The sequence below is a fragment of the Bombus pascuorum genome, chromosome 2 (assembly GCF_905332965.1).
Source record: "Bombus pascuorum chromosome 2, iyBomPasc1.1, whole genome shotgun sequence".
Lineage (NCBI taxonomy): Eukaryota > Metazoa > Arthropoda > Insecta > Hymenoptera > Apidae > Bombus > Bombus pascuorum.
The window spans coordinates 19373890-19950605 of record NC_083489.1 but is presented as its reverse complement, the minus strand read 5'-3'; the positions used below and the strand labels follow the sequence as shown (position 1 = coordinate 19950605).

Genomic DNA, 576716 nt, shown 5'->3' with positions numbered 1-576716 from the left:
TTATACGTCATCAGGTAATACTATATAATGTTACACGTTAGTACGTAAAAGTATATAACGTTATACGTCATCCCGTAATACTATATAACGTTACACGTTAGTACGTAATAGGATATAACGTTATACGTTAGTACGTAATAGTATATAAAGTTATACGTCATTACGTAATAGTATAGAACGTTATACGTTAGTACGTAATAGTATATAACGTTATACGTTATAAGGTAATACTAAATAACGTTATACGTCAGTACGTAATAGTATATAACGTTACACGGTAGTACGTAATAGTGTATAACGTTATACGTCATCAGGTAATACTATATAACGTTACACGTTAGTACGTAATATTATATAACGTTATACGTTATTACGCAATAGGATATATCGTTATACGTTAGTACGTAATAATATATAACGTTACACGTCATCAGGTAATACTATATAACGTTACACGTTAGTACGTAATATTATATAACGTTATACGTTATTACGCAATAGGATATAACGTTATACGTTAGTACGGAATAATATATAACGTTACACGTCATCAGGTGATACTATATAACGTTACACGTCATCAGGTAATACTATATAACGTTACACGTCATCAGGTAATACTATATAACGTTATACATTAGTACGTAATAGGATATAACGTTATACGTCAGTACGTAATAGTATATAACGTTATACGTTATTACGTAATAGTATATAACGTTATACGATATAACGTTTTAGTATATAACGTTATACGTCATTACATAATAGTATAGATCGTTATACGTTAGTACGTAGTAGTATATAACGTTATACGTTATTACGTATTAGTATATAACGATATACGTCATAACGTAATATTATATAACGTTACACGTTAGTACGTAATAGGATATAACGTTATACGTTAGTACGTAATAGTATATAAAGTTATACGTTATAAGATAATACTAAATAACGTTATACGTCAGTACGTAATAGTATATAACGTTACACGTTAGTACGTAATAGTGTATAACGTTATACGTCATTACGTAATAGTTTATAACGTTATGTGTCAGTACGTAATAGTATTTAACGTTATATGTTATTGCGTAATAGTATATAACGTTATACGTTATTACGTAATAGTATAGAACGTTATACGTTAGTACGTAATAGTATATAACGTTATACGTTATAAGGTAATACTAAATAACGTTATACGTCAGTACGTAATAGTATATAACGTTACACGTTAGTACGTAATAGTGTATAACGTTATACGTCATCAGGTAATACTATATAACGTTACACGTTAGCACGTAATATTATATAACGTTATACGTTATTACGTATTAGTATATAACGTTACACGTTAGTACGTAATAGTATATAACGTTATACGTTAGTACGTATTAGCATATAACGTTATACTTCATTGCGTAATAGTATATAACGTTATACGTTATTACGTAATAGTATATAACGTTATACGTTTTTACGTATTAGTATATAACGTTATACGTCATTACGTAATAGTATATAACGTTATACGTTAGTACGTAATAGTATATAACGTTATACGTTATTTCGTATTAGTATATAACGTTACACGTCATTACGCAACAGTATATAACGATATACGTTATTACGTATTGGTATATAACGTTACACGTCATTACGCAACAGTATATAACGTTATACGTTATTACGTATTGGTATATAACGTTACACGATATTACGTATTAGTATATAACGTTACACGTTATTACGTATTAGTATATAACGTTACACGTTATTACGTATTAGTATATAATGTTGTACGTTAGTACGTAATAGTATATAACGTTATACGTTATTACGTAATACTATATAACATTATACGTCATTACGTATTAGTATATAACGTTACACGTTATTACGTATTGGTATATAACGTTACACGTTATTACGTATAAGTATATAACGTTACACGTCATTACGTATTAGTATATAACGTTATACGTTAGTACGTAATAGTATATAACGTTACACGTTAGTACGTAATAGTATATAACGTTATACGTTATTACGTATTAGTATATAGCGGTACACGTTAGTACGTAATAGTATATAACGTTATACGTTATTACTTATTAGTATATAACGTTATACGTCATTACGTAATAGTATATAACGTTATACGTTATTACGTATTGGTATATAACGTTACACGATGTTACGTATTAGTATATAACGTTACACGTTATTACGTATTAGTATATAACGTTATACGTTATTACGTAATACTATATAACGTTATACGTCATTACGTATTAGTATATAATGTTCTACGATATTACGTATTAGTATATAACGTTATACGTCATTACGTAATAGTATATAACGTTATACGTTATTACGTATTAGAATATAACGTTACACGTTATTTCGTATTAGTATATAACGTTACACGTTATTACGTATTAGTATATAACGTTACACGTTAGTACGTAATAGTATATAACGTTATACGTTATTACGTAATACTATATAACGTTATACGTCATTACGTAATAGTATATAACGTTACACGTTATTACGTATGAGTATATAACGTTACACGCCATTACGTATTAGTATATAACGTTATACGTTAGTACGTAATATTATATAACGTTACACGTTAGTACGTAATAGTATATAACGTTAGACGTTATTACGTAATAGTATATAACGTTATACGTCATTACGTATTAGTATATAGCGTTATACGTCATTACGTTATAGTATATAACGTTACACGTTATTACGTATTAGAACATAACGTTACACGTTATTACGTATTAGTATATAACGTTATACGTCATTACGTAATAGTATATAACGTTATACGTTATTACGTATTGGTATATAACGTTACACGTTATTACGTATTAGTATATAACGTTACACGTTAGTACGTAATAGTATATAACGTTATACGTTATTACTTATTAGTATGTAAAGTTATACGTCATTACGTAATAGTATATAACGTTATACGTTATTACTTATTAGTATATAACGTTATACGTCATTACGTAATAGCATATAACGTTATACGTTATTACTTATTAGTATATAACGTTATACGTCATTACGTACTAGTATATAACGTTACACGATATTACATATTAGCATATAACGTTACACGTTTTTACGTATTAGTATATAACGTTATACGTCATTACGTAATAGTATATAACGTTATACGTTAGTACGTCATAGTACATAACGTTATACGTTATTACGTATTAGCATATAACGTTACACGTTAGTACGTAATAGTATATAACGTTATACGTTAGTACGTATTAGCATATAACGTTATACTTCATTGCGTAATAGTATATAACGTTATACGTTATTACGTAATAGTATATAACGTTATACCTTTTTACGTATTAGTATATAACGTTATACGTCATTACGTAATAGTATATAACGTTATACGTTAGTACGTAATAGTATATAACGTTATACGTTATTTCGTATTAGTATATAACGTTACACGTCATTACGCAACAGTATATAACGTTATACGTTATTACGTATTGGTATATAACGTTACACAATATTACGTATTAGTATATAACGTTACACGTTATTACGTATTAGTATATAACGTTACACGTTATTACGTATTAGTATATAACGTTACACGTTAGTACGTAATAGTATATAACGTTATACGTTATTACGTAATACTATATAACGTTATACGTCATTACGTAATAGTATATAACGTTACACGTTATTACGTATAAGTATATAACGTTACACGTCATTACGTATTAGTATATAACGTTATACGTTAGTACGTAATATTATATAACGTTACACGTTAGTACGTAATAGTATATAACGTTAGACGTTATTACGTAATAGTATATAACGTTATACGTCATTACGTATTAGTATATAACGTTACACGTCATTACGTATTAGTATATAACGTTATACGTTAGTACGTAATATTATATAACGTTACACGTTACTACGTAATAGTATATAACGTTATACGTTATTTCGTATTAGTATATAACGTTACACGTCATTACGCAACAGTATATAACGTTATACGTTATTACGTATTGGTATATAACGTTATACGTTATTTCGTATTAGTATATAACGTTACACGTCATTACGCAACAGTATATAACGATATACGTTATTACGTATTGGTATATAACGTTACACGTCATTACGCAACAGTATATAACGTTATACGTTATTACGTATTGGTATATAACGTTACACGATATTACGTATTAGTATATAACGTTACACGTTATTACGTATTAGTATATAACGATATCCGTCATAACGTAATAGTATATAACGTTATGCGTTAGTACGTAATAGTATATAACGTTATACATTATTACGTAATAGTATATAACGTTATACGATATTACGGTTTAGTATATAACGTTATACGTCATTACGTAATAGTATATAACGTTACACGTTAGTATGTAATAGTGTATAACGTTACACGTCATCAGGTAATACTATATAACGTTACACGTTAGTACGTAATAGGATATAACGTTATACGTTAGTACGTAATAGTATATAGCGTTATACGTCATTACGTAATAGTTTATAACGTTATACGTTAGTACGTAATAGGATATAACGTTATACGTTAGTACGTAATAGTATATAACGTTATACGTCATTACGTAATAGTTTATAACTTTATATGTCAGTACGTAATAGTATTTAACGGTATATGTTATTGCGTAATAGTATATTACGTTATACCTTATTACGTAATATTATATTACATTATACGTTAGTACGTAATAGGATATAACGTTACACGTTATAAGGTAATACTAAATAACGTTATACGTCAGTACATAATACTATATAACGTTATACGTTATTACGTAATAGTATAGAACGTTATACGTTAGTACGTAATAGGATATAACGTTATACATTAGTACGTAATAGGATATAACGTTATACGTTAGTACGTAATAGTATATAACGTTATACGTCATTACGTAATAGTTTATAACGTTATATGTCAGTACGTAATAGTATTTAACGTTATATGTTATTGCGTAATAGTATATAACGTTATGCGTTAGTACGTAACAGTATATAACGTTATACGTTAGTACGTAATAGTATATAACGTGATACGTCATTACGTAATAGTATATAACGTTACACGTCATCTGGTAATACTATATAAAGTTATACGTCATTACATAATAGTATATAACCTGATACGTTATTACGTAATAGTATAGAACGTTATACGTCATTACATAATAGTATATAACCTGATACGTTATTACGTAATAGTATAGAACGTTATACGTCATTACGTAATAGTATATAACGTTACACGTTAGTACGTAATAGTATATAACGTTATACGTCATCAGGTAATACTATATAATGTTACACGTTAGTACGTAAAAGTATATAACGTTATACGTCATCCCGTAATACTATATAACGTTACACGTTAGTACGTAATAGGATATAACGTTATACGTTAGTACGTAATAGTATATAGCGTTATACGTCATTACGTAATAGTTTAAAACGTTATACGTTAGTACGTAATAGGATATAACGTTATACGTTAGTACGTAATAGAATATAAAGTTATACGTCATTACGTATTAGTATATAACGTTATACGTTAGTACGTAATAGTATATAACGTTACACGTTAGTACGTAATAGTATATAACGTTATACGTTATTACGTATTAGTATATAGCGGTACACGTTAGTACGTAATAGTATATAACGTTATACGTTATTACTTATTAGTATATAACGTTATACGTCATTACGTAATAGTATATAACGTTATACGTTATTACGTATTGGTATATTACGTTACACGATGTTACGTATTAGTATATAACGTTACACGTTATTACGTATTAGTATATAACGTTATACGTTATTACGTAATACTATATAACGTTATACGTCATTACGTATTAGTATATAATGTTCTACGATATTACGTATTAGTATATAACGTTATACGTCATTACGTAATATTATATAACGTTATACGTTATTACGTATTAGAATATAACGTTACACGTTATTTCGTATTAGTATATAACGTTACACGTTATTACGTATTAGTATATAACGTTACACGTTAGTACGTAATAGTATATAACGTTATACGTTATTACGTAATACTATATAACGTTATACGTCATTACGTAATAGTATATAACGTTACACGTTATTACGTATAAGTATATAACGTTACACGTCATTACGTATTAGTATATAACGTTATACGTTAGTACGTAATATTATATAACGTTACACGTTAGTACGTAATAGTATATAACGTTAGACGTTATTACGTAATAGTATATAACGTTATACGTCATTACGTATTAGTATATAGCGTTATACGTCATTACGTTATAGTATATAACGTTATACGTTAGTACGTCATAGTACATAACGTTATACGTTATTACGTATTAGTATATAACGTTACACGTTAGTACGTAATAGTATATAACGTTACACGTTAGTACGTATTAGCATATAACGTTATACTTCATTGCGTAATAGTATATAACGTTATACGTTATTACGTAATAGTATATAACGTTATACGTTTTTACGTATTAGTATATAACGTTATACGTCATTACGTAATAGTATATAACGTTATACGTTAGTACGTAATAGTATATAACGTTATACGTTATTTCGTATTAGTATATAACGTTACACGTCATTACGCAACAATATATAACGTTATACGTTATTACGTATTGGTATATAACGTTACACGTCATTACGCAACAGTATATAACGTTATACGTTATTACGTATTGGTATATAACGTTACACGATATTACGTATTAGTATATAACGTTACACGTTATTACGTATTAGTATATAATGTTGTACGTTAGTACGTAATAGTATATGACGTTACACGTTAGTACGTAATGGTATATAACGTTATACGTCATTACGTATTAGTATATAACGTTACACGTTATTACGTATTAGTATATAACGTTACACGTTATTACGTATTGGTACATAACGTTATACGTTATTACGTATTAGTATATAACGTTACACGTTAGTACGTAATAGTATATAACGTTACACGTTAGTACGTATTAGCATATAACGTTATACTTCATTGCGTAATAGTATATAACGTTATACGTTATTACGTAATAGTATATAACGTTATACGTTTTTACGTATTAGTATATAACGTTATACGTCATTACGTAATAGTATATAACGTTATACGTTAGTACGTAATAGTATATAACGTTATACGTTATTTCGTATTAGTATATAACGTTACACGTCATTACGCAACAGTATATAACGTTATACGTTATTACGTATTGGTATATAACGTTACACGTCATTACGCAACAGTATATAACGTTATACGTTATTACGTATTGGTATATAACGTTACACGATATTACGTATTAGTATATAACGTTACACGTTATTACGTATTAGTATATAACGTTACACGTTGTTACGTATTAGTATATAATGTTGTACGTTAGTACGTAATAGTATATGACGTTACACGTTAGTACGTAATAGTATATAACGTTATACGTTATGACGTATTAGTATATAACGTTACACGTTATTACGTAATACTATATAACGTTATACGTCATTACGTAATAGTATATAACGTTATACGTTATTACGTATTAGTATATAACGTTACACGTTATTACGTATTAGTATATAACGTTATACGTTATTACGTAATAGTATATAACGTTATACGTTATTACGTAATAGTATATAACGTTACACGTTATTACGTATTAGTATATAACGTTACACGTTATTACGTATTAGTATATAACGTTATACGTTATTACGTATTGGTATATAACGTTACACGATATTACGTATTATTATATAACGTTATACGTTATTACGTATTAGTATATAACGTTACACGTTATTACGTATTAGTATATAACGTTATACGTTATTACGTAATACTATATAACGTTATACGTCATTACGTAATAGTATATAACGTTATACGTTATTACGTATTAGTATATAACGTTACACGTTATTACGTATTAGTATATAACGTTATACGTTATTACGTATTGGTATATAACGTTACACGATATTACGTATTAGTATATAACGTTACACGTTATTACGTATTAGTATATAACGTTATGCGTCATTACGTAATAGTATATAACGTTATACGTCATTACGTAATAGTATATAACGTTATACGTTAGTACGTAATAGTATATAACGTTATACGTTATTACGTAATACTATATAACGTTATACGTCATTACGTATTAGTATATAACGTATCAGGTTATTACGTATTAGTATATAACGTTACACGTTATTACGTATTGGTATATAACGTTACACGTTATTACGTATTAGTATATAATGTTGTACGTTAGTACGTAATAGTATATAACGTTACACGTTAGTACGTAATAGTATATAACGTTATACGTTATTACGTATTAGTATATAACGTTACACGTTATTACGTAATACTATATAACGTTATACGTCATTAGGTAATAGTATATAACGTTATACGTTATTACGTATTAGTATATAACGTGACACGTTATTACGTATTAGTATATAACGTTATACGTTATTACGTAATACTATATAACGTTATACGTCATTACGTAATAGTATATAACGTTACACGTTATTACGTATTAGTATATAATGTTGTACGTTAGTACGTAATAGTATATAACGTTACACGTTAGTACGTAATAGTATATAACGTTATACGTTATTACGTATTAGTATATAACGTTACACGTTATTACGTATTAGTATATAATGTTATACGTTAGTACGTCATAGTATATAACGTTATACGTTATTACGTATTTTATATATAACGTTACACGTTAGTACGTAATAGTATATAACGTTATACGTTATTACGTATTTTATATATAACGTTCCACGTTAGTACGTAATAGTATATAACGTTATACGTTAGTACGTATTAGCATAAAACGTTATACTTCATTGCGTAATAGTATATAACGTTATACGTTATTACGTAATAGTATATAACGTTATACGTTTTTACGTATTAGTATATAACGTTATCCGTCATTACGTAATAGTATATAACGTTATACGTTATTACGTAATAGTATATAACGTTATACGTTTTTACGTATTAGTATATAACGTTATCCGTCATTACGTAATAGTATATAACGTTATACGTTATTACGTATTAGTATATAACGTGACACGTTATTACGTATTAGTATATAACGTTACACGTTATTACGTATTAGTATATAACGTTACACGTTATTACGTATTAGTATATAATGTTGTACGTTAGTACGTAATAGTATATGACGTTACACGTTAGTACGTAATAGTATATAACGTTATACGTTATGACGTATTAGTATATAGCGTTACACGTTATTACGTAATACTATATAACGTTATACGTCATTACGTAATAGTATATAACGTTATACGTTATTACGTATTAGTATATAACGTTATACGTTATTACGTATTTTATATATAACGTTATAAGTTATTACGTAATAGTATATAACGTTATACGTTTTTACGTATTAGTATATAACGTTATACGTCATTACGTAATAGTATATAACGTTATACGTTAGTACGTAATAGTATATAACGTTATACGTTATTTCGTATTAGTATATAACGTTACACGTCATTACGCAACAGTATATAACGTTATACGTTATTACGTATTGGTATATAACGTTATACGTCATTACGTAATAGTATATAACGTTATACGTTATTACGTATTAGTATATAACGTTACACGTTATTACGTATTAGTATATAACGTTATACGTTATTACGTATTGGTATATAACGTTACAAGCTATTACGTATTAGTATATAACGTTACACGTTATTAGGTATTAGTATATAATGTTATACTTCATTGCGTAATAGTATATAACGTTATACGTTATTACGTATTAGTATATAACGTTACACGTTATTACGTAATACTATATAACGTTATACATCATTACGTAATAGTATATAACGTTATACGTTATTACGTATTAGTATATAACGTGACACGTTATTACGTATTAGTATATAACGTTATACGTTATTACGTATTGGTATATAACGTTACACGATATTACGTATTAGTATATAACGTTACACGTTATTACGTTTTAGTATATAACGTTACACGTTATTACGTATTAGTATATAATGTTATACGTTAGTACGTCATAGTATATAACGTTATACGTTATTACGTATTAGTATATAACGTTACACGTTAGTACGTAATAGTATATAACGTTATGCGTCATTACGTAATAGTATATAACGTTATACGTCATTACGTAATAGTATATAACGTTATACGTCATTACGTAATAGTATATAACGTTATACGTTATTACGTAATGGTATATAACGTTGTACGTTAGTACGTAATAGTATATAACGTTATACGTAATTACGTATTAGTATATAACGTTACACGTTAGTACGTAATAGTATATAACGTTATGCGTCATTACGTAATAGTATATAACGTTATACGTCATTACGTAATAGCATATAACGTTATACTTCATTGCGTAATAGTATATAACGTTATACGTTATTACGTAATAGTATATAACGTTATACGTTTTTACGTATTAGTATATAACGTTATCCGTCATTACGTAATAGTATATAACGTTATACGTTATTACGTAATAGTATATAACGTTATACGTTTTTACGTATTAGTATATAACGTTATCCGTCATTACGTAATAGTATATAACGTTATACGTTAGTACGTAATAGTATATAACGTTATACGTTATTACGTATTAGTATATAACGTTACACGTTATTACGTATTAGTATATAACGTTACACGTTATTACGTATTAGTATATAATGTTGTACGTTAGTACGTAATAGTATATAACGTTACACATTAGTACGTAATAGTATATAATGTTATACGTTATTACGTATTGGTATATAACGTTACACGATATTACGTATTAGTATATAACGTTATACGTTATTACGTATTAGTATATAACGTTACACGTTATGACATATTAGTATATAGCGTTACACGTTATTACGTAATACTATATAACGTTATACGTCATTACGTAACAGTATATAACGTTATACGTTAGTACGTAATAGTATATAACGTTATACGTTATTACGTATTAGTATATAACGTTACACGTTATTACGTATTAGTATATAACGTTACACGTTATTACGTATTAGTATATAATGTTGTACGTTAGTACGTAATAGTATATAACGTTACACATTAGTACGTAATAGTATATAATGTTATACGTTATTACGTATTGGTATATAACGTTACACGATATTACGTATTAGTATATAACGTTATACGTTATTACGTATTAGTATATAATGTTGTACGTTAGTACGTAATAGTATATGACGTTACACGTTAGTACGTAATAGTATATAACGTTATACGTTATGACGTATTAGTATATAGCGTTACACGTTATTACGTAATACTATATAACGTTATACGTCATTACGTAATAGTATATAACGTTATACGTTATTACGTATTAGTATATAACGTTATACGTTATTACGTATTTTATATATAACGTTATAAGTTATTACGTAATAGTATATAACGTTATACGTTTTTACGTATTAGTATATAACGTTATACGTCATTACGTAATAGTATATAACGTTATACGTTAGTACGTAATAGTATATAACGTTATACGTTATTTCGTATTAGTATATAACGTTACACGTCATTACGCAACAGTATATAACGTTATACGTTATTACGTATTGGTATGTAACGTTATACGTCATTACGTAATAGTATATAACGTTATACGTTATTACGTATTAGTATATAACGTTACACGTTATTACGTATTAGTATATAACGTTATACGTTATTACGTATTGGTATATAACGTTACAAGCTATTACGTATTAGTATATAACGTTACACGTTATTAGGTATTAGTATATAATGTTATACTTCATTGCGTAATAGTATATAACGTTATACGTTATTACGTATTAGTATATAACGTTACACGTTATTACGTAATACTATATAACGATATACATCATTACGTAATAGTATATAACGTTATACGTTATTACGTATTAGTATATAACGTGACACGTTATTACGTATTAGTATATAACGTTATACGTTATTACGTATTGGTATATAACGTTACACGATATTACGTATTAGTATATAACGTTACACGTTATTACGTTTTAGTATATAACGTTACACGTTATTACGTATTAGTATATAATGTTATACGTTAGTGCGTCATAGTATATAACGTTATACGTTATTACGTATTAGTATATAACGTTACACGTTAGTACGTAATAGTATATAACGTTATGCGTCATTACGTAATAGTATATAACGTTATACGTCATTACGTAATAGTATATAACGTTATACGTCATTACGTAATAGTATATAACGTTATACGTTATTACGTAATGGTATATAACGTTGTACGTTAGTACGTAATAGTATATAACGTTATACGTAATTACGTATTAGTATATAACGTTACACGTTAGTACGTAATAGTATATAACGTTATGCGTCATTACGTAATAGTATATAACGTTATACGTCATTACGTAATAGTATATAACGTTATACGTTAGTACGTAATAGTATATAACGTTATACGTTATTACGTAATACTATATAACGTTATACGTCATTACGTATTAGTATATAACGTATCAGGTTATTACGTATTAGTATATAACGTTACACGTTATTACGTATTGGTATATAACGTTACACGTTATTACGTATTAGTATATAATGTTGTACGTTAGTACGTAATAGTATATAACGTTACACGTTAGTACGTAATAGTATATAACGTTATACGTTATTACGTATTAGTATATAACGTTACACGTTATTACGTAATACTATATAACGTTATACGTCATTAGGTAATAGTATATAACGTTATACGTTATTACGTATTAGTATATAACGTGACACGTTATTACGTATTAGTATATAACGTTATACGTTATTACGTAATACTATATAACGTTATACGTCATTACGTAATAGTATATAACGTTACACGTTATTACGTATTAGTATATAATGTTGTACGTTAGTACGTAATAGTATATAACGTTACACGTTAGTACGTAATAGTATATAACGTTATACGTTATTACGTATTAGTATATAACGTTACACGTTATTACGTATTAGTATATAATGTTATACGTTAGTACGTCATAGTATATAACGTTATACGTTATTACGTATTTTATATATAACGTTACACGTTAGTACGTAATAGTATATAACGTTATACGTTATTACGTATTTTATATATAACGTTCCACGTTAGTACGTAATAGTATATAACGTTATACGTTAGTACGTATTAGCATAAAACGTTATACTTCATTGCGTAATAGTATATAACGTTATACGTTATTACGTAATAGTATATAACGTTATACGTTTTTACGTATTAGTATATAACGTTATCCGTCATTACGTAATAGTATATAACGTTATACGTTATTACGTAATAGTATATAACGTTATACGTTTTTACGTATTAGTATATAACGTTATCCGTCATTACGTAATAGTATATAACGTTATACGTTATTACGTATTAGTATATAACGTGACACGTTATTACGTATTAGTATATAACGTTACACGTTATTACGTATTAGTATATAACGTTACACGTTATTACGTATTAGTATATAATGTTGTACGTTAGTACGTAATAGTATATGACGTTACACGTTAGTACGTAATAGTATATAACGTTATACGTTATGACGTATTAGTATATAGCGTTACACGTTATTACGTAATACTATATAACGTTATACGTCATTACGTAATAGTATATAACGTTATACGTTATTACGTATTAGTATATAACGTTATACGTTATTACGTATTTTATATATAACGTTATAAGTTATTACGTAATAGTATATAACGTTATACGTTTTTACGTATTAGTATATAACGTTATACGTCATTACGTAATAGTATATAACGTTATACGTTAGTACGTAATAGTATATAACGTTATACGTTATTTCGTATTAGTATATAACGTTACACGTCATTACGCAACAGTATATAACGTTATACGTTATTACGTATTGGTATATAACGTTATACGTCATTACGTAATAGTATATAACGTTATACGTTATTACGTATTAGTATATAACGTTACACGTTATTACGTATTAGTATATAACGTTATACGTTATTACGTATTGGTATATAACGTTACAAGCTATTACGTATTAGTATATAACGTTACACGTTATTAGGTATTAGTATATAATGTTATACTTCATTGCGTAATAGTATATAACGTTATACGTTATTACGTATTAGTATATAACGTTACACGTTATTACGTAATACTATATAACGTTATACATCATTACGTAATAGTATATAACGTTATACGTTATTACGTATTAGTATATAACGTGACACGTTATTACGTATTAGTATATAACGTTATACGTTATTACGTATTGGTATATAACGTTACACGATATTACGTATTAGTATATAACGTTACACGTTATTACGTTTTAGTATATAACGTTACACGTTATTACGTATTAGTATATAATGTTATACGTTAGTACGTCATAGTATATAACGTTATACGTTATTACGTATTAGTATATAACGTTACACGTTAGTACGTAATAGTATATAACGTTATGCGTCATTACGTAATAGTATATAACGTTATACGTCATTACGTAATAGTATATAACGTTATACGTCATTACGTAATAGTATATAACGTTATACGTTATTACGTAATGGTATATAACGTTGTACGTTAGTACGTAATAGTATATAACGTTATACGTAATTACGTATTAGTATATAACGTTACACGTTAGTACGTAATAGTATATAACGTTATGCGTCATTACGTAATAGTATATAACGTTATACGTCATTACGTAATAGCATATAACGTTATACTTCATTGCGTAATAGTATATAACGTTATACGTTATTACGTAATAGTATATAACGTTATACGTTTTTACGTATTAGTATATAACGTTATCCGTCATTACGTAATAGTATATAACGTTATACGTTATTACGTAATAGTATATAACGTTATACGTTTTTACGTATTAGTATATAACGTTATCCGTCATTACGTAATAGTATATAACGTTATACGTTAGTACGTAATAGTATATAACGTTATACGTTATTACGTATTAGTATATAACGTTACACGTTATTACGTATTAGTATATAACGTTACACGTTATTACGTATTAGTATATAATGTTGTACGTTAGTACGTAATAGTATATAACGTTACACATTAGTACGTAATAGTATATAATGTTATACGTTATTACGTATTGGTATATAACGTTACACGATATTACGTATTAGTATATAACGTTATACGTTATTACGTATTAGTATATAACGTTACACGTTATGACATATTAGTATATAGCGTTACACGTTATTACGTAATACTATATAACGTTATACGTCATTACGTAACAGTATATAACGTTATACGTTAGTACGTAATAGTATATAACGTTATACGTTATTACGTATTAGTATATAACGTTACACGTTATTACGTATTAGTATATAACGTTACACGTTATTACGTATTAGTATATAATGTTGTACGTTAGTACGTAATAGTATATAACGTTACACATTAGTACGTAATAGTATATAATGTTATACGTTATTACGTATTGGTATATAACGTTACACGATATTACGTATTAGTATATAACGTTATACGTTATTACGTATTAGTATATAATGTTGTACGTTAGTACGTAATAGTATATGACGTTACACGTTAGTACGTAATAGTATATAACGTTATACGTTATGACGTATTAGTATATAGCGTTACACGTTATTACGTAATACTATATAACGTTATACGTCATTACGTAATAGTATATAACGTTATACGTTATTACGTATTAGTATATAACGTTATACGTTATTACGTATTTTATATATAACGTTATAAGTTATTACGTAATAGTATATAACGTTATACGTTTTTACGTATTAGTATATAACGTTATACGTCATTACGTAATAGTATATAACGTTATACGTTAGTACGTAATAGTATATAACGTTATACGTTATTTCGTATTAGTATATAACGTTACACGTCATTACGCAACAGTATATAACGTTATACGTTATTACGTATTGGTATGTAACGTTATACGTCATTACGTAATAGTATATAACGTTATACGTTATTACGTATTAGTATATAACGTTACACGTTATTACGTATTAGTATATAACGTTATACGTTATTACGTATTGGTATATAACGTTACAAGCTATTACGTATTAGTATATAACGTTACACGTTATTAGGTATTAGTATATAATGTTATACTTCATTGCGTAATAGTATATAACGTTATACGTTATTACGTATTAGTATATAACGTTACACGTTATTACGTAATACTATATAACGATATACATCATTACGTAATAGTATATAACGTTATACGTTATTACGTATTAGTATATAACGTGACACGTTATTACGTATTAGTATATAACGTTATACGTTATTACGTATTGGTATATAACGTTACACGATATTACGTATTAGTATATAACGTTACACGTTATTACGTTTTAGTATATAACGTTACACGTTATTACGTATTAGTATATAATGTTATACGTTAGTGCGTCATAGTATATAACGTTATACGTTATTACGTATTAGTATATAACGTTACACGTTAGTACGTAATAGTATATAACGTTATGCGTCATTACGTAATAGTATATAACGTTATACGTCATTACGTAATAGTATATAACGTTATACGTCATTACGTAATAGTATATAACGTTATACGTTATTACGTAATGGTATATAACGTTGTACGTTAGTACGTAATAGTATATAACGTTATACGTAATTACGTATTAGTATATAACGTTACACGTTAGTACGTAATAGTATATAACGTTATGCGTCATTACGTAATAGTATATAACGTTATACGTCATTACGTAATAGCATATAACGTTATACTTCATTGCGTAATAGTATATAACGTTATACGTTATTACGTAATAGTATATAACGTTATACGTTTTTACGTATTAGTATATAACGTTATCCGTCATTACGTAATAGTATATAACGTTATACGTTATTACGTAATAGTATATAACGTTATACGTTTTTACGTATTAGTATATAACGTTATCCGTCATTACGTAATAGTATATAACGTTATACGTTAGTACGTAATAGTATATAACGTTATACGTTATTACGTATTAGTATATAACGTTACACGTTATTACGTATTAGTATATAACGTTACACGTTATTACGTATTAGTATATAATGTTGTACGTTAGTACGTAATAGTATATAACGTTACACATTAGTACGTAATAGTATATAATGTTATACGTTATTACGTATTGGTATATAACGTTACACGATATTACGTATTAGTATATAACGTTATACGTTATTACGTATTAGTATATAACGTTACACGTTATGACATATTAGTATATAGCGTTACACGTTATTACGTAATACTATATAACGTTATACGTCATTACGTAACAGTATATAACGTTATACGTTAGTACGTAATAGTATATAACGTGATACGTCATTACGTAATAGTATATAACGTTACACGTCATCTGGTAATACTATATAAAGTTATACGTCATTACATAATAGTATATAACCTGATACGTTATTACGTAATAGTATAGAACGTTATACGTCATTACGTAATAGTATATAACGTTACACGTCATCTGGTAATACTATATAAAGTTATACGTCATTACATAATAGTATATAACCTGATACGTTATTACGTAATAGTATAGAACGTTATACGTCATTACGTAATAGTATATAACGTTACACGTTAGTACGTAATAGTATATAACGTTATACGTCATCAGGTAATACTATATAATGTTACACGTTAGTACGTAAAAGTATATAACGTTATACGTCATCCCGTAATACTATATAACGTTACACGTTAGTACGTAATAGGATATAACGTTATACGTTAGTACGTAATAGTATATAGCGTTATACGTCATTACGTAATAGTTTATAACGTTATACGTTAGTACGTAATAGGATATAACGTTATACGTTATTACGTATTAGTATATAACGTTATACGTTATTACGTATTTTATATATAACGTTATAAGTTATTACGTAATAGTATATAATGTTATACGTTTTTACGTATTAGTATATAACGTTATCCGTCATTACGTAATAGTATATAACGTTATACGTTAGTACGTAATAGTATATAACGTTATACGTTATTACGTATTAGTATATAACGTTACACGTTATTACGTATTAGTATATAACGTTACACGTTATTACGTATTAGTATATAATGTTGTACGTTAGTACGTAATAGTATATAACGTTACACATTAGTACGTAATAGTATATAATGTTATACGTTATTACGTATTGGTATATAACGTTACACGATATTACGTATTAGTATATAACGTTATACGTTATTACGTATTAGTATATAACGTTACACGTTATGACATATTAGTATATAGCGTTACACGTTATTACGTAATACTATATAACGTTATACGTCATTACGTAATAGTATATAACGTTATACGTTATTACGTATTAGTATATAACGTTATACGTTATTACGTATTTTATATATAACGTTATAAGTTATTACGTAATAGTATATAACGTTATACGTTTTTACGTATTAGTATATAACGTTATACGTCATTACGTAATAGTATATAACGTTATACGTTAGTACGTAATAGTATATAACGTTATACGTTATTTCGTATTAGTATATAACGTTACACGTCATTACGCAACAGTATATAACGTTATACGTTATTACGTATTGGTATATAACGTTATACGTCATTACGTAATAGTATATAACGTTATACGTTATTACGTATTAGTATATAACGTTACACGTTATTACGTATTAGTATATAACGTTATACGTTATTACGTATTGGTATATAACGTTACAAGCTATTACGTATTAGTATATAACGTTACACGTTATTACGTATTAGTATATAATGTTATACTTCATTGCGTAATAGTATATAACGTTACACGTCATTACGCAACAGTATATAACGTTATACGTTATTACGTATTGGTATATAACGTTATACGTCATTACGTAATAGTATATAACGTTATACGTTATTACGTATTAGTATATAACGTTACACGTTATTACGGTTTAGTATATAACGTTATACGTCATTACGTAATAGTATATAACGTTACACGTTAGTATGTAATAGTGTATAACGTTACACGTCATCAGGTAATACTATATAACGTTACGCGTTAGTACGTAATAGGATATAACGTTATACGTTAGTACGTAATAGTATATAGCGTTATACGTCATTACGTAATAGTTTATAACGTTATACGTTAGTACGTAATAGGATATAACGTTATACGTTAGTACGTAATAGTATATAACGTTATACGTCATTACGTAATAGTTTATAACTTTATATGTCAGTACGTAATAGTATTTAACGTTATATGTTATTGCGTAATAGTATATTACGTTATACCTTATTACGTAATATTATATTACATTATACGTTAGTACGTAATAGGATATAACGTTACACGTTATAAGGTAATACTAAATAACGTTATACGTCAGTACATAATACTATATAACGTTATACGTTATTACGTAATAGTATAGAACGTTATACGTTAGTACGTAATAGGATATAACGTTACACGTTATAAGGTAATACTATATAACGTTACACGTTAGTAAGTAATAGGATATAACGTTATACGTTAGTACGTAATAGGATATAACGTTATACATTAGTACGTAATAGGATATAACGTTATACGTTAGTACGTAATAGTATATAACGTTATACGTCATTACGTAATAGTATATAACGTTATATGTCAGTACGTAATAGTATTTAACGTTATATGTTATTGCGTAATAGTATATAACGTTATGCGTTAGTACGTAACAGTATATAACGTTATACGTTAGTACGTAATAGTATATAACGTGATACGTCATTACGTAATAGTATATAACGTTACACGTCATCTGGTAATACTATATAAAGTTATACGTCATTACATAATAGTATATAACCTGATACGTTATTACGTAATAGTATAGAACGTTATACGTCATTACGTAATAGTATATAACGTTACACGTCATCTGGTAATACTATATAAAGTTATACGTCATTACATAATAGTATATAACCTGATACGTTATTACGTAATAGTATAGAACGTTATACGTCATTACGTAATAGTATATAACGTTACACGTTAGTACGTAATAGTATATAACGTTATACGTCATCAGGTAATACTATATAATGTTACACGTTAGTACGTAAAAGTATATAACGTTATACGTCATCCCGTAATACTATATAACGTTACACGTTAGTACGTAATAGGATATAACGTTATACGTTAGTACGTAATAGTATATAGCGTTATACGTCATTACGTAATAGTTTATAACGTTATACGTTAGTACGTAATAGGATATAACGTTATACGTTATTACGTATTTTATATATAACGTTATAAGTTATTACGTAATAGTATATAACGTTATACGTTTTTACGTATTAGTATATAACGTTATCCGTCATTACGTAATAGTATATAACGTTATACGTTAGTACGTAATAGTATATAACGTTATACGTTATTACGTATTAGTATATAACGTTACACGTTATTACGTATTAGTATATAACGTTACACGTTATTACGTATTAGTATATAATGTTGTACGTTAGTACGTAATAGTATATAACGTTACACATTAGTACGTAATAGTATATAATGTTATACGTTATTACGTATTGGTATATAACGTTACACGATATTACGTATTAGTATATAACGTTATACGTTATTACGTATTAGTATATAACGTTACACGTTATGACATATTAGTATATAGCGTTACACGTTATTACGTAATACTATATAACGTTATACGTCATTACGTAATAGTATATAACGTTATACGTTATTACGTATTAGTATATAACTTTATACGTTATTTCGTATTAGTATATAATGTTATACTTCATTGCGTAATAGTATATAACGTTATACGTTATTACGTATTGGTATATAACGTTACACGTCATTACGCAACAGTATATAACGTTATACGTTAGTACGTAATAGTATATAACGTTATACGTCATTACGTAATAGTATATAACGTTACAAGCTATTACGTATTAGTATATAACGTTACACGTTATTACGTATTAGTATATAATGTTATACTTCATTGCGTAATAGTATATAACGTTATACGTTATTACGTATTGGTATATAACGTTACACGTCATTACGCAACAGTATATAACGTTATACGTTATTACGTATTGGTATATAACGTTACACGATATTACGTATTAGTATATAACGTTACACGTTATTACGTATTAGTATATAACGCTATACGTTATTACGTAATGGTATATATCGTTATACGTTAGTAGGTAATAGTATATAACGTTATACGTTATTATGTATTAGTATATAACGATATCCGTCATAACGTAATAGTATATAACGTTATGCGTTAGTACGTAATAGTATATAACGTTATACATTATTACGTAATAGTATATAACGTTATACGATATTACGGTTTAGTATATAACGTTATACGTCATTACGTAATAGTATATAACGTTACACGTTAGTATGTAATAGTGTATAACGTTACACGTCATCAGGTAATACTATATAACGTTACGCGTTAGTACGTAATAGGATATAACGTTATACGTTAGTACGTAATAGTATATAGCGTTATACGTCATTACGTAATAGTTTATAACGTTATACGTTAGTACGTAATAGGATATAACGTTATACGTTAGTACGTAATAGTATATAACGTTATACGTCATTACGTAATAGTTTATAACTTTATATGTCAGTACGTAATAGTATTTAACGTTATATGTTATTGCGTAATAGTATATTACGTTATACCTTATTACGTAATATTATATTACATTATACGTTAGTACGTAATAGGATATAACGTTACACGTTATAAGGTAATACTAAATAACGTTATACGTCAGTACATAATACTATATAACGTTATACGTTATTACGTAATAGTATAGAACGTTATACGTTAGTACGTAATAGGATATAACGTTACACGTTATAAGGTACAGTAGCGGACAAAAGTTTAAGACGATGATTTGTAAACCGGATTACAAACATCTTATACGCATATTGTTCTTCTATTCGGTTTGTCTCTTTGGAATAACGTAGCTGTATGTTTGACCTTCGTAACCTCAGACAGTCAGTTGTTAAATACAAACAATGTAGGAGTTACAACAGTTAGTTACCGCCTAGCACTTGGAAACAGTGGACATTAGTTTAAGACGATCTGTGTAAAACGTGAGTACGAGTACAGTTTTTGAACATTTTGATTCTGGAATGTCAAAATCATTGTTTAGTGTACCTTTTATTGCTTAAAATTCATTTAGGTAGGAACAGACTATGGGTAAATCAAAGAATTTACTTGAAAACGAAAGGGAACAAATCGTAAGGCTGCGAAAGCAAAGTAAAACCTTCACCGAAATAGCAAATATAGTGAACAGGTCAGAAACAGCTTGTAAACAAGCTTGGTATAAATGTTTAAAGACAGGCATGTATTGCGATCAACCGAAAAACGGAAGACCACGGAAAACAACACCGAAAATGGATCGCCGGATTCATCGATTGAGCGAAAAGGATCGTTTTCGTAGTGCAAATAATATTGCTGCGGAGATAAACTATGAAAACGATACACAAATTAGTGCTAGAACTGTTAGGAGAAGATTAGAAGACTTTAACTTAAGAGGACGAAAACCCCAAAAGAAACCACTGCTGAGTTCTAGGAATCGAAAAAGACGACTTGCATTTGCTAAAGCTCATAAGCATTGGACAAGTGAAGATTGGCAAAAGGTATTGTTTTCTGACGAATCGAAATTCAGTCGCGTCTCTTCTGACGGGGTACGGTACGTTAGACGTCGAATTGGCGAAAGTTTGAAAACACAGTGCGTTTTAAAAACTCTTAAACATGGTGGTGGCAACGTTATGGTGTGGGCGTGTTTTTCTCGAAGCGGCCCTGGTCCGATATGTCGTATCAATGGAATTATGGACCGTTTTCAATACAAGGACATACTCAAGAACACAATGTTACCTTTTGCACGCAACAATATGAGTGATGATTTTATTTTTCAAAATGATAATGATCCGAAGCACACGGCTCGGGTTGTGAAACAGTTTTTTCAAGAAGAAAATATCACCGTGCTGCCGTGGCCGTCCCAATCACCAGATATTAATCCAATCGAGAACTTGTGGAGCATCATAAAAAAGACAGTACAAGGTTATAAACCGAAAAATTTGAATGAACTTTACTCTACAATTGAAACAGCTTGGAGTAATATTACGGTAGATCAATGTAAAAAATTAATAGATTCAATGCCAAGAAGATGTACCGAAGTGATAAGAAATAACGGATATTGGACAAAATATTGAATTTAAACAAAAATTGTGCATATTTTTTTACCAAAACTTAATATTTTTTGTGTAGTCTTAAACTTTTGACCGACAAAATATTATACAGATTTCGTTCCTTTTTTTGTAACTTCGCTACTGAGCAAAATATCAAAATGAAATTTTTTTTGTAAGTGTATAAACAAATGCCTAATTAGTTAATACCAAATGTAGAACACTGTATTTATATTTTTTATGGAAAGTAAATCAATTATTTATTTCTTCCATTTCGTCTTAAACTTTTGTCCGCTACTGTAATACTATATAACGTTACACGTTAGTAAGTAATAGGATATAACGTTATACGTTAGTACGTAATAGGATATAACGTTATACATTAGTACGTAATAGGATATAACGTTATACGTTAGTACGTAATAGTATATAACGTTATACGTCATTACGTAATAGTATATAACGTTATATGTCAGTACGTAATAGTATTTAACGTTATATGTTATTGCGTAATAGTATATAACGTTATGCGTTAGTACGTAACAGTATATAACGTTATACGTTAGTACGTAATAGTATATAACGTGATACGTCATTACGTAATAGTATATAACGTTACACGTCATCTGGTAATACTATATAAAGTTATACGTCATTACATAATAGTATATAACCTGATACGTTATTACGTAATAGTATAGAACGTTATACGTCATTACGTAATAGTATATAACGTTACACGTCATCTGGTAATACTATATAAAGTTATACGTCATTACATAATAGTATATAACCTGATACGTTATTACGTAATAGTATAGAACGTTATACGTCATTACGTAATAGTATATAACGTTACACGTTAGTACGTAATAGTATATAACGTTATACGTCATCAGGTAATACTATATAATGTTACACGTTAGTACGTAAAAGTATATAACGTTATACGTCATCCCGTAATACTATATAACGTTACACGTTAGTACGTAATAGGATATAACGTTATACGTTAGTACGTAATAGTATATAGCGTTATACGTCATTACGTAATAGTTTATAACGTTATACGTTAGTACGTAATAGTATATAACGTTACACGTTAGTACGTAATAGTATATAACGTTATACGTTATTACGTATTAGTATATAGCGGTACACGTTAGTACGTAATAGTATATAACGTTATACGTTATTACTTATTAGTATATAACGTTATACGTCATTACGTAATAGTATATAACGTTATACGTTATTACGTATTGGTATATTACGTTACACGATGTTACGTATTAGTATATAACGTTACACGTTATTACGTATTAGTATATAACGTTATACGTTATTACGTAATACTATATAACGTTATACGTCATTACGTATTAGTATATAATGTTCTACGATATTACGTATTAGTATATAACATTATACGTCATTACGTAATCGTATATAACGTTATACGTCATCTGGTAATACTATATAAAGTTATACGTCATTACATAATAGTATATAACCTGATACGTTATTACGTAATAGTATAGAACGTTATACGTCATTACGTAATAGTATATAACGTTACACGTTAGTACGTAATAGTATATAACGTTATACGTCATCAGGTAATACTATATAATGTTACACGTTAGTACGTAAAAGTATATAACGTTATACGTCATCCCGTAATACTATATAACGTTACACGTTAGTACGTAATAGGATATAACGTTATACGTTAGTACGTAATAGTATATAGCGTTATACGTCATTACGTAATAGTTTATAACGTTATACGTTAGTACGTAATAGGATATAACGTTATACGTTATTACGTATTTTATATATAACGTTATAAGTTATTACGTAATAGTATATAACGTTATACGTTTTTACGTATTAGTATATAACGTTATCCGTCATTACGTAATAGTATATAACGTTATACGTTAGTACGTAATAGTATATAACGTTATACGTTATTACGTATTAGTATATAACGTTACACGTTATTACGTATTAGTATATAACGTTACACGTTATTACGTATTAGTATATAATGTTGTACGTTAGTACGTAATAGTATATAACGTTACACATTAGTACGTAATAGTATATAATGTTATACGTTATTACGTATTGGTATATAACGTTACACGATATTACGTATTAGTATATAACGTTATACGTTATTACGTATTAGTATATAACGTTACACGTTATGACATATTAGTATATAGCGTTACACGTTATTACGTAATACTATATAACGTTATACGTCATTACGTAATAGTATATAACGTTATACGTTATTACGTATTAGTATATAACGTTATACGTTATTTCGTATTAGTATATAATGTTATACTTCATTGCGTAATAGTATATAACGTTATACGTTATTACGTATTGGTATATAACGTTACACGTCATTACGCAACAGTATATAACGTTATACGTTAGTACGTAATAGTATATAACGTTATACGTCATTACGTAATAGTATATAACGTTACAAGCTATTACGTATTAGTATATAACGTTACACGTTATTACGTATTAGTATATAATGTTATACTTCATTGCGTAATAGTATATAACGTTATACGTTATTACGTATTGGTATATAACGTTACACGTCATTACGCAACAGTATATAACGTTATACGTTATTACGTATTGGTATATAACGTTACACGATATTACGTATTAGTATATAACGTTACACGTTATTACGTATTAGTATATAACGCTATACGTTATTACGTAATGGTATATATCGTTATACGTTAGTAGGTAATAGTATATAACGTTATACGTTATTATGTATTAGTATATAACGATATCCGTCATAACGTAATAGTATATAACGTTATGCGTTAGTACGTAATAGTATATAACGTTATACATTATTACGTAATAGTATATAACGTTATACGATATTACGGTTTAGTATATAACGTTATACGTCATTACGTAATAGTATATAACGTTACACGTTAGTATGTAATAGTGTATAACGTTACACGTCATCAGGTAATACTATATAACGTTACGCGTTAGTACGTAATAGGATATAACGTTATACGTTAGTACGTAATAGTATATAGCGTTATACGTCATTACGTAATAGTTTATAACGTTATACGTTAGTACGTAATAGGATATAACGTTATACGTTAGTACGTAATAGTATATAACGTTATACGTCATTACGTAATAGTTTATAACTTTATATGTCAGTACGTAATAGTATTTAACGTTATATGTTATTGCGTAATAGTATATTACGTTATACCTTATTACGTAATATTATATTACATTATACGTTAGTACGTAATAGGATATAACGTTACACGTTATAAGGTAATACTAAATAACGTTATACGTCAGTACATAATACTATATAACGTTATACGTTATTACGTAATAGTATAGAACGTTATACGTTAGTACGTAATAGGATATAACGTTACACGTTATAAGGTAATACTATATAACGTTACACGTTAGTAAGTAATAGGATATAACGTTATACGTTAGTACGTAATAGGATATAACGTTATACATTAGTACGTAATAGGATATAACGTTATACGTTAGTACGTAATAGTATATAACGTTATACGTCATTACGTAATAGTATATAACGTTATATGTCAGTACGTAATAGTATTTAACGTTATATGTTATTGCGTAATAGTATATAACGTTATGCGTTAGTACGTAACAGTATATAACGTTATACGTTAGTACGTAATAGTATATAACGTGATACGTCATTACGTAATAGTATATAACGTTACACGTCATCTGGTAATACTATATAAAGTTATACGTCATTACATAATAGTATATAACCTGATACGTTATTACGTAATAGTATAGAACGTTATACGTCATTACGTAATAGTATATAACGTTACACGTCATCTGGTAATACTATATAAAGTTATACGTCATTACATAATAGTATATAACCTGATACGTTATTACGTAATAGTATAGAACGTTATACGTCATTACGTAATAGTATATAACGTTACACGTTAGTACGTAATAGTATATAACGTTATACGTCATCAGGTAATACTATATAATGTTACACGTTAGTACGTAAAAGTATATAACGTTATACGTCATCCCGTAATACTATATAACGTTACACGTTAGTACGTAATAGGATATAACGTTATACGTTAGTACGTAATAGTATATAGCGTTATACGTCATTACGTAATAGTTTATAACGTTATACGTTAGTACGTAATAGTATATAACGTTACACGTTAGTACGTAATAGTATATAACGTTATACGTTATTACGTATTAGTATATAGCGGTACACGTTAGTACGTAATAGTATATAACGTTATACGTTATTACTTATTAGTATATAACGTTATACGTCATTACGTAATAGTATATAACGTTATACGTTATTACGTATTGGTATATTACGTTACACGATGTTACGTATTAGTATATAACGTTACACGTTATTACGTATTAGTATATAACGTTATACGTTATTACGTAATACTATATAACGTTATACGTCATTACGTATTAGTATATAATGTTCTACGATATTACGTATTAGTATATAACGTTATACGTCATTACGTAATAGTATATAACGTTATACGTTATTACGTATTAGAATATAACGTTACACGTTATTTCGTATTAGTATATAACGTTACACGTTATTACGTATTAGTATATAACGTTACACGTTAGTACGTAATAGTATATAACGTTATACGATATTACGTAATACTATATAACGTTATACGTCATTACGTAATAGTATATAACGTTACACGTTATTACGTATAAGTATATAACGTTACACGTCATTACGTATTAGTATATAACGTTATACGTTAGTACGTAATATTGTATAACGTTACACGTTAGTACGTAATAGTATATAACGTTACACGTTAGTACGTAATAGTATATAACGTTATACGTTATTACGTATTAGTATATAGCGGTACACGTTAGTACGTAATAGTATATAACGTTATACGTTATTACTTATTAGTATATAACGTTATACGTCATTACGTAATAGTATATAACGTTATACGTTATTACGTATTGGTATATTACGTTACACGATGTTACGTATTAGTATATAACGTTACACGTTATTACGTATTAGTATATAACGTTATACGTTATTACGTAATACTATATAACGTTATACGTCATTACGTATTAGTATATAATGTTCTACGATATTACGTATTAGTATATAACGTTATACGTCATTACGTAATAGTATATAACGTTATACGTTATTACGTATTAGAATATAACGTTACACGTTATTTCGTATTAGTATATAACGTTACACGTTATTACGTATTAGTATATAACGTTACACGTTAGTACGTAATAGTATATAACGTTATACGTTATTACGTAATACTATATAACGTTATACGTCATTACGTAATAGTATATAACGTTACACGTTATTACGTATAAGTATATAACGTTACACGTCATTACGTATTAGTATATAACGTTATACGTTAGTACGTAATATTATATAACGTTACACGTTAGTACGTAATAGTATATAACGTTAGACGTTATTACGTAATAGTATATAACGTTATACGTCATTACGTATTAGTATATAGCGTTATACGTCATTACGTTATAGTATATAACGTTATACGTTAGTACGTCATAGTACATAACGTTATACGTTATTACGTATTAGCATATAACGTTACACGTTAGTACGTAATAGTATATAACGTTACACGTTAGTACGTATTAGCATATAACGTTATACTTCATTGCGTAATAGTATATAACGTTATACGTTATTACGTAATAGTATATAACGTTATACGTTTTTACGTATTAGTATATAACGTTATACGTCATTACGTAATAGTATATAACGTTATACGTTAGTACGTAATAGTATATAACGTTATACGTTATTTCGTATTAGTATATAACGTTACACGTCATTACGCAACAGTATATAACGTTATACGTTATTACGTATTGGTATATAACGTTACACGTCATTACGCAACAGTATATAACGTTATACGTTATTACGTATTGGTATATAACGTTACACGATATTACGTATTAGTATATAACGTTACACGTTATTACGTATTAGTATATAACGTTACACGTTATTACGTATTAGTATATAATGTTGTACGTTAGTACGTAATAGTATATGACGTTACACGTTAGTACGTAATAGTATATAACGTTATACGTTATGACGTATTAGTATATAGCGTTACACGTTATTACGTAATACTATATAACGTTATACGTCATTACGTATTAGTATATAACGTTACACGTTATTACGTATTAGTATATAACGTTACACGTTATTACGTATTGGTACATAACGTTATACGTTATTACGTATTAGTATATAACGTTACACGTTAGTACGTAATAGTATATAACGTTACACGTTAGTACGTATTAGCATATAACGTTATACTTCATTGCGTAATAGTATATAACGTTATACGTTATTACGTAATAGTATATAACGTTATACGTTTTTACGTATTAGTATATAACGTTATACGTCATTGCGTAATAGTATATAACGTTATACGTTAGTACGTAATAGTATATAACGTTATACGTTATTTCGTATTAGTATATAACGTTACACGTCATTACGCAACAGTATATAACGTTATACGTTATTACGTATTGGTATATAACGTTACACGTCATTACGCAACAGTATATAACGTTATACGTTATTACGTATTGGTATATAACGTTACACGATATTACGTATTAGTATATAACGTTACACGTTATTACGTATTAGTATATAACGTTACACGTTGTTACGTATTAGTATATAATGTTGTACGTTAGTACGTAATAGTATATGACGTTACACGTTAGTACGTAATAGTATATAACGTTATACGTTATGACGTATTAGTATATAACGTTACACGTTATTACGTAATACTATATAACGTTATACGTCATTACGTAATAGTATATAACGTTATACGTTATTACGTATTAGTATATAACGTTACACGTTATTACGTATTAGTATATAACGTTATACGTTATTACGTAATAGTATATAACGTTATACGTTATTACGTAATAGTATATAACGTTATACGTTATTACGTATTAGTATATAACGTTACACGTTATTACGTATTAGTATATAACGTTATACGTTATTACGTATTGGTATATAACGTTACACGATATTACGTATTAGTATATAACGTTATACGTTATTACGTATTAGTATATAACGTTACACGTTATTACGTATTAGTATATAACGTTATACGTTATTACGTAATACTATATAACGTTATACGTCATTACGTAATAGTATATAACGTTATACGTTATTACGTATTAGTATATAACGTTACACGTTATTACGTATTAGTATATAACGTTATACGTTATTACGTATTGGTATATAACGTTACACGATATTACGTATTAGTATATAACGTTACACGTTATTACGTATTAGTATATAACGTTACACGTTATTACGTATTAGTATATAATGTTATACGTCATTACGTATTAGTATATAATGTTGTACGTTAGTACGTAATAGTATATAACGTTACACGTTAGTACGTAATAGTATATAACGTTATACGTTATTACGTATTAGTATATAACGTTACACGTTATTACGTAATACTATATAACGTTATACGTCATTACGTAATAGTATATAACGTTATACGTTATTACGTATTAGTATATAACGTGACACGTTATTACGTATTAGTATATAACGTTATACGTTATTACGTATTGGTATATAACGTTACACGATATTACGTATTAGTATATAACGTTACACGTTATTACGTATTAGTATATAACGTTACACGTTATTACGTATTAGTATATAATGTTATACGTTAGTACGTCATAGTATATAACGTTATACGTTATTACGTATTTTATATATAGCGTTCCACGTTAGTACGTAATAGTATATAACGTTATACGTTAGTACGTATTAGCATATAACGTTATACTTCATTGCGTAATAGTATATAACGTTATACGTTATTACGTAATAGTATATAACGTTATACGTTTTTACGTATTAGTATATAACGTTATCCGTCATTACGTAATAGTATATAACGTTATACGTTATTACGTAATAGTATATAACGTTATACGTTTTTACGTATTAGTATATAACGTTATCCGTCATTACGTAATAGTATATAACGTTATACGTTATTACGTATTAGTATATAACGTGACACGTTATTACGTATTAGTATATAACGTTATACGTTATTACGTATTGGTATATAACGTTACACGATATTACGTATTAGTATATAACGTTACACGTTATTACGTATTAGTATATAACGTTACACGTTATTACGTATTAGTATATAACGTTACAAGCTATTACGTATTAGTATATAACGTTACACGTTATTACGTATTAGTATATAATGTTATACTTCATTGCGTAATAGTATATAACGTTATACGTTATTACGTATTAGTATATAACGTTACACGTTATTACGTAATACTATATAACGTTATACATCATTACGTAATAGTATATAACGTTATACGTTATTACGTATTAGTATATAACGTGACACGTTATTACGTATTAGTATATAACGTTATACGTTATTACGTATTGGTATATAACGTTACACGATATTACGTATTAGTATATAACGTTACACGTTATTACGTTTTAGTATATAACGTTACACGTTATTACGTATTAGTATATAATGTTATACGTTAGTACGTCATAGTATATAACGTTATACGTTATTACGTATTAGTATATAACGTTACACGTTAGTACGTAATAGTATATAACGTTATGCGTCATTACGTAATAGTATATAACGTTATACGTCATTACGTAATAGTATATAACGTTATACGTCATTACGTAATAGTATATAACGTTATACGTTATTACGTAATGGTATATAACGTTGTACGTTAGTACGTAATAGTATATAACGTTATACGTAATTACGTATTAGTATATAACGTTACACGTTAGTACGTAATAGTATATAACGTTATGCGTCTTTACGTAATAGTATATAACGTTATACGTTATTACGTATTAGTATATAACGTTACACGTTATGACGTATTAGTATATAGCGTTACACGTTATTACGTAATACTATATAACGTTATACGTCATTACGTAATAGTATATAACGTTATACGTTATTACGTATTAGTATATAACGTTATACGTTATTACGTATTTTATATATAACGTTATAAGTTATTACGTAATAGTATATAACGTTATGCGTCATTACGTAATAGTATATAACGTTATACGTCATTACGTAATAGTATATAACGTTATACGTTATTACGTATTTTATATATAACGTTATAAGTTATTACGTAATAGTATATAACGTTATACGTTTTTACGTATTAGTATATAACGTTATACGTCATTACGTAATAGTATATAACGTTATACGTTAGTACGTAATAGTATATAACGTTATACGTTATTTCGTATTAGTATATAACGTTACACGTCATTACGCAACAGTATATAACGTTATACGTTATTACGTATTGGTATATAACGTTATACGTCATTACGTAATAGTATATAACGTTATACGTTATTACGTATTAGTATATAACGTTACACGTTATTACGTATTAGTATATAACGTTATACGTTATTACGTATTGGTATATAACGTTACAAGCTATTACGTATTAGTATATAACGTTACACGTTATTACGTATTAGTATATAATGTTATACTTCATTGCGTAATAGTATATAACGTTATACGTTATTACGTATTAGTATATAACGTTACACGTTATTACGTAATACTATATAACGTTATACATCATTACGTAATAGTATATAACGTTATACGTTATTACGTATTAGTATATAACGTGACACGTTATTACGTATTAGTATATAACGTTATACGTTATTACGTATTGGTATATAACGTTACACGATATTACGTATTAGTATATAACGTTACACGTTATTACGTTTTAGTATATAACGTTACACGTTATTACGTATTAGTATATAATGTTATACGTTAGTACGTCATAGTATATAACGTTATACGTTATTACGTATTAGTATATAACGTTACACGTTAGTACGTAATAGTATAAAACGTTATGCGTCATTACGTAATAGTATATAACGTTATACGTCATTACGTAATAGTATATAACGTTATACGTCATTACGTAATAGTATATAACGTTATACGTTATTACGTAATGGTATATAACGTTGTACGTTAGTACGTAATAGTATATAACGTTATACGTAATTACGTATTAGTATATAACGTTACACGTTAGTACGTAATAGTATATAACGTTATGCGTCATTACGTAATAGTATATAACGTTATACGTCATTACGTAATAGCATATAACGTTATCCGTCATTACGTAATAGTATATAACGTTATACGTTATTACGTAATAGTATATAACGTTATACGTTTTTACGTATTAGTATATAACGTTACACGTTAGTACGTAATAGTATATAACGTTATACGTTATTACGTAATACTATATAACGTTATACGTCATTACGTAATAGTATATAACGTTACACGTTATTACGTATAAGTATATAACGTTACACGTCATTACGTAATACTATATAACGTTATACGTCATTACGTAATAGTATATAACGTTATACGTTATTACGTATTAGTATATAATGTTATACGTTATTACGTATTGGTATATAACGTTACACGATATTACGTATTAGTATATAACGTTACACGTTATTACGTATTAGAACATAACGTTACTCGTTATTACGTAATACTATATAACGTTATACGTCATTACGTAATAGTATATAACGTTATACGTTATTACGTAATACTATATAACGTTATACGTCATTACGTATTAGTATATAACGTTGCACGTTATTACGTAATACTATATAACGTTATACGTCATTACGTAATAGTATATAACGTTACACGTTATTACGTATAAGTATATAACGTTACACGTCATTACGTAATACTATATAACGTTATACGTCATTACGTAATAGTATATAACGTTACTCGTTATTACGTAATACTATATAACGTTATACGTCATTACGTAATAGTATATAACGTTATACGTTATTACGTAATACTATATAACGTTATACGTCATTACGTATTAGTATATAACGTTGCACGTTATTACGTAATACTATATAACGTTATACGTCATTACGTAATAGTATATAACGTTATACGTTATTACGTATTAGTATATAACGTTACACGTTATTTCGTATTAGTATATAACGTTACACGTTATTACGTATTAGTATATAACGTTACACGTTAGTACGTAATAGTATATAACGTTATACGTTATTACGTAATACTATATAACGTTATACGTCATTACGTAATAGTATATAACGTTACACGTTATTACGTATAAGTATATAACGTTACACGTCATTACGTAATACTATATAACGTTATACGTCATTACGTAATAGTATATAACGTTATACGTTATTACGTATTAGTATATAATGTTATACGTTATTACGTATTGGTATATAACGTTACACGATATTACGTATTAGTATATAACGTTACACGTTATTACGTATTAGAACATAACGTTACACGTTATTACGTAATACTATATAACGTTATACGTCATTACGTAATAGTATATAACGTTATACGTTATTACGTAATACTATATAACGTTATACGTCATTACGTATTAGTATATAACGTTGCACGTTATTACGTAATACTATATAACGTTATACGTCATTACGTAATAGTATATAACGTTATACGTTATTACGTATTAGTATATAACGTTACACGATATTACGTATTAGTATATAACGTTACACGTTATTACGTATTAGAACATAACGTTACACGTTATTACGTAATACTATATAACGTTATACGTCATTACGTAATAGTATATAACGTTATACGTTATTACGTAATACTATATAACGTTATACGTCATTACGTATTAGTATATAACGTTGCACGTTATTACGTAATACTATATAACGTTATACGTCATTACGTAATAGTATATAACGTTATACGTTATTACGTATTAGTATATAACGTTACACGTTATTTCGTATTAGTATATAACGTTACACGTTATTACGTATTAGTATATAACGTTACACGTTAGTACGTAATAGTATATAACGTTATACGTTATTACGTAATACTATATAACGTTATACGTCATTACGTAATAGTATATAACGTTACACGTTATTACGTATAAGTATATAACGTTACACGTCATTACGTAATAGTATATAACGTTATACGTTAGTACGTAATATTATATAACGTTACACGTTAGTACGTAATAGTATATAACGTTATACGTTATTACGTATTAGTATATAACGTTACACGTTATTACGTAATACTATATAACGTTATACGTCATTACGTAATAGTATATAACGTTACACCTTAGTACGTAATAGTATATAACGTTATACGTCATTACGTAATAGTATATAACGCTCTACGTTAGTACGTAATAGTATGTAACGTTATACGTTATCACGTATTAGTACGTAACGTTACACGTTAGTACGTATTAGTATATAACGTTACACGTTATTACGTATTAGTTTATAACGTTTTACGTTAGTACGTAATAGTATATAACGTTACACGTTATTACGTAATAGTATATAACGTTATACGTTAGTACGTAATATTATATTACGTTATACGTTATTACGTACTAGTATATAACGTTACACGTTAGTACGTATTAGTATATAATGTTAGACGTCATTACGTATTAGTATATAACGTTACACGTTATTACGTATTAGTATATAATGTTAGACGTCATTACGTATTAGTATATAACGTTACACGTTATTACGTATTAGTATATAACGTTATACGTTAGTACGTAATAGTATATAACGTTACACGTTAGTACGTAGTAGTATATAACGTTATACGTTAGTACGTAATAGTATATAACGTTATACGTTATTACGTATTAGTAAATAACGTTACACGTTAGTACGTAATAGTATATAACGTTATACGTTATTACGTAATACTATATAACGTTATACGTTATTACGTAATAGTATATAACGTTACACGTTAGTACGTAATAGTATTTAACGTTACACGGTAGTACGTAATAGTATTTAACGTTACACGTTAGTACGTAATAGTATATAACGTTATACGTTATTACGTAATAGTATATAACGTTACACGTTAGTACGTAATAGTATATAACGTTACACCTTAGTACGTAATATTATATAACGTTACACGATAGTACGTATTAGTATATAACGTTGTACGTCATTACGTAATAGTATATAACGTTATACGTCATAACGTAATAGTATATAACGTTATACGTTAGTACGTCATAGTATACAACGTTATACGTCATTACGTAATAGTATATAACGCTCTACGTTAGTACGTAATAGTATGTAACGTTATACGTTATTACGTATTAGTATGTAACGTTACACGTTAGTACGTAATAGTATATAACGTTATACGTTATTACATATTAGTATATAACGTTATACGTTATTACGTAATAGTATATAACGTTACACGTTAGTACGTAATAGTATATAACGTTACACCTTAGTATGTAATAGTATATAACGTTACACGATAGTACGTAGTAGTATATAACGTTATAAGTTATTACGTAATAGTATATAACGTTATGCGTCATTACGTAATAGTATATAACGTTATACGTCATTACGTAATAGTATATAACGTTATACGTCATTACGTAATAGTATATAACGTTATACGTTATTACGTAATGGTATATAACGTTGTACGTTAGTACGTAATAGTATATAACGTTATACGTAATTACGTATTAGTATATAACGTTACACGTTAGTACGTAATAGTATATAACGTTATGCGTCATTACGTAATAGTATATAACGTTATACGTTATTACGTATTAGTATATAACGTTACACGTTATGACGTATTAGTATATAGCGTTACACGTTATTACGTAATACTATATAACGTTATACGTCATTACGTAATAGTATATAACGTTATACGTTATTACGTATTAGTATATAACGTTATACGTTATTACGTATTTTATATATAACGTTATAAGTTATTACGTAATAGTATATAACGTTATACGTTTTTACGTATTAGTATATAACGTTATACGTCATTACGTAATAGTATATAACGTTATACGTTAGTACGTAATAGTATATAACGTTATACGTTATTTCGTATTAGTATATAACGTTACACGTCATTACGCAACAGTATATAACGTTATACGTTATTACGTATTGGTATATAACGTTATACGTCATTACGTAATAGTATATAACGTTATACGTTATTACGTATTAGTATATAACGTTACACGTTATTACGTATTAGTATATAACGTTATACGTTATTACGTATTGGTATATAACGTTACAAGCTATTACGTATTAGTATATAACGTTACACGTTATTACGTATTAGTATATAATGTTATACTTCATTGCGTAATAGTATATAACGTTATACGTTATTACGTATTAGTATATAACGTTACACGTTATTACGTAATACTATATAACGTTATACATCATTACGTAATAGTATATAACGTTATACGTTATTACGTATTAGTATATAACGTGACACGTTATTACGTATTAGTATATAACGTTATACGTTATTACGTATTGGTATATAACGTTACACGATATTACGTATTAGTATATAACGTTACACGTTATTACGTTTTAGTATATAAAGTTACACGTTATTACGTATTAGTATATAATGTTATACGTTAGTACGTCATAGTATATAACGTTATACGTTATTACGTATTAGTATATAACGTTACACGTTAGTACGTAATAGTATAAAACGTTATGCGTCATTACGTAATAGTATATAACGTTATACGTCATTACGTAATAGTATATAACGTTATACGTCATTACGTAATAGTATATAACGTTATACGTTATTACGTAATGGTATATAACGTTGTACGTTAGTACGTAATAGTATATAACGTTATACGTAATTACGTATTAGTATATAACGTTACACGTTAGTACGTAATAGTATATAACGTTATGCGTCATTACGTAATAGTATATAACGTTATACGTCATTACGTAATAGCATATAACGTTATCCGTCATTACGTAATAGTATATAACGTTATACGTTATTACGTAATAGTATATAACGTTATACGTTTTTACGTATTAGTATATAACGTTACACGTTAGTACGTAATAGTATATAACGTTATACGTTATTACGTAATACTATATAACGTTATACGTCATTACGTAATAGTATATAACGTTACACGTTATTACGTATAAGTATATAACGTTACACGTCATTACGTAATACTATATAACGTTATACGTCATTACGTAATAGTATATAACGTTATACGTTATTACGTATTAGTATATAATGTTATACGTTATTACGTATTGGTATATAACGTTACACGATATTACGTATTAGTATATAACGTTACACGTTATTACGTATTAGAACATAACGTTACTCGTTATTACGTAATACTATATAACGTTATACGTCATTACGTAATAGTATATAACGTTATACGTTATTACGTAATACTATATAACGTTATACGTCATTACGTATTAGTATATAACGTTGCACGTTATTACGTAATACTATATAACGTTATACGTCATTACGTAATAGTATATAACGTTATACGTTATTACGTATTAGTATATAACGTTACACGTTATTTCGTATTAGTATATAACGTTACACGTTATTACGTATTAGTATATAACGTTACACGTTAGTACGTAATAGTATATAACGTTATACGTTATTACGTAATACTATATAACGTTATACGTCATTACGTAATAGTATATAACGTTACACGTTATTACGTATAAGTATATAACGTTACACGTCATTACGTAATACTATATAACGTTATACGTCATTACGTAATAGTATATAACGTTATACGTTATTACGTATTAGTATATAATGTTATACGTTATTACGTATTGGTATATAACGTTACACGATATTACGTATTAGTATATAACGTTACACGTTATTACGTATTAGAACATAACGTTACACGTTATTACGTAATACTATATAACGTTATACGTCATTACGTAATAGTATATAACGTTATACGTTATTACGTAATACTATATAACGTTATTCGTCATTACGTATTAGTATATAACGTTGCACGTTATTACGTAATACTATATAACGTTATACGTCATTACGTAATAGTATATAACGTTATACGTTATTACGTATTAGTATATAACGTTACACGATATTACGTATTAGTATATAACGTTACACGTTATTACGTATTAGAACATAACGTTACACGTTATTACGTAATACTATATAACGTTATACGTCATTACGTAATAGTATATAACGTTATACGTTATTACGTAATACTATATAACGTTATACGTCATTACGTATTAGTATATAACGTTGCACGTTATTACGTAATACTATATAACGTTATACGTCATTACGTAATAGTATATAACGTTATACGTTATTACGTATTAGTATATAACGTTACACGTTATTTCGTATTAGTATATAACGTTACACGTTATTACGTATTAGTATATAACGTTACACGTTAGTACGTAATAGTATATAACGTTATACGTTATTACGTAATACTATATAACGTTATACGTCATTACGTAATAGTATATAACGTTACACGTTATTACGTATAAGTATATAACGTTACACGTCATTACGTAATAGTATATAACGTTATACGTTAGTACGTAATATTATATAACGTTACACGTTAGTACGTAATAGTATATAACGTTATACGTTATTACGTATTAGTATATAACGTTACACGTTATTACGTAATACTATATAACGTTATACGTCATTACGTAATAGTATATAACGTTACACCTTAGTACGTAATAGTATATAACGTTATACGTCATTACGTAATAGTATATAACGCTCTACGTTAGTACGTAATAGTATGTAACGTTATACGTTATCACGTATTAGTACGTAACGTTACACGTTAGTACGTATTAGTATATAACGTTACACGTTATTACGTATTAGTTTATAACGTTTTACGTTAGTACGTAATAGTATATAACGTTACACGTTATTACGTAATAGTATATAACGTTATACGTTAGTACGTAATATTATATTACGTTATACGTTATTACGTACTAGTATATAACGTTACACGTTAGTACGTATTAGTATATAATGTTAGACGTCATTACGTATTAGTATATAACGTTACACGTTATTACGTATTAGTATATAATGTTAGACGTCATTACGTATTAGTATATAACGTTACACGTTATTACGTATTAGTATATAACGTTATACGTTAGTACGTAATAGTATATAACGTTACACGTTAGTACGTAGTAGTATATAACGTTATACGTTAGTACGTAATAGTATATAACGTTATACGTTATTACGTATTAGTAAATAACGTTACACGTTAGTACGTAATAGTATATAACGTTATACGTTATTACGTAATACTATATAACGTTATACGTTATTACGTAATAGTATATAACGTTACACGTTAGTACGTAATAGTATTTAACGTTACACGGTAGTACGTAATAGTATTTAACGTTACACGTTAGTACGTAATAGTATATAACGTTATACGTTATTACGTAATAGTATATAACGTTACACGTTAGTACGTAATAGTATATAACGTTACACCTTAGTACGTAATATTATATAACGTTACACGATAGTACGTATTAGTATATAACGTTGTACGTCATTACGTAATAGTATATAACGTTATACGTCATAACGTAATAGTATATAACGTTATACGTTAGTACGTCATAGTATACAACGTTATACGTCATTACGTAATAGTATATAACGCTCTACGTTAGTACGTAATAGTATGTAACGTTATACGTTATTACGTATTAGTATGTAACGTTACACGTTAGTACGTAATAGTATATAACGTTATACGTTATTACATATTAGTATATAACGTTATACGTTATTACGTAATAGTATATAACGTTACACGTTAGTACGTAATAGTATATAACGTTACACCTTAGTATGTAATAGTATATAACGTTACACGATAGTACGTAGTAGTATATAACGTTATACGTTAGTACGTAATAGTATATAACGTTATACGTTATTACGTATTAGTATATAAAGTTACACGTTAGTACGTATTAGTATATAACGTTATACGTCATTACGTATTAGTATATAACGTTACACGTTATTACGTATTAGTATATAACGTTACACGTTATTACGTATTAGCATATAACGTTACAAGATAGTACGTATTAGTATATAACGTTACACGTTAGTACGTAATAGTATATAACGTTACACCTTAGTACGTAATAGTATATAACGTTACACGATAGTACGTATTAGTATATAACGTTGTACGTCATTACGTAATAGTATATAACGTTATACGTCATAACGTAATAGTATATAACGTTATACGTTAGTACGTCATAGTATATAACGTTATACGTCATTACGTAATAGTATATAACGCTCTACGTTAGTACGTAATAGTATGTAACGTTATACGTTATTACGTATTAGTATGTAACGTTACACGTTAGTACGTAATAGTATATAACGTTATACGTTATTACATATTAGTATATAACGTTATACGTCATAACGTAATAGTATATAACGTTATACGTTAGTACGTCATAGTATAAAACGTTATACGTCATTACGTAATAGTATATAACGCTCTACGTTAGTACGTAATAGTATGTAACGTTATACGTTATTACGTATTAGTATGTAACGATACACGTTAGTACGTAATAGTATATAACGTTATACGTTATTACATATTAGTATATAACGTTATACGTTAGTACCTCATAGTATATAACGTTATACGTCATAACGTAATAGTATATAACGTTATACGTTAGTACGTCATAGTATATAACGTTATACGTCATTACGTAATAGTGTATAACGCTCTACGTTAGTACGTAATAGTATGTAACGTTATACGTTATTACGTATTAGTATGTAACGTTACACGTTAGTACGTAATAGTATATAACGTTATACGTTATTACATATTAGTATATAGCGTTATACGTCATTACGTATTAGTATATAACGTTATACGTAATAACGTAATAGTATATAACGTTATACGTTAGTACGTCATAGTATATAACGTTATACGTCATTACGTAATAGTATATAACGCTCTACGTTAGTACGTAATAGTATATAACGTTACACGTTATTACGTATTAGCATATAAGGTTACAAGATAGTACGTGTTAGTATATAACGTTATACGTTAGTACGTAATAGTATATAACGTTATACGTTATTACGTTTTAGTATATAACGTTATACGTTGTTACGTATTAGTATATAAAGTTACACGTTAGTACGTATTAGTATATAACGTTATACGTCATTACGTATTAGTATATAACGTTACACGTTATTACGTATTAGTATATAACGTTATACGTTATTACGTATTAGCATATAACGTTACAAGATAGTACGTATTAGTATATAACGTTACACAATAGCACGTATTAGTATATAACGTTATACGTTAGTTCGTCATAGTATATAACGTTATACGTTATTACGTATTAGTATATGACGTTATACGTCATTACGTAATAGTATATAACGTTACACGGTAGTACGTAATAGTATATAACGTTACACGTTAGTACGTAATAGTACATAACGTTATACGTTAGTACGTAATAGTATATAACGTTATACGTTATTACGTTTTTGTATATAACGTTATACGTTGTTACGTATTAGTATATAAAGTTACACGTTAGTACGTATTAGTATATAACGTTATACGTCATTACGTATTAGTATATAACGTTACACGTTATTACGTATTAGTATATAACGTTATACGTTAGTATGTAATAGTATATAACGTTACACGTTAGTACGTAGTAGTATATAACGTTATACGTTAGTACGTAATAGTATATAACGTTATACGTTATTACGTATTAGTAAATAACGTTACACGTCATTACGTAATAGTATATAACGCTCTACGTTAGTACGTAATAGTATGTAACGTTATACCTTATTACGTAATAGTATATAAAGTTACACGGTAGTACGTAATAGTATTTAACGTTACACGGTAGTACGTAATAGTATATAACGTTACGCGTTAGTACGTAATAGTATATAACGTTATACGTTATTACGTAATAGTATATAACGTTACACCTTAGTATGTAATAGTATATAACGTTACACGTTAGTACGTAATAGTATATAACGTTACACCTTAGTATATAATAGTATATAACGTTACACGTTAGTACGTAATAGTATATAACGTTACACCTTAGTATGTAATAGTATATAACGTTACACGTTAGTACGTAGTAGTATATAACGTTATACGTTGTTACGTATTAGTATATAAAGTTACACGTTAGTACGTATTAGTACACAACGTTATACGTCATTACGTAATAGTACATAACGTTATACGTTAGTGCGTAATAGTATATAAAGTTATACGTTATTACGTGTTAGTATATAACGTTATACGTTAGTACGTAATAGTATATAACGTTATACGTTATTACGTTTTTGTATATAACGTTATACGTTGTTACGTATTAGTATATAAAGTTACACGTTAGTACGTATTAGTATATAACGTTATACGTCATTACGTATTAGTATATAACGTTACACGTTATTACGTATTAGTATATAACGTTACACGTTATTACGTATTAGCATATAACGTTACAAGATAGTACGTATTAGTATATAACGTTACACGATAGCACGTATTAGTATATAACGTTATACGTTAGTACGTCATAGTATATAACGTTATACGTTATTACGTATTAGTATATGACGTTATACGTCATTACGTAATAGTATATAACGTTACACGGTAGTACGTAATAGTATATAACGTTACACGTTAGTACGTAATAGTATATAACGTTACACCTTAGTACGTAATAGTATATAACGTTACACGATAGTACGTATTAGTATATAACGTTGTACGTTATTACGTAATAGTATATAACGTTATACGTCATAACGTAATAGTATATAACGTTATACGTTAGTACGTCATAGTATATAACGCTATACGTCATTACGTAATAGTATATAACGCTCTACGTTAGTACGTAATAGTATGTAACGTTATACGTTATTACGTATTAGTATGTAACGTTACACGTTAGTACGTAATAGTATTTAACGTTACACGGTAGTACGTAATAGTATTTAACGTTACACGTTAGTACGTAATAGTATATAACGTTATACGTTATTACGTAATAGTATATAACGTTACACGTTAGTACGTAATAGTATATAACGTTACACCTTAGTACGTAATAGTATATAACGTTATACGTTATTACGTTTTAGTATATAACGTTATACGTTGTTACGTATTAGTATATAAAGTTACACGTTAGTACGTATTAGTATATAACGTTATACGTCATTACGTATTAGTATATAACGTTACACGTTATTACGTATTAGTATATAACGTTACACGTTATTACGTATTAGCATATAACGTTACAAGATAGTACGTATTAGTATATAACGTTACACGATAGCACGTATTAGTATATAACGTTATACGTTAGTACGTCATAGTATATAACGTTATACGTTATTACGTAATAGTATATAACGTTACACGGTAGTACGTAATAGTATTTAACGTTACACGGTAGTACGTAATAGTATTTAACGTTATACGTTATTACGTAATAGTATATAACATTACACGATAGTACGTATTAGTATATAACGTTGTACGTCATTACGTAATAGTATATAACGTTATACGTCATTACGTAATAGTATATAACGTTATACGTTATTACGTAATAGTATATAACGTTATACGTCATTACGTATTAGTATATAACGTTACACGTTATTACGTATTAGTATATAACGTTACACGTTAGTACGTATTAGTACTCAACGTTATACGTCATTACGTAATAGTATATAACGTTATACGTTGTTACGTATTAGTATATAAAGTTACACGTTAGTACGTATTAGTACACAACGTTATACGTCATTACGTAATACTATATAACGTTATACGTTAGTACGTAGTAGTATATAAAGTTATACGTTATTACGTGTTAGTATATAACGTTATACGTTAGTACGTAATAGTATATAACGTTATACGTTATTACGTTTATGTATATAACGTTATACGTTGTTACGTATTAGTATATAAAGTTACACGTTAGTACGTATTAGTATATAACGTTATACGTCATTACGTATTAGTATATATCGTTACACGTTATTACGTATTAGTATATAACGTTACACGTTATTACGTATTAGCATATAACGTTACAAGATAGTACGTATTAGTATATAACGTTACACGATAGCACGTATTAGTATATAACGTTATACGTTAGTACGTCATAGTATATAACGTTATACGTTATTACGTATTAGTATATGACGTTACACGTTAGTACGTAGTAGTATATAACGTTATACGTTAGTACGTAATAGTATATAACGCTCTACGTTAGTACGTAATAGTATGTAACGTTATACCTTATTACGTAATAGTATATAAAGTTACACCTTAGTACGTAATAGTATATAACGTTACACGATAGTACGTATTAGTATATGACGTTGTACGTCATTACGTAATAGTATATAACGCTCTACGTTAGTACGTAATACTATATAACGTTATACGTTAGTACGTAATAGTATATAACGTTACACGTTAGTACGTATTAGTACACAACGTTATACGTCATTACGTAATAGTATATAACGTTATACGTTGTTACGTATTAGTATATAAAGTTACACGTTAGTACGTATTAGTACACAACGTTATACGTCATTACGTAATAGTATATAACGTTATACGTTAGTGCGTAATAGTATATAAAGTTATACGATATTACGTGTTAGTATATAACGTTATACGTTAGTACGTAATAGTATATAACGTTATACGTTATTACGTTTTAGTATATAACGTTATACGTTGTTACGTATTAGTATATAAAGTTACACGTTAGTACGTATTAGTATATAACGTTATACGTCATTACGTATTAGTATATAACGTTATACGTTAGTACGTATTAGTACACAACGTTATACGTCATTACGTAATAGTATATAACGTTATACGTTATTACATATTAGTATATAACGTTATACGTTATTACGTAATAGTATATAACGTTACACGTTAGTACGTAATAGTATATAACGTTACACCTTAGTATGTAATAGTATATAACGTTACACGATAGCACGTATTAGTATATAACGTTATACGTTAGTACGTCATAGTATATAACGTTATACGTTATTACGTATTAGTATATGCCGTTATACGTCATTACGTATTAGTATATAACGTTGTACGTCATTACGTAATAGTATATAACGTTATACGTTATTACGTAATAGTATATAACGTTATACGTCATTACGTATTAGTATATAACGTTACACGTTATTACGTATTAGTATATGACGTTACACGTTAGTACGTAGTAGTATATAACGTTATACGTTAGTACGTAATAGTATATAACGCTCTACGTTAGTACGTAATAGTATGTAACGTTATACCTTATTACGTAATAGTATATAAAGTTACACCTTAGTACGTAATAGTATATAACGTTACACGATAGTACGTATTAGTATATGACGTTGTACGTCATTACGTAATAGTATATAACGCTCTACGTTAGTACGTAATACTATATAACGTTATACGTTAGTACGTAATAGTATATAACGTTACACGTTAGTACGTATTAGTACACAACGTTATACGTCATTACGTAATAGTATATAACGTTATACGTTGTTACGTATTAGTATATAAAGTTACACGTTAGTACGTATTAGTACACAACGTTATACGTCATTACGTAATAGTATATAACGTTATACGTTAGTGCGTAATAGTATATAAAGTTATACGATATTACGTGTTAGTATATAACGTTATACGTTAGTACGTAATAGTATATAACGTTATACGTTATTACGTTTTAGTATATAACGTTATACGTTGTTACGTATTAGTATATAAAGTTACACGTTAGTACGTATTAGTATATAACGTTATACGTCATTACGTATTAGTATATAACGTTATACGTTAGTACGTATTAGTACACAACGTTATACGTCATTACGTAATAGTATATAACGTTATACGTTATTACATATTAGTATATAACGTTATACGTTATTACGTAATAGTATATAACGTTACACGTTAGTACGTAATAGTATATAACGTTACACCTTAGTATGTAATAGTATATAACGTTACACGATAGCACGTATTAGTATATAACGTTATACGTTAGTACGTCATAGTATATAACGTTATACGTTATTACGTATTAGTATATGCCGTTATACGTCATTACGTATTAGTATATAACGTTGTACGTCATTACGTAATAGTATATAACGTTATACGTTATTACGTAATAGTATATAACGTTATACGTCATTACGTATTAGTATATAACGTTACACGTTATTACGTATTAGTATATAACGTTACATGTTATTACGTATTAGCATATAACGTTACAAGATAGTACGTATTAGTATATAACGTTACACGATAGCACGTATTAGTATATAACGTTATACGTTAGTACGTCATAGTATATAACGTTATACGTTATTACGTATTAGTATATGACGTTATACGTCATTACGTATTAGTAAATAACGTTACACGTTAGTACGTAATAGTATATAACGTTATACGTTATTACGTAATACTATATAACGTTATACGTTATTACGTAATAGTATATAACGTTACACGTTAGTACGTAATAGTATTTAACGTTACACGGTAGTACGTAATAGTATATAACGTTACACGTTAGTACGTAATAGTATATAACGTTATACGTTATTACGTAATAGTATATAACGTTACACGTTAGTACGTAATAGTATATAACGTTACACCTTAGTACGTAATAGTATATAACGTTACACGATAGTACGTATTAGTATATAACGTTGTACGTCATTACGTAATAGTATATAACGTTATACGTCATAACGTAATAGTATATAACGTTATACGTTAGTACGTCATAGTATACAACGTTATACGTCATTACGTAATAGTATATAACGCTCTACGTTAGTACGTAATAGTATGTAACGTTATACGTTATTACGTATTAGTATGTAACGTTACACGTTAGTACGTAATAGTATATAACGTTATACGTTATTACATATTAGTATATAACGTTATACGTTATTACGTAATAGTATATAACGTTACACGTTAGTACGTAATAGTATATAACGTTACACCTTAGTATGTAATAGTATATAACGTTACACGATAGTACGTAGTAGTATATAACGTTATACGTTAGTACGTAATAGTATATAACGTTATACGTTATTACGTATTAGTATTAAAGGTACACGTTAGTACGTATTAGTATATAACGTTATACGTCATTACGTATTAGTATATAACGTTACACGTTATTACGTATTAGTATATAACGTTACACGTTATTACGTATTAGCATATAACGTTACAAGATAGTACGTATTAGTATATAACGTTACACGTTAGTACGTAATAGTATATAACGTTACACCTTAGTACGTAATAGTATATAACGTTACACGATAGTACGTATTAGTATATAACGTTGTACGTCATTACGTAATAGTATATAACGTTATACGTCATAACGTAATAGTATATAACGTTATACGTTAGTACGTCATAGTATATAACGTTATACGTCATTACGTAATAGTATATAACGCTCTACGTTAGTACGTAATAGTATGTAACGTTATACGTTATTACGTATTAGTATGTAACGTTACACGTTAGTACGTAATAGTATATAACGTTATACGTTATTACATATTAGTATATAACGTTATACGTTAGTACCTCATAGTATATAACGTTATACGGCATAACGTAATAGTATATAACGTTATACGTTAGTACGTCATATTATATAACGTTATACGTCATTACGTAATAGTGTATAACGCTCTACGTTAGTACGTAATAGTATGTAACGTTATACGTTATTACGTATTAGTATGTAACGTTACACGTTAGTACGTAATAGTATATAACGTTATACGTTATTACATATTAGTATATAACGTTATACGTCATTACGTATTAGTATATAACGTTATACGTAATAACGTAATAGTATATAACGTTATACGTTTGTACGTAATAGTATATAACGTTATACGTTATTACGTTTTAGTATATAACGTTATACGTTGTTACGTATTAGTATATAAAGTTACACGTTAGTACGTATTAGTATATAACGTTATACGTCATTACGTATTAGTATATAACGTTACACGTTATTACGTATTAGTATATAACGTTATACGTTATTACGTATTAGCATATAACGTTACAAGATAGTACGTATTAGTATATAACGTTACACGATAGCACGTATTAGTATATAACGTTATACGTTAGTTCGTCATAGTATATAACGTTATACGTTATTACGTATTAGTATATGACGTTATACGTCATTACGTAATAGTATATAACGTTACACGGTAGTACGTAATAGTATATACCGTTACACGTTAGTACGTAATAGTACATAACGTTATACGTTAGTACGTAATACTATATAACGTTATACGTTAGTACGTAATAGTATATAACGTTACACGTTAGTACGTAATAGTATATAACGTTACACCTTAGTACGTAATAGTATATAACGTTATACGTCATTACGTAATAGTATATAACGCTCTACGTTAGTACGTAATAGTATGTAACGTTATACGTTATCACGTATTAGTAAGTAACGTTACACGTTAGTACGTATTAGTATATAACGTTACACGTTATTACGTATTAGTTTATAACGTTTTACGTTAGTACGTAATAGTATATAACGTTACACGTTATTACGTAATAGTATATAACGTTATACGTTAGTACGTAATATTATATTACGTTATACGTTATTACGTACTAGTATATAACGTTACACGTTAGTACGTATTAGTATATAATGTTAGACGTCATTACGTATTAGTATATAACGTTACACGTTATTACGTATTAGTATATAACGTTATACGTTAGTACGTAATAGTATATAACGTTACACGTTAGTACGTAGTAGTATATAACGTTATACGTTAGTACGTAATAGTATATAACGTTATACGTTATTACGTATTAGTAAATAACGTTACACGTTAGTACGTAATAGTATATAACGTTATACGTTATTACGTAATACTATATAACGTTATACCTTATTACGTAATAGTATATAACGTTACACGGTAGTACGTAATAGTATTTAACGTTACACGGTAGTACGTAATAGTATATAACGTTACGCGTTAGTACGTAATAGTATATAACGTTATACGTTATTACGTAATAGTATATAACGTTGCACGTTAGTACGTAATAGTATATAACGTTACACCTTAATACGTAATAGTATATAACGTTACACGATAGTACGTATTAGTATATAACGTTGTACGTCATTACGTAATAGTATATAACGTTATACGTCATAACGTAATAGTATATAACGTTATACGTTAGTACGTCATAGTATACAACGTTATACGTCATTACGTAATAGTATATAACGCTCTACGTTAGTACGTAATAGTATGTAACGTTATACGTTATTACGTATTAGTATGTAACGTTACACGTTAGTACGTAATAGTATATAGCGTTATACGTTATTACATATTAGTATATAACGTTATACGTTATTACGTAATAGTATATAACGTTACACGTTAGTACGTAATAGTATATAACGTTACACCTTAGTATGTAATAGTATATAACGTTACACGATAGTACGTATTAGTATATAAGGTTGTACGTCATTACGTAATAGTATATAACGTTATACGTTTTTACGTAATAGTATATAACGTTATACGTCATTACGTATTAGTATATAACGTTACACCTTAGTATGTAATAGTATATAACGTTACACGTTAGTACGTAGTAGTACATAACGTTATACGTTAGTACGTAATATTATATTACGTTATACGTTATTACGTACTAGTATATAACGTTACACGTTAGTACGTATTAGTATATAATGTTAGACGTCATTACGTATTAGTATATAACGTTACACGTTATTACGTATTAGTATATAACGTTATACGTTAGTACGTAATAGTATATAACGTTACACGTTAGTACGTAGTAGTATATAACGTTACACCTTAGTATGTAATAGTATATAACGTTACACGATAGTACGTATTAGTATATAACGTTGTACGTCATTACGTAATAGTATATAACGTTATACGTTATTACGTAATAGTATATAACGTTATACGTCATTACGTATTAGTATATAACGTTACACCTTAGTATGTAATAGTATATAACGTTACACGTTAGTACGTAGTAGTACATAACGTTATACGTTAGTACGTAATACTATATAACGTTATACGTTAGTACGTAATAGTATATAACGTTACACGTTAGTACGTAATAGTATATAACGTTACACCTTAGTACGTAATAGTATATAACGTTATACGTCATTACGTAATAGTATATAACGCTCTACGTTAGTACGTAATAGTATGTAACGTTATACGTTATCACGTATTAGTAAGCAACGTTACACGTTAGTACGTATTAGTATATAACGTTACACGTTATTACGTATTAGTTTATAACGTTTTACGTTAGTACGTAATAGTATATAACGTTACACGTTATTACGTAATAGTATATAACGTTACACGTTAGTACGTAATATTATATTACGTTATACGTTATTACGTACTAGTATATAACGTTACACGTTAGTACGTATTAGTATATAATGTTAGACGTCATTACGTATTAGTATATAACGTTACACGTTATTACGTATTAGTATATAACGTTATACGTTAGTACGTAATAGTATATAACGTTACACGTTAGTACGTAGTAGTATATAACGTTATACGTTAGTACGTAATAGTATATAACGTTATACGTTATTACGTATTAGTAAATAACGTTACACGTTAGTACGTAATAGTATATAACGTTTTACGTTATTACGTAATACTATATAACGTTATACCTTATTACGTAATAGTATATAACGTTACACGGTAGTACGTAATAGTATTTAACGTTACACGGTAGTACGTAATAGTATATAACGTTACGCGTTAGTACGTAATAGTATATAACGTTATACGTTATTACGTAATAGTATATAACGTTACACGTTAGTACGTAATAGTATATAACGATACACCTTAGTACGTAATAGTATATAACGTTACACGATAGTACGTATTAGTATATAACGTTGTACGTCATTACGTAATAGTATATAACGTTATACGTCATAACGTAATAGTATATAACGTTATACGTTAGTACGTCATAGTATACAACGTTATACGTCATTACGTAATAGTATATAACGCTCTACGTTAGTACGTAATAGTATGTAACGTTATACGTTATTACGTATTAGTATGTAACGTTACACGTTAGTACGTAATAATATATAACGTTATACGTTATTACATATTAGTATATAACGTTATACGTTATTACGTAATAGTATATAACGTTACACGTTAGTACGTAATAGTATATAACGTTACACCTTAGTAGGTAATAGTATATAACGTTACACGATAGTACGTATTAGTATATAACGTTGTACGTCATTACGTAATAGTATATAACGTTATACGTTATTACGTAATAGTATATAACGTTATACGTCATTACGTATTAGTATATAACGTTACACGTTATTACGTATTAGTATAAAACGTTACACGTTAGTACGTATTAGTACACAACGTTATACGTCATTACGTCATAGTATATAACGTTATACGTTGTTACGTATTAGTATATAAAGTTACACGTTAGTACGTATTAGTACACAACGTTATACGTCATTACGTAATAGTACATAACGTTATACGTTAGTGCGTAATAGTATATAAAGTTATACGTTATTACGTGTTAGTATATAACGTTATACGTTAGTACGTAATAGTATATAACGTTATACGTTATTACGTTTTAGTATATAACGTTATACGTTGTTACGTATTAGTATATAAAGTTACACGTTAGTACGTATTAGTATATAACGTTATACGTCATTACGTATTAGTATATAACGTTACACGTTATTACGTATTAGTATATAACGTTACACGTTATTACGTATTAGTATATAATGTTATACGTTAGTACGTCATAGTATATAACGTTATACGTTATTACGTATTTTATATATAACGTTACACGTTAGTACGTAATAGTATATAACGTTATACGTTATTACGTATTTTATATATAACGTTCCACGTTAGTACGTAATAGTATATAACGTTATACGTTAGTACGTATTAGCATATAACGTTATACTTCATTGCGTAATAGTATATAACGTTATACGTTATTACGTAATAGTATATAACGTTATACGTTTTTACGTATTAGTATATAACGTTATCCGTCATTACGTAATAGTATATAACGTTATACGTTATTACGTAATAGTATATAACGTTATACGTTTTTACGTATTAGTATATAACGTTATCCGTCATTACGTAATAGTATATAACGTTATACGTTATTACGTATTAGTATATAACGTGACACGTTATTACGTATTAGTATATAACATTATACGTTATTACGTATTGGTATATAACGTTACACGATATTACGTATTAGTATATAACGTTACACGTTATTACGTATTAGTATATAACGTTACACGTTATTACGTATTAGTATATAATGTTGTACGTTAGTACGTAATAGTATATGACGTTACACGTTAGTACGTAATAGTATATAACGTTATACGTTATGACGTATTAGTATATAGCGTTACACGTTATTACGTAATACTATATAACGTTATACGTCATTACGTAATAGTATATAACGTTATACGTTATTACGTATTAGTATATAACGTTATACGTTATTACGTATTTTATATATAACGTTATAAGTTATTACGTAATAGTATATAACGTTATACGTTTTTACGTATTAGTATATAACGTTATACGTCATTACGTAATAGTATATAACGTTATACGTTAGTACGTAATAGTATATAACGTTATACGTTATTTCGTATTAGTATATAACGTTACACGTCATTACGCAACAGTATATAACGTTATACGTTATTACGTATTGGTATATAACGTTATACGTCATTACGTAATAGTATATAACGTTATACGTTATTACGTATTAGTATATAACGTTACACGTTATTACGTATTAGTATATAACGTTATACGTTATTACGTATTGGTATATAACGTTACAAGCTATTACGTATTAGTATATAACGTTACACGTTATTACGTATTAGTATATAATGTTATACTTCATTGCGTAATAGTATATAACGTTATACGTTATTACGTATTAGTATATAACGTTACACGTTATTACGTAATACTATATAACGTTATACATCATTACGTAATAGTATATAACGTTATACGTTATTACGTATTAGTATATAACGTGACACGTTATTACGTATTAGTATATAACGTTATACGTTATTACGTATTGGTATATAACGTTACACGATATTACGTAATAGTATATAACGTTACACGTTATTACGTTTTAGTATATAACGTTACACGTTATTACGTATTAGTATATAATGTTATACGTTAGTACGTCATAGTATATAACGTTATACGTTATTACGTAATAGTATATAACGTTATACGTCATTACGTAATAGTATATAACGTTATACGTTATTACGTATTAGTATATAACGTTACACGTTATTACGTATTAGTATATAATGTTATACGTTAGTACGTCATAGTATATAACGTTATACGTTATTACGTATTTTATATATAACGTTACACGTTAGTACGTAATAGTATATAACGTTATACGTTTTTACGTATTAGTATATAACGTTATCCGTCATTACGTAATAGTATATAACGTTATACGTTATTACGTAATAGTATATAACGTTATACGTTTTTACGTATTAGTATATAACGTTATCCGTCATTACGTAATAGTATATAACGTTATACGTTATTACGTATTAGTATATAACGTGACACGTTATTACGTATTAGTATATAACATTATACGTTATTACGTATTAGTATATAACGTTACACGTTATTACGTATTAGTATATAACGTTACACGTTAATACGTATTAGTATATAATGTTGTACGTTAGTACGTAATAGTATATAACGTTACACATTAGTACGTAATAGTATATAATGTTATACGTTATTACGTATTGGTATATAACGTTACACGATATTACGTATTAGTATATAACGTTACACGTTATTACGTATTAGAACATAACGTTACACGTTATTACGTAATACTATATAACGTTATACGTCATTACGTAATAGTATATAACGTTATACGTTATTACGTAATACTATATAACGTTATACGTCATTACGTATTAGTATATAACGTTGCACGTTATTACGTAATACTATATAACGTTATACGTCATTACGTAATAGTATATAACGTTATACGTTATTACGTATTAGTATATAACGTTACACGTTATTTCGTATTAGTATATAACGTTACACGTTATTACGTATTAGTATATAACGTTACACGTTAGTACGTAATAGTATATAACGTTATACGTTATTACGTAATACTATATAACGTTATACGTCATTACGTAATAGTATATAACGTTACACGTTATTACGTATTAGTATATAACGTTACACGTTATTACGTATTAGTATATAATGTTGTACGTTAATACGTAATAGTATATAACGTTACACATTAGTACGTAATAGTATATAATGTTATACGTTATTACGTATTGGTATATAACGTTACACGATATTACGTATTAGTATATAACGTTACACGTTATTACGTATTAGAACATAACGTTACACGTTATTACGTAATACTATATAACGTTATACGTCATTACGTAATAGTATATAACGTTATACGTTATTACGTAATACTATATAACGTTATACGTCATTACGTATTAGTATATAACGTTGCACGTTATTACGTAATACTATATAACGTTATACGTCATTACGTAATAGTATATAACGTTATACGTTATTACGTATTAGTATATAACGTTACACGTTATTTCGTATTAGTATATAACGTTACACGTTATTACGTATTAGTATATAACGTTACACGTTAGTACGTAATAGTATATAACGTTATACGTTATTACGTAATACTATATAACGTTATACGTCATTACGTAATAGTATATAACGTTACACGTTATTACGTATAAGTATATAACGTTACACGTCATTACGTAATAGTATATAACGTTATACGTTAGTACGTAATATTATATAACGTTACACGTTAGTACGTAATAGTATATAACGTTATACGTTATTACGTATTAGTATATAACGTTACACGTTATTACGTAATACTATATAACGTTATACGTCATTACGTAATAGTATATAACGTTATACGTTATTACGTAATAGTATATAACGTTATACGTTATTACGTATTGGTATATAACGTTACACGTTATTACGTAATACTATATAACGTTATACGTCATTACGCAACAGTATATAACGTTATACGTTATTACGTATTGGTATATAACGTTACACGTTATTACGTAATACTATATAACGTTATACGTCATTACGTAATAGTATATAACGTTATACGTTAGTACATAATAGTATATAACGTTACACGTTAGTACGTAATAGTATATAACGTTATACGTTATTACATAATAGTATATAACGTTATACGTTAGTACGTAATATTATATTACGTTATACGTTATTACGTACTAGTATATAACGTTACACGTTAGTACGTATTAGTATATAATGTTAGACGTCATTACGTATTAGTATATAACGTTACACGTTATTACGTATTAGTATATAACGTTATACGTTAGTACGTAATAGTATATAACGTTACACGTTAGTACGTAGTAGTATATAACGTTATACGTTAGTACGTAATAGTATATAACGCTACACGATAGTACGTATTAGTATATAACGTTGTACGTCATTACGTAATAGTATATAACGTTATACGTCATAACGTAATAGTATATAACGTTATACGTTAGTACGTCATAGTATACAACGTTATACGTCATTACGTAATAGTATATAACGCTCTACGTTAGTACGTAATAGTATGTAACGTTATACGTTATTACGTATTAGTATGTAACGTTACACGTTAGTACGTAATAGTATATAACGTTATACGTTATTACATATTAGTATATAACGTTATACGTTATTACGTAATAGTATATAACGTTACACGTTAGTACGTAATAGTATATAACGTTACACCTTAGTATGTAATAGTATATAACGTTACACGATAGTACGTAGTAGTATATAACGTTATACGTTAGTACGTAATAGTATATAACGTTATACGTTATTACGTATTAGTATATAAAGTTACACGTTAGTACGTATTAGTATATAACGTTATACGTCATTACGTATTAGTATATAACGTTACACGTTATTACGTATTAGTATATAACGTTACACGTTATTACGTATTAGCATATAACGTTACAAGATAGTACGTATTAGTATATAACGTTACACGTTAGTACGTAATAGTATATAACGTTACACCTTAGTACGTAATAGTATATAACGTTACACGATAGTACGTATTAGTATATAACGTTGTACGTCATTACGTAATAGTATATAACGTTATACGTCATAACGTAATAGTATATAACGTTATACGTTAGTACGTCATAGTATATAACGTTATACGTCATTACGTAATAGTATATAACGCTCTACGTTAGTACGTAATAGTATGTAACGTTATACGTTATTACGTATTAGTATGTAACGATACACGTTAGTACGTAATAGTATATAACGTTATACGTTATTACATATTAGTATATAACGTTATACGTTAGTACCTCATAGTATATAACGTTATACGTTAGTACCTCATAGTATATAACGTTATACGTCATAACGTAATAGTATATAACGTTATACGTTAGTACGTCATAGTATATAACGTTATACGTCATTACGTAATAGTGTATAACGCTCTACGTTAGTACGTAATAGTATGTAACGTTATACGTTATTACGTATTAGTATGTAACGTTACACGTTAGTACGTAATAGTATATAACGTTATACGTTATTACATATTAGTATATAACGTTATACGTCATTACGTATTAGTATATAACGTTATACGTAATAACGTAATATTATATAACGTTATACGTTAGTACGTCATAGTATATAACGTTATACGTCATTACGTAATAGTATATAACGCTCTACGTTAGTACGTAATAGTATATAACGTTACACGTTATTACGTATTAGCATATAAGGTTACAAGATAGTACGTGTTAGTATATAACGTTATACGTTAGTACGTAATAGTATATAACGTTATACGTTATTACGTTTTAGTATATAACGTTATACGTTGTTACGTATTAGTATATAAAGTTACACGTTAGTACGTATTAGTATATAACGTTATACGTCATTACGTATTAGTATATAACGTTACACGTTATTACGTATTAGTATATAACGTTATACGTTATTACGTATTAGCATATAACGTTACAAGATAGTACGTATTAGTATATAACGTTACACGATAGCACGTATTAGTATATAACGTTATACGTTAGTACGTCATAGTATAAAACGTTATACGTCATTACGTAATAGTATATAACGCTCTACGTTAGTACGTAATAGTATGTAACGTTATACGTTATTACGTATTAGTATGTAACGATACACGTTAGTACGTAATAGTATATAACGTTATACGTTATTACATATTAGTATATAACGTTATACGTTAGTACCTCATAGTATATAACGTTATACGTCATAACGTAATAGTATATAACGTTATACGTTAGTACGTCATAGTATATAACGTTATACGTCATTACGTAATAGTGTATAACGCTCTACGTTAGTACGTAATAGTATGTAACGTTATACGTTATTACGTATTAGTATGTAACGTTACACGTTAGTACGTAATAGTATGTAACGTTATACGTTATTACGTATTAGTATGTAACGTTACACGTTAGTACGTAATAGTATATAACGTTATACGTTATTACATATTAGTATATAACGTTATGCGTTAGTACGTCATAGTATATAACGTTATACGTCATAACGTAATAGTATATAACGTTATACGTTAGTACGTCATAGTATAAAACGTTATACGTCATTACGTAATAGTATATAACGCTCTACGTTAGTACGTAATAGTATGTAACGTTTATACGTTATTACGTATTAGTATGTAACGATACACGTTAGTACGTAATAGTATATAACGTTATACGTTATTACATATTAGTATATAACGTTATACGTTAGTACCTCATAGTATATAACGTTATACGTTAGTACCTCATAGTATATAACGTTATACGTCATAACGTAATAGTATATAACGTTATACGTTAGTACGTCATAGTATATAACGTTATACGTCATTACGTAATAGTGTATAACGCTCTACGTTAGTACGTAATAGTATGTAACGTTATACGTTATAACGTATTAGTATGTAACGTTACACGTTAGTACGTAATAGTATATAACGTTATACGTTATTACATATTAGTATATAACGTTATACGTCATTACGTATTAGTATATAACGTTATACGTAATAACGTAATAGTATATAACGTTATACGTTAGTACGTCATAGTATATAACGTTATACGTCATTACGTAATAGTATATAACGCTCTACGTTAGTACGTAATAGTATATAACGTTACACGTTATTACGTATTAGCATATAAGGTTACAAGATAGTACGTGTTAGTATATAACGTTATACGTTAGTACGTAATAGTATATAACGTTATACGTTATTACGTTTTAGTATATAACGTTATACGTTGTTACGTATTAGTATATAAAGTTACACGTTAGTACGTATTAGTATATAACGTTATACGTCATTACGTATTAGTATATAACGTTACACGTTATTACGTATTAGTATATAACGTTATACGTTATTACGTATTAGCATATAACGTTACAAGATAGTACGTATTAGTATATAACGTTACACGATAGCACGTATTAGTATATAACGTTATACGTTAGTACGTCATAGTATAAAACGTTATACGTCATTACGTAATAGTATATAACGCTCTACGTTAGTACGTAATAGTATGTAACGTTATACGTTATTACGTATTAGTATGTAACGATACACGTTAGTACGTAATAGTATATAACGTTATACGTTATTACATATTAGTATATAACGTTATACGTTAGTACCTCATAGTATATAACGTTATACGTCATAACGTAATAGTATATAACGTTATACGTTAGTACGTCATAGTATATAACGTTATACGTCATTACGTAATAGTGTATAACGCTCTACGTTAGTACGTAATAGTATGTAACGTTATACGTTATTACGTATTAGTATGTAACGTTACACGTTAGTACGTAATAGTATATAACGTTATACGTTATTACATATTAGTATATAACGTTATACGTCATTACGTATTAGTATATAACGTTATACGTAATAACGTAATAGTATATAACGTTATACGTTAGTACGTCATAGTATATAACGTTATACGTCATTACGTAATAGTATATAACGCTCTACGTTAGTACGTAATAGTATATAACGTTACACGTTATTACGTATTAGCATATAAGGTTACAAGATAGTACGTGTTAGTATATAACGTTATACGTTAGTACGTAATAGTATATAACGTTATACGTTATTACGTTTTAGTATATAACGTTATACGTTGTTACGTATTAGTATATAAAGTTACACGTTAGTACGTATTAGTATATAACGTTATACGTCATTACGTATTAGTATATAACGTTACACGTTATTACGTATTAGTATATAACGTTATACGTTATTACGTATTAGCATATAACGTTACAAGATAGTACGTATTAGTATATAACGTTACACGATAGCACGTATTAGTATATAACGTTATACGTTAGTTCGTCATAGTATATAACGTTATACGTTATTACGTATTAGTATATGACGTTATACGTCATTACGTAATAGTATATAACGTTACACGGTAGTACGTAATAGTATATAACGTTACACGTTAGTACGTAATAGTACATAACGTTATACGTTAGTACGTAATACTATATAACGTTATACGTTAGTACGTAATAGTATATAACGTACCACGTTAGTACGTAATAGTATATAACGTTACACCTTAGTACGTAATAGTATATAACGTTATACGTCATTACGTAATAGTATATAACGCTCTACGTTAGTACGTAATAGTATGTAACGTTATACGTTATCACGTATTAGTAAGTAACGTTACACGTTAGTACGTATTAGTATATAACGTTACACGTTATTACGTATTAGTTTATAACGTTTTACGTTAGTACGTAATAGTATATAACGTTACACGTTATTACGTAATAGTATATAACGTTATACGTTAGTACGTAATATTATATTACGTTATACGTTATTACGTACTAGTATATAACGTTACACGTTAGTACGTATTAGTATATAATGTTAGACGTCATTACGTATTAGTATATAACGTTACACGTTATTACGTATTAGTATATAACGTTATACGTTAGTACGTAATAGTATATAACGTTACACGTTAGTACGTAGTAGTATATAACGTTATACGTTAGTACGTAATAGTATATAACGTTATACGTTATTACGTATTAGTAAATAACGTTACACGTCATTACGTAATAGTATATAACGCTCTACGTTAGTACGTAATAGTATGTAACGTTATACCTTATTACGTAATAGTATATAAAGTTACACGGTAGTACGTAATAGTATTTAACGTTACACGGTAGTACGTAATAGTATATAACGTTACGCGTTAGTACGTAATAGTATATAACGTTACACGTTAGTACGTAATAGTATATAACGTTACACCTTAGTATGTAATAGTATATAACGTTACACGATAGTACGTAGTAGTATATAACGTTATACGTTATTACATATTAGTATATAACGTTATACGTTATTACGTAATAGTATATAACGTTACACGTTAGTACGTAATAGTATATAAGGTTACAAGATAGTACGTGTTAGTATATAACGTTATACGTTAGTACGTAATAGTATATAACGTTATACGTTATTACGTTTTAGTATATAACGTTATACGTTGTTACGTATTAGTATATAAAGTTACACGTTAGTACGTATTAGTATATAACGTTATACGTCATTACGTATTAGTATATAACGTTACACGTTATTACGTATTAGTATATAACGTTATACGTTATTACGTATTAGCATATGACGTTATACGTCATTACGTAATAGTATATAACGTTACACGGTAGTACGTAATAGTATATAACGTTATACGTTAGTACGTAATATTATATTACGTTATACGTTATTACGTACTAGTATATAACGTTACACGTTAGTACGTATTAGTATATAATGTTAGACGTCATTACGTATTAGTATATAACGTTACACGTTATTACGTATTAGTATATAACGTTATACGTTAGTACGTAATAGTATATAACGTTACACGTTAGTACGTAGTAGTATATAACGTTATACGTTAGTACGTAATAGTATATAACGTTATACGTTATTACGTATTAGTAAATAACGTTACACGTCATTACGTAATAGTATATAACGCTCTACGTTAGTACGTAATAGTATGTAACGTTATACCTTATTACGTAATAGTATATAAAGTTACACGGCAGTACGTAATAGTATTTAACGTTACACGGTAGTACGTAATAGTATATAACGTTACGCGTTAGTACGTAATAGTATATAACGTTATACGTTATTACGTAATAGTATATAACGTTACACCTTAGTATGTAATAGTATATAACGTTACACGTTAGTACGTAATAGTATATAACGTTACACCTTAGTATGTAATAGTATATAACGTTACACGTTAGTACGTAATAGTATATAACGTTACACCTTAGTATGTAATAGTATATAACGTTACACGTTAGTACGTAGTAGTATATAACGTTATACGTTATTACATATTAGTATATAACGTTATACGTCATTACGTATTAGTATATAACGTTATACGTAATAACGTAATAGTATATAACGTTATACGTTAGTACGTCATAGTATATAACGTTATACGTCATTACGTAATAGTATATAACGCTCTACGTTAGTACGTAATAGTATATAACGTTACACGTTATTACGTATTAGCATATAAGGTTACAAGATAGTACGTGTTAGTATATAACGTTATACGTTAGTACGTAATAGTATATAACGTTATACGTTATTACGTTTTAGTATATAACGTTATACGTTGTTACGTATTAGTATATAAAGTTACACGTTAGTACGTATTAGTATATAACGTTATACGTCATTACGTATTAGTATATAACGTTACACGTTATTACGTATTAGTATATAACGTTATACGTTATTACGTATTAGCATATAACGTTACAAGATAGTACGTATTAGTATATAACGTTACACGATAGCACGTATTAGTATATAACGTTATACGTTAGTTCGTCATAGTATATAACGTTATACGTTATTACGTATTAGTATATGACGTTATACGTCATTACGTAATAGTATATAACGTTACACGGTAGTACGTAATAGTATATAACGTTACACGTTAGTACGTAATAGTACATAACGTTATACGTTAGTACGTAATACTATATAACGTTATACGTTAGTACGTAATAGTATATAACGTACCACGTTAGTACGTAATAGTATATAACGTTACACCTTAGTACGTAATAGTATATAACGTTATACGTCATTACGTAATAGTATATAACGCTCTACGTTAGTACGTAATAGTATGTAACGTTATACGTTATCACGTATTAGTAAGTAACGTTACACGTTAGTACGTATTAGTATATAACGTTACACGTTATTACGTATTAGTTTATAACGTTTTACGTTAGTACGTAATAGTATATAACGTTACACGTTATTACGTAATAGTATATAACGTTATACGTTAGTACGTAATATTATATTACGTTATACGTTATTACGTACTAGTATATAACGTTACACGTTAGTACGTATTAGTATATAATGTTAGACGTCATTACGTATTAGTATATAACGTTACACGTTATTACGTATTAGTATATAACGTTATACGTTAGTACGTAATAGTATATAACGTTACACGTTAGTACGTAGTAGTATATAACGTTATACGTTAGTACGTAATAGTATATAACGTTATACGTTATTACGTATTAGTAAATAACGTTACACGTCATTACGTAATAGTATATAACGCTCTACGTTAGTACGTAATAGTATGTAACGTTATACCTTATTACGTAATAGTATATAAAGTTACACGGTAGTACGTAATAGTATTTAACGTTACACGGTAGTACGTAATAGTATATAACGTTACGCGTTAGTACGTAATAGTATATAACGTTACACGTTAGTACGTAATAGTATATAACGTTACACCTTAGTATGTAATAGTATATAACGTTACACGATAGTACGTAGTAGTATATAACGTTATACGTTATTACATATTAGTATATAACGTTATACGTTATTACGTAATAGTATATAACGTTACACGTTAGTACGTAATAGTATATAACGTTACACCTTAGTATGTAATAGTATATAACGTTACACGATAGTACGTAGTAGTATATAACGTTATACGTTAGTACGTAATAGTATATAACGTTATACGTTATTACGTATTAGTATATAAAGTTACACGTTAGTACGTATTAGTATATAACGTTATACGTCATTACGTATTAGTATATAACGTTACACGTTATTACGTATTAGTATATAACGTTACACGTTATTACGTATTAGCATATAACGTTACAAGATAGTACGTATTAGTATATAACGTTACACGTTAGTACGTAATAGTATATAACGTTACACCTTAGTACGTAATAGTATATAACGTTACACGATAGTACGTATTAGTATATAACGTTGTACGTCATTACGTAATAGTATATAACGTTATACGTCATAACGTAATAGTATATAACGTTATACGTTAGTACGTCATAGTATATAACGTTATACGTCATTACGTAATAGTATATAACGCTCTACGTTAGTACGTAATAGTATGTAACGTTATACGTTATTACGTATTAGTATGTAACGTTACACGTTAGTACGTAATAGTATATAACGTTATACGTTATTACATATTAGTATATAACGTTATGCGTTAGTACGTCATAGTATATAACGTTATACGTCATAACGTAATAGTATATAACGTTATACGTTAGTACGTCATAGTATAAAACGTTATACGTCATTACGTAATAGTATATAACGCTCTACGTTAGTACGTAATAGTATGTAACGTTATACGTTATTACGTATTAGTATGTAACGATACACGTTAGTACGTAATAGTATATAACGTTATACGTTATTACATATTAGTATATAACGTTATACGTTAGTACCTCATAGTATATAACGTTATACGTTAGTACCTCATAGTATATAACGTTATACGTCATAACGTAATAGTATATAACGTTATACGTTAGTACGTCATAGTATATAACGTTATACGTCATTACGTAATAGTGTATAACGCTCTACGTTAGTACGTAATAGTATGTAACGTTATACGTTATTACGTATTAGTATGTAACGTTACACGTTAGTACGTAATAGTATATAACGTTATACGTTATTACATATTAGTATATAACGTTATACGTCATTACGTATTAGTATATAACGTTATACGTAATAACGTAATAGTATATAACGTTATACGTTAGTACGTCATAGTATATAACGTTATACGTCATTACGTAATAGTATATAACGCTCTACGTTAGTACGTAATAGTATATAACGTTACACGTTATTACGTATTAGCATATAAGGTTACAAGATAGTACGTGTTAGTATATAACGTTATACGTTAGTACGTAATAGTATATAACGTTATACGTTATTACGTTTTAGTATATAACGTTATACGTTGTTACGTATTAGTATATAAAGTTACACGTTAGTACGTATTAGTATATAACGTTATACGTCATTACGTATTAGTATATAACGTTACACGTTATTACGTATTAGTATATAACGTTATACGTTATTACGTATTAGCATATGACGTTATACGTCATTACGTAATAGTATATAACGTTACACGGTAGTACGTAATAGTATATAACGTTATACGTTAGTACGTAATATTATATTACGTTATACGTTATTACGTACTAGTATATAACGTTACACGTTAGTACGTATTAGTATATAATGTTAGACGTCATTACGTATTAGTATATAACGTTACACGTTATTACGTATTAGTATATAACGTTATACGTTAGTACGTAATAGTATATAACGTTACACGTTAGTACGTAGTAGTATATAACGTTATACGTTAGTACGTAATAGTATATAACGTTATACGTTATTACGTATTAGTAAATAACGTTACACGTCATTACGTAATAGTATATAACGCTCTACGTTAGTACGTAATAGTATGTAACGTTATACCTTATTACGTAATAGTATATAAAGTTACACGGTAGTACGTAATAGTATTTAACGTTACACGGTAGTACGTAATAGTATATAACGTTACGCGTTAGTACGTAATAGTATATAACGTTATACGTTATTACGTAATAGTATATAACGTTACACCTTAGTATGTAATAGTATATAACGTTACACGTTAGTACGTAATAGTATATAACGTTACACCTTAGTATGTAATAGTATATAACGTTACACGTTAGTACGTAATAGTATGTAACGTTATACGTTATTACGTATTAGTATGTAACGATACACGTTAGTACGTAATAGTATATAACGTTATACGTTATTACATATTAGTATATAACGTTATACGTTAGTACCTCATAGTATATAACGTTATACGTTAGTACCTCATAGTATATAACGTTATACGTCATAACGTAATAGTATATAACGTTATACGTTAGTACGTCATAGTATATAACGTTATACGTCATTACGTAATAGTGTATAACGCTCTACGTTAGTACGTAATAGTATGTAACGTTATACGTTATTACGTATTAGTATGTAACGTTACACGTTAGTACGTAATAGTATATAACGTTATACGTTATTACATATTAGTATATAACGTTATACGTCATTACGTATTAGTATATAACGTTATACGTAATAACGTAATAGTATATAACGTTATACGTTAGTACGTCATAGTATATAACGTTATACGTCATTACGTAATAGTATATAACGCTCTACGTTAGTACGTAATAGTATATAACGTTACACGTTATTACGTATTAGCATATAAGGTTACAAGATAGTACGTGTTAGTATATAACGTTATACGTTAGTACGTAATAGTATATAACGTTATACGTTATTACGTTTTAGTATATAACGTTATACGTTGTTACGTATTAGTATATAAAGTTACACGTTAGTACGTATTAGTATATAACGTTATACGTCATTACGTATTAGTATATAACGTTACACGTTATTACGTATTAGTATATAACGTTATACGTTATTACGTATTAGCATATGACGTTATACGTCATTACGTAATAGTATATAACGTTACACGGTAGTACGTAATAGTATATAACGTTATACGTTAGTACGTAATATTATATTACGTTATACGTTATTACGTACTAGTATATAACGTTACACGTTAGTACGTATTAGTATATAATGTTAGACGTCATTACGTATTAGTATATAACGTTACACGTTATTACGTATTAGTATATAACGTTATACGTTAGTACGTAATAGTATATAACGTTACACGTTAGTACGTAGTAGTATATAACGTTATACGTTAGTACGTAATAGTATATAACGTTATACGTTATTACGTATTAGTAAATAACGTTACACGTCATTACGTAATAGTATATAACGCTCTACGTTAGTACGTAATAGTATGTAACGTTATACCTTATTACGTAATAGTATATAAAGTTACACGGTAGTACGTAATAGTATTTAACGTTACACGGTAGTACGTAATAGTATATAACGTTACGCGTTAGTACGTAATAGTATATAACGTTATACGTTATTACGTAATAGTATATAACGTTACACCTTAGTATGTAATAGTATATAACGTTACACGTTAGTACGTAATAGTATATAACGTTACACCTTAGTATGTAATAGTATATAACGTTACACGTTAGTACGTAATAGTATATAACGTTACACCTTAGTATGTAATAGTATATAACGTTACACGTTAGTACGTAGTAGTATATAACGTTATACGTTGTTACGTATTAGTATATAAAGTTACACGTTAGTACGTATTAGTACACAACGTTATACGTCATTACGTAATAGTACATAACGTTATACGTTAGTGCGTAATAGTATATAAAGTTATACGTTATTACGTGTTAGTATATAACGTTATACGTTAGTACGTAATAGTATATAACGTTATACGTTATTACGTTTTAGTATATAACGTTATACGTTGTTACGTATTAGTATATAAAGTTACACGTTAGTACGTATTAGTATATAACGTTATACGTCATTACGTATTAGTATATAACGTTATACGTTAGTACGTCATAGTATATAACGTTATACGTCATTACGTAATAGTATATAACGCTCTACGTTAGTACGTAATAGTATATAACGTTACACGTTATTACGTATTAGCATATAAGGTTACAAGATAGTACGTGTTAGTATATAACGTTATACGTTAGTACGTAATAGTATATAATGTTATACGTTATTACGTTTTAGTATATAACGTTATACGTTGTTACGTATTAGTATATAAAGTTACACGTTAGTACGTATTAGTATATAACGTTATACGTCATTACGTATTAGTATATAACGTTACACGTTATTACGTATTAGTATATAACGTTATACGTTATTACGTATTAGCATATGACGTTATACGTCATTACGTAATAGTATATAACGTTACACGGTAGTACGTAATAATATATAACGTTATACGTTAGTACGTAATATTATATTACGTTATACGTTATTACGTACTAGTATATAACGTTACACGTTAGTACGTATTAGTATATAATGTTAGACGTCATTACGTATTAGTATATAACGTTACACGTTATTACGTATTAGTATATAACGTTATACGTTAGTACGTAATAGTATATAACGTTACACGTTAGTACGTAGTAGTATATAACGTTATACGTTAGTACGTAATAGTATATAACGTTATACGTTATTACGTATTAGTAAATAACGTTACACGTCATTACGTAATATTATATAACGCTCTACGTTAGTACGTAATAGTATGTAACGTTATACCTTATTACGTAATAGTATATAAAGTTACACGGGAGTACGTAATAGTATTTAACGTTACACGGTAGTACGTAATAGTATATAACGTTACGCGTTAGTACGTAATAGTATATAACGTTATACGTTATTACGTAATAGTATATAACGTTACACCTTAGTATGTAATAGTATATAACGTTACACGTTAGTACGTAATAGTATATAACGTTACACCTTAGTATGTAATAGTATATAACGTTACACGTTAGTACGTAATAGTATATAACGTTACACCTTAGTATGTAATAGTATATAACGTTACACGTTAGTACGTAGTAGTATATAACGTTATACGTTGTTACGTATTAGTATATAAAGTTACACGTTAGTACGTATTAGTACACAACGTTATACGACATTACGTAATAGTACATAACGTTATACGTTAGTGCGTAATAGTATATAAAGTTATACGTTATTACGTGTTAGTATATAACGTTATACGTTAGTACGTAATAGTATATAACGTTATACGTTATTACGTTTTAGTATATAACGTTATACGTTGTTACGTATTAGTATATAAAGTTACACGTTAGTACGTATTAGTATATAACGTTATACGTCATTACGTATTAGTATATAACGTTACACGTTATTACGTATTAGTATATAACGTTACACGTTATTACGTATTAGCATATAACGTTACAAGATAGTACGTATTAGTATATAACGTTACACGATAGCACGTATTAGTATATAACGTTATACGTTAGTACGTCATAGTATATAACGTTATACGTTATTACGTATTAGTATATGACGTTATACGTCATTACGTAATAGTATATAACGTTACACGGTAGTACGTAATAGTATATAACGTTACACGTTAGTACGTAATAGTATATAACGTTACACCTTAGTACGTAATAGTATATAACGTTACACGATAGTACGTATTAGTATATAACGTTGTACGTTATTACGTAATAGTATATAACGTTATACGTCATAACGTAATAGTATATAACGTTATACGTTAGTACGTCATAGTATATAACGCTATACGTCATTACGTAATAGTATGTATATAACGCTCTACGTTAGTACGTAATAGTATGTAACGTTATACGTTATTACGTATTAGTATGTAACGTTACACGTTAGTACGTAATAGTATTTAACGTTACACGGTAGTACGTAATAGTATTTAACGTTACACGTTAGTACGTAATAGTATATAACGTTATACGTTATTACGTAATAGTATATAACGTTACACGTTAGTACGTAATAGTATATAACGTTACACCTTAGTACGTAATAGTATATAACGTTATACGTTATTACGTTTTAGTATATAACGTTATACGTTGTTACGTATTAGTATATAAAGTTACACGTTAGTACGTATTAGTATATAACGTTATACGTCATTACGTATTAGTATATAACGTTACACGTTATTACGTATTAGTATATAACGTTACACGTTATTACGTATTAGCATATAACGTTACAAGATAGTACGTATTAGTATATAACGTTACACGATAGCACGTATTAGTATATAACGTTATACGTTAGTACGTCATAGTATATAACGTTATACGTTATTACGTAATAGTATATAACGTTACACGGTAGTACGTAATAGTATTTAACGTTACACGGTAGTACGTAATAGTATTTAACGTTATACGTTATTACGTAATAGTATATAACATTACACGATAGTACGTATTAGTATATAACGTTGTACGTCAGTACGTAATAGTATATAACGTTATACGTCATTACGTAATAGTATATAACGTTATACGTTATTACGTAATAGTATATAACGTTATACGTCATTACGTATTAGTATATAACGTTACACGTTATTACGTATTAGTATATAACGTTACACGTTAGTACGTATTAGTACTCAACGTTATACGTCATTACGTAATAGTATATAACGTTATACGTTGTTACGTATTAGTATATAAAGTTACACGTTAGTACGTATTAGTACACAACGTTATACGTCATTACGTAATACTATATAACGTTATACGTTAGTACGTAATAGTATATAAAGTTATACGTTATTACGTGTTAGTATATAACGTTATACGTTAGTACGTAATAGTATATAACGTTATACGTTATTACGTTTATGTATATAACGTTATACGTTGTTACGTATTAGTATATAAAGTTACACGTTAGTACGTATTAGTATATAACGTTATACGTCATTACGTATTAGTATATAACGTTACACGTTATTACGTATTAGTATATAACGTTACACGTTATTACGTATTAGCATATAACGTTACAAGATAGTACGTATTAGTATATAACGTTACACGATAGCACGTATTAGTATATAACGTTATACGTTAGTACGTCATAGTATATAACGTTATACGTTATTACGTATTAGTATATGACGTTATACGTCATTACGTAATAGTATATAACGTTACACGGTAGTACGTAATAGTATATAACGTTACACGTTAGTACGTAATAGTATATAACGTTATACGTTAGTTCGTAATACTATATAACGTTATACGTTAGTACGTAATAGTATATAACGTTACACGTTAGTACGTTATAGTATATAACGTTACACCTTAGTACGTAATAGTATATAACGTTACACGATAGTACGTATTAGTATATAACGTTGTACGTCATTACGTAATAGTATACAACGTTATACGTCATAACGTAATAGTATATAACGTTATACGTTAGTACGTCATAGTATATAACGTTATACGTCATTACGTAATAGTATATAACGCTCTACGTTAGTACGTAATAGTATGTAACGTTATACGTTATTACGTATTAGTATGTAACGTTACACGTTAGTACGTAATAGTATATAACGTTATACGTTATTACATATTAGTATATAACGTTATACGTTAGTACGTCATAGTATATAACGTTATACGTCATAACGTAATAGTATATAACGTTATACGTTAGTACGTCATAGTATATAACGTTATACGTCATTACGTAATTATATATAACGCTCTACGTTAGTACGTAATAGTATGTAACGTTATACGTTATTACGTATTAGTATGTAACGTTACACGTTAGTACGTAATAGTATATAACGTTATACGTTATTACATATTAGTTTATAACGTTATACGTCATTACGTATTAGTATATAACGTTATACGGCATAACGTAATAGTATATAACGTTATACGTTACTACGTCATAGTATATAACGTTATACGTCATTACGTAATAGTACATAACGCTCTACGTTAGTACGTAATAGTATATAACGTTACACGTTATTACGTATTAGCATATAACGTTACAAGATAGTACGTGTTAGTATATAACGTTATACGTTAGTACATAATAGTATATAACGTTATGCGTTATTACGTTTTAGTATATAACGTTATACGTTGTTACGTATTAGTATATAAAGTTACACGTTAGTACGTATTAGTATATAACGTTATACGTCATTACGTATTAGTATATAACGTTACACGTTATTACGTATTAGTATATAACGTTACACGTTATTACGTATTAGCATATAACGTTACAAGATAGTACGTATTAGTATATAACGTTACACGATAGCACGTATTAGTATATAACGTTATACGTTAGTACGTCATAGTATATAACGTTATACGTTATTACGTATTAGTATATGACGTTATACGTCATTACGTAATAGTATATAACGTTACACGGTAGTACGTAATAGTATATAACGTTACACGTTAGTACGTAATAGTATATAACGTTATACGTTAGTACGTAATACTATATAACGTTATACGTTAGTACGTAATAGTATATAACGTTACACGTTAGTACGTATTAGTACACAACGTTATACGTCATTACGTAATAGTATATAACGTTATACGTTGTTACGTATTAGTATATAAAGTTACACGATAGCACGTATTAGTATATAATGTTATACGTTAGTACGTCATAGTATATAACGTTATACGTTATTACGTATTAGTATATGACGTTATACGTCATTACGTAATAGTATATAACGTTACACGGTAGTACGTAATAGTATATAACGTTACACGGTAGTACGTAATAGTATATAACGTTACACGTTAGTACGTAATAGTATATAACGTTATACGTTAGTACGTAATACTATATAACGTTATACGTCATTACGTAATAGTATATAACGTTATACGTTAGTGCGTAATAGTATATAAAGTTATACGTTATTACGTGTTAGTATATAACGTTATACGTTAGTACGTAATAGTATATAACGTTATACGTTATTACGTTTTAGTATATAACGTTATACGTTGTTACGTATTAGTATATAAAGTTACACGTTAGTACGTATTAGTATATAACGTTATACGTCATTACGTATTAGTATATAACGTTATACGTTAGTACGTATTAGTACACAACGTTATACGTCATTACGTAATAGTATATAACGTTATACGTTATTACATATTAGTATATAACGTTATACGTTATTACGTAATAGTATATAACGTTACACGTTAGTACGTAATAGTATATAACGTTACACCTTAGTATGTAATAGTATATAACGTTACACGATAGCACGTATTAGTATATAACGTTATACGTTAGTACGTCATAGTATATAACGTTATACGTTATTACGTATTAGTATATGCCGTTATACGTCATTACGTATTAGTATATAACGTTGTACGTCATTACGTAATAGTATATTACGTTATACGTTATTACGTAATAGTATATAACGTTATACGTCATTACGTATTAGTATATAACGTTACACGTTATTACGTATTAGTATATAACGTTACATGTTATTACGTATTAGCATATAACGTTACAAGATAGTACGTATTAGTATATAACGTTACACGATAGCACGTATTAGTATATAACGTTATACGTTAGTACGTCATAGTATATAACGTTATACGTTATTACGTATTAGTATATGACGTTATACGTCATTACGTATTAGTAAATAACGTTACACGTTAGTACGTAATAGTATATAACGTTATACGTTATTACGTAATACTATATAACGTTATACGTTATTACGTAATAGTATATAACGTTACACGTTAGTACGTAATAGTATTTAACGTTACACGGTAGTACGTAATAGTATATAACGTTACACGTTAGTACGTAATAGTATATAACGTTATACGTTATTACGTAATAGTATATAACGTTACACGTTAGTACGTAATAGTATATAACGTTACACCTTAGTACGTAATAGTATATAACGTTACACGATAGTACGTATTAGTATATAACGTTGTACGTCATTACGTAATAGTATATAACGTTATACGTCATAACGTAATAGTATATAACGTTATACGTTAGTACGTCATAGTATACAACGTTATACGTCATTACGTATTAGTATATAACGTTACACGTTATTACGTATTAGTATATAACGTTACACGTTATTACGTATTAGCATATAACGTTACAAGATAGTACGTAATAGTATGTAACGTTATACGTTATTACGTATTAGTATGTAACGTTACACGTTAGTACGTAATAGTATATAACGTTATACGTTATTACATATTAGTATATAACGTTATACGTTATTACGTAATAGTATATAACGTTACACGTTAGTACGTAATAGTATATAACGTTACACCTTAGTATGTAATAGTATATAACGTTACACGATAGTACGTAGTAGTATATAACGTTATACGTTAGTACGTAATAGTATATAACGTTATACGTTATTACGTATTAGTATATAAAGGTACACGTTAGTACGTATTAGTATATAACGTTATACGTCATTACGTATTAGTATATAACGTTACACGTTATTACGTATTAGTATATAACGTTACACGTTATTACGTATTAGCATATAACGTTACAAGATAGTACGTATTAGTATATAACGTTACACGTTAGTACGTAATAGTATATAACGTCACACCTTAGTACGTAATAGTATATAACGTTACACGATAGTACGTATTAGTATATAACGTTGTACGTCATTACGTAATAGTATATAACGTTATACGTCATAACGTAATAGTATATAACGTTATACGTTAGTACGTCATAGTATATAACGTTATACGTCATTACGTAATAGTATATAACGCTCTACGTTAGTACGTAATAGTATGCAACGTTATACGTTATTACGTATTAGTATGTAACGTTACACGTTAGTACGTAATAGTATATAACGTTATACGTTATTACATATTAGTATATAACGTTATACGTTAGTACCTCATAGTATATAACGTTATACGTCATAACGTAATAGTATATAACGTTATACGTTAGTACGTCATAGTATATAACGTTATACGTCATTACGTAATAGTGTATAACGCTCTACGTTAGTACGTAATAGTATGTAACGTTATACGTTATTACGTATTAGTATGTAACGTTACACGTTAGTACGTAATAGTATATAACGTTATACGTTATTACATATTAGTATATAACGTTATACGTCATTACGTATTAGTATATAACGTTATACGTAATAACGTAATAGTATATAACGTTACACGTTATTACGTATTAGTATATGACGTTATACGTTATTACGTATTAGCATATAACGTTACAAGATAGTACGTATTAGTATATAACGTTACACGATAGCACGTATTAGTATATAACGTTATACGTTAGTTCGTCATAGTATATAACGTTATACGTTAGTTCGTCATAGTATATAACGTTATACGTTATTACGTATTAGTATATGACGTTATACGTCATTACGTAATAGTATATGACGTTATACGTCATTACGTAATAGTATATAACGTTACACGGTAGTACGTAATAGTATATACCGTTACACGTTAGTACGTAATAGTACATAACGTTATACGTTAGTACGTAATACTATATAACGTTATACGTTAGTACGTAATAGTATATAACGTTACACGTTAGTACGTAATAGTATATAACGTTACACCTTAGTACGTAATAGTATATAACGTTATACGTCATTACGTAATAGTATATAACGCTCTACGTTAGTACGTAATAGTATGTAACGTTATACGTTATCACGTATTAGTAAGTAACGTTACACGTTAGTACGTATTAGTATATAACGTTACACGTTATTACGTATTAGTTTATAACGTTTTACGTTAGTACGTAATAGTATATAACGTTACACGTTATTACGTAATAGTATATAACGTTATACGTTAGTACGTAATATTATATTACGTTATACGTTATTACGTACTAGTATATAACGTTACACGTTAGTACGTATTAGTATATAATGTTAGACGTCATTACGTATTAGTATAGAACGTTACACGTTATTACGTATTAGTATATAACGTTATACATTAGTACGTAATAGTATATAACGTTACACGTTAGTACGTAGTAGTATATAACGTTATACGTTAGTACGTAATAGTATATAACGTTATACGTTATTACGTTTTAGTAAATAACGTTACACGTTAGTACGTAATAGTATATAACGTTATACGTTATTACGTAATACTATATAACGTTATACCTTATTACGTAATAGTATATAACGTTACACGGTAGTACGTAATAGTATTTAACGTTACACGGTAGTACGTAATAGTATATAACGTTATACGTTATTACATATTAGTATATAACGTTATACGTTAGTACCTCATAGTATATAACGTTATACGTCATAACGTAATAGTATATAACGTTATACGTTAGTACGTCATAGTATATAACGTTATACGTCATTACGTAATAGTATATAACGTTATACGTTAGTACGTCATAGTATACAACGTTATACGTCATTACGTAATAGTATATAACGCTCTACGTTAGTACGTAATAGTATACAACGTTATACGTCATTACGTAATAGTATATAACGCTCTACGTTAGTACGTAATAGTATGTAACGTTATACGTTATTACGTATTAGTATGTAACGTTACACGTTAGTACGTAATAGTATATAACGTTATACGTTATTACATATTAGTATATAACGTTATACGTTATTACGTAATAGTATATAACGTTACACGTTAGTACGTAATAGTATATAACGTTACACCTTAGTATGTAATAGTATATAACGTTACACGATAGTACGTATTAGTATATAACGTTGTACGTCATTACGTAATAGTATATAACGTTATACGTTATTACGTAATAGTATATAACGTTATACGTCATTACGTATTAGTATATAACGTTACACCTTAGTACGTAATAGTATATAACGTTACACGTTAGTACGTAGTAGTACATAACGTTATACGTAGTACGTAATACTATATAACGTTATACGTTAGTACGTAATAGTATGTAACGTTATACGTTATCACGTATTAGTAAGTAACGTTACACGTTAGTACGTATTAGTATATAACGTTACACGTTATTACGTATTAGTTTATAACGTTTTACGTTAGTACGTAATAGTACATAACGTTACACGTTATTACGTAATAGTATATAACGTTATACGTTAGTGCGTAATAGTATATAAAGTTATACGTTATTACGTAATACTATATAACGTTATACCTTATTACGTAATAGTATATAACGTTACACGGTAGTACGTAATAGTATTTAACGTTACACGGTAGTACGTAATAGTATATAACGTTACGCGTTAGTACGTAATAGTATATAACGTTATACGTTATTACGTAATAGTATATAACGTTACACGTTAGTACGTAATAGTATATAACGTTACACCTTAGTACGTAATAGTATATAACGTTACACGATAGTACGTATTAGTATATAACGTTGTACGTCATTACGTAATAGTATATAACGTTATACGTCATAACGTAATAGTATATAACGTTATACGTTAGTACGTCATAGTATACAACGTTATACGTCATTACGTAATAGTATTTAACGTTACACGGTAGTACGTAATAGTATTTAACGTTATACGTTATTACGTATTAGTATGTAACGTTACACGTTAGTACGTAATAGTATATAACGTTATACGTTATTACATATTAGTATATAACGTTATACGTTATTACGTAATAGTATATAACGTTACACGTTAGTACGTAATAGTATATAACGTTACACCTTAGTATGTAATAGTATATAACGTTACACGATAGTACGTATTAGTATATAACGTTGTACGTCATTACGTAATAGTATATAACGTTATACGTCATTACGTAATAGTATATAACGCTCTACGTTAGTACGTAATAGTATGTAACGTTACACGTTATTACGTATTAGTATAAAACGTTACACGTTAGTACGTATTAGTACACAACGTTATACGTCATTACGTAATAGTACATAACGTTATACGTTAGTGCGTAATAGTATATAAAGTTATACGTTATTACGTGTTAGTATATAACGTTATACGTTAGTACGTAATAGTATATAACGTTATACGTTATTACGTTTTAGTATATAACGTTATACGTTGTTACGTATTAGTATATAAAGTTACACGTTAGTACGTATTAGTATATAACGTTATACGTCATTACGTATTAGTATATAACGTTATACGTTAGTACGTCATAGTATACAACGTTATACGTCATTACGTAATAGTATATAACGCTCTACGTTAGTACGTAATAGTATGTAACGTTATACGTTTTTACGTATTAGTATGTAACGTTACACGTTAGTACGTAACAGTATATAACGTTATACGTTATTACATATTAGTATATAACGTTATACGTTATTACGTAATAGTATATAACGTTACACGTTAGTACGTAATAGTATATAACGTTACACCTTAGTATGTAATAGTATATAACGTTACACGATAGTACGTATTAGTATATAACGTTGTACGTCATTACGTAATAGTATATAACGTTATACGTTATTACGTAATAGTATATAACGTTATACGTCATTACGTATTAGTATATAACGTTACACGTTATTACGTATTAGTATAAAACGTTACACGTTAGTACGTATTAGTACACAACGTTATACGTCATTACGTAATAGAATATAACGTTATACGTTAGTGCGTAATAGTATATAAAGTTATACGTTATTACGTGTTAGTATGTAACGTTACACGTTAGTACGTAATAGTATATAACGTTATACGTTATTACATATTAGTATATAACGTTATACGTTAGTACGTCATAGTATATAACGTTATACGTCATAACGTAATAGTATATAACGTTATACGTAAGTACGTCATAGTATATAACGTTATACGTCATTACGTAATTATATATAACGCTCTACGTTAGTACGTAATAGTATGTAACGTTATACGTTATTACGTATTAGTATGTAACGTTACACGTTAGTACGTAATAGTATATAACATTATACGTTATTACATATTAGTATATAACGTTATACGTCATTACGTATTAGTATATAACGTTATACGTCATAACGTAATAGTATATAACGTTATACGTTACTACGTCATAGTATATAACGTTATACGTCATTACGTAATAGTACATAACGCTCTACGTTAGTACGTAATAGTATATAACGTTACACCTTAGTATGTAATAGTATATAACGTTACACGATAGTACGTATTAGTATATAACGTTGTACGTCATTACGTAATAGTATATAACGTTATACGTCATTACGTAATATTATATAACGCTCTACGTTAGTACGTAATAGTATGTAACGTTATACGTTATTACGTATTAGTATGTAACGTTACACGTTATTACGTATTAGTATGTAACGTTACACGTTAGTACGTAATAGTATATAACGTTATACGTTATTACATATTAGTATATAACGTTATACGTTGTTACGTATTAGTATATAACGTTACACGATAGTACGTATTAGTATATAACGTTGTACGTCATTACGTAATAGTATATAACGTTATACGTTATTACGTAATAGTATATAACGTTATACGTCATTACGTATTAGTATATAACGTTACACGTTATTACGTATTAGTATAAAACGTTACACGTTAGTACGTATTAGTACACAACGTTATACGTCATTACATAATAGTATATAACGTTATACGTTGTTACGTATTAGTATATAAAGTTACACGTTAGTACGTATTAGTACACAACGTTATACGTCATTACGTAATAGTATATAACGTTACACGGTAGTACGTAATAGTATATAACGTTACACGTTAGTACGTATTAGTACACAACGTTATACGTCATTACGTAATAGTATATAACGTTATACGTTGTTACGTATTAGTATATAAAGTTACACGTTAGTACGTATTAGTACACAACGTTATACGTCATTACGTAATAGTATATAACGTTACACGGTAGTACGTAATAGTATATAACGTTACACGTTAGTACGTAATAGTATATAACGTTATACGTTAGTACGTAATACTATATAACGTTATACGTTAGTACGTAATAGTATATAACGTTACACGTTAGTACGTAATAGTATATAACATTACACGTTATTACGTAATAGTATATAACGTTACACCTTAGTATGTAATAGTATATAACGTTACACGATAGTACGTATTAGTATATAACGTTGTACGTCATTACGTAATAGTATATAACGTTATACGTTATTACGTAATAGTATATAACGTTATACGTCATTACGTATTAGTATATAACGTTACACGTTATTACGTATTAGTATATAACGTTACATGTTATTACGTATTAGCATATAACGTTACAAGATAGTACGTATTAGTATATAACGTTACAGGATAGCACGTATTAGTATATAACGTTATACGTTAGTACGTCATAGTATATAACGTTATACGTTATTACGTATTAGTATATGACGTTATACGTCATTACGTAATAGTATATAACGTTACACGGTAGTACGTAATAGTATATAACGTTACACGTTAGTACGTAATAGTATATAACGTTATACGTTAGTACGTAATACTATATAACGTTATACGTTAGTACGTAATAGTATATAACGTTACACGATAGTACGTATTAGTATATAACGTTGTACGTCATTACGTAATAGTATATAACGTTATACGTCATAACGTAATAGTATATAACGTTATACGTTAGTACGTCATAGTATATAACGTTATACGTCATTACGTAATAGTATATAACGCTCTACGATAGTACGTAATAGTATGTAACGTTATACGTTATTACGTATTAGTATGTAACGTTACACGTTAGTACGTAATAGTATATAACGTTATACGTTATTACATATTAGTATATAACGTTATACGTCATTACGTATTAGTATATAACGTTATACGTCATAACGTAATAGTATATAACGTTATACGTTAGTACGTCATAGTATATAACGTTATACGTCATTACGTAATAGTATATAACGCTCTACGTTAGTACGTAATAGTATATAACGTTACACCTTAGTACGTAATAGTATATAACGTTACACGATAGTACGTATTAGTATATAACGTTGTACGTTATTACATATTAGTATACCACGTTATGCGTTAGTACGTCATAGTATATAACGTTATACGTCATAACGTAATAGTATATAACGTTATACGTTAGTACGTCATAGTATATAACGTTATACGTCATTACGTAATAGTATATAACGTTATACGTCATAACGTAATAGTATATAACGTTATACGTCATAACGTAATAGTATATAACGTTATACGTTAGTACGTCATAGTATACAACGTTATACGTCATTACGTAATAGTATATAACGGTCTACGTTAGTACGTAATAGTATGTAACGTTATACGTTATTACGTATTAGTATGTGACGTTACACGTTAGTACGTAATAGTATATAACGTTATACGTTATTACATATTAGTATACAACGTTATACGTTATTACGTAATAGTATATAACGTTACACGTTAGTACGTAATAGTATATAACGTTACACCTTAGTATGTAATAGTATATAACGTTACACGATAGTACGTAGTAGTATATAACGTTACACGTTATTACGTATTAGCATATAACGTTACAAGATAGTACGTATTAGTATATAACGTTACACGATAGCACGTATTAGTATATAACGTTATACGTTAGTACGTCATAGTATATAACGTTATACGTTATTACGTATTAGTATATGACGTTATACGGTAGTACGTAATAGTATATAACGTTACACGGTAGTACGTAATAGTATATAACGTTACACGTTAGTACGTAATAGTATATAACGTTATACGTTAGTACGTAATACTATATAACGTTATACGTTAGTACGTAATAGTATATAACGTTACTCGTTAGTACGTAATAGTATATAACGTTACACCTTAGTACGTAATAGTATATAACGTTACACGATAGTACGTATTAGTATATAACGTTGTACGTCATTACGTAATAGTATATAACGTTATACGTCATAACGTAATAGTATATAACGTTATACGTTAGTACGTCATAGTATATAACGTTATACGTCATTACGTAATAGTATATAACGCTCTACGTTAGTACGTAATAGTATGTAACGTTATACGTTATTACGTATTAGTATGTAACGTTACACGTTAGTACGTAATAGTATATAACGTTATACGTTATTACATATTAGTATACCACGTTATGCGTTAGTACGTCATAGTATATAACGTTATACGTCATAACGTAATAGTATATAACGTTATACGTTAGTACGTCATAGTATATAACGTTATACGTCATTACGTAATAGTATATAACGCTCTACGTTAGTACGTAATAGTATGTAACGTTATACGTTATTACGTATTAGTATGTAACGTTACACGTTAGTACGTAATAGTATATAACGTTATACGTTATTACATATTAGTATATAACGTTATACGTTAGTACCTCATAGTATATAACGTTATACGTCATAACGTAATAGTATATAACGTTATACGTTAGTACGTCATAGTATATAACGTTATACGTCATTACGTAATAGTGTATAACGCTCTACGTTAGTACGTAATAGTATGTAACGTTATACGTTATTACGTATTAGTATGTAACGTTACACGTTAGTACGTAATAGTATATAACGTTATACGTTATTACATATTAGTATATAACGTTATACGTCATTACGTATTAGTATATAACGTTATACGTCATAACGTAATAGTATATAACGTTATACGTTAGTACGTCATAGTATATAACGTTATACGTCATTACGTAATAGTATATAACGCTCTACGTTAGTACGTAATAGTATATAACGTTACACGTTATTACGTATTAGCATATAACGTTACAAGATAGTACGTGTTAGTATATAACGTTATACGTTAGTACGTAATAGTATATAACGTTATACGTTATTACGTATTAGTATATAACGTTATACGTTGTTACGTATTAGTATATAAAGTTACACGTTAGTACGTATTAGTATATAACGTTATACGTCATTACATATTAGTATATAACGTTATACGTTATTACGTATTAGCATATAACGTTACAAGATAGTACGTGTTAGTATATACAGTAGCGGACAAAAGTTTAAGACGATGATTTGTAAACCGGATTACAAACATCTTATACGCATATTGTTCTTCTATTCGGTTTGTCTCTTTGGAATAACGTAGCTGTATGTTTGACCTTCGTAACCTCAGACAGTCAGTTGTTAAATACAAACAATGTAGGAGTTACAACAGTTAGTTACCGCCTAGCACTTGGAAACAGTGGACATTAGTTTAAGACGATCTGTGTAAAACGTGAGTACGAGTACAGTTTTTGAACATTTTGATTCTGGAATGTCAAAATCATTGTTTAGTGTACCTTTTATTGCTTAAAATTCATTTAGGTAGGAACAGACTATGGGTAAATCAAAGAATTTACTTGAAAACGAAAGGGAACAAATCGTAAGGCTGCGAAAGCAAAGTAAAACCTTCACCGAAATAGCAAATATAGTGAACAGGTCAGAAACAGCTTGTAAACAAGCTTGGTATAAATGTTTAAAGACAGGCATGTATTGCGATCAACCGAAAAACGGAAGACCACGGAAAACAACACCGAAAATGGATCGCCGGATTCATCGATTGAGCGAAAAGGATCGTTTTCGTAGTGCAAATAATATTGCTGCGGAGATAAACTATGAAAACGATACACAAATTAGTGCTAGAACTGTTAGGAGAAGATTAGAAGACTTTAACTTAAGAGGACGAAAACCCCAAAAGAAACCACTGCTGAGTTCTAGGAATCGAAAAAGACGACTTGCATTTGCTAAAGCTCATAAGCATTGGACAAGTGAAGATTGGCAAAAGGTATTGTTTTCTGACGAATCGAAATTCAATCGCGTCTGTTCTGACGGGATACGGTACGTTAGACGTCGAATTGGCGAAAGTTTGAAAACACAGTGCGTTTTAAAAACTCTTAAACATGGTGGTGGCAACGTTATGGTGTGGGCGTGTTTTTCTCGAAGCGGCCCTGGTCCGATATGTCGTATCAATGGAATTATGGACCGTTTTCAATACAAGGACATACTCAAGAACACAATGTTACCTTTTGCACGCAACAATATGAGTGATGATTTTATTTTTCAAAATGATAATGATCCGAAGCACACGGCTCGGGTTGTGAAACAGTTTTTTCAAGAAGAAAATATCACCGTGCTGCCGTGGCCGTCGCAATCACCAGACATTAACCCAATCGAGAATTTGTGAAGCATCATAAAAAAGACAGTACAAGGTTATAAACCGAAAAATTTAAATGAACTTTACTCTACGATTGAAACAGCCTGGAATAATATTACGGTAGATTAATATAAAAAATTAATAGATTCTATGCCAAGAAGATGTACCGAAGGGATAAGAAATAACGGATATTGAACAAAATATTGAATTTAAACAAAAATTGTGTATATTTTTTAACCAAAAATTAATATTTTTTGTATAGTCTTAAACTTTTGACCGACGAAATATTATACAGATTTCGTCCCTTTTTTATAACTTAGCTATTGAGCAAAATATCAAAATGAAATTTTTTTTCTAAGTGTACAAACAAATGTACAATTAGTTAATACCAAAAGTAGAACACCGTATTTATATTTTTTATGGAAAGTAAATCAATTATTTATTTCTTCCATTTCGTCTTAAACTTTTGTCCGCTACTGTAACGTTATACGTTAGTACGTAATAGTATATAACGTTATACGTTAGTACGTCATAGTATATAACGTTATACGTCATTACGTAATAGTATATAACGCTCTACGTTAGTACGTAATAGTATATAACGTTACACGTTATTACGTATTAGCATATAACGTTACACGTTATTACGTATTAGTATATAACGTTATACGTTATTACGTATTAGCATATAACGTTACAAGATAGTACGTATTAGTATATAACGTTACACGATAGCACGTATTAGTATATAACGTTATACGTTAGTACGTCATAGTATATAACGTTATACGTTATTACGTATTAGTATATGACGTTATACGTCATTACGTAATAGTATATAACGTTACACGGTAGTACGTAATAGTATATAACGTTACACGTTAGTAAGTAATAGTACATAACGTTATACGTTAGTACGTAATACTATATAACGTTATACGTTAGTACGTAATAGTATATAACGTTACACGATAGTACGTATTAGTATATAACGTTGTACGTCATTACGTAATAGTATATAACGTTATACGTTATTACGTAATAGTATATAACGTTATACGTCATTACGTATTAGTATATAACGTTACACCTTAGTACGTAATAGTATATAACGTTACACGTTAGTACGTAGTAGTACATAACGTTATACGTTAGTACGTAATACTATATAACGTTATACGTTAGTACGTAATAGTATGTAACGTTATACGTTATCACGTATTAGTAAGTAACGTTACACGTTAGTACGTATTAGTATATAACGTTACACGTTATTACGTATTAGTTTATAACGTTTTACGTTAGTACGTAATAGTATATAACGTTACACGTTATTACGTAATAGTATATAACGTTATACGTTAGTACGTAATATTATATTACGTTATACGTTATTACGTACTAGTATATAACGTTACACGTTAGTACGTATTAGTATATAATGTTAGACGTCATTACGTATTAGTATATAACGTTACACGTTATTACGTATTAGTATATAACGTTATACGTTAGTACGTAATAGTATATAACGTTACACGTTAGTACGTAGTAGTATATAACGTTATACGTTAGTACGTAATAGTATATAACGTTATACGTTATTACGTATTAGTAAATAACGTTACACGTTAGTACGTAATAGTATATAACGTTATACGTTATTACGTAATACTATATAACGTTATACCTTATTACGTAATAGTATATAACGTTACACGGTAGTACGTAATAGTATTTAACGTTACACGGTAGTACGTAATAGTATATAACGTTACGCGTTAGTACGTAATAGTATATAACGTTATACGTTATTACGTAATAGTATATAACGTTACACGTTAGTACGTAATAGTATATAACGTTACACCTTAGTACGTAATAGTATATAACGTTACACGATAGTACGTATTAGTATATAACGTTGTACGTCATTACGTAATAGTATATAACGTTATACGTCATAACGTAATAGTATATAACGTTATACGTTAGTACGTCATAGTATACAACGTTATACGTCATTACGTAATAGTATTTAACGTTACACGGTAGTACGTAATAGTATTTAACGTTATACGTTATTACGTATTAGTATGTAACGTTACACGTTAGTACGTAATAGTATATAACGTTATACGTTATTACATATTAGTATATAACGTTATACGTTATTACGTAATAGTATATAACGTTACACGTTAGTACGTAATAGTATATAACGTTACACCTTAGTATGTAATAGTATATAACGTTACACGATAGTACGTATTAGTATATAACGTTGTACGTCATTACGTAATAGTATATAACGTTATACGTCATTACGTAATAGTATATAACGCTCTACGTTAGTACGTAATAGTATGTAACGTTACACGTTATTACGTATTAGTATAAAACGTTACACGTTAGTACGTATTAGTACACAACGTTATACGTCATTACGTAATAGTACATAACGTTATACGTTAGTGCGTAATAGTATATAAAGTTATACGTTATTACGTGTTAGTATATAACGTTATACGTTAGTACGTAATAGTATATAACGTTATACGTTATTACGTTTTAGTATATAACGTTATACGTTGTTACGTATTAGTATATAAAGTTACACGTTAGTACGTATTAGTATATAACGTTATACGTTAGTACGTAATAGTATATAACGTTATACGTTATTACGTTTTAGTATATAACGTTATACGTTGTTACGTATTAGTATATAAAGTTACACGTTAGTACGTATTAGTACACAACGTTATACGTCATTACGTAATAGTATATAACGTTACACGGTAGTACGTAATAGTATATAACGTTACACGTTAGTACGTAATAGTATATAACGTTATACGTTAGTACGTAATACTATATAACGTTATACGTTAGTACGTAATAGTATATAACGTTACACGTTAGTACGTGATAGTATATAACATTACACGTTATTACGTAATAGTATATAACGTTACACCTTAGTATGTAATAGTATATAACGTTACACGATAGTACGTATTAGTATATAACGTTGTACGTCATTACGTATTAGTATATAACTTTACACGTTATTACGTATTAGTATATAACGTTACATGTTATTACGTATTAGCATATAACGTTACAAGATAGTACGTATTAGTATATAACGTTACAGGATAGCACGTATTAGTATATAACGTTATACGTTAGTACGTCATAGTATATAACGTTATACGTTATTACGTATTAGTATATGACGTTATACGTCATTACGTAATAGTATATAACGTTACACGGTAGTACGTAATAGTATATAACGTTACACGTTAGTACGTAATAGTATATAACGTTATACGTTAGTACGTAATACTATATAACGTTATACGTTAGTACGTAATAGTATATAACGTTACACGATAGTACGTATTAGTATATAACGTTGTACGTCATTACGTAATAGTATATAACGTTATACGTCATAAAGTAATAGTATATAACGTTATACGTTAGTACGTCATAGTATATAACGTTATACGTCATTACGTAATAGTATATAACGCTCTACGATAGTACGTAATAGTATGTAACGTTATACGTTATTATGTATTAGTATGTAACGTTACACGTTAGTACGTAATAGTATATAACGTTATACGTTATTACATATTAGTATATAACGTTATACGTCATTACGTATTAGTATATAACGTTATACGTCATAACGTAATAGTATATAACGTTATACGTTAGTACGTCATAGTATATAACGTTATACGTCATTACGTAATAGTATATAACGCTCTACGTTAGTACGTAATAGTATATAACGTTACACCTTAGTACGTAATAGTATATAACGTTACACGATAGTACGTATTAGTATATAACGTTGTACGTTATTACATATTAGTATACCACGTTATGCGTTAGTACGTCATAGTATATAACGTTATACGTCATAACGTAATAGTATATAACGTTATACGTTAGTACGTCATAGTATATAACGTTATACGTCATTACGTAATAGTATATAACGTTATACGTCATAACGTAATAGTATATAACGTTATACGTCATAACGTAATAGTATATAACGTTATACGTTAGTACGTCATAGTATACAACGTTATACGTCATTACGTAATAGTATATAACGGTCTACGTTAGTACGTAATAGTATGTAACGTTATACGTTATTACGTATTAGTATGTGACGTTACACGTTAGTACGTAATAGTATATAACGTTATACGTTATTACATATTAGTATACAACGTTATACGTTATTACGTAATAGTATATAACGTTACACGTTAGTACGTAATAGTATATAACGTTACACCTTAGTATGTAATAGTATATAACGTTACACGATAGTACGTAGTAGTATATAACGTTACACGTTATTACGTATTAGCATATAACGTTACAAGATAGTACGTATTAGTATATAACGTTACACGATAGCACGTATTAGTATATAACGTTATACGTTAGTACGTCATAGTATATAACGTTATACGTTATTACGTATTAGTATATGACGTTATACGGTAGTACGTAATAGTATATAACGTTACACGGTAGTACGTAATAGTATATAACGTTACACGTTAGTACGTAATAGTATATAACGTTATACGTTAGTACGTAATACTATATAACGTTATACGTTAGTACGTAATAGTATATAACGTTACACGTTAGTACGTAATAGTATATAACGTTACACCTTAGTACGTAATAGTATATAACGTTACACGATAGTACGTATTAGTATATAACGTTGTACGTCATTACGTAATAGTATATAACGTTATACGTCATAACGTAATAGTATATAACGTTATACGTTAGTACGTCATAGTATATAACGTTATACGTCATTACGTAATAGTATATAACGCTCTACGTTAGTACGTAATAGTATGTAACGTTATACGTTATTACGTATTAGTATGTAACGTTACACGTTAGTACGTAATAGTATATAACGTTATACGTTATTACATATTAGTATACCACGTTATGCGTTAGTACGTCATAGTATATAACGTTATACGTCATAACGTAATAGTATATAACGTTATACGTTAGTACGTCATAGTATATAACGTTATACGTCATTACGTAATAGTATATAACGCTCTACGTTAGTACGTAATAGTATGTAACGTTATACGTTATTACGTATTAGTATGTAACGTTACACGTTAGTACGTAATAGTATATAACGTTATACGTTATTACATATTAGTATATAACGTTATACGTTAGTACCTCATAGTATATAACGTTATACGTCATAACGTAATAGTATATAACGTTATACGTTAGTACGTCATAGTATATAACGTTATACGTCATTACGTAATAGTGTATAACGCTCTACGTTAGTACGTAATAGTATGTAACGTTATACGTTATTACGTATTAGTATGTAACGTTACACGTTAGTACGTAATAGTATATAACGTTATACGTTATTACATATTAGTATACCACGTTATACGTCATTACGTATTAGTATATAACGTTATACGTCATAACGTAATAGTATATAACGTTATACGTTAGTACGTCATAGTATATAACGTTATACGTCATTACGTAATAGTATATAACGCTCTACGTTAGTACGTAATAGTATATAACGTTACACGTTATTACGTATTAGCATATAACGTTACAAGATAGTACGTGTTAGTATATAACGTTATACGTTAGTACGTAATAGTATATAACGTTATACGTTATTACGTATTAGTATATAACGTTATACGTTGTTACGTATTAGTATATAAAGTTACACGTTAGTACGTATTAGTATATAACGTTATACGTCATTACATATTAGTATATAACGTTATACGTTATTACGTATTAGCATATAACGTTACAAGATAGTACGTGTTAGTATATAACGTTATACGTTAGTACGTAATAGTATATAACGTTATACGTTATTACGTTTTAGTATATAACGTTATACGTTATTACATATTAGTATATAACGTTATACGTCATTACGTATTAGTATATAACGTTATACGTCATAACGTAATAGTATATAACGTTATACGTTAGTACGTCATAGTATATAACGTTATACGTCATTACGTAATAGTATATAACGCTCTACGTTAGTACGTAATAGTATATAACGTTACACGTTATTACGTATTAGCATATAACATTACACGTTATTACGTATTAGTATATAACGTTATACGTTATTACGTATTAGCATATAACGTTACAAGATAGTACGTATTAGTATATAACGTTACACGATAGCACGTATTAGTATATAACGTTATACGTTAGTACGTCATAGTATATAACGTTATACGTTATTACGTATTAGTATATGACGTTATACGTCATTACGTAATAGTATATAACGTTACACGGTAGTACGTAATAGTATATAACGTTACACGTTAGTAAGTAATAGTACATAACGTTATACGTTAGTACGTAATACTATATAACGTTATACGTTAGTACGTAATAGTATATAACGTTACACGTTAGTACGTAATAGTATATTACGTTACACCGTAGTACGTAATAGTATATAACGTTATACGTCATTACGTAATAGTATATAACGCTCTACGTTAGTACGTAATAGTATGTAACGTTATACGTTATTACGTATTAGTAAGTAACGTTACACGTTAGTACGTATTAGTATATAACGTTACACGTTATTACGTATTAGTTTATAACGTTTTACGTTAGTACGTAATAGTATATAACGTTACACGTTATTACGTAATAGTATATAACGTTATACGTTAGTACGTAATAGTATATAACGTTACACGTTAGTACGTAATAGTATATAACGTTATACGTTATTACATAATAGTATATAACGTTATACGTTAGTACGTAATATTATATTACGTTATACGTTATTACGTACTAGTATATAACGTTATACGTCATTACGTAATAGTATATAACGTTATACGTTGTTACGTATTAGTATATAAAGTTACACGTTATTACGTATTAGCATATAACGTTACACGTTATTACGTATTAGTATATAACGTTATACGTTATTACGTATTAGCATATAACGTTACAAGATAGTACGTATTAGTATATAACGTTACACGATAGCACGTATTAGTATATAACGTTATACGTTAGTACGTCATAGTATATAACGTTATACGTTATTACGTATTAGTATATGACGTTAAACGTCATTACGTAATAGTATATAACGTTACACGGTAGTACGTAATAGTATATAACGTTATACGTTATTACATATTAGTATATAACGTTATACGTCATTACGTATTAGTATATAACGTTATACGTCATAACGTAATAGTATATAACGTTATACGTTAGTACGTCATAGTATATAACGTTATACGTCATTACGTAATAGTATATAATGCTCTACGTTAGTACGTAATAGTATGTAACGTCATACGTTATTACGTATTAGTATATAACGTTACACCTTAGTACGTAATAGTATATAACGTTACACGATAGTACGTATTAGTATATAACGTTGTACGTCATTACGTAATAGTATATAACGTTATACGTCATAACGTAATAGTATGTAACGTTATACGTTAGTACGTCATAGTATATAACGTTATACGTCATTACGTAATAGTATATAACGCTCTACGTTAGTACGTAATAGTATGTAACGTTATACGTTATTACGTATTAGTATGTAACGTTACACGTTAGTACGTAATAGTATATAACGTTATACGCCATTACGTATTTTTTTAACGTTATATGTCAGTACGTAATATTATTTAACGTTATATGTTATTGCGTAATAGTATATTACGTTATACGTTATTACGTAATAGTATATTACGTTATACGTTCGTACGTAAAAGTATATAACGTTATACGTCAGTACGTAATAGTATATAACGTTATACGTCATTACGTAATAGTTTATAACGTTATATGTCAGTACGTAATAGTATTTAACGTTATATGTTATTGCGTAATAGTATATTACGTTATACGTTATTACGTAATATTATATTACGTTATACGTTAGTACGTAATAGGATATAACATTACACGTTATAAGGTAATACTAAATAACGTTATACGTCATTACGTATTAGTATATAACGCTATACGTTATTACGTAATGGTATATATCGTTATACGTTAGTACGTAATAGTATATAACGTTATACGTTATTACGTATTAGTATATAACGATATCCGTCATAACGTAATAGTATATAACGTTATGCGTTAGTACGTAATAGTATATAACGTTATGCGTTAGTACGTAATAGTATATAACGTTATACATTATTACGTAATAGTATATAACGTTATACGATATTACGGTTTAGTATATAACGTTATACGTCATTACGTAATAGTATATAACGTTACACGTTAGTATGTAATAGTATATAACGTTACACGTTATTACGTATTAGCATATAACGTTACAAGATAGTACGTGTTAGTATATAACGTTATACGTTAGTACGTAATAGTATATAACGTTATACGTTATTACGTATTAGTATATAACGTTATACGTTGTTACGTATTAGTATATAAAGTTACACGTTAGTACGTATTAGTATATAACGTTATACGTCATTACATATTAGTATATAACGTTATACGTTATTACGTATTAGCATATAACGTTACAAGATAGTACGTGTTAGTATATAACGTTATACGTAAGTACGTAATAGTATATAACGTTATACGTTATTACGTTTTAGTATATAACGTTATACGTTATTACATATTAGTATATAACGTTATACGTCATTACGTATTAGTATATAACGTTATACGTCATAACGTAATAGTATATAACGTTATACGTTAGTACGTCATAGTATATAACGTTATACGTCATTACGTAATAGTATATAACGCTCTACGTTAGTACGTAATAGTATATAACGTTACACGTTATTACGTATTAGCATATAACGTTACACGTTATTACGTATTAGTATATAACGTTATACGTTATTACGTATTAGCATATAACGTTACAAGATAGTACGTATTAGTATATAACGTTACACGATAGCACGTATTAGTATATAACGTTATACGTTAGTACGTCATAGTATATAACGTTATACGTTATTACGTATTAGTATATGACGTTATACGTCATTACGTAATAGTATATAACGTTACACGGTAGTACGTAATAGTATATAACGTTACACGTTAGTAAGTAATAGTACATAACGTTATACGTTAGTACGTAATACTATATAACGTTATACGTTAGTACGTAATAGTATATAACGTTACACGTTAGTACGTAATAGTATATTACGTTACACCGTAGTACGTAATAGTATATAACGTTATACGTCATTACGTAATAGTATATAACGCTCTACGTTAGTACGTAATAGTATGTAACGTTATACGTTATTACGTATTAGTAAGTAACGTTACACGTTAGTACGTATTAGTATATAACGTTACACGTTATTACGTATTAGTTTATAACGTTTTACGTTAGTACGTAATAGTATATAACGTTACACGTTATTACGTAATAGTATATAACGTTATACGTTAGTACGTAATAGTATATAACGTTACACGTTAGTACGTAATAGTATATAACGTTATACGTTATTACATAATAGTATATAACGTTATACGTTAGTACGTAATATTATATTACGTTATACGTTATTACGTACTAGTATATAACGTTATACGTCATTACGTAATAGTATATAACGTTATACGTTGTTACGTATTAGTATATAAAGTTACACGTTATTACGTATTAGCATATAACGTTACACGTTATTACGTATTAGTATATAACGTTATACGTTATTACGTATTAGCATATAACGTTACAAGATAGTACGTATTAGTATATAACGTTACACGATAGCACGTATTAGTATATAACGTTATACGTTAGTACGTCATAGTATATAACGTTATACGTTATTACGTATTAGTATATGACGTTATACGTCATTACGTAATAGTATATAACGTTACACGGTAGTACGTAATAGTATATAACGTTACACGTTAGTAAGTAATAGTACATAACGTTACACGTTAGTACGTATTAGTATATAACGTTATACGTCATTACGTATTAGTATATAACGTTACACGTTATTACGTATTAGTATATAACGTTACACGTAATTACGTATTAGCATATAACGTTACAAGATAGTACGTATTAGTATATAACGTTACACGATAGCACGTATTAGTATATAACGTTATACGTTAGTACGTCATAGTATATAACGTTATACGTTATTACGTATTAGTATATGACGTTATACGTCATTACGTAATAGTATATAACGTTACACGGTAGTACGTAATAGTATATAACGTTACACGTTAGTACGTAATAGTATATAACGTTATACGTTAGTACGTAATACTATATAACGTTATACGTTAGTACGTAATAGTATATAACGTTACACGTTAGTACGTAATAGTATATAACGTTACACCTTAGTACGTAATAGTATATAACGTTACACGATAGTACGTATTAGTATATAACGTTGTACGTCATTACGTAATAGTATATAACGTTATACGTCATAACGTAATAGTATGTAACGTTATACGTTAATACGTAATAGGATAAAACGTTATACGTTAGTACGTAATAGTATATAGCGTTATACGTCATTACGTAATAGTTTATAACGTTATACGTTAGTACGTAATAGGATATAACGTTATACGTTAGTACGTAATAGTATATAACGTTATACGTCATTACGTAATAGTTTATAACTTTATATGTCAGTACGTAATAGTATTTAACGTTATATGTTATTGCGTAATAGTATATTACGTTATACCTTATTACGTAATATTATATTACGTTATACGTTAGTACGTAATAGGATATAACGTTACACGTTAGTATGTAATAGTGTATAACGTTACACGTCATCAGGTAATACTATATAACGTTACACGTTAGTACGTAATAGGATATAACGTTATACGTTAGTACGTAATAGTATATAGCGTTATACATCATTACGTAATAGTTTATAACGTTATACGTTAGTACGTAATAGGATTTAACGTTATACGGTAGTACGTAATAGTATATAACGTTATACGTCATTACGTAATAGTTTATAACTTTATATGTCAGTACGTAATAGTATATAACGTTATACGTCATTACGTAATAGTTTATAACGTTATATGTCAGTACGTAATAGTATTTAACGTTATATGTTATTGCGTAATAGTATATAACGTTATGCGTTAGTACGTAATAGTATATAACGATATACGTTAGTACGTAATAGTATATAACGTTATACATTAGTACGTAATAGGATATAACGTTATACGTTAGTACGTAATAGTATATAACGTTATACGTCATTACGTAATAGTTTATAACGTTATATGTCAGTACGTAATAGTATTTAACGTTATATGTTATTGCGTAATAGTATATAACGTTATGCGTTAGTACGTAATAGTATATAACGTTATACGTTAGTACGTAATACTATATAACGTTATACGTTATTACGTAATAGTATAGAACGTTATACGTTAGTACGTAATAGGATATAACGTTACACGTTATAAGTTAATACTATATAACGTTACACGTTAGTAAGTAATAGGATATAACGTTATACGTTAGTACGTAATAGGATATAACGTTATACATTAGTACGTAATAGGATATAACGTTATACGTTAGTACGTAATAGTATATAACGTTATACGTCATTACGTAATAGTTTATAACGTTATATGTCAGTACGTAATAGTATATAACGTTATACGTCATTGCGTAATAGTTTATAACGTTATATGTCAGTACGTAATAGTATTTAACGTTATATGTTATTGCGTAATAGTATATAACGTTATGCGTTAGTACGTAATAGTATATAACGTTATACGTTAGTACGTAATAGTATATAACGTTATACGTTAGTACGTAATACTATATAACGTTATACGTTAGTACGTAATAGTATATAACGTTATACGTTAGTACGTAATAGTATATAACGTGATACGTTATTACATAATAGTATATAAAGTTATACGTTATTACGTGTTAGTATATAACGTTATGCGTTAGTACGTAATAGTATATAACGTTATACGTTATTACGTTTTAGTATATAACGTTATACGTTGTTACGTATTAGTATATAAAGTTACACGTTAGTACGTATTAGTATATAACGTTATGCGTCATTACGTATTAGTATATAACGTTACACGTTATTACGTATTAGTATATAACGTTACACGTTATTACGTATTAGCATATAACGTTACAAGATAGTACGTATTAGTATATAACATTACACGATAGCACGTATTAGTATATAACGTTATACGTTAGTACGTCATAGTATATAACGTTATACGTTATTACGTATTAGTATATGACGTTATACGTCATTACGTAATAGTATATAACGTTACACGGTAGTACGTAATAGTATATAACGTTACACGTTAGTACGTAATAGTATATAACGTTATACGTTAGTACGTAATACTATATAACGTTATACGTTAGTACGTAATAGTATATAACGTTACACGTTAGTACGTAATAGTATATAACGTTACACCTTAGTACGTAATAGTATATAACGTTACACGATAGTACGTATTAGTATATAACGTTGTACGTCATTACGTAATAGTATATAACGTTATACGTCATAACGTAATAGTATATAACGTTATACGTTAGTACGTCATGGTATATAACGTTATACGTCATTACGTAATAGTATATAACGCTCTACGTTAGTACGTAATAGTATGTAACATTATACGTTATTACGTATTAGTATGTAACGTTACACGTTAGTACGTAATAGTATATAACGTTATACGTTATTACATATTAGTATATAACGTTATACGTTAGTACGTCATAGTATATAACGTTATAGGTCATAACGTAATAGTATATAACGTTATACGTTAGTACGTCATAGTATATAACGTTATACGTCATTACGTAATAGTATATAACGCTCTACGTTAGTACGTAATAGTATGTAACGTTATACGTTATTACGTATTAGTATGTAACGTTACACGTTAGTACGTAATAGTATATAACGTTATACGTTATTACATATTAGTATATAACGTTATACGTTAGTACGTCATAGTATATAACGTTATACGTCATAACGTAATAGTATATAACGTTATGCGTTAGTACGTCATAGTATATAACGTTATACGTCATTACGTAATAGTATATAACGCTCTACGTTAGTACGTAATAGTATATAACGTTATACGTTATTACATATTAGTATATAACGTTATACGTCATTACGTATTAGTATATAACGTTATACGTCATAACGTAATAGTATATAACGGTATACGTTAGTACGTCATAGTATATAACTTTATACGTCATTACGTAATAGTATATAACGCTCTACGTTAGTACGTAATAGTATATAACGTTACACGTTATTACGTATTAGCATATAACGTTACAAGATAGTACGTGTTAGTATATAACGTTATACGTTAGTACGTATTAGTATATAACGTTATACGTCATTACGTATTAGTATATAACGTTACACGTTATTACGTATTAGTATATAACGTTACACGTTATTACGCATTTGCATATAACGATACAAGATAGTACGTATTAGTATATAACGTTACACGATAGCACGTATTAGTATATAACATTATACGTTAGTACGTAATAGTATATAACGTTATACGTCATAACGTAATAGTATATTACGTTATTCGTTAGTACGTAATAGTATATAACGTTGTACGTCATTACGTAATAGTTTATAACGTTATACGTCAGTACGTAATAGTATATAACGTTATACGTCATTACGTAATAGTATATAACGTTACACGTTAGTACGTAATAGTATATATCGTTATACGTCATCAGGTAATACTATATAACGTTACACCTTAGTACGTAATACTACATAACGTTTTACGTTATAACGTAATAGTATATAACGTTATACGTCATAACGTAATAGTATATAACGTTAAACGTTAGTACGTAATAGTATATAACGCTATTCGTCACAACGTAATAGTATATAACGTTATACGTTATAAGGTAATACTACATAACGTCTTACGATATAAGGTAATACTACATAACGTTTTACGTTATAGCGTAATATTATATAACGTTATACGTTAGTACGTAATAGTATATAACGTTATACGTTAGTACGTAATAGTATATAACGTTATACGTCATAACCTAATACTATATAACGTTACACCTTAGTACGTAATACTACATAACGTTTTACGTTATAACGTAATAGTATATAACGTTATACGTTAGTACGTAATAGTATATAACGTTATACGTTATAACGTAATAGTATATAACGTTATACGTTATAACGTAATAGTATATAACGTTGTACCTTATAAGGTAATACTACATAACGTTTTACGTTATAACGTAATAGTATATAACGTTATACGTTAGTACGTAAGAGTATATAACGTTTTACGTTATAACTTAGTGATGTATAACGTTATACGTTATAAGGTAATACTACATAACGTTATATGTTATAACGTAGTACTACATAACTTTATACGTTAGTACATAATAGTATATAACGTTATACGTCATAACGTAATAGTATATAACGTTATACGTTAGTACGTAATAGTATATAACGTTATTCGTCACAACGTAATAGTATATAACGTTATACGTTATAACGTAGTAGTATATAACGTTATACGTTATAAGGTAATACTATATAACGTTATACGTTATTATGTAATGCTACATAACGTTATACGACATAAGGTAGCACTATATAACGTTATACGCTATTTCGTAATAGTTCTTAAAATAAAACAATTTTTTTTGTTATACACTAAACCTCATAATATTTTTAATTATTTTCAACGGACCGCATATTGTGAGGTCATAATGTTTTGATATTATTCGTTACAGACGAAAAACTTTACACGCGTCATTGATAAATTAAAGATAGCACACCTGGACTATCTTTTTGCCCAGGAGGTATATATATATATATATATTATACATATTATTATTATATATATTCTATACATTATTTGTATATTCTACATTATACAATTTTTCTATCTAATTTAGAAGAACATAGGGAATATAATATTGTTCACTTTTTTAAGTCGTAATTGACAATTACTTTTTTAATCTGTTCAGTAATTGATTCGCACTTTTAAACTCGCGCGATCCGCGTTTACAAACAGAAGATGAGCAGTATATTATTCCTATACATCTTACAAAAGAATCTTTGACTTGAAGAAGTAAATGTTTCCTGTTAAACACATGCTTACTACGAATAATTTTACAAGCTTGCAGAATTTAAAGACGCCATTGAACGATCACTGTTAACTTCTGCAGTTAACTTGTTTAACATATAATTAAATTCGTACCATGCTTTTCTGAAACCATTTGAAATATTGGTTGGATGTCATATTCACCTTTCAGAATGATTTGTACAAAAATGTGTTTTTTTCGCTATATATTTTTTCCATTGTTTCTACAAATTTTCCAATTACACGTATTTCAAATTTACTGAACGCTTCTATTAAAAATCTATATAATTCTATTCGCATGTGAAACTAATAGAACAACAAAATTGATCTCTGAAATTCCTGCTATGTATTCTGTGTATTGTCCTCTACATTTTAATTCAGTTAATAATAAAAATATAGATTTTTGTTGATTCCTAATTTGCGTACGATGACTTCTTCTCTTATTTTTCTTATATAATAAGATAAATATATATATATATAAATATATATATATATATATATACAGGGTGCGCCGTTAGAATTCGGACAGAATTCAATTTGTAGTTCCCACCATATTAGAATTCAGATGTTTGTGCTGATTGACTCTGAAGTTAGTTAAATATGTCAATAAGTCTTCTATAACCTCAAAATGACAGAACTCGTTAAGCAAAACCCGGAATACGATAGAAGAGCGGCGATTATAGAAAGTCTTCGCGCCGGGTGGATGCCAAAGTGAATCGGAGGAACGACCGTTGGCTGGCCCACAATCTCGAAGATGTTCCTGTTGTGGGCAAAACCAAATTTCCAGCAAGTGTTCACGTTTTGAGCGTTGTCTCAAGTGAGGGCGACGTCATGCCTCCGCACTTCTTCCAAAAAGGCGAAAGAATCACAAAGGAGGTTTATTTGGAGGTCCTGAAGACAGTAATAAAGCCGTGGATGGAAATTACGGCTTCTGGAAGGCCGTATTTATTTCAACAAGATGGCGCACCTGCTCACACAAGTCATCTTGTTCAAAATTGGCTCTCTGACAATGTGGACATGTTTTGGTCGAAAGATTTCTGGCCTCCTAACAGTCCCGACCTAAACCCATTGGACTATTACGTGTGGGGCGTTATCGAGAGACAAACTAATAAATGCAGGCACCCCAACGTCAACTCCCTACGAGCTGCTATCGAGTCAGAATTCGCGACAATTAAACGCGACCAGTTGAAGTCAGCGTGCTCGCGCTTTAGAGCAAGAATAGAGCAGGTCATAGAGGCAGAGGGTGGTTACATAGAATAAAAGTTCTCAGCAAGGACCCTTTAAATGAGATATAACAACATTTTCATGTGTTTTTGTGTATTGACTTAAATAAACAACTTTCTGCACAAAACTTCTTTTGTCCGGATTCTAACGGCGCACCCTGTATATATATATATATATATATTTCTTATTATATTATATATATATATGTCGGAGATGAAAGGACACCGGGTTTCCGTTGGAGTTGCTTGGAAAACCTCAATACCGTAACATTTAAGAAATAACCCAACACAGTCATTCGAAATTTGTGACAATGAGCCTTTGGGCTCGAGGCGACCATCGGTCGCCGAAGCGTGGCCACGGTCGCGGGATGAACGTTCCGCTTAACAGAGATATGAAGTTACATAGCTTTCCTTTAAAGAATTGGCAGTACCGACACTTGACAATAAAACATTGTAACAGTTCCGCGGCTCGTCACACAGAGACCGCATTCTTTGAGTAAGATGATCGCCAGATGCCGATGCATCATTCACAGTTTATGCTCAGATAGTCTGAGGAGCCGCTACAAATCTTAGGACTTAGTCCTTCCGATCGACAAACAGTCTTTGTTCTATCCGCCCGTAAATCTGTCACCTATTGCGGAAAGATATGGGAGATCAGATTTCCTCACGTGCGACGCTTCCCGCCAGGAACTCTCTCTCAAAGGCGGTTAGCATCTTTTGCTAACCGCCGATATAGAAATTAACCAATTAACAGCAACGCCCATTTCCCTCACCCTCCGTGTGGAGGCTTTCTTTGACGAATCCGATGATCTCGTGCCCTTAGGCACATCCCATCATAGTTTTCCTCTGCAGCGTCATCGTGACGGAAAGTCATTCCCTTTCTTGCAGTCTCATTAGCCATATACCTAGTGTGTTTGTACGATCGGTGAATAATCTACGTCTTAGCAAAGAGCTAATCAAGCGATCCTTGTATCACGAGTAGTAAGTCGAGTCCGACTTAGACTTCGAAGCAAAGTATATTCGTTATCCCGTGGACCGTGGATTCGCTTTATCGAACCTAGGGCCATTGTCATTAGCGTCCAGCTACCGCGTCCGATTGTCAATCTTGTATCGGCCATACTTGTGTAATAAATATCTGTGCGACAACCATGAACAACATTGGTGAAGATTCATTAAACGCCCCTAACGCCAACCCGACATACAGTGCTGGACAAAAGTATTGGCACAGCAAGATTGTTATGATACAAATGCTTATAACTATTAAACAAATTGATTTAAACAAAAAACTTTTTGACGTATTTATTTATTATCTATCCTAGTTTATTACATAACAAGAGCAACAATATAAATAAAATAATACGCAAAATAATAACAAAAATATATTTTTTGAACATTTTATGGGTGGACAAAAGTATTGGCACAGTAGAATATTTACGCTTATAACTAATTACATAATAAACTTCTAATATTTTGTTGGCAGTCCTTTTCTTTTAAGGACTTCCTTTAATCTTCTGGGCATCGAGTGGACTAATTTTTTAGTGAATTCAGGTACAATATTGCTCCATTCCTGCAGAAGAACTTTCTTCAGTTCAGACTTGCTTGTGATATTATGTTTCCTAATTCTTTTTTCCAATTCGTTCCACACGTGCTCAATGGGATTCATATCGGGACTTTGAGGTGGTGTGTTTAATGTGTGGGCAGTATTATATATTATCCACTGACGAACAATATACGCCATATGTTTAGGATCTCGATCCTGCTGAAAATAGAAATCCCTGGGGAGGTTTAATTTTTGAGTACTTTTCAAAAGATTTTGCTTGAGTATATTTAAATATACATATTTATCCATTATCTCATCAATGAATATAAGTTCTCCTACACCCGATGATGCCATACATCCCCACACGATTAAACCACCACCCCCATGTTTCATGGTGGCTTGCAGATTCAGTTCGTCCATCTCTGTGTTGGGTTTTCGCCATACTAATATTCTGCCGTCAGATTTAAAAATATTAAACTTACTTTCATCTGAAAACATGATCTTTTCCCAAAAATCAGTATCTTTCGTAACAAACTCTTTCGCGAATTCCACTCTTTTCTTTTGGTTTATTTTACTGATGTAGGGCTTTCTTCGTGCTGCACGGGCAGAATAACCGGCATCCTTCAATACCCTACGTACAGTTTTGGTACTTACTTCTTTTTCACACTCAGCTTTTAACATCGAAGCAATTTCAGTCGAATTAGTTTTTGGATCCTTCTTTACAATATTTACGATTTTCCTTTTTTCTCGAATTGTTACCTTAGAAGGGCGACCACTCCTAATTTGATTCTCTAGATTTTCTTCACTTTTAAAGCGTTTTATGACTGAACGCACAGTAAAACGACTTCTGTTTATGATTTGTGCAATTTCGTTGTAAGATTTATTCATCTTATATAAATTTAATATTAAAGAATTAGGAAACATAATATCACAAGCAAGTCTGAACTGAAGAAAGTTCTTCTGCAGGAATGGAGCAATATTGTACCTGAATTCACTAAAAAATTAGTCCACTCGATGCCCAGAAGATTAAAGGAAGTCCTTAAAAGAAAAGGACTGCCAACAAAATATTAGAAGTTTATTATGTAATTAGTTATAAGCGTAAATATTCTACTGTGCCAATACTTTTGTCCACCCATAAAATGTTCAAAAAATATATTTTTGTTATTATTTTGCGTATTATTTTATTTATATTGTTGCTCTTGTTATGTAATAAACTAGGATAGATAATAAATAAATACGTCAAAAAGTTTTTTGTTTAAATCAATTTGTTTAATAGTTATAAGCATTTGTATCATAACAATCTTGCTGTGCCAATACTTTTGTCCAGCACTGTATATATATATATATAATAAGATAAATATATATATATATATATAATAAGATATATATATATATATATATCTTTTCTTCTAATTATCTAAATAATCAACATTTGAAGAAGGAAGAAAAAGAAAGAACCTAGAAGATAAAATATTTAGAAAATTCCTCATTAAACCTGAAAGAATCAACACCAAAATGTATGAAACACGCGAAAGCAGGTTCGCTAGCCACTTGGGTTCGCGTGGCACGAAGATACGTATTTTACTCGACAACCATATCATGAATTACACAGTCACCTATAAAATAGAATCTAGCCGTCACGCGACACATACGAGATAAATCGCATATTCGTACGTTTGTACGTACATGCGCGTTCCACCAGGCTCCGGTCACGCGGAAAATTGTGCAATCCTTCTTTCCAGTCGACTGCGAACCTCCGAGCCAAACGGACCTCTCAGCCCTAAAAAAAAAAAAGGAACAGCTGACCCAGACCCGTACAGTGCGCGCGCCAACTAGACAATCTTTCGCGTAGAGAAAGTCTAAGTGAAAAAAAAATAAAAAAGTGACAGAAAGTGGAAAATTGATTAGTGACACCATCGCTATAAATAGGAAAAAAAAAATAACAACAAAATAAATAAAAAAATAGGCGACATCGATAATGAAGCAGAAAGCAAAAAAACGGAACCCTCCGTAATCCCAACAAAAAAAACGAGTAAAAGAAAAGCAATCTCGCCAAAAACGGACAAAGAAAACAACATTAGCATAAGACTTTCCGCGCAAAAAACGCGGAAACTCAACCCACAACCAAAACTAGTGGGAAGGTCCAAAAGACTACCAGACAACCCGGAAAACACAGAAGAAGATCTCGTTCTAATCCAAGAAGAAAACAATACACAAGATCCCACCGTCAAAGAAAGCAAAACCATGAAAACTACAAGAAGCCCTCCCTCACCAGTGATACCAACAAAAAACAGATTTGAAGTGTTACAAACACAGAAAACCACCTTACCACAACAACAGATTCACACTCAAGCAACGTCAACAAAAGAATCAACAATACAAAATGCGATCGTGGAAGCCATAAGAAGGAAGAACAATGAAATGCGAATCAAAGCAAACAGGAGGACTACGTCCACAGTGGGAACACCACACACCCAAGAAAAATCAAACGACACACGAACAAACAGCCCCCTCGCCCCACCTAGGAGGCCGCCGACACCACAAAATCAACATACTCACCTGATCAAACCAAAAGAGCAACCCCCACCGACAAAGACACCGATGGAACAAGCACAACAGGAACAGCCCACCAACCACCCCTCAGAGGAACAACAGGACGCCCCCCCACCCACAAAAGGTAACAGGCCCCCGCCAATCAACATAACGCATCAAGACCCAAAAGACACCATTGCTCTCTTACAAGACGCTCTCAAAATCAGAAACTTTCACATCAACAGAATACACGCGAACAAACACGCTCTATACCTACATAATCTAAGCGACTACATTAAAGCAAAAGAATTACTGATAACAACAAACACAACGTTCTACACATACACACCAAAAGCACAAAAACAACACACGTTCTTATTAAAAGGACTAGACATTAACCTCACAGAGACAGAAATACTAGAAGACTTACAAGCATTAAAAATAGACGACATACAGTTTACGAAAGTATCGCGCTTCTCGACAAGAAAGTCAAGGGAAAGTAACAGACTGCTCCCAATATACATAGTACAGGTATCCCCCAATAGCAACGTCGTGAAATTACAAAAAATAAATAGACTAAGCTACTACAAAATAACGTGGGAAAAAATAAGAAAAAATGACATTACCCAATGCCACAAATGCCAACGATTAGGCCACACAGCACAAAACTGCAACCTAATCTACCGCTGTGTAAAATGCACCGAGCCCCATGGTCCAGGCGAGTGCAAAATAAAAAAAGACGATACAATCACAAAGGATAAAATATTCTGCGTCAACTGCAAAAGCTACGGACACCCCGCGTCATACAAAGGGTGCCCCAAAATCATAGAGCTGCGCCAAAAACTTTCAGAAAAAATTAAAAAAGACAAAGAAACAAAAATCAAACGACTAGAACAGATAAGCCGAAAATACACCCCAGAACTAAAGTTCTCGGACGCAGTGAAACAACAAGCAAGACCAAAGCAGGAAATCGAAAACCCCCCTCACACAATAAACCCAAAACTAGATTCGCGGGCAAACCAAATCCCAATTACAACCGAGATCATCCCTCAACAAATAATATTAAACGCTTTCGAAGATTTTAAAAAATGTACCATCCAAGCACTAAATCAACAACAAATACAACTCAACGAATTAAAAAATGCAATATCATCGCACGAAGACAGGTTCAACACCATCTTCAACTCCTTAGATATCGCAGTCGACAATTAGCCAAAACACACCAAACCAACAAACACAACATAAAACATCCAAATTAGATTTAAAACACCTGAAAATAATTGCAATAAATGCAAACTCTCTAATCTCAAACCAAAAAAGATACAGTATGCTAACCCTAATAAACAAAGAAACCCCCGACATCGTACTCATCTCAGAAACAAAACTGAACAAAAGACACAAAGTATCCTTCAAAAACTACTCCATAATAAGACACGACAGACCAAACGCTATCCAAGGAGGAGGAACGGCAATCCTCATAAAAAACCCCCTGAAATTCAAAGAAATCCAAAACGACAAAATAACAAATTTTAAAACCCTGGAGACGACAACCATAAAAATAAAAATAAACAAAAAGGAAAACTTACTCATCACCGCAGCCTACGCAACCTACGGAAACGAAAAAGAATTTAACGACGAATTCAATAACCTCTTCGAACTTTTACAGCTCGACAAACAAGAAAACTTCCACATAATAGCCGGCGACCTTAACGCAAAACACACAAGCTGGAAAAACCCACTAAACAATACGAGAGGAAACTTCATCAGAAACTGGCTAGACAATAAAAGCATACACTACAAAACAAACCTTTACAGCTCCGAGCTACCCTCCTACCCAAAAGGAGGCTCATACCTCGACATATGCCTAACAGATGCACGACTAAAAATCCAAAACTTACGACCAAATAACACGCTCAAAACCCTAGACTACGACAGCGACCATAAAGCCATACTCTTACAGATAAACAAAAACACATCCGACTACCTAACACTTGAAACACAAACCGAAACCCCCAAGTACAACTACAAAAAGACAAACTGGAAAAAATTCCAAAAACTACTCGAACAGAAATGCGACCTAAATATCTACAACAACGTCAACCTAACAAACAGACAAATCGACACATACATAGACGAAATCGAAAAACACATACAAAGCGCACTCCAAAAATCCGTCCCAACCTTCAAACAAAAAAACTCTTGCGATCCATATATCAACAACAAAATAAAAGAACTACAACGAGACAAAAGCTACATACTCTCCAAAATAAACAATATAAAACACAACTACTCTTACGACAAAAGAGAGGAATTAGAATACCTAAAATACCTACTACACAAAATAAAATTACAACAGAAACAAGAATTCGCAAACTCTATAAACCTCTACTGGACAAACAAAATAAAAAATATCTCCAAAAACGACTCAGCCAACATGTTCCCACAAATAAATCAAATCTTCAGACCGAAAGAACAAAACCCCAGCACTCCGCTCAAATTGTCTCCAGAGAAAGCTCCTCTCATCCAAGAAGCAGGTATAGAGATACACAAAACCAGCAAAGACACCGAGAATAACTTCATAATAACTAAAACAACAGAAAAACTAGACATCATAGGCACCCACTTCTCCAAAACACATACCCAAAACGAACACATGGGCCGAGAAGAATTAAACAGAATCATCATCGCAGAAACGAACAAACTCAAAAACGAAATAGAACAAGACATAACGTTAAACAAAACAGTCTGCACGTTCTCAAACGAAAACACCTCAGACAATCCCAAACAACCAGAAACAGAAATAAATTACTTTACAAATTATAACCAACTAAACAAAATCTTCGCCAAGCTAAATAATAAAAAATCCTCCGGCTTCGACGGCATCCCGAACATCTCACTTAAGCACCTACCAAACAAAATAAAATGGTACTACACAGTAATATTCAACAATGCGCTAAACAACGCATACTTCCCGAAAAAGTGGAAGAAAGCCAAAATAATAGCAATCACAAAAAAAAATAAAGACGGCTCATCACTCACAAACCTACGACCAATAAGTCTCCTCCCCTACATAAGCAAAGTATTTGAAGTAGTCATCAATAACCCCCTAACTACATTCTGCAAAAAAAAAAACATTATACCAGAAAACCAATTTGGCTTCCGACACAAACACTCCACACTACACGCGACAAACAAACTCACGTCAGACATCTGCTGGGCACTAAACGCAAAACAACGAGTAGCCGCCTGCTTAATAGATCTCGAAAAAGCCTTCGACACAGTCTGGATCACAGGACTCATTTATAAATTAATAAAAAAAAACTTCCCGAGATACTTAATCAAAATAATATGGGACATGATTACAAACAGAACATTCCTAATGACCGAGGGTTCCTATACATCGAACAAAGAATTCACCATAAAAAACGGACTCCAACAAGGAACTGTAAACTCCCCGCTACTCTTCAACATATACAACAGTGACATATTAAACCTGTTCGACATGAACAAATCTACCCACAAACGCTCCATAGCCTTCGCAGACGACCTAATCATCTACGTAACAGGCCGCAAAACTAAAACAATAAACACAGACCTCCAAGAACTATTCGACAAAATCAACGATCACTACCACACATGGAAACTAAGAATCAACGCAAACAAATGCGAAAGCATACTGTTCAAACCCAAAACCAGCGAAATCGGCCCAGCAGAAAGAAAACACTGCAAAAATTTCCAATTAAAAGAAAAGTCATCCGAAGAGACAATCATACCACACAAAAACTGCGTAAAGTACCTAGGCATAAACATAGATGACAAACTAAATTACAAACAACACATAGAAACCCAACTCGCCAAGGCCAATAAAGCATTCTGGAGAGCAAAAAGATTATTTTACTCGAAACATCTCAAGAGCAATGTAAAAACATTATGCTACCAAGCACTAATTAGACCAATTATAACATACGGTTGCCCAATCTGGTACAACATACCAGCATCGCTAATGGAGAGAATCCGCGTTTTCGAAAGAAAATGCATTAGAGCTTGCCAAAATGCGTACAGATCCGAACAGAGCGGATACAAAAAATATATAAAAAACAAAAAAATCTACGACCTAGCCAACATTCACCGCATTGACTGTCACATACTAAAACTAGCAAGAAATCATTTCGCACAAGCGTCAAAAATAAAAGAAAACAGCCTAATCTTCAGCGGCTTATACCCAAACGTACTATATTACAAAAACACAATGACAACAGGCTACATCCCCCCAGAAGCGTTCCTATACCTAGACGAAAAAAATTACCTCCAAGACCAAAACAATATCCCGATAATTTTCCACATAAAAAGAAAAATAGGGATAAAAACAATACTCTACGAAGAAAACTTAAACGGACTGACTGCAGACACCAGGTGGAGGTACAACATGGCCCTCCCCCAAAAAGACACTAAAGACAAACACAGAAGAAACACAAAAAAATATTGGTGGATTCCAAACCCATAAGAAAATATAAGTGAAAACTACCAATTCGACAAAAAAACCATTCCTACCACCGTGTAACCTAGATGTAAGTACTGTAAATATGTAAATACTATAATCATTGTAAATAATATAATTTAACACCCCCCTCCCCTTCCCTCTCATCCCCCCCCAAAAATCCCACAACGCATAAAAGTAATACACCGAGGAGTCCTGTTTTGCGGCCAAGTTTCAGGACAAAATACAACACACACAAGAATACACAAAAATCACGCACCAATGCGACTTAAACCCAAAAAAACAAAAAAATAAACGCAAAAACCGAAAATCCACGACACATATTAGACCATGGCTACGTCGTACCGACGCGTATCGGTACTTTTGCCTAAACACACTATACTCAATTCATTGTTTATTGTGAATCTCAAAAATGTACAAAAAATCAAATATTGGCTAAATAAACTATTTAAAAAAAAAAAAAAAAAAAAAAAAAAAGCAATCCTTCTTTCCATTTTTTGTCCTTCTCGTCCACTCCTTCTCTGTTTGCTCTTTCTATCGGATGCTCCTTGTTAGACGAAATCACAACAAGTGGAGAACGTTAAATCGCATACGTGGTAATACATATACACTACCATACAAAAATATCCAGAAACTTATTTATTCTTTTATTCAAGATATATTTTAATTCTAAAATTACAGATAAATCAAATTATGACCGTTCACCTTTATAATCACCTTAACTACGTATGTAAGAATAGACTCATAAGATTATATAAGATACGATAGAGTACAATGGAATATATAAAAACATTATGGCACGATGATATTAATTTTTTAAATGTGATATGTAGTATCGTAGTAAAGCTGGTGTTTGTAATTGTCAAACCTTCTAGAATCATCTTGTTACTTGGTAAACTTTTTATCTTTAGATTTCTGGATTTTTGAATCATAAGTCAGATTAAGAAGGATCTTCTAAACTCATAGAAAGACTTCTAATATTAATACAATTAGTACTATATGTGTAGTAGAATATATATTAAATAGTAACATATATTATTGCTATATTTAATAACCTTTAATAACCAACCTAAATTCATATGTTACTAGTCCCATAAAAAGATAGTAAATATTGCTTTTAATTAATTCGTCATTCATCTGTACGCTTTCATCAAATTTAAGTATCTACTGTTACTCCTAAACTGACCACACTTATAGATGCTAGTGTACATACGTGTAATCATCATAAATATATAAACGCACGTCGTCCGCGTAACGTTACGATAATTGCAATTCCATATCAATGCTATCAGCAGTATCAACTCATACATAATCACCAGTAAACTTTTATCATAAATTTTTTCAAGAATTGGTTCGATTGAATCACCATGAACTAACCAATGAAATTTTGCAACATTTCTGACTGTGCGCATAAATGGACTCGTTATTCGAAGGGTGAACAATTTAAAAATTAAACGACTGTGTCCGAAAGTTTAAATATTATTGAGAATGATTGTGCGATAGCAGCTATTGGTATTGTTATCTGATAGTATTGTGAGTTTAAAAGTGCTTGTTGAATTTTATACGCATTGAATGAATGAAATGGGTTTTGTAGAGATTTTTTTGGAATATACTTATTTAATATTTAATATGTTGCAGAAATTATAGTTTTGGAAACATTACTTTCGAGGTTTTTCTTTTTGAAGATTACTAACTAATCTTAAAACTAGAATCTTATAAATAAAAATTGCGAGAGAGATTTTACCTCAAAAAAGAAGTTTGTTATTCCAACAATTTTAGAACCTAGGAAAAGAATAATGCCTAATTGAGATGTTTAAAAAATGAATAATGGTGAACACTCAGTAATTGAAATTACTTTCATTTTTCGAAAGTAAAAGTGTTTTTTAACAAAATCACAAAGGTCTTAATTCATATATTAATTGTCCCTTTCCTATCGCAATTCACATTACGTTTGGTACTGTTACATTTAATACTACTTCATCTTCCGAGTATTAGCGCAACATCCTGAAGTCAGCTGCGATGCTGGCGAAACGGCAGAAATCTTTTTCCTTTGGACACAGCTCTTTCCAGGAAGATTCAAACTGTCTTAGCTGAAGTAATATTTAAATGCAACAGTGCCATGTGATCATATAGGCTGTAAAATCATCAAGACAGAGTTGTTCAAATTTCGAAATTAGTCGATTTACTCGTTATTGTTTGTTAGTTGCTATTGGTTTCTGTTTCTCTCAATTGATTTCTATTTTACGTAAAATTTTATAGTTTTGCCTTGTATATTAATACTTACATATATATACTTACAATACATACGTACATATATACAAGAAATTGTAATAAGTTTTTAGCATATTATTACATCATTTCAAATTAATCATTCCTAATTATCCTATTGATGCGAGAATATTTGAAACATGATATTGAGAACTGAATTAAAATGAATTGACTTTAACTTATAAAAAGTACTAAGGCATTGAAAAACTTACTGGCGTTGCTTACTTGAAATATCTTACCACGTGCTTTATTATAATCACCATAAACAGAACACTAACCACTAATATATCATGCACTTTTTATAATAAATCAAATTAATATTGCGTTAAATAGGCACAAAACAGAGCATCTTTCACTGACGACTTAACATACATTGAAATCGAAATATCAAATTAATACAAAAAATTTTTGTAAAAATCGATTCTGGAACCCATAGCGCTAGTAGCAATGTTCAGATGATACGTTTGTTATTACCACGGTATAGGTTATGGTATGATTTAAAAATTTAAAGAAACGACAAAATGAATATTGTCAGCAGACAGTGGACTCGAATTTTTAAGACAGATATAATGCATAATCAATTTTGCATTCTTGGAAGAGCCGTTGCTTACAAAAGTGCCTTTTCTCTTGATAAGCTATATCCCACAAGCAATTTAAAACTGTTTACGCCAACCTTCGTAAGTTTATTATAATTTATTAACGTACTAGAATCTACTATTTCGTACATTTTATTTTGTTGATTTTACGTACGAAATCTCTTAATTATTTATTCAAATCCTTGTTTAGAATATTTTCTATATTTATGTTTAAAATAAAATTAACATGTATCTTTGACTGAACAATTTTTTAAAATTATCTTATATGTTATGAAATATAAAGGCTTATAATTAAGAATTATTTTTACTATATAATTGCATAATATTCTCAGGTTCCTGATGATCCAAATGCTAAATTTGATGGCTATATACCAATTAAAGAACTTGATATCACCTATAGTCGTAGCAGTGGTGCTGGAGGACAGCATGTAAATCGCACAAATAGTAAAGTAGATATAAGGTTGCATGTAGAAAGTGCTACGTGGCTAGCAGAGGATATTAGAAATAGATTATTGGAACAGGTTTGCTATTTTTCACAACTACAAACAAATTTAACAGCTATAAGTACTAATTTCACATAAGAAAGGTTTTAAATAATGATATCATTACAGTATAAAAATAAATTATCGAAAGAGGGTTACTTAATAATCAAGTCAGAGTTAACAAGATCACAGCAATTAAATTTAGCTGACGCTCTTCAAAAATTGAGAGAAATAATATGGGGAGTGGCAAAACCACCATCAGAAATACCTCCTGAAACTTTGGAAATGAAAAGAAAACAGCATCTTCGAGCAGCAAGACAAAGGCTTTTTGAAAAACGAAGACATTCTGAGATCAAACAATCTAGAGGAGCTCCTACTATGGACTTTTGATATTCTTTATGTTATATGTTGTACATAGAACAATATACTTTTCAATAAATGAAATAGAATACAAAATATGTAATCATAGAATATATGTATGTATTATTATAACAGTAATGACTTTGAATATTAGCGATTTTTAATATTAGATGGTGGTTTTCTTCTTTTTCATTAATTTGACTTTTATTAACTTTTATTAATTTCTTTAAATCTATATTTAATCGACATTAGAAAAAAATAATTCAACTAATTAATAATTGTCATTCTGATGTAAATATTGAATACCAATATGTATCATTATTCATATGTACATATATAAATAAGTATTACATTATATAAACTTGGAATTCTTTAAAACAAATTGATATATTACGATTTAGTTACTATAATTTCAATTAAATTTCTCAATTCGATATGTATTGGTTACAACAGAAGTAGAAAAAATGTATGAATCAAAATTTTGAGTAATATTTTCAAAGGCCTTCTTTTGAGGCTATGATTCAAAGAAAAATAATAAACTTATATATACTTATATATACTATGTATGAAATTCTATGTTTCCTTGACAACGTGCTCAACGTAAATCAAAACATAACATGGAAAGTCGACGAAAAGTATTGCGATTTATTTGAAACTTGTCTTTAGAAGAAAAATGTCGTTTCGTGACTTGAGAAGTACATAACAACTTTTTTAAAATAGATGTTACAATATAACGTATGCTTCTACGATAATTATATTTATTTTTTTTATAGATTTTACGGAAATGATGCGAGTCCTTGGTTATCCTAGATTAATTTCTGTTGGAAATTTTCGACTGCCAAATTTTCCACTGGTTGCTGAAATTCTTGTTTGGCTGCTTAAAAGATTTGACCCAGATGCGGATATATCTAGTGAGCATAATACCGAAGAAGAGCGTATTTCATTAATACGTTCAGTTGCTGAATTTATGGTAATAAAACTTGCAGTTTGTAATTTTTAATTTTTTTAGTTTTATATTTCATATTTAGTTTTATATGAAAATAAAATGTTCCGTCATTGAATTTTATAATTTATATTTTTGCCATCTATGTTTATTTCTTTATTATTATTTACTTTTTAAGCATGCATAGAAAAGATACTTAATTAATTTAGTTTCTAATTTTAATTTTAAATTTCTCTGGAAGTATCAACTTCTTATTAACGAAATTATTAAAAAATAAAAATAGCAAATTAATATTTGTATTTTTTAGTGAATTAATATTGTACTGTTTCTATTATGTTGTTTTTATTGTTTTATACTGAAATTTATCATTGTCAAATGATTTTAATACAGGCTTTAAAAACAAATGTCAAATTAAATACAAAAAAATTATACCAAGCTGATGGCTATGCTGTAAAAGAATTACTAAAAGTAGCCACATTACTATACGATGCACAAAATAATAGTATTAATAACAGTATAATGTCTGATGATAATTTTAGTACAGTTAGTTTTGACATTTCCAATAAAGTAAATGAATTGAAATCAACTAGACAGTTAGCCAGTCAGTTGACTGTTACTGGTGCATCACTTTTTGACTTATTAGGTCGTGAAGTTGATCTCAGAGAGATTCGTAACTCAAAAGTTGCTAGACAATTTGACATCACAGAAATTGAGATGGCCTTGAAAAGTGTCATAGAAAATGTACATAAAGAAATTGATGACACCAAAAAACAAATTGAGAACGTTAAGGTATTACTACCTCTTCATTTTATTCTTGGAATGTTGAAATATTCTTTAGTAATTTCTCTAATCTCTAAATATTCTGTTATAATTTCTGTAATGATTAAAGGACACAGAGCAAAGTTTGGATACAAGAATCGAAAGACGACGCGCAGAGCTTGACAGAAACCAAAAGAGATTGCAAACATTAAGAAAGGTACGCCCAGCTTTCATGGAGGAATTTGAGAAGCTCGAAGTTGAATTAAGAGTTTTATATGACGACTACATTCAAAAATTTCGTTATCTTGCATACCTTGAACATCTGTATGAAGATGCAGCTAAGACAGAACAAGAAAGATTTGAAAGACGGTACATACATAAATAATAAAAATTAATACTTACTATGCAGAAAACATAATATAATGTTTTCCGACTCATAATAGGCAAGAAGCAACACGAAAACAATTAGAAAAAATGAGGGCAGAAGACGCTAACTTTGAAAGTATAATGGAAGGAAATGATTCCATATTACCCATTAATCTTCAAGAGCCTCCGCCTCCTCTCGCTGATACAGAAAAACAAAATACCGAGAAAACAACACCAAGTAGTCGATTGAAATCAGGTAAAAATATAGTGCAGTTTTCTTCTCAACATTTAAGAGCTTGTTATAATATATAATTACTTTAACAAAATTAATATAATAACTATTATAATAACTGTTATAATAACTATTATAACATGTTTATAATACAATAGCTGGTCGATCATCGAGAACACAAATATCACAGCGTCGTATTTACGGAAGTATGTCTGGACGTCAGAGAGGAACCATTCAAGAATCAAATGACAGTGGTGGCTCGCTTGATAGTGACAGTGACTTGTTAATCGATGGTGATCTCGATGACGACGATGATGATGACATTCTAGACTCTGTAGGAGGACCAGAAATTGGGAATTTTGATTTGAAGGTTGGACAAGAAAAACGAGCCGTTAGTAAGCTAGATCATTCGGATGAGGATTTTTAACGATTACAAAAAACAATTACAAAAATTTCAAAATATACCGTCCATGTAATTATCGATCTCTATACGCACATTTTTACAATAACTATAAATAGGTGTCAATAAAAGGTAATATATTATTAGTCGTCGTGATCGAATAATTTTGACGGTGGTAAAAAATACTTAAGATATATAATTATATATATATATATATATATAATATATATATATAATTATTGTATATATATGACATACGCGTGTTAAATAATTTGAAATTCAATTATTCATATAATTGTACATGTACTCCAGACTTATATTTACGAAATATATTTTCAAGGGAATCAAAATACATATTGTCGTCGTATAATATTTATTAACTTTCTCAACATGACCAAACGGCATGTTGATTGTGGCTTAGCACCGATCACATGTACGTATTCACCTATCCTACATGTTGTGTACGTAAATGTATGTACACTTCAGTGTATACACATATATACATAAATGTATGTGCGCGTAAAAAATGTGACATTATGAAAGAAATAGAAACAGTTTGCAATATTCATTGTCATAACGCTCAAATCTGTAGTCTCTTATCTCTAGCTGACCGTAATACTTCCTCCTTTGTTACATCCATTCTGAGCACAATTAATAATCACATTTTTCTTGAAATGTAGCTCCTATTATGTAACAACGTTCTCTAAAATCACTTTAAGGGGCTGATAAAAACTATTCGCGAGGCAGTTCGACAACAAATAAAATTGTAAAACGCAACTAATAAAACACAACTGATATTAATCCATGACAAAGGACGAACAAATTCTTCCTAGAATTGAAACGTCCTTCGTAGTGTCAATAACCGATCGGATATAAATCGACTATGTTTAAACGGCATTTTAAAAACATTTCGCATTCTACGCGTTTACTATCAGTTTAAGTACTAGATGTTCTAGATACATATTATACATACATAAACTACGAGTATAAGTATTGATCCTATGGATATGCGTACGTTTTTCTTTATACGTTGTGCGGATTTATAGGTGTCAAAAAAAGGAAAGAGAAACGTATCAACAAGACAACAATGTAATGTCAGATATCTTACATTATAGCCGATAATGTAGACCGTAAACATAGGCCCTGCTTGGTAACTTCTAGAGTCCTATTACTATAGTAGGTAGTCGGTTTCTCATGTAGCTCGGCTTCATTCGAACGAAAAGGAAACTCGTACATAAATATAATACCGTATAAAATCGTGAAAGAAGCACCATAGCGTAAGAGATACAGGATCGCTCGGGAAAGTCATTCGTCATGTAAGTACTTTCCTGATCGATCATGAGTCTTCCTCACGTAGAAAAATATTATTCGTCAGCTTTCCAATGAGCATCGCGCCTTTCACAGTGTTACCGGCTACCACACTTCATTTCATCATTTGGCTCATCGTTAAACAGGCACCGTTCTCCGTGTTTCCAAAACGAGATTTATCAGGCGTGGACCGCAAAAGGTAGAAAAAACGCGTTATGGTACCCCATAAATCCCGAATTTCTCTGCAATTCTCTTCTCTCAGTCGAAACTGGATTTCGCTGGAGGAAAACTACGGGCCACCGTAGTTATAGAAATAGGTTCTTGCTACCTTGGGGGTACCAGTAAAATTACTAATATCCCAAAGAGTATCGATAATAGTCTTTCGCTACCTGACCGATTTTAACACGGGGCTTGCTTTTATCCGCGGCGTCATCGCCGGCACTGGTTCTAACTTTGGTAACGAACAATCGGTGCTTAGGTCTGCCCAGATTTTGCCAACGTTTTCGGCCAGTCTATCCTTGTACTTGTAGGCCGTTCTATCGACTACCGATTGAGTCTTTATACAATCATCACCGCCGAATTCGCAGACCCGATAATGATGCAAAATTGCGGCGTCCGATGGAACGTTCAGAGTTCCATGCCCCGGAATAAATTCCCAGACAAAATGATTACCAGCTTCCACAATGTCTTGCGGCTTGCAAATATACTTCGAGCGCTGTTTGTGCGGATGCAGTTTCGTTCTACGTCTGGTTTTCTTCAGAGTAATCAAACCTGCCTCTATGGGTGTTCGACTGGCCATCACGAAAGGATCGTCCACCCACTGCAGATAGAAGAATGCGTTTTGAAAGGAATACGCTCCGGTGGATTTTGTATTTGTACGACTGCTCATCCATCTAAAATATAAAATTTTTATTTTTATTTACATTAATTGAAAAATATAATGATTCTTATCGATATTCGAGAAATTATTGCTTTATATGCCTATCTATAACAATGTTGCTGAAGTATCATTTTTTAATATATTACATTTACATTTTTTAATATATTAAAATACTTATTGCAGTTAGTAGAAACGTAAATTTTACTTATTTAATGCACGTAGTTCTTTGCGTCGTCGAAGATTAAATAATGACACCATTTAATATTGCAAAAGAATGTCAACTAATGAATTTTATATAAAATATGTACATATACAATATTATAATGTACGTATCTAGGATATATAAAATTTATACATATAAATTTGAATTTGATATGTTTGAAGTATCTCCATATTATTAAAAAAAGCAATTGAGTCAATTAGATTATTATGATAAATATATAAAGCAATAATCTCTCGTCTCTAAATCGGGGTACACGGATACCAATAAGAGTCATGTATAAGACTTTGTATCAGAAAATATCGTAAAACTAATATAAAATATACTATAGATATATTTGGTTGTAATATAAAGGCCGTTATATAATGCTGTCGGTTATTAATTTATCTGCATATTGCATTAAAACCAATATGATCTGAGAGTTCGAAGAACTTTGTCTTCTAATAATTCTAATATTTTAATTCCCTTGAAATAGAGTGTTTTCTTTTTCAATCCAAATATTCCTATATATTTCGTACGATTCGTAATTTACAGATGTGAATATTGTGTTTCAATGGCAGAAACACACACAAAATATTTTTTATGAAAGTGAAAAACGAATCTTTGCACCAATCTGTTTTTATATTAATAATTATTTTTTATAATTAAATATTCCCTCTTAGATTTCTTCATTTAAGTTTAGTTTAGTTTATTTGAAAATTTTTATATGTGTTTCAATTTTACTCTAAAAAGTATCTGTAATGGATTAAGAAAATATGTAATATGATGCTGTAACAAAAGATCACGCATACTAATCAGAACTTTTTCATGTCTTGTTTGAGTTTGAAATACTCTCTAGAAACATATAGTTGAGTCGAAAATGACCAGAAGAACGCAGTTACTTGTATAAAATTACATTTCATTCCGATTGTATGTTAATTAATCATTGTTCAAAATTTTGGTATTTTAGTTTTAAACATCTGGCACATTCACACATTATGTATAAAGATATTAAATAATCATAAATTTAATTATAACAAATTAACAAATTCTCACCTAATGAGATCAATGATCGTGTCGTTGTGCCTCGGTATAATGAACTCGTCCAGGTCCACTAACGCTACGTATTCGTATTTGTACATAGATCGATAAAGGCAATCGTTCAGGGCAGCGAACAGTCCTTCCGTGCGAATTTCTCGCTGCGAAATCATGTCCAAATGATGCCAAGGTAACACGGTCACGAGACCTTTAGCTTCGTAGTACTTAAGAGCACATCCAGCCTCCGTGCCAACAGTGTCGTTGTATAGAGTCACATGGCTAGCGCCAAGCAGTCTGTATAACTCAATGAACTCTATTAGCTGTAACACCTAGAAAATTTGCACTCATTAACATTTTTACTGTCACGACTAAAAGTAGCAGGTTTTTTCTACTTATTTCTATCTTTTCTTTTCGTTTATTTAATCATCGTAAAATTCAGTTATTGTCCACATGAATGCTTATACATCACATTCAGTTAGACCCTGTATATTTACAATTTACATATTTCTATATGTAGTTTAAATATAAATGAGTTCGCCGTTTCTATTAAGCGTTGCAAACTCTAAAAGCGTTGGAAATTTCATGCAAGATTTACTTTATAATAGATCTCAGATACGGATTTGTATTAAACTTATACTGTATTATTAAACATATTATACAAAAGCATCAGGACTAAATGATCTGTAGTGAACATTTTGCTCTAAGTCACTATGTTAATGAATACGTAAATGTGTTAGTGTGAAATCCTTTGCACTCAAATAACCTGACTTTGTTTGAGTATCTATTGAAAAACGAATACCTAAAATGGTATAAGTATACCATTAGAGTGGGCTCGATTTGAGGAGCCAATATCAACAAGCATGTAATTAGAGAAAATATTATATTATTTAGCAACTATTGTTCTTTTCATGTTAAAGAATAGTTAAGGTGTGTTCAATTTTACCCAAACGTTGTAAAGCTACTCTTAGTTGAGCAAAATAACAGGTTCACATTGGCAAATGGTATTTACATACTTGAATACAGGTGACTCGAAGTCGAAAGATTTGATTAATAAGAATCAACGTAGAAACCTAAAAGGATATTTCAAATCAATTTACATCAGTAAAGTGACTTAAAGTTGATTAAATTTAAATCGTTTGAATAAGGTAATTTGACTAATCTGAACAAATTTAACAGCATACTATCTTACTTTCTATTGCCTCGACAGTGGCAACATTCTCGACATGAATATGTTATCTATCAAGTAACGATTATGTACATACACCGATTGTGTGCTCGCATTATGGCAACGAAGTAATTATTCTATAGTTGGCAGCCGAATTGTACTATCCATGTGATAATGAAAAGATAATAGATATCGATTCTTAATTATACACTCTTATGTATTTAATATCACCTTCTTCTATTATTTTTATCGCCATCAATTAGGAATTCACATGTGTAGACGTTCTTTCAATATTTAATATACCTACATTCATAAGTATTGGGATATTTAAAATTTAGTGATAAGAATAAAATATAATATAACAATAATTTCACCAATTTTATCACTTTAGCTACTCTCGTAGTTTGAGCAAATTTTTGATTTCTTTTTTATTTTCCATGCATACAATACTGTGAAAAGATTTTCGGCCAGATAGATTTTTTAATTTATATTCTAACAGTGATATTTAAACAAGCTTTAACATATCATACGTTAATGCACTGTTATACATGTATGTATGCACTGGCTCACGAAAATATTTGAACGCTACCTACCTCTTTCAAGTTTCCAGAATATCATTCAAGTTTTTATTACGTGTTACTTTAATTTCTTTAAGCAAAACAAAATTTAAACAACGATATAAGTAAAATGAAAAACTACTTGAAATTACCGGTCGAAAACGATCCAGTATACAGATAGAAGGTTAAAATATCGTTTTTAGATTATAAAACGAAGAATCTATCTGATCAAAAACTTTCGTACATCATTTGACGTATATTGGATCGCAGGACATAAAATTCCGATCGATCAATTGATTTTTGGAAAATCTAGATTACTATTATTTACTATTATATCATTTATTATTAATTAATCTAAATTGTACAAAAGTCATATTAATACTTTAGGTGTGCGACTATTACTGCTAGCCCAATACATAAGTTGTTAGTTAAGTGAACGATAGGCTTAATTCATTCGTCCATACTCTATCGGCTAGGCACGCTTTTGTCGTGACTCGGCACCATCAACTTCTAATCGAGAATAATTACTATCTACAACGAAATAAAGAAGGCAGCTCTTCAAGGAAAAGTTAAACAGTTAGACTACGATAGAGTTTCGTTTGATGAAACGATCTTGTCATTTGCATAAGGCAGACTGCATAAACTGGTCCAGTAGGTTAACTCGTTAACCGTGGAAGATAATTTGATTTATCACTGGGATTTCTAGTACCTTGGATATAATCATTCCTGTATTTGTGGATCTTATATTATTTACCATTCCTATTAGAAATAAATTATATCATATTCACAGTTCCAACAACTGAAATCGACTAGAATTAATTTCTCTTCATTGACTTTTAAACAAAGATTTGAGGATTGAGAACAATAAACGTATTGAACGAGTAGGCTTTATTGCGACTTTGATTCTTTAGCTTTCCTTTGGTACCTGTCACTTTGTATTTATACTATGTACTATCCATAGCTGTAGTTGCAGTAGATGCTTATTCTGATTAAACTATTATTCGAATACAAATAAACAGATAGAAGAACAAATAAAGAAATAAATAGATTCTTAGGAATAGATTGCAGATATTCATGTAAATTCATACTTTATTTTTAGATCGTCGTCAGAACACGCATCCCACTACTCATTGTAATTCTACCCCAATCGTAAGCCTTTCTTACGCACAAATCACTTAAGCCGAATTATGTTAAGTTGCAGTCGTTTTATTCCTTGGGCTCGGTTTGAAGGTTTTCGATGAGAAAACTAAGGGTTCCCTTGGTAAGGTTGTAAATTATTGCTAGTTCCAAACATAACTCAGCACGGAAATCGTCACGGTTTGAACACGTTGATCGTAACGCTGGTTATAGGTGGTTTACGTTACTAAATCTTTTCGAATGATCAAAATAAATTCCATGGGTAACAAATTTTCAACAATGAGAATGATTTTGATAACATTGTTGGAAGAAGTTGCCAAATATAATACTATAATTTAGCAAGAGTTTAATTTTCTGATGTAGCGTATTTCGTTTTATGGCGTCTGCTAGCTTAAAGTATATAAAATTTGCGTGACAATCAACGGGTCAAGTGAATTCTCAACATGTACCTTTCGAACTTACTCTGTCGTAATCGTAATGTAGTGGTTTCACGCAAACGGCCAACAGTTCCTTGTCCTTCGTCCTAGTCTCAGGCCGATTCTGTACGAGGATACGATTCGTCGGTGCTGCTTTGAGCCTGGCTACAACGCTCACAGTTTCCGGTACTCTATCAGACGTAGGCGAATCTTTCGGTAGCGGGCAAATCACAAAGCAAGCACTGTACTTCAAGTTCCAATTTTCTCTGATCACCTATCAAAACGATCACGATAACCACTTTAGCTTTATCGAAGAGCATGCTGCGTGCTTGCGTCAACGAGCTTTCTCCCGGGAAAACGAAAATTACAAGCAACGAACAAGTCGAAGTGTGTTGCCTTTAATTTATCCAATATATGGGGTGAGTAAAAATTAGTTCGAGACACTAAGAAAAAAAAGAATGAATATTATGCAAAGTAACGTAAAGCGTCAGTTTCTACCTGCGTGCTACGGTATTTTACTTTTATGGAAGTTAATTTCTCTAGCTTTTTTCAATTCTTTTTATTTTTGATTTTTATTATACTTCAGCTGATTCTGATAGATTTAACAAAAAATATTTCAAACAACAGCTCACCGATATCAAACAGAGGATTTACGAATGTAAAAAGAGATTTCAAAAGTGTGAGTTTTTAAGCACAAAACGGCAGTCACTTCGTATTTTTTATATGGCACGATATACTTTTCTGATCGTATTCGGACGTATTTAGAGATGTAAAAAATAAGTTACTTCTTGATCAAATAGATTTTATATACAAATATTACATTTGACGCATTCTTTCAAAAGAAAACGAACGAGCTTGCTGTTTAACCTAATACACGGCGCTCTTTAAACAATATAAAAATTGTTTTTCTTTTACATCAGTAAATTCTTTTCTCGATACCAATAAATTTCCACTGGAAACATTATTTCGTTGAATTATCTGAGCCGGCATAAAAATATCGTGCTGACTGATTTGGGAACCATGCTATGTATATTTTATTCTATTTGTTTTTTAATAATTGATCTTGTTCCAAAGGCAACGTTATAGACGTTACGGTTTATTTTCTATTTTCTTTATTTGCTTAACGCACCTTCACTTTAGCAGCTACCGTTACGGAAGTTGTTACGTTGCCTCCGTTCTTTGGTCGATACCAAAGTCTACACCAAACGCGCTCTGGTCCTCTTGTCTTTGTTGCGCTTATTATGCGAACCATTCCTTGATTTTTACCTGTTGGTGCGCCCGTGCCACCAACCCTGTTATCGAAGTACGCTGAGTATACAAAGAATTTGAATCTGAGAATTGAAAAAAGAAATATCATCCTTTTAGAATCAGATCAACTCATGTTATATACAATTACATTGGCTCGCGAAAGTATTTGAGCACTATAATATAACAACAAATTTTTATAATATGTATATTGTATGTGTCGTATAAAACATTTTGAAATCTTATTAGCACTATAAAAAAAATTTACACGACTGCCATGACTATATAAATAAATAATACAATAAAAAATTGTAATAGCATGACTATATAAATAAATAATACAATAAAAAATTGTAATAGCATGAATAGTCAGTCATCTTAGGTATATAAGTGTTAAATATAGTTCCACTGAATATTAAGGCTTATTCATATAATAAATAATTGACTATTTAAATACTTTTAAAATTTCCACGAAATTTGCACTAAATCTGTTATAATATCTACACATATTTTCAAATTTGTTTCAAAATTTATCGATAATAATCGCGATAGTTGGCTCTCGTTACAATGCTACCGAAAATGTTTCGTACAATACATATAATATTATCATAAAAATGTCCACAAGTGTTTGAGTACTCTCGTGAGCCACTTTATGTAACAGTAAATTAATATAATTATGCATAATAATCTATAATCTATCGTAAAATGTTGTGGGAGAAATAAGTTTATCATAAAAACTATTATTGTGAAACGTGTAATAGAGAAAGCAATAAAGAAAAATAAAGAAAATGTGCAAGAGTAACTACTTCTTCGGTCCTAATTTCCTCTAGTTTCCTTTACTTAACAACTTTTTTAAATATAATTTCAAGACTTTTCATGCCAGAACTGAATTTAATTATATAATAATATATAGGATGAATAGGGGATCTTACGGGAAATTCAGCCACGTATAAAAACGTGACCTAAAGACAATCTCGTCTCGACTATTTAGACCGTGATTATACAAAAGAACGTTAAGCGGCACAGCGACAGAGCAACCGAAAATAAATCTATAGGTTTGATCAATTTTCTGTCGCTCAGCCGTCATTTGTTTTATGGCCTGCCGCATACCGCTTACCGCTCTTCTGTACAATCACGGCTTTACACGTAAAGAATTTTCGCGAACGTTGGAAGTTTCTCGGGGCAATAGTCGAATCGCGATAGTAGTGGAAGGATCAGTTGCATCGGTGCGTTGGCCTAAAAGAGTTAACAGCGGGGTACGCTGTGCGGAATTAATCTTAAATATTCTCGAAAGCTCGGAATTAACAACGAAGCTAGCGAAATGAAGGCAATAGAAATGGAGAAACGACTAGTAGAGTTGGAAGAAACAGCAGTAAGGGATATCGCGGAAACAAGAGTGAAGCTGAGTAATTTGAAAAATCAGCTGAGGATTATAGAAGTGACGATAGAAATAAGGGAGAAAAAAAAAAACTTACGAAAGGAATAGATATGAGGATGGAAAGAAAGGATCTCGAAGAGGAAATAGAAGAGTTTTTAAGAAGCAAACTGGAAGTTAGCGCGGTTGTACGGTTAGAGGTTGTACGAGCAAGAGAGATAGGAGATGGTGAAGTGATTCAAGTAAAAACAAAAGAGTGGCAAGATAGAATCAAAATAACGGGAAATAAGAAGAAACTGGGAGATAAGAAAATACGTACATATAGGAAATGATAAAACAAAGATAGAGAGAAACATACAAAGCAAAGCAGTAAAAATAGCAAAATGTCGAAAATAAGAAAAAATGGAACGAATGGAGTTGGAGGGAAAACTTGAAGGACGAAAAATCTCACGCAGAAGACGAAGAAAAGCTTTCGTTTAGGCCGACTAGGGAGATAAAAATTCAACCACGGATAGAAAAAGATAAAGGAAGGTAAAAAAATATAAAAATGTAACAGGATAAATCAAAATAATAAGAAAAACACGAGAGAGTAAACCTGTAAATATTATCCTGCCAGGTGACTGGATTTGCGAAAAGGATCGAAGATTTCTGGAATTACGTGAATAAATCCGATATGGTAAACCTTTCTGAAACAGTATTCAAAGAAAAAAATTGGGAAGTGGAAACATAGGTTAACAGAAGTTTAGGTGACACGGCGGGGTAGGGGTGCCCCCTGGTAGTAATTCGCAAGAGAACCCGGGGCATTTCTACCAAACGTCGGGATGACCACTGTGGAGTTTTAGTCGGTAAGAGTCCGACACTACTCGACTGTTGTGATGCAACAGCGAGTGACCATGAGGATTTCTCCACGAAAAAAAAAGAAGCTGACACGGCACGCTTCCTGACGAGGTCGGACCGCTTTGCCGTTCGGTGGGTCTTAGGCGCCGGCCGGTTCGGCATCTCGGTGCCGCCAAATCACCTGGTCGGGGAACCAGGCGGTCTTGCACGGCGGCCCATCGGGGATGGATAGGATAGATTTAGGTGAGCTCGTGATGTCATGCTTATGAGTGGTTCTAGTGCCCCTTCCGCCATGCGCCAAGTACGGCCACCGTGGAGGTTTTAGCCGGTACGAATCCGGCACTACCCAGCGCCCTCTCCCCGGAGGGCGCGGAGCGCTTATGAAGGTTTCCACCACGAAAAAAAAAAAAAAAAAAAAAAAAAAAAAAAAAAAAAAAAAGGAAACAAAAAGGTGACACGGCGTACAAAAGAAGATAAAACGAAAATAAAAGCGTCAGCAATAAGTGGAACGTTCACAGGAATAAAGCCACAGATCGGAGAAACGCAAACAAGATAGAACGATCCATCCAACGATGATGGAATTCGCACATAACAGATCTGGCGAAAAGAAACCATTAGAAGATTTAGAAAAGTTAACGGAAGGCAGAAATTGATAATTTAATAATTAGAAGCGACTTAGATGCAAGAATAGAAAAGAAAGGAGAACTCTTTTGGGATGGACAAGAAAATACAAAGCCGAAACGGTCCAAGGATGAGACGGATAATAAACAAGACTTACTGCGAATGGTAGAAAAAGAAACGAATGGGGGTATAATAAATGAAAACAAAGCAGGTGATACAACGAGTGAATGGACATTCAACAGAGGAAGCAGCTACTCGATAATAGACTAGGGAATAATAAATATAGCCACGTGGAATAAAGTAGAAAGGATAGAAGTAGGAATAAGAATTGGGTTAGATCATCGGCCGTCAGAAATGGAAATCGCAGCCAACATTGCAGAATTAAGGACATGGTAGAAGAGGAGACAGAGATAGAGATAGACAATTGGAATGATGAAGGGATACAGATTTACGAGGAAGCATAAGAAAAAAGTAAATTTTGAAAATGACGTATGCAGGAAGCAATGCTCGGAATCACAGGAAAGATGAAAAAGGCAATCAACAAATAGAAAATCCAGAAGCGCGATAAAACCCAGGAAACAGCATGAAGGTGGGATGAAGAATGCAGGCTTAGTAGAAGAAAGATAAATAAAGCGGTAATGTGGAAACACGATAAGATAAACGAAGTCAAATACAGAGAAGAGAAACAAAGACACGGCAAGTTACGTAAAGAAAAGGCAGAAGGGGCAGGAAAACAAGAACAGGAGAAAACAATGAAGGTAATGGAAATTAAGGACCAGGAAGAAATACAGGCGTATGCATATACACGAAAGAAAAAGAGAGGCGAAACTCCAAGAAAAGTATAGAATTATCAGAATAGAAACATTGTTTCATGACTATGGTTGGGACAGAAGATACGTATGAATAAAGAAAATACGAATGGATAAAGAAGAAGAAAGCGGAACTGAAGAGAAGTAGGAAAAAATCGAGAGTGGTTATCGGTAAACCCAAAAAGAAGAAAGCAACAGGAGAAGATGCAGTGAAAAACGAGGCCTGCGTGTTCGCAGCAGAGAAAATCAAAGAAAGATTTAAGGAAATTATCAATAAAGGATGGAAAGGAGAAGTATCGTCTGAAGGTTCGAAGGGACTCTTGTCGTTGTGAGAAAAACGTTAAAAATTATGGAGGGATAACGTTAATGAACAGCGGATGTCAAATTTACTGTACTCGATATTAGAAAGTAGATTAAGAAAATAAATTGAAGTAGAAATATTGAAATTATATGCCGGATCCACAAGCAGGATTCCGGGAAGGTAGAAGCTGCATAGACAACATATTCATACCGAAAACCGCATTAGCAAAAAGAATTAACATAAAAAGAATATGTTTATGTTGTGTATATGTTTTGCAAACTGAAAGGCTGCATTAGATACGGTAAACAGGAAAAAAACTGTGGCAGAACATGAGAGGTAAAAGAATGGGTCTAACGTTAGTGAAAAGAATCGAAGAAATCTATAAAGAAGCAAAAGATAGAGTACAGGTGGGAAAATTCAAGGACACGAGCGTTCTGGATCAGAAAAGGCCTAAGACAATACTACTGCTTAAGCTCGCTATTGTCTGCAATATTTATATCGGAGATAGACGACTACTTGAAAAGAACACAAGAAGAAACTATTGTAGGAACAAAGAAAATATTCATCCTAGCGTATGCAGACCATCCAGCAGTCATGACGATAACTCAGAAGGAAGTGGAAAATATATTGAAGTATTTAGAGATATTTTTTGATGGAAAGGAACCGGAATTGAACTCGAATAAGTTATCATAATGTTAAGAAAACACGCAGAAATGGATTTGGAAGTGTAAAAAAAGCGAAAAAATAGTAAAAGACGTGTGTAGAAAAGCGACAGCAGCAATGGCGCGGATCCGGAGAATTGGAGAAAGAAAATTTGCCGATAATTTCTGTACGAGAATGTTAATGTTTAATGAGATGATTAAAAGTATTCTAATGTACGGAGCGGACATCTGAGGCTACAAGAAAAGGGAAGAGGCGGAAGTAGTGCAGGAAAGATATATCAAATGGATATTAAGATTAAACAGATGCGCTCCAGGGTATCTAATAAGAGAGGAAAAGCAAATCAGAAAAATATCTATAGAAATGAAAGACAGAGTTGTAGAATATGAAAAAGAAATTAAAAGTAGCTGCGAAAACTTTCCGTTGAAAGAATACAGGAGAGAGATGGGCCAAATAGACTTCAAAACGAAATGAGGCAAGGAAAGAGATGAGTTTCTGAGAGATGTTGGAATGAGCAGATCGAAAGGTGAAGTAAGAGGCACCAACACCTTTTTTGTTCTCTTGGATGAATTTCTTAAATGAAGAAATTTTAAACGAAGGGAAGTAAGGCAATCATCTGATGATCATGAATCCGAAATATACTTAATCAAATAGAGAGTGTCTGAAAGCGTAAAAATTTTGAAAACATTGAAACTAAACCAATAAGAGCCTCTCACAATCTTACTTTTAATAATATGACTTCAACAAATGAACTCATTCTGTATATTATTATTACATTCAATCACTAATGAACCTTATTCAGAAAATTATTTTCTTCCTTTTAGTAGATATTTAAATAAAACCATACCTTTTTAATTTTTTTAATTTAGATATTTTACTTTTTACTTTTAATCTTTAACTGCCATCTGATTATAATATACACTGAAACATATTGAAAGACAAAGATTTTTTCAGTTTTTTTTATTCAGATTTTTTTATCTTAGCTACCTGTGCAATTATTTCTGATAAAAAAATTTCCAATTTTTTTTAAATTAAGAGAAACGTGAAAGAGAATGTGAGAAAGTGGAAAAACAATAATTACATGTTTTTACATTATGTTATTAAATAAAGGCTCAAGTATGGGGTATGGTAATGCCACATATAAAATATTTTGCGAAACATCAATGGATCCTGAAGCGGAATTTCTTGTATTAGACTTTCCATCGAGAAGGGGAACGTTAAAGTTATATTGTAATTCACGGTAACCTTCATTATATGCAAATGAGAGGCCAAAAACGAAAGAAAAATATGAAGACAATGGATCTACTATGTTATATTTCATCGATTCATCACGAATGCCTAAAATTTCCGAAACAGAAAATGTTGTTATTGAAGAAGAAGATTATTAATAATTAATTACGCAAGATTGCAATATACGTAACATAAACAAATAAACCTGTTTGCTTTTAACTTGTTTCTTTAATAAAATTAATTATTTTTTACTATCATCATTTTCATATCATCATTATTTTCATTGAAACAGTATTAGTCAATTAATAAAAAAGGAAACTGATTTAGTTTATTTGTATCATCGATTATTTGCAAACCGGCTAGCGTATAATTAACATTGTGCTGTAAGAAGTTAATTAACTAATTACGTTCGAAAAAATTAGTCGTAATTTTAGTGCATCGTATGTTCTTTACAAAAATATGAAAGAAACCTTTTTTTCTGTTATCAATAATAAATAAAAGTTGATCTTCCCAACAGCTTAAAAAAAAAAATGAATTTCTGAAAGTAAAAAGTAATCGAAGTTAATTTTAATAAATTTAAATATCCTAGCTGGTCGCATAAAATAATATTAAATTCCTAAATTTGAGATTAACAGAAATTAATTAAACGTGCACGAACTTGGTTTGAAAAATGATTTAGCCTTAATAATATTTAATAGAAAGCAATATATATGTAAACGGCAGATTTTTATAGACTAACAATAAAATGATCGATTGGCATTAAACATGAATAATTATCTGCAATAAATATTCAAAAAGCCTTATCAAATCGTGAACACACTTAGTCTTCGTGACTGGCAACCATTCGGCGTGCGTGATCCTCAAACTCTGATCGAGTTGTGGTAGACGAGCTTCCAAGTTGGGTGGTAAGCTCGGTAAACCTCTCGGGTCCGGTTGTATCGCGGTCTTCTGTCCTCCGTCTTCCCCACGCATCAATAATCCGATATGATCGTCGAAGCTGCCCTTCAATCCAATATAATCTTCAGCCTGTGAAAGCCAACAGGACGTTTAATCGCTACTGTGTATCTATCTTGACCGAGGATGTTATTTCATAGAAGGGAATTAGAGACGTTTCCAATCTCTATTTTTCGATAAATTATTATTTGACATAATTCTGAGATAGTTTCGTTATGTAATATGTACGTTATTATTGACGGATATAAGATGTTGCACATGCAAGTATTTCCAAATGAATATAAAATGAATATTGATTTTTATTGAAATGAAAACATGTTTATTTTTATGTGCATATCTATTTATTTTCACTATATCATTTTTAATTATGTAATTAGCTATATACGATAAATTCATATATACGCTAAAAGTTGATACTGTATAGTTTTCATGTTAATAATATGTTATGATGGTATTTTATGACAGTTTCTTTTTCTTTGATTCGTTAAACTTTTTATTGCTATTGACGCGTCAGTTGCGTTTCGTCGATTATTTTAACAGCGCTGCTTACACAAGTATTGAGTTTTTGTTATTATTGAGCATTTATTGCTGCAACATCTCCAAGTTTAAAGGAAGGATACTGCGCCAAATGATAGTTATCTAATATTGTTACTCGGTAATTTTTGACGATCGATTCGTGTAAATAAAGCTAAATTAAGCTGAAAATAGTTACGTTAGAAAGAAATATGTCGCTTCTCTCTTTCTCTGAAGGGAAAGTCAAATTTTGACAGTGAGTTAAGTGAAACAGTGTTGTGAATACTTCACGTAAAGAGAAAGGACAAATTATGTAGATCAAAAAAAAAAAATATATATATATAGATGTATATAATATATATATTCATATTATTTGTTATTGTTAATATATATATTAATATAACATCAAAGAATTAATTATACCAACAACGATGAATTGGATTTTAAAGTTTATATTTCCAGTTTATATATTTATTTAATAAACGATATTATGAACTAAATAATATGGTGGGATACAAATGAAAACTCAATTACTTATTTAAAAATGATTACAATCTATTTACTTAAATGAATAATATTTGTCATTTATACAAATATACTTTCAAAAAATAAATTGTTCATTTTCTAATGGAAATTCTTGTAATTTTACTTGAAAAATATTGCATTCTTAAATAAATTGAAATACAATTATGAAAAGATGAATTAATAAAGCTTTTACACATTGCAGAAACAACCTAATAATATCTTCCAATAAATCATAGCTTCTGGGAATTGCCTATCACAATGTGTATAGGTATAATTGATCACACTATAATTACTCTACTTGCATAATTTCGAAACTCATCCAACATTTGACCCAAAAACGAAATCATAAATATTGATTTACAGGATTGGGGAAATATGTTCCAAGCGATATTTGGACATCGGAGACCTATTCCATGATACAAAGTGTTAGAACAGTTATTGACTGTGACCTTTTTTAGCTTCAGAGTTACAGATATTGCCTTATGTACATAAGTCTGCGGGTTTATTAAATAATCATCCATTACGTTGAATGTATCCGCCAAAGAGTAATAGCGAAAAATAAATCTTGAATATTTTTTTTTAATTAATTTTATAAAACATTTAAATCTTCTATATTTTTAAAAAATAGCTCATCTCTGTATAGAGACATATACAGGGTGCGCCGTTAGAATTCGGACAGAATTCAATTTGTAGTTCCCACCATATTAGAATTCAGATGTTTGTGCTGATTGACTCTGAAGTTAGTTAAATATGTCAATAAGTCTTCTATAACCTCAAAATGACAGAACTCGTTAAGCAAAACCCGGAATACGATAGAAGAGCGGCGATTATAGAAAGTCTTCGCGCCGGGTGGATGCCAAAGTGAATCGGAGGAACGACCGTTGGCTGGCCCACAATCTCGAAGATGTTCCTGTTGTGGGCAAAACCAAATTTCCAGCAAGTGTTCACGTTTTGAGCGTTGTCTCAAGTGAGGGCGACGTCATGCCTCCGCACTTCTTCCAAAAAGGCGAAAGAATCACAAAGGAGGTTTATTTGGAGGTCCTGAAGACAGTAATAAAGCCGTGGATGGAAATTACGGCTTCTGGAAGGCCGTATTTATTTCAACAAGATGGCGCACCTGCTCACACAAGTCATCTTGTTCAAAATTGGCTCTCTGACAATGTGGACATGTTTTGGTCGAAAGATTTCTGGCCTCCTAACAGTCCCGACCTAAACCCATTGGACTATTACGTGTGGGGCGTTATCGAGAGACAAACTAATAAATGCAGGCACCCCAACGTCAACTCCCTACGAGCTGCTATCGAGTCAGAATTCGCGACAATTAAACGCGACCAGTTGAAGTCAGCGTGCTCGCGCTTTAGAGCAAGAATAGAGCAGGTCATAGAGGCAGAGGGTGGTTACATAGAATAAAAGTTCTCAGCAAGGACCCTTTAAATGAGATATAACAACATTTTCATGTGTTTTTGTGTATTGACTTAAATAAACAACTTTCTGCACAAAACTTCTTTTGTCCGGATTCTAACGGCGCACCCTGTATATTTGTGATCTAAGCCACTTGTAAAGTCAGTAGTACGATTATTATTGTGAAATAATAATTGTTTTTCGTAATTACTTTAATCACTAATAATAATCATATCGAATTCCATTTCCACCAAAACAATACTTTAAAAATTTCTATGTATGGTTTGTAACCAATTAATAGATACAGTATAATCTATAACGTAACTTATAAGTAAAAATATAATTTATAGACAAATATAATAATTATCTCTAACATTTATAATATTTATAATGATATTACTAAAAATCAGTAATGTCAGAAGAAATTAGCGAGAACTTCTGATTATTAAAAAAAAAAAAAAAAAAGAAGGCAGTTGATGTGGTAATGAATTATATAAATCTTTTGCTTACTATACACATATGTAAAATTACGATATAAAACTAAATATGGCTTGGATACTGTTCTCGTACATCCATAAAAGTTTCTATGCAATAGATAAAACTTAATATTTTATTTTCACTATATGGTTATCATTATATTAAATGGTAGTATCTTTACATTTTATGTCATCTTCTTTGAGCTATATATTTTTCTTATAAAGCTTCTATAATAAAATAAAATAGCTCGTAATAACTCGTAAAAAATGTTTCAAACAAAAGTTGCGTGATTTCACAAAAACCTCGTTAAATTATTATTAGTTATTTTTAAAAGAATTACATCTCAATTATGTTCAACTATATCATACTGAAATCCACCTTGTTGATCATACACTAAATTTCAGCTAATTTCATAAGAATATACTCATCTCAAAAAATTCGTACTATATCAATTACACAGTTATATTAAAAAGAATTATTAACAATAATTTTCATAAAAGTTAGCTTTTAGAATCACCAACATCTATGAATTAACAAAATCTCCAGTTTCAGTGTGATCGATATTAATTTGCTTGGATACGAAATCGTCAACTCTAGCCCTCAGAGTCATCGATATCGGCTTCCGCAGCTCCATAATTAGTACTATCAGTTCATACGATACTTACATTCTTCAATATCGCGTGTCACTACTCCTAGATCGTCAATATCGATTCCCCACTTCCCTTTTTTCACTGTTTCCCACTATCTTGTTCTGTGCTTCGAGATGATGTATCAAGTGTCCCAAGCGTATTTTATTTATATGAAAAGTTACGTTATACATCAAACTTTCCAACTACACATATATTTTATCATGCTACTTCAGATAAGACTGTATACCTTAACTAAAAAGTATAATGCAAGTGAATTCGTATACACAAAACCTTGATATATAGATTTCATACATACGAGCCTCTTTGAAGCGGAACTGTTCAACTCCATCTACTTTTTATCAATTTCTCAGTTTCATGTACACGAATAGAGGATTGATGCTCAATTCTCGAAAAAAATTACTTACTTCCATCAGTTAAATTGTTACTACAGGATGGCATAAGTAATAACAAATTTAAAAGTAAATTTAACAGATAGTGTTCGTAATCATCACTTTTTCATCTCTTTCATTTATAGAATTGATCAATGTGGCTTCTAAACAAATTGTGACAAATTCAATTTAATTCAATCTGTAATTATTACACGAATTAAAAATTCTTTAGTACTTCAAAGTATAGAAAGTATATTTTTGTACACTATATTATAAAAAGAATTAAAAAAATAAAATTTCATATGACAGTATGTACATAACAGTATAATCAAAATAAGAATATAACAGCAACGATGATGTTGTTTACTAATCCTCGCTTCATTATGAACAGGTGGTTTTAGATCCAAATGTTAAACAAAACGAAAGAGTGCATTTTTAGTGTAACACGTAGTATATTCTAATCCTTCAAAAGAAGGAAAATATGTTAATAATATGATTCAATTTTTATTCACTATTGTGCCTTAGTAGTCTTATAATTTTGATAACATTTGTTACATCACATTCTTCGGGATTTTCTCCTAATTCCACAGCCTCTATTATATTATTCTGACGTAACAGTAAATTTACTGTTAAAAGTGGCACTTTGTATGTAATTCAATAAAATAATGGTATAAACATAAAAAAGTCACAGAGAAGATATGAATATATGAATCAGAAATTTTATTTAGATTTATATTGGATGCAAAATTATCCAACTTACCGGCTTACAATCATAGAAAAGTCATTAAAATTTTGTATGTATGTAATATATCATTTTAAAGGGAAGATTAAAAATCTTCTAAAACCCTTGTAATTATTATCTACTTATTAACATAAACGAAAAGTATAAATCATAATTCAATGTTATATATTTTAGAATTAATTCTGTCCTCCTTACAGGTCAATGATTACCGAACAAATCCTTACCTTCTTTCTCAATTTTTATTATACACATACGTATTATATACATACTTCTTTCTTTAAAAATTCCTTTCAAATTGTAGAATCTCTTTTATAATTTTTCGTTATATACTTCTATACTTTATAAAATTAATAAACTTTTCAAAAGGCCCATGCTTCTGTATCTACCAAAGACATACCTTCCTGATTTATCCGCAATTTCATATGTTACAGCCTAATTTCAACAAATAAAGAAATCGCAATCCTACACAATTCACTTTTCATCTCCAATAAAATCCAATAGATAATACAATGACAGAAAAATAAATATCCAAACATGGAGACGCATTAATACAATAATTAATAGAATTGGCGTACAAGAGGCATATGCAGGATTTGACACTATCGAGGTTTGAGTAGGAAAATGCGTTTATTTCACGGGCAATTTCAAATGGATTTTTCGAACGCTATTTTGGCCCGTTGACGTTTGAAAAATTTCATTTCCGCGGATTTCACAGGCTTTTTCATGCCTTTCGCCAGATTATACGACACACTCCTGTGTGTCATGTATGCACAGTCGGGATCATCATCTGCATGTACACACGCTTGTACCAGCTTCTGTGCATTTTTTCATTGCACGATGATCGATCGTTCGACTGGATTGCGGGACACAGTGGCCACGTGAAAAATGGCATCATTTTTCTTCGGTTATGGCTCTCTATTTTTACGCGTTACAACGCGCGTACCGGGTCATAAACATCCCAGGCGAAATGAATTTTTGTTCAAATAATGGCCATCGTAATTTTTGCATAATTCCGTATTTGAATAATATTAACTACTGTTAGCACAATGGCCGTTGTAATTATTCAAATGACAATGAGTTTTAAATTTATTCCAAACGTGGAACCATTTCAGCCAGTTAATAACTCTATCTTTAAAGAGAGATACATCCTATTTTATGTAAATTTTCTAATAAATTGATTGCGTGTAAAAATATAATGTACATAAGGGGATATTTTTAAAATATTTGTTAGGAAATTGTTTCGTGAAACTTGGGCATTTAAATATGAATTATGAATTTGACATATTTGTATCAAATATCTGCCCTTTAATTGTTTTTAATTTTTTTTTTAGACATATTTGTTTAAAAATCTATGAATATTTTCTTTTAAATATGTGATACATTTTTATAAATTGCGGATTTCATTGAACATTCTTTTTTAATATTGATTGTTTGATAATAAAATGAAAAATGTTTCTTTCGTTTCATAAGGTGATAATAGGTGAAGAACAATTTCTATTTTATATTATTTTATTGAATTAGGTACGATCTATTTCGTTATATTTCTATTATTATGTTCGTGCATAATTCAATAAACTAATATAAAACAAAAAACGTTGTGCGTTATTATTATTTCCTTATAAAATGAAAGAAACTTTACAGACAACCTAATACTAAATGTACATATTAAATAACTTGTTTCGTTTTGGAATTCTCTATTCCTACGAATGATTCTACATCAATTTTATCTTCTTCAAGGAATATCGCATATCAGCATTCTCAATAGAATATGAACTGGAAAATTCAAAAACCAGACAAAATACAAAAATATATCATTATTTAAATTACAAGAACTTAACTACTACGTTAAATATCTCGTTCTCTCATTTTCTAATTCCTCACTATACCTTAAATAAAGATTCTATCCGCATAAAAAGATATCACACGTCAATAATTTCAATAAATTTCACCATAACAAATATGAAAACCTTTACAACCAAATAAGAAACGAAATGAATCTTTTATCTCTATAATACAAACTGTACTTTCAAGGTTTCAATCGAAAATGGTCTAACACGAAATTTAAGTGAATATATCAACGATACCTTTCTTACCATTAAAACAGTTCCATTTGGAACCATTTAATACAATTTCCCTATGAAAACCCTTTTAAAGGAATACAATTAAGCTGCCCCTGAAACGAAGTGTTACGCGTTGTTTCATCAAAGCTGTTCAGCGTTATCTACTCGAAAGCCGGTGCTCACAAAAATTCCCATTTTTCCCCCTCCTATTAGAGATTTTATCTGTATGCCGTTCTTTAAATGGAGCTATTTAAAAGTTCCTGCGTTTAACAGTGGTAATTTTGTTTCCACGATTCAAACGAATAGCAGAGTTTCCACGAGGGAAAGCGCGTTTTTTTTATCCGCGGAACAGCCTAAAAACGCAATATGTCAACCGTGTCATGGTCACGCGTTATACCGCGACGATTACAAAGCAAAATTGTCACTGCTATACTAAGTACACCTCTTATGCGGTATTATATTTATATATATATACATATATATTTATTTATTTATTATAATAATTATAGTATTAAATAATATTATATTATTATAAAATAAAAATAATATTATAATAATTATATATATAATATATATAAGGATTATATTATAAATATAATGAGATAAAATTCACATATCGATAACATTTCATCGAGATAAATATATTTGTTGAGTATTAACCTTTGACTGGTCAGGAGCCTTGGAATCACGCGATGTTTATGAGATCCCATATGAAATACACATATAATCTATTTTATTATTATTACTATATCGGGCGTTCGTAATGACTTCTATGTACAAATGTTATGTTTTTTAAATTAAAAATGAAACGTAATATACTATTTTTATTTTTATACTATAAACACAAACCAGAACATGAAAAAGTATTTTCTCGGTAACAATAAGCAAGAGCAATGCAAGTTTCGTTGCTTCTTCGCGTGTCTATTGTCGTGGAGCTTGTAATTCCGAAGCAAATTTTCAACTGTCTCATAACTACACCGCTAGAGTGCACAACGAAACTCAGCTATACGAAAGTACAAAATTCGCACGATTGAAATAACAATACTATGAACTTTGAAATTGCCTGCGGTTTGTTAAACCCCATGTGTCCAATCGATGATTGTAGTAATTAATGTTCGCATTGTAATGAGTATTTTGTGGGCTGTCCACAAAATATTTCCTCTTGACTGTGTACACTAACTTACAATAGTATTTGCACACTTACCAAAACTTTTACATTATACGTGTTATACTTGTAGAAAATATTTTGAAATTTCATTAGCATTGTAATGAGACACGACTAGCATGACTACAAAATTGGAAATCAACATACAAATGTATATGGAAATTATAAGAGATTTATTGCTAACATATATTTAGTAGAAAATTAATACATAGCATGAATAATCTTCTCAAGTATATAAGCGTTAAGCATCCGGAATATGACTTTTCACTAACTTGATTGTTATTATGTGTCTTTCAGTTCCTGGCCTGATTTCTTATTGTTTTGGACTTCACACAAATTTGAACAAATTCTGAGGTATATGTTATAGTCTCTAATTTACCACACAAGCAATACTTTAGCCAAATGTTAAAACCTTCTTGCGATAAAAATAAAAATTTGGTAGAAGATTATAGAAAATAAGATACGATTGTTATGATTAGTTTGATAAAATTCGAAATGAAAATTACACATAGAAGTTACAGAATATTTATTCCAAATATATATATATTGTAAAAAATTGGTATACAGCATGAATAATCATCTTAAGTATACAATAAGTGTTAAAGATGCTCCCACTGAATATTGAAGCTTTTTTTATTTCAGAAGATATAAGATATAAAACAATAAATTTGCATCCATTCGACGAGTCCTTTGAAATACAACATAATTCATTTACAACACTTTTCAATAAAACCAATACAGAACAAGTTAGTTTAGATAGCACTTCTTATTGACACACTCTGTATATTCATAGAAGTTATCTATAAATTTTCAAATATTTCCCTGAGCTTGTGTATGTTTGTCATATCTTTTGATCACCATTTTGATCGACTATAATATTTATTCATACTATATATAATTGTTTCTCATTATTTAATTGCTATTTTGTTAGGAGATTTTATAATAGAAATTTAGATTTTTAGTAATCTTTTTGTAATGTTTTATTTAATTCATTTAGATCTTGTAGGCAACATTTCGATTAGAACGATGTCGAGACACGTAATATTATTGTTTACTATATTCACTATAATTCTCTCAAATACTTTTAACAAATATCTGTTTTTCACAGATATTGGAATACAATTTTGTATAAGTATAGAATTCCGACCGCACGGTCGCTGCTTTGTACTTCAGTTAGAATAATCGTCACGTTTCGTATAAAACGAATAGATATCCTAATACGTGTAAATAGGAGCGTATATTTAACCTTGAAAGAGCTCACATGCATTGTCGCTCATGCGTATCTCTGCAACTACTTGCAACTGCTGTCTGTCTCTTTCCCTTCCTCAATGTGCCTATCTGTATAACTCTGTTTCTCTCTCTATTTCTGTCTAGAAATTTGTTCCTATTGACTTTGGCAATTCGAGCACAGATCGACTTTATCGTACTATGTGGTAGCTGATTTTTGTTCTTTCTTGATTTGAATAGGTTTACTTTTGCGACGATAATAATTCTGAGAGAAGTTTGCGTAATTTTAAAATTCCAGACACCGGTGCAAGCGATTAGATGGAAGGAGGAGTGCTGGATGTTTTAATGCAAATATCTTCTTCAGATTATACTCAGTGCTCCCAGGTTTCAAAATTATTTCTGCCTAGAAGAGAAACTCATTGTTTTAAGAAAATAATTTATTCCACGGAAGAAGGACCATTTGTGGCAAAACATTAACGAAACTATCCCTGTATATCCCTAACTGTATCCCTGAAATATAAAGGAAGAAGTCATTGACTTATAAAAATCAGGTTAAATCGATTTAATTAATAATTATTTATAGAGAGACAAAACTGTCCAGATAATAGAATTTTCGGATAATAGAGCAATCATTTTCCCGATATGAGATTAAATTTATTCAAGCACAAATTAAAATTAACTGATAATTTCTTCAAGTATTTATGGATCTCATATCTTGTTGCCTGTTAACGATAAATCACACAATTTTTTCAACCTGAATAACTTCATACAGATTCCTTTTATACTTCGAACCATCGAAATCCTTCTTGAAATGTCATGAATGCTTCGGTATGAGAAGGCACCTCTTCATCGCCGCTTTAGTTTGCTCGTCCCACTTGTGTAACATCGTCTTTATCGCAATGAAACCATTTCATCGCATCAGTATATTTAAGGCTTTTCTATCGTCGCTAGCAGAGGCATCCACACTTTAAATAATTTTCACTATTACGTTCTTGTTCTTTATTGTCCCTGATCGTGGGTTTTCCAACACCGTGTATTTCTGCTATCTCCGTTGCACTTACATCACTTTCCAGTTTTTTGATTATTTCGTACTTTGTTCCTATAGTTAGAACGCTATTAGCTTCATACTAAATTCTTATAATCGGAATTCGCTCAATCGTCGAATAAAGAAACGAATACGTCAAATATATACACACTAATAAAATATGTACATATTTCAAACGGAAAAAGATATTCATTACTGGGAGATAGTATGGTCGGATAATAATGTTCCGATATTAGGGTATTTGGATAATGGATTATTATTCGGATAAGAGCGGTTTTACTGTATCTAAAAGCATATATCGATTGTTGAAAACAGTATGTACAAGAACGATCATCAGCTGATTTTGTACATAAATCTACTTTTAATAACGAACTACTTAAATTAAATATTTTAAATCTTTTTTGTACATCAGGTTTGCCCAATTTGACATTTAATTTATATTTGCATTGTTTAAACGGTTAGGTTATTTCTTATCTTTATAATTAATTGATTGCAATGATTTTTATAATGTTGAACAGAAGAATGATCGCTTTCAAAAAAATTCACATACGTAATCATGTTTCATGAATAGAAGAATGTTGCTGGCTTTAGCTATATATTACCAGTATTTAGAAATTACTATCTTCAAGTATTTTAATCTAATTATCGTAATAATTTCGGCGCAACAGATTCTGTAGAAAAATTGCATACAAGTTATAAATGTAAAGTATACAAAATGTACACAAAAATGATACGCATAAATGTTACTACATAAAAATTGCTGCAAATAAAAATATAAGTTCGTAGAAAGATAATCTAAACGACATTTAGAAAATAATTTAGTATATATAATAATACTCATCAGGTTGAGTATAATCAAATATGGATATTGCCTTCTACGTTTCTTTAGACATTAAAGCAAAAGATTTATCTACTTTTATTTCGTAGAAATATTACCTGTATGATATTCATCGAGCGAGCAATTTTGATAAATGTTGCAGATAACCTTCAGCAATGTCTACACACCTCGTTTTAATCTTTATAATTATTAATTTATGATTACCATAGTTTACTTGTGCCGCTTTGCGAGTTTAATAATCTTTAATTATGTCATATTTGATGTCTATACGAAACATTACTCTCATCTAATAGCATAGCATCGCTGTGTGAACAATTATGCCGTTAGATCCACGCTACATAAGCTGTACACGTACGTACATACATACATATGTTGCAGTTATGATTAAATCTGCATAGGCTATCTTTGTCTTCAAAGGAGAATATCTTCATCTGAAAATGCAAGTTGGGAGCTTAGAATGTTAAACTATTCATATTATAAATCATTCGAGGCGATCGTAACTTGACACATATACGAGCTGGAGAATAATAAATAATTGATAAATATGGAGTTAGCACGATTGCTTCAACGAACAAATAACTTGAAATATTCAAATATTTCAAAATTCAATCTGTGTATTTGCTATAAATAAAAATATCAATTCTTCTGTCATTTATAGTTATACAATAAGGAACATCATTAATTGATATTGTTTTCTCTTTACATAAGAATTATATAACTGTAATGTGTTAAATACAGCTCTTTGTCTTACACAATAATTTTTTATTGACATCAGCTAATTGAAATTATTCATTGAAATATTTTATGATATTCACTGTTGTATTCGAATATTCGATAACAGCTACTTAATTTTAAACATATACATACAGTGAGGGACAAAGGTATTCGCACAGCTTTCAAAACAAATTCCAAAAAATAGCAATTGGTCGTAATCGTGAAGAAAATAGCAAAGCTCGCTGTTTACAACTGTTTACCTGAGTCAGTGATGAAAAATTGAACAACATCTTTTAAAGATTTATACCAGTTATATACCTACGTGCTAAAAATTTCATCGAAATCAGTTAAAGTTGCTATGAGCCACACAAACAATTAAAAATGAAAAAATGATTAAGAACTTTCGACCTAAAATCTCAAGATTCTTACATCTTTCGACGCTTGTCCCTTGTTTCCGCATCAATCGATATCGATACATTTTCAGCATATGCAGTGTGTCTGGTTCATCTTGAATATTTCGTTGAAATATTTCGAAAATCGTTAATGACACAAAGAAATGTTTCTTACAAAAGTTACACGATATCGAAGGGGATATACTATATACACTTGTACATTTGACGTCGTTGAGACCTTAAAACTTGCTGTAAACGACGTGTTAAAATGTTTAAATGTAGTGAAAATTTAAACAACACATTGTGAAGGCAGTTATACATATATGTACAATGTGTTCAATTTATGTCGAATCGCTTAAAATATATCGAAAACATGAATAGGAAATGGATAACAAAAATGTCTCAGACAGAAATTGCATAACACGGGGGAAACATATCATGCTCTCGTATGTTTGAGCTTTCGGCAACCATGAAACTTTCTTGGAAGCTGACATTACAATTTTTAAATAGAGACTTCTTGTAGCAGACAGTCAGACATTTTTAAAATAGAAAAAACTTATGTATCGTCATATAAAGTTTCAAATCTCACAGAGCGATTCAAGAAATTACCCAAAACTACTGCCAACTCACTGATCTTTTTTGACACACTAGAAAAACATAACTTTGTGTTTTGGCAACGCGATATCAGCAATAGAATTATGAAAAGCAGCTGTATGTGTCCGTATGGCGTACATCGGATAATACGCTAATACCAGCGACACATCGAATTTAAAAGTTCACATGCCGCTAGCGGATGATGCGAAAGACACGATAAAACATGGAGGTCTCTATTAAAAAGTTATAATGTCACCGTCACAGAAAGTTCCAAGGTCGCCGCAAAGCCAAACACGCAAGAGCATAGTACGTTTCCCCTATGTCATGCTATATTTGTCAGAAACATTTTTTCGTATCATTCGTGTTTTTCAAGATATTTGAGCGGTACGAGTTAAACCCGACACACTGTACATATACGTATAAAACTGACATAAATCTTCCAAATGTGTCGTTTAAATTTTCATTACAGACCCACGCGAGGAAGTTACTTTCGAGAAGCTACTTTTACTTCTTATCTCATGATCTCGACCAACTCTAGTTATCTGACAAAATTTTCTACACGCTATTTAATAAACTAATCCTTCCAACTTCTTATTATTAGGTTGTCCGAAAAGTATTTTTTAGTTTTATGAGCAAATGACAGACGCACAACGTTTTTTGTTTTATATTATTTTCTCGAATTACGTACAATCCATTTTGTTCTGTTGAGATAAACATCGCGACATTTCACAGACTTGGTTTCACGTTTGTACGAAGGTGCATTATTGTAAGAAACACATTTGCGAAAAAAAAAAAACACTTTCCGGACAACCTAATACATCGCGTTTCTGTATTTTTCCGATAACATCCGAGTTCACACGGGATGATATTAATTATGACCACATCTTTGCAAGATTTCGCAAACATCGCAACAGTGCAGCGTGGTAATGCCTGTTCACGCAGATCAGAATAAGCTCATTTTTGCACTTGCGCCTCGTGCGGCGTGGTAGGTAGGCGAAATTCATTGAGCGCACCGTCGCCCATGCGTTTTCCATGAGCTTGTCCAGGAATGTGTAAATTCGGCGATTCTAAAGGTACTGCAACGACGTTATCGGTTGAGGTTCGAGTTGAGAGAGTCTTTAAAAAATGTTCGGTCAGTCTTAGAGTAGAGGAGTCACGGACTAGTTGTCGATGAGTTCTACGACGAGAATCTTTGAGTCGAAGTTAATCAGTTTATAAGTTGATCGTTGTTGAAAGTTCACTGATAGTCGATGAGGCGAGTTCAGGCTCGCAAGTCTTCTACTATGAATTGCTCGCGTTTCGTACAAGTCTCGCGCGTGCGATCGAAATCCTACTAAGGCAATAGGCCACAGTCTCTAAGATAGAATGGAGCATTGTCCGGCAGCAGTAAATTTCGGATAGTGTGGAAGTGAGTGTTCGCAAGCCAAGGTCATCAGTGCATATTGTAACCTATTGTGAAACTTCGATTATGCAATACGTAACAAGTGCATGGAACGAAATCGTGAGCGCGAGTGTTGGGTGAAAAGCGATAACGTAAAATGGGCAGCATTCATCGCGAGTCTTAGCCCAAGATATCTATAGAAATCTACCAAGAAATCTATATCTATAATATCTATAATATCTAAAATATTTATAATCTCTTAATGTGCATAATATCTACAATATTTACAATATCTATGGTATCTATATATTTATAAATCTTACGAATAAAGTTGTATTTGATTCTCTTAGATCGAAATATCTCCCTCTTTTCTTCTTTACCCTCCCGTTATTTCAGGTAAGTAATTTAGAATGAACGAGACCTGTATCAGACCAACAAAGGTCGGACCCACGATAAAAATAAATATAAAGCTCGGGCGCTTTTTGCTCTGCCATTGGATTGTCGCGTGTTCGCTACCGTAACAGCTGTGCTTGCGCCCGCGCGTTACAACCGAATTGCTGGCAGCGGATACCCCGAAATACCTCGACCTTGCCATATTTATTCTGGAATACTTCAATCTTCCTAAATTTCAGTTCTTTAGGTAATTATTTAAAGATCAGCGATGTTATCGATTTCGATAATTTTTGAAGATTTTATAGAAGTTCGTATTCTACACAGCTTTTTCATATCATATCATATATAATATATAATATATAAATATATATATATAGGATATAGGAAATTACTATATGTCGGGTTAACGTTATGATTAAGGATAGGGGCATGTAATGAATCTTCACTGGAATTGGCCATCGTTGTTATACAATCGAGGTAATGTTGATTAGCACAAGTGTGAGTATAACAGAATTCAAGTGACCGCGGTGATTAGACGCTAATGACAATGGTTTTAGATTCGATAACCAATCCGCGGTCAACAAGATAACGAATATACTTTCTTCCAAAGTCTACGTCGGACTCGCGATTAAAACGTGAAGTATCCACTGATCGTAAAAGGCGTTGTTCCTTGCTAATGAGATCGCACAAGAATGTGTCTTTCCTTCACGGTGATGCTACAGAGGAAAGCTATGATGGGGTGTGTCTGAGGGCACGAGATCATCGGATTCGAAAAAGTGAGGGGAATGGATGTTGCTGTTAATTGGTTAATTTCTATGTTGGTGGTTAGAGAAAGATGTTAGCCGCCCTTGAGAGAAAACTGCTAGCGGGAAGCGTCGTTTGTGAGAAAAGCAGATTTCCCGTATCTTCCCGTAGTAGGTGATAGATTTAGAGACTGTTAGGATAAAGACTGTTTGTCCGTTTGAAGGAGCTTAGTTAACTAAATCCTAAGATTTATAGCGGGTCTTCAGGCTAGCTGAATGTGTACTGTTGAGATGCATCGACATCTAGTAATCATCTTGCCCGAAGAATAGGGTCTGTGTGTGGCGAACCACGGGGCAGAAACCATTGGAATGTTTACTGTCGAGTGCCGCTACAACTATTCTTTTTAAAGAGAGTTATACAATTCCTTTATACCTCTATTAGGTAAAAACGTTCATCCCGTGACCGCGGCTACGTTAGGCGACTAGTTGTCGCCTCGAGCCCAAGCTCATTATCGCAGATCTCGGACAATTATAGTCGGGTTGCTTATAAGATTAAAGTGTTACAGATATTCCTAAGAATTCCAGGCCCGGTGTACTTTCATTTCCGACATATATATTTTTTTTATTTTTTAAAATTATAATATATATATTTTCTAATTGTTTTTAATTATATATATAATATGATTTGTAATATATGATTATATCATATAATCCCTGCTCGGTCTTAGTTTCCCAGCTATTTGTGAAAATATTTTCGACATATGTAGTTTGATGTACGTTGGATGTCGCTTACGTGTGGTTTAGGCTTCTGCGGGCATAATATATGCATCATTATGTGCAATATAATTATATCACACGCTCGTGCCGCGATGTTTATATCCATATGTCACGTTCCAGTTTGTAAATACAGAGAAGGAAGAAAACACACAGATGAGAAAGAAATGCAACTTATCTTAGCTATTCGAAAGCATTACCTTAGCTATTCGAGGAAGGTGAAAGACGATTTATGGTTACATTACCGGAGGGGGGGGGGGCGGTGTGTCGCCGCAGCGGTTCCCGGGCTCCCCTCGACGCAGTAGAGACAGTCTTCGTGGAGGTTTTAGTCGGTTGGAGTCCGACACTACCACGCCGCCCTCACCCCTAGTGGCGACGGGTGTCCGTGCGGATTTCCTCCACGGAAAAATAAAAAAAAAAAAAAGGAGCTATTTAGCTATACGAGCGCGTAACAAAATGCAAATACGTAATTAAGTAGCAATAGATCGCGTTTAGATATATGTATAGTAGTCAGATTCCGCGATACTCATAATGTCCCTGAGACGACGCAAACACCCTTCTTAAAGACCGCAAACCACTGGAAACGACTAAGATTGGACCATGGAAATAGGACACCTCTTAACACTCCTTTTCTATAGCATTTGCGTGGGAGCAGAGATGTTAATGGCTGCAGAGACATATAGTATACCACCGACTGATAAACAATCGGGAGTGTATTACGAAACGGTGACATTATTATGACTTCAGAGAGCACAATCGAAATTATCGGAATAGCTGGGAAGGAAAACAGCAGAAATGAGATGAGAGATCAACATTCAGGGACTAAGAGAATAGAAACATCAAATATTAAATTTCTTTTGGAAATTGGATTAGTACATTCTGAAAACCTAGCTTAAGTAGTTAGCGCGGAGCTACTACGCTATAAGGACAGGGTTATATTTATACGTCCTTCATTATTGGTTAGGATTACTTATAACCTACATAAAGTGCATTCCTGGTCAGTATTGCAAAAAGTAAAGGACACAGAGTGGGATTTGATCAGCAACGGTGACTCCCTACAGGATATTGCAATATTCCAAATGCGCTTCCAACCCCGAAATTCTCTTACCACGACGGAGAGAGAGAAAGAGATAGATAGATAGATAGATAGATAGATAGATAGAGAGAGAGAGAGAGAGAGAGGGAGGGAGGGAGAAGAAAATCCGAAGGTGAAAGTAAAGAACATGATAACGAAATAATCGAATAGCAACGCTGGAGATGCAGCAGAGACGAAAACGGGGGGCTCTCAGAATTACAAAATAATCATTCGCGATGGCGGACAACTACCAGTGGAGAACTCCATGACCCCACCACCACCTGAAAATTCCAAGCGAAATGCAATAATGAATTAAAAATTAGAACCCGGATGAAGCGAAAACTCATTTGAAAAGCGACAGTCACGATGAAATAGTGCCTGTATTGCAGAACGTTGGTCCCATTAAGGAAAACTCATGCGGGGGTGGAGTACATCCCCTCCTGCATGGAGAAATTCAAGGAGCAAACAGCAAGAAACCTCGTCACGAGCGTCCTCTGCGGCCCCTGCAGTTCATCTTAGGGAAGGTGTATGATTTACATCTCCAGGGATGTCTGACCAGCTAGCTCAACGTGGTTCCAGCGCCAACGTCAACCCACGGGGACGACCGACAGGAGACTGCAGCATCTGTCACATCTACCGTCGGTCCAAGTTCGACGCGTATTATCTCAACAGGGGCTGAGTAACAGCAGCTGTTGCGTTTCGCGAGAAACAACCAAGAGATCATGAAGCCGAAGAAGACCACAGCGCAGCGAATCACATGGAGGCACAGGCCAAAAATGAATACTGGAATCCAGACGGAACTGTGGGTTAAGCATAAAGTAACTGTGTTGCGAGGTTAAATCAATGCAACAGACCTGGCATCGCACCTAAGGCTACGCAAACAGACTTCAAGGAAATCCTTATCGACCTCCATCTCGATACGTTCGGAAGCTTCGACACTATAGACACACTTGTGGAGCATCTGGAGCCAGCCTTGGAAATGATTCTGTCACCGAACCAGGATGATAAGTTGCACTACTGGGTCCTGTTGTCTTAGCCGCTTTCTTAGTGCACGTGCATGCCACGACAAGAAAGGAGCAGACAGAAGAACGGGAGAGAACAAGGTTTATCCCCATTGACAAGCGATATGTTAGAATTTTAATAGTGTGTGTAAATGAGTGAACACAGGCCGATCAATGTGATGCGGAAATTATTAACTTTACTAGATCGATGCATCTCTCTCTTTTCTTTCCTAGCCTACCACATTAATACGTTTCAGGTAATTTATATATAAAATATATATTTATATATAAAATGAATAAAAAGCTCAGACGCTTCTCGTTCGACTATTTGGTTGTCTTGTGGTTACTATCGTAACCGCTCGCGTGCACACATCGCATTCTCAAAAAAGCTGAATTCGTTTGGTCCAATTTGAAGAAATTTCTCTATTTCAAAGGGTGTACGAATACTTCTCTCTCTCTCTCTCTCTCTCTCTCTCTCTCTCTCTCTCTCTCTCTCTGTATGTATGAATTTGTACAATCTAACTTAATTTATATGCTACTTAGTTTTATAACATATATGTGTTAGGTTGTTGTATATGAAACAAATAATCTCAAGAATGTGCAAAATTATGTAGAATTTAATAAGTGGATGAAAATTATGCGGGGAAAATATGATAAGTCTACTTTTGTTGATTTTTTAATTTTTATGTTAATTCGTGTCTAAAAAGAAGTATTTTAATATGGAATAATCGAAGGAAGGAGTAATCTGATATATTCGAAGATATGAAGCTTCTGAAAATAGATGTTAAATCTATGATCTTTTGTAAGAAACGAATAATATTAGTTTAACTGTTATATTAATTTAACTTGTAATAAGCAACATTAGTTTATACACCTAACGTTATTAGTATTTTTTAAACGCTCAAAACAATATTCGATAGAACATGCATTAAGGGACACTAAAATTTTATATAGACTAAACTGTAATTAAATTCCATTAAATTTACTGTAATGTAATAAATTTTATAATGCAACATGACAGTAAACATGTAATAAGTTTTATAATGCAACTTTTACAGTAAAATAAAAATGTCTTCTTAAGTTTAATATGTATGTAGTATATAAGAACATATAGATTATTATCTGTAAAATATAATCATACCATTAATAAAAAAATTGATTATACAATATTTTAGAATGGGACAAACATTCTATTTTCTTTCAGTAAATACTGTAAATTCCCAAAATCCTAGCTCTTGCAACACCCTGTATATTCAATTTGCTTCTATACAACATAAACAATAATAATCTATGTTGATCTCTGACATATTTCGATATTACAAGGCAAGACCTTAATCTGCCTATAACCGATTTGTTTGTTCTGATATTCGTGTCGAGAAAATTAAACAAAACGTTTAATTAAGATAACAGAAAAACATAGACGCGTTACGATGAATACTTAGTCCTTGCAAATCCGTTCGTTTAACGTTCAATACAGGCGCACATTTGTCTAATGGAATGCAAACTTGTCCATTCTGGAATACGCTAAGACATAAGACGACTCGTGACACGTGACAAATTTAATTTGGCTTTACCTTATAGCCAAGTGCTTTCTTTTTAGCCGGCTCGCGGCTAATTCTACTAGGAACGAAAAACACTGTACCGACATTGTCTCCTACTTACCATTACTATTTCCTTAGTTTACAGGATGAAACGTGTTACACCAGCTTTTCGTGCCGAATACATAAAAACCTTTTTGGTTTTAAAACTTTTATTTGGAGGCCACATGGAAAAAGTATGATAAGTCCATCTTCGTTGTTATTTTTGATTTTCATGTCATTCGATGACAGAAGAGAAGAATTTTACGATATGAAATATTATTTAATAATTTAATGCAGTGAATAACCTGATAGATTTGAACATATTTGTTTGAAAATAGGTGATAATTATAAAATATTTTGCAAGAAAAGAATAATACTAATTTGGTTGATACGTTAGTTTAATTTAATTAATATTAATCTGCATAACTCTAACCTAGCTTATATCTTTTAAACTTTTGAGGAGTTGGCAAGGACACATATTAATTAATCACAAAATCGCAAACACATTAATCACAAAATCAAATGCAAAGATAGTTTTATGTGAAATTTATTAATAACGTGTTAGGTTTAGAAAGTTCTGCTCTTACATTACATAAAATCAGTAAAAGTGACTTATCTTTTTTTTCACACGTGGAATTCATTTATTATATAGTATTTTCGTTATCGAATTAGGACTATTCGAAATTTTCAATATTTTTCATCTTGTTAGCAAAAACAAAGCGCATGAACAATCCTAAATGTAATACTTATAAATTGTAATATAACAAATAATTAAATAATTAAATAAAGTGTTATGATATAATAGATAATTAAATAATTAAATAATGTGTATGAATTAATAAATATGGACATAGTGAATGATTAGCATACATCTATATCTATAACAATTTTGCAATGGACACAACATGACTACATATATCAACATATATTATACTATATTTGTATATATTATATTATATTATATATATATATATATATATATATATATATATATACAGTGCTGGACAAAAGTATTGGCACAGCAAGATTGTTATGATACAAATGCTTATAACTATTAAACAAATTGATTTAAACAAAAAACTTTTTGACGTATTTATTTATTATCTATCCTAGTTTATTACATAACAAGAGTTTATTACATAATACGCAAAATAATAACAAAAATATATTTTTTGAACATTTTATGGGTGGACAAAAGTATTGGCACAGTAGAATATTTACGCTTATAACTAATTACATAATAAACTTCTAATATTTTGTTGGCAGTCCTTTTCTTTTAAGGACTTCCTTTAATCTTCTGGGCATCGAGTGGACTAATTTTTTAGTGAATTCAGGTACAATATTGCTCCATTCCTGCAGAAGAACTTTCTTCAGTTCAGACTTGCTTGTGATATTATGTTTCCTAATTCTTTTTTCCAATTCGTTCCACACGTGCTCAATGGGATTCATATCGGGACTTTGAGGTGGTGTGTTTAATGTGTGGGCAGTATTATATATTATCCACTGACGAACAATATACGCCATATGTTTAGGATCTCGATCCTGCTGAAAATAGAAATCCCTGGGGAGGTTTAATTTTTGAGTACTTTTCAAAAGATTTTGCTTGAGTATATTTAAATATACATATTTATCCATTATCTCATCAATGAATATAAGTTCTCCTACACCCGATGATGCCATACATCCCCACACCATTAAACCACCACCCCCATGTTTCATGGTGGCTTGCAGATTCAGTTCGTCCATCTCTGTGTTGGGTTTTCGCCATACTAATATTCTGCCGTCAGATTTAAAAATATTAAACTTACTTTCATCTGAAAACATGATCTTTTCCCAAAAATCAGTATCTTTCGTAACAAACTCTTTCGCGAATTCCACTCTTTTCTTTTGGTTTATTTTACTGATGTAGGGCTTTCTTCGTGCTGCACGGGCAGAATAACCGGCATCCTTCAATACCCTACGTACAGTTTTGGTACTTACTTCTTTTTCACACTCAGCTTTTAACATCGAAGCAATTTCAGTCGAATTAGTTTTTGGATCCTTCTTTACAATATTTACGATTTTCCTTTTTTCTCGAATTGTTACCTTAGAAGGGCGACCACTCCTAATTTGATTCTCTAGATTTTCTTCACTTTTAAAGCGTTTTATGACTGAACGCACAGTAAAACGACTTCTGTTTATGATTTGTGCAATTTCGTTGTAAGATTTATTCATCTTATATAAATTTAATATTATTTTTCTTTCTTCAATTGTGGTTTCTTTCGTTTTTCTAGACATTATTACTCTTTCTTGGTTTTTTGTTGTTTAATAACTGAAGTCTCCAGTTTCACTGATCGAGTGTTATAATTAAGAAGATTAAAGGAAGTCCTTAAAAGAAAAGGACTGCCAACAAAATATTAGAAGTTTATTATGTAATTAGTTATAAGCGTAAATATTCTACTGTGCCAATACTTTTGTCCACCCATAAAATGTTCAAAAAATATATTTTTGTTATTATTTTGCGTATTATTTTATTTATATTGTTGCTCTTGTTATGTAATAAACTAGGATAGATAATAAATAAATACGTCAAAAAGTTTTTTGTTTAAATCAATTTGTTTAATAGTTATAAGCATTTGTATCATAACAATCTTGCTGTGCCAATACTTTTGTCCAGCACTGTATATATATATATATATATAACATATATTTGAACATAATAGTTTTAATATTTATAATATATGTACATGTATCTGTATATATTTATATATCATATCAATATTTTGTGTTTTCACTATAGTTTTAGAATAGCTCATATTCTTCTCAGTATGCTTTGTTTGCACTGCATGTCGTATATTTTATATAAACTCAAAGTACAGTTAACTTTCTTTAGGCATATTCTAATGTTAATTATTTTTGCTATCTTTTCATTAAGCTACTTTACAACTAGTTCTTTTAATGAATTTTCTAAACTCAAATATAGTAAATTTATATCATTATTTTGTTATGATTAGAATCAACGAAGATCAAGAGTTAAGAGATCGAAAATTTTGCAAAATATTATGTAAACATAGTCTGTCTGAGAATAAATTGAAAAATAGGATAATATAATATAATAAATAGAATAATAGAAATAAACTAAAAAGAAAATGATTTTTATATAAAATTGTGTTTTCAAACGAAAAATCAAGTTGCAATTGCATAAATCAATAAAATATTAACAGAATAATAATTTTCATTGATGATATGTTTTTTCTTATTTCCGACATTTAAATTTCGTCCCATATTTCATATGATCTTATAATTTAACAGTACCAAAATTATTGTTTCAATTCACTCAAATCGTTCATCATAAATTAACTGAAATCAAATATGGCTTCTAATTGCTTCTGATTAAATACCACAGCTAATATTCTTCCTCTTAGTTTATGTACATACTCGGAAACTTCCAACCTTGTTTCAATAACTCTACCAATCTTACTTAGCAACTTGTAATTTATAACCGCCCTTCTATTTATCACCCAGAACTTAGAGAACATTCTGCTTATGTATTTCTAACAAAATCAATATTGAACTAGTTGTCTTTCATTAAAGTTCTATATTAATTCCTTAAATTAGTTTCTTCAGCATTTAAATATTACATATGCCGATTTATTTGATGGTAAATTTTCTTAAAATTTAAATCGAAAAGAAACACAAAATATAAAATTAAATTAATATACATTACTTAAATAGCGTTTCACAAATGTTTAAGTAGTCTTTCCTAATTCCTTAAACTTTCATGTCTGACCCGACATCAATCTTTTCACCGATATTCGTATTTCGAGCGTAACTTAATATTTTCCATTACAAATTTTTTACTACAAAAAAATAAAGAGTACGAAATGTTGAGATTCCTATATTACACAAATTAAATTCCTTTGAGAAGTCGTAAAATTCACTCTGAACTAGCCCCGAGCATTCCCACACGAAATTCACAACGTCTAATTAAGATTTCTACTCACACGGGTGCATATTTTAAACCCACGTATTCCACTTAATTCGAACAATTAATCGTGCTAAAGTACTACACTGCTTGTTTTAAACAATGTAATTGATCAACTTCTAAACGACTGAGGAAAAACATATAAATTGTACAGTGTATATTGAAAAATATTTTTTTCAAAATACGTCTGGAAAATTCCTCCTTCTAATCTCTAAATTTTACACAGCCTCCAGCTGATACGCAAAATAAGTTTTCAGGTACTACAATTAATAATCTTCTAAAAGGCATAAACAAAGAAATCATGCAAACTATACACAATGTTCAATAAAGTATTGGGCTGTCTGAAAAATTCGCAGCGTTTTTTAGTAGATGTCATCATTAAGACTTTTTATAGTTAAATGCTACGTATAAAGTTACGATATCTACGTCTGTTGTTTTAAATCCTTAAAGCTATTACTAGGTTGTCCGAAAAGTTTCTTTCGTTTTATAAAGAAATAATAGACGTACAATGTTTTTCGTTTTATATTTGTTTATTGAATTATGTACGAACATAATAATAGAAATAGAACGAAATGGATCACACCTAATTCAATTTCAAACAGAATCTATTATCACCTTATCATCTATTATCACCTTATGAAACGAAAGAAATATTTCGGACAACCTAATAAATATATTTAATGATCGAATTACTTATTGAAGAGCGTGCAAAGGTAAAAATACCGCCCAAAGCCAAGAAAAGATTTATTCAATTTATGAAAATGATGCGATTGATGAAAGTACTTTTGAAAAAAATGGCTTTCATTCAATTTGAATCTGGTAATTTTTGTTTTGAGGACACTGAACGATCCGATATACAATCCATAATTAATGGTATCGATACTACGATGTTGGTTGAAAACAATCCAAACTATTACGAGAGAGAGCGCAGCTATATTGAAAATACCAAATATTTATAGTACTTGGCCATCTAAGAAGAGTTGGATACATTAGACCGGTCGTTACCATGTCCCTGGTTGCTATCCGCTCGACTGACAAACGCTACGAACTTTCCGGATAACTCCGGATTATTTTATAATTCATTTTTTAAAATTTATTTATAATTATTATTTTTTATTTTAATTAATTGTATTTATTTGTTTAATTTATTTATAATTAATTCTTCGCAAACTTTCTAAATTACGCAAACGAAACTTGTTGTAAGTTTTTCTCGGACATTCTACGCGAAATTAACAGCTGCTAATTAAATGTTTGTTTAATCAATTAATCGCGCCAACACCGTTTGTATCAGACAATACGGCCGAGTTACAAAGGACACGCTGTGCTAATTACAAGAAAGAGAAAAAGAAGGGGCAATAGACACAGTCGCGATCAAAAGTATTCTGCAATTCCGACGAGATTGAAAACCGCTGCCCCAGAGACCGCTAATTAGGCTACCGAGCAAATAAGAAGGAGACCTTCGTTGCACTAATAACGAAACCGAGAAAAAAAACATCTGCAAATGCAAATTCTCCGCACTTCTACCAGCGCAGCGCGGGGAACCAAGTGAGATTCGTGAAACTTTCGCTACGAAACTCTGGAGCAACCACATACATACAACATACGTACTTTCGTTGTTCCCCTCGGAACGAAAATTCGACGTAAACCAACTTTTATCTCGCGCGGGAAACTCTTAGTCGTAAAGTGAATTTCAAATCGTCCGCCATAATCCACGACGTACGTACAGGTTTCAGTACGCTCTTGCGTACTCAACGTACTCACACTAGCAACTGTATAGATATAAATCGTAGGCGAGTCGCGAGGGCTATAAAAATTAATTATGCAGCTGGGGCGAGCGCGCTGTTAATTTTACGCCAACTATTTTAATCTTCCTGATTTCGTCATTAATACCAGCAGCGCGATACGTGCTGCTACGTTTTGCTAAATTATGTGCTTCCGTGTGATTCAGTTTCTGATTTCGCTTTTGAATTATGAAGTTGAAAATGGTTCTCGTGTCTTATCTTTTTCCCCTTCTCTTTTAGATAAATAAAATGTATCCTCCCCTTTTTTTTTAATGTGGACAGTTATTGGAATTGTGTAATAACATTTATATTACATTATATAAAACTTACATAACGAATCCATTTTTACTAGCTATATATTCACCAAATTCAAGGAAGAAAATTCAATTAAAAAATCTTTTGTCTACTTTAGAGAATTGTTGAAGCGTTTAGAATTTTAATAATTTACTTGGTACCGTACGAATAAATTAGAGAAGAAAGTATGTCGAGGAATTTTCTACTGTAATTCGGTTAGTTCTTATACAAAAGTTTTTGAGAATTAGAAGTCGTAGTTCGTATTGCAAATACTATATATCGATGTAAGTATTGAAAATAATCAAACGTTAACAGAATTTATTAATGTAACAAACCCAAGTTTATTTCAATTATCTATTTCCTACTAACCTAGTATTATACTAAAATATAATTCAGAAGAACTACGTCTTCCATAGCAAAATTTCTTTTTTAAAATTTTTTGGACATAAAAATATCTTTTTTGTAATATATACGAAGGTGATGCATTCAGCACTATAAAATGTATATCTAGCAATAAACAGTTCGTACAATCTACACAATTCTAATAATTCTAAGAATAATAATAGCGGTATTGAAACATCAAAGTATAAGAATATATATGTAGCAGTAAATAATTCTTTATGAAAATTAAAGCCGCCAACGATCTCTCTCTCTCTCTCTCTCTCTCTCTCTCTATGTGTATATATATATATATATGTCGGGTTGGCGTTAGGGGCGTGTAATGAGTCTTCGCCGATGTTGTTCATTGTTGTTGCACAAACGTTTATTACACTGATATAGTTGGTACAAGATTGACAAGCGGCCGCGGTAACTAGACGCTAATGACAATGTCCCTAGGTTCGATATGGCGAATCCACGGTCCACGGGATAACGAATATACTTTGCTTCGAAGTCTAAGTCGGACTCGACTTACTACTCGTGATACAAGGATCGCTTGATTAGCTCTTTGCTAAGACGTAGATTATTCACCGATCGTACAAACACACTAGGTATATGGCTAATGAGACTGCAAGAAAGGGAATGACTTTCCGTCACGATGACGCTGCAGAGGAAAACTATGATGGGATGTGCCTAAGCGCACGAGATCATCGGATTCATCAAAGAAAGCCTCCACACGGAGGGTGAGGGAAATGGGCGTTGCTGTTAATTGGTTAATTTCTATATCGGCGGTTAGCAAAAGATGCTAGCCGCCCTTGAGAGAGAGTTCCTGGCGGGAAGCGTCGCACGTGAGGAAATCTGATCTCCCATATCTTTCCGCAATAGGTGACAGATTTACGGGCGGATAGAATAAAGACTGTTTGTCAATCGGAAGGACTTTAGTTAACCAAGTCCTAAGATTTGTAGCGGCTCCTCAGACTATCTGAGCACAAACCGTGAATGATGCATCGGCATTTGGCGATCATCTTACTCAAAGAATGCGGTCTGTGTGTGACGAGCCGCGGGGCTGTTACAATGTTTTATTGTCAAGTGTCGGTACTGCCAATTCTTTAAAGGAAAGCTATGTAACTTCGTATCTCTGTTAGGCGGAACGTTCATCCCGCGACCGTGGCTACGCTTCGGCGACCGATTGTCGCCTCGAGCCTAAAAGCTCATTGTCACAAATTTCGAATGACTGTATTGGGTTATTTCTTAAATGTTACGGTATTGAGGTTTTCCAAGTAACTCCAACGGGGACCCGGTGTCCTTTCATCTCCGACACATATATATATATATAGGTTGTCCGAAATGTTTCTTTCGTTTCATAAGATGATAATAGATGAACAACAATTTCTGTTTTATATTATTTTACTGAATGAGATATGATCCATTTCGTTATATTTCTGTTATTACATTCGTGCATGATTCAATAAACTAATATAAAACAAAAAAACACTGTGCGTCTATTATTTCCTTATAAAACGAAAGAAACTTTTCGGACAACCTAATATATAGCTATTCCTTCAAAAACGGCTCAAACGATTCTAAAACAAAATACACAACGCAGAAAGCACCATTGCGAACTTTAACTTGTAGAAAAAATTATAAACCAGTCACTCTAACCACTTTATAATTTCCAACGTTAAAGCATCATATATCCACAAGGATTTTCATACACAGTGAAATAAATGAAAAAGAGGAATACGAGTTTCTAAAAGCATTTGCACAGGCAAAGCGAAAGTTTCTGGTTAATAAACATTTCGTTTTTCTTTAACCGCGGCAAACGCAGCCATATACAAGTTTACTGATATAGAATGAATAAATGATTCAGCTCTTTCGCCAGTGGTAATTATCGCGTTAATAAGCGAAAGTCACAGCCATCCTCAAGCCGCTTCATTTGCCAGGCATTACGGCATTACAGCGTCAGCTCCTGCTCAATAGTATATTAAGCGTCAATTTATTTCACTGGAAGACGAAATCAACGCCAGCCTCTATTCATCTTGATAACGGCCTGACGTATCGTTCACCTTTTCATTATTGCAACGATCTCTACATTTCCCTCATTGTTCTACATTTCCCCTTTAGTTCTTGGTCGCGTGGCAGACGAGCACGTTGGCTCTTTTCGCGATAAGGAAGATGAATTCAACTAGTCCCCCGTTCTTCTTATTCGCCATTCGTCTTCAGCTTTTTTCGTTCTTTCAATCTTCCGAACTCTAGTGAAATCAATTCTAAGTCAATTTGAACAACGATTCGCTGATACCATCGGTGAATCTTCAAATGATAAGTTATAAGTAAACTGAGAATCGGTACGCGTTTGTGGGAAATTTAAGTGTAGAAAAATGTACGAAAAATATATAGAATATTATATAAAGTTCCTTATCATAAATGAAAAGATATTTGTTATAGTATTTAAACTTGAAACTTACACACTCATCCGTTTATATGTTTCAGGAATTATATATTTTGTACGTACTATACCACTTTGTATTAAGTTATTTCTATATATAATACTAGATAAATAATAATAATGAGAATATAGTAATATCAGTAATAATATATTACTGTTATTACTATTAAATATATTATACAGTAATATATATGTCATTAAGTGGTATTGACAAAATCCGCAATCACGTAGTTGCCAACTCAATAATTCTAAATAATACATTCTTGCATTAAAGAACTAATTTCAATAAATATAAGAAAACACATTCGTTCAAGTTGCACTTGCAATAGGAATATTGTAGAAAAGTTGCTATGGCAGCTTCGAAAAGAACTTTCAAATGACCTAGAACATGAATTCTAATTCCTAACAGGGTGAAATTTAATGCGCACTTGACACGTATATACACATTAAAGAAAGGTGAAGGTACTGTGGTATGACTAACGAATAATGTTTCTTGAAAGCTTTGCGGACAATCGTTTTGGGATTTGCAACTGCTATTTATAGTCAAGCATTTAGGAGAATCGTCCATTACAGAAAATAGGTCACAAGGGGTTATGCCCCTGGCTAATACTACGCGACTAATGCTATGACAGGATTTGTAGTTTATGATATGTGTATCACTAGTTATAGATACTATCTAAAGATTCTAGTAATTCGTGACTCCTAAAGCTCTAATCATAAAGTAATGTTTCTTAATTGATATATCAGAACAAATAAATTTTATTCGTCTACATTGTACGTAAATTTGAATTTCAAAATGTTACATTACAGGCAAATAGTTAATATTTAGGTCGACAATAAATGTATTGTAGATAGCTTATGCGATATATTTATTGATGAGTTGTATTAATGAGAAATTATTTCTATTAGCCGATTCGTTTAAATTTTCCTAGTTACAGGATACAAGGGTTCTATAAAAGGATTGGACAATATTTTGATAGAAAATGTATAAACATGAAGAACAGCACAAACTTTCTGCGATACCTGATACTACATAATTTTTTTTTAAAAGCTACAGGATTCATAAGTAGCCCTAATGGTACAAATTTGAATTTTAGATATGTTAAAAATAATTGTCACATTGGTAACTTCTCACAAGCTTAACAGGTTAACGAACAGAGAGACTTGGAAAAAGAAGATTTTATATAACATAGACGGTCAATCATCACAAAAGCTAATAAAATAAGCAATCAGAATTATTATTACTTAATTGTTATTACTCTAATAATAGAATTATTATTAGATTTATTACTATAAAGTTTCACGGCAAGAAAATTTGGTAACTTAAACGTATTATATGAACCTTATTCCTGATTTCAACCACAAGATTCATGCATCGATGAAGCATGGCAGAAATTATAGAAACTTAAACAGTACGTTGCGTAAGCTCTATGAACTCTAAAATAATAATGTTATTGCATCTTTAGACTATAGTAAAATTGTATATAAATGGTTAAATACAGCGAAGCTTCGTGTAATCTTATTATTGCTCGACCATTTCGATAATTTCATAGTTTATTGCTAATTAAAGCACTTTATCACGGAGATGCCAACGAAATCAATACAGTTTCATTTGAATTTTAACGATGGAAAGGACGCTGAACGAAATTAAAGATCTGATCGAACGAATCGCGCCGGTATTTATTACGATTCAATAGAATTCCCGTTCGTTCTGAACAGCTTTACATTACAGTTCAACGGAATCACGTGTACCATTCCTATAAAAGCTATTTCCTGCTGGACGAAGCCACTTTTCCATCTCGGAAATCATCTGAGACCAATTTAGCTCCTAAACTCGATGTTGCTTTTTCAAACGTTCCGGAACCAGGAAATGCAGAAACGGCGCTTCGAGAAAAAAGGAATAGTGAGAAGACAGGAAGCAAATAATGGCGCGAGAACAGCTAAAATGGGGTATAATCAAAAAGATTTCTATCCTGCAATGAGAACGTTTTAAGGAAAAAATTTTAGTCGAGGTCGATTTTTGAAAATGCTCCTCGATTGGTTGCGGCTAATATTGTAATTTGTAAATATTCACGACGCGTGTTAACTTATTGGTACCATTACACAAAATGTAGTGAACAGTATAAAGTGAAATATAGGAAAATATCAATTTTTTCTGTGCGAATTATTCCTATTATAATTTCCTTGTCGTTAAATATCTTTAATTATTAAATTACTGAATTCTTATAGCACCGTTTGTTGTTGCTTAAACAAATTTTCGTTTGATTTGTTTCCTTTATTAATCACAGAGAGATCATAAAATGACTGTTGTTCAAGTTAGTCTCAAGTTAGTTTTGTGTCTTTCTGTATGAAAACGAAAGAATTCTGTAGCATTTCAAATTTCTGTTCAGTACGTGTCAACTTTTTTCCAACAAAATATTCATTACATTACACGATTGCTATAGATGTGTTTATAATAACATTACGAAAGAACTGTGTTTAGTTTATTTATATCACGAACTTGTGGAATTAGAACCTTTATAGAACCGTTCCATTTCCGATTTCCATTCGATTGTAAGCCAGGACTTGGATCATTTTTCATAACAATTTGTTCTTAACAGGTACAGTGCATTAATATATAAAAAGATGAAAAATTTCGCAAGAGCCATTTTTGATACGAGTTCTTCGATTATTTTATGGATCGATTTATAATTGAGTTCCTATAAATTACCATGAAAAAGTGATAAGTTAATTTTTGAAAAATAATATAAAATAATAATTATTAAATTAAGGAATTCTCATTTTATCATATTTCATTTATTATATTTTTTAGTTCTTTTTGGAATCTTATATGTCGAAGTTATTATAAATTACGATCAAAAAGTAATATACTAATCTTGAAGAAGTAATTTTGCTTTAATATCTCGCGTGACAAATATTTATTCTGAAAACCGAGTAATATGAATAAATCAAATAATTGAGAGTTTTAATTGTCGGCTGCAAGTGGAACGATATGGAAATACATTTGCCGGATTACATGACAACACCCTAGAAAAAAAATTTTAATTTAAGATATTCAGAAAGAATTGATTCGACTTTATTTTTGTAATCCCTCATTTGAATTGCATTCGCGATAACCAATTATAAATGGGAGGTGAAATAAAATGAAAATATCATTATGTGCAATCAATGTGAAACTAAATACCAATTAACTAGTACGAAATAGAGACGGATCTATGAATCGTATTTTAGTTTATCTATCTCTTGCACTGGTATTTTATCTAGCACATGCTAGTGCTATTTAAAATTTGTTATCTTTATTGTCGGAATCCTAACAAGAGAAATATTTTCTCTCTGTGTATAATATTTTTTAAAATTTATCGCAATTTTTATTTCATTTCGTTTTATTAAAAGCGTGAACGCAGGCAAAACTTTATGAAAATATAAGCTCGTAGGTGTGAATAAAAATATTTTAATTAAAACATTTCTCATCATTTAAAGTGAAATGTACAAAAATTTGTACAACTTAAATAAAGATATAAATAAATAAATATTGCAATGATATAAATAGAAGTTCTTAAAAAATCTTTTATTTAAATAAAAAACCATTTTATCAAATGTTAAATGTTTTTATCAAACATTTTATCAAACATTTCGATATAAACAGAATTTTATCGAAAGAATATTTATTTAAAATACAGATTCACTTTTGTTGTACAGTGAATACAAGTTGAAGTTTGTCTGATATTTTTATCTATGCGTTTATATCTTTTTATCGGTTGAGTTATCTACGTTTCTTTCTGAAGAATGCTTGACATCTATAAGTATTTTGAGATTTTTGATTAAAACAGCATGCAAAGCCTATTGCAGGTGCTTAAATTATGTCACGAAAATATTTCTATTGCAACAACGAATTTTAATTTAAAAATTTTAATTTTCACGTTTTGTAATTATTTTACATAAAACATAAATATAACAAAACATATATAAATAATCAATATAACTCTATACATAAATATTATCTGCATAAAAAATTTAAATATTAAACTTCAAGTAGTGTGTATGATGGAAAATTACAATTAAAACAAATTTGATACATCGTACGATGTAAATAATACATGTGTGTGCATTTACATACATTGCCAGTTTCAAAAGAAAGAAGAAGGTTCTATACTTTACTTAATAATTTACGTTATAAAACACATATGATGAGAACGAAATAACATATTTTATACAATAAATTAAGAAAATAATTAGACAATAAAAGCACTGAAGAAAGCATTCGATTTATACCAAATACCAATAAATACCGTAATACTTATGATTGGGAATGTATGTATATTATCAACAACGTACTATAAAACTTGTTCAGATATTTGAACTAAACTTTATGTCATTAAAATTCCGTTTTCTAAATATGTTAACCATTTATATACACAGAGAGTGTTCTGCATGATTGGAACAGAATATATTTTTAAAATCAAATAGAAATTTCATAAGGTAAAATGAAATGGCACAGAGAATATGCTGGGTAACGTTTGTCACAATTTTTTAAACAATCTAACAAACAAATATTCTGAACAAAAATTAGTTAATATTGAATCGATCACGCTGTGTAACATAAGATGTTATTAAGATTTTTATTCAAAATAGTTTTTTGTCAAATCGTCGAAGGAGTCAACAAAATGTTCAATCAGTCAAAACTGTAAAATGAAAAATATTCTAGAACTAATTGGACGAATTACAGCTCATTTTTAAATGGAATTCCATACTTTCATCCACGCCGATCAATAGATTGGATACTTAAGCAAACCTTTCGTCACAGTAGAAGAAACGGAACTTGAGCAGAGATTAATCAACGTCACCTGCTAAGTATTATAACGAGTACTCTACTTTGAATATCTTATACACTTTTTGCCTATTACGTACATTTTGTGTATTTTTGCATTTCAAATTCGTTGAATTCATGTAAATACGCGATCTATCAATCAAGCTTACTTTTCATTCTCCACAAAATTATACCGAAATTCAATTTTACCATTATCACAAAATTCGAAACCTGATAAATTAAAACAGATATAATTACACTCTCTATATACGTATCGCTATTGTATCCATAAAAATGCATAGAATTAATTTTAGAATTTTCATTTTTCCAGTATCGTTTCACTTTGTCCTACGGTGCGTTTTCCATTTCTTCCCAGCTTCAATGGCATATCGCATCCCGTGGGCGTTACTGCATGGGCCATCGCGTATACGTCTATCATCTGGGTGGCATCAGAATTTTTGACGAGCGCGTCCTTCACCCCGACGCGTCGCTAGCACGGAAACTCGAAACACAGGGAAAAGCAGGCTGCAATCGATATTCGTTTTAAGTAGCGGCTATATCAATGCCACGCGAACTGCTTCTTATTCGACTCTTTCGCTCCACCGTGAATCATTGTCCGACACGTTTATACCGGATGAAAGAGAGAAGCGAAAGAGCATATAAAACAGCTGGAGTGAGGTTAAGAGACGCGTGAGCCGTGTGCTATGCTAAAGGAGAAGAGGTAGAAGAGCACGAAATAAAAGGGAGGAATAAAAATAGGAGCGTGAGTAGCAGCGGAAAGCAGTGACAGAGGCAGAAATCGATGGTCCAGGATGGCAAAGTTTTCCGTCTCCACTTTTCTTCCGCTTTGCACGAACAAAGAGCGACCGAGTATAAAGTTGAGCCTTTGCCATTAGTTCGAAAGTCTTTTGCCAGTTCCCTTTTGCCTCCAACAGGAAACGTTTGAGGATTATCGACCCCGCGAGCAACGTGCGAGTTCTCCAATGGAAAACCCACTCATTCACCAAACTCGCCCGATATCTCTTGCTTATTACTACCGTGGAAGAAGAAGGAGTGGACGAAGAAGGAGTGGACGAAGAAGTAAGAAGAAAAGGAGAAGGACGCCGAAGAAAGTTCTGATGGTCAGAAGGAGTAACTCGGTTGTCACGGATTGCCGACGGCCATTGAGACATTTTAATTTCCCCGAGGGTAAGCCGCGAACACCAGAGCACGATTTTAGGTCATAATCTGCGCCCTTTTATTCGCGATGATTGCGAACTTTATAGCGGAGATTAAAATGGTTTCCGGACCCGATGCAGAGGGGAACCTCGGGATCACCTACGACCCCCAATACGCTCTCGCTCGTCCTTCTCGCTTTGTCCTTTCAAAAGATCGAATGAGCCGAGATAGAGAGCGGTTTTCCAGGAAATTAAAATTTATTTAGTCGATTGCGTCGCAAAGAGGCTGCTATTGTCGTGTTTGTTTTATTTCAATGATATATTATCGATTGAGTAGTATCATACGATGTCTGTGATAAAATACAATATTGATTTTGTTATAATCGAAGTTAATTAGTACCGTGAAAAATTCGAATACTGAAATTCTTAGTTTCCTAACCGTCTTTCGGATTGATTTTTCAATTTATAAACCTACTTCGAAAGGTCACATGAAAGTGGCACGATACGAGTAGACGATATCATTTTCGAACATTTAGATGAACGTGTACTCTAATCTGTTAATAAAATTGATGAAAATGTTAAAACAGTTAGATTTAAATAAATGAATTAATGAGAAGTATTATCTTTCCCAACTGATCCTCGAACAACTTTTAAAATTATTATATATATGCTTTCTATAAAATTATTCAGTGTAGTATATGTATATTTATATTACGATAATATCTTTAATTTCAAAAATGCTGAACTGTAAACTTTGCAATCAGGATCTTCGTAAATTGACTTTTCCACGAGTGCGCGACGAAATTTTGTTTCAAAAATATAACCAACTCCGTAGTTCTGTTTAATTAGTTGTTAGCTTAAAATATTCACATTTGTTAGATCAGCGATGAGACAGAGGTAATCTACCTTCGATGTAAAATTACTTTGAGCTTTTATTAGGAAATTATAACATTCGATTAAAATTAATATGCTTCTAATATCAAAATATTATTATAATATCGCATGCATTCTTTCTTATTAATTCTAAAATCAAATAAAATTTTAATTCATGCGATTACTATTTTAAGGACTGTATCGATGCGAGTATATTTCTTTCAATATTAATTTCATAATTTTTCCTTTCTTTTCTACTATAATTAATTAGCTCAACTGTGTACATATCAGTAGCGTCATCGTGTACAAACGGTGCATTAAAGTTTATATGTTTTACCTTTATAAGTGTACTTCCCCTTCTACATAAACTATATTTATAAACTATGAATAAAAATCGCGATAAGCAATTCGCGTTATCAATTTTTTTTTACACCTCACTACGGTATCGCTTTTTACAAGACACGTTGCACATACGCCTGTACGTTGTCAGCGATTCTGACGTTATCGTTATCCAACTAACAAGTACCGTAAACGTTGGTGCAGCGTCACGTGTGCACACAGGACAATAATTTCGATATGCAGGCTCGTTACAATAAACTGACATCGTATATCATTTATCACGTTTTAATATCGCAATCTTAATCTCGGTGCAGAATCAATGAACGCGAACCGTTAATGCAATGAATCATCTCTTAAACCACTTCGATCGTAACGACGAAATACTGGAACTCATTCAGAGAGAGAGAGAGAGAGAGAGAGAGAGAGAGAGAGAGAGAGAGAGAGAGAGAGAATAACCAAGAACTTAACGAACTTTTAATTTGTTAAATTGACTGGCAACGTTTGTTTCACTTAGATTCACAGTTAATCGACGAAGTATGTAAATTGCCGCGTCGAAAAAAATGTTCTTTGTGATCGTAGTTCACTGCGTATGATATATCACGCGCAGACAGGAAACTTTTATTGAATAACCACTGAAAAATATGAATTATCGAATGTAATCACAATAAATGGTTACGCGTTTATTTGGAGCGTTTGAGCAGTCAGTGAAAAAGAGTGCTGATCGATTGGAAACAATTTGTCGTGCGAATTTTATTGAAAACTTAGAAAAGCGAACGCATCTACATCAATTTGTGACTTTTTCTACTATCAATCTTGTAATTTAGTATCCATTTCATCACCTTATAGTATAATCGTATGTATGTTTTACTGAACTAAATTATTATTGCATTATACATATACATCGAAAGCAAACAAATATTTAACGTAGATCAACTCATTGTTACTATGGAAACTTGCAAAAAAACTCTATTATATTGATCATTTATCGATTATTGAGGTGTGCGGAAGATAAAGAAGCATAAGCTCTTGAACATATTGATAAAAAGTAAAATTAAGTAAATATTTGTTGTATCGTCTATTATTGTTATTTCTGAATTGTTTTTATTAAACACATTTAGTATAATACATTTTAAACTGGTTCTAAATGTATCTACATAGCATATTTAATGAACACATTTAGTTAATAAATTAATGGCCTATTCAAGATGAAACGTCCTAAAGGATGAAATAAAAAAAAAATGACAGCCATTTACCGTTTATTATTTAGTCATCACTTGAAATGACAAGAATTTGGTGGCGTGTATGTTCCTCTATAAACTTATTATTAAAATATCGTAGCATATGCCCGTTATTAGAAAATTACAAAGAAAAAGTACGATGATTAAAATCTTCTATTTCCTACGAAAACTAGGCTTTTAAATTTACTACATCGTCGATCAAATTCGTATCACTGTACATTTAATCTTAGGATCGAATACGTATCCTTTTTATCTTGAAAATTCAAAAACAATAATTGTCATTACTACATCTTTGATACTTCACAAAAACTTCATAGGTTTATTCTACAATATGAGATTTATATCTTCGAACCTAAGAGGTCGTTTCCTCCTCAACTTCATCCCGTTTCAACTGTTAAAATACTCTCTCATAGCCATCAAAGTGAATCGTCGTTAAATTAGAAAATCAATATGTTTATCCCATGTGACGCTTATTTATTTTATCGGGCATTCTGTGCCGAAATCACCGCTGTTTGCCTGTGGTCCCGACACAGTAGCGATTAAATACATATTCAAATCATCTGAAACGAACGGTTGTGCCACCACGATCGATGATCAAATAAGGGTGAACTATTTTCCGTTTTTTCTTCCCTTTGCTAGGAATATCACCCTCTACTCCATTATCCGATCAATATTTGCATACGACTAACGACGAATAAAGCGGTTAACGAAACAAAAATAAATAGCGTTGATTGGTGAAAACGGTCCATCGAACGATAGTAAATAATTCGTTAAATGAATCGCGGCTCGGTTAATCGCGAGGACCTGCTGGCGTACCAGATCCGAAACGGCCGAGCCAATTTTCTGCCGACATTTATTTGAAAGGTGCGGCTGTTGAATGCACAGGGTGTTTCCGAAAGTTGGTGTCAAATTTCAGGAGCACGTAAGTAGTACGCTTTGAAACAGGCAGGCAAAGTCGTCTTAATAAACACGAGTCGAAACATCGTTAGTTCCGGAGTTATAAGACGCTTTCAGCCACGAGCCTATAACATTACACGAGACTCTACTGCGTGAAAAAATCTTCGCGAACTGTAGGCAGCTAACAAATAAATAATACGTTCAACGACATGTATAAGCAAATAAGAGAGATTGGATTATTAAGAAACGATAACTTTCGAGATTGCGCAAGATCGAAATCAGTTCGTGCCATGTTAGTGTATGGAGTAAATTATATTATAACCGATCGTCATTTTCTTATCACGCAATATATCCGAGTATTGGCTTGTTGGAAAACGTTGCTGCGAAATTAAATTTCAAAAGAAATTGGATACTCTATTAAACAATACGATGAATTTTAAAAAGAAACTTATTATTTCTCTCAGCAACGAGTTTCTTCGAATTCTTGAAGCATTCAGTTCCCCGTAATTAAAACGAAAGTTAGAATCAGGGTGAGTATGTTATATCCAATGAATGGAATTGAAGATCCCAGACAAAGTTCGATACTTTTAGTCTGCTTTTCACCGCCCAGAAAGCCCGTAATTACCTTGATAAACACAAAACTTTCTAAATGCAAAACTAATTAACGAATTTCGGACTGTTCCCTTAAATTTCATTTTTCCACTGCATCAGACTCTTCTTACGCCATCAGGATCACGATTCGTTCGATCGTACCTTTCTACGCAACATTAACTGCCAAACAGGCCACAAATTTTTCCAACAGTCCAATACGTAATATACTTTCCTTTTGCGAAACGTCTTATAACTCCAAAATTAATGACAATTCCATCCACTACGTTCGCTACGACCTTTCTCCTTGTTTCCACGAGTACTACACGCTCCTAACGTTTGGTAGCCAACTTTCCGAAACACCTTGTAGAGTATGAGATTCATATGGAGCAATGGCGAAGTTTAATCAAGTGGATACAGATGGTCCTAATTGCGTACTTACTCCGATTTCCCCGTAATCCGGACGATCGGGCGCAGCCGGCAATCGATGTCCACTCCTGTGACCTCCTAGGGCCCCGGTGCCACCTACGCCCACGCCACGCCTCTCGTCGATCAGGAATATCTCCGTAAAGACGATCAAACCGAACACGGCGAAGAACATGACCACCAGCATGAACGACATGCTGGCTCGTTCCTTCAGAACGCCAGCGTTCACCCGGCTCCCGCTGAAACCGCTCCTTCGGGAACCCATCCTCCAAAGCTTCTGTCGACATCATCAGAGAAATTGTCAGGTCGTTTAGGTCAGTGTGTAGATCGATGGAGTGGAGGGACGAATTCGAGCGATTTGTAGGTCAGTGGTGTTCTCGAATTCGAGGATTCGTTTAGGTATATCATAAATTAAGGAAATGTTGCAAGCAAGTTACATATATATATATATATATATTAGGTTGTCCGAAAAGTTTCTTTCGTTTAATGAAGAAATAATAGATGTACAATGTTTTTTGTTTTATTGTCCCGTTTTGTTTGTTTGTCCTGTTGAGATAAACACCGCGACATTTCACAGATTTGGTTTGGTTCACTGTTGTAAAAAACACGTTTGCGAAAGAAAGACACTTTTCCGACAACCTAATATATATTCATGTATACATATATGTACATATATGTACAGATATGTACATGTTGGTAGATATGATTTTGTATGCAATGGCTACAAAATGTATTTGTACGTCATTGTAGCACTATTGTAGCACTTGCATAGTAATTAATTAAATTAAGCTTCGTATCGCTCAGTAGCGCTCACGTGTAACATATACAAAAATTATTGTCATATGACATGCAAGAAATATATATTTCACCTGCTAGTTGAATGTTCTAAATTTCAAAATGAAAGGCAATAACACAGCGTTCCAAGTAACGTCAAGTCAACCCTAAATAAGAAGGAAGAAATAAAGCGACTCTTAGAGTTTCTAAAAGGAACACAAATATTTTTCAATTAATCTAGCCGCAGAGAAGTAACTGCATTCACCACAACTGACGTGTATTTTAGGTATTTAACTATACTCACTGATACAATTTAAATATCGTGCATATTTATGACCAAACAATAGTATAATGGTAATTTAATGTAATATTGTATAAACCTATGGAAATGTAATCGTATACGACCGTAGTTACTATTGATCCTCGGAGGTAGATGCGATTCTAAGTAAATAAACTAAAAGCATTCATTTACATACTAATTGATTAGGTGAAATTTCATTTAGTAATACTTTCATATGACGTATACAAAAGTTTGATACTACGAAAATAAAACGTATGGACCTTGGTGAAAATGTGCCTCGTTAGAGAATAAAAGTGTGTGCAGGTATTTCTTCCAGCCATTGTGTTTTTAAGCGTTGCTCAGATTACTCATGAACCCAAATGATGTGAAGCGAAGCGAATTGACTAATGGCAAGAAGGATAGAAACCTAAAATAATATTTCAAGTTAAATGAATAACCGGTTCAAACTGTTGAAATGCTCTCAAGTTGCTTGAATTTGAAAAGCTAGAATGAGGTTTTAGCGAGACTTTCATTATGTGTGTTTTTTTTACAAGAGATTTAGGTATGACGAAAAAATACGCTTATCTTTAACTATATTTTACAATACTATACTTACATTACTATATTTACAACTTTAAAGGGTTATTTATGTAGAATGTTTCTATCATTGAAACCTATAGTTATATATTGTATATTGATTCAGTTGTACTCTTCATGTATACACAGTTTATATATATGTATATGTATATACGAATATATTCATTGTTTATGGTAATCGACAGTATACAATAAGACAAATTTCAACATCTTAAGGAATTCAATTAATTTACATGTTACTTGAAGCGCATAGCGTATAGTAAAATTCATCGAGTAGTTATACGTTGGTTAAATCCATATTTTATGAATTTCCAAGTTACCTCGATTTTTTTTAAGGGAAAGAAACAAATAAAAAGATTTATTCTCAGGCCCCAATTTTTTTTTACGTAAAGTTTTCATCTGGAACTATTTCGACATTTTTCCTTCCAACGTTGCCTCGAGAAAATAAGGTACCGATATTATAAAAGAGGTGTCACAATAAAAATACAATTTACATGAACTTCTGAACGGCAGTATACATTTTTTAATAACAATTTGAATTAGTTTATACATTATATCATGAGAGTGGAAATTCCAACGCCGAAATAAAACGAAAATAGCATCATAAAATCGCGTGATTCTATTATACGTGAATATTGAATAAATTATTTAATAATTTAATATTGATCCTTTATTTCTGTTCTCTACTTATTGAAATTTATAAAGTTTCCCCGAAGTCGTGGTAAATCCTTTCAAAAAGGAAGACAGTATTACATGATCACAGGCTCGAATGTGTGAAGTTTTAAAACTCACTTTCCTCAGTAATGTTATACATAAGTGATATCGGTCTGAAAAGCAAAGTTTCAAGCGAAAGTTTAGTCGTTGAAAAAGATTCAGGGCAAATTCGATCGAATATTGAACAAACGCCTGTTTTGTAGCACGAAAATAAATAGCTTAGAAGAAACGTTTCAGAAAATTTAGGTCTCATTCAAAAGTATATGGAAAATCTAATCTTCGTTACTACGAACGCATATTACGAAAATTTTAATTCTCGAATTATTATAAACTTCGAGGGTTTATAAAGTTTATATAAAGTCTATATGTACTTATGACTCTATTTAAAAATAATAGACTTAAAGCTAATGTAGCGAATAGAAAAATTAGTATCTAAAAATAGAGGAAAGGGAATTTAATTTTGAGAAACGTCCAATAATCTTTAAAAAAAGAAACTCGTCTAAAGCAGATACTTGCTATAGAAAGAGGTAATTTCTAAATATTTAACAGAATACAATTTTTGGAATTATTTCAATCCAATAGCTCAAATCCTAATTTAGGGTAGTTTTAATCCAATAGTTCAAGTTCTAATTTAGAATAATTCTAAATGCACACAATAAATGGAATCATTTATCAAAATGTTATTGCCTGTTTTATCTGCCACTATATTATCCTTAAAGTTTAGTAAAATCGTTATTAAGAATTTTGTACACAATATGCACTTATCTTTTCAGCGTAACAATGCAACAACAGTAGATACAACAATAGTATATTTATCGATTTATTTTCAATCATTGATATATTGAACATTATCTTTAAGAAACCATTTGTTTCCTGTGTAATGTCTTCACCCTTTTATTAAATAGTATCTTATTTTTTATATTAAAAAGTGGTTTACATCATACGACAAATAATTTATAACAGTATATAACAAATAGAGGAAATAATAATTTATTACTATTATTTTCACCTATAAAATTTTTATCCTCTCCTTTTATCTAGATTATTCTATTAAGACAAAAATTCAGCAATTATATGATATAGAAACAGATAGACTATAAAATCACATTAAATGCACATGTATATCACATTTGACCTAGTTTTTAAAATAATATCACTTTCATGTTTCAATAGTTTTCCTCTTTTTTACAAGCTAAGCTAGAATTATTGATTTTACTGGTAGAACGTGTCGAGAATCTTCAGATACTCCATCATTATATGAAACACGGTTGCATGTTCAATGTAAAAAAAAATCAATAACTGCATACGTAATCAATATCGAATGTTTGCAGACAGGCTTGATATTAAGTTGAAAAATTATTATTTTAATTGCCTCACAATGAAATATTCAATATCGATAAAATCTTTCCTGTTATTAATGAACTAAAATACGCACACGCTATCTATGTATTTACATATCATTTTAATTTATCCTGAATACTTTCTTTTTCTTCAAGTCTTAAAACTGCAGCCTAACAATTTAACATACTTTTAATAATTAAAATTAATAGTTCTTATCTCTGATTTATATCGAATATTATGAAAATTATAATATATCAAACATTCAAAGAAGCTAAACGCAATTTCGGATTTTATGCAAATTTAAAATCCTTTCGTTGTATGTTCAACGATAACAAACATTTTTATTAATTTTTTATTTCTTCAATTGTCAAGTTTCCCACTTAGAAAAGAAGAGTTGAACGCACAATGTTGGACTTCATGCAGATTTTATGTCAAAATTTCTTATACTGATGATAATTAAACATATTATATTTTCGACGTTCTTAGCAAAGAACGAAATATTCTAACTCTGACCTATTTGCTTTAGTAAATCAATTGACTACTACACAGTATAATTGATAAACGTTGAAAATGACGGACGCAGATCATCATTTCATTGAGGACTCGTAAGCTTCACACTCAGGTTCTAATTGACTCGTGAGTGTTGGTCAATAACAGCTACAGAGACAGATGACAGACAGTTTTTAGATCGTTCCTGGTAACTAGGTCACGATTTGCGCACCTGCTTTTGATCTCGTAATGATCAATTTCCTAACGCAAATTCAATTCGCAGATTCAGACCAACAATGTTACTTAAAAATGTTACTTAAAAATGTTACTTAAAAAGCTCTCAGAAAGCGTTTCACTGTAGTTCTTCGACTTTCCAAACATGGTTCTAATTCTAATTTAAACGTTGAACGAGAAATATCGAAGAACTGTAATTAGCCAGACATATTCGTATCTTTGCAATTATTAAATTCGATTTGCGTATATTTTCATTTGTATTATAATGGACGGTTTGCGTATATTTTTATTTGTATTATAATGGACTGTCATTTTTTAATTAATCACGTAATATCAATAAAACGCTCGATTATTACGTTATATACTTCTATTAATAAACACTGCAGAATGTATATCATTAAAATGCACTAATTAATTCTTACTACGGTGACTCACTGTAATTAAATTTTGATTAACTGTAATTAAATTATAACGCACTGAATAGTAGATACATTGAACATAGTAAAAATTTAAAGAGACGAATTTAATAAATAAGCAAGAAGCTTCTTGAAAAGTAAGTACAGTAAATATGAGTATACAAAGTATTTCGTTCATTTTTGGATACATTAATATTTGTGTCATTCTAATCTTTCATGCGATAAGTTTTACAAAATTAGAGTTGAAATAATATCTTTTAAATTAATCATTTTCAGATGCGAGTATTTTAATTTTTGTACAGGAAATAAAAAAATATAGGCTCATTTTATTTAAAATTCAGTAACAATGTTCATCGTTCTCCAAAACATCCTGAAAACAATTTTTTACATCGCCAAAGTAACTATATAATTGTAAAATATTAACGAATTCAGGATAATCGAAACATAATTGAATTATCGTAAAATGTTTACTTATTTCGTAAATATAAAAAGAACAAAATTGTTTAGTAACCACAATTATTAACCACAATTATCAATTCAAACGTAGCTAATATCGAGGAACTGAAACTAAGACTTCCAACATAATTTATTCATTCCCCGTTTTATTTTATGGACTGGAAAATTTCTCGACTTAATAGAAAACAGTTCTAAGATCTGTAAGGACGCCTATACCAAAAATCGAAGCAATACCATATCACGTAAAATAATAACTTTAAAAGATAAAAGTCTTATTTCTAAGACTAGTTTGAAGAATCAATAAGAGATACGTATTAAGGAATTATAATTTATAAAGAAAATTAAATTTCAGTTAATATGAAATATGCATCTTTTTATTTCATTAATAATTTCTGCATTTATATTCTTCCAAATTTAAAATGACAAATGCATGAGGAAATGCATATTTCGAAATGCATAAAAATTCTCACATCAAATCTTATATCAAAAATTAAAGTGGTTATTTCAAATATTATTTTATATATGAAATAGTAACTTTTTAAATATTAAATTTATTAGTTCTTACTGTAAATAACAGAAACCAATAAAAATGTAATTGTATATGTCTCGGTTAAAGTTTCAAAATGAAAAACTTTTAATTGTTTTCAATAATTTCCAAAAAGAATACCACAATTTGACCTCGCCGTTAAACCGAAAAATGTTTCATATTTTTATTCAATAATTGTTTCGTGATATACATCTGCTGGTTCCATCAACCAGTCAATTGGTTTCGTTTCACCGTTTTTTTCAATAACGTCATCTAATTGATTATTTAATGAGAAGGAAAACTCAGGACATATTTGAACGTTAAAGAGATGTTAAAACGAATATTAAAGTAAAAAGTATTTTGAATTAGAAAGCGATGGAATTATTTTGGAATTCCATCCGAACATTTGCCGGACCGCATAGGCGACATACTCAGACTTCGTAATAGAATGCACGTGGTCTTTAAACTTGCTTCAGAATTTATGTGAAACGTATTCAAATTCACCACATATTTCGGAGTAACACGAGAATTAACATTCCCACATTAAATTTATCGTTATAAATATTACCGTGATAGTATATTTTAGATAATATGTAACAGTGTTGTATTAAATTATAACGACATAGAAAACGAACTGCATACCTTTAAACTGTTTCTTAATATGAAAACTGTACGTGAACAACGTATCTTACACTTTTTGTGATTTTAAATTCAACACACAATGATATCATGGAAATATTTCAATATTTCAGGGTGTAAATACATACATGTATCTTCCATAGGAACAAGGTAATAAATAATTAACTTCTTTAAAATGATAAAAAAAAATATATATATATATAAACCATGTTTTGGTAAAAATGACAAATATTTCATTTCCTTCCATTAAACTACAGAGATTGACTGAACTTTAGTGTAATTGTACGTTTCGGTCCTTACTTCTATTACTTTTACTTTCTCAAACAGCCAACTAACATTTCAATAATGAATAAATTAAATTCAACGTTATTCAATCGCCTGTTTAACGGTATATTTTATTTCTTAATGAAGTCTCACCTTCTACCGATTTAATACCATCCAATTAACACCGATATCAATCAATTTTTCGATAAAACAACTTTTCACATGTAACGTCGTTCTAACTAACGAACGGGAATAAAGTGACTACAGTGATTCACGAAGGTATTTGAACATTCATCATAGAAAATATTTGTGAATATAAGTATTACGTGCGTTATAGAAAACTTTTTGATATTTCATGAACGTTCAAATGAGATACGACTACCGTAACTGGTAAATTGATAAACTGGCAAAATATCAAAAAGCGATCTGAATATATGCATAGAGGATACACGCATTTATTGCAAATGTATATTTAGTAAAAAACTAGTACGTATATGACACTATCACGTATGATTTCACTAAATACCGTGACTTACTAATATAAAAAATAATTGACTGTTTGAATACTTTGGTAATCTTTGTGGAGTATCTGCTTGCAATAAATAATTTTGTAACTTCTACGTTTTTTTTTAATTTTTGTAAATTTTTGTAAATTTTATCAATATGATACCTGTATCTATACCTATGCTAACGAAGTTTTAAGGTGGGATATTCAAGGTGGGGTGTTCAAGTACTTTCGAAAGTCGTTATACAATATTAAAATTTTCGCAGCAGAAAGGCTTAACTCTAATTTAATAACTCTGCATCTACCCATTATTTGAAATTATTTTTTGCAATTCAATATAATGAACTATTGCTATAGTGTAAAAACTTAATAATTGAGGCACTTTATTCTTCATTCTGTTATTCTTCATACTTGTTGTAAAAAAATTAACAGTGCATAATAACTTCGTTTTCCTTGTTTTTATAATATTTCAAACTATTAACCTTTAAACTGTAAATGTGTGTATTTCATGCCCGAGCTATTTCAACCGGATTGAATTTCACACAAGGTAATAGGCGGCGAACCTCCCGCTCCCCTACTTTCCAAAAAGAAGTTATTTGGTAAAAATATTATAACCTTAAATTAGAACTTTTGAACGTGTTATATGAATTTTAATGCGTTTTTTTCAACAAGTATTACCTTGAAAAATGTATCATCTGTTCATAAAAGATTCACGTTTACCGTAAGGTACCGTAAAAACGTTTACAGTTTAAGGGTTAAATAACTTTGTAATTTTTCAAGTATTGAATACGATTTAATACACTAAATTATTGTTATTGTGTAAAAATTTAACAATTGGGGTAATATATTTAGTTGTTTATTTATTTATATACTGATGTATCTTTATTTTCCATAATTCAATATAACTAAATATTTTTATTGTATAAAAAAAATTAACGTTGCTTACTATGTCCGTAATATTGCCCACTTACTAATTAAATATAATAGAACATCCCTATATTTAAGAAAAGATACTTCATGATGCTATTCATTGTTGAATGAATTACTCTGAATATTTAAGCAGAGACGAAGCTGAAAGGGCGATGTAACTTAATAGTACTTTAACTTAATTTTTTTTTTAGATCTAAATTCTAACTTAGTAGTAATTTAAAAAGTATACCGGAAATTAGAGAAGATTCGATAAAATTTATTATAGCCAGGATTACACGCGTGCTGTGAGAACTGAAAAAGCATCTTAAAACTGATATTAACGCGTGAAATGTTACTGGAAAGTTGCAGGATCTTCTAGGAAGTTAGAAGGGTAAATGAACAGTAGCAGGAATTCGGTAATTTGGTAGAAAACGGAAAGGGGCGGCGAGCCTGAGGTTCGCAACGAACCTTACCATCCATTACGCAATACATTCCAACAGCCGCCGACTATGAACTTTCGGACAATTAAAGATACTAGTTTCCTTAACAAAACTACTAATTACTATTTTAACCTTCTCAAAGTCTACGCTTTATACTATCGCCGTTAAGCTACTTCTAAATCTAATTTACCGATTCGTTTGTAAATTTCGATTTTGTTCAAAGTGTTGTATTTTAATTTCATAGAAATGTATAATTCTGGAAATATTTGGATCAATGCTTTATTAGAGCCGAATTTTATTAGAGTCGTGTTATCTTTAAAAATATAACATTTATCGATTTGTTTTCAAATTTCTATCTTATTCGTGTCATTCTGTAAATCTATAAAAGTCTGTAACTCTAGACATTGTTAAGTTAATCTGCCATTAAACAGACAGATTTTTTTATTAGCACAGATACGTTGCTTACAAATCGAATTTATCTTATTTCTAGATTTCTATTTTGCTTACGTCATACTGTAAATTTGTTGAGATTTATAAGTTGAGAAATTTTTCTTTTATTGAACAGATGGGTGTATTCTCGAATCTACATAAAAGAGACGCATAAATCTTTCTAGTAGTAATACCATATTCCGAAATCTATTTTATGAAAGATGTAAAAGAAACTGACCGGGAGAATCGGATAAAAATTCGGCAATCTAAGGCAATTCATCAAATTTATGAAATATAGTAACTGTTACGTTCTATTTAGTGGCCGGCGAGAAGGTAGGGTCAACTGACGTTTAATGCAACTGACAATAAGCTCCACTTTCGGCTAACCTGTTATCTGCGGGAATACTGGCACGGGAGAGGATTAAAGTTGTTCGAAAGTAAATTAACAATGTAAAATGATTTATTCAAATCTTACTCGATTTCGATATTGACAATTGACTGACGGATATGAAATTCTTCGGTTGGCAAGTGATGACTCTTCGATAGACAAAACGATAACTAACTTTTTGATAGACAAAATGATAACTGACTCTTCGATAGAACGAATAATTAATCTATAATATTCGATAGACGAAAGATAATTAATTTACTCGATAACCGAACGGTAAATATTCACGTACTGACGTGTCTGAGTCGCTACATTTATATCCGTCAGCGATGAAAAAACGTCGGGATCTTTCTTTTGAAAATGTTTGGGAAGATCCCCAACGTTTGTTCAACTGCCGACTTTGTTTACAATTCAAATTGTCTTAATATCGTTATAAAGACATAATATAAAAACATAGTTCGATGAGTTCTCGCAAGATACAGCTTTTAGCAGCTTTAACTGCCTTTCACTTCAAATACTGTAAACACGATTTTGAATAAACGTTTTAAATTACCTCGGTTTAAGAGAATTTATCAATTTTACTTTCGCGCTACGGATCGCGCGGGTCTCGGGACGTGACAGTAACTGTTATTAATTCAGGCATAAAATGTGAAAAATTCAATTTTCACCAAAATCTAAGGTTTACCGGCTGAAATTTGTAAATTCAGGATAAATTACAAATAGAATATTTACCACGAAAAAGTAATATATAAAGTTGAAAATAATTCCCATAGCGGAGTTAACAATACACGATAAAAATGCAGATTATTACAAATTAAACTCGCAATCTACGCATACTGGTCCGACGGAAATCAATTAAGGTAAGGGGAAAATGAAAGCCTCGTGCAACACTTAACTAAACGCAGCGAAAGCAGAAATCAGTGTTGAATTGGCCATGAAATCCCGCATTAATCGTCAAGCGGTGTTGTTGACATCGTAATTAGTCGAATCGGCGTTCTACCTTCGCTTCTTGCACAACATCGAAAAATTGTTTTCCGATAGCGGTGCAGCATCAGAGCAACGAGTTCCTCGCTGACATTACGATATGAATTCGACGTGAGGTTATCAGAAGCTATTCGATTTTCCTCTACGTTTAAACTGTATTTTAATATTAAATTTTATCTTGAGCGATACTGATTAGAATTTTTTTTTTTTATAAAATGTCACTCAAGGCGTAATTAAAGTAATTTAACGTAACCTGATAAAATAATTTCAAATATATAATTATGATGCGATAATTATTATAATAATGTAGTATACAGGGTGGGTCATATAAATATAATTCACCTCGTAATTATTCCGGGACTTTAGCAAGAATTATAACAAACGAATGTTACGCAATTAAAAACGGACTGTTCTATGCGATCTTCTCGTATCTCTTCCCTTGTTATCATTTTTCATTTCCGAGTCATTTTCAATTACGATAAGAGCCAGCCAAATTTTGTTCATAACGAAACTTATGGAGTTTACATACTTGAATTGACGCTTCAAATTACAAGTACATATTTTAAGATTTAGGAATCGTCTAGATACTTCTCCCTATTTAATTCCTTTCAAATTTCTTCTTTCTACGGAATCATGTAAAACGTGCAGCTTATAAAGCGCAAACCTGGTTAGTCGTGAGAATATGCGTCAAAGACTCATTAGTGCTTGTGATAAAGGCAGAGGCATTTGCTTTTTACAAAATATGATATAGAAAAGAATATTTCCTAAGAAGAAATTAGAGAATTAATTAACGTTCAGAGGAAACAGGAAAGGATATTTTTTATAAAATATTACAATATTACAATATGAATAAGCAAATATACTACAGACGTCGTTGATAGAAAATAGAAATAGAAAACAATACTTTTCTGTTTTTACCGTTAGAGCATGAATTCCCTAAACAATAATTATATACATATCTGCAGTATAATTTAGATTTCGGTGCGTTGACGTGTTCACCGTGTAAAAATCATAATTCAAAATCATAAAACATTAAACGAAACTTTCTTTACAATTCATACAAGGTTTATACGTACGTAAAATTTTACAACATAAATTTTGGGCGAAAAGTTACGTCGTTAACGTATGAATAATGAAATAATGAAATGAAATAATGAAAATTTGAGCAACAGTAATCATATTAATTAATAGAATTTCTTTCTTTATGCTTATCGTACATATATTATAACACATAATCACATTCATTGTCAGACGAACTAATAAAATTATTAAATTTCGATGAAAGACAGGTTCATTTACTAAAACTTGCATAATATGCGAGCGTGTAACCTGCATCATGTCTACCTTAAATCTATCACGGACTTCAAATTTTCATATTCTAAATATGAAATTCATACTCACTTTCGTTCCAACAAACGAAAAGAGGCAAACATTTGATATATCAATATTGGTTAATATAGCATATTGGTACATATATACACGCCCCTATGAACCGCATAATAGTCAACTGAGGTCAAAGGTGAAGGTGGTTTTGATCAGGGACAGAGTTTATTTCTGACGACGAGGAGATGCTACGTTGTTACGTTGGTTGCTATCTATACGTCATCAAAAAATCACACCAAAATATGAAATTTGTTTAGGTTAGATTAGAAGGTAATTAAAAATTATTTTCATATCCATCCAAGGCCGCAGTTTTTGGCTTTTAGTCTGCAAATAATCATAAAATACATTTTAACAGCTTTTCCTGGTTTTTTCAAAACTCCATTTAGGGATCCTATCCGCTTATTTTCATCCGATGATTAATTTTTCTCAGCACCTCTCCTCTTTGTATAAGTCTCTGTAGAACGTGTATTTTTATGCTGATATATCAAACAAATCCCCAAAAAAGATTTTCAATGTCTTAGGAAAAACAAATACGGTAGAATTGAAAATGATCAAATTTGTCGTCTTCGATGAAGAACGTTATTATCGAAGTTGCCCAATGAATTCTAATCCTTCGATCGTTTGCAAATTTCGAGAGGTTCAATCCCACATTAATCGAAGTCATACACTAGCTACAACAGAATTAATGTTTGTTTATAGAGACAATGTAAATAGTACTTCTAATCAACGAGATATTTATTTTAACAAGTGCAATTTGAACGTTTCTGGACAAAGAAGACTATTAGTGAAATTCAATGTATACGTAATCAGAGATAATGCAGATGTAAACTAATTGAAAAACGAATAATAAAACAACAAAATAAATACAAGAAGAGATTCTAAAGCCATGAGAATCGAAAAAAGAAAGAATTTTCTCATTTCCAGGAGATTCTTGCTACAAATAAAAGAAAAATTCTGAATATTTTCTTCTTCTCTTAATAATATCTCATTTATGCTTAACAAATTAATTAAAAGCATTATCCACCCTTTTATTACACAACTCTCTTTTGATTCTTTACATTAATAAACTTTGAAATTTTACTAGCTTAATATATCCAATATATTATGATATATAATACAAAATTATCTGGTAAAAACTTTATACAAGAAAAGAATTATTATAACAATAATAATTAATCTTCGTTATACTCGGACTAAACGAAAATATGAACAATGCAATTCGTGTTATGTGAATAAATGTTTAAAAACATCTCGTTGGAAGGAAAATTAGCTGGGAGGAAGGAAAGCTTTCTTTTGCTAATATCCCGATTCAACGTTGTTACAAGGTCGTTACGAAGATATTAGCTATCAATTCAAGCTTAGGTGTAAGATTTTTTCCAAGATAAGAATTCTGTTACACGTACATTTATCAACATGAAGACTTTCCTATATCAAAGAGTGCAATAAGAATAGGAAGTCATGTAATAAAAAGGAAAAGGGAATTAAAAAGATTCGTATACGTATCTACAATTTTATAAAACAACTGTAATCTTTCTTTATCAAAAAGATTTATACAGTCCTTGCCTATACAAATATGCATTCTTTCCTTGTTATAAACGTCGTATATCGAAATGCATGCTGTATACGGTTCTTGTGGGCAGATTCCCTTGCGTAAATTTAAATAGAAGCAATATCCACTTTGTAATTCAGACATATCACCATACGATATCACCAACACGGATGATAAATTGAAAGATGCCACGTCAAAATGACGTTAGGAAATCGGACGCAAATTCTCCCAAAGCGCAATTCACAAATTAGCTTCTTGTTACGATAAACGTTAGCATTTGTTGAGGAACTATGTTAGCTACTTAAAAATGTAACGATCGAATGTAAGGTTATTGTTATACCGCAGTATTAGGGTCGAGAAAGGTGAAGATTGCTCGCAAGAAATCGACGATATTTTCTAGGAAAGTGGTCCGGGATCCGAATACAGCGGGTCAGGGTAACGAAGACAAAAATGGTTTTCAGATGTACATTTTGAACAGCTCAACGAACTCGGTGCTTGACGAATAAGTTATACGCTGTACGTGTCTGATAAATACGAGTTACACGATGTTCGATGATTTATGAATGACGAACTCTTTCCAGCGGTCACGCGATGCTTTTCATATTGGTCTTTGGTGTGTGTTTTGGGACAGCGGTTAGCAACGTTGGTAAAGTTTTACTAGCCTTGCGAAATGTTATTTAAGGCAACGCTTTAAAGCGAAGCTAGAAACGTGCAAATACTGATATTGCGATATGAAGTGTTCCTAAGTCAATGATGTTTCTAGGCCATACATATCATTACGTTAACGATAAGAAACACTTTTTTTTGTACCTATTCATAAGTTTTTTAGAGGAAAGCAGTAACTTACTTATTCACTAACCTATGTACTACGTGGCTCGTGGAAATATCTTGAAAACTTTTACGTACATAATTGTGTGTGTTATAAGCAATATTTTGAAATTTCATTAGCATCGTGAGAAGACGCAGGTATCATGATTACGATAAAATTTGAAACTAACCTGAGAATATATGTGAAAGTTACAAAATATTTATTGCAAATACAGGATGTAACAGAACATGTGGCACCCACTCAAGGAACTGATTGCACACCAATGAAAACAATGAAAGAATTTTATATAAACGTGGAGTCTATTGAGTACGGAATATCTATTAAAAATGATGATATATTCAGAATGGGACAAGTTTTTCAACAAACTTGGGAAACACCAGGAATCATTCACAGTTTAACCGCAATGATAAGACGTTTACAAGCTTGCCTTGAAATGCGAATTGGTAACATTGAGTATCTTCTTTTAAGGTAATTGCATAACACAAGATCAAAACGTAAAATTCATTGTATCTCACAAACGAAGATAGATCGAACAGGTTTCTAGCAACTTTCTTCATTGTTTTCAGGCGTAAAATGGCTCCCGCATGTTCTGTCGCGCTCTGCATATATTTAATAAAAACTTAGTATGTAACACGAATAGTCACTTTAAACTTATAATTAGTGTTAAAGATCAGCTCATTGAATACTGAGTGTTATTAAATAGAATATTAAATATTTCATTTATTTTACGACGTATGCGAAGCATATATTCGTATCAAACATTTTGTAATTTCAATGTACATATTCAAATTTGTTTCAAATTTTATGAGTGTAATCATGATGGTGGAGTCTCGTTACAGTGATAATAAAATTTCGAAATATTTCATATAACACACGTGATCTCTTCATTAAAAGTTTCTACAGGCGTGTTTAAATACTTTAGTGAGCAACAGTAAATATATATGGGATATTTATCACCTCACAGGTGAAACGAATTAATAAACAAAATTTTTATTTAACAAAGTTCTGATTTTCCCTGGTATACATATGTATCTAAGCCAAGCAAGAGCCAATGAGAAGAACTTCTGATACCAACTACCGAACAAATACACCTACTTATGTATGTGCATACAGTGTGGGGGAAGTTCAGTCTGGGATTTAGATCAAATCGTCGATCTTCAAGGAAGTTGGAATTAAATTCCGGAAAGTCACGAGTCTCGTACGTTTTCCTCTTATCTACGCTAGATCTGTCTACCACTGAAAAGTATAACACAAGGTAAGAAGTTTCTTTTATCGAATCATCCGCTGTCTGGCACAAACGTTCCAGAGAGGGAAGGCGATAACTATTCTCAGAGTGAACTTCCCTTCTTTCAAACATTCGCAAGCGTACTTCTATCCGTTGCTCTGAATATTCCTGTGTCAACTTAGAGATATCTCTCTTACGAACAAAGAGTAGGTACAGACGTGGCAAAAAAGTAAGAACTGTCTTCCGCTTCTGTTCGGAGAAAGATTTTCATACGGATGTAAAATAAATTGCTATTCGGGTTGAATTGACACGAGAACTTTTTATATTCTTATTTCAGATGTCTTCGAGCTTTTATCTCAAACATTTCCTCCATACTTTCATACGTTTGGATATTCGAACATTGGCTTAGAAATATCTGTTTCGAAGAAGGAAAACAAACGCAAAAGATAGTACATGTCCTTCTGGTTCTATTTACAGTCGTTACATTACGATGCAAAAGTCTACGTACTATATATGTATATCGATATAAAGTATTATAATGAAAACGTTAACTTTGCGAATTTTGTGAAGACGTTATGACAAAAATAACAGAGAAGTAAAAAAATATAAAATACAGAAATTACATACACCTGTTAACATATACATGAGATGATAAGAAGAGTAGGCTTAATATTACAATAATATGTAATGTTAATTATAAATGACAAAATATTAATATATATAACAATATATTTCATTATAATTAATATAATTAGAATACTTACATAACGTCACGTGTACTTACATAAGCATGATCTAAGTACTGCGTGAGTGTATCTCCTTGGTGTTCGAGAAATTAAGCTTGCAATTTCAGATGTAATTCTGTCCCAAGATTTTTACAAGTTCAATTCCTCTTAGAAATATATCAATAATAATTGTATTGATAGGCAGGTGATAAATAATTTTCTGACAAAGTACGTTTCTTGTTTCTAGTCAGATACAGAAAATTCGACAGATGTACGTGTAGACTTTCGTGACTAACTATATGTATGGTAAAATTCTGAAGAATCTGTGCAATTATTTATGATTCACGTAAAATAGACACGTTTTCTATTGATATATCAGCGAACTAATGCTACACTGGCCGACATAGATTACGTTTGTTAACTCGATACGAAACTTGGACTTCCCTACATTCTATGAAGAATGAAAAAGAATTTTCGCTCCGCTATCGAGCTCTTTACAGTCTCCACCCCTCCCGGGCTATCGATTTCTCTTTAAAATGCAAGAGTACTCTGTATCGGTCGATAATAAACGCGAGTGGAGTGCTTTGAATCACACCAGGGATGGAAAAGCGCGGAAGATGGAATGCAAACAATCTTATTGCCTGAAATTTTAATAGAGAAATTTCCATTACTGCAACGCCCGACTCACCTAAAGTGGTCCCAGGAAAGGCACTGCCAAGCATGGGGACGGTAGTTCGTTCTGAAAGCAAATAAAAAGAAAATGTCTAGTAATAATTAATTCTTCTAGTTCTCTGCTATGAGAAACAACACGCTTCTGTTAATACGTGAATTCTTCGAAATTATTTATCTTCGCCCTCGCATTAACACCTGGAAAATATCGCTTCTTGTTGTAAAATACGTTTTCTTTCCTCCTTATTTTTTTATTTCTTTCTTTTTTGCTCTGTCGGCCGTGCTTTTGCGCATTTACAGACAAATAAAGGAGATCGGTTGGTTCGAGTGACATATTTAATTTAAGATACGAAATGGAAGATAAATGTAGCATCCTCTTTAAATACAACAGCCATGAAAATGATTTGCACGTGTTTTGGTATCTAAGGATACTGCGAATCAAAATTTGCAACAATTTCTCATTGCCAGTTTTATTTATATCGCGCCTTCTGTTAGTTTTGTTGTTAATTCATAAATTATTATTATCTACCATAATAAATAGTTATTTTCTCTTTATTCATTTATTTGTTTATTTAGGGATATTAACGATGGTTAAATAGTAAGTTTTCTAGAGTACGAGAAACTTAAAAAGACGTATTTCTTAAATTTTGACTTCGATGGAGCACGTATTGTTTTCCAACTTTTGACCAGTAGTATACATATTATTAAAAATTAATAAAATTATTAATTATTTATATATACATATTACATTGTATAAAACTTAGTATTTGTCAAAGATATACGTTTATACAAATAACTAACCATGAAAATAATTAATTACAACACATAAATATGCAACTATTTTTTATATTCACTATAGTTATATGTAACAAATACATAAAAATATAGCAAGTTTTAAACATTAATCAAAATTCACGCTTCTATATTCTCTTATGATTTTCGAAATTAATAACTAAATAAGGCATTAAAAATTATGATCGTTGAACTTTCCATTGATACAAATTTTAGAATGTTCTTTCATCTTTGTTATAGAAAAAAAAAACGCTTTGAGTAATTTCTAAAATATATGCTGATAAAGTTACTGGATCACTGGTATTGGAATCACGTATGAATATGCAAAAGTTACTTCAACAAACACGATACATAACATACATATATATATATATATATTCTATCGAACAGTAGGGTAGTAGTGTTCGATTCGAAAGTCATTTGAATACTTCAATCGAATGTGTGCTCAAGAGATTTCAAAAACTAACTTTCTGTAAGGAAAGAGATACTTTGTACAGAGGAATTTCATCTTGTTGCTTTACAATTTATTTCTCACATAAAAATATCTCCCTCGTTTGTTTAAATTATGCTTCTATAAGCTATGTTTCGAATAAGATACAACGGTCAACGTGAAATACATTTTGCTAATATTTTTATATTTTCATAGAATATAATTACACATATTCCTGAATTCATTATGTCAGAAAAAAAAGAGAGAAAATTTCATTGGTATTTTTTATTTAATACTTACTATAACATTATCTTAATTCTAAGGTAATCTACTCCTACTTAATCCTTCTCTTGAAGGGATAAAATGGAGAGATTTCCTCCATTTCCTTACAGGAAATGACACACAAACGTTTGCCTTTTTAAATGGATTTTACCCAACCAATTATTGATTAATGGATTACATACAACCAGGGAAAGCTTTCTTTCCATTCTATATAATTAATTTTCAAACTACTTTTTAAAAGGTTTTGTTTAAACTTTATACGCATTTTTCAACCTTCTTTTATACTTTAGAGAATAACATTAGTATATGTAATATACCATCTTTTAGATATTTCCAAATATTATTTTATTTTAATTTACTTTCAGAAGAATTAAGTCAATAGCTGGCTTTGTACAATAGAAATGTTTTAGAGTATGAAAATTTTTCGAATTTTTCTTCAAAACTCATAGCAGTAATAAAAATTGAACGCGAATGTAAGCGATCCAGTTTGTTTACAAAGTACATACGAAGAGATATATTAGCTTGTAGAAAGATACTTTTCGTTATGTAAGGAAAATGTTCCATAAATTATGTCGTTATAATGCTATTTCAGGTCAAAATCACATATCTAGGCTGTGAAGATTTATGAAAATTCAGATTTTTATGGCTAAAACTAAAGTTAAATACGAAGTACAAAGCTCGAGCTACGAATAAAATTAAAGAAATGGAAGCTAGAGACAAATTCGTTATCCTTATAGATATTACGACAAATACATCGAACATCTTGTACATTGTAAAATATCGTATACATTCTACATATTCTTCAACACTACTCTAGCAACTCGAATGAATACTCTGAACACTTGAACCGAACCGTGGTCTAATAACAAATCTTGATTCAAAACCTGCATGAAACAACCTTTCATAGAATGACGCAGAATTTTCACAAATTTCCCTTCTCTCTGCCTCCATTCGGTTTTCAATATCCGACATAATGTTTCGTCGTAAACAATGCGTAGCAATTATTCGCAATTAACGGGGATTTTCAAACTGCAGCTCTAGCCTCGATTACACACACTGGCGCGATATATATCTAGTAATTGCATGCATTTTCAAAAGCACGTATTATTAAAATCGGTTATTCTTATGGAACAGAAACACGATTTGTACTAGCGCGGGCTGCGTGTATAAAGTGCAAACCATAATAACGCGGTCGCGTAGAACGAAAATGAAAAACGCGGTAACAAGCACGATGCAGAAATAAAAAAAAAAAGAAAAACGAGGGAAACGCGAATAAATTCCTTCGGTAAAGCGTTTCACGTAATGGCATTAACTATTTCATGTTTTATGGAGATTTTTATAATTCATCGGCGGGTACAATGCGCGACATCAACAGCTGCGATATTTCGAGCATTAAAACTTCACGCTGCGTGCATCGATTCACGTTTCCGCGAATCGGCCGCGCAAGGGAAAATCGGATTGCGATTCACGTTCAAGCTTGGAAGCACTTGCACGATTATTATACCGTTGACCGAGTTTTCCTTTACCGCCTGTCTTTTTGGTATTCGTGCGACGACACAAAGTATAATTATTAGATTGGGCATGTTTATATAAATTCATGTTTTTATCAATACAACTAAGGAGACAGTATATAAACAGAGACCTATTTCATCCACTAAATATTGCAGCGAGTACATTTGTATATTTTTATTGGTATTTTTATCGTTATATTTTTTGACCTATGTTACTTTTGTTTTTTATTTTGTATATTTTTTAGTTCGTGTACATTTTGTATATTTATGCAACTTTAAATTTCCTATGTAAGCATGAACATCAGCAGTTTGAAAATTTACATTTTTATTGGATGAGTTAAAGGAAGAATAAAACGATTTCAGTGGTTGTATACTATTGTTTATACGAAAATTTCACATACGAATCTTTTTTGTTCTACGTATGTTTTTAAAAAATAACACCGTTAGCACTGTTCTCTTAAATTATATTTAATGAAAACTCCTATTGATAATTCATATTCAACGAATCTATTGATAGCCTTTAACCCTTAAGTAGTATTACTTGTTTTAACCCTCATGTTCTATATTTAAGGCTTCGTATTTTCTCTTTATATTTCTACACTTCCTTTAACGATCTTTCCATGTTCTTGTTAAAACATGAAAAAATTGCTCCAGATGCATATTCTTGAAAAGTGTATACATTTATAACATTCATAAAATCAAATATTCAAGTACTCAAATTATACGCTTTTATTTGTTTGTTCATACACTTTATATCAATAAACAATTATTAATTAAAGTTCTATTAATCTTTTTTGTTAATTTAATTAATTAGTATTAACTAAAGCTCTTGCTCTATGTAATTCTTTCGTAAAGCTCCTGTTTATAATTTACCTAACAACAACCTATATATTCCATATGGTTATCCGAGTATAAATTTTACGTACGAGCGTATAAACGAGCGTATAAATTTTAAAACTGCAACATTTTTTACTTTCTGCGTATATAGATGTTTTTAAAACGGAGATCGATACAAACGTACGGGCTTCAAAAATTTAGAATTATATTTTGATATTTTTGTAACATAAGATATTGTCAAGTATAACACGTAAATAAAAATAAAAATAAGTAAAATGTAAATTGTTAAATATAAATATAAAAGTTGATAGCTGATTGTGAGTACAAGATTTAATTTAAATTGGAAGAAAGGAATATTCAACTGGAATATTTTATTCATTATTTTCGAAAATCAATTTTTCCATTTATCAGTGTTGTTACTTACGTGAACAATACAAATTTTTTTATTATTATTTAATTTGTACTTTACAATTTGTCCAGCTGAATATTTGCTAAATTTTTCTAACTTAATAACAATACAAATGAATACAATATCGAAATCACGTAGTACTATAACATATCAACAATTTGGATCATTAAAACTTTATCCAATGCAATACCATACAAACATAACTTATTTGTTTTATTGAATATTTATACTTCGAATAATCTTTAACACAAATTGCTTTTCGTCGTAAAACCGAACTTATGTTTGTAAAATAGTTCCAAGTATATCTACGTACATCTGTGTAAGTTAATTAACTTTATTGTGTCATAATTCTATTCACAAACGTATGGAATATTTAAATTATTTAACGTTTAATATATATTTTCTTAATAGCGTTCAACACATACCTCTTATAAGAAAAAAGTTAGTTAGAAAACGAACTCATCGTTTACGCTAATCGTTGACATCAGTAGTATCTGTACCGTAATTTAAATTCGAGAAATTAACAATCTATCTCACTTCATCGGATGCCACGCTGTGCGTTCATGACCAACATAAACCTCTTATCTATGTCGTTTTGTTCCAAGAATAAAGGTAGAAGTAGAAAAATAGAAAAATCATGTTAGCTCCGTTGATCTCTTTCTGGCCGCTATAACAATGACACCTGGGTAAGAACAAAGTCGTATCAGTCAGAACTGTCCAAACTTTACTCGCGAGTTAAATGCTTTTCTTTCATCCCCACGAATGACTTTCTATTTCAGAATGGAAATGGAGAAAAAGCGGGAAAGGTCACGTTAATCGTGTTATTCTTTTCGGGTATGTACGAGCAAAAATAAAAATATTATATCTGAATAGGTATTATTATAATGCACACAATTTTTAATTATTAGGTTGTCCTAAAATTGTTTTTTTCAAAATCAAATTTATTAAATCAAAATTGCTTTTATAAGGAAATAATAGATGCGTAACATTTTTTGTTTTATATTATTTTATTAAATTACGTATGATCCATTTCGTTCTATTGCAACAATGAATCTGTTGTGCATCTATTATTTCCTTATAAAACGAAAGAAACTTTTGGGACGATCTAATATCTGAACACTTGTAGCAATGTGTGGTGAATATGTTATGGGTGTTATTGGAAACACTTTGAAATTTCGAGAAGAGCAACGATGGCAATACGAAATTTGAGGTACATAGAGACAAATAGAGGTTTGGAGAAGAACAGTTTCGAACAAAAGATTGTATAATACCAAGTATGATTATACCATCATATATTATTTCTTTATGAAACGAATGAAACTTTTGGGACAGCCTAATATTTAGCTTTAGTGTTCGATATATACTGGCTCACGATATATTTTATTTGCACACTTACCATAGAAAACTTTTACGTCCATATTGTGTGTATTATATAAAACACTTCGAATTTTCATTAGCACTGCAATAAGACACGACTGTCATTATGATACATTCGTATAATATTGTATCATATTTTATTGATAAAATTTGAAACCGATGTAAAAATGTTTATAGAAGTTACAAGATATTTATTACAAATAGATATCTAGTAAAAAGTTAATAATGGTCCCACTGAATACTAAGGCTTATTTATGTAACGGATAATTGACTGTTTAAGTACTGTTGTGTTCTCTGCGAAATATAAACTTGTATTAAATATCTCGCGATTTCCATACACATATATCACAAAGTTCAAGTTGATTTTAAACTTCACTCATATAATCACGATGATCGAATCTTATAACAGATCTGATGAAATTTGAAAATCTTTAATATAACGCACACAATGTATTCGTGACAGCTATCTATTCTAATATTTTCTAATACATTCTAATACTATTCGAATACTTTCGCGAGCCTGTGTATTTAAATCTTACCATTCTTTTTACATTCTATACCTGTTATGAATAAAGAACAGTAGAATTCCATACAACGCCGTGTTAATATCAAAAAATTCTACCATCCTCGTATGAAAGAGAATACCAAATAATATTCAATAGTGAAAATAATACCAAATGAAACATCTGCGAATAAGGAACATACAACTACAGAAAGTGAAAAAAATTCAGCCCACGAACAAAATGTAATAGCATACCAGAAATAATATGGACGGAACTTATTTCTAGATATTTATAATATAAATATTTCAGTGGGAAAATCTTAATTTTACGGGCTTCAATTAATTCTATGCTTATAAAAAAGAAAATCGTGAGTTTCTATTATTTAAAAATAAAATAGATGATACGTTATTTCCTGTTATATTAAAATAAACTTTTTATTTAATACCGACTATGTCTTGGATCCCATGCATCACGAAATTCGTATAGCGCAGCATGTACCTTCCGTATCATAGAAAGTCTTATTGTATTTCAAAATTTGAAGAGAAGAGGGAACACAAGGAGGAATGGAAAAACAGCAGAGCTAAATCTCTTAAAGTCTCCTTCGAACTCTAAACTTTCCTTTTTTTAGAAGCAAAAAAAGAAACAAGATTAAAAACACTGGAAAATATTGGAAAATTGAAAGCCTAGTGAAACGCCATACAATGAAAAACAAGATAGGGATATGTGAAACTGAGTGAGACTGGACGAAAACATGGAAAAAGTTACTTCGTGTTCGCAGTTGTGAACCCGAATGCGTGTTGTGTTCACGTATCGAATCGCACGGATTTATTTTCTTTTCGAAATTGTAATTCCTGATTCTGTTCCTGTTTTCTCATTCAGTCAACTTCGATGGTGCTCTGTTCGTGAGCCTTGCACGCTAATTTAATTGTGAGCAACTAGCGTAATCGATAAACTGGTTATCAACAATTCAATTCCGCTGACTTATTCGTATCGTGCTGTACGCTTTTTGACCAGAATCGTTCCTTTGCAATGAAAAAAGGTTTGACGAAGAATGAATTACTTTCCTAGAACTTTTTGTGTTTAGTAAATAAGTTTTTGCAAGCTTCTAAACAGTTTCTCGCTTTCCCTGAAAAGCTTGTATTCAATAATTCAATTCAATTGCGTATGTAATCAAAAACTAAAGAATCGATCAATCTGCTATTATTAAAAAAAAACAAACGCAAGAAGACACTCATTTCCCTTTCGAGTCAACAATTTTCGAATTGCTACATTGTTTCGTAAAATTGACAATTTTTGTCAATCTTTCAGAGAATCTAAATATTCCCACTGAACTTTCCAGTATCGAACACAATCATTCAACGAATAAAGTTAATATCCCGTCTCTGAATTCCATTTCTACCCACGCGAAGAGAAGAAGAGAAATCAGCATATACAATGTTTCGCTAATGAATTCAGAAGATTACGCGTACGCAGAAACAGAAACAATGCGTAAGATAGGAAAATCGGTGCGGTATTCGAAGCGAGTGCGCAGAGTCGTGTACGTTTCCTTCGACCCAGTGAAATTCATCAAATGCACGTGATTCAGCACAAATTAACGCAAATTAGACTTCGATACGGAGGATACAGAGGTCGATGCGACGCAGCCGCTGACATTCTGCGATTCAGCAAGTTTATATTTCTAGTAGAGGAATCGCGCGCTTATATGTATGCATTTCACCATTGCCAGATCACAAGTGCATCACGTTGTTTGTATGCAACCGGCCTTACCATTTCAGCTAACTGTGTTACAGCTGAAACTCGTACGACGCTACGCAGAATGTTAGATCAGCGTTGGACAGCGCTGTGCATAACACTAGTTTACATCTGCTACGATGTTGGCGATTTTGATCTTGATTTCGCCAGACCATTGCATATTACGTAACTAGCGTCGTTTATGAGTCTGAAGGAATCTGAAGTTAATTAATTTTTGGAAAACTTAATTTTAAATACTCGGCTTGAGATGATGTCTATCATTCGCGATTGAAAGTTTTAGCCAAAAATCGCAGCTGGGAAATAAAGCGTAATTTTTATAGACAAATTACAGATATTAGGATCATCATCAGAAATTTAGCAATCATTAGAAATTTACCGAAGCTTTCAATTAAAAGCTTTACGATAATTATTTAACTTAGAACTGTGGACTACGGAGAGATAAAAGAGTTTATAGTAAGAATCTCATTAAGAATACAAATAAATTTTTTCTTTTCTTGGTTGTGTTTTTCTTTTTCTTAATCGTTGTTCCAACTAATTTTTCTAGAACGTGGCTTTTTATACATCTATAAAAAATTAAAAAATGCAGAAATATATAAGTTACGCATGATGTAGAAAAATATCGCTACCGATCGTCATAGGATTTAGTAAATGAGATAAATTTTAATTTAAGATCTATTTCTTTAAAATTATGTTGTTCAGGTCGTGTACGGTATATTGAAAATGGAAAGAGAAATGCGAGATTATTTGGGGAAGAGAGAAACAGGAGTATTCTTATTCTCGTGTCAGTATCATGAAATTCTATAAGAGATCATTTTTCGAGATGACTTATGGCCTTAGTAAACGTCAATCGATACTTCAAGAGGTCATAAGAAATCTTTATACCTCAATCTATATAACATTACTCTAACCATAATGAAATCTAGGCTCGTGTCTATACATTCCACCCTTTCAACGTCAACAATATCATAAAAGATATTAAATTACAACAAGCTCTCCTTTATTAGATCACGTGCCACCGGAACCTTCTGTTATCTTCTCTTAGCTGAACGTTTCGTTATTCGAATAGGATATTTTCTACTAGAATATTATAAGTAAGCACACACACGCACAATTGATTTCAGTTCATTTTCTTCTATAAAACAAAATCCGCCAATAACGATTCGATATAATTAGTACAATTAACCGAACATTATGCCTCCATTGCGATATTGGCACCGATTGTTATTTGTTGTAATGTGTTATTTGTAACAATTATGTTGTTTGTTATCTGTAGGCTGACTGCAAATTATAACGTTATTCCACAAAATTTGCAACATTCATATAACGTAGTCTACGTTACAATTATATTGCAATCGATCTATCTGGTAGGTAGTACATTTGTATTCAAAGTCATATAACAAGGCATTTCAAAGGACCATCTAGAAGTAGATTGATTAATTAATTAAATAATGGCGTATCTGATGATGAAGGTGTTACAGAGCCATAAATTAGCGATAGAAAAACCAAGGGGATCTAACGAACACCCCGCAGGCTATCGAAACAACGTAGAGAGTGTCCCAGTGTCAGAAAATAGTAACAGCATAGCCATCTCTGACCTGAGCCCCGGCGACACTCCCGGCGATACTCCCTTCATAGGAGCCAAACCCATAATATATAAAAGCTCTCCACTTTCTCTGTTGTAACACTCTGAACCGTCACTCTGTTGGATTCGTACAATAAATTTTACTACTATATCTAAAGTTCAATTCTTTACCTTATTTGTGAAACGTTCGAACTGCGACGCGAGAAGATCACCGGTGATGTGTCGATTTCGTGATTTCTTGTGTCTCCTACGTGACAAAGTTTATTAAGATCATTACGAGATCCAAAAGGAATATAATATCGTATAATTAACACGAGAACTATCGATTTTTAATATTTACTTAAATATATTGCGATTTACAGCAGTATGACAAAGAGGGATAGGTCATATATCTGATGATAGATATTAAATTCCATTTGACATTTAACTAGAACGTGGAAGAAGATTATACAGCGTATTTATAAAAGTTGGTGCCAAACTTTAGCTGTCATCAAAACAAGCAAAAAGATCTTAATAAATGTGGGTTGGAAAACCACTAGTTTCGAAGTTACGAGATGTTTTTGTTACTAGGACATTACCTTTGCAACACATGTTCGATATGTCCTCGTTCGTTTCAACACAGATCGGCTCGTTTTCTCATAAAAGCACGCACATGTTGAAAGGTCCCCTTTATTTCTCTTACCTTTTTGCAACAATTTTCGATTCGTTGTATAAACTCATTTAACGAAGCAACTGCTTTACTATACGCTACTTTTATACACTGAACATTAACTGGAAAACTTAGTTTTAGAAATTAGTTTAGTTTAGGAAGTAAATGAAATCAAGCGATGACGAGTATACACGTCAAAAGCAGGGCAAATGCTGCTATTACAAATTTCACAACAAGATTAAAGCAAAACGGTTATTGGCTTACATTTTTATTCGAAAGAATTACCGATTCATTGTCGATAAAAATATTATTACACGAAATTTCAAAATTGCAACGAAATAATAAAATTCATAAACAAAAAACAATTAAGAAACGATATAAGAAATTCAGTTGACCTTTTCAATGTGGTATTTTTCGAAACAGGATACCGCACAAAGTGGCACTTCACAAATCGTGGCTCCTTACGAATTCCATTCCTTGAACAGACGGCAAATCTTCGAAATGAATTTATTTTTGATGATACAGCTGGTATAAAATTAGGGAAATGTTTTCCGATGAAACGTATAGGTTTTGCAACTGAGCTCGTAATTGGTCGACTAATTTTCAAGTTTCTGTTTGTTGAATTGCATATTCCTCAAAAATTTGTTCAACACATTCCATTAAAAAATTTAATCGACTTTCCTGTTCTTTTCTTTTTACATAATACGTATAAGTTCAAGTACACAACGTCTATAAGATAGAGCAATATTTTCTTATAGTATTTCTATTACATTATACAATATACAATATACAATTCGGGAATACCCGATATAACGAGAAAATAATCAACTGAGTTTGGAAAAAGAAATACATTATACGGGAAATAACCAATATACCGATGAAAATAATCTAATTTTTCTTCATAAAGCAATAAAAAATAAATAAAAGAGACGATAAGAACAATATAAAGTAAATATACCACTAAATGAAACTTTTATTTCTCCTGACTAGAATTTGGACTTTTTATAGTAAATGGTAATTTTTTATACCAATATACGTGTCAAACGCACAGAAAATAATTTTTCTTCAATGCGTATATTCATCAAACACGTTTAACTAGTTAACACTTTTCTGTTCGTTTTGATGAGTACTATAGTACCAGATCTTTTGAAGTTCATCACTAACTTTTACAGACACCCTGTATGTCATGAATTTCTCATAAACATTAAGATGTCTTGACTTACACCGCTATGATTTTTAGCCTACTAAATACTGCACTTAAACACTTTCTTTTATCACGCGTGAGATTCTTTTGTTGGAAGAATTTCACGCGCATATTTGCTGCGATAACGGTCGTTTACCGCGCCCTACGACATATTTTGTAATTCTTTCGTATATTGCAGAGCCAAATAGCGTTGACGACACGTGTTTTCATCAGAGCAATGCGAAAAACGCGGCCACGTGGAAAGAATGCGAGGAGAAATCACCCAAGTTGCACGATATTGGGGAGTTCCCAGCACAATACCGTTTAACAAGTTCGGTTTATCCGTCCGGAGGAAACTTTTGTACACTTAATTTTCGTAGCCAGTGCCTTAAAGACAGAAAACTTTAAATTGGAGAAAAATAGTGGTCCTGCACGTTCTTTCCTAGGGATATATTGCTATTGTGTCGGAGCTAGAAAAGTTTTCCGATACGAACAGGACAACGTTTGCAAATTGAAGTCTAATAACTTCGAAAAGATATCGGTAAACAAACCAGCCAACCTAGTTGAACCTTCGTTCCTCTATTTGTTAATTATTGCATTGTATTCACAATAATTACATTGACAATTGTTTGTTTCAAGGAACAGTTCGGTACGATAAATTCAATGTAAACGATTCGAAGTCCTTTCGCTACCAAATTATTTAATATCTTTATTTATAAATTTATTTATTTGTATTTATTTGTAAATTATATTATGTTTTAATTTCCTTATTTAATTTGTATATCTATTACTTACGAATATTAGATCGATGCATATGAGATATTGTTTTCCTAAAGTTTCAATTAGACAAACCAATACCAGCTATATTAAATGTTTTCCCATTATCAATTTTCAATTACAAGGAAGAAAAAGAAATCTGTTACGTGTATATTCGATATTAAGGAGATTTATTAGAAAAATATCAAAATTCATCGTTATTATTTCATACGTATACACCAGTTTAACTTATGCCATTCATATAAATATTTTGATATTTTTTCAATGTATAAGGATATTTTATAATTGTGACGTAATAATTTTTAACTTATAACTTTTTGAATATGTCCATACTTCAGTAACGAAATTTTTCGCTTAAAAGTATAGAAAGAATTGAATTTTTATTTATAAAATATGTCTACAGAGGATCTCTCTTAAATACGAGAAATTGACAAAATTGAAGTTTTAGAAGGAAGCATAGTGTGATAATAGTCACGTAATTGACGATAATCAAATTTGAAAATTCTATAAAATTGCAGCTTTCGCAACAAACGAATAAGAAATGTTATTAAGTCTAATCAAAAGATTGAAATTGGAATTTCCACATGCACGCAAACTAATTTCTTATGTTAAAGAAAATATTACTAGTAAAATCCATTGTTTTATTGCAACTGCTATTAAGATGTAATAATGAACTTCCAGAATGCCATTTGAAACGAGCATAGGAAAATTGCCCTCGAATATTTTAAATATCATCAATTAAGAATGAAATATTAAAAGACACGTTCTCCGTTTAATTTGGGGAATGCTTTCAGTTGATACGATTTCTGTAATGTGCTCCAGGCTAACATTTCCGTAATACTATCCGAAATACGCAGGAAATTCTGTAATATTCACGAGACACCACGAAATTCAGATTCTGGCGCAACTATTTCAATTTACAAATGCTATTATTCCATCAGTATTGTTGTACCGTTCCTAGAAAGAGATGAAAATGGATGACTAATATGAAACTCCTGTGGACCTAATGCATCTATCATCTCATGCTTAAACCTCTAAACGTACGAACGATGACCATTAAAGTTTTCCAATATAAATCTCTTTGAAGGGATTATCGAATTATGTTGGAAGCAGTTTCTACGTATATTTGTACGTGTTATAGCATACTTATATTCATATGGTTTATAACGTACAAAAATAATTTTTATACGTCTTTTTTAAAGTTTTAGATTCTATTATACTATAACGAAGATAACGAACTACGTATTGATTGGAAAGAGGATGCAATGCAAACGATAGAAAAGAAATATAAGTTGTTTGTCACCACATACGTGTAGAAACGAAAACAACAATTATATTTATTTATTTTGAGACGTCATTTGACATGTCATGCAAGATTTATCTCAATTCTACGATTTACAATTTTTCTGACAATAAATTTAAAAACTCTATTTACGACCTTTATATAGAATAAAGCTACATAACTATGGCAGAATGTAATATTTATAGACAAAGATTAACTGGACAATCCCAAAAAAGTAAACTTTATTTTTCCGAGAAATATCCTTAAATTTTGCAAACTCATAGCGCAGTCAACGATATTCGACACGTATTTCTTTTGTCATAAAATACAAAATTCATCCATTGACACAATTCCATCGCCTCTAATAGTTCTCGAAGTATACTAGCAGATACATTTTCTTCCGCCAATTTTAAAGGTTACGCTCATCCCTTGATTGTGATCGATTGCCGATAAAAAGGATACGTGTCGAGCATTTTTGACTGACCTACGAATCTGCAAATCTTCACCAAAATCAGTGTGACAAATTCACGTACTGTCTCTTGTAGGTATAAGGACGATGATCAAAGTAAAAATGATAATCAGTAACCAAATATATCGACATATTCATATGCTTACAACTTTTCAGAAAAATTATTTTAAGCAACAAAGATAAAAAATTTCCTGTAAAACAATAAATATTCTCTAACCCTGTTATTCTCTTCGGGTCTATATGACCCGAAATAAAACCTATATTTCGAAAAATACTATTAAAGTATAGATAGTGTTTAAGTATTTACTTTCAGTACTCGATATATCTAAATTCTGCTGTTTTTTTTTCTGTATTCTATACTTTTAAGAACCAAAAAAGTTCAAAATTTGGAAAGGAGATATCTGAAGGGATATGATAAACAAGATTGCACCCTTCAATAATTCATACATATTATTTAATAAATCAGAGTGATATTAAACTATTGAATCTGGTTATCACGATACAATAATTGTTAAATAAAAGTTGAACGTAGTTTACCTTCCCGACAGCACAACAACGTAATCAACAAAGTTAGCAAAACCAACCACAAATCGTAACAAGGAACAGTAACCAAAAATCCAGAACTCGAGTAAATATCGTTAGAAAGGGCCACTTGGTTAGACTAGCTAGTTATTCAATTTCCAGCGCAGTTTTATGTTAGCCTAATCAGAAGAACGTCACAGCGCCGCATCGTCAGGTGAATGGCTAAAAAGAGGCGTTTCGACGAGGGTTTGAATTTTTGATCAAATTAATTACGCGATCCCTGCCAGTGTAGCGAGCTTAAACCACGAAAGGATAAATTATTGACCATTTGCCCGCGGTAGTAAGTAAGGACCGAATAGACTAGAATTTTCCCGTCAACTTGAAACAGTGAATAAATCCTTGCATGGTCAGCCATGCACGACTGGTTCGTGTAACTTCTGGTCCGTACTTTTTGCCACGGCGTTTTGTCCGTCTTCCCCTTTTGCACGCGCTGAAAGACCAAAAGAACAAACCGTCGCTTCATCCGTGTCGTGCATACTTCATGTGGAAACAGGTGGAATTGAGGGTGAAACACGAATGAAGACTCTATTGACAGAGACTCGTTGACGACTCGTTGATCGGCTTCCATACGAGTAAATACAGGCACATGTATGTATATGAAGTCACTTCATAAGTAATACGTCGTATATCGTTTTTCGTATATTAAATGAAAAAGAAAAAAAAAACGAATTATGTATTGGTAATTAATTAATGATGAATTTGTCCTTATATTTTTAACTTTTTAACTCTTTACCTTTTTCCATGAAGTTATGTACTGTATATACAAATTTGTGTACTAAATTATGTACTGTATACCAATTGTATAAAACTTCGATTGTAGTAATTTTTGTGATTTCAAACTCAGCTTTCAAGTGACGCTATTTATGAAATGATCTAACAGTTTAATACGCATTGGTTTGACAACTAAGTGATTGCGGATTTTATCATTAGGTGGTATTGACAAAATCCGCAATCACTTAGTTGCCAAGCCAATATATAAGTTACAGATGAAAAATTTGTAAAGAGGGGAGATTTCGATTCTTTCCCAGACAGGTAGTTAGATTTTTCAGATCTTTATAAAACTTTGCCATAGTAGTAATGTTTCATCTTAATATTCGAGAGTTTGCATCTTCAAATTTATAAGAATATTAAATTGAACAGCAAATAACTGTTTGATTTCTAACGTTCTGATAACGAATATGGCTCTGTTTAGACGTTTGTGTTGCGAGCAACTCTCAAAAACAAAAATTTAGTAATTAAAAATTATTATTTGTCTTTTACTTTTTTAAATTTATTTCAGCAATGTTAAAATTAGGCTGAGTTTAAATCGAGTGTTTTAGTATCGCGACAAATGTACAAAAGTATACGTGCTACATACATACGTAGAATTTGTGAATAATATTGCTTCATTTTGTAAATTAAAATTTAAGTAAATTATACATGGAACTCTTGTTTGTTACATTTGGAGTACAAGCTGTATTACTGCGCGTATGATTAAATGTTATAACGGAAGGGGTTAAAGGCATTTCATGTAAGTATACTTGATAACATCGATATATTTGCATGTTTCCTTGGTGTTATCGTATCAGACGTATAATAACAGAGAAATAAAGTTTATTTTTGGGATACGCTGAAACTAGAAATTAGAAAGTCAAATTAGGCGTAAACATATGCACAAATTCACACAACAAAATTGGATAATAATCAAACTAACGACATATCAAATATATGTAAATAGAACCGTACGAAATTTTTAAGAATATACAGAAAAAGGAAACGAGGATAAATAATAAAGTAAATCAAAATTTTAATCTGGTCACATCTTTCTCACAAAACCATCCAACGAAGCTTTAATAATTTATATTAACTTTATATTAATAATTAATAAATATAACCTTTTTCACGAGACAAGGAAATTCGATCCTGAAAAACCCTAAAGTCTCGTTTCTTTATAAATCACGTTTGACGATTTAAATCCAGATTTTTTGGATAGACACGTAGTTTAAAAAGTGAACCGCGTTTAAAGTCAACGATAAGAAAACTTCTCGACCGATTAAAAATACGTAGATAAAATAGGATAAATTAAAAAAGTAGTAAAAACGAAAACAGTAACATAGTCGATGTGTTCTGATCAAACAGAAATTAAAAATACAGACAGGATATTCTTATCCAAGTTGTACTTTGCCAATATCAATTATTTAGGAGCCAATGTAATGTTTACAGTATATTAAACTAAAAAGTTTATTTTTAACCAAGAATCACGCATAGTAAGGAATAAAAATGGAAAAAAGATGGAAAACAGAGGGAATGTGAAATCGTATCGTATGCATCTATTAACGTAAAAAGCCCGGAGCGAGCTCTCTATACGAAAGAAGTTGAATTATTCATAAATGTTTCTGGTACGTAACGGCATCGATAAAAGGAGAGGAAAGCTGATAAAACAGAAAAGAAGTCGACATTTTTCCCCTATTTTCATATCTTATCAACCGACTGTGCCCAACGTAGCTTTGAATACATTTCATCGACTTCGGCTAAGAAGACTGCAACGAGCTTCTGTAATTTGCAAGCTATTCGAATTTTATCATCCCTCCCTTACGCTTACGGCAAACCTTCGACTAGCTACTGAATATGTATATCGTCTATCTTTTCCACCCATTAGCCAATGCGTCTTTCGAAAATCAAACGATTTCCATCGAATCCCAACGACGAAAAAGTGATATTAACAATTTACATAGCTTAGAAGCATGACAATTTTAGGATCGGACAAGCTAAGTTTGAATATTAGTTTCGAAGTTTGATTTCATTAGACATTGTTTTAATTAAATAGGTATTAATTTGTTTATTAATGTCACATCAACCTCTAAGGGTATTAGCAACACGTGACATAATTTACACGAGTGTCACAATGTTTTACATTTTATTACAAAATTACATTGCATTATATATTTTTATTATAAAAAGCTAATTGTATTATTAACACTGGGCCTACCGATAGTTAACACGAAGCTATTTCTACCAAAACCAGTCAAAATGACTGGTCTTTAAAAAATACGTAGTAATAGAATATTTGCATATTTATTGATTTATTACTTTCTTACAGAAGGAATACCATGTTATGTGGTACATGTTCGGTATTATTAATCCATCTGGGACCATGATCCCTAAATGAGGGTTGACACATTTGTAAAATTATTGAGCCAGTCATTTTGACTGGTGTGGCATTTTTTAGCATTAGCATCTAGCGATCCAGCGATCGATCAGGAAATTTCCTGATAACTGATATCATTATACCGAATTATACGCAGTAAAAATTTGAAAACCGTGTGGGAAGTTGTACAAAACGAGGAAACTGGTTAATCGGGGTTCGATAAACAGATTGCAGGACCCTTTTACACTTTGATATGTACCAGTCATTTTGGCTGGTATTGATATAAGTAGCCTTGATACAAAATTATTTTCAGTTTAAATACATAAAAAAGAAAATGAAATTCATTATATTGTTCTTTTAGTTATCGTTGCGAAAGTAATTACATCATTGCAGAAAAAAACTATAACATGAAGTAGAAATTTTAAAATAAAATTGTAAAGCCAGTCAATTTGACTGTGTGGTAGTTCTGGTGTTATATAAAAGCACGCTCATATTAGATCTTAGAGTATAACGAATTTTTCTTCGAACAGTCAATTAGTTGCTGCGTGTGTGCTAGTTTTATCAACGTTTCCCGAATATCAATATCAGTTGCACACCTCGAATTATCCAATTGCGTAATAAATATCGTAATTGGGATATTACATTCTTCGTGTACTTTTGGTGATTTATCCGTTAGGAGTCAATGCGTTATGGTCTAATTAATTCTAAGTCCAGTCATGATCATTTGATCTTTTGTATTTAGTTTATTGCCTTGAATTTTATAATGAAAGTAATGAATTAGTTCGTGCATATCCGAAGTTTTGGTTTCCCAAATGGAGTTCCATTAGAAATTAACAATTCTGTTCATATTGTTTTAATTAAACGATCCATAATTATTGCGAATGTTTATGTAAACTTGTTTTTTTCTGGATATAATTAACCTTTGAATACATACAGTGTTTATCCATATATAAATACGTATTTGATTCACAGTTCATTATTACGATAAATTGTACATTTCATGCATAAATATATCGTACCTACATTTATTATTATAAACTACAATTCATGCTATTAAATATGAAGCATAGCCATTCTATATTTGCGTTATAATCTTTGCGTGCTAATCCGAAAATCTCACAGTTAATCGTAGCTATTACCTTCTCTTATATTTCAAATATGATTACAGTACACTAAAATGTGGTGAAAATTGTATACAACTAACAAGGTGAACAATTTATTCTATTTCCACAAGAATTAATTTTCGATTTGCTCATACGCTCTACATATACACATATAGTCAACTGATAACAAACTGTTTTTACAAATAAAAAGGACATAAAGCGAGAATACAAATTTTTGAAACTATTCTTTTATTACTTTATAACACATAAATTGGGAAATTGAAAGGAAGATGTCAAGAAATGGATAGTCTTGAAAAATTTCTGCAAGACATTTAAGAGCATTTCTCAAGTAACAAAGAATGTTCTTAGCGTTTATCCGAAATGTGATGGGAAAGTTGAGAAGAACGAGTGTAAAGATGAAAAAGTAGCAGCGGTAAGCCTTATCCATACGTTACACTTAATCTTCGTTCTGTTCAAATTCTGATCCAGCTACAGAATAATTGTCCATCTGTATCGACATATTAATTCTTCGGAAATTCCGCTGATAAATCACTTGAAGTTCGAAATTGAGTAGATCTGAAGTATCGCCGGATTGTTGTTACGTGAGAACAATAGCCAACAACAATCTTGTGGTACTTGAAATTTGTTCGATTCTAAACTTTCAATCGATTTACCGGCAGAATGTCTAAAAATTATTTCATAGATGGATCAGTATCTGAAGAAAATGAAGATTAAGTGTAACGTGTAGGTTTGACCGCTGCCACTTTTTCATCCTGGCACTCATTTTTTTCAGCATTCCCATCTCATCTCGGATAAATGCCAGTAACATTTTCTGTTCCTTGAGAGACGTTGTTATATGTGTGAATTTTTCGCTCGCAAGCAGACCCAAAAGTGGCCATTTTTTAACATTCTCCTTTCATAATGTACGTAAGAAAATCATACATTTAAAAGTTGAATACGTGAAAGATTTGTTTCCAGATGAAGATTTGTTTCATCCTTTAAGATTAGAGATCTCTCAACGTTACAGTTCACAGTAAGAAGTAAAAGTGAACACACGTGCTTTATTGAAACGGAATAATTTTCTTAAGACGACCAAACTTACTTGATATCTTTCAGAAGTTAGAAAAACTGGCTCAAACATGTGATAAACATTTTGAAGAAAGTGAAATTTGTCGGCATCACGAAGAAACAGATAAATGTTACTTTTTTACAACATTTTTATCTGGGCCTATAATGAAAATTAGGACAACGAATTGGTACCAGTTATGTACCTATGTTCTGAAAATTTTATCGAAATCAGTTAATGTTGTTACGAACTGCAAACGGTTAAAAACGGATGAAAATTACAGTTTTCGCAACTTCCGGTCTAAAATCTAAAGATTATTATGTCTTTCGTCGCCTGTTTCCGTTTCAAACGATTTCGACAAAACTCTCAACATGTAGCCACATAATTGGCATAAATCATCAAAATGTGTTGTTTAATTTTCACTACAGGCCCAGATAAAAATGTTGCAAAAACCAATTGCAATTCCTTCAACACTTTTCTCGCATATCATCTAGTAAACTAATCCTCGAAATTTCTCAGAACGAATCAAGTGATTGATTTTGATTAAATTTGAAAAAAAGTTATTCTGTCTTGAAGGACGTGTTCCCATCTTAATGCATTCTAAACCCTTCAACGCATTTAATATTCTCATAAATGCATAAATATCTGCGATTTAATTATGTCACAGTTCGTGCGAGACCAGCAAGTGTCCTAATGCTTATGAATGAAGGTAGTTCACAGAGAAAGTTTATCGCATAGATCATCTGGTTAGTAGATATAAATCTTTCCTCGCAGAGCATCGATCAAGCCCGGGACAGAATTTATATCCTAACGATTACACGTGAAGACGCAAACTGGACGAATTTATTCTTCAGCTCTTCCCCTGGCTCAGAGGTATGCCTTTGAAGCATTTTTCAGAAGAAGTGACATAAGTTAGCAATGAAATCGGTCACTTTTTCCACTTTAATTAATAATCAACGTTAGCTTTTTGACACAGGTAATTCCTCAAATATTTTATACCTTTTATATCCAAATTACAGACTCTGGCATCTTGTGCATTTATTGTATATTGGATTATATTTGTCGGATAAGTCAAACTTCTTTTTTAGTACGAATTGCAAACTCTTTTTTTTAATCACCTTGCAATAATACAACTAGTCGAAATATGCACTATTTTGTTCAATAATCTTCTGGCGTGTACGAGCTGGTGACATTATTCTATCAGTATACAGTTTCTGTTATTTTTGAGTAAAAACGTGACCTCGGAAAGGTTAAGGATTGGCCGATAAAGCAATATTTACATATTTATTCAATTGTTCAATATTTCTTCGATAAGTGAAGAAATTTTTCAATACGAATATACAATAAGTTCCTTCGTTCTTATGCATTTAGTTTTACTATTATGGGACCTTCAAATGGTAAATATTCTAAATTTAAATGTTTTATACGAAGCATAATTATTTGTTGCAAATGCAATATATATGTTTATTCTGTGTATTTTATCAAATATCAATTAATCATATTAAGCAGAACAGAATTTCAGAAAGTCTATTCTAATAATCGAATTTTTCAGATAACCGAATAACTTCGTTTTCAGGCTAGAGTAGATCATTTACTTCGAACTATGTCATAAACATAATCATTAAAATGAAAACACACGTAATAATGTCTCAGCTTTTCTTACAACGACATCATGCTCTAGTCTTTTATTAATTAATGTTCAGATACGCTCGATAATAATTAATATTTTCATAATTGAAGTTGCTCTGTGCACCTAAACTACTGCTTTAACCATTGTGTTCATTTCATGAAAGCAAAAATGGATGAAGCGTAATTTTTTGTATCAGTCATCTCCATATTTCACACTAATATCCATCCAAAGCACATTAACGTTAAAAGTGCACGTGGCACATCCTACACGGCGACCTTTGTACAGATAAAATTTAAATCAATTTCTGTGTGCCAAAGAAAATATAAAATTCCTGCAGTGCTGTTCTTTAAAAAAAAAGTATTCGATATTTAAAACAATTCATGCGAAAATTCAAGAAAAAAATATAATTATCATAATAATTAAATGAACTTTTGTCAGCCAAGTTCATTTAACGACGAAATGGTTGGTTATTAACCAAGTAATTAGCTAAATTAGCCGGCTGATGTTATGCTTCTACAATCAGCCTTCTATTCAGAATATGTAGATTTAGATCTTCTGAATTGCAGAACTAATTTCCTAATTAAAGACTGTGAGTTTCAGAAATAGAAAACTAAGAAATCCCAGACTTTGCGAAATTAGCTTAAACGTGAATTGGTTCTGATTTATGGTGAATAATATCGTTGAAAGCGTTTGTATAAAATATTCGGAAGAAAAATTATGAAGTAAAATACTACGCATACTATATAGGATATATAATGTATGTATAATGTATGTATAATACACGATAATAAATTAGCATGTTAAAAAATATTTATAATCTTGCTGGTTTTGAAAAGAATGAAACAACATAATTAACAGAGAATTAAAACATAATTATAACACGAGTAGGAAATTCAACATAAACTAATTATTTTAATTAATTGAATTAATTAATCTAAGTACATAATATACGTACGTTAATTTATTATCTATCTTTTGACGATGCAAAATTATTTAATAACTTATAAACAACGTGAAAGTTTCCTATTATAATTTATAATATCTTTTTGTTTCTTCTAGAATAATTTTGAACCAGTCTATTAATTATATAATTTTATAGTGACTTTTATCTTAATAAATAAGTTTCAAATCATCATATTTCACATTGCATACATCTTTAAAAATGTACAAATAACATAATTTCAACTACGCTACCGCTTCTAAATATATTTACAAAATTGAAAATTTGCAATCGTATGAAAAATATCTTGTTAGACAGACTTTTTACTCCTTTTCTTTTAACAACAAACGAACTAAGAATTTTAAACGCTATTCAATGAAAATCTACATCCAAAACAAATAAGTAGAATAAATGAAAATTCCAGTCTTCTTCTTGCCACTATCGTGCAAAGATTATCACATAGAAAAAAAATAGAGCAATTCGTATCGGACCGCATAAAGCAAACAAGATCAGTCCTCAAAACATCTCAAAGTACAAACCCAAACGTGAATATGAAAAAACGCAGCCTCTTCGCGCCTCCTAACATCCAACGGTAACACGTTTTTGCAACAAGTTCCTCAAGAAAGCAGTATCCCTCTCGCGTGTGCTGGCAAATCGAACGATCACCGCGTTGATCAAATTATCATGAAACAAGTGAAATCCCGACGGAGAACATCATTGAATTACATTAAATTGCTCGGCGAAAAAATTCTCCGACGATCGAACTGGGTGCGCATTTAGCAGCTTGCGACTCCTTCGATCGATCGAGAAAGGAGAAAGCAACGACGCACTTACACAGCTAGCAGTGACACAATGCCATTCGTTATTCAAAGTGCTTCTCCCTTCAGCTCATATTAATTTAAAACGCTCGCTTAAGGTCGTAAGGGATGGTAAATTTACTCTCTGTTTTATTTCCCTTTCTTTTTTAGCTCGGTCGACTCCGCTAATAGAGCTGCCTTTCTACACGAGGCATCTAGTGGCTAGAGTCGTATCCGACGTTCGAGTTTCTCTCTGTTGCACAGCCACAGGCGGAAGAGAAAGGAAAACGCGGCGAAAAATCTGAATGCGCGACCTCACCAAGCCAGAACCAAGGCATAATTACGAAAACGCATTTATGAGCCGACGCGTATGAACGTTATAGAAATATGGGACCAGGGAAAAAACGTTAAAGCCTGGCATCGACATCGGAAAATTATTTTCTCAGCGACATTCCGATACATCGGGCATCGACCGTCTGAAAAGCCTCTGGCTGCGCGTTTGAATTCGTATTTCCTAGCGCGAGCAATATTTGATAAAAAATGGAAAATGAAATATGGCTTTTTAGAAGTAATGCTAGTTTGCTCGGGGAAACGGTTTATGCTAAATTATTTAAGTCTACAAATATTGTATATTTATCTAAATATAATAGGTGCACATAAGAATATTAATGAAAGATGATAATACATTTTTATATTAAGATTGGAATATAATATTCATATTTGGATAAATGGTGCTTATATTAAAATATATACATATGTGAGGATTGTATATATATTTAACAACACAGGACAATTGTCTATTGACCTCCTTCTCACTTTTATCAAATATTTCTCTTTTATCACTTTTATCAAAATATTTGTCTATTTTGTTACTCGTCAAAGTTTTACTCCTAACTTATGTTGATTCCATAATCATGTTCATTTAAACCGAATGTATCTATTTAATAACATATTAGTAACACAAAATGGCATCTATGATAAACGAATTATATTTATTTCCATGTATATAAATTATTATTTAATTTAATTAGCTGCGATCACCCTTGATACTTTCAAATTGTTCTCTTTTCCCTTTTCCAGCCATTGTACCCTTGTAAAATATTTCAATAAATAAATTACCATTCGCTCGATTACTACGGTCAAACTGGATTTAATTAATTTCAGTAATCAATAATTAAATACAAAAACATACAATTACTTCTAGATAAGTATACATATATTGAAAACAATATAAATTGTAATGAATTTATGCATTGAAAATGTCAAACATTAATTCTACATACGCTCCTTTATCGTCATTTTTTTTGTGATTAGTCCATACATTTGATTTTGAACGAATGAACGTGAAATTATATTTTCTCGATATATTTCTATTCCTTTTAAATATTATAAAAATTATAATATTACAAATCAATGATGTAATAATTATATATAGAGTTTCAATAAACAAATATAAGTATCATTGATTCCTCTACACAACAAAATACGAAAGATAACATAGAATGTGTAATATAATAACATGAAATGTTATCTTTAAATATCACTTGATATTTGTGAATATGAAGATTTAAGGAATTTACTTCAATAAACCAGAATTTGATAAAATTATGTTAGATATAAATACAATCCATGAGATAATTAGAAAATCGAAAGAATAGTATCCTCAAGTGAGGTAATCGATAGTTTAAAAATTCTCGAATCGTATAGGTTAAATATTCAGCGAACGTTCTTTCATCTTTGGTTTTGTTTCTTTTGCAGAATTATTTGATGAATGTTTTGCAGAAATATTGTTATTTGATTAATACTACAGAAAAGAGATACGCTGATTATTATATATTGTACATAGATTAATGCTGCATAATGAACTTGCGCTAGTTTTACGAATACTACGAAAAACATATACATATAGCACAATAAACATCAATTACAGTAGCATAAATCTTTATCCATATCACAAGATATAATAACTGATATTTTCTATCTCCAACAGTAAAATAGAATTATTAATAGCTGCTAAATATAGATCATGATCGTCTGTTGACCCTTGATATATAATTAATGTAGTTAGATCAATTAAAGAATATTCGTGGAAATAAAATTAAATTTCGATAATATTACTCCAGTTGCGGTCCCGAAATGTCAAGTCAATGTTCAACGCGATATATTCTTATAACATTCACAAATTTTCTTTAACCAGATTTTATGGGTTGCAGGAATTATAATACCATACTGAAAATATTCGAATATTACAGTTTACATGTATGAAATGCGTGAATTTCCAATTTATCATGAATATTTGTATGAGATACGAAACCAGTATAAAATAAAATATAATAAAAATATAACAAGATTCCTGTAATAAATGATCAAATATTTTCGTGTAAACCTCAAATTCAAACGTTATTTTACGAATAAATTGAATAAGAAATCATTGATTTTGCTATTAAAATACTTTTGTTCACCATCGTATAATAATATGTTTGCATTTAAATTACGAAATGGTTTTAAAAAACTAGAAAATATGAAACTTCGAGTACAAAATTCATGTAGAGGAGTGAATTTGTATTTTTTACTTCAAACCTCTACGTATTCAGTATCATATATAAAAATTTCCACGATATATTTATGTAATATATCTTTTGGTTTTAATTTGTTGCTAGACAATTTCAGAATCAACAACATCGAGGTTTACAAACAAAGGAATAAAATTGATGGGAAGCGTATGTTTGTTCGATTCATCTTATTTATTTTATCTGATCCAACTCATCGATGAAGTCAATATTAACCTGGTGTACACAATCGTGATATATTACAATGACTTCTGATGGAATCTATTACGTTATGAATCTACGGCGTACAACGTATATACGTATTCACGATCGCATTTCAACGTTTGTTTCTCTGGAAAATAACGATTCGATGAAATATGAAGTATCCGCCTTTGCCTATACGTATTTGCAAAATTTGCGAAAGTTTAAGTCGTATTGGTAGATCAGTTGGTAAGCATCGACTCGACAAGAATTGTTACTCACAGAATTGTATATTTTTTAATGATTCTTAAATAAAATTATACACGTCAAAGACATATGAAAGTTTGTTGAGAAATTTATCATAATATATTTAATATTTTTCAAACCTTAACAGTCACACGCATTTATATCAGTTCCTATTATGTTTATGAATTTCATATTCTTCGTGGCAATATCTTTATTTTTATCTGTTATATCGTATTGCTTATCCTTATATATCTCGTGCAGATTCTTATCTTGTTCTCTATGCTAAATTCAAATATTGATTAGAGTCTAGACTTCTAATAATACTAAGTTTCATGATAGGATGATAAGCTAACTAGATAAAATGCTACATACATTTCTATTTCTGTATTTCCTTCTGTAACGTAAGTTCACAATTTCTGTTGAATTGAAGCTGATGTCTCTTATAAATTCAGATTAATTTCAAAACTAGTCATTTTTATATATTCGTAACATAATTAGATAAAACTATAACTTTTATGCTGCATGAATAATTTATATGCTTTTATCATTTCAAGAAACAAAGAAATTATAACACACGTACAAAAAATCTGTAAAGTATTGTCCTTTTTCAACTATTCCCCTTGTTATTCTTTCTCCGACTACGATCACAAAACAAGAACATCAAGTTGTGGACAAAAATCGTTATATCCTCTTTGTACAGCAATAAAACGCAGAAATACAAATATACCAAGATACATTGAAATTCAGTTGAACTTTTAACGATCTTCACTTGCTTCCAATACTCATGGATTACGAAAGAAAACAACATAAAAAATAAGGTAGTTCATTATCTTTACTTAATATCAGTCGTAACAAGACTGCAAATATTTATGCAAATTCATATTTCTCCGAATGCAATTGAAAAACTGAAGCTTGGATAACAAGTTATTTCATACGTTAAATACTACAAAAACTACTATACTTTGGATATTTTATATATTTTTACATATTCCGTGAATTTTTTGTATTTCTGCATCTCCAAATTATTGAGATATGTATAATTTTGTGTGCTAGAATAGATTAGCCGCGTAGTAGTGATACACGTATGTGAGTATGAGTGTATGGAAGCATGTGTGTGCACAGCGTCTCGAAAAACAGGTGAATGCAACTGTTCCGTTAGTAGTGTGATATAGAAGATGGTGAGACAGAGTGCTGAGACGCGTGCAAATGTATATCGACGAAGATCCTGTAAATCATTTATTAAATAAATCTAAAACTATTTTAATATAAATTCTAAGTGTAATTTAAGTATTCCTTTACTTTTATTTTGCTGATTAAGATCCACAATTCTCAACACAAATTTCCTACAGACGCAAAAATATCTACGATCTTAGTCATAAGACTACATTTTATAAGATTACAATGTTTCCTCGTACCGTTCGTCGTTTGGAGAACAAGTACATGAACCTATAAAGACTCTTGCAAAATAAGAATTCTGCTGAATTTTTCACGGGCAGCGTACACAGAGAAACTACCGTACGTAGAATTCCCCAGCTACGCCAACAGGAAACCGTATAAAACAGTACAAAACTCGTGGTCCCAGGAAGCTCATAAATTTAGCCTAGACCAGAATCCAAAAACGAATAGCTCAAAAAGAATCGAACCGCGTATCGTGGCAAAATAAAACAACGTAGCTTCTCCTATCCTTCTATGTTGGATTCCACGGTTGCTACGCGATATCTCCGAAAACTGGTCTACACAGACGACCGTGTGTACCGTGAAAAGGTGCATAAATCCAGTTGGGTGGATGTGTCGTGCATAAAACTCTAAACTCGATTGCCAGTGTCGGTGCGTGAATCAATAAAACGTCGCTTTATTCGAAAACGATAAGCCTTCACGGCGACAGGTAATCTGTCCAAGTGTCAGCCTGTGTTATTTCCATTTGAAAACATACCCAATTCCACTATTTATATATATATATATTTCTTGCTTTCTTGCTTTCGCTCCTTTTCCTTTTGTTACAGCCCCTTTTAGTTTCTTCACTGACACGAAGCAAGCAGACTTCAAGCATTGATTTTCCACGGCCCCGGAGGGACCGATTTCCCAGTAGTGTGCACGTCGTGTCACGAAGTTATACATGGTCCTGAGAAGAAGAGAAGTCGTGCGGCAGAAACGTGTGCGATGCGGTTTACCCTCGCGCTGGTTATTACTTCCTTCCGCTTGTTGCACTGAATCGATTCTGACTTCGACCGCTGAACATCTCCCAGGGATTATCGTTGACTCTTCAACGACCACGGACCTCCGCTAATTTATCAACGGAAACAACGTGGCTGTATAAACGACAGGGTTCGATTGTTTGTGTTTCACGGTCGGCCACGAATCCTGAACCACGATGATACAATGATACGATGTTGTTTGTAGCTATGCTTTCAGTCATCTCAGGTTAAGGCTCTATCTATTAACCGATCCATTAACCCATCAGAAACAACATTTAGTCTGTAACTTTCTCAGTTACACTACATTGTCGAATTTTGCGTTTTAACATTACGGTTATAGAATTGCAAGTTATAGGAACGCAAGAATTTGCTGAATCTCTTAGCTAAAGCTTTTCTAGTCGCCATTTCTTCTTCCACTCATTCCTTACAATTTAATAAAATATGAAGAAATTACAAAGATGTACAACATTACGATATTAATTTTCTTTAAATCATCGAATATTCTCGTTATAAAGTAGAATATTTTGGATTTATGCAATGGACTTCTGTGTAGTATCCGCTACTTTAATACATTTTTTATGGCATTCAATTCTTTTATAATAATAAGTCGCTCTATATGCGTGCTGGCGACGACGTATTTTTAAGAGTCGTCGGTGTCAGTTACACTGGCGTTATTCAGCCTTGCGTATAGCCAGTGAAAATGTAGGAGAAAATAAGCAGATATCCAACGATAGTATATATCTCGAAGTCACGTAACCATCGGGTATCGAGAATGAATGTTTAAAATGGAAGGGTTTAGAAAGGCTCTCCTTTAACCGACCTCTCAGTAGCTACAAAAGCTTTCGCAAGTATCCTTATTTTCCAATTAAGCATTTTTTTATTTAGATCCTACGTTTCACTTTCATAATATCAAATTCTTATAATCATATTGTATTGGGTGGTATTAACAAAATCCGCAATCACTTAGTTGCCATCTCAATAGTATCGTAGATAGATTGCCTAAAAAATATCGGGTAAACTATAAACAACGTTGCGAGAAAACCTAAGTGTCGACAGGCCGAAAGGGTCGGGAAACTTCAACATCAATGCATCGTCGGTCCTTCAACCGAATAGTTACGTGGAAGAAGGCCTACATGATCATGATCGCGGACGGTTACGGAACGCGTACGTGGAGGGGGTATGAGAAAAGACAAAGGGATGCTCAAGGGAAAAAGACGAATTAATAGTCAGTCGTTGACTAAGAGTCGAGTTGTGAGGAGTCGAGAGTTGAGTTGCCGAGTTGCTATGAGTTGTAAGCTATTAGTTGTGAGTTGTGAATTACCCATTTAGTCATCTTAGTTATAGCATATTACTGTATTTAGTTCACGTTAAATAACCATCGTTTCCTGTTTAATCCATTATAAATAGATCCATCTATCAATAAACTTATCATTAAGGATAGAAATCATTGGAAACCCTAATAATATTTAATATTTCTGAATAAATAAAATCCTATAATTCGAAAGCACTACTGAATGATCCGAAATTTACTACACTCGTACTTAGATCCAACTCATTGCTACCTACGCAAATACTGTAATGAATGCAACGGTGTACAAATACCTCTTGTATATTTTGTGTGTCCGATCCATCAAACGAACTCTAATCTCATTTCTTTCTCTTCAAATGTTCCATACTCTCGCCAAATCTCCAAGTAAATATACGAGGAACGTCTTATCAGGTCCCTATCAAGGCGGAAATATTTACATTACCGGCGCTGATCTATCGTCCCTGTCCTTCCCAAGACAGTAGACCAGAACATTTTCCAACATATGAATTCTGATATAAATATAGGACCCCAAAGAAAAGAACAGAACACAGAAAAAATAGAACGTCAAGCTAATATCGGAACTCTGCAGGATTATTGTATCGTTCCTTGATAAAAGTTTGTACAAAAGAACTTGCAATTTATATCTCCACGATCCTTCGGAGTACCTCGACGACAATGACGAGCGATCGTTAAAGGCACACGTGTAAAATGTTAGATCAGGAACCGAACTGTGCATGTGCGTGCGTGCAATGTAAAGACGCTTCACAGTGGATATTTGAATGCGAGTGCGGTTATTGAGTTATCTATTCAGAGCGTGCAATAGCTTTTTCTTTCTTTTTGTTATTATTTAATTTGTACTTTACAATTTGCCCAGCTGGACATTCAGTAAATTTTTCTAACTTAATTGCTAAATAACATGTGGATGGCTACCCCCAGTGGGATACCATCTTCGAATTTGATTATTTTATTTCTTTAGTAAGATCAGTGGGATATTTTCTTATTAGTCTTCTTTCCTTGTATTTTTCTGCGTACCTGCCGATTTCTTCTTTGACCGTTGGTATTTTTAAGTCTGCATATATCTTCGTTTCTGACATACCATGGAGCGTTGACTATTGTTCCTAATATCTTCGATTGTAGCGACTCTCGGCGTGCGATAGCGAGTGCGCGATGAGAAAAACGCGAGAGCAGCGAAGAACAAAGAGTAGTTGGTCGATCAGTTATACAACACATCGGTTTAACATTTTGTCAAATGTATTTGCATTTCTGTTTTTTCGACGATTTACCTTGCAGTCTCTTTGAAATTTGAAAGATATGAAAGATAGACGGAATTGCCTATCGAGTTCAGATTTAGTACAAGATCCGACCTCTTTTAGTTTTTCTATAAGCTTCATTTTTTTCAATAACACTTTCTAACTGTCTAACACTTTCCATCGTGTAATTACTTCTTCTTTGTTGAAACAAATGCATTAATATTATAAGTAAGCGATGGATTTACACTTTTGCGTTTACCCACAGTCAAACAGCTGCTGACAAAAGTCTACCAAATGAATGGGAAATAGACCAAGTGTTTTATAATTTTTTCCAACTAAAGTCAGTTTATATTTGGATTTCTTTTCTGTTTTAATAACTTGGTATTTATGTGTTTGCTCTGAAGAAGCTATGCGATATATACGGCGTATAAAATGTGCATTTTTTTCTTTTAAACATATGAAAAATATAAATATAATTTTGTTCGGCATTATAGCCGTGTAACGACTAATGAACAAACAAGATCAGCGCTAATTATAGAAAATAAAAAAATAATAATAGTGAACCGCGTCTTTTATTACCATCAAATCACCTATATTTTACGTTTATTCATTTTACATTTTACTTAGAAGTAAATATTTTTGGATTTCTTCGAATAATTTGAATTTAACAGGCTTCATGGTCGAGTAGCCTTAAAAAGTAAGAATATTATTCCTGAAAGAGAGAAATGGTCGCGGAGTGAAGAAAGTAAGGACGCGTTCCGGTAAAAGGACGGCGAGAAATAAGAAATTTATTTCAGGGCTTTGAAAAGGAACACGTGCCTGAATGATTCGGTCGAGCAATACTTCGTATCGATCCATATAAAAATATAAAAATTGCTAACTTGAATCTTCCAACAGTGTCACAAAGCTTCCTTGTTCCTCGTTGAAGGATCAAACATTTGTACGAAATAATGAAACCAAATTGCGTAAGTGCAACAGTATCGAAAGACATAAATGAGGCAACTTATATGTTGTTTTATCAGGGCACAAAAGAACGTGTTAAAACAATAGATACTTTCCAGAAGTCCACTATACAAATGCAGATACAAATTGACCTTTCACGATTAAAATAATTCACGTTGCTATAGATACTTGAGTTTTTTTAAATTTCATAAAATTATGGGATTCCGATGAAAGAAGTAACGATAAAGAAAATATTAAACACATTTCTGGAATTTTCTGTCATAAGTATGATATTAAAAAACACACGGTAATATAAATAAAATGGAAACAGATTAGAAATGAAATATTGCTGTGTTTGCTACAATGTTAGTTATTTACTGTCGTAACGGCGTGTTTGGTACAAAGTATTGAAACTTATAAAGTGTTTCGTAAAATTATTTGGCCTTCGTAGGGATTTAACTTGAATATATTATATTATGTGTGTTGTATATATGTCGAGTTATCATTAGGTTTAGGGGTGTGTAACGAATCTTCATTTTATCAACGATTAGCCATTGTTGTTGTACAGTAGAGATCATATTTACTGGTATAAATATGGTTTTTACGGAATTTAACAAATAACCGTGGTGATTAGACACTCGAGATGCTAATGACAATGTTCTTAGGTTTAATAACGAATCCACGACCAAGGGGATAACTCTTTGTTAAACGTAGAATATATTTTGAAGCACAAAAACATTCGCTGAGACGCTCGGTATATACTATACTGCTCGTAAAGACGATATGAAACTCTCCAAGGAGGTCGCAAGAATCAAAGACTGATGAAAACTTTCCTCTCCTTACGATCGCGTTCGTTTGTTGTATATTGGTCGGGGATACCAATAAAATTCCAACCGCCGTTGCTAGGCAGTCCCGCATAGCGGCGACATTGTTTCTGCCCGGAGTTTGATTGTTAATACAACGTGTGTCCTATAATATTGGCACTTCTGAGGCAAAACCACACGTGGCTTGTTTGTCCTCGAGCCCGTGTGCCGCTACAACTATATTTTTTTAAGGAGAACTATACAACTACTCCATACTTCCGTTAGGTGAAAACGTTCATCCCGTGAGCGTGGCTACGTTCAGCAACCAGTTGTGTCACCTCGAGTCCAAGCACACTGTCACAAACCTCGAGCAAACATAATCGAATTGAATCATAAACAACTACTCCTAAGTTTTGTTATTTAAGTACAGCTATAATAAATAGTCTAGATTAAAGTATTGGAAATATTCCCAAAAATTCCAAAAGAAAGGCCCCGATGTCCTTTCATCTCCGACATATATATATTACGACTACCACGACTGCATGCTAATGTTTAAAACAAATCCAAAAACATAAAAGTTACAAAATACTAAAACACAAAGCTCATAAAACTATTTAAACAATCAATTATTCATTACTAATAACAAGTCTTAATATTTAATCAGATTTGGCGCTAATTATATATTCAAAGCTACTCGTACTGTATACTATTATAATTTCTTGTCATTATTTTACATATCATTCTCAAAGTAGGTAAAAAATATGAAATGAAATATTATATGAATATAAATGTTCGAAAATTTATTACGCGCGTGTAGGGAGCCATATTCAAATTTTATCCTCTTGAAAACAAAACACAAAACAATTGTATTTTACATCTTTCACTTACTTTCATGCTGGTTCTTCATTCACAGCTAATTCATAATTAATCAAGTTTAAGCAAACGTGACAAACTCGATCTTCTCGCAAATGAACCTTCACATTTTATGTATATTTTCCACTTGCCTTTTTCACGTAAAACCACTCTATTGCTTTTGGGAATCACCCTATTGTTTTCAGATTTAAATTATAAACTGTTTATGAATAAAGTGTTCACGTTAAGGAATATGTGAATTTTTCGGTCTCTCAATTTTTTCAAAAAATGGATCCATTGCCTTCAGAGTCGTTGATTCATACATGTATTATTTATATCATATATTAATATATATTACTATTTAATATATATATATATATATCTCGGAGATGAAAGGACACCGGGCCCCCGTTGGAGTTACTTGGAAAACCTCAATATCGTAGTATTTACGAAATAATCCAAACACAGTCATTCGAAACTTGAGACAATGAGCTTAGGCTCGAGGCGACAACCGGTCGCCGAAGCGTAGCTATGGTCGTGGGATGAACGTTCCGCCTAACAGAGATATGAAGTTACATAGCTTTCCTTTAAAGAATTGGCAGTGCCGACACTTGACAATAAAACATTCCAACGGCCCCGCGGCTCACCACACACAGACCCCATTCTTTGGGTAAGATGATCGCCAGATGCCGATGCATCGTTTACAGTTTATGTTCAGATAGCCTGAGGAACCGCTACAGATCTTAGGACTTAGTTAACTAAAGTCCTTCCGATTGACAAACAGTCTTTATTCTATCCGACCGTAAATCTATCACCTATTGCGGAAAGATATGGGAGATCAGATTTCCTCACGTACGACGCTTCCCGCCAGGAACTCTCTCTCAAGGGCGGCTAGCATCTTTTGCTAACCGCCGATATAGAAATTAACCAATTAACAGCAACGTCTATTTCCCTCACCCTCCGAGTGGAGGCTTTCTTTGACGAATCCGATGATCTCGTGTCCTTAGGCACACCCCATCATAGTTTTCCTCTGCAGCGTCGTCGTGACGGAAAGTCATTCCCTTTCTGGCAATCTCATTAGCTAAGAGTCAATCAAACGATCCTTGTATCACGAGTAGTAAGTCGAGTCCGACTTAGACTTTGAAGCAAAGTATATTCGTTATCCCGTGGACCGTGGATTCGCTATATCGAACCTAGGGCCATTGTCATTAGCGTCCAGTTACCGCGTCCGCTTGTCAATCTTGTATTAGCCATACTTGTGTAATAAACATCTGTGCGACAACCATGAACAACACTGGTGAAGATTCATTAAACGCCCCTAACGCCAACCCGACATATATATATATTGAAAAGAGAGAAAGCAATGTGGAAATAAACTGAGGACGATAAACTGATTTGTGAGGATAACAAGGTATTTAGATTTCACTAATTTCAAGATTGAATTAGTTTATGGCTTTGAAACAACTAACTGTTGCCTTCATAAAGGACAATTACGCGACGATTATTTTGATTTCATTCGTCAAACGAGATAATTAAGGCAGTGACTTGCCCGTGATGGAAGATCGAAATTTAATATTCGTTATTGAATGTTTAGTTGATGGTTCATGAATCTCCAAGATATTAAATTTCCGTGGAGCTTGCAAGGACTAAATTAACTTTCGACAACTTTAACAGGTATTCAACGAATGCAATTACCGACAAACTAATTCTGCAGGATCATCGTGTTAATTACGAATATAATTTACATTTAAGAAATATAAAGTAAGTCTGGATAAATTTAAAAATTACGAAACAGATTACATCTATAGGAAGTTATCAACGCAGTTTATGAAATAGAAAATTGAGTTCGAAAGTGTCGATAATAACTTGCAAACGAACGATCCTCAAGAATTTTGAAGACATTCCTGTATACTCATAAATTCGAAAATAAAGTGTAGAAATATTTCATTGAAATTATTATTACTCTGTCGTTATTAGTACACTGTATCTAGATAAACAAACAAACTCTAATTGCTCCAAATGATATCATCTGTTTGTTAGAAGAGCGATGCAATAGAAAGAAGCAAATTCAGGAAATTTGAAGTAGGTAGTTTAAGATATGGAAAATTATCAATGAGAAAATAAAAATATTTCATTGAAATTACAATTATTATACTATCTGTGCAACTAAGAACAGTGTTAGTTTTCTTAGATAATATCATCAATTTGAAATAGATTTTTTAAAAAATTGATTGGAAATAAGGAGTTTGAAGTAAAAAAATATTTATAATTCAACAATTTAACGATAAAGACTTCGTTGATTTTTAAGGATTACATTTTGAGGATTTCGAATGAAATATCCTTACGTGTAATAATTTCAAATTTCAATCGATTATCATAATCTTTGTGTATAATATTACTTTACAATTAAAAGAGGGCTAATGTGTTTGGAATTATAATATTATTCTTATTAAATAATATAATTTTATCAGATAAAATAATGACAGGTATCTCCAAATTTGCGATTTTTATTACGACATTACGACAATAATATGCACTGAAAATGTAATATATTCACAATTAAAAGTACAAGTATAATGTATTTCTTTTTAGTTACTCCCTTTCCATCATTTCGCGAATAATATGAAATTATAATTTATTATCATCGATATTTACCTACACGCTCTCCTCGTACATTATGCGACATATAGAGGATAGTATCAACAGACATCTATTATTTTTTCTTAACATAATACGCACACGAAGTACACAACATATTATCAATTAATAATACTAAACGTTTCTTATGTAATTGAGTATGATTTATTTGCTGGGTATTTCGTATTTATGACACAATCTTATATCTCATTATTTATATATCACATATCGATATCATATACATTTAAATGTATTCAGAGTTCCTAATAAATCTTAATAAACGAATCATGTAATTTAAATGAATGGTCCTTTGAAATTCAACTGACAGTGATACATTCATAAGAAATTTTACGATGATATTTAGAAAGATAAATTTTCCTTTATAGAAATCACTTTGTTCACGATTAACATTCTACCTGTTCCGGACAAACAAATTTCATCCTATTACATCCCGTTGAAGCGATTGTTCACGGAAATGAAAAACGACGTACACTCGGAACAAGCGACTTTTTACATTCAACAATTGCATTTCATTTTTTCCAATGTTCCTCCGTCAAACGAGCTTTTTGTACACAACCATTCGACTAATTAAAAGGCGCATTAAATGTAAATGCAGGTTACGTTCCCGTTCTACAGCAAGAAAGACTCGAATTTAAAGAGCAATCTTTTCCACGTCAACTTTACAACAATGCAGTAACAACGGTTCGTTCTGACGAAATAAATTGCACTCGAGCAAAAGCTGGCACAAATGAAATACTAATAACTAGTCCGCGAATATTTATGCCCGTTAAATGCGCAAGAAACATATCGTTCTTTTCCTGCAACAACCAAACAACTCAAGAATCATAATTCTAGAGAAAACGAATTTAAATGTTTCGAATTGTTGTGATTCTCTGCCAACATCAAACTAGCAAATTGCTACGATAAAATGTCGAACTTGTACAAAATTATCGCAACATTGTCGTTTAGATTAATAAATTCGCGACTCAAGTTTCATTTAACATCTCTTAAAAAACTATTTTAAGAAACGTAACTATGCGTATTATTTCGTCGAGAAAATTACACTAATAAAAATATTTAATAAACTAAAATTAATAAATAAGAGATAATATTTCTATGTTATTTTTATGTTATTAGGTAGGTGAAATTAAACTAACGAATAATTATGTACACCAATAACTCATAAAGTGTTAAAAGATGGATTTGTGTTGTTTTGGAATCGACGACCTCAATCGAAAGGCTTTAAGTCCCATAAAACTTTTTAGTGCCGCGAAATTAAACAAGTTAGAGGCTTACGAACACAGCTTGTGGAAATTTATTATTGAATTTTTATGATTTTATAATTATTTTCTACAATACATAGATTAGTAGCGGGCGAAAGTTTCTCAAATTTTTATAAAATTCTAATTTCACGAAAATACATGAATTACAATTTTTTCCTAAATTTCGCTACGAACATTTCGAACAACTCAACAATTATAATATTCAGTGGATGAAGCAAATTTCTGCGTAAGCTTCATTTTGTTATTCTATTCGTCAAAATACGCATTTGAACGAACACTCGTAGTCCAACGATACTCAATGAAACAAGAATAATTCCGAAAATTCTTAACGATTGCCAAGAAACACGAATCTCACATATTTGTTGGGCCCGAAAGTCATTCAAATCATCGAGCACCATTCGACCTTTCGAACGAAAGAAAGAGGGTAGCAATAAAGTGGCAATGAGAAGTCAGATATTTCCTGCGAGCACGAACTTTCCATGTTATTTCTGGAATATTGTGCGCTCTGAAAAGATGAAAAGGGAAACGATTCGGGGCAATATGACGAAACTGACCATCGCGGATATTATTTTCTTCCGCTTGTTGCATCGAATCGATCTCAAGCTCGTTCATAATATCGTCGATCCTTCAAGGTTCCCGCTGCTTTTTGAAGACGTGACCTGGACATAATTCAACCACCAAAGACGGTTCTCTTTTCTTCTTCACGAGTGGGACATCGTGCTGTCCTGTACAAGACGAGCTGTTATTTCGCAGAAGTTTACAAGCGATAAGAAAGAAGAATATTTTATGGGTCAAGTATCGAAACAAAATGCACTTCGTATGGAAGAATATTAAACGATAAGAGCAGAATATTTCTTATGATCTTTCTTTCCTTCCCCTTTTTCCTCCTCTTCATATTTTTAAAAGCAGAACTGGCGACATAGATCCTAAAGGAAGCTTGTATATCACCTACCAGGTATTATAACGAGGACTGTATTTTGAATATTTTATATATCTTTGCATACTACATAAATACACTTTGAGCGCATTTTTGAATGTTTAAATTCCATAAATATGTAAATATGCGCTATTAGTAGAGTGCAGATTTTTATGCAATTTCATATATTCACTAACTATACACATGATTAAGGAAATGGAACCTACGTAAAAATTTTTAACGTTGTAACAAGTATTGGATTGGCAACTAAGTGATTACCAGTTTTGTCATTAGGTGGTGATGACAAAATTCGCAATCACTTAATTGTCAACCCAACACTTTGCTTCGAATATTTCTTTATATTTCCGTATATTTCGCGCGCTTTTACATTTCTGCACTTTTAAATTTCCCATAGATATATAAAAATTCGCAGTTTATTCGCGAAATTATATGGGATTACGGACATAAGGTGTCCCAAATTCTTCTGCAACGCGATGGTAGCATATTTTGTAACTAAAACGAACAAAATATAGAATCATAAATTCCTTACTAATTACTATTACTAGTACTAATGACAATCGATACGTAACTGCTTTTAAAATATCATCATACCAGTGAATAACGATGGATTGAAATTTTCTGATCCGATATTTCGATATTCGCGATTCGATATTTTATCACTGAATTTTCGCGCGACTGAAACAAGATTTCATCGGAAAGCAATATTTACTAAGCAATTATGTTTTGCAGAAATTAATTTCGCGAGCGATAACAAACATGAGTTTGTTATTCTTAAACAAAATAAGATGATTTTCATGGAAAAAAGAAATGTTTATTATTGGGAACATGTGTATCTGAAGTTTTATTTCGATACTAGATGTATGCGATTACGTGAACATCGTATTTCTGAAAATTATGTTGTTTGAATATATCTTAATCGTTGCCTCTCGCTTTTATTTCATTATACTGTCGAAGAGATTTAAAACGAAGTAATTAAACGTAAAAACGCAGCTGTTTTTAATAATTACGTCGTAACTAACTAAATGATCGTAACTGAACGAGATTACGTGCAAAAATTCAAATGGAAAGTAATGCACTTTTCCTGATCCTCTAAGGCCAAAAAATCGGAAAATTATATTATTCTTAATGTTCCTTCTATTGTTAATTATTAGATTATTACGTCGAAATGTATTTACAGTTTTTATACGTATAAGCAAATAAATATGCACGTATTTGTGTACAAAAAGAAAGGAAACAAAAAACGAAAATAATTACAAATGTGTTTCATTAATACATTTCCGCGATTGTTACATTTTCACAAATTATTCGTAAATTCTTTTCACCTACCACATTTAGATACATTTAATCGTATGTATAATAAGCATTAATCGAATATTAATCATTATGAAACGTTTATCACTGATTTGTCTCTAAATACCTATAATAATATTTGCTAACAAATAGACTTCACAGAAAATTTATTGAAAACTTTATTAAATTCAATTAAATCAAACTAATTTAATAATATTAATAAATTAATATATAATATATTATATTAATAAATTAATTAATTTAAACTTATTTAACTAAATGAAATTCTGGAAATTTTCTCAAATTTCCTGAATCTTAACTTATGTCTTAAATTACAAACTATATAAATAGCTCGGCTCATATTGGGACGTAACCTGATTTTATAAAAGATGCGACAATTAACCCAAATTACTAAAGCAACAATTAATCTAAAATCTTGTAAAAAGATTTATGAAAACTATAAGAAGAATATAACAAGTTAGGAATTACGTGAATACAAACGCACAGAGATTGTACGCAGTTAAAAGCCATAGCATAGAAGAACAGCAAAACAATTTTGGTAAAACAAAATTGTTCTGCTTTGTATTGTATCCTAGAACCATGTACTCTTCCTCAGCAAAAATATGACCTATCAAATTACGGTGTTGTGGCCTTCATGTCGTAAAAGTACGTGCCAACTGAGACCCCAAACGTATGCACGTAGTAAATGTGTTAATAAACAAGAAGCTGCAATTACAGTTTAGCACAGAATTCACCGCAAAACCAAGTACAATTTTAATATAGGTCACCACTGACACCATTCTACTGTCTGACACAGTCACTCACTACACACGTGATTTTAGATTTAAAACACTCGGAACTGGGACTTCCAAAATCAATAGAATCCGATACCACGACAAAGTGAAATAAAATCTCGTGTACATCGTACGTGTAATTTCGAGAATAGCCGTCTACTCTCAATCCGAAAGAATCCCAGTAAAATTAAAAGGATCGGAGCAGAAACGAGCATCGTGTTCATTGTTCTTCCCAAGAAAGCGAAAAGAATATCTTGAAATAATTACGTATTAGGTACTTTATTTAAACCAGCAAACGATCTTTCTTGAAACTGTTTTATTATTTGACTATCGAACGAAGTAATTTATTTCATTTACTGTCGTGTATTCGCATTATATAATAATAATTATATTTTATACAAGGAATTATGTAAATTTGGTAGACGCTTTCTAAAACAATCAATATTCCTACGTTACGTCACGTTAGAAGTATAGATTTCCTGACAAAGTTGAAATAATTGATTATTTCAAATGAAACTCAGGATTTTTAATATTCGTCTCAATTATCCAAGATAATTATCGGAATAGATTTCAGTACAATATTTTATCCGTATGATAATTATTCAGGAATAATAATTATACAGATAAAACATTATTTTCCTTATTTGCTCCAACAATGTTCGAATAATAATAAGAATAACTATGGTCACTAATGACTATTGGTCTATGCGACAATAAATAAATAATAATAAAATAATATTGTTTCCTTACTTAGTAATATTAAAATAGTTGTCTCTTTCCACTTAATTTTCTGCGAGTTTACATGAGTACATTCAGTCACATGCTCAGGATCAGTACAACTTCCACTATGAATGTACCAAATGATTGGATGTACCAATTCATCGAAGAGCGATGAAGTTTTCTGATCTAACATTTGAAAAAGAATTAATTTCACAAGTCAATGTTACAACAGCTGAACGATGGATCTTGAAAATATATGTACTTCACATTCGATACTTCGTTGATTCTCCAAATAAAATACAACAGTTCACGAAAGTATTCTATTTCAACATTTATCATAGAGAACATTTATGCCCATATTGCATGTATTATATGAACCATTTTGAGATTTCATTAGTGTTGCGACCGTTCGCGGAGAGACGCGGTCGCGAGGAAACGCGTCAGCGAGAGTCGTAAATTCTCGCTACGATTCGGCTAATCGACGCCGCGAAATGGTCGCTCCCCGCGTTTCGTTTAGGATAACCGGGGTGCTTTACTGAATGCAACTTATTCTATGATTGTAGAATAAATATATATTTGTATCACAATAACACTTACAGCTTATATAAGGTGTCGGTTTAAATAGTATCGGAAGTTACAACTAGAATGTTCGAGTTATATCTTATACAATGTGACTGATTTGGACGCGACCGTACAGAGAGTTTTCGACTGCGACTGATCGGTTAGAATGTTAGATTGCGACTTTACGATGCTTCTCAGTGAGTTCGTTGGACTGAGCGATCGTGGTAGACGTGTTGATTAAATTGACGACGAAGACGAACTGACTTGATCGTGACGATGCTGTGTCGGAGGTGAGCTAAGGAAGGGTGTGTCTAACGCACGGAATCATCTGATTTGTTGACGACAGTTTTTGGTTGGAGAAGTGAGGGTAATAGAAATTGTTTCTATTGGTTAGTAAGACTATCGATGGACTAGGAAGGGTATTAGCCACCCTCGATGGAAAGTTGGGAGTAGGAGGCATCGCACGTGTGAACACTTAGCGTTCACGTGTTTTCCAGACGTTAACCAGAAACCTTAGAAAACGCTTTCGTGGAAAAGCCCTTGTTTGCAATGAAAGACTTTCGCCAGAGTTTTCTGAGATTTATAGTCAGGCTGCGAGTGTCTTCAAGAGTACGCGATAAGGATGTGCGGACATCTGGCTGCCATCCGTCCGCGATGTGAGGTCCGGCTCAGGTAGAGAGTCGGCCGACGTAACAATTAGCGCTGTAACGAGACGTGGCTATCATGATTGCATTAATAACAGATGCAATTTGAAACCGATCTGGAAATATATATAGAAATTACACGATGTGCATTGCAAACATATATTTAGTAAAAAAATAAGAAAGTACATAATAAATGGTAAATATTGTCCCAATGAATATTGAGGCTTATTAATTAGTATACATATATATGCATATATATACATACATACGTTATTACGTATGCTAAACATGTATACTTGTATATTATCTTGCAACTTCTATATATATTTCCAGATTTGTTTTAAATTTGACCAATATAAATCATGATAACGCCGTCTTATCACAGTGCCGATGGAAAATGTCTAAAACACATAATATATTCATAAAAGAAGTTTACGCATGTTCGAATATTTTCGTCACCTTACAAGAATCAATTATTCGAAGAAAGTTTTATCAAGGTCAGTTCATACACGAATAATTTCTTATATGAATAAATTCTTTTTCGGATAAATTGAAGGGTTGGATACGAGAATAAAGCAACTCCAATAATTTCCTTTCGCGCTATAGTGAGCAAGCAGTCACATGGGTGTAGTATTCGTCGTAATTGTGGTGCGAGAACTATACAAAATAGCGCTTGGAAAATCTCTTAATAGAAAATCTCTGATAGAAATCTCTTTATTGTTGTAAATAAAGAGCAACTATCCATTTCGAAATATACGGAACTGCGAAATTGCGGGACGTAATGGCACTTGCCGAACGCTATGTACATCCTAGTGACAAGTAGCATTACAACAACGTACCCAGGCATTCAACTGAGAATGGAGTCACGAGTGGATAATAACAGTAGTAACAACAGTGGACAGACAAACATTCGTACCTACTTAAAATTTCTGTAACCTACGATTGAAGTAATGTGATATTTGTAACGTCATATTCCTTGTGTAATATACTCGTTTAAAATATTAACAAATATAGAATACATTGAAACACGGAATGCAAATAATTACAGAAAACCTGGTATTAATTAAATTTGCTGGAACCAGCTGGCTCTACCTGACATCTACTGCTCTACGAGTACGAGAAATTTTCCTACAAAACAGAATTAATATATTAACAGGAGAAGATATCTTGTAATATTATTTTGTAACTTCTTAAACAACTTTCTCGAAAATACGTGTTCCTGTAAAACTAGTAAAAACAGAGGTAAATTGTTTTTACATCAAACCCTTCGATCCTTATTCGATTGGATATGTTCATTATTGGATTGTTCGTTAGAATTGGCAAATAGAATGGCCAATAGAATTTTATTTCTTATTTTTATCCCTCCTCTGTTATCCGAATAAAAATATCGCTCAGCTCTGTCCTAAATGCGTTACTTACGAGTCCGCACGCGAACTGCAAGGAGAACGAACGTTTAGCCGGAAATTATAACGGGGTTTCCCTAACGAATCACCCTCTTAAGTTGAAGGTAGTAGCGCGCCGGAGTCGCTTTCACGCCCCCATGAGAATCGCTGTTTTAACGTCGGTCTACCGAGAGAGCCGGTTTAAACATACGGTTATACGTCCATGGATTATTTTATCCTGCGTTGAGGGGTCCATTTAAGCCTGTGCAGACGGATATAAAACCCGCGATTCACTTTTTAAGCCTGCTGATCCCACTTTGCTCGGAAACAAGAGAGGGCTTCGCTGAGCCTGCGGTCCGTTGTTACTTCCTGAATTTACGATCCTATTGCTGTACTATATCCTAATTTACAGGTTCATAATAAAAACAACCCGCGTCAATATTTTGTACTTTCAACATAAAAGTCACGTGCCTGTTAGTCAGAACCTTACAACATACTGAGATCTATATTATAAACAATGATCTACGATGAAAAATTCGAACGTTGATCATAGAAAGCTTTTACAAATATGCTATGTGATATTGCACTGACTGTTAACTAGTTTGAAATTTTATCAGCTTTGTTGGGTGACAAAGCTATCGAGCACTTAGAAACAAAACTAACAGTGTACGTCGTACAGGAAGCCATACGATACGAGTTTAATTTAAATACTAGGTGTTCGTGGATTTACTGACCGACCGGTCTTACTCGTAAACGATAAGTATGTACAGTGGTGTGAAAAAGTTTACGTAGTTTCATTTTATCTTACAACAAATAAAGAAATGAAAAAAACATTTAGATATATAGAGTGATTTTTCATGTACATATGTTTATCTGATGTTAGTCACACTCGCTCGATATACCGATCAGCTATAATCGTTTCTAAATGTGTCACACTGCAATATTGATAATTTAATTATAAGTTTAGAATTATGGCAAAATATTGAGATAACGGAAGTGATAGCCCCTAAATACGTGTATGCGTTCCGTGATGAGAACTGAGTTTATCTCAAGGGCGTGGCTCCTTTATGGGCAATGAAAATTTCATATATCAAGAGATATAGTACACATGCATATGAATATTCGAAGCTTGAAATATCTTGCTGATATTTTGAAATAAAAAAATGTTAGATTCAAACAGATCTACAAAACGGGTAGATTTATTAGAAAATACACATTATTTTACAGTTTTTGTAATTTACAAGCATGTACCAATTTTATATTTTTTACCATATTTTATGTTTGAAGAGAATTGTCTAAATGTTATTAAATAACATTCTAATATACCTACTACATAGTATCTATTTGAAATTTCACGTTCAATTTAATAATAAAAATTGAAATATTTTCTATATGCATTAGCTTCGTAAGGTAAAACTTGAATTATTACTGTCAATAATTAAAGACGAAAATTAATAGCAATACTCGTAATTATGCATAAGTTGCTTGAACGTAATGTAAACGTTAATTGATTACCATTAAACATTTCTGCTACGATTAATCCGTTAATCGAGAAAAACGAATTAATTCGTCACTCGCGTTACCAATCTTTTGGACATAATAATTTCTATATTTAGAAATCTTCTACTTTTTTATATTTCGTTTCATTTCCGTTAACAATAAATTATATCACATTTACATTTGCAAGGATTAAAATCAATTTAACTAACATTGGTTGAATTCCATTGACTTTTAATTCAGTGATTATATAAACTTGATAGTGCATTAAATTATTAGAAATTAAAATATACAAGTATCTCTTCGCGTTTCATATCTAATTTTATCTACCATTTCTAACACACCTATTGAACATTTACATTTTCATCTATCACTTTAATATATCAAATTAAATTTGACTGGCAGACATTATCACTAGCAACGTTAAAATATGAATTGCAGTAACTCCATTATTTGAATACCCATTATCTAAACGTTCCATTATTGGAATATCGTACTACCTGAACGTTCTATTATATGAATGTCTGTACATGTATCTCTCCTTCGCCATTTTATTAGCATACGTATTTTAATTATATTATCGTTATTATAATTATTATTACTAATATTGTATATCGATATTATTATTAATATCCTACTATATATGTAGAATTTTTGGAAATACCATAGAAATCAGTATTGTGAAAATTTTAACACATTTTATATGTAAAATATATATAATAACATCAAAGAGGAGACGTATGATACTGTGAAAGCAAGGAAAGACATTTTAAGAGCTAGGAAACGATAAAAATGTCATAGAGGTTGTATTGAAATATAAGCATTTTCACCTTCAACCATTTATGGTACCAAGGGACGATCATTTAGATGGTTTAAAGTGCAAATAAATGTATTAGATTCAGTAGAATATTTCACCAGAGATATGCAAATGTTCTCATGAAATATTTCCAAAGATAAATCTATAAAATTAAGTAAGGCCGCTACATCAAAATCTTTTCATCTTTCTTTATATGACATACACAAATATTATTTAGGACACTTGCTGGTTTCATATCGAACATGACGTATAATCGAACTAGGTTAGTTGAAAAATAATTAATAGTTATAAAAAGTATCTATAGGATTTTAGCAGAATAACAGTGAATTATTAATTGTAGTGACGAGCAAACTTGTTCGCACAGTTTTTCAAATAAAATAACTTTTTAATAATTGAACCAAACGACTTGATTTTCTTCCTTTTTTTTTTTTTTTTTTTTTTTGGAAGTTACAAAGATTATTTATTGGATAACGTATAAAATATTTTTGAAAAAATTACAATTGGTCGGAATGGCGAAGAAAAAGGTATACATACTGAAGATTCCACAGAAATCGATTAACATTACTACGAGCTACAATATAAAAAATGATGAAAGTCAAAATTTTCACGACTTTCGGTCTAAAATCTACAAATTGTTACATCTTTCGACGCTTTTGACTTCTGAGTTTTAAATTATTTGAAAATTTCCAAACAAAAATTATTATTTCTATAGCACGATCATCAAAATCGGACTCGAAAAGTTAGAAAAGATTTCCTTCGTTGACCTTTTTAAAAAAAAATTTCTTTTGTGATAACTTTCATTTTTATTTATTAATAATTAATCGGACAGAGAACAGAAGATTCAATAGATTGAGAATGTTGGAATAATCTCGTTGAATAGTTCAACAGATAATATTTGATATATTAAACAATTTGTGGAAATCTAATATTACTGATATTATTGTTTCTGCAGTATAAAATCATTATCATAAAAAAATAAATATTTTTTTATAATTCCCTATATCGAACGATCATTCCTATTATTTATATTGTAAACGCAGACAGACTTCTTTTTCGTTTATTATTTTTAGATTCAAATATTTCCAAAGTTGATGTTATTTATTAACATCGTCTACTCATGCGGATTTTATTATCCAGCACACGTTTTAGGCAAATACGTGCTGAATGAGAAAGAAAGTCTCGTTGACTTCAATCATTAAAACATAGTAAATCCTATTTAGAAACGTTTTTAGCATTTCAATGTCTACACGCATTATTAGCATAATTGTTTCATAGTAAAGATGAACAGGGTGGTAAACAGTAAAACAAACGAATAAACGCTAGATGGAAGAGAAGCTTAGAAAACTTTCAAATTAGTTTGACGTTGCCACCCTTGGCGCTCGTATGTTTTATGGCATTACGCAATAAATATAAAAATTTTGCCTTTACTTTGCCATGCGCAGATCATAAATTTTAACATGCATTTTTAATAAAATTATTAATACGTTAGTAGCGTATACTTTTCTGAACACATCAAGCATCAAGTGAAGTGAATTATTAGAATATAATTCATTCGAAATTTTTTTCAATTTCGGAGCAAATGTAATAATCTTTGACCAAGATCTTTGAACGAAGCTGCATATACATATGCAGATTAGATTCTATTAGAAACGAGTTTCAGGTGGTTTGAAGTACAAAGGGAGAGTACAGCTGCTGAAATAATAACATTAAAGCAAATTTCCCAATGGCAGCTGAGAAAAATCAAGAGACGAAAACAGACACTGAAGAAAATTATTGAATTTTGACTGAAAAGCTTCTCTATTTGTGTACTATAATACTAATGTATATGTACGTGTCTTTTACTTATATTATTTGTAATCTATTGTAATGTATAGGATTGTCCAAAAAGTGTCTTTCTTTTACAGATACGTCTTTTACAACGACACATCTTCATACAAACATGAAACCTAATCTGTCGAACGTTGTGATCTTTATTTTGATAGAACAAAATGGATCATACGTAATTCGATAAAATAATATAAGATGGAAAATGTTGTGCATCCATTGTTTCCTTATAAAATGAAAGAAACTTTTCGGGCGACCTAATATCTTCACACAATGATAATCAGCATAGACTGTGATGACTCAAATTGACATGAATGTCAGTACTCCACGTGGTGTTTTTTATATTATTTAACCTATGTCGCTAAATCTGTAGATGTAGAGAGAGAACTGTTTAATTTTGCACATTCTTCTGTGGTATCCAGTAATTTTCTGACCGGTTTGTTCAGATCTGTACGCATCTACGAAATATTTCCCAATATATTTTTATGATATTCTTCTTTCAAACAAATTATACAGAATTATTCGATTATTCAAAAATCCGTGTTTCAGTCCGGATGATCGAAGTTTTACTATACTTTTCATCAAAATATGTAAAAATACGTATTCTGACTTTCCTCAAACAAGACGAAACGTATACACTCGTGACAGTCGAACGAATTTATTACTCGACCGAATATCTAAAAAAGCAAAGATTTCTGCTCAAAAGTCTTCGGACATCTCTTACGTATCTCTAATAAAACTTTAATATTTAAGTTAATAATATTAGATTATGCCTTTTAAACAGTATGAATTGTTTGAATGAATTTTTAATATATCAGTAGCGTACTCTCTCTTTAACATACAAAATATCGATTCGAATGAATTATTAAATTAATTATTAGTATAATTCATCTCTGACGTGAATTAATCTCATTTCGCAGCCGCAAGGCAAAATTTAATGAAATACATATGCATATTAACATAATTGGTTTATGTTAATAACAATTCTTTTATACAGAAATAAACAAACGTATTCGTATAATTGGAATCTAGAAATACATATTAATTTATTTATCTATATTATATCTATATTATTATTATAATTGCCTATATTATTAGATATGTTCAGATACACATACATAATTGTGTATTATAACAAATACTATAGCAGTACAGAACATTCATATTGTTGATAATCGAATATACTTAACAATACAGAAAATCTTTTATTTTTACAATTTCAAATTGTGTGAATACCTTCGCGCCTAGCTGTACACAATTTTTGTACAATTTTTCAGCAAACCTAGTAATCGCCCTAAGACTTTTGAGTGGTGATTATATCAATTCTAGACGAACGATTAGAAAATACAAAAATATCACGTTGAAAATACACTGCGTTCTATTTTGCGAGCATGTCTCTTGAATTTCCACCGTAACGCCAATTCGTCGGGCAGCAACGTGTAATTACAGTAAACTGCATGCAGGCGACAGAGTGCGCGGTTAATTCGAAAAATTCGGATTTCCCGTAAAACGCTTCGAATGCGCGACGTAAATCAAACGGACGCGACAGCGGAAGCAGAGAAAAGAGAAAGAAGAGAAAAGGTGGGAAGGGGGCGAGAACGCACGCGTGAAAATCAGCATTAATAACCCGGAAATGCACGGGACGCAGGCTGCATTTCATAAATTCTTTCCCAAATATCATCTGTCACCATTTATTTACGCCTCGAGCGTGTTTCAAGAGAACCTTAACGTGGGCAAAACGCACGCGCGTGCGTCCGCTTTGTTCCTGTATTACGTCCTTTAAAGCGCAAATTATACCGCCAGCACCGGCCACGTACAATTTGCAATTAGCATCGAGGACGGGGGAACGACAGCTGGAAAATCCTCGTTTTCGTGAAATTTCGCGCGAGTAGGAAAATCAACGACCGCCCACTCGTTCGCGATAAAAACCGAAACATGTAAATTGTTGTAATGGAAAGAACCGCCTGGTAGTTGGAAAATTGTATCGCTCGTGCGGTGCACGAGGTGTGGCTGGTCTTATTTCGTTAAATGATGCTTGCATATTTTGCAAGTAAAAGTAGCAAGAGAATTTTGAAAAGAATATAATAAAAATGCTATGTATAACAATAGAATATAATGGATTGATTTTTCGTTCGATAAAGCGTAAAAATAGATCGGCTACATTTACCGGTATATCACATAGCTTTATTTTAAGATGTTGCTTACACGTGGGCCTTCTTGCAAAATTTTCAACCATATAATATTATTAAACAAATTTTGTACAGGTTTCGAGATACATTTTTATCGGCACACTATACATATCCTTTATTATCTCATCAAATTTTCCAATTAAACTACCGAATACCTTTGCGTAATATTAACAAGTTTGGTAGCAAAACGATGAATATTTTTCAAACAGATTTTACACATTACAAGCTACTTCGTTAAACCGACTATTTCCAAGTCAACTCGATCTAACATATCGCTCTCACCACTTGAGTTTGCCATGGGAATAAAAAAGACAAAGATAATCGTTTTTCACGATTTGTTGTCTAATAAATTATTCAACGATCTCGATACATAATTATTCATTGCACAACTCCATTTGCTTTAATGCGTTTATCTCGACAAAAATATCAACATTCACTATCCATCGTCCTACGTTCGGGTTGGCAAATATTGATAGGTCTTATTTCATTTTGTCCTCGAGGATCTGCCCCGACACAGGACGATGTTTAGTAAACCGAATGATAATGATGAATTAAGGAAGGCACTCGAGGATCATTTGTCACGGGACGGAAAACAATAAAGCTCATGGCACAGCTGGAAATTTATCGTTCGCCTAATTGTTCTGCCACGCTACTTTCTGCGGATGCCCAACGTTTCGCCCCTGTGAAAATGAAAACGACAAAAGGGAGCACGAGAAGGACGCGAACCTAAGCGTCGGACCATGGTACGGCCTTTCGTGGCCAAAATCCAATTTTTCAACATCGCATTGAAAAGGCGAATTGTTCTTCTATAAGCTGACGAACCTCAAAAGCTTCGAAATTCACGCGTACTTCTCTTTCGGACGATTATACAACCAAATGTACGTAGTATTACGAAAACAAAGTCATGAAATTTTCATATTTTAATTATTCATTGTAGAACATCAGAATACAGGTTTTGTATTACACAGATTTAACGTTTGAACTTCAGTTTTATGAGTATAATTAAACGCAAAATGTTGTATAAACAGGTCGCTTAAAGTACTGTGAAAATGTTTGAATAGGAACAGTAACAACTTACGTTTACTATGCCAGATACACGACAAGTATTCTTTTCTTCATTTAATTCAACATAATTGTTAACAGAAATTTGTAACAAGTTTACAATCAACCATCAGCTGTTAATGTTCCATTTCAATAAAAAAAAATTGATTTCGTTTCTGTAGGTAAGTTTATTTTGATTTTGTTTCGTCTCGATGCACCGATTTATGCTTTGAATGAATTAATCGAACATTTTCGCGATATATGCATAATTTGATATATCTTTCTTTTTCAAAATTTTGCGCATTTAAAACTCCAATGACGAATTACAGACGAGATTGTAGCTTTTGTTCACTTTTATTACAACTTTTTAACCCTTTCCAGCCTACATACGCGCGAGCACGCTTGCTACATATAAAAAAATCGCCAGTACTTTTTCCAAAGAAAACAAACTAAGCTTGAACCTTTAAAAAACTAACAGATATACCAATCACCGATTTCTTTCCAGTTTTCTCAATAGTTTGGAAAAGGTCTTTTACTATAATTGTTTTATAATACCTAAAAGATTGAGTGGCGCAGCGGGTTCGCAGAAGGAAGTGTAAAGAATTGATGAGATTTTAAGCGATAAGAGTTCAAAAGAGAGAACAGAATGGCTGAGGATGTCGAATGGAGGAAGAAAGAAGAGGCCAGAGATATCTGAGTCAGTTACAGGCGATAGTTAGAATTAGAGCTGCTGTTATTGAGCTTGGGAAAAAAAGGAATAACAGGCAGGAGTAGGCAGGTGCAATGGGGCGGGATGGCAATAAATAAGCATTAGTTTTAGCCTCCATGTAATTGTCTCGGTGGTTTAATTTTAGTTCCGTGAGCCAAACCAACCAAGTTCCTTTTTCAAGGCCGTTGCGCCGAAAAATAAAAATATAACAATAATAATAAAAGATTGATGCTTTTATTCTTGTTACAATACTCATTGCTACAGTGCTGCACGTAAGAAAATACGTAAGAACGTTGTTTTAATATGTACATATGGAACACAGTGTTAAAACAGTTATTGCGATTATGGCGCAAAATACCAAGAGCCGACTAGTGTTAAGAAGGAAGTTCCAGTTAACACCAGAACTGCCGATAGTTAACACGAAGCTATTTCTACCAAAACCAGTCAAAATGGCTGGTCTTTAAAAAATACGTAATAATAGAATATTTGTATATTTATTGATTTATTACTTTCTTACAGAAGGAATACCATGTTATGTAGTACATTTTCGGTATTATTAATTCATCTGAGACCATGATCCCTAAATGAGGGTTGGCACATTTGTAAAATTGTTGAGCCAGTCATTTGGTCTGGTGTGGTATTTTTTAGCATTAGCATCTAGCGATCCAGCGATCGAACTGGAATTTTCCTGATAACTGATATCATCATACCGAATTATACGCAGTAAAAATTTGAAAAACGTGTGGGAAGTTGTACAAAACGAGGAAACTGGTTAATCGGGGTTCGATAAACAGATTGCAGGACCCTTTTACACTTTGATAAGTACCAGTCATTTTGGCTGGTATTGATATAAGTAGCCTTGATACAAAATTATTTTCAGTTTGAATACATAAAAAAGAAAATAAAATTCATTATATTATTCTTTTGGTTATCCTTGCGAAAGTCATTACATCATTTCGGAAAAAAACTATAACATGAAGTAGAAATTTTAAAATAAAATTGTAAAACCAGACAATTTGACTGATGTGGTAGTTCTAGTGTTAATGAAGCTTTAAATGATTTATGTTTATATAACATTTTTTTATTGAATTATATCCATAGAATACGTTGTCAAAAGTTGGCTGTTAAACCTTGAAACACTCTGCTGCTTTGCAGGTACATTTCAGTTATTTACATATCATAAGCATTTTTTAATTCATGTGCAAAGTTTATAACGATTTATATTCAAATTCGGAAGATTTATGAGAAGAAAATGGTTAAGAGTAATATACAGGGTGTCCTGTATGTAATTTGTGGTATAATCCGTTAAGGTATGATTTAATTTATACGAAAGATTGATTTGATTTATACCAATGTTTAACAACGAGAACGTGAATTTTATGTACAGCTTTCTTTGATATTTAACTCTATGCAGGTTCTTATGAATAGACGCCCGATTTTCGACATAAAACTCCTTTCTTTCGTGAACAACAATCGTGTCGTTTTTAACGATTTACGGCAAACAGTCGATACAAAAAAGCTTTTCTATCGAAGAAAAGAAAAATCGATACATAGATGTTTTTAATTCTGAGAAGAAAATGTTATTTCTTCGACAATCGCCAGGCTACTGAACGTTTGCGTTATTGTCCGAGGACAACTTTGTTATTTTCCATCCAACTATCTCCCATTGTGACGTTCACGACACAAACGCAAGGGAAAAAGCGACGAGATTCGTCCACGAACGAAAGAAGGAAAGTTCTCAATAGGAATTCTATACGCATCGTTCGAAAGAAAAAGGAAATATAGGGTGGATGCCTGTCGCCTTTTGCGCTTCCAAGTTCTTCGAGGAATAGTTTGATAGAAAGTGAGACTTTCTCAAAGAGATTCTTGCACTCGAACTCGCTTTTTAAACGTTTAAGTGGAAGTACCGTTATTTAACTTGTCTAACGTTCAGACTCCTCTACAACACAGCGCTACTATGATTTTCGGTTAGCACAATTAATCCTCAATCACGACTAAATCGCGTATCTCCAAGCAAATTTTATGGACACACCGGTTATATATTAGGTTGTCCGAAAAGTGTCTTTCTTTTACAGACATATCTTTTACAACAATGCATCTTTATACAAACATAAAACCTAATCTGTCGAAGGTTGTGATCTTTATTTTGATAGAACAAAATGGATTATACGTAATTCGATAAAATAAAATAAAACGGAAAATGTTGTGCATCTATTATTTCCTTATAAAACGAAAGAAACTTTTCGGACGACCTAATAGATTCAATAGATTCTGGAACGCAGAAACTTGTGATATTTTAGATACACTACACTTTTGATATTTTAGATGCTTTTACCTATTACGTGCATTCCGTGCATTCTTGCTGCTTTAAGTTCTCCATAAATGCATAAACATCCACTAAATTATGACAAATATATTTTATTAAGTATACTTGATGAAGTATAAATGAAATGTAAATGAATTAAATTTTATTAAATGAAATGAAATTAAATGAAAGGTGAAGTAGCTCACAAGAGTATTTGAGATCGGTCAAAGACGATAGTCAGCGAACGTGTTTACCAATAAATGTGCATGAAGTGAATGCTACCACCATACACTCGGTTAAACGAATTCGTTTTATTTATGACAGTTTATGCAACTGTGAAGTCCATATGAATACATACAGTGGCTCACGAAAATATTCGAACACTTACACTTACAAATTTCAACTAATAAAATGAGGTATACTAAATTAATTTGTTAAAACAATTTGGTATTCATAGTGACGGGAAAGTCTGAAGATTACATCAGTGAAATTTGAGAACGGTTCAATAATATATACAGGAATTATTTATTAAAAACATTCATGATAAATGTCTCACAAAAGTATTCGAACGCTGTAATGAAATGATAGTTTTTCATCTTCCTTTGCACCGAATGTAAACATTATTGCTAAATGAAAATATTGGTACGTTCACTTGATGTTAGGATATCGTTTCAGTAACAGTAACGTAAAAGTGTGCACAATAGTATTTAAAACGAATACCAAAAAGTCTGAAACAAAGAAATGTAAAAGAGAAATAGTATTCCGATTACATGAAGACGACAAATCATATAGCGAAATTGCCAGAATTGTGAAGAGAAGTAAGTCCACGATACATTATATCATAAAAAAGTGAAAGAGCGAGGGAACACTTGCAAACAAAGCTCGATCAGATTGACCAAAGAATTTGATTGGAAGAGAACAGAAAGTTAGCATTCGCGAATTAAAAAAAAATCCTACTACATCCGCTCCTCAACTATGGTAGCTGATATATTTCATAAAGAAGTTCACCCGGAATTATATCGGCGAATCTTACGAAACAATGATTTTCATGGCAGAGTACCGCGAAACAAGCCATATTAAACAAACAATATTAATGCGGTAAATCATAAAAAAAGATTAATTTTTGCAAAAATCTGTATTAATAAAGATAATTCTTTTTGGGGATAAAGTCATCTTTTAGGACGAGTCAAAGTTTAACATTTTTGGCTCGGATGGTCAAAATTATATTACCAAATATGAAATTGGAAATTCGATATTTATATGAAACAGTGAAACGCGGAGGTGGATCGGTTATGGTGTGAGGGTGCATGGCTGCCAGTGGCACCGAAAATTTGATATTTATTGACAGAATACTTGATAAATAAAAGTATTTGAATGTTTTAAAAAATAACCATGGAGAAATTGCCCGTAAATTAGAATTATTGGAAGATTTCCACTTCCAACGTGATAAATGATAATTGATTCTAAGCATACTGCTAGAATTGCGAAAGAATGGATCGTATATAACACACCGCACATGTTAATTACTCCACCGCAAAGTCCAGATATAAATCCGATTGAAAATTTATGGGCTAAAATCGGAAAAAAATGAAATAAATTTCAGACAATCTTAAAGCAAGTATTGAGAAATAAAATTATAGAAATATGGAACTTCGTTGAGTGTAGTTTTACAAAATCATTAGTTTACGGTATGGAACGTCGATTGAGACACACTATTGTTGTTAAAAGTGGTCCAATAAAATATTAATATTAAATAATTTAATAATATATGTAGCGTTCAAATACTTTTGTGAGTTACTTACAATGCGTGTTTCTAATAAATATATCATAACTCCTACCTACGTTGTTGAATCCTTTGCAAATTTTACTGACATAATCTTAAGACTTCCATCTTCCTATTGACATCAGCTTGTCTAAGCAAATTACTTTAATGTACATTATTTCGGCCATTCAAGTTTGCATATGTAAGTGTTCGAATACTTTCCTCAGCCACTGTATATAGCGAATATTAGTGAATTACAGCAATTTACGATCTTTTGACATAAGTTTTCCCCTTCGGTTCACCGAAATGACCTCTGACTATGAAAATCATGTAGGTCAATCTCGTCCAGTTTAACACTGATAACAGAAATCGAAATAATTAAAAATACGGATACTGAGATCTCATGTAAGTCGATAAAACGCGTAAGATCGGAAATAACCGACGACTGAAACCACAGCACAGGAGTAATCGAAGACCCAAACTACACTATAGAAACCCCTTAGAAACTTAATTAGGCAAACATTAATTGGGGAGTCGTAATATAAACGGAGAAAGAAGAAAATTAAATTAATTCAAAAAATTACTAAAGCACAACAAACAACGAACGAAACATAGAATATGTACTACAAGCAGTTAAACATAGACCAGAAAAATCTGATAAAATGTTAAAAGTTTCCTTGAATAATTATGTGGATATTCCAATGCCAAAGAGATTGCCACAAAGTATACAGAGGACGTAGAATGTCTAGCACTTCTCAATCTCTAGCTCACAGGTCGTATCGTCAAAAATAGAGAAAATTATTGAAAAATTTAAAGTGATGAGAAATTACGAAGTTAAATCTATTAATGCTGATCTTCCAACGAGCCCTTCGGTTCCTTCAGAATACTCTGACAGTCGCCAGAACTCAGCAGACGAATGTACGAACTGAACATAAATACATACACTGTTCTAAGTAATCTTTAAAGCGAAGTAGAATTTTACAGTGGAATATGAATAGCCGTAAAACAGTTTGAATTCATACGTAAATTACTCCAAGATCACTGACCACGTATATCATGACTGCAAGAAGCCAATTTCAAAGCAAACGAATTCATGAAAACATTAAAAGTTTCAACGTAGCTCGAATAAATAGAACGAGTGCTCTGATTGCAAGTGACAGAATTGCAATTTGTTTGAAGCAAAAAATCAATTACACAGAAATTAAATTAAATCCGCTTAACACCAATATTGAAGCAATTAACGTTTCAGTTATCTCGCATCAACGAGAAATTTGTATCTGCAATGCCCGTATCCCCAACAATCATCAACTCGAAGAAGCTGAGCTAGTCGACCTGATACAGTAACTTTCTAAATCATTTTTATTAGTAAGAAATTTCAGCAGCCATAATACGATGCGCAGTTGTTCAAATACAGATACCAGAGAGAAAATAATTGAAAACATACTACTCAAATAAGAAATCAACTTGTTGAACACTATCGAATACACTTATTTCAACACCATAAAAGATATAACTTAGAAAAAACGAAGCTGGCACCCCGCTGGGGGTAGTCACCCACATGCTATATTTATTTTTATTTTATTTTTTTTTTTTTCACCAATAAGATATAACACTTTACCAAATGCCCATAAGGACAAATTGTAAAATAACCAAAATAAAATTTAAAAAAAAAAAAAAACTTATTTCAACATGCCAAATGGCTCTTACAGCTCAATGAATTTAGCCTTTTGTAACCCCAGTCTTCTCAACATCATTGAATACACAACTTCAACCGATTTACACAATAGAAATCACTTTGCCAGATTTTATAATCCAGCCGAGATGGAAATTTAAAAGAGACGATTAATCACTATGCCGCTACGAATTACTCAAACTCATTCAAATGCCCTAACTCCTCGAATTGTAGGAAAGTGAATGAAATACCGGAAGAGTTCGAGGAATTAGTAATCAATGTTGCAACAAAAATTTCTTCCTAAAGCGTCAAATATCTTGAAGAAAAACGGCTTTCCATGGTGAAACGATGAATGTCAGAACGCGATAAAAGCAAAGAAACACACTTTCAACGTATGTAAAGAGCATAAGAGCGGTACAAATTTAGCAGCGTTGAAACGGAAAAAAGCCATAGGTGAGGTAAAAGAAACTCGTGAATTAACAATATCTCTTCGTTAACAGAAAACACTCCATGAGATGCAACGTGGAATAGATTAAAGAAAATCAACGACTAAAAAACAAGTTTTCAAATTCCCGTGATTAAAGGCCCCAATAACTCAACTGTTACGGATTCCAGAGAAATTGCCAACCTGTTTTGCCAATAACTTTGCGAGTAACTCGAGTAATGAAAATTTCGACCCAAGATTTCTCCAAATCAAAGCAGGTATAGAAGAAGTGATCAAGATATAAAATTACGGCACCCCCAGATGATAATCGCCGTTGATTTTGAGGAAAAGCCTAATTTACAGAAACCTTTAAACTTTCATAAACTACTTAAGCCGGTAAACAAAAAAAAAAAAAAAAAAAAAAAAATACTTCAAAATTGAAAATCCTACTACCCAAAGAAGACAATAGCAACTCATATCATGAACAGTAAATATTCCTTGCAAAATCGATAGATTCCTAGAAATAGATAAAGATAACGATCCTAATGTTTCCAGAACTTTATACGCTGAACTGTCTAACGAATATCCAAACCACAAAGAAACTCAAAGTAATTGAACTGGATAAGCGGTATGTACTCCAGAAAATAAGCTGCTATTCCCACTTCCACAAATATCTACTGTTTCTATCACTGCAGCATTTGTCGTTTTATGTTTTCAAGTACGTAGAAAAATCGATGACGAATTTTTTTAGGTGGTATTGACAAAATCCGCAATCACTTAGTTGCCAACCCAATATTGCTCTCTTTGATCGCAAAAGCGTCGTGTTAGTTTTAGTAAATTTGTAAACCAGTAACACTATGATATGGAAGATAATTGAAGTGGATATGCAATACTCAAGTGTGCCAATTTTTGGATCCCACCACATGTTAATATCGCTGGTAACAAGAAAGCTGACTCAACAACTAACCTAACTATCTACAGTGCATCTGCGATAAATCCTGAATTTACATTCTAGAAAGATTTTCAAAAATATCAGATCAAAGCGAGAAAATAAAAATAGAAAGTTCAAGATCTACACTACATGTAAACATGATCCAATTAATTCGCTCAATGTGCTGCAAGAGGAAAACTTCAGGAAGAAAGCTCTAGATTTCCTGAGAGACATTAATTTATACAACTCGCTATAGTTTCGTTTTGCCACGCTGATCATTCTTTAACATGGTCACTGATAACCTTGAAAGCTGCATGTGACCTTAAACAAATAATAAAAAAAACATTTGAACATTTACCATAGAAAACTTTTATGTACGTATTGTAAGAATAATACAAAACATTTTGAAATTTCATTAGCACTGTAATGAGATACAACTACCCTGATGATATTGGTAAAATTTAAAACAAATCTAAAAATGTGTATAGAAGTTACGAGATATTTTCTGCGTACATATATTCGGTAAAACAATAGTATACATTGATGTGAATCTTAAGGAAAATTAGTATACATCAGTATTCATCAGATGTACAAAATTTGTATACATCGTAAGCATATAATAAGTATATACAGTAGCAGACAAAAGTTTAAGATGAAATGGAAAAAATAAATAATTGATTTACTTTCCATAGAAAAATATAAATACAGTGTTCTACTTTTGGTATTAACTAGTTAGACATTTGTTTGTACACTTACAAAAAAAATTTCATTTTGATATTTTGCTCAGTAGCTAAGTTATAAAAAAGGAACGAAATCTGTATAATATTTCGTCGGTCAAAAGTTTAAGACTACACAAAAAATATTAATTTTTGGTAAGAAAATATACACAATTTTTGTTTAAATTCAATATTTTGTCCAATATCCGTTACTTCTTATCACTTCGGTACATTTTCTTGGCATAGAATCTATTAATTTTTTACATTGATCTACCCTAATATTACTCCAAACTGTTTCAATTGTAAAGTAAAGTTCATTTAAATTTTTTGGTTTATAACCGTGTACTGTCTTTTTTATGATGCTCCACAAATTCTCGGTTAATTTAATGTCTGGTGATTGCGACAGCGACGGCCACGGCAGCACGGTAATATTTTCTTCTTCAAAACACTGTTTCACAACCCGAGCCGTGTGCTTCGGATCATTATCATTTTGAAAAATAAAATCATCACTCATATTGTTGCGTGCAAAAGGCAACATTGTGTTCTTGAGTATGTCCATGTATTGAAAACGGTCCATAATTCCATTGATACGACATATCGGACCAGGGCCGCCTCGAGAAAAACACGCCCACACCATAACGTTTCCATCACCATGTTTAAGAGTTTTCAAAACGCATTGTGTTTTCAAACTTTTGCTAATTCGACGTCTAACGTACCGTATCCCGTCGGAAGAGACGCGATTGAATTTCGATTAGTCCGAAAACAATATCTTTTGCCAATCTTCACTTGTCCAATGCTTATGAGCTTTAGCAAATGCAAGTCGTCTTTTTCGATTCCTAGAACTCGGCAGTGGTTTCTTTTGGGGTTTCCGCCTACTTAAGTTAAAGTCTTCTAATCTTCTTCTAACAGTTCTAGCACCAATTTGTGTATCATTTTTGTAGTTTATCTCTGCAGCAATATTATTTGCACTAAGAAAACGATCTTTTTCGCTCAAACGATGAATCCGGCGATCCATTTTCGGCGTTGTTTTCCATGGACTTCCGTTTTTCGATTGATCGTAATACACGTCTGCCTTTAAAACTTTATACCAAGCTTGCTTACAAGTCGTTTTTGACCTGTTCACTATATTTGCTATTTCGGTAAAGGTTTTACTTTGCTTTCGCAGCCTCAAGATTTGTTCCCTTTCGTTTTCAAGTAAATTCTTTGATTTACCCATAATCTGTTCCTACCTAAATGAATTTTAAGCAATAAAAGGTACACTAAACAATGATTTTGACATTCCAGAATCAAAATGTTCAAAAACTGCACTCATACTCACGTTTTACACAGATCGTCTTAAACTAATGTCCACTGTTTACAAGTGCTAAGCGGTAACTAACTGTTGTAACTTCTACATTGTATTTAGCAACTGACGGTCTGAGATTACGAAGATCAAAAAACATACAGCTATGTTATTCCAAAGAGGCAAACCGAATAGAAGAACAATATGCGCATAAGATGTTTGTAATCCGGTTTACAAATCATCGTCTTAAACTTTTGTCCGCTACGTATGATCCCAATTAATATTAAGAATTATTAATGTAAAGACTAACGGATTGTTTAAATGCTACTATAATCTCTGCGAAATATAGATACACTTCCACTAAATATCTTGCACTTTCCGATTTTGTATTTCTAGATTTGTTTCAAACTTTAGCAGTAGCTGTAGTGATAGGCGAGTCTCGTGACAGAGATAATGAAATTTTAAGATATTTTGTATAACACATGTAACATATTCATGAAAGCATTTTACAAGTGTTTCACTCACCTTCGTGAGTTACTGTATAAAGAGTGGATACATGTAAGTAAATAGAAAAGTATAGAAAGTTGCTATCAATGTTTGAAAATTAGCATTATTTATGTCATCGTCTTACAGTGGCTAAACTTATAGAAATAAATACTTGTTTCTTGAGAATACTAAAGTGTAGTAGTATCTAATGAAATTCAGAAACTAAGAATAATGTATAATTTGATCATACAATGGTTACCAACAATTTCCAGCCAGATATAGTTGTATCTTGGAATAACCTATATAGTAGTAAATTTCTTTTTACAAACATTTTTACAATGTTGTACTTTATAAGACGCATAAGATGGCCATACTTGTATCAGGTTGTCCGAAAAGTGTCTTTCTTTTATAGACACGTATTTTATAACTACGCATCTTTATGCAAACATGAAACCTAATCTGTCGAAAGTTGTGATCTTTATTTTGATAGAACAAAATGGATCATGCGTAATTCAATAAAATAATATAAAACGAAAAATGTTGTGCATCCATTATTTCCTTATAAAACGAAAGAAACTTTTTGGACGACCTAATATGTCAGATTTTTATTTTTGGATATGCTTTTTCTATTTCAACGATATAGTAAAATTATACTTTGGACGAAAGCTTTTGACATACACTGTATCTAGTTGAATAACGTGCAGTTTAAATCGTTATTTAAATTATGTGACGAACGTAAGACTGTGAGTCTATTATTAATATCGAGCTAATAATTCAAAATTTAATGCAAATTCATTATTAGTTTCATATTAAGACAGTTGAATCACTAAATACAAGCATTTGAATGATATTAAAATTGTTTGATAAAAATATCTAAGAAACTGTGTATATAGATATCAACGAGAAGAAGAAGAAATCTTTTTGTAAAAATAAAAGTTTATAAAAGAATTGTACAAATGCATCTGAAAACAGAATATGTAATATTATCTTTTTCATTCTTCTTTATTCTCAAATAAAATGTGAAAATATTCATTTTGAATGAAACAAACCGAACTTGTGATATTAATATTAACAGATTATGTTGCACTGAATATAAAATTAGTCTTGAAAATGTACTAAACATTTTCAATAACTACTGCCATATGCGATTATTTATGATATAGAAATTATTCTCCGAAAATAATATATAGTATAGTTATAGGGTGTTTGATAAATTTCCTTAACTATATAAAATTTGAATTACTTTTATAAATACTTGATTGCGCAACAAAATGAAACTTGTCTTTGTCAATTAAATGAAAAGAAAGTGAGTACAAAATTTACCAAATCCTAAATTTGATCGGACTTGCGCGAAATTACAAATTAAAATTACTTTTATACAAAAATCACTCTTTCCACGAAACAACTTTCTTAAAGATTAAACTCACAATAAAACAGAACAAACGCCAATCGTTCAAACGCGAACTAATTTACTACAATGTTCGAAACGTTCGCTTCCTGCTCGTGTCACGGAATTAAAGTCTCGAACAAATTCGCAGCAGCGTCCTACATGGCACAAGTATTGCAGAATAGAAAGCAAAAAAGAAAGAACAGAGCAGAATTATCCTCATGTTACAAATGAAATTTAAAAAAAGATTAAATGCCGAATTTTTTTAAAACGCTTGAAAATTATTTTTCCGAGTACAATTCTTATTGCTTAAATAAAAAACTACCTGTATTTGATTCGTTTGTTTGATAATAATAGAATTGATTAATAGTAATAGATGTGTAATAAATTTTATGATAAATGATGATTTTCTATACGTAATCTTTTAAAATTTGACTTGGCCGATAAAATAAAAATAATAACTTTTTCCAACGATTTCCTCTCTCGTACTAATATAAACATCGTTATTATAAATATTAAATACAGAAAAAATACGTAATGGAATCAAGAGAACATAAGTGTACTTTGTGGTTAGCTGTTAGAAACTTAAAATAAAAAATTAAAGCAAAAAATTAGTTGACATAATATGCTCTTAACCATAAATTAATACAAGAATATTCAACAGAAAAGTTAGTGCAAGTTATTTAATTAGCATCTACCTCTCTTTAAAGGACCCTTTACCTAAAGCAATAGAATTCACTAGCAAAAAATTATAATACAAGTTCTAGGAACACTTTTTTAACCAAGTTTTCATAATATTTGTGTAATGCTATTTAATCAATTTAATGAGTCATTTAAAGACATACGGGTACATGCGTGCAATGTACGGTACTGTTAGAAAAACATTCTAGAATGAAATAAAAAAGCTGAAAAATATTCATATACCATGTTATTACACATATTGCACCTGGCAGTATATAGACTGAACTATTTCGTACGTTTTTTAACGTTAATTAGTGGGCGTCTCTTAATCCTCTTATCTTCAAGGTTAATCAGATATGCACTTGCACATATACACGATCGCTTCTCATTAAAATTAATATAGTTAAAAAAAAAAAGAAACGATTATCGAACGATCGAGCAACGATCGTCATCTGATTCATTTTTTTTTATCATTTCTAGCTTTGAGAGAATCAAATGGAAAAATACGAAACGAATCGTAATCGTTAGTGATTGAATTACGTAGCAAGCAAGTACGTAGGAATATTTTTAAAAATTGTTAAATAACGTTGTTTTAAAATTACTTTTTAAAGTTATTTGTAAAAAAAAAAATATATATATAGTGTCAAACAAAAGTATTGGCACTAGAAACCGGATCTTCGTACAGAATTTAAATCTTTAAAATATAATTTTAAAACTATATAAAATGTATTTATGTAAAATACAAAAATATATTTACGTAAAATATAATTTTTGTTTCACTAAAAATTCAACTTCATGTGTAGTTCATTCTTTTTTCTTTGTTATAACTACTTTTAGAATTCATGGTTTACTTACACTTTAGAGTCGACAGTTATATTTTACAAAAAAATTCAATAGAAAATGGAAAAAATAGAGAAAACATTTCTTACAGATTTACAATGAATTTTACACGAAGATCCTAGCTGTGCAAATACTTAGGAAACAACACTAAATTTCCAATACATGGAAACAACATACTAAATCAATCATAGACAAAATACGGATAAGAAGAAGACAGATGTACTGGCTAACTAGTCGAAACTCTAAACTCAGCATAGAAAATAAATTAAAAATCTACAAAATGATAATAGAACCAATTTGGACATACGGAATACCGCTATGGGGAACAGCAGCAATGAGTCACATAAATAAACTAGAGTCGCTACAATTGAAGATACTGAGAACAATAGTCAACGCCCCGTGGTGTGTCAGAAACGAGGATATACGCAAATACTTAAAAATACCAACGGTCAAGGAAGAAATCGACAGGTACGCAGAAAAATACAAGGAAAAAAGACTAAAAAGAAAACATCCCACTGACCTTACTAAAGAAATAAAATAGTCAAACTCGAAGATGGTATCCCGCTGGGGGTAGCCATCCACATGTTATTTAGCAATTAAGCTAGAAAAATTTACCGAATGTCCAACTGGATAAATTGTAAAGTACAAATTAAATAATAAAAAAAATACTTTTGTCTAGCACTATGTATTTTTAAAATATCATAAATGTCCCGTGCTATATTTTATTTGAAATTATTTGAAACTGATTTATTTGTCAGTCGGTGAAATTATTTACTATTTAAGAGTATGTGTATTTGTTAACCGATTTTGATGGAAATAATAGATTTACTATATACAATGGAGCTTGCTTCATATTAATACCATTATACGTTTATACACTACGTCAGTTACTGCGTTTCTTTCCATTAATGTACACCACTCCTTTTAGATGTTATCGGAAAAAAAATTTTCGATTAACAAGTAAACGTTATTTCATAAAATAATCGGCTTCTCAATTTATCCTTCTCAAAATTATTCGTCTAGTTATAAATTTCTATCATTGGCCGGATAAAAAACGTAGCATTAATTGAAATATATGTACATAATATTTATCATATAGTAGTTTGAAACATTAATTATTAAGAAATTATTATTTTAAATACAGTTCTCCCAAGTTTATTCTGAATTATGAAACAAATATGAAAATCAATATGCTAAAATGTTCTAAATGAATATTATTATATTATGAACATAAATATACGAAAACTGGAATACATATGTATTTAAAGAATAGCTCTTCACGTAAAAATATATGTCATTTATGAACAGAAAGTAATTAGAATTAAATTCTTAGATTTATCAGATCTAACAAATTTTTGCAAAGTTTCTAACATTTTGTAAATATTTACGAGACAAAAATATAATACTTTCAATCTTGAACCTAAAAGGAGATAAATTCGACTCAATTTATAATAAAAAAAAGATACGAAGGAAAGACAAAAAATGAAAGACAAATGAAACAAGGTAAATACAAAACCATACTAAATCGAACCGAGAACGTTTGGAGTTTGTAATAACCGCAAATTGAAAACTAAAGATTACAAATTACGGACTTGAAACACGAATTGATAATTAAAAACTGAAAAATCAAAGAACTGAATCGAATGCAGCTAAAAAAGTATTAATTTCCAGCTGGTATCATTAAATCGCAGGAAACATACAAAAGTTTGAATTAAATTACTTAATTGTAAAACATTTAATTGTAATTTGTGTCTTATATGATTTTGTATTTTATACGATGAAACACTGTCAATGATATTTCTGACAAAATACAAAACTAGAGTTAAATACCTATTATAAAATCGAATAACCTGTCTTAAATGTAACAAGAAAATTATTTTAGTCGCTTGTGATAGCCAGTTGAAGATTCAAATTAAAAATACGAAGATCACATACTAAGAATTATTAAAAATTCAGAGTCGAAGTTCTATTGTACATTAGGGCTTTTAATTATTTTAATTATAGATTTCAAGTTCTCATTTCGTTAAGAACACGAAGCACGATGGATGCACCGACATTGATAAATGATTTATCGTCATTTTTAAAACCTTGAGAGCGTAGGATAATAAAGAACTCAAATGGATTATTCACGCTGTGATTAACAGCGAAAGACTTTTCACCACCGACAGAATCATTAACAGGCAGCGAAGATTCATAGCCGAAAAGTCATTCAAACTACGTGATGTCTAATTCGAGAAAGCAATTCCCTTGTTGTATATCTAACAGTTCAACGATAAGCCGGTGATTTAATGCTTCTAATCATAGATGAACGTAGATGATCTGGAAGAAGAAACAAATGTGTAGTCATTCATCGCGAAGGCTATCCTTATAGTACGAGCTCTTCATACATTAATTCATGTGCTTATGCATAGATACCTATTAATTAACGCGTACGTGAACATATAATTTGCGTTTGAAATTTATTAAGCCAGCAGATATTAAATATACCAGGCTATTAACTTATTTGTATTAAGCGAAGGTAAATTTGTTAAATTTGCATTAAGGTTAAATTTGCATTCCACAGAGCATCCATCACTTCTGCAGTCAGTCTGTGATATTTTATCGGAATTGAAATATATCGTAATTCGCATAAAAATAATGGGGGCATGAACCAATATTTTACTACACCGAAATTATCTAAAAAGTACAGACCTTTAAACTTACCAATTTTTAATCATTTTTACGATTCCTTCGCAATATCATTTGTTTTTTCATTTCTTTACGAGCAAATGTTTATCCTCGCGACTACCGAATATGCAAATTTTGCTTTCTTTTAGTTTCAGTTGTAAAAAAAGCTATCCGTCTTAACTGTACTTTTCTCTTATTCGTAAACTGGTTTTTACAATATAAAAGTTACTAAAAATATCGTTATTTTGTAAATATTCGTTTGATTTGTTTTATTTTATTCCGAAAGGCATAAAGTAAGTATTGCGTTGGAAACTACACCCTTGGACAAAAAGATAGCACATGTGTGCTATCATTAATTTCTCATAGATAGAGTCCGAATTTCCCAAGTTTGACGAATGGCATATAAACAGTACCTTGTAGTAATAAGGTATATGAGCTTGAAACTGTATCTTCGCTATTCCTCTTGTATTTATCAACAATGATTGTGAAATCCGGTCGGCGAAATGATAGCACACCAAGCATTTTGTTTCCATTCCTTAGTATTTCTGTGTATTCTGAGTGGTGTAGACGTAGTGAAAAGTAGAAGAATTTCATTAGAAACCTTACAAATTTCGATTCAAACAATGGGACGTGGAAAACAGCTAAATAGTGAAGAGATTCAAACAGTTTTGAAATTAAAGAAAGAAAACTTTACTATTTCTAAAATTGCAAAAGTTCTCAGTAGAAGTCGGAAAGTCATTTATAATTTACTGAAAGATGTAAATAATTATGGAACAAAAAAAAGCAGTGGGAGACCTTCCGCGATTAGTACTCGTGAAAAACGTGCAATTTTACGTGCCGCGTCAAATTCGCTTCTCACGTCACGTGAAATTGCAGAAAAAGTTGGCGTAAAAACTAATCCTCGGAATGTCAGACGTGTACTACAACAATCCGCGCACATAAAGCGGATGAAATTAAAACGAAGACCAGCTCTAAAGCAGATTCACAAGGAGCATCGATTATATTTTGCAAAAGAACATATACGGTGGAACAAGAAGTGGAGGAAAGTTATATTTACAGATAAAAAAAGATTTAATTTAGATGGCCCAGATGGATTCAATTTTTACTATCATGATGTAAGAAAAAAAAAATTGTCACAAATACGGCGTCAAATGGGTGGAGGTAGCATTATGCTTTGGGCAGGTATTGGGTATAACGGAAAGACTGATTTAATATCAATTCGCAGCAAGATGAATGCTATAACCTATCGTAATTTGATACAAAATCAAATTGCAAAGTACGCAACACATATTGCGAGACAAGATTTTATTTTTCAGCAAGATAATGCTGCAGTTCACACCGCTAAGGTTGTGAAAGAATATTTTTCAACAGAAAATATTGCAGTTTTGGACTGGCCTGCATGCTCCCCCGATTTAAACATAATCGAAAACTGTTGGAGTAAATTAAGCAATGCCGTTTATAGAGAAAATAGGCAATTTGAAAGTATTAATCAGTTAAAAAAGTGCCTTGAAGAGGAATGGAGAAATATATCGCTGGATTATATTAGAAAACTATATCGTTCTTTGCCGAAACGAATGCTGGAGGTGGTGGAGAATAAGGGAGGATCCACACATTATTAAATTTTAAAAGGTTTTTTATTTTTGTACAATTTAGTAGATAATAAACACTACAACTTTTGAAAGTGTGCTATCATTTCGCCGACCGGATTTCACAATCATTGTTGATAAATACAAGAGGAATAGCGAAGATACAGTTTCAAGCTCATATACCTTATTACTACAAGGTACTGTTTATATGCCATTCGTCAAACTTGGGAAATTCGGACTCTATCTATGAGAAATTAATGATAGCACACATGTGCTATCTTTTTGTCCAAGGGTGTAAGTGATTGCGGGTTTTCTCAATGTCATGACAAAATCCGCAATCACTTAGTTTCCAACCCGATATAAAGAAATGTAAACGGAGAACATTTCGGTATTTCAATATCTTAGAGATTCTTATAGCAATAAAATGTTCTTCTTTTAGTTATGAATATTACTCGCTTATGACTAATTTGATGTAACAAAGCAACGACAAATTTTTCCTTTTCAATTTCCTTAAATTTACCATGTTAGAATTTATACATGTTAGCAGAGCATTAGAAAAATTTTTAAATAAAAGTATAATAGAAAAGAAGATAACGTAATGGAGAATAAAAACTGACGCGCTTAACATCAATTTTAAATCACTTTTACGTTACATGCATAAGCACATGACAAAAAATCATTTTGTATTTTCTGAGAAAGTGTAAACTGTAAATGCGCGATAAGAAATACTTTTCCATTGGTATGCGTGAAAATAAAACGTTTGTCGTATAACAAAACGCCGATCATGTTTAAAAGCTTTTTCTGAAACGAGCTTACTTTCCAGCAAATAAAATATCACACGTTTCCAATAGTGAGAACGAAATGAAAAATTTTCCTCTATTTTTATACTCAATTTCGACATTTTCACAACTTTCACGCGACATACAACATATATATGTAATTTATCAACCACGACGATTCGTCATTGGGATTGTTTTGAAAGAAAAAGTGGAGGAAACTGTGAATATTATTCATTGTTATCTATAAAAAAAGAAAAGAAATTTAAAAATATCTTCTCGAAAATTGATACTTTCTAAATTAACCCACTTTTATCGTACGTGATTAATATGCGAAACTACATGCTCCGAATAAACCATCGATCATTCTGAATAAACATCGAAGTCCAAATGGAATTAGAAACTAATACGCGATTATGATTAATGCCACTAAATATGATGCAATTCGAGGAAACCCATATTATCTAATTAAGTCACGCATAACTTTATGATGGATTACATTTATAACTAATATGTATTAACTAGGATCATTTTTAATTCTATTCAAACGTAGAATTGTGCAAAAGATTCATTTTATATTTTACAAGAATTTTCACCTTACATTTTACTATTTCAAAAGCGACATGTACCAAATTTTTGGCTAACGTCGGGTGTAAGGGCATAGCAAGCAAACGAAAGCAGCACAATAAAAAAATATCGGTGTACATATAGTTACTATGTATATAGTATTACATTAAATTCTTGAAAATATTTTTCGAACAGCAAGTGAAGAATTTCTCTGGATGGGAACTTCCGCGCGACACTATACCACAAGATTCCAATCGTATAAACATGCCACACCTTCGCACACTATTTCCAGCTACATACAAATATTTGAGTTTAGGTATCGGTATTGGATTCTGTGATATCTATCAAGGAGAAATTTTCTTTATAAATAAAACCTATGTATGTGTATGTGTTTGCACATATATAGGTAAATAGGTATTATATTTAAAAATGTAAATAAAAGTATGCCGGTAAAAAAAGAGTATCTGCAGGGAAATCTGAAATACGCGGTAATTGAGGATACCCTGCAACGATAAAATTGCAATGACCTATAAACATTTTTTCTGTATTAGTTATAAGTAATTGATAAGAAACCTTTATCAGTTAAAATAAATGTATAATTCCATGTTATATTTATAGTTCCATATAACATGATGGGAGCATGTGCAAATTTGCTGCAGAACTACTGTTCCATTTTTTGTTAGTTTTTCAGTAACTTGCTTTTAAAAATCAGAATACCGTTTCAAAATTACATTTAATTTCGGCTATATTCGTTAAATTTTTTTCGGCTAATGGCTCTCTCGAAACGGCTAATAACATTTGCTTAATCTAATAATTTGTATGTTTCAGTAAATTCAAACATGCAGTACATATACTTTTGCATGATCTGTTAGAAAAATCATGCGAAATATGCAAACTATGTGAAATAGATAAGTGGTTAAAATCTGCTGAGGGTAAAATTTCATTTTATTACTAATCTTCCATAAAAGTATGGTTGTACATAAATAAACGTACAGAATGTATTTGGAAACTTGCAGCAAGTAATAAGATTCATACAATGGTAATCCCTACATAACGAACCAGCTAGATGCAGCAATTAAAAACAAATTTGTCGAACGAAACAACGTTGTTTCTCAACAAGACAAACACGCTACATCTCGTGCATTGATGAAGAGCCAACAAGGATTTCCGATCTTTGGCTTCAGCGAATCTATTCACTGAACGTAATACAGCTCGACTATCATGCATCCCGGTTTTTGCTAAACTTCAGTAGCCACTGGATAACCACGATGTACACTGAATATCTCAAAAGGCTATTTAGAAAAATGTACTATGAAAAAGCGGACCTCAAAGAAAGAGAATCTTGAAAAAAGTATTTATGCTATCACGGAAATGAGATATTGATTATACCAAACGAATTCCTTAAGGATGTTTATTTAACATAGGAATTTCGTTGTTATTATCACTTTTATTATACTTTACACAATCATCCACCAATATTAATTAAATTTATGCAATAAAGACATCGGATATTCTACAGTATTAAGCTACCAGTTACCAAAGAAGTAAAGAGCTTACATACGTTAAAACGCCGAAATTGATTATTTCTTTAGCTTTTTATATATATTATTGGATTTGCAACTAAGTGATTGCGGATTTTATCATTAGGTGGTATTAGTTGCCAAACCAATGTATGTTAGGTAATTTCTTTAATAGCTTTTCGAACGCTGTAATAAAGTTACAGAAGAATCCTCGGCAAGATGATGGGTGCGGGAATTCACTAAAGACAGAGAAACTATACGCGATCGTAAACATTCGGTTCGTCCGCCTCTCGTTACGGAGAAGTTGAAGAACGCGTCTGCGATTTCGTTGCAAATGATAAACGCATCGAATAAACCAGATTACCATTTTTTGCAAAACTTGAGGAGTTGTTTGGTCGATAACGCTTCGCAAGAAACGATGATTTAAGAAACTACGTAAGACAATGGTTGTATGAACTGGCGAGTGTATGACAAAGATATACAAAAACTCGTATAACGTTAGAATGGGTGCTCAAATAGGGCTGATGATTGTATTGGAAAATAACTTAGTACATACACTAAAGTTATAAATAAAGAAAATGCATTTTTAAAATGGGAATTTGCATTCTTATTGTTTCAAAACGGGTACCACTTTCTGAAAGACCTTCGAGATACTAAAAGTAGCTAATGAATTAAGAATTCTGTACGAGCATGTTATTTATAAGATTTCCATAAATTTCGTTGGAAATTTCCTAATAAACGCTCCGATATTACGTAATATATGAAGAAGGCATATATACCGGGTGTGACGACATAAAAGATAAAATTATGAACAGCCATACATTTAATGAAGATGACTGTGCGAATAAACTGAATATTCTAATTCGCTCTATATAGAAAATTTGATCTTCAGCTTATAATGGCGCAAATGCATCAACAATACATTTATAAGTTTGTATTAACACGTTTACCAGGGATATTTAACCCGAGTGGAAGCAAAATTGATAACAAAAGATTAGCCTCGATTACCCGTACACGTTAATTCCTCGATCATGGTCTGACAGTCATTAAAATGCGCGCAAAGTTACAGCTAAAATATTAATAACACGTACTAAATATACAGCCGAATGATTAAAACCTTTGGATTTATTAATAATTCAACAGAGATACGTCATTAACGTAATAATTTCGTAATAAGACCAGCTTATTTTGCAGAACACTAATTTCTCAACAATATTTCTATTTCAGAATATATTTACATTATTTATTCGTTAATAAGTTGGTAATATTAAATTTCTTTAAATCTAAACCCAGACTAGCGATATAATGATTTTTTAGACGCGTTTGTCTGGAGGTAATTGTGATTTATCTGCAATGATTTACATTAATATTTCAATAATTTTTCTTGATATAGCAATAAACGCTTGAACTATGTTTGTAATCGGTTTAAGCAAAAAGACACAAGTATCGATTGATCGACAAATTTGTAGTATAATAAGACTTTTTCAATGTGATCTAAGAAACGAAATCAAAGAAACAATCTAGAATAAGAAATAATTACGATGTAAAATGACACAAGCTAATATAAAAATTATCGACAAAACCTTTTTTGATGTCGATTTTCATAACTCGTGTGCACGATCATTTTACCAATAAAAAACCAATAAAACCAAAAAAAAAAGATTAATAATTGACAATCGAAGTCCCACGAACTAAAAAAACTTAAGAATTAGATAATTCTCAATCGCTCAACAGGAATTCAAAATAAAAATACTACGTCATAAAATTGGGTTGGCAACTAAGTGATTGCAGATTTTGTTATTAGGTGGTATTGACAAAATCCGCTATCACTTAGTTGCCAATCCAATATATTCGACTTGAGTAAAAATGTACGTTCTATTCGTATATTAAAAATTAATAGGTACTTTGTGCAAAGAGCTAAGAAACACAGTGGTGCAGGTTAATTCACCGTTATCTTTAATAAAATAGCGTTCTGCGTTTGTTATTACAAAAATGTAATTATATTTTTCGAACTATGGAAACGTATCCCGCCAAAGAATAGCGTTGTAACTTAATTAATTACGAAACTTTCATGATAAAATGGTGCCTGGTGAGATGATGATTTTAAAAGTTGAAATACTAACTGACTAAAGTAACTAAATTAAAATGCTCGATATCTTGACCTACACTGCTATAATATTGAACCCGCGTTACGCGCCCTAATACCTTGATTTAATTAGAAACAAATTTATAAAAGAATGCAAAATTTAAAATATTCAATGTTGGAATCTTTAATACCCAACCGAATAAGTATCTGATACCCAAACAAAAAAATATTTCGTACGAGCAAATTTTAGCCCGCACTTTTAACCTGCGCTGGACAAATCAAATATTAATTGAACTCGAGTCGGAACGCGTGCATACTGGGCGAGCCCCGAATTAAATTCCGTGGAAAAAAGAAGGGAACTACGGTGAAATTTTATCCCCACACACCTTCAACTTGTTTCCACTGGCCGAATCGTCCCGTTTACGAGTTGCATCGTGAATTCCACGTGCCAATCCGCATTCGTTTGAAACAGTGATACACTTTCGTGAATAATATATAACCGTATGCTGCGCTGCAACACGCATGTTTGCGTAGCCGGCGATAAGCATAAAAGCAAGTTTAATACGAGTGATGTCGGTAATCAATCGGAAATTGCTAACAAAGTTTCAATGGGAATGTAAGGTGCGCCGAATCGAAACCAAAACATTTCTCTACTCGTATCGGAACACGTTGAACGTTTCTAACCGGAATGTTCTTTGCTTAACGACGCGAAAAATGATTAATTAAAACTAGTAATCCAAGTTATTAATTGAATGATTTCTCTGCAAGCAAAAACACGATAAGTGAAATTTCCTATTTTTTGAAGGGGGCAATTTTAAAATCCACGATATTATAGATCTATCTTATATTAGCAAACTTACCTGTACGTTGTACTTCACTTTCGAGTTAAATATATGTTCCTTTCAAAGTTTTCAAAATATTGCTCGTTATAATATTACGATATTAAATATATCGAAATATTGTCTGCCTTAATCGCTAATCACACCTTTGGTTTCTATAAAACTTCTTCAATTCGTTAACTATTTTTAAAAGACTTCGAATCTTGGCTCTGACAGCCTATTTCAATTTTCTTGCAGGCTATTTTAACGATAAATAAATAATATGTTATCTATTACAAAGGAGTGGTACTATGATTAAAATTTCAAAAAGTGTAACCTACTTACACAGCTTAATTTCGTTTTTCTTTTTTTTTGTATCGTGACAAATAAGAGAATAATTCAGAAAATAATTAGGTGAGACACTGTACAATATAATATAATTGAATTAATAGGCTTCTCGAATATGATTTAAAAAATAAAAAATACTAACTAACCGCTGTATATAAACTATTTGGTACTAACATAATAACATGTGTATTGAATTATTAGGATAATAATGTAAAGTTGTAAGCGTCTTAAGATAAGTTGTATCGAATTAAGTATGTTCTGTACACCACAAATTTGGGCTACCACCTTTGCCGAGTTTTATAAAATTATTTATGCAAAAAGAACGTTATTTCATAAACATATAGAGATGCATAAATTTTCATCAATCAAAAACAAATCTGTCTGTAAGAATTCCATTTATTTATTATTTTTTATATAGCACTGCACATGTATATTATAATTTGTACATTATTATTTATTTTTAATATTATCCAAGGATACAACATAAATCACAAGTAACAATACGCAATTCCTTTTCATTTAACTTAACAAACCAATTACTATTTTAAATTACATTCACGATGAAATTGTACAAACATTTAATTTTTAACCTCTTCATAGACGATGGGAATTATTTTTCCTGTCAATTAAATTCATATATAAATAATACAAAAATATATTTCTATTTCTGCAGCTTGATACAGTGAAAATACAGCGAGCGGAAATCGTGCTTCCATTTGTAAGGGATTATACATAGAAGAAATACATTGATTTCTGCTTAAAAAAATATCTATTAAAAGGATATTATGTAGTTAATTGAGTTCTACTTAATATCTCGTGTACTAGAATTTTTGTTTTGACACAAAAATATAAATTGTATTCATAAAAGTTATATATATATGACATGATTATATACATATTATGAATAGAATTTATATTTTTGTGACAAAATAAAAATTCTAGTAGACAAGATATTAAACACAGTTACTTACATATATACTATATATGTATATTACTATATATAACTACTATACTATATATAATGTATAGTGTTGTATATGTAATGTATAGTATAGTGTTTAGTATATGTGTATATTTAATATATAATGCCTAGTATATACTATTTATTGTAAGTGATTAAATAAGATTAATAATATAATATGTATATAAATCGATTTTCTTCTTGACTGTTGACTTTTCACAAGATCCATAAAAAACGCTATTACTTTCGTACTTATATGACACTAATAAAGTACAACAGAGTATAGTAATGGCTGAAGCAAAAAAATGTTGAGAGACGTAGACACATAAATATATAGTTTTTAACACGGGGTTATAGAAAATTCAACAAAGCTCACTTAACTGTACACAAGGAGCTGTGAATCAATATGAGAAGAGTTAGTGCGCGTGAAATTGGGATTCAAAATATGTATTTTTTACGTAATCTTTTAAATGAATCGGCGAAAATTTATTTTGCAACAAATAATAAAAGAAACACAATTGTTTCGGATTATATATTAACGCGTGTAGAATAAATGTTTTGTAATAAATGTGCTTTCTTTCTTTTTTTATTTACAAGAAAATTTCCCAAAAACCTTAACGCTCATGTAAAATATCTTATGTTCTATGTATTTCTTATTTGAGACCTATTTGTAGACAAGTTGATATTCGAAAGTAGAACTTGGTGTTCAAAATATTACTCGCATATCTAACTCGCATGTCTAACTCTTATATATATAAATATTTTCCAACAAGTACAATTAAAAAAAATATATATAAAACGACTACTGAATATGAAATTTTGTTACTTGGATTATTTTTTCGTTACTTTGTCAAAAGTTGAAATTTTGTTATTTTTGTTGCAAATAAAACATTCAATGTAAAGTATATGTTTTCTATAGTGAACGTATTTTTATAAAAGTTTTCATAAAAACGCATTATAAAAATATTATTATCTACATAAATAAATGAATTTTTCATCGGACGTTCCTGATTCCTTAAAATATTTCAAACCCAACAAATTATTTGTATTACAAAATCTCGAAGATATTTACTTCAATTTGCAATTTATATAAGCTTTAACTCTATTTATTGTAGATTAGTTTGAACTCGTTTCTGAATTTGTTAATTTTAAAACGTCCATAGTCTCACCATTACGTAGAAGCTATGACAAATTTAAATTGTCTATTTGATCCGAGGTATGGCTTGTACAAAATAATGAAAAAATATTAAAAAATCTATTCATGACATTGTGTATAAATAATAGCGTATGAAAATATAAAATTCCTTTTTATCTTTGCTACAAACATTTATGATAAAAAGTACTGAGAAAGTAGCATAACCATCTTGTATAATAAAATATATAAATAAATGAAACTAATTATTTATAATAACCATTTGGTATTGAAACTATAAATTATATATTTATTTATACATAGAAAATTTATCTACATTGAAATTATATCAAAGTGATATTAGCTATTAACATTAATATTCATAAAGAATATTGATGTTATCAAGTAGTAACATCTGAACTACTGCAAAATTATATTTGAATTATCGTAAATAATATTTTAAATTAGATATTAGTGTCTAATACTAATACATGAGAAAAAACAACTATTCTATGTCATTCTTACGATTAAGGTTCTTTAGATTTTATAGTTACCACAAGCTACTTAATGTAACTAAAACAGGATAACTAAGATCCTGAAAACGGTTTAACATTCAACAAGATCTCTAAAGTGTTACTTTGAAGGAATTTTCAGGGACGAAACTCGACATAGTTAAATTATCTATTCGAATTAAATCTATCTTTCAACCAAGTACATAATAAGATTTTATTTTCTCATATTTATATAAAATTTTCCTTTACAATAAACTATAGGAACTTTGTATATCATATGCTCTCATATTAACAATTTCAAGTTAACATGAAATTTTTTTTACCATTGTATTTTCCCAATTTTCGTCTAAATAGGTTTTACTTTTACTAGACAATTTAACAATTATCTATTACTTAGCAAATATTGTATATAAATAATAAAATAAACATAATGTAGATTCAGTTTATTTAAAAAATAAAAGTAAGATAATAAATCTGTATTAATTATATCTAATAACATAATAAAATTTGCCACAGAAATACTAAAAATTATACTGTTCTATTCAGCATATATATAGTAGTATGTATATGATATGATCTAATAAAATAGAAAACTGATTGAACAATAATTAGAATGACTCATCCAATTTCTCAATAATTTTCATTAAACTATTAAATGATGAATTTCACTCTGTTCAGTACCACCATATTAAATACGGAGCATCAACCTCATTTCCAGCATTTAATTAATTCGCCAAAATTATCTAGAAATCTAATGAACTTCTAATTATAGGTATCCTAATTACGGCGCATTATTGTACGTCATTTCTTTACGATATAATAAATGTTCGTTCATTACACTAAACATTAAATTGTCCATTATAGAAATTTCTATCTGACTTCAACTTTAAAATTAATATGTTGAAAATATTTTTAATTTTTAAATGAAGCTTATCCAATTACAGTGTAGAATTTTAAAAATTGAGACTTCACAAGCAAATGAATCAAGAGGATTTTTTACATGGCTCGAGAAGGGACATCGAGAGCACCTGTTTGCACGTGATTAAAAAGTCTACAAGCATCTTTATTTTCTATTTAATAATTTCAATTACATGATATGAACAAAATTGTTAAGTAAAAATTAAATAAAGCTACATTGATTTTGATTACGATTTTTAATATTTGTAATTAATATTTGTAGTTTTCATTAATTTCTTCTTCAATTAATAATCTAATATAATTTTGTTTATATTTTTATAAGTCATTCAGAATTCATGATATATTCTAAATATAAAATTCATGAATTTTCTCCCCATCTTATTACTTACCAAAATATTAATTATAATTCCATTTATACTTTTCCAATTTTTATAATTCGTTTTATAAAATATTTCAAATAATATACAAATAGAAAGTCTTCACATGTTTCTAATTCCTCTTTGTTTAAAACTATCTTTCAACTACATTTTAAATGAATGGAACACGGTTGATAATTATGCACGAGGTCGACAAGATCGTTCGATTAAATTAAAATTTGTCCTGGCCACTCTTGCTATTCATTAGGTGGTATACACATACGTACACAAGTATGTCAGCAGTATGTTGACTTCCGTTGTCACAATGTATATAATCAAAAATTGGTATCTGAACTGCACACAGTCTACACAAAAATTTGTTATTACCTGTTACGTCTTTCAATTGATTTGTATTAATATATGTCTTGTTTTCCCCGTTAATATATCGTCACGATAAGTGAAACTAATAAATTAAAAATAATATAAAATTTTTTATTTATTTTCTACGATGTATAACATTCTATGATTCTATCAGATACTATATAAATAATAAGCAATATTATTAAATGAAAACTGCCACATAATTTTTTATGACTAAAATACAGCCTTTATTTCGTATTTTTAATAAAAATGATATCACCTATATTCCAATTAGAATTATTTCAATTTTTAAACGTACGAAATTATAACAGTGATTCGTGCAAGAAAATTTATCCAACAATTTCTAATCAGAAGGAAAATATTTTTAAAACAAATTCCAATCGATATTTACACTTAACCTACTAAAATCGCAAAGGAGAATCAATTTCTAATTCTAAAATATCAAAGAGAATTGTTAATCGATTCGAATGACAGGAGATTAAAAAATGAATCAAGAGTATACAAAATAAACTAGAAGTCCAAAGAAAATACAGAAAGTTGGTTTGATCTGAAGGTTAGATCGACTATGGACATCCGAATCGTGACACACATGTACGAATCCACGAGACAACCTTTCGTCCTCGTATATCGGTTAATCGTGACAGAAATTGAACTGCCAAGTACATTAACCTTTATAGGAAAGTGTTTGGCATGAGTTCGAATTACGTTCCGGTAATCACATTTCGCGGAATGATATCGACAAATAAAATTCAAAAATTACTCACCATTACGCAGCAACACTCTCCAGCTGGCCCGCATTTCCCGTATTCAATCGGTGTACCGGCATCTTTTTGACAGTCGTCGTTACTCGTGATCTTTTAGCTCATTGCTTCATCGCGATCGCATTGACGGTCGCCTCGTCGTAAACAAAAAATATAACAACACCGACAAGCGACGATTCACCGGGATCGGGGACCTTGTTCCCTACGAATTGACGCGAACGAACCCGCGCGAGGAAACACAACCGAATGCGAAAGCGGACGTACTAGGACAACGTCCTCAACTTGTCTGTCCTCAACTTGAGGGCGCCGCAACGCTTATCGCGTTGTAAACGGTCGCCCACTGGCGCACACTCCTAGGGCGAGTGCATCGATCGAAGCACCCTCTACTACACAGCTTCCTTATTGGTCGATCATCGATGCGCGCGCAACTGTGAATGTGAGATATTTTTTGCGCATGCGTACTCGCGCGGGGGAAAAAAGGGCGCGGAAGCACCCTCGCGCGATATATTTTTAACTTTTATATTTTAATACCATTGAATCATGTCAAATCAGTCGATAATTTATATTGATGTAAGAAAAAGAAATGATAAATCTGTTTTCAAATAGTAGAAGAATGATGTTCCACAGTTATTAATGAAAAGTTTAGTTATACTCTATCCGCGTCGTTTTTTAATTGAATGATAACATGGCATAAAGGTAAAGAATTATTGCAATAATTTAAACAATTTAAAACAATACGCAAATTTACTGCTTTGTATTTATGTATTTGTGCACATATGTAATAAACTGGATTTTGATAAATGATATAATGAAACAAAGAAGTATAATGTCAAATAATAGCTTAATTTAACTATTGTACGTACACAGTAGATAATCTTCATATTTTTGTTGCACAATCAGTGTGAAAATAATGTATGTTCGTGTCATCAGACTTAAATGTATTAGAGTTATGTACAGGATGTCCCACCTAACTCGAGCATCCGATATATCTCGCAAAAATGTCAGAGAAGAAGAACATTTAGTTCGAAGGGGTAAACGTGATGAGAGATAAAAAATTTCTTGACGGTCATTTTTCTTGAGGTTTCAAGGTCATCGCAGGTTTTTCAAATGGGACTACGTATTTTTTGCCATTACGATATGATACGTAAGATCAAGGCAAATTCAACGATCTGTAATAATATGAATTTCAGATGACCTTGAGTACAAAAAGTATATGTAAAAGTATAGAAATATTTCATAATAAAAATACTATTATATTTCTATTGCAGGTACAATATCATTTTGTTTCAATTATGCTGAACTATACTCGGAAATGTGATTAATATTTAAAAGATTCACATCAAAACTACAGAGTAGAATTATATTCCAACGTAATACCAAATTAAAAATATGAATAATAATTATGCAGATATAGTTACAACTTGATATTCCAGATCTTATTATTTAAACTTTTTTCTAAATTAGAAGCGCATTTGTAAACATTATCATATTAACATTACACGAATTATTATTTGATAATGTTAGATTTCTGAAAGAAGCTACTCAATCAAACATAATCTCGAGTGTAACGCATACGTTACCACTCAAAAATATCCGAACATTTGCTTTGTTTTAACAAAATGTATTTTAATCACAAAATTACGGATAAATCGAATTGCAATAGTTTTGTTCTGTATAATCACCATACATACATTCAGCTATGTATAATAAAATATTGTGATTAAAATTTGCGATAAAATTAATTTTCAAAAACCAATGCAATACTAAAATTGATGTTTGTAATTGTCCAATATTGTAGAACAGTTTCGTTACTTGACAAATTCCTAATCTCCAGTTTCTTGAATTTTTACGTTATGGAATAAATAAAAGTGGGACTTCCAAACTATAAAAATAATATCTTCTGATGTTAATGTAACTGGTTACAGTATTTAAATGATAAATACATAAAGTAGTATATAATAAAATCTATTAGAGTAGTAAATAATAATATATATTTTTGCTATGTTTAATAGGTAATTTGGATTTCCAGACTGATAACTCCATAGGAAACATAATAAGTGTTGCTTCAAATTGTTAATTTATTATTAATTTGAACATGTTGACACATATTTCTGTTACAAAACGGCTAAAGTTCTCAGATATATGAACGATAATTTATACCGAATAACAAATAAAATTGGACATCATCGTTTGATTCACAATCCAACCGATACTCTCAAGCACATCTGGAAAGATTAATTTTACATGTACATACAAAATAGTAGGACCATATGTAAATGCTCGCAATTCTCCATCAGTATCATATAGTCACGATGAAAATTTCTCGTATGAAACCTTCTGCTGATTATTCATGGAAACATTCGAATAAAGTTTCATTTTCCGAGCAGAGCATTTCCGTCAATCGGCATCACGCGGTTACGCAAACGTTATTTATAGGTGAAACGAATCGAAATCCTTCAATACTTTCAATACTGAATCCTTTATTTGCACGATTCAACGTTAATCTTTAAAAACTATTATAAGTGAAATTGTACCCTGTATGAATAATTTTATTTTAATATTACCATCCTGTAATAATATTACCACAACGTTATCGTTTGTATCCGCTGCAAACAATAATTTTCTACTCTTCATCTAATATCGAATAATAGTAAAACATTTAATTCGACATGTTCAACTGTATTAATTGTTCAATTTTTTAAATATACACTACGGAAAACTTTCACACATGATAGTTAAGGATTAAAAAATCTATCGTTATCGTGGTTGAGCGCAAAACAACACGCGATCACGATTATTTCGCAATAATTGAAGGAAAATTACATCTAGTTGTAAATTGGAAATACATGATTATAGTTCGTGTTTTCCCGTCTGAAGCGTAAAATTAGATAAATTAGGAAGATAAGAATTAAAAACGTGTATTATCTTGAAATAAACGTAGCGTTTAAAATAATGGTTAAAATTGTGATTTTACGAAATGTGGCAGAAATTTTCGCTATTTTTCCACGGAATAGTCAACTAACCATTTGCGGAATTAATTTTAATATAAGTGCAGGTAATTTTCTTAAAGCAAACATTATCAGACTTATTCGTCTTCTTTCGTAAGCCAATGTCAAATGAAATAGTATTCCTCTCTCATATTCTATCTCTATCGTTAAATAGAAAAAGAAAATAAGTCCATTTTAGAGTACTGTAAATATTACGATATAACCACGTATGGATACTTGGATTTAACACCATTTAAATCGTAATCGCAATCGAATATTTTACAGGAAACAATTAAAAATATTTAAATAACGCGTACAAATGTTTCGCGATAAAGAAAATTATTTCTTCGTACGAATGATTAAATACGTTTCCTCTTTTTACATGCATATAAAAACGTGACGCCTTTATTCCATCGGATTTTTCATCGAATAACGAGAAACACGATCTCTTGATCATCTTTTCATAAAACGATTGGTCGAGATGTTGTTTGAAATGACACTTTCGGCGCGGTTCGTGGAATTTCAATAGATGTTGGTGCATCGAAAGGCAAATTGAAGGCGACTGAAGTTGCACGAAGAACTAATCTTGGCCGAGGCGTGTTCCATCGTTAAATAAAATACGTTCAGCGTTTCGTGAGGCATCGTTAAACGCGAACAGGTTGAAAAGAGAAGAGCAGCTCTCGTTAAACGAAGCTTAGGAAGATTTCAGAGGCAAGTGTCCCGTGCATTCGTTAGATTCAAAATTTCACTCGCGTGGAACATGAGGTGACGCGATTCTACCTGAAAATATTTGAGCTATGCTGCCGGAACTTCTGAAGGACATCGTGAGAGAAGCGTCGTAGCTTATCAAAGTTCTCTTGGCTTCCTCGCACCAATTCCAGAACACCAGCTTCTGGTCCCTGGTTTCCAAGTCGGCCAGCAGCAAAGCGAGGTTCTTGGCGACGGTTGCATCGATTCTAAGCACGTGACGACCTTCCACTACCACGGGAATAGTTCCTGCTCTGGCATCACACCTAAAGAACAATAATGTCGGGTTACTCGAGGTAAATAAAACGAACGGTCTGACAGAAGGCTGGCGAAACCACCGATTTATGATCCAATTACAAAGCCAGTGAAACGCGATTATGGTGACTTTACTCACCACGACATCACCCGTTCACGAAGATATTCCGCAGCTGGGTAGCTCAATGATTGTTTCGGCGATACAAACAGAATCGTCAGCCCATCGACAACACGTTCCTCGATCAATAATCCAGGTCTGGCCGCGAAATAGAGCAGGAGAATTAGATTTACCGCGATCCCGGCAATCATGCCGTATTCTGGACCAATTGCCAAGCAGCTCAACAAAGTCACCGTCAAAGGTATCAAATCGGTCTCTACGAGTAGAGACAAACATTAAATTACTACGGTCCTACGACACAGCCGATTGTCATATGAATAGAATTCCCGTGAGGCAAGTGAACTATCATTGGGACTAGACAAGAGGACCGATGATATCGTAAAATAGCATTCTACATGGCAGATGTTGGCAGTTCGTGCGTGAAAATAAATTATGCAATGAATCGAAGATCACAGGGAAAATACGATAAGTCATATTTTTCTCTGTTTGTAGCGGAGCAATTTTTAAATTCATTATGCTGTCGACTATCTCCGTGTACTAAAGTTGTTTGAGATTAAGTGCGCGTCTATTCTGTTCCTTTGAACCTTTCAACAATTAATATTTATTATGCTCATGGTATCTTTCCGATGTTTATAAATATATTTATCGCTTATTTCGAAGGTGTAATCTTTAGGATAAAGTGGCAACCTTCGTTAAACTATATTGAAAATGTTAAAATGTTCTATTTGAGTTAACAAATAATATGATAAATAGCGTTGTTATGATTAACTTTGTTGCGCTCTACGATGTTTGAAAATTAATGATTTTCATATATTATATTACTGTATAACAAATTAACGTAGAAAGTAAAAAATAAATAGAAATGGATTTATCGTGTTTTACCGTGTGAACTTTGATCAAGATGAATAACAGTCGCGTTTAAATAATATGAACAGCGTCTTTTGTTTTTCTTCTTTTGTCAGGTTTTAAACTACGTCTCTCAGAAATAGGTGATAAATCTATGAACCGACCACAACCCATAACCAAACACAAGGACAATTTTGAGCGTAGAGGTGATTAATGTTGATACAATCGAATATTGAATCTTAAGATCGCTCACGTTCTCGTCCTGTGGTCTTCCATTATATCGTAAAATCGGAATATCAAGAAAAATATACTTGTAATGTTTTTCTCCCGTGATCTTCATGTTTAAATTAACTACAGAAAGTTCAAATCCTTTCGATTTGTAAAATTTTTAATTATACCACAGTCTTCAATCGTAACTTATTACTCAATCACGTAATATTATTGTAAACTATCAAAATGTATCAAACGTTTCGTTAATCCCAGTTTTGTATAATTGATGCATCTCAACGTATCTTACTAGGCTGTTGTTAAACTTCTTAACATTAGAACTACCAATCTTCATTCTACTAATCAGAATTAAAACAGTATGACGAAAATACATAAGTATATGTCATCGTGTTTGCGATAAAAATAAACATCGATATTGTTATTAAAAATATTCGTTCGTTTAGTAATTACAAGAACAAGGAGTCCAATACCGATAGTTTTGGCTGGCTTGATAGTTCTAATATTGGATAACTAACTACAAAAGCTTGTTCGATACTTCCTACGACTTTTATGCAACGCTAAGCTTTAATGAAGCTTAACAGTGAGCCTGTTAACGAGCATGTTCTTTTTAAGAAATAAATTCACCACGAGACGTGTCTCGGTTACTTTCGCGTTGAAGGGCTACATAAACGAAAGAATATTGCGTGTAATATTTTTCCGCCAGAGTATACGTATAGAGAGACTTTTGAAAGACTTTTCAATCTCTTAGGGGTAAAAAGCTGAGACGAAGCCGGGTACGATGCGTTGAATGTAATTTTTTCCTCTTAATCGGATCATTACTTTTCGTTCTCCAAAGTACGGTGAAAATATGAAGTTCAAGCATGTAGTACATGGCGACTATAATGACTGCAGCGAGTGTTGCCTTCGGGATGAATTGGAAAGTCGAGGTCAGAAGGCCGCACGCTAAAAGCACCAGGCATCCAGTAATTACACCGCCCATCGGTGTTTTTACACCCGAAGCGTTGTTTACGGCGGTCCTTGTGAAGCTCCCTGTGGTTGGCATTGATCGAGAAAAGCTGCCGAAAAGGTTGCACAGTCCCAAAGCCAGCATCTCTTGATTAGCATCAACGGTCTTCCCTTTGGCTACAAGACACAGATTTTAACATACAAATTAATGTAGGATTTTTTTATTTATTTAAAAATATTAGAAATTAGAGTTTCCAATGATTACAACGTTCCTACTAGTTGCAATGCAATTTCGAATGAATATAATCGTTGAAATCAAGGATCGTTCGTAATATCAAAATATAATCATTTTGTTACACGTAAGGAGCATTTAATACTTTGACTGCCACGATAGTCATTGGTGACCGGAACTTCTTACAGTTGTAAAAATTGTATGAAAATTGACAGTTAGGGCATTTTCAATATAACCGATAAATATAAGATACTTTGAAACAAAAAATGCCCCATTGAACAATTAAACATTTTTATTAGAACATCGATAAAAAAAATGAGAGCAAATCTTGCATGTATAGGTGCACTGTGTTTGCGTCCATATCTTTGAGGGGTAATCTACGAATATTATTATAAACACAGCTTAGAAAATAATCGTAAATGCTGCTTTATAATCATATATATAATTGAAGTTAAAAGTGTGCACATACCTTACTATTATATATAGAAAGAACAAATACCGTTTACTAATATCTTCTGTACGTTTCAACGATATATTCTGGACGTTTTGCTTACCACGAAATAACGAATGCGAATGGTTTGTTAAAATAAACGAAGCCTTGTTATAATATGTCGCTATAAACTGTTACCAAGGCGCCAGGGTAGTCACCCGTTACCATCAATAAGATAAACGGTCCATTGGGGAACAATGTTGTCTTACATCATCAATTTTATTATTTTGCTATTATATGCTTTGAACAATAAAAATACTCCCGTGGCGTCCTGAGCGAAACGTGTGATTTCGGCGTGGCAGTCAAAGTGTTAAAATACGCGAAACAGATAGCGCGATATCGATAAAAGTCATTGATAAGAATAATTGTGAAAGATGAAAATATTAAACGTGGAATTATGAAATCTAATTAGCGATGCAAAGTCAGTGATTCTGATATACGTACAAGTAAGATAAACCAGTAGCGAAGGAAGCATTCTTTATTTATATTAAATTATTGAATATGTTTGATGTATCTGCTGTTGCGTTACGTTATAATACGCACAAAGGGATATTATAATTAATTTTGTTTTCAAATACTCATTACTGAAACTTCCATGCGAAGTTAAAACGATATAATTTAACGTAGCAACTTCGGACCTTTGAAAGTACCAGCTTTGTTTCCTCTTAATTTAACTTCCATTTCGTTTGAATTTTAATTTAATGTTTTAACGTTGCTGTCGAGTTATTTGTAATCTTTAAATATAAATACAGTTGAGACATTCTTCGTTTCTGCGTTAAGATACGACGAATGAAACTAGGATTAAACAAAGAAAATAAAAATGATAAACAATCGTATTTATATATTCAATAATTTATATAAATAAAAAATGTATATAGCGTAAAGAAATTATTAAATTAATATTTTCATTTAACTCTGAACGACGTACCAAAAGCTTTAGCAATGGCAATGCTCTCCAAAATGGCAATCAGCGGGACTGAAATGACAGTGCTTCCGAGTTCACCAATTAACTCCTCAAAGTTATACGTATGGTTTCCTTTCACAAGAGAAAATGGTGGAGGAGAGAACGGCGGTAAACCTTCCGTTATATGTCCAGTAATTTTAAAGGGTTTAATACCGTAAGAGTATAACGAATAGCTTAATATTATTCCAACAATGACGACTACAGCGTTCCTCGCCAACGATGTTACCCACAGGAATTTTTGCAACGCCGTGCCACCTTTCTTTGCAGGTAATTTCTGTTTCGCGATAGTTAAGCAAACATGTTATTTAAGAGAGTGAAGTTCAGTTCCTAAATATAATTCATTCTTACAGGATATTTTTAATACAACATCGTTAATGATTTCAAATATTGCGTTCTCGTTTCACGAACTTTCAACGATTAGTATTAAATATGTTCTGCGGTGAATCATTTTCGTTTCCAAAGTTTCTATAATTATGTTTTTTGTGATTTTGTTACTTTTCGATAGAAATATAATTAAAAGAAATATACGAAGTACAATTTTCATCAATCGAAGTACAAAATTCATCAAATAGATAAATTCCAATAATTAAAAGCACTAAATTTATGTTTAACGTGGTTACTTTATGGAGAATATTTCATAATCAAAATATTCGCGGAATTAAAATCTCTAAAAATTAAAACGCGCATTAAGGTGGAATTTATGCTAAAAATATTTTCGTGTCTTTCAGCTACCTCCATCCATATAATACTGAATCACGAATTCCAAATTGCAATAAAATATATATATGCATATAATATATTAAAAGCATATATTAAAATAGTGAAACAAAATAATCTTACTTTAAGACAAACGAGTAAGATCATCGAACAGACTCCTAATATCGGGTCCCAGAAAGTAATTTCATTTACGTGATTGACAACTTTGGTAACCGCGTCGATAAAGGAATCGCTTCTGCCACTCAAACCAAGCAACGTGCCCAACTGAGATGTTCCAATTATTATTGCAGCTGCATTAGTGAATCCAGAGATCACTGGCATGCTAACAAACTGCACAAGAAATCCCAAGCGGAACAATCCCATAAACGTAATCACGCAGCCTGTCAGGAAACATAGAAGCACCTAAGAAAGTAAAAGATTCGCTCGTTGCAATTTCAGCAAATTATCGCATTTACTTTAGATTCTATTTAATAATTATTCCGTTTACTTTGTAATATAAATCAGATACGATCAACGATGTTTTTAGCAACATATGTACATATACGTTTTTAAATATGGATAAGTTATGAGATTTTGCATGCGATAGTTTTATGTACTCCACGAAATGTTTAGAAAGGTACATTGAAAGCTTTATGAAACAACGAGATTGTAATCTGCGACGCGAGAAACTGGCCTTGTACGAATTTGACGAGCTTCTTTCAAATGGAATTTCCGCTCTATCCTGGTTAATCAGACGCTTTTCTTTAAGAAAGTTAGCCAGACTTCTAAATATCGTAGATAGCAATCAAAAAGAGAAAGGTCTGGCGAGCAAAACGGACGAGGAAAAACTTTGTAACCCAGTAGCACCTACAATTTCTTAAAAAGTCGCTATTTCCGTCTCAAATATATCAGCTATCTCGTACACTATCCTTCACTTCAAATTTACTATATCATTCTTTCTCAAAACTTTGTTTCATATTTTAAATACAATCCCTTTTTTCACATTATTTAAACATACTGTTAATAAATACCGCTCAATTAGAAAATACATAATTACAAAATATTGCAAATAAAGAAGCTATCTATTTAAGGAAATATCTATTTAAACGAAAAGACAACTATTTTACTTACTTGTAGAGTTTAGATAACAAGGTGGCCAATAGCTGAACGATACAACTTTTATCCTTTGGAAAGCGATAAATTTGTTTATCGCGTTATTTCATAAAAGTTCTCAAAAACAAAGCGTATGTGTTTGGAAAGAGCAATATTAAAGTTGCTTACAAAGTTTGCTTCTAAAGTTTTTTATCTTTTGTATTATCAAGTGCGCTTGATTTTCTCGCAGAAATTTCCGATTCGAAAATAGAGATAGCTTAGTCTTATGAGAAACGCGAAGCTGCACTTACCGCGATATCATCTCCCAGTCTTATAACATGATTTTGCGACAGTAATGCCATTATTGCCGTAGGACCCACAGTGATGTCCTTGCAGCTACCGAACACCAAGTAAACCAAGCATCCCATGAAACTGCTGTAGAGGCCGTACTGAAGTTTTCAAAAGTTTAACTAACGAAAACCGCCTTTCTGGCTACCATACCATCGAACTGTTCGTTTTTATCAATATTTCTTTTTCGATCGTCGAGAAATAACAACACGCGATTACATTCGCAAGGTAAACTAAACGTCACGCTACAGTCTTCCTTTTATGTTTTATCCACACGTTCCATCTCTTCCTTCTTTCATTTTCATTTTATTCAAAATGTAAAATTCGCGGCAAACAATAGTCTAGCTTCGATTCGTGAAAGATTCGTTTATGTCGGATGATCAATGCGTTTACCTTGAATTTCTCGCGCTGTGAAACGAACACCGTTTCTCTTTTTTATGGAAACGAGTTGATTAACAAAAAGCAGTTTTCAACAAACCAAACAATATTGTTTCGCTCGAATCGATATTTAACAATATAAAATACTAACAAAAGTGACGAGCAACGCGAATAAATACATTTTTATTGTTTTGTATATATTAACAGGAACGCTCGGAATAATTAAAATAGCGGTGTTTAAAATTCATGCAACGATTAGGAAGGATTTTATTGTTCGTGAAACCGTGTAAAAGATTCGAAAGAATATTTCAAATGATTTATTTGCGTAAAAAGTCACCTAAAAACCTACTTCCTTCGACTGTGCATCTACCACTAATAGTAATACTTTTACTAATTATCCTAACGTGTAAATGTGAAGCGTCTGAATCTTAACTCGTTAAGGATCAACTTTGCCTTAATATTCTTCATTTACACTCTTTTCTTTCAATCAATTTATATGAAATATTGTTTCTTAACACTTTGACTGCCACGCCGAAATCATACGTTTCACTCAGAACACCACGGGAGTATTTTTATTGTTCAAAACATATAATGGCAAAATAATAATAAATTGATGATGTAAGACAACATTGTTCCCCAATGGACCGTTTATCTTATTGATGGTCACGGGTGACCACCGTGGCGCCTTGGTAACAGTTGATAGCGACATATTATAACAAGGCTTCGTTTATTTCAACAAACCATTCGCATTCGTTATTTCGTGGTAAGTAAAACGTCCAGAATATATCGTTGAAACGTACAGAAGATATTAGTAAACGATTATAAAGCAGCATTTACGATTATTTTCTAAGCTATGTTTATAATAATATTCGTAGATTACCCCTCAAATATATGGACGCAAACACAGTGCACCGTTAGATGCAAGATTTGTTCTCATTTTTTTATCGATGTTCTAATAAAAATGTTTAATTGTTCAATGGGGCATTTTTTGTTTCAAAGTATCTTCTATTTATCGGTTATATTGAAAATGCCCTAACTGTCAATTTTCATACAATTTTTACAACTGTAAGAAGTTCCGGTCACCAATGACTATCGTAGCGTCACAGGAGAAACCGTAGTCTGTCATATATGACCAACGTGGCAGTCAAAGTGTTAACATTACGTATTGTAAAAAAGAATTTCAAAGATTTGCTTAACATTTTTTCCATCGCTATTACGTTCTTTATGAAATTCTGAAGAAATCGAAGCACTTCTAACGTTAGGATAAACCATATCTCGATGTTAATAATAAATTTCAAATAAGTAACGACTTTGAATAATTATCATTCATAACGATTATCACTATCGAGTGTACGATTATGTAATAAAATTATAAGATTATTCTACGTTTTACTCCTTTCGCGCTTCTTCGCACCGTAACGCTTCTTTTAAAAACGCGACTCGTTCAATTTCAGACCAACAGATTCGTTTAAATACTTTTGACGAATGAGTCGATCTGAATGAAAAACATGGAAACATTCGATTTAAATACCTGCAATGAAAAAAAATCGATGAAAAACAAAATGCCAGAGCGTAACGTAAAAGAATTACTAGCTACGTTTCAACGATGGAGATCTATCTCGCGTCTGTGTTCTCCGAAACTTTATTTTAAATTCAACAAGAAGAAAGTCCAACACTATCGAACTAATGTACACACCTGAGCTGGAAGTCCGGCCACAATTGCGTAAGCTATGCCCTGTGGTATAGCAGTCAAACCAACGGTCAATCCTGCCAAAACATCGTGCAGAAGTTTCGACAAACTATATTGAGGCAGCCATGCCAGGATCGGTATCCTTCGTAGAAGGAGCTGTTTCAAATCGAATCTGGAAGTCACGTTCGTACCTGAAATTTCCCAAGTTTCACAGTTTATACGATATGATTGCTAGATAAACGAGAATTCGTCCATCTCACCAAGCAACCATTGTAATCACGACCAACAATGTTTTTCAATCAATGAAACATTAGGTTTGTTGTATTGGATATCGCGTTTTAAACAAATCCATCGTCTTCGATAATTTACTAAAAATTCTGGAATAAACAATCGCACGTTGACAAACACTATGCTGCGTTGAACGATAACGGATACATATATTAATGAATAAATTGATAATGGATTGATGAACATTAATTTATCCGTGAGAATAATGTCCAGGTCATGGTATCCTCTTTCTCTCTCTCTCTCTCTCTCTCTCTCTCTGATAAGTAGAGTTAAATCGCTCGGTTAAAAATATGTATATTGAGATTAATAAAACTCTGTTTTGGACTCTTAACTTTTACTCATACGAGAAGAATATTATCAGAATAAATCTGATGTTTCATACACATATTGCGTAATTTTGTTTAATGAAAAATTAATACAACGGGTAATTCGATATCAGGTGATCAAATTATACAATATATCGTATTGTAGGAGAATTTTTGTATTACTCGTCAGCAAACTATCTTATTTAACAATGGTCCTGATAACGCAAAATAACGGCATTTTTTAATATCGTTTTAATATCTATATTTATCTTAATATTATCTTAATATCGATATTTTTAATATCGTGACAAAATATCGAGAAAATTATTCTTGAAAATAATATTTATATTGAAATATTTATATTTATATTAGTATATTCATATTTCGTAATTTCGACATGAATTTTAGTAAAAAGTTATATCTAATAATTTTCTAGTAAAACAACTACTGCTACTATAATGTTTACATATAATACAACAGTACAGCTTTGGAGACTTTTATCTCTAATTCATCTACGTAATCATAGTAATGTCATAGTAATTTGAAAAATTGAAAGTATGTACGTGTTCGTGTTAAATCAGCCAGATAAAATATGTCTCTAAGTTTCAAGATTCAAAGTATCAAGTTCAAAGTACAAAGACCTTTTTATTCGTATTCTTAAAGTATATAGACATGCATTATATTTTGAAACATTCTTACTCGTCGAAACGGCAATATACACCACATCCGACATCTTTCACTAATTATTTTACGGTAAACTTCACTTTACAGAGAGCAACGAGCTGTTGTTATAAATCAATATTTCACGTAGAAATTTTACGTAAAGGAAGCTTGTTTCAAGACGAAATCAAGACGAATGAAACAAGACTCTGATCTTACACAATAAACACCGGATGAAAAATCGAGAGAACGGAAATTAAGTCCTTGAATAGCAAGGCATTACATGTTCGTTACATTGACTGCAATCTTTGCATACACCGTTAATATTTTCATGATGTCAGCATATTTTCATGAAATTACTTTCATAATAAAACATTACCGGTAAATACATATAACGTTATGCCGTATGAAACAGGAAATGTGTCTCGTATACTATCTACTTACGCATTAGATAATTATTTAATTTAACTAAATAATTATGTTATAAAAGCACTATATCATTTTACGTTAATCTAAGTACGACGTTATTTTAGAAATCTGTTCGCTTCGATACAAGAACAAAATAAACTTAAAAATAGTTTCAAAGTATCTTCGTGAAGATTATTTCTGAAAATGAGAAATTTCAAGGATTTCTTCGAAAAATTTTCAGATTTAGGAAATGTCGAAACAAACTTTGAAGGTAATTAAAACAATAAATTTGTATAAACTATGAATTAATGATATAATTGTACGAACTATTGATTAGAGATACAGAACATGCAAAATATATGTAAGATGTGTTTTTATTTTTGTATTTCTTGTTAAAAAGGGATGAAATCTTCTGCATCGTTTCAGGGATTATTACTGAATTTAAATATTGCGTAATTTAGGTCATCGTATATTTTTTTAAAAAATGTCTTGAAATATCAGCCACGTCCACTTTCGCGAAGAATTCAATATTTGTAATCCGAGATAACGCTATAACATAAATTGTGTTTGCGTTGTACATATATCAAATTGAAGCAGATAAAATATTCTAAGCTATATTTTCAACTTTTATGTTTGTATACAACTCGTATGCTATTTTTCAAATAACGCATAAACTTTTGAATAATCCTCCTGAAGCTAAAATAACATGCACATTTTTCTTGTTAAATGTACGTACGTAAAAACTAGAGAAATTTAATACGTCGGTATATTAACAAAATATTAGCGAAGCAATTTATAAAAATATATTTAATAAATAATAATAAATCATGCATTTAAAAACTTAATATATATATTTATTTATTTATGTATTTTACTTCAGAATCTTTTTCATAAAAGTATTTCTCGTTAATGATGAAACTAAAATATTCTTACAGAAATGAAATGTACAAAAATTGAATGAGAATTGCTAATTAAGGATTAATAAATTTAAATAAGAATTAAATTATTACGTTTGCAGGAGCAGCTTCTATTTCCTATAAGTATACACTTATCATATATATGTCACATATAATCCTTCAAAAAATCTTAAAGTATTAATAAACAACTTTATCTGTATTGCTATACTTTCAGAAATCAGATATCATGTATGTCAGAAAAGGAAATAAAATACATTACGTATAGGATCAATCAAAGATCAAACTCTAAGCAATAGATTTTTTCAAATAGCAGAAGCATACTTTATATCATATTTTATTTCGAATCATTCAAGTTACCGATCGCATATTTCTATTAAATATTTCGATAAACGACCGGACTTGAAAATTTGTATATTCATTTATCTCTTATATTGTTTTTATATGTGTACCTACATAGCACCATTATTTAAATGCACCACAATCTTCTCTTAATCGATAAAGCAATCCTATACCGATGTCGTAAATTGATCAAAATCAAATACGATCTTCGGCAAAGTAAAAAGTAAGATTCACAGAATATCACCGGCGTATTCTTTCTCACTATTCGTCCACGTTTTTCACGGTGGCACGCTTAATAGAGAGTACAGTTATAATTAAAATCGTGGCAGTCAAGACACTGAAACATAAATTTTCAGCGGTAAGATGAACATTCAGATAACACGTTTAGCCGTGTGATTACCACCCAGCTCTGTAGATAACAACGGTTCAAGCTAACGACACGACGATATATTGACACTGCATAGAGGGACTTTCTTTATTCGCCGAGATACACTGGTATAGATGAAACGTTTTATCGGGCGAGCCCACTAATTCCATTTGATAACAGATCACATGATTAATAACAACAATGAAATTGCATTTCAGTACGAAAAATCCCTGATCCGCTTTTAAATCACAGTTGAGCACATGATTTAATAAAGTGTAAAGATTTTGAAAGACAAATCCTTAAAAGTAAAGGAAATAGAGCAATGTCGGAATTTCATTTTATTTATACTTACATGTAGAATTACATATGCATGCTTCAATAGAGAACTTTTTAGCAATGAATTTATTAGAGTATTTGTATAGTAATATTTAATATACTACGAAATATTACTATATTATAATATACAAAAGATACCATAGAATACCATACTGTTCTAAATATAGCGAATATACTACTGTAATATCATAATATAGGAAATGCTAATCCTATATATAATACTTCAAAGTATAGTACTATTTAATATACATTTCTTTCAGAAGGAACAAATATATATTCGGATATCGAGTTTTAAACAACTTTTCAAATAACATAAAAACGTATAATTATTATTTCTATATATCAACGTTTCAAATGTTAGTAAAAAAAAGAAAATTATAAATATGAAAATTGGAGAAGGATAGCTGATCTTTGAGTAATTATTAAGGATTCCTTTTACATCCTTACATTAGAACTATGACACAAACACGATCTGCTTGAAGTAGCGTGTGACGGAATGATATCAGTTACAGTCACATAGATACTATAAGTATACATATGTATGTGACAATTTATTAATCGATAATAAATATATTTTTTATCAATGGATTTTGAACGTCAGGAGAGATTTATTTCATCCAAGTGCAAATTTTACTTCAACCTCAATGATAATGCAAAAATGATAAAAACATCAAATTATCATAGAATTGAAAAAATGTATCTCAACGATAATATAATATTCTACGAATATAATAATTCCATGAAATTAAAAGATGTATTTTTATCAGAAATCTGTTCTGCTTGAGTGACAAATAACGACAGCAGCCTGACATAAAAAGACTAGAAATTAGCAAAGAGAAGCTTATGACGAAAATTTCAATGAAGAGTCGATAAATTGAATTCCATACAGGCCGATCAATATTGGTACACACTATTCAATGGATAAAGTACAATACGTAAACGCACTGTCCGAGAACAAAGAACAAACATGATCTGACATGTTTATCGAGTGACATTTAGAATATTTCTTCGATATACAATCCTCGAACAAAAAACTAATTGAATAAAGAATATTTATTTAATATGTCGAATTAAATTATTTATCAAATTTTATTACTTTTATGCCTGGAATAACATCCAGAATATGATCAAATGAAATTTTTACCAAAAATGAATATAAATTATCGTTGAGAAACAGTCAGTCGGTATGTATTAATAAATCAGCAGTGTGTACCGTAAAATTCGTAAGATGTTAAATTAACATCAAATTGATAAAAACAATAATCTTGTGCTATATTCCCCGTGAATACACAGCAATAAAATGTGAGCCATAGTACTATGTAATAAGAAGCATATGACACTTAAAATCAAAGTACAAACAATATATCTGATTGTGTACACTATTATTCTTAAGTTAGAAACCATTTTCTCTGGCACGATAATTTCGTTTAGAACAAATAAACGGCTATAATTGTAAGCTGGTATTTTTCCCAAATGTGTAACTATCATTTAATTATATACGATATTACAAATAATTGACATTTATTTAGTTGAAAAATAGCATTGAAATGATCACTTTACCACGACTTTAAATATTTTGATTTCATATTTCTATTATATGAAAAAACAAAAAAAATACCGAAAAAAATCTGAAATGTACAACTATTAATTGAAAACATTTTCAAATAGTTTAGTAAATTTAAATTCCGCGAAGTATATTATGAAAGATACAATAATAGAAAATAATGCAATGGCAACGATTATATTAGTCAATTTTCTAATAATAACGATAAGAATATATCATCATATTTATAAGAAATACTGTACACTGAATTCGATCAATGTCACAATTTTACAAATTTAATATTTGACTTAATGAGGTTAATACTTTAATAATTAATCAATTTTATAAATTTATATCAATTTTACATTGGTTATAAAATACCATAAATTTCAAATTTCAAGCTTCAAAGGTATTAGGTAAATTGCAATTAATATTATTAAGTTATTAATATTAAGATGGATTATTATCTATTGGTTTCCATTATAGAAATATATAACGACGATATATTTATTTATTCCTACTACGGAAATAAATAATGTTCAAATAGAACAAGACAGATGATAAAAACAAGGACAACGCAACATCCGTCCTTGCAATTCTTTATCTTTATATCGATTGCCTTATGTCTTATCATACGCGAATATGTATATGTACTTCAAAATTTGCGATACATTACCCAGATAATTTCTACACGTTCTTACAAAATTATTATTAATAACACCAAGTGTTATTAATAAAAAGGATAATTTTTTAAATACAAAATTGAAATAAAGACACGACAAAATTGGAATACATATGTATAAGGTAGATTCATAAATGCATGTAAATACGTCAGAGGGTAAATCTAAGCGAAAAAATGGTATACGAACATATAGCATGGTCTGGTTTAACTGAAAACTCCAATTTTTATTACATATTCTTGTAGCCGACATTCAAACATTTTTGAAATACTACAAACTTGTATCTTTTGTAGCATCCGCTATTGAGATATAAATTTTAAAATTCAATGTGCCGCCGGCATTAGCGTTACCCGATGTACACCGCAGTAACACAGAAAAATGTTTCTGATAGTGGCGCTACTAGTATGACATTGTCGGACCACCAAGTCATAATTTTCCAATGTTCCATAACTTTCCAAAATAAATCGTCAGTTCCGTGCTACATTTAGTAGTAAATTTAGATAGTTTTTTGTATTTATCCGTCGAATCAGAAAGCTCACATCTCGATTCTAAATAATGCAAGAGACACACGTTTGTTGCGTTTTTAAAACATCTGAATGTTAGCTAGAAGAACGTGTAACAAAGAGTGAAGTATCCATTAAAAAATGTTCATCTCATCTTTATGGAACTTTTCAAGACCACTGCGAGATCTAATAGATAAAAACAAAATATGTTCCCCTCGATACCATACAACTTTTGTCTGAAACATTTTTTCGTATCAATCGTTTTTTTCCAAATATTTAGGCATTTCCAGTTAAGCCAAACATATTCTATGTCTTATATATATTATATTATATATGATATCTTAGTTTTCGAGTTATGCATAATTAAAGAAAATTTTCAAAGTTCTCGCCTCTTGCAACACGGTACTGCTTGCCTTGGTGCGTTCTGAGCTTATCTAATGTTTACGAACGATATCCATCGATATGAAGCAGACGAAACTTCGGCCAGTTACTTAACCTGTTACTCTTGCGAATTCAGTATTAGATTTGGAGCTATTCGAAGTATACCTATTACATATTTTCATACAACTATGTCATACTCATATGAATATGGGACTTAGTGTTAAGACGTGCAGTGTCGTGTAAGAGTTATCTATATATACATACAAAATAAATGTATTATGTACAAGATGTTACTATAAAAATTTAAGATACTTAATTGTCATAAATTTTAATTAAAAACACTATGATCAAAATATAATATATATATATATACATTTACTTTTTATCATAAATTATTTATAAATAAATCGGAAATAATTGATTCGGAATATATAATGCAAAAAAATGGAAAGAATAATAGAAAAGGAAAAAACAAAAATATAATTTTTTGTGTTTACCAACCGCAGTCGGTAGGACTCGAACCTACGCTCCCAGAGGGAATCTGATTTCTAGTCAGACGCCTTAACCACTCGGCCACGACTGCCACGGTTTCTACATGTTATTATTATAGTTTATATAGAGTAGAATATAAAGATAGTATAATTCTAAAACTAAAAGAATGGTTATATATTATTATAATATTTATTCTACTTAGTAACTAGATGAAAATCTCTATTAAAGTTATTGTACATAAATAGGAATGCATCTACGAATCATAACAGAATGATTCAGAAGTTCCACATAATTAAAGATATCTGTCTAACACAAAAGATATGTTCGTTGTGTACAAAACATTAAAATCATCATGAAGCAATAAATGAGGCGAATTGGAGTTTACAATATACACATGTTGTTGACAAATTGAATCTTGAGAGATAAAACTTACTCAACAATGATGTTCTTTCGTCGATACTTCCTCTATTGTACGACATTTTTGCATAATCAATATCAGTACTATATCAAAACTAACAGCTTCGACAGAAAATAATGTGTAATGTGTAATCTAACGAAACTGGTAACGTCGATAAAACAGAACATGATAATTATTAAGTACGATTCTTGATAGACCATTATCATCTCAAAACATGTGCGCAATGTCATGAACATTGCACATAATAGAATTGATTCATCTATTCTAGAATATGAAAAGTTGAAAATTAAAAATTATAATTTTAAGTATTAAACGACATATTATAAAACCAATTTTTTCAGGTTATAGAAAATAAAAAGTGTTAACCTCAGAATTGATAAATTATTAGTATTGATGATTTATTAAAAATTGTAATCTTACAGTATCATATTTATTCTTATTAATTAAAAATAAATTATGTCTATAATTGTAAGTATTCTTGAATATTTCAATTATTTTAAACCTATAACGTAAAAGATTAAAACACAATTTTCCACGATAAAAAGAAACAAATTTTTTTCGTTACGTAGATTAAAAATAGAAAAAAAATTTGAATTAATGGTAATTGACAACTTCTTCAGAAACATAGTATGAAGATTATATCACTACTAAATACTCAAATAAATCTGATCTTGACAGGAGGCTACAAATGATCACAGTTCCTATTGTTTATCGATTCAATAGCCTTGATCAATGCGATATCTTTGCTTGCAACAATTTGCAAAATAATTGTCTCGAGAAGTTTTTCAACAAGCGCACAAGAAGGCACGCATTTCGTCCTTGAAATAATTAACTATGATTCGTGCATGGTGTACCATTATATTACATATTTCGTGTTCGAAAATTTAAAACGTATTTATTAAATTCAGACATAAATAAATTCATTCAAAATAAACATTCCATGCATTGAACATTTTGAATAAATAATTGATTAGAGTAAATAAATAATGGTATATCTTTAAGCAGAAATGAGAATATTCATTCTTTTTATGGCGCTTCATTTGCAATATACATATTCTTATATATAATTTATGGACTATTACGGTCAAAAATCACATAAATTAACTAATTCCTATCAAATGACGAATTTATACCCATCCAATTACTCACTCGTACACGTGTCTGCACTCTACAATATATCAAAGGTGATTGCGTTCTAAGGAAACAATGAATTTCACTTTGATGGACTTCTTACTAAGAAATTATACAAACTGCACTATGACTCAGCGTTTAAACTTTTTGTAGCGTAAAATGGACAATACTATAAAAAATATGACTCAATAAATTAATACATAAGTTATACATATAAATAAACGAGAAAAATTATATTTTATCATCTCTACTATTGAATACTACTTACATCGCTATTTGCTAGTGAAAAATGACATACACTAGTTGATTTTATTACTTAATATGTTTCTGCGAACTACCAGTGTCATGCTTCATCAAACAAGTAGATCGTTGCTCGCATGATAATTTATAACATACAATTATGTACTCCGCTAATACACAAGCCTAATGCAGTCACTTGCGTTAAGGAAAATCCATTGAATGTGATTGTTTCTTATGATATGAAGACGTAATGAATAATGCATACGACTAGGGGGTGTTCTGTTAATTACACATTAGCAAACTAATTTACCGTATACATTTTACACACATTTTTCGTTATCCCACCTTGTGTTTATTCTATTGACGTCAAATCTCGGTGGTCTATTCGAACACCGATATTGAACATGCTGGAACGACTCCACAAAAAAATTCATGATCGAACATGAAGCGCATTCCTCAGTTACATAATTGATTGTGTAACGACGAGAAGCCATCGACGGCAATACAGGTAATACCTCTATTCGGAAGATGATATTAAACGAATAAATTCTGTGTATTAACAAAGTTTAGTCCAGTTCGATAAAAAGTTTTATTCCATTACAAAACTTGTTTAATACAATCTTGGTTAAATTCGTGGTTAGATATACGTGCTTAATATCTTGTTTTATACTGTAAATCAATTATTTTATATCATGTTTGAAGAGAAAGGGAGAAAATGTGCACAAATATACATAAGTACTACGTACTTTTCGAATAAATATATCTTAACTCATATGAGCTAATTAACATGTATGTAATAAACATAGATTTATAAATTCAATACTCGTACTCTACAATATATGTAGAAGCGGATTTTAGGGATTTTAATGAATATATTATACTTATTGAAAAATCATTAAATACTGCCTATAAATTAATAATAAGTTGGAATATATATAAATAATGGAAAATATTTTATTAAACAAACAATCTACATACTGACTTCAAACTAAACTAAGCTTTTCGAATATGCTATTTCAATAAAATTAGTTTATCCAATATCATAATTTGGTAACAACGTGTTACATAAGTAATAAAATTTACTTCCGTTTTTTTAGCACTTCTGGTTCATTAAAGAATCGTAAGATATTTTTAGGTATTTGTAACGAAAGTCATTAATAACTGTTTCTAAAATAATAATAAATTAATGCATATACAATGGAACTCCATCTAACTGGACTCCATTTATTTGAACAAAATTTTAGTTAATGCTAACTAAATTTCGTATAACTGAAAATTTGCTACTTGAATTCGTTTGCTTAAACGTAAGCTCCTATTGTAGTATATGAACCAAAAATAGTAAATAATGGGAAACATTGGTAAGCTCTTATTTTATGAATTCCAGTTATATAAAATATAAACTCTCATTCCCCGACAATTCAGACACATGGAATTCTGCTGCAAGTAATAAAAAATAATTTCAAATACGTACCAGCAAACAAATGATCTATGTACTTACTTACAACTGAACTGCTTTTTAATTAAATATCTCATTCTGTATTTGTTTCAATAAAATTCATGTATTCAATATTACAATTTAATAATAATGTATTACAGACATAATAAAATTTTACTTTAAATAAATACTACATATAAATGTATTTTAAATATACATTCTGAATTTCTACTGCTGCACTTTTCTTTTTATATCGAGTTCAACAAACTTCCGACTCTCGGACATTAAAGAGTCGTCAATTTTTTTAGCAACTTTCTCCAATTGTACATACCTTATGAACTAGAATGTTTTGCAAAGTAACAAAAAGCGAATCGACGAGGATGGGATTCGAACCCACGCGTGCAGAGCACATTGGATTAGCAGTCCAACGCCTTAACCACTCGGCCACCTCGTCCGATGGGAACTCGTGTTTTAGCGATTATATTTTATGTCATCTGTTCCTAAAATAAATCAAGCATGTATTACATTATATAATTTATACACCATACCGTTATCCTTGCTCCTGACATCATCCAAATATTCTTAACTCCAGATGATAGTCATTAATATTCATCTACAGCATTTGTACGATTCCATCATTCCGATTTAGTGAACAAGCATACTCGATGCAAACGAGTCGACTAGCACCGCCAACATTACACGAATCTAGAACACAATTTGTTAATTACACAATGAATACAATTTATCTGGTAGAAATTGAAGTCTTTCAGTTGCTATTTAATTTATATCCATATTTAGTAAGTATGTGCTTTCTACATTTTTATAACCATTGACATATCGTATTTTAAATATAATAATTATAAATAATATATTCAATTCAGAATAATAATAACATTTAGTTTAATACAGGTGTGATTAAATTGTTACAACAATATTTATCTTTTAAGTAAATTGCAGCAGCACCTAGGTTACTAGAGGACTAACTAGAAGAACAATTAATTCTTACAACATCAATTAATGTAAAATTTGGGGATGATTCCTTGTAGCAAAGATTACAATAGAGGAGTAGGAATTGAAAGGAATTGTTATAATTTTATTCAAAGTTATTCGATTATCCAAATAGTGTGTATCGTGATTCTTTCGGATAACGAAGATTCTACTGCATTAAAATACACGCAAAGTATAAAGAGCAAATTGCCTATGGTTCTCGATCTCAGAAACACGGGTATAGCACCAAAGCTGGATTACATAACTTAATCAGCAATTCAGAGAAGGTGGAAAGAAAGGAAAACATAGTGGGGCGTGCGGTAAATGCTTCTGGAATAACGGAGGTGGGCATTAACGTGTTTTATAAGAATTTATAAGGAATGCAAATAATTGTCAACTTGAAACAATGCACGTTCGATCATAGATAACGAAGAGTCACGTGCATTGAATTTATCTGTTCATATTACCATTCGAAAGTACATGGACAGTTATCTCTGATAAAATCTAATGTAGTTTGATTTTACCCTTTATTGAACAACTGTAGAGCATTATAATATAATATAATATATTCACACAATAAAATATATTCATAAAAGTTAATATTCAGTAGTAAAATTGGCATTATAAAGCAATTTTATCATTTAAGGAGCTTCTTATTGAAGGAATTCGTGTACCAAGCTATGGATAGGATAGATAAAATTTTTCAAATTGATAGATAGAATATCGTGATTAGTTCAAGCAACTGTATTTAAAAGTATTTTAATGTACCATCGATAAGATTTTATATTTCGTATAACATACACCACGGCTTATAAGTATCTGGGCATTTTTGCCAATTTGTAATAACACTAGGTATCTATATAAATTTTATCGAAGTGTTCAAATTGATGATGAATTATAAGTTAGAAGTAACATTTACTATCTTTTTCCGAAATGGTCAGGCTATAAACATAAATTACCTATAAAATAAACATGGTAATAATATACATACGTCTGTACTTATCTGTACTTATTATACATATACATTGCTATTTACATACATTTCCTATTTAAATATCACTGGTTATATTAATATCGGATATCTTATAATTAGAAAATTGGAGGATAGTATTGCCTCTAAAAGCACAAATTTAATCGAGTGATAATATACTGTTATGCACAGCTATGATTGTTATATAATTATTGCAGTCCATCCTACTTTATACCTAAACTAACTTATCTTCTTAGAAATAAGGAAATGTTCGGATATTTTTTAGTGTTGGTACGTACGTAACTGTTGATTTTACCAGGAGATAGGTAGATAGATAAATTGTCATTAATTCATATATTTTTGTAACATTCATGTATTATTAATATAAATCGACCAATCGTATCGTCTACAAATTTCTGAACGAGTATCGGGCGAAAAGTTAAGTAGTCTATTTCACATGATTATCTCTCAAGTCAACGCACTTCATTTCCATGAACTTCACGTTTTAGCGAAGCGGTTTCTAACTAATCTTCGAACAATATTACTCGTGTCCTTACAAGAATCGTTAAGTTTAACTGTTCTTCTAAAACTGACATATCGACACATTATTTAGCACATTAAACAACGTTACAATCGTCTTTCACGCATTTCACATAATTCCTTTATTACATGAAACGAGTAAGTACTATTTCATATGTTCATAAGGGAAGCAAATGACTAATAAAAACGACACCTTATATTATTATTCAAGATACATTACCGTGATTCGAGCAAGTATTAGTTAACTAAACGGAAAACGACAAAAGTAACCGTAACTCAAAGGAAATGTATGCTGACGTTGTAATCTTGACGTCCTCGGTGGTAGCAAATTAAAATTGCAGGAACTGGTAATTGTAATGAAATCTACGCAACGCGAACAAACTGCACTGCGCATTCATTATAGGTATTCATAAGCAGTTAAATTATTCAGTATTACACTTGAATGCGCTTTTAAAGTTGCTGTTTTCCACAATTAAACACTTTCATTTTTGTTTCTTTTCCTTATTGCAGAGATTGATAAATAAAAAGTAATTAATAATATTAATATGTTATTAAGCCAATTTAATATTTAATTTTATTCACATTGTTATCGAAAATGAAAAAAAAAGAATTTCGTTATTATTTTATTGTTTCTTTTATTGAAACAAAAATTTGATACTTTGAAATATATACTTATTTTCTTTGCTCATATTATAGATAGTACGATATACATATACAAATATAATAAAATATAATTAAAGTATATACAGGTAAGATAATATGAGAATTATTTTCAAAACTTAATTTGAAATACCCTTTAAAATTTCATTTGACCATTTTATTTTATTTTATTCAAATTAAAATTTAGTCATTTAGAAACCAAACTTAATAACCGGAAAATGTGAATTTTTCATTATTCAGATAATTTAAAGGCGATCATATAATTGAATAATATATAATAATATATTTAAGAATAATATACATAATAATATATATAATACATATTATTATAATATATATAGTTTGATATTATAAAAATAATATCATCAGTTTGAAAACACAGAGAGTTTTTGTTCAATTAGATCGGCGACGTCTGGTCACTCATTTTAAAATCAGTCATGTTATATTACGTAATTTATCAAGGGCAATCCACGACTATTAAAATAGGGTTACCGATAATGATAGAACTTACATGAACAATCGGTCAAACAATTTCGTTTATCAACGAATTAATTGGTTTCCAATGAAATTTTTTATTGCAAACATTCAACAATGTTCGTTCTTTTAGCTCTTTAAAAAAACTGATTACGATAAAGTACTAACTACGGACATAAGGTTAACGTATGGAATGTCCGTTAAGACAAAATTTATAGTCACTTGAAACTTAGACAGTACGGTAAGAAATAGATTATCTCTCGAAGTTTACCAATATTTCAGAGGATGCAGTTATCGAAGATGATAATTGCATATAAATAATTGAAGATACGCGCGCGCGTGTGTGTATATAATAATAGAAGAATGATACGCAGGTAAATCATTCTGCGAACTTTTCTATTGTTTCATTGAAGAAACTCTTTGTGGGATTTCAAAACGTAACGTGGTTTACCGATTGCCTTAACTTTAGGGTAATTCCAATGCACACGAAGAAAGGAATTCTATTTTTCCATCGTGGACATACCACAAATGACGTAAAAATGAATTACCGATATTGTAACATACTCCTTTTTTCCTCTATTACAGTAAATCCCATTCTAGATCGAAGGTCCATCACGAACCACACGTTTCAACGGAACAAAGTTCTTCTCTATAGGAAAAACGTGCCAGGCACAATAAAGCCGGATGTTAACTCCCAGGGAACCGAATCCAATGCAACTGGTAAATCGTAAATGACGTTTCTTCTTTTTTTTCCATTCCGTTCGATTCGATTTGCAACGTGCTTTGAACGACGATATTATTTTCTGGCTTGATTACGCTAACAATAGGTATGAATTCACATGAATTCCATTTGTGGTAAATATGCGCCACTACGTCTGCTTGTGATGTAAGAGAACGGAAACAAAATGCAAGATAGCAAGCAGACACGTAGAAAAGATCTCTCGAACTCATAAAGAAGGCAACTGAGCTTATCCTTAATGATCCACGCGACTACTGATCGTGTTATGTAACGTTATAACTGGTAGACAGTAATTAATATTATCGCGGTAAGAGAATTTTTTAGAAAATCACACTTTCATTAGCGGCGGATTTTAATAACAAAAGACCATAACAATTTCTGTATGACATGCTTTGTCGTGTTAATAAAATGTTTACGAATTCCTATCAAATTAAAGTTAGTGTTCTTTATTTTTTTTTCTTTTTATTATCCTTTCTCAAAGTTCTTTAAATTTCATTCATCAGAATAATATTGTTTATAATACTATATATAATTTTCATGAATAATATTTATTAATTATTAAGAACAACAGATACAACAAGTAATGGATTGCATAATGTATTATATATCTAATACATTGGGAAATATTGCTCAATAACCGTTGGTAATTCAGAACGTATAAGTAGCATCCAAATTATTGATTGCATCATAAAGATCGAGTGAGCAATTTTTTAATTATTATTTGTATTTTGCATTATAATGAATGATACAATAAATCGATATAATGTAATGTTAAACATACAAGACAAATATAGCTATTTGCGAAAGTTAAGTTTTCAAACAATTTTATTTAAGTCTTTCATTAAATCAATTAAAAATCTGTCATATTTATATAGTATTGAAATGTTTCCTTTTATTTTCTCGATCTTTTTCTGTAGTAAGAGAAATGATATACTTATTTAAAATTATTGATTCATATAAAAATATACATATTTGTAAGGTGCGAATAACCTACTATATTTTCTTAAACAATATCTATATTCATCTTTCATTAGCTTGAGGAGATTCTTTTTTTTCTGAAGAAACAGATTGTTGACATAAAAAACGCTTCTATCATGTAGGTCAGGAGCTGTGTAGTACAAGATTTAGTATACAGATCTAGTTCATAATACTCTTTTATGTATCTTCTAGATACCTAGAACTTTAAATGTAACTTATTAATACATTGGTAACTTTATTAGAAAATGAATGATCAATGTTAATAATATGCCAATATATCTTTCTACATGAGAGGAATATTCATATTTCTCAATACATATATAATTATTAAAATTTAGAAGTTAATATTTACAACAATGGAGTTTATCAATTTTAATAGAATTCATACAAAAAACAAAAATAAATTTGTTGAATTTGGGTGCCTATAACATATTAAATCTACAATATACTTTAATAGATATAGCAATACAAAGTTATCTACATTATGCGCTAATGACGCTCAAGTACATATCTCCAAATACGATCTATTTACAAGTAATCTGAATCTTGTTTAAGAAATTCGAACGTCATATTTTCAGCCCGCTGATTAAGAGATATCATCCTCCGATTGCATTCCTAATTTGTTTCTTATTTCTTGTTGCAATAACGACTTTAAAATCGTTAGAACAATCTAATAATCTTGTTTAACCTTAACAAGAAGAGATTGGATGATTGATATCAATTTCAAATTAAAGAAATTCGTAAAATGTGTATACACATAGAAACTACAAATTCCGACAATAATATCTTTTTTACAATTTGCACCTATTTTTGGTAATAGTTAAATTGAAATTTGATAAATTGATATATGCTAATATTTATATTTAAAAAATGCCATATTTTAAGATTTCAACGTTATAGAGTTACTACAAAAGATATTTAAACGTATTTTTAATAAAGCTTAAATCATAAAAAGCTTAAATTTAACTATTATATTAAACTATTATATTAAACTATATTAAACTAACTTAAATTAAACTATTTATATTAGAAAAGATATGTTCCAAGATCTTTACAATGTAAATTCATCATAAAAAATAAAATAAAATTTGAACAACTGAAATTCCATTGTCAAACAAAGATTTGTTTTAGTATTATACGACAGAGCATTAACATAACTGGAAATTTTATCACTAAGTACGTATTTTATAACCTAGATCAAAGAAAAGTCTTATCATATGGAACAAAAGTCTCTTCGTTTTTATCCCTTCCCAAACCCTTTCACCTAAATTATTTAAACATCATATAATTTCCAGATCACGCGTGTCGACAAATGTTAAACTATTAATTCCAAATGACTATTCAACAAAGAGAGAAAAGTAGAAAAAGTTGTACGAAACAAATACCTCAAGCGAGTCGAACAGGTTTCATTACGTTGGAGTTCGTACCACATGTTACGTTAGAGAAACGAATATACTCACCGAAGGCTTTTTGTAAGGAAAGTGTTCAGTCGAGTCGAGTTATTTACATTTTTTAACAAGATATTGGTGGGTTTCCGGGGATTTACGCTGGCCATCTCTTTCCTCATTTTCATCGCGTTTCAACGCACAGTACCGTGTAGCGTGTAGTACAGTGACCAACGTGTAGCGTGGACTGACTCAGAAGCACGTGACGATGTTTTAGGAGAGATGGGTATTAATGCGCAGACGCATCAGCGCACCGCGCAAAGGCGAATTCTCGGCTGTCAAGTTTCAGCTCAGGTGAGCGTTCCCCTCAGAGACACACGGTTTACAACGTTCGAACGTTTATAAAGATTTCTGTTCGATTCGCATCGAACCACATCGACCAATTCAGCGAAAACATACCAGTGTTACTTTCTCGATCAAACGGTAACCTAAATTTTTCACGAAACGCGCAGCTCTTTTACCTATTTACTTCTGTTAATAATCTGAAACGAATTTTTCGAGCGTTTCTTATACGGTGACGATCGCACGTGGTGAAAATTTCTCGCTGAATTTCTCGCGATCGTAGCGTTCAGTTTTTGCGTGGAAGCTGTAAAATTGTGCACGGAAACACATTTGACGCGACGCCAGTGAACTCTTCGCGAGTATTCTCGGAAAAGAAGAGAAAAAAGAAACAGAACGATCGTGGCGTTCGCAGGGAAAACGACACGCCAGTGGACACGCTACTGGTCATGATGGCTTTAGGAATTACAATTACCGTGGTTCACTGTTGGCTGTGATGTGACACTGATACAAGGTATTTATGTATGCGAGATAAGCATGGTGTTTCTATTTTCAATCGATGATATCGTGTACGACCATAGGATCGAAAACTACGAGAAAGTAGAATGGGTTAATGTTAAATGAAATTTATAATAGCTTGTAGGATGACTTCGAACGGATATCGACGGATTTTAGAACATGTAATAAAATTAAAAAACAAAGAATCGTTAGTACACGAGACTCTGAAATATCAATTCCAATGGAAATTGTTTTTAATTTTTTTAAAAAAAAGATTATTTACTTTATTTGTTATATATTCTTATACTACGGATTTTTATCAACTTATGTGAAATTTAATAATACAAAAATGTGCAGAATGCATACATATATGTAATATACCAAAATATATGTAACATTCAGAAAAGGGTATACGTTATAATAATTTTTAATACGTAAAATGAATCTCTACTTATGTTCTATTTCGTTAGTTATGTCTATAAAAATATAAATTTGCATAAAAATTCGTAATCTAGATATTTTATATCACAATAATATTATAATATAAAATATCTCCATGAAAATAAAATTGACGAATAGCAAACAATGAAAGCAAAAGAATTATAAGAATAAAAATAAAAAGTATAATAGAAATAACAAATAACAGATAGAACAGAAATGACAAATAATTCAAGGAAGAAATATAACAAATTTTTGTAACGTTTTAGCTCGTTAAATAATTTGTGTTGTATATATTTACCACAATATACCCAATAATATATAATAAATAAATCTACTAATATATATCTAAAAATATGCACACACACACACACACACACACACACACACACACACACACACACACACACACACACACACACACACACATATATAAATATATGTTTACTAATATATGAAAATTATTAATTTAAGTTTAAATGGATTTTGGACGAACGTATAAGAAACAAATTATAAAAGGCATATATCTTCTCTTTGAGATAAATTACATATTCTGAGAGTTTAGACAGACTTGAATTAATTACAATGGTAATAATTCCATGAGAACTATTTTACTTGATATCGATAGAATTATATTATATACCTGTGTAATATCCATATTGAACATGTTGATTTTTGTATACCAATTATTACTATGACTTACATAAGTCATTTCTTATAAATTATATACTATAATTCACGTAAATTGATGTTGAAATAAGTAAAAATGCAATATTGTTTCGTCTAATAAGGACAAAAAGCAAAATAATGCGTAAAAATTACATGAACTCAATGTTATTAAAACACATAAATAAAGCAAATTGCATATTGTTTTACCGAAGTACAGATAATACGTTATAATAATAGGTATATTACTTGAAACTACTTCACAAGATAAAACACACAAATAACAATTTCCATGAATTAAAAATGCCACAAATTCAGTTCCTTCACGTTCTTGCAGATAATAACTAAACATATATGGAACTAATCCTTGAAATTTCATTTGTAAACACAATGTTTAAAAACAGTATTTAGCAATACAAATTTATTAAAATAAACAAAAGATGTAATTAAGATATTATGTATCTAACTAAGATAAAATGTAACTGATATATATACTACGAGTATATGTATTTATAGTAATGTTTATTTATCTCTGATGAGATATATTAGATATAACAACAATTAACAACAAATAATAGAATAAAACTGCTAGGCAGGTTTGCATCTTGAAGCATTGTTTCAAACAAATATCTATAAAAAATTGAATCAAAGAGTCTTTCCAACTCTTTATCGCGTTGTACACATGGCCGAACGATTTTCATTTCAAGCGTCGCGTCGCGTCGCGTCGCCACACAAAACATTGAATGAGATGTATCAATTCACTGATCGCTTCGTAATGTTCGTTGAAATCGTTCAGAGAAAGCATCATCCGCCTTTATGTAGGATTATAGGCCTTCTAATAAACTTTCGCATATATACTTAGGCGAATAGCCGTGAATACGTAAATGAAAATTGTAACGAGTGAAAAATTCCCGTGTAATCTAGTTACAAAAACTCGTTAAAAACGGCTTTATATGGCTGCTTGGAATGTAACAGTTAAGAAGAGGAAAGAAGAAGAGAAGTACAATGGCTTATGAAATTATGCCCATATTTCTAAATATCTTTTATGAATATATGACGTCTGTTATACTAGATATTTAAAAATTTCATTAGTATGAAAGCCTAGTACCACTGACTGTGTGTGTTAATAAAGCCTGAAACGATTCTGAAAATGAACAAGGAAATTAAAAGATATTTAATGTAAGTATACATTTTGTAAAGATCACAAAAGTATTTAAATGGCCAATTTACCTACCATATTAATAATATATTTTATAATAATGTTTAGATTATAATCATAATAAGATAATATAATAATATTACTATAATAATATAATTATTATTGGCATAAAATAATATAATATAAATTATATTATATTATACATTTGTTGCATACTAATTGTTTATTAAATGTTTGCAGTTATACATCTTATATGTTATGTACATTTACCGACTGAGTTTAAATTTTACAGTGTTAATAAAATTTCAAAATATGTTACATAACACATATAATCTGTGAATGAAAGTTTTTTACGATAAATGGCCAGATACTTCCGTGAGGCACTGCATATGGTACGATTTCGTTCAAAACAATTGGATCGCCAATCCGAATAACATCATAGCTCTTTGTATGATATCCGATACACTGAAAGTTTTAACATGCTAACGTGCGTGTTAAACATTCAGGAATTTAGCGGAATAAGAATTTAGGCCAATAGGAAACAAGATTAAACTACTTACGGCGACAGAAAAAGAGAAGCGTGGTGCCAAGCAATTTAAAATTTAAATCAAATATAACTGTGCCAAAAGCATGATGTTTCCTTCGCAGCTAAAGATTGGTTTATTTTACAGAAATAACAATGACTCGTGTCAAATTTTTTTAACTTTAGTAATAGAGAAGCTAAATTCACCACACGATGGAATAGACAATACGAAAAAGATACCTCGATTTATTGTCGATTAAAAATTAACTAATTCTACAAAAAAAAAACCTTTATCATAACATCCACAGCTTTATGACTTAATTAGGCATAATTCTTCTGCGATATAATTAATTATAGACATGTGCATTTACAAGAATTGTGTACTTTTGTTTCAAAAAATTGAAATATTGGCAGAGATTAAAGATTCTAGCGTATGCTTTTGCTCTCCTGATGAAAGATAAACATAGGCAAGAATTATTTTTGTCGTGAGTTCTTCAATTGTTAGAAGAAAGATTTTATCAATTTCATTATTAGTGCAAAAAATTCATGGAAAGGACAAAGCAGTTGTATATAAGTACAGTGTTAACAGTTGAATAAGGCAATTTTCAGCACCTAAATAAGTGATGCTTCGATTAAAGTCGTTAGTTTTAAATCAACTGGCCCAATCTTTTGTAATAATAATTATAGATGCAGATTTGATTTTATTTTGCCTGTAAATAACTTCAAATTAAACTTATTTAAATCCATTAAGAACCATGCTGTGAAATAATGCATAAAAGTTGGGTAAAAGAAAATTCTTAAGATACGTAAATGAAGTAACTAAATTCTAGAAAAATCAGATTTCTGATTTTTATAAATAGTAGATAAATTCTAGGAAAAACAGACAAGAAAGACATTAACTTAATTTAGAAAAGATAGTTTATCACATTTTTATGAATATTCCGATTTTTACAAGCTTCGTGAAATTGTTGGATCTAGGTGGATAAGGAAATAATAGAAAACATATTAAGCAAATCTTTGGAATTCCCTTTCATAACCACAATGTTGAGAAATAGAATTCAATAATGTAAATTAACTGAAATATTGCGTTAGTTCAACTTCAATAATTAGATATCAGCTCACTATTTCAGAAAATTGTTCCTTTAATTAATTTATTAAATTAATCCTGTTCATAGTTATATTAATTCATACTATTCATTCCATTTCTGTCTTGCTTAATCCAAATATCTTATCTATCATTTCGAAACTGAATAAAATTGACTTATTATTTTTTATTATTTCTATCGCCATCTTTATTTTTCTTTGTTTCATGTACAATTTACATTTAGTAATTATTTCATAACGTCCTACATAACTTTACTTAAAAAGGTAGGAAAACTAAGAAACTTGAAATATTTTAACATACATACATATGCATGTTTAGCTATTGAAAAATTGAATATATTTATGTATCTATATAGGAAATTTAAATAAATAAAAATGTACAGAATGCACAGAATTATGCAAACATATACAAAATATGCAAAGCAAAATATTCATTATAATTAGAACTTGTAAGGAGAAATCTTTTTGTGTTTCAGTTCCATTTCTTTAGTATTTTATATAATTTCTGTTCACAGAGGAATATAAATTTGCATAAATATTCGCAGCCTAATAATTTTATTCATCTGTTACTATTTCTCTATGCTAGAAAACTAGAGAAGTGAATGTTTTGAGAAAATACTTTAACTGAAAAGGACAAGCTAACATAAATACTCAGCTTGCTCTTGCAAAATAGATTATAAAACAACAGAAGTAACTAAAAGAAAAGGGCAGTGAAAAACCATTGTCGTTTGATGGTACACGAACGCAGCCAATAATCCGTAACCAGAGACGAGAAGAAAAAGAGAAACAAAAAGATACAAAACGTTCAGCCGCAAAGACGTAACGATGAGACCTTCGCTGGTCCAATTACCATCGTAAAATTACAAAATCGACAGGCTAACTGTTTTTCGAACAAAACGACACAATTTATGCAACACGAAAAATTGTTTTTTAAGATACTCACCGGGCTCGTAAAATCGGATGCAAATACATGGAAATCCTACGAATCTCTAGAATTCATTTTTCAAATCCAATTTCGAGAGTTACGATCGTTCCCAGAGGCCCGTTATCGCAAATTGCACTCCGTTGACTGTACTCACCGTAGCGAGATATTAAAGAAAATAACAAGGTATTCATACCGTGACTGATTCACAGCCGGTATATTTAAAACAATTTCACGCTCTTTTCTCTCGAGCAGATTCGAACGGCGAATCCTCAGTCTTTAATCGCTACTTACTTAATTAAGTCTACTGTGATCTCTGAATCTTTGCTGGAGGATCGAGGAAAAAGGCATTATAACTATATTTTTGCGGATATTTTATTTTCAAGTCACTCTATAACTAAAAAAGAATATTTCAATATAAAATAGTTGAAAATGGAAAGGACCTGTTAGATTCAGTCAAAGGTGTAATTATACCCGTCAGAAGTCAAACTGATCACTCTATGTTTGGACAATTTTTCGGATTCGTTACATTACGCGATTAACGTCTACTTCTGGAAAAGTAAATTAAAGTTAAATTACTTACTTCCACGGAGTCGTTTACTACAAGAGAGTGACATAAACGCTAGCAAATTGCAGAGTAAATTTAAAAAATAATGTTTCAATTTCAAGTTTCGTCATCACTTTTTTCTGCTTTTCAATTTATGAAGTTGATTAGTGTAGCTTCTCGATTGTTAAAGTATTAAAAAATAATAAATAAACGGTATTTTGATGTTCTGACAATAGACATTTTTTAAATTATGCAGCGGATAGAAAATTATATGTTTAGCCCGAAAATGATACAGAAGGGCAATTGCAACATGCGAGCAGTCGTCAATGTATTAGATTTTAAAACTACTGCTCCGTAAAAAAATGGAAAATATGATTCATCGTGCTTTCTCCTGTAGTCTTGATATATCAATTCTGCTCTTATCTCAACAAACAAAAAGACTTTTAGTGTTCTAAGAAAGTTTTTAACAGAGAATGAGAAACTTAAAATGAGAAATTGAGCATACTAATAACGATCCTTTCATAATTTGCTCAATCTTGTGATATTTTTTAACGTTAAAAAAATACTATTCGGTTGAAAATAATCGAAGGAATGCAGTAAGATTGGATGCAGTTGACGAAAAATAGTAAGAAAGTAGCTAGAAAACATTTTCTGTGTCTTCTAAGGAACAAACCTTGGTAACGCGCGCATCAAAAACAAGAAGAAACGAGATACATATGTACTATCTTTCGTTCATCGACCAAAATCGTAGCTCACAATAACGAACACATTTACATGCAGGATGTGTGCAGCACGTAATTAAATCGAGTTACTCATCGCTAAACTGGTTAGGAAACTGTTTGTCCATTTAGAAAGCCAATTCGTACTTTGAGCAATAATAGATGAATTATTTAACACTTTCACGAAATTATCACCTGCGGTGCGTGGTTTATTGTGTGCGTACGAAAGAAATGTGTGTCGATGACCCACGAGGTTCTCAAGGTTCGATGGACAATTACAGTTTCGCGGAGCGTGTGATTGGTATTGACACAATAGTATTCGTTATAATAACATAACGTATAGTATTGTATGGTATGTAGTGATACAAATTTTATTCGTAATAAAAGTAATTTTATGTAACAAGGAAACTAAAACAAAGACACATATACTTTTTATGTTCGACAATGAAATGTTTTGATATTTAATTTAATAGTTAAATCTTTTAATATTTTTTTATCCATGAGGAATTCATATTTTTATTCATATCGCTACACTGTGGATATTTATGTGCAAATCCAAGCTTTTTGCAAACACAGGTAAAAAATAGGTCGTAGGAAAAAGAATTTTTCATTTATCAAATATTATATTATACTCTCCCATTTGCATAAGTATGCATAAGTATCCATAATCTATATGTCACTGTACCAAAATACTTAAAAGATGCAACTTTATGATTACACGCATTTTCTTAAACAAATGAACTAATATTTTTAATAGAATGTCATAACTCACGCGTTACATATTACCAAATTTTTTCTACGTACAACAACGCCGATAAAACAAGTGAAATTCTACGAGTAAATTTTACAAGTTAGAAATCAACTCCTGATTGACGTAAAACTGTAAAATTATGAGAACTGCTTGAGCAACAGAAAACTATAACTTATAACTTGTAATTTGTCAACTATTGTTTATCAATTGTATTTGTCTACTATTAAGTATTACATAGTTGGTAAATTATGGTACAAGAAATCCCCGGCCATTCACCTGTCGCTGCACATATGATTCCTAAGATATGTTAGTCTTCAGCGTCTTAATATTGCAATAAGATTTTTGCGACGAACCATATCTTGTAAAATATTTATTGAAAATCTCTGTTCGTGACTTAAAACACTTGTGCAGAGGCGACGCGATTTTTTTTTAATACTCCACCGTATGTTAATTGTTAAGAATGCAGACTGAATTTAAACGAAGTTCATTTTGTTTCAGAAAATTCACTTAAATTAGCGAGACAGTAACAAGAAACAATTTTCAAGATTTTACATCATATTGGGTTGGCAACTAAGTGATTACGGATTTTATCATTAGGTGGTATTGATGAAATCCGTATGCACTTAGTTGCCAACCCAATAGAATCACTCTTTTCTTTTAACAGGGGAATTATGATATAACTGTAATGTAGACTCCTCAATTCATTCAATGAAGAAACTCGTGTTTACATATGTAATTACATAAATTATTAAAAATAGAATTTATTGTATTTGTTAATATATGACTTGGCACTATTTTATTTAGTTATGATAAAAGAGATCTTTTTTGCTGATATCAGTTGTTCAATCTGGTATAGTAATTGAGTGAGAATTACAAGATAATTGCTATGAATAAAATAGTTGATGCCATTATAAATAGTAATATAATAATAAAGTTAATAATAAAAAATAAATAGAAGATAAATAGAATATTATTTAAGAAATACAGACACGTAATATAAGTATCACTCTCGTGATTTCATAAAAATTTAATAAGTACTTATATGTTGTTTCCTAGAACTATAATACATTTTCTGATAATGTTTCAATTTTTCTTCCTCGGAAAATTGTTAAGATTTTGACAAATGATCGGACTGACTTCAATTTGGAATTGCATTATGATAATTAGAACAAAATTTAAAAAACATAAAGACATGGATGACATTAACAGTTTTTTTCTAGAACTGTGTTTCAATTTATCATAATCTTTTAATTTCTTTCTCGAAAAATTGTTGAAATATTGACAACTGATCGGTCAATGTTATAAAATGACTGCTTCGATGAATTGTCTTAAGATTATCCTTTACACTACTTTAATAATGGCCGAAACAAATGAAAATCTAGCGATGTTAAGTCTAAAGAATAGAATAAATGACGTAATAATTTCCAATTATCATTGTCTGTAAACGATCGCTGACATAACAAAACAGAATCCCTTTCCATTTCATTAATATCGATCACTTTTGTATTATTACTACATACTTACAATTCTTCTAATTGCTAACTGCAAAATATCAACTTTGTCATAAAAATTCCAAGGGCGTACAAGAAACAAAATTAATCATGAAATAACTAGATACATACGATTAAAAATGTATTCCGGTTTATCGTCTTCCCACATCGTTCAAAAAGCAAAAAAAGGTCTGAATAAACGTCTGCGATCGATGTCGTTTAAAACTTATCGCGTCTAATTACCATCTAATGACCATTGATTTATTCGATCGAATGAATTCTATATTTCTTCGAGTAGATCGTAGTATTATTGCGCTCGTGCGCGATACTGTTGAATGCGATCGATCGAACGTAACTCTTCGATCACAAGGCAGTATACACGTAGTAGTAACACTAACGGTATCTAATTACGACGTTGACACAATTCTTGAAGCATCAAATCGTTTCATATGAATGAGCGTCCCCTTGTGCTAAAACTGTGATCATCTAATGGGAAAAACGCTCCTGTAACGTCAGCTAATCGTTCCGTAATCTGTTCATTTATTCCACCGGAGGATCGTACGTATCATCGTAAACCAACAATTCCTCGGACAGACGCAAATGTTCACACGCGAAACTAAACGATACGAAATGGCATTTTTATGTCTGGAAATGTCATGCTAGAGCAATAGTGGAAAATATGTATACGGATAAAAAAGAAACAAATGTAGTATAGATTTTAAACTTTCACAATGATTAGACGATATATCTGTGGTTCTTCGGCTTTTGAATCGTATCTTTCTTAGCGCGTTGCACTTTGTTCTCGCGTTTCGTGAACATTCCAGCTTCCTCACTCGTTCAAGCTTGACCTGAGTATACACGTATTTAATATTTATAAGTATGTATCTACGTATCTCGCAAATGTGATAAAATTATTCATCAAATTAATAAGTCTTAATATTGGGATCGTGTTAGATGGCTTGATCTTAAGATGATTGTTCATGCTATACATGTATGAATTTTTTACTACATATATACATTCGCAGTAAATGTCTCGTAACATTTATATACACTTTCTAATTGGTTCTATATTTTACGAATATAATTGTGACGGTTGTATCTCGTTACAATGCTAATTAAATTTCATAATGTGTTATGTTGAAACATAATATATACATGAAAGCTAGCTAGGGTAAATATAATGTTCAAATACTGTACTTATTCGCTATACCATAGAGGAAATAGACGACCATTGAAAAATGCAAATCAAAATCAATGTTAAATAAATATCCGCCGCGACTTATCAGATATCCGTCTGCATAAATTATAAGGAACAATACGATGAGAAAAGAAGAAAAAGAAAAACTCATGTTGTTAGGTCAGAAATGTATACGGTATATACATGGCAATGTCAGACGACTGTCTGAAATCGTTCGGAGAAACCTCACTCTATGGATAAAGAAATAGCTACAGCTTCTTTGCTTACGTTCTTCTACTTCTTTTTATCAGGTTTGCCTGTAAGATGCAACGAAGAAGATTATAAACGACTGCGTAGTAAAATCACCTTGTAGTTGAAGCAAAAAGAACATTTCTCGCTCGCTCTCGAGTTCGTTCGCATTTCATAAAAAGTGAAATTGGATTCAGTGGGATTGACATAATAAAGAGGGAATTTTTATGCGTTTATGAGAAATCTAAAGACGCAACGATGCAAAATACATGGAAAATGTGCAAAGCAGCGTGTGTACTTGTTAACGATATTTATTGTTAGTAGGTGAAACAGAATTTTATTTAGATTCCATTTATTTGATATTCCGTGTATAAAAATATAAATTTGCGTAAGTTTTGTCCCATATGATAAACTTATATTGATAACTCGTGGTTCTTTAGAGTCGTATCCAATATATGATATATTTCGCATGTTAAAAAAAATTGCATTCGTCATGCGAATGAAAAGGTGCGTTTTTGTTAAAAGTTATTAGATATAGCGGAATTTCAAGACAGGTCGGATATGAATGTTTGACGTGAAGTAGAATGTCATTTCATGCTGCATATATTATATTTAAATGAAACGTCGTATTCTTGGTACAAAGTCCTTACACATACCTGTATTTATGAGACAAAATATGAAACTTGTCAACATGGAACAATTATATTTTCAGAATCATTTTTTGTTGAATGTTAAATAAAACAATATTTGCAAAATGAAAACGATCAAATATTGCAACAATTTTTATTTTATTCGCATATTTTTATTAACTCGTTTTATATTTTATATTTTAATCTAATGTATGAAAACAACAATTGCTATAAGAAAATAATTTGCTTCCAATGCAGTGGTATAGAATACGTAGAGACGTAATAGTAAAGTACGATAAAATACAATGATGCAGCAATAAATAAATAAAAATAAATTTTAATATGTGTGCATACGTAACTTCCTATTCCGTTTCAAAGACATAAAGAATCGTTTCGCATATTGATTAGTGTTATTCGCGACCTTGGACTTTTCTTTTCAAGAATCGCGATGAACATATAAAATAGTAATAATGAAAGATTGTTGTTATTAAAATGTTAAAAGTTGTCCTTGAAAAAGCGAGTAAATGTTGCAACTTCGTTAAGAAGTAGAACTACCTAACCGCCACGTGTTTTCTTCTCTTTTTTCATCTGTGACCATAATTTTATGATTATGTGGTAGTGCATACGATCAGAAATGCTGAATAAGAATTATAATTACAAAACTTGAATCTTGCCGTTATAAAAAAGACGAAAAATGCCTGACGCAAAGAACAACTTAAAAAAAGCTGTGTCTATGCGATCGTTGAATAAGATCTGAAACGAATGAGCGTACATAACAATGTTTTTCTAGATTCTTCGAGTAGTTTCATAATACAAATCTATTTTGGTCCAAAATTTAATATCGTTGCCGCTGTTCAATACGTTGCGTGTCGTTAAAATATTTTCAATTCGTACAACGATGTACAAATAAATAATAGCCAAAGAAGGGATTATAATTCATTCTAATAATTTTCCGTGTGATGCAAATAATCATTGTTTAAATAAACAAACTTATTGTTAAGAAACAGTCGTATCTTTTTACGATTTGTAACCGATTGTGATGACATAAAAAGCGCGTTGGTTGCAATACAAATATTCTGAACATGTAATAATCGCAGCTATTGATACTGCCATTGCGAATTTACACCACAAAATTTACAGTCATGTAAATATAATTATTTTATTGAAATCGATAGGTCCGAATACGAAGATATTTTTTTTGGAAAACCGCCCATCGAAATCGTTCAATCCCTTCGACGAAAGACGAAATATCTCGCCACGCAATATCCTTTGTGATACGCTCTGAACGAGATATCTTGCAACAGAATGTCGTTTATGCGATGCTTTGCACAAGATATCCCGCGACGCAATATTGCTCATATGATACTTTGAACGAAATAACTCGCACGGGGATTAGGAATGTTAAATAAAGAAAATGTTTTATTTCGACCAACAAATGATTTTAGTTTTCTGTTATGACACAGTTCAAAGCGTGGTATTATATACAATGGCAGGATACAGTGACCGATGAGCCACATCCATATATTAGGTTGTTCTAAAAATTTCTTTCATTTTAGAAGAAAATAATAGATGCACAACATTTGTACATTTTTTGTTTTAATGCAAACGAAACGTGTCCTACGACAACTAGAAGACGATCGAAGATAAAGACCACAAGATCTGACAGATCAAGTTTCATGTTTGTATCAACATAGCCAGATAAAGCAGCTACGTGGAGATAGCGAAGGACATTTTTGGGACTACCTGATAAATAGAAAGCGCCGTATAAACAACATTGAGTTGTAAAAATATTCCAGCCAAAGCTTACAATAAACGATATTACGTGGCAAAGGTATATTTCGTCCTTCGAAACAAAGGAGTTACTGACTAATGACCAAAGTATTAATACATAAGATAGGAGATAGTAAGTACTTCACTGAGAATATGATAACGAGTGATAATAATGATGACTGTGAAATACAATTCTGCTTACCTAACTTAGGGATTTGTTACTGATTATCAAAATTAACAAAAATCATTCATGCATACTGAATACTGATTTTGAACGATTTTATCCCTATTTGTGGTGCCTTCAGTTTCTATTTTAAAGATAATCTAATATTTCAGAAATTATTGAATTTGATATATCCTTAATATATCTTAATTATAAAATTTATTACTTTTTAATTATTTATTAAATTTACTAATTATTTTAATATATCTTAATTATTAAGTTTAATATATTATAATTAATATAACAAATACGTATGTTTCTAGAAATAATTATAGCTTAGAGAATATAATTTTATTTTGTTTTCGGTCAATCTTCTGTTCAACCAATCGTTTAATAGATAGAACATTGTTGACGAATATCACTCGCAGAAGGAATAATTAATCATAATGTCGAACCATTAAATTATGCTAATACAAGTAAGTACATATTACAACGAACGGCATCGAGTATCGATAATTCCCCGTTTTAATTTTATCTCTATCACAATGACATCACATTTCTATTGTTTCTCCGAGAAGTATCATTTTTCACTTAGGATACGCTAATCAAAAGAAACAGATAGACCAATTTATTACGATAACCGGTTATGCAATATATCAGTTATACGACATATGAAGTTGTAATAATTATAGAATTGCAAACGTATTATGTGTTATTTACACATTATTTTTTAACTATGTGATGTGGAAATTACAAAAACATTATACTGGTAGATCAAGTATCACTCGAATATGTCTGATGTAGCGCTAAATTCTTTCGACATTACGTGTAAAGTTTGTATAATTAATTTGAATTTTTTATTTTCAACTTTAATTCTACGTTTCTAATAAGTCGGTGAATTAAGTCAAAAGAAAACGATTCAAGATTTCGATGATAATATCTCTGACACGTGTATATATCTATGCAAAATTATTTTATTTCGCGTCATATTTTGTTAGCCAAGGTAAAATTAGCGTTTAGATAGCTTTTTGCGCAATCGATTTTTCGATGAATGAAATACCAGTCGAGACTTGAGAAACTTCATAATGTCGTATCAGTATAGTTGGTAAATCGTTTTGACATTAATACTGCTGACTTAACATAAATATGATATTATAATATTGTATCACCAGAAATAAAATAGTAGCAACGTAATATGCTGTAGAAAGATTTTAGTTAAGCGTAACCATTGATACAACCCAATTTATGTTCTTTACAAGTTTCCGTAGAAATTTGTTTACGTTATTAGATTATATTTTATTTATGTACTCTTTCAGTATTAATATGTAGCTGTAGCTTATAGTTAATTATTTCGTGCAAGCTGCAGCTTACCCATTTTTTTCTTTTTCTTTAGTGTTTTAAGTAAATTATTAATGTAATTACTAGTGACGTCATCTCCTGCGTGATACTGTACGGCGAAGCATTATGTATGAATTTATTTATTTTTCACGTTATTATAGTTTTCTTCTACGAAAGCTCTTATAGCCACTAGATTACGATGGACGGTGTTATATAATTTGTTCAAGCAGTTCAGTTTTATAATCAGTCAATGTATGATTATTCTTATAAAAAACAATTTTCTATTAATTCTTTTTATAAGAAAAATATCTTTTCTTTTTTCTCTTTATTTAAAAAAAAAAAGATATTTTACTTACAAAAAAAATTAATAGAAGATTACTTACCGCGATAAAACTTCTTGATTTTTAAAAAGATTGATAAAACTAGCTTAACTAATAATGCGATAATGTAATAGTAATAGCCTTAACACTACCTTTAATTTTGCTTGTACGTTTTGTACAATTAAGTAAAATTGCACGGAATTGAAGATAGTTGAATATATTGGGTTGGCAACTAAGTGATCGCGGATTTTGTCAGTACCATCTAATGGCAAAATCCGCAATCACTTAGTTGCCAACGCAATAGTTGAGTTAGATACAAAGCTGAATATGTAATTATTAGACTATAGATTTCTATGGGAAATTTAATTATGCCAAAATACATAACATGCACGTAATTTGTAAAAATATATAAAGTATTCAAGATACAGTGCTCATGATCGCTATAATAATTAATAACTGTAACAAATCGTCGTTTTCATCTTAACTGTTTTCGTGAAGATGTGAATTTGCATAAATATTCACGATCTAACAATTATATGAAGAATTAAAAATTGTTGGTAGCGTGGCTTTAAAATCACAATATTTTGCCATTACTGACCCAGAAAAGAGAAACAAACCGTAGATAAAAATGTTAGATTTTCGATAAAAAGTAAATCACTGATCGTGTGCAAAAATGCGTACAAAGAATTGTATTGCGCATACTATACTTCATGGAATTGTTACTGCGAAAGTTATATTTATATCGATTTTCGCAAAGCACGTTACGAAATATTTGCAAGTCAGCGAAATTTTACGCGGCTTATGTTTTTTATACTCTTGAGAAATACACCGGCATAATTATTTTTGAAATTACATTTAGCTTTGCATTATGATCGCTATAATTGCTATTAAAAGTATCAAAATCCTTTGTACAAGTCATTTACAATTTCTCTAACTCTGATTAGTCTCTGATTCAATTATTCGTGTTTGTATAATAAAACGCTAACTCTGTTAATTAATTGTTGGCTGAATGAAAAAATCAATTAATAACCAATTTAATTATTTTATTAAATTAAGACGTTCGGGTATTTCAAAAAATCAGAATATTAATATCGCGTATTGAACCATTGGAATGAACTAAACATTTCCAGTATAAAACAGATATCATAATTTCTTCGTTACAATAAATTTAAAGAAAGAATTAGATGATATTCAACCGTACACAGTGCATCATTTTTATCATCATATAATAATAAAAGAAACTTTATTATGTTAATTGTAGTAATTGTAATTATTCCATTTGTTACCGCTTCGAGCGAAATTCTCTTCTTAATAATTTAAACAAAAAAGAAATATCGAAAGCTATGCTACTCCTTCGTTTAGTTTCGAGAGACAATCGATTAAAGAACGCAAAAAGGGTCCAGAGGAACGAAAATAAAGATACATGAGACAAAGGAAAAAGGCGATGCAGTGTGAAAATAGATATCCTTGAATCCATCGTGTACGACGAAATTCAACTCGACAAAATGTGCAAAAAACAATGCAAAGAACCGACAAGAAAAAGCGATCTTAGAAAGCGAATAAAAAGAAAATCTAACGGTACGACGACAAGGGCCATGAATTAATTAGGTGTTTTTATATTTTAGGGTCGCCACACGTACGAACTCAACAATGGAGTGTCTTTGAGCACCACTCGTGCAATTCAGCTTCCCTTATACATCGATATCTGCCGGAGAAATCATAAAATTGGCGAACTCTCTTCAGCATAGAAAAACTACTCGCAAACATGTCCAGGTATAGCGTCCAAGAGTACGACCTCGAAACTGGAAAGCAAGTCCGGTTAACCGGATACAGCAATGCTGCCTTCGAAGATCCATTTCGAAGCAACAACAACGATTTTGATCAGACTGCTGAACTAGAAAACAGGCTTAGCAATATCCACGTCTCAAGCCAGGATGACAAAAATATGAACAACGATGGTAAGTTTGTGTAATTTATTCCTTTACGACGTTAAATCGACATTACATTGTACAAATATATGGAAAACGTTAGTAGACGGTCAATAGAGGAAAGACGAATCAATATTTCCATAAATACAGCTGAGGAAGTAGGACGTACAGCGAAGATTTGCTTATCGCAACGAATTTAAATATTCCAACGAATACTGTTATTTTGTATATTTTATATATTTTTGCATCTTATATGTATTTTCTATTGCCAGCTTAAATCTTCCGTAAATGCATCAAAATCCACGGTCTATGTAGAATGAAGCGAAGATCAATCCTCACGATTTTTCAAACACTTCCGACAGCAGACAGGAAAATATATGGAACGAAAGTTAATCAGCTTCCAATCGACTACAAACTGCAATACTAGGAGTTTCGAACAATGTTTTACTTCCACGGAAAATCGGGGTTTCCTCTATTTTTTAAAATGAAACAATACATTTTTTATACAACATTTGAAGCATTTTTTTAATTCTCTGCGAAAAGATATTGAGATACTTAATTGGAAAAATGACTAGTTTAAAGGATATTTTAACTTTGATATTGTGAAACTTGTGGTATGGAAGACAAAGAAAGATAGCATAATAATTTTTGGATTTACGTTTTACTTGTCTTTCATAGGATAAGTTTTACAACGTTAAAGTTAAAATATCTTTTAAACTAATCATTTTTCGACTCAAGTACCTTCATACTTTTTTGCAGAATTAAAAAATGCATCGAATGGCGTATAAAAGAATGTATTATTCCATTTAAAAAAATAACGATGACCTTAACTTTTTATCGAAGCAAAATCTTCTTTGAAATCTATAGCATTACAATTTGTAGCCGATTGAAAACTGATTAACTTTTTTTCGAAACATTTTTTGTCCGACTATTGGAACTATTTGAAAAATCGTGGGAATTGATTTTCTCATCACGCTGTTTATTAGACTTGTGAATTTCAATTTGCGTATAGCAACGTCTGAAAGAATCACAGTGATTATTTTATATAATTGCAATTGGAAAGATTGCAGTAATAAAGAAGTAGCTACACCTGCTAGTAATTTGAATCGAGTAGATCAAAAACCAACTCAAAATCAATCAAAGTTGAATCACTTTTTAAAACGTGCTCTAAATTCATATATGTTTAATTCTGAAGCAATTGAAATCTCTATATAGAGATTATTTTGCAGAACATTATAACTCGCCTACTATTCTTAGTAAAAAATTTGTGTACTTTTGGACATGAAACTTATACCTTTCTCTATCTCGCAATAAATACGATTTAAACATTGGATTATTCTACATATCGTTGCAAATCCTGCAATTATTTTTATAATAAATTTTAACACAAAGATTTTCAACGTTACTTTCTTCCAACGTGATTATATTGGAATATCCCACTTGTGTGAATTAAATTAGGTAACTTAATCCACGTAGATCAAAATTTCTGCAGGATGTTATTCAGAGTATTATAACGCTATCCTTTTATTCGAGGTTTAAATTGCAAGCAACAATTAAATTGCTGTTAATACTGTTAGTTAGTTTTTAAAAAACCGATTCATTTGAAAGAATTAATTTAAAAATCTTAAAATATAATAAAATTTACATTCTTTCGGAAGAATTGCAGGCATATCTTTATATCCGTTAAATCAGTGGCTATTTAAACAATATAATACCTTTAATACAAATATAATAAATATAACAATATTAAAGTATAATATAACGCCCTAGGCGAAAACATGAAGTTTTAATTACTGTCTATTTAGTTTTTTCATATTAAAATTATTAGCTCTGAACAGTCATATAGAATTATTTCTGAACAGTATACACCAACAGAGCATTTTTTTTAATGCTTTTCCACGCCGATTATAAAGACAATTTTTCATTTGATTTGTTTGTGTTCTGTTTTTTGTTTCATATCATAAACTGTTGTTTTGCATCGCAAGAAAAATGTATTTAATTATCTGAAATTTCCTAACGATGGTACACCCAAGACGGAAACTCTTGTATAACGCAATTTTTAAAGTACAGCAAAATATGTAAATTCGCATTTTTGTACAAATCTTTATACTGATATGATCCAATGCAATTTGATTTTGCATAATTACAACGGTGATTAAATTTTGATTTACGCTGTCCCTTTGACGTATTAATATTAATTAATATCTAAATGCTATTTATTTTTAATTAAGTACTTTAACTACCATTATTCGTAATTGAAATTTTTAATATTTTACTATACAGAATGCGAATGAATTTATTTGGTATTTATAATTAGGTTTTAAACTATAGAGTAATTCATGAGTATAACTATCTTTTCTACTTAGAGCGTATTCTACTTTGAAAGTATCTGATATACACATTCTCCTGAAGGTTACGGTTCGGCTGAAAATGAAATAGTCGAAAACTTCAGGCATCAATATTTATCGAAATAAGATGATTCAGAATAATTTATGGTAATTTATATCAGATCTATAATTTTTAAAATGTATGATAGAAATATATAATCGGGAATTATGTCCACGATATTCATTTTAAATTCATCAAACTTTCGATTATCTGAATACTAATTTGCATATAATACTTTATTTAATTATTCTCCTTCATCCGGAAATTTTATTTAGATAATAAATAACTACAGTACATATTACCGATTTATCAGACTGAATTAAATCATTGAACTAAATCAATCTTCTAAAGAATATGCTGTGTTGGAAAATTTGGAATCAATTTTCTCTTACATCGTACCGTACTGTGATAGTAATATTTATTAAACATTTTTATTAATAATTTATTCATCAAAATGCTTCGATATTTTATGCTTGCTAAGAGGTAACAATATTTAATGGAAATTGCAGTATATTACATTCTCTTATGATTATATAATCTATTATCCTGTATAAAATTCTCAAGGTAAAGAAAAATATAGGTATCAAACATTTTAATCTAAGTGAAGGAAAATAATTTTATATGGCTGTTTGAACAAGAAATTGGAATGAAATTAAAATTACGATGAAACGCGACAACATTGAACATATAAAATATTTTTAAAAATTCATGAACGTGAAACTCAATCGTACTAGTGTAATACTATATAAATATATATAACTCGTGTAATACTAATAATACATGCAATTGTAAGCATTAAAAGATATAGAAATCTCAGATGCATCTCATGAATGAAGAATAAAAATATTTGTCTAATCAATAGGTGATCCGCAGACATTTTATAAATTGATCAATTATTTGATCAATTGGCTGCATTGATTAATTAAATGGATTAGCTTGCTGTATAGCTTTGACACAAGTCTTAATCTTCATTAACTCGCAAAGAATTTATAGTCTTGAAATTATTCATCGACTGGAAACTAAATGTTTATCTAGAATAAAACAAACGAATAAAAAGCACTAAAATAGATTTTCTAAGATACCGTTATTTTAGTACATATTTACGTTTACATATTTATAATGTTTAGCTACAACCATAAAGATCGACATTGAATTTAATGGTGTCTAATTTGAATGAAAATCCGATTTGCAAATATACACAAGGTTTACGACACTTTTGATCTTGAAATTATTCGAATGAAACTATAATAATTATTCGTTCGCCAAAGTTGCAGATTATTCCCGTTACTTATACTTAGGAAATGACTAAACTACAATAAAATTAGTCACTGAAACTGTAAATATAACAGTGTTTTATAATGCTATTATTCTCTTCGTTACTAACATCTTTTTTAAATACTATTACAGTACTATCTGTTATATAATAATATCTTTATTCCTCCTTTTTATTTGATTTTATCATTTTTCTATTAATAATAACATTTTCATTCTTCCTTATTCTTTCACTCTTGATATGTGTAAGAAATATCATATTGCTACTAAAAGAAAAGTACTCGCTCTTTTCTCCAACAACAGACATGTTCTTGTAATCTTTCTTATTAACAAAAATCTTTTAATGCTCAAACTCGATCCATCTCAATCTGGATACAACGTCCAACTGAATATTATAAATCTGTATGCCTGATAATCTCAGTTCTGTCGAAGAAAAACTCTACACAACGCGTAACGTGAGTAAATAATAGGATAGATTACAGATCAATGGAACGAGATAAATCTCTGTCAGAAATGCAACGGAGGATTATTCCGAAGTATGTACTTACACAAATCTAATAGTGTTTAATAGCTGAAATTCGTACTGAGGAATATACCAATTCTATTGGCAACTAAGTTATTGCGGATTTTGCCCATACCACCTAATGACAAAATCCGTAATCACTTAGTTGCCAATCTAATATGATCGAGTGAAAAATGTTATATAAATATAGAGGTCGTTTAAAACTTTATTAAAAAGTTATAGTAAAAATACAAGACGCGAAGAGAATAATACCTCGGACTCTAATATTACAAATTTTCTACTGCTAGATCACACTTTAATATTAATTCTCCTTCTATAAAAATAACTCTGCTATTAAATATTAAATTAAATAAATGTTAAAATTTTTTAAACAAACTAATCTTTCCTAAAGATTATAAAACTTAGCCTATGATTTCAGCTGAGAGGTTAACAAGCTATTGTAATGATTGATCAAACAATTGTAAATAATAATAATAATAATATATATAACATAAATAACCATCTTAAATTTATAATAAATGTTAAAGAGTATCGATGAATATTAAAGCTTATTAATGAATAAGTTTCTAATGAATAAGCTAATTAATGAATAATTAACTGTTTAAATACTGTGGCGATCTCTGCTAAATATATACGTATAGTATACATACTTGCGTCAAATATTCTGTGCTTTTCTGTACATTTTCAGATTTACCTCAAATTTTGCCAATATCATGATCGTCGAGTTTCATTGTTTCAATGTTAATGGCATTCTAAAATGTCTCGTGCAACACACGTAATATATTTATAAATTGCTTTTACAAGTGTTTGAATACCTCCGTGAGCTACTGTTAGTGAGTAATTTTGAAGAATAAAGATTTATGAAATAAGTATTGAAACCTATAGTGCATTAATGCAAAGAATTGATTTATTGGAATAAAACGAAATCAAAATGTGATTTCTGTACTAATAAGTTCAATTTTTTAGTTTTCTTCCATATTTCTGCTATAAACATTTAATAAAACTTTAACACGCTAACACGTTCACGCGTTCACTGTGCTGTATGCTAACGCTACTATTGGATTGGCAACAAAATGATTGCGGATTTTGTCATTAGGTGGTATTGATAAAATCCGCAATCACTTAGTTGCCAACCCGATACATGCAAATTATGTTCATGCAATGCATGCGTCCCTTGCATGTATATTAAATAATAAAACTTTACATAAGTGTTTGACATGAATTATTATGCCCTTTGCTCCTCGTTCCTTAAATTATTATATGCCTATTCATAATACTTTAATTATTATATAATATACATAGTGCAATATATTATATTATATATATTATCTGCGCCTAAACCTTACCCTAATAAATAGCATAAATAACATTTTCTATATATCCATACATATATCCACAGGATACACTGTCAGAGTTTTGATTAAGAACATTGAAACACCCTATATAATATTAAATTTTCCAACCAGCGGACTACACGCGTATATCGTAAAAGTGCCCGTTCAACAGTCGCAAAAGTATCAATAACGATCCGACAGGTTAACGCGTGATTACATCAATTACACTGAAATACTAGCGTCAATTCTTTCGTATGATATAATGACTGCGATTACACACTTATCGGTTCAACGAAGAAAACCGCATTTTGTAGTATCAACTAACGATGTGATCTGCAAAAATTGTAAGAACAAAATCAACTTTACGATGTTCTGCGGTAAACTTGCAACGGTGTATTAACTTATAAACAGGAAGTACGCGGGAATAAACGCGGAGAAACATGTCGTTAATGCGAAAGGAGAATTCCTAAGAGATTGAAAAGGGAGAAAAGAATATTTCATACGTTCACTTTTGCGGTTGAGCAGATGCATTTGACTCATAATACTAACCGTATGCATAAATTAATAATGAGAAATTATTTCAAGGCGCGGGTTCTTTGAGTTTTCTGACTCATTTCGTGACCATTTGTGAGAGAATGACGTGTATAAAAGACTATCACGTATTTACCGAGGTTGCGTTGATACTCGATACGTGTAACTGTAATTATCGTCTCGGTTAAATCAACTAAGATTTGTTTTTCGTACGACAGATTTTATTCTTTGATTCTTTCTTATTTCGTGCTTTCTGTCGCTTTAATCAACGCCATATCAGTTAGAAGTTATAAAGCCAACGTATTCATAGGTATTAAATCTCATCTTACTATTTGCCTGCCACTGTGGATATTTCACTTTATTTTAATATTCTACTAATTGTAAATAGTCTATTTAATAACAATTACTGGTTTCTATTTTGTAAATCAAAGTGAGAGATTTCTAATCAATTACAATTGTTTACTTTCGTAAGTAAACGAAAGTTTGGTTACATAGGCTTGATTTATTTATACCTCATACAAATTTACATTGCACGTAGCATACCAGTATGTATAAATAGAACTATATTAATTTATATCAGTTTCTAATTATAATAATTAATACACACAATATTTAATAATATATACAATAATTTACGTTAATTCGTATAATATAATCTATTATTTCTTATATTTTCTTTGCTTTTATATGAAACAAGTGCAATATGGAAAAATTTTATTAGAGAGAAATAAAGTATCTTAAGTAAAGTATCCGATGCAATTTTTTTATAGACGAGGAAGCTAAAAACGTTTTAAAATCATGATATCTGGAAAAATGGAATCTTACAATTTGCATACGTAACCTTACATGTTCTTTGTGTTCCTTACATTTAATATCATCTGTCACACAAAGCCAATCTTGCTCATAAGTTAAGAAATAGCAACACATATGTATCATATATCAAGCAGATGTTCGAAATGTTAGCTTATAATTCCTATTAGTTTTATATTAATCATCAGGCATTAGCGAACGCATACGAAAAACACCTGATTGATTTAATCACGTGTGTAATTGATTTAAAACTTTACTTTTTGATTTATGCTAACACCGCAATAATATTATTGACATTATGAAGAAAAGTATTCGCATAAATAAAAATTGGACAGCAGAAATTTTTAAAGAATCTATGCTATTTATATGGATAAAAATTGATAAAGATAGAAAAAAATTAGGAGAAAAAGTATTTATATACGTAGATAAAAGCTGAACAAGAAAGTCATGACAGATTAAAGCAAGAAATTAGCGCGATCACTGCTAATCGAATTTTCATTACTAGACTGCAGATCTTTAAGTTGTATAATAAGTATTTTGTTTGTTTCATCTATCTCTGAATATTACATTTCTTCACTTTAAATAAAATTATTTTTATTGTTTATATATTTGTGGTTTTGCGGGATTCGATAATATTCTCAATAGTACATTGTGCTTCGTTGCAAACAATCCAGTTCACTTCTTCAGGGCAGACTTGAACTAGAATGTTCACTTCATTCATGTCGAAGTAAAGCGTAACATACTATTTTAAAAACACGATGAAAACCCGAGCAGCCACAAATATTTCATCTAACCATCGTGGAAGCTTAAAATCTAAAATATATTTATATCGAGTCTGTTGCTTTATCATACAGTTTTACGTATGAAGACCATGCAAAAAATATACGACAAGCCTATTTTTGTTAGTTTTCTGGCTATTACATGACTCGATGACTAGAAAGAAGTATTTTAATGTTCCAAGACATAAACTTTTTAAAAACAAGCGATACATCCACAGTGTTTTGCAAAAAACGAATAATACTAGCTTATTCGTTGTCTTAGTTCGATATAATTAATATTAGCCTGCATAAAATAAAATAACGTTATTAATGTTCGACCAAATGACAAAACATATATACATACAATCTGAAAATCTTTCATATTGAATCTTTAAATCATTTTTCATCGTAATTTTCACCTGTCGTCGTCGTGTGTATGTTAAATAAATTATTACTTGAATTAGTATGAAATATTAATTCGAGAAAGCTAACATGAATTATTATGAAACTCTTTCTCAATGTTTTATAATTTTTATTTTTCCACCTGCGTTCAAGTCAATATCATTTACACATCGTACACGTGCCGATTCGAATACGAGACAAACGTAATGAACGATTTAAAACATGCAATTGTCGAAGTATCGCTGACAAACCCAATAAATTTCTCAAAAGAAATCCGTAATAACGGTATGTAAAACAAGATATATATCTCTCGACAAAAAGAAAAAAAATACAGTTTCACTAGCATTGTTAACATCCTTTCAGACAGAAGATTTGCATATTAAAGCGCATACGTAAGCACGTGATTGTTACCGCAGATAATTTATCAGATTGATCGTTATCGGTACCAGTATTTTGTCTTAATTTATTCCTGTCTTCGTACACTTCGTTGGGAATTTATGAACTGTATTTTCCTTTTCACGTGCAAGCATTGACCAAATTAAGAAATTCACGCTACTTTATACGTATCAAACGACTCACGTGTTTAATTTGTCACGAAAAAGAAATATATATATATATATATATATATATATATATATATATATATTCGGAGATCATCGCGTCATCGCATTCCACAAATCACAGGGAATTAGTTAATTCGCCAAAAATTGTTCGATTTGAGAAAGCTTGGCGCCTGATGAATTTAGATATACGATGGTAAAAGTGTGCGAATTGATGAGAAAAAGATGATAGAAACGATGTTGCGATAAGAAAAAATAAATGTGATTGAGATTAATTTTTGTCAATATTAAACATTTAACACTGGTATAGTTTATAGCTTCAATTTCTATTTACTGCATTTTTCGATAATGCGCGTGTAATTATTTGAATATTTAATATTTCCTAAAATATTTAACGATAAAAAATTATACAAAGGAATTCACGTTTATCCCAGAACCATATCTTAACAAGTTAATAAATGCTATAACTCACATATAATTATTTAATTAATTGTTTGTTTACTAATTTAGATAAGTTATTTCGAAAATGACTACATAATCTGCTCATTATTTGATCGACACTTTAGATGTGTTTAGAAGTGTGTTTGTTGCATATATGAAAATTGCAGGGAAACGTGATAAGTCACATTGTTGAGTATACTTTTCATGTTTCATCAAAATGTTACTTTCCTTAATAACTGTATCTTTGATTTTTATAAAATTCCGACAACCTATAAGCTATTCTTATGAGGCTTATATTTTTGAACCTGAAAGATTATTTTCATTCTCAACCATGTCACTCTTTAGTCATAGAACGACATTAAAATAAAAAAATAAACAAAGATGTGCTTACCATATTTCTTTTCCCTGCGAACGCGATAGAATAGTGCAAATGATGAAGCATAAATATTCATTTGGATATTCTAGGAACCCGCTATAATCAATAATTTTACTATAACTTCATGTCTAGGAATTTTTCTATGACTATAACTTCTTGATTAAAATTTCCTTGACAACATTTCGACTTCTAAGAAAACATCTTGTGGTAAAGAACCAACGTAAAGTAATCACAATTTCATGCTCGATGTTTCATATCCTATGTAACCAACTCGTGATTGGAATTTAACAGTTTCAGAAAAATGTTTCTATTTTTCATTTCATTCTTTAATATGACAAAGATGTTTATCTATATTTTTATGTATCTACATTTTTACGAGATCGACGAAATATCCCAGCCAGGTGATTGATAATGAATTGTTATACGTTAGAAATTTATTGAAAGATCATTGTAAAAATGTCAAGAACAACTTATCAAGAAATAATAACGGACAAAGTGTTCACAAGTCGTAAAAGTGACGAAGAAACGATTTAATTGGAAATATACGTTGATATCTTTTGAGAAGAGAAAATTTTATTTCTCGTCATTTGAGCTATCCGATATTATAGTTAGCAAAACTAACGTTAAGCAAGAAAAATATTCTTTAATATACTTTTTAGGAACGATAGAAATGAAAGAAGATCAGAATCAATTTAGCTAAATTGCTAATCTTCCGTGAATAAAATAAGATAATTTTACTTTCATGATTATAAATTTTCAAATTACAAATTTCGTTTAATTTTCAATTAGACTAAGGAATAAGTCCAGGATTGAATTTTTTAATGAAAATTCCTCACAACTCCGTCGAAGAATTAATGCGTTTCTATTTCACCAAACAAGTTAAGATTTAAATATTTTGTTGTATAAATATACTGTTTAACACCCCAATGGAGGATTTCCATCTTTTCTACACACTAAACGCAGTAACAAATTTTTTACAATTTTATTACTATTTAATAATGAACGTAGAGCATATTATTTTTGCGAATATTCATGTAAATTTATATTTTTACGGACATAACTAAAAAAGATAGTGCTTAAATAAAGATTCATTTTACTTACCAAAAACTATAACGCGTGTTTTATCTACAATATTTCATATATCTTTGTATATTGTATGCTAATTGAAATATTCCATATATTTTTGTACATTGTGTGCATTTTTTCGTCCTTAAATTTCGTATAAATGTATGACATACCACGGTTTAGTGATAATTAAAACATTTATTCCTCTTCGTCCGTTTCAATTTAAAAAAAAAAAAAGAAAGGAACTCGTTGTAAATCTAAGTCTAACGTACAATAGTACAGTAGTAACGTTGTGAATGTAAGTTTTAACGTACAGATAATACTCTCTACAATGTAACAAAGTAATAGAATATTTGTATTAGAAACATAGTACATACAGGTTGTACACAACAACTTACCTTCTTCTCTATTAATTTGCCTAAATTGCTATTCGAATTAAAACTGAAGACAACGAAAGAATAATTGTGAATCCGATAAAGTTCGAATTAACGTAAGGAGTATAATGTCAACTGAATGGAAATCAATTTTTAAAGCAATTTATTTCCCGCAAACATCACGTGCTACCGTGTAAAACCAGTTAAACCAGTCTAACTTCACTTTTGGACGTAATTATCAGCAGTTAGCCAGTACCTACGGCAGCTTGTATGCTTGTATGTATTATGGTAATCTTAATATGTATGTAGATGCCTCGTGATTGCAATTTTTATTTCACCTTTACCTTTTTCTATTTTAATTCCAATCATAGTACTTTCTACACTCGCTCCTTCAAAAGGTCGTCACATGATCTGAAGAATTTACATCTCTATCCGGAATTCCACACAGATGTTAACCATTTCTATACGTTTAATTGTTGTTTACTCACGGTTAATTGGCAGTTGACTGTGCAATAATGTTCGTTAGTCAAACATCTGCACGCCTCATTAGTCTGTTATGTCAATGTTTATACACTTATAAAAATAAAATATTTTTGCACTTATTGTTGACATTTATCGTAATATATTCAGTGACTTCAGACAATTTCAATGCACCAAGTAAGTTAAAGTAAAGGAATATTAACGTTAGAATTATAAATATCAAATATAGTTAAATATAAAGCGTTTAGAAATTGAAAACGAAATTACTAACGTACAAATTGTACTCTGTACAATGTAACAAAATAATGGAATATTTATATTAGAAACATAATACATATAGATTGAACACAACAACTTACCTTCTTCTCTATTTATTTCCCTAAATTGTTTAAACATATAATTTTATATTTATTTGAAATTTTATATCACATTATATTTACAAATAATTACCTTTTGCATTAAGTATACAATTTAATTAACCACTCTTATGGGCATTCTCTTGCTTGTCATACAAAACAATAAAAATATATTAATAAAGATCTAGAACAGTTGAACGGAGAATAAATCTTTTTTTGCAAACATTCCTGAGCGATGCGTAGTTCGATGCGACGTCTTTTGCTATGTAGAACGACGTTTAAATGCTACATCAACATCTATACTTTCGAGAGAAGCAACACTTAGCTAACAAGCTAAGCTTTTCGCTAAACATTGTACTTTCTTAATAGAAAAATAAATTAGTTAATCTTAAATGGCTCTAAATTTAAAATTAACATAGATTCGATGCGGTTTTTTATCATTAACATACAGCACTGGTATTTATATTTTAACAAAAGAAATTTTTCTATGAAATTTTTATGATAGTAATAACAGGTGTTTCATATTACGTATATTTTATTACCACACAGGAGTTACAGCGATGTTATTATTCCATTGTACACTAATCATAAAAAAGTATAAAGATTTAATATATCTACAATATCTTTTATAATATTTCCTCCTGTTTCAGTTCCACAAAATCGTGAAAAAGGTTTCTTATGCTCTCTTGAAAGGAAGTGGTTATATCAACGAATCAAAAGATCCTGCAGGAAGAAGTTACTTTACAAAAGAGTACCTATAGCAGCGTGGATACCAAAGTATCGCAAGGACTACATAGTAAGTGATCTTGTTGCCGGTATTACCGTAGGCCTTACCGTTATACCGCAGGCAATAGCTTATGCGAACGTCGCAGGACTTCCTTTGCAGGTAAGACAGTTTGCTCGTTCACTCGTGAAATTTTACAAATTTAATATCATACCGCTATATCTTAGTATATTTATAATTAAATTATTTTATATATAGTATATATAAAACTAATTTATTTTGAAATTAAAAAAAAAGATTATTTCTCTCTTAAACAGATTTATACATCGTTACTTTTGCAGCTTAATGCAACTTAACTCGTAACGTTATTTCTTAATGTGTTTTTAATATGTATAAAATATTCTTTGAAATATTTTAACACATTAAGATTAATTTGCTATTTAAAAAAATACTATTAGAACTTAATTTAAAGTAAGAAATAAGAAATTTTACATCATTCTTATTATTCTTTATGAGAAATAAAAATTTAATATCAGAAGCAGAGTGCTAATATATTATAAAATTTCATATTATATCTATTAAAATTTTACAATTAATGTTGTCAAAGTTATAAACAATGTTGCATCTAACTACATACAATTTTATGCCAATTTTAATAATTTGGAAATTAATAGTATATAATTGGAAAGGATAGAACAATTTTGTATTGATGCGCGTGTTTAATCGCGGTGTCATAACTTCTGTCATACGACTGAATCAGAAGATTTATTAGGGATATTCTCGAGAAATGTATAATTAATTAGAATTCCTGGAAGCTTCCATATGCAAACGTGTTCTCTAACAAAATTATTCCAACGTTCCATCATTATCGCAACCAGTTTTGAATATCGTTTTAGTGAATCCGATTATGATGTTTACAAAATATCAGAATCATCGGAAATTGTAAGAAAATTTATTAAAATTCATGATACACAACATCTTCCACTATGCAACTGAAACATTGAATCGTAACTCGTTAACCAACGTTTCTTATTAACTTGTCTGATAAGTGTGTTTTAATAAAAAATATTTTCATATCTTAAAACAGCCGCGCTGGCTCGGTCGACTGCAACTTAGATTCGATAATAATAATAATCGAGTTGCAGAGGTGCCGGCTGTAAAATCGATCGGAACTTTCGATATTCGAACTGAAGACTCCTTCTCGTTTAGACAAACGACTTTTATGCAGATGATATCGCTACGGTTTGTCTTCGTTGTTCCGAACCGGGAAAACAAAGAAAGACGTATAAGCAATATCGTGCGGGACAAAAGTGTCTGATCGAGGAGTCTCTGGCTCGAATATCAAAAGTTCCGGTCGATTTTATAACCGGCACCTCTGCAACTCGATTTATTCGTAGTCGTGCTGTTCTTACTTCAGCGCGATATCTGGTGATTCGAAACCCGCCTAAGATCCGAATCAATGCACAATATGCACACGAGTGACGAGACAAAATGTCGCAGCGACGTCGCTGTGCGATTGTGTAGTCGAGTGATACAATCTCGCTCGTGTGTATTGCACGATTAGAAACATATGTGAACTTACGTGTGTAACGTAATATATATCTGCCGAATCGCATAGCGATATCGTAACGATGTCGTTGCGGCAGCGCGTCGCTCGTCTGCATCGAACCTTAAAATGTGTAGGTCCCATTATGTGTCTTCCAGCTGTACCAAAATCATTTTCACTCACTCTGCGAGTACTAGCGTGTACGCACTAAGAGTTGGAGCTTCGCTTAACGGTAGCTGCTAGAAGCATTACCGAGGCAGAAGATAAATTGGCTGCCCCATTATAATATAAGGCCCGGTGCAGACAAGCGACTTTTTGACGCTGCTTTCTCGTTACGATGTATTTCTGTCTTCGTTGTGTTTTTAGCTGGGAAAACAAAGAAAGACACGTGACGCAACGAGAGCTCAACACCAAAAAGTCGCTCGTCTGCACCGGGCCTAAGATGGAACTTTGGATAACTTATCTGAAACGAATATTTTTATGTTTTAGTTCAAGTATTACAATAAACTCAGTGCGCATTCTCGTTATTAATCCTGCAGCATAACATCTTCAGCTCAATTATATTTTTCTAATACTTTTCTACGAAACTATTTTCTAAGTTAAAAAATATCTCAATTGAAAAAATGTGAATTTAAGTAAATTCTTATTGGTATGCACGATTTCGTTTCAATTTTATTTTAAACATTGATATAGTAATTTTATATCCAATAAAATCGAAATATAAAAATTCGAAGATTAGAACAAAATTAAAATTTCTTGTAAAAGTAAAAATATTTAATAATTTCGTTTGTTTTGCAGTATGGTTTGTATTCGTCTTTCATGGCGTGCTTCGTGTACACCATCTTCGGATCCTGTAAAGACGTTCCAGTTGGACCGACCGCGATCATCGCGATATTAACCAGAGAAACATTACAGAAATCTGATCTAGAACCTGACTTTGCGGTTCTTTTAACTCTCATCTCTGGTTGTGTCTGTTTTTTTATGGGAATTTTACATTTAGGTAATTGTATTATCGATTACTTTTTTTAATTGGAACTCGACAATCTCTCAAACTGCCCTCTTTATTAGAATAGCCCTAGAGCTCATATGTTTCTTAAATTTACCTTTATGTGGAATAATATCGAATGAAATGACGGCGGTATTTAAATAATTGAATAAAAATCAAATAATTAAATTCTATAGCGTAATTTTAAGAGAACGGTTATGTGTGAACTGCGAATATTTATGCAAGTTCATATTTTTATGAATGCAACTGAAGGAGTAAAATCTAAGCATAGGTTTATTTCATCCTCTAAATATTATAAGGTGAAACTAGCTTCGAAAACTTTCTATATTTTTACAATACATATGCTCTGCACATTCTTACGCATCTAAATTTTTCATAAATGCATAAAAATCCACAGTCTAGTTATGTATATATTCCTATTTATATAAAAAAAATATTATATATTTGATTATATTAATATTAAATAATATTATATTGTATTATATTAATTTATATTTTATAATATATTTATAGTAATTTTATTATATTATACTATAAATATATATATAATATATAGTATATTTTATTATATTTATTAATTATTGTTTTTATTCATTTTCAATTATTATCGTTTTATCCATTTTACTTTCCAGTTATTATTAATTATTTATTAACAATTTAATAATATATTATATTTATATTCAATAAATATTAACACATCTTCTTCTGTTATCAGGCTTTTTATTGGATTTTATATCAGGACCAGTTTCTGTCGGTTTCACATCAGCAGCAGCAATTATTATAGCTACTAGCCAAGTAAAAGATATTCTAGGCATTCATATCGGCGGTAGTAAATTCGTCGAAGTATGGCAAAATATATTTGAAAAAATTGGGGAGACGAAGCTCTGGGACACTGCATTGGGCATCTCGTGTATAATTATCCTTCTCCTTCTCAGAGTTAGTATCATTTCATCGTTCAGTGGAAAATAACACAAGTAGATCCTCATAAAAATAAATTTTTAAGTATATACAAAGTAGATTCATCTTTCTTCATACTTCCTGCCGAGCTGTTTACATACTTGCAGTGCAGACGTGTGACTTTTGTCGCGATCTCACTATGATCATATATCTTTCTTTGTTTTACGAGTTAAAAACGACGAAGTAGACATATGATCGCAGCGAGATTGCAACGACGAAAGTTGCACATCCGCATCGTGCTTTACGTCTAGTGAATGATTCGTCGAATTATGTTACTTACAAATTAATTCCTTGTTATTACACGTGCTACTTTTACATACAAACATTATCGAATGTTTAATATTTCTTGGATATCATTAATCAAAAACGTGACTTCATACATATACATATGTATAAGATGTATGTGTATAATGGATATGTATATGTGTAAGACATAATGTATACGACACGAAATTTTATATTTTATATTTTCACGTATTATCATAGCCGATTTTTTACTCTCTATTTTTTATAGAAAAATAAAATAAAGAATATTTTTTGTATGATTTCTTTTTTCTAGAAAATCAAAGACATACCGTTTATGAAAAAGGCTGCAAAAATGTCATCAAGAGCACAAGTAATTATGCAAAAATCACTCTGGTTGCTGTCTACGGCACGAAATATTCTCGTGGTCCTCGTGTGCGGTGTTATGTGCTGGCTTTTAGAAAGTCACTTAGGTTCCTCGCCTGTTAGATTGACTGGCCACGTTAAACAAGGACTTCCGGAATTTCGGTTACCACCATTTCAAACCTACCACAAGAACGAAACGTACGACTTCGTCGATATGGTTTCTGCCCTCGGCTCTGGATGTCTAGTCGTTCCTTTGTTGAGCCTCTTGGAAACCATTTCAATTGCCAAAGTTTTTAGTAAGTTTCATAACAAACGTTTGTCATCAACTACACAATTCATTTTCTCTAAATAAAATATTTCTTTCCAAACATACTTATTTTAGTAATAATTAATTTAGTAAAAAATTAGAGAACTCGATAAAAATTATTTGAAAATAGATCAAATAACGGAAGAAAATTTAATCAGCCAAAGAGTATCTTCTGAAGATCAAATGTCCTTTTTCGCGAATCTTATTACACATATCACAAGGCTTTATTTAAATGAACTTTCTCTGCACAAGTGTAAAATAGTTGAATTTTAAATGTGAATATATTGAGGCCGTTTTTAAACATGACTCGTTATTCAGATTTGTAACTTACCAGAAACATAGGATTTGTTTCCAATATACCAATTACAAATTATTATAACAGAATATAGTTCACAAAAAGTGAATATCATAAATTTTGACCTTGACTTTATTCTGAGACCATATTATCATTGATTAGCCAAAAAATCGAAGTAACGTGTTTTATTTAAGAACATCCTAACTGTCTTAAAATTGAAAAAATACAAAACGTAGGAGATTAATTTTTAAAATTAGTAATTTTCATCTAACAATAAATACAATCAATACGTTTACATAGAAGATAATTAGGAAAAGATAGAATCTGGGTAAAATTTGTTTTACATACAAAATATTATATACGAGTATTATACCTTAAATTTTTTATATATTTTTGTATATTACCTGTGTTCTTTGCATATTTGCACTTTCAAGTTTCCCATAAGTGCATGAAAATCCGTTTCATATTCGTTTCAATTTTTGCTAATGTAGTCATGACAATTGTATCGATTATCCTAGATGAAGGTAAACCGATCGATGCAACTCAAGAAATGTTGGCTTTGGGCGTATGCAACGTTGTGTCGGCTTTCGTTTCTTCGATGCCCGTCAGCGGTGGCCTCAGCCGAGGTGCAGTAAACCATTCCTCTGGAGTAAAGACAACTCTCGGCGGTATCTATACTGGCCTTCTAGTACTCGTGTCGCTTCAGTTCCTTACCCCATACTTATACTTTATTCCTAACGCCGCCCTTGCTGCAATCATCATCGCGGCGGTCATCTTTATGGTGGAATTACACGTGATCAAGCCTATATGGCGAACAAAAAGTACGTTGTATTATTAATCTCTTTTATTTTTCAAGTAATATCAATATTATTTTGCAAATAAAGTATTGCGCCGCTTCAGCCTGTAAATAGTATTTATTGTTGAATAAATTAAATTAGCTATGAACTAGCTTGGTATCTTTTATACTTGTATTTTCGTCCAGTCGCGGGGAGACGCGATCGCGTTGAGGCGCGTCAACGGGAGTCGTAAATTCCCGTTACGATTATACGAATCGACACCGCGAGTAGGGCGATCCCCTTATTTCTTTTAGGATAATAGGGGTGGTTGTGTTTGAATAACTGTAGTCTACAGTTATTTCATATAAGTATATTTACACCAGTTAACAACACGTAGATCGTATACAGAAAATCTTGGAGGTCGTCGGACAGTACAATGTTTAACCCGAGGGTTGATAGCGTTAGCGCGTTGAATGCCGATACCGTGTTAGATTAGTAGACGTGACTGCCCGTTGAGCGAAAGAACAGTCCGAGGTATGTTAGAGCAAGTATATTTGACTGTCCGAGGAGCGTAATAGCATTGACTTGACTCTCCGAGTTGTTGACGAGAAGTGCCTGACCCATCTCGTACTATTTAAGAGGAAAGCTCGATGTGGGTGTACCCTTTCTGAACTAAGGACGCGGATTCGTTGTTCACACGGACCCTCTCGCGCGACGTAACAATACTTATGCTTATCCTTATATCTATTCTTATTTAACTAAGGTTCTTTAAAATTTGTAAATGTAGCTTCTTAAATTATGAATTTTAAAGAATCATAACTAGACTGTGAATGTTTATACATTTATGAAAAAATGCAAGAAAGCGTGTAATGTAAACTTATATAAAATATCGAAGGTATAGTACCCATCATAATATTTTATGAGTAAAATAAACTTTTACTTAAGTTCTGCTTCTTTAAATTTGTTCACAAGTATATGAATTTACATAAACATTCGCAGTCTGGTCATAGCCCATGGTTAAATTAAATACTCTGGAAGTATTTTCTTGTATTTAGTTTAATTTTAAGAAACGATATTCTACGAACTTAAAAAACATCTTGTAAACGTTTTTAATAACGATTGTATAAATTCCTATTAATTGAAATAAAAGTTTAATAAATAGGTATAGAAGGTATAACAGAATAAATGTAGAAGTTTGCTAACGCAAGAATATATATATATATATAAATTGTACTATGTACTAAAATATAGAAAACAGACAGGAATAAAATCACGTTGTAAAATATAAAAATGTTTATAGTACTCTGTGTAATGATTAATGTAATTAATACATCATTTCTTTTTCAGAAATTGATCTCATACCAGCAATAGCTACATTTCTATGCTGTCTTTTTATAAGACTTGAGATAGGTATAGTGATTGGTATCGGTATAAACGTTCTGTTCCTACTTTACGCTTCAGCGAGGCCGTCGTTAAGAGTTCATAAAGATACAGTAAGAATGCTTTTATATCTTAATATTTTTATTAACTAACTTTCTCTATATAAAAATGAAATATCAATGTAGTAGTAAAGAACAAAAATATTTTCATGTCTTTCATTCATGATATTTTTTATTAAGCTATTTCCTTAATAATATGATATTTTTGTTTCAGAGTATTAACGGCTGTGAATATCTTGTCATAACGCCTGACAGAAGTCTCGTTTTCCCGAGCGTTGAATATGTGCGAGCTGTAATTAGTAAGCAAGGTACGAAACAGGGAACCGCAGTACCTGTTGTCATAGATTCTACGCATATTCAAGCAGCAGATTTTACAGCCGCGAAGGTACACTATAAAATACTATCTGTAAAGTATCTGTACTAACATTTAAATTATAAAATTATCAAATTTTAATTTATTAAAATTTATTTCTATGTTGTAATTGATATACTTATTATTTAGGGAATTAAAAGTTTGACGGAAGATTTTTCTAAACGTGGACAGCCTTTAATTTTCCATAATTTGAAACCAAGTATTATAGAAATTTTCAAAGGTGTAAAACCTTCTGGTTTGAGGTGTAGCTCTAGCGAACTTGAACTTAATGACTGTTTGAAAGGTAATTAAAATGTTATTACTTCTTACATAATATGTTGAGCAATTAAATGACTGATTTGTTCAATTTTATGTAAAAATGTATGATTTATGTAAAACTTTTATTTATTTCCAGAATTTTCAAATATTTCGTCGGCTTCTATGAACAGATACTGACAATATTTAGACTTCTATAAATTCCGTCCCGGAAGTACTCTTTCTTTAGTTTATATGTATCAGTATTACATTAAGACGAAGATGGTCGATATGTTGGACGATATTATGATAAAGAGCAACAATTTTATTTTATAATTAATTGTCACCTTGTAACAATTACATATTTTAATATGTAACAATTAACCCTTTCGACACAATGTTATACTATACGACGATATTTCACGTACATAAATACTTCTCATTACAAAACAAAAGTTCTGTTTTCTTAAAAATACATATGATACACATTAGTAATATAAAATAATTTTAAATATTACAAGAAAATATATGAAAAGATTATATGTACTACATCGATATTGTGCCAAAAGGGTCAGATTATAAGTAGGATTATAAGATGTACATTGGCTCACGAAAATATTTGAACATCTATCAGAGAAATCCTTTATGCCCATATTATGCGTATTATATACGAAATTTTGGAATTTTATCAGCACTGTAATAAGATACGATTGTCATGATTATATTCATAAAATTTGAAACCAATCGAAAAATATATATAAAAATTACGAGATATTTATTGCAAACATATATATATCTTGTAGAATGTTCTGAATATCTTTAGAGTATAATTAAGTCTCAGAGCAGCAATGCTAATGAAATTTCAAAATGTTTCATATAACACACATAATATATTTACAAAAGATCTCTACAAATGTTTGAACATATTCGTAAACCTGTGCATATACAAATATAAATGAATACATTGACGCAAATCCACGTAAACTGTCAATAGTATTTTACATGACCTTTTATATAGACGCATTATTTGTACATGCTATTTAAAAATTACTCCTTATTACATTTAACATATGTCAATACTTCATATCATTTCAAAAAATATTAACAAATATTAAAAAATGTTTCAGGCAAATTATTCTAAGTTTTAGATAATATCCCATAAAAATCAAAATTTCAATAAAATTACTAGTAGGTATACATATTTTTTTAACAATACATCTAAAATTAAACAAGCCTGTTTAATATAACTATGAAAATAAATTATAAGTCTTTTTAATTAGATTTCGAAGATAACATGACTTTTTATTAGTTAAAGCTAAATAATTACTTCCCATTATCATATTGTTTAATTTATATCCAGGATTCTTGCACCCATTGCAGGACTCGCTATATAAAACGTTGCATTTCCAGAATACCTATAATAAAAAGACATTTATAAATATTGTTGTGTAAAGAAAAAGGAAGAGAATTATAGAAATATTAAAAAAAAAAATCTAACTTGGCCTTCATATGATTAATTGCTTCATCAATTACATTTTTCTTCAATAATGTTACTGTACACCCTCCAAAACCAGCACCAGTTAAACGACTTCCTAATACACCATTTACTGCTCTTGCTGCTGTTACTAAAGTATCTAGCTCAACAGAAGATACTTCATAATCTTTTTTTAAAGAATCATGACTTTCATTCATTAACTGTCCAAATTTATTAAAATTTCCTTTTTCTAGGGCATCTGCGGCATCAATTGTTCTTTGAATTTCTGTTACTACGTGACGAGTTCGTTTTATCATTTCTTCAGGTACATTCTGTGATTTTAAAACTAAAAATAAAATCAACATAATAAAAAACACAATTTTGCTTTGTAACATAATCGTATTTATTTTCTACCTTGAATATCACTCATAGATACTTCACGCAAACTTTTTTTATTTAATCTCTTTGCAGCTTCATAACAACAATCTCTGCGCTCACAATATGCGCTTGAACTTAATTTATGAGGAGCATTAGAGTTAGTAATTAGAAAGACATAATCATTTATTTGTGATATAGGTATTTGTTTAGTACTAAGATCTTTACAATCAAGAAGAAGAGCATAGCCTTCTTTACCCATTACAGAGATAAACTGATCCATGATACCACATGGAACTCCAGCAAAATCATGTTCAGCACGTTGACATGCTAAAGCCTGAAAGATATAAGCTTTACATTTCTTTAATTTAGTAAAATAAAAATTTATATAATATACTCTGTCATTATACTTTATCCTCTGGCTTTTCTGATTTTGTACCAGTTAATGCTTCCAAAAATGTATAAGTAGCAACTTCTAAAGCAGCTGAACTACTCAGACCAGCACCAACTGGTACAGAGGATACAATTACAGCATTAAAAGATGGTACATCACCTAAAATCAATGTTTTAATTAAATTATACAATAGAATTATTTTATTACATTTTGGTAAAATGGATCAAAATAATAAATAAACTAACAAATAAAATTTGCTATACATCCTTTTATATAATTAGCCCATTTTGGTTCTCCTGGTTTTATACTCTTATGAGACCTAACTTCAAATTCAACATAATTTTCAGAACTAACTATTTCACTAAGGGAAACAATTTTACATTTATCCACATTGTTACGTTTTCCAACTATGAGTGTGACCATGGGCAATGCCTAAAAATATGGAAAACGTTATGCTTTACTCTATTATTGATATTTGTTATAATATCTCAAATAATTTAATGATTACATATTTTCATTAAATACAAACATACTTATAACTCCTAATTTTAAAAATCGACTAACAATTTAATTAAAAGACATTATATTGCTAATATAACTAAATTTTCTGCAAAAGTAAAACAATTTTTAAAAGTCGTATATAAATAAAATAATACTCTAATAAGTAATACATATTTAGGACTTACTTTAATAGATAATATATCATTAATATCTAAATTTTTAACACATGAAATTAATATATATATTATTATTATAATTATTATTATTAGGTTATTATTATTATTATTAATAATATTATTAGGTAACTAATAATTTTTAATAATCTATTTCTCATATTCAATAATATATTAGAATCGATGTACGTATGTATTATAAAAAATAACAGTAGTTCATATCTATACAAAATTACAAAATCAGATGAATGTATACGATAATAATTGATAAGAGTTAATAAGATACAAATCATAATATATCTTTGCTCAACTAAATTTTGGTATCGATAACTAGTGAAACAAATTTTTAATGAATTAAACAAATCTATTATTTGAAAATTCATTTCTTATTTAATGTTATTTATTAACATACATATTTGATTAAATCGATTACTAGATGGTAATGAACTGATTGAATCTTTAAATATAATACATTAATGGCATGAAAAATAAGGAGTTAAATATAAATAAGTTAGATATAAAATGAAATCAGCGTTACTTCTCTCGAACAATAACGAGTCCTGTAAAATATATTTTCCGATTAATCACGAAAAACAATAATTACAGATTTAATAATTCTGTGTAATATACAAAGAAACGTAGTATTCATATAAACATAAAAAATTTTACCATCGGTAGAACAAAACCTTCATTGTAATCAGTATGCTCTCCAATTAAATTCACGCGACCGGGTGCGCACACACAAACATTCGCATTCTCTCCAAATTTATTCGCAAAAGCTTCTAAAGCTCTCAATTTAATTTCATTCACATTAAGCACAGTTGTTGCCATTTTTACCGATTATTTCAAAACTATTTATATGTAATATTACTTAATACACGAAATATATAAAAATTTTAAAAAGATAAATGCAATGGAATCTATGAATTTAATTTTACGTAACTCATAGCACAGTAAAAATACGAATTGATACGAATATAACTACAATACGCTTCAAACGGGTAAAATTGGTATTAAGCACACGTACACGTTATCAATACATCAACTTTGATTATGTGTGCAGTTACATGCTTGTAAATGTACGCTTTATCGTATCGTTAATAACAATGCAACTATTCTGCGTGTATATGCAAACAACATGCGCGCCACAAATGTAATAGAATTCGTAAAAGTGACGTTTGATATATTAAGAGTATCGTCTCATGCTATTAAAAGAATAATACATGACTAAAATGATATCTCTTTTAATTGTTAATACTTTCTAGTTGGTATCTAATTTATGTAATGAACTAATTGCCGATATTTGACAATAATCTGTATTGATAATGCCATGACGGTCTCAAATCCCCTTATTAAAGAATTGAAAGGTAATTAAACAATGTAATGTTTTTATAGGTTAGGAAATTAATACTTCATTAATAAAATTATTTTACAATGATTTCTTTATAAACTTTTTATTTATCTGAATTTTAAACCTTTATTGTTAGAATTACAAAATTCTTGAATTAATTTCCAAAGATATATTTCCATATTATGTTCTATTTTGTTAAATAAAGATATAAATGCAATGTAAATAAAAGATATTTAAAATGTAATCAAATATTAGTATAAAATAGTATAATAAAATAATTTATTTTTATAACATTGGTTTGTTATCTATTATTTAATTCATTAATATTAAAAATGTTTAGATCATAACAATCATACTTTCATCCTTATTCTTTTTTATTATATTATAAATCTTGTCAATATATCATTAAACATGATAAAATAATGTTACATGATAAGTATATTATTAAATAAAAAAAAACAATTTCAGGCTGGACAAGAAAATTAACTGAAAGTAACATTGAGATCGATGAAGAAAATAAAGACCTGCCTTTCTTTTTTAAATGTTTAGAAAGATGTTTCCAGAAAGGTATATTGATGCGTTTAAATCCCATAGGATTTCCAAAATTACCTGATGCTTGGTATTGGATGGAAGAAATTGCAGAAAAACATTTTAGGTTTGCAAAAAGATTTATAATAAATAAAATTTATTATAGATTATTTAATTCTTTTCTCACTACTGTAGTATTTTAAGGAAATAATATTTCAATATTTAAAACTTAATATTAATAACTAAAAACTTAAAATTAAAAATTAATAACATTATTTTAGTTCCTCTTGTACCTATTCTTTGGTAGTCGAACAAGTTACACAAAATCCAAAAGTATATACACCTACTGGGCATCTCAGGCTTTTAATTAAAACATGTTTAATGCGAAAGTGCCTTCATATGCCAGTTGAAATGCTAGTATGTATAAATGATATTTAATATCTTATAAAAAATGTATATTTTTGATTCTATATAATTATTATTATGTTTTTATAATTTATGTATGTAAAACTTCATAGGTCAGAACACCATTAATGGCTACTGATTATTATGATAAAAACAGTATTCTGGGAGATAATATTCTTGGAGAAATATTTTTATCAGTATTACTGCAAAGCAGTAAATTAAATTTCAAATTAAATTTACGGAATTGTAGTTTTTTGGATGAATCTTGGCAATTACCAGAATCTTTAGCATTGGAATTAGTACCATGTAAAAGTTTAGGTATTTCTGTATGGTAAGAAAGTTACATTAGTAAAGACAAATGTTCATTGTGAATAATATTTTGTATTATTACAGTTTTACCAAAGGGAGAGCTTTAATAGTTAATTTAGATAAAAACTCTGTAGCTGCAGAAGATGTAATAAACAGAATAATTTTTTAAAATTGCTATATACATATATAATAAAATTTAAGACTCTAACTATCCTTTACCTTTTACTTTTATTAGGATAAAGTTGAAATTGGAGATATATTAGATGAAATAAATGGAAATGCTATAACATCTAATACCAAAGGACAATTACGTAAATTTATGAGAAAGACTATAGGTCAACCAGTATATTTATATGTAATTAAGGTAAGTATATTTAAATAATATAACACTTAAGCATATAATATATACCCTACATATTCCTTACATCATACATTTTCAGCATCGCAATAAATCAACCTGTGAATTATACGCACCAATTGTTCATCTCATAAGAAGCTCGGGTATTGAGGGATTAAAACAGATCTTAAAAAGATTTAATTCTGAAATAGAAAATGAGAATGAGAAAACTGAAATGATTAAGTTACAAAGTAAATCACTAAATGCTGGATTTTCTGTTAAATACTGTGGTTCAATATATATTGGTACAAAAGGTGATGTTAAACAAATTGAAAGAGCAATTCTACAAGTACTAAAGTTAGAAGAAGTGAAGTCAGTGCCTGTGAAATTTGAATGTTTAGAACTAGGAATTAGGGTGACTCAGGATTCGAATGATGCAGTAAATATAATTTTCATTATATGTAAGATTATGTTATCATAATGATACATTCTAATTCAATGTTTAGATAATATGTAAACAGAGTTACATGGAAATTTCATCTTGTGGTCGTACTGGAAACATTCCTAATTATTTTGCATTTATTGCAGGGTAAGATGAACTGTAATAACTGTCATATATTTTTGTTTTAATATAAAAAATAATAATTAATATTAAACCATTTTATGGAACTTATATGCTTTTAATTTATTTTACAGAGATACTAATTGCAATTTAGCAACCAAATTTGATGCATATGTCTTTTATCATCAAAATGAAAGCGAAGTGCAAACTATATTGCAAAGTTTGGGTCAAGGATTCCAACGCACTCATTTTGCAGTTTAATGATTTTAAACAAGACAGATTTATACAGAATTATTCTTTAACATTGAAATCGAACTTTATGTAATAATATGTTCCTAAAACGTTTCTATTCACATATCTAGTCAATTCCAAATGAATTATGCTCTCTATTTATTTTATTCCTTGAGAAATATTCCTTTCTAATAAAAATTGTTTCAATCATGTTGAAACTAAATAGTTTCTTGAAAAAGTAAATAAAATTGATTGTTTCATTTTTTTAAATAAAGTAGAAATATTTATGTATAATTGAATAAATATAATATAATTATATTTATTTAATTAAATAAGGTATTACTCTTTATTGTTTATTAAATATTTGCGAACTATAGACGTAGATATTGTATTTTCGTCCAGTCGCGGGGAGACGCGATCGTGTTAAAGCGCGTCAACGGGAGTCGTAAATTCTCGTTACGATTATAACAATCGACACCACGAACAGGTCGATCCCCTTATTTCTTGTGGGATAATAGGGGTGTTTGTTGTGTAATAAAACTGTAGTCAACAGTTCTATAATATATATATTTTCAATAACTTATAACACTTGATATTACGTCGTCTAAGTATATAATATTAACTTGATGTCGAATAGATTGTAGTGATGACGATATCCTGTTATGGGATTAGGAGTTGACTTACTTCATGAGATCACTACGTCGAGATGGAAAGAACATTAGATGACTGCTCTAAGGATAAGATCCTTAACTTGACTATCCGAAGATTGAAAGAACAATAGATGACTGCTCTAAGGATAAGACCCTTGACTATACGAAGATTGGAAGAACAATAGTAGACCCGTCTCGTACTATTAAGGAGGAAAGCTCGGTATAGGTGTGCCTTTTTGAACTAAGAACACGGATTCGTTGTTCACACTTGTCGGTAGAAAAGTGAGGGTAACGATCCGCGATGCCCATTGGTTATAGCCAACGTTAATAAATAAAAATATGAGGAGAAAGTCTCCTGCAGATGTGACTTATGGGTCTTGTTCATGGGAAAAACCTGCTATCTCGCTAGCTAGATAACCTGCTTTCTCCATAATTAGTAAGAGCGTGCAATAAACACAAGGACTGTTTAAAGGACCCTCCATAAACCGGAAATACTTATATGAATAGAGATTAAAAAGATTCGGTTTATGGTGATTCCTTAGGTTTATTTTGCGGGTCGATGTAACAATGTGTAGGCCTTGGCGACCAGGTGTAAGGGACGTCGCACGGACCATCTCGCACGACGTAACAAATATATTTAACTGACAATCAATCCTGTACATATACAGAAAATTGAATAAATTCATTAAAATTTACGCATATATTAATTTAATACATATAAATAATATTAATGTATATTAAATTCTATATTTCTCAATAAATTAAAAAAATAACCCCATTAAAAAATCCTTATTTTTTCACAAAAGCAAAGCACTAATTTCTTGTTACTTCAAATAATTATGAGTTATACATCTGTCAAATCGTACATGGAGCCGCTCCCAAACAAGATAAATTTATCAACTAAACTTTACATACATATGTGCATGTATCATATGTGCATGTATCATATATACACATTTCATACGCAAACTATATGTAAATGCTTTATAAATATGTATAAATGTATACTTGATAAGGTACATATTAGATAAAAATATATTTTGACAGATGGTTTGAAATGACGATTGAGAAAAGATTGAGAACAATTCTCGATTTAGGAAAAGTCGATAACATCTCGATCAGTGAGAACAATCAAAACTAGTCAAAAGGCACCTAAAATCAGTAGTTTTTAAGTCGGGGTTGGGGTCGGGTTTGGGGTCGGAGCCAAGTTCCTTGCTTGCGACGTGCGCCGTAACCATTGCGCCGTGTAACCTTCTGTCAGCCGTCGTCGGCAGAGAGCGAGTATTCAGTAATCAGAGGAAAGATGGCTACGAACTTTAGCGTAGAGTGTCAGTACTTTTACGAGGATGTCGTCTATCGTGTGGATAAGAAAGGTAACGTTGTGTTCGGAATTGTTATGGAAAATGACGACCAAGATTTATCCGAAGAAAGTTCTGACAGCGAAGAGAGCCAAAAGAGGAAAAAGGGCGAGATTCGCGTGGTCTGGCATCCCTCCGGTGTCGAGGAGTTGGTCAGCTCGAAGAAGGTATTTAACAATTAACACGATACGTAAATACATCGCTTAAAAATAGTAGACTATATATAAATTGGTTATTAATATTTCATTACATTATTATCTTTTTCTTATTGTATTTGTTTCTAATTCTATGAAAAGCGACACCTGTAATACCAACGAATCTGCAATTGAATGTTACATTCAAATTTGAATCCATATCTGATATAATAACTGTAACTGTTTATTGTTGCAAGAATATCAGGTTTTGTAACAATGAATTTTTTATTTATTTTATTTATTTTTTATTTATAGGTACATTTAGCAGATAGAACACTTATGCCAGGAGATGTTGTACGTCGTATGATCAAAGGAAAAGATACACAGAGAGGATACTGTAGGGATATTGAGCTTACTGCCTGTGTTCAAGTGATTGGTACTAAACAAGTGCTTACCAATATTAGAAGTGAAGATTTAGTTCCTTTGGAAGTATGTAATCATACATTTATAGCTGTTATTTTTATCAAAGTAACTCATACATCATGATTAATAGTTTATGTTTATAGGAATTTGCAACGGATATAGCTGTTTGTATGGACTCATGGGTTGGTGGCATAAAAATGGCAAATTTTAAATTGTGGCTTACTACACCCGATGGATCTCGTTGTGTCATAAATGAAACAGATTCTCGTGTTTTAGGACAATTAGAGGAGAGACGTGATAATGTAAGAATTAAATCCAGAATAATTATTTGATAAAAACTACAATGAAAATTTTTTAGGATAATGATTTTCCTCATTCTTCTGAATTTTATCCTGGTCAAAGTTTGTGGGGACCAGTTCACTGCCTAGAAGATGCACAATGGATTACATGTACAAAAGAGATGAAAGCAAAACGAAAATCTAAACCACAGAAACTAACAAAGGTAATTGTAGAAAAGGTAGAAACAGATTGGGTAGGAGTGCATTGGCAGTGTAGAGCATATTCAAAGGATGGTGCTTGGTCAGATCAAGCTCAACCAAAATTCGTAGTTGAAGGAGAAAATTTGAAGAAACTAAAATTATTGAATGTTTTTGAACCATCTACTGTGCAAGTGGGAGATCGAAACTTTTATGTCATTAAAAGTGATGAAAATGTCATTACGCGAGAACAATGGAGAAAAAAACAAAGAGACATTTTTCAAGTTCCTAAACATAGTCCAAAGAAAACACGTCCAAATGTCAGTGTGACAAAGCCAGTTGAAGATAGAAAAAAGGATAAGGATAAAGATAAAGTTAATGAACAGCAAACATTAGAAGAGAATGCTCATAATAATATTAACAATTTACAAAATATTACAAGCAATAATACTCTAATGCCTCCAGTACAAAACCAGAATACTGAAAGTTCAGATGATTGGGACACAGAAGATACTGAATCACAAAGTGACAGTGCTTCAGTAAGATTTTTTATTAATTTTTTCAATTAATATCTAGTCAATGATAAACGTGAGATAATGAATGAAGATAATAAATTTTAATATTTCCAGGTATCTAGTGGATGTTCTAGCATGTCATCCATGGGTAAAAAGAAGAAAAGCCCCGCTTTAATGACAAAGGTTCTGAAAAAGAAAAAGTTATGCAAGGCAAAGAAGAAGATTCCACCAGTTCCATTGATTCCAGGGACTAAAATTGTTGTGGAAACATTGTCTACAAGTACAAAAGCTAATGTTGTATGGCAAGATGGTTCAGTAGAATTTGGTAAATTTTATAAATAACTGTTTTGATGATGTGTTACTTTTCAGTAATATAAAATTTGTGTAACTTCTATTTTTGCTTTTAGGTATTCCATCAACACAACTTTATCCGATTCATCACTTAGATGATAAAGAATTCTTCCCTGGTGATTTTGTAGTTGATCAAAAGGAAGAGTCTAGAATGTATGGTGTAGTTCAAAGTGTTGACCATCAGGGTAGAACAGCTAAAATAAAATGGTTTAAAACATACACTTCTAGTCAAAGTCCACAGTAAGTATATTTACTACTGATACATTTTTAATTATAACTAATGAAATTTATTGGAAAAATATAATATTAAACTTGATAAATATTTGTTAGGCCAACTTTACTAGAAGAACGCGAAGTCAGTGTATATGATTTAAAAGATCATCCAGACTTTCAGTACAGACCAGGTACATTAGTAATTCGAATAGCTAATTTTGAAGGAGAAGATGCTGGATGTACTGCTGGTCAAGTGCTAGATAATTATCCGGAAGGACGAGTTAAAGTGTGGTGGGTTGATGGACATGTAAGTATGTGTTGGCCTCAAGATTTGTATAAAGTAGGTGAATATGATAGTGACGAAGGAGAACTCTGGGACGATGTATCGTCTGACGCGTCATGGGAAACGGAATTGGAAGACTGGTATATCGCCGATACCGATGGTACGGAACAAACAGAATTAGAAAACATAAAACCAAAGCTAGCTGCACACATCGAGAAAGCTCGCATTGCAATGTCTAGACTGGAAGAGATCTTCACTCAAAATCCCTCACTTCAGACAACCGAAGTTATGAGAAAATTATTAGAAGTTTATAAAGATTGTCGATACATGGATAAACTTATGGGTACCTCTTTCTTCCATGAATGTCATTTTCAAGGACTTCTGGAGAGAGTCCGAGAACGTGGTCGTGCAAATGTAGCGCAACGTATGGCGGATCAAGTAACAAGATTATTTACGCATAAATCTGATGGATCAGAAGAAAATATAGAAAAAAACAATATAGAAAATTCCAATAATATACAATCAGGAAGTAATCCTTGTGAAAAGATCATTACCACTGTAACGGATATGACAGAATCCATCGATCATAAAAACGACGAAGCCACCAATAAACAGAACGTAAAAGGTGAAGAATCAATTGATCGTTTATTTATTAATGTTAATCCTAATCCTGAAGATTCTGGATTGTATTCTGCAGAAAATTCAAAGAAAGAGTCGGGTTCGAGTGATTCAAGTGGGGAATTTCTACTTAGCGAGGATGTGAACAACGTAGTTGATCGTTCAATAGAAAAACCAGAAATGAATAAAACTTCCAAAACTCAGATGCACATAACAAGTTCTCATGTGGCTAGTTCTCAAGTTTGCGTTAAATTGTGCACTTTAATAAAAGCTCAACTTGTACTAGCGCATGCAGAAGTTTCTAGACGATTTGGGTTATCAAAGATGTCATTATCCGATGCCGAAAAAGGATCGTCGCCTTTGAAGAAGCAAAAGAAAGAAGAAGAAAAACGTATAGAATTGTTACAAGAACCATCAGAATATTCCATAGAAATTCCACCACCAATATATACAGAAGGAGAAGGATTTTCTATAGAAGAGACAGCACCAGATAGTCATAAATTTAAATTAACAATGTTTCAGCCTACAGATCCTACAAACTTTTTCAGAACTGTTTCCAAGGAATTAAAACTTTTAAAAAGTTCACTTCCACCCGGTATATGGGTAAAGGGATTTGAAGATAGAATAGATTTATATTCTGTAATGTTTCGTGGACCTGAGAAAACACCATACGAAGATGGTCTTTTTCTTTTTGATTTTCAATTATCTGCCGATTATCCTGCTGCTCCACCACTTTGTCATTATATTTCTTACTGTAATGATAGGCTAAATCCCAATCTGTATGAGGATGGTAAAGTTTGTGTAAGCTTACTTGGAACATGGTCTGGTCGTGGAACGGAAGTGTGGACAAGTTCCTCAACCCTCTTGCAAGTTATAGTCTCGATTCAAGGCCTTATTCTCGTACCAGAACCATATTTTAATGAAGCTGGATTCGATAAACAAAAAGGCTCTCAACAAGGGAAAGAAAATTCAAGAATGTACAATGAAATGGTTGTACTAAAATTGGTTCAAGCACAGACTAAGTTATTACAACATCCACCACCTGTATTTAAAGATATTATTATTAGACATTTCAAGAGGCATGCAAACAAATTATTGCAACGTTTAGAGTTGTGGATGGAAATTTCTGAACAACATAATAATCAACACCCATTATCTCCAGTAACACCTACTACTTTTAAACAAATATCTGACGTTGGTATGTTGTAATTTTTCTTTCTTTTTAATCTATGAAAACTTCCAGTCGATAATTTTAATAATTATTCTTTTATCTAGATAACAAAATTTTACCAGAATTTCCATTAATACCAGCGTCTAGAGGTTTCTGCATAACACTTCGTAAAACTTTAGCTATATTCAAAGAAGTGCTGATTAAAGAGGGTATTATAGAAAGAAACAGCGACGTACGTACTTGGGAAAATATCAAGGAGCAAACAAAGAGCGAAGGTCATGAAACAAGCAAAACCGCTGGCAGTAATATAATGGAACACGACAGTAAAAAAAAGATCAGTGAAGGAAGTTCCAAATTAACTCCAAACGGTAGCCTATCAAAGGACCGTGTATCATCTTCCTCCACGAATATTTCCTCTACATCACTAAGCGAAACGAAAAAAATTACGTTGGATCATACCATCAGCTAGCCACAAGGTAAACCTAAATTTAAACCAAAAAATTTAGTTCGTAAAAGATACACGATTATTCGGTAATACATTTAATTAATTTATTATGTATATGTAATATATATATATTATTATATATAATAATATATATATTAATATATATATTAAAGATATGTTCAATGATGTTCGCGGTATTTATTTATTAATATGAACACCACTACTAACAAGCGATAACTTTTAACAGAAACGCCGCTGTCATTGCTCCGCAGCTAGAGATATTTGTTACTATAAAGTAACCACATAGTAACGTAATAAATACGATCATATAGGCATGTATGAACAAATAAGATCTTGTTCTTGTATACAATTTCGTAAATTTCTGAGATATATTACACAATTTAATTTATGATGTTATATAGAATATATAATAATAAAAATACATATATGTATATTATATATAATATATAATATTATAATATTTACGAATATAAAATTAATATTTGGTCGCGGGATACTATATATGCATTTAGTTCTATAATTCTGCAATGAAAATAGAGGGCGTTTCTCAAAAACGTAGTTTGACTGAATTATTAAAACAAAGAAACAAGGAAGGAGAAAATAATGTCAAATATTGAATAAGCGAAAAAGTATTGTCACTGCATAAAAAATGAGAAAAATTAAAATGAAGAAATAAAGTAACCAATAAAAGGTAGCAATACGTTAAGCCAACGTGAAAACACTTCGCAATAGAGTTTAAGAAACACGATAATAATAGTTAATAATTCTACATGCATTTCAATGAATACAGTCGAGTAATGATGCCACCAACCTTACGAAAGAGAAATTCATTATCCTTCAAATATCTTAAAAATCATTATGCCATCCAATAATACAATATTTCAAATGAAATTACATGATTTTGATTGCAAATAGGTTGTAGTTTAAGCACAAAAAGATTCGTATTTAGATGAGAAACCTATGACAATTAATGTCCAATGTTATAGACACTTCTAACGTAGTATGTAAATTGTAAACAATTTATTATTATACATTCTATTATCTACAGTCAAGGAATTCTCTTTATTGATAATTTGTTTGGTATATTTATAGGAAAAAATTATTTTTGTGAATCTTCCGTTTTTGTTTTGGTATATATAATATTTATTCGATAATAAAGTACTTGGTGTTGTCATGAACATTTGCGGAGAACATTAGTACTTATTACACAACGTAAGCGTTTTGCAGTATTACTTATATTTATTTTTTCTTTTTGTTTAATTTTACACTTCTTTGATGTAATAATAGAATATATTTGTTTCTGCGAGGGATTCATGTTTCTGTAAATTTAAAAATGAATGCATATAACTAGGAGTACGAAACTTAATACACTTGAGACGAGAGTATGCATTTTGAGATTATTGCATGCAACGAAGTAATCGAAGAACGATTAACATGTTAAGAATAACGTTCAGCTTTGTGTTTTTTACTTGATATTATGTTATATAATCTTGTTTTATTTATATATTATTATATTTTATTTATTTTTCGTATTCCAATTTTAAAATATATGTACAACCCAAAATAATTATTTATGTAACTGCCCAGTTATTTTATTAAAGGAACAGAATTCCATGGAAAACTTTTTTTTTCAAGGATGTCTTATTTGCTATTATATTTATACACTTCTAAGTTCAATTTATTTATATATTGCATTTTTTGTTTATTTATATGCTTATATTTATATGTTAATAAACGACGTAAAAATTTATGTTACTAGGTGGTGTTTAATCCTATTAACTGATTACTCGTGAATATAAATGCAAATTAAAATTGTATTGATCATTCGAATAATTATTTCTTTGTGATATTTTTACGGTACCGGATATGTACAGTATGTGCGCGACTTGAAACATTAATGCACAAATTCATGTTCCACTCTCGCGCCGAAATGTAGTCAGCTTTAAAAAAAACAATCAACAATTTAATGTGTACGCATCATATACATTTTATCTGCATGTTCTTTCCATTATATCGATTTGTTCTTTTCGTTGAATATCTACCAAATATATATATATATATATGTAATAGCACAGAATTTGCGTGTTAATGAAGGATATACGATCACGTAGTACTGTACATGTCGAAGTGTATCTCTTCTGCTGTAAATCAGTAGATTTGATATTCTTCGACCATATTGCAGTGTTGTCAAGCAATCGCCATAAAGTGCGGCGACTTTGGAATTCTTGCGCCAACAAGGTGCATACAAAATGGGTACAGACAGAGACAGGAAAGTAAAAAAAAAGAAAACATGTGTTTGCGCGAACGTTTCCTCAAAATCATGTGGTGCTGAATACATAAACAAAAAAATGAAAGGAAAAAATCACAATTATACCAGAGAAACTGCAATCTCTAGGAAAAAAGAAAAGGGAGAGAAAATGTATTAAGTAAAAATGATAGCTAAACTAGATGAAGAAAATAACGAGAGGGGAAGAAGCAATGCGAGTACTGTCTTTTAAGGCAGAGAAGAGCTTGTATTGTGAAACGTGATGTTTTGGAAAGCCTTGTATATGTGCCAGCTATTTCTATTTACATTATGATGGTAATTATATCCGTAAGTTGCATAGAGCTTTATTTTCGCCGTAAAATTACTTTAATATTGTATGAAAAAATCAGATGGAATATATTTAATTATTCGAGTCAACATATAAACTGTCGATACCAACATTTTAAATGCTGCTTCAGTAACTGTTTCTCATGATCCTTTGAAACATTATACATACATATAAAGCATACTAAACTACTGATTTATTTTACAAATTTAGTTCGTAAGTATATGTAACTATTTTGAAAGTTAATTCAGATATATTTATATATTTAATTTAAATAGAAATATTTCAAAGGATTAGTGAACAACTACATAGAATATTATTATAAACCTTCTAATATAAGGCATTAATCTTAACTATATCTATTTCATGTATTAGAGAAAGTATCTCATTTGATGTTTAGTTGAAGATCTTTTCTCGTTGGTATCGACCAATTTAATATATTACAACGATTATGTAATGATCTATCACTTGTAATTTGATTTCCTTGATTTTTATTTAATAAAAAGTTAGTATGTGCGATTAAAAAATATTAACTGACTATAAATCTTTTCTGTTTCATAGATCCTACCCATACTCACCTGAATCTTCGACCTGCACTCCCGATAATCTGCTTCATATCCGAACCGTCAAATTCCAACTACATTCTGGATTTCCACATTTCTTTAGGCGATTATTCAATGTCAAGCACGCAAAAAATTTAATTTTTAAATATTTAAATCGCCTTAAATCATAGTGTACAATTCGGATGAAGTATTTTATATAAACTTGTACATATATTATTATATGCTTGTATAAATTTATTTTAACTAAATCAAGTCGTTTGTCATATTTACTTGAATAATTATTTATTACTAAATTATAAGTATAATTTATTTTACTTTTACCTGTAGTTACAAAAAATTAAAGAAAGAATTAAACAAATTTTAATACGTGTAAAAGATATTAAATATTTACTAACACAAATAATTGACAGAATTAATAAACAGATAATTAAGAAATTTAAAATACCAATTAACAAAGATAATTTGTTTAGTGCCCTCATAAGCGCTCATACAAAAAATTCTTTTTATCTCTTGTAAAAATGCGATAAGATGGGTTTCCATTTGTTATCAAATATCTTATCAAAACGTTGATTCATACGTTCGTATCCACATCCTCATCTCTGACACGATTCGAGCGTTATTCACCTGCTTATTTCACCTGCAAGTGTTAATTTTGATTCTAATCTACCTATAACGTGGTTAGTTTTGGTAAAAACAACAATGTGTTCTAAAAAGTTATTATGCTATGTTGTTATTGGCCTATGTAAGTATATAAATTAAATTAATTATATTTCAAATACAATACTTTTAAAATAATTGTTATGTACAATTAAATGTATTTATCGTGCACTGATGAAAAAGCAAAGAATCGACTTGCATAAAATATAAAATATTTGATTATAATTCTAGAAATCTTAATTAAAATTTGTAAATTATATTAATCCTAAAATTATATCTTAATAAAATAGTATTAGTAACAATTATACACATACATACATGCACACGATATACGTATTTATGTCCTCGCTCCAGAATTTTCTAAATAGTTATATAAGAATATAAAACACAAAATTGAAATAAATGAAAAGATATACATTGAATATACGTAATACATTATTAAAAAGATACATTTATAAATGTAAGAAGTTGTAAAATATATTAGTGTGATCAATAAGAATATGAATAAGTATTTATGTAATGACAATACAAACTATATTGGAATATTATTTCTCATTCTTTTTACTTTTACATTTTTATTTATTAATTTTGTATATAGTAATCATGGGAATCTTTATGGATGGAGTTGAAGCAAGACGTAAAATTTTGAAAGGTCGAAAAACAATTACTAGACGTTATTACTGTAAGTAAAAAATATAAAAACAAAATGTGGGGAAGATGATGTGTATAATAATTAAATATATCAATTTTTTAGGGGGAACCGCAATACCAGCATGGTCCATAGTACTTCTAATAGGAATTAGCATACTATTTGCTGGCGGTGGACTCTATGTTCTATTACAAAAATTCGTGGTTGATAATGCTGATACTGGAGAAAGCCATGCATCATACCAACCTGCATTGCAAACAGAAACTGCACCTTAGATATCAAATACACAAAAATTTAATTAATGTCCATCGTCCATTTACTTTGATATGAACGTAAATCATATTAAAATGTTTTTATACAAAAAATTATATGCAGTATGACAATTTATTATTTATTTTTATATAATTCTGGCATTTAACAATGGATTATTTCAATCTCACTACTGATTAACGTAAAGAATGGTGTCGCTATTTGTACAATGGTATCCTTTTATAGCATCTCTTTTTCTTACTAGCAATTTCATAAATTATGGTTTATATATGATTATGTTATCGAAAGATACGTAAATTACAATTACCATTTAATGCACAGTATGATCAAAAAACAATTACATTCTGTTTTGTACATTTCAATAAAAGAGTTATTAATTTTTAGATTCTTTAGATTATTCATTTAATACATATATATATAATATATATATGTTTATGTATATATATGTACTTAATGAATATATGTGTATATATATATATTATACACTGCAGTCAATTATGAATTGGTATGAAAGAGAGATTAAAATTCTCTGCGGTGATACTTATCAGGATCAAAATATGATGTTACAACAACGCGATTGTTGAATTTTCGTCCTGTAAGAGTCTGCTGTGCTTTCTGACAATCAATCACACTATTAAATTCGACAAATACCTGCAACATTAAGAAATTTATTAATATATTTTTATATTATATTATATTATATTATATTAAAAACATACTTTTCCACATCCAGGTACATCAACACCTTCTATAGGTCTAGGTATTTCCACAGATCGGACCACACCATATTTATTACACTCTTCCTTGATGTCTTCTAAGATATCTTCATATTCTTCTTCTTCCATTAATTCTTCAGGTGTTACCATATTTAGCAAGCAAAGAACCTACATATATGTCATAATACGTTTTTGTTAAATGCAATACGTGTGTGTTTTATAATGTATTATTAAGAAATTATGATTCAATGAATATAATGAAAAAGGTAAACCATAGATATTGGAAAAGTAGTAGGCTATACATGAGGAACTATACAATGAGAAACTGGTGGAATGCTGTAGGGATTATAGGTGAAAAAAGAAAAAATGAGGTACAGTGCTTAAGAAACAGAGTATCAAAATAATCAAAGAAACATAGGAACAGAATAGAGCAATAAAAAAAGAAAACTAAATAATACAAAGGGATAGGAGGGGATGTAAACATAGAGTTAGAAAACCAAAGACAGTAGTATAGTACAGGTTAAAATAGAGTATAATTTATTATAATAAGTTGGAATGGATGATAAAAGGGCCAAAAAGAAACAAGAGAATCGTGAATCGTAAAAGCATATGATATTTTAAATAACTTATTATCTTAAAACTAAATTCATCCTTTGGATATATATATATATATATATTTATATTACATATATAAATTTATTATAATAAAAAGTTATAATTATCTTACCTCAGTTGCTGGCCCACTTGTGCCCACCATTGATAACCCAGGCACCTGAATTTGAACTGGAGCTTGTGCACCAATCATAGGGTTCTTGGCACCTACGCTAGCTCGTTGAACAATCAGTTTCTTGTCTCCTAGCTGCATTCCATTTAATCCAGCAATTGCTTGATCAGTCATGGACACGTCAACGTATTCGCAGAATGCATAACCCTTGGATAGACCTGTAGCTGAATCCTTTACTAAATTGAATGCTCTCAGTTGTCCAAAACTCATCAGTAACTCCTTCACCTGTGTTGTAAAAATAACATTATTTATTTAGTCGTGTAATATCAATATAATTTAAATTCATATAGACTATGCAACTTTTAATTTTATTACAGTTCTCAACATAATTAATAAACACAAATATTCCAGATTATCATAATGACTTAACAGATACAGCAATTTAACACGTTTACTGCATATCGAAAATCTAGGACTTTACTAGGTGCTGCTCCTAACTCAACGAATTTTAAATATATCACAAAAATCCGATCAGCAAAAGCTGCAATAGACTAATTACTTATGAAAATGTATGAGTATAACTACAATCAGTACTGTTGTGTTTCGTGTCACCATATTTCACATTTATACTTTTAGAAAAATAAGACTTTGTAATATAAATAAAAATATAATATAATAAGTAATATGAATACATATAACATAAGATGAAATATCGTGAATAATAAGAGAACAAAATAAAATTATGTGACCTGATTATAAGTCAACAGTGGCCGGAATTCTACAATTACCGTGATCCAGCCTAATACAACTTAAATTTTACACCAATCTGATAGGAGTAGACTACTACCTAACATGTAACTTGTACACATATATGAAACTTCAAATACAACTAGGCGATACGCAGACAAACGTGCTAAATATCATTATATACTTCATTTTAATCTCTTAAAATTAAAATATAAAATTGATTTATAACTAAATTAATAATGTAAAATTAATTTTGGAATAAGGTAGTAAGTCATAATATTATAACTTAAAACTAATATGAAAGTTGCATAATCAAAAAATAATAAATTTAGTATAATTTCATATGTATTATATCTCGCCTACTCGAATTCCATATAATATCTTCACTTAATGTCTTTTTTACATATAAAAGTTTTACTCCAGTCTGGAACAGATCTTTGTCAATGTTTTAATCAGAATACTCTTGCTCTTCAAACGTGGATTTCCCTCACATTTATTTTTGAATTCTCTCTTCAAAAAAACATGTACCTTAAAGTTACTTACATCTTTCCATTCCCAAGAAGTAACTGAAAACTCTGAAGCAAAGATAACAGCATGTTGCATTTAATGAAAACTTATTTATCTGCACCTCTAGGAGTCAAAACTCCCAGGTAGTTGTGATCTATGTAACTTTATAATAAGTGCTTGTAAACACTCTAATTCATATCATCAAGATATGTAATTGTAATCTCACATATGATTGCTTAAGCCATCCAAGAAATTATATGCTATTAACTAAGGCATTCTAACGAGGACTATATCATTATAAAACCATCAGGTTCGTATATTCTTATTATGTAGAAGAATAAATTACTATTTTAAATAATTATAGAGGTAATAAGAAGAAAAATTCCCATCAAAAGTATTCCCATCAAAAGTCTGTAAAGAATATCACGTATCAATTAGCGTTACCTATTATATTATTAATTATTTGACGAGTAAGCAACACGCTATTATCAATAAAAAGCTATCCAATTAGAAAACGCACCATTTGTTTAGAAGAACCGAGATCTTCTGAAAGGGGCTGCAAAAGTCGCATAAGCCCAATACGAAGGCATGAAAATGATATAAGTACTTGCCTCGAGGGACTGGGCTAGCCTCTCTCCAGGCAGTGTGGTATTTTGTCATGTTCAGTAGTAGTAGTAGTGGTAGAAGTAGTGGTAGAAGTAGTGGTAGTGGTAAGCAAATGCTTTTGATCGGCGCAACCCTAAGCTAAGAAATGGGGAGAAAGGGCACTGGTATCAGTCCACAGTTACTATATAATAACCAAACGGTTATATTTCTTTGATTGTATTATTCCATCAATGTATCACTTTAATAACACAGTATTAACTTTTTCCGGCGTTTAAAGTTCACATGTACCGATTTTTATTTTTCTTACTTTCTCTTTGCACTTTGTCTTTGTATTAATGCACATTACTGATACTCGAACACATAAATTCGTTCGCGTAACCTGTAAACGTATCAAAGCACAAGGACGAAGAGCTGTAAAGCCTGTAAAAGCCTGTAAAGAAAACAGCTGCAAGAGAAAAGATACTCCTGAAAAGAATAGGTGCCAAAAGACTTGGAGCTGTTACCAGATGCACATAAGATTATGTGTTGACCCTGTAATCCCATCAAGACAAAAAACAAAAAAACTGATATACTAGGTAAAATTGATTGGTTTGTCTGTTGTAGTCCTAAAAAATCTTTTTGTATGTAATACCACTGCATGAAAACAGGCTCATTCTGTAAGAGTTTCAGATGTAAAAATACGAAGAACCTTTACTTTTGAAGAGTTCATCACCTAACAATTCTGCATGACTGCTTTGAGTATAACTATTTCTCTTCTCCCCTCCTACCCCTTCCTTTTTCAGTCATTTATTGAAAAATTTCGTATTCCCTTGGCTGGGTCCACGATGTTCCTAGAAAGACTGTAAAAGAAATGCGACTGCTGCGACTGCATGCCACCTGAATGCTGCAACGCCTCTAACCAATTTCCTATCCACTATCTAATCATGGCGCTTCGAGAAGAAATACGAGAGATGAAATTCTACATTGCCCTTAGACTTCACTGAACACACAACTGGAATTAGAATCCAAGTCACCTAGCTAAATATAACCTAATCAACGCTGGAATCCAATGGATACACATACATACCTCTATGGCATTTCAGTAGATGACACATCTTCGTAAGTTTGATCTCCGCTAAATAGCTAAATACCTATGTAATAATTTAATCCTTTGGTATAACTCACAATGCTGAGAACTAGCATATATTCAAGGTAATCCTACAGCATTGTTATACAGCAGTGCAGTTGTTTTAATCTCTGATGCCATTTAGATATATTTAATATATTTATTAAAGCTTTTACGAAAAATATTAAATAAATATGAAATAGATTTTAATATATACATAGACATCAGTGAATAAGAACTGCTTCCAAAGGTGTGCAATTAATAAAACTATGTTGTAGACTTGTTTGCATACCTGTTCCTCATTCAAGTAATTGGGTAAACCACCAATGAAGATCTTGTGAGGAGAATCTAAAAATCAAATATTACATTGTATTTTACATAATATTAAAAGCAAATTTTTAAACATACATAGAAATATAAAGAGTATGTATAAAACATACCGGGAACCGTACCTGGCACGTTCATACTTGGATTATCAGTCATTCCTGGCATTGGTTGATAATCATGTGGTCTTCTTATTTTCAAACTCTGTCCTTTGAAGTTGATACCATCAAATGCCATAGCTTGTGTTGTTTCATCTATCGAACGAAACTAAAAAAAAATTTCATGAATATTTTGTCATGAAACTATAAAAACTATAAATTGTAAAACCTTATTTTCAAATAAACTTTGTTGTACCTCTAAGAAAGCAAAGTTTTTATCTAAATTGATCTGACATGCTAATACTGGATTTCCAGCAGCTTGAGCAAGACCAGATAGATGCATTTGTTGATTAAAGAACTCCATCATTTCTTCTTCAGTCACACCAAATGGAATGTTTCCTACATACAATCTCCTTGCTTGGCGAGTTATCGTACTACCAACAACTGGCACAGCTGCTTGTGGTGTATCTGCCACAATGTTTGCAGGAATTTGTCCTGCAGCTTGCATAGCTTTATACTGTTATAATGCAAATTAAAATTAAACAAATCTCCAGAAAAAAACTAATTTATTTTGATAACTAATTTAATAAAATTCAATATATTACCTGCAAAGGAGTAATATGTTCAAATCCAGGTGGTGGTACATCCCAATAAAGAGATGGCTTCCTTCTTCTAGAACTGCGGCTTTTTTTAGGAGAGCTACTTCTTTTCCTATCTCTTCTATCTTTAGAACGTGAACGAGAACGTTTTCTACGATCTCTACTACGAGATCTATGTCTCCTATCACGATCTCTATCCCTATCCCTATCTTTTTCGCGGTCCTGACGGTCTCGATCTATCAATACATAAATATATAAATATACATATAAATACACATGATTTCACATTGTTATTAATAATAAAAAAGCTATTCATATGATGATTAATGTATAACATATGAATTTTTCCTAATGGCCTTTAATATATTTTTTTAAATTATTATATTTAAAATTTTATAATTTTGATATAAATTAAAAACTTCCATACAATTTCATACATATATCAATAAGTACCAACTACTATTTGTGTATTTAACTTGTAATATACATATATGTATATGTTATATGTACTTAGTCATTACCTACATTTGAATGATTAAAATTACAATCCTAAAATGTATAATTAATAATTCATAATATATAAAAAATATATAATAGAAATTTTGAAGAAAGTTGATGAAATAATATATAATTATTAATGTGATGTAATACTACATATAATGAAAAATGTACCCATAAGAATGATCTTCGTAGATGCTTATTTTCAGGTTACCGATAAACTCACAAGATCTTGCAAAAAATATTTAAACACTATTTTATTCACACTGAAATTAAGTAAACGTTGAATAATTTGAGATCTTTTAAGAAAGAAATATTGAAAAATAGTGCCTCAAGATATGTTGACTCTTTTTGGGAGTATTTCTCCGGCCATTACGATCACTCACTCGACTTATTTACCTGACTGTAACGCGGGAACAATGACGAAAAAGCACAGTATACTTGACAAAGGTTTCTAAAGAGACCTTTGAGATATTTACCTCCATTATAATCTTCGCCCATTATTCAATTACTTAAAACGTAATTTTATTTTGAAGAAGTAATAATATAAATAACAACGAAGCTGACGAATGTCAATTGCTCTTAAAACAAATTCTTATTCTAAAATGGCGATAGGCTAAGTAGATGTTAGCTAGGAATAATTATTTTGATACAATATCTGGTTCCAGATGGCGTAAGATTCAACCGGAATTGATTTCCTGGTATATTATTCTGATAAATATTTAAATATAAATGTATTAAATTTTAATCAGCGTAACTTGTAAATTTATAATTTAAAATTTCCCAATATTTAAACAACAACAGTAAATTGAAATAAATTTTTATTATACATAGTAGTACAAATATTATATTATACAATATTATTTTATTCAGTAAAAGATTAAAAACATTAAATTAATACTTAATTTGAGATATCTTCTATCAAAATAAAATCAAATAAATAATTGGATATATTTTAAAAAGTTTAACAATTTAACAAAAAATTGCAAGAAATTATAACATTTTGAATGATATATATTAAATTGTTAAGCAAAAATGTATCTAAATAGTTTCAGAGTAAAAAATTATTCTTATCAAACATTTTACAAAAATTTTCATATTAATTATATTCAGATAAAACTGATATGGCTAATTATTTATGAGTTCATATCTTTTTTTTAAATGAATCTGTTTGTTACGAATGAAAAATCTCAAATATACTTCAGTACTCTAATTTAAAAGTTTTAAAATTTGTAATGTTCAATTTATCTGATGTTCCTGTAAGATTCTTCTAAGCTACCACTCGTGGCGCTTAGATAGCGACTGAGTTTGAATCTCTCAAACATTTGTATTAAGTAACGCCATTCTTTGTATTTGTACATTTCAAAATGTCCTAGATAAACTCGAAATGGAAAAAAATGTGAAATCCGTAGACTTATTTAGAAGTTATGATAACATGGAAAATAAGAGAATATTAGAGGAGCGGTTGAGGAAAGCAGCCTGTGTTGGTGATACAGACGTTGTTCAAGAATTACTTAATTTAGGCGTCGATGTTAATGCACGACACTCTGTTAATGGATGGTATTTCTTTTTTAATTTATTATATGCAATTCTTATATTTTTTTCTAATAACTAATAGCAAAAATGTATAATAAAAGTAAAAACATACAATATCTTTCCTTGTATACATGTAATGAAACTGAATGGCCTTGTGTCAAAAATATCAAAATAATGACATAATTAGCATTTTTCCTTTAAGGACTCCTTTACATTGGGCATGTAAAAAGGGATACTTAGATGTAGCTGCCTTGCTTTTAAAAAATGGTGCAGATAAAAATATAAGATCCGAAATTGGAGAAACTCCAGCATTTTTGTGCATCAATCCACAAATTTTGCAACTTCTAGATATGCCTCTAGCTATGCCAACTGATTCTCAAAGAGTCCTAAATGAATCAGTAGTGCACAATGTTATGCCTAAATATGTAAAAAGTGATTATGTACATGGAGCTATAGATTCAGGAATTCCTAGAGTAAGAAACAATGGTTTATACCAAGATGGTAAGAAATTTGTAATAATTTTATTTTTTGTAATTTTAATGTTTATATATATATGAATATTAATAACTCAAGATAATGAAACAGAACATTAAATCTATCCTTTTTTTAGAATTAGTATTAAAGATTCGTATTGCTGATGCCCCTGACCCAGATTTTATAGAAATTGAGTTACCACAAAGTGATTTGACATATCAAGCATTAATTTGGATATGTTGCCAGGAATTAAATGTTGAACCCAACCAAATTGTAAAATTAAGAAAACTGCCCAATACTAGGTTGAGAAAAGATGAAGATATTCAACGACTTCAAAACTTTCAAGAAATAGAAGTTGTTACAAATACTGTAAACACATATAAGTACATGCAAAATACCAATGGTATTTCAACAATGGGACATTCAGGAGTAGTAGCAAATCCAGCAAATGGGTACCAGAGTATTTCTAAGAAAGATCAGACTATTTTATATTAATTATTGGTATCATATATCGTTTTTCTTCTTTTCATATGTAATTAAATGAAGAAAACTAACATTTAAGTAAAATACAATATATATGTAATTAGGTATGTCAAATTTAAAATGCAATAATTAAACATTTTTAATATAACAAAGTACTTAATGTAATAATAAGTAGAAGGATAATTTTTTAACCTTGTTTACTAGATTTAATAAAGTAATAAAAAATAATTACACTTTTTTATTTGTTTTGTTAATGTCTCTTTGGAAAAGAACTTTTCTTTTCCTTTTAACAGTAATAATGTTTCCTTCAGGAGTAACAGTTACACGAACAATACCAGGTTTAGTACTAAGTTCTCCTGATACATTATGATATGCTTTTGGTCTCTTAGGCTGCACTATTGGCACTCTAACCAAGCATTTATTTTCTAAAAATAAATAAGAAACACATTAAACATACATATAATAATAATTTATCATAGTCAGATTGTATGTCTATTATAAGGAGGTTCTTTGGCACAGCATATTGATTTACTTACACACTAAGTTTATATAAAAATATAATTTTTATAAGAATTTTCCTATAAAAATGAGAATTAAATGTAATTAATCAAAACTTACTCAATGTTGTATATATAGGGAGACCAAGGCTAGAAGATGTTTTAATACGAATAGAACGAATATTAGCCCAACCTCCTGGGTAGTTTTTAGATAAATAACTGCACGTTGCTAATATATTTTCTACAACTTCTTCTTTTTTCATAGAGGTGTGTCCAATTTGAATTATATGAGTATCACCATAAGAATGTATCTGCATGACAGTTTTCCTTAAAGCATAATCTATTTCGTGTTTTAAATCTTTGCTATGCATTCGGATGGATGTTGGCAATTTTCTTTTCTTATAAAATTCTCTTCCCAATAAATGAGATAAATGACCAGCTATTTTTCCATCTACAAGAAAATGATCATAGCTACCAACAAGCTTCCTTTTTAATTCATACTGATCATATTCAGTTTTTACTTGATTCATTGGTATTATAGCCTTTATTCTTGTATAATTGTGTTTACGTAACAAGTTTTCATAATATTCTATCGTTGGTTCATAATCCGTTCGTCTACCTCTTCGAAGATCACCAACAAAAAGTGCAATTTCGTCATTTGATGACACTATCGAATATGGTAATAATCTACAAAATAAATTGAGTGATAAATAGTGTTTTAGTAAAATTAATCATACTGATTATTAAAAATAAAAATGAACATCATTTGTGACTTTATAATCATGGTTCCTCATAAGGGGACCTATTATATATATATGTTATATATATATATATAATCATTTGTGACTATATATTGTACATATGCATTAAATCACATAATATTAATATATAAAAATGATTTTTTATTTATTTGAAAAGATACATATAATTAATGTATAAACGTAAACTTACATTCTGATACATCTTCTTGGAGTTTTAGGTACTCTAATACATGTTATTTGCATAAATATTGATTGGCTCTCGTCATCAAACAATGCATTGTTATTCTTCAATTGTTCTTCAGTCAAATGATTGATCACGCTAATGCATTGTGATATATGTTCTTTTGACAAATCACTCAAATTTAAGCAATCTGTATTTTCTTTGTCACTAATCCTATCTTCTCTTTTTCGCTTCCGCGATTCTGTAATCTCAGAAATTGCTTTTGTATATGAATTATTTTTTGTCTTATTTTGTACATTATTTTTTTCAGAAGATTTTAATGTACGTTTCAATGTTCTATCATTGATCATTTTTAGATTTTTCTCATTTCGTGATTTTTTATTCTTTATGTGGCTGTTAACTTTCGTGTTCTGTGCACTTCTAACTTTCGGTAATTCTATATGTTTTTTAATACTTTTACGAGTAGTTACCATCTTGTACACATGGAAATTACTTATGTCTACTTTTCCGAATCTAAGAGCGGAAACGGAAACGATTCGGTTGATAACTTTCTTATATTATAGCGCATAGTGCCAACCATAGATCACACGCAAGTAAAGAAGGTTCATTCATTTCTAACATTTTATTCGCTACAATAAAAGTATATTTTTCAACCTCTTAATAATTAAAATAAATTATCCTAGTACTTATATCGTCCCTCGAGGTACGACAGAATAAATGAGATATCAATAGATAATAATATTTACATATAATTAGCAATATATATAATCATTACTGCTACAGTAAAGACAGAAACTAGTTGTATCCGTGTAAAAAATATGTTTATGCATGCATTATTCGTGCATAATTAAAGAACAATTGCGTATCGGTTAACTATGACATAAGTAATTATTTAAAAATGTATATTGGTTAAGTATAGTTAAAATATAACTTTAATTAACAGAAAATAAAAATATATATTTTAAAAAATTCAAGTTAATTGTGTTATATATTAAATATTTCAATTAGGGAGTCAACCTACTTGAATTAAAATGTAAGAACTAATTGTATAGATAAAAGTTTGAAACTGTTACATGTACATGTAAGTAATTTTAAGATTAAGATATTGAAATTTTTCGATTTAAAAAGGTATTGTTAACTAGAATTATAATTGACCTACCATATTTTGTAGTACGTATATGTAAAATTTATCATGATTTATATATTACTATTATTAAATACTATATATTTTCTTGCCAGATATATACGTTTTTTATTATACAATTAAAATTATTTTTAAATAATTTTTTAATAAAATATAAATTTAACCATTTAGTAATCATACAGTATGTATTAACAATTAATTACAATTACGGAAACATATTGACATACATTTGCAATCGAAACATTTAATAAATAAATAGATTGCATTTTTATTACGAATACTAATGAATTGAATAATAACCGCGAAATTTGAAATCCAAACAGATATGATATACGTATGTATGTAAGTATGTACTTTTCACACTTGTGTATAAAATAGCATAACATTAAACCAATAAACTTGCCTAATAATAAATCTTAAACAAATATAAACGATTAAGATTTAATTTATTTGGTATTAATATTTCTTCTAATAAATTTATATATTTCTTAAAACAATAGCAAGGGGTGTGATGTTCTATTACTACCGAGGATAACGTTCGCAACTTACTACACCTCGGACCGTTACACTTGGTTAACCAAGACAATCGAGATCAACGATTGCTTGTAACACACGTCAAAGGTAGCTTCGACTGTTGGTCAGACCTGTTTCTTTCTTCTAAACATTTTTTATACATCTTGTTATATGTTATTAGTTTTTATACTAACAAAGATTCATATCGTTTCAGTGTTATTACAGCAGCGCTCGAACAGTGTATCTTATTAACTATCAATTTTGTTTCGTTTAAGCAATTCGCGATATAAAAATCGAAAAACAGATGTCAGCTGGAAAAATTGTGATAAGATAAGTGATAGAAATAGAAGATCGATATGCCACGACTAATATTTGCCACACTCTATCGAAAAATTTGGAAGTACGATGCGTGGGATTTCACGATATGCAAAACTAATATTATTTCTATGCGTTGGTTCCATAATTTTTTGTGCAATTTTTGGTACTCTTCCAAGTATCCTCAGAAGAGTTAATAAAGTGGTTGTGAAACAAATGAAACATCGACAACAAATAAAAGAAGAATTACTAAGAAATGAACAGGTACATCTGTATTTGATTTTATTAAGATTAATCTATAATCCTTTTTCTTTTGATTGTGCTATTATAAAAATGAAAAAGTTTATATATATTTCCTGTACTATTGAGTAAAACACGTTAGTAGTATAAGTAAGTTTCATAGAGTCTCTATTAGGACTTACATGTACAGGGTTATCCACTTAATTCGGAACCCGCGCTTGCGAGAACATAAGAAATGGCAATAGTGTAATATATACACTTACCACTACAATCAAATGTCACTCGCCATCTATGAGCCGTTGCTAGAAGTATAATTAGGTGAGAACATGAAGTGGATTAGTGTCGTTGAAGCACTTTAAATTTGACGTCATAATAAGAAGACGATCGCAGAGAAAGCGAATCTCGTGTTTTCGTGTTCCTGCGCGCTCCTGAAACCATCCAAGCAAGCAAATGCACTCGGTTCTGTTCCTACATGTAACTTAATTTTTTTCTTTAAATAATTGAAATCTTGGATTATGTTTACCTGAAATTGAATTTATTTGAAGTTAATTTGAAAAAATTACAATGTAATTACAATGTAATTTTTTTTATTTAAAAATATACTCAACTACCAGGATTATTAGCGAATTACAATGAAATTGTTCACATTTTCACAAACATCGCGGCTCTTTTTCCACATTGTTTGGTAATGTTTATTTTCAACGTATTAAACATTTTCTTCTACGTCATACTCCAAAAGTTATTCACGATCATTTTTTACAAATTGACCGTTATTACCTGATTTTGGGTCATTCTGCTGTGAATACATCAAATGTAAAAATAAAAATTGAACGGGGCAATTGAGATACGAGATACCTCACAGAATTCTAGTTTAAAAAAATAGAAATTAATTTAATTCTTGTATTGCAGTGCTTGAGTTCGGACTACTCAGCAAAGGCTATTTGTTTATGACATAATTATTTATAAATCGTCAAAATAAAAAATAGTTCTCATATTTTTTTATTTCATTGTTATAAAGTTGTTTTTAGTTAGATTGTTGAGATTTTAATCAACAAAATGATATCGAACATGATTATACCCTTGAAAGATGGACAGTTCAGTGAACTGCATGGGAGACGGTATCTATGTTCGTTCAGACATAACATTCTGAGATTGCTTTTTTTACAACAATTTCAATTTTAAATAAGAAAGATTATATTGTAATTACATTTCAGGTAAGCATAATCTAAGATATCAATTATTTAAAGAAAAAATTAGATTACATCTGGGAACAAAACCGGGTGCACTTGCTTGCTTGGATGGTTTAGGAACGCGTACGGACATGAAATCGTCGAGCGAAAACACGGGATTCGTTTTCTCAGCGATCGTCTTCTCCTTATTGTGACGTTAAATTTAAAGTGCTCCGACGATAACTAAACCACTTCATATTCTCACCAAATTATACTTCTAGCAACAGCTCATAGATGGCGAGTGATATTCGATTGTAGTAGAAAGTGTATGTTACACTGTTGCCATTTTCTTATGTTCTCGCAAGCGCGGGTTCCAAATTAAGTGAATAACCTTTTTGCTACTACTAATTTGCACCTTTATCCGTATCAGATTGAAACGACGTCTGTACTTGGAAAATGGCTCTTGTCTTCTGAAGGAAGTTTAACACCATCGATAATAAATAAGAGAAGGGAACCGTATTTGATCTTAATTTGGAAGCACGGAATGTTTTTGGAACGTAGGCACATCAGACGTTTTACGAATAGAAAGTTAATAAAATTATATTAAAAACTTGTTTTTTATGAGATATAAATATGCACTTGTTAATTTACAGTAATGCTTGCTGAAATTACAATAAATCAGGTCTTTGCATTATTCAGGTTGTCTCACCTGATATGTTGATTTATATCACTATTATTATCCGTAACAAAAAATATTTTAGATAAAAGTAGAATGGTTGCGAAGGAGATACATTAATCAATGCACCTCGATATTCTCCGTAAAAAAGTATTGATCCCTATATGTCGAAAAGTTATTGTTAAAGTAAAAGTTAATTGTAAAAGCTTTCGTACGGAAGATAAGGAAAACAAATACAAAAGTATTGCCTTATGTTTTTCTGTGTCTTTCACACAATAAGGTTTACAAAATAAAAATTGAAATACCTATTAAACTAGTAGCTTTTCGACATAAATAGGTTAATAATTTTTTGTAGAGTATCTTGATCTGCATTAATTAATGTATTAAAAAAAGATATGATTCTGTTTAAAAAAACTAAATTTTTTAAAATGTTCACATGACCTTTACACGACCACCTAAAGAAAAACTAATATCAGAATATGTTCCCCTTGAAGCCATACAATTTTTATCTGAAATATTTTTCGTTACGAATAATAATAATAATAATATATATCAAATGAGCCATGTGTCAAAAAGAGCCCTGACGCTCTCAAGGGATGTCGCGTATGTTACGATGAATGATCCAATTATAAAAATATCAACTACTAATTTTCATTTTATCTTCTCAATTTCTATAATTTCTATCTTATCAACAAATATAGTGATATAAATAAATAAGTTTTATACATAACAATATTATTAATTAAAAGATTAGTCACAGAATTATCAATAATTTCTAGGATATTTCTGTTAAACGAATTTCTGTTAAAACTAATCTGAGTTGTCTTGTTATTAAGTCATTCATTCATTTCATTCATTCATCTCATTAAATAAAAATTCTATACAATGTGACCGGTCTATCTGGAAACGTTCAGACATCTCGAAAAATATGAATGACACGAAAAAGTGTTTCAGACAAAACTTGTATGATATCAAGGAGGACATATCCTTGTCTATTTGACCATGCGATAACGTTAAAACATATGAAGATTATATTACATTTTTCAAAGTCAATCCTATGAAGGTCATATTAAAATTTTCAAGTAGGTATCTGCATTTTTTATTACATATACTTGGCATTGAGACATTTTCCATACATTACAAACTTGTGTTTCGCACCATCTGCTATCAAAATACGAACTTTTAAATTTGATAAAGCGATACAAGAAACTAAAAAGAAAAGTGACTGACCGACTGACTGTTTTGGAAATATATACCAATGGTGGCATTATGAAAAACATCTTTATGTATCCTTGTGATGTATATCGGATGACGCTAATGTCGACGGCATGCAGCATGCCGAATTTAAAATTTCATATTTTGATAGCGGATAATGCAAAAGACATAAGTTTGTAGCATTTTAGAAACATATCGATATCAGATATATGTAATAATAATAAATGTAGATTCCCATTTGAAAATTGTAATAGGATCTTTAAAGGACGTTTCAAGGTTACCGCAAAATCAAATGAACAAGAGTATAGTATGTCATTTAAAAGTGCTCGATCGTTGTTACTTGATATACTGTCTTTCTCGTCTATCCTTCCTATATCTATTCACTGCTTTTGACAATCGGTTTAATAAATTCAGACAATATTGAGTTTGAGATATAAAGATGTGAGTTACTGAAATGTAGGTAAAACAATTGTATTGAAATGAAATTTAAACGAGTATTACTGTAATAATATTAGTACATATACTTTAAACTATAATTTTATTTAACTTTGAATTGAAATATACTTCCATTTTAGGTTTTCACCTTGGGAAAATTGTACAGTAAAATGTGTACTAAGTTATCAATCCAAAGATTTAAATATAGCAGATGCAGTAGTGTTTCATTTGCATTTGACACAAAATGTACTGGAATTGCCAATCAGAACACGATGGAATCAGAGGTGGATCTTTTTGACTGATGAATCGCCAATACACACTTTTATCTATGGAAATCAACAATTGTCTAAATATAATGGTTTATTTAACTGGTCGATGACATATCGAATGAATAGCGATGTACCAGTACCTTACGGCAGAACGATTTCTACTTCGTTTATAAATTCACCAAATATAAATTTTTCGAAGGATCTGATACAAAAATCAAAAACTAAGCTGGTCACTGTGATGGGTAGTAATTGCGGGGGCACTAATGATCGATGGAAATATATTAACGAATTGAAAGTAATTCTCGGTAGTGATCTTGATATATATGGAAAATGTTTAAATGGTAATACGACCGCATGTCCGGGTCATTTCGATAAAGATTGTTCGGTTTTAAATTCCTACAAGTTTTATTTAGCTTTTGAAAATTCAAATTGTAGAGAATACTTAACAGAGAAAGTATTCTGGCATGGTTATCACAAATTAGCAATACCAATAATAATGGGTGCACCAAAGAAAGATTGCGAGAAATTATTACCACCACATTCGTTCATTCACGTTAGTGATTTTGTTAATCCGAGAGCTTTAGTAGATTATATTCGCTATCTTAATAAGTACGATGATAAATATTTCGAGTTCCATGAGTGGCGTAAATATTACAAAGTAATCAACGAACATGGTTATTTTGGCAGTATGTCACGACATTATTGCCGTATTTGCGAGGCTCTTCATTATAATTCTCCTGCTCCCAAAGTGTATGAAGATATGGAATTGTTTTGGAACAAAAAACGAGATTGTACTCTCTGATATATTTAAATTTTATTTGTCTTCGTATTATATTGTTATCACTGTTTAACGTTACTGAATTAAATTTTTATCTGTTAAACTTATAGTTTGTTATTTTTTGTTTGTAATTGTTTTGTTTTGATTATCGCTTAATATTGTAAATAAATTGAATAAAAACATCAAATACATTATAGATTCTATAATTTTTCATACCAAACTTCTATAAATATTTTATACATATAAGATTTATGTTAATTGTAACATCGATTACAATTTACATATTTCATTGTAATTAAATAACAAATAGAAAATGTATGCATAAAATATAATAATTACGTATAACGTATATATAAGAAAAAAATATTTAGCTATAAATTATATAACATTCTATTGCAAAATTTTTTATCTTGAAAGTGTAAGGTCTGCAGACGATGCGAAATAAATAGATAAAAAATAGTATTAGGTTAGGATGTTTGACTATTTTAATATTAACATTATACGTATCAAAATAAAAGCTTCGATAATGTTACGTAAAACTTTTTCCGACAATATTTATGAATCTTTATAAGATACGGTAATAAAACATTTTATTAACAAATTTTTCAAAATAGATTCGTAGATGTTCCAATGTACAGTATCGCAATTTCAAAACTCCGTTACGTTTCCACGGTGCTAAAACAACAATATTTAGCGAAATATCGTATTGTTTTTTATCCTATATTGCGTTGTAAAATACATTGCATCAATCCTTCTGTAATTATGGCTTCAAAGTGTTTTAATGGATGTAATGATCACTATAATGGCGTAACTATTGACTCAAATGACGAATTTTGTACATCTGAAGTGTTCGCTCGTCGTCTTACAGGTTTATAACATAAAATGATAATAATTCTTAAATATATTTATAAATTATTACTTATTTTATCAAAATTGAGAAACTTTAACAAAAATTTTTGTTAGAAATTAATATTTGCACATTATAATTTTTGTAGCATCTTTACAAAAATGGAAAGAAAATAAAAAACGCACAATATGGTTCCGTGTACATTTACCACAATCAGAATGGATACCGTTACTTGTGAAAGAAGGATTCAAATTTCATCATGCAAAACAAGAATATGTTATGCTTTATCGATGGTTAGTTACAGATGAAGAATGCAATGTTCCACATTATGCACACACCAATTTAGGAGTTGGAGGATTTGTCTATAACGAGGAAACTAAAGAAATTTTAGTTATCAAAGAGAAATATGCAAATGGCCCACCTATTTGGAAATTACCAGGTGGTTATGTGGAACCAGGTATACAAATTTTTTATAAACTAGTAAATTAGTACAGTATAGCTAATAATCTTTCTATTATCACAGTAAAATCAATGAATTTATATATGTACTTCATGTTTTTAATATAATATATAATATAATATAATAATTTTTTATCAGTTTTTTTTTACTGTAGGAGAAAATTTAGAAGAAGCTGTAAAAAGAGAAGTTTTAGAAGAGACTGGTGTTCAAACTACTTTTAGATGCATAATAGGTTTCAGACACGTTCATGATTATGCCTTTGGCTGTTCTGACATATACATGATTGCTTACTTATCACCTATTGATATCAATATTAAAAAATGTGAAAAAGAGATTTCTGATTGCAGATGGATGAAGGTAATTTCTATTATTTGCTCATAAATAGTTTGTTACTATAACTGTTTATTGTTCTCCCAGGTAAATGATTATTTAGAGCATCCAGAAGTATCTGAAAATAATAAACAAATTGCAAAAAAGATAATAGAATTTTTCAAACACAAAATGGGGATTGTTGTGAACCATGAAATACATTCTGCAACAAATAAACCTATTTGTGTATACAGCATATCCAAAATCGGTGATGCATAGCATAACACAAAATGATTAAAATGTATACATGTGGTCAATTAATTTCATAGTTTGGAGCAATCTAAAATAATGATTATGTTAGAAAATTAACAAATCAAAATACAATTTAATGTTTTAGATACATTTTTTAAATATAAGTATAAAATATTTATTTTATCTTATATAGAGTAAATTAATCAAAATTATATAGAAGTAATTCACACTATATAAGCTAAATAAAGGATAATCTAAGAAAAATAAAATTTATTGATTTCATTAAACATTCTATTATTATGTTATGTACATACAGCTTTGAATTAATTATATAAGTTGTTTAAATTCTGTAACTAAGGATTATAACATAAGGATTATAATAAAATCGATATAAATAACAAATAAACTGCAAAAATACATGTAACAAATTGTGATGTATTATATGTATACATATTTAAATTTCATTTTTCCAAAATTATGAGAAAAATGGAACGAAAAGTACAAATTAGACTTGAGAAAAAGATAAATAAAGAAGATATACAGAAAAAAGGAATATTCTATAAAAAAAAATTATATTAAAATATTTTCATACCTAAACGTTCCTTGAAAACCCAGCTTTATGTTGGAAAGTAGCTTCTTCAGTTTTGTTTACATTCTTGTTTGTCACACTTTAGTCGATGATTGACAAGTTCCCCAGGAAGATGGAAGAGCACGTATTTGGTTAAGGTTAAGGTTATAGAATATTACTTTGTTGACAATTCGACTAATTTTTCCTGTAAGAAATATTACGTGAATAATTTGACGAGAATTCATATGTAGAAGAGTGTTCAGTAAGGCACAAGATTTGTTGCCAAGATGAGTAAGATGTATACAACCGCCAACCTTTCTGACAAAGAATTAAAGGAAGAAGGAAATCGTCTTTTCAATCTTCACAAATACGAGGACGCTGCACACTGCTACACCAAAGCAATTGTGAGTGCCACTATGAATCTATGCAGGCAAGTTACGACATTGCATCTCATTGCTGCAGATTAAAAATCCAACCCAAGCACTATACTTTACGAACCGAGCGCTGTGTAACCTGAAATTGAAACGATGGGAATCGTCCTGTCTAGACTGCAGACGTGCTCTCGATATCGATCCATGTCTGGTGAAGGGTCATTTTTTCTTGGGTCTAGCTCTTCTTCAAATGGAACTCTTTGATGAAGCTGTTAAACATTTACAGAGAGGTACGTACCTATATTTTTACTTAGGAATTTCACTGGCTTTTTCTTCTCATATGTTTCTTGCAAAGATTTCACTGTAGGTAAATATTCCGTGATAATTTCATAGTCTATATAAAATAATTATAAATTACATGAATAATATGTCGAGATTGACTAACGTTTATGATTTAACCATTTTATCAATTTCATAATTCATCAAAAATAAATGTTACATATTTGCATTTTGCAGAATATCTTTTAATGGAAAGAATCTTTTATTTGCTCTCTAATATAGTTTGGCAATATACCTATTCGTGTACTTACATATTTATGCATTTATGTATCTTTAAAGAAGTTACGCTATATTATATTTTTAGTATTATAATATATTATGTACATATATCAGAACATAATTATACAGAAGTATTTCATGGATATTCTTTTTTATGGTATTCATTGTTTTTACGGCAATGTGAAACTTGTCCTTCACATGGTTACACATCTGAAACAACTACTACAACATAGCTGTGGATTTGGCCAAGGAGCAAAAGCTAAATTATGGAGATGATATGACCAGCATTTTAAGGCAAGCGCGAAAACGTTGTTTCCAATTGAGAGAAGAACAGAGAATTGCACAAGATATTGAATTACAATCATATCTCAATCAATTGATAGTAGAAGATGCTGAGCGAAGTTTAGCAGCTTTAAAGGAGCAAGAAGCAGCTAAAGATGCAGATGGTAAAAGTGAAGGGGAAGCTTTGTCTATTGAATTAACAAAAAAGAAAGAAGAAGTAGAAGAAAAAAGAGATATGTATATGGCTCACCTTAATGACCTATTTGCAAAAGTAGATGAAAGAAGAAGGGTGAGTTTATATTTTTTAATCATGTTCAGTTATATGTAAATTAAAGTAATTATATATTATTTGCAATTTTTATAAATATATGGAACAGAAACGAGAAGTACCTGATTATTTATGTGGCAAAATTAGTTTTGAAATTTTGCAAGAACCTGTAATAACACCAAGTGGAATTACATATGAACGAAAAGACATTGAAGAACACTTACAAAGGGTGGGACATTTTGACCCAGTTACTAGAGTTCGTTTAACTCAGGATCAATTAATCCCTAACTTAGCAATGAAGGAAGTAGTAGATACATTCTTGCAAGAAAATGAATGGGCATTATATTATTAATATGTAAAGTTAGGTTATCACCATATTTTTATGATAAATAATTACATCTATATTATGATTATTTTTGGGTCCTGTTATTTTATGTAAATGTGCATATCATTGCCTTGTCAACAGTAACTACATCATATATTTATATGAAATTGAACTTAATTCTTTTTTATATTAATAGAATGTATTTAGTGTATACATGAGCAATCATTGATTGATTAAATAAAAGTGACAAATCAAAATTTTTGAGAAATATTTCTTTTAGTTAATGAATTTGTGTATTTATATATGAAATATTCAAAATAGCACACACAATACCTTCAAATGGGTTGTTAAGTAATATAGGTCATATAAGAGTGTTAAAACTGTATATGTTTTTCTGATAAATAATAAATTTATTGTTTGACGTATAATTAAATATTTTAATATTTCCCAATTATTTACATAGTTAAATAAAAAATTTTGTGGTATTCTTAACTGTGTTTACTTATATTAATATATAATATATATTACAATAATATATTTCACACTATCTTAAGTTTCATTCTGTTAAGTATATTATATTATACATTCTCTAAAAATAAATATTTTTATGGACAAATATAATATATCACATTTATACGCATATGAAATTGATGTATGTTGTTTCTTCTTCAAATAAGCGGTATTAATTGAATAAAAAAAAATTTAAAGGAAAATTACATTTAATGCAATAATAGCAATAGCTCCAGCTACAATAGGTGGTATATAATATTGATAAAAAGCTGGATGAGGTGCTGCTCCCATTAAAAGTACAACCCAACCTAAGAAACATAATATACTGGATAGTATTTGAGATCGATTTTTATAATTATTGGAAGGAAGTTGCACCCATCCCATTGTACTGCATGTTACTAAAACTATCCAACTTTGAAGTAACAAAGGATCTTCGGAAGAAAGTCTCATATCATAACTAGAACAAATTTACAGAAATTAATGATAGATGATTGATTGATTAAATTTATACACCAAAATAATAAATTGCAAACCTGAAATTTTTTGCCCATACAAGTACAGATGGTACAGCTGGAATAGCAGTAAAACACCAAAGTATGAAGAGAATAAGATGATTGAATATTTTTTGTCTTGTATCATCATGTTCTCCTGAATTATTTTTCGTATTTCTGAATCGTCGTATCCAATTAAAATGTTGTAATGAAGCCATTAATAGTTCTTCTAAATAATCTTCATAGATTTTTGTCAAATTTAAAAAATAAAGAAAAACTGAAATTAGCATAGCTAAACCCCCACAAGTTACCGGGATTAAAGATAAGACAAGAATTGCAGTAATAAAAGGTAACTGACTCAATCCACCAAGCAGCCAATCTGACCATGTTGTTGAAAAGGCTATTGCGCGAGCTAGAAATCTGGAAAATTAATAGATTTATTCAAAAAGATTTTATGTAACATTAACATGTGCATTAATGTACTTAAAGTTTCTTACCTCACAGCAATACTATGAGCTACTGAACCAAGAAATATAATGGAACAGCATAGTCCAATGGTAAATATGCAAACAATTGCTAAAGCAACTAAACATTCAAACATTAAGTTATAACAATATGAGAGGTATATTGTAATTACTATTATTGGAGTTGGTTCGAGACCATGATTAATTCTTGTAGATAAAAACAATAGAAGTAAACTAATAATCGTTGTATACAACAGGTACCAGCGATCCCTCACGATACAAGATATTCGATCTATAATTCCACCTTCTTCAATGTTAATTATGTAAGAACATGCAGGATCTAGAGTTATCCTTAACTTCGGAAAAACGTTGGAGTATTTATATCCAGTCTGAACTTTCATCGATTTCGGTCCATTATCCCTAAAATATTAAAATTGTTTGTCATAAAATATTTTAAAAATAAAAGCAAATTTAGTTCAGTTATACTCACACGACCGTAAAAAATTGAATTTGTGTAACTACAATACCCCATGGTTCTAGTAATTCAACTATTGCATGATGTTTTGGATCTGTACATTCAAATGCTTTAAGTTCAACAGCTACAACATCCATGGCATTATCAAAATTGGCATAGTATCTAACATGTCCAAGATCAGACTTTTTGGTTTGAGGTATTATAAATAAATTTTTCAGTAGAGGTAAAGTACTCCTAATAGGTACAAGTCTTGCATTGTAGGAATATAAATCAACGTTTATAGTAATATAGTTTTCTAAACTGTCCGGTGTAATTCTTATTATAATATGTGTTACATCAGGGTATTTTATTTCTTGAAAATTTAAGTCAACAGTTTTTCTTAAGCGATGTAAAGGATCTGGTAAAATTCTTGTTCTGTTTGTCAGGTTCCAACCCCAATTGCTAAATTAAAAATAGAATTTTATAATAATAGTTTGATAAGCTTTTGTAATCTTTGCTTTAAGACAATAATATATAACTTTACCAAACTCTTGACTGTCCTTGTATATTGGATGCTGTACATGCAAATAACCAATCTTTGGATTCTAAATTAATGGTATCAATAGTTAAATAATTTGGTTGTCCATTCAATCTAATCATAAGATAGATAGGAGATGTTCTTTTAGGCAAGTCTTTGTTCGTCCATACATAATGCCTTTGAATGTTCTCTATCCATTCATTGCTAGGTTCAAATTGTATTGTTTCTTTATAAGAATATAATCTTTTTCCAGAAGCACGCTGTAAAATTAATTGTTAGTTTAAAAGTACATTAAAATTTATTAAAAGTACATTAAAATATTTTCTTACATGATAAAAGTGATACGATAATGCTTGCATTCTTTCTTTAGCTGTAGAAAAAATTTTAGGTGGTTTCTGTGTATAATTAACAGAATCAAATAATGAACGTACAACAGACAGTACTAATTGTTTACACCACAAAATACTCAAATGATCTGTAGATTTCCAAACATCTGGCATAGTATTAGAAAGAACATTAATATCTGCTGTAGGATCTAGGATTTGAGCTGAAGTTATAAGTATATCTCGTGGTCCACCTCCTATTGATACTACACTTGTCCCTGCATCTTTTATTTCACTTAAGCGTTTTTCTAGATTCTGGTAATAATTGGCAAAAGTGTGGTCTAATATCAAAGTAGCTGTATGAGGAGTAGCTAAAGCAATAATAATGCTTGCAACACTAGCATTTACATTTGGTGTCATTACAACAGAACCTTTAGCTATAATACCTCCCTAAAAAAATAAATAGATATTTTAATATTTTTACTAAAATAAGTGTAGTATTATTACCATTGATTGTAGTATTATATTTACCATTGAATGTCCTATGAGCACAATATTATCTATGTTAGTTTTGTATAAACTCAATATTTTTTGTATACAGTGTGAAACATATACTGTTTCTTCCATTAATACACCTTGAATTAATTAATAAATTATTATTTATTTTTTCTAATCTTTTAAATAAAGTATAAATATTTGAAAAACTGTGGAGACAATAATAAAGCTAACTATTCAACAAAATTGTTTTTTTCATTCATACCTCCATATAAAGCAGAATAATCATTGCCAAATGAAACAGTAAAGTAATCAAAATGAAATGGAGTCCTATCTTTTAAGCTTTTCCTCAAACTGACAGAAGCAAGGGATCTTACTAGAAACAATAGAAGTATTAACAATTATTCAAATGGAGACAGAATTTTTAACAGATTCTAAGAACCTTGCTCATGAGATCCAGCATTGCCAGGTATAAAAAGTACTGGTATTCCTGAGAAGTACATCCTTCTAAGCTTCTCGGTAATAAAACCTTCTCCATATGCATATAATCTATATCTTGGATATTGTTCTTGTATCTCATTATCCAGAGAGATCCTCTAATATTTGTGTGAATATATGCATAAATGTCTTGTATTATATAAATGTATTATATACAATGTCAAATTATTATTATTATTAATAATAATTTTCAAACTATTATTACTAAATTTCAATAGAATTAGAAATGAGAGAAATATGATCGAGTCAAAGTTACAAGGAATGTTATTTAACAATAATGTTTAAAAAGAGTACAGACAAGATTAGTACGGTATTCTTTATGGTATTCTATTAAAAATATACATTTTATTTACATACCACATACTGTGGGTATTCAAACATATATGTCATATCACAAGTATTGTCTTCAAAATCCGTAATATAAAGAGCAGCTCCAAGTATGTAGAGTAAGAGAATTAACATTAAAAATAAAAAAAATATCGTATAAACTAATACAGATTTTATTAGAAACATTTTATTTAATAATAAAAAAAACTGTTATATCTTTTTAATGGAAGTAAGCATTACTATCTCGACGCAAAAATTGGGAAAATATATATCTGTCGTTGTATTTAATATAGTGCACTTATATTATATGATGAGAGAATATGAATGAATATAAATTAATATATTTGTTTTTTTTATATTCTTTAAGTTATACAACATGGTTATGGTTTATGGTTTAATAATAAAATGAAGTTAGTTATACAGCGTATACTCAGGGTCACCCCAGGGTCATGTAAGCAAGTCTGGACACTCCTATATCGTAAACATACAAGAAACCGTCCGAAAATTGAGTCATGAATAATCAATATGGAAGACATGAAGGTTCTCGTTCTGCACATGCGTGACGTGCTGTGAATGTTTCAGACCGAGACAGAGATACTCTACTCATTTCTGTTTATCTTGCAGAACGAGATTCTTCATGTATTCCATGTTGATTTTTCACAACTCAATTTTTGGACGGTTTTCTCTAGCGAGTGTAGAGACCTATTTGTACAGGATAGAGTAGAAATTGTAGTAAAACTGGATGGGATTATTGTACACAAAAAAATAAAAGAAAATTTAGTATAACATTTTTCATCTTAGGCTTCGTTATCGAGAAAATTGAGTTTGAAAATGGTTTAACTGTAGTTTGTCGAACATTTAAACTATTGCCTTTTTTATTTCTCATGTAATAGTTTTAACGTGTAGAATCCAAAAATACAAGTCTTAAGTTTTTAGGAATCTAACGATTCAAAAGTTATGCGTACGTAGAACTGAGCATTTTGAGCGTATTTTATAGGTTAGTACGATGCCATATTGCTTCATCCATCATCTGATTGGTTTGCACCACGATCATATTACCAGGCCTCGATACTTGCATAAAGAAATCTAGGGAAAACTGTCCGAAAATTGAGTAAATGCGTAACATGCTATGAATGTTTCAGAATAAGAGACCCTTTACTCATATCCATTCGTCTCGCAAGAAAGAGAACTTTCTTGTCTTCCATGTTAATTTTTCATGAATCAATTTCTGGACAGTTTTCCTAAGCAAGTGTTGAGCTGTGTTTATATGTATACGTATATTTATACATACGTATAATGTATAAAAATACATATAATACAATCTTATTAATATTATTATAATATTAGCGCAATCTTATTTTCATCGAGTAAGAGCAAATTAGGAATATGTATGAATAAATAGAATCTAGTTGATTAGATAGATTGTATGCAGTTTGGTTATTTGTAAAGGTAGAAGAGAGACGCGATAAAAATTTGTAATATATGCGAAAAAGTAATTAGAAGGTCATTATACGAAAGTGGCGATTGATATATGAATAAAAAAATTACTGTTAATTATTTAGCTGTCCAGGTTTTATTACGCTAGTTTTACTAATTTTACTACGCACAATTTATTTAAAAATTTAGCAAACGAACAGAATGCCCTCGATAATAATATTGTTTTTTTGGTATGGTTTCTATGATTATTTTATATTATCAAAGAAAGTATTGATAATACAGCAGGTATGCAAAATATATTTAGTAAATTAATTTTATATAACATTCAATAAATGTATAATTCTATAGTAATAAATAATGAAATTGAAAAAAAACATTTGAAAATTATTGATAATATATCCTATCTATTTTATGCAATAGATATTAACAATTTTTTAAAAAATAAATTACTAATGTCTAGATAGTTAAATTAATATTTTATAATGAAGTTGTTAATATTCATCATAAAACTGTGACTGATATTTTCTTTTACTGTGATAAATTATATACTGTTGTAAAATTTGTTAAATCATATTCTTAATCTTTTAGTTATTCCTATTTCTAAATAGTAATGTTTTATTTATTTACAAATCCTATAAAAAAAATATTGCAAAACATTGCAAAAAAATATTGCAAAAAAACATATTGAAATCATTGAGTATATGTAAAATTAACTACCAAACAAAGATAATAAAAATTTGTCATATCTACAGATTTTATCTTTTAACAATTCATAATTGTAAACAAACTATATTGAAATTTGAATTTCCAGTTTCTTGAAATGTTGCGCATTTATGCTCAAACTAATGATCAATGCGGTCACAAAATAACACGTGAGCACATTCCTCACTCTCCGCAAATTGCTTCACTCTCGATGCCATGATCATGTAGACAGGTCTCGATACTCACTAGGGAAAACCGCCTCAGTTTGTGGGTCGTGTAGCGCGCTGGATATGAATTTGAACAGTAGTGTAACCGAGACAATGAAGAAAAGGAACTAAACGTCAAAATAATTTATAAGTAATAACTATAATTACTCTCGAATTTATCTTCTTACTTTTGTTGACATAGGAAAGAACATTGACAAGGTATAAATCGCTTGCTTTGTATATGATTAACTGTTAGTTTCGAGTTATTCAATTTCACAAACACGAGCTAAGTGCTTTTGTACTCTACGGCAAACAAGTCACTCAGTCTGAAATTCCCCAAGTTCCTAATCGATCGCGCAACGGTACGAAGATAAAGTTATAGGAATTTTGTAATCAATTTTGTTTACAATTTTGAACGCAGATCAACTAAAATATTAATATTTATAAATCAAAGAATAGGTCTACAATAAAAAACTTCATAAAGAACGATGTAATTGTTCGGTATTGTCTGCATGAAAGAATTTCTATATATTTTTACCTCCTAAGTTTTAAGGAATCACAGAATAATTACAATATCGAAATAATATGCTTCAATAATTTATTCTTTTCATGATAACGATAATATTACTATTAACGTTTGCCACAGTTTAAAACTGTTTCCAACCAATCATAGAATCAACTATCGATAAAAATTTAAAAAAGATTTAAAAAGCGCCATGAACATCGATGATATCCCTTATCATATTGTCCGGAAACATCGCTAGGAAACCATTCGTTGATCAAACGATAAGTTTAGTCAATCAAATCCGTAACCAATCGCATTTGTTCGAAAAAGTTTCAAAAACGGTGGTCCATTCCATTATCGTTCGGTGAGAATACAATTACTAACTGTTGCGATATAAAGCTGAATACAAAGGTTTAAATACGGAACAAGTTCGACATACGATATACGTTAGATACACGTTGTTTCGTCGTCCAGAATTTGATACGATAATTATACGAGTATCTTTTTATTAGAATACAGTTTCCAACGAGAAGGATGATTTACAGACGTGTCACTTCGGAATTATTTAGTGCCCTTAATTTTCCATCCGAATGGCTGGATCGACGATGTCGAACTTGGGTGTGCGTACTAATAATATATCCACCCTCTTCCTGTCGATTGTGCTTCTCTACTTGGATCACCGGCATGCACCGCGGAGCTGGACCATCCAGACATTCACAACTCAGACTTGCGTCTAGCTCGCCTTGATATGGCGGTGGTATTAACAAACTTTCGGTAGACTTGGTTGGCTGAAAGTGTCTATTAGAACTACCCGAATACGTAGTACCGCTACTCGTTCTCCTTTGAACGGTTCCAGTAGGCGTTTTTGCTCGTCCATGAGCACCTTTCCCAGGCCTCTCTGCGCTATGTGTTTTTATAGTAGCCGTATCCAAATAACCGTATCCGAAACCGTAGCCACCGAACGCCTTGGTAGTTAGATTGTCCCAGGACTTTGGTTTAGCATACTGAAGGCACGGTGGTGGTCGTTGATGTACGCTTGGATCCCAGTAGAGGGTATCCGTGCTTAGGCTCGTCGAACAGGAGGCTACGCTTTCGGCTGCGGTCGAGATATCGCTACTAGTAACAGAATGCAGACTGTGTCCTGATGTGCGCGAGCAGCTGTGCGCACCATGTTGTTGCTGTTGTTGCGTTTGCTGCGATTGCTCTCGCTGTACATGATGATGCTGGGCTGGTTGCTGCTGCTGCTGTTGTTGTTGTTGCTGATGATGATTCTGTTCGTTTCTCGCTCTCCTTTGTTTCTCACGACGTCTACGACTGGGCACGCAATTTGGATCACAGCAAGGACTTGCTAAGTCGTACGCGTCCAAACTACCGCTATCTGATTGTTCCCTGCGACGACTGGCGCTGGAGATGCAAGCAACGCAAAGGCTATTCTGGGGTGGAGGATGAAGAGGAAGCGGATCCCCGCTGGTATTAGACTGTTGTTGCTGTTGTTGACACGATTTGTGCGATTTCGATTTGGCTGGCGTACTATTCATCCCGTTTGCCTGGTGATAGCTATGTCTCGACGAAACGGTTACTCCTGATTCGCTTGACATTTTTGAGAGGAAGTGGTGGTGATCGCTTCGCGAACGGGGAGGCCCTACTGCTACTAGACAAGCGGTGTTCCGTGGAACTAAACATGGTCGTCCATCTGGGAACTATAAAAAGTTAAAAGTATTTGTTATTTTCTTCGATGTTGCAAAGATTAAATCGATCTAAGATATACTATATAATAGATAATAAAATGTTTCTATATAGGATACCACGTTATAAAGTAACAGATGTTCCGTGGACGTAGCAGGCCGACAACATTGAATCGTGGAAGAATTGAAACTCGATGACGGCGATGGCTGATTGGGGTTACTCGTAATGACACTGTTAGGCGTTCTCTTGCGTGCTGGCAGTGAATGGGTTTTCCATCGACCCATGAGAATAGACCGTTCCCTCTCGCAGAGTCTCTCTAATTCACCGAGTCGTGATTGAAGAGCACGTTGTAATTCGATATAGCGCATATGTAATTCCACCTGGCAAACAATAATGAATATCGTGTTTGAGTAAATAGCTAAAGTGCATTCTATTTTTTAATTAAACGAAAATTAAAGTTTTAGAAAGTGGCTATATACTTTCTCGATATTTACCTTTCTTACACAGTCTTCGAACGACACAACCATTCGCATCCTGGTATCACAGTTCTTTATGAAATTGACCAATGTCTTGTGATCCGCTCTGTCCATTTCGTGGCCGTTTATAGAAAGTATCACGTCACCCTCTCGCATTCCTGCTTTGAACGCTGGTCCATCGTATTCCACGTAATCAACGTACGTGACCATCTCGATTTCCTGCTCCCTCTTGTAATGTATCCCATAACTCTGTACAGTTTCAAGCGAATCGATTACAATGTTTATATTTAAAACGAATTTTAATTCTTGTAAGAGTTGAACTTTCTGGAGAAATTATCGTAACATTTATGGAAACGAAGATAGTTACAGGGTACAATGAAGGTATAATTATTGATAAGAGGAGTGCACAAAGATGTTATATTTTATGTAGCTTGCAGAAAGTACGAGTAGATAAACGGTTATGTTACCTGTAACGTGAAACCGTATGTGCCATTTTTCTTCTCGACAATGATGGTACGACGACGTCTATCCTCATCCGCCCGTGTCACTCGATCTGACTTTGATCTCTCCAACACAGCCTAAAAAGAAAAAGCGCAACACCATGATAAACTCGCGATAAGCGCGAAACAAAGGCGCATCTATTATCATCTTCTAGCAATGCACATACTTTGACTAGTAAAACACATGTTCCGATAAATTAAACCTACTTTTAACTAAACTTCTAACGAATCTACATCCCAAATGTAGCGTTGCAACGAAAACAACGTAACCCAAGATACACATATAATGATGCATGTTCGGAAAATACTCGCGTGGGAGATGGAAAATAAAAATCAACAGACGCATCTACCAACAGGGAACAGAAGAAAAGAAATCTGGTAACAGACGAACAGTAACAACAATAATAACAAAAAAATAATTAAGAATCAGATAATAAGATTCAACACACGTTGTGCAATCCACAGAATTTCCTTGACCACGAAAAACAACTCGAAATGGGCAACAAGAAACTGCTCGAGGAAGGCTGTTTCAGCAAATAAAAATCATTCTTTCGATACACGAGTCGATGTAATAACATTACACATTCCACGACACCACTCCATTCCTCCTCGTCGCTGTTCTCAACGCCGGCACGGTGTTGTTGCCCGGCCACCTCCGTATTCTGCGGCGAGTTGTTCATGATCCCTCAAGATACACACGGAACAACGACAAAAAATCGGGAGGACCGACCGTATTATCTCCACGAAGAAATATCGGATCACCACCTGGCGAGGGAGATCCCTATGTGCGTGTGATCGTGGTCGAGAGAGAGGTGCCGAAGAGGCTTTATCAGGGTGTACACACACGTTTCCCGTGCTCTCTGTACTTCACTTTCGATCGTGCTTCACTTTCACGTTACTCTCACGCATTGTGCTTACATTTCGAGAGGCGACGCGCCAGCCAGCCAACCAGCCAGGCCGCGAGGTTAACGTGCGTTTAGGCGCGATTATATATGCTCTTTTATTGTTATCTTCCTTCCCGGCTGGTCGCCGGTTTCCAATGCGCCTGCCCGACAATATCGGCTTACAACCCTGTTCGTCGTTCGGTGGCAGGCACTGAGGGTGGCGGAGGAAAGAGAGAAAAGCACGCGCAGTCTCATCCTCGTGGTCCCTCCTCTCTCACGTTTACCCCCTGCCTTCATTCTTTCCGCCACTTTTTATCACCCACCTTCCTTCCCTTCTTATCCCTTCCCGTACATATATGCGGGACAGGAATAACTCCTCGCGTGCAATGTCCTTGCAGTTTGCACACCGACCGCTTGTTTCCTTCGCGGTTCATGTCAATGAACATATCGCTTTCGATGAATCAACTTGGCTGGAGAAATTTTTCTTTTCTCGATTTAAATTTTTCTTCCATGTTCTTTGCATCTTGAGATGAAATTTCCTATGATTGGCGGACACTGCCGGCCATAGATATTAGATCAGGATACCTATTGATTATATTTATTGGAGAACTTTAGCAAATTTTACTTTACTATCTCAGTTAAAATGTTAGATAGGATAGTTTAACTAAAGAAAGTAGCGTAGAAAATCCTCAACTTGTGGAGTGAACATTCTATAAATATTTTATTGCATCTTCGATGCTCTAAGCGGAACGTGTAAGATATTTTGATATTTAATAAAAGGGTAATACAGGAAAATGGAAACTGAAGGCAGCGAGAATGTTTCATTAGTTAGATTCTTCTTATTTCTTCACTATTTCCATTTCGGTACTTCGCCGAACTGGGCACTGAACGACGAGAATAACGTGTCACGACGCCATCCTCGCCATGGTCTCTGATGTATTTTTACAAATGCCTCGACAAACAGAGAATCTTTTGCGTAGCGAAGAAGAATGTAAAGGAAAGATATTCGAGCAAAGTGATCGCAAAGGAATCGCTTATTGCCGGATTCATTTACTGCTACATCTTCTTCTTCTCCTTCTTCTTCTTCTTCTCCGTACCGCTCATTTTGTCAACTCTTTGCTTCACGATTCTTTCCATTGGTGCAATAATCGGAGTCTTTTGTACTTTCGGCGGTGGCAGAGGCGGAGGCTTTGGCTTTGGAACTGGAACGTGCCTGTGGAAATTAATTATTCGTTTCACTAAATTATCTTTCATAACAATAAACAAATAAATCTTACTTGATGAACATATGTATTTCTTGAAGGGATCGATCCTTAGTCACATTGATCCAAATGTTTGATTGTGTTCTGGGTTTTACGCATAAATCTTTGCCCACGCAACATTCGGCATTATCGCGTTCTTCTTGAGCTTCAAACTTTTTTTGCCAGCATTCTTCCCATTTACGCAAGCGTTCCTTTTCTTCTGCTTCGCGTTGTACTTTTCCTGCTTGGTCTATCCATGTTTTCTCCACAGGCCGATGAAGTTTCTTTCCAGTGCGCTTCTTTTTTTCAGCTTGCATTCCCGACGTTTATCTTTTCCCAACACGGCTCGCTAATTGTTTCCTCCGGCCGTTTTAATTGCCGGGAAGTTTCTCCTTTAATAGTCGGTAATATCTTTCTCGTGATATTATTCAGATTAAAGAAGGCGTGAATGAATATCGCTTCCCATTGGAGGTCTATTAATGTATTTCCGGTTAGAATCCTGAGTAATATGTTTGGAGAGATTAGCTGAAAAGGAAAATATAAAACCAATAAAAAAAAAAATTAATAAAAGTATGGATAGCTTAACTCTCAAATGGTATATCATTGAATCATAGGAAAGTGATAGGAAGCCATAAAAATATTTTTTGATTACCGAGGAGAAGTAGTGGTTGCTCAGGTTCGGATTGTGTGCTTCGTTATCTGTTATGCTTATCATGACTACGGACAATTTTGTTCCATGTGTGTTTGAGTTAGGAAATATGGATAGTTTTCCAAGGTTAGGTGTTGAAACAAAAGCGATTAGTTATTGAGAAACAATTTCACTTTCATCGATTGTTCCCACAAGGACGTGTGTTCAGATTCGTCGATTTTATTCAACGAGTTATTTTATATCGCACGTACTCATCTTAAAGAAAGCGTTGAAGTTCTATAAAACAAAATTTAATTCCTTGTAATTTCTCGAATAAATTGATAAATTTAAATAATAATCTGTTTCAAATAACGATCCTTAATAACCACTTATATGAATTTTATATGACATTAATACACAAATAAAATAAAATCATCCGCCTTATTCGCTTGGTACATTATTCTCTTTACTTTCTAAGTATTAAGAAGAAGTTTCTTCTGTTTTCCAAGAAAAGAAAAGTTTCTTTTCATTTCTGTTAACCACAGGTGCAACTGTATTCCTTTACAGAACATCCACATTTTTTCACGGTCTCCTTGCTAAGCAAATCACCGTATGGTTTGGGTCCTGTCGATAGGGAGGAAGCACCGCAACAAGGTGAACAAGGAGCTGGCTTTGCACACGGGCTACATTTCCCTCCTGCAGCTGCTTGTTGACGAGCAATGGCGCGAAAACTAGATATTGGCTCAGAACAACAACACGGGGAAGCTACTTGATCTTTCCGTCGAGCTTTCGGCGAACATGGACATTGTTTCCTAGAAAGAGATAAAAAAAGCTCGTATATTATTTAGTAAAAGATAATTGAAAAATTTGCAGTAATTATGCGGAGTTTCGATGTTTTGAATTGTATTTATCGGAGGAGAAAAATAGTGTAAAAGTTTATTTTGAATTTATCTTGAATTTATATCACGTTTGAAAAAGTATATTGATTTTTAGTTGGTTTTTGTTAGTTTATTCAAATTACTGGAAAATAGATCTATTTTCTTATTGCTGCAATCCCATTAAATAAATGAATAAATGTTGTGAGAAAGATCTTCCTTTTATAACGGACATCAAAGATAAAGTAATGGCACTGGAATGAAATAGAATGCACTCAGGCGTAACTAAAGTCTAGGCAAACTGATCTAGCTGAATTGCTTTCGCTTTCGAACGCGTTCAATTCGAACAAACGAACCTCTCTCTGCTCTAGTTTTAGCTCATCCTTCTGTTAGTCACGAATGATTAAAGCTTCTCATCTGCCTACAGTGTAGAAAAAATTTAACATCTAAAAAGTTAGATTATATTTTAGTAATATGAGACAGTGTAAGAAATTAAGAAGAAAAGAAAAATAGTTTTTTTAAAGTAGAGATTTTGTAAAAATTCAGAATGCTAAAACGTAAGAATCTGGGACATTGAAGAGAGGAAATGACTACGCACGAATGATCAAACTGGTTGCACAACTGTTCATTTAACTCTTAGATTATTAGATCATTGAACCTAGTCCTGTTCAAAAAGGATGCAAAACAAGAAAAACGAGTACCCTGAGGATGGTTGACGTAAGGCGCAGCACGGTCGTGGACCATAATCAGGGGGTTTAGGTAAGGGGGGGCACGAAGACGTCTGAACGATCGGTGTGGCACAACAGGTTCTTCCTGTAGACTCTCCACTACCATCGATACATTTCTTCGTACAGGTACACGTCAATGGAGCTGGTGTATAGCATTCAGAGGGTATCTTCTTGCACTGAAAAACAGGACTGTCGTCTGCCCCTTTAAACAGATACGGTTTCCTATTGTGTGGTATTTGAAACTGGGTGATGATCTTCTTGCCGAAACAGGAAGCTCTTATGTAGACTGTCACAGATCCAACGCATTGTCCTGTTGCCGTAGTAATTTTAAACGTGTCCTTGATCGTTTGACAAGGATTCGGTATTTTGAAGACCTGTTGGCTCAATACGGCGTTTATTATTGCTTTTGCCTCGATTTGATGACAGCCAACCAGCATCACGTCTGGTAGCACTCCAGGTGGTAGTTTCTTATAGACAGATAGTTTTATGGGGAACGTGGTTAAAGGCCTCTGAAGAACGATCGATGGCAACGCGAATAAACAAGATTTGCCTTTCTTAAAAACCTGCGTGTCGCCTTCGGTGCAACCGCAACCATCTGTCAGAGCTTCTTGGCAAATGTCGACTGGCGGCAGGCTGAGAATCTGCGGATTTATTTATGAAAATATGTTTAGTATAGGTTCGACAGGTTCTTTGAATTAAAACAGAATTTTTAACGGATTTGTACTTTTTAACGAAATTGCTGAAATTGAATATTTTATTTTATAGCGATAAAGCGAAAAGCCGATTGAAAAATTGTTTACCTATTAAAAAAATATATATGAACATGTTTACATGTGTAAAGATTGTGACTGGTGAGAATTTCTTTAGTCAATGATCTATTTGGGGATTTAATAAAATGCTAAATTACCTGAAAGGAGACACAGGTACATGCAGGTAATAGATCGTCCTGCATTGCCCTTATCACTGGGATTTTAACCTTTTCGACTAGAAACTCGATCAAGAAAAGTTCCTGTTCATCCGCCATTTTTTGAACACGATATAATATTATGAAGTTCCGAATACGCTTCCCATAATTTTAGCTTTTGATTATCAGAATATTTTAGAAAATTTGTCTGTTAACCCTCAATTTTGATATTGCCATCAAGTCGGACGGTTTCGGAAATTTTGAGATTCGGAAACCATCCAGGGGGCGCTCCGCAGTATAATTCAAAATGTCCATTCAACTACGAATTTGAGAATAAATTGCGTCTCTCACTTGTATTATTTTACTTTGGTGGATTGTATAATTTTTAAATAGATAAAAGATATAATTTGCTTTACTAATTCGAGTAAAATAATCCTCAAGTAAAAATAGACTTCAAAACCTCAAACAAATTTTAAAATACTCCACGAAGTAAATACTCAATCAGATCTAACAATAAAAGCTTAATTCAACTTTGTAGTGAAGAATAAGTTTAATAACAATCCGTATAAACGCAAAATGCAACATATACAACAATAAAATCAGTATTCTCGCATTTGTAATCCAAAAAACGGTATCTAAAAACCATCCAATCTATCCAATTCATTTCTTTTTCTTTTTCTTTGCATGTGTCTTTTTGTGCACCTTATCATCAGTTTGCATCTCTCTGGTCTCGCATCGGATAGGAGGTCCCCTTTCGGGCCCTTTCGGTGTTTTCATTTCCAACTGTATATCGGACTTTTCTCCAGCTCCGACAATCCCTTTTTTCCCAATTCTGAGGACGAATACGTCATGGTCAGGATCGGTATCTGGTGTAGCTTCGGACTCAGGTGCCACGGTGACTGTCGGCTTTTTGTCCTGACCCGTGTCCAGGATCCCGGACACTTTCAGAACCACAGCTTTTCCACACGGTTGCACCGGTCCACGACTCGATTGTATCAGACCGGCCTGCTTGTGCACATCGGAACAAATATTCGGTTTCGACCCCGGAGTTACTTCGCTGATCTGTTTGCAACTAACGTTTGGTTTCAACGTGGCTCCGACTGGCTGTCCACACGGTGTACAAGGATGTTGTTCCTTGATACAAACACGACAAGGAGGTCCGCCTTTCAATAATTCGTCTTTCGACTCCCTACAGACGTCCGCAATGTGAGGATCAACGATACGACATTTGTAAGTTGGTGATTTTTCGTTACAGTCGCCGCCTTTGAAGATATAAGACGAGATAGTTCTATCAGGTGGCGCGTCAAATTCGGTGACGATAGTTTGCCCGAATGCAGAAATTCTGACGAACATGCATATATCGCCGATCGTGTTTTCGTTATAAATTACAGGAACTTCTCCCTCGAAGACTTTCGGTGGTGGTGCCATTTTGTGCCAGCATTGCAACATTTCTTTTCGTAGGGCGGCGAAATGTTTGGAAATATCTAGCTCGCCGTTACCTATTAATACATCTGGTTTCACACATTCTGGCATTTTTTTTTCTACACATAGTTTGATGATTAGTTCCAAGTCTTTGTTGACCACAGTGTATTGATCTATGGCGAACATCACGGACCGACCACAGAAGAAATACTCGATGTCGTCTGCAACTCCTGCTTGAGGTTGAAATAACGGGTCCACCGGAGTTATTTCGATACCGTTTTTCCCTGTGAAGTTGAGGAACTCCACGGATATCGTCGTGGGGACGAAGAACATTTGGTTGAGCTTCGCTAAACGTTCGCTGGTAACGTGATGTATGAAGAATTCTAATAAGAAGAGATATTGTTCTTTGCAGTCTGGAGAAACAACATCGCGACTTCCGAACTCTGGTACTGCTGCCGCTTCCGGTTTGTTTTTGCTACTTTCCCTTGAAATCTTTTTCTTCGCACGATGACCACGGTCCGTAGATCGATTCATAGACATCACGATAATCTGAATGGGGAATTAATAGAGCTTACTTGAAGTTTTTGGTGAATGGAATTACTTGAATTTACACTTCGAATTTTTATGAAATTAGAATTATTAGGTTAGAGCATTTCAATGAAGCTTGCCACGAAAATTAGTCGTAATGGTTTCAGACAAGACGAACAACCTTGAGGAACTGGTTTCGATTTCTTGCTCATAACTCGTTGGAACTTTCGATCGAGACGCGATTTGGCGCCAAGATGATCGGCTGGAAACCGAGAAGCGGAACCGCATTCCCTTGATGAAGTTCCGAGAGTCACGTCGGAACCGATCGGCGACACTGTCATCTTGATGGAATGGTCGTGGTTATCTTCACTTGCAGACAGACGAACCACAGTTCCCATGGAACCCCAGTGAATCATCGATTCGATAAGTTTGACTGATTTGCAAACTCTGTAATTTTACAAGTAAATTTCACGTAGGAGTTTAATTCTTCTTTCTTTTTTCGAATCTGAAAATGTTCATGGTACGAATAAGGGACTATTTAATTGGTGTTTGCATATGGTGTTGACGTATGAAAATTATAATAGTGTATATAATTTGAGATTTTGAGAGTTTAAATTTAATCAAATATTTTGACTTTTTAAAGTATCATTTCTTTTGCTGTTAATATTTTAATTTGTTATTTTAATTAATATTTTAAAATATTTCATTCTCTTGTTGCAGAAATATAATGAATTGTGTATATTAAAATATCAGAACGCTATTTCATGTAAACTTGTAGTGGAATAATTTACACTACCATGATCCTCAATCAATCCTGCACATGAGAGTTATAGGAGAAAAACATAATAAGTACATTTTTATTGACTTTTTAATTTTAATATCACTTTATTGCTAAAGAGGAAAATTTTGATATAAAGTAGAAAATTAGATAAAAATTCAATTATAGTAACATGGGATTAATCGACTGTTCCCTTTTAAAAATCCTGACTTATTATGTTCATCACCTACAGTCTCCGCATAATTATGATATAATCATCTTATGGCGGGGTGATCTAGTTTTCAGAGCCAGCACCTCTCGATTATTACATAACTGAGGTTTCGCCAACATTCTTATCCGATGGAGTATTTTACCATGGACAACCGGCTCCCTCCCATAGATGCGTGGCTAAACAGCTCAAGCCGATAAAAAGGACAGTATGTAAGTTTATCGGTTAGAATATCGACTAATCTTGTTCAAATACGATATCATTTTCAACATACGTTATTGTTTGAAGAACGAGCATCTTGTTCAACACGAAAACCGTTACACCATTTTTCATGAAGATATATCTATATCGTAAGAAAATTAAAGAATCTCACAACGAAAACAATTTGTCAAATTTGCCGACTTTTTATATAATAATGCACTTGAGTAAGGAACGAAATTCCCAATGGTGGATTGATTGTTTTGCGCTTATTATATAAATTTATAATAATTTTTCTTTCTTCTTCGACCGATTCTTTGTCTTTTTGTCTTATATTAGAATTACGACTGTTATTTATATTTCAATTTAAAACTCTATTTGTGTGGACAATGTCTCCAGATATACCGGTGCTAATTATGTTGACATTTCATGAAACCGTTTTCATAAATTATTGTGAAATTTATTTTGCAAAGGATTGCTAAAAATATATATAGATACATTTTTTATTTGTTAAAGCGTTCTAAATGAACAAAGTTTCAATTATTATCTCTGATAAGCATATCCGTTTAAAGTTTAAAGCACGTGACAGTCAAACGAGGAACGTTATATTATGTTTATCGCCAATCGTTTAATGGATTCCCCTCGGCCAGTGGTATTGAAGGCGGTGCTACAATTGAATTAAGACGATCGAATTAGGCGAATGTTCGTGCAATTGTTACAGACGACCCTGTTGCACCCATACAGGAACTGGATACACGCGCTTTAGACCGATATCTTGAAAAAGAGAAAGAAGGGTATGTGGATTCTCCTATAAAGGATAATGGAGTCGTTTTCCAAACACTTAGTACCATGCCAAAATGGAAATCTGATTATCAAGAGAAACAAAAATGTTAGTACTACGTAATGCTATAAAGATTGTGATTAGAGATTCTTTTACTTTAATTATTAATCTTTCCATTACCTATTATATTTGTATATCATATTACTTTGTTGCTAATTTTAAAAAACACTGAATATGGATAAGAATATTTTCATTGCAAATAATTAAACAAGATATTTAAATATTGAATGAAACTAGCATTCCAAATTTAATAGCACTAGATTTAGAACTAATTTTATCGACAGAACGTAAGTAAATGAAAAACAATACCATAGATTCTAATAGTAGTATCTGCCGTTTTCTGTTGGTAATAACGTATAAACAAGTAGATCCTCCGAGTTGTCTGGAATATTAATTGCTCTCCAGTTGAAGTAACAGATCGACACATACCGGTCTGGCAATTTCGACCAATCGAATATCGGCCGGACAAATAATTGAATGTCCCAGAAGCAATCAATGATCTAGCGAATCCTGAACGACACTAATTCGCTAATGAGTCACGAGTGATTTATGACCCAATTTCAGCAAGCCTTCGAATAAAATAGTATTAATTGCTGATCAGCGATCCATGTCACCAGCGAAAATAAACTGTTCGAAGATAAACTTAGTTTCAATCTTAAGAAAAATTAAAAAAAAAGTGTTTTTTTTTTTTTAAGAAATTTTGACTACATTCTTTAATTTACTAATTCAGTAATTTATTACGGTTTAAATATATTTGATTTATAGCTGTGTTTTCGATATTCCCGCGATCAAGACAATATGAATTATGGTACACTCGTGAAAGACGATTGAAATATCTTGAAAAACAGAAAGCAGCCATTGTACCATGTGGAAAAAGAGTAGAAAGACTCGAGTAAGTATTCTTGTTGTTCCACTGACACTGACTGAAAAGAATAGAACAGTACTACCAACAGGACGGATGACGAGCCGTGTGATTTGTTACAACCACCAATTTGGTGGAAAGATAAATCCAAAAAATCAAGCAAGTTTCCAGTTGGAGATATAAACGACTACGCGTTCGAAAAATTAAAAGATCTCGATCATGAAAATATGAAATTTAGCGAGAACCTCGATATGGATCATCCAAAAAATTATATACCAGGTGTAATCCATCGAATACAGGTTACTATTTATACAAGTTACTATCTATACAGGTTATTATCTATATTAATGTTACTATCTATACATCCAAGGTCTTTGTAGGAAATGAATTTTCAAATTTTCAAGTCTTCAAATATTCAAATATTCAAATATTCAAATCTCTTTTGTGTTTAGTTGTCTAACAGCAACGTTCTCTAAACCAGTATATACTAAAAAAAAAATTAAGATAATTTGTCTGTGTTATCGTGAGAACAGCAGATCCGTCGAATTAAATATCCGGGATATCGCACTGCGACGCCATAACAATGTTTATTTCCATTAAAATCGTCCGTCACATATGAGCTTTATTCGTTTCGCCGCGATAAAAATCGTATCCTTATCTCGATATTTGCAAGCAACACGAAATGGATCACGGTCGCAACTTCGACTATCGTCGGACTGAACATTTGTTACGCAACTGTCTAATTATCACATTTTTAGTAAAAATTAAAACAAAGACACTAAGATGCAATTTTAAACTATAACAATAAAACATTCGAATCAAATTACTTTGGAATTTTTTTAGGATAAAATAATTGGATTTTGATTTTATTATTATTTATATAAAATAACATACCCGCGATGCTACAAAATCATTTTGAATGGAACATCTTTGGAATATTTTTATGATAAAAAGATTAAATTTTAAAGATAATTTTGCGCGAAAAACAGCTGCGTAGTATTTGTCCATCTCATTGATGCAATAGCGTTACAGTGTGTGCACAAGATGTTACATATATTTTTCATACGATATTATATCAAGACTGTGCGATTACGCGTTGAAAAATATGCGTGACAGACGCGAAATACAAATACATATCTTGTTAGCATTTGCGTTTCCTGCACCTCTTTTGACTTGATCGCCTTCAGTTGGCGCGGATAAAAGATGAATGATTAAATTTTGAACAGAATCCAGAAGACCCGACTATGAAGGACACTCTTGATCGTGCAGATGCTTTTGAACTCGTCCTAGAAAGAAACAAAACTTTGCCAGCGGAACCTGTTGACATAAATATTTGTTATTCTGAAAGACGTACGTGATCTTTCACCTTTTTATTCTTTTGGAAATCTGCTACGAGATTTTACATTTCATATGATTCTTATTTAAATAACATAAAGTGACCTCTTACATTTTTTTAATTTTCTAAGTATTATAATGGGTATTTTTATCTTCTTTAAAGTTATTTGGATTTTTCTTTACCATGTTTTGAATGCTATAGAAAAAAATGATAGAAATTTGACCGTCTTTTCTATTTCTGTAGTTGATAATGAATTTAAGATTGTAACTTAATAAATAGTTTTTAAATTTGTTTTTCTAGCGCCGATACTGGATTGTTATGAAGTAGAAAAAGATGTAGAAGGTGATAGTGATAAACGATGGCAGCCTGTTCATGAAACTTTAGAACTTCTAAAAACGGAGTTTGAAAGAGACCATGTACTACGAGAATTAACCAGGCCGTTTTTACACGATTTGCATACGTGGTACTCGAAGAATAAACCGACAAAGTTAATCATCCCCCTTAGACATTCTGGAAAAAGACCAATGCCCGAATGGCGCTTTTCTCATCTGTAAATTGATTAAAACTAATAAAATTATTTCGATAAAAGTTCATTACAAAATCCAAACTAAATCTGTAAAGTTATTATACAGAATGGTCTTACACGATATAATCTGTTATTCATAAATAGGTTAGAATCATACACAGATTAAACTGAAATGAAGTGTTATCGGCTCATAGTAAATCAACGACGATGTAATTATGAAATGTGTTGCACAGATGTTTCACAATTTTTAGTTCTTAGTAGAAAACGTCAATAGTTAATTGCAACAAGACAAATACATATATTTTCATTTTTCGATTAAGTTTATCGATACATGATGTATTAGTATACTACCTTGCTTAGTTACAATGTCCTATTTTATCTTTTATGAAAAATATTGAAATTGAATTTCTTTATCCAAGTCAAAATATTTAATCTTTATTATTTCCTAACAGTTTGTTGCAACATTATTTAAGGGGTAAAAAAAACTAGGAACTAAATATTTCAATATATCTTGAAAAATCAAAAGCTATGTACAAGGTAAAATATTATCAAGCTAATTTACTAAGCGTAACAAACGATAAATACGTGCACATTATACAGGATTGATTTAAACGTTACTGTTAGACTACGCCATGAACGGCCAAGATACGGTTATATTTCTATTTTACATGATGCTTGCAAATTCCACAAACACAGCGATCATCCTCACAACGAAAACTGCGTTGTTATACTTTCTCGGTATTTTGTTCTACGATTTATTAAATTTTATATATTATATATCTTAATTTAATTTTTCCCCCCAAAAATTATTAACAACAAAACATTAATGAATCAATAAAATTTGAAACAAAACTTTTATTCAAATAAATTTTTCAAGATGGCAATTGAATGACAGGTTGCAACATTTCGCATTGATTGCATTTACATTTCATCGAGCAGACTCTTCTAGATTATCAATGAATCGTAGCCACGCTCAATTGCGTATACGATAATGAATTGCGCGATCAGATTGTTCCGATGAAAATTACGTTCAATATCTCTTTTCCTCCTTTCAAATGTTTCAACCATACCCGCTTACTCAACATCGTCTATGTTTTCTGAAGATAAGAACAAAACTTTCGTAATACGATGCAATATGTTCATAATTGTAATGCTATTTTACATCAGTGTGATATAGAAAATAAATGTTAAAAAATGTTAATGAAAATGTTTTTGGTATAGGAATTGCGTAATACTGATTAATATCATGTATTACTAGCGGTAACGGTTAAAAGATTTGATTGGTTATAGACGGAATTGATTGACATTTTGATCGTTTAAATCGCATCGCTTTATTTGCCTGTATATCTGTACATTACTGCAGACACCGCCGGCCAGGATTTCATCATGCAATCCTTACCACGTGTTCGGCGAACTAACTTAACACAAAAACCACACCTCTAATTGCAAATATTAATCTAGATAGATAAATTATTTCAAGCCACAGATAAGTCGATTAAATAAAAAGATAAAAAATAATATTTTTTTTAGGTGACGAAGAAATAATATGTCTCGATATAGAAAATTTGAAATAATAACAATATAAAAATTTCATACTTATTATTTATCTTCACCTACTCTCTTTTTACTAACATTGAACTTCGATACCAGAAAAAGAGAATTAATTGCAATATTTGTGTAGTTAATTATTCTAATATGATTTTAAAGATTATGGATAAACCGAAATTGGACTACAGATCACTACATAGTACGTTCGACCTCTAGCGGTTGCCTGATGAAACGCAGTGGACGCTCTTCCGCGGACAAAAACTTTCAGTTTATTCTCGTTTATTCTTGTCTGGACACCACAGCACTCTCCTTCAGTCGGTGTTTCGCGGTAGAATACTGTGGTCGTGTGGCACGCGTACGAGCCACACTCGTGTAGTGTACACTGTACAGTGTCGTATTCATATTGCAATAAATTTACTGATCCACCGTACTGAACCGCCGTTTGCCAGAAATGAAGTAACGTTGGACTACGAGATCCATCCTTACATGCCACGTTCATCTTTATACACCTTAAAATCACCGAGTAACTTTTGTGTACCTAACGGTAGGTATGTGTGTACACTCCATTTACATTTGAAACCCATTATTACACTATCGCTCCCTCTATTGCTATTTAAAAGCTAATATACTCGATTTAAATTACAAAACACACGAAGAACGATGATCAAAGTTCTTTTTAATTGATCGATTTCCAAATTAAGCTCCCGTGCGAAAGTATTTAATATTTATGTGGTCGACAATAATTAATCACGATCAGTATGGATTTTATTATAGTGAATCATGATCAATACAAATTTCATTCCATATTCTGAAATTCATTGGCACGCTTCGAACTGGTTAAGCCATTAAGCAAGAGAGGTTTCGCAAATATGGGTAGTATATTTTCGTACCTAAACCTAAGAAGTCACGTCGATCTGTGTAGTACCGACACATTTACAATTCTATTGGTTCTCTTTATTTTTCTCTTTGAATTCCCACCCGTCAGCATACATTTTGGAAGATTTGACGCGCACGTATCGAACCAGCTGCATTCAACTGCTATTTATTGTAAATCCTTAACCTATACCTTTGTATACAGTATACGAAATTCAAAGAAATGAACGGCGTTTTAATATCGTGGAATTTTATTCCCTCTTATTTTACATCTTACCTTCCGAGCTCTTTGTGAGTTTTTGTGTTTGTATAAGCTTATCGATTAAATAATTTTAAATGACTTAAGATTAGACTCAAAGGTTATCGATGTATCGTTAAAAAAGTGCGATTCATCTTAATTCAGAAGACTAAGTGTTAGTTTTGTAACAGCTGCCGTTGAACGAAATCTATTCTCGATTACTGATAACATCCTAATGGCAAGTTCATGAGTATGGAAACTCTTCTTTTTAATATTACATTAATAAAGTATAATAAAAAATAACATAGAATTTGGAAATTTAAAGAACAATGATTTATGAATATAACGGTTGTTATAATGCATAAGCTATAAACTTTACAAGGTGTTTCATCACTAGAGCCACGCCGCTACGAGCACGTGGTGTTAAGTTTGTGTAGACGCGACTTGTATGGCTCGTGATAGCAGTCCCATCGCACGGTAGCTATGTATGATGTAACTTCGAGTCGATATTTCGGACCTGCGCATCGAAACTGCCGTTCTTTGTACAGGCGAATTCGTTCGTTACCCTTTCACTACACGGAAATCGATTTTTCTTCTAACTAATTTACACTTTTTATCGCGACAGTATGTTATTATGCTGTACGCTTATCGATATATAACACGTCAACATCAACCCAATAATTGATGAACCCATTGATATGTGACTCTATAATATGGTTGAAAAATCATCTCTGATTTCCATTTTATCGCTTTGCCATTCGAGAAAACAATGGCTTAAGGAATTGTTTGTAATAAAGGTAACTGTTATGATGAATTGCATCATATTAACATAGCCAATTGAACAAATTGTTTTAGACTCAATTAATTTTTTTTTATCAAATATGTAATATTCGAAAAAGTTGGCGACGAATTGGAACAATCGTTTGTATAAATAGACAGATAAAAGAGTATTGTTATTATAATTATATTTATGATTAATTTTTTAAATATATATTCAAATCATCTATCAAAAAGCGAATTCATTATAGCTAATGCATTTTTATTCTAGATTTTATGTTCTTTCATTGACTAGTTTTTATGATAATATTCTGCGATCTACATATGTACGTACATTGTGTACATTAATGGATATTTTTCGCGACTATTTTGAATATATTTGCCACATACCAACATTTTTATATTTTTTGTGAATTAAATGAAATATTACTTATTATTCAAATTGTAACTTTTCAGTATATATATAGTATAACTAATAAAAAACATAAAAGAATTGTAAATTTTTCAATTTTTTACGTTGTCTATTATAACACTGCCAAATAAAATGGATTGCTCCAGAAGGGGGCAAAGACATATTTCTTGGAACGTAAGGAGAGTCTGGCCAATCCTGTTTCAAAATAGCATGAAAGGGATTTAGTCGACCTTGTCCATGCAACAATAAGTTCTTGGAACGAAAGGTATTTGGCTTTCTTAACACTTAGCCAACAGAATAGGGAGATCACCCCTGTGTGAAGGACATCGCTGCGTGACCGAACGGGGAAATATCCTTTTTTGACTTTAGCAACGCGTTTTTTCTTTTCTTTTTTTTTTTTTTTTTTTTTTTTTTTTTGTTGTTATTATCAGTTATTGTTTAGCTGGAATTGTTCCCAATTAATTTCGCCACTTTTTCTGTTTTATAAACTACAGTATATAATAAAATATACCAATTTAGTGGTGTTAAAATTAATTAAGAAGTTACACTATCAGTTATGACTAAATAAAATTATAATCGAACGATATCACACTGTAAAAAAATATTAAAATGCATTATGAATTTTTAATTTCACGTTCAAGTCGTGTTATTTATCTTTAGTCATCTTTTATCTTTTTAATTTTTATCATTTTTTTTGTATAAACAATATGTGAAATCGCTAAACAAAATCATTACCGCAAAATATAATTGATCACTTGAGTAATTTTTAGACTTCTTTGTATTTTAAGTAGTGAACATTAGTCCTCAATTCTTGGAAAAATGGGCAGTAGACAGTGTATAAGTTGGCTTGTCTGAGCGCGGTGGGTAGCCTATAGATCAGCTTGTCCGAGTGCAGTGGACAACGTATAGCTCGCTGTGGCGCGCGCGGTTGGCTAAGTGTTAATAATAATTTCCTTGAATTGTAAGAGAAGTTTTAAAGGTTCAGTACAATTTTATTCGAAAAAAAGCTGTAGTAGAAAAGTAAATCTGAAAAAATAGTTTCTAGGAATAATTCCAAAGTATGTATCCAAATACATAAATGTAGTACTAGCATCAAGCTCCTTGAACTCGAAAGGAAACCGGTCGAAGGCGAAGTTATTCAAGAATCTTTATGTAGTATGAATAATTTTATTGACCTTGCAGTTCCGTACCAACTTTATCATACATATGTATCTATCTAACATGTAATTGTAACGAGATTGACTTTCCTTGTTACATATCTATAGTAAATATGGTGAATCAAGGTGAATTACTTAAACTGAAATATTTTCGATACCAAGAGTTATATCGGAAAACATTTCAGATAAGGGTAGAATAGTTTCAAGAGGGACATGTTTGATATTATTAGTTTCCTATCGGTGGGTGCGTAAAAGTCATGTAGAGGTCAACTTTGTTTTTTGAACAGAATTATATATTTTTTAGTACATTAATCGGTGCAGATCCAGATTCTCTATAGGAGATTAATAGCTTACATATGTCGAAAAATTATTAATTTAGTAGATATTTCAACTTTTAATTGTAAAACTTATTGTATGAAAGACAAGGAAAATAAATATTAAAGTATTACCTTACGTCTTTCCTTGTCTTTCATATGATAATTCTTTTTTCTTTTTTTTTTTTTTATTTGGAAGAATTTTACAATCAATTCTAATTGAGAATTACAAGTAAAATATGATAAGTTATGTGATAAAATTGTCAGTAGAATTTTCTTTTAAGGGAATACATAACGTCACATTATTTACCATATTACCACTCTACTGCTACGATGCTTGTGTTACGTGACATAAGCTTCGTCCAATAACAACCGTTATTTATCCTCCCACCTCCATTTGCATAAAGTACGACTCATGACGTCACTGTCCATTGACTTTTACGCCTTTTTTTTTTGTCAACTCGATAATGTTACAGCGATGATAACTTAATTTGTTTTAATGTTCCGTCGTAAAATTCGGATTTTACATAGTATCTATCATACACATATTTAGTATCTATTATACACGTATTGCCGTATGAAGCTGGCCTAAGGTTGCGATTTACTCAACCAATTATTGTTAGATGCCAACGGTCTAAGGATAGGATGAATAAAATCGACCACCCGCAGTGATGAATTGTTCTGTTCGAAATGCTTTCTTCTCCTTTATTGCTCTTGAAAGGATCAATTCTACGAACCGGTCATAGAGATAAACCTTGACATCTACACAACGAACTAGAAAACGTAGTCTCGAGGTGACCCAGTTTTCAAATGCGTTCAGCAATTTCGATGCAGATAACTATACTATCGAAACAGGTGTCTTTCACTAAGACAACGACACTATTGAAATATAATAATTAATGAAATAAACACGAAAAAGAATTTTAAATGTTACAGTACAAAATTTGTTAAATAATATTTCCCTCTCATATAATATGTATTTTATTCACGTTACAAGTAATTATCGAGTCGTTCTTCATAATTCATTTAAGATTTATTATAATATTGTAAATCGCAAAATTTTTGGTCTAAATGTGTCTTTCCGAGAATATTTTGAATCGCTAAAATAAAAAATCAGGGTCATTTTTCACGATAATAAACAGTTTTAAAAATTCGTCCTCATGAACATTTGACAAAGATCTTAACATTAGGAATCCGCGTAATAAACGATCCACATTTTCAGCTTCAGCAACCTTGAAAATCCATATGAAACGTCATTCTAACCGAATATTTTGCGGTACGGATACTATAGTAGAGCTTTTATTTGTTTCAGATAAGTCTCGTATGACGTTTAATTTCTTTCCTTCCTTTCTTGTTATTGTCAATCTCGTAGTAATTGCAAAATAAATGCTAGAAGATCATGACTTTATAACTTTATATCGGAGGTACTAGTAGTTCTGAAAAATTGCTACATCATGTTTTCACGAAAGAAAAACAAACGTGTAAAAATACATACAGCATAGTAGGTAATAGTTAGAAGTTACATGGAAGTAAACATTCTGAGAATGATTCTTTTGCTTATTTGGCTAATCCTATGCGTGCGTGAGAGCGAAGATTCTCTAAAACTAAACACTAACTCTAAATAATTTTTTTAAACTAAACAAAAACTAAAAGGAGAACTTTATTCGTCGACCTGCTCTCCAACTATAGACTGGACCTTTCAAAGGTCAACAATCGTTGATTTATTTATACAATGATTATAGAGAAGAATACATAAAATGACAATCATTCCGATAAGTTTATAAATTTGTGATCATTCGATCAATACTTGCAACATTTATTAAATTTTGCAAACAACTATTACAGGTTGCTGAATGACATCGCTAAAAGAAGTTTGCAAGTAAACATTGTCGGCGTATGATTTATTGAAACCGTGAATCATACGTACTTACTAGCATTTTGAAATTGAACAGAAGATATGAATAATTATACGGTATTACTAATAGATAAAAATATTTTCATTGACTAGTTTATTATCTTTACATAATCCTTTTGTCATCTTCTAAAGTTGCATTATATCTCAAATACTTGATAATAGAAATCTGAGATTTGCATTTTGTTTAATGAAGTGATTTAAAAGATAGTACAAATTCGATCACTTGGATTGATTTCATTTGTTACGTTCATTTAACATTTAACATACAATTAAGCCAAAATGAATCGCGATTAATTATCTAAAGTTTAATACATAGAACTCTATTTAATTCCAGAAGCGAACAAGTCTATTCGCGTAGAATATGTTTTTCACTAAGTACATAGATCCATGGCGACGAAGTTCAACAAAACAGTTATATCTTTATACAACTGCGACGACAAAGAACTATCGTACCATAAATCATTGTAAATATTATCGTTGCGACTTGATTTGACGGAGTAGGAGTGGAGCATAGGGTCACTAACATTAACCTTATCTTTTTATTTACATGCATTATAGATACAAATCAAACAAAGTTCCTTTTTCGTGATTTTCCATTCCACGTGATTTCTATCTTCTATGTCGAATCTATTTCCGAAACATTTCTTTCTTTTGCTTTTTTTATACACATACATGGTTAATCAGTAATCTGATAATAACATTAACTGTAAAATTGACCACAATAAACGAAAGGTTAACTCTGAAAGTTGAACGACCTAATTTTCCATATAACACTCGCTCCCGTAATTGTCGCCTTAACAAGGATAGATTAAAGATTAATTAATTTCAATGTGAATAGCTAGGACTGTCGGTACAATTAATATCATAGTTCTCTTATCTGATTTTACGTCATTCGTTATCAGTATATTTGTTGAAACATTATAAAAATGAGGAACAAATTGTTAGGAAGGAAAAGCTGCGACAAGTGATCTGGAAATGCACTATCGAGTTTAAGTGCACAGTAATTACATAATATTTCTTTCATTTCGTCTATTCACACAAGTGTGCAATTTCTATTCGTCGACATAGCGATGACTGCATCGTAACCGCAACTAGTTTCGTGCATAAGTGACAACAAATTGTCGTGTCATATTTATTTTGTTCTCTTATCGGATGGTGTCACTTTATCGTGTAATAACACTTAAGCTATAACCTTATATTCAACATTGCAGGATTTGCTATAGATACCGATTATCGTATACCATATAAATGAAACCAAAATATTCTCGCATAATTGCCGTGACCCGAACCTATCAGCACAAAAATTCCAATTACATTCTCAAAAGGAATTCTGTGATTTTATTCATTTTAATCATTTCCTTATTCAACAGATGAATAAAAAACGTAATATTCGCAATGAATATGAATTATTATATAACATATAAAGAGAGTAATCGAGATATATGATCGAAAAATTCATTTATAAAAGAAAGAATTAATTGAATTTCCAATTTTAAATAGTGGAACATACTTGAAAAATTCTAACGTATAAAAATAGCAATCAAAATATAGAATCAAGAGATTTATGAAAAATAAAATAAATTTCTAATTTTAAATACTAGGATGTATCTGGAAATTTTTCAGCGCCATGTTTCAATTACTCATATAACCTTAAACTATGAAATTGTATAATATTGTGCAGCCGAATGCTTTTAGTCATCTTTCTGTAACTTGAAAAACTCTTTCATTCCGACGCAGCTCTTAATCGTAGACAAATGATTTTTGTTAGAGATTCAAGCAGTGTACTGTATTTTAATTAGCACCTCTGCGACGGCGCGATTGTGATACCGTATTGTCAATGTGGCGCCTCGTAAGGCGTCTTTGGATGCAGCCGCACAATCGTATACCTAGAACCTCTAACCACGTGTATAACAATTTTCGCAACGTCATGCCGATTATCCTGTTCCGTAAGTTACAATTTTCTCCTCTCTTGTTTTTCGAGAATCGTCGACGCGTAGAAAGAAATTTACATAAATTAGGGTTTATTATCGCCACGAGGAAAAATTACATGTGCAAATGAAACACTTCCAAATTTAAAACACATATTTGAAGCCAATATTTCAAGCATAAAGTCATTTGCAATTCCCACGTAATAGAGATATCTAATTTTTGGCACAATGCAACGTCATTTTTTTTTAAATGCGTCGAGAATAAAAATATAAAAAAAAGGGGGGATTAAATTATTAAACACAGTAAACACTTGAATGGTTACTTCGTGTAATAAAAGAGTATGTACTACTGACATATAAACTGTCTCGGAATATAAATGTGCAATTTACGCGCAATTTGACCAGATGTCGTGAGTCGAAGTTGTTCTACCGGTTTCTCGGTTATCTTGCAATGAATGATCAATGGAGAATGAGATTTCAATCTATGTTGCGTTGACAATGAGTAACACGAATGTGTACGTTGTTAAAATTAATGTGTCATTACTGTACACTAATTCGAAATATTTCTTTTCTTTCTTAATATATACATATGTACCTAATTTAGTATTTATTGGAATCTCTTTATGTCTCGGATTACTTTGAAACCTTACGATATATATATATATAAATTGTTTAATTACATATATAATAATAAAATATTATATATAAATTAAATAACATATGTATACTCACAATATATATATATATATTAAATAACATATAAATAAATATATAAATAAATATATAAATTAAATAACATATGTATACTCACAATATATATATATATATATACTCGTATATATTTGCGATATATATATATTCAAATATATATATAATATATAATTTAATATTTATATTAATGTTTTAAGTAAAATATTTTTAAAAGAATTATTTAGATTGATAATTTATTGATATTATATTTATGTTAGTGTTTAAAGTAAAATATTTTTTAAAGAATTATTTATATTTATAATTTATTATTATTATATTTATATGAATGTTTTAGATAAAATATTTTTTTAAGAATTGTTATTATATTCAAATATATGTACGAATGCAAAATTATTTTTTTATCGAATCTTTTCTTTTTTTTCCGCAAAGGGGGGAAAATGTTATTGCGCATACCCAGTAATAGGTTGTTGGGTTATGTGGTACTCGGCAGATGATATAAATCATACCCACTAAAAGCCCCTCCTCTATCCACACCAACCGCGGAACCGCCAAAGGTGGGCCTTATATTAGTACCTCTCTTCTACCATCTCCTTCTAACGCCCGCTTTTTCTCTCCACAACCTTTTCTTGTGTAAGCCTAGATTTCATGATTTTATTACACAAAGCCTGGAACTTGGTCCCGTTGTCGTATTTTTTCACCATTATATATATATATACTATTACAAGTATTAAAATAAACTTGGAACGTTTTAAAAATAGCAGGGATCTCAAAAGTTTGCAAATGCTCGAATATTATTTTCTAAAATAATATTAAATATATAAATAACTATTTAATATTACTAAAATAATAATAACATCTATTTTTAAAATAATATTAAATATATAATATATATATAATATTAGAGGCATTAAAATAAACTTGCAATATTCTAAAAATTGCAGGTATGTTGAAAGTTTCCAAATGTTCGAATATTATTGAGGAGCCTTAATTCTGTACCTCAATAAAAGTTTTAAGTAGACCCTGTGTCTTAATGGCTTTGGACCACCTATTATCTTTGAACATCTTTCTAAACCAATTTACTTATTTCTTTGTTGCAGTGTTCATTATTTGTCCATTTCTATCTCTTGTTTGTCATACTAAGCTGCTTTATATGTCATAAAATCTCGATTTAAATGAAACTTGAAGTAATTTATTCATATACTTACAGTATATATATATTCAAATATATGTACAAATATATGTACAAATGCAAAATTATTTTTTGTCGAATCACGAATGCTCATATATTTATTATAGAATCGTAAATACGAGATGACTCAGGGATTTAGGTGATGGTTCTCAATTATTTTTGGACTCGACGCGCGCCTCCGTTAGTGGTCACCGTATTGCAAATTGCCAACGGTTCTATATTTTTGAGGACAATGTCCGGTGCTACGTCAAGGATGATCGATAAATGCTATTCTCAATGAAACACTTTTCTACGGTTTCACTCGCCAGCACTCTGTCCTGATGCATTTCACTTGCAAATGTCACTACGTATCAACAGTTTGCTTTTCTTTAGTATTATTCATTTTAGAGTCATGGAGAGACCTATAAATGTTATATCATAATTATAGAAGAGGAATTTTGAAATAAACAGCATTGCGTAAAATTAGACCGAAATAAACGTTTAAGATTACTTAATAGGTATTCTGATATTTGGGACTTTTAGTTAATTTCTTATATTATTATTTATTATTATAATTTATAATTGTAATTGGAATTGGAAAAAAAGTGAATAAGCTTTTATTTTTCCGAGAAGTAATCTTATATATTTGAAGATACTTAAACATCGTAAAGTAAGACATAGTACAATTATAATGTAGCATTAGGATTCTAGTAGAAAAAAATTAAGCAATTTACTTTAGCAGAAACAGTCTTTATTTAATTTCTAAGGAAGAATTTGTATGTTACGATAGTATTAGTGAATAAAGAAGTCTTTCATCCGTTGGCCTTTTTAAGCAACATAATTATACACGTTTAAACCATTCAATTGTGATGCATTCAAAAAATTCAACTGAATAGGTTTAAACGATCAGTATTACTTAATTTATTTCGGTATAAGAAAATACTGCTTATGCTTAAAAACCCGTTATTTTGTTTTGCACAACTCTGTTAAAATATTCTTTGTGCCATAGATTACTTATATAGAGAACATTTTGATCAATCATTGTCAAACAACATTATCTAACTCGATTAATCTACTGATTATATGTATTTTAATTCGCTCGTACTTATATCAATATGTACGATAATTTCAAATATTTCGAAAGTTTGGAGTTCTTAATTTTAGTCATTGAAGATTTAAAAAGCCTAATTTCAAAATTATTAAAAATTAAGAAAAAGATCCCACAAGGAATTTTAGGACAGACGTCCTAAAAATTTTCTAAGATTTCGAAGCAATTTAGGATTTAAAGATGTCCATAGGTTCCAGAATTTTGAATAATAAGCTTTAAAACCGTTGCGAATTTAAAAACATTTGTATTCTAATGAGTCTCGAGATCTCTAAAATATATTTGGAATATTCTAAATAAAAATAATAGATATTCTAACAGTTTCCAGATATTCCGAAATTATTGAGGATATATAATCCTTAATCCCAATAGAAGTTCTAGGACTTTAAGACTTTACTTTATCTATTGTCTTTGAATCCTTGTCAACCTTTTGTTATCTATAAACCTTAAATTTCACAAGAACCTTGCAATTACCCTAGATTTAATAGCTCTTGAAATCTTTCATTTCTGTAGAATTTTTAATTTACTTTTAGTATAGTGATATGATAGTAAAGTAATATACTTTTAGTATATACTCACATTAAATATTATATACATTTATATTTTATTATTATTAAAAATTTATTATAAGAATATTTGCTAGTTTAGTTTAAATTCTTATGATATCACGAAGACAATTGTTGATATTGTATCAGGTAACATTCACGCGTTTATGTTAATTTTCCATGCCAGCCACCCACAGTAATGCATTTCCGCGTATTTACACCATTAATACACTTAGAAACGCAAGGCCGAAGTCTTGAAAATAAATACTGTTTCTACGTAATATTTTACGTAATAATACTTCGATTCTACGTAAATAAACTCATGTTAGAGTTGCAATATGATAAAAATAATTACATAGCAATTTATAATCTCCCTTGTTTAAACACGGAGAAAGCGGATTTTTCCCCTGTTCGACGGGCACTGGTGTCGGACGCATATGATAGATCTATATTTCATGTATTAATGAAACTATTTTTATATATTTTATACTGCATTAATTTTGTCACGCCATTGTAGTAACGATGGTAATAATAAAAAATTTGTAACTATTGACATTTGTTCAAGTTATGTATTTCTACTTATCTTGGCGCGCCAATCACCGATGACCTCCGTGGCATTCAACGTGTTAATATCAATCAGGTGCCACAAACTTCGTATGTAACGATTTACAAAGAGAAACAAATGTGTGTTCTATACCAGATATTTAACTTTTACGATATCAGTAGCTCTTCAAATATTGTCAACGATTATTCTGCTGATAAAGTCTTATTTCGAGCTAGACTTATACTAGCGTATATTGAGATTGGACTTCAAAAAGCTTTTACGGAAACACGTTTTTCATTTTATTTGATATAGTAGTACCATATGTACTATAAATGCTATAATATGATCGCGTTATTTATATATAATTCCTATCAATTGTACTATCAATACCGATCAACGATAATAATATCCTAAAAAAAACAAAGAATTTTATTATTATGATTTAACAAATTAATGATAACAGTTTCCATTGGGTCAAAACATATAATCAATTGCACTGTTTTGATGTAAATCGAGTGAAACGCGTGGGCTGTAAAGAAGAATAGCGATAGTCGGTCGCGTATCCGTAACTTTGCATTGTAAATCAAATAATAATTAGTTTGTAAACTTATGATAATAGTATTATTTCACTTTCCATCGTTTAACTCTAATTCACAAGTGTGGAAAATTGTTTGCGCAAATAAATGCGATATATACATTAATTTATTTTAAAACCAGCTTATGTTTTTTGAATTTACACTCGTGATATTGTAATATGTGTTACTGTATGTTAATATCTTTTTATAATATTAATTTCGTTTGTTGTAGATAACGTATAATAATCAAACCAAGATATACACATACAAGCATTCACAATGGTAAGTATCAATGAAAATACATTATTTTATAAAAGAAAATGAGTTGTTATTTAGAATTTTATTATTATTATAATGATCGTCTTTTACAGGATTACAAAGCGCCAACAGAAATGGACACCTTCCTACCCCAAGATGGGTCCAATGCGAAGGATGGTGTATTATCCAAGTAAGAATTTACTATATATTTACATAATTTCAACTTATTTACAGGTTTAGATTCATTCCCTATTAACTAAAGAAATCGTATTAACAAAAATATCATTGTGAAATACAACAATCTTGTTGATTCGCTAAGCAAAAATGTTAAACAAAGTAGAATTTATTCATATTTATTACAGATACAAAGTGCAAGTCGCTCCACGAGATATTGAGGTCGGACAGGGTGATGGAAAAAGCTTCGACCCCTTCAATGAACGAAAAGTTGATAACCCGACGACGTAAGTCGCGATATGGCAATTGATATAAAAATATATAATTGACTGATATTCTTAACTTTTATGTTACATACTCAGGGTTATTATATTATTTGTGATGTTTAATAAAAAAGAAGTAATATCTATATTATATAATGTTAAACAGTATAAAAGTTATATGTCACTGTAAGTGACACATTTATACCAAAATAATTGCAGCAATAGTAGTCCGTAATTTCCTTTCAGGGACGGTGACACATTAACGCATTTATTGAAAGCTGCCCTTGGAACGGGTATATTATCCATGCCAATTGCTTTCAAGAATGCCGGACTTGTCGTTGGTGTATTTGCCACAGTTCTGGTGGCGTTCGTATGCACACATTGCGCCTATATTTTGGTACATAAATACCAATGATATTGAACACAATAACCGAAGCAATAAACTAAGTTACGACTCATTAATATTTTAGGTAAAATGTGCACATGTTCTATATTACAAAACGAGGCGTACAGAGATGAGCTTTGCTGATGTAGCAGAAGTAGCGTTTGCCACGGGACCACAATGGGGCAGAAAATTTTCAAAACCGATCAGGTAAGATATCATGAAAATAATATACAATATTTATATATATGAAATAACGTTTAAAAATATCTAAGGAATCATGTTTTCAATAGGATAATAACCACATAATATATTATTTACAGATACCTTATACAGATCAGTTTATTCGCAACGTATTTTGGTACCTGTAGTGTATACACAGTTATCGTTGCTGCAAACTTCAATCAGATCATTAAGCATTATCATGCGGAATCGGAATTCAGTCTCCGGTTAATGGCAACCTGTTTACTGATTCCATTGATACTGCTCAGTTGGATACCAAATCTGAAATATCTTGCACCTGTTTCCATGGTAGCCAATATATTCATGGGATCAGGTTTAGGAATAACTTTTTATTATTTAGTTAGGGATATGCCATCTATCAACTCTGTACCTTTATTCGCGTCCATCCAAGACTTCCCGCGATTCTTCAGCATTACTATCTTTGCAATGGAAGCAATAGGTATTATTTGACTATTTAAAGGAATATTGACATTTTACTAAGAGAATGACGTTATAGGAGTTGTAATGCCACTGGAGAATAATATGAAAACACCCCAACATTTTGTCGGAATTTGCGGTGTTCTCAATAAAGGAATGTCCGGGGTTACGTTCATCTACATTTTACTTGGATTCTTGGGATACGTGAGATATCAAGACCAAACTTTAGACAGTATCACATTAAATCTACCAACGGAAGAAGTGTAAGGATCACAATAAGATTAATCCTTTGCGGACGAGTATCGGCAAATAACCACCCAAATCTTCTTACCGTTGAGGGCGGGTGTCGGCATATAGCCGCCCCCGAATCTGTTCACCGTTCCAGATTATTTTGAAGTGGCTGGCGTACGTCTATTTTCCTGGGCGATAATGTAATGCGTATTTACGTATGGATATAATAAACTAAACAGTATTATGCTTTTGATGAAAGAAAATTATAGATTTTTAGAAATTTTATCTTTCGTTTAACGTAAACTCGCGATGTAAGATGATGGTCGAGTCAAAACGAATTTCATTGGCATTACCAGACGAATCAGCAAACTTTTTATGTTTTATGTATTTTTTATAATACCTTATACACGATGTCTAAAATATCCAGAAAGGACATGTTCGATAGTGATAGTAGTGATGACGAGCATTATTTTGAACCTGACAAGATAGGAGACGATGATAGTACTTTAGGCAGTGGAAACGAATTCCGTTCAATAAGGAATTAGCTCAGATGTTTCAATATTTCTAGTAATAAAAACAATGATGATGAACTAAATATTGATGAAAATAATACAAGCCTTGACAATGAATAACGCAAACATTCAACGTGTATATATTCTCAACTGCACGCGCCAATACCTCGTCCACAGCGACGCTCGTTCGTCGAGCAGCCTCGTCCGCAAAGGGCTATATTTTTGAGTAATACTATTGCGTTGACTATATATTATATCTTTTTTCTCTAGAGCGGCTCAAATTGTAAAGATATTAATAGCTCTTGCCGTTTATTGCACATTTGGACTACAGTTTTATGTTTGCCTGGATATTGCATGGAATGGTATAAAAGATCGATTTCAGAAAAAGCCACTGCTAGCAAATTATATTTTAAGAACAGCTATGGTCACAGGAGCAGGTGTGTATTTTAATTCATAACCAAATTTTCGCTATAAGATTTATTTGAAGTTCATAAATGTAATTTCAGAATCCTAGAAATTTAAGAAATCTGTTTATATGTTTTAGTTTTATTGGCTGTGATCGTACCAACTATCGAACCCTTTATTGGACTAATTGGTGCATTTTGTTTTTCAATATTGGGACTTTTAATTCCTGTATTCGTCGAAACTGTCACTTATTGGGACGTTGGTTTTGGACCCGGAAATTGGGTAGCACTGAAAAACGTAATCATATGTATCATTGGACTTATGGCTCTAGTATTTGGATCTCGAAGCGCATTAATGCAAATCGCGGAACTTTACAGTTAAGAAAAATTGGTTTCATATGCATAGATTTATAAATATTCCAATATTCCAAACTCCAAAAACGTTTGGAAGCCATTTAACATGTTTTAATGCAATAAATTTCTGATAATTTAATTATTTTATGATGACAATCAAGAAAATCAAAATAGGATATAAATTGAAGATATCGATTTATTTTGTAAGATATGTATAATCAGAAGTTTGATAAAATTTATATCAGAAATTTAGATGCAATCATATTATGCTTACAAGACATGCCCTAGTATTTTAGTAAGATAGAATGAATTTTAACCAACGTAACTTCGGTTGTTGTGCAAATGAGAATTCAATGAATCAAAAATGAATTCTTTTAAGAATGAGAAATTGGTAAACTAACAGTCGATATAGTTCAAATAATATCTACGCACAAACAACGTATATTATAAAATGAGTACTATTAGGGGAGGTTATATGAGAAGATTTAATCGTTAATAAGTGACTAATTTGAAAATATATCTAGTAACTTACTCTGTTCCTAAAACATAATATATAGTATATATATTCTATTTAATTCGTGAAGAGACTAGACTGAGAGAAGTTAACAGTATTCATAAGAAATATTTTATATTGGAGCAATACGTTTTAATTAATTTTGATTGATATTATTTATTTAACAAAGTGAAATTTTTTATTTTGTTATAATGATAAATTACGTTTGAATATTTTTTTATATTCTGCACATATAACTGTACCCTATTTGAAACATATTATAAAGAATTTTAAAAAATTTTATCTACAATTAAGATCTATAAAAATTGTTAATAGATAGAGAAGTATGTTTGCGTGTTGTTAGTCTTATAAATTAACAATCAAATCTTAAAGTATAACCTTCATTTATTTTTTCCTAAATTTAATAACATGTATTATTGTAATAATTCAAACATTTATAAGCAAACTATAACATGTTTCATGTATGTGATTCACAGTGCAGCAAATGTTTCACTCTACTGTGTTGCATTTAATACAAATGTACATTTAAAAGAAAGCAAAATCCTTTCGAAGCAATTTTTGCTTATCGAACTTGTTATAAATCAATCAATTTTTTATACAATTGTTGGAAATTTTTACATATTCCTGGTAAAAAAGAAATAATGAAGTGATTACAATATTTAAATACAAATCATTTTACAGTATCTTTTGAATTTTTTATTTTACCTTGTCATCATACATTTCCTAAAAAATATTTCTGTATAAATAACAATATCCTATTATCTGGTAATCTGTATCTTAATATTTAAAGTGAAATGAGTGAATTTTTATCTCACATTTTTATTTTTCTAATGGTGCGTAATTCAAAAGCTTCTCAATTAAATCTACGTGTCCAAGAAGCATTCTACGGCAGCAGTATCGTTTTAAACCCAATGCGTCAAGAGCATCACTGTAACATATATTACATGGTTACATATAGAAGATTGCAGCACATAGACAATATTTTGATGTACTCATTATTAACAAAAATAGTTAAAAATCTCATTTCATTCATTAGAATCTCTATACAGTGAAGGTTAGAGTTCCTATTAGTGTAAACACAGTATATAAATTACGTTATTTACATTATAGTATATCTAATTTATGTCGTATTTCACTCATTTAATTTGTTTTCGCAGTTTGATATGACGATATACTTACCCTTCAGTGTATTCTGCCTGTAACAAACCAAGATAAGCTTCCCACTTATTACCGATCACTTTCCCACACGTAAAACAACGTACAGGTATAATCATCGTGTTTTTAATTTGATTAAGCAGTCGGATTTTTTAGTTTTTTAGTTTCAAAGTGATATTGTCGTTAATAAACGTAAATTCCACTTGCTTAGTAATAAAGACGTAGCAAAACACACTTTCTCGATTGCTCGATTGCTCGATTGTTCGATTGCTATGTTCAAATTGCCATACGATTGAAGCATTGAAAGTCTAACATTTCAGTGTTGCCAGCACAACTACCTAAGCAAAAGTACAGTTAGGTAAATAATCTGAAAAAATAACAGTATCGAGGAAAGCCCGGCACATTTATTACCTGCTATTATAAAGATTTAAACCAAACTTATATTGCAATAGGTTAACTGTCCATTGTAAACGTCCAGAAATTATACCTGCGTTTATTAAGTATATAGTTTAGAGTTTAAGTATATGAGTTACTGTCTTGTAAACAATGTAACAGAAATAAAATCGTATTTCGAATTCGAAAGTCTTTCTTTAAATGATTCTCATTAACAACGTGTTATATAAATTTAAAAATTATCGAAGAATATTGCAAATAATTTACTCGTACTGATACTAAATGCTTTAAACAAAATTTTATTTAATTTTTAATTTTAATTTTTAATTTTATTTTTTTAAATTTTATTTTAAACAAAATTTTTTTTTTTAGTTTTCGTTACACTTTTGCTACAAATTCTATATTTCAGTTGTCAATAGATCTAGTTCTTTTAAAATCATATTTCCCAATTTTCCATGGAAGCATAACATTTTATTTATAAAAAGAATAAAAACATAAAGTCTATTGATACGAATCGATTATATATATTACAATGTACAATAATTAGTACCCTAATGTATAATTTTTCCTATTTCGAAATATAATTTGACATATACAGCGTATCGCAACAATCGTGGTATAATCGGCAATAGAGTAATTCTATATGTAAAAAGTCAAAAATATAGAATAGAATTCTTTCATATAATTCTTAGTTTTCAAAAAAATCGAATTTGAAATGAAATCATCTAAAATTAGTACAGTATGACATTTATTAAGAAAATAATACAGAAATAAGAATAAGTTATAAATAGGGGTAAGTCTTAAATAGGGATAAGTAATAAGTAAGAACAATATATGTAATTAAGAGGGTTCGAAAAGGTAAATATACAGGTACGTGACTCACGCGCCCGGAGACAAGCTGTGGTAGAGAGACAGCTGCTCCGATCGAAGGGTATGAATAGAGGGGATGGAAGAAAGGGAGGGAGAATGAGAAAAATAGGAGGCCGGAGTAAAGGGAGAACACCATAAACATACAAGTTTCGGATTGGTCCTGCTTTCTCCTTTGTCTACGGGATGTTATAATACGATCAGGCTGCTTCAAAACCATCACTTCACTGTTGTATTTCGTTGAGTGCGTTTACAGTGCCGTTTCGGAAACCGGAAAGATCAGAATTTTGGCGCCGTACTATCGACGCTATATCAGTGACAGTGTAAGTGGTTATGTTGCCGTGCTTACTTACCATACGCGTTTTATCGTACACGTAGCCGTATTAGATCGTTTTCAGTATCTTTATTGCACAATCGTACGGACTTTTGATCGAAATTGTGTTCAAGAGTGAATACCTCGCATCAGCAATAACGTGGAATCAAGGTTATATCCTGTGCGTCTTTTTCACTCGTATTGTCAAAATCAGCTGCCATTGCTATAGCATGCGATTCTACTTGTTCTTTTCGGTTTTCCTTCTTTTTTCTTGGCTCGAGCTGTGTTCATCGTTCCCGAAATTTCATTCAGGATTTACGATTTGTTGTTATGTTTAGTCGTACTGAGTCATACGCGGCAAGTTGATACCTTCGTTTATAACGAGCAGTATATTTTATATCGAATTTATGCATCACCGATTTGACGAACACAAGCAGATACCGGAGTAAATCTCGAGTAGTGTAAATAAAATTAAATCAGTTTTCTGTAATTTCTAAGTAGATGGTAGCTTCTCTGGACATATACTTATTTGTTTAATAATTTTTGTCTGTTTGTTTTTAATAATAATAGAAGATAGTAATGTTTTTAACTTTGAATTTTGTCACATGAGAACAAATGAACTAATTTTTTGACAAAGCATACATAATTATTTGAACTTTATATATATATTATAGTTTATACTATTATTGAATAATTATTGTTACAAAATGATATTGAATGATAGTTGGAGTAATATGTAAAATAAGTAATTGTAAGTTTATTTTTTATTTCTATTTGTGTATTTATAAAATGTGTTGCAGACTTTGGAGATTGATGCTATATTGTGCATCTGTGTAACAAGGAAATATAATCACACGTAAAGTACATTTGTTCATTCCCGTTGAAAGAAAAATACAGACAATAGAAGTGAGGGTTAAGTGTGACAGTAAATGCAGTGGTTGAGGAAGAGATGGACCCATCAATGTTTGTTCCATACGCTCCTCAAACAAACGGCGTTCCATTGGAATCCAAGCTTGCTACCTACATGGTAATTATTTGCAATTTATTTGAAAAAAATCTGAATAAAGATATTGCTTTATGTTATATTATACTAATATATATATATATATATACACACAAGATATCCATTAATAAGTTATAGAAAAGATACACATTAATATAATTTTATTTTATATTTCTGAACAGAATCGTCAAAGCCCAGCGATAACTTTAAATACTACAGTTGTCACAAAACAATTGTCAAACCTTTCTCTGGATTCACAGAAAAAGGTAACTGCCAGTCCAGAATTTGTACCTAGAAGAGCTCTTACTGGTAGCAACAGTAGTTCTCCGAACCTTTTCAATAATTCTTATCACTCACAGGAGAATGTGGGTGGTACTACATATTTCTACCTTGGGAATGCAGCAGCTGATACTGTTGGAACTGAGGAAGGAACAGAAACTGTAAGTAGCTGTAGAAATTCAGAAAAACTTTTCGTTACTTCTGTTCAATTGATTAATAAATTAATTAATATCTTTTGTGTATAGATTGGAAATCTAGAAGCAGGTCAGGTAGGCTATGTCTATCCAGGTACACCTGCGCACCTCCAGCCAGTAAAATCTACAAAACCTGTGTCATCTAATAGTTCTTCAGCTCCCTCAACCCCTCCTCCGCAAGCAAACCCGAGTTTCTTTGTCAGTGAAAGTTTAAGAATGGACATTCTTCAAAAAAATGCTTTAACGTTAGCACAACCTGATGTAGTACGATTTCCCGACCTACCAAACGAGGTGGATAATTATCATGAATTGTGTCCATTAGAAGCAATTCACAAACCTGCTTCAGCAATATTGGGATACCAATGTTCGACATACAAAGCTACCAGCATTAAAAGCGGTACACATTACTGTCTGCGACGTATACATGGTAAATATCTCCATATCCTTACGAACTATTTAATACCATGTAAGAGGTACAGAACTGGTAATGAAATAATTATTATATTATAATATAATAATAATCATTATGTTTTTAGATTTCAGACTTGCTAATACAAAGTGTATGATGTTGGTAGATATGTGGAAGAGATTATCACATACAAATTTGGTTCAGTTAAGAGAAGTTTTTACCACCAAGGCTTTTGGTGACAATTGTGAGTATTAACGTCTTAAAACGAAATTGATAAATGTATTTTTATGAAAATCTTCTTTTACGAAAATGTACTTTTATTATTTCAGCCATAGTATTTGTTTACGATTATCATCCCGGATCGGAAACGTTATTAACTAAACATTTCTCAAGAACCGAATTAAATGGTTATACAGATCCATTTTCTTCGGATCCAAATGCTCCTCGACCTTATAGTCATACCAAGAATACTATTTTGAGGCAACAGCATGGTAGCATGTTACCAGAAAGTGTTATATGGAGCTACATAATTCAACTCACTGCCGCACTTCGTGTTGTACACGCTGCTGGTTTGTATCTATCAATTACATTACCTTACATCTTATTTGTTTATTGTCTAGGTAATTAAATAATTTTTTTTATTTTGATGATTTATAGGTTTGGCGTATAGATGTTTAGATCTTACAAAAGTGTTACTTACGTCACAAACAAGACTTCGTTTAAGTTGTGTAGCTATATCAGATGTTCTTACTTTCGATGGAAACTCAGCAAATTCACTTTCGCTGATACCACACCATCAGCAAGATGATTTACTGGCCTTAGGAAGGTTGGTGTTGGCATTAGCAAGTCGCAGTCTCATTGCCGTCCATCGCGACAACGTGCAAGCCTGCCTCGAGCTCGTCGCACGTTCCTACTCTGCGGATCTTCGAAACCTTATTCTGTTTGTATACATTTTATCTTTCTCATAGATTCTTTTTACTCATTAACTTCTAATATGATAAAAACAGTACATTTCTTCATCAATTTAACATTTCACTGTTTAACTTGATTTATTTATAATCATTTTGAGGTTATACCTTTTATGCGAGACAGATTTTATTATGAAATTGACACTTTTGATAAAGAAAAAAGAAATGACACATCTTATGTTACCTAATGTATCTATGTTCGTGTTAATGTATGTTCTCATAAGCGAATATAATTTTACAGATATTTACTTTCGAATCAACCACGAAGAAGTGTAACAGATCTCATGCCGATGATTGGAGCGCGATTTTATACACAATTAGATGCAGCTCAGTTTCGATCTGATATATTGGAAAATGAACTGGCCAAGGAGTTGGAAAACGGGAGATTATTTAAGTTACTTGTAAAGTTGGGTACTATTAACGAAAGACCCGACCTTAATATGGAACCTACGTGGGCAGAGACGGGTGACCGATACATGCTCAAATTGTTTAGGGATTATGTTTTCCATCAGGTAGCAGCTGATGGAAGACCTTGGTTGGATATGGCACATGTTGTATCTTGTTTAAATAAGTTGGATGCAGGTTCACAAGATAAGGTATATTTTTTCTTTCCAAAATAGTTTTTTTTCTTTTTTTTCTTAAAGGAACTTCAATTTCTTTAGTAATATACAAAATATTCAAATAATTAAAAATCGTTCAATATGTACTTTAAAATGTATTTTTCTAATTTTATAGGTATGTTTGATGTCACGAGATGAGCAGAGTATATTAGTAGTAAGTTATGCAGAACTACGACAATGTTTGGAAACCTCATTTGGAGAGCTGTTACAATCCACAAAAGAAGCTGTTTAGATCCGTGCCACATTTTTTCTCGGTTGACCAGATAGTACATACTCTGAACTACAAATGTGATATCACGATTGTATGTTATTTTAATTTTTATGAAGACATAGAAGAGTAAGATTTAATCTAAGAATTAAGTTTGGCGATAAGAATAATAATACATGAACCAGTTTGTAAGCATGATTACAAATGTGGAAGGTTATATACAAAATACATTCTGGTATTTGAATGTAATATATGTATGTGTGCAAGGAGTGTGATGGTGTAAATCTGAAAATGTGTGATCTTGTGAAAGCTATTACGGTAGCATACAAACAAGCAAAAGATTATACACAACGTAAAGGTGTACTGAATTCTTAAGATGTTTTGTGCGCGAATACATCTAAACACAATCAGTGTATAGGATAGATCTTAGTTTTTAGGATACAATTGATAAGCATTAATTTTGAAATAAATGTTTATTTTTGAAAGCAATCTTAATCAATCCTGTGTAATTATTTCAAAATGTCATTAAAAATCCACAGCATTTCTCTGTAATAATATATATTTATATTTTAAGTATCAATAATTATAAACGATGGTATTTGATACTCGCAGAAATCTGGTATTTCGTTTGTTTCAGTTTATCCAGCTGGCAATCTGTAGATTCGGTTCTTGAACTGTCCTATCTCCATTCCCTGCCTCTCTCCGCCTCTGTTCGACTGCTGTCCGCAATCACTCAAACTTGATCTCATTTCCTTCGCACAATTGCACGACCGCAGCACGGGCAGACTTTTGCATACACGCACACTCTCTCAATAGTATCATGCACATGGTTGCCGCTAGCGATTTATTCGTGAAATGCAACCTTAAACCAGAACTTATGCATGTATTTTTCAACAGTACACGAGTTCAGAGGTAATACCTATATATATTTTAAACAACAATTTTCCTATATATAACTTGTTGTAACGAACGAAAATTGCGTAATTACATGATTACAATATGTGTCACATTATTCCTCATTTCTAATGCTCCGTATCGACGCCCATGCATTTATCCTACGTACGTCCTGTGGATCGAATAAGTGTTTAACTTATATGTGCATGTATGGCTGACCATGGAGTCGAAATAAAGGGCATATTAGACATCTGTTTCTGTCCAAGACACGTCAACCGACTCGGCTGAACCCGTCGTTCTACACCTAATTGTCTTAATGCCGACGTGATTTACTCCCCCGTGCCGTGTCACTTCTGACAATCACATCTCGTATACGTATCAGCCATATACACGTAGTACGACCGCGTGTAAGTCTTCATTTTATTCGATATCAACCCGCTAACCCAGAGACGTCACGCTAACATTATACGATACTTTTTTATCACATTCAACAATAATATACATTGTTCATAAAAATAATATTTCTTATTATCAATAATTTTGATGCGTCACTAATTATTCTGTAAGAAAAATTTCATAATAATATCAGTAGAACATTTTTTTAATATCAGAAAAAACATACGTTAACAAACTTCAACGTTGCTAAATAGTCGCATTAATATCAATTTGTAATTTTTATACAAATTTTATAAATTTACAACGGCGCATAATTTTAGGGATTTACTTTATGTATTTTTTCATATAATTTTCATTTTGATTTCTTTTGAAAATGTTTTACACTTTAGTAGTCGGTAGATCCAGTTAAAGTAATCTACTCGATCTATCATCTTATAAACACAATGAAAGATCTAAGATACACCTATAACAAGATCGTAAAATCGTGTTCGCTTTAAATCCAGTTCCGCCAGTCGTTAAGAAACTTTAAACTGACGGCCGGAGCAGCGAACCCTTGCGCAAGGCGATTTTTTTTCTGATCGTCCCACGATCGTGAAACTGGATTGTACGGAAGGTCGCATGAAGCACATCGTCGGTGTATGGGTTGAAAAGAGACTAGTCGGTATGCCTCCTGAGCGAGAAACCACTCCTGGCTGGCAATTAAGGAACCAGCGAATGTATATGACCTGAGCTTGGTGAGGAAGAACGTCTAACTTCTTCTGTGTGTTCCAAGAAAAGCGAGATACCAGTGAAGCATGCTCGCGCAATATATGGTATATTGAGTGTCCCGTCCATCTGTAGTTATTCCCCTCTTGTCCCTTCTGCATGTTGACTTTTGTGAAGTCGAGGTATTTTAACGATAAAAAATTTTACCAGAATTCATTTATCGGACGTGTAGGTCGAACAAGAACGCGCCACGACTATTGGTCAACATGAAGTTCGTTAGCGCGTGTTTTTCTCCCTTCCCATAACGGTTAACTGTTCCTCGGCTCGTGCACACGCACACGAACATCGTACACACCATGTTTTGCATCTGATTCGTTTGAATCGATATTCTTGCCTACTCACAGTCGTGGTTTAATCGCCACGTTACGGAGATTAATCGTTGGCTAGATACGAGAGACAAGTTATCTGGTAATGTATGTGTGTCGTGGCAAATTTACATGACGATGGTAGTAACACGATTTACGTAGGAAATACGAGGTTGATTAAAATATGTAATCGCTACTTTTAACGATATCGTTTCAAACAATTTTCATCCTCTTTATCCCATTTATTTTTTAATTAGCAAATGCAAATGCTGGGAAATGCTTGGATAATTTGGTATCCCAACGACGCCACAATATACGTAATACCTTACGAGCAAAGTTATTTGTTAATCCTCGTTAAATGCCAAAAAAGGGAATGTAACGCGAGTACATAACACGATTGTCGATAAAAACAAACTTGCAAAATACGATGGCGTGAATTACATTTTCCAATTTAAATCTCATTTTATGTCACGCTTCTCATGCTATCGTCTATAACGCTTGTACTCTATCTGTATTTTTCTTTCTAACTACAGAGGTATCGATTCATACTTGTCTCCCACGATACAACGTTGTATTTGAAATTTACATTTATTCCTAACCGTAATATTATTACCATCACGATTCGTTTACGTCTCCGTTCAAATTAATCCCTTAAACGATCCTCAAACATTGTTAAAACCTCTAATAATTTCGTATATTTATCTGGAGGACATTGATCTATATTTATTCTCTAGATTACTCTCGAGTTTAATACTAGCGGGGCTTCATCTCTTTCCGCTTAATCCCATCATTACAGACGATTAGCAACATTATCTCTGGGCGATATAATATTTATCATTTCCATGACTGTAGAGGCAGATTCTATACATTACAGGTATAGTTTGAAAATATCCTTCAGCGCAGTGGAACGATACGATGGGGCGACGTTGGTAGCGGCAACCCCGCGCCGCGCTGCTTGTGCGAGGCGAAGGTTGCTGCTGCGTAGACTCGGAGGGATGGTAGAGAGGCACAGACACAGAAGAGGGAAGAGGTCGTCGTGGAGCGAGTAGAGCGGTAGTGGCTCTGGCAGCAGCAACACGTAGTACACGGTAGCACCGCGACGAGGACGCACACGGTTCGTATCACGTCGCTTTGGTAGTTAGTAGTCGGTAGACTCGCTTCGAGCCAGTCTCACTTCGGTCCAGTGGCGCAGTCGCGTTACGCGTATACATTTTTTCGTATCTCCAAACACTACCAGCGGGGCATCACCATCGCTACACCACCACCACTACTACTACCAGCGTCGCTGTTACCACCGCTACCACCACCTGCATCGTCGAGCGTGTCAACATATACGTAAACGTCAGCAGGACTACCAAGCCACATCGGGTTGTTCCTGGAAAATAAGCAAGAGAACATTTACATCTTCGAGACGGCGCGAGGTATGTAATATACTTATCATTTTTCTTTTTTTTCTTCAGAATTTCTTTCTCTATTATAATTCTCATGTCGATCCACGAGCGTGAAAATGGTGGACCTTTTACGTGCGCGGGTTCCGTGACGAAAGTGATCGCGCGTCGTCGATGAAGACGCGAAGCAATTTTCTTCTGGTGCACCGTCGTGTTTCGTTCTACACGCTCTCCGTGTATTCCCATCGATTTTCCACGGCAAGACCCGCCCTGTAATTTACCGTTCTCTTTCTCTATAGGTATACCTTACTCTACCTCTCATTTCGCGCCTACGATTTGCAATATAATTTCCATTTTTTCCAATTATAACATATTAGATTTGGACATAATGTTGTATCTGTTGTGGAAACATTAATATAATTTTCTCGATTATCGAGAGTCTGCAGATCCTTTTTTTCGGCGAGCGCGCTCGTGTTTGCCGTCGACGATCGATGGACTCTATCGGCTTCTCTCTTTCACCCTCTATCCGCGAATCGTGGTTAGCCATTTCTTTCTAACGTAATACGCTTATTAGACGGCCTCCCTCGATGGACCACGCGTCTTATGTATCGATTCTCGATAGAATAAGAAGATCGAAACCCGATCGTTGTTCAGCGTATTTTCACCAGACTTTTCTCATATGTCCTAACAGAAGTGTGCAGAAACTTTCATGCTTTATTATTCGTCCATTTTTCATACGAGTTTTTAATATTGATATAAATATATTTCTTACATTTATATGTGCAATCTAGTGTAAATATCTCCTTGTCATTTAAAAAATTGATTTTGTTTTTAAATTTGAAAAATCTTTAATTATATTTTATTCGAAATAAAAAGAAATTTCGTAATAGACAATTGAATCATGATTTTCACGTTCTGAGCTTATTGTTTACGTTCGATGTTCCCTGCGTATTGTTTTTCTCGTTGAAAGCGTAGAGACATCGGTCTGCATCTCGAATTACAACCGGCAAACCCCATGAACGGAAAGAATTCATTGGAAGGAACTTTGCCAACGCTTCGACCGACAGTTCTAAAGTAGTTTTAAGTTTTACACGAGAGATCGAATCTATTGTTGGAATTGAAAATAGCTATGAAGGTATTTGAACGTAGAATCTGATGCATCGTCAAAGTTTCTTCTAGAATTTTCTTTATCTTATTTTCATTTAAATTATTCCCTTTTTCTAATCTTATTTCTCATTTTTAAAAATTTTGAAATATAATTAGGCTTTAAGAAAACAATATATAGATATTGCAAATATGACAGCATGAGTTCCACATTCAGATAGAAGATCCTTTATGTACGTGACATAATATAGCATTTCATTCTCCATGAGTGAATTGTATGCTAGGATACAAATCCATTTATCTTAGTTAGAATTTCGGACAGTAAAAAGATCAGGTTAAGATGAAATCTTTGTTATTTGAGTAGTTAAAACACCAGACATTAAACATTCTATAATATAATGTTAGGGGAACCGGTGTTTCCTATAAAAATGGTAATTACTCCATAAAGTATCCGAAATGATCTTCTTTTATCAAAGTTTTCTAAACGAAAACGTGGTAAAAAACGCGTGGCGATATGACAGTACACTTAATGGATACACCACTTTGAAGATACCGTATTCCATAAAAAGGTACTATATACACAGTTCACGCGCATGGACTTATCACACATGCATAGATACATCTTTCTCGGCTTTTTACGCAATAAGGTCTGCTTCTCGATATGAAAAGTGTAATACATGTTTATCTTGGATAGTACACAGGTTCCGTAGGATAGCCAATGATTAACGATTTTTTTTTCGAGCTGCATGCGTCATCCTCTGTACGTTCGTGTGTTAATTCATTAAAGGATATTGAGTAGGCGACATGATGTTGCAACAACCCTTTGAAGCAGATAACACTTGAGAAAAACACGTTGGTCCGGATATCGACCATTTTTTTTCTTCATTCCCCTTTCCTCGATGATAAATTCAGTTGCACCCAGTTTAGACGAAAATGGTATTAATAAGATTATTCGTTAGTAGCTTTCTTTCTTCTCGCAAAATGTTACCGTAATTCACTATTTTACTACGCGTTCTCTAAACATCTGCACCGGTGTTCCTAAAAACTTTTTCCCTAGAAGTTTTTAACTAGCGATTTCAAAGTCCAAAGAATTTATTTAGCAGATGGCATTGACAATAGATGTTAAATTAACTCTCATGAAGGGTTGGCGTTGGCAGTTTGATAATGTTAATAAAACATAATGTGTATGTATGTGTATGCTTCGATGATAAGTGATACTTGCTTGATAGAGGTAACGTGAGATATCAAGAAACTACTCTCAGTCATGACTTGCTGGTTTCATTGGTTTCACTGGGTGAATTATATGCGGAAGATGGGAATTTGCAAACGAAAAAAGTACTTAAAAAAGTAAGAAATTACATCGTTCAGAATTATTAAACTGTTCGTATAAACGTTTTCACCGGGCGACAAAATAAATATTCAAAGCTTTCTCAGTGAAAGCAAGTCTCTTAATTGTTTCGACTAATGTAGTACGAAAAGTTTCATCGCGAGTATCACGTGGAAATTATAAGAAACGCGCAATTATAAATAATATATTTTCTTTATTTTGTATCTGTGTTTCTAACAACTTTTTGAAACTTATCTTTTTTCTGTGCTATAATAAAACTATGGATGTTTATCTCTTCTTTCGATATTTTCTTTCCAGTTAAAAAATTTTTACCTATTATTGAATACATTAGAAGATGAGAGTTAACTTAAACTTAAACCAACTAAAATATCAAATTTCCATGATTCTTTTTTGCAACAACTAAAGTACGTATGCAGGCTAAGTTGTAATCGTACATAAAAAAGAGTTTTGATTCTGGTGGATCGTCGCGAACATCTAACATGGCGGAGACCCTGACAAAAAAGCGTATCTGTGTGACTGATATCGTGAGAGAAATTATCACCGATGGAAAAAAAGGAGGGTTGACGCGCTTCGCCATCGCCAGCGAATTAAGTTACACGAGAGTAATTTGAGGGGAAATTGCGTGCAATATTTGCCATTGCCGTGATGGAATCATATTACGTGCGAGAAAGAGGGTTAGGGAGGGAGGAAAGTAAAAAGGGAGGGAAAAAGAAGAGAAGCACGGGGTCTCGACAACATGTGAGCAATTCACGACGTCGTGTTTTATCGTGTCGGAAAAGGTTTCACGATGATACTGTGACATGCATATTTTTCACGGGATCTCGAAAGACTCGGCTTCGTCCACGGGAAACTGTCTCGATTTTCTTTCGTACTTTCTAGCATATAGTACACGCGAATAGCAGGATAGCTTGATATATGAATCTTGAAGCACGAGTGACACTCATTTTCTGATTTCCTGCTTATCGTAATGTCTATGTTTATTCTTAGTGCCATTGACATTTGTACCTCCTCTGAAGCAGATTAAAATTATAACGTGACTTGAAGCATAACGCTGAAATTCGCTGATAATTAAAGTTCAAAGTAAAATACAAATTGATATTCGTGATCTTTGTATATGAAGACTATTTATCCATACGTTAATGTTATTAACTTTTTAATTATCGTGTACAAGGGCATAGATAAATTCTTGTGCTTATTGTCCTAACATCCAAAATTAGATACAATTTTTTCAAATCTTGCGTTTCAAAGAAAAAATGTAAATCAGTTTATCTACACGTAATTTTATATAAAACTAATTTATTTATTTAATTTCTAGATACCCTGTATAATTTATCGTATTTATCGTATTACATTGTGGATTAAAGCTGATTACGTGTAAGTCTGAAGGTCTATTAAAAATGTGAATGCATTTAGACGTATCATGACCGTATTACCACGCTATATTTCCCTCTTTAATTAACCTCAATTTGTGTTACATGTGGCGACATAGTTGCCGCCAATTTGCAAGCATCTCGCGTTCCCCGAGCAGTTTATCGTATCGACAGTATCGTACGAATCGCGCTGCTAAATTGTCAGCAAGACATATAGGCTTGAGGGCGGTGTACGATCGAGATTCATTGTCAGCACGATATCCAGATAGCATATCATGCGTATAACCATACGAGTTTCTTACTGGAATAGGTTTCTATTGAAAAATCTCATTTGCGATAGTTTTGTAATTCGAGCTAGACTATTTTCCGCTTTCCTGGCAAAGAAGAGAATAGAGAACGAAAAAAAGTCCAATAAATGAGGGAAATCGTTGACATAATATCTATGTTAAACAGGAGTATTTGAATTCAAATGTTCCTCTGCTTTTTCACATATAGAAAAAAAAGAGAAAAAGTAGGTAATTTTTTCATGTGGATAGAACAGGTTTAAGTATATTTTAATTTAATCGGTTTTAATATAACGTTTAATAGTTTCTCTATTTTGGACTTGAAATTCAGAATGATATTCTTTCATCAAAATATAAAAATGTATTGAAGAATATATACATATCATTCTTGTATTCTACAAGTTAGGAATATTTAAAGAAACGTTCGATTATTTATACATTACAGTAACACAAATCATGACATCCAAAATTTGATTGATGCACTCTACACGTCCGATCACGAGCGATTTGCATACATGTCACCACCAGGCGTTTATCTGAAAAAACGCGTAACATTCTATTTAATCGATTCTAGACATTTCCAAGAACATAGACTTATGTAAATAAATTAACCTTCGTTTCCTTTCTCTTTTTCTACATTATGCATTAGCCTTTTTTCATGTTTGACAAGAACTTCCGTCCGAGAGTCTTCCGTTAAGAGATCCTAACCTCTTAGAATTTCAATGTTCCCATAGATATTCATGATATTCCTTTTCCGCTTTTCGTCAACTATTTTTATTCAGAAAACGTGGACGAAAAGCGATTTCATAAAATAATACATTCTTATACTCGAAAATTTGTTAAATTGTCGATTACCTCCTAATTCTGACAAAGTCAGTTATGCAGTTAACTTGCTCGATAATTTATCGACCGAGCGTATTAATAGATTCGATCCACGAAACTTGCTATCTGGTTATTGTAGCCCTTTGTATTGTAACCCTTTAAATACGGGTATAATTCCATAAATCGTTCCCAATTTTATAGTATAAACACAAAGCTATAATTATTTATATAATTATCATAAAATAGAGTCTTCAATAAGCGATTCTTTCATCTCAAAATCATTTAAGATTTTAATACCACTCACTGAAATTTTCGTTTCGTCGTCCATTGACGAAAGCCATATTTAAAAGGATCAAACATTTGCATCCGAGATTCAACGATATAGATTGAAATTTCTTCGGTCGACATGTCACTGCTTTTTCAATGAAGCTTTTCTTGTTGTTTGCGTGGCTAGGAACACATTCATGCATCGAGTGTTTGCGATGTAAATCATCGCGCGGGCGAAACATTTCGTCTCCTGGACTGTCGCAAAGGACCTAGATGTCACATACAGTAGAAAATGCGGGTTTACTCGTGGATATATTGTATGTAAATGGCGCACAGTTTACGTCGTTCCGTTTCTCTTTCCCTTTATAATAAACGTCTTAGCTTCCTGTTCCCCTTCTCCATCGGGGCGAAATGTATTCGTTCTGTCCGGGGTTTTAACCCTTTCACCAAGCATTACAGCCAGGCGCAATATATAACGCGTAATAGCTACAAGTGAACACTTTTCACGCCCGAGGAATAACATCCTTTTCCGAATTACCTTGCGAGGACGATCCATCCGGCAACCGTCTTGAAATTTCGTTGACAGAACTAAGAATACGCAGATTACATGCGATGTTTGTGTTATTATTTGAACTCTATACAATAGTAGCTACAAAAAATATTTGCACGTACCATTATTTTCTAATAAAGCATTTGTTATCAGATTCTATATTTGAACCTATCAGAAGATAAATTGATTAATCCTACTTTTTATGAAATTCTCCATTTTATTACGCAAGTATACAAGGTATCGTATATGAAATCCTGTAATAAAGTAAAATCTCTTAACAAATCGGTGAAACGTATCCCCGTTATTTTGATTTCACTAATGTTAACGCGATATCTTTATTTGGTTAAAGATAATCTTCCGCTATTCAAACATTCCTCTTCCCGTGCTTCCTTTAATAGGAAGTATATAAATCTCACATAAACACTAAAAGCTATCCTACTAAAAACCTACAGTTAGAGTACAAAAAGCAAAAAGTAAAAATACTTTGTACAATTAAAATTATAAATCTTCTTGTTTTATTCTACTTATGTAATAAAAGTCAAATCTATGAATTGTCATTCGTCATAGAATTATAGGTTAGTAAGTAATTATACATGAGACCTATGTTATTGATAATTTTTCAAATCATTCCAAACATTAAGTTAAGTATCACAACTAAAAAATCGAAAAAGGAGTAGTACCTTTCTACAAGTTAGGGGATTGTATCGAAATTTTAACGAGAATTTCGCCTTGTAACAGCGAAGCATCAGAGGTGAAACGACGAGGTGGCTTGTTGGTCATAGAGGATAGAAAAGAGAGAAGAGTCGGCGAAGCTTCCCCGGTTCTCTCGAATCGCCGGAAGACACGGTACCGGAAATACCACGGTATGTAAACGGTCGCCCCTTCTTTTCCTTTCTTCCTCGTTTCGTGATCTTTTTCTAGCCGCTGCAAGGAAAATGGATCGTCTCGTAACGATCTCACCGTAAGACGCTTCTTATCCCGGCTTAACGCGACTCTCTTCCACTTTTTTCCCCTTTTTTATCTCTCTCTCTCTCCTCTTTCCCGTTTTCTTCGTCGTTTACCACCACATCATCTTTTCTTTTTCGCTTCCCTTCAAATCCTACGACAGCAACGTGCCGCTGGCATCGAGGTGCCGATCGTATCTCGTAGATACGGCCTTATCGGGAGTATCTAGATTCCAACTCGGTTCGCTTAACGCTCGCCGAATAATCGCTCGCTTGCGCCCTCTTCTCGACTCTACTTCTGGTCAGTTGTCTTGGCTTTTAAACGAAATCCCCTAGCTTGGTGATCTGGTTACCGGTTTTGCGGGCTCGACCCTCGATTCCATCAAATGCTCTTCGTGGCTGTAGTAATTACGATTATTATCGTTGGTGTTATCTTATAGTAGGGATGTTGTGAGGTTAGGTTGCGAATATTCATCGGAGGAGGGCAAGGAGGCTTTTGACGAGTAAAATCCAAAAATACTAGTCATAAGGCGCGAAGTTTATTGTTTCCGTAGTCATTGACGAAATCAATTTAATGATTCACGTGTAAGTAACTGAATGTTCGTCGAACAGCTAATTTACTTTAACGAGCATCTACTTTAATGGTGTCAGTACAACATAGGTACTTCAGTATGGTAAATGAATTTTCAATACATATTCTCTAAAATTCAAGACAATTCCTCCTACCATAGAATAGAATAGTGCAAATATAGCTATAAAAATCAAATTTTACGTTCGATGAAACGTAAATGATGCATCGGTGGCGAAGATGGTAAAATATATCGTTGGAATTTATCGCGGTAACAAGAAATCGGTAATTTTAATAATTTCAACACGTTGGTATCGCATGTAAATGAAAGATGCACGCGTGTTTGAAATTACCATGGTAAATATTAATTTTCTCCGGCAACATAGCGCAATTTCATATCGTTTTGCTGCCAAATTAGGGGGAATGCATGGTAACTTCGTTAAGACGTCGTGCAGCACGGCAGGGCATCCCAATTAACCAGAGATAATTAATTGGGATCTATTGTTCCAATTGCATATTAATGTCAATTTGCATGGACGAGTTCCTCGTCATCCCTTTCGCAACTTAAGTGTCCCCAGACGTAGATGTATATAGATGAAATTACAGCCGCGTTTCCAACGAGCAGCATCGTTTCGTTTTAAAACGACCGCAACGAAGATAATGTCAAGTGTCGTGTGCCGTGGGATCTCGAAATTTCGTTCGCCATTCTTCCTCCAATTCTTCGTCGAATTAATCTTTCTGTCGAATCTTTTGAAGCGCATAATTTCATTCATTTTTCATCTTTTTTGTTTGAAGCACTTTAAACTGAAATTAACAGAAATTGCATTAGTGTATAATATAATGGTGTAACAATAAATGGAAGAAGGAAAGTGGAAGATGATGTAGCAAGTTGTGAATGAAAGGAAATGAAACAATTAATAGACATGAAAGCTACACGCTTTATATAACAATGTTGCGAATATATAGTTGAAATTTTGAGAGAAAATCGTGTTTAAAATTCGGTACTTTGTACGCACTGAAGATGTACTTGCACGTAGTATTACTTACTGATGACACATATGTAATCTAAAATTGTGGTAGGGAAACATATCCGGTTAGTAGTAGAAAGGCTCAAGTTTAGGTTACTTTGGTAGATATTTGGATAATAAAATGAACTGGTTCCTTAGAAGTTCAAAAGCATCGCACTTTCCATCGCAAAGTGAACGTTATTAATACGCAATATAATTTAAATGTATAGAGCAATTTCATACTATTATCATTTGGAAAGAAAATAATTAAATATAAGTAACAGAGAAAAAATTTGACACTAGAATATACTAGATAGAAACATCAATGGCACAGTATTAGAATATATACATTAGCACACGTACAAGTCACTGATTGAACTAAAAGAGCCAAGTTCTCTAATAGTGGAGCATTTAACCCTAGAAAGACCTCTCTAGCTACCCGGGTCACTCGAGACCGCTTAAATTGTATCCACTTAGAATCAAATAGATTTACATCGACCACAACCTAACTACACAAAACAACTTCCTATCAAACACATAAATATATACTCATTTCCCTGCAGATTAATCATTCTAACAGCTCAACGAAATTATTTTAGCAACGTTTAACGAAACTCATCCGTTCCACTCCTTTTCTCTGTTTCCTCTCTCTTTTCACTATAACAGCAACTCAACCAGAACCGCAAAAGACGATTAATAATTGAAGAAAACCGAGTCCCGGGTAATCCACAGATCCAGAGTCTCTCAGTAGTCTGCCAACAGGGAAACGAAAACGGCGAGGAAAGGGAAACGTAGAGGACAGGGTTCACAATGCGCCGGAAGAGGCGAGCAAAGAGGCCAACGGAAGAAAGATTCTGTCGCTGGGTTCGCGGAACGAACGACGCGGATAAATGATTCACCGGGTCGCTGCGAGCATTTGCGTTTCCGCGCCTCGTCCCCGGAGCATTTCTTCCTCGTTCTTCTTCCTCTTCTTCCTTTTTCAAGCACTCCCGGACAAATTTGTATTTCGCCGGAGAAAACCAGGTTCTCCTTAAGAGACGACGGGAAGAAACGAGTAAGAGAGAAGAAAAGGAGGCTTTGCGAGAGGAATAAGAGGGACGTCGAGGAGACACATGTACCGGATGGACCGGATATAGGGGTTGAAGGGCGGAAATTGAAGATTCTTAGGGCAGGAGAGAGGAATTTATTGTGTCATCAGTAGCAATTACGCGGAATCGCAAAATTACATGGCGACGCTAGGCTGTAGATTTCTTTGTGACAATGTGCATTGACCCGGATTTTCGGTGTTTGCTTCGACAATCGAACGGTAAAGGGGAAGAAGAAGAAGAAAAGAGGGGGGCTGGACTCCTGCGAACTTTCTTGTTCTCCCGATTAAATTGATCTTATCGAAGGCCGCGACATGCTGAAATTCCACTACCCCTTCACTTCTGATTCGACTTCGGCTATGATCGGCAAGAAATCGGGAAACGATTTCCGCCTCATGGGTCCGTTTAGTATTGTGCATAAAGATGGATCTTTATACGACTCGATGATGAATTTTGAACTCGCGTAGGGTACTCCTAAAAATATTCCTTATCTTTCGGAAGATTAATGAACGAGGAGATGCTTTTTTTTATATAGTTATGATACTTTGGTTATTCTGGAATCTTTTTTGTGAAGCTTTTTATCGCTTTCTTTTTTTGGTAATAGAATATTTTTAATGAATTTATGATGGTTTATTATCACTCTTATCACTTTCAGAATACATAATCATTAATTTTAGATTTATCTTTCAATAGCGTTTTGTTTTATTTTTAGTTTCTGCTTGAAACTAAGTGCATGACCGTTTTGAAAAAAATATTTATTACTTCCCGGTGAGAAGTTTGTTTTTATTCTGTATAATGAATGACTCGCATATAAAGCTTTGTTTATATTTTATTTATTTGTAAAGCAAAATCAGTAAGTAACCTTGATATCCGTTTTTCGATAAGTAATGAAAACCTGATGTATCAGTATACTGGAAAAAAGGAAGTCGCAATAGCATACCGATACGAATTATCTTTAACCTCTGCCAAACCCGTGATGCTTTCCTCTTGCCTCGTCAAATATAGTCGAAATATATTTTTACTACCTTATAGCAGTCTCAATGTAGACAGTAAATAAAATATGAAAGACGATTTCTTAAAATTATTCAAGTTATTATAAATCAGATAATTATGAAAAAATACAATACAAAACAACATAAAAAAAAATGAAAAAACTAATAGGATCAAACAGAATTTTTGATAAAATATAGATTTCTGCGAAACGAGTTCTAAAAAAAAAAAAGAGGAAGAAGAGGAAAGAAATAAAAACTTCATTTCAGAAAATTTTCTAAGTAATAAATTATATTGTCCGAAATAAAAAAAAAAAAAAAAAATGAAATACACTGGGAAAAATTTTGATTGCCGACCTAGTACGAAACTAGCAACGCGAGCTGCAGATACTCGGCAAATGACCAGGCTATTGGACATCATTGCTTTCGGTGGTAACACGGTGTTACAATCTGATGCAGTTCGTTGGTGTCGGTAATCATGGTCGCAACACGCGTAAAAACAGCGAAATAGGTGGCACTTAGGCAGCTCGGTACATCGACGATTCGTAATATTTTATTATTCATTTCCGTCCATGAATTATTCACGTGAACAAGAATATAGGGGGCTGGCTAACAGAAAAACTGTGGATGATATTCAAGCTCATTATTTTATAAGCGTTATAATACTTCTCTTAGGAACAGATTTTTCAAGCCCATCCTCTATGTCTCTGCCTTATACTCCCCATCTGCATATTTCGTACAGAAACGATGCAAGAGAAAGTTTTAATTGGACATACCCTCGCAGACGATACTCGATAACAGTTTCGTATACCGAAATACTTTCGTAAATATATGTATTACTGCTGGAAACCATCGAGATACTTGTTTACTTTTGATAAGATTTACTTCAAATAACGCTACGGATGAATCAAACGGCAATGATTTTATTGTTTGTGATTATCATAACTACATTTAATAGTAGGAAAGTTTAAAAGAAGTGCATATACATAGCATACAAAAATACATAGAATATTAAAAATATAACGCATCTGTTAAAATATTTAGAAGCTAGAAATAAATTTTTATTTAAATTTCATTTCTTTAGTTATATCAATTGTTGAAGTGATCGCCACTTCTAAGAAAACTCTACATCTGGTCTTCGGTTTTCTCAAGCGCTGAGGTCATCGATAGCACATAGACAAAAGAATGCGTCGATGACGGACCATGAGCGGTACACGTGCGACGTTGGTTTCGGGGGTTCTTTTAGTCTCAGGGTAACATTGCTAGCGTGAGGATCTGGACCAGCTTACATTGTATTCCACACTTTGTATTTTAATATTCACAATATATATACTTACAATACCTTACAATTTACCCACGCGTTTCTTTAATTCCACATACACCGAATAACCTTAACATCAATAAAAATTAGAATTTGTATAAACATCTACAGTTTAATGATTATAAAAAAATGAAATTAATTTAGTACGATTCACCTGTAATTTAATAATAATTGCAATACATTTTGTTGAAGACAAATAAATATCCGAATAATTTTTTACATAGCGTACATAACTAATTCTTCCTTTCTTTGCCGCTTGAAGTGAGAAAAGAAAAAAATATAGATGGATAAGGGAAAATCGGATTTTTACATATAATGCAAGCAGATGAGAGTAGTAGATTTGAGTGAATACGGCTTTGAGCGGCATGCACGCCTCCACTTGGCCATTTATCCGGGCCACGGGCAGAAATGGCCCTTTACAGCACGGCTAGCCCGGTAATATACAAGAAAGGAGAAACTGGTAACTAAAAATATACGGGTACACTGGGGCTTGCAACGAGCCCGACTTCAAAGAAATGGATGGCCTTCAAAGGCCACTCGCGGATGGTTACGTGCGAATTTTTTAGGATCAACGACTACGTTTGTATGATGGCGGCGCCTACCGGACAAAAATATTTTCCCACCGTTTCGCTCTAGGGACTCGTTCGCTCTGTTAGCTTCGATAGAGTAACGATTCTACTGGGATAGTTTCTACCCCGAGAACACTCGATTATCTCTTTGTTTTTGATTGTTACATAAATGTGCTATAACAGAATTTTTTGGATTGGGTGTATTTGATGGTTAATTTCACCGAAGATGTTAAGTTATATCAAATTAGGTTCAATTAAAAGCTGTGTTTTCTATGAAATCGGATTCATTAATATAGTTGTTCTTTCGTTTTCTTTATAGTAAAAGAGATGAATTTTGTTTACTTCATAGTAGAAATAAGTATTGAACAAAATATCACTATTTAGTATTGTCAAAAGCTAATCAACTTTCTACTGATTATCCATAATGCCCGTTCAATTATACCGCATCAGCCGTATCATAAATGTCCATATTAACCAAGTTTCATCGCCATCTAATGACTTCGATATCCACGGGCTAATCCGCGTCCAAATACAGGCAGGACACTGCACACGGGATGCAATAACGACTGTATATTCCTGTTGTCCTAAGATCAACTCGTATCACGATCACACACATCTTGATTCACCATGAAGGTACATATGTACTTGTAAAGAAATGAGATAAGGTAAATAGCCAAACTAGTTAGAGAAAGGGTATTCAGAAGATTTCAGTAATCTCTAGGTAATCAAGTAACATTATTGGGCTATTTGTCTATCTTTCACTGAAGATGTATAGCTAGTGGAAGCGATATAGCGTGGTCATAAATTAAAGCGTTAGGTGGCGACAGTTATCGATGTGGAGCTACCATATCTACAGCTGTATGCATGATATAGCAACGTTTTAGAATTTTCATTTGCAGAACCTTTCTATAAAATAGATCTTTGAAATATTTATTAATAAAAATGAAAATTTGGAGGAAAGAGAAATTCAAAGATTAAAAATGTCCCCTTTGGCCCGAGTTTATATTTTTATTAATAAATATTTCAAAACTTTTGAAAATTAGCGCATTAAAAAAAATTAAACTGTTTCCCAGAGAAGTTAGTCTTGCTCTTCCCCTTTATAAGAATTCATTGTTCTCGATGAATATGAATTCATGTCTCATAATTGAAGTATTTCATTTGCGTAGAGAAGTAGCATAATCGAAGTTGCTTTAGTAATTCCGAGAAAGGGTGCTTTCGTGAAAGATGCGTGATTTGGAAACGAATGTAATAGAGAGGCACGTACATCTGGATCCAAGAGCAACGTCCCCTACATGGATATGTCGAGACTGGTGGCTGCTTGTGTCGAGCTACCGCATGGTCTATATCTGACGACGCATTATCTGCTTTACTGCCTCCAGCAAACTCGGTATTGCATCCTACTTGAGTTGTTCCTCGTGACACTCCTGATACATCCACTGCTATACCTATAGTACTACTATATTCCACCTTTCTTTTAGGCGAAACCTTTATCCAAGTTTCCCTTTTCCTTTTTTTTTCGTTCTTTTTCTATCTAGCCCCTTTTCTAGGGTCTTTTTCTTGTCCCTTCAACAGACTATACATATATCTTTATCCTTTGCTTTGTCGCATGGCCAGCCACCTTTTATTTTATGCCTTCCTCTGTCTCCTTTCTGTCCTTTCACCGACGTTTCAATTTTTTCGCCTCTATCGAACATTTTGCTGCCTTGAGATCCAATTTCTCTACTCTGATGTTGCTCTTTTCCTCATCTACTTTTTCGATTTTCTTGGTCCCTTCTGTGTCACTTGTTTCTTTCAAATTCTTCTCTCTCTTGGGGATTACACGATGCTGCGAGAACTATCGTTTGTTTAGACAAAGAATATCTATCCAGAGATTTCAGAAGTTTGACGTACTAAGTTGCAAGTTCAAAAGACACGTTATTGCAGTAACTGTTCAATCTGGTTTCTATAGGTCAGAATTTTCTTGAAACATATCTTTGATCGCCGGAACGTAATTCTTTACTCATAGTAGTTCAACATTGCCCAAAGTGACCTTCCAAACTACCGGGCTTTCCTCCTGTCTTCAGGGTTGGTACATGAACTCCGATTGAAATCTCAAAGCTCATATTATATATGGAAGACCTATATTATAAGACAGTTACCTTTCACAAAAATTTTATTATTACAATTTCTGTAAAAAAGTAAAGTTGAAAAAATTGAATTAAATTTATAGAAATTTAATCTATTACAATTTTAGAATTAAAAGATTCTTGTCGGTTACAATTTTTACAAGAATTTTCCTATCGTTTTAGAATCTTAAACATCTTATTTATCTATTGTACTCTTTAACAGTCGGAAAATCCGTAATCTATGTAGATACATTGAACTAAATAATTATCGAACACTTTTGTATAGCTATATTTTCTATAAAAGTCAATATTACAACTATTCTACAGTAGAATATTGCAATATATCTATATTAAGAAAATAGATATAGAAAATGTTCGTATGATAAAATTTTCTATAAAAATAATGTATAATTACAACTAAAAATAAGAATCATAATCTCCAAAAAAATGCTTTATAGCCCTGTTGAAAATCGCGACAAGTTGAGAACCCGGATTATAGAATAAACTGTTTCCCCTAAAGTGCATTAGTTTTTCCATTTCCATTTGCATAGTGAACGCGTTGTTCGTCCTCAACGTTGACACACGATTAAGGATTGCTTTCTGTATATCACCAGCGTGTCTGCCACTCTCCAACTCCCATAAACACGATTCCCGTTACTTCGGCCGATTCGGTTGCACCCTGGATACCGGAAAAGTGTCTCGTCCGAAGTCGGAAAGGGATGACGGCCGCGTACCGCGTCGCAACGCGACAATAGCTCCGATGAGCAACTTCGACAAAGGGAAACGCGCGTTTATTGTCTCATTGTTTTCGTCTCCACTTCGTTGCTCTCGATAATTTTGTCAATTTCATCCGGCTCCTAGACGTTTCGGCCATTGCAAGGTTTCCACCGACGAAAAATCAATTCGGACGTTAAGTAGTCTCAGTCGAGATTCTTTGCTATGTTTACGATATATTTGAATTGTATTCTGGTATTTTACTAGTTCAAATACATAAAATGTAGGTATATTGCTCAGGGAAGTTGAACTTTCTTTTCTCATTATTAAAATGTTAATTTATGTAGATATGAATTCGTGTGTCCCATTTTTAATTAATTCGGATATGTAAATATCAATATTATCAGAATTACTAAAAGACAAAGGTCAGAGGTGAGAAAATTATTGGCAAAGCTGGTTCTCGTTTGTTTTTACGGAATATCCTTGGAAAAGGAAGAAATATTGATATGAGATATTGCTCGTTTAATATGGAATTAAATATCCAAAGATAATTCCGTCAATTAATCGGATGTTCGTAAAAAAGGTGTAAAAAGTTTGGGAGACACTTTTGTTAATTTCATGGATTATACCTGGTACGGCGTGATTTTGTTTGGAATCGTAGGCAGCAACCACTATATAGCAACCTACTTGAATGGAAACAAAATTAAATTTAAAATCCTAATAAATATATTGCGGATGTTCATGCATTTACATATTTTCATAAATATAACTAAAGACTTGGATGCAAATAAGAAATTTGTTTCATTCATTCACTAAATATTACGAAAAGTACTCCGTTTTGGATATTCTTGTTTATTGTATGCATTCTGCGGATATTTGCACTTATAAATCCCCCAAAAATGTATAAACAACCGCAGTTTACTAATTAATATCTAAATGTATCTTACGACCCAATATGTCCGATTAGACTAATCGGAATCGATTAACTCGTACACGGTATTATAGTTTCGAATATTTGTAAGGCATCTGAATATTAAATTACAAGAGCTGACAGCCTTGATTCATCAACAAATATGTAACTCCTTGTGAGTTGAACGATGTTTTTCAATTGCACGTGTTCGTGTCGTTAATTTAATTGGACTTCAGGAGCGGTTCCCGTTTCGTTCATCCCCACTGCTTACCTAACCTCACTCACTCGGTTTCTATTTCCTTTATTGCGCTTACGTATGCAACATTTCCAAATCAGGAGTGCTGCCAAGTGGGACGTGGCACATTTCCTGCTTTACCCTGTGCTGGTTACTATTTTCAGGGTTTTTTTGCTCTTCTTTTTTTCAACAGGAGTCAATGACTTCGCCAATGCACGAACCTGTGTGTGTTTACGTCAAAATCTACATCGCTCAGGAATTGGTAGGAAGTTTTGACAAAGAGAACGATTTCAGCGTTATCGCTGTACGTTGATGGAGGATATCCAAATATAGTACTGGTTATCGCCTTAATTTAGAACTATGCCCGCGTGCATGCAAACGCGTGTATCATACGCAACGATCACCCGTTTGATTACAATTTAGCTCACAGCCGGCAATATTTCGCAACTTCGTTGAAATTGGATTAAGGAACGTGCCGGATGATAAATAAATTGTTCTCGCGGCCGAGGAAAATTGCAAATAATCGTGATATGAATTCCTTGGTAACCTCAAAATGTTGAAGTTTCTTATTTTTTGTAGAGCATATATAGCGTTCAAGAAATATCAAATTTATATGAACATTTACGATTTACAGTAGTTTACAAAAGTATACGACTAATTATAGAAAATACTTTTATGAATATATGTATTATGTATGTGTTATATGGAATTTGGAAGTTCCGTTTTTCACTTAATTTCTACATTAAGTGTTAACATACTTTAAACTACTATAACTAGTAAACTATAGTAAAATGCTATATGTATATCTTTAATGTTAGAAATATGTGGGCATATATTTAATATTAAATGTTATAGATTAATTTGTATTCCATATTCAAAACACCCGATACATTTTTTCTAATGTAATGAAAATTTTAGTGCAATTGGTGAATACTCATTCCTACGAAGATATTCCATTCCAAAGGGAGCTGAGTCTCACATGTTTTCAAGCTTCCTTTTCAATTTTCGAATGTGAATGCGTATATGTTATGTACACGGTATACAGTACACACGTCTCTGTCATCGAACGTGACACAATGGCCATCGATGAGACGACGACTCTCGACAAAGGTAAAAGTTGCTGTATTGTCTCTCGGCTTCCACGATATCCACTGGAGTGTACCGATAATTTTGTCAATTCCGACTGGTGGCAACGCCGCTTTTTCTTCTTTCTGGATACAAGACAAATAGCAACGGTTTTCAATTACCTTTCACAGCACATAGGTTTTTTTTATTGTTAGACGCCTGGTAGATTTTAACCTGCCACAGGGGTTGTTGGCACTTTTAGCCTTTACTCTTCATGAAAATTAATTACTTTTTTAGTTTTTTTGTTTTGTTTGTTTGTTTTCACAGTAACTGTTTATACTCTTTTTCCTTTTTATATTTTCTACTTTTTATTTATATCGTGCACCGCAGATCAATTTGACAGTCATTGGAATAGTTTTGACGTTAAGTGTCCTTTACAATAGTAAAATGTTTTTTTTTTATAGTTTATTTTGTTTTTTTTACAATTTGTGCTGAAGAACATTTGGTAAAGTATTATATCTTAGTTATTAGGAACAAAAAAATAAAAATAAAATATAGCATGTGGGTGGCTACCCCCAGCGGGGTGCCATCTTCGTGTTTACTAGGTTATATCTTTTATTTATAGTAAAATGTGTTCACCGATTGTAAGATATATCCACTCAGTCAGACATTAACATTTTTGTTAAAAATATTTTTTTATTGGGAATGGTATAAGCCGAATTTTCGATATTTGAAATAATCAATATAATGGATACGTATAAAGGATCACTGCACGTATTGAATATATTAAGTACTTAAAGTAACAGAAGAATTAATATTCACGAGTAATTCAGAAGATCAGATCTTTGCGTTTTTGTAACCTTTAATAGGTGATTCTTCTAGACATATGTGAAATAAATTCGAATCTGCAAACCATTTTTTCCTAGAATCTACAATTTTCGACAATATCATTTAAACATTTACATATGTGTAAATAATGATCAGAGTAAAAAAAAACACCTAAAACACGCCATTTTTTGCTTATATTATTCAGTTTATTTCAAAAACTAAAAAGCTGAGAAATGATTTAACCATAGTACGCAATAGAGTAGACATTTCTGTTCAGGAAAGGATCAAGAAAAAGTAGAAAATCATGTTTTGTTTCCAATATAAAAGCGAAACAGTAACAAAACACATGGCGGTGGCGGTGATGCTCAATGTTGGCGGTTCCCCCGTCTGCTGCTCGGCGTAATAGAATCGCTAAACGCGTGCGGCTGTTATCCTCCAGTATTGAGTATCATTACCGTTGCTGCGTGTTTTGCCAAAATTTTTCGCTTTTATATTGGAAACAAACCATGATTTTTCAGCTTTTCTCGATGCTTTCCTTAGCATAAATGTCAGCTGCGTCACATGATATAGTTAGATTTTCTTTTAGGCTTTTAGTTTTTGAAATAAATTGAAAAATGTAAGGAATGTCCACAGAATTTTTTCGTCTCAATTGCAACTCAATAGTTGCTAATGTAGAAGCACAAAACGTCTCCGAAATTGAAAATTTGCAATTACGTTCAAAATTATTTTTTTTTTTTTAAATTGTGGGTTCTAGGTAAAAACGTTTTGCAGGTTCGTGTTTACCTCTCTACGGTCTACAGAAATCGCCTATTAAAGGTTGCAAAATTAAATACGTGTTGAACAGTGTTATCAGCGACGAAATGGATAGTGAATATTCGATGTAATTACATTCCCCTTTATATTTCTACAATATAACATCACTCTATAAACTTTCCAGTAATGATCAAAGCTATGAAAGACTGTAATTAAGACCAAACTACAAACAAGATGAACATACATGTATACTTTACACTCCTTCATCAAAGCTTTCATTCATTTGAATCTCTCCTAACCTGTTACGTCTTCGAAACTTCTTAAGACATATATAACGTGTATAAGTACAAAGATCTGGAAATTAGTAAACGAGCTTCAAAGTGTTCGTATGGTACCTGTTCCGTACAATAGCTCGCCTCTTGTTATATTCCAGGACATCTTCAAAGAATCTGTTAATCCGAGCTTCCATCATGGCGGAAAGAACGCATCGTGTTCCAATGTGTGAACTCCTATACAACATACACATAAGTATTTTCCTCTTCCACGAGATTCCTCCAACATGAGTTTTTACCTTCCTTTGTCACCTTCGTGTGTCTGTTCATTTTCTCAACATCGCGTCGGTTCTATCTGGCACGCCTCTGTAAACAAAAGCAAAGCCGCATTGCTGGACTCCACGATGCACACAGAGCGAGAGAAAGAAGAAGGAAGGATACGACGAGGGTGGTCTGGAAGGGGGTAGGGATCTTTTAAAAATAGCTTTCTCCACAAGAAAGCCTCGAGTGGGTTTCTCTAATTAAACAGAATTTCCTTGGTTAACCACACCGACAAGTGTCGCCAGGACTCTCTCTCTCTCTCTCTTTCTTGTTGCACTGGATCTATACTCGCGCCACTATCACTGCGGCTAATTATGCAGGTTAGTGACTGTTCTCAATTTTCACTATTTTATTTCAGTTTTTCTTTTTTTTTCACAGGTTTATTGTATTACTAGACAGTGGACTTTTATATAGATTCATATTTTTATGAACATATTTAAAGAAATAGAACTCAATTAGAAATCTGTTTCACCCCCTTAGAATTACAACGATCACTTTGTAAATTTTATATATTCTTAAATGTTACATTTTGTAAATTTTTGTATATGTAAATTTTCTATAAATGCATTGACCTTTTTGATAAATTTTGGTTGGATTAAGCTGAAAAGGCATTAGGTTAAAAAGCTTTCTCCTTATTATAATTACCTCACTGAGGTTTCTATCTTTGTTTCTCCCTTTCCCAACCCCTTTTTTCCTTCCTCTCTTTTAATCTACAAGTTCTACAGCACGGTCACGCCAAGTATACAGAGCAGACTGCTCCAAATTTTCTGATTTACGTCGATAATATCGTCTCCAAGAGGGAAATGGGTCAAAAGAATGTTACGTGTTATCAAAGGGAATATAAATTTGATCGAATAAAATCGTTCCAGCGGAGACGTACGAAGTAGCGTCGAACGGATTACATGTACATAGGTTAGGGTAGCCTTTTGTTAGTTCTATGTCGATGAAACTAATAATATTTATCTGTCTGCTCGTAACGTATTTAAGAAAGCAAGTTTGCACAAAGTGCGACTTCCTCGCTAGGTATAACTAGACCTAGAGGAGAAGCTTATCTCCGTTACGACCCAAAAACCGTTTTAGATACATGATAACTCATTTTAGTAATAATATTTGATTCATGTTACGAACTGAGATGTTTACAATAGTTCCAAGTTCCTTCAATTGGTCAAGTTAATTCGACATCTGATATTTTTTTTGGCAGAAGTTATATATTTATGTTTAATATAACATTTTCCTTCGGAAATAACAATATCGTGTGAATGTAAATTAAATGGCAATTTCGAATGACTTACTTTGCGCAGTTAAATGTTTTTTTTTCCATTGTCAGAATTCACTGCAGAAATTTCATCTTCAGCTCTACTTCTTTTTTATCTTGGCTTTTTCTTAATCGCGAGCATCGCGTACGTTGGTTGCTGGTGGATTTTTCCTCTGTCGTTTCTGTGACTGTTTTCCATGTTTTTATTTCGTTAGTGCTTTATAATTGAAGAAAAAAGCGCTTCCCAAGTAATAAGGGCGGAACCTCTAAAACATAGCTTTCTTACGGTTCTGCTATAGAAAAAGCTCGAGTGGACTTCCGTAATTAAAGAGAATTTTCCGAGTGACATGTCAAATTAACCTAACGACTTTCGTACTCTGTTACGCTGGAGTTTTAACGATTTCGAATTCCCCTCCCACATTTCATCCTTTCTTTTTAGCCCTCCTATATATATATACACATACATACACTCTTGTTACGTTCCACCGCGCGGTCTAGTGATTTCAAAGATTTCAGAGTATTATGTATTTTTGTTAGCTGGTAGGCATTTAATTTTCGCTAAACTAATAAGGATACGTTTGAAATTGTGCATATACAGGCACCAAAAGAATTTTTCTGTAAACGAACATCGTTATTATTTGATATTTGTCAAGGTGGAGATTAAAGAAAATGTTTCTCAATTTTGTTGATAAATAAATAAAAAACAATACGATATAATTGCAGGATTTTTTAACAAATTGCAAACGCGTATTTCGAATGCAATATATATATATAAATATATATATAAATATATATATATGCAATATATATATTGCATATATATATTGCATATTAATGAAGCGCGTTAATTAAATTATTCCCAGCAAACGCAACAGTTAGAGAATCCGATTCATTGTTACTTATTACTGCAAGTATTATTGTTGAAACGCATTATGTTCAAAATCGCAGTAAGTAATGTATGCCTGTGTTAATGTAAACAATTTTATTGCTCATGGCACACAGTGTATTAAAGGAAAAGAGACTAATTGCGTTTCATAACAGAGAGGTTACAAAAATTGTATGGCAAATTTTCTCTTCATTAAAATTTTTACCATGACATTTATCGAAAAATTAAATTAAGCCTACAAAAATGTAAAATCGCTTTAAGTCTCATACATAAAAATAATCTATGAATAGAAGTATCTGTTGCACCAATGCAAGATGGCGAATAACTTAGCAGCAGTCACCCGCTATACATCTCTTCGATTTATCTTTCTATTCGAAATTGATTTTTCAACGGACATGTCACAGAGAATGCAGAGTTACGCTGCTTACCCCCTATACCCATGGATGCTTGCAGATCCTGAAAGCTTGAGATTCGCCAAATTCCATAGTTTACAGTCGAATGACGAGGACAACTTCCATTCTCCACCTAGAGACGTATAATATCATTCCTAACCTCACAACCGACAAACTGAAAATAAACGTGCCGACTCAACTTTCATGGAAATAGTCTTTATTGTTATAAACTTATATATGCATCTATTATATTTGCACATACATATATTCCTGGAAATATGTAATGGAAAAATATAAGAAAAATTTTGGATATCATATTTTTCTATTCATGGCTAAAGCATTAAAGGTGAGAATATATGGTAGAGCGATATCTCGACCAGTTTCCTGTGCAGCGTCGTTGCTCAGGTCGATAGTATTGATATCAGACGTTACTGTTGGTTCCATAGAAATGGATATTATAACTGATTCCGTTCCTCTCTTCATCCTTACAACGCGCAGGGAGGGTAAGGAAATCAACAATACAGTTCCTCGTTAAAAGAAGCGTTTCTATGTATGGTAGTTTATAGACTCGCGCACCCGATTGCTATCTTTGCCTGTCATAAAAACATGCTTCTTTTTATGATTTTCTTATACGTACTTCAATTCTACAAATAATAACTCTTATTAATATTTACACATATTTTTTTCTTTTTTTTTTTTACTGTATGCTGTACGTTCATGTCTTGAATATTTCTTCAAAATTCAAACGTAGGAAAGTCAATGTCGCGTATATATGTGTAAACAGCAAAGAACCAAATAAATCCTGAACATACATTTTTAACCTTTTCGACCTCCCTGAAACGCGCTGCCATCGTAGGATTGAAAAGTTTACCTTAGAGGTAAACAGAAAATCCTCTCATGAAGTCCTATTGTGAGAATTCCCTTCCCAAGAAAAGAACACGTGGACGACAGGCGATTAGTTATCGTCAAAACACATGTCGAGGGTTATTCGTGGTTGGAGAGATCACCGTGTTACTTTTTCACGATAGAGATTATTTCGTGAGCCGACATATGTCCCCCGGACATATGACATCAAGATACTCCTTCCAGAGTTCTTTCAACTCAAAGGGTTCTTTCGATGTTCCAGGGTGATGTCATGCTCATAAAATTTACCCTAAGGACTCCTTCAATTGTCGTAGTTATAATAACTGTTTACAGACAGCGTTGCCATTGCTGTACGTGTAAAAATTTCAGTTTATGGTCATCAGAGAGATATCTGATTTATTTTAATTGTTATAGAGGATATATGCGGTGACTCATGAAAGTATTTTAATAATAGTAGAATAATAATAGTAAAAATAATAGTAGAATAGTAGAAAGTATAGATTAAGTTAATGAATTAATTTGATTATACTGATAAAATTTGAAACCATTAAATGTATTATGTCTAAGTTACAAGATATTTATCGCAAACATATATATAGTAAAAAATTAGTTTACTGCATGAATAGCCATTTTAAACATATAGAAAGTGTTAAGAATTATCCCACATACTGAACACATATTGAGGTTTATTAATATAAAGTATAATTGATTGTTCAGATAATTTTAGCCCCTATGCATTGTATTCGTAATAAATATTTTCTAACTTTTATGTACATTGTATATTCGGAAATAGTTTCTAGAAGTGCTCAGGTATCTTTTCCAGCTACTGTACGTTTTGTCAGTTTCTTTATAAAAAGACAGGATCGTAATGTTTCGTATAGTTCATAAAATTCCCTTCGTCTTCGGATTTCAGCCTTGTTCTTTTTTACTGTTTGAAGTATAAATACGTATATATAGCCAGTGGTTATTGCGACTAACTCGATATGCCACTTCACGAAGGCCATTACGCATAAATACAATTTCTGAATTACGATCACTTATTATTATTATTATCACGATGATTGCAGATGACGCCCACTGTATGAGTAATTAGTAATACATATTCTTGGACGGTAATTCCATCTCGTAAATAACATGGACTACTAAGCAGTGTAACACGATACTAGAAACTTTCTTCATCGATGTCGCCACAATAATAGGCTGTAAGAATGCTGGAAATTGCGGTTTTTATTGCATGAAATTGCAGACTCTGTTAAGACCTGTTTACAAACAATCTATCGACATGTTATTACGCAGGGTTGCGGTTTCGTAGTCTCGTTTTTTTTCGCCAGTGTCCAACCCTCGATTTAATCAACCGAATAACACGAGAGAAGAAAGTATACGACACGTAGCTCGTTTTAAAGTTAAAATGGAAAGTCGTTGGATTATATAAGAAATTCTGAATTATTCATGACTGAAATTGAACGATACGGATTTGTTCCATTCTATTGGGCATGCGACACAAAAAGTATTTATTGAAATTCTTTTGTCTTATTATTCGATGAAAGTTCTTTAGCTCTTCTGTCGTCCTCGCCACAGTATCAAGGTTGTAAAACAAACTGCTTCTTGTCGATCGTCTCGTTAGTCTTCTTACTCGATAAAACGACTAACAATAGTGATGTGACCAGATATTGTAACGACACCTTACATTGATCTTCGCAATGTCGATACATCTACTACGGAGAAAATACTCGTGTCACGTTTGACAACAAATGAAAGCAACAAAGTTACTTTGACAAATGAAATTGTTATCTTACCAATCTTTATGAAAAGATATGTTTATAGCTAGTATATCTTTGATATCTAAGCAAATATTCGATTTTTAATCTATTCTAATTTATTCGACTAATTTATTCGATTTGGTTGAGTATATTTAAGGTATTAGATCTTTATAATATTTAGAATGAGCATTATCTATTCAAGTCAATTGAAGTTCTATGTGAACAAAGTCCAAATTTATCCCTATTGTATTCCATTTTCTCTTCAAAGAAATGTTTGGCAGTTGTGTATTCACACTGTGACAGACTAAAGAATCGAATTTGAAATGAAGAACACGAGGTTGTAGTAACGAGTTTTCCGGTGGCTTTGTCCTTGTCTTGAATTTCGTTCCCGAAACAGCCGGTTTGGGAACCACTGTTTCGCACAGGATCAATTTCAAGAGATCTCTTTGAAGACGTACTCAAAGCGTTGCATATTATGCGCCTCTAACTGTACATCGTTCAAACGCGTATGATGCAAGGAAGGACCTTGAAACAATGATTTATGCGTATCGTCATGTGCACCCTTTACCAAATCAATCTGCAGCTTCCGTGGCCGGGATCGGTCAGGGCCGTCGTACAGTGTCGCAATTTTGTCGCGCCACCACACGTCGTTCCGCATATTTATGAACCTCCATTGAAAATGCACCGCCTTTTCTCACAGAAATTTAGTGGACCAGCCAACATTTTTACATATTATGCACACGTATACATTGTAGGATGGATTTAAAGAGATTAAAAATTTAATTCCACTAAAATTTCATCTCGTTAAAGCGTCAGATGTTATAATAGAGGTTAATAAACGTTAAATGAACAGATGCAAATATTCTTAGCATCGGAATAAGATAGTGATATTTTATCTCGACTGTTATCGAACGTTCATTTATAATAATGGTCTGCATCTTCATATGTATAATGTTTGTGAAAATTTGATAATAGAAGACAAAGCATTCCACGTGATACACAAAGTGGTAATTAATCTCGAAAATTAATCCAACGAACAATTATCGTGGTGAGAGATATGTATTGAAAATAGCACGCTCAGTACGCCATATGTTCTTCGGAATAGATTAAATTTCCCGGATGATCACGTCGCTTCGAAATTATAATTATGGTTTATTCAATATTCTGTACTAACGTTTAATCGCGTATCGGAATAGCCTGAAAGTGATTCTGTATGTAACATTAATTAGAAACATAATTTGAGGAATGTTATTCTTTTGTGTTGTATTATTCGAGTGTTACAATCTATTGAATGTAATACCACTTGCCAGATTTTAAGTAATTAATAAGATCAAAAAACTTAGTTGATTTTATAAAACTTTTATGAGATACAAATACTCAGAGTTGTACATTTCCGAAAAGCGTTTGTAATCTGGATATATTCCATCTACTATAGTCCTGCCATCGTTCGTTTGTGCGAAGTTTAATATACGTAGCTAATTCATTTTCCGTCTTCCTTTTACCACAGTCTTTGCCTTCTCCACCTTTGTCTCTGACCAGCATTTGCTTTATTTAGTGAATATGTTCTCTTTAACTTCGTGCACATTTTATTTCGCTTACTTATGAGCTTTTTACTACTTGATCCTCTTAATATGTATATATTATATATATATTATTACATATAATTCCTTAAATCACTACTATTTCTTTACCTCTTTTATTCTCATTTAATACCTTCGCGCATATTTTCTCTCTTTTTTTATGATATTTTTCTTTTCTTCAATTACTTTTCCAATTTTCAATTTACTCCTTCTTTCTCTTTTCTTCTTTTCTCTATTTTTCGTCTCTTCCAATTCTTTTCCCAGAAACTCGCACACATGTTTTCCATTTCTTGCCATTTTTCCCTCAGTCACTCCATTTCCATCAAAGTTCCATTTTAGTCCCTTTATAATTCTTCAAACTTTTAAATCCTTTTCTCTACCTCTTTTGACAAACTATTTTACTCATTTTCATTCGTCTCTTTCGTTTCTTTTTTGGTTTCCCCCCGTTCCCATTTCTTTCGATTTTTCTTCACGTGTTCCCGATTTTTACCCCCTCTCCTTCTTTTCTTCTCGTTCTTCTGCTGCTCCCCTCTCTTCCGTACTCTTTCCAACGATCCCTTTTTCTCTCACCAGTGGCCGTTCTTTTCACCCCATAAGAATGCAGCCTGTGCGAAATGGCACTGCTACGAGCACGATTCGCGGAACTGCAGCTGCCGTTCATTAACGCGCGGTTATTAAACTTTTCGCCGCTGGTTTCGGCCCGATTTGTGCTATTCTCTTATGCCTACCTCCCTCGTTAAAATTCATTCTTCCAGGCCTTCAACATTCACAGCTATTTTCGTGTTAATCCTCTCTTCTGTTGGGATTCCGAACGAACTTCAATTCGACATTCTGTTCTTATGTGTTGAAATGTTGTTACATCGCCTTTTATACAATTTACTTAATATAAGTGGAATTAATTATCAGAATACTTCCAACGTTGTGTAGGAAGTTTAAAAATTATTGTACTAAAATTGATTATAGTGTGTGAAGGAAATTTGGTTTAGGAAATTTCGACTTTGTATTTACAACTGCTATTTACAATCTACAATTGCTTTGCACCTTTTAAAAAGACTCAGTTTTTTTTACATTTGAAAGTTTAATAATTTACATAAGGATACATAAAACTGAACACTGTAATTTTTCATCGGCTTATAACCTGTTTGATATATAGCGCCGCGAATATTATATCGCGCAATATCATTTTCCGTGAGTAATATTACTAAAAACGGAAATTTTATTGTACCTTAGTGCCGTAAAATTAGTAGTTGAAAAACGAAGTTCGTACGAAATTTATGCTTCATAAATCGTACGCACCTGACAGAATTCCGTAACATTAATTTTAATGAGGCATTGCTGCTTTGTCATACGCTGGCATAATTATTAACCTACAAAAAGTATATAATAAAAAACTATTAATAGAATTTGAAAAAAAGATAGAACTATCTGGTGCAGTATTTGTTTAAATTCAAGTAAAAATTACGGATATAAGCTTTCAAAACGAAGAGTGAAAAACGAGGTGAAGGAACCAGCTTAATTATAAATTTAAAAAGTTGGAAGCTAGTTTCTCGTTTGTAACGCCTCGTTAACGAAGACAGTTGCTTCTTAAGATTAATTAACATCCCTCTCGTCGAAACGAGGTTATAATACGTCGGGCCGCGAGTTCTCCCGACATTAAAAAATCATTGCTCCCTTCCCCCTCATTCCATGACCTCTTTTTTTCTTTCAGTCTGCGATGTTTCCCACGTTTCGATAATAATTAAACCCGTCTGTACGAACAAAATGCTAATAGTGCCTGATCAATTGAACTTTAGCTGAACCATTAGTACCTGTATTAACTGCCGCCAAACATGAATCCACCTATATGAACGTCTAACAATAAGATGTAAAGAGTAGCAGCACGCGTTATGTGATTCTTAAGCCTCGCAGTCGATACAAGTTTGTAACATTATTATGTATTTAAGAGTAAATGTTTCATTGAATTGTCTGATATGAACATGAACTTCTATTAACCGAGCGAAAAATCATGGTTGGTTAGGGAAGATATAGGTAGATTCCTATTATATGAACGACCTGGTTATATGAACTAACTTGTCCCCCGACAGGCTATCAGAACACTCGTGCCCGTTTTCAATGTCATAAGAGATTGACGAACATCCGTCGCACTTTCTATTGAACTTCGGTTACCATCGAGCAAATTCCTCCATTTCGTTGGAAAGAAATGTGTGGCGTCGTATTTTAATCACTTTATCATTGTATTATGAAATTGTTGTACTATCATAACCTTCGACTTGGTTGTTAGAAAACGACATACGTTTCACAAAAACTATAAATAATCAATATTTGAAACAATTTTTTGAATTTTGTGTGAAGAAAAAGATAAAATGCTGTTCAAGAATTATTATATTGAATATAGTATAATCAATAAGAATAAAGAAATTTATACGAAGAATATCAAACGTGTACATTTGGTGAAAAAAAAAATATATATATATATATATTGCCATAGAATTAATCAGGCTCGAAAATATACATAGTTTATTCTATACATTATATAATATTTTAGAATGAAATAAACAAGAATATTTTATAGACTACCATCATAAACAAAATTGAAGGTGTTCCCGCTTTAAGGTCTCTTTAAATTGATGAAGGTATCTATATGCGTACAAGACATATACGACCCTAAAAGGATCAATCGATGTGCCTTGATAATGCTTTAATTTACAACCTCATTACATCCAATACTCCTATCAAGAGTATGTACATATCTAATATATTAGATAGAGGAGCAAAAAGCAACTGTGTATATAAGGATGAAAGATAAAATCGAGCTTTTGAAATGGAAATACAATCCATCCTTGTTCCATGGAAATAGAGTTTGTTCAAGACAATGAACACCAGAAACGGTAGTTTTATGCGGGTACCACGGAGTATTAATTTACTTCCAACGAGAAGTGCGTGCGACGAATATCCTCAGTAAAATCATCACAATTTCCATAGCAATATTAGCGCTCTCTGTTTACTAATCAGTAATTATATGTAGTCGCTCATTCCGCGAAAATTGAATCCACGGTTCAACGTTAGTCACTAACAATTACTATTTTTCATGCAATGCTTTCTAGTGGAGCTCATTAGTGAAAATGATCCAATGTTAACTGCACAACGTGTAGCGATAAAAATTTGCATAGTATTTCTCTTTTTCTAGCCTCTCCCTTCTTCTTTCCTCTTCTCAACCTAACCTATGTTCTATTCTACTGTGCTCTCTCCATCTCCAGTTTTAGTAACAGTTAGCGAATAATTGAATCGATATCGTTCGATCTTCTGGTCTTTGTTTCTTTTAGGAAATTAATTAAGACGTGGCATTCATTGCCGGGAGACATTCGATCGTCACGACTCGAGCTTTTCTGTATTCATAATTTCTTTTTTATGGAATACCGAAGAATATACATTTTTCTTTCTAACTTTCCCATTGTTTATCAACATGTTTATGATATACATACATACTAATATAAGTACAACAAAAGATATTAAATCATTTAATTGGTACTTTTAGGTTATGGATGACCCATAGATCCTTGGATTAAATTATCCAATTTATACTTATTCATGCGAGAGTAGATCCTTTTACATGGTAATTAAAAACTAATTGAGTAAAAATTAAAATTAAATAAATTAGTCAATTGAGGATAAAAATAGTCCATTTTAGAGAATCGCTCTATCTTCTTTTCTAGGTTACCTTTATTTATCTTCTTTGTCTATATTTTATCTGTAATGCACCCTTGCTACAAACTTATTACTCATAATTCATAAAACTTATCTACCATATCTCATAAAATATGTTATCCTCAGGTTATCATTTGATGAGCAAGTTTCTTTTGGGTTACAAGCTAAAAATTGCAGAAAGGACGTCCTATTCTATTTTACGAGTATTATTCTTATTAGTAATAAATTGAAATAGAAAAATATTCGAAGACAATTGTTTCCACTTTTTAAGAAACTAATATATTTGAGCCATGTCACAAAGCGAAGGCGCGACAAAGGGTAATCAATTTGTTACTTCTAAATGTATTGGTCGAAATAGGTGTTTTCAACTCTCGTAAAACGTTCGTTGCCGATATGCACGATGAAAAGGGAAGATTATATAGGAATACATAGTGTCCCAGTTTTATCGTTTTTTAAAACGCGATACCATGAATATTTTATCGACGACACCGATGAACTGTTACGTTCAAAATTAACTTTCCCCCGGTAAAATAAAGGCAAGGCCGCCAGTGCGTGTAAGCCGCTTATGTATTCGACGTTTATTGTCCGAACAATTTCGATTGATTGCACCGCAAAGTAGCTTCGTAATGAGATAAACATATCATTGTTTCATTGGCATTGATTGTCGAAATCGTTGACACAAATGGACAAGATTTCAGTAATTGCGGTGCAAATGTAAGAGACAAACGAACGTTTCCTCCTGTAGAAGGGTGACGAATTGCTTTTGGTATAATTTTCTCGCCCCCGCACTTCCCTATTAATTAACCTGACGATTTAACTCGTCCATGCATCTGTGTCAAACATCGGTTTACATACAGAACGAGATACGTAAAATACGAGGACCAAAATATTTTTGTGCATATTAAAGATATAAACCTAGAGATTTTAATCAAAATAAAAATGAAATGAAAAAAGTAATTATTCGATTTAATTTGTTTTTTGTGAATGAAAATATCAATCAGGTTTCAAGCTCACTTGCCTCCTTTTTTTTTTTAAATAGAATAGCATGTTTTAATCGGTTACATTTACTGAAAGTGTCTAACAAATACTTCGTCTAATATTTCATATTATAAGGCACATATGCAAATGAGATTACAGGTTGATAATAAATTAACTATAAAATGAAAGTAGCAAAGAACCTTCTATCTTTACTAATCGAATAGTGTTTTATCTTACTAATCTTCGTTATTATGTTGAACGTCTATGTCAAACATATAATTGTAACTTGTAAGCTCAGATTAAACATTTTTATTGCTGTATCTTCTTAAGACGTTATTAGAAAGTTAACATCTCCATTTCATCCTAACAATTAAATCTTGAAAAAGTATTTAGTGATTTTGATACCTTCTTGACGAAAGCTCTCACGAATTAAAAAATACAAAGTAAATCAAACAATTAAGTCTCTAAAACATTCGATGCGGACAACGTTTATTGAAAAATTCAAATGTTATGCTTTGCGTATCTCGCCCTGTACATGTATACAGTCAAGCATGTAATTATTCTACGCGATAAATTGGCATTTGTTTACGTGTAAAGCCATCGTCCTTTTCCGTATTTAATCGAATATTAAGACAGAAAACATTCGACGTTTATTTAACCGGTTCATTTAGTCCGCCTCTTCCGGTACAACGGCGCCCCGTTGATTTCAATAATTACGAGGAGAAGCCATTGAGGCTTGCAGCTTTGGCAATTAGTACTTCCCATGTTGTCGAGCGATTACAAAATTTACGAGGGACAAATGGGCGAAACTTTCCGACGATATGCAAACTACGGCCTCGTTTAACCGATGTTTTTAGACGTAACTTATCGCTTAAAATAAAACGAGCAATTATCTTGTCAATAACAACGAAAGTACCTGTAAAATAAAACATTGTTATTCGTTAAAATATTGTTCACACGTTGTTGGCCAATCATAGTTATGCTCGTGCATTAACTTGTGCCATTCTTATTAAAATATGTAATTTATGTTATACGTATAAGTAGTTGTTACAGGATTATCTAAATTGTTGCGTAATATCTTACTTAAATAAGCAAAGAACTTTTAACGTTTTATGTTTTCTTCTATTTGGGGAAAATATAAATATTCTGTTTGCTACGTATAACTTATAATACAACTTACAATGTACAAAATACTAAGTTTTATGCAAAATTATTGGAATTCATTTACTTCAAAAATATCTATGTAAAAAGATAGTAAATACGCATAAAATTTATAAAAATGCATGTCATTACAATATTGTTTTAACAAATGAATTCAATCTGATTCACACACAAAAGAAAAACTACGACTGGTGGTTTGATGTCTGCGAGGAACTTGTGATAGTAAAAACATTAGTTCTTGCCATAAGGGGTTCCAATCTCGCGGCAGTGGCGCGAACGAATTGACCCGTAAATTTTGAACGTGCCATACACGGGCGAAAAAATAACATTTGAATCGTGTGTTGGTAAAGGTCCGTGAGAAAACGAAAAAAAACAAGAATGTTGCCCGTCAAATTCGTGTTGGCACAGTGAAAATTGATTTGAACGCGATTTTTCAACGAACATCCGAATCAGTTTCCACGAAACTGACAGAAAAATAAGAACATCTTCGAAATCATGGTTTCTTCGAATTTTATGTTAACTGCGAAAATCTTTGGCTGATTATCCTCGAAATATTTGATTGAAAATACTTTTCCTGTAAATGTTTGCTACTTTTAAATTTAAAGAGTGTTTCAAGAATGTTGGATAAAAACTTAGGTATACGTTCTATGTGTTAAAACAAAAAAAAGAAAAAGAAATTGATATAATTGTTTTGAATAATAAATTTACTTATAAACTCATGTTTGTATGAAGCTTTTTCTTGCCTTTGATATGTATAACGTGTATCTATATAGATAGGAATATTCCTGTCAACCATTTTTTAAAAACTCTATACATGTATTTCAACATGGCGATATGTTGAAGTTTCTATAAGAAAACACGATGTTTCTTCCACTTCGATCCCATCATCCACTTCCGGTAGACGTGGCTTTTTTTCTTTTCGTTCAAGCCTATCCGACCTCGTTCCTCGATGCTCTGTCATATAATAATTAAAAGAGCGCTGATTAAAGGCAGAAGATTAACGAGGCGTTCAGCTTATCTTATTTTCTTACATTTTTTTCTTTTTTTGTGCGCAGAATGAAGCTGTGGTGGAGTTTGGCGCTGGTCGGTGTCGCCCTGTTGATGATCATCGTCACCACCAGAGCGGAATCTGATCTATGGGAGGAAGATGACAAGGAGGTTCTTGTACGAACTGTTCGTGGAACCAAAGAACGAGGTATATATTAAGTTTAATTAAGAATCTATATATACGTCACGTTGAAATAAGGTGAAATTGATTCCGGAGATACATCTTTTTAATATAATAAATTAAAAATGAGAAGAGAGAGAATCGAGGCTCCTCCAATTTCTTTATTTCTGATTTCGATTGAACTCCGGATTGGGAAGAAGAAAATTTAATAGTATATATTAGTCTAATATATCCTAACCTGAACCAATAACATTTAAATAAATTAAATAAGTAAATTAAATTGAGTAATATTAATTAAATCAAATCTAGCCCAAACCGATACCAATTCAAAATATGCATGAACTTTATATACGCATAGCTTTTAAAATAATGATCGTCACGTCGTGAAATCAGTGTCCTCTCTTCAAAAGTCATATCTTATAAAAAAAAAAAAAAAAAAAGAAAGAAAAATGGAGAGGGAACAAATTCAGAAATAAGAAACCTTCAAGCATTTTTCGACTTTGATCTTTCAAATACAACTTGGTTTTCTGGCCAAGATTTATTTACATTCTTCGAAAAGTCTTCATTAAAAGTTCCTTTGTAAGATTGAGTTTTAGAAGATCAACGGGTAGAATTGAAATCTTGCAAGTTCCGCGTAAGGTCCGTGTTACTTTCGTCAAGAGATGAAGAAACTTAATATCTGTTAAGTGTTTACAAGGTGTTCGAGTCAGGCTGTTTGCTCGCAGAGAGGTCGGTGGTGTAGTACCATGGCGTCGGTAACTGGGTCCCCTTTAAATTTCGCTTCCACATGGAAAGAAGTCACGTCCACTGTGTATGCACATAGTTACTCTTTAAAACCTCCTCGCAGGTGTTTTATCTTCATAAAAGCTCAGAGTTCGTTACCACGTAAATGTTTTAGGTTAGATGGCATCGGTTATGTTTGTTAGAATTAGATCGTCTTTACCGAACTTTAAATATTTAGACGGTTGTAAAGGTATAAAATAGAAGATTGCATTATACACAATAGCTTACGTCAAAATTGAAAGTCGTGGTATTATCCAAATCTTAGGTACCCAAATAATCACTCAAGTACTTAGGGTATCTTAAGTGTTAGGTGTGTGTATATGTTTTAGGTTAAGATATTCAGGAACGTTGAATATTTTAGCCGTTTTAAATACTTTTGATATCTATTTTAAATATAATATTTCAGATGGTTTCGGATCTTCAATATTTAAGAATCCATATACTTATTACACTTGCTCCAGTATTCACATACATACTCAACAATTTTTAGTATATATATTCGAGTACTCTTACCGTTTTGGATTCCATGCCATAATCTCAGCTACCAAATGTCTATATTATACTCCATGCTCTTAATTTCTCAAGTAAATATATTCTTGCACCAACATAACCTATAAACTCTTATCATTCAGGTGTCCTGTAAACTTTCTCCACGAATTCTTATCCTCGACATCTCTACGAAGCAACAAAAAAAAAAAAGACAATCAATCCTCAATTGACAGTAATAAACAAAGCAGGAAAGAAACTAAAGATAACGCGACACATTGGCGAGGTCGATCGAGCGTATAGCATATAAGAAAAGACGGTCCTCGGTGCGGATTGAGCGGTGGTATCGCGAACCCTGGCTTGCGGAATGAAAAGCTTCTTTTGTCTCTATGCGGCTCTTTCTCTCATCTTTCGGGCTTCCTTTCCCGCGGCCAGGACTGGGAATACAATTGAAATATCATCCAGTGGCGCGCACCGTTTCATTGTTGACTAAGATCATTTGGTCTTAGAAATTTATTCGGTCCAGGATCGTGCTTCCGAAAGGTCACAGGCGCGGGCGTGAGAGAGGGAAGCAAGGGCTTTTCTTCGAGTTCCTTTTCAGAGCGGAACAAGTCGCCGAAAGAAGGGCAAAGCTGAAATTCCAACTTCGAGGATCACATTGAATTACAGGTCGAGCTACGAAGCGCGCGCTATGGCTTTTAGTTGCTGCAAGTTTCTACTCACACGTTTTCCATCCTCGCCTCCAACTCGGTAATTTTACTCTACCGAGTTCTTGTTCTAGGGGTGCAGGAAGTTGTATCAGAGATTCGACGTTAGAAAAAATAGTATGAAGTTTGTAGTTTTATAGTAGCGTCTATTTTTGCTTAATAATGAGAAGAAAAAATTTTAAATATTGTTTCTTCTATTTTTGGTTATAGTTAAGTTTTCTTTTTATTTTCTTTTTGGATTATATATATTTGGATTATACATTTGAAGCTTAAGATGATTGTATTAAAGTTATTGTATATTAACAATTAATATAACTATTTCAAACTTCAGTTCAATTTTTAAGATGCAGATTAGTACTTCAAAGTTTTTTTATTAAATTTTGAAATGTTATAGATTATAGAGAAAAAAATGAAATAATGTTTACACATCTTGAAGCCTGAAGCATTTCCTTGAAAATAGAAATTGAAACCGAAAATAATTATAAGTATTCTATGGAGAAACAGCTAGAATTGTGAAAGTGTTAATCTGCCTAAGACAATATATTGAATGGGCATTGAGCAAAGGGCTAAACTCTTATGTGATAATTAAGTGCCGCCCTGTTTATTCAGAAATTTCCCTGTCCACTTGATCGGTCGTGCCTCCAATTATCTCTATTGACGTTTTGCATCTGTTGACGCAGCATCCGGTAGCACTTCGTCGTGCAGATACGTGAAGGGTCAATGGTCGGAATGCGACTCGAAAACCAACACACGGTCCCGCACACTGAACCTTAAAAAGGGAGACAAGTCCTGCGAGCAGACCAAGACCATCCAAAAAAAGTGTAAAAAAGGTATGCCACTTTTATTCATTATTCATTTCCACTTTTGGCAACCCTCATTTTTTAGTTCATTCTTGATTTAATTTTTTGAAGTTTATGTGATTAGTAGACTGCGGATTTTTTAAATACTATATGCATTCTATATATTTTAGTACTTTTAAATCTTCCATAAATACATAAATATTTACATATTAGTAAATTGCATATTAGTATTTACTGATTAGTAACAACAATTGGAAAAATATTGTTCATTAATTAAGATGTTCTGAAAAATCACAAAATTATAATAAAATGTGATATTTGACAAAGTAACAACACTGAACAACATCATATTTGATAGTACGTATTTTATTCATCAAAAGGATTTTCGCAAATTTTTGTATCAAAGGACGAAAGAAATCCAAGCAAATGGAATGACTAATACAAAAGAAAAAACTCTATAATCAGAATCGGTTCTTTGTTACTTTCTCATCAAAAAACATTAACATGCACTATCCCATTCCGAATTCTCTCATATATAATGCATAAAATCTCAGAAAAAGGCTATTTGATAAATCTGATAAGGGTATTTAACCGTGACCATGTTTGTATTTCGCTGATTATAAACAATGCACGACGTGCCTTTCGCTAATTAATACACACTTTAATTTGAAGACACGAACGAGGTTGAATAGTTCTTTACATAGAACGAGAGTTAATGGACCTGACTAATTAGCGAGAATCCCAGGAACGTCTTAATTAATTGAACGGAACGAAGAAGGACGCTTCTAGTTCATCGATAATTTCGGGCAACGGTGCACAATCCCTGTGACAAAGGCATGCTAAAATGGCCATGTTTCTGTGCGTAATCACTGTCATAATTATGTTAGTTAAATTTGTAACCAGTCTAAAAATTTATATGCAAGTTACGAGACATTTATTGTTAACATATATTTAGTAAAAAAATTAATGTTAAAAATGGTTCTAATGAATATATATTTAGGTACATTAATATTTCGTATAGTATAAGAATAAAAAGTATAATATAAATATTTCGTATGATATAGCATATTTAAAAGATATATATATATATGTAGAAGATTCCTACTTTACATACAACTTAAATATTTTCGCGACCAATTGTATATTAGAATGAATGAAATGAAAAGAATCGAAAGAAAAGTACATTGTGGCTAAAAGCTCGTTAAAGCAGCGCTATCAAACGTAGACTGGTCACGTTCAACGTACATAAACCGACGTGGAACTTTTTAATTTAATGGACGCCGCTCCGTTCCCTCGCGTCTTTTCAATCGAGTTAAATGTGACATTTAGAATCTAATCTACCGCAATGGCCGCACAGATATTTCGATTTCGTGCGACGACCATTTGCTTAAAGGACGCCACTTTGGGAAACTAAATTAAAATAAATTGCCACAAATGTCAGATCCCCAGATCGATGCTTTCAATGCATACAATGAATAAAGTGTTACCATCTCTTAGAAGTTTCTAAAACAAAAACGAATAGCGAATTTAGTAGTATTTCAATAAAAGTAATTTTTCATACAACTGAATAAAATACTGGTAAAAAACAAAAAAGAGAAGCTATGGTTGTGTGTCGTGTTGTAACATGAGATGTGCACCGTTGTCGCCTTAACTTGTATCGTGAGTGAATAATGGAGTTTATGGCGTTGTGATTATCTCTGTGCGGCGGGGAATATAGCTTGCCGGTACGAAAAGGGCACGTGGAGCGGATGCGTGAATCAGCTGATGACGAGAGTGGACAATTTGAAGGCAAACAGTGACGCCTCCTGCGAAAAGACGCGCCGGCTGACCAAAAGGTGTAAACCGGAGACCAACACTAAAAAATCTCCTAAAGGTATTTTTCTTGCCATTCTTCCTCAAATATAATTATTCTAATTAAATATGATCCTGACAAATTTATTAACTATAATCATTTAATATGATAATTGTCCATAAAGAAACAATGCAAAAAATAGGTAATTTTAAAAAAAATTAGTAATGTACAATTCTAAAATAAGTAAATATCTATTCTGAAGACATATTTCTACAAATGTATTGAAATCTACATTGATTTTAGTAATCGTAATAGATATTTCACCCCATTTCTTATCTCCGTCGTTTAATGGATATCGATTATATCTGTAACGTTAAACTAACTGCAAAATATTCTTCAAAATAATTTGAGTATACACTAGACGTACTATACTTTCGAACACAATCAACAATGGCGCCAAAAAAAGTAGTTTGTCATTGATATGCAACGAAGCGAAAAAGATGTTCCTTTAAATTTTATTAAAAGACGTAATAATCCTATCGTCTGAAGTTCAGAGTTCTGCAATGGTGCGTAATTGTACTCTCAAGATCGACACTGGTGTCACGATTCACGATACCTCGCTTCGTCGAGCATGCTTGACGATGGCATTGACAGAGTTAAAGATAGCTTATTGAAGCTTTTTCATGCGGTCACGATCAGACAATAGCAGCAATAAATGTTCCGTCTAAACGTTTGAATAGGGAGGAGATACGTCCAAGAAGAACATTTTGTTCATCGTAATGATCCTTTTTCTCAATGAATTTTCTTTTATGAATGTATTCTTTTTACTAGATCATAAAACGCTCATACGAATAATGTATCAGATAAGTACATTAACGTGATTAACGCAGTTGATCAATATCTCATTGTTCTAAATCGTGATCCATAATAACTGAACTCATTTAGTTTTGTAAGTTAGGAATTTATTATCGGCAATCGATAATAACAAATAAACCACACATGTACATATTTTAAAAATATCACAACTCAAACAATTTTTTCAGCAAGAAGCTATTTGAAAGCTTACAAAAAGATATTTACTAAGTTTACAAATACGTATTATTGGCAAAAAGAATAAATTCTAGAAAACAATGGTCAAATATTATCTTCGTAATTTTCCATTTTCAGCCCTTAATGTCTATGAATATTTTGAAATTACGATTTATAATTTTAACGAAATTGTAATTGTTTTAGGAGAACGAGCAAGCAAGAAGTCGGGTAAGCAGTAAACAGAGAAAATCGTCGATCATACAAAATGGTGCGCGGCGATCTGTTTCGACAACAGGCAACGAAAACACAATCTTGTCTTTTCCATGTGAAACTTTAATTTTCAAACAGATACTATTTAGCGTGAGCGTATGAAATGAAATGGACGAAGAAACGGAAACGTTCTGTATTTTATAGTACTGGCAATGATTGTAATTGAAAAAAAGAAATTTCTTAAATACGATCTGTAAATCTGACTTTCGAACGTTTTCGAACGTTGCTGTCGGTACAAGCTCGATCGTCGGTAATAATTATCGATCGTATATGTCGGCTGTTTTCAGAATTACTTCCATTATATGTGGCCAAATGTTATTAATTGCTATGCGAATATGCAGTAAATCGCATAGTTGAATTCAATATTATTCTTCTTAGCAGTTCTGCCGACTCTGTAATTGCTGTGTACCAATTTACATGTGAATATTACGGATTTTTTCCTCGATACAGTAGCATAATAAAGTCATTAACATTCCTTATTATTCCTTATTATAATAATATTCTTTTTTAATTCTTTTACTTGTTTTCCATTTTTTAATTGTCGAGTCTTTAAATATAATAAGTAATTCAATGATTAGTCGTAAATATAAGTGATAAAATAGTTGATTGTTATTTCTTTTAAGAAAGTCATCTTTCTTTTTTATATTTTTTATTATAATTATTAGACTATGCTACTGTACCGATGATGAAACTTTCCAAGATATAGTAATTGTATAGCAATACGCTATGGTAAACCTCTAGTTTCAAGAATCAACACGATACTACTGCCGTTGAGATTCTTCGCGAAATATATTCTTGCTAGAATATACATCTCGTTACGAACCTATTCGATTTTTCAGCGTTATATGATTATCGATCATAGCGTGCTAGAAATCCCCAGTTAGAAGTAGTTTATCTTTTTTTTTAGTATGCGTCGAAAGATTAAAGGATCGAAGGATTGAAGGAACAAAATAATAAACTCTATGTTTTTAAAATGCCCATTAACTTTGTCTTCCTCTAAAGAATAAACGATCTCGCTATTGACGCAAATATTCAATTCATTGAATCCGCTAGAAGTCTTTCCGCGCACATTCTTACGCGTAATGTGTTTTAAGCTGACTCTCTGTTCGGTTTATTTTTTCATTGACAATATTTATACTTAAAACCAGGTACAATGTTTGTGGACAAAGATTATATCTTCTCAACTATCGCATAGATAATATACAGTGTTCGATGTTAACTATGTCTTATACATCCAAAGGTTTCCAAACTTCTCGGACGTTTTTACTTTTATTAGGACATAATCGAGGTTCCAACGCAATTCATAAATTTAATTATAGTAATGATAAAAGAAAAGAAACTACTCTTTTATAAGGAAAGGAATTGTAATTAAAAATAAATAAATATTTCTCGTAATTGTTGAAATGAAATAAATTGGAAAGTGTTATTTAAAAACTGCCGCGTCCTTAAGTTTGGGAATCAGCGACTTACGTAATAAGCACGATTTAATAATTATTACCATTCTCCGATATGTACTAATGATTCTTCTCGACAAGACGTAAACCTTGCATAAAATGAAACGTCGATATATACAGTCGTTATATGTGTCTCGTATTATCTCTGAATGGAAAAACTTAATAATAACGAAAGCCAAATGAGCATGAAAATCAAATTAACATAATGCAAAGTCTCAGGCACCTCGTAGATCCGGGGGCTAATTAAATTAATTAGAACTCGTCTCTACGAGGTGTTCCATTGAAACTATAGAAATCAAACCTTTCCCTCTCCCGAATACAAAATTGTATTTGTTTTTAAGTCTAGATGTATACAAAACAAGAGAAAAATTTTACAAAGTCAAGTCAGCTGATTCAGGTAATGATGCTGGATATATACGGCGTATCTGTATAAAAAGAAAAGAAAAAAGAACAACTCAGCGAACACGCGCACTATACGGATCGATCGTATTGATCGGTATCAATGATCGTAGATTAGACTACATATGTACATCATATCATCATTATGCATAAAAAAAGAAAAGATAAAAAAACGAATCTATCGATAGAGTAAGATAGCATTACGTTCTATGGTTTCTTCTAATTAACTACCATTAAACGTCTACTAAAACGTAATTAAATAATAACATGCTTGACCTCTATTTGTGTGGAACTCGATGGGAGTTCTTCGTGTTTTAAACGCATTGTAACATAGCATAATAACGATAGAAGGTACGCTAACGATTAGAGATTAAAATTGTTCTTAAAACGCGAGTGAAGTATCATGGCGAGAGGAAGCGTTAATTGCTTTTTCAAATTTCGATCCATCATTGTACTTGCAACATAATCAAAAGTCTTTCCAATTTTGTGTTATTGAATTGTTTGATTATGCCATTCGAAGTTTTTTGAATCATTCATAGTATTCACGTTAATAGATTAAACATGTTTAGCGAATTTGAAACCAAATAATAAAACCAGAGAAGAAATTCTGTTCTCGGTATCTTTCTATATAGTAGTCGCGGGAGAGTTTAAATCAGATCAAAACAAAGCGGGAAATATTAGTCGATTAAGGAGGACATGTTCGAAAGAAAGATGTCTTCAATAGGAAGTTCAGGTTTTAGTTGCCTAGGCCCTAGGCAATCGAATCAAATTCATATTTCTTAAATCAAATATCTCGTAGCTCGTGGGAAATCGTCGTCAGTAATTTATTTACAAGCTGACGTTATAACTGAACGCAAAAATTGTATAATGTATCTACTTACTTATTAAATAATTGTGTAACCGTTACACATGTAATAAAAATCCAATGTTGTCAATAAAAACTAAATATTATATACAAAACTGTTGATAAACCTCTTGATTTTCAATCAAAGCAAATTGATTTGAATTTTTAATAAGTGAAACACATATAATGCATGCATGTTTTATGTGAAGACAAGCATTTTTTATTTATATGAAAACCATATAAAAAATACAAAAGTTCAAAGATAATACATACAGATACAGATTTTAATTTCTTCGATATAATTATATAATCTTCTTTCGCAAATACTTTCTTTCTTTTCTTTCATGTTGTGTCATGAAATATATTTAAATTCAACACAGAATTTAAAAATTATTGCTTACTTTGTTATACGTATCATTCCTTAAATTAATGTTTATACGTTTAGAAGTTATCTTAGTGAAGAAGAAAATATTTTATGAATTTTCATGACACAAATCGTCATTAAAGAGAAAGAATTTGAATGGACGAAGATTCGTTAAAATTCCTTACTCTATGTATAAAACGATAACGTATAAAAGACACATGGAATTACATTTTTAAGGCACATAACTACATTATCTTAAAGTAGAAAACTGATGTTGCCTGCATGTGCTGTCAAAGCAATTTTTTTAAGGTATGCTTGTAAAGAATTTTCAGATCTGAAGTGTTACTCTGAAATATATAATAAACACATACTTGTATGTTAAAATAAATTCTAATTTAATCTAAATTCTTTTCTAATACGAAACAGATCCATAACATGAAGTGAAAACATATGGTGATATCTATCTAATTTTACGCCATAGAAACTGAAAGTTTTCGAGAATACGCCTTTTCTTCCCATTCTCGATCAGACGGCAACGGTGCGTGCCGTAGCTTACAAATACGCGAACCATATCTTAACAAAATTATTATTACACAGACAACCAAAAGGGTTAAACAAGTGGATGCTGGCCAAAAAATATGCAGTCCCATATTTTCTACTTAAATAATTTTTTAAAAATATAGTTTTACCTTGTGTACCTTGTGTTTTACCTTTGTACGCTTGCTACTTTCCAACTTTGGCTACTACAGTAGATCAGTTTATATGATTGTAAAACAATTATGATGTTCTTAATTTAATACTAATACTCTTGAGAGCTTGTAATCTTTTGTATACACATAATATTAAGACTAATGTCTAATTAAATTTCACTCTCACGTTTTTGCATCTCCATATATTCTTGTGTTTGTGGTGCGGTTCCATATGGTTTTGGATTGTGATATTGTAAAACTTTTTGTTTATCTTGTGTCACAAGACGTCCTGGTTCTATCTCACTTAAGTCCAAAGGTGGTGTTTTATGAGGTAATACAGTCCACAATGGTTGAATCCACCTATTTCCTAATTACATAAAAAGAAGGAGAAAATTATAAGATCATCTGTAAATGAAAGATGAATAAAATCTTATAAAAGTTACCTGTATGAGGACTTTGCCAATAATTTCTATGACGGGAGCACCAACAAAATCCAAAGTTCAAAATGCATATGAATACAAATATGAAGGAACAGATAGTGACAGTGACATAAAATGGAGTAAAATCACCATATTCGTGCTTCACAAAGTATGGATTCTTCAGATAATCCTCTCGCTCGTCTAGAATGGACATTTTATAAAATTTAGACTGAGATTCTTCTGAAAAAACAAAGATAATTTTCCCTTCAATGCTTAAACTTACACCAAAATTTTTAAAATCAATAATTAAGAAGTTGGTTGAAAAGAATAAAGAATATTCTTAATCATATAATAACATCACTCAACATTTAAAAAATATATAATAAATAGTCAATTAACAAAGTAAATACATGTCTTCCAAGAAATTTAAAAAATGTATATTTCAAAAACTGAACAATGTCTTACATTTTTATAATACAAAAACTCCATTTTTTTGGAGATGCAATCTCGCGTCATTCATTTAAAGTAATGAAGGCGTGGCGTAAGGTCAACATTATGAAATTAAAGTTACTTTAAAGTGTATGTATATTGTTTACCATTACCATTATTGATTATATAGTATTTGAAATAATAACCATGCTAAAAATTATAGTAATATTGATTTATTCTCAAAAAAATATGTAACCAGTTCGTAAAAAAAGAAATTAGGGAACCTCAATTTGAATAAATAAGAATAATATCAATATTACATAATACACACCTTCAAATAGTTCTTTCGTTCTTCGTTCTTCTACCGATCATTAATTAAATCTTTTATTAATTAATAATATATATAAAGTAATTTTACTAATATTAATGCAACGGCGTAGTTATCACAATTACTCACATCACTCAGTGCATTAGAATCTGTTACACTAAGTTGTATTTGGGCGGGGCGTTGTATATGGTGGGGGAAATAAGTGCTTTATGCAGTGTTCACATGCAGCGATAGAATGAAATAGTCGTATTACGCTATCGCAAGAACTTGCTTTGTAAATTTAGTTTTAGCCAGTTAAAACCACTCTGTGTACATAAATTAGGAATACAATTCTAAATCGATTGATTTTATGTCTACATGAGTAGAAAAATCTGCATTGTCCAAAATGAGAGAAAGTCAGAAGTCTTCAGACAGCAAGCACTTCATTAAGTAACGTTCAGTTGAGAGCTGTCTCAAATTAGCAATTGTGGGACAGGTCACGTACAGTGCTTGAAAGAGTCTGCTCTATTGTCTTTCCCAAGTTATGTACATATTTCTTTCGCAGCCATTTCCCTTCACATGTGTGTACCCCTCGCTTTCTGGTTGGGTCATCGAAGCGTTTTCCATCTCAGTAGTGGATGGACCCGAAACATGAGATTTCGATGAACAGGGAGAAACCCCACCCAAAGGATGAGCAGGGAAGGGGATCCGCAGCAAAGAAACGAGGGCAGGGCTGAAATCGCTGCTTCCCAAACCAGTTTTTCGAATTAGATCAATTTTATCCATTCTCGAGAATTAGTCTTCTTGCATTCTTGACGAACTAAGTTTTGGCGCGAAGTGTAAGGTTTTTTAGTAAATCATAAATCTAAAGTATAAAAGTCTTCTCAATTTCGCACATTCCGGTGAGTAGAGCGGTTCAGCGCTTCACGAGCACCAATGAGCAACGCACTTTTCCCTAGAACCGAGAACGTGACGTAAAGCCGCATTCCTAATCTTTAAATGCTTCAACAATTTTAGTTAAATGAAGGATTGGTTGAAAAGGATAAACTCCATTTTGTTATAATAAAAGTTTATTTAAATAAAAGTTAAACCATTTATTTCATGTTATTTGTTTATATTAATTCATTATTATATTTCATCTTTTGTAGCCACGATACACATATTTTCTAGTGATACATTGGCAGTGGTATAATAAATTAGATTAGTTTGAAATCCAACTTTTTTTAAATACTCCAAGCGACCCCAATTCAATAATGAATTTACTTTTCGGCCGATTTGTTCTTTTTCACTTGAGGTTAAAGTTTTTATGTTTGTTCTTAAAAATATTAAATAATATATTTTTTTATCTTTCATGGTTAATTATAAGAAATGATATTTGGAATTTTAATATGAATATGTTACCTTGTCTCTCCTGAATCATTTTGAGTTTCTGGAGTATTAATTGCCTTGTTTAGATCAGAGCCACAAGTTGCCCAGCTAGCAATGCTACATAAAATTGTAAATTCATTTGCTGTAAATCCAGACTGTTCTAAGTATTCTTTCCCAACATATGATGCATATTCACATCTGTGATGGCAACAAAATGCAATGATTATACCAGTGACATTGCATTTAGGTTCATTTTGCATTGCTTGAACTAAGCAACTTAGAGTTAAATCTATGAAATAATTTTTTCTAGTAATTTTAATATAAATATTATGAATGTAATATTAGAAATATAAAAAAAAATATATATATATATACCTGTAGCTGCTCCACACAAATGTTTTGCAATACCAACTTTACGTTCAAATTTTTTAATTCCTGTTATATCATTCAGTTTCAAGTCAGCAATGTCAGCACGTATTCTTTCTATTAAGAGAGAAGATTGTTCATTTTTCAATTTATTATCACTCTTATGTCTGTGACTTGAACGGTCTACTAATAAAATACAACAGTCTTTTTTATGTTTCACTATTTGGCCCAACCAATAAGTTAGTTTACCCTTTCCTGCTCCAAATTCAATAAAGCATGTATTGTCTTTTATAAGATTTACACGTTCTAAGTGTGATAACAATGATGAATTTTGTAAGAGATGTTTCTTAATATTTTTTCCACATGAATTATTATTTATTTTATCTTTAAGTATTGGATGTTCCAATACCATTTCATGAAATTGGGGTAACTTTTCTATAAAGGGATTAAAGAATTATACACTTTTTAATTTCAAGTTTTGAATTTACAAATGTATGCATTACTAACCGTGAACAGTTTTTACTTTATCTATAACTGTATTTATTATAAGGTCATTTAATTCAGAGAGTGGTATGTGTTGTGGTGCTTCGTAAGTCTCATTAGCATTAATTCCTTTTACGATAAACGATGGTTGTGCGTCAATCAAGCGTTTTGCATTGCATACTTTCAAATGTTTAGTTAGCTTAGACTCATAACATGTACTGGAAATAATCTATAAATTTTATATACATAACGAAATATGAAATATTTATTATAACAGAGACGTAAACTTACTGTGTCGGATCAAGTGGACATTTTATTCGTTTATTTTCAGATCCTTCTTTATCAGAATAATTAAATTCTAATGAAACTGGTTGATGTTCGCCGCAATACTTCTTTCCTTCCTTCACTATCATACGACAATAACGTTTTTTTCTTTTCACAAAATACATGCAATGACTTTCCTCAGTCATTTCACTTAATCGCTAGATTCTTTGTTCTATAAATTGTTTTTGTTCGATCAGTATATATTTGAAAGAAGCTACAATTCATACGTATACATAACGTGACATAACCTAACAATAAATTACTTAAACATGCTGTCAGAGCTATGTAGGATTAAACTTACTTAATTGAATACATAAATATGTATTACTACATCTAATAATTTTATGATTGAAAAATTTTATTTATTATAAGAAGTCGATCATAAAATTGAGGCTACTTTAAATTTGCGTGAAATATAACTCAACTAAAGAGTATGTATATAATAGGCATTTGCAGCAAACGTCTATAGCAGTCGCTTTCAAGCGTTCGAAGGGATAGAGGGTATTCATTTTTTAAAATACTATATATTTTTTAAGGTTATTTATTTAAACAATTTCATTTGTCTCGCAAAATTTCTATTTTGATCTATATATTCTATATATTGATCTATATATTGATCATATTCATTAGTCAACTATGGTTTGCCATATTGCATTGATAAATTGTTTTTATATTTAATATATAAGTTTCTGTATTTATTTAAAATTTTAACATTAGATTTTACCAACAGTTAAAAAAGTAGATAATTATTTATAGTTAATTTATAGTTTACTTTGTAGATGAAACAGGAATTCATAGAACCAATTGTCGTTAATGCAGTTTTCTATTAAATCGAATATACAGGGTGCGCCGTTAGAATCCGGACAAAAGAAGTTTTGTGCAGAAAGTTGTTTATTTAAGTCAATACACAAAAACACATGAAAATGTTGTTATATCTCATTTAAAGGGTCCTTGCTGAGAACTTTTATTCTATGTAACCACCCTCTGCCTCTATGACCTGCTCTATTCTTGCTCTAAAGCGCGAGCACGCTGACTTCAACTGGTCGCGTTTAATTGTCGCGAATTCTGACTCGATAGCAGCTCGTAGGGAGTTGACGTTGGGGTGCCTGCATTTATTAGTTTGTCTCTCGATAACGCCCCACACGTAATAGTCCAATGGGTTTAGGTCGGGACTGTTAGGAGGCCAGAAATCTTTCGACCAAAACATGTCCACATTGTCAGAGAGCCAATTTTGAACAAGATGACTTGTGTGAGCAGGTGCGCCATCTTGTTGAAATAAATACGGCCTTCCAGAAGCCGTAATTTCCATCCACGGCTTTATTACTGTCTTCAGGACCTCCAAATAAACCTCCTTTGTGATTCTTTCGCCTTTTTGGAAGAAGTGCGGAGGCATGACGTCGCCCTCACTTGAGACAACGCTCAAAACGTGAACACTTGCTGGAAATTTGGTTTTGCCCACAACAAAATTAAATTACCGTCGATCTTGGGTAGCTAAAGAATTTTATAATTTCGACCGGCGTTCTCCCGGCGCGAAGACTTTCTATAATCGCCGCTCTTCTATCGTATTCCGGGTTTTGCTTAACGAGTTCTGTCATTTTGAGGTTATAGAAGACTTATTGACATATTTAACTAACTTCAGAGTCAATCAGCACAAACATCTGAATTCTAATATGGTGGGAACTACAAATTGAATTCTGTCCGAATTCTAACGGCGCACCCTGTACATGCTTCATATTTTATCATTCCTACAATTTTAGAAACACTTCCTTCTGTATTTAAATCTAATATACTTAAAATGAAACCCTTATCTAATGCAAATATCTTTGTGTGGTATATCTTTGCATGGTTACACTTCGCATATCTATTTTATTGGAGTATAAATATGTATATACATAGATATACATATTGCTTTTATGGCAATTATCCAACACGACCAATATTTGCTATCGGAACGTCATCGAATTTCCTATTCGCTGTATTCTCTTGATAGCAGTTAGTAGTGAATTACTTAACAGGAAGAATATAAACCGAATACAAACGATTTAACTCGATGACTATCTTGTAAGCATCTAGCTATGCATATGTAGATTTAATATCTTTAAGTATAAGCGTGCGTTGTGTGCTTCTGTTCTTCTAGTATACCTACCAGACGAAACATTTTCGACGGCCAATCGCGTGTAAAATTACTCTTTATACAGCGTTCTCCTGAACTAAGGTGTGTGGCATTCGGAGTTCGGCTGGAGTGTTATTCGCAATACGTTCTCGTTCTTTTATGCAGTTAACTACATTTATACTAAAATTGTGTACATGTATGCATGTGTGTGTAATATAAGTGATAGTGAAGAATATTACCTTAAGAATCATGTATTCCGTGCATTTTAGATCATAACCTCTATTTATATATTCCAACGAAATATTTAAAACAACAAACGATCGATATTCAGTGAACTATGATGAGAATCTATCCTTTCTTTTAACGATGCTTTGGATTTTTATTTAATTTAAAAAAAGGTATATGATGATAAAATTGAAAATTAAATAGTATTTGAAGTAATATTTCGATTAATTTATCTACTATACTGATCAACTCACGCAAATAAGATTAAGAGTTTTAGGAACTATTGTGAAGTGATTCAGTCTCTCGTTATAGTTTCGTGAACTACGACCTTACACCAACTTGTCTTTGTCACCGCATGTACGGTAGCAACCTGTTGCAAGCTTGTTACCGTTAAAAAAAATGTCCGGTACAGATTCCCGCAGTCAGCATGCGTACATTTATATTTTAAGACCATTTTGGAACCGGTGGAAATGGTACGCGGTGATCGCATTATTAGGCATCGGTTCGATTATTTTAATTCGACAGTTCATGTTCGCGTCCTATTTTCCTTTGAATCATGTAGGACATAATGCGTATTCGGAGGAGCTATATCAAGATGGTACGTATTTATTATTCAATGTGTATTTACTTGGATATTGTCATGGTAAAAGAATAAAATTTAAGTGGTAAATGAATTTGATAAAATTGATTAATATTAAAATAAGAAATGAATAATAACAAACATGAAATCAATATATAAAGAATACTATAATATAAGAATATAATAATGAACGAGGAATATTTTTGTTGATATGAAAGAAATGTTTTTTTAAAACTAATAAAATAATAGACTGATTTACCGGTGGAAAATATTGGAAATTCATGACGGAACATGTGACAATATTCTTGTTGACGTGCAACTTCTAAACAAGTATATTATTAATAATAATTTGTTTCTACTGCTGTTGCAGTCCTTAATAGGTGGTATAACTTTACCAATGGTGAGTTCAGAAAATTAATTATTTATCTTATATTTTTAAAAGATTTAATAATGTAGTAATAATTATAAAACGTCATACAAAATTGCTTAATTTGTTCTTTTGTTTCTAAATATTTTCACGTATTTAGGTTAATTTATATATTTTAATAATAAGTATATCTTTTACAGACACACTTTGTTTATATTTACACAGGGGTATAGAATTTCCGTAACATAATAACAGTATTGTTTAAAGTTACAAATATTAATCTTAATCCTTCGAATTACATTTGTATTCAATCTGCATTTATTAATCTGTGATTTACATCATGACCAATCAAAACAATTGATAACGTCTCTTTATCGATCACTTATTGCTATCTTTATTGCCATGATCGTGTTATACGATATATTGTTGACCTATAGGTGTATAAACAGAGTAAAATAATTAATCGAAATCTCAAATGAATGCACTTACGCATAACTATTAATTACTGTTATTATCCTCTTAAACTTGAAATATTTTCCTATATATATTGAAATAGCTATATTGACATAACGAGATATTTCTCATACGCTGTTAGGTAGTTAAGAGACATCTGTTTCGCGGACGTTTGTAAATGTGGTTATGGAATGATCGAATTAAAATAAATACAGATTGAGGTTAGCAAATGTTACAAATATTTATTATTTATAAATACATATTCGACAGGAATGCTTGATCGGTAATGTCAACTACTGTTACTATTATTTTTCAAATTTTTAATTAGAAATGATATTTTAGATTACATATCCTTTTTAGTATATCGTTAATTATAATCTTATGAAATTCTTTAAAAATAGATAAAAAAAGTGAAATTGCAGAGAAATTAACTCATTTTCGATTTCGATGATTTTGAAATATGATACAGAAATCAACATTTCGAACATTTATTTTCTTATATATATCATTAGGTGGTATGATAAAATCCGCAATCACTTAGTTACCAATCCAATATATACATATACCCGGCGGTCTCGTTTAGTTTCCGAGATATTTGCACAGAACTCTCGGTATTACTACAGTGATTTCTACCTATAGTTGTGTATCCGTAACAGTGTACGCTATTGCCTCATTTTCTGTTTATAAAGCAGGATCGGGCGAGTTTAAAGCCCTATGCACAACTGCATATGCGTGCTCGTAAGTAACGTCCGTTATAACTTATAATTCAGTTAAAAGTGAATATTATCAGTGTATTGGATTTAGATTAGATTTTTTCGTAAAATATCATTTCGTAAAATAATATCAATTATTCATTCGTATATAATTTTCATAATTAATCTGTTATTGACTTACCCAAGTATTGCCGGCTACCTTGCGGTTGCCGGTTTGAAAACTTTAACTCAAACTCAAACCCAATACATTGATTATATTCGTGTAATTTATAACAGACATTTTTTACAGCCTTGTAAATGCAGTTGTGCACGATGCTTTAAGCTAGTTCACTGTCATTTATAGACAGAAGATTAGGTGGCCGGCAACCAAATCGTACATATACGCTACTACAAACGCACAACTACAGGTAAAATTCATTGCATTGATACCGCCAGTTTTTTGCAAATATCTCAGAAACTAAGAAAGATCGCCGCTAATATGTATAGGAAAAGTTATTCACAATATCGATTTTTAAAACATATCCAAAAATCATCGAAATTGGAGATAAGGTAGCCTTTCTGCAGTTTTACCAGTAATAATTTCTATGGTCTGATGCATATGCATATTTTTTTCCAATGATGTCTCAGCTATTTCAGTCACGTTTACAACTAGTAACGTTTGGATTAATTTGTTCAGCCTATGATTATGTCAAGCCATTTAGTTATCAAGTCACGTTATTAATACCGCATGTTAAGGACACTACATCAAGGACATTGCAAGTAACGGGATATTAAATACGCATAACACTCGTACTCTTACTTATATGACAAATCGATATATATTTATAGAATGTTTTCTCCAAAGATCAATTACAAATTAAAATCTGCACATAATTTTGATTAATCTGATTATGTATATTGTTTTAAGTTGTTAAATGGTACAATGGCAAAATACAGTCACCATCGGATCCGGTACATTGGCAGCGGTACATGACCGATATTCGTCGACATTGGATATTTCGGGAATACAATTCGGATCAATCATACAACCTTGAAAATCCAGAAATCGAAGATCAGTCGATGGGCCAAGCCGAACATATTCGAAAAATTTTCAAAGATAAGGTAATATTAAAATATTGTGTAATTATAATACTTTTAATATAAAATCAGTAAAAAGAATCACTGTTAATGGTCTCAATTTAAATATTTTTAATATAAAATTGGTAAAAAAGAAATTATCGTCGATAGTCTTAATTAAAGAATTTTTCAGATATTTTCAATATAAAATTTCTACTGTCAAATATTTTTCCTACGTAACAAAGAGAAAGAAATACTGTCAATGATTTCAAAATTCAAATATCTTTAACATGAAATTTCTGTTATCAAGTATTCCTAAATTGAAATTGATAAAAAAAGAAAAAAAAAAAGAAAAAAAAATACTCTCAGTGAAATCTCAATTCAATTTAAGAGAAATGTATTTTAGTTCTTGATGTTTGAATAAGTGGCAACTTACAACGCAAAACATTTGGCGATTTGTTTACAGAAAAATGGCTTCTTCGTTGAATGTGGCGCTTACGACGGGGAAACTCGGAGTAACACATTGGTATTGGAACGATACCTCGATTGGAACGGTCTTCTGGTAGAGGCGGATCCTTTGAACTTCAGTAAAATGTTGAGAAAAAACAGAAAGGCTTATCTAACACCTACGTGCCTTGCCACTGAGCCATTTCCCTCCGTGGTACGAAAGTTCGTAATTTGTTGCAGAAAATTATATAATAAGTTACCTTATAATATTTTTCAATATTTCGTATTTTTTATACATATATGTATATATATTTTTTGTTGTGCAATTTTCAGAATTCCTTCTTGATGGCCAATAATGTTGGACGTCTTCACGAGCCAAATGCTTCTGATAGCCATTTACCAAATTCTCCTGATGTTGCCCACAGTGGTGTCCACATCTCAGTTCAATGTTTTCCATTTATAGATTTAATGGCTGCTCTTAATGTAACTACAGTAAATTATTTTAGTCTTGACATTGAGGGGCATGAGCTTCAAGTATTAAAAACGATTCCTTTCGACATGATAAATATCGAGGTGAATTTTAGCAATTAATTTAAAATTAAGAAAAAATTATAATTTTAAGTTTTGTTACTATTTTTATTATTTTTTATTTAATTGTCTTTGCATAAATTTTTAAATTAAATTACGAAATTTTCAGACACTTTCTGTGGAATTCTCTCATGTTGAAGAAGGCAAAAAGGAGTTGATCGGTTTTATGGAGTCAAAGGGTTATTATGTGTATTCAATGGTTATTAGATCTGATAATTTAGCACACGATATAATATTCGTGAAATACGACGAAAAGTTTAATTCACTAATAGAATAATCTCGCCTTAGCTACGTAGCGTTTTCCCTTTAATATCATATTTAAGTAACTTATTCAATGGGAAAAATACATTATTAAGTTATACATTATCACATTAGAGTACATAACATGAAACGTATTTCATTGTAGTGTTAAATGCAAAGTGTTAATATAAAAGACTAGTTGATCCGATATTATGAATATTGTTCGAACTTTATTTTACAAAATATTTACAGAAACATATATTTTGGATAATAAAAATAAAGTGTCTCTTTGTGAATAGTTTGCATAAATAAAAATCAATAATGATCTATAAACTATTGAAAACGAACGCTTTGCAGTTAGTTAGGAACGAAATCTATACATATAGCATATAAATCGCATTAAGAAGTTTATTTTACCTGCTTCAGTTTATGCGTCCTAGATATTTAAATATTTTTTACGATAATTGATTCCTATTGTAAAAATAAAAGTGAACATTATACGATTTTTAAAGACTACTGGAATGATTTAATGTACAATTAAATCAATCTGCCATTTATTGCTACGTCATGAGCAATAAAGTTTTAATAGTTAGTGCGATGGCAAAAATATCGATGTATATGTTCCGCAGAGACTGTAATTAAATAAATAATTATTTAAAGCTTGCAGACTAGTTTCGTCACCTCCTCAATACTTTTACTTCATGGAAAATTATATCTATACAGTTTAAAAATATCTCTAATTGTTGTAATATCTGTCATAATTATAAATAGAAATCGAATATGTATGTAGTTCGATAAGCGCATAGGAACTTAAGATTTCCGTAGAAACTTAATTTATCATTTTGTACATTTATAAAGATGAAAATTCGATAAAGAAATTCGAACAAACAATTTTGGCAAATCACACGAATCTTGGTAAATATGAAAGAAAAGCTACTTTTTAAGATCCCTTTTGGTTCTTAAAAATTAATCAATTTTATCTATTTTATAGCTTATCTTTAGTTTTCCTTCAATTCGAAGACACAACTGTTTCATCTTTGTTCTAATACTTACTCGGTACACGGTTATATAATTAGTGATCACAGATTCCAAAATTCTATGCAACGATAATTCGATCCTAATATATCGTTCATAATCCTATGCGGATTAATGTTTTTTTTTGTAATGAATAACATAAGCATTTTTAGGTCTCTTTCTCACGCCACTGAAGGTACAAATAATGGAAATAGACTATTAGACAGTCGGTACTTAATATTATGTAAATGATTCCAGCGTCTTTTAATTTCTTTTAGGTTAGTTTTTAATCAATAGTGTTTCTATAAAATACAGAATGTTCCCGAAATCGTGGTAAGTTGAATAATTCTACTTCTTCAACTTAGACGTAACAGAAAACTCAGAGAATGTGTACAAAATGTAAAATGTAGAAATCAGAACCATAATAAAGTTTGTTTTCTTCAGTCATCTCAGTCCGGTGGTCCGATTTCATGTCAGTTGGTTATGGGCTGGATGAGATAGAATATGGGATGTAAGATGTAGGACGTAAAAGAGGCGATAATCTTGCGAACCATGGAAAAAAAGATAGTATAGGATTTGCCGAATAAAGATCTGTCTGCGGCATCAAGAGCGACATTTTCAACAATTTGTAAGCAATTCAAATAAATGTCATTGAAGCTACGATTTCGAAAACAATCTGTATATATGTACAATATACAATCCACATACGAGTACGAACGACGTTAAGTAGTATAATCAGTGGAATTGATATAGCCATGTCGGTGTCAGTTTGAAAATGATAAATAGTACATTTAAATTAAGGAGAGCAGGTATGGAAAATGAAGACGAGTGTGATACGCGGTGCGATTGGCAGCATGCAATGAACTAGCAAGGAAATCATCCTATATACAACCCTAAACACAATATTATTAGTAGATGCCAACATTTAAGGCTTTAATTTACAACTTCATTACCATATCTCTTCCACCGACTATGCTACGAATATCATGGAATGGTTCGAAAGATCACAGTCTTAGAAATTATCCTCGCCATATTCCCACTTTATCCTTTCAGACATAACTCTCCTGTTTCTTTCTAACGATACTTCCACTAACAACCGTCGTCTGAAGTGGCACTTTAATCTGTTTCTCCGTAGTCGTATTGTTGCAGGGTGCCTTAACGCTGTTGCTCTTATTACTGCTGTGTCTCCTCCAGAAATCAGACTGATTGCTACTACAATTAGTCGAGCCAGTAGTATAAGTACCAGTTTTGTCCGACGTTTTTTTCTTTTTCTTCCTATTGGGCCCCAGACCACAAACCCTGAGAAAACCTTCCCTGAATTTCGTGGACATCAGATTGTAAAGGATAGGATTAATGGCAGAGTTCAGATAGAACATCACTCGACAGAAATAGAGCAGGGTGAAGTAGCGCTCGATACCAAAGTCGAGGATTACTTTAATTGGAACGACCAAGATCCAAAGTGTCAATGCCCTAAATGGTAACAAGCATAGGAAGAAACAAAATACCACTGTTCCTAGCATCAGCATCACTTGCTTGCGATATTTGAGCAAGTTATTGGACGAGCCACGGCTAATCGTCGAGTTCGTCATCAGATGTCGTGCAATCACCGTGTACAGAACCACAAGGATCAGCAGTGGTATCACGAAGAATACGATTATCGTAAACAGAACGAAACTGATCGGCCAGAATGAATTTGCAACTGTGCTGCAGGTCGGAATGTACGTACCGTTCGAGTTTTCTTCCTCTTCGTACTTGACCATCAGTAGAATGGGGCTGTGAACAGACGTTTTATCTAAATGATTTATGTTATTTTCGTTTCGTATATAGTATACTTTTTAAATATTTGTCATTTTTCTTTCATATCTCTTGCAGAAAAATATTATTAGCTGGTCAATACAATAGAAGCTGATTTAGAGTAATGTATTATTGGATTTTGATAGTTGCATTACTACGAGCTTGATATTGGTCAGTAATTGCCAGCAGTAGCTAAAGCATTACAAACGAATTACTAGCTATATTGATGAAATAATAGCGCTGGAACTAACGTAATTAAATCATTATTGGAAAAGCAGTCATAGTCAGTAGTTTTGGGCAGTTCTTCAGTATATCTTTTTAGTAGATTTTCATAGTTTTTTTTTCTGGAAGAGATATTTTATGTATTTATTATACATAGTTATATATACAACAACTATTATAGTAATGTATATGGTAACATATCAGTATATCTTTCTTAGGTTTTATTTTCCAAATATTTTTATAAATTTACTACAGTAATTTCATTTGGAGTAGAAACATGGAATGTTATTATTAAATATTCTTAATCGTATTTGAAAAAGGTTACTATCGGTCAGTAACATATAAAAAGTACATAAAAATTCTTATCACAACAATACAATATTTGTTCGAAAAATACCGTTCTTTAATACATTCACATAAACAGCTGTTTACAATACTGTAATTGATATCACGCTCTCTAATTAATGCCGACTGAAAACGTAAATGTACAGTAAAAACAGCATGCTGGTTACATAAGAAAGTATCACACGAAGTTCTCTTCCTGTTCGCTAATATCAATTTTCCTAGTTCCGGTCATATTGCTCCTTAATCGTCTCTTGGCACACTTCTTCATTCTGCATAATTCCAAGAATCCTTTTTTGAACTTACTGCTCATTAAATTATACAATATCGGATCAATGGCGCTGTGCAGATAGAACATGATCCTGCTAAAGTTAAGAAAAGCGAAGAACGTGTCTCGATCAATGGCGGCAATTTGTTCTGCCGGTGCGATCACTATATAAAAGATCAGAATCCTGTATGGCGACAGACAGATGAAAAAGCTGATAACCACCGATAATAACATTGTAATCACGTGCTTCTTTGCTCTGGTATGGTAAGGGTCGCTTGTATTACTGGGATTTGGCATCAATTGCCTGATGATGAAAGTGTACAGGATCAGCAGGATCAGCAGTGGCGCTATATAGAAGACGAGGACCAGAAGTAAGAAGAATACCACAGTGGCGCTACTGTCGGCCATCGTCAAACAGACTGGAACAAAGTTCCTCGCGTCTTGATCGTTCTTGTTCTCCTTCACACGCATCTCCTGGTACTGAGAGACCCAGATTATGGGACTGCAATCAGTTAAAGCGAAATTGGCGTGCAACTGGAACTTTCAGAATCTTCAAGCTGGACGGAGATCGAGCAGGAAGGATGGCGGTTTGAGATTAACGTGTAAGCGGTTTTTAGCCCCTTTACCGACCGAGTTTGCAGAGGATTTGCCTTGTAAGCTCGGCGAAGCTTGTGATTCGATTGGAACTTGCACTACTTTCTTTTTTCATTGAGTACAAGCTTTGGACCCTCATGGGTCTATAAGCCACATGAACAATGTTGAATGTTAACAATATAATAGCAATATAAGAACAATACCAAAATGTAAAAATAGAGAACTCAGAAGTAAAAATTCGAGTAATCGCATGGTTCGTAATACTTCATCTTAATCTCTGGATTTAGTCTTAAATTTAGCGTTCTTTTTTTTAGTCTTTTTAATTTACACCTGGTTTCAGTTTTATGTATTAGAAAACACCAGTACAATGTCTACGGTTTGAACCTATAGCTGACTATTTGTTTTCTCTAAGTTTTAACATCATTATTCTTATTATAAGATAATTTGCACTATATTGAAGGATTGAATTTAGCCTTATCTGGGCAGACCAAATCTTTAGGTTAAAACAAGCAATATGTATTGAAAGCAATTACTTTTTTTCCTATACCCTGCATTTTCAATTGGAATTATTAAATTCGTTTTCCAGGAAATTGTTCAATAACTCGAAGTTTAATGCGTGACGTACAAAAATAATCAATGGGGATTTTATTGCTGAGACGAAATGGATCCACCGTATTTTAAACCTTGGTATTTTGCAAACTTGATTAGCAAATAATTTAATTAATTGGATTAATAATAATTGAGTCTCTTTATATTTATTCGAACCACGTATAATGTTATTCCCCTTGTTTTTTTATTTCAGCTGTAATTTCTTTTTTTTTCCGATTTTTCAATTTGAAATAGATTTTTAGATTTTTTTCTTATTCGCACTTTTTATATAAATATACATATGTATAAAAAAGAAGAAAGAAAATCATTCGAATTTCTTTGTTGAGATAGAGGAGCTCTTAACTTTTCTGAAAGTCGTTTTAGGTATCGAGACACGGGAAAATAGCTTGCCGTCACACGGTGACACTCCCACGTAACCGAACACAGTATCCTGTTGCTTTCTTTTCTTTCTTCTTCCCTCCTTTTTTCTGTCTTGGCACGAATCTCGGACCCGATCTTCGCACGAAAGACGGCACCGTGATATTAAATTTCCTCGAATACTCGAACTGACGCAATTTTCGGTAATTGCACAGAGACTGTTGTGTTTTCTCTCTTTATAAATGGAGAGAGAAGAAGAAAAAAACGACGCATTTGTCAAAATTGCTAACACTGTTCAAAGTCTGTAGAAAACTGTTAAATTATATCACTGTCTGTAGAACAATTTATTTCTTGAGATTTTAAGTAAGATTTTAATTAAAAATAAATAGTTTTGATTGGACTATTCAAAATGATATTGTAAAGTAAAAATATAGAATAAAAAGCATGCTTTTTTATTAAAAGTGGAGAATTGCTTTTCTTAAAACAACAATGAAGAAACGCAAGTGATCATTGATAATAATAAAATTAATGTAATAAAATTCTTACTGTTTTCATTGAACTTATAATTTATATTATACCAACTTATTTCTTTGAATTTGAGTATGTTAAAACCCACTTTGTATTGTTACAGTTTGCTATAAATTTCTTCGTCTGATATCTCAGATACAGGGAAAAGGCAGACGTTTGAAAATTTAAGAAACTGTGGGTTATTTTGTTAATAGTGATAGTAGAATTACCCTACATATCAGACAGAGAGGATTCCCCGGTTGATTCATCAATAGTATTGTGTTGCAAGACCGTATACGAGCTTGGAGTACTTGGAGCTTTATTCAAGAAACTTGCCTCTGAAATTATACTAGATATCTGTCTTGCTTTCCTGCCTTGATAAACTGCGATACGCTTGTGCTTATTCAGCTTCCCAATGTCTGACAGATATATATATGTTGGAAAGCAACAGTTTCCGCACTTGATTTCAATTTCTAGTTTCTTTTGTTGTCTCTTATAATCTATTTCTTTCCTATTTCTTCGAGTTACAATGTTAAAAGAAAGAAAAATATTTCATATTTGATTTCTGAAGATCTATAATAATACTTGATATTTGTTTTCTTTTGTGCTTATCTAAATTCAAATTTTTATGCCTGTATTCGAAGTTTTAAATTTAAATCCAAATCCTAATCCTTGGCATTAACTTAATATCAAAATCGTATACATATTCTATCACTTTATAGGTTAAATTATCTGTACATACAAATTGCAATTTCTTTCCCTAAATTTACTTTCAAATCTACCGCACGCCATTGACCTGGAAAACGTGTTTCTTATCAGACCAAGACGTCATAGATCTAAAGGAGATCCCCTATTTATTATCTCCTCTGCTGATAGGTCCCTTAGGAATAAACTCGGCAATTACTTTCCTTTTTTATCCTGTCCTAAGTAACTTGAAGCCTTCAAACTGTACCATTATAACATTTTTACGACATATTTCCTCCCTTCATATATTCAATTATAGTTCTCTTCTAACCGAGTTTTACATCTCTGGTTTTTTCCTGATTTCATCCTGAACCTTTCTGCTCCATTTATGTTGCTATCTCCTGGCAATTTTGGCCTCACTCAAACGATCATTTTGTTTGTACTTTTTCTAGCGAATGGACGTAATAACGTCCCTTGTCAATTTTTATCAATTTCATATTTTTTTGTCTATTCACAATGTAATTGTATTTTTTTATATCCAGTTTCTGACAAAGCACCACCTCCTGAACCAATTACATTTTGTACGCTTAGAACAAGTTATGAAACTTCATACAGTGTTCGAAGGTCTGCTCACAAATCAGATTCGTTATCATTGGAATGAATCTCAGAAATGGCTGGGCCACGTTTATTTTTTCCATCTCTGCTAGTGAATAAAAGCTTTAAACACAAAGTTTAATAGAAACTCAGATAAGCGGTTAAATAAATTCGCTCTGTAGTAATATTGCAATATGTTTCAAAGATCAGATTGAAGATAAACTTTGATCATTTTTTCATATTATTACCTTCAATATATCGATCTTTTCTTCTTGGAAACAATGTTGACTTTCTAAGAGAAACTCCTTTGAATATTGGATATTGAATATGATAGAATTTATGTAATAGGAATCAAGCAACTATGTCTTCTAAAAGCCAAAATTGATTTCTATAAGATGTGTTACATTTACGTTCAAACGTAATTGAAATTCCTTTTGAACAAAATATTTACTTGTTTACTTGTTGATCATAAACGGTTAAAGAATTTATAACATATATATATATTTCTAATCTCTACTTTGCTATTTCCTTTTCCCAAAGCAAACTTTCAGTTAATTTCAATGTTTTTTTTCCTTTTGCTAGAAGATATTCGGAGACTTTCTGTTTACCGAGCAGGCACGGGAGCAAAATTTTCCTATCAACCAGCATCATCCTAATCCTCTAATCTATGGATGTGGATTATGTATTTTGTCTCCATCAATAACACCGTCGAAAATTCGAGATTACGATTTCAGAGGGCGGTACTGTACGGTAAACAGCGGCGGACGAACATATACAAGTATTTATATTGCAGAGGAGTAGCGTTGTATTTTCTAGCCCTTTAATACCATTGATAAACTTTGCTCCAGAAACTCGATTCAGCGAGAATTTTCGAACATCTCGAGCTATTACTTTCCCATCAACTTCTGTTTTCTTCCAATTTTTCGGCACTTGTGCAATCAATCTGGGATTGGAATTCTAGGAAGTTGATATACTGTCACAACTGGCTACAGAAAGTGCAATTTATAGGTTTCTTAGAAAAGTATCTGGAAGTTGTGATGGATTTAAGATTATTGGATCTTTTAGTTCTTAAACTTTAAATACTTCTTCCTTGGAATTTATCCGAAAGAATTATTGTTTTTTAAATTGAAGTTATATTATAACGTCCTCCCCATTTTCCCAAGTAGTTTCACATCATCTAGTTTTCACTTTTTAGTTAGAAATTGATAAATCCTTTTCTATCAGTAACAGAATATGTCTATATGATAAGTTTTATGTGAACGAATGATTGAAATTAAATTTAAATATTTCTTCAGTCAATTAAAAAACTGAAACTGTTCCAGATTGTGTCCACTTAATAAAGTGCAACGAAACATAACGTAAAACATAACCTTTCAATATTCTAAATACTAAACAACATTTTACACTAATCCTGTATAGAATCATTTCTTTCCATCATATTACGCAAGTCAATTTAGCCTTTATTCTATGTTGAAACACGTCCAATAATTTTCTTGCGAAGCCATCGCCATCCGGGTTGCCTTCCATCTTCCTCGAAAGCTTTGTTCTTTTTCACCACGACACCTAATGCCACTCTTCTTTCTTTCTTCGATATTTTTTTCCTTGGAAGACAATCCTCCAGCAGCTTTTTCACAGACTGCTTTCTCGAGCCATAAATTCAGCGAACAGGGGGCCTCGTCTTTGAACCGGGTAACCGCGCCCTCGTGATCCACGGGAGGAAAAAAGTGTTACCGATGTGTAAAGCTCTCCCCCAGAAGTGGTTCACAGGCGATATTCCTTTTATGACCAGCGATACACGGTGTCTTTCTTCGTTTGGGCCAACTCGAACGTGGATGAAACACCAGATGGATTTTATGATTCGTTTGAATCGAATCTTTCAGCAACATATGGTCGACTTTCTTTGCTAATACTGGACTGCGGATATTTAAATATTTATAAAATATTTAATTTTTAATTGCTATTGTTGAGTCATAGATGATGACAATTATTTAGGTCAGGTTATTTAATTTTAATTTATATCCTATATCCTACGCGATAAGAGATGTTAACGATATTTATCACGTAAATCAAAAGATACAAATTAGAATAAATACTTTAAGATCAAATAACCTACACCAAATTATTATGCGTCACCGAGATACCCATTGAGAAATAAGAATGTAAAAATGCGTAGAATATACATAATCTGCAACAATATATAAAATATCGCAAAACATAGTATTCCTTATGATATTTAGGGACCGAAATAAATCTCTACCTAGACCCTTCTATTTCTCTGATTATGTTTATAAAAATATAAGTCTTCACAAATATTCGCAGTCCAATTATTACGTTTCGAACGAACTACCGATAGATCTAACAAGCTTAAATCTTTTCTTTTATCGAAAAAACTTTTTACCAAGTGTCGAAGGAGTTTAGTAAAAAGTTTTAAAGTGTTCGTTGAAAGAATTTGTATTTGAAAGGCGATGTTGGTTTGTGTGCTTGGAGCTTTGTGAAGTTCTATCGTAGTTATGAAGTTAGTAATATGGACTCTCAAAAATTTCTCAATTTTACAAACTCGTTAAACCAAATCACTATCAACCCATTGAAAGAAAAAGACCAAGTTTTGATTATTTCAGGTATCTTAGTATACCTCATATATATATGTGAGTTTTCTGAATATTCTTTTTGATTGTTTCCTAGCGACGCATTTAATTTAATTACATAAAGTGGCCACGCATAGCGATTTTACTTAATGCCCCAGAAGAATGGTTGCATCACAGGCTTATTCATGAGATTACTAATGTAATTCCAGAAGAGAATCCACACTTTTATTAGGACCATCTTTCTTCCAGCCCTTCTTCGCGCGCTTGGGGATCAGCCTTTAATAATGATTAGCGTATTTGGATGATTCTAATTTGGTTTGAAGATATTCTATTCTAAATAATTAAATTATGTTCCTAAGCATGAAATATTCATACTTAGGAGTCATATTTAATCATGATTTAAATTGAATCGAAATATGAATATTTTAATAGTGTATGGTAATTTAATGTAAATTAATGTATCTAAGAACTTTTAAAATTATCAAATCTACGAGCAGTGGTACTAACGCGAGAAAAGTTAAAATCAATGTCAACACGAATTAAACAAATCTCAATTTTAAAACTTTGTCACAAGATAAGTAAATCTCCGGCAATAACACAAACAGAGAAATAATCGTAAAATAGAACTCGGAACGTATTACGGTGGTTTTTACAACTTTCCTTTTAATTTCCATCTGGCTAGGTCATCATATTCTGCCCTCGTTATCCCTCCATTTATACTCTTTGCTCGTTTATCACCAGGAGTAAAGTCAGAAATTTTTCAGAGGATGTCTTACGGACCATTAAGGTTTTGCGGGTCACCGTCGTGATTTTCTTATCATCGCCACTCCATATCGATTTTTACAGCTGGATTTCTCCGGAAAATATCCCTGAGGGAAGCTGTTTCTCGCGCGTACAATGATATGGTAACATATGGCTTTAAATTAGTATCGTCTTCGGTGAAACTCCCTTTCGCAATGTATATATATATTGTAATTGAGAGGAACAGCTGCCTTTTAGCTTCCATGTATCCTCGATTCTTCTTGAACGCTCTTCTACCTCTGTGGCGTCATATTTCACCAGTAAAAAATCGTTAGTAATGTTAAAAATGGTTAACCGCAGCTATTTTTCTCTTAAATGTTCCTGAAGATAGATTGCATAGTGTGGTAACGAAAAGTTTACTTCAGTTTGTTTTTATAAATATTTTAATGTCAATAGCTTAAAAAACCAATATCTTCTAAGTTCTATCACCTTTTGATTTTTACGCGTTACGGTTGGCACGCATGTCACAGTTTACTAATTTACTTATATAACGACCACTTCATCGATATTGATACTTGCTGAATCTTCATTTTTAAATACAAATCACAAAATGTCATAAATAGTCTTAAAGAAGTATATTTTTTCGCATTTCTATAGAAAGTTCCATCATATCTAGATAATGTTACAATTTTCCAATATAATATGGAGATCACTTCATAGATATCGATACGTGATTAGAACGTGTTCATCATTCATCATCATAAATGGAAATCACAAAATGTTTAAATACCTCTTTTTTGGCTATTAGTCTTGATGTTTCAACGTTTCATTTATTCATATCTCACGTCACGTTGCCGTTTCAATGATTATCTGTATCGCGACAAAAAATCGTCAAGCGTGACCGTGGTACTTAATTAAACGCTTCAATCGTCAAGCTACAATTGGTATAAAAATAGAAAGGAAAAATAAATAAGGAAAAATGTCGGGTAAGCAGCGTGCTTAATAGGACGAACGTTATTGTCTACGTAACTGGTGCACGACATTCAACTGCGTGATTCACTGCAGTTTGCAGCTCACGCCACAGTGTTGCGCCACTTTAACACGTTGTTTACGCCCTCTGGCAATTAAGTTGAAAATCGTCTCGGGAATCGAAATTGTAAGCGACCCTTTCGTACACTATGGAATGATTTCATGGGAAAATAGATTTGGCACATTGATGAGAACTCGTCTTTGAATCGGATGAACAATCAATTACAGTAATTAACGTTATACGTTTCTGACAGATAATTTTACCGAAATCTTAAAACGTAGAATGACTAGATTCAGCAATTACACTTTTGATCGAGATAAACCAGTCAACTCGTAATTTTAATAGCCATTTTCTTGAACAAAATAATTTCTTTACTTAGGGATTTTCTATATTTTTTAATGTCGTTTCATTTCTATTAAAAACGAATTATGTCATACTTACATACCAAAAGGGCTAAAACTAACCTTTAATTAAATTTGATTTATCTCTATTAAGTTTTAACTTTTTGATCATAGAAATTTCTGCTTAAGGGACCCAGTTAGTAGGTTAAGGTAAAGATAAAAATTCAAAGAATTTGATTTCAATTATCGATATATTTATTGTACGATATTGTTTTATTTATCGAAAAACGTAATATATAATTAAAGGGTGTTAATATCTTGCAATAAAAAACTTCAAAATATCGCGATATTAAGTAGTCCCAACTGAAATATACGGCAAAGGCAGTCAATAAAAAACAGAAAAACGAGTTTGCGTTTAATTGCCTTTTCACGAAGTTTATGAATGCCACTTCAGAGTTTCAAACTGTACAATATTAAATTCACGGAGAAAGAAGAGACCTGACATTCCAAGTGTTTCTCTCGAATGAACAGACTGCAATATTCTGGATATTTTCGTTACATAGAAATGCAGCATCGAGGGCGAATGAGAAAAAGAATGGAGAGGGACAAAGAGATAGCGAAAGAAAAATAAAGAAGTGGACAAGAATTGAGAAACGAATGAAAGCATGGTATGCGTCAACAGCGAAGAAAGCGGATAAAAGAAAAGTGCGAAGTAACAATTCGATGTTTTTTTATTTGTCTCACCTGGTGCAAAGCGCCGCCGCAACCCACGCAACGAAGCAAAGAAACGTCGCTCTGGCCTTTGTGCACATATACCTATGAAAAAATACCTTGTGTCAATCCCTGTTTTTGTAAATATTTAAAAAGTAACTATTATTTTTGGTCTGATTTAAAAAATAAATAAGTGGGAACCGTAACTGACACGGTGTTGCACACGGATAGTCACACACGAGTTCTGCATCAATTCACTACTTGAAAGGGATGAATGATTTCGACAGACAAGTTTCACCAAGAGATAGAGAATAACGTGCTTTTGTTTTTAACAGAGTCGTCGCTTTCGTTCGTTGGTGGAATTTCGACAGATCGAATGTTTGGTTAGTTTCCTGTCGATTGAATTCCACAGTGTCTGTTTCGGAATGTGAGTATTATTGTATCAGAAGAGAATTGGATAGAACATGTAGCGTGGGACTTTTACCGTAACATATTTTTATATAAACGGACGAATACGCGACTAACGTGAAGATGAATTTATTTTCTCTTTATGTTCTGAACACAAATATACAGTATATGTATATATTGTGCGTATAAATGAACATTTTGAAATTTCAGTGCCATTATAACGAGAATCGACTATCGTGATTGTATGAGCCATTTATTTTGGAAGTGGTGTAAGTTCCCTTTGTCCATTTCCCTTTGTTTCGAAATATCGAAGTGTACGCGTTCTCATCGATTGAAAAATCCTGATAAAGGTCAGTAAGCAAAGTAAACTTAGTTTAAGTTCCACGTATTAAGTAAATATAAATTCAATTTTAATAAAAAATCAAAAAAATTTAACCAAAATTAAATACAAAATTTAACAAATAGTTCTTTTTAGAATTAATTAGATCAATATCTTTTTCAGGGTCATGAATGGACTTATACAACTTTTAAAATTAGAGAATTGTGTAATTCATTAAATTTTTAATATTTAATATATATATGTGTGTGATATTTAAAAATAAATAGAATATAACTAAATAAATTTTAATTATCATAATATTATTATGTCAGATTCCAGTAAATATCCGTATAATTATTAGATTCTAGAGTTAATCCAAAATTATCCATGGAGAAAAGTAAGGAAGATAACAACAATATGTAATACTTCCTTCAGTTCTAGGTTTGCACTTCGATACGATATAAATGTAAGATTATTAACAGTTTAATAATAGTTTAAATGTAATAATAATTACATTGAATTATAACAATTTAATTAAATGATATAATAATGATTCAATGAATGTAATAATAATTTATTAATATATTACTGAATTCCATTTAAACAACTTCCACATCCGTACATGCAATATTATGACAGATACAGAAGTTAGGATAACATTCGCAATCGTTCGTTTTTGATTATTGGTGCCTGGATTACTTAGATAAAGTACAGTTTACAAGAAATGGATTTACACCACTTTCAAAATAAACGATTGCGCAATGCCAATTACTAATAAAATCTCAATTGATTAGAATAAACGAATATTTTAAGATTTAAATTATAAATTGTATAAAAAGTGTTTCGTTTTCTCAATTTTTTCAAAACATGGACTTACACCGTTTCCAAAATAAACGGCTTATATTGACCTAATTTGAAACTTGTGTCAACACGTATTATATAGCACATGATATATTCATAAAAGGTTTCTATATGCAAGTGTTCGAATACTTTTGTGAGCCGATGTATTTCGTAGTATATTTATATATTATTATATATACATAAATATAATTATATATATAATTATATATATTATATATTATATATATAATTATATATATTATATATTATATATATATTTATATATATTATATATATATTATATATATATATATATATATATATATATATATATATATATATATAATAATATCCTTGAGGTAAATAAGACGATCGATTTTGGAAAATCGAGTTTATTATAGGAATAAATTAAATTATATACAATAACAGTTAATAATAAATCTACTAGAAATTTTACCTGAAAAATCGAGAATTGATTTTTTAAGTCCTAAATTACCGTTCTTCTCTCGTGGTCTAACCTATTCATTAAAATGATTGCCGGTAAAACAAAGCAAAAGTAAAAATATGGGTTGGCGGGTATTTGAATTTTATAGAATTTACATATAATATATATATATAATATAGTATATATATATACTATATATATATTATATGTACTTAATTTTTCACTCGGTATAAAGCATAGACGTTGACTCATACTTAAGCTATATTTCATCAGCGCTCCACCCGATAAGTATTAAACCTGCAAACTCACTTTGACAGATTTTTTTAATTGATACTTTTCTGATTACAGAGAACGTAATATACTCGCTACGATATAACCATTAAGTTAGTGTTTTGTTTACTTGGAAGCGCCACACATGACTGGTTTCATAACTATTTCAAAACCAATTGTCTCTGTATTTGTCGAAAGTACACAGAAAGATGCTACGTGTTTACTTGTAAGATATTGCTCTATAAAATATTCTCTTTACTTACCCAACCCGTAGGGGTTCGCAAATTGCATAATACCGCTCGAAACTGATCGCCAAGATCGTTAGAACCGAAGCGTGTGCCACAGTCAATTCTACAAATGGTACCGCTTTACCTGAAATTGGAAAAATTTGCTATTAGCAAAGAATTACTCAAATTATTGTTAATCGAAGATTACAAAGGAAAAATATAAAATAATTAAGAAATATTAAAAAATAATACAAAAATATTTCACTTTGTTCGTAAGTCTTGTTGGCTAGTATTGTTCATAAAAATATCAATTTGCTTAAACATTCGCAATCTAATTATAATATAGAATAATTTATGAATTAATAAATAATTAAATATTTTATGTACTAATACTAAATGACTGAGATTGACTACTTCTAGAGAGGTTGGGAGAGGCTGGTCCGATTACTGGCTGGGATATTCTACTGATTGATCGATCAGCTGACTACAGAAGCAATTTGATTGGCTGTTGATACTTGAAATGCTCGAGTTTATGCTATACATTCGTATCGTATGTACATATATTCAACATATTAATACAATTGTCCATGCAAATAAACGGATCTTATTGTAAATGTGATTATTGTGTGTTGAATATTTCAGAAATTTAATTTGACGTGCGAGAAATGCGATCTCGTTTGTCGTTGTAATTTGCCGATCAGAGAATAAATAATTGACGGAATTTCGTGACTGAACAAATAAATGTCAGATATTTTAATATTTCAATATAAATATTCGAAATTAAACAGAAACTTTGAACACAAAAGTCGGGTCAAGTTTCTCTTTCAAAGAAATACCTATTATTATTATGGAAACATGTATTTTATATAACGGGTAACTCAAAAAGAAACTTTCATTTATGATTAACGAAATTTAACGTAATTCTCGATTTCATATTAAAATATACTTTCAAATCTATTTAATAAATAGTATAAATATATCTATAATAATAATAAATATATATAAATAATAATATATAATAATACATAAAATATGTATAATATATAATATATAAATAATAATAATAAATATATTTAATATAATTTAAACATTTAAAACTGAGCTGTCACTGAATCCGAAAATTAGTTTAAGCTTTTCTTTCATACAACTAATTTGGACTGTTTAATTATTATTATTAAAGCATAATTTAAGAGAATGTTTCATATATAATTAACGAAGTTTATTCCCAGATATTCGATATATTCAGCTTCATTCTCTCTTCTGACATAAATGCAACGGGTTTCAAAAGTTGAAGGGTCAATTTTCTCGTTGAACAACCGGGAACGAGATTTACGATTAGAGATTTATGGTTGCGGAAAGGAAGCTTGCTCGACAATCAGGGTGTCGCAATAAACTGGTACGAAGCTCTGGATGCTATTATTTTCCGTATACCTTTCTTCCATTTACTCTATGTCCACGGAGTCCAGAATCGGCTGAGTAATTTTGTCCTTGTACTGTTTCCTGGAAGTCACCGTGTTTTTTCGGTGAATATATCCACAACGAAACAGGAAGCATTCTATTACAAACATAAAGTCCTCCGAGTCGTTACCCCTTTACTTTTTACTCGACAACTTCTCTGGCAATTTATTTTGCTATTTAATTTAAAGCGTACTTCGTGTTTCAGATTATTATGTAACAATTATATAGCCATACACATATTTATAATTGTTATATAACAATTACTCCTTTATGCTTCATTATGGTACCTAACTTTCAATCTTTTAATATAATTGAATAATTTTTATTCTATATAAATATAACTTTAAAAGACACAGTCTTTCAATGTTTTAAAATATATTTCATGATTTTAATCATCAATGGTTATCATAGAGTGGAATTTCATACCACGCAAATTTTTTTACTTTAAATTTCATTTTCATTGTAATGTCAGTTGAATAATCTTTTTTACAACTAATCTAGTTTTAAATAATAACAAAACATTTCTCTCCAACAATTCCATTTTCTTGACCGCATAAATTTTTTTTTTATTTAAAAAAAGTAGAAAATAGAAGGTTTTACTTTTCTCGGGTTCTAATAAATTTGTTTTCGAAACTGAAAATTTTTCTTGATTGCATTAATTTTTTTTTTATTTAAAGAAGGTAGAAAATAGAAGGATTTATTTTTTTCCGGTTCTAATAAATTTGTTTCTGAAATTGAAGAGTTTTGAAGGGGTGGATCGAAGTTTACGAGACGAAATTAGAAAAAAGTGTCCAATAATAGTACCGTCAAAGATTCCGGAAGCTTGGCAAACGCATAAGCCATAGGAAATTATGAGTCATTCTGGAGCATTGATCCACTTTGGTTTCCAAATATTTGTTCTTGTCGACGTTGCGTTCGTAAACACAATCGTCGCAAGAAGAATTCAGTCCCCGTATTATTATTTTGCCTTGTACCGGCCACTGTTATTTTTAATTCTTTATGCGTTTCAGTGATATTTGTAGAGCATCTGCAATACTGAATTATGTAATTTGACTTTCTGGAACATATCCAGTTACTTACACAAAATAATTTATTCGAAAATAGATATTATTTTAACTAAGACAACGAATATCCCTAATGTTATTCAGAGATAAAATAAAGTCACTCAGTTTCCAAACAGCCTGTATTATATTTAAAAGATCACAAATCACGCGGATCATAATTTTTCCTTCCTTCAAATATATTCAAATCCACAGTTACTTTCGACATTGTACAATTTACTATTATCAATCTTTGAAACATTCTGTATAAAATTTTAAAAACAGCAACGAATTGCGCGACTATCGAAGCAGATAATCGTATCTTTAAATTCATATTTACTCGTTTACTTTACGATCACGCTGTACAATCTTCAACGCGATATATGAAAGTGGTTTCATCTCGTTCCGTCGAATTTCTGCACGAGTTTCCAACAAGTCACTGCAATCGCCGTGAAAATTCTCTACGAAGGAAAATAAAATAACGAGAAAGAGATGTATATTCGAATTCCGTCAGATTTTTCCTTCTTTTTTTCCTCGTGCAAGTCACTTTCGAACGTGCACAGAACGATAATAGTGCGCTGAGCATTTCTCCTCGCGTAACAGGAAATGCCCCTTCAAGATTGGACGACTTCCGGTCAAACGAAGCGGTAGAACCAGCTCTGCAACTTCCGATGCTTGGAAAATCTACCAACGCAGTACACGTGGAAAGAGAAGAAACTGAACGGCGCTCTCCTTTGTTTCAATTTCACCCACCTTTTAAATTGCATTCTGGTTTTATTATTAAAATACTCTTTAATTTATATCCGCCTGGCTAATTTTTTTCTACTGAATATAATTTAGATTCACGACTTCGCACGATGCAATTAACAGAACGCATCGATCAAAATACTGCGTTTAATTGTTTCATTAAAAATAGAAACGTGGACACGAGAATGGATAATTCTTGTACTTTCTTTATGACTGTTAGAAAATTAAAGGTTTTGTCAATGGCGAGTTGTAGATTTATATTTTTTATATTTATATATTTTATTCAGATTTATAATTATTTATAAGAGCATGAGAAATTCTGGTATACAGTGGAATTATTATCTTAATATAATAGTACAGTAGAATAGTAGTAGCAGTATAGTAGTAGAATTACCATTTTAAATGATGATGGTTTTATTCGTTAAATCGAATCTGTGAACCAAACTCTTATTGAACAAAATTAGTTCTTACAATGGATTAGGTATATTTAGAAATATGTAAAATGATGGAATATAAATATACAATTTTTTGAAGAAAAATTTCTTTGAATAACTCCAAGACGACAGGTAGATTGAAAATAGTCCACTTTTCGTTGTTAGTATGGTAAACGCTTCATAAAAGGGGAGCGAAATATCGCTGTACGCAAACGAAGAATAAATGGAGTCGTGTAGCAACGTGAGTATTTCAAAAGGTTACCACGGTCTTTATCGTTGTCGTTGTAGTCGTATAACAAATGCGAGGTGTTATCATACATGCGAACGCGCCTGCATAATGTCTATTGGGTTGGCAACTAAATGATTGCGGGTTTTGTCAATACCACCTAATGACAAAATCCGCAATCACTTAGTTGCCAACCCAATAATTTGAGGATTCACGAGTGACCATTTTGTCTTTGTTTCCTACCTCATCGATGAGACTGTCCTTACACTGATACTCGTACGAAAGGGAAAGAAGACAAAGGTGAAAGATATTTTTCGTCGGGAAAAAGGAAACAGAGAGCGAGTTACTGTGAAAAATATTGTAAAAAGAATGCTTAATGCGGAAAAATGTGCGCTTTCAGAAGAAAGAAGAAGAGATACTTTTTCCAAAAATACTAGAAAATATCTTTGATGTAAAAAAAGAAAGAGATGTTGAAGTATATAAAATACACAAATTTACACTGTGACATTTTCGAATGATTAACGACATGACGAGCGTAATATGAATATTTGTAATTATTTAAACGATCAACGTCGTACAGTACATTAATGCAATTACGCGTACGACATTTACATTACAACGAACGAATAGCGATGGTCGAGAAATGAACTGGAAGCATTGATTTGCAATTATCGGGCTTTCGAATTGACAATGGACAGCACACCGAAGAATTTGTTTTCAATAATTCATCAACGATTAACCGAAACTCTCTTTGTTATTTATTCTTTCGCAGTTAATAAAACGATTCGCTGCGTCTGTCAGCGTTCCACTTTGTTGTTATTTTGTTATTTATGAGTATCTAACGTAAACAGAAGGAACACTTCGGTTACGGCTAAACTGGAATCGAACGGACGTTCGATGTTGAATTATGGATTTCTAAAAATTTCAAACGAACTTCGGTTACTTCCAGCGTGAGCTCTAAGCGTCTATAAAAGCAAGAAGAAAATACAAAATATAAAACGAATATAAGTATTGTACGGTGTGTTTTATTTTCAATAATTGGAAATAAGGTTGTAAATTCAATTAAGAATTTTCAAGAAAAGTTAGAAGAATTGAAAAATTCCTTATTTTCGACGAATTTGTACCTTGAAGTACGAATTTTCAAATACAGTTGAAGAAATACAGTTAATTCCCTGTGAATATTCCTAAAAATTCACACAAATGCAGAAGCAATTTTATTCTAATATGCAACCACGAATTTCTTTTCCTACATTTCCCCCATGAAATTCTTATCAATCCTCGTTAACGAAACATGTTTCGTTGCTTCACCCGTGAAACCTGCGCCTGATAAGAAACGCGTGGCTTAAGACGGATCGTCGTATTTTTGATTATCGTTCCGCCTAGTTCGAGTCCAATATTTGGTAACAAGAGGTTTGTTTTCCGGGAAATTCTCCCCTACAATTGACGGGCATTTCTGTCACGAAACACGTGACAATAAAATACCAATGATTTGGGGAGTAGCACTAATAAATTAGAATTTCCATATTCGATGTATATTTCGTTCTATACATTTAATTATATTTCGATCGTTTGGGCAGACGAGTTTGGCTGAAGCGAAAGATTATGAAAATAATCATAAAATTTTTTGGTTATATTTTAAGAAATTTAATTTAATTTCGTACAGACTAAGATCTCATAGGTCAGGTCTTAAGAAATGTTTTACTTTTATATGTAAAAGATTAATTGTTCCAAGAACTATGAGCTACTTCAAACCTCTATTAGTTCTATTGTCGCGTTAGTTTCTAAGATTCCAATTATTGCATAATTGTATATAAATCTGTTGTTTAAAATCAATAAAATACTAAATGCGCCAAGTGCAATAAGAAACGTATTGTTGCAATATTTATAACCAACAGTGTATTCGTCAGGCTAACGAAACAGCTGATGAGAACTTGTTGGGTCTAGTTAAAATGTTCCCAAAATTTCCAGTAATTTTCTGAAAGTTCAAGCCACTTTTTCAGCGTTTCTGTCAAAGAGACGAGAGTATGGCCAAGAGGATCCGGCGGTGGGAATCGGCGGCGCCTTTTCCATTCTATTTCCTGCCACGAAGGTTAAAGAGAATTGGATAGAAAGCGGTAGGACAAGGAGGTGTTATGCCGGGCGTAGCATTAAATGCCTTAGCCTCTAAGAGCAACGGTAATTCCTAGCGGGAGGTAGAAGTTGAGCCGCTCGTTTCAGCCAGCCATCAACCTTGTCCATCGCATCGAGTTCGAGCCGAGTGTGTCGTTTGCTAACGCGTGCCCTTTTCGTCCATTTTGCCATAGCCTTGCTCAGGCAAGTCCTCAAGGCCTTCACGAAACAAATAGAACGAACAGCAGATCGACTCGGAGAAGCTTATTTAATTAGCCATCGTTCGCAGATTTTATCGCTGAAATTTATTCTTTGGGTCGATCTTCTCTGCATTCGCCTTATCGTTAGTTGGCATTGGTTGCATAGTTAATCTTTGGGACATGCAAAGATCCTTACGTTCACATTACGTCAAACGATCATTTTATGGAAGATCGGAAAATTTCACCGAGTACTTTGTAATAACAGCTTTGCTTGATTACGAAGCAATGTAGGAAATAATAATTGTGGAAATTGTAAAAATAATAATAATAAAAAATAACAATGTAGAAAAAATAACATTACTGAAAAGATTCTTTGTTTATATAGATATAAACATGACGAGGTTTCAACTGCTTAATTAAAAGGAAGCAAAAATAAATAGTAATGATAATAATAGTAGTAAATTTTAAACAAACATAGATAGTGTTACATGAAGAAATTTTGGAACTAGAGGATGGACTGACTGATAAGTAAAGACTGATATAGACTTTTGTAACGAGAGCTTATACAGCGTGGTTCTAGAATTGTCTGACAGAGAATTCTTATACCTTTAAATTTAAAAAATTTAAATTCACCAAAAAGCACAAAATTAAGTTTTTGTTAAAATGACAAATCTGAAATTGAAACTAACAAATATCTGACAAATAGAAAAATATGTACAAGAGAACATAGTACGTGTATTATGAATTTAAACGGATGTTCCTAGAGCGTTTTCCACTGCAAATGAAATTAGATTTGTCATTGAAGAGTAGGACCAGCAGACGTGACATTTCAAAGAAACCTTTCTGCTAATGAAAACTGTAATATATTCGAGAGAAAACTGATAATACGTGAGAACAACGCTAAAGGATTTGAGACTGAGGAATCGTCAAAGGAAATTCATCCTGCATTGTTATTTCCACGTACACCTCCTCTTAAGAGATTAAAAAATGCTTAGCTTGTTCTTTAATTTGCGTAATTTTTAAATCATTAATTTTCTTTACTTGTCTCGTCTTTAATCTTTTAGTTTACGACTGAATTTGACGCGGGGCTGTTTCTCTGTAAGGCAGAGTTTGACGCGAATTACGCGTATACGATACAGCACTGCAATATGTAGCATTGCTGTTAATATAATGCTGTTCTCTACGTAAGCACATTGGAATGATGTTTTTGATAATTAAATTATAATTTCTTTTTTAAAGTATGATGCATATACTTTAACTTTAATAACTTACTTTAATAATTAATAATACAATTGAATGTGATATATGTTAAAGCACGGTACGACACATAAACCCATGTCACAATTTTCACACTCTGTCTGTCAAATTCCTCTTAGTTTCCTATTTTAAAGCGATATTTTAAGCTTGAAGATTTTAAAAAATTATAAGGATACGAATTGGCATGTTAAAAAGAGAATCTAATAATGGTATATTTATTTTAACGAAAAGCAAAAATTGATATCTGGCAGTGGCGTATCAAAAACAAAGACTATATATTCTGTTTGTATATTGTTAACTCTGTTATAAAACGTTGCGAGGACGAAAAAAGTGTGAAGCAAGACAAATGAAAAAGATTATTTAGCTCAAACGGTGAGCGAATGAGTCTGTAGAGTGAGCCACTATAGTGGTACGTCGTAATATAAGATGATACCCGCGAAAGCCACTATAATGACGCATCTTACGTAAGAATTTAAAAGCCTGTCTTTCGTTCAAATTTTAGGAATTTAAGGAATTTCATATTTTTAATATTAATATTTTGAAATTTAATTTTGAATATTAATAATTTAATATTTTGAAAAAATATATACTACAATAAACAAGTGTTAAACATAATTGAATAAATTTATTTTTCCCCTTATGTCCGCAATTTTTAATCTCTGTATGCATCAAAATTGTAGAAAATCCAACAGAAAGGTTTCTAATTGCAAATATCACTCTATTACGTTCGAAAACTCGCAGAAAACAAAGAATTTTCCTGTTCCTGCCCTTCTCTATGCGTTAGTAGATTAAACTCTTCAATTGAATTACGTTTACGTTTATAGTTTCAATTCTGGCAAAAGGAACACCGTTGCTCTCTTTTGTTCTCTACCCTTATTATCGTTAACTATTAATGTTTACCAGTTTGTAAATAAATAATTACCATAATAAATTGATCTCGTTAAAAGTTGGCGCAACCGGTTTCTGGGCGGTTCAGAAACTGGGAATTAAATTTTGTTCGTTAAAACATAGTTCAATAGCGAGATACTGGAGGATTTCAAAATGCTATCTATGTTATATTGGAAGCGAATGATTCGATGGACGTTTTTCAATGAAATTTTGATTATCATTGGTGTTGAATAGTTCTATTAGAAAATGTAGATATTCAGAATTAAAATGTTATAAATCGAAAGATTCAGAATTGGAATGTCGGAAATTACAGCGTTCGAGATTCAATGATTCGAAATTCAAGAGTTCAAAATCGAAGCGACCAGAAGATTCAAAAACTCAAAATTAAACGAAATCGAAGCGTTCAAAATTTAAACGTTCCATCATCGAATTGTAACATTATATATCGAATATTGAAACTTAAATATCCATAAATTAAACATTCAAATTTCCGATATCGTCATCAAAATATCGTATGGTGTATCGATGAATATCGTGTCGTCAGTTATTCATTTAAAGACCGCTTTTGCTTAAAGAGCGTTAAAACACAACCTCTGAAATTATCGTAAGAAAATCCTCGATTGGATTCTTGACCTAAAGTAATTCGAAGTGAAACAGGTGGTTCCATCGCGAGGTCGATCGTTCTCGATGATCGATGAAGACAAAAGTGTTTCCAGCAGGACTGTTTCAAACTGATACCTCGTAAATATCCCCAAGCGCAACGAAGAAGTAACAAAACAAGGCTAACAAATTATACCTGCTGTCTGACACTGGGGAAACAATTTCTTTCGGGGCTAGCCTTTACGCGAAACAGGCTTGCCCTTGTAGTGTTTTACATTCAAATGGAAATTCCTCCATAAACGCGTCTCCGCGAGAATGTCTACATCTTTTCAGTCTCATCTGTTCTTATTTTCCTCTCGCGCTCTATTACAATTTATCACTCGGCAGAAATTAGTAAGAATTTCTTTTATTAAAGGTAATGAACAATCTCAATTAAAATAGAGACTATTATATACTTAATCCCAACCTAACCCCAACCGAATAATATTATTTCATCACAGTCGGATTTTTATTAAATGTTTCGTTCGATTATCCGCATTAAAATTATCTTCGATGTTTATTATTTTGAAACGTCGAATTTTCCGTGAATTTTTAAATTTCGATCCTCGCGTCCAAACGGATCGAATTTTCAAATTAGAAAGCCAGATGTTGTTTCATGAATTCTGACCGTAGTGATGGGACGCTCGTGACATATGGCAGTGATTTCATCGATAAAAAATAATTTCCCCGCGAAATGTGCATTCTAATATAAATGTACATTATGATTTTTTTTTACACATTGGCAATTGAACACTTGACTTTTAAATAATATCTTCTTTCAACTTATTCAAATTATACAAAACTGGAACTGTTTTCTTATCGCTGCAATCCTTGCGATTTCGCGAAATCAGCCACAAAGGGAGTAAAACTGTGCGACTAACTCTGTGAACGACTCGTTAAGTCACAACTCGAGAAACGATAATTTGCTGCGCGTTATGAAATATTTAAGTTGAAACGCTGCAGGAGGAATGTGTAAGGTATATATTGGGTTGGCAACTAAGTGATTGCGGATTTATTGACAAAATCCGCAATCACCAAATTTGCAGCACCTTCGCAAGGGGTAAAATCCAATAGCATCTACTACAGAGCGTCTGTACTGGTAACTGGTATCGCAGTTTCTGCCAGGGTACATGGCCAGAATAGCTCAACTCAAAGTAGAGGCAATGGCATTCTAGAATTTTGAACTTAAAATCGAACATCGAACTAGTTATCTTTATATCCGGTTACGTATTTTCTGCTTCTAGTTTGCTGCACTGCCTCGGGTTATTTTTGAACAAGCTATTTTAGGTTACTTTATGTGTAATCGATGTCTTCGACAAAGATGGGTCAACACGATTTTATGGAAGCCATGTTGGTAACAGAGATGAAGTTAAGATGCTTTAAGAGTAGAGGCGAATAGTAAAATTTGTTTGGAATTTATTTAGGAAAATTGGAAGTTACATTCAAGCTAAGATATCATTTATTATAAAGTTTATTTGAAATTTATGTAGTAAAATTTGTATGAAATTTATGTAGCAGTATTTATATCAAATTTATTAATTAAAGTATATGAAAAATTTATTTAGTAGAATTTCATTAAAAATTTATTTAGTAAAATTTGCAGCACCTTCGCAAGGGATAAAATATTATATAATTATATAATTAAAAATATTATATATATATATATATATATATATATATATATATATATGTATGTATGTATGTAGAAAATTCATTCAAATTTTAGTAACATATTTTGGCGTGTCTCTAGAAAACATGATAAGCTGTAAAATTTCTTAGAAATCATACATGTCTATCATTTGCTTATTACGAGTCACGAAATGGAAAAACGAGTACAAATTATAAAATATTATACAATTTTCCAGAAGCCACACTAACAATCGGATATTTTACTAATGGAATTTGAAATGATTAAACGCGATAATGAATCCCCTAGAATATTACATTTTTATATTTCTACAATTTTTTGAAATCTTTGAAACAGACAGAAAATTATGCGGTTTTTTCAAAGCCATATTAGTAGCGAGATATGAAATTAGTCCGATAAACTTTATAATCTGTACGAACAAAAGGTACCGAGAATTATTCAGAATATTAAATTTGAATTCTGTTCTAATAGCAGCAAATGAACCGAATAGTTTCTATCTATACGTACTATGGCAGTTAAAGTGATTAAAACACAGGATGGAACCTTTAGAAAATTAAACTTTAATTGTATTAAAATTCAATTTTCTAGAAATAGAAGGCACGCGCATACTAACAATACTAATCACGTTTCGAAGCCAATGACAAACGACTTTTATCGTACAAACCGTGAAACCAAAGTGGACTAGCAGGTCAGACAATTAACTGCCAGCTTGTTCCTAAAAATTGACCTAAATTTATAAAACGCTATTGCAATTAACTGTGATTTATTTATAGAAAAATCGGTAGCTCAATCTAAGTAATATAATAAATGATGAACTGAAGTTAATACAAAAAATCCAGAGGAAATTGAAAAAAGAAAGATCGTGTTGATAAAAGATACAAGAAAAGGTAAATAAAAGTAAAGGTGCTGACAAAATTGGTTTTCTGGAACATTGCGCGAGTCTTGAACCAGGACAAAGATCTTGGATCTATAAGCTTCAGTGGAAGGAAAAATTGAGGATAGGTGAGGATGAATGAAATATTTTAGCGGTTTATAGCAAGGAAGGAATGAAGGAACTGGCGAGAGGAATTAATGAATTAGGAAAGGGATATATAAGAAGAGTGAGAAAGGCAGAATATCTGTAGAAGAAAGGCAAAGCAAGTGGCCAGAGGCGACTGCCTAGATTAGGTTCTAGCGTTTTTAACAGGGGAATTATTAATAGTAATTAATTTCATAGCAATGTAATTTATTAACAGATATAATAAAAGTTGGTTAAGCGTTTTAGAAAAAGCATGAAAATATAGATACTGAACTAATAAGTAAATCAAAGATAGATATGTGATATACTGTATAGCTTATGTATAGGACAGTGTATAGGTTATGCATAGATTATGTATAGGTTAAAAAACAAAGATATACAGAGAATTCGATCGAATAACACGTAAAACCAAACACCACGTGATTCTTTGTAGAAAAATAGAAAAAAAACAGAGAATACAATTTTTTCATTCTAAGCTTAGTTTTCGACAAAACCGAGTTGGAAATTTGTCAAGTATACTCGAACGTGGCTAATTCTGGACTGAGCAGAAGCAAATAATCAACAGGAGATTGTTCTACGTGGGAAAATAAATCGAAAATGTAAAATGAAATTTGTCCGTTTGAAGTTTCATTTTGAAGGAAATAGAATTTGAAGATATTTCATTAAGAATCGATCTGGGTTGACAACTAAGCAATTGCGGATTTTGTCAATACCACCTAATGACAAAATCCGCAATCACTTAGTTGCCAACCCAATAGTATACGCGTATGACAAATTTTCAAATTTATTTTTCTACAAAACGAAACGTCTTCTGAAAAATTTTATTTTACATCTTCGACTTATTTTCACGCGTACAGCGTTCTGCTTCCCATTGTTTATTTCTGTACAATCTGCAATTAGCCACGTTCGAGTACACTTAATAAATTTTCTAATTCAAAAACTAAGTCGAAAATGAAAAAAGTTTATTACATATCTTTTTCTTCTTTTTCCACAAGGAATCACGTAGTGCTCGCTTTTACATGTTACACGGTCGTATTCTGTATGTTTACGCATTAGATATAAGATGAGACATGTGTGTTTGGGATGAGAGTGAGGATAAGTATGGGTCTGTGAATCTAAATAAAGTATGGGCTGAGTGAGAGTAAGAAACGTATAAACCAAGTGCTTTTTCCGAGCTGTGAAGCCGAAAGATAGATAAAACAGAAAATAAAATGAAAATTATTAAAAAATAAAAATTAACAAAAGACGAAAGGTAGATAAAAGTCACATTTAAACTATATTTACTTTAAACAGTAGAGCTACATTTAGAAAAACAGAAATCTTTATAACGTTTCATCCAAAAAAAAAAAAGAAATAAATTGAAGAAAGTCGTAAAAAAAAATGAAAACGTTTCATCGGAAGAAAAGATAAAAAGTGAAAACTGTACGACACAATTAAGTGAAACTTATCTATACAAAAACAGAAAACTACAGAAATTACATAATGAATAATACAATAAAGTCACTAGAAAGATAGAGGCAAGTTGTAAAAAGAAACGAGGACTATGTTTCATTGGAAGAAACGATAAAAAGTAAAAAGAACGAATAACTGTACGACCGGAACTTTCCAGACGACCAGCATAATTTCAACTGTTTTTAAGTTATAGAATCTTGCGTAACCTATTTGTATCGCGAATTACACACCATCCTATATGTACGTGTATATATACCGAGCTTGCTTTGCTCTCAATTAGCGTCTACGTTCGCTAATCTCTCGAAACGTAATTTCGTTGAAAGCATTCGACACGAACCATTTGTTCTTCAATAATCGAAGACACTTTACGATCTCTAACGACGAGTGGACTAGCCATTACATTCTTGAAATATCATCTTGTGAATCTTTTATCTAGGCAACTACAATGCTATGATTATTTAAAATATTGAGTTGGCAATTAAGTGATTGCGGATTTTGTCATTAGGTGGTATTGACAAAATCCGCAATCACTTAGTTGCCAACGCAATATTTGCATAAATTTCATCGCTTACGTAAACGATCAAAATATTGTGATTACAAGCGTATAAGAAGTAGGTTCGAAACTTTGATATTTAATTGCATAAATTTCACTCCAAAAAAAAGAGAAAAAATAATATTTTTTAAAGATTTAACCCCAAAAATGAGATTTTGGGGCAGTTTTTACGAAACAATAAAAAACTGTCAGAAGAACTATTAAACACCAGATCCCCTACTATGGATAAATGAAGGTTTAGCTTTCTTAGCTCGCGAGAAAAATGACTTTCTATTAATTGAGGAATTTTCTGGGAAAAGATCGATGAGACGAAATTGCGATTGTAGTATATTATTGGGTTGGCAACTAAATGATTGCTGATTTTGTTATTAGGTGGTAATGTCAAAATCTGCAATCACTTAGTTGCCAACCCAATATATTGTAGTAGCATTGGCTAACAATCTTCTGATTTGTAAAAAGACAGGTAAAACGTTCCCGATGCAAGTTAAGTCGGGTTTCCAAGGATTCCTGATTACGAAGTGGTCTAACCTAAATAGATAATGAAAAAGCGGGCTCTATCGGGTCTCTGATTCGTCGACTATGTTAGTACAACCCCATGGTCGACGAGATAACAGAGCGAATTTAACGAAACTGACGCAATCGACGCTTTCCACTAAATTAGTTCTCTAACCATTCGTTCATGCACCGACGTCATTCGTTATTTACCGCTGACTAATTTATCGAATTATTAGAAATTTTTCCGGCTATAAACAAAACGAAAATGAAACATAGTAAAAATACTGGCAACTGTTTATTGCTAACTAATTTATTTAATTTATTCTCTTGATTATAATAGAAACTAAAATGAGATATAGTAGAAACGACTATAGAAAATCAGATAATTTTAAAATAATAGGGAAACCACGTCCTATTGTCTTAAAGTTATTTACTTATTGTTAGTGTTTTCATCAATTCAAGTTCAATTGCGTAAGTTGATTTTGGTGGCGTGCGAGGCAATCTCGATGGAATGTTCGTTGCATACAACGACTCTGATTATCTTAAATATATTCAACGGCAAGCGGCAACGACAAGCATGGTAAATACGCGTAATAAACCCGGAACTCATTGGACGTGCAAGTTCGATATCTTGGCAAGTTTCGAGCGGTATGAGAGCCACTCTTAGAATAAATTAGCTTAGCATTTCATCCACGACAAGCAACTTGTAATTTATTTCGAAAGTTGTTATATGCGACGATGAGAGATGGTCATTATATGCATATTATGATAACTATCAAGTTAGAAGTTTTTTTATCTTTTCGTTAATAAAATCATGTAAACGGTTCTAACGAAAAATTGTCTTTTATCAAGATAGCAATATCATTCTGATGGAAATGGAAATTATTTAGAAATCACTCTGAAAAGCTATAATAAAATTGTATTTGTAAATAATTGTATTCTGGAAGGCATCGGTCTGCTGCCAATTCGCGAATCATATGGCAGTACGCGCCTCCATAAATATTCCTCTGTTTACCAGCCTCAACGATTCACTCGGTAAAAATGAGTAAGCGTGCATTCCCTCACGGAAAATGAGTAGGCCTGCACCTCTTCTTCCTTTCTTTTCTTTTTCTTGCTTTTTTTTAGGCTGCGCTCTAAACAGCAGCCTCGTGGAATATCACCGAATTAACGAGTTCCAGGAATCGCGGGGTATCTTGCTGTTCTTTGAAACGTCGTCAGAAAAGCTTCCCTTTTAATCCTATTTTTCTGTTCTAGTTTTATATTTAGTCTTACACGAGTCGCAAGTAAATACAGAATATTCGTGTGATATCTTTTCAATACGCGTCTACCTGTCTCACGCAGCGTAAAGAACCTTCTGCTATGTATATGAGAATTTTCATAGTTCAATGAACATTCGCCGTAATTACCAGAAAAGCATCGTATTTCTACGAATACAATAAAAAAAAGTGTTTTATTTGACATCGTAAGGAACATCATATTTTGGGTATTTTATATATTTCTTTTATTATTTCAACGATAAATTCGCTATGAATCTCTCGTGATCGTAGGATGCGACATCGTAAAATGAAGAACGCCGGATACGACTGAAAAACACGGAGTCAATGTTTAGAAACGAATAACTCGATAAACGTCGTCACGGGAGGTCGTTAAAGCTCGAATATGAATTTGCGCAAACAGATAGTTTAATGGACACACGTGGTATTATATCGCTGGACAAACAACGTTCTCTTATCCACCTTCCTCTTGGCCAGTTGTTTCTCTTTGACTTTAAAATGGTCTCGATTTGCAACGAGGTCTCGCTATCAGCTCCGTGGAAAATGCACACGCGTCGTTATTTCACATGGCTGACCGTTCGGATCTGTATCACGTCCCCTATCAAATTCGTTCCTTAAATTATTTAGATTACAACGAAAATGCGATGCGGTCGAACGATTGAAATCTTGAAATATTGCTGCTTCGCAGTCTCAAATCAACTGGATCGCCATTCTCATTCTGTTTGTTAACAATAATCGATAAATTGAAATTTAAACTTGAACGTCGTCTATTTATTTCGAAATTAATCCTTCACATTTAGCTTGTGAAAAAAGTGACATTTTCACGATATAAGAAGTTAGATTGCGCATTAATTCACGACTGACATGATTAATTAGGATAAACTCGATATCACGGATCAAAGCATAGCGAGTATCATAAATACAGCAACTGCATAAAATTGTAATAACCTGGCGCGCTGGAAAAGATCACGCTCGTATTTTCTTCTTACGTCAAATACAGCGATAAAAAGAAATATTAAAAAAATGATTAAAAATTTATCAATATTAAGATGGTAAATTAAAAATATAATTAACAAAAATATAATATAAATAACCCAAGTGGCAGAAAAGTTTGTTTGTTTCAATTGTTAGGTATAGATGCAAATTTTTAATAATTTGTTACGTTTCATCCCCTGTGAATTAAATCGAAAAATCGATCTTCTATAGTGGAAATGAAACTTTTTTTTTACTATTTTATCGTCTATGGTGTTCCACACTTCAATAATCGCATCCTTTAATTCCACGATCTTGTCATATTTTCGATTTTTCGAATAAATTCGGCGAATTAGCGTACGCCACATATTTTCCTCTGCAGACAATTCCAAAAGAGGAATATTTTCCAAAAACCGGTGTAAACTGCGGGACGACAGATGCATAGTCTCGCACAAATATTGAGTTTTTATCATTATTTTCTATGCGAAGGTGTTTTTAATAATTTTCCAGCATATCCGTGCAAGTGATGCTATTCGTCCCGTTTGAGACGAAAGCAACACCAGAAATGAAAAACCTCGCGCAAATCAGGACGCCTCTAAAATTGCGTTTCGAAAAATATTCTGTTTCTTTTCTACGGCGATCGTAATAATTGTAGCCAGCCGGGCTGACTAAGTTAAACTTCCTTTCATCACTGAAAATTAACTACAAGCAAAATTATTATTAAAAAATAGTTCGGAAGAAAATAGATTGTAATTAACTGTTTTTCAGCTTGCGCGAATGAAAATCTTGTCTCTTTACCAGGAATTTTTAATTTCAATGTTGATTTCACTTTTCACATTAATTCTTAATATCGGTTAATGACTTTGATAAAGTCAATGAATTACATGTTATTCTTAGTATTTTACGTTCATCTCATAATTTTCGCGATCGATGAGGCCTCTTCTTCTTTCCAAGATTACGTTCCTTGCGACACAATCTATACAATTGCGCTCTTTGAACGGTTCAGAGTATAACAATAACTATAACAGCTATAACAATAATATAACAATAACAGAGCAATATAACCGTATTCCCTGCATTCGATGCGAAAAGCATTGGCCATTGCTTTTTCTTTAATAGAAAGTTCTTCCGCACAAAGCATTTTCTTTTATAAAAGATTTTATTTTAACCAATAAATGTGACGACCGATGCCAAAGATATGGAATAAACTGCGAGCAACTGCGTCATTGACAAAATAATAAGAACGATAAAAGTTGATATAAATGGAATATTTTTGTACGGAATTATATGAATTATATGAAGAATTATATGGAATATATTAATATATCGATGCAAGAAATTTAGCACTTAACTTGTTGTTCCTTTCTAATCAATTCTACTGTACGCGTTAATTCAATTTTTTATTTGCTTCAACTGTACTACATATGACTGTGAAATAGTACGTTGACATAATTTTTCCTAAATTAACAAAATATCCAAATATAGGTGGGTTGATATATTTTTGACACACGCTCTGTATCATCATCTACCTGACGATTGATAGTTCCCGGATTAACCGTATCATTCGACACTAACAAATAAGGGTGAACATACGGAGGGAGAGTGAACTTTATCTCCGTAAGAACGTGAGAAGAATGAATTGGTCGTCCGTTACGACCACTAACCCAAATTCTAACCTAACCTAAACCAAATATAAAGTTAACCCAAACTCGATGCGGACCTAACTCAAATCTAATTCGAGGGGTCAAATTTTTTATTTCTCACGTACACTGTGATGAAAATTTCTTTGTATCATTAAGTCAAATATAATATACGATAAGGTGGAAGAATTTAAAAAATGGTCTAACTTTAGGTTAGAGTGTTGCTACCTTAGAAAACTCTTTTTCTCTCTATCTTTTAAAAGTGTATATACATTTTCGCGTGGGAGATGTACAAGGTTGGATTTTTCGCTTCGAATTGAACCGCCGGGAACTTTCACGGAGTTCTATCGCGACAGGGCGGAGTAGCGTTTTTCCAAAGCCCACGGGATCGCTTGAGATATTATAGCGATCACCGCCATCTTTCCCCACAAAGTAGCGCCACATGGAAACGAAGCTTAAGGCATCGATTGAATTGAAAACTAAGTTCGGAGGTAATGCTAGAGAGGAAAAACGAAGACGACAAGATTCTGTAAATGTAATAAAAATTGCAAGCTTGTGATATTTTATATTTTTCACCTGCTTTCATTTTGATTTCACACGTTTTCACGATTCTCTAAAAACTGCAGCTGCCCCGCACAATTTTCTTATTTTTCATTTTCGTTTGATTTCGAAACACGTGCTACTCATCGGTAATCTTATTTTTTATTATGATAGTTTTCTTTTATACCGTTGAATAACTTTCTTATTTCTATTTAGAAGGTTTGCGTGAGGTATAAATGATCAAACAAAATTAATTGCAGTATCCAAATATAATATTCGAGGGTTAATATGCAAGAACCTGAGAGAAGTGTTTGATAGAAGTAATGTCCCTGCCACTTTTGCGCAAAAATGTTTTCTTTGAAAATACATTAGCCACGAAGTTAGTTTGGCTTTGGTATCTTCTTGCGTCATGTGTACAACGTAAGTTCGGATGATAAGTCTTTATGGTATCTCAAGAGGGATCGATGATATATTTTTAACATGTTCTTGTAGGGTATCCGTGGTCCTCTATTGAGAGCAAAATTTTCATTGAGAATAGAATGAACCGTCCGTTTAATTCGTTTTCTGCTTAAAGTATCAAGAATTTTGACTCATTGTTATTTTCCTTAAAATTAGTATCGCATAATTGAAATAAGAAATTTCGATACTAAAGTAAATTCTATATTGAACAAATTTTCAGATCAAAAGTTTCATCTAAATTAAATCTTAACGATATTACTACCAACGAGTAAACTATAAAACTTGTGCCAGACAAATCAAAATATACACAGCACATGTTTTACAAAAAGCTATTTAAATCCTCAATACTGCATAAATCTATATATATATATCTATAAGTCTACATATAAAATTAAAAAAAAAAATTATGTATTGGTTACTTGGACTACTCTGATACCTTCGTTGTAAATATTTTTTCAGAAAGCTTTAGATCATGCAAATTCTTCCAAATAAATACAGTGTCAAATAAAAGTACTAATAAAATTCTTTATAAATCTGTAAAGAATGATACTCTATTTAATTTTTTGTAAAATTTGAGCACTATAAAGTAAATATAAGTTACAATAAAGGAAAAAAAATATCCATAAAGGTCCGTTTTCAGCGGAACACAAGTATTGGCACATATGAAAAATTTTGTTATTGCGTGTATTCTATCTAAACATTTCCAATGTTGGCACGCCTGTTAAGTCGCGGGAAGTTCCTGCATTCAAACTGATCATCTTTTCTTAAAATTGCTAACAGTATCTCGCTGAAAAAAGGAAAAACCTGAATAATGGAACAAAACAAATAATAATAATAATAGAAAAATAGAAATAGACGAAAGAACAATTGCTGAAAGATTGTATTGGATTTCTATAAGCAAGGAAAATCCTATTCGGAAATAGAAAAAGTTATTACTAGAAGTCGTTTTATTGAAAGAGACGCGATTGAGCGATTTGTTGGCAAAAAAGATATAACAAATGCAATACGTTGCTGAAAAGAAGTAACAAATGCACGAAGCGAACATCCTCAAAAGCTTACAGACCGAGAAAAAAGAAAAATAGTTAATATAATAAAAAAAGTATTTAAGACTATATTCTCGGAAATAGTTTCAATAGTAAAAAAACGAACCTAACATGAAAATACACTTTATAACAGTTCGAAAAACACACAAAACTGTTGTATGTAAAACAAGAATTGCAAGTCGAAAACCACGCATTAGCAAAATTAATAAAAAAAAAAAAACAAAAATTATTGGTATTCGTTATTAATTAAGTACAAGAAAATATTGGGTTGGCAACTAAGTGATTGCAAGTTTTATAATTAGGTGGTACTGACAAAATTCGCAATCACTTAGTTGCCAATACAATACAACTGAACTTAATTAAATGAAAAGGACATTACCGTTAAACAAGGGGGTGGTGACTTAATGATATGGGGGTGTGAGATTTTTTGGTGTATGGAAAGCTTATTTTTGATATTGGAAATACCATGCACAAATGAGATTATTTAAATATCCCAAGGAAAAGGAGAGGAAAAATATAATTTAGGACAATGTTATTATCTTTTAACAGGATAATGATCCCAAACAATGAGCCTATATTGTTAGATAATGAATCATTTTTAATACACTGCATACGTTAGCTGCTGCCCCATAATCCCCAGACCTAAATCCTACTGAGCATTTTTCGTTTGAATTATGAGGATGGATTTAAAGCAGATCATATTACGTCTCAGTAGGATCTGAAGAAAGTATTCCTTGAGCACAAAATAGGTGCAAAAATCAGAAAAAATTAGTAGAATTCCTAATCGTCCGAAGGCTATTATAAAAAACAGAAATGCATATTAAAAAATATCAAATGTTAGAACAAATTTGTACCGTAAAATCGTAAACGTACTAATACTTTTGTTCCGTTGAAAACGGACCTTTATGTGCTTTGTTTATTTGTATTATTTATTTTTATTGCCTTATTTCTTTTTCTCCATTATAACTATGTTTAAAATTTATGATTCATGGTATATTTAAGACTCGATAAGAGCTGACAGTTATATTTTGCAAAAAATTCAATGCAAAATCTCGTTCTTTATAGATTTATAAAGAATTTTATACGAAGATCTGTGTATTGTATCTGTACATTTATATTGTATATTGTACATCTACAAAATCTCTATGAAAAAATTCTCACTTTATTATTTCGAACATCTTTCGACTTCGACTACTGATATTCTATGAAACACACTCGAGCGACGCAGTTATTTAGTTTCTACGTGTTCAGGACACTTTGAAGGAACCACGTGTGACCACAATAGGTTGCAGAAGCGCCAACGTTCGCTTCATATCTCCAGAACGAAATCAACCCTTTTCTCTATCGTAGATTGTAAATTTCCTCCAAAGTTTTTTGGGGAACAGGCTCTTTCTCGAAGACCAGGAAAGATTGAAATTCCTGTAGGGTAGCTAAACCCTGCTGATACCTCGACGTCTGGAAATAGGGTAACGTGAAAAATTAGAAGAACTTTCACAGAATACTTTCCAGAGGATCCCTCGACCGCGGAAAATAACTTGGAAACCTCTAATCCGTACAATTCTTTCTTACGATTCTTTCTCTCTTCTCTCTATGATAATCAGGTTGGAGTTTTCTGTATTTATAGTTTTAAAGTCTGCTTTAGATGATTAGGAATCTGTAGTTATTAATTCATTAAAATGGAAAAATTTGAACGATTCTACTGGAACTTTTTCTTTAACTCTTTGTAACCGCAGACTTGATTAATTATTTAATTCATCAAGTTAAATTAATTGCAATTATTGCGCTGATTTGTATTTCTAAATTTTTCCAGTGCTAACAAAATTCTTCCACATGAGAGCAGGAAATTTAATAAGAAAAAAAGGAAATTTTGCATGTTACGAAACAGCTGATTATTTATTCAACGCAAAATAGTAGAATAATATAACTGTACAAAAGAACCAAAGATAGACAATATACCTGTTTATAGAAAAGCACAGTTAAGCCAGGATTATCAAGAATTATGTTTTCAGTTTGAATCTCTCCAATGGCGAGCGTAGGAGGATCGTCACAATGATATTAATACTCCTCCGGAAATAGTTTGATGACATGCATCGTAATAAGAGACATTTATAATATTTCAGTAAATTATTATGGACACGTGTACATAAATTTACGCTGAAAAATTTGAGACGCCTTTTACTTTTCAGAACAAATAACATTTTTCATACATTTTTCTGGAAAGTGATAATATCATACTGATAACGTTGAATTGTAAATATAATTAATTACAGTTTCAATACCATAAAATAACTATATTATGAACGAACTATTTATTTACTAAAGAAAGTCATTATTTTTGTTGATGTCTTCACAGGTTTCCAACTATTGAATCAGAGTATAAATAAATTGAATGTATACAAAAGTTTGAAAGTTCTTCGAGCTTGACTTTCCTCTCGTAAACGAAATCTACTTTGTCTCTGAGAAATTTCTAGAGAAATTATCCTTCGTTAGTTGTCCCTTTTACCAACTTTAGCAAGTGATTAACAACTTCAAAATAATATAAGACCGAAGCTTTTCTAATCAAAGTCGGCATATGATTAAGTACTAATCAAAAGAACAATTAACCCTTTTACTGTAGTATTAGATAATTACAACGTTGTGTTTCAACAGTTTATCATCTAATTAAATCACAGATGTATTTGCGTTGCTTAAAATTTTATTTCATCTTTAATGTATTATGTTTTCTTACAAAATTTGTTTCCAATTTTACCGTGTTATACCTTCTTTTTTATAGAATTTGCTTATATTTTTATTTACATATCTTATTATATTTTCTATAAAACATCAGAGAAAATGTGTCTCTATTATGACTAATAATTAATAAGAAAGAAATCTTCCCCACAGCCCCAAAAAAGTTGTATTTCTAGAATGAAAGAACTCTTTAATTAATCAAGTTAAAGTAGTAACTATTCCTAAATTTTGCCTGAAATAATTGGTTTAAATAAAACGTTAGAAATTACCAGCGCTAACAAAATTCTCCCACGCGAGAGCAAGAAATTTAATAAGAAAAGAAGAGAATTTTGCATGTTACGAATTGATTATTTATTCAACGAAAAATACTACAGTAATATAATTGTACAAAAGAATCCAAGATAGATATTTTCAACAGAAGCCACGTGTAATTAAATCGAAGTAAAATGCCATATGTAACCAGACATATGTAAACCGTAAATTCATAAATCTATCGTTAATCGTTTAGTAGAAGAAATAAATTCGAAGGAAATGTGCGACGGCGACAAATTCAAGGGGAAGAGAAGACGAATGACAGGAGGCAATGTCGAGATATCGATGGTACTTTCCAGCAGCCGTGCCCCATATATCCGGCAGGTCAAGTAGAAAATGCCGGTCCCCCGAAGACAATATGGCACAGTATAGTTATAGCCAAGGCTGAACACAGCTCGTTTCGTAACGAGTATCGCCTCGCCTTGTTGTTTCCATATTTGTCCGATGTTATTAATACCATTAACGAACTCGGCATTCCTTTCTTTCACTTTCCTTATTTTCTTCTTCTTCGTTTTCCATTTCAGTTCTCTTTCTTCTTCTAATAAATCCATTCAATTGGTAACCAGCAGTGGTTACGTCACGGCTATTTTATTAATTTGCATGCTACGTTTTCTTGGCTGCGACTTAACAGCCTCTGAAAGGGAAACGGCCGTTTCTCCGTTTACAATAACGAAACGTTTCTCTATACTACGGTTTTCACGAAAGTTTCGGGTAGGAAGGAATAGGGTACAGGTCTGGCTGAAACGGCTGAAGGGAACACAGTGAAAATTGCTCGCAGCGTGCGAACAGTTTCGTTGCGCTTTAACTTCGCCTGGTTTACGATATTCGCTGACAGTTCTAATGGTTTTCATACTCGTTCCACAGTTATTAAGCAAAATTTAATAGTTGTCTCGTTGACTCTATTTAAACAAAATCTCGCTTGCTTTCATGAGATGAAAAATGTGCTTAATTGATCGGAGTTTCTTATTTTCATTTGGAAAATAGGATAATTGGTTATTAATAGACCGGTTGATATTCGTATAACGATATAGTATTGTGTAAATTTATACAATAGGAATATGCATGACACAGGATATATTATGTAAATATAGTCCATACGAGACTCTAATTTATAGGTTTTGTTCAATGAATTCTGTACAATGCAAACCTTTTTATATTCCATTATGTCCCATTCTATATAACATTTACACAGATTATTGTATCTTACATGTGTTACAGGAAACAAAATGTATAGTGACATAAAAACATCGAATTACGAAGGATCTATAAGAATGCATACACGTTTAGAGGTATAACACGAACAGCAGAAATAATTTAACAATCAAACAATGGTAAAACAGACTCGAAGAAGAATACTCGTAAACATGAAGTTTATGATATAAAGAGCGTTCTTTCCTATTACCAAAAAATGAAATGTCACCTCTTTGAGTTGTTGGAAGAGGGAAACGCGTCGAAACATAAAGAAAGTAACACATGTCACCCTGAGAACCGTGACGTCTAACAACTTTTAAGTCCTCGCTGACCCGAATCTCGTTATCTATTTTAGATGTGCGTATAATCGAAACCGATATCCTCGAGTCTTTGCAACTTTTAAATTTATCCTCATTCTTCATTTTTCTTTCTTTTTTCATTTGCTCCGCACAGCCAAAACAAAACTAAAAGAGAACGGACAGGATGAGCATAAAATCGCGTTTTACGAGCCAGATGATCTGTATCTCGAGTTTTGAATACTTCTAAACCGAAACGAAAGCGATAATCGATGATCCTAATCCGAAACTGACGATTTTATTTACGCGGCGCAACAACGTGCGACGCGGCTCTAGCCAGAATTTACGATTGGTTAAAGTTAAATCGGAGAGTCGCATGATTCTTCTAGCTTGCCGGCAGGAAAAGTGACTTTACCTGTGAAATATTTCATAGACAAAAATGTTTTATATACGGCATAGCGCGAGGAACAACAGGTATTTTAAGAAAGATGTTACATTAGACGAATGAGGAATATTTATAGTTAGAATTTAGTGTTGCAACCCTTGTTTGTGGTATTACATATTTAATTTACATATTTATTTTACATATTTTAAATTGTCGTACAACTTTTTAAATTACTATCCACCAGTTCTTACTATCGTTCTGACATTTACGTATACAAATGCCGATATCATACTAGTATCAAATATATAATAGAATATTATTGGTATTTTATCTACAGCAAGCATACAGCTACAACAAGCGTATTGTATCTCTAAAAACTAATAAGATCGAAAATTTGTTAAATTGTCGTACAATTTGTTTATTGAGATGTATGTAATTTTGTGTGCTATACCGGATCAGCCGCGCAGTAGTGATACACATATACGTGTGTGAGTATGTTGAGTACATGGTCAGTATGTGCGTGCGCAACGTCTCGTAGAACAAAAGAATGTGACTGCCTAGACGCATCGTAAAAATGAGACTAGAAGAGTGCCGAAACATGTGAAATGGATATCTATAAACATCTTGTAAATCACATGTTAAATAAATACAGAACTATTTTATTATCATCCCTACATGTAATGAAAGTATTCCTACATATTTATTTCGGCGATTACGATCCACAATTCTCAACATTGTTAAATTATAATCCACCAATTCCTACTATCGTTCTGACGTTATAATTACGTATACAAATGGCAATATCGTACGAATATCAAATATATAATAATACATTATTGGTACAGTATCCACAGCAAGCGAAAACGATTAATCTTTCAACAGTGAATCGTCGTATATAATACGATCATTAATGTTTATTCGCTATTAAAAATTGAAACACGAATATACGAACTTTTTGTACAATATCTCGTATTTGATAGAAATATAGGCTACCTCAATATAAAGAGGAAACTGTTTTTTAAATTATTTGTTTTAAATCCGTCGTTAATTTCAAAGGATTAAAGCGATACTATCTTACTGCATGTAGTTTGGTGGTGGAATCGGTTGAAAGTTTTTGAGTTAACAGGGTGTTGGAGACGAGCTGTAGTTGGGAATTACTCTTCCAATCTAAGACGTGCAGCTGTTGCGTTTCCCTAGGTACTGTCGTTCGATGGACAAGCAGGCTGACGACATAATAGCGATGCCTCGATTCTCCGCGAAGTTGCTCGTAAAAGAAACAAACAGCAGATGCCGCTAACAAGGTGCGAAACGTTTGGAGAGAAATAAACGAGGAAATGTTATAAGCAACCGTGGCGTGATGTTTTATTACACGATATATACAATATATCGATCGGAACACCCTTTCGACTTTCTTTTATTCTTAACATAGCGTGCATCCCGTGAGATGTTGTTATGCTTTTATTGATACGCTGTTCTTAATATGGATTTTTTAAATTTATTTTTCAAATAAAATTGCTGCACGAGAATATCAAAAGACTGGAAAATATTGGGTTGACAACTGAGTGATTGCGGATTTTGTCACTAGGTGGTATTGACAAAATCCGCAATCACTTAGTTGTCAACCCAATAGAAAAAGGAGAATTAGGGGAAGAGGAGAGAAGCAAGAGTGCGAAGAAGATGAATAAAAGCAACAAAACGGTTATTAAGTTTTCCCACAAATATAGAAAACATCATACATTTTTCACACGAGCCGTCAGCTTTGTAACGTAAATAATAATAATTGTCATAGTAAACTTCTTAACATTGACGATATTTCTATTAACGTTATCTATGCATTTTTATTATTTATTAATAAATTTCTATCAACACTGTCTCTACATTTTTATTAATTTCAATAAATTTCCATTATTTTTAATAAATTCCGCTCTGCAGATATTTAACTTAGTCTTTTATCTAGTTTATCTAGGTTTCATTTAGTTTCTGCCAAAAATCCAAAGGAAAAAAAACAGCAGGTAACGAAGACTTTACAACTTTCAGACTTGCGTGGAATTTTTTCTCGTCGCGTGTGGAACGCTGTGAATACTGTGTTGCATTTCGTTAAGGCCAGTGACGTCGAATTCCGTGAGGGGGCGCGAAATAAAATACGATCTCCGAGCTTTTACGGCTTTCCTCGCGTGCAACTGGAACGGAAAGCTTCGATGGGAGTTTCCCAGTGATTTCTCGCTGGTAAATCGAGATGTTGGCAGGCCGGTCAGTGGTTTTAGTTCACACGAGGCGAATAAAGTTGCTTTGACGAGATTCTCGAGTAGAGAACTGCTACATTTTACACAAGTTGCCGTAGCAAACGATTTCAAGGGATTCCGATAAACGACCAACTTTCCAACTATTTCGAGGAAATCGTTGCTGAATCACATTCCCGTTCATGACAAACGAATTTCTGTTTTTTAACCGGCGTGATAGGCCAGTTTACGGACGAGAGCTGTGAACTCTCGTAGAAATGGAGAAAGTTAAGTCCGATAACAATCGAGAAATTCGTGGTCTCGCGGTAATCGAGAAATTTACGAAGTGCCGTAGAAATCGAGAAATGAAAGGAAAACAGAGTTACAGAATCGCGTAGTGGTGGGTTCTATCAGGCAATCGAGAAAGTTTTGTTGTTTATGATAAAAAAGGATGATGCAGAAGTCGTAAAAGAAACTCTCTTGATTACCTAACAAATTTGACAAGTTTTATGTAGAAAGGATTCACACGAATAAATACAAATATAAAATAGAATTTGATCTTTCACGAATGGGTTTTCAAGAAAAAACTGCACTTTCCAAGGAGCATCATATTGAAACGCGAATTAATAATAAACGATTTGGAGAGTAAACTTGGAGGTCGGAAGAAACGTTGACGAAGTACTGTACGCTTTAAAAGGTTGAAAAGGAAGAAAATTGAAGTTATTTAAATCATGCAGAATGTTGAAATATCGTAGCGCTAGCTGGTCAACGTTCAAGAAGAAATGCGACAAGAATTCCGGGGAAAATACTCGATGGCCGAGGGGATGGAAAGTAACTTAACGTAAACCGTACGCGGCTCATAAAACCCAGACATCTAAACGCTCTTCCCCCAGCGAACAATCCCCAAATGCAACCCCTCGACTCTCGGTAACCGCATACAGAACCATTGAACTTCCACACTTTTTGATTCCATCAACATGCCTATTTTCTGCACTCGTTCGATCGTAACGAAAAATGCTTTATCGTGATGCAGAAAAAAAGAAGAGAAGTATAATATCGTGTTCTGAGGAAGATTTTCGGGATAGCTGCCATTACCATAAATTCCGCGATGTGTTAAACGCTTTCAAAAGAACAAACAAAGGAAGATATTACTCGAACATTAAATAACAAATAATTATATGCATGTATAATTGTATATATATGTATGTAAATAACAAACAATTACGTATATATAATACGACAAAGTTATGTTAAATAATAGAATTTGTTGATTTTATGAATTATATGAATTTATCAGGCGACCATTTAATTTGTGTTGAAGTGGTCACCACTTCTAAGAGAACTCTACATCTGGTCTTTTAGTTTTCTCAAGCACTGAAGCCATCGACAGCCTATAGACAAAAGATTGCGTCGAAGGCAAACCATAAACTGTACACACGTAACATTGGCTTCAGGGTTTTCAGTCATAGAGTAACACTGCTAGTGTGCGGATCTGGATCAGCTCAATTATATTCCGACTTGTATTTACACTTCAGTATTTAAAATATATTTTCTACATTACAATTTATCCACGCGTTCCTTTGTTCACATACATCTAATAACCTCAACAATTTGTTAATTGGGTCATTCTCTGATTAGGGATTTCGCTAATTTTGAAATTGAACATTAATACAGAAAAACTGGCTTTAGTTCTTAATGCAATATTATATGAATATATTACGTTTTTAATAGAACTGCAAGAATGTATTGAATAATAGAGGTTTATAATCAATGAATAATAATCAGTAAATAATACGTCATATCAGTAATAAATTAAGTACAGATATTTTTTCCAGATAATGTAAGTATTCATAAGGATTTGAATTTGCATTTGTATTTATTCTGATTAACCGCATACCATCATAGTATTTTATCACATAATCCCCAACGTAACTTTCAAGATGGAACAAAGTGTATAGTAGGAACGAGAAAATAATTCAGAACGAATAAAGCGAGAGCAATGTCATAGGGCTGGTTATTTTCAGAAGGAAGAATCGTTGATTAATTCCACTCGGAGCGGCGACGAACCGTGATCGTCGACTGTTTTCGTGGCAGAGAATTAATAAGAGGAATGGAAATGAAAGGAATACTGTAGAAATGTCGGTTAACGGTCTATTAAGTCTTTTCGTGTACGAGTGCATTTTTTTTTTTTTTTGGTACAGTCACGATAAAGAGAAAACAGATGGATAAGAATAAAAAGTTACGGGGATAATGCAATCCGGGAGCATTTATTAGGTTTCGTGTTCTCTGGAGCAAGGTTGTTGAAAGAGGAAACGAATACAATTGGTAGAAAGACTGGCTAAGATGTATGGAGGACAAAATGCACCATGTTTTTCTAAAATGTGATAGAATTAACGAGCCATAAACGAATAATAAATGCTACATTCTCTGTGAAAGAAGAGAAGATTAAAAAGGAACGAACAGATTGTTGCTTTTACTGGGAACAGATTGATATAAATAGCAAATAGTTGGAAAAGAAACTAAAAAGAAAGTAAAAGAAAATTATCCACAGTCAATAAACGGATTATATTTTGTCTGTGATTGAGAAACAGAATAAGAACAAATGAAGAAAGTTGCGTAATAGCAAATAATGATATAGTTCACAAGTGATACCATTCATTGCAGTCGTTGCTTTGCTTCTGCTATAAAAGCTGAGGAAGGATTCCTTGCTATTGTTAACGCATACGATTCTTTTCTGGAATAATAAATACCGTTTCGATTGTATCACTGATTGGAAATTGTAAACTGACTTTGATTCTGGAACTAAAATAGTGAACTGATTTTAATTGGAAATCCTAATTGATCATTGTTAATATAACAAACGATTCTTCCCATCTTAACTTGAAATAGCCAGTAGCTATGATGATATTTCAAGGTGAATATTCAAATCTGTATTCTTTTGTTAATGGTAGAAGTCTCTGAGACATCCAGCTTTTAGTTTTATTCCTGTTCAAGCAGCTTTCAGTTTTGACAGAATGAAGAAATTAAATTACTCCGACTGCGAGAGTGTTAAGAACTTTTAAAGGATGAGCTTACGTAGGATAAATCGATTCTCCTGTGTCATTTCGAAGAACAATGTTTTAACAACGATAATTCCCATACTTTTAGTCCTTATTATATTCTGTTATGTTTTTTACGTCTTTTTATCTATATTGTACCATATTATTATTTAACGATATTTATGAAATTTCTATTAAATGTCTTTCTTACCACAAAATGGTTTGATGAAATGTAAAATTATGTTTTGTGTAGAATTTACATAATAAAAATTTCAGAATAAAGAACAGAACAGAGGTTGCTAAAATTAATGATAGCAAAGAAGAATGAAATTATGTATTGTTTTTTATTGATTATATATTATATTATATATCTTATATATAATTAAATAAATATATTTAAGAAATTGGAAAATTGTTCCCTAACATTGTCAGCTGAAATTTCGCCTAGAAATTTCAAATTAACCAGCCTTAAGTGTATAAATAAGATACAATGAAAGTTCACCACCTACAGGCGTAAAAAATAGTCAACGTCCACGTTTGACAATGTAAAAACTTTAAATATCAAACATTGAGTGGAAAAGGTACAGTCTACGAAATTTTATTCTGAAACGAAAGAACGTCTCTCTGTCACATTATCCCATTAACTTGCGCGACATTACAACTAATGACAATGAACACTCGCTTCATTTCTACGTTTGTTACTGCTGTTATCCTCTCATTTTGCCACTTTGCTGCAGTCTGTATGCTTCTCCTGTTGATGTTTAAAGATCAGGTAGTGAAACAAAGATAATGGAAATTTCGTAAAGGAACAGTACGAAAGGAAATGTTGAAAAACAGCAGAATTAAAATTTTGGAAGCTTAAAGCAAATTGGGAGGTGTTAAAATTTTGGTAACTTACAAATTCAGGAAATATATATTTCAGAGATTTATAAATAGATCATATTTTTAGGCTAAGAGTTTAGAATTCTCATTCACTTTAAATAAGCTATAGCCTTTAATAGCGTGAATACATATTTTTATAAAATCATACTCGGAAAATACGCCATAAAAGCTGTTAAAAGCATTGACTCGATGCTTGAAGAAAATTATGTGATTTATAAGTTCTAAATGTAGACTCAAAATGTGAACAAGTAATGATCGCTTGTTGGAACATAAATTAAAAGAAAATGCTGTGTCGCACTTAAGAGTGTTAACGAATAAAAATGATACTTCCTCTTAGACGAATCAATGTTTTCAATTATATATCACAGATATTGTACATTACGTTTAACTCTCAGGTATTATAATTATAAATTTTTAAATGTATCAAATGTCAAAGCTCAGATAAACAAATGCAACTATTGTGTGTTAATTAATTGTATTATATCTTAATTGTTCCTTACCTAAAATTCCATTTTTCCTTCATCTTTCCTCTTTTATGTCATAAAACATAATAATATAGAATATCTTCGAAACATTCGAATTGTTCGAAATAATAAAATATTTGAATTATTTCGTACTAAACTATCCGATGTATTAAACCTAAAATTAGTCATTCCAGCTTGATAACCGATAATTTCCAACATAACAGACATTTCTTCGTTGTAAAAATTCTTTTTACAGGATTACGTAATTATTTCCATGGATGTTGCAAAATAAAGTTTCGAAATTATTTTCCAATAAATTTATCGATATAACGTAATGTTGAACGATGAAACGAGATCCGAGATCAAAGGTATTGGGTGTTTCATAAAGCGGCGAATTCATCGTGAAATCGATGAATACGTCATTCCGTATCAGCACAAACGGAATATTTAGGAAAGAAAAGCAGCCCCTGAAATTAATACCCTTAATACCGCATACGTGGCAGGGAAGTCCAAGTAGTCAAGCTTTACCATTATGATTTACTATTCAGGTCTAATCTAGCGAAAAATTATTCGACCTTGCAAGAACCTAGCGACTGTTCAATATATATGGCAATTTTGACAAATGAAGCGAAATATACAAAAGGTACTTCCTACGCTCTTATTATTTGCAATGAAGCACTTTTTTATTAGGTTCTATATAATATGATCCCTAGAACATTTCACTTACAAACAACCTAATAATCATAGTGCGGATTCTTACGTATTTCTAGGAAATTCGAAAGTGTAAAATTGCACAGAATGCACACAGCATGAAAAACTATATAAAATATCCAAAGTATAATGCTTTGTATAACACTGGATATGTAACGATGTTCTATTACGAAGTTCTACGTTTTAAATTATATCCTCAAAAACATGAGTTCGTTTAAAAATCTGCAGTCTGTTAATAATAATAATCCAAGAAACAAGAAGGAGAAGGGCTAACATAATCTCGAAAGCTCTTCCAATTTCACGCAAAGTCATTTCGAATAAACGTACAGCCTCGCGTAACAGTTAAATGAGGTGAAAAGTGGAAACATGGTGTTATGCGGCTTCTCCGCAACATGATTCGCGTTCTTGCGTTTTCAAGTTAACTAGGTGCGAAGTGTGTTTCATGTTCAAAACGAATCGTGTTAGCAGAATGCTCAGCCCAGCAACCGAATGTTGCTTTTATCCAGAGTATACAGTCATTTTGGTAACTGTCTGGCAGAATTCTTACGAATAAATGAAAAGTGTCTGACCTCGTTTTCTATACGCTTTTCACAACAGTAGTAACATATCATACGGCCGTGTGTCCCTGGTAAACACTCACTGAAACTGAAGATAAGGAAACTTATTATCCCAGTTTGGTAGTTTTAACTACACGAGAATTGACTTAAAATTGGTGTTCCCGAAATGTCTACTTACTAAGACAGTAAAAATCTTTCAGTAGGAAAGTTACTAAAATTCATAGTGTGTCAACTATAAACTTTCTATTGCCCGTCGCTGCGAGCAATGAAATTATGCATTTCTAAAAGACTGACTAGACCGCGGATTTTTATGCAAATTAGTATCCTTACGAACCGGACTAAAAATGGAATTTAAATGGAGGCTCCTCTCATTTATCGAGCGTTATAAAGAGTACTATATTTTGGATATTTTATATATTTTAGTATACTATTGGGTTGGCAACTAACTGATTGCGGATTTTGTCATTAGGTGGTATTGACAAAATCCGCATTTACTTAGTTGCCAAACCAATATATGCAATCTGTCATCATGTTGCCATGAATAAACTTATAGAAGAAAGTCATTTGTTTCATTAAGAAATTAATATCAAATTAAAATCAAATTAAGAAATTAATAAAAAGTGAAACTGCTCGTTCTGTTCGTATTATTATCGTATGCTTCATATTCGTAGTCTATGACTGATTATACAATTATTGATCGATTAAGCTAGAAAATAGTTTCTTAAGAAATGACATATTTCGTTATCACGTGGACATATAAAAATACATTATAAAACGTAGGAGTGAAAAGTTTGCATGGTTTCATAGTTATGAGATGATGTATATATTCATCGATAATTATTAATTTCTCCTTGTCTTAAGACGTGTCACAATACCACGCAATTCCCGCACTTTGACATCAATAATAATGATTTCAAACGGTTACACTATCTTGGCTAGCATCCAACGAGACGACGCTAAACTGACCAACGTCAGAATTGAATTAAGGATAGCATAGATTTTCTCAGTCATGGCCGAATGAAATACGAGTTCGACCCGGATGGTTAATTAATGCGGATTCGTGGCAAATTAATTGCTTAACAAACGGCCGTTTCCTCGATCGCTGTTGGCCATTCGCGCGATTTTCCGCCGGTATACGAACCGATAATCAACGCTGTGAATCTAAAATCGATTGACCTCGACAATTCACTGAAACGGTTCGATTGCCCGCGGATATCAAACTACCAATGTATCACAAAATTGCATTAGTCCCTGATAATTATTTCGTAAAGACTTTCTCTATCGTTACTTGCAAGTCATTGAATACTTAACAGTAGATGCGAAACAAGTGGATGAACGTAACATAAATTTCTAGCTATATTTATAGACTTGTTAAGATCTATTAATATCTAGAAATTTCTGTAGATCTACAGAGATATTTATGTTGTAGGAATTTAATTCCTCTATACTTGTCAACATTTATTACTATTATTTTAGTAATTCATATTACAAAGGAGGTTATATCATATCATCCCTTCTCTGAAAATCTCATTAAAACCTATCTAGATTTCCATATTATTTTCTCTTATATTATGCGTATTATTATTCCACTTAGTACTGCTACTGCTATTTTAATTTATAATATGTCTATCTGATTCCATCGTAAAATTTTTACATAGTAACCCATAGATGGTTGTACTTTACTATAGGTATACAAAAACTGCTTCTAAAAACTGCTTCTAAAAACTGCACGGTCCTTTTCAATTTCGCGCAAAAAAATAATCTGCGTATAAAAATCGACTGTGCGATGAAAAGAAAAAAATTATCCATTCGTTCCTCTAATTCCATAAAAAAAAAAAAAAAAAAAAACACCAATACCAACTATTAAATATGCACGACAGTTGATTCAAGCATTTCAACCGATCGATATCGTCGATTCCAGTAGAGGGAGAATGTCAAAAATAACAAAAAACAAAGATCAGAAAAAAACATTTTGTTGCTTGTTTTTTACGAATGTTCGATCGTACACGTGTCGGAGAATCAAATGTGCATCGCGGTGTGTAATAATAGTTTTCGTGCAATGTATGGTAGTATGGATCGTCGGTTTGACTTACACATGTGTTCGCCAAGCAGCCAGATTTCAGGTCCAGAATTCACCTCGACAAGAACGGTTGGTGTACAGATCAAAAGAACGCAGAGGTCGGCCACGCTAAGGTTCACCAGGAAGATGTTCGTGCTGTTCCGCATGTCTTTACCTCGAAACACCACGATCGGTACCTGAAACGAATAAAAACATCATCATGTTTCTGATATTCGATCGCGAGAGCAACTCGACGCATGGAGAGGGTATAGGATATGAAGCGATGGAAAAAGATTGATTAAACGTAGTAAGATGTTTCTAGATCACCTGGTAGTTAAATGTTAGAGATAATTGAGTAGTACAAATTTAATATTTAAGTAGTAAAAGTATAATAAAAGCAACAAATTTCCGAAAATTATTCGACAGTAATAAGATTCGGAAACTGAAATTAAGATCGCGATATGGATATAAGCGAGTATTGTAAACTAACTTTCGTACATACTGTTTCGTTGCCTTATTTCAATTCTTATACATTATTGGAAAATAACCGACGAACGATAGGTAAAATTGAACGGCGGAACTTACCATGAGATTTCCTATTATGCCAAGAACCATCACCACAATACAGGCGATCATGGACGTCGTGCGGATGTAAGCCGGTAACATGTAAAGATCAGTGGTGTTTTCAGTCTTGATCACTGAAACGTTACAATTCGTTTCGTATTAAATCGATTATGTTCTCCATCGAGATTTATTAAATAATAAATAACCAATAAATAATACACTTGCTCTTGGAATTGTAAAAATATATCTATATTTTAATTTATTCGATCGAATATTTAAATTCATATTATTGTACAAATGATAAAATTTATGCTTCAATTTTCTTTATATCTACTCGATTTCACCGATATCTTTTATTCAGATCTTTGTTTCAAATTATCTTCTACATTTTGACGACAGTTAAGGAGACTAAAGATGAAACTGATCCTTGTTGAATTTTGTTTACTTTTATTTTATAACCTGAAGAATATTTTACTAAAAAAATGTGCCGAAGAGAAATGAAAGACGCTAGAGAGTTCTATTCTGTCAGTTTCCTCAGAAGGAAGAAGACGAACATAGACAAGGGCCGGTTCTACCAAGAAGTCATTCAATTTCACGATATTTTTTCTCTCTTGTAAAATACAAAGTCCAAAACTACAAAAATTTCTGTAACAATAATATTCATACTAATAATATAAAACGATGACAGCGATTACCTGTCGTCGTTTCGATGCTTCGATATTTCGGCTAATGCAAATACATTTATATTCTCTCGCTCATATATTCTCTTCACCGCATGCATTTTATCAAATAACCGATCGCGAAGAATAACAAAATTAAGCGTGACATGGCACGACGGTGCATACCCGATAACGCATTGAGACCGTTGTTTCCAGTAACGGTTGTACAACATGAAGAATTTAATTCAAGCGGGACACTGGACACCGTGGACAACATTTTTGTCCCTTGCTGCGCCAGGAACAATTTTCAACCGTGTATTTTGCCCAGCCTCCTGTCACACGAGCGTGCGATGATGCTTCTGTTAGTGTCGATTGTCCATCGTGTGTCTGTTTTATCCTTTGTGAATCCACTTTACTCTCTCACTTGCGTTTTTACGTTAAGCGCACATAATACACTCGCACACTCTATCGCGCCACAATTTCCACACAACGAACGCGCATCTCAGTGTTACATATTTACAGGCGAAGGGTACGTGTCACGGTTAACAGTGAAACGTATTACCGAACGTCTCGGTGTCATCGGAACGGTTTGGTCGGTAACCTTCTTACGTCGGTAATTTGACGATCGGACCAACGAAAATTCGCGAATTCGAGACGTCAATTACGGTACCGAATTCCCCGATCGACGTCGATGATAACCGGAGAAAATCCATAGGGGATCGTAAGAGGAACGCCGGCCACGTTGAATGACCGTTGGATACGGTTTCCTTTAACTCGCAGGTAACCGTGGATTTCGTTGACGCGGTGGTATTATGTGACATTATAAACTGCTTGTTCGTGACCGCCAAGTAGTTCTTTGCAAGCAGAAAGTTTCTAGCCGAACCGGTAATCAGTCGTCCCACCCACGGTGCGCGAGGGTTTTCGTCTTGACCACGTACTTGTCATTCCTTCGAGACGGCCGATTCCAATTTAATATGCTCAGCCTCCTTCGAACCCCTGTGGTCGCGTTAAGGCAACTAAGTAGGTTGCGTTTTTCTGACAATATATCTAGTTATATTTTCAGTGCTAACAAAGAAACGTTTCTTATGTTTCCGCAATGGATGAATAAATAGTAGGTACGATTATAATAATATAATAATGTAATATAATATAATGAATGAATAAGTAGATGTCGCTTGTAAGTGTATCATTTAAGTTGTTCTGAAACCATGTTGATCAATTCTTTCAATAGAAAAGTACAAGCAATGATATTGCAAACGTTGTTTCCGAAATTTCCTATTATTCGTGTCATATTCTTAGAGAAATAGATTATTCGTTTCTCGAGAATTGATCATTAATCGCGTACATAACGAAATTAAAAAATCAATAACGAGGGGAGTTGACCATATTGACTATTGATAGTAACAGAGGACAACGAGCACTATGAGAGTTTAATGAAAATTATAGGATCGTTTCATGAAATTTAGAATTCTTTGATGCGAAAGTGAACATTTTTGTAATGGCAAGGTAAACAAACTGTTTGGTACACTTGCAAAAAATAATAGAATAGAATAGTATCATACATCATACGTATATTCGATTCGTGTTTTAAAAATTCCAATTTCGGACGTTCCTCCCGAAAAAGCTGCCTAAAATTGTTAACTTAACCTACCGTACATTATAATCGTCTTCTCCTATTTCAAGTTGCTACGAACGTGTCTTTAATTTAAATGGACTGTTTGATCGCACGCCGTCTAATAGAATCGTATAACGATTTACGAGAATTATCGCAGTTTATTGGAAACGAAGAGTTCGTGAATATAGATCAAAGGATGAAATTACGTGGTACTAACGTTTGAAACGATCGTAATAAAAAGAGCAAAACGTTTTCAATTTACTATCAAATCTTTCCTTATTTTAGAAGCAATTATATTGTCGAGTGTAATATACTTTCGCCCTGTTACCTCTTTGTGTGACTGTTCCATTTATCTCCTATAAACATGGAATATAGGTCGAAGCATCTCAAGTATGTACGTTGCTACGATCAGTTAACATCGATTAACTAACGCGCTATGAAAATCTATTCGAAATCTAATTGCATCCTCGTCTTGTTTAATCGTGCATGTAAATGGAACACATAAACGGACTTTATGAAACTACTTGCCCTAAGAATATTAACATCTCACTAATTTTCACTTCCAGAACTGTTACGATGAACGTTGACAGTTCCTCATAATCGTAACCTCGATTTTAACAGTCATATCGAATAAAAATCAAATGAAAAACGAATAAAACTAAGAGGAATGACAAAATTGTAATGAAAAGCGTTCTATATTACTGACATAAAAAGAAATAGTACTGTGCTTTTCCTTTTTTTATTCTACTATTACGAAAATAATTAGTCACTTGTTCCTTTTATAAATGAAAAATTGTACAAATATGATACATTCCTTTCCATTTCAGCGAAATTTCCATTTACACATTTTCGCAAATAAATTCTGTTCTCCAAATTGACAACTACCGAATCTGCCGACATACGTCCGAAATTTTCAATTTTTCGACCAATCGATGAAATATTTGGAATCGTAACGATCAAAGGGATACGTTTCGTCGGTGCTTTTTCTGAACGTGGTTGAGCAAAGAGCGCAAAAAGGAAAAGAAAGATAACGTGCTAGCATAACTTATAAAATGTGAAAATTATATAATTCATATTCGAACGTTCCTTTCCGAGAATCTTTCTATCGTTTGGACTGCGAGAATTTAATTTACAATTGGATGTTTCTATTTAGATCTAAACAACCTTATTTTGACACGACACTTGGTAAGAAGTTTCGTAAATTGCGATCACGTCTCGTTTCGAAACATTAGAAATCGTTATTACGATTCGAAGTATCGCGAAACTGGGAATTCTGACGGGGCACGAATGACACGTGACAACCAACAAGTTTCGAAGCGGTCACATTTCCCGAACCACGACGACCGCAGCGAACAAATAGTACTGGTGAACTGAATGAATATCGCTTGGCCCGCCACGATTCTCGAACGCGCCGCCCGTGCTGCGCATGCGCAATCCTCTTTTTTCCTTCGATTCCTTCGCACGCGCGTTTTGATAACGTACTTCCTTTCCTTTTCGTCATAACACGAAACGCTCAAGCTTCAGATTTTTTTTATAGAATTTAGTCAAAAAGTAGACATATAATAATTGAGATAGACGGCGTTGATGCTTATAAATAAGCAGGCTCGTCAATATACAAAATGGAATGATGCATTGTACGGGAAAGCGTCTTGTTCGTAAAGCTTAAGTCAATACTTTTCTCATATATCTTCGGCCATTTATTTTATTCAAAAGTTAACACGTAATATCGACTATCTTATATAACAGAAGTAAAGAAACATAAGTCCAATTATTAGCCTGCGAATAATAATAATAAAAATAATCTGTAAAGATCTGCAAAATATAATATTTATTAGTTGAAACGAATTTGTATTTAGGTTTCAGTTTTTTTTTAATTTCTGAACGTTTTATAATAATATGAATTTACATAAATATCCAGAATCTACTAATTATTTCAGTATTATTGGGACTGGTGAAGATTAAGTAAGAATCAATTTCATTAATTTTATTTGTACGAAGAGTGTTTCGTGTAATTTATGTGAACTCTTTTACGTGTATATGCACGCGCCTGTGCGTATGTATGTGTACATATGTTATATAGACAATTCTGGTAATTGTAAACACAAGCGTATGTCTCTTTCTCGAATGAATTATGAAAAGATCATACAGAAAAACTTTGCACTGTTCAACTCGCACTATTATTAGTGCGACCTTCTTCGCATGTTCTTTTCAAATAGGACCATATGACCTTTCTGTGTGTCATGCTACGAGCGAGTAATACGACGTCATTGAAAAATGCAATGTCTTACAAAATATCTCATTTTTTCAAAAACTTGATTTCATCATAAAGGTATCTCCATTGCAACTTAAAAATTTCTTATACATTCCTGAATATATTTCATTAGGTATTAGTAAGTATAAAGAACTCGTAACGCATAGAATGAAACGAAAAAAGATGAAGAAGCCATTTGTGGTAGATTCAATTCTTTATTTATAATAACGTTGCATTCGCAAAAACAAAGGGTACTTTAAAACTACTGATTCCATATTGAATAAAAAATCAATTTGTCCTTATTTCGTACGATTTTTTAATACCTTAACCTTACTGTCACATTTGAGTCATTTTAGACATAATCAAGATTCTTTGCTGTTAATAAATTATTCGTTTTTGCAAAAAATATTAAAAAATCGTTGATTTCTTATTTCGACAGTACACAAAAGTTCTTCTTGAAAACATTCAAAATTTATATCCTTGTGAAAGCAAGAGTAACATTGGGATACATTAATAACGTTACTATAAATTTATAAATAAAGATATATTTAATTTACAAAAATTCTGTATAATAAAAAGGAATTTATTTTATCTATTTACGCATAAATATCAAATATTCTAGCATCGCTTAATCAAAACAAAAAAAAAAAAAAAAGAAAAAAAAGAAGCCTAATACACTCTCTATAATGCATTGAAAATATTTTCAAAAATATCAACTGCAATTTATCTTTACAATCTTCATCGCTTAAATTTTTCTTCCAAAAAGAATCTTTTATATGAAAGTATTTTGCAACAACTGCATATTCAGGAGAATATACAGATTATCATGTAAGATTCGTAACTCTTCGCGATTCCTTTCTCCTTCCTCGATCCTTGGACATTGGCAATCGGGTGGAACGCAACAGGGAGGCGATATTCGTGGGACGTTATTTCTTCAACGGATTTCGAAATGATTCTCCATTACTGAGGTGGCAACCGGGGCACAAAAGAAGAAGAAGGCACAAGTTAAATGGAATTCCGTATTAGGAATCCAAGCACATTCCGTGTAGCTCTCACAATTCAGTCTATTCAACCGATCGATGTGAAACGTTTTTTCAGCTTCGCTATTTTCAGTCAGAAACATTCGACGCAACACTTAGCAATAATATTTGCTAAAATGAGATAATTCTTATAAAACAAAAGTTGGAATAATAAAACGAATGCGGAGAAATATTACCAACCACCCCATTTATACAAATAAATTACAAATTACTTTCCTATATAATTTGAGCCATAAGCCAGAATACAGTAACAAAGATAATTAACTCAGACATAGATACAATGTGTAAATATTAAGTAAATTCATTTTATATTATTTTCATACTTAATTAAAATTCAAATCTCCAAGTATATGTACATGTATACATGTAAATTGGTGGTAAGGGATAAAGATTAGAATTATGTACTTGACGATAAGGCAAGTTCTCATTTTCACGCTTCGACTTTCGATTTCTCTTTACAAAGTCAAGCAATTTTCATTTTAGACAGAAGACAATGAGATGAAAAATGATAGTAACGAATTTCCAATAATGTCAAGCTGAGAAGGAGGATCGCCATTGTCCTTTTCCCTCGAAAGGTTATCACGTGGATGCTTAAACCCAACAGGGACAACAATAGACCTCATCCATTGTCCACGCACATTCGATGTAATCTGATTTTATCGAGAGATAAAGAGCGAGTGAGAGTGGGGAATAAATCTTGCGGGTCAAAATCTTTCTGCTCGTCGTCAATTTAGAGCGTTTCGACTAATAAGCTCTTCGTGATTTATAACTCCGGCTATAATCGCGTCAGTACGATGTAGGATCATTCTCGGTAGTTACTTCTTGCTTAACAACTTTTCCATCCGGTAATCTTCTTTACCTTAACATGTTTGTTAATCAGATCAATTTTTTGTGTATACTTCGTACTATATGTTAATGAACAATTTTATTATACCTCGATATAATAATTATTTCCGTGATACAATTAATCTAGTTTTTTGTAGACATAATTATATTTTGAAGCGAATAAAAGTCTTTTTTTACCGAAATTTTGTACAAGCATCGGTTAACTCAAATTCAATACATGAAGTTAATATGATCGTTTAGTTATTAAAATTCAATAAGATGTGTTTATATCTTTTTACTTTGGAGGGAGATTCTTAGGTTTATGGAACATCTTGTAGGGAAAGTCAAACCGACGCGAGACGGTGGAAAATATACGACGTTATTGTCACGCGTGCTGTGAAATTAAATTCCTTACTACGCGACGCGCATTTATTCGGACCTTTACGATCGAACTGTGATGACCGCGCCACTTCGCTACAACATCGTTTGTCGAGCTTGGAATTTTTCTGATGCCCCGACTAGACAACTATGAATCGGAAATTTTCTTCGTTCCGGGCCTTAGAGTTTGTACGATCGAACAATTAAACATCTATATGCAAACTAAAAAGAAATTAAATTGAAAATAAGGAAATTACAATTGTAAAATAAAAAATTGTACTAAATCGCAACTACGCTAAATTTAATCGAATTCAACCTTACGGATTGTTAAAATTGTTGAGGTTATTAGATGTATGTGAACAAAGGAACGCGTGGATAAATTGTAAAGTAGAAAATATATATTTTAAAATACTAAACTGTAAATATAAGTCGGAATATAATATGAGCTGATCCAGATCCGCACGCTAGCAGTGTTACCCTATGACTGAAAACCCTGAAGCCAATGTTGCGTGTGTACAGTTTATGGTTTGCCTTCGACGCAGTCTTTTGTCTATAGGCTGTCGATGGCTTCAATGCTTGAGAAAACTAAAAGACCAGATGTAGAGTTTTTTTAGAAATGATGACCACTTTAACAAAAATTAACATTGATAGTACAAAAAGGAAGAAAAATGTGAAATTGAAGAAAAAAAAAAAAAAAAAAAAAGAAGAGAAAAATTACAAAATAAAGAGTCGTACTAAATCGCAAATATCCGAAGTGCAATCGAGCTAAAGTTCACACGTACAGCAAGCATGCGCATGTTTTCGTGGCGCGAAGGGCAACAAATATTGCCGCAACATTAAACATTATTCAATTACGTTTGCCGGATGTCGCGCGTTTGCGATGCAACGAAGGACACTCCATGCTCTCTCAATTATACACATGGTATATACATTGCATCCACTTTGATTTGTGTCACGTATTCGCGTGCTTCGTTGAAGACTCAGCCTCGAACTGAGCCAACGGACCGAGCTTGTTATATTAATTCATCTTGCTCGGTTCGTTTGTGCGAATTTCTCGTCGATAATTCGTATTCATCCGTGTTCAACGTGATCGTAAGAGATACCAATGGCTTCGATTCATAGCAACCAGGGATATAAATGACTTTGTCAATGAGCCGCGTAAACATGAATGCTTTGCTAATATCCTCGAGGGTTTCATTCTATTGAAAATTGCCGCAAGGGTAAACGATGTCCAAAGATCTTCTCTATGTGTAAACAGTTGTAACCTTCGTGTTTTCGTTGCTAATATTCTTTGCGGTTCCTTGTTTTTCTGTTGTTTTATTTTCATATCAATTTTTTGCCCCTTTTACTTGATTTTCTATTTACTTATTTATTTACTATAGAGTTATATATTGCGAAAATCTATGCTATAAAATTTCTTGGAAGTTATCATTCTTCTTCTTAAATCTTATCAAATATCAATCAACTTTGAATTATGAGATGGTTCTTGAAATTAAACCTATTTATGACAATACTCTATCTGTGTTTGATTTAATAAATCATTCACCATTCAAGAATAGTTTTGTTAAATTGATTTGTAACTAAATACATATTATTCATCATATAGCGTGTATCGAATATCGTGGTACCAGTCAGAACGGGATGATTCCCACGCAAGGGTAAGTCGAAAATACAGAGTGACAATTTTTCATACGAAGTTTGTTTTTCAAAAAAATCGACGATGGTGTTTCGTCGAGTGGCGCGTCACACTTGAGTGGTAACGACAGTCGATTGAACGAGTTTCTTCGCTTTTAGATACTCTGTTCGGTGGTACAAGCCAAATGGGGGTGATTCCCCACGCAACAAAATCCGAAAATATAGATTAACAATTTTTGATGTTAGTCTTTTATCATAAAATTTCTACATATCAAAAAACGTGATCTTTTTCAGTTTTAAAACATGTGCTAACTTATTTGTGTGTATACGAGAGAATGATACAATGTATGGTAATAGTCATGTAATACTACTAAAGTATATACTAGTGAAGAATATATTTTTTGCTCGATTGTACCCCGTCATAGGTCATGAGGAAAAGTAAAAGAGATTCGAAAAATAAAAGAGAAGCCAACACCACACGGAGTTCCCAAGCGGTCACCCATCTAAGTACTACCCGTGCCCAGCGTTGCTTAACTTTCGTGATCGGACGAGAAAGAGTGCTTTTTTTTTTTTTATAACGTTTATTGTCCAAGAAGATGAGTATTACATGTGTATGTTATTCACAATAAACAATGAATTTCGGTTGTAGGGTGGATTAGGCAAAAGTACCGATACGCGTCGGTACGACGTAGCCATGGTCTAATATGTGTCGTGGGTTTTCGGTTTTTGCGTTTATTTTTTTGTTTTTTTTGGGTTTAAGTCGCATTGGTGCGTGATTTTTGTGTATTCTTGTGTGTGTTGTATTTTGTCCTGAAACTTGGCCGCAAAACAGGACGTGAAACTTGGCCGCAAAACAGGACGACGAGAACGAGTGCTCTCAACGTGGTATGAGAGTTGGCTGAAATTAGTAGTTTTATTATTTGATATTATTGTGCAGAAAAATATTAAAAAGGAAACATACGAATATACGTAAAGATAAATTTTATTTACGTAATTGTATTTATTTATATACGTGCATCCAGATATGTAAAAGTTTGCCTAGCTCTGTTTTCAAGAAAATGGACTATGAAGTTCGGCGCATGCAGATACGCGTGCACTTGAAAGGTAACGAGAGTCAAGTGGACGGAACTTCAAAACTGATTTTCTCGAAAACGAGACCTTGTGTCAAAAACTGTCATTCTACATTTTCGGCTTGTTTTTACACGAAAAATCATCTCCTTTCAACATGTACTACAATTTCCCGTATATCCTGTATATGTAATGATAGAAATAGAAATATCAGTTTTGAATGAACAAACATTAAAATTTTTGAAAATTGTGATATTCTTGGCAGCACACGTTTATTACCGGTGATTTTCACCTAATTCTGAACTGTATTTAGCTTACAGTTTCCAGATCGAAATAAATAACACTAAGATAAACTTAGTGTCTCCTATCGATAGTTACGACGTTTCACATCAAAGAGATCTGTTATACTCAAGAATCAATCATCCTTTTCGAATATTTACACCTTCAAACACGCCACGACAATATTTCAATCGAAACACGTATATACCTTTCCAACGTTTCTTTGAAATCCATCTTTGAATGTCATTTCAAGAAATATTAAAGTCAATCACGTATTTTCTTCTAACATTAAATAGAGCTACGTTTCGATCTCTTCCGATTGTTAATATGAAACTCTAACGCAGAAAACTTCATTGCATTACTTAATTTTAATTTAATTCAGTAGTTGAAAATTTTATTATGGGTGTAATTTTGATATTTTCTTCAGCCATACATTTATTTCGAACTAAAGAAAATGATAGTCCTCACAGAGAGAAATTAAATGAAAATTTATTCATTGGACGTGAGATATAAAGAGTAGAAAAAGAAAAGAGTAACGTAAAAAGAATTATAATTAGGTAACCATACAAGATGAGACATCTAATTTGAATAGCCTCTTTGAACTATGTAGTTTTTTCCTTTGAAATTTATATCTAAATGCATGAATAATATTTTCATTTACAATTAAAAGATCTATTTCTATTATTTCATTCCAAAAAATTTTGTAACACTTGCTTATCATTTTTGTTTTAACTCTGTTCAATTAAACGTTGACTCTGTTAAATTAGATTTATGTTAAAATGTAATTAATATCTGTCATTAATAATATTTAGCACGTAAAATATGGAACATAGAAGAATTGAATATTTAAAAAATAAATAATCTAATGAAAACGCAACTTCAATTAATTATTGTAGCCATTTATGATCCAAAGATACTAATTAAGAATTAATTTTGATCTTATGAGTTGTTGCAATTGCATGAACCATCCTATACAGATAGTACAATGAGGGTCGATATCCCAAGAGAAATTTGGAAGCGGGGAAGATTCGGGAGGATATTAATCGAGCCATATGCGATCAGGAAACACGCGTGTCGCGAGATTCGCTAAATAAATCACAATACCATTTCCAGGTCCCTTGTCAATCACCGAATAAGAAAGTAATAACGACATCGATGAATCAATTTATCAATCTTGAGAGATTGTGACCAAAATTGGAAACCAATATTAAATAATACCATCGATGGTAATTGCTTTATTGTATTTCATTGGATCACTGATGCAATATTGGATCCAATATTGAAACGTATCTAATTATTCCACTATATATTTCCTTTAATAATATGTTTAAATAAACAGTTAAACATGTTTTGTTTAATCAAGATCATATACAAGTTCCTGAAAGAGGTTGTGCAAGTATAAAATTATCGTTATTCGCATCTACATATATATATATATATTTTTTCTTTGATTATACTTCTAAATTAAAAACGTTTCATTAAATCAATTTTAAAATCATACGTAATCTAAAAACAGTTATGCAATTTTAAAATTGCTAATATTATTCATACAAAAATATCTTGATATATATCGATAACAAAGAAAATTATTTCTTCATCGTCTGAATATTTTCTTAGTTAAAAATAATATACTATCATTTAAAAGAAATATTTAAAAATGAACTGGTAATTGATTAGTACATATTTATCTTATATTATTTATTAATCTTTGTGCGTATTAATCTTGTACTTTACAAGAAGAAGAGCAATCGTGTTCAATATCAAGAAACCTTAAAATGTATATACAATTAAATATAATAACATATAAATGTATAAACAATACAAATGAGAGAGGTTAAGAAATCGAATTTTAAGTAACTACTTTACCGATCAATCTCCCGATTGTCGCTTCACTAAGCTCTGATTAAACTCTACATGAGAAGCTTCCATTTTTCTGAACCTGAGGTGGCGTGTATCCAACATCTTCATTTTGCAAGCATCGCCTCGTCTCCGAGAACTCATATTTTACCAGTTTACTTGGCCCCAACTTAGTGAAACCTGGTAAAAAAAGAATGGCAATCTTAGTATTATGCGATACATCAAATTTATCAAAATGGTCATCTGTTCCCATCTACCTAACCTTTTTCTTCCCTTTTCCACATTAATATAGTATTAAATACACATATAAAATTACTTTATTTTGTACTCTTTGCTCTTATAAATACAAATTGTCTATGATTAATCTATATTTAGATAACTTACACTTAATGTGTCATTTGCACTATGATTTTAATTTCATATAACCTAACCTAACCTCTCAATAATCTCTTCTTCAAATAAGTACATTAAAGCTAACACAAGTAAAATTTTGATAATGTTTTTTATACACCATTGCAATAAAAGCAAAAAAATTTATTACGTAATCTATAATTAATAATTAATAATCTCTTCAATTTTTCTGTAATTCTCTTCAATAAAAATCCGTAAAAGTTTGGAAATTATTTTCAAATAATTCCTGCAATTATTCAACCGTGTATTCACCAAGATTGATCTCGGTTCTTTATACGCTCCTCTGAATACAGAAAGCGTAGATATTAACGGCGAGATAAAAAGGATCAGGTAACTGCTGGAAGCTCGGAAGCTACATAGATTAGACTTACTAAATAATGCTACAAGCATTACAGCACGACAAACTGCTGCGAAAGAAACTTTAATTGGATCCTTCCATCTTTTCATGGCTAAAAGATGCATCGGAATAAAGCTTGTCTCGTCACTGAACATAGAAGAATCTCTGTATTTCTGCTCGGCAAATTTCTGGAGTTGTTCGTGTTCAATTAGTTTCAGTCTGTGAAGTCCGTGACGCGACCTGGTTTATGGAAGACAGACATAGAAGTCTTTGGACTGCGGTAGGTCTATAGACAGCTTGGATCTCTTCAACTGACGGGTTGAAATTGTACTCCTAACCTTACGTTGCAGTCTTAATTACGCAACAAGTGGATTTTCATTTGGGAAAATGGAATGGAAAATTGAAGAGATTATTGTTCTAATTGTTATTTTATTTCTTTAGATTATATACGTTACTGAAAAAATATTGTCAGAAATGTTAGGGCGACTACTGATTTGATCATATCTAGTTTTCGTGATTTGTCAATTTCAAAAAGAGGAAATTAATATTATAACGTAATATAATATAATAATAATAACGTAAATTAATGCTCCATTTTTAAGAAACAGGTACTTGGCTTTTAAAAGTTCGTTTATTATAACCTAACATATCTACGCTGAAAAATTGAGAAATAACAGTTATCTATCCCCGTCAAAGTTGTACCTAAAAACCTAAATTATAACCAAAAAATACACATTCAAAAAATCCCTATTTACGAGATAGTATTTACCACAGTTCTTGCAAAGAACCAATGAATGACTCTTATACTATTCACAGAAAAGAGACTACCTAATATATCACCATAGAAAAATACAAGAATAGTAGTCATCTACCACTGTCAAACCTACACGCATTAAGTCAATTTTAACCAAGAAACAGCTGCAAAAATTTTCTGTTTGCGAAAAAATACCTACCACAGTTGTCACGAAGTACCAGTAAATGATTCATACTGTTCCATTGAGGTTATGTTTCAGTGGTCTAGCTGATCGGCTCTATGCTTTGTTCGAATTCGAACTGGGCTAATTATATTCGATGTCGAACAGAAAGTGAGAGAAAGAGATAGAGAGAGAAAATGTGAAACAAACTTCAGCATCACGTTTAACATGAACCTGTTGTCTCCTGTCAAAATTCTCTCGTCTATCAGTTCGTTTGGTATTCTTGTAACCGTCTAAAAAATCTGACGCGTAATTTACGAGTTCCGTCGAAATCTGTGTCCTGTGATTTATCCAAATTCCCATAGGTTTCCGGAAAAACCACCAGTATTATTTTTCTTGGCCGACCGCGTCCAATAAAAAGGTTAGGAACATCGAAAGTGAATAATCGCTACAACCTCTGAGAATCTGGACGTACGTCTTCGATCTTTCGTGTTTCATGGATCCTTTGATTTATCGCACAGAGTCGCTAACCTCGTTTTCACGTGTTGCACGTGTCGACGTTTTAATGATCTCGTTGCTTCGTTTACGTGATCCTGCAGTTTGAGTAATTCCAAATGAAATTAACAATTTCAGAAAATTCGATTAGCAGAAATATTCTGGTTTTTATGTGAATTTTAATTGATCTTAATTGTTCTCTTTTTTCTTTTATTAATTCATTTCCTAATGATGTCGTAAAGTTTACCGCCGCATTTTTTGCTGTTTCTTAGATTTTTTATTTGTATTGTTATTTTGATATGAATGTAAAATAATTTGAGAAAAAGAAGAATAAATGACAAATTACATTCCTAATATGGAAAGTAAAGTGCTTTGAGTAAAGAAATGGGTTGCAGATTAGGAATTTAGATGAGCTTATTAGAAATTGTTACATGTAAAGGAGAATTCGATTATATAGATCGCAATCGACTAAATCTAGAGAAAGTTCTACCTAAAACTATGAGCCGTTCATCACACGGAACAATGTTTAGGTCTTCCTACGTGCAATTATCTTCTGAAATCTGCTAGTTCCGTGCATTGTTTCACGCGAAAGGAGATTGAAGATGTTTTAGATTATCTTCCAACAAGATAATAACGCTAATAATAACGATAAACATTTGTATTACATATTATGAGTGGAATAAAAAAAAAAAGACAAATAGAAAATAAATATCAAAGAAAAAAAGAACAATTTAAAAAGTTTCAAATGACAAACCGAATGCTCTCTCAATAAGATAATAACGCAATCAATATCGTAAATCATTAAATCAAGTAAATATTTATTTAATTTAATTATCCAAACTGTCTATAGACATAAAAAAAAAAAAAAACGAAAAGAAGAATATAACAAGTTTGAAGATAGCGGTGGATTTCAGGCCGTTTTCACGTTAGCGTCCCTGTCCACTAGGGTCGACGCGAATTTCGATATATGTATATACAACAGGCCATGATATAACTATCCGATGAAGGATTTACAACAGTTCGGACAGATGTGTGGATAAACAGTGAAGATTCGTTCGCGATTCGCAACGAGGAAGATGTTAGAGATCCGAGGAAGATTCACGTCTTGCTTTTAAAAATTTCGCTGTTATTGTTGGTCCCGGGCCAAGCTAAGTAATGCCCTGCATGACGCAGATACATCAAACTCGCAGCCGTCGCCACCATTTGCCTTTCCTTTCGAACTTCTCGCCTCGTCTTCTACTTACAAACGTGACAAATTAAGCATGTTGATGGAATTATTCTAGTCCCGTGGATCAGGTCGGTGTATTTCCATATAACCCAGGAAATCATTTCCTTTCGAAGAATTTTTGAATATTATAAAGTTTCTTAGAATTTGGAATGCTGATTCGTTGCTATTTGTTTGACCCTTTCATTGTTAATTGTAATTAAAATCACAGAACAATCGAAGACTGTTAACTTTTAGTTTACAAATCTGCTTAAAACTCTCAGGATAACTTATATTTTTTTATCTTATTAATGGTCCTTTTTATTTTTGAACGCGTAACATAACCTTAGTACTAGGATAAGTTTTTCACGCGTAACCATAGTATTAAATATTATGATTTACTAAATCGTATTTTTCTGACATGTATCTATTTGTGATTCTTTATACAGGGTGGGCCAAAATTCGTGGTACAAATGAGGTCAAACAGATAGTACCTTCGGCTCAAAATAAGATGAAAACAAAGTAACAAGATTGCTGAGTCTTTGTTTACTAGAAAAATGAAATTCGAAACCAGTCTAGTACGCGTGTATCTAACTGATGACTAGCGTTGCAGATTTCACTGCAGACCGTTACTGTCATTGTTTTTGTACAGGATACGATGTCGATGTCAGGCATTGTTTATTATCAGGGTATTAACTGTTAATTGCTATCGGGCAAGCGACATAACGTGATACACTAACGAGGAGTATAAGGGCATGGCTTTGGCACTGAGAGATTGTGATGAAAATGCATCTGCCGCAGCACGCTATTGTCGTGAACAATACCGAACAATTGCTGTCATCCGGATAGGAGAATTATCACTAGAGCTTTCTCTTTCTCCGTTCAATGTTTGTTCCTGTTCTTTATAAATCACAAAAATAAAAAGTCATGGCCGTGACCGCCGAATTCGTGACAATGCAAAAGATAAAATTCTCGCATAAAAAGATCTATAAATACGAAATCTCTTTCTGTTCGACGTAGTGTGAGTAAATCAACATCGTCGCGTAGCACAGGATAATAACATGCATGCGTACCACCATACTAGTGTTAACACATAAAGACTTTGCATCACGTTTAACTTTCTGCCACTAGTTGAAGCAGCAGTATTCTAACAACGTAAGTTTTTTATCATGCATTTCATGGCCGGGTGAATCCAAGATTACAAAACATGCGAAACACGCAAAAAGAATGTATGGGCCGAGATAGTCTATATTGTCGAAATTGTCGGTCCCCATTTTCAAATAACCTAAGTAGTGTATCGTGTTTTTACGCAACGAACTACCTTCATCACTTCCACCATTCGAAGAAATATGATTTTTCAACATGACGGAGCCTCGCTACAATACACCAAGAATGTATGTCAATCTTTAAATAAGCATTTCGAATGTTGGAACGACCGTTGAGGAACAGTATCTTGACCTCCCGAAATAATGCCTCTTGTTTTCTATCTGTGGAAGCACAAGAAAAAAAATAGTTTATTCCAAAAACACAGCGAGCCTTGAACAATTAAAACGAAGAACCATCCTGCCATTTGAAGACATAAAAATGCAGAAAACACTGCAGGCAATTCAGTATAATTTAATTCGCGAAGTACAATTTTGTATACGGATGAACAGTTAATATTTTGAAAAATATATAAATAAAAATAAACTGAAGTGATGGATAATAAACCGTATCTGATTAAAGCTAGACTGTTTTAAGGGGGAATACCTTCTTCTTTGTCAAAAATATTGATTTTTTAGCATTTTTTTATTACAAAAAGATATGAAATTAGTTAATCTGAAACTTTCGATGTGTTTTACTTATTATACTTTTATTAAGCAACACAAATTTTTTCAGTTCGATTTACTGAAAAATACAGTTTAAATGCAATTTTCTCGAAACAACTTTCTCGCAGCTGGATGGCACGATTAAAAAAAAGTATTGGGGGCGACCAACTTGAAATCTTAATTGTATGTTAAGAAAGAGTCCTTTTATCGTTTGACCTATAGGCAAAATGATAGGTTGTATGTTTTTTCGTTAATACCGAAAAGTTCGTGTAATATGCTGGGTAAAATCGAACATTCGGATTTGAACTGTTGTTACCATACCTAGAAAAAGAAATATTTTTCGTTGATTGCAGATCAAACGATAATTATACGCGTATAAAATATAAAATCAATGAAATTTTTTACTTTAGACAAACTGGAGGGTTGATATCGTGTCAAACGAATTTCGCGCGGTGTTCAGATTCACGTGCAGTTCAAACAGTATTTTTTGGCAAATAGAATTTAAAAAATTTGTATAACATAATAAAAGTATCGTACAAACATATAAAACATTCGAGATTAATAAATTTCATATATTTTTATAGTTACAAATGCTAAAAAGTCGATAGCTTTGATAAAAAAAAATTAGTTCATTGGTGTTACTTATTAAATTTATTGCGTTCATTTATAAACCTGAACAGTACATGTAGCAGAGATAAATATCAATAGTAAACAGTGTCTGATATCATATCCTGTATAAAAACAGTAGTAGCGTCTGCAGCAAAATCTGCAACGTTAGTCATCAGTCAGGTGCACGCGCACTAGATTGATTTTTAAATGTATTTTCTCGTTAACGAATTTTGCTAACACAAATTCGATATTCTTGATTTTCGTCTTATTTTGGACCGCACCATATTCCTGATCTTATTTGTGCCACAAATTTTGGCCCATTCTGTATATTAATTTAAGATATACAACGCGAATAAAAGTCCGTACCTTGCAGAATATAACAAAACAATAGATGTTACGTTCTTTTTATAAGTAGATTCGTGTTTCTGTTATTTCAGGCGTTTCGTAACTCTTAGTTAAAAAGATTTCTGTATTCTTAAACAGACGTAGATCTTATTTCTTTCCTTTTCTTGTTTTGTGCTTGTTTTGTGAAACGATTGCAAATAAATTATGGGATTAAATGAGTCTGCGTATTGGCTAGTGGCGCCAGCTAACGAGGATCCTCCAAGTAACAATAGTTGCACTTGTCGACTGATTTCTACTGCCACCTGCTTCATTATCGAGAACAGCCCAAAAGAAAGTTCTTAAAATCTATACGTAATGCTACGTAAGTGTCCATTTGATTAACTATCGTAATAGTATTGCGAATTCCGCTGGAGAACATTTCTGGCAAGTGGATACTGCGTTGAGAATCAGCTGAATGAGGATGGCACTCCCAAATACGAATTTTTACGCGAACCAAACAGCATTCGTTTGTCCACAACTTAACCATGTTTGTCCATCCAAACATTTTGTTTATCCACTCTTCAAAAAGAGGTTATCACCAAATGAATATTTTAAAAAATTTGTAATCAGCGTCCCGTGAACATCTTCGTTCATTTTTTAAATGCTATAACGTTTGATTATGCTATTCTTTTTTCATAATAACACCTTACCTCGCTCGCATTTCGTAATGAAAAAAAGAATCGTATGCAGCATACGACTGGCATACTGGACGAATCTCAAATGGATGCCTGTGTGAAGTTGGCCCTCTATTGCCAAATACCATATTTTTGTTATTGTTCGAAATTGTTCTATATTGTTCCAAACAAATAATGATTTATCTCGAAAGTTTTCAGAAACAGCGCCAAAAAAGTAATTTTCTTACCAGTTCTCCATTTAATGAAAATCCAACATATAACAGTTATTCTAGATTATTCTAGTTGTTCTAAACATTGTTCCAAAGCATTATTTCAATACCATATTTAGTTTAAGAAATAATGCGAATACACTGTACCTATAAGGCAATGTTCATTTTTCTTCAATCTTCATTTTGACAATAATAATACACTGTAAAGAGTTCTTCTGTTAATAAACATATTCACGCCTTTAGAACAACCTAGAAGAAAACTTTGAACACCGAGACACGAATACAAGGATGATTTTACTCTCGCGTAGTCGTCGACAAGCAGCGTTGAAATTTTTGTCCTGGATTGTTCTAGGGATGTAGATGATTGTTCCGAACAAGCAAGCCTGGAATAACTTCCATTCTTGAGAAACCTAATAAAATGTCGTCAACAGGCGGCGTCAATGCAAACGTAAAGTCACTGTTGTATTCGCGTTTTGGTCTTCAAACTTTTGTTCTTGTCTGTTTTAGAGTTGTAAGTACGTATTCCAAAAGAAGAACCCCTTACTGTTACTATACTATTATAGCTATTGTCGTCAAAATAAAGAAAAGTCTATTGTCGTATGGGTGCAACTTCTCACATTATTTCCTAAACTAAATATGATATGGAAGTAATATTTTGAACTAGTGTTGTTAACACTCTGGGAGTCGGAAACGCGAATTTGCGTGTCATACTTCATGCAGTATCCTATAAGAATTTTAGCTACTGTTAAGTAAAACAATAAAAAAGCAACGGATGCTATAAACGAAATGTTATGAAAGTGTTTTTACATTACATGCTTGAATAATACGAAACCGTTATCAATACATTAGATATAATATTGGTCGCTTTGAGTCTTCCTCAATCGCTCTTTGGAAAACACCCGCGAATTCAGATTATATGATTGTCAGAGCAGTCGGTGCTCAGATTGTTAAAATGAGCTTTGAACCCTGACCTTTGAGAACTCAAGCGGCAATTTAAAGCCGTCAAAGCTAAAATTCTTTGGGTTCAAGCCTCGAGCTGTAAGAGCTAGGATCTTCAACGCTTGAACCTGCAAATTTGCTGTGTATGTATACTATTCTTTGTTTTCTTATACACACTGTTCTCTTCCATTAAATTCTGTATTGCGTATTAATATAGTAATATATAGTAATATATGTTGTATGTATATAATATATTATATTACACATATTATTATACACTGTTAGAATATGTGTACTATTGAAGAATTTGATCTTGCGAATAATATTACAGCCATTGTAACAGATAATGCAGCAGCTAATTGTAAATAAAATCGTCATTAAAAATTAATGAAAATTATAACACATATACCCTGTATGGTTCGTGTTCCAAATATAATTGTTCAAAGTGCTCCGAGGAAAATTGAAAACGAAATTCATGAGATATCCAGGCTTGTATATTTCATTGTACTTTCTGCAAATACCAATGCTTGAAGAATGTTATAGTTCAGTAAATATGAAGCATTTAGATCTTATCGGAGATATTCCCGTTCGATGAAACTCAATTCTAATTCTCAATCTAACGTTAGAACGTGCTATTCAGACGAAAAATATTCTTAATTGTCCATGAGAAGAAAAAACAGAATTTATTGAATACTTTAAATATTTATAGTTGAAGCAATACCGAAACAATTACAGAATTTCTTAATAGATTTAGTGACGCTGTAATTATTTTATCAAAGTCGAGATAACCAAGTACGTGCTACACACATGTAATTATTCACATACTATTACAGCGCATATTTAATTCTAAACAAAATAGTGTAAGAAAATAAGTATATGTCGAGTCTTCGAAATGACTTAAACAAATTTGTTGAATATCCTCGCTTAAATAGCGATTATTATAATATATATATATATATATATAAGATACATATACAATATATACATATTGATACATCACAGGAATCTGAAGATGCCATTCCACTAACATGCTGGAATTATCGGAAAACGTCATTTCCAACTGTAAGCCAAGTCGCTTTGGATATTTTGTCAATTGCAGTTACGAGTGTTCCAAACGAACGAATATTTTCTATAGCCGGTAATTTAATTACAAAACGAAGGAACAGAATATGCAACTCGATAATTCTGGCTTCTATGTGCTTAAATTTTATTTTTAATTCTAAATTCTACAATCTAAAATAAATAAGAAACCACCGAATGCTTATTCATTTCGTATAATAAAAATTATTGATATCATTAAATTACTAGCAATTTATTTATTTTGTATCTTTACAGCCTCCAGAGCTGAACCTTAAACACTCGACCTTTAAATTTCGAAGATTAAGCCTCTTCTTACTTGAGATCCGAAACTTCGAAAAAGCTTTATGCAACATTGCTTTGAACCAATTTTTAGAACAACTACAACACTCAAGGACAGCTTCTATCTGTTCAATTTAGCCAGTCAAAAATTTCCTACAGTTGTTCTTGAAACCTCTGGAGATAAATCGTTATTCCTTTGGAATGATGTAGAACAAACGTAGAACAGCTTGGAACAACAAACAAGAATTGGAGATTCAAAAGATGTGGGGCTAATTTCATACACGTCGAATGGACACGATTCTGAGAGTCCTGTCTCATAGTAAGCTCTCGGCGAGTGTCCTACTGTCCGTCCGAAAGTAAAAGTTCTCAAAGTAACTCTCAAATAAACACACAATTCGACAATACTCTCGAGACAAACTATCGGAAGAAACTTTCAAATGGACGCTTGCAATTAGCATAACGTCAGATCGCACGCGATCGCCACTTGCGACAACACGCAACTTTGCCTCAACGTAGATAGGATTCTCTATAAGCGTCAAATGTCTGCATATGGACACATGCACTTCCAGTATTTATTGGTATCTTGTCGTCTACCTAAACGAAAGTTTAACGAAAACGTCTAACGAAAAGATAGTGTGTAGTGTGTACTGGAAGAAAATGTGTATTTTGAAACGGAGCTGCTACTATCTTGAATTTCACTACTATTAGAAGAGAATGAAGAAGATGAGAAAATTCTTTGAACAATTTTAGCGAAGAGAGAGATATATAAAACAAATAAAAAATATATGCAAAAATGAAATTATGGGGAAGGTTATTACAGTATATTAATGTCATGTCTATTTTAACCTTAGTCAATGATCTTACGTAAATGAATAAATCTTCTATTTCTGAGGGATTTCAGTTAAGAAGCATTGAAGTACAGTCCACATGTATAAGCATAATATTATAGGAAAAGATCGGATTCAAGGTAAAACGTAAGCAAACAGCCACCTTCGCCGTGGTATTCGACGTATGTTTAATCCTTAACCAGTGGCGATACATCGACAATCGCTTACGTCAAATGTGGAATCCTAAAGTGATTCGAACTACGACGTATTACTGACTTTTCGACGGTTAACTTCAGTGCGAAAGTTTACTGCTCGCTTTAAATAATAATTTGGATGATAACTTAATTTAGATAATAACTTTAACTGCTAATGAAATAAGTTTCATTGTGATATAGGATGATTTATTGTACGATTTTATTTAAAACGAAGCTGTGAAGTCAAAAGAGATTAGTTTCTGTTAAATCTCTAACTATACCGTCTAATATGAAAGATTCCATGCGTTATTGTAAAATTACTTTAGTCATAGAAATTATTTTTTACTAAATTTTTCGACAACAGTTTTAATCGAATCTTTAAATCTATTAAAGTTTTGGTCTAAAAGTCTCTATAGAAATTCAGCTTTATTTTCACACATATTATATGTCTTATTACAAGGTCACCTACTTCGACAATAAATGCCTAATTTTCTAAAAAGAAAAGAAAATTGCGATTTCCTAATGTCAAATATTCGGTTCCTTAAAAAAACAAGTTAAAAGTTCCTAAACTTAAACAGCTAATTGCCCACAAAAAATATTAAATGTCTTGACCTTGAGTAAATAATTTACTAAGAAAGTAATTTAGGTATCTTAGTCTCAGATAGCCAATTATTTGATTTCTGAAATTTTTAGAAATTTTCTACTAAAAAATTTAACTTCACTTTCCGGACTTCTAATATACTATATAATAAAGGAGCGTGACTTCATAGTCACGCTCCTTTTCAAACACTATATATGTAAATATTTGATTTTTCCGAGCAGCATGGCATTTGATATTCTTCGGCGTAATTCGAACAGGAAAATGAAAGAATTTCAAACGAGTAAAGAAAACACACACACACACACAAAGAAGGAGGAAGGACAAGAAAAACACGATGAAACGAAAAAAAAAAGGATCGTATCCTATTAATATGAAAATTCACATGGGCGTATAATCTGATGAAACCATCAGTATCGATTGCGAAATAACGGAAGTAACACAGCTTCTTCCACTCATATTGTCGATTTTCCTCTTTCATCTTATACGCTTGTTTATCACATGTTTGCAAGTCTGATTTCGATGAATCTATCTTAAACGCATTTGATATGGAATTATAAATATAAGAACTGTTTTTTATAAAGCGTGTAATGAATAAAATATCCGAGTTGTTCGCTTCTTTCTTCGTTTCAGAGATTTCTGTGTTATTATTGAATGAAAACTAAAATCATTCATTACGATTAATATACATTTAGTTTGAGAAACGTATTATAAAAATTATTTTCGATACTGATTTGAAAATTTGAAAATTCAGTTTCGAATAGTTGGAAATTTGGAGAACTTGGAGAAGTATTTTATTTATCTTTTATTTATCGAAGAAATTTCTATGATATTATTAAATCTAAATCAGAATCATTTATTACTAAAATTACCATTTGTCGAATTTAAATAATTTAATCGATTTAACTAGAGAAATTTATAGAAATATAATTAGAAGTAATGTACAACATACGATATAAAATTATAGAAATTTATTTAACCAAAAATCTAAAATATTATTTTTAAAGTTTTCAATTTAAAACTTGTCGGTAGATTAATGCTAAGAATTGAAAGATACGTATATCGTACTACATACATGGTGTATGCTAGGGCAGAGTAGGGAAATACCAGTGAGTTAAATATCTAATATATGGCTTTGTCTTATACCGACCTTTTTTTGTGCTGCTCTGTTTCAATCCAATTAAGTAATCTGCAACGAGTCACAATTCTCTGCTGAAGTGTTTGGCAAATGTACGTGGGTGAAAATTGTGCAGGTTTTTTGTTATAAATCTCTGAAGTGAATAAGGAGTTATGAGTATTACTTTAACTTATCATTGTCCTTCCAGTTTTTGCAATATGTTTAGGAGATAGTTTTACTCTATAAACACAAAAAAGTAATTTTGTCATCTTAATGAAATTTTATAATTTTATTATATGTATTTAAGGTTATGCACTTAGCGTACTCGTCGGGTAATACCGGTCAAAAGGAACCGGGGCTTCTCGATCGGTACAGCCGATTAGGGGAGATTTTTCATTATTTGGGAGCTCCTTTTTCTTTTCAAACGCCGTATAAGTGGATTAGAAAATCAGATAGAGAAAACAGGGACGAATTGAATCTTTTTTCCTTAATATTACATTTATAAAGACTTCATTCTTGTACTTTTGTCTATTTATGTGCAATAAATATGTTACGTTATCAAATCTATGTTATCAATAAACCAAATAGTCATGTTATTAATAATTCTGTAAATAATTTTGTCTTTTTCCATTTGTGGAATAATTGCGGTCAAAGCTAACTTTTCGTACTTTTCGATAATTCTTTTAAATGATTAACCTTATGCATTCCATATCGCTTCATGATACAAAGAATACACTAATTTATTTGTTATTATTTCTTAAATAAAATTTTTAGTAAATTTGACAATCCAAGCCTGTTTTTAAGCAATTTATTTTAAGCGATCAGTATTTGCCCATTCTCTCCTACGTGTCAAGGGATAAAAAATGCATATTCTTAGTATGTGAATAATGACGCGTTCTTCAATATCCGTATAGATAAAAGATATTAGAGGTTTTTAATTCAAGTGTATCTTAATTACGCGGAGTGCATTATCCATACCACTGCACGTATATTAATTACTATTTATTCATATTCTATGCGTAAGTGATCGTATGTAATTTGAATTTAATTTAAAACGTCCATCTAGAGCTCGTGCCTCTGACATTATACGGTATGAATAATTTAAAGATAATGTTGAGAACTAAATACAATGTGAACTAAACCACTGATTATGGAAAAATTCAAGTTTTATTGCAATCTATAATTAAATTCGCATGTTATATTATTTTTGGTAAGTTTTAATTATTTTCCTTTGTACCTATATCGAGTTTCTGACTAATTTTTGTCAATTTTTAATTCTAACCTAAATATTTTATCATTCTAACCTCAATAAAATTCTAATCTAATCTGACTGTTCCATTAAATTTTCGAATTTTATGAAACACACAGTGATATTCCAAAATAATTCACCAGTATAGAAATTCATGAATTCTCACTTATTCATATTCTTCAGATTGAAACGCTGATAAGAGAAATCTGTTTGAGATCCTCCTTATCTACTGAAATTCGAATTACAATCTTAATTCTGTATTGTAATTCACTGGTGATATATCATGCGATGCAAAGCGTATTGAATATCCGTTCATATATGAAAAGGAACGTTTAGAAATGACGTTGAATCGCGATGGAAGATGCATTCTAATCAAGCGTCGCGGTTATGCAAGGGTGAAGTTGTGCAAGTAGGATTTGCAATCTCGATAGTCCCATACGCTATGCTAACAAACTTAGTTACGCTTGATTAAGGAGGTTCTCATTGTACGAAACTTGCACCCAAAAGTAGCCAATCCTACATTATTATACTTGTCAGTTACACTACGCTACGTAATATAATATTTGATAACATGGAATATAATGTGATTAATAGAATATAGAACCTAGTAGTGTATACGAACATTAAAATAGATAGCTCTAAAATAAGAAATAAATAAGTAAAACAAAATCAGTGGTGGGGAGACGCAGAAGAGAAGTATAGCTGAAAAGGGTATTTAATTTGATCACATACGACTGAATAAAAGTAAAATGAGAAAACAGTAATGGCAAGCCGGAGGAAAGATACATATGAAGAAAGCATTTAATTCTATTATATATAGTTGACGAGATGTTAAATGAGACACTTTGTATCTGTAATTGTCGTATCGACTGTGTAATATGTATATTCCATTGCCCAGTTTGATATATTTTCTGTGTACACAGGCGAAATTGTGCGTCACATTATGTAAAGCTGCTACAACAAAACAAGAGGTTTGTAGAAGTTTTCCGATGTAACGTAATAAAGAAACAGGCTTCGAACGAAAGGAACAGTGAAGCAATAGTTTCACGTAATAAGTTTCAACTCTTTGTAACCAGTGCTTTCTGTAGTCATGAAAGATTAAAGTACCTACATAGTCGATTGTAATTTCTACTTGTACGGTGCAAGAAAATGTATCTATAGAACATAAAGGAGAAGTCCTGAAATAAATGTAGAAAATAGGAAACCAATATATATTAAGCTTAGAAGAAAATTATAGCCTGTTAATAAAAAATTGAATAATTTACGAGATAGATTTGCCCGATATTAATTTGAAATACGAGTGGTTTCTTTGTTTCGAATGTTTCGTTACACCAATGAAATATAATGACACAGCCTTAAACAAAGAAAACAATACAATTTAACCAATCGAATTTTTTAAACATGATCTTCCGTAAAATCAATATTGTGTATTCTATGTTTCACTCAAACCGAATAACTATATAAATTACTAATGTTTGTTAAATTAATAGCTTGGCAAAATACATTGACCTCGTCCGGGTATCTTCTACAGAAACGTGTTAAAAAAGAGAAACGAGTATTGACATATAAAGAAATGTCAACAATCTTCAATACGAGGTATATCCTTTTCTTATTGTCACCGGATAGTGCTTTGATATTGTACGTATGAACTTCTTTCTACGTGTTAATCGTTTTGTTTTATCTTCGGTAGCAATTTTAATTGAGATATTCAATATAATTGACACAGCCTGTATACACGTATTAACATAACGTATATAATATTCTATTATAAAACAAATAAAAATTCAATCTTCAAGCAGTTGAAGAATAAAAGATTATATATTGCTAAGATCAATTTAAATTAAACGGAAGTAAATAAATGAAATAAAATGAAGGAAAATACAAAATATTCGAAGTTGCTATATTGAATGATGTTAAGAAGGGTTGATACGTATAATAGGAGGATTGAAAGAGGAAGAGGGAATAACAAGGTCGTCTTGAGAACACCTGGCGCGTGGTTATTGGGGCCTAAAACCCTAGAAATTCGCCTAATACATACCGTATTGGCTTCCTTATATAAAGCTTCCGCTTTTCACTATCAAGGTCCACAGTTCGAGGAGAAGCTGCTGAAGAACAGGCCACGACTGCCCTGTCGCGATTAGCTCCCAGCGATCTTCGCCCCTGTAACGAGAGCCTCGCACCAACGTTCCGTCATTTTTCTGCACGTCCGTGTCGTTCTTTGCCGCGTACCATAGTTCAGTGACGATTAAGAGAGCGATTAAGAAGAAAGGAAGAAAGAAATCGTTCACGCTGCAAGATTGTACGGTGTATTCGGTATTACGGTACAAGTGTTTCGTCGCCAATATTCTGTAATTATTGCGACCTAAATCTAAGATTACAAAGATATAGAAGAAGGGAAGAGAATTGAAAAAAAAAAACGGAAAAAACAGGGAATTGAAGATGAAGAGATTTAACGTAATGAAACAATGAAAGATTAGAATACAACGTAACGAGAGATTTAAAAGTAGCAGAGGGAAGGAAAGTGGAAAAAGAAGAGCAGAGGGAAGAAGAGAAGAGATACGAGAGGATTTAGAATGGGGAAGATGCGAGCGTTGCTGATGATAATCGGCATAATTTACGCGTGTACCTGTGGCGGGCGTACGGAATGTGGAAATCACGCGCAGATTTCGCTGCTGACAAGCATCCACGATGATGCGTCCTGCAGGAAGCTATCTGCTAGAGGTGTACTGCTGTACGAAGCGGCGAAGTTACTCACAGAGATTCACAATAACAAGACAGCTGGTTACGATATCGGTAAACAAGAGAAATATTATTTCGACTTTAGAATATCACGATGATTAATCCGATTATATGTTTGTGATCTTGTCTTTTTATCGTCGCGGGGTAATAAGCAGGGACAGAAGAAGATGCTGAGCGAAGAAACAAAAGGATATAGGAAAAGAAATAGCATAAAGGAGAAAAAAGAAACGATGTCAAGGAAACATTCCTGATACTTATCCGAGCAGAATAGATTAGACGTTAATATATATCGTATAATAGCTTGGTTGTCTCCGGTGTTAGGCAATATCGTTTCGAATGAATTGTTCCACAGGTTTTTGACTTTCCATTCTTTAGTTTTGCTCGGAGCGATTGTAGTCATAGAGAACGGAGATTTCCTTTTATCTTTTGCGTGGAATGTTATCCAGTCACCTTGAACATTTATCAGATAACGAATATTCAAGCGAATGGATTCCAAAACAGAAAAACTCCGACTTTGCAGGACTAATGATCGCTCAATTTTTAGATCGACAAAATTTTGTGAAAATTCAACGTATCGTTAACGTTAGTTCAATTCTATGGAGGAGAATGAATTCCAAAACATACGGGTTCCAATTTTTGAAAGTTAAGCGCATATTTCCTAATTTAATTTTTCATGTAATTTTATGTGGAAACTTAATACAATCGGCCGGGTTATAGTAAGCAAAATTGCAGGACTAAAGCCTGAAATCCTTAGAATAGCCTTTGGATATAGAAATGTCGAATTTCTAGAATTAAACATCTTATTAATATAAATAACTCAATCCTAAACGTTAAATCTGAAATCTCGGAAACTTCAGTTTCCTCATATTTACCCTTCAAGACATTCTCTAGCTTAATTTTTCAAACGAATAACATTCGTATATATATAACAGCATAACAGTATTCGTATACAATAACAGCTTAACGCGATTAGGCTTAACATGCTAAAGCAAACAGAGGCTAAATCCAATTGAAATCCAATCTCCAAATCCTGAAACCTGGAATCTGAAAGTCTGACAACTTCTATCCGCAAACGTGACCCCCCATTTTAATTAAGATTATTCCTTAACTTAATTTCTCAATCGAATAGCGTCGAAATCGCGTTAAGGTGAATAACTGAAGCATGGCTTCTACTATTTTGCAGAAGTGACTGTTGTGGACACGTGCGGTAGTATAACCGGCGCTCTGAAAGCAGCGATGAAGGCTCTCGTGGGGGCAGACACCAGCTGTTTGCAACCGCCCTACTACTTAGGTAAACGCAACAACTTGGATCATCGATCATGAGATTTTCCTAGTTGATACTTACCCAAAGAAGGATGTTTCGTACGACGTGTCACGATTCCCCCATTTCCATTGCTGCAATCCCCTTCTGTTTGCGCTGTTTCAAGCGCACACATAGCTCGTCGCTCGGATAGTCGCAAAATCGTGAAGCCGAGATCGAAGAATTTACGATCGTGACTCGAATACCTGTGTTTTATCACCAATAACGTTTCACATTCCTTCTTTTTCTTTTTTTTTTCTTTTTTCTTTCAATCGCATTAACGTTGTAAATAACTGCATCTAAATATCCTCGCATTTGTCCTTTTCTCTGATTATTTGTTTGCAGAAACGGTGCATACTTTGTGATCGTCAAATTTCTTTAGCAATTGACTGAGAAGTTTAAATTTATCATTCTTATGTCATCGTGTTTATAAAAGATACGTTGTTCTTTCATTTTTTCAAAAGCTATAAGTTATAATGGTTTTTAAGATGCCATTAGATTTCCTAACCTGAAACGGTCGTAAAGGGATCGCTTATTTTCATCATAAATGCATATAAAATTGAGTTTTTACAAAATAACTGTACATAGAAATACAGCTGCGCAGGCAATTCTATTGCGTTGGCAAGTAAGTGAATGCGAATTTTGTCAATACCACCTATTGAAAAAATCCGCAATCACTTAATTTCCAACCCAATACTTCGTTCTAAGTTGTGCTACTTTGTTGAGTAGGAATTATCGGGCCAGACACTGCGACAAATGCGGAAGCCGTACACAAGATAACGTCAGTACTGAAAGTGCCGCACATCGTGAGACGAGAATCGAATTCTCCGTACCTTCATCATTTAATGAAGGAATCCGATTCTTATCTAGTCCAGGTGACTAATTGCTTATTATAATAACCTTCGCATAACGAGATTAATTGATACAATGACGTCCATGATCATTACAACACGTACATTCTATCTTTTTCAATAAAGACAAAAATATTAAATTATTACATTGATTATAAATTAAAATATGCGTATGATGATGCGTAATGATTATTGATGCTGCGTCACGTAATCTACGCTACATTCTATGCATCTTTGCGATGCTAAACCATAAATATCAGCCAGATCCAGGGTCGTTCGCAGCGTTCTTTTCCACGAGGATTAATTCCAGCTAGATGACATTTAGGAAATGTTTCACGTTTCTTCGTAAAATCTAGATACAGTATTCTTAATGAAGTAGAAACGTAGCTAGTTCGCTTTCGAAAACTTGGCTAGTAATAAATAATAGTAAATTGGGGTAAATGTTAATTCACACGACTTACTCTATATATATATATATATACAGTAGCGGACAAAAGTTTAAGACGAAATGGAAGAAATAAATAATTGATTTACTTTCCATAAAAAATATAAATACGGTGTTCTACTTTTGGTATTAACTAATTGTACATTTGTTTGTACACTTAGAAAAAAAATTTCATTTTGATATTTTGCTCAATAGCTAAGTTATAAAAAAGGAACGAAATCTGTATAATATTTCGTCGGTCAAAAGTTTAAGACTATACAAAAAATATTAATTTTTGGTTAAAAAATATACACAATTTTTGTTTAAATTCAATATTTTGTTCAATATCCGTTATTTCTTATCCCTTCGGTACATCTTCTTGGCATAGAATCTATTAATTTTTTATATTAATCTACCGTAATATTATTCCAGGCTGTTTCAATCGTAGAGTAAAGTTCATTTAAATTTTTCGGTTTATAACCTTGTACTGTCTTTTTTATGATGCTTCACAAATTCTCGATTGGGTTAATGTCTGGTGATTGCGACGGCCACGGCAGCACGGTGATATTTTCTTCTTGAAAAAACTGTTTCACAACCCGAGCCGTGTGCTTCGGATCATTATCATTTTGAAAAATAAAATCATCACTCATATTGTTGCGTGCAAAAGGTAACATTGTGTTCTTGAGTATGTCCTTGTATTGAAAACGGTCCATAATTCCATTGATACGACATATCGGACCAGGGCCGCTTCGAGAAAAACACGCCCACACCATAACGTTGCCACCACCATGTTTAAGAGTTTTTAAAACGCACTGTGTTTTCAAACTTTCGCCAATTCGACGTCTAACGTACCGTATCCCGTCAGAACAGACGCGATTGAATTTCGATTCGTCAGAAAACAATACCTTTTGCCAATCTTCACTTGTCCAATGCTTATGAGCTTTAGCAAATGCAAGTCGTCTTTTTCGATTCCTAGAACTCAGCAGTGGTTTCTTTTGGGGTTTTCGTCCTCTTAAGTTAAAGTCTTCTAATCTTCTCCTAACAGTTCTAGCACTAATTTGTGTATCGTTTTCATAGTTTATCTCCGCAGCAATATTATTTGCACTACGAAAACGATCCTTTTCGCTCAATCGATGAATCCGGCGATCCATTTTCGGTGTTGTTTTCCGTGGTCTTCCGTTTTTCGGTTGATCGCAATACATGCCTGTCTTTAAACATTTATACCAAGCTTGTTTACAAGCTGTTTCTGACCTGTTCACTATATTTGCTATTTCGGTGAAGGTTTTACTTTGCTTTCGCAGCCTTACGATTTGTTCCCTTTCGTTTTCAAGTAAATTCTTTGATTTACCCATAGTCTGTTCCTACCTAAATGAATTTTAAGCAATAAAAGGTACACTAAACAATGATTTTGACATTCCAGAATCAAAATGTTCAAAAACTGTACTCGTACTCACGTTTTACACAGATCGTCTTAAACTAATGTCCACTGTTTCCAAGTGCTAGGCGGTAACTAACTGTTGTAACTCCTACATTGTTTGTATTTAACAACTGACTGTCTGAGGTTACGAAGGTCAAACATACAGCTACGTTATTCCAAAGAGACAAACCGAATAGAAGAACAATATGCGTATAAGATGTTTGTAATCCGGTTTACAAATCATCGTCTTAAACTTTTGTCCGCTACTGTATATATATGTAGTATCTTACTACTTTTTTTTCTTTTTATACGTTGGAAATCCTCATAGAGACCCCTCCCCCCGCTTTATGGAAGCGGCGGGATAGTGTCGGACTATAACGACTAAAACCCCACAGTGGACCGTCCGACGTTCAACTGGGATGACCTCCTTCGAATTACTGCCGGAGCATAGTATCTTATTACTATAATTAGTTTATTTACAATAAATGGATTAAACAGATGTTGATTAAACAGGAAACGATGGTTGTTTAACGTGAACTAATCAGAATAATGTATTATAATTAAGACAACTAGATAATTAATTTGCAACTCTCGTTACCACGGATTCAACTTTCTCTCGACAACGCAATTCGCACTCTCTGGCTTCTCAACTCATACTGTTGTTAATTAATTTATGTCCGTTAGCAACCCCTTGTCTTTTGTCTCAGCCTCATATCTTTTGTCTTAGCCCCACCACGCACATGCTCCGCAACCGCTTGTTTATAATTAGCCCGACATCCCCCAGGCCTCTCGTCCATGATACTACATATATATATGTAATGGTATAATATTTTTGGAAATCAGGCGATCGATTCGTGAAACTCAAGAATCGATTTTTTAAGTCTTCTTCTGTATCTCTTCAAAACTCTCTGCTTCCAATCCCTTTTCTCTTTCTCCTTCTAACTCTTAACTTGCTTTTCATCTTCTTTGTTCAATCTTCGCTTTTCGAAATCCTGTTTTATTCTCTCTATTAAGTATCCGTCTTTCTCTACTTATATCGTTCGACCAATTCTCAGTAAACACAGAGAAAGTCAAACCGTCGGTTGGTGTTCTAAATTCTATAGAATTTACATATATATTATATATTATACACGCATAATTGCAAATTCAACGACGCGAAAATAAAATTGCGAATACGTGTTACTTAATCCTATTCGCGAGCACGTGCTTTCTAATCGTTATTTCTCGCAAATTTCATACGAATCTTATGAAATAACAAAGATTTAAATAGAATAAATGTGAGAAATATTGAAATTTCGAATTATTGAATTATTGAGAAGTGGCAAAGTATTCTCGTACAAAAGTGATGATTCTTTCAAATTATGATCTGTGACAAATTAATGAAAGCAGATGGATCATTGTAAAGGAAGTTCAGATCATCGCTGACCAGACACGATTTTCTGTTTCAGGGCACCTTGAAAGTCGTGGAAGAACTGAAGTGGAAGTCGTTCACGTTGGTGGTGAACGCGGATGAAGATGACGAGGATGATGCTCAAAACATTGCCAAAAAACTGACAATAGCAGCCATTAAGAAGGGTCTGTGCGTTTTGATCGATGACGGCGATCAAGACGGTGAGATTGCTAATTTATTGAGTTTATCAGGCCAGGATTATCGCTATATGAAATTAAATCAGAATAATTGCGATAGAAATGTTCCAGGATTTAACAATTCGAAAATTCAGAAATTCAGAAATTGTATAATAGGAAAACAGAATAGGAAATGGCGTTGCCCATCAATATCGATGATCCTGAAATATATTGTCAAAGTCATCATTGCGAACAATTTTTCCCCATGTGCGCTACTGTCGTCCAGCCTTAGGTTTCGGGATATTCATAAAAAACTTCAATTAAATCCAGTTTCATTTAGTCTTCCCTGCACTCTTTATATAGGCCACGCTAAATTTATCTTATAGATGCTAATTACATTTTATATAAATAAAAAATAGATAAATCAATAAGTTATAGTTTGGTTGGGATTAATATCCTTCATACGTACTACCAAACATATTTTTGTGTGTGACTTACATGCTAAGACGTGTTTATCACTAGGTTACGTGTGGGGGACATGTATACACACGTATCTGCTGACTCTAATTATTAACATGTACGTGACGTATTCTGTTGAAAGACAAGACGTACGAAACAGCATTACGTTGGTTATATCTCAGAATTTCTATTTCATCGCTGATATCATTTTGACGATTGAATAACTGTATTTCCCGACATAATGACAGAGATGTTTCCGATTAGATAATATCAATTAGAACATGAAGCAACGAATCTATTAATTATAAATTGGAATGTATCTATTTATTACTAATCAGCCTTGATTCAAATGAAAATTCTAAGAAATGCATAGTATTAAAAATACATAACTAAGGCCATGATGGTAATACGTATAAGAAAAGATTGTTCAGCACGATCACCTTAACAACATATTTTAAGGCTATCGAGATCGTTTGAGAGCATCCTTTTGTAAATAGTCGCTAGATTTTAACATTTCCACCTCTGATAATTCACAAGTTAGGAAATTCGAAAGTTTGAATATGCAACAGACTTGACCTCGCACATCGTGCATATTGGAACGCCACAAGACGAATTCTTCAGCAAACCGGTGAACGCGACCGTTCTGATTGTCAGCGAAGGGCGCCTCGAAGAACACCTGAAGCACGTCAACTCGACCAACGCTATACTGCTTCTAGAAGACTCCAGGTAATCAAACGTGCCTCTACCTTCCTCTGCGCACTGATTGAAACCTATTTTCAATTCAAGTCATCCATGACCTTCGAGTTTATTTTAACTCTCAACTAACCTTCTCTTTCTACTTTGAAAAAATCCGGAACACATCCTCGAGAATCTTAGGATTTGTTATGCGCCATTCCTCTGTTTCACATAGGCTTCAACAATTATTATACTGTTCGTTAATCAGATTCCGCCAGGAGTATGCATCTTCCATCTAGTTTCCTTACCTTATTATACGTACTGCTTCTCGAAACAATTTAATACAGGTTTTCTTCGCGCCGTAAGCATAGTCGATTGCAATGCTCTATAAGCAGAGGGTTTCGTGATTGTTTACCAAAAATTACTTGATCTAAGATCTCCGAATGGACGTGGATTTTTCGTCGATTTAAGTTCGCCATATGAAATCATCAATGATCAAACGAACAGTTCTTTTCGTATATTCTTGCATCGACCAATCTTAACGCACCATTTGTGCTTATAAATCTAAATATTTCCATCTCTAACTCGTATTTGTCTTCTAGCTAATAGTTTTTCGGACCGCGTAGACTTCTTTTCGTTATCTTGAATCTAAATTTACTGTTCTTCAATTATATCTTTTCATCTATGTTGTGTAAAATTTTGATTTTCAACCTTCTTCTCTTTCCTGTTTTTGTAAGTTGCTATATTCGATAAATTCGTGTCGTTGTAAATGCATTTTAATGAGCACACCTTCTTATAAATAAATAAAAAAATAAATAAATTGTAATTAAGATTATATCGAAAGCTGACTCATCACTGATGTTATTAAATCGTTAATTGAAAACTTCAGTATATCAGTTCTAAGGCCAAATAATTTTCCGAGTATTACGTATTACTCTTAAAACTCCAAAACATCTTAATCGTTATCTTGATAAATCCGATTACAGAGGAAATGAAAGGAACATAATTTTCTGTCTAACAATTACAGTCGAAACCAATGAAACCATTCCGTCAATTTACAATCATCGAAAACAATTAAGTGTATTTATAGAACTTGATTATCAATTAGTGATTCACGCTGCCAATACACTGAAAGACAAATTAAACTGGAATTGAAGATTCGTTCTTGTACACAATGCATAATTCATTTGATATAACGGGAAATCGTTTCTACTGATTGAAATTCGATTACAGGATTTTATTGTAAATGGCTTAACGCCCATCAACTCGCACTTTCAGTTGCCCAAAAGCTCTTTGCTGTAATTGTCGCTTTAAATCCTCATTCAATTCGCATATTTACAAAGAAAAATCACGTTCGTTCTCCATACTGAACGTTACAATGTGCACCACAATCGTTAGACTTTCCACGTCTCGTTTGTTCGATTGGACCTTCATCGACTCTCTGATTCATCTAACCGACGCGACATGACGATTCATCAGAATTCCATGTCTAGTGATGTCTAGTATCTAGCATCTATGAAAAAAATGTAAGGAAACCAAGTTTCCAATTTGAGAAAAATTTGTTTCTTAATTATTGAAATTTCAGAGCACAGAAAATTCTATCGATCTAAAATTTAAATTTTACAATTTTACATAAATTCTACCTCTCCTCAGATACACGTAGATTATATTAACCGCATAATTTGCAAAAGTTGAAATGGTCAAACACTTATTTTTCAAATCTTCAAATATAAAGAAATCTATAAAATAAATTAATTCATAAATTTTACAACTTTCCCTTCTACGATCGTCTTAATCGTATAAATTATTCAAAACTAAGTTTTACGAATCCACTTTGACAAACATAGAAACGTTCGTCGACCTTAGAAATTAATTTAATCTATATGGCTTTTGCGATCTTCCAAAGTATCGACCGTGTCAATTGTGTAACTCAGAAATGTCGAAGTTGCATAAGTTCAAACCGAGAATTACCGATCGTATCGATCTATCACAGCTTATCTCTCACTCACGATCATTCTTGAGCAAACGGTAGCCATACTGACCTATTGTTGCGTAATACTCCGGCTATTAATACAATAGCATATTTTTTCTCTCTTTCTCTCCCTTTCTCTCCTCTCCAGGTGTCATCACAACAATGGAAATCCTGCGTCGACGTCTGACTCATACAAACGCACGTAACAAAAAACTTCAGCAGATCGCGTGCCGATTGTGCAAACTTCATACGAGTTTACTGTTAAGTATAATTAACGTGATCATAAATATCGTGTACGTAACCAATCGCTGGATTCAGGAAGAAAAAGGCGGTACAAAAAATTAATTACCGAACGGATCGAACTTCCAACGAGTTAGTTTCCTGTTACCACGATTACATTGATTCTTTTTCTTTTTTTTTTTTTCTTTTATTGTGAAAATTAAAAACGCATCTTTATCCAGCAGGAACCAATGCTGCGTTAATCTACCAATTCATTTGCAATTTTGTTTAACCAAAATGCATCAGCGAATTCCGTTTCTTAACATTCTAACTACGATAGAGAATTGCAAGAATTTGTTTAATATTCTTTTCGTTACGGTTTCACACGCTTACATTTATTAGTTGTATTTGCATTTTGAACAGTATATATAAAAATGCATATTACTACGTTATCCATATTAATCAGATTTATCACGATAATTCATCCATTATATAATAATTTTTAATACAGTAGTTAAAGCATAATACAGAAATTATCTAATACATAATGCAGCAACAACTAAAACATAATAAAGCAACTATCACACGTTTTTGCAGTATACACTAGAACATTAGTGAAGTGACTAATTAAACGAGATAAGATTAAAAAATACACCCGTAATTGCTTCTTATCTTTAAAAAATTACTCACGTATTGTAGTTTCAATACATATAATCTGTTATCTCGCGATAAAGTATCAACGTTGGTGCTAGGTTCCGAAGGGACGAGGAAATTGTTTTTCGATCGAATGAATTACGCTATTGTTCGTATGCTATTCGACAGGTTGTCACTGAGACGCATTTTACATTCAATGTATCGTCATTATAGCGGCGATCTGTTATTCATGAAAATAAGCCTAATCGTGCAATTAGCCTTTGCATATAATATCAAGATAATAGATAGCGGTTAATAGAAATATAAATACAAGTGAACATTAGCACGCGACCATACCGAGTTCATTAGTACCTACCTATCTGACGTTCTGTCACCTGATTAGTGACTGTTACAATTGCAAATTCTACCGCTATATTCTATTATTACTCAAACGTCGTTCTAATAGATTGTATTTTATATTTACATTTTATTTTTCCTTAATCTGTTTTCAATCGATTTATCGTATATATTTAATGTGTCCTTAGAACTACCGATAGTTAACACCAAGCTATTTCTACCAAAACTAGTCAAAATAACTGGCCTTTGAAAAATACGTAATAATAAAATACTTTTGTATTTATTGATTTATTACTTTCTTACAGAAGGAATTTCATGTTACGTAGTATATTTTTAGTATTATTAACGATGATCCCTAAAATGATCCCTAAACGAGGGATGACACATTTATACAATTGTATTTTCACTGGTGTGGTATTTCTCGTTTTAGCATCTAGCGATTTAACGATCGATCCGGAATTTTCCTGATAACTGATATCATCATATCGAATGATACGCAGTAAAAACTGTAAAAACGTGTGGGAAGTTGTACGAAACGAGGAAACTGGTTAATTGGAGCTCGATAGACAAATTGCAGGACTTTTTACACTTTGACAAGTACCAGTTATTTTGACTGGTATTGGTATAAGTAGCTTTGATACAAAATTATTTCGAGTTTGAATACATAAAAAACAAAATAAAGTTCATTATATTATTCTTTTAGTTATCGTTGAGAAAGTCATTACATCATTGCAGAAAACAATATAACATGAAGTAGAAATTTGAAATAAAATTGTAAACCCAGTCAATTTGACTGGTGTGGCAGTTCTAATGTTAATAGTAATTAAATTCTGCCACCCATTTTATATTTTCTTATATAATTATGTTTGTAATTATAATTTCATATAATTTCTTAAATATAATATAAAAATATAGAGTAATATTGAGACAAGATATAATAATTAAAAAATGAAGGGGAGTTGTTTTTTAGTCAAACACGGATTGTCAAGGACGTGATGTAATTGCTTATATATATGTTTTTAATGGAGTCATGGAAATTACACGATAATAAAGATATTAGAAATAACAATTGCTATGTATACGTGAGATGTTGCATTCAATTTTCATAGATTTAATCTAAATAATGCAACCATAAAAAACGGGATATTCCACGAAGATCTTCCAGAACATGAAGTCTGATTTACGCTGGTAATCAAGGACATATAATCGTAATTTAATAATCTTATTCTCATTTTCGTTATTAAGATCGTTATATGTTAAATTAGTGTTTCCGTAATTTAATCATTGCTATTAATTGTTCGCTCATACCTGTCAGAAACTTCTACAAAGAAGGAAATTTAATTCGATTCTGGAAATACATATAAGTATGCTTTAAATGATTGCACTTTAAAATACATAATAAAAATTCTAGGAAATATACAATTCTATTAAACACGAGGAACATGTTGATATTAAAATCTCTGTATGTAATAAGTGAAATGTACCAAATATCCAAATAGGGCTTCATTTATACATTTGAAGACCCGTTTTAAAATATGGCCCCATAAAAATTGGTGTCTCCAAATATTCTATAATATACATACAAATATATACAGAAATATTCTATTAAGTTTCTCTCGTGAAATCAGACAATTTTCATATAAACAATTTTTCAAATAAAACAAATAAAAAATTCGAAGAAATTATAATTATAAGCATTTCTTATATATATATTACTCTATATTTCTTATATTATATTTAAGAAATTATATGAAATTATAATTACAAACATAATTATATATATATATAAGATGCTGATAATTACAATTTCTTCGAATTTTGTATTTGTCAAACAAATAATAACATTGTAAATATATATTGAACATATCTATATCTAAATCTTTATAATATATTTACCTATTAGATATACCCAATTCTATATGTTGGGTTGAGCAATAAATTTGTTCACATTTCACTGGTGATTTTTTATAGCCTCCAGAAGAATGCTATAAAAACATTTGAAGAATGTAAAAATATAAAATATACGTCTCTGAATTTTGCTTTTAATTTTTTTAATAATAATACTAAAGAGGACTCGACAGATCTTATGTAAAAATTGTAATAACATATTCTTTCAGGAACAAGTGAGTGAACTTATTACTCAACCTAACAATACGTATTATAATACATAATTATATGTATTATAATATACATATACGTAGATTTTATATGAAAATACATAAAAATATATGGTAGAAAAATTCAATCAACATCGGCAATAAGATTTCGTGAACTTTTCTTTTCTTTTCAGGAACGAATTCCCAGGATTAGAAGCGAGGGTAGAGAAGTCGAAATGGTGGTCGAGCAAAGATAGCGGGAAATACGACTCGGAGGAATTGAGGGAAGTTAGATGGCTTGAGGACGCGATAAAGGTGTATGCGAAAGCGTTAGACACGCTGTGGTGAGCATGACCATTTGATTACTCGTTAATCGTCTGTTCCCGTGAAAAAATTGCAAAATACACAGTCACCCATGGCACAAATTCACAACGTTTAATTATGTAAGAAACAAAAAGCCAGCCTAGATAATCAAACTATGCTTATACTTTACATCTTCAGCAGTGAAAACGTCGTTACGTAGTCGGCCGATTCAAAATTCAAACAGACGCTCACTTTTATCAGTCACATATTTATGAACGACTATCGATAATAAGCGACCTGTTATTTACGATTAGGCTATTAATTTTACGAGTCACGTATGTATGCATGAACGACGATGATTAATAAGTGACACATATTATTTACGATTAAAATATTAAATATTACTTAGGATTATTACTTTGTGACAAATTATCTGCTATAACATTGTCTATAGAGATTAATACAATACAGCCGATTCGAAATTGATGAGACACCAATAGTAATTTCTTTTATTTCAATAGATTTTTGACGAAAGACAACATAACATTCTCACCTAACTTTTTTCCGATATTTCAATATTATGAAATACGTGATGATCCCACATTTTTCGTCAATAGTATACAACATATAAATACAAATACAACATATTAATAATAACATTGGTATAAGTATTCTAACTTAAAACTCGTATTTAAATCTTTCGCTATATTTAGAACCAAATTAAAGTATCAGAGTTTGATCTTAATGTTGAGCTTAGTCGATAACGTATTAATCATAAATTTGCTCATTTTACAGAGCAATTTTCATGGAATACAAATCGGTATAAATTAAGATCAATTTGATAATCTTGAAACAAGATTCAAGCGTTAGGTAGCTTGTCAAAGTTTATTTTGTCATTTCCTTTTTCATTCTCCTGTAAAAACAAGTTCTATCGTACAAAACAACATGTAATTAGATTAATTAATTGGCAGAATAATTATCGAGTTTGATCGAATTAAGCGTTAATTAGCGAAATCTCAACAACGTGCTATGAATATCACGACAGAAATTATTTCCGTTCGTTATACGATGATTTACCGACGTCTATTAATAATTAATTAATAATAAATTGTATATATTAATAAATTAATTATAATAATTTTTTATTATAATTGGCAAATTAAAAGGTTAACATTCCAAACATATCTTTTTCCACTTTGCATCGGCAATATCTCAAAAGCGATCTAACCTGAACGCTTCGCCGAGATAAAAATTGAATGAACCGTTTGACTTGCTTGTAGCAAGAAGAAGAAGTGCAAGAGCCAGGTGAACGTCGTCGATTGGAACAACGTTGTGTCGAACGTAATCGCGGGTCACGCGAAGGAATCGCAATCAAGTGCTGCTTCTCTCGAGCTGTCGATGAAAGTAAAGGCCTCGGATCTACAGACAATAGGCACGATCGTCGTCAGCAAGAACAAGGTAAAATTACATTGGGGCGACGACGATGAGAACGATGGCGACAAAGATGACGATGATGATAAGGATGACGATAAGGATGACGATAACGAGGATGACGAGGATGTAATGCCTAAAGCGTTCAAGAAGTTGATCAGTAAGGAAAAAGGGATGAAGACTGGCTGTGCTACCACACCGAAGGAGATCAAGATGTTGCATGAGAACGACGACGAGACCGCTCAGGTTCTCGTTTCTGAGATAGATAACACCGAGTGGTGGACCATGGTTAGTCATTTGTTCAGTTATTAACCTACACCAATTGTTCTGCAATTCTCATTTAGGGCTTCATTATTTGTGCAGTCGTTGTTCAAATTTTTCACACTTGGCAGATGACTGTGCATGTTAATGAGTCAAGCCTCGTTCAGATTAGTCAAGTAACTTGAATTTGACTAATATAGATTGGGTTTTATTTACTTGAATACAAGTGGGTTGACTTCAGGCTTATATTCGTATAAGCGAAGCTAGTTACTTTGAAGTTATTTCGACCTAAGTAACGTAATTCCAAATAGACACGTAATAGAAAATGGATACCTAAAATGGCATATGTCTATCGTCGACCTAATATACAGCCTTGTATACAACTTATTGTAGATAATTAAATTGCAAGTTTCCCTAATGAGAAATCAGACACAAGTTATAGGATATCGTAGAATAATATTTCGATAGATTGCGATAATTAAAATAAAAGAATGAAATTGTTATTGATTATATGATATAACGATATAGGTTGGCACGGTAAGCGGCGTCGGTGTGGCCATGTTCGTGGTCGGGATCCTAGCCGTTTACGTGGTCTACACAAATATTCGTGGTCCAGTGCCACCGAAAAACGCTCGTATCGAAAGAGACACTAGTCTGAGAAGAGTTGGTAGCGACAGGGAACCACCTGTCCGTACCCAAAGACACCAACGTACGTTGCAGAGGAGGGACAGTAACAGAAGCACCATTTCAGAGAAAAGCGTCTGACGGGATTTTTCGATGGCAGGCAATCTCAAAAACTAAAGCTAGTCACACACTTAAACGAATCGAATATTTCGGTATCTTTTTAGTTTTGATTGATCTTGAATCGTCTCTAATCGGTTTGAATCGGCTTGAATCGCATCGAAGTATTTTAGAAATGATTTACAGTGCTGCGAGTGATTATAGACTCAAACAGATTTTTCATCCTTTCTTCATTATTTCTTCAATGTATGCAGGAAACCACTGATCATATCTGGATATGTTCAATGAAATTGTTTTTGTAACAGGTCGATTGAACGCTATAGAATATCAAGAGTTGTCTTATGACGAAATTTCATAACCGAAATAGTAAACAAGGAGACAATTTTTCAATAATATAACGCTCCCATTTATACAGTCACCACTACAAAAAATTGTTTCCCACATTTTAGAATAGAATTATTACCATGGCCAGCATTGAGCCTTGATCTGAACCCTATCGAGAACCTGTGGGTAACTCTAATAAGTATGGCCGGTTATTCAAAACGGAGTTTTAAATAAGTTAATAGATAACAGAAGTAATATAAAATACAGAGAAATCCACTAAATATTGAATGAGAACGTAACAAAGTTAACATCAAGTTTATATTTTTTCATAGCGTAATTTTTTCAAAATGTAATTTTAAGAGAAAATTTAATTTTTTATAGATTTCTAAAGAAGAAAGATTTTACATATCGTATCTCCAGTTTTGTATTATATGACAGTATGAAATTATATAAAAGACTTTGTCAATTTTTGTTTTAATATTATGAAAAATCTAAAAATAGGTTTGTTCGTATAATTATTCACGGCACTGTACGTTAACATAGTTAACACATTTAGTATGATGTCGATATGTGTATCGAAGTGGAAGAAGCTCTTCAGTGACGATGTCGATACATGTGGACAATACTTTTTTTTTTTATATTTCTCAGAAATCTGACGTGTGTTGTAGCCACTTTTTAAGGAAAACCAAGCGAAAAAAGTTGTTTTTAGTATTTTTCAATGCGGAATATAGGAATCGACTTCGTAAATCGTAAATCGGTTTAGGATTAACAAGCTTGTCTCGATTCTTCTTGATTTGAAGTGATTTGTTCGATTAAATCGATTTTAGTCCGATTTGTTCGATCGAATTTCGATCGATTCTCTAATCGATTGATTTGTGCGAGATTCGGAATCGTTTGACAACAGTCGTCATTCCTATTTGTAATCGATGCAAACTAACTCAAACTCGGTTCACTCAGTTCAAATACATTTAAATCGGTCCAAATTCATTCGAATCGATCAAAATGCCTTCAATTTCCGATCTAGTCACTTTCAATTTAGTTTCACTCGTTGGAAAGAGATTCGATTTCGATTGGAACAAGTGTATGACTGGCTGGCCCTCAATTCAACCTAGCGCGTTACATTTCGCGGAAACTTTCAGCAAGCAACCTCAATCTCCATCGAATCGATGGAAAACCTCAAATATCAGCAAAATGTCAACAAGTTGCCTGTTTGCTTTTATCTCCTTGTCTCTCTCTTCCTCTCTCTCTCTCTCCCTCTCTCTCTCTATTTCGAAAGAAAAATGAAATGAGTACACACTGCGAATACTTTCCTACAAAAGAATAGTTTATCCTTTAATCCTCTCACTGCAAAATTACTGAAAATCGTTGAAAAATCGCTGTTGACATATATAGAAATGAGTTTAAACCATTATTCGGTGTCTTTAAAATATCTTTAAAAAAAAAGAGAAAAACGAGAAAAAGCTAAAAAAATATTAGACGAAAATGTTAAAAATATTAATTGACAAATAATATCAACTAAAGTACTCATATCAACCAGAAACTAAACTTTAGTTACTAGGTTCTGGTCACTAAACTTTAGTTACTAGGCTCTAGTCACTAGACTCTAGTTACTAGACTGCGGTATAGGACATATAGGACCCGTAACGAACCTTCTTTCTGGGTAGCCCCTTTTTCATTAAACTTTCCCTATTTGCGTAGCTACTATTTCTTTCATTTTTCAACATTTATCAACGATACAAAAATTAACTGAGTCTCCGCAGAGTAAAGTAACATAATATAGTTGTAAATCATAAATCGCCCAATTAGTGCGAAAAATTTAACGATTGTAACGATTTATTGTACGGGGCTTATTTGTCACGTAGCGCTAAGAATAGAACAACGCCCCTCGTTATCAACAGATGGCCACTTTATTATATTGTAGTATATTTCATAAATCTGTCAAATATGGAAGAGCAATACGAAACATATGTCGAAAGAAATGGGGAATTACGAAAAGGACAATATGGTCATTCGAGCAAAATTGCTACGGGTCACTTGTTATCCTATATCGCCAAATACGAAAGTGCATTACGTAGCCTATTTGTCCCGTACGGCGAAATACAATAGTCTTTTTAAAAAATGAACGCCGTAGTAAACGTATTAAGTGTCCGAATACTTTAAACGATGTGTAGCAATAATAAACGAATATTATTAAAATATATGAATTAACGATAAACATTACCAAAAAATACTAGTACCATCTTTGTCACTAGATTTGATGTTATACGAATAAAAGGACTATATAAACGAAGTACACAAGTGTCAAGTAACTAGAGTATTATTATTCTTATTATAGGTATTTGAATTATCAAAATAAAGACCAGTACTATATATCTTCGATATACGTACCAGAGAAGTATGCATGAATAAAAGGAACTATTATAGAAATAATGAATTTAATATATGTAAGTAAAAACGATTGCTCTTATCACTTATCACAAAATTGTTAAGTTTTCTCCTGAGAATTGCTGACTGTTAATAAATTATTATGCTCATACGCAGCAGTTGCTTACAATTTAATAAATTTCAAACTTTAGGGGAACGATGTTTCATAGTGCTTAATAGTTTCGTTTGGATTTCACCACAGAGTCCTGTGTAAATTTACATTCACGATAGCAATATGCCTTGTATGTAAACGCTCGAAAGAATATTTCAATTTTAACATCGTACGATTACGGAAATTTCTGTATATGAAGCATATGAATACGTAAATATGTGAGAGATAATACAAGCTTAATGGCACCTGCCGTGAGAATCGATGCAGTTACCGTTGAAGCTGAATGAAGTCATCTTTTTAAGGAAGAAGTTCCTCGAATCTTTGAAATATTTTGACGATTGTATCCTGTACTATCAAACAATTAGGAAAGCATTAAAAAGTTCTGATAAGAAGTTCATGATCTTTTTACACTGTTCAAACATTTGAATAGAATACCACATCTTCTTTAAAACTACCTAAATTCCAATATCCCACTTCTCGTGACCAGATTGCGAATTTTTGTGCAATTTCATATCTTTATTGACATTATTCATGAAATGGAAATTGCATAAAAATTAATTTTCCTTATTAAATGTTACAACAAACATTTCGAATATCCCTCACCTTTCTGCATATTATGTGCACTTTGTACATTCCTAAACTTTTAAATTTCTCCTAAGTGTATAAAAATCCACAGTGCATTCGTAACTTTTTCGTTCTATCCAAAAAATTCTCAGAGTACCATATCATCTTTAAAAGCACAAAAATTCCAATAATTCCTTTCCCTTTCCTCTTTCTGCACTCTATCCGTAAATTCAAAAGGAATCGCACCTTGTGTAAAATCAAATAGATAAAAATGCCAGTGCTGTATTTCTAGTGATTTTGCTTGAATTTTTGCAGAATTTTCTTTGCAACCGTACAAAATTGGAATGAAAAATTGAATGTTGTAAAAAATGATGAAATTCGTGGGTTGTTTTAAACGCTGGATAAATGACGAGGCTTACTCGTCGTTGTTTTGATCAACGCGACCGATGATCGTCGAGTATTTTGCGTGTTACATAACTTTGAACGTCTGATTGGGTCAAGTGGCGAGAACAATAGTTGATCTCTCTCCACGCTGGGCATAACTCTATTTTACAATCTTAATTTATCACATCCGCGGTAACACTCGCCCCATAGCTTTTACATGTACGCTTCCTCGTGCCGGAAGTGTCACTCTGCATCCTGTTCCGCGGCGGATAATCTCTGCGAAGTTGAAAAGAAACGCCAAGGTCAATTTTATCGACCTCATCCTCCTCACTGCGCCGAATACCACACACTTAAACAACACTTCTCTTTCTCGCGCAATTATTCATGCTTGGATGCTGCACCTTTTCTTGGAAATAGTTATCGCGAATTATAGTGGAGAAAGGAATGTTGGAATATTATGAGAACGGACAAAAATAAATTAAATCAGGACAACTTTCACACGCAACAATAATATCATCAGAAATGGCAACTTTTTGAAACTGATAAAATAAATTCGTATGAAATTCTGTGTTTCATTTTACTTGTTTCACTTTCTACCGTTTATACGTACTATCTAAATGGCGTGCTCATTAGAGGCTGTGATTGTGAAATCGTAAGGTCTAAAAGATCAGTGGAATTGATCAACTTGAGCTTCTAACGAATAAAATATATCTAGTGCAATAATTACAGCGTAACATTATTGACACGTGTATTCACACGATCGATATTATTGCATCAAACGGCATTAAAATCATCGATGTTCATTCTAAGTAGACGAACAACTGGTTCTTCAAGACAAGTGAAGAAAAAGTATCATTGGTGTACACATTAATAGAAGTATAACATTCTTACATTTTTTATCTTTCCTTTGCAACACTTTTTTCGACACGTTTCTAGTTTCTTTTCGTATTTAATATACCTATATATCAATAAATTACTATATATGTAACATCTATAATATATACATACATGTATATATATTGTACATTATACATTATATTAATAAATATTTATATATTAAATATTATAGATATTACATATAATGAAATTAAATACTAAATATATTATGCATAATATATTTCATACAAATATCACTGAGTAGTTAGACATTTAAACAAAATTTGCAAAGATCCTAAAGTAAACAAACAAATACTAATTGAATGAAAATTAGATAAAATCAAGCTTTGAAAATCTTGATAAGAATTTAACAACATAATCAAAAGAAAACCGCAATGAACCTGTATTGTTCAGATTGCTTCATTCACATACGTGTAACGGTATATCGATTTGGTATTTCTCTAAAGTATAGAGTGTATAAGATCGTTCACCGCCTGTCGACTGGTTCATTCAACGATCAGGCAATGACCTCTGAAATCCAAGAAGTAGTGATACGCGCGACACCGGTGAATAGTATGTCGCGTGAGTGTAACAGGAAAATGTCACGCATAGTTGCGTATCAACGACGGGATTTCCAATTTCCTCCAACCGTGTGGGATTCCCGTAAGAGTAAAAACGCGATAACTCGTAAAGCAAAATATATGGGTAGGTGATATTTATGCTGAAAAAACCGTAAATAAGAAATTGGAAACAGCGTGACTTCAAAAAATACAGAGGTAACATTGGCGAATATGGTTTTGAAAAAAATATTAAATCTCGAAAGGGAATAACGAACAAATTCGAACGAATAATTCAAAAATTGTGTTAACTGTGGGAAATAATTACTGATGAACATACTGAAAGTGGCATTGTTAACAAAAATATCAAATATTGAAAAAGTTACAAGTAAAGGCACTGGAAACATCGCGATAAGAAGAGTTAACGATCGTGAAAAGAAGATTACATGTAAATACTGAACACTGTGGCTATTATATTGAAAAACTTCAGAAAATTCTAGAGAAATGTGCTGCTATAAAGAATCGATACTACTACAAATGGTTGCACTAAAACCATCATAATCATAATAGTAATAATACGTTGGCATTCAAAGAAATATATGGTAAATACAGTATAAGCAAACTAATGGAATGTTATTAATTACTAAATAAAAATGGGGATAAATACATTAAATGTGATCAACGCAGTGTCGATTATTAGAAAAAGAATTGAGATCAATAGATAGGAGGTGTCCATAATAATACAAGTATTAATTATATCGAAAGGAAATTATGATAAATATAGTACAAGTACCATAATCATAATAGTATCAATTATGGAATAAAAATATACTTCATATTTTTCTACGTATATGTATCTTATATAGCGAAAGACGCGTTATTTATTCCTTTTAATAAAGTCGTAATTTTAATTATTGAAATAACATATTACGTATGAATGAATAGTACTTTGCCTCCAATTGAATGTCACATCAATATCGCAATAGGCAATGAAAAAAGTGATCGTTTGCGTTTGATAAAAATGCAAAAGCATTATCGGTGGAGAGTAAATAACGTTCATGCATACGCCACTATACAGGCTGAAATGTTATATTTAAAAATATTTAATTTTAGAATATTTTACATAGAAAAATGACTTGATTTTTAATAAAAATACAAAAAATCTCCTTCTATTTTATGGTGTAATTTGCTTGATTGTATGGTACTGCCGCTAGTTTGCACAATTTTAGCAACAATCAGCATACCTGCTGCTGCACCGATATCCAATCAATTCTAATACAGCTCCGATATTAAATAAGTCAACTCTGATTGCGTAATTAGTCCTTTAAATTAAAAACCGTAGGAGGGATAATTTAGGTCAATTACTAGTGTTCCTTGAATACTTTTTTTAGAGACGGTATAAATATAAAATAGATATCTGTATACATATGTATAAATATAAAATTAACACATTTGCTGCCATTGAAGACCGAAGCAGAAGGCTCGCTATAGATCATGTTCCACTTTTCTCCGTATATTTCGATCTGATTTTTTAAATTAATTAAGTATATAATTTACATTAAAATTAAATAAAACATAATATTAAGACGTCACATATAGGATGATGGTAAAGTATTTTTATAAATGTAATTTTAAAATTATATACAGGTCAAAACAATACACCTTAATTTCTTTTTTAATTAATGAAATTTAAGAAATGTCATGATAATGCTATATCAATATACTAATCTGGATAAAGTTAAAAATATACTCAACAGCGACGGTATACAGTGTTGTACCTTTTTGCAGATTACTACGCTATTGCACGAATAATTACATAAATAACGCCCAAGGAGCGTAATAAAATGAAAAAATTGTAAAGTAATGCACATTGATCGATTACCCACGCAATTCGATATGCGAAGTAGAACGTAGTATGTATGTGCTCATTGATAGATTCAATTTTGCAATCACGAATGGATGCACCATACACGAAAAATTCTTAAAATACCGTGGAATTCTTCGAATCTTAGTAAGTCGTTGGGAAAACAAGTGTTTTCGCCTTACCATTTTTCCGGAATGACAAATTAGATTGTATTATTCCAATTACTTGAGTCATCGTTGTTAGAAACGTTATAAGGATAACTGAACTACGAATATTTATGCAAAATAGATAGAACAAGCAAAGATTTGTTTCGTTCAAAAGCACTTTATTTTTTCCATATTTCCATTGCATGTCATATTTATTCCGTAGATTTTTATAGCTATAAATTTTTCATAAATACATACATATTCCCGTTAATCCAACGTGTGTCAATCGTGGATTTTTACGGATTTATGGAAAATTTTAATACGTCAAAATATACAGAATGCAGATGATATTCCAAAGGAAAGAAAATTTTTAATAACAAATAAATCCCCGATAACAATTCTGACAATCGCGAATAATATAACGAATGATCGATGATGTATGTAATTTGTCATTCTAACAGGAACATAAAGAAACAAGACAATAACAAAAGTAGCTATTCATGGAATAAGTCGCGATTAATGTGCGCCACTCGGAACGATTATCCAATTAGCTACCGTTAGATAAGTTAGAAGTTACAATTCGCCCCGACCATGTTACAATCACGTCGTTAAATTTGAATTAAACTAATTGAAGCTGAGCACGACGAGCCACGAGAACCGACCTTGAATTTCTAAACATTCATCCATATCCCTATCATTTTCCATCGTTTCCACGTATTTTTTCAAGCATAACAAAAATTACTCTGCGATCACCCTTTTTGGAGAATAATAGTCATATTTGAATTAACCAATAATAATAATCTCTCTGATTAAATTTAATAAGAATTTAACTTTATTTTAATATTTATATCAGGTATTATTTATATAAATAAGAATTAATCATTTAGATTAGAAATAATTACTTCGATATTAAAATTCATATTCGTAATTCATATAGTTTTATACAATTTCTCAGCATTGTTCATGCAGCCCAACATCCTTTTAAAAAAATGGCTATCCTTTGGGAGATCAACTGATAGCAATGAAAATTAACGATCAGATAACAATTTAATAAATATATCTAATTTGGAAGATTGTTGGAGGAATTAGATGGCAGAAATATGACACTATCTTAAAAAATATCTGTCACGGATTTAGATATATCTCAACTAACCCAAATGACTGTTAATCTCTCAGAACGATGATTGCAAGATAAAAAGAACAATTTCCTACCTGTTGTATAATTTTCTTGATAGTATCGTTCATGTTTGATAAGATTCTTCTATTTAGACAATTGAAATAATAAGAGACAAACACACAAACACGTAAGACAAACTTTTAATTAATACATTCGACTTAGCATTAGAATCAACGACCTGCAAAATGTTTGTAGTTAAATACGCTATGTATAGATTATTATAATTACTTATGTTTCTGTGTTCATTCTTTGTATTCTGTGTTTCTCTGATTAAATTTAATAAGAATTTAACTTTATTTTAATATTTATATCAGGTATTATTTATATAAATAAGAATTAATCATTTAGATTAGAA

General features: G+C 31.4%; 31 protein-coding genes, 1 long non-coding RNA gene and 2 other non-coding genes across 71 annotated transcripts; 17 read left to right on the top strand and 17 right to left on the bottom strand.

Moving 5' to 3' along the window:
- The first annotated feature begins 114220 nt into the window (after window positions 1-114220).
- On the top strand, window positions 114221-115389 carry LOC132904508 (large ribosomal subunit protein mL62). The gene is made up of 3 exons (XM_060955074.1): window positions 114221-114459; window positions 114711-114899; window positions 114990-115389. Exons 1-3 carry the CDS (start codon window positions 114304-114306, stop codon window positions 115248-115250), a joined length of 606 nt encoding a protein of 201 aa, XP_060811057.1. The 5' UTR covers window positions 114221-114303; the 3' UTR covers window positions 115251-115389.
- Window positions 115216-118105, top strand: LOC132904507 (clusterin-associated protein 1-like). Of its 2 annotated transcripts, XM_060955072.1 has the most exons (7): window positions 115259-115336; window positions 115674-115915; window positions 115994-116190; window positions 116554-116952; window positions 117053-117291; window positions 117366-117544; window positions 117679-118105. In XM_060955072.1, exons 2-7 carry the CDS (start codon window positions 115894-115896, stop codon window positions 117945-117947), a joined length of 1305 nt encoding a protein of 434 aa, XP_060811055.1. In that variant the 5' UTR covers window positions 115259-115336; window positions 115674-115893; the 3' UTR covers window positions 117948-118105. The 2 variants fall into 2 exon arrangements, with proteins under 2 accessions (XP_060811056.1, XP_060811055.1); XM_060955073.1 differs by lacking the exon at window positions 115674-115915 and having other exon boundaries at window positions 115216-115336.
- Window positions 118106-118276: 171 nt separating this feature from the next.
- On the bottom strand, window positions 118277-268235 carry LOC132904506 (beta-1,4-galactosyltransferase galt-1). 2 transcript variants are annotated; one of them, XM_060955071.1, is made up of 8 exons: window positions 267894-268235; window positions 188283-188333; window positions 171515-171775; window positions 132519-132724; window positions 125750-125951; window positions 124667-124894; window positions 121364-121674; window positions 118277-120121 (listed from the first exon to the last, which is right to left on the bottom strand). In XM_060955071.1, exons 3-8 carry the CDS (start codon window positions 171761-171763, stop codon window positions 119614-119616), a joined length of 1704 nt encoding a protein of 567 aa, XP_060811054.1. In that variant the 5' UTR covers window positions 171764-171775; window positions 188283-188333; window positions 267894-268235; the 3' UTR covers window positions 118277-119613. The 2 variants fall into 2 exon arrangements, with proteins under 2 accessions (XP_060811054.1, XP_060811053.1); XM_060955070.1 differs by lacking the exon at window positions 188283-188333.
- LOC132904509 (uncharacterized) lies at window positions 185523-212178 on the top strand. 3 transcript variants are annotated; one of them, XR_009657610.1, is made up of 4 exons: window positions 185523-185781; window positions 185859-186112; window positions 186211-186743; window positions 211515-212178. XR_009657610.1 is itself a non-coding variant. In XM_060955075.1 (2 exons), the coding sequence occupies exons 1-2, from the start codon at window positions 185787-185789 to the stop codon at window positions 186266-186268; spliced, it is 384 nt and encodes a 127-aa protein (XP_060811058.1). In that variant the 5' UTR covers window positions 185523-185786; the 3' UTR covers window positions 186269-187219. The 3 variants fall into 3 exon arrangements, 1 of the variants encoding a protein (XP_060811058.1); XR_009657609.1 differs by having other exon boundaries at window positions 186211-186899; window positions 211515-212177; XM_060955075.1 differs by lacking the exon at window positions 211515-212178 and having other exon boundaries at window positions 185523-186112; window positions 186211-187219.
- Window positions 268236-269948: 1713 nt separating the features above from the next.
- LOC132904505 (sodium-independent sulfate anion transporter-like) lies at window positions 269949-287687 on the bottom strand. 3 transcript variants are annotated; one of them, XM_060955066.1, is made up of 8 exons: window positions 287559-287687; window positions 279913-280097; window positions 277802-277939; window positions 276543-276821; window positions 275667-275976; window positions 273891-274193; window positions 272019-272253; window positions 269949-271890 (listed from the first exon to the last, which is right to left on the bottom strand). In XM_060955066.1, the coding sequence occupies exons 1-8, from the start codon at window positions 287602-287604 to the stop codon at window positions 271623-271625; spliced, it is 1764 nt and encodes a 587-aa protein (XP_060811049.1). In that variant the 5' UTR covers window positions 287605-287687; the 3' UTR covers window positions 269949-271622. The 3 variants fall into 3 exon arrangements, with proteins under 3 accessions (XP_060811049.1, XP_060811050.1, XP_060811052.1); XM_060955067.1 differs by lacking the exon at window positions 287559-287687 and adding an exon at window positions 282938-283281; XM_060955069.1 differs by lacking the exon at window positions 287559-287687 and having other exon boundaries at window positions 277802-277886; window positions 279913-279999.
- Window positions 287135-287216, bottom strand: Trnas-aga (transfer RNA serine (anticodon AGA)). Its single transcript has one exon. It is a non-coding gene; the product is annotated as a tRNA-Ser (tRNA).
- Window positions 287688-290721: 3034 nt separating the features above from the next.
- Window positions 290722-290803, bottom strand: Trnas-gcu (transfer RNA serine (anticodon GCU)). Its single transcript has one exon. It is a non-coding gene; the product is annotated as a tRNA-Ser (tRNA).
- A 6493-nt stretch (window positions 290804-297296) lies between these two features.
- Window positions 297297-334062, top strand: LOC132904498 (sodium-independent sulfate anion transporter-like). Of its 4 annotated transcripts, none has more exons than XM_060955054.1 (11): window positions 297297-297436; window positions 313510-313842; window positions 326133-326368; window positions 328551-328752; window positions 329474-329694; window positions 330275-330620; window positions 331445-331747; window positions 333050-333195; window positions 333356-333526; window positions 333644-333797; window positions 333909-334062. In XM_060955054.1, exons 2-11 carry the CDS (start codon window positions 313650-313652, stop codon window positions 333947-333949), a joined length of 2013 nt encoding a protein of 670 aa, XP_060811037.1. In that variant the 5' UTR covers window positions 297297-297436; window positions 313510-313649; the 3' UTR covers window positions 333950-334062. The 4 variants fall into 4 exon arrangements, with proteins under 4 accessions (XP_060811037.1, XP_060811036.1, XP_060811038.1 ...); XM_060955053.1 differs by lacking the exon at window positions 297297-297436 and adding an exon at window positions 297440-297935; XM_060955055.1 differs by lacking the exon at window positions 297297-297436 and adding an exon at window positions 308123-308218.
- A 903-nt stretch (window positions 334063-334965) lies between these two features.
- Window positions 334966-337768, bottom strand: LOC132904503 (galactokinase-like). 3 transcript variants are annotated; one of them, XM_060955064.1, is made up of 6 exons: window positions 337693-337768; window positions 336237-336423; window positions 336008-336150; window positions 335637-335934; window positions 335247-335568; window positions 334966-335163 (listed from the first exon to the last, which is right to left on the bottom strand). In XM_060955064.1, exons 2-6 carry the CDS (start codon window positions 336412-336414, stop codon window positions 335094-335096), a joined length of 1011 nt encoding a protein of 336 aa, XP_060811047.1. In that variant the 5' UTR covers window positions 336415-336423; window positions 337693-337768; the 3' UTR covers window positions 334966-335093. The 3 variants fall into 3 exon arrangements, with proteins under 3 accessions (XP_060811047.1, XP_060811045.1, XP_060811046.1); XM_060955062.1 differs by lacking the exon at window positions 337693-337768 and adding an exon at window positions 337335-337657; XM_060955063.1 differs by lacking the exon at window positions 337693-337768 and adding an exon at window positions 337204-337293.
- LOC132904500 (uncharacterized) lies at window positions 337746-340534 on the top strand. Its single transcript, XM_060955057.1, has 9 exons — window positions 337746-338032; window positions 338485-338671; window positions 338826-338961; window positions 339063-339280; window positions 339343-339403; window positions 339494-339622; window positions 339699-340034; window positions 340102-340184; window positions 340292-340534. The coding sequence occupies exons 1-9, from the start codon at window positions 337996-337998 to the stop codon at window positions 340416-340418; spliced, it is 1314 nt and encodes a 437-aa protein (XP_060811040.1). The 5' UTR covers window positions 337746-337995; the 3' UTR covers window positions 340419-340534.
- Window positions 340535-341987: 1453 nt separating this feature from the next.
- Window positions 341988-350166, top strand: LOC132904497 ((E3-independent) E2 ubiquitin-conjugating enzyme UBE2O). Of its 3 annotated transcripts, none has more exons than XM_060955051.1 (9): window positions 341988-342563; window positions 342846-343019; window positions 343097-343255; window positions 343312-343968; window positions 344059-344269; window positions 344352-344535; window positions 344626-346607; window positions 346685-347056; window positions 349229-350166. In XM_060955051.1, the coding sequence occupies exons 1-8, from the start codon at window positions 342342-342344 to the stop codon at window positions 347047-347049; spliced, it is 3954 nt and encodes a 1317-aa protein (XP_060811034.1). In that variant the 5' UTR covers window positions 341988-342341; the 3' UTR covers window positions 347050-347056; window positions 349229-350166. The 3 variants fall into 3 exon arrangements, with proteins under 3 accessions (XP_060811034.1, XP_060811035.1, XP_060811033.1); XM_060955052.1 differs by having other exon boundaries at window positions 347273-350166; XM_060955050.1 differs by having other exon boundaries at window positions 346685-350166.
- A 426-nt stretch (window positions 350167-350592) lies between these two features.
- On the top strand, window positions 350593-352463 carry LOC132904504 (uncharacterized). The gene is made up of 3 exons (XM_060955065.1): window positions 350593-350942; window positions 351456-351539; window positions 351612-352463. Exons 1-3 carry the CDS (start codon window positions 350900-350902, stop codon window positions 351779-351781), a joined length of 297 nt encoding a protein of 98 aa, XP_060811048.1. The 5' UTR covers window positions 350593-350899; the 3' UTR covers window positions 351782-352463.
- On the bottom strand, window positions 351872-358353 carry LOC132904501 (splicing factor U2AF 50 kDa subunit). Of its 3 annotated transcripts, none has more exons than XM_060955059.1 (8): window positions 358180-358353; window positions 357209-357438; window positions 356860-357120; window positions 356622-356772; window positions 356474-356529; window positions 353220-353501; window positions 352496-352660; window positions 351872-352427 (listed from the first exon to the last, which is right to left on the bottom strand). In XM_060955059.1, exons 1-8 carry the CDS (start codon window positions 358199-358201, stop codon window positions 352296-352298), a joined length of 1299 nt encoding a protein of 432 aa, XP_060811042.1. In that variant the 5' UTR covers window positions 358202-358353; the 3' UTR covers window positions 351872-352295. The 3 variants fall into 3 exon arrangements, with proteins under 3 accessions (XP_060811042.1, XP_060811043.1, XP_060811044.1); XM_060955060.1 differs by having other exon boundaries at window positions 356634-356772; window positions 358180-358352; XM_060955061.1 differs by lacking the exon at window positions 358180-358353 and adding an exon at window positions 357875-358161.
- A 642-nt stretch (window positions 358354-358995) lies between these two features.
- Window positions 358996-360432, top strand: LOC132904496 (ankyrin repeat domain-containing protein 40-like). The gene is made up of 3 exons (XM_060955049.1): window positions 358996-359260; window positions 359439-359737; window positions 359847-360432. Exons 1-3 carry the CDS (start codon window positions 359088-359090, stop codon window positions 360203-360205), a joined length of 831 nt encoding a protein of 276 aa, XP_060811032.1. The 5' UTR covers window positions 358996-359087; the 3' UTR covers window positions 360206-360432.
- On the bottom strand, window positions 360374-362262 carry LOC132904493 (ribosomal L1 domain-containing protein 1). Its single transcript, XM_060955044.1, has 3 exons — window positions 361642-362262; window positions 360812-361377; window positions 360374-360618 (listed from the first exon to the last, which is right to left on the bottom strand). The coding sequence occupies exons 1-3, from the start codon at window positions 362103-362105 to the stop codon at window positions 360422-360424; spliced, it is 1227 nt and encodes a 408-aa protein (XP_060811027.1). The 5' UTR covers window positions 362106-362262; the 3' UTR covers window positions 360374-360421.
- Window positions 362263-363583: 1321 nt separating this feature from the next.
- LOC132904492 (alpha-(1,3)-fucosyltransferase 7-like) lies at window positions 363584-368582 on the top strand. Its single transcript, XM_060955043.1, has 3 exons — window positions 363584-363868; window positions 365444-365601; window positions 367480-368582. Exons 1-3 carry the CDS (start codon window positions 363695-363697, stop codon window positions 368408-368410), a joined length of 1263 nt encoding a protein of 420 aa, XP_060811026.1. The 5' UTR covers window positions 363584-363694; the 3' UTR covers window positions 368411-368582.
- A 183-nt stretch (window positions 368583-368765) lies between these two features.
- On the top strand, window positions 368766-371226 carry LOC132904494 (uncharacterized). 2 transcript variants are annotated; one of them, XM_060955047.1, is made up of 5 exons: window positions 368766-368852; window positions 369001-369254; window positions 369382-369690; window positions 369848-370050; window positions 370111-371226. In XM_060955047.1, exons 2-5 carry the CDS (start codon window positions 369017-369019, stop codon window positions 370279-370281), a joined length of 921 nt encoding a protein of 306 aa, XP_060811030.1. In that variant the 5' UTR covers window positions 368766-368852; window positions 369001-369016; the 3' UTR covers window positions 370282-371226. The 2 variants fall into 2 exon arrangements, with proteins under 2 accessions (XP_060811030.1, XP_060811029.1); XM_060955046.1 differs by having other exon boundaries at window positions 368788-369254.
- Window positions 370937-373059, top strand: LOC132904495 (E3 ubiquitin-protein ligase CHIP). The gene is made up of 4 exons (XM_060955048.1): window positions 370937-371226; window positions 371285-371483; window positions 371985-372322; window positions 372411-373059. Exons 1-4 carry the CDS (start codon window positions 371110-371112, stop codon window positions 372651-372653), a joined length of 897 nt encoding a protein of 298 aa, XP_060811031.1. The 5' UTR covers window positions 370937-371109; the 3' UTR covers window positions 372654-373059.
- Window positions 373060-373327: 268 nt separating this feature from the next.
- LOC132904491 (GPI inositol-deacylase) lies at window positions 373328-377215 on the bottom strand. Of its 2 annotated transcripts, XM_060955041.1 has the most exons (10): window positions 376757-377215; window positions 376344-376497; window positions 376167-376277; window positions 375938-376041; window positions 375413-375856; window positions 375090-375343; window positions 374582-375007; window positions 374125-374511; window positions 373670-374047; window positions 373328-373593 (listed from the first exon to the last, which is right to left on the bottom strand). In XM_060955041.1, the coding sequence occupies exons 1-10, from the start codon at window positions 376910-376912 to the stop codon at window positions 373329-373331; spliced, it is 2679 nt and encodes an 892-aa protein (XP_060811024.1). In that variant the 5' UTR covers window positions 376913-377215; the 3' UTR covers window position 373328. The 2 variants fall into 2 exon arrangements, with proteins under 2 accessions (XP_060811024.1, XP_060811025.1); XM_060955042.1 differs by lacking the exon at window positions 376757-377215 and having other exon boundaries at window positions 376167-376273; window positions 376344-376470.
- Window positions 377216-379652: 2437 nt separating this feature from the next.
- Window positions 379653-383271, bottom strand: LOC132904488 (uncharacterized). 6 transcript variants are annotated; one of them, XM_060955038.1, is made up of 5 exons: window positions 383157-383271; window positions 382206-382316; window positions 381757-381987; window positions 381382-381642; window positions 379653-381276 (listed from the first exon to the last, which is right to left on the bottom strand). In XM_060955038.1, exons 3-5 carry the CDS (start codon window positions 381946-381948, stop codon window positions 380116-380118), a joined length of 1614 nt encoding a protein of 537 aa, XP_060811021.1. In that variant the 5' UTR covers window positions 381949-381987; window positions 382206-382316; window positions 383157-383271; the 3' UTR covers window positions 379653-380115. The 6 variants fall into 6 exon arrangements, with proteins under 6 accessions (XP_060811021.1, XP_060811015.1, XP_060811016.1 ...); XM_060955032.1 differs by having other exon boundaries at window positions 382688-383264; XM_060955033.1 differs by having other exon boundaries at window positions 381385-381642; window positions 382688-383264.
- A 106-nt stretch (window positions 383272-383377) lies between these two features.
- Window positions 383378-387640, bottom strand: LOC132904490 (uncharacterized). Its single transcript, XM_060955040.1, has 5 exons — window positions 387502-387640; window positions 386568-387235; window positions 385016-385803; window positions 384400-384888; window positions 383378-384335 (listed from the first exon to the last, which is right to left on the bottom strand). The coding sequence occupies exons 1-3, from the start codon at window positions 387616-387618 to the stop codon at window positions 385527-385529; spliced, it is 1062 nt and encodes a 353-aa protein (XP_060811023.1). The 5' UTR covers window positions 387619-387640; the 3' UTR covers window positions 383378-384335; window positions 384400-384888; window positions 385016-385526.
- A 493-nt stretch (window positions 387641-388133) lies between these two features.
- On the bottom strand, window positions 388134-389973 carry LOC132904489 (uncharacterized). Its single transcript, XM_060955039.1, has 2 exons — window positions 389630-389973; window positions 388134-389469 (listed from the first exon to the last, which is right to left on the bottom strand). Exon 2 carries the CDS (start codon window positions 389458-389460, stop codon window positions 388159-388161), a length of 1302 nt encoding a protein of 433 aa, XP_060811022.1. The 5' UTR covers window positions 389461-389469; window positions 389630-389973; the 3' UTR covers window positions 388134-388158.
- A 1048-nt stretch (window positions 389974-391021) lies between these two features.
- Window positions 391022-394510, top strand: LOC132904683 (uncharacterized). Its single transcript, XM_060955373.1, has 6 exons — window positions 391022-391039; window positions 391329-391521; window positions 392239-392351; window positions 392410-392666; window positions 393546-393685; window positions 393951-394510. The coding sequence occupies exons 1-6, from the start codon at window positions 391022-391024 to the stop codon at window positions 394223-394225; spliced, it is 996 nt and encodes a 331-aa protein (XP_060811356.1). The 3' UTR covers window positions 394226-394510.
- Window positions 394511-396000: 1490 nt separating this feature from the next.
- On the top strand, window positions 396001-412442 carry LOC132904486 (proton-coupled amino acid transporter-like protein pathetic). 4 transcript variants are annotated; one of them, XM_060955026.1, is made up of 10 exons: window positions 396001-396289; window positions 408240-408289; window positions 408379-408455; window positions 408628-408726; window positions 408949-409099; window positions 409173-409294; window positions 409408-409766; window positions 409824-410007; window positions 410758-410924; window positions 411032-412442. In XM_060955026.1, exons 2-10 carry the CDS (start codon window positions 408287-408289, stop codon window positions 411271-411273), a joined length of 1404 nt encoding a protein of 467 aa, XP_060811009.1. In that variant the 5' UTR covers window positions 396001-396289; window positions 408240-408286; the 3' UTR covers window positions 411274-412442. The 4 variants fall into 4 exon arrangements, with proteins under 4 accessions (XP_060811009.1, XP_060811011.1, XP_060811012.1 ...); XM_060955028.1 differs by having other exon boundaries at window positions 396001-396293; XM_060955029.1 differs by lacking the exon at window positions 396001-396289 and adding an exon at window positions 398200-398310.
- LOC132904487 (DNA-directed RNA polymerases I, II, and III subunit RPABC5) lies at window positions 411014-413164 on the bottom strand. Its single transcript, XM_060955031.1, has 3 exons — window positions 412939-413164; window positions 412575-412687; window positions 411014-411180 (listed from the first exon to the last, which is right to left on the bottom strand). Exons 1-2 carry the CDS (start codon window positions 413031-413033, stop codon window positions 412579-412581), a joined length of 204 nt encoding a protein of 67 aa, XP_060811014.1. The 5' UTR covers window positions 413034-413164; the 3' UTR covers window positions 411014-411180; window positions 412575-412578.
- Window positions 413165-414233: 1069 nt separating this feature from the next.
- LOC132904476 (PAN2-PAN3 deadenylation complex subunit PAN3) lies at window positions 414234-418663 on the top strand. 3 transcript variants are annotated; one of them, XM_060955009.1, is made up of 10 exons: window positions 414235-414658; window positions 415288-415514; window positions 415673-415756; window positions 415850-415930; window positions 416015-416390; window positions 416500-416616; window positions 416702-416941; window positions 417030-417312; window positions 417582-417936; window positions 418076-418663. In XM_060955009.1, the coding sequence occupies exons 2-10, from the start codon at window positions 415437-415439 to the stop codon at window positions 418190-418192; spliced, it is 1731 nt and encodes a 576-aa protein (XP_060810992.1). In that variant the 5' UTR covers window positions 414235-414658; window positions 415288-415436; the 3' UTR covers window positions 418193-418663. The 3 variants fall into 3 exon arrangements, with proteins under 3 accessions (XP_060810990.1, XP_060810991.1, XP_060810992.1); XM_060955007.1 differs by having other exon boundaries at window positions 414234-414658; window positions 415673-415930; XM_060955008.1 differs by having other exon boundaries at window positions 414234-414668; window positions 415673-415930.
- A 2835-nt stretch (window positions 418664-421498) lies between these two features.
- LOC132904481 (uncharacterized) lies at window positions 421499-463776 on the top strand. Of its 3 annotated transcripts, XM_060955023.1 has the most exons (7): window positions 421499-421642; window positions 421766-421949; window positions 428400-428524; window positions 454984-455123; window positions 457753-457902; window positions 459590-459745; window positions 460898-463776. In XM_060955023.1, exons 4-7 carry the CDS (start codon window positions 454985-454987, stop codon window positions 460930-460932), a joined length of 480 nt encoding a protein of 159 aa, XP_060811006.1. In that variant the 5' UTR covers window positions 421499-421642; window positions 421766-421949; window positions 428400-428524; window position 454984; the 3' UTR covers window positions 460933-463776. The 3 variants fall into 3 exon arrangements, with proteins under 3 accessions (XP_060811006.1, XP_060811004.1, XP_060811005.1); XM_060955021.1 differs by lacking the exon at window positions 428400-428524; XM_060955022.1 differs by lacking the exons at window positions 421499-421642; window positions 428400-428524 and having other exon boundaries at window positions 421649-421949.
- LOC132904485 (uncharacterized) lies at window positions 426277-428268 on the bottom strand. 2 transcript variants are annotated; one of them, XR_009657607.1, is made up of 3 exons: window positions 427149-428268; window positions 426635-427058; window positions 426277-426558 (listed from the first exon to the last, which is right to left on the bottom strand). It is a non-coding gene; the product is annotated as an uncharacterized LOC132904485 (long non-coding RNA). The 2 variants fall into 2 exon arrangements; XR_009657608.1 differs by having other exon boundaries at window positions 426635-427699; window positions 427784-428268.
- On the bottom strand, window positions 461812-464678 carry LOC132904484 (uncharacterized). Its single transcript, XM_060955025.1, has one exon. The coding sequence runs from the start codon at window positions 464672-464674 to the stop codon at window positions 464495-464497; it is 180 nt and encodes a 59-aa protein (XP_060811008.1). The 5' UTR covers window positions 464675-464678; the 3' UTR covers window positions 461812-464494.
- Window positions 464674-466067, bottom strand: LOC132904482 (uncharacterized). Its single transcript, XM_060955024.1, has 3 exons — window positions 465893-466067; window positions 465157-465372; window positions 464674-465080 (listed from the first exon to the last, which is right to left on the bottom strand). Exons 2-3 carry the CDS (start codon window positions 465344-465346, stop codon window positions 464884-464886), a joined length of 387 nt encoding a protein of 128 aa, XP_060811007.1. The 5' UTR covers window positions 465347-465372; window positions 465893-466067; the 3' UTR covers window positions 464674-464883.
- A 555-nt stretch (window positions 466068-466622) lies between these two features.
- Window positions 466623-475850, top strand: LOC132904480 (uncharacterized). 3 transcript variants are annotated; one of them, XM_060955019.1, is made up of 7 exons: window positions 466623-466770; window positions 470792-471345; window positions 471698-471727; window positions 473768-473961; window positions 474383-474577; window positions 474697-474936; window positions 475061-475850. In XM_060955019.1, the coding sequence occupies exons 2-7, from the start codon at window positions 471147-471149 to the stop codon at window positions 475226-475228; spliced, it is 1026 nt and encodes a 341-aa protein (XP_060811002.1). In that variant the 5' UTR covers window positions 466623-466770; window positions 470792-471146; the 3' UTR covers window positions 475229-475850. The 3 variants fall into 3 exon arrangements, with proteins under 3 accessions (XP_060811002.1, XP_060811001.1, XP_060811003.1); XM_060955018.1 differs by having other exon boundaries at window positions 470547-471345; XM_060955020.1 differs by lacking the exons at window positions 466623-466770; window positions 471698-471727 and having other exon boundaries at window positions 470229-471345.
- LOC132904479 (tRNA:m(4)X modification enzyme TRM13 homolog) lies at window positions 466921-468982 on the bottom strand. Of its 2 annotated transcripts, none has more exons than XM_060955016.1 (6): window positions 468711-468982; window positions 468377-468623; window positions 468110-468303; window positions 467612-468037; window positions 467270-467525; window positions 466921-467183 (listed from the first exon to the last, which is right to left on the bottom strand). In XM_060955016.1, exons 2-6 carry the CDS (start codon window positions 468553-468555, stop codon window positions 466997-466999), a joined length of 1242 nt encoding a protein of 413 aa, XP_060810999.1. In that variant the 5' UTR covers window positions 468556-468623; window positions 468711-468982; the 3' UTR covers window positions 466921-466996. The 2 variants fall into 2 exon arrangements, with proteins under 2 accessions (XP_060810999.1, XP_060811000.1); XM_060955017.1 differs by having other exon boundaries at window positions 468377-468581.
- LOC132904477 (growth hormone secretagogue receptor type 1) lies at window positions 475399-539322 on the bottom strand. Of its 5 annotated transcripts, none has more exons than XM_060955013.1 (7): window positions 539097-539322; window positions 537210-537380; window positions 525615-525727; window positions 525064-525226; window positions 490130-490238; window positions 487618-487689; window positions 475399-477978 (listed from the first exon to the last, which is right to left on the bottom strand). In XM_060955013.1, exons 3-7 carry the CDS (start codon window positions 525693-525695, stop codon window positions 477255-477257), a joined length of 1149 nt encoding a protein of 382 aa, XP_060810996.1. In that variant the 5' UTR covers window positions 525696-525727; window positions 537210-537380; window positions 539097-539322; the 3' UTR covers window positions 475399-477254. The 5 variants fall into 5 exon arrangements, with proteins under 5 accessions (XP_060810996.1, XP_060810994.1, XP_060810993.1 ...); XM_060955011.1 differs by lacking the exons at window positions 537210-537380; window positions 539097-539322 and adding exons at window positions 526439-527317; window positions 529032-529219; XM_060955010.1 differs by lacking the exons at window positions 537210-537380; window positions 539097-539322 and adding exons at window positions 526439-527287; window positions 529032-529219.
- Window positions 539323-552585: 13263 nt separating this feature from the next.
- Window positions 552586-571185, top strand: LOC132916865 (uncharacterized). The gene is made up of 8 exons (XM_060977251.1): window positions 552586-553282; window positions 554412-554519; window positions 555258-555403; window positions 558669-558831; window positions 559815-559971; window positions 565392-565541; window positions 566781-567219; window positions 567721-571185. Exons 1-8 carry the CDS (start codon window positions 553063-553065, stop codon window positions 567955-567957), a joined length of 1620 nt encoding a protein of 539 aa, XP_060833234.1. The 5' UTR covers window positions 552586-553062; the 3' UTR covers window positions 567958-571185.
- The last annotated feature ends 5531 nt before the right edge of the window (window positions 571186-576716 follow it).

Bases quoted from the DNA above. Each gene is read 5' to 3' on its own strand.
- LOC132904508 (XM_060955074.1), top strand. From the start codon at position 114,304: ATGAATATTGTCAGCAGACAGTGGACTCGAATTTTTAAGACAGATATA. The intron at 114,460-114,710 runs GTAAGTTTATTA...TAATATTCTCAG, and splicing joins AACTGTTTACGCCAACCTTC to GTTCCTGATGATCCAAATGC. The intron at 114,900-114,989 runs GTTTGCTATTTT...ATATCATTACAG, and splicing joins GAAATAGATTATTGGAACAG to TATAAAAATAAATTATCGAA.
- LOC132904507 (XM_060955072.1), top strand. From the start codon at position 115,894: ATGTCGTTTCGTGACTTGAGAA. The intron at 115,916-115,993 runs GTACATAACAAC...TTTTTTTTATAG, and splicing joins GTCGTTTCGTGACTTGAGAA to ATTTTACGGAAATGATGCGA. The intron at 116,191-116,553 runs GTAATAAAACTT...ATTTTAATACAG, and splicing joins GTTCAGTTGCTGAATTTATG to GCTTTAAAAACAAATGTCAA.
- LOC132904509 (XM_060955075.1), top strand. From the start codon at position 185,787: ATGATTACGATAAAATTTGAAACTAACCTGAGAATATATGTGAAAGTT. The intron at 186,113-186,210 runs GTAATTGCATAA...CATTGTTTTCAG, and splicing joins ATTGAGTATCTTCTTTTAAG to GCGTAAAATGGCTCCCGCAT.
- LOC132904506 (XM_060955070.1), bottom strand. The intron at 125,952-132,518 runs GTGTGTTCACGA...TTCAATTCTCAG, and splicing joins TTGCCAGTCACGAAGACTAA to ATTCAAATTCTTTGTATACT. The intron at 121,675-124,666 runs GTAAGTTCGAAA...CAAATTTTCTAG, and splicing joins TACATTACGATTACGACAGA to GTGTTACAGCTAATAGAGTT.
- LOC132904505 (XM_060955066.1), bottom strand. From the start codon at position 287,604: ATGTCGTACAATAGAGGAAGTATCGACGAAAGAACATCATTGTTGA. The intron at 280,098-287,558 runs GTAAGTTTTATC...GGGAAATTTCAG, and splicing joins CGAAAGAACATCATTGTTGA to GTACGAACGTGACTTCCAGA. The intron at 272,254-273,890 runs GTAATGATCCGA...CTCTACTCGTAG, and splicing joins CGTACTTTGGAGAACGAAAA to AGACCGATTTGATACCTTTG.
- LOC132904498 (XM_060955054.1), top strand. From the start codon at position 313,650: ATGTCCAGGTATAGCGTCCAAGAGTACGACCTCGAAACTGGAAAGCAA. The intron at 329,695-330,274 runs GTTAGTATCATT...TCTTTTTTCTAG, and splicing joins TTATCCTTCTCCTTCTCAGA to AAAATCAAAGACATACCGTT. The intron at 333,798-333,908 runs GTAATTAAAATG...ATTTATTTCCAG, and splicing joins ACTTAATGACTGTTTGAAAG to AATTTTCAAATATTTCGTCG.
- LOC132904503 (XM_060955062.1), bottom strand. From the start codon at position 337,496: ATGGCAACAACTGTGCTTAATGTGAATGAAATTAAATTGAGAGCTTTA. The intron at 336,424-337,334 runs GTAAAATTTTTT...CCATATTTTTAG, and splicing joins AAGGTTTTGTTCTACCGATG to GCATTGCCCATGGTCACACT. The intron at 336,151-336,236 runs GTTAGTTTATTT...CATTGATTTTAG, and splicing joins ATGTATAGCAAATTTTATTT to GTGATGTACCATCTTTTAAT.
- LOC132904500 (XM_060955057.1), top strand. From the start codon at position 337,996: ATGACGGTCTCAAATCCCCTTATTAAAGAATTGAAAG. The intron at 338,033-338,484 runs GTAATTAAACAA...AAACAATTTCAG, and splicing joins CCTTATTAAAGAATTGAAAG to GCTGGACAAGAAAATTAACT. The intron at 339,623-339,698 runs GTAAGTATATTT...ATACATTTTCAG, and splicing joins TATATTTATATGTAATTAAG to CATCGCAATAAATCAACCTG.
- LOC132904497 (XM_060955051.1), top strand. From the start codon at position 342,342: ATGGCTACGAACTTTAGCGTAGAGTGTCAGTACTTTTACGAGGATGTC. The intron at 343,256-343,311 runs GTAAGAATTAAA...AAAATTTTTTAG, and splicing joins TAGAGGAGAGACGTGATAAT to GATAATGATTTTCCTCATTC. The intron at 346,608-346,684 runs GTATGTTGTAAT...TCTTTTATCTAG, and splicing joins TAAACAAATATCTGACGTTG to ATAACAAAATTTTACCAGAA.
- LOC132904504 (XM_060955065.1), top strand. From the start codon at position 350,900: ATGTGTTCTAAAAAGTTATTATGCTATGTTGTTATTGGCCTAT. The intron at 350,943-351,455 runs GTAAGTATATAA...TTTTGTATATAG, and splicing joins CTATGTTGTTATTGGCCTAT to TAATCATGGGAATCTTTATG. The intron at 351,540-351,611 runs GTAAGTAAAAAA...TCAATTTTTTAG, and splicing joins AATTACTAGACGTTATTACT to GGGGAACCGCAATACCAGCA.
- LOC132904501 (XM_060955059.1), bottom strand. From the start codon at position 358,201: ATGGGCGAAGATTATAATGGAG. The intron at 356,773-356,859 runs GTACAACAAAGT...ATTTTTTTTTAG, and splicing joins AAAACTTTGCTTTCTTAGAG to TTTCGTTCGATAGATGAAAC. The intron at 352,661-353,219 runs GTAAGATAATTA...ACATATATGTAG, and splicing joins CAAGTGGGCCAGCAACTGAG to GTTCTTTGCTTGCTAAATAT.
- LOC132904496 (XM_060955049.1), top strand. From the start codon at position 359,088: ATGGAAAAAAATGTGAAATCCGTAGACTTATTTAGAAGTTATGATAAC. The intron at 359,261-359,438 runs GTATTTCTTTTT...TTTTCCTTTAAG, and splicing joins CGACACTCTGTTAATGGATG to GACTCCTTTACATTGGGCAT. The intron at 359,738-359,846 runs GTAAGAAATTTG...TCCTTTTTTTAG, and splicing joins CAATGGTTTATACCAAGATG to AATTAGTATTAAAGATTCGT.
- LOC132904493 (XM_060955044.1), bottom strand. From the start codon at position 362,105: ATGGTAACTACTCGTAAAAGTATTAAAAAACATATAGAATTACCGAAA. The intron at 361,378-361,641 runs GTAAGTTTACGT...TTTATTTTGTAG, and splicing joins CCAAGAAGATGTATCAGAAT to ATTATTACCATATTCGATAG. The intron at 360,619-360,811 runs GTAAGTTTTGAT...ATTTATTTTTAG, and splicing joins CCCTATATATACAACATTGA to AAAATAAATGCTTGGTTAGA.
- LOC132904492 (XM_060955043.1), top strand. From the start codon at position 363,695: ATGCGTGGGATTTCACGATATGCAAAACTAATATTATTTCTATGCGTT. The intron at 363,869-365,443 runs GTACATCTGTAT...TATCCGTATCAG, and splicing joins AATTACTAAGAAATGAACAG to ATTGAAACGACGTCTGTACT. The intron at 365,602-367,479 runs GTTAATAAAATT...CTTCCATTTTAG, and splicing joins AGACGTTTTACGAATAGAAA to GTTTTCACCTTGGGAAAATT.
- LOC132904494 (XM_060955047.1), top strand. From the start codon at position 369,017: ATGTACAGTATCGCAATTTCAAAACTCCGTTACGTTTCCACGGTGCTA. The intron at 369,255-369,381 runs GTTTATAACATA...TAATTTTTGTAG, and splicing joins GTTCGCTCGTCGTCTTACAG to CATCTTTACAAAAATGGAAA. The intron at 370,051-370,110 runs GTAATTTCTATT...TTGTTCTCCCAG, and splicing joins CTGATTGCAGATGGATGAAG to GTAAATGATTATTTAGAGCA.
- LOC132904495 (XM_060955048.1), top strand. From the start codon at position 371,110: ATGAGTAAGATGTATACAACCGCCAACCTTTCTGACAAAGAATTAAAG. The intron at 371,227-371,284 runs GTGAGTGCCACT...TCATTGCTGCAG, and splicing joins ACTGCTACACCAAAGCAATT to ATTAAAAATCCAACCCAAGC. The intron at 372,323-372,410 runs GTGAGTTTATAT...TATATGGAACAG, and splicing joins AAGTAGATGAAAGAAGAAGG to AAACGAGAAGTACCTGATTA.
- LOC132904491 (XM_060955041.1), bottom strand. From the start codon at position 376,912: ATGTTTCTAATAAAATCTGTATTAGTTTATACGATATTTTTTTTATTT. The intron at 376,278-376,343 runs GTTCTTAGAATC...TATTGTTTCTAG, and splicing joins TGCTGGATCTCATGAGCAAG to TAAGATCCCTTGCTTCTGTC. The intron at 375,344-375,412 runs GTAAGAAAATAT...TTAATTTTACAG, and splicing joins TATCGTATCACTTTTATCAT to CGTGCTTCTGGAAAAAGATT.
- LOC132904488 (XM_060955032.1), bottom strand. From the start codon at position 382,918: ATGAACAACTCGCCGCAGAATACGGAGGTGGCCGGGCAACAACACCGT. The intron at 381,988-382,205 runs GTAACATAACCG...GAAACTGTACAG, and splicing joins CATACGGTTTCACGTTACAG to AGTTATGGGATACATTACAA. The intron at 381,277-381,381 runs GTATCCTATATA...AACTTTTTATAG, and splicing joins ATCTGTTACTTTATAACGTG to TTCCCAGATGGACGACCATG.
- LOC132904490 (XM_060955040.1), bottom strand. From the start codon at position 387,618: ATGGCGGATGAACAGGAACTTTTCTTGATCGAGTTTCTAGTCGAAAAG. The intron at 387,236-387,501 runs GTAATTTAGCAT...ATAAATCCGCAG, and splicing joins GTACCTGTGTCTCCTTTCAG to ATTCTCAGCCTGCCGCCAGT. The intron at 385,804-386,567 runs GTACTCGTTTTT...ATCTCTTTCTAG, and splicing joins TTACGTCAACCATCCTCAGG to GAAACAATGTCCATGTTCGC.
- LOC132904489 (XM_060955039.1), bottom strand. From the start codon at position 389,460: ATGTCTATGAATCGATCTACGGACCGTGGTCATCGTGCGAAGAAAAAG.
- LOC132904683 (XM_060955373.1), top strand. The intron at 391,522-392,238 runs GTTAGTACTACG...TTTGATTTATAG, and splicing joins TTATCAAGAGAAACAAAAAT to CTGTGTTTTCGATATTCCCG. The intron at 393,686-393,950 runs GTACGTGATCTT...CTTAATAAATAG, and splicing joins TATTTGTTATTCTGAAAGAC to TTTTTAAATTTGTTTTTCTA.
- LOC132904486 (XM_060955026.1), top strand. The intron at 409,100-409,172 runs GTACATAAATAC...TTAATATTTTAG, and splicing joins CACATTGCGCCTATATTTTG to GTAAAATGTGCACATGTTCT. The intron at 410,008-410,757 runs GTAAGGATCACA...TTTTTTCTCTAG, and splicing joins AATCTACCAACGGAAGAAGT to AGCGGCTCAAATTGTAAAGA.
- LOC132904487 (XM_060955031.1), bottom strand. From the start codon at position 413,033: ATGATTATACCTGTACGTTGTTTTACGTGTGGGAAAGTGATCGGTAAT. The intron at 412,688-412,938 runs GTAAGTATATCG...TATATGTTACAG, and splicing joins CAGGCAGAATACACTGAAGG to TGATGCTCTTGACGCATTGG.
- LOC132904476 (XM_060955007.1), top strand. From the start codon at position 415,437: ATGGACCCATCAATGTTTGTTCCATACGCTCCTCAAACAAACGGCGTT. The intron at 415,515-415,672 runs GTAATTATTTGC...ATTTCTGAACAG, and splicing joins CCAAGCTTGCTACCTACATG to AATCGTCAAAGCCCAGCGAT. The intron at 416,617-416,701 runs GTGAGTATTAAC...TTATTATTTCAG, and splicing joins CAAGGCTTTTGGTGACAATT to CCATAGTATTTGTTTACGAT.
- LOC132904481 (XM_060955021.1), top strand. From the start codon at position 454,985: ATGAAGCTGTGGTGGAGTTTGGCGCTGGTCGGTGTCGCCCTGTTGATG. The intron at 455,124-457,752 runs GTATATATTAAG...CTGTTGACGCAG, and splicing joins TCGTGGAACCAAAGAACGAG to CATCCGGTAGCACTTCGTCG. The intron at 459,746-460,897 runs GTATTTTTCTTG...TAATTGTTTTAG, and splicing joins CACTAAAAAATCTCCTAAAG to GAGAACGAGCAAGCAAGAAG.
- LOC132904484 (XM_060955025.1), bottom strand. From the start codon at position 464,674: ATGGGACTGCATATTTTTTGGCCAGCATCCACTTGTTTAACCCTTTTG.
- LOC132904482 (XM_060955024.1), bottom strand. From the start codon at position 465,346: ATGTCCATTCTAGACGAGCGAGAGGATTATCTGAAGAATCCATACTTT. The intron at 465,081-465,156 runs GTAACTTTTATA...TTATGTAATTAG, and splicing joins TTGGCAAAGTCCTCATACAG to GAAATAGGTGGATTCAACCA.
- LOC132904479 (XM_060955016.1), bottom strand. From the start codon at position 468,555: ATGACTGAGGAAAGTCATTGCATGTATTTTGTGAAAAGAAAAAAACGT. The intron at 468,304-468,376 runs GTAAGTTTACGT...GATTATTTCCAG, and splicing joins TGTCCACTTGATCCGACACA to TACATGTTATGAGTCTAAGC. The intron at 467,184-467,269 runs GTAACATATTCA...AATATTTTTAAG, and splicing joins AATGATTCAGGAGAGACAAG to AACAAACATAAAAACTTTAA.
- LOC132904480 (XM_060955019.1), top strand. From the start codon at position 471,147: ATGTCCGGTACAGATTCCCGCAGTCAGCATGCGTACATTTATATTTTA. The intron at 471,728-473,767 runs GTGAGTTCAGAA...TATTGTTTTAAG, and splicing joins GTGGTATAACTTTACCAATG to TTGTTAAATGGTACAATGGC. The intron at 474,937-475,060 runs GTGAATTTTAGC...CGAAATTTTCAG, and splicing joins TCGACATGATAAATATCGAG to ACACTTTCTGTGGAATTCTC.
- LOC132904477 (XM_060955011.1), bottom strand. From the start codon at position 526,529: ATGTTGTCCACGGTGTCCAGTGTCCCGCTTGAATTAAATTCTTCATGT. The intron at 525,227-525,614 runs GTAAGTTCCGCC...TATTCGTTTCAG, and splicing joins GCATAATAGGAAATCTCATG to GTACCGATCGTGGTGTTTCG. The intron at 487,690-490,129 runs GTAAGTAAAGAG...ATTTTTTCATAG, and splicing joins TGCGAACCCCTACGGGTTGG to GTATATGTGCACAAAGGCCA.
- LOC132916865 (XM_060977251.1), top strand. From the start codon at position 553,063: ATGGGGAAGATGCGAGCGTTGCTGATGATAATCGGCATAATTTACGCG. The intron at 553,283-554,411 runs GTAAACAAGAGA...ACTATTTTGCAG, and splicing joins GACAGCTGGTTACGATATCG to AAGTGACTGTTGTGGACACG. The intron at 558,832-559,814 runs GTGAGATTGCTA...AATATGCAACAG, and splicing joins CGATGACGGCGATCAAGACG to ACTTGACCTCGCACATCGTG.